Source organism: Macaca nemestrina, chromosome 12 (assembly GCF_043159975.1).
Source record: "Macaca nemestrina isolate mMacNem1 chromosome 12, mMacNem.hap1, whole genome shotgun sequence".
Taxonomy (NCBI): Eukaryota; Metazoa; Chordata; class Mammalia; order Primates; family Cercopithecidae; genus Macaca; species Macaca nemestrina.
In genome coordinates, this window is record NC_092136.1 from 106,587,186 (window position 1) to 107,128,694 (window position 541,509).

At 36.6% G+C, this 541,509-nt stretch overlaps 1 protein-coding gene and 1 long non-coding RNA gene across 3 annotated transcripts; both read right to left on the reverse strand.

The window, feature by feature from the left end:
* Nucleotides 1-94,847: 94,847 nt before the first annotated feature.
* Nucleotides 94,848-442,845, reverse strand: LOC105493756 (guanylate cyclase 1 soluble subunit alpha 2). 2 transcript variants are annotated; one of them, XM_024796548.2, is made up of 8 exons: nt 442,792-442,845; nt 389,016-389,077; nt 380,858-380,979; nt 341,158-341,876; nt 215,010-215,495; nt 186,357-186,500; nt 114,036-114,190; nt 94,848-95,493 (listed from the first exon to the last, which is right to left on the reverse strand). In XM_024796548.2, exons 1-8 carry the CDS (start codon nt 442,813-442,815, stop codon nt 95,286-95,288), a joined length of 1,920 nt encoding a protein of 639 aa, XP_024652316.2. In that variant the 5' UTR covers nt 442,816-442,845; the 3' UTR covers nt 94,848-95,285. The 2 variants fall into 2 exon arrangements, with proteins under 2 accessions (XP_024652316.2, XP_070931629.1); XM_071075528.1 differs by lacking the exon at nt 442,792-442,845 and adding an exon at nt 419,460-419,771.
* An 80,206-nt stretch (nt 442,846-523,051) lies between these two features.
* LOC105493673 (uncharacterized) lies at nt 523,052-523,925 on the reverse strand. Its single transcript, XR_011610357.1, has 2 exons — nt 523,615-523,925; nt 523,052-523,330 (listed from the first exon to the last, which is right to left on the reverse strand). It is a non-coding gene; the product is annotated as an uncharacterized lncRNA (long non-coding RNA).
* Nucleotides 523,926-541,509: the final 17,584 nt, after the last annotated feature.

The window sequence follows — 541,509 nt, forward strand, 5'->3', positions numbered from 1 at the left end:
GACATATTAATTGTGTCCTATTTGAGGGTATTATAATGGACATTTATATGCATTTCTATTCAAGATTCCTAGGACTGAAATATCTGGGTCAAAGAATATGTGTATGTTCAATTTCATCAGATACTACTGAAGAGTTTTCCAAAGTGGCTGTAAAAATTTATATTCCCATCAGTAATGTAAGATTTGAGATACTCCACATTTTCATAAACACTTGACATTGCTAGTCTTTTCAATTGTAGTCATTTTGAAGTATGTATACTGAATTCTCATTAGGTGTTAATTTGTTTTCCTCCAATGAGTAAGGAGGGTAAGTACTTTTTCAATACTTATTGGCTCTTAGGATGTGCTTCTTTTTTGGAATTCCTCTTCAAGTTTTTGTTTTGTTTTGCCAAGATTTTGCTATTTTTTTTCTATTGATTTCTAGAAATTCTTTATATATTTTGAAAATGAGCCTTCAGTTGGATGGAAGTATGAAAGCATGTTCCAGTTTGTGGATTTGTCTTTTCACTCTTTTAATGGAATATTTTTATTAACACAATTATTTCAATTTATCACAGTTAAATCAATGCTTTTGTATTACGAAATCTTTACCTAAACCAAGTTCATAAAAATTATATTTTATGTTATCTTCTAATAGCTTCTGGAAACTTTTTTATCTTTTATGTTTGGATCTAATTTCATCTGGAATTTATGTTTAAGTATGAACTAGGAGACAGGTCAGTTCTTCATCATCTGCCACACATGTGCGCACATGCACACGCGCACACACACACACACACACACACAGAGATAACTAGGTGAAGTTATGTACTTTTTTATACTTCAAAAGTCTGTATATGTATGGACCTGTTTCTAGTATATCTGTTCTAAATCGTTGGTCTATTTGTATATCCTAACGCTAATATCATGTGACTTAATTAATGTAGTTTATAGTAAGTCTTGATTGATTACATACTGTGTCTTCTCTATGTGCTCATTTTTAACATTGTCTTAGTTATTGCTGGATGCTTGCTTAGTTTACATGTATATATTAGAAATAGCTTGCCAATTTACACACATACACATGAGATTTTGAAAAGGATTATATCAAATCTATTATATTGACCCTTCTCATCAGTGAATACTGTATAATCTCAATTTGTTTAGGTCTTCTATAAATCTCTTAAAAATGTTTTAGAGTTTTAATATATCCTTAGATTTGGCTTGGTCATGTTTTGTTTAAGATTGTTAAAGCTGTTTGCATGGGAAATACTATCTGTAATTGTCCTTTTGTAATGTATTTGCTGGGTTTTGATATCAAGATTACACAGATCTCGCAAAACATCATGGTAAGTATTCCATTCCAATTTTTTCTCTAGAAGAATTTTTGTAAGATTAATGTCATGTCTTTAGCTGTTAGAAATCACCAAACTTCTAGTAGAAAACATGAGCATGGAGTTTCTTTTGGGGAAGGTTTTGAATAATGTATACAATTTCTTTCATAAATATAACTAATCTGAATTTCTTTTGTCTGTTGGGGAGGTAAGTTTGATGAGTTATATTTTTTATAGGATTTTTCTCCATGCCAACCAAATGTATAGCCATAACGTTTTCACCTTTTCCTTGTAGTATTGTTTTCAATTTCTATATTTCTTTTCTTTAGTATTTTCTTTCTCTTATTTTCTTTGGTTTAATATTCTGTTCTTTGTCAAACTCCTTGATTCAGATGCTTAGATTATTGATTGTCATTTATCATATATAAACCTAAGTGTATAATTTTCTCTTTAGGCATGTATTTAGCTATATTCCATAAATTTTCACATGTAGCATTTTCATTATTATTCGGTTCAAACTATTTTCTACTTTTCATTATGATTTCTTCATTGACTCATGGGTTATTTAAAAGTGCATTTTTAAATTTACAAATATAAGAGAATTTTTCAGTTATCTTTTTTATTATTTCTAACATTATTCCACTGTGGTCAGGAAACATATTTAGTGTGATTTGAGCCCTTCTAAATCTGCTGAGACTTTCTTTATCGCCTAAAATATTTTTAATTTCAGTAAATATTTTACATGCATTTAATGAGTGTTCTAGAGCTCTGTATGTAGTTACAGTATTGTATGTAGTCAATTAGGTCAAGTTTGTTAAATATTGTATTTAAGCATTCTATAGTTTTTGTGATTCTTTTGGTCTTGTTCTTGGTGTTACTGAGAGAAATGTGCTAAAGTTTTCCACTATAAATGTGGAGTTGTACATTTCTTATGGTATCAATAATTTATTTTATCATAAATCTCCTTGACAAAAAAATGGTACCTGAAGAAATTAGGTGTAAAAATCAATAGCTTATAATGCAGATCTTTTACTTGCAGTCTTATATCCATAAAATATAATGTTCTACTTATACCTTTATTGATGCAATATGATGGACAGAAATGACCAGGTTCCTGCTCCTACTCACTGGAGCATCACCTTTGCATTTAATAGAAACTAATCCAGAGATTTGCAAGCTGGAAGACCCTGGATTCAGGGCCACTGTTGGAGGCTAGCATTGATGAATAACAGGCGAGAGCTCAGATTTTGTTATTCCCTCCATGCATAAAATAGTCATGGTACCACCATTGACTCACAGGCCATACATCCTAACTGCAGGTAAAGTATCCAAGTGAAAATAAACTTAATTTGGCTACTGCTACAACACTGAAAATATAAATTGAGAAAAATATTTATAGTTCTTAGGCGTGAGGAAAACCTTGAGTATCAGATTGAATCAACTGATTTCCTCAAAGACAGGGCCTATGCCTTATGGATCATTTTAGCTTTGGCACTAATTTTTCATTTGGCTTTGATAACAGTTGATAAATGTTTGTTGAAGAAAACTCTTGGTCCTGCTTGAACAGAGAGAGAAGAACAAAAAGTCATGTTTCAGTGAGGCTAGAAATCCGTGACAGCACAGATAGGTCTCCAAGGCTTCAGCAGTATCAAATACAATCACATTTTCCCTAGCAGAATACAAAACCACAAGACAGAATAGGCTGTTTACAGCAGGATCACCTCTCCTGTGACTATTATCTTCCTATGTCATAGATCATTGGAGGAAAAGCCCTGGAAACTGGATCACCTTGCTTAAGATAAATCTAAGTTTCTTAATGATTCTTTTTTTCTTTCTCCTCCTCTTCTCATGGTGTCCAAACCTAAAGTGGCTTCCCTGCTGATTATCCTCTGAAGGCAGCGTCCATTCTCTAGAATCACTAAGTTCCAATGGAACAAGATTATATTTAATTTGGAGCCCCACAGATTAGTCTTCATTGCAGTATATTTGCAGAGATAATTATTTTAAGAGTAATATGCCCTTTAACACTGGTTATGTCTTCAGTTCTTAAGAACAAAATTAAGTTTGAACACAAATGAGTTCAGGAATCAAGTCTCAGTGCCCTTATATACTGGGCTAGTTACATGAAACTTGTAAGGCAGGAACTTCCATTAGCTATTAAATATTTGGGATCTTTCTGACACAATGCAGTATCCCAAGTACACATAAGAGAATTTTGTTGTAGGTTTGTCGAGGCCCAAAGGGTAAAGATCTGTAATGGACACCAGTATACCAATATGTGTAAGTTTAGCTATGACCTCTCAGCGGAAATGATGGGTTGGACATGTTAGCCTTGGCAGGACAATGAGTAAAGTCAATTAGGGTGCCAAATCATATTCATAGACCAAGGTAGATGGTATTCATCCTGCCCTTCCAAGAGGCTTCCTACAGTTCTTGGTGTTTGTTTGTTTGTTTTTGAGGCAGGGTCTCTCTCTGTTGCCCAGGCTGGCATGCAGTGGCACAATCTCAGCTCACGGCAGCCTCTGCTTCCTGATTTCAAGCTATTCTCCTGCCTCAGCCTCCTGAGTAGCTGGGAATACAGGTGCACGCGACCACACCCAGCTAATTTCCATATTTTTAGTAGAGATGAGGTTTCACCACGTTGGCCAGGCTGGTCTCTAACTCCTGGCCTCAAGTGATCCACCCACCTTGGCCTCCCAAAGTGCCGAGATTACAGGCATGAGTCACTGCACCTAGCCACTTCTATTTTTAAGTCATTAGTGGAAATAATTCAAAGAACAGGAATTGCCATAACGTTTCTTGAAGAGTTACCTCTATCAGAAACACCAACCACTTCCTTTGATGTATAATTGTCTCATCTGTGTTTGGCCGCTGGCTGCAGCAAAATCTATAAGATCTTCTTATAAAGGAGTTGCATTCCACCCAACAGGTGGTCTTGAATCTGAGCACTGTGTGTTCATAGCTTTGAACAAACCTCTAATTGGAAATACCGCCAATCAACAGGCGAGATCTGGCTTACCTGATTAGCGCAACAAGTTACACTCAAAAATCTTGCTAAGTTGAAAGTAACTGGTTACAATATTAATATTCAGGTCCTCTTGCCTCTCTGCTGTGAGTCAAATTCAGTAGATGGAATTTGACATTCCAGTGGATCCCTGGAACTCCACTGATTCCCAAGATTCTCCAGCGCGAATCAGCTTCCTTGCCATCTTTCACCTACATCTGTTGCATTAACGAGTCCTGTCAAATGTACTTTCCATGTACATCTTGAAGACACCCACTTCTCCATCTTCACTCTGTCTGTCCTAACTACCATCTTTTCTCCTCTGGTCTACTTTAATGTCTCCTAACTGACCACTCAGTTCCCTGAAGTCATCTCTATACGGTTGCAAGAATAATCTCTTAATACAAAAATGTGATATTACTGTCGAACCTAAAATCTGTGGTGGCAAATGCCTGTAATCCCAGCACCTTAGGAGGCCAAGACAGGCGGACCACTTGAGGTCAGAAGTTCGAGACCAGCCTTGCCAATGTGGTGAAACTCTGTCTTTACTAAAAATGAAAAAATTAGCCAGGCCTAGTGCCAGGTATCTGTAATCCCAGCTACTTGGGAGGCTAAGGCAGGAGAATAACTTGAACCCATGAGGCGGAGATTGCAGTGAGCTGAGATCCAGCCACTGCACTCCAGCCTGGGCAACAGAGCGAGACTCTGTCTCAAAAAAAAAAAAAAAATTAAAATGAATAGATAAATAAATAAATCCATTAATGACTTCTTTCATTTAACTCCAATCTCATTATTATGGTCTACCTATTTTCCTATTTTGAAGTTAATTTCATGAGGGCAGAGACTGTAACTTTCTTGTATGTCACTGAATTCTAAAACCTGGAATTAAATAATGGGCCAACCATACTGCAAGCCAGCTTTCTGTCACAGCAGACTCACCATAGGGTCAGTGGACTAGATTCAGAGCCCAATTCAGGGAATTCCTTTCCAGATAATACCCTGAAGACTGGCTCCTAGAGGTCTTTGAGAAGTCTGATGGTATTGTCCCTGCCCTACTTTTGCAACACAAGAGGCAATGGGAGTATTACTGAATGCAGTGTCCATAGGGAGTTCCAGCCAGAGCTAGGAACACAAACTGAAAATGAGTTAGCCAACCAAGCAGGAATAGAGAAAGAATAGAAAGATAAGGAGGCAATTAAAATAAAGAATTAAAGGACACTGGGAAAAGATCTTCAAATCAGATGCTAAAGAACTGGGACCTTAAAAATTTTTGATCCTAAGAGTAGATAGAGTAATAAACTTTAATATACTCATGACTTGACCCTTCTGGAAGTGAGTAGTGTCAGAAGCAGAGGGTCCACACATTTCAAACCCTCACCACCATGTTAAATGCACACAATTCACTTCAAAATGTACTTGTTCACTCACTCACTTATTCATCCATTCATTTATAACATTTTTTGAGAATTTGTGAATATTCTTTGGAAATGTTAAAATACATTAAAATGCAATTTACTTCAAAGCCTCTGGCTGTTCATCTGTAACAAGACAGATTGACTTTCTCACCTCTCATACTCTTCCTTCTTTTGCTCATCACTCAAGATTCAGTCCAAGTCCTTCTTTCATCTAGAGTTTTCCAAGTTCCCTGCTGGTTTTCCCTTTATCTGAGCTCCTTTAGCATATACGATTGCCTCACATCTTTTAAACCATGAAGAGTGGCTATCTGTATTATTTCTAGAATGAATAAACCTTAAAGACTGGCACATTTTATTATGTCTGGTGTGTTTCTCAAATTGAACTTAGCTCAGATATGGGTACTTAGTGTGTGATAAATGCTTGGTACATATTTCAAACATACTGGCTGGTTAGTGGGGTCATTGTTCCCAGATTAAAACTCTAGTTGAGTTATTCCTCTTATTCTCTAGTTAATGTGTATATAGGAAGAGATCTTTCTCAGCAGTTATAGATTTTTATTGCATCTGTCTGCCAGCCAGAACCCATTCTTGTGCTCTCCCAACTGGGTCCTATAATATCCCTTTGGCACACTAATCCATGCTAGTGGATTTCTATTTATACCATTTGGGTTATTGGTTGCCTTGTATCCTTTAATGCAACCAATATAGGAATTCTGAAACTTTAAAAGTAAATACGTCTTAAATATATATACACAAACACATATTCATTTAAAGAATACTAATAAAATAGCATTTTCAAGATTATTATACTCTTTTATTTTTTAAAATACATGGAAATTATAAATGTTTGACAGAGAAAAGAAAATCCTTATAATCCCAACTTCACAATAAACTTTGCATTTTGTAAGTATGTTGGCATTTTTGTACATTTCTGTCCAAATGCACACAATCTGGACAATTCACTTTGGAGCCTGCATTTTTCTTCTTCTGTGTCATATAGAAATCAGTTATCATATGCTTATCAGTTACTTCATATTCTTTATGTTATCCTCTTTGTTGAATCTGTCAACTTCCCCTGAGAAGATTAAATGAAATAAAAAGAAGGTATGGTGTATTAAATATTGTATTAGAAATACTAATTTTTCTGTATTGTATATCCTTGAAAGAAGTATTTTTTAATATTTCTTTGGTATTTTATACATTATTTGTGTAATTTAACTGTTACTAATATTGTAGCCATCAATTCATGGGTGGAGGCGGCAATGCAAACACTGCTTTCTTTTACTTCGGCTTTTGTAACTTGTCTCCCGCCCCTAGATGTCTGTTGTCAGGTCACACATACACAAACACCTGCAGGATGTGGCTCTGTGGGGGGTGGTCAGAAAAGGCATATCAATCTCAGGATGTGAAAGGGTGGGAGGACAGACAAGGCAGGATGAAAGGAATTCTCAAGGGGAGTCTTCTTCAGGTTCAAGTGCTTTTACGGCTTTACTCTTGCTCTTTGTGCAGAGTTGGAAATGTGATATTTTAAAGTTAGTTTTTATAGAAACAAATGTCAAGAGAGGTGAGTCATCTGATATCTCTAAAAATAAACTCAGGTTGTCAAAGAAATCAAAACTTTGCCTTCAAGCTTAGCCAGCAAGAGAACAAGAGTCTTCCCACCCATAGGCTGTGCAGCTGCTCAAAGTAATGCCAGATATTGAGGGCAGTATGGGGTTGGAATGAATGAAACTGTGAAGCAAAAAGAACTTTGGATTTTGGCTGTATTCCACTCAAAAGCGTCCTGTAGGAAAGAAGGAGAAAAATTGTTTGACTATTTCAACTGAGGCCCAAGATAGGAATTCTAAGGGAATACTATCTGTAGTGGCCGAGGGAAAGCTTGTCTTCCACTCTGAAGGTTCATGGAAAGTGAACTGACAACAGACAGGTTAATAGGAGAAAAAAGGAATACCAAATTTAAGGTACATAGCATGGAGGGAATTTCAGTAGAATGGTTACCCAATAACTCAATGAGTTCCAGATGTTTATATGCCCTTTTTTGTAGAGGAGTGGGGGATGGAGATGTCGGAACTTAATGAGCCCAAAGAATAATGGCCTGGGACAAAGTTCTTCTGTGCTCTGGGGGAGGTGAAAGAAAGGTGGGGGTGGGGGGCGGGCAGTGCATAACTTTACTGTGAACAAAAATTATCTTAAAAAATATCTCATTATGCAGATAAATCCTCCCTGGTAATCTTGCAGAGATTAGAATAATGTCTGAGAAGAATCTCTCAGAAGAATAGATAAAAAGCCTGTCTGGGCAAGGTGACAACTCCTCTCTTCAGATGGCTCACCTCTCTTGACAACTGGAGAACAGAAGTTCTCCAGTTCTCCAGTGTTTAATCTTTCCTGGTTATTAAATGAGATCTTAGGGAGGGGGTTTTAAGCCAATTGCATTTCTTTTGGAAAGGAACTTTCTTAGATAAAGAAATTCCAAGGAGGTTTCCTCCCAGTGCTTCAAGAGAGAGGATCAGAGAGACAGGGAGGCAGGGAAAGGTTGGAGAGAGAGCTTGAGGCAGCTTCTTCAGTTCAGCGTGTCAAAGCGTTATATTTGGGGCTGTCGTTTTCTGAGTCCCAACATTTCCATTGTGCAGATTTTAAATGTAGCTTTGTCAGCAGCCTAGAGAGTTAACATGTGATAATGAGCATCAATAGCGATCTGAGTTCTGAGGGAGAAAAAGTGCCAAAGCCCTCAGTAGGATATTTAGGATCTCAAGCTATGCTCAATATGTGCCCTAATGTAGACATAACATGAAGATCAAAAGAAAATAATAATTGAGTTCTAACTTTAGAGATAGTAAAACCATCTGATATAGTGTGGCTGTACCCCCACCCAAATCTCATCTTGAATTGTAGCTCCCATAATTCCCATGTGTTGTGGGAGGGACCCAGTGGAAGATAATGGAATCATGGGGGAAGTTTCCTCCATACTATTCTCCTGTTAGTGACTAAGTCTTAGGAGATCTGATGAGTTTTAGGGGGAAACCCCTTTTGCTTGGCTCTCATTTCTCTCTTTGCTGGCCGCTATGTAATATATGCTTTTTGCCTTCTGCCATGATTGTGAAGCCTCCCCAGGCATGTGGAACTGTGAGTCAATTAAACCTCTTTCCTTTATAAATGACCCAGTTGCGGGTATATCTTTATTAGCAGCATGAGAACAGACTAATACACCATCCTATGTTTGTTTTCCTCTCACGGTCCTCTTCCTTAGCCCTCTCTCACATTTCAACAGTCACCCTAATGGCCAGTACCTTTTGGCTGCCCTGCCTTGGCCTGCCCACTCAGTGACTGCGTACTTCCTCCTGCCTGCCTGAGAATCCCAAGTGGTCAAGTTTTGGTTTTGTTTTTTGTTTTAACTGAGCACCTCCCTACCCTGTACTCGAGACTGATGATACAATGGTGAACGAGACAAAGTCCCTGCCATTACAAAACTTACAATGAAAAATGACCATATCTCTCTCTATTTACATAAGTATATGTATATAAAATATATACTATATTATTTCATATATTATTTCTACTATATTATTTTTACATATTACAGAGTTTATATGTAGTATATAGAATTTCATATATTATGAAGAAAAAGTAATATATGAAATTCTAACATATATGTAAAATATAGTCGAATTTTACTATATATAGAATCCTACTATATATAGTAGAATTTCATATATGATGAAGAAAAATGCAGGGTAGAAGAAAGAGTGTGTAAGGGTACAGAGGTCTTAGAGATATTCTTTCTTCCATTTAGAAATGTCATACTTGCATGTGGTATATATTCAGAAGTACAAAGAGGTATACAGTTTAAAAGAAGCCTGTGTGTGCAACCCTGGCATTCCAGCCACACAGTACATCCCTGGGAAGCAACCACAGTTAGTGATTTTTCAGATATCCTTCCAAAGATATTCTATGCATATTCAAGCATAAATTAACTTATATGTTCATGCATATAAAACATTTTATTATGAAAACTTTCAAATATGTAGTAATGTTGAATGGATTTTATGGTAAACATCTATAAACTCACCACTTTGATTCTACCACTAACATTTAGTAGTACTTGTTTTAGCATTTATCTATTTATCCCCACCTGTCTTGGACCATTTTATGTTTCTATAACAGAATACTTGAGACTGGGTAATTTATAAAGGGAAGAGATTTATTTGGCTCCGGTTCTGCAGGTTGGAAAGTTTGGAGGCATGGCACTAGCTTCTGGAGAGGGCTTCCATGGTGCATCATAACATGGCAGAGAAGTCCAAAAGCAAAGTGACACATGTGAAGAGACAAAATCCCAGGGGTGTCTCGACTTTTTAACAACCAACTCTCCTGGGAAACATTCCCTCAAGAACTAATCCAGTCTCATGAGAGTGAGAACTCACTACCAAGCCATTCATTAGGGATCTGCCCCATGATCCAAACACCTCCCACTAGATGCCACCTTCTAATATGACCACATTGGGGATCGCATTTCAACATGAGTTTTGGTGTGGACAAACTATATCCAAACCATAGCACTATTTCTTTAATCATCTCTCTTTTTTAATGCATTTCAAAGGAAACTGCAGACATTAGTATACAGCCGTCTAAACACTTCAGTGTGTATACTATTAATTAGAGCTCAGTATTTGTTTACATTCTCTTTTGATACAAACTTGAAATACAAAAGTTTTAAATGTCTTTCAATCCGTGACCATGCTGTGGCTCTACATTTGTTTACATCTTTTAAAATTTCTCTCAAAAATGTTTTGCAACTTTTCATGCATTTTGTTAAATTTACTTGTGTGTTTTATGTTTTCTGATGCTACTTATACAGCCTTATACTCAATGGTGTAAGACTGAAAATGTTTCCACTAAGATTAAGATACAGATGCCTGCTTTTGTTTTGCCACCTTTATGTAACCTAATATTAAAAGTTCTAACCACAGCAATTAGGCAAGAAAAATAAGCAAAAGTCACCCAAATTGGAAAGAAAGAAGGGAAGTTATCTACATTCACAGAGAACAAAATCCTATATGTAGTCAACCTTAAATATTTGACATAGACACAAAAACGGTTAGCAAAATGGTTAGAAATAATATATGAATTTAGAAAAGTTGCAGGATACAAACTCAACACTCAAAAATTAGTTTTATTTCTATACACTGACAATGAACAATCCAGAAAGAAAATTAAGAAAACAATTACATTTACACTAGCATCAAAAAGAATAAAATAAGAATAAACTTAACTAAGGGGGCACCAGGGTTATACTCTGAAAACTACAAAATTCTGCTGAAAGAAATTAAAGACATAAATAAGTGGAAAGGTATCTCATGTTCATATATTGGAAGACTTAATATTGTTAAGCTGTCAATGCTGCCCAAGGAGATCTACAAATTCAAAGTAATCCCTATCAAAATTCCAATAATGTTTTTGGCATAAGTAGAAAAATTTATCCTAAAAGTCATATGCGAGCTCAAGGGATCCCAAATAGCTAAAACAATATTGAGAAAGAACAAAGTTGGAGGGCTCACACTTTCTGATACCAGTATCTATTATGCGGGCACCAAGGCCCTTGTCCCACTAAAGGTTCACTAAAAATCGCTGACTTGAAACAGATTGATTAGTAGGAGAAAAGGCATACAGATTTATTTAATCTGTATACACAGGAGTCTTTAGAATTAAGACATAAAGATACAGGGGAAATTGTCCATTTTTATGCTTACATTCAACAAAGTATGGACAGTCATGTAGAACTATGACTGGAAAAAAAGTCTATGATCTAATGTTAATAGACTGAGTGGGGAAATCCAGCAAAGCCTGTCCATCTAGATTCTTTTGGCCTCTGTGAGCATGCATGTCTTCCTTCTGGGTGTAGGGGCAGAGTCCTCTTTGGAATGGGGGTCTTAAGACCTACATTCAAACAAGGCAGGTCAAATAATTTCTTTATGGCCAATTTTTACATAGAATATTTTTAGGTTTTATAGCTGCCTTTCAGGAAAAGGGGTTCTGGTTTCTACAACCCAGCTTGAAAAAGAGGGATTCTAGTTTCCATGGCCAGCCTTGGGGGAGGATGGGACTGAGAGACAGGAGGGTAGGGGTAGGTCAGATAAAATCTTTTGTTTCTGAGGCTGCTGCTGAGGCCTTCATTTTGGTATATTGTTTTATGAACTCCAACAACTACAAAGCTATAGTAATTAAAGTAGTGATACTGGCATAAGTATTGACATATAAGCCAATGGAATAGAATAGGAAGTCCAAAAATAAATCCTTGCACATATAATCAAATAGTTTTCAATGACAATGCCAAGATCATTTAATGGGGGTAAAGCAGTCTTTTCAAAAAGTGGTTCTGGAAAAACTGGGTATTGAAAACCATGTGAAAGAATGAATTTGGACCCTCGTCTTTCATGATACAAAAAAGTTAACTCAAAATAAATTTAATACCTAAATGTAAGAGCTAAAACTGCAAAACTCTTAGATGAAAACCTAGGAGAAAGGCTTTGTGACATTAGATTTGGCAATAATTTGGTGAATATAACACTAAAAGTATAGGCAACAACAACAACAAGAAACAAATACATAGGACTACATGAAAATTTATAATTTCTGTGCATCAAATGACAAGACCAACAGAGTGAAAAGGCAACCTTGGAATGGGAGAAAATATTTGCAAATTACATATTTGACAAATAATTAATATGTAGAATATATTTTCTAAAAGTCTTACAATTCAGCAACAAAAACAACTCAATTCTTTAAATGGGCAAACAATTTCAGTAGACGTTTCTTCAAAAGAGATATACAAATGGCCAATAAATACATAAAAAGATATCCAGTATTGCTAGTCATTAGAAAAATGCAAATGACAACCACTACACAGCCATTAGAGTAGCTATTATCAAAAACAAACCAACCAACAAACCTAAAACCAGAAAATAGCATGTGTTAATAAGGATGTAGAGAAATTGGGGTTCAGAGAACCTCCACTCCTCAGCATGAACAGTACAGCATAGGTTGAACACTAGAAGTAAAGTACAGAAATAATTTGACTCATTGGTTACAGCTAGCTGTTTGCCTCATTTGGACATGTTTCTGAACAGTTGGCTGCCTGTAACTAGCTGAAACTGTTTGTGAATGTCTAAGACCCTAATATCCATTACAAAAAATAAACTCTGAAGTTAGGTTTCAGTTTGTTCACGTGCTGAGTTAGGTTGTAGTTCATGACCTCCTGCTTACTTAGTTTAACGTGGTTGAGAATCTCAGGTGCTCTGTCTTGTAGCTAGGTGCTGATTAATTCAGGGACTGTAAAATAAGCATTTTAAAAATGATTGAATGTATTTCTCTCCATGCTGTGAGGTAGCATAGAACACATGGAAGGTTGTTGGGACAAACATACTGAAAATAGAACTCTGTATCTTTAGCTTCAGACATTACATGGATCACAGAGTGGTCAGAAATAGGATACGCTATTTTGAATTTAAGAGATAAGTAACAGGTAAAAACAATTTTTTGACTTTTCTGAAAATCAGCCTGGTTGTTTTTCTTTTAATTCATTCTTTAAATAATTACTCAGAAATAAGACTTAAATGGTGAAAATGGATACTCATGTATCTTTCTGAAATATATTTAATTTACATTTTTTTCTACTAAGATGTCCAAAGTACTTTATAACGTTATCAAAATGTTTCATCAAATGCCATTTTGCAGAGAATAGGGACATCTTTCAGTGGGAAATAGATGACTGAGAAGTAAAATAATGTCTACCGGATTACAAAACAAATGAGAAGTGGAGACCTTAAAGGAAAAAAGAAATGTTATCACATTCTCAAATGGAACATGTTTTATGCCATTTAAGTAGTGCTGAATAGCTCTTTTTGCTGCAAATCATTCTTTATTCCAGTTTTTTATTCTACCTGAAATTCTGCCAATTAGAGATTCATTTTCAATAACAATTCAGTATGAAATAGGAATTAACTCTGGGACTCAGGCTGTACATCGTTCACACATTTGTATGATTTAGTTGAATCATATTTCTCTCTTTTGCTTTAACTAAGTGAGCTAAACTGTATTGAAGAAAGGGATAGAGGGTGATGAAAGGGGAGTCGAGAGGAGAGAGATAATTGGAAAAGACAAGGATATTTATAATGATATTATCGGGCTTCCCTACTCTAAGGCAGTGGTATGCGTCCTGGTTGCATATTAAAACTGCCTAGGGAACTATTTTAAAAGGAAACAAAACAAACTCAAACAAGCAAGCAAAGATCAATGCCTGAGCTCCTCATCCCCTAAGGACAATTATATCTGAATCTTTGTCAGGGTCAAGGTATTTAATTTTTTCTTTTGAAGGCTCACAAGGTGATTTTAATTGAACAACTGAGACTGAGAACTACTCTCTCAATCCTGATGCCCCGGTCATACCTCATACCAATTAAAGTAGAATATCTGGAATGAGAGAGCTAGACATCGGTATTTTTTAAAAGATCCCCAGATAATTCTAATGTGCAGACATGTTTAGGAACCACGGCTCTTGAACTTATATCAGGATAATCTAGAAGACTTATTTAAACACAGATTGCTAGGCTCCACCCCCAGAGTTTCTGATTCTGCTGGCAGGGTGATTTGCATTTCTAACAAGCTCCCAGGTGAAGCTGATAATACAAGTGTGGAAACCATTCCATAGGATCACTTTGCAAAACTCCTTAGCCTTAGGTGCTAAAACTAAAGTTATGCATACCCTACCTAGCAATTTATGTGCTCAGTAAATTTGTTACAGAATTCATGTTTTAATGCAACAGGAGACATGGATAAGAATGTTTCTTAGCAGTATTATTTTTAATGACCCCAACCAGGAAACAATCCAAGTATCTACCAGCAATAGAATAAAAACAATTTGTTGAGACAATAAAATGACATATAGCAATAACAATGAATAAATATATCTATACACAGTATGGATGATTCTATATTTTATTTTATTTATTTATTTTTGAGAAAGAGCCTGGCTCTATTGCCCAGTCTGGAGTGCAGTGGCACCATCTCGGCTCACTGCAACCTCTGCCTCCCAGGTGCCTCCCGAGTAGCTGGGATTATAGGTGTGCACCACCACATCCAGCTAATTGTTTTGTATTTTTAGTGGAGATAGGCTTTCACCTTGTTGGTCAGGCTGGTCTTGAATGCCTGACCTCATGGGATCCACTGCCTCGGCCTCCCAAAGTGCTGGGATTACAGGTGTGAGCCACCGCACCCAGCCTACACAGTATGGATGATTATTTAAAACATAATATGGAACAGAAAAAGCCAGACACATACACAAACTACAATATGATTTCACTTATATAAATTTTAAGTAAAATGAGCAAGACTAAACTATATGGGGTAATACTTCAGGGTAAATCTAGTTTAAAAATTAAGTAATTTCCCTTAGTATGAGTAGTGGTTTCCTTTCAGGGGTGAGAAAATATTGCTGTTGGGAAATGCCTCATAGGGTCTTTGAGGTAATAAGAGTATTCCACGTCTTTACCCACGAGGTCGTTATATAGATGTTTTCTTTACAATAATTAAAATAGACTTGTTTTACATATGTTTCTATATGTCTATAATATTTCACCATAAAATAAACATAAAACAATAAAATTAGGAAGGCCAAGTAACTAGAAGAGATTACATAGAATCAAACACTAACTTCAAAGCTGACATTGGATGAATCTCAAGTTGTCCATATTAAGGGAAATGTTATGTGTGAAGTTGGTTCTATGAAGTAAATGGGGAACATTTTAATTATTTTGTTTGGAAAACTAGAGGAAAACCATTTTCAATTATTTTGATCTTTTATGAGAAAATGGTGATAAGTGGGGCCTTGTTTGTAAGGTATACTGATTTGTACATATGGTTCCAGTATATTTATTAATAGTGCCCTCTCATTGTCAGAGGTTCTCATTTAGACAATAAGTTATAAGTTTTATTGGAAAAAAATATTTTTTCCAATGATGAATTTTAGTCTGTACAATAATTTCCAACTGAGTGAATGCAGAATGGCTTCTTCATATGTTTATGGTTTTGAAAAAATATGCATTTCCAAAGCCATAGCATTTCATTTGTATCACAAACTTTTTTTTCCTATCTCTTGATCTAAAAGATTTTGCCTAATGTAATGGTTCTGCTGAAATTAATCACTTTGTATGCTTATACTCACCCTGTCAAAAAAGAAGCTGATTTCTTAAGAACAATGAACAAAGGACATAAATTTATGCCCAGACCCCAAAATAATAATTAATAGTCTACAGCCAATGTCCCCTGCTTTTAAATCTAAATGTCATTTGCAGAAGTAATTTTCATCATCAGTGAAAATTGAAATCATGCAAGAGAACTGCAAGGCGACTAGAAAGGGGTTGAGAAGCGAGATGAGATGTCAACGCACAAAAAGAAATAAAAATCAGTGCTAAGTTTCTTCTAACTTAAACTTTCTAAGTAAAATCTCCAAGTACAACATTGGGAACATCAAAGTGTTCCCACATAGTCACATCCCCCTCTTTTCCAACCCACTCTTGAAAGGGAAAAAGCTAAAGCCTTCAGATCAGATTGAAATAACTCAGCAAAATGTATTAATACTCACCTAATTCTTAGGCCCTCAGGTTAAACTCCTATTGACGTCAGCAGGAGCTTTCTCTTGCAGACAGTTGTGAATTCATCCCGATAGGTTTCATCTGGGTTATTTAGAGCCCTGCAATTTTAGGATGGAGCTTCAAAGACCTGACCTACCACTGCTGGCATTGAGAACTTGAACCCTCAGATGCAATGACTCCCTCCTGGTGGTGAAAGATGCTGCTTGAATTTTGTATCTGTAATGGGAAAATAGTACAAAAGTTCGCTTGACTCTAGAGGCTGCTCATTTGTGGCCATTGTCCAGTTAAGAGTGTGAGCACTGACCAATAGAAATGATGTTTCTGATTAAAGCGCCAAGAGTCCATTTATGCACATACAAGCTGTGTTTGCATGTACAGACTGATTTGAGGAGGGAGAGTAAGTTAACTTCAGACAGACCTTTCTTTTTTTTTTTTTCCAAACAGAGTCTCACTCTGACTCCCAGGCTGGAGTGCAGTGGTGCAATCTCGGCTCACTGCAGCCTCCGCCTCCTCAGCCTCCCGAGTAGCTGGAATTATAGGCATGTGCCATCATGCCCAGCTAATTTTGTATTTTTAGTAGAGACAGGGTTGCACTGTGTTGGCCAGGATGGTCCTGAACTCCTGACCTCAGATGATCCACCCGCCTCGGCCTCCCAAAGTGCTGGGATTACAGGTGTGAGGCACTGTGCTTGGCCCAGACGGACCTTTTTATAAAATAATATGTCAGCCCAGAATCAAGTGGCAAAGAAGAAAAGCCTGTTTAAGCTAGCTTAAGTTAAGGGGAATTTATTTTAGGCTAAAGCAGCCTCACCAGCATTTAAGGATGAGAAATGAAATAAAGCCAAGCCACATGGGGACAGACACTAGGACAGAAAAATCAGTTATGAGTTTATTCTTTCTGTGCTTCTAAAGCATGAGGTATCCTCCTCACCTTGCCCTTTCTTTTTTCTCTTGTTTGGCTTCACGTGGTTCCACATTCCTCTACTTGCCGTGATATTTTCCTTTTCAATTCAATCTTCCACTATCGTCTAACAAATGGTCCCTGTGCCTTCAAGGGCAACTTCTTCAAGAGAAAGAATCGAACTAGTTCAACCCAGTCTATGCACTGTTGCTTCTTACGTTGGCATTCAGCGTAAGCTGACTCAGCTAGTGGTGAGGAATTGCTTCCTATAGAGGGGCTGTGAGTGGGGTACATTCTCAGAAAGGCAGAATAGATTGCGTGGGTTCTCCCAAAATGTGTACTATAATACATTAATACAAATTATTTAAACGTACTATACCCTGGATGGAACCGTGTATACATGCCCAAAGTGCTGGCCCTTCTTTCCTTGTCTTCCAGGTCAATATGAAATTTAAGAAAGTGATAACCCACAAATGACAATTGTTATTTCAAATGACAATGTGAAAGATTCAGTTACAGTCTTCAGTGTCCTGCAATGGAAATATATTCACACACACACACCTGCACACACACACACATAGAAATGAATGATGTTTTCAAAGTCCAAGACTTTCTTTCCTCAAAAGGCCTCTTGCCATTCCCTTAATGAAGACTCATGTATTTCTAACACGTTTCTGTTTAATATTCACCCTCTACATCTAAAGTGAAGAGTTGTTTTTAATATTACTTTAATAATAAAAATATAGTTTAATTTTCCCAGCAAATGCCAAGATTTTCAAAAGATGATACACTTAGGTGCTGCTGAGCCTCTCAGAATAAATTTTAAGAACCAATGGAGTAAAATCTTAATCAAGCTTTTGTTGTCCTAATTTTCTATTGTTTTGATCTCATCTTTTAGCTAATTTGTTCCCCCAAGTTAGACTATCTGGTGTATTTTCTCTTAAAAGGAAAACAAGTATAAGTTATTTGTTTCAATCCTTTCAAAGTGAGTTTTTGCAAAAATTACATATTGCAATCTACTATTCCTGCAAGAAGATTGCAAAGGGCGTATCTAACCCATTTCCAGGAATAATAAACTACTTTCTATGTGACATATATTTTGCTGATAATATGCAGAATGTGAAAGCTTGGGGTGCTTTTATCAATATCCTAATGTACACAATTCCCTTTTAAGTTTTGTGGATTTTTCAAGTTTTAATTTTCATCATTTAGGGGTGGTAATGAAACTTAATATAGATATTTATTTATTTACTTTTAATCAACTTGACTTATGCCTCAAAACTTATGATATGGGATGAGGGAGGAAGGTGGCAAGATCTTTCAGTTACTTAATCTCTAGCCAGGAGATGTTACCTGTGGCCAAGCTCTGCTAACTCAGTTCTGGCCATGAACGTAGTTGGCCCTTCTAGTAGTAACTGTGCCCACTGTTTCTCCTAGCTAAGTCATAGTATACCTGTGCTATGGTTTGAACGTCCCCACTAAAACTCATATTGAAATGTAATTTCAATTTTAACTGTATGAAGAGATGGAACCTTTAAGAAGTGATTAGGCCATGAGGGGGTCTGTCTTCATGAAAAGATTAATGCTATTATCGCGGGAGTAGGTTAGTTATGGCAGCAGTGGGTTCCTGATGAAAGGAGTGAGTTCAGCCTGATTTTTTCTCTCACATGCATGTGTGTGCTTTCTCACTGTGTGATGACTTCTGCTGTGTTTTGACACAGACGGCATCACACGCTGAGAAAGCACCAGGAGCAGCCCCTTGATCTTGGACTTCCCAGCCTCCATAACTGTAAGCCAGATAAACTTCTGTTGTTTGTAAGTTACTGTCCGTGGTATTCTGTTATAGCAGTAGGAAGTGGACTAAGACAACCAATCACTTGATGGATATCTCTGGGAGATAACACTGGAGGAGATGCCAACTGGTAAAGGTGGTTACCTTTTGGAGTAGGAAGCAGGCTGATTACTGTGGCTTTATTCACTATTTTATTGATTCAACCATTCAACCAATTAAGCAACTATTTTTTTAGCAAGTGTTTATTGAACTGCTACTATATACCAAGTACTCTGATAGGACGTGGAATAAATAAGTAAACAAAGGAGATATGATCCCTGCGTAAGCTCAGTGGGGAATACAGTCACATAGATAATTTTTCTGTGAAGGGTTATAAGGAGCTGTGAGAGAGTATAGGGAGATGGAATAATTGAGATTGTGGATCAAAGAATGCCTTTGTATGTAGAAACAGCATTTAGGCAAAGAAATGAATGTTACATAGGAGGTAATCAGGTAGTAAGGTTATGAGACAGGGAGGAAAATTTTATATTTGAGGAACAGAAAGTCAAAGCACCTAGCCCATAGAAAATACTAGCTAAAATGGCTCAAAATAAGACTGGAGCTGTGGACACAGCTCAAAATATCCTGGGCTCATAATCAATATTAACCTTTGGGGCTTGATCCTAAGTACAATGGAAAACCATCCATGTGTTCAGAGCCATGGGTGAAATTATCTCATTAATTTAAAAAATAATGTTGAAATGGAATGGAAAGGATCAGAGATTAAAATAAACAGACATTCAGTAAAGTGACTTTAAATTAGAGTGGAGGCAGTGGAAATAAGCAAAGTGGGTTGATTCAAGATATCTTGAGAAGAAATATCCAATCTAACAGCAAGTTCATTTATGGGCATTCAGGTAATAAGAGTGAGCCCCATGATTTGGAATTAAGCAGTTGAGTCCCCTTTGCTAAGATGGGGAAGACTGAAGAAAAAGGGTGCCATGAACTGGATTTTGTCCTCCTTTCCAAAATATTACATATTGAGACCTGAACATCCAGTGTGACTGTATTTGGAGAAAGGCCTGCCAAGGTGTGATACAAGTTAAATGAAGTCACAAGAGTGGGGGCCTAATCCCATAGGACCAGTGCCCTTACAAGAGGAAGACTTGAGAGGTCAATCTCTTTCTCTTCCATGTGAGGACACAGCAAGAAGGTAACTGATTGCCTGCAAGCCAGAAGAAGAACCCTCATTGAATCCAAATTAGCTGGACCTTGGTCTTGGACTTCAGGCCTCCAAAACTGTGAGAAATAAATTTCTGTGGTTGAAGTCACTCAGCCTGTAGTATTTTGTTATTGTAGCCCTAGCTGATTAAGACAGAGGGGCTTTGGAGGATGTTTAGAGTTTGAAACGTGTGTGGACTTATTGACATAATGGGTCCAGAACTCAGAGTGCAGTCAAGGTGGCAAATCAAAATCTAGAATTTATTAGCATTTAAAAGACATTTGAAGTTACAAGTGAATGAGATTATCTAAAGCAAATGTGTAGATAAAGAGCAAGAACCAAATCCTGAGGACTCCTTCCATATAGAATTTGTTACCAGAAAAGCAGCCAGACAAATAAATTGAGAAGGTGAGAGATGTATTTTTGGGAGTTTTTGGTGTTCGGGAAGTCAAGACAAGAAAGCAGAAGACTACTAGTCAAATATGCTGAATATTACTGAAAAGACAAATAAGAGGAAGATAAAGAAGCTTCCAGTAGATTTGGCAATATGAGAGAGGTGAACTATGGGAAAACAGCGTTTGTGTAGTGGTAAAGTAGAACCATATTTGAGTGGGTCGAAGACTGAATCAAAGGTAAAGAAGGGGAGGCATCTTTTAGAGACGTGTGTGCGCATTTGTGATATTTGACGGTTGCAGGAAGCAAAGTAATAGGAAGGTAATTGAATCTAATGGGTGCTAATGACTCCCCTGGTTCTGGCCTAGGATGAGTCACAGTTGCTCGTTAGGCGATGAACATGCCTCTGTACCTAGTACTCTATAAATGATACAACAAAGTTTCTCAGTACCACCTTTTACAGAAAAATCACTTCTGAAATACTCATTTTAGGGTTAGGTTTTCAAAAAAGCACTTCATAGCTATGGCCAGGGTTGTCTACATTTTCATTTCTTTGAAAATGGAATCCTTTGATAGATTACAGTCTTTCCAGGAATTTACCTGTGGCCCTGAATCCCACCTACTTTATTTGGGTTTGTTACTTACTTTCAGACTCTCAGAACAGCCCACCTGCCTCTCTACCTCTCTGTCTCTTATTAGCTTGCAGAATTTCTGTGGATTTTATAATCACCTTCAGGGACTTGTTTTCTACATACTCTAAACCTCTATGATGACAACTTGACTTCCTAAATTATGTCTCATTAGTTGGCATTTGCCCTCTTTTGGCCACCTGGCATCCATGCCATTTATAGGCTATATGTATGGTGGTTAAGAGCTCAATCCCTGTGGAATAAGAGATGTGGATGTGAAGACCATTCATACTACCTAACAGCTATGAGTCCTTGGTCATATTTAGTTCTCTAAACCCAGGATCCTTTTCCTGGAAGAAGGAGATAACATCCCTACCTTTTGGGTTGCTGAAAATACAAAATGAAATATTGTCCATGAATATTTTAAGCCTGTTGAAGTCTAATTAATAAAAATGATTTTTAAAACTGTTTTCCTTGCTTCTTCATTTTAGAAATTAATAACTTTAAGCAGTCTATAACACTAAACAACAGTCTGCCCTTTGATTGTTCTGTGGCTTAACTCTTTTTGTCTGTTTGTCTGTTTTTGCAAATAGGAGAAAAGAATCTTTACACATAGCTCATTGGGCATTTAGTTAGTTAATCCATGTGGCATTTCTGTACTGAAGAAAAATCACATTCCCTGAAATACAGTATAGGGCAGAGCACTGATGAAAGAATAAGTGGTATGATCAAGTCCTCCCAGAAACTCAGAAACAAGTGCCACATTGTATCCTTGCCTCCTTCCCACTACTTCCAGACTCACTACCTCACTCTAGTACTAAGTCAGTATGAGGAGAGCTCTGTCCAATAGCAACATAATGCAAGCGAAATCTGTGATTTTAAATTATCTAGTAGTCACATTTTTAAATAAATCATTTTATATTCCCTTTATTCACTATATTGTTTTATTTTTATCAGCTTTATTGAGACAATTGTCATATAATTTATTTAAAGTGTACAATTTAATGGTTTCTGTATGTTTGCAGAGTTGTACAACTATCACTACAGTCAATTTTAGAACATTTTTATTATTCCAAAAAGAAACTCTTTGCCATTTAGCAGCCATTCCCCACTTACCTCCCAACGTCTTGCCCGGCCCTAGGCAATCATGAATCTATTTTCTGTCTCTACAGATTTGCCTATTCTCCTATTTTGAGCATTCTCTTTTGTAGTTCCCAGGTAGTCAATGGCAGCATGTAGCCTTTTGAATATAGCTACTTTAACTAGCACAATGCATTTGTGATTCATGAGTGTAGTGGTGAGTAACAGGAGTGCTCCTTTATTAAGAAGTATTCCACTGTATAGATACATTACAGTTACTTACTCACTGTTGATGGATATTCGGTTATTTTCAGTTCAGGTGGTCATGAATAAAGTTGCTATAGACGTTCTTGTACAAGTTTTAATGTAAACACAACTTGTAATTCTTGTTAGGTAAATACCTAGAGTAGGATTGGTGGCTCATAAGGAAAGTATCGTGTTTAACTTCATGAGGAGTTGTCAAACTGTTTTCCAAAATGGCTCTACCATGTTAAAGTCTCACCCGTAGGGTACAAAAGTTCCAGTTGCTTCTCATTATTGCCAGCACTTGGTATGGTCAGTTTTCATTTGTTTGCCATTTTAATAGGTATGTAGGGGTATAGCCACATTTTTAAATGTTAAAAAAAGATGAAATTATTTTTTATAATATATTTTATTTAACCCAGTGTTTCCAAAATAGTATCATTCCCACATGTACTCTTGAGATAGCACATGGTCAAAGCAAATGGTTAGTTTCATATGGTATATATGGTACTTAGTGTGATAGTACTCAACTAAACTTAGGACGGTCATGTCTATACTGAATCGAGACCTGGTATCTAGTTGAATTTTTCTCTTTTCATTGAGTTTTATCAGTGTCAAGGAAACTCTATTTTGAGTAGCTGCTTTCAGCCCATAGGATCAGTTTATAGTCCAGATAAAGAAACACATTGAATAATAGCAGGGGTCTGCCTAGCAGGTGTCTAAATTCTATCATTGAGAGCAGAAATCATATTTCTGCCTTACAGTCAGTCTCAGATTCAGTGCTGAAAGTAGAGGAAAACCTCAAGGTAATTCATATAAAGCAAAGGTTAAGAAGAACACAGTGAGGAGAGAAGACCTAGGGGTCAGTCCAGTGTTCAGGCCAAAAAAGGAAGGACTGAGAGAGACATTTGGAGTGAGGGAAAGGGGGAAGCATTGCTCAAGTTTAGAAAGCAAATATGCCATCAGAGAGAGAGAGAGAGCAAGCCAGCCCCCTCAGAAGACCAGGAGACAGCATCAGCAGATGAGACCAAGCCAGAAGCAAAGTTTGAACAGAGATGTTAGTGATCAGGGGCTGGAAGAATCTGAAAAGAAGCCAGACTTCTTATCCTATTCTTGGTTCCATTCCTAGGACTCACAAAGACCCACTTGTACATGTTGTTACACCAAAGATCTCTTCTTGAGAGGGACTTGACAAAGACACTGAAAAGCCACACCAGTTCTCAAGACCAAAGGGCATAGGGGTAAAAATTAGTTGGAAGTTCATCTGAAATAAAGGGAGATAGTAGGCCATGCATAGACAACAGCATTAAAATGTGTACTACAAAAGCCATTTTTATAGATTGCAATGATAGACCTACTACCAGAAAGGCAGCTGAGCAGGCCCACTATAATGCTTCTGCTGCAGTTCAAGTTATGACTCGTCCAACTGGATCGTAAGAGAGCAAAGCCTGTTGGAGAGAGAAGATGCTTAGGGTAACCATATAATTTATTGAGACTGCAAGGAGTTGCTAACAATGAGACACCAGATAATAGACATAATTTGTAACGGTCCTGGGCAAATTAGAGCAAACAGTTACCCTAGGATGTTTTTCACTGTTATGTACTGAATTCATCCCCTGAAAACTCATGTATTGAAGCCCTACCACTCAGTGTGAATATATTTGGAGACAGAGCTTTTTAAAAATGGTAATTAAGATTAAATGAGTTCATAAAGGTAGAAATTCTTAAGGGTGGGATTGTAATCCAATAGAACTGGTGTCCTTATAAGGAAAGGAAGAGAGACCAGAGATCTTCCTCTCCATATGTGACAAAGAAGAGGCTTTATGGTGACACAGTGAAAAGGCAGCTGTCCACAAGTTGGGAAGAGAGGCCTTACCAGAAACCAACTCTGACAGCATCTTGATCTTTAACTTTCAGCTTCCAGAAATGTGAGAAAATACATTTGTTGTTTAGAGCTCCCATTACATTCTGTTATGGCAGACCAAGAAGACTAAGCTGACTAAGACAATCACAAAATCAAAATCTTCATTTCTTTGACTAGAGCTACAAACTGAGTAGAACAAATATAAATCAGGCTAATTTTGCTGGCTGCTGCCTGACATGTCCTAATTTCAGAGGAATACCACTGAAGTGGCTCTAGAATTGGAATGAAAACATCTTGAAGATCTGTTTCTAAATAAGGCATTCTGTTTGTGTTTAGGTGGGGCTTCTCTTAAAAATAAAAATCCAAGCAATATCAAACATTCTTAGCATAGAGTTATGGGTATTCAGTCCAAAGCTATGCACAGAAAGAGTCAGGATTTGAAAGGCAGCACAGAGGGAGAACAGTGGTAAACTGCTTTGACTTCGTTCAAATCAAAGCCCACCTCTTTTGAAAGTGGAAAGGCCGTGTGTTTCTGTTTGGATAACAACATTTATTCCTCTAGCATTTGTTATGTGTGTCCTCTATGCAAACATCATACTAGGTAGAAGGGATGTAGAATGAGAAAGATACATCCTCTCTGTTTAAATCCATTCAGGTACACTCATATGATAGAATATCATAATGTTATTTAAAACAACTTATTGACATGGTAAAATGTTTATGATGGTGTTAAATATATTAAAAGGCAAGCTTCAGACCAATTTGTATACTATTTTGAGTGTTATAAAACTCTAAATATTGTAAATTTAAATGTATACATTGAAAGTTTCTGCTAGCATACACACAAGTCTGTTACTGATTATATCTGGAGTGTAGAATTGGGACTGGAAGTAGGGAGGAGAGATTGACTTAATTTCACTAAATACCATTTATAGGTGGTCCCTGACGGGGTTAATTAATTCAGTCTAATTACAAAGGAGATGAGTAAAAATAAGTGAAATAAAGCATTCCAGGTGCTATAATAGAAATAAACACAGAGTTAGACCAGGATATAAAGAAGGGAGTGTTCATTTTCATATGGAATGATCAGGAATAACTTTTTAAGGGGAAGTAATTCGTGAGCTAAGTTTTGAAAAGTGGATGATAAAGGGAGCAAGGAAGCCAAACATCTCAAGGTAGAGAGAACTAGAGCTATAAAACATTTTAGAATGTTAGAGGATCTGCAAGTGGTCCTCTATACCCACTCTAGTCAGCCAAATATCTGGGGCATAGTGCAGGGATTATGCCCCAATCTCATCAACTTTATCCATGGCAGAGTTGATGAGAGAGGTAATCATAAGCAAATCTAAAATTTTGTGAACATGTTGAGATGGGCAGATCACTTGAGGTCAGGAGTTTGAGACCAGCCTGGCCAACATGGTAAAACCCTGTCTTTACTAAAAATACAAAAATTAGCTGGGCGTAGTGGTGCATGCCTGTAATCCCAGTCACTCGGGAGGCTGAGGCAGGAGAATCACTTGAACATGGGAGGTGGAGGTTGCAGTGAGCCAAGATCACACCACTGTACTCTAGCCTAGGTGACAGAGCGAGACTCTGCCAAAAAAAAAAAAAAAAAAAAAAGAGAGAGAGAGAGAGAGAAAGGAAGGAAGGAAGGAAGGGAGGGAGGGAGGGAGGGAGGGAGGGAAGTTTGAATAGGAAACAGTTTGAAATAGTACAGGAAAGATCAGCCATCAGAGACCTGGGAAGAGATTTGACTATTATGAGATCATGGTTACCTCTCACAGTGTTTAGTGAGTTGAAGAATGACAGACATCTTGGTAGTGTTGGTAAACGACAGTGCCACAAGGTGGTTGATCACATTGGGAGCTTAAGTCTGAGGTAGCCTGAGACACAAAATGAGATATTAGATTGCCTTTAAGTCATATGTAGACTGGTAGTTGGTTAGTCATCATTCTCAGGCTTGGAATGGAACTTTGCATAGGAAGTTGCTGGGGAGGAGGTTGACCTTCAGCTCAAACCTCTGCAGCCCAAGTGAGTGGGCCTGTTACAGCTTCATAGCGGGCAACAAAGAAGCTTCGAGCATCTGGGGGAAAGGGCCCCGATGGCCGCAAGGCTAGAAGCAGCCAGGGTAAAAGAGCCCTTGAATAAAATAATTATCTTTTGAGAGTTTCACAGATAATTAAAAACTTCTCCCCTGTAAGGACATTTCTAGGGATGAACATCTAAATATTTTCATGTCTGGTTCTATTCAGAGCTATTATTCCCTGTTAATGGCCCCTGGTGTGCTTATTCAAATGTCCTATTGAATTCACTTTTGCTTTAAAGGTTAAGAACTAGGCTTTGGCATCAGGTCGATCTGGGCTCAGATCCTGGGTTTGTCACTTGGTTAGGTTACGGGATTTATCCAAGCCTTCACTGTACTACCACAAATTGAAGAGAGTATGTGAATTACCTCCTGAGTGTTGTTTAGAATTTCCATTGAGAGATAGTATTTAAAGGCCTTAGCATAAAGTCATGCAGAAAGTAATGACCTTAAAGGTGAAATAAAGCTAGATTTATTTTATTATTATTTTAAGAATTTATCATTTCATAATTGTATCTGACAAGTTTTGCTCTTCCATATCTCATTGTAATTTTTTTCAGGTGCTCTAAAGATAATCCTGAATTTTAATAAATATTACTTATGGTAAGCTGTCTGAAATCCTTTTGGCTATAAATATTATTTTTTATCAAATAACAAAACACTAAATGGATATAGAAAATCTTCTATTTTCTATGACTCGATACTCAAAATATAGTGAATTTTTATATTATGCTCACATTAGATGTATTTGAAATATCACTGTGATGATTTGTCTCAATATAGTAGAAAAAGCTAGTTTCACTTTGAGGTTAGATAGGCTGGCTCTGATTCCTGAAACTGCTACTTATTAATTTTATGGCCTCATGCAAGAGACTCCAAACTAATAAGCGCTAAGTTATATTGGGCATTTAGCACATACTAGTGCATTCTTAACTTGATTCTTACAATACACACCTGAAATAAGTACTAATAATTCCATTTTATGAGAACTAAATGTAGAAGGGGATAGAAACAAACATGATTTCCCCAACATTGCCAGTAGGGAATGCATTTGAACCCAGGTCTGTGAGGATGTGAACCCAGGTTTGTGAGACTATAAAACTCCTACTCTTCACTCTAAGTTATGTGCTGTGGCAACCTTTCGTCAGTAAAATGAAACTAAAGAAACTTATTTTGAAGAGTTATTATGAAGACTGGTGATAACCTATGTCATTTTCACGTGGTAAATATTCCATAAATGTTAGTGATTTTTAAATTCTCACTCATGTGAACCATAGTAATTTAAAATGGAAAAAAACTGATATTTTGAATCTTTTAGTATATTCATAGATTTCCAAATTATCTGGCAATAAAATACATAACATGGACAGAATCAGTACTGAGAAACTGCAAGAATGTCATATGCAGTGAAGCTTCTGGTTTTCAATAGGGAAAAACTGCTAGAACCACCATTTAGATCTTTACAAATAATGGGCAGTATCTAATGTTCAGATTTCTACCAAATGGCCAATTTTACCCAATGTTTGTGGGTATGTGTGTGAAATATATAATACCTCCCAGTTCAGTTAGAATTTTAATCAACAAAGAATTTGTGTTCTTTTAAAGATGCCTTTTTATTCAATAAAAAATCAAAGTATGTTCTCAATGTTTTGTTAAATTCAATACTCCCTGCATGACCTGCCCTCTAACTGACCATTTTATTCTTCTTTTTGTCTTAATTTTTGCCAGTTCTCCTTTAGTGAACTCAAAGAGCACTTTACATGAAAGCAAAGAACATAACATTTTCAAACACATCAAACTATGCCAAATAAGATGCAATCTGTTATACATATTTCAAATGGCAAGTAGCTACTAGGATTGCTGTGTTTGACTTCAGAAATTGAAAAGAAATAACTAAACTCATATATTTTATCTTACACCAAATAGTTCAAAGAACTGTGATGATAAATGAGCCATTCCCCAAACTCTAAGTCTTCAGGTTGAATCACTGTTAAATTATCCAAACTAATAGAGAGGAGCAGAGGTGCAGGGCATTGGATGAGTTCAGTCCACTTCACAGCTGCTGCTACCACTCCCTCAGAGCTGGCCTCTCATGGCCAATACCTAGCCTTTCCATTGAGAATCCTGTCTCTTCAGCCCTACCTCTATTGGCCTGTTTCACCCACACACTTTTCTGTGAGACAAATAAAAAAACAAGCCTTATTTAAGTTTACATCTTGCTCAAGGAGTGAAATAAGTTAAGCCTCAATTCATGTATAATTTTGGACTTAATTTACCCCCATCAATCAAAGATATGTATTCTCCTTGATGACTACTCAACATACTACTAGTAGGAAACATAATATTTACTTGAAGTTAGAACTTCTATTTTAAGTTATACTAAAAGGCTCTTTTACCCTCCAGAAGTACCTTCCCTTCTTTATCCTTCCTTCCTTCTCCCTTTCCCCCTTTTTCTCTTTCTGAAATATGGGCATGAATCTACTTTGCAAAGAAGAAAAAAATCTTGAAATATTATTTTTTATTGTATAAAACCAATACACCAAATATTTGTTCATTGCTTTAAAAATGTTCTTTCTTCCTTTCCTCCCTCCTTTTTCCTTTCTTCTTTTTCCCTTTCCCCTCTTTCTTTTTCCTATTTCTTCTTTCTTACCCTTTCTGCCTGTCTTCCTGTCTGCACTTTATTATATGTGTAGTGTGAAATGCTACATAAACATAAATAAGTGATAAGGCAAGATCTCATCAGGAAATTCATAATCCTACTGGCCTATTGACCAGTGAATTTAGCTTATTCAGTAAAACCTGGTCAAGGATACCTTAAAATTATATTTTAAAGCAATGAATGAATGCTTGGTTTATTCATTTTATCCAGTAAGTAAAATAAAGAATATTTCAAGATTTTTTTTTCCATTGTAAAGTAGATTCATGCCCATATTTCAGAAAGTGGCATATTCTCAAAAAGTGACAATTTTCTTCAAATTATAGGGTTCCTGTTAAGTAAACAAGGAAACTAAATGGAGAAAATGACTTGCCTCACATAGCTTTTATTAGGCAGTAAAGAGGTACTTTAATCAGGGAGAAACTGTTATTTTTCTATTACTTTCATAATGGACATGCTGACATTGAAATGCTGTATTTCTCTCCACTCTAGCTATGCTTTAAGCAGTGTTAAGCTACTGCTTTTGCATCACTAGTACTTAAGGTTATGATTTCATCAGGACATCTTTTATTGCAAAGCAGTCTCAAATGAAATTCAGGAGAAATGAGCTAAACCTAAGATGCTGTTGGTTTGCCAAGGCCAATCTTCTGCTCACAAAATTCAAGTGCCACTTGTCTTTGTAATTGCAAGCATAGGGATATATCTTCCCTCATTTAGAAGCACTCACATAGTACTAGATTATTATCAGGCAAGAGAGCATTTGAATCTTAAATGATCACTGATCCATATTAACTGTGCAATTTATTATATAGTAATTTGGTGAGGGGGTCAAGTAGGAAATAGATTTTGGGTTTCTCTTTATTCAAGTTGACTGCATAAAAGAGAGTTCAAATCTTACTGTTCTTTCTACAAAGGCAAATATACTATGATTTTTTTAAAGGCATACTTCATTTGAATATAAATAAATTATTCAGTTTTGACCTTTTTTTTTGTTTTTGGTTTTTAGAAAATGCTAAGCAGCTTTTAGAGATCATTATGTTATGATTGGCAAGAGGACAGGCATCAAATGGAAAAAGAAAGCAAGTATTCTCAACAAAGAAGATTGATAGTGTATTAGTCCCTTTTCACAACGCTATAAATAACTACCCAAGATTGGGTAATTTATGAAGAAAATAAGTTTAGTTGATTCACAGCTCCATTGGCTTTACAAGAAGCATGACTGGGAGACCTCAGGAAACTTACAATCATGGTGGAAGACAAAGCATGGGCCTTCTTCACATGGGGTTGGGAAAGAGAGAGAGAGGGTGCACCAGGGGGAAGTGCCACACACTTTTAAACAACCAGATCTCATGAGAACTCTATCAGGAGACAGCACTAGGGGGATGGTGCTAAACCATTAGAAACCTCCCCAGTGATTTAATCATCTCCCACTAGGCCCCACTGTCAACAAGTGGGGATTCCAATTAGACAGGAGATTTGGGTGGGGACACAAAGCCAAACCATATCAGACAGTGAGGGTGGGAGACTGACTTTATATTTAATTTGAAATAAATAACCATGGGCATTGATGTAAGCCAGTGCTTTCACGATGCTAAATTATCTTCTTTATTTTTTGGTTTCTGCTTTCTCTGATGAAGCCAGAGTCGAAAATGGTTACTCTGAAAAAATAATCTAAGCCTTTCTTCAGATGAATTGTAGACAGGCCATTAGAAGTTTTCCTTGAAAAAAGATGTGAAACAAAACAAAAACAAGAAGCAATCTGCAAGAGTTTGACACAAGCCTAGCTAAGAACATCTTCGCCATTTTTTTTTTCTTTTTAATCTCAGGGAAAAAAACTGAGTTTTGTTTCATCAATTTAGGATTTTAGAAAAAACATCTAATTAAGATTGGATAAGAGCAGTTAATTAAGCAACTTTGGACCACATCTGTATTTGTGAACAACTTTTATTACATCAGTATGCATATATAGTAAGTGGCCTCTGAATATTGTATTTCAAATATAGAAATTAAGAAATTCATGTTACTTTAGCAATTACACAATATTTAGCAACACTCAGTAATACAGTTTTTAAGACTCACATAAAATGTAAGACAATATTGATTGCAAGACCCATTATTATTTTACAAACCACTAAGACAGAAACTCTGCCAAATAAAATATGACACAAGGCATTAAAAACAATGTTGTGTTATGTATGAATTTTTCACACAAGCCTCTTACTGCTTGGAAATTACATCCATCTATTTTAAGAATTTTGATAGTTTCTCCTGACTTTTGTTGAGTTGCCTAGCATGAGTCAAGCAATCCCTTTACACATTCCGCACAAACAGAATGTAACATAGCATTATATATTCACAAGCATCTTCCTTTCTTTGATCTCATAAAGTACTGAGGTGTTTTGCAAGAAAATATGGAATTTAGGTTGTCCTTACAACAATGAATATTTGCTTCCCTCTCTTCTTTCTCTATGTTTTTCCACATAAAGAAAAACTTTTGTTTCTACACTGAAATGCCATGTGATCTTTAATGTATTTTAAATAGCTCAACACTACTCGACAAGGGTAGTATTGACTATGATGATAAAGCCAGAAATATGAATACCTATGACCCAGCTTATTCATGTAGGAATGAAAAATATGACATGATTGTTGTCTGGTCAAAAACAACTATAAGCACCATAAATTTTAAGATGCATTCTTATTTTAGAGATTTATAAACATAAAAGAAATGTGTCTTAAGATAATGAAAAGATAACTTTTATATTTATAACCGTATATATTCACATAAAGAAAAAGGCATATATTTTATAAGTATACTAATGAGTACTCTGGGAGCTTGGATGTACAAAGGAGAGAGCCACAAAAATGCAGTCTGAGCCACCAGGGGATTTTAGTGTTTGAAGACAAAGTGCCCTAAAGCACTTTTTGCAAACTCAACTCTGTAAAGATATGCCCATATAAAGGGGCAATCGTGTATCAAACAGAGTGCTGATACTTTGCTAAAAATATCAGGGTGAAAAAATATTGAGGCAGAAATCTTGAAAGAAACTGGCAGTATGGGGAAATAATAATTACTTGTTATCAATCAGTAAGGAATAAACAATAGGAACGAGTCTAGTTATCACAGTTTCTTAAGAAATATAGCCTTGAGCAGGGATCAGAAAACTTTGTGAAGGGCCAGATGATAAATAGTTTAAGCTTTGTCGGCCACACACCTTCTCTGTTAGATATTTTTCTTGTTTTTATTTTGACCACTTTTTAAAGTTGTAAAAACCATTCTTAGCTGGGGGCAGCCATTTGGTTTGGCTCTGTATCCCCACCTGAACTCACCTTGAATTGTAATAAGCCCCACGTGTCATGGGAGAGACGCGGTGGGAGGTAATTGAATAATGGGGATAGGATTTTCCTGTGCAGTTCTTGCGTTTGTGAAGAAGTCTCACGAGATCTGATGGTTTTATAAAGGGCAGTTCCCCTGCACGTGTTTTCTCTCTTGCCTGCTACTATGTAAGAGGAGCCTTTCACCTTCCACCATGATTGTGAGGCCTCCCCAGCCACGTGGAACTGTGAGTCCATTAAACCTCTTTTTCTTTATAAATTACCCCATCTCGGGTATGTCTTTATCAGCGGTGTGAAAGCGGACTAATACAGGCAGTAAGAGGCTGTGGGCTGGATTTGTTTCTTGGCTTGCGGTTTACAAACCCCTGGTTTGCACTAGTGGTTGTCAAATTTTAGCATGCATAAGGGCTTCCTGGAGGGCTTTCTAACACAGATTGCCATTCCCAGAGCTTCTGATTCAGAAGGTCTAGGATAGGGCCTGAAAACTTGCATTTTTAACAGGTTCCTAGTTGATACTGATGCTTGTGTATGCAGAAACCACACTTGGAGAATCTCTGGTCTAGTAGTGAAAAGCAGCTTTGGAGTAGAGTAGATTTGGATCCTCACCCTGTCACTAACCATCTATGAGAACTTGGGTAGCTGAACTCTACTGAATCTTGGCTTCCTCAGCTGTAGAATGGACGGCAAAGGGACCTACACAAGTTTAACCTCACGATTAAGATTCACGAGTAAGATCTGTGGAGCACGTAGCACCGTGCTCAGAACACAGTGATTGCTACATACATGTTAACTATTAATCATCCCAGATGGAAGACCATTTTGAGGAACCCAAATTGGAATGAAGAAAAAAGTTTTATTATTTCACCCTCCATCGATGTATTTGGGGTGAGAAAAAATATCAGTGAGAAAGTTAAAAAGAAGGGAAAATGGAAGTAGCAATATAGGCATAATTGAAAAAGTTACCAGGTTCTCTTACTTGTGAAAAGGCATGGCATTTTCCTGAAGATGGATTCCTGGGATAAATGGCTAGATTTATAGCCCATGGGCATGGCTTGTGACGAGCCATGTACCATGCTGCTCAAGAAGTGAAACAGCTGGGAGGCTCTTCTACACTAGAAGCGTGGGACTCATTTCTAGTGACGGCACATGTGATAAACATCAACAGCTGTTGTTGTTTCCTTGTTTTAAAATCTCAGCCACTCAGAGGGTACTTGAGCAATGCCTCTTGCTACCTGGTGCAGCTGTTAGATAGTTGCGAATGCACTCTCTAGATCTGTTTGGGGTTGATTCCTGCTGGGTAATAATGCAACAAAACTGATTTCTCCTTGGACGTAAACAACTCAGCTATCAAAGGCACATTTGGGAGTTGGAATACTATTCACCTCTACCAAGACACAGATAAAAGTTAAGGAAGCTGTCCTCCTCTCGAATGTGCCTGGTACGTAATATATGCTTGTCACTAACAATTGTGGAATTAACAATGCTCCTAGCCCCTAATAAATGGTGCCTATTTGCAGATCACCTTTAAAAGACTCATGGTGAAGCCAGTGGTCCACTTGTCTTGCCTTAGGCTATTTCTATCACAAGAATGTCCATCTTCTAAGACAAGCTTTTCCTTATCTAATGATGGATAAAGGAGCTCAGACGTTGGTCAGATAGGCCTGGACATGCATTATGAATCTACAGAAAGATTTTAGCAAATCATAGAACTTCTCTAAACATCAGTTTCTTCTGCAATCTCTAATTGGTTTCATGCTTTACTCTTGTGTTTGTAAAATCCATCATTCAGAGTAAAATTTTGAAAAGCAAATCACATCACTGCCCACTTAAGACCCTTCTGTGACTTCAGTAACACTAGAATTTTATACAAACATATCAAAACCCAAAGCCTCAGTATTTGAACTGTGATCTGCAGGATCACCTGGGAGCAGAATTGTAGACTCTTGTACAGACCTTCTGAGGCAGTTAATGTTTTTTAACAAGATCGTTATGTAATTCATATGTGTATTAAAGTTTGAGAAACAGTGGCCTATAAGGCCCTTCTAACTTTCCCACGAGTCTCACTTTATCTTCAGCTACTCAACCTCTCATTCATTACACTGCATGTACTCTTCTTCTGTCCGAGAATGCAAGAGGCTCAGGGCCTTTGCTCTCTGCCTAAAATGTCCAGCTCCAAGATTGGCTCCTGGCCAGTCCCTCCTTATTTGAGTTTGAGATTAAAATGTTACTTCCTCAAAAATCACCATCCATCCCTTTGTTTGTTTTTATTTTTGCTTTTCTATTGTATGCCTCCACCTTACCAGAATATAAGAGCTGGAAAAGGTGAGATCTGATCTGTCTTGTTTATTGCTGTATCACTAGTACATAGAACAGTACCTGATATATAGTATATAGTCAATAAATAATTTTTAATAAATCAAGTAATTGTATTTACCTCTCAAGACTGTTTTGGAGATTCAGTGATAGATTATCTAAGAAACATTAGCACATCTTTGTTGATTACTCAGTGTTAGCTCCCACCCTTTCCCTTCTTCCTCCCTTCTTTGCCTGTATAGTATTAATACACAGTGATGCCTAGGTTGTGTAGGTCATCTCTGTGATAATTGGAAACCCTCTATTCCACAGTCTTAAGAGAAAGTCTAGCAGTTCCATTATTCATTGACTTCTCTGAACATCAATTTCATCTGCAATCAATCCCTAACAGTTTCTCCATGAGTCAGAAGCACAGTTAAGAAAAGGGATGGTCAAAGAGAGAATAGATTAGAATACTTAGTCTGCCAGATAGAGATGGAACTGCATCCTTTACCTGCTTCAAGCTGGCCCTGGTTCTTGTAAAGATTGTTCTAACAGGAATATGCAGTGTGCGTGATAATGTAAATACAAATTTGAGTGCTGAGAGTCGTAACCTATGCAGTTCATTTAATTTTCTGAACTTTTGGTTGTGAGAATATGAAACAATTTGTGACAAATATAGGCAATTACCTATCCATGCCAAATAAATCTTTAAAATACTTCACTTTTAGTACAATAGAAATAGGAAAATGCTAGAGGTTTAGAATTGAGGGAATGGGAAAAGCCAAAAGATCCATGAAACTTCTGGAAATGAGTGAAGTGGTGCACCTGTGAGAAACAGTTTGGAGGTAACTTTGTAGTAGCAAGAGCTTTGGCTTCAGAGTTAGATGGACACAGGTTGGAATTGTTTAGCAATAGTTAACTGTGAAATATTACTTAACTACTTAGTATCTCTGGCCCTTGGTATTCTAATCTGTAAAAGGTAGAAAATATAAATACTCAGCTCACAGAGCCAAAATAAATGAGATCTGTGTGTCAGCCTCTCAGTGCACATGACAGGCAAAGCACCTGACACAGTCTCTAATCAAGACACGTTTGTAATTGTTACAGTTATTGGAAGTCAGGGGGCAGATGGACCCAGCACTGTCATGTTCATTCTGTTTCCCCACAACAACCATAACAGATATGTGTACATATCTTTAGTTTTTTTTTGAGACTGAGTCTTGCTCTGTCACCCAGGCTGGAGTGCAGTGGTGCCATCTTGGGTCACTACAACCTCCGCCTCCTTGGTTCAAGAGACTCTCCTGTCTCAGCCTCCTGGGTAGCTGGGATTACAGGCATGTGCCACAATGTCCACCTAACTTTTGTATTTTTAGTAAAGTAGAGATGGGGTTTCACCATGTTGGTCAGGCTGGTCTCGAACTCCTGACCTCGTGATCCGCCCGTCTTGGCCTCCCAAAGTGCTGGGATTTTCAGGCGTGAGCCACCGTGCCCGGCCGTAAATGTCTTTCAAATGCCCCATCTTTCCTTTTTATACCCTCACACATCCTTCTGTCCTTTTGTACTTATTTCCTCCTTCTGGAAAGATTTCTCGGACTACTATTTGGATGGGTCAGAAACACAGAAATGGAAATAGTAAAAGAGGGAAGGGGCCAAGCTGACAAAAGAAAAAAAATCATACAAGTTTCTCCTCTTGTATCAGGTTTCATTGCTGTAACCTGATAAATTGGCTTCCTCTGTAAGTGGATCTCACTTAGAACAACTACACATCTATGAAAGCAATGAAGGAGAAGAATGAGACGAGATGGAGAAAAATTGTATCTACATTGCAATCAGATTTCTGTGCTTGCTATATTAACTGCAAGAGTAATTCTTCCCTTATCTAGCAAACTAAAATGAGGTTAATATTCCACATGATTGTACTTGAAAAATTAAACTATAGTGTAGCAGAGATGGAATAATTTAACCAGCATCAGAAGAAGTATATAATTTATATTATGTAGGACAATGCACATTGAGATTTATTCTAATGAAATATGTGATTTTTTTTTTCTTCTTTCATCTGAGATAATTTTAATTATGCTGGTGGCAGTGTCCAAATTAATTTAACTTTTCTCCTTGAGATTCTGTAACTCTATTTTTGTTTATTAAAATGATAATGAGTAACATAATGAATATCTTCTCTTATTACCACTCCTCATGGACTTTAAATCCTACACAGTTTATTTCTCATTTAGCTGTAGAGCTAGGAGCTATATAAAATATGGCGTTTATTATTCTTCCAAGCAGCTGACATAAATATTGGCAAATAATCTGTTTTATAAAGAAAGAAATGTGCAGGAATTACCATTAAAAGCAATTTACTTGTAATCTAACCCCCACATTTTCCAAGCAAGTCAAGAAACATAATTGCCCAAATACACAAGTTAGTGATAGAGCCAGGAGTATAGCTGAGCTCTCTCTCACCTGAAGCTTTTTCCAAGCTCTTACCATGACACTGTATTGATTCTTTTTACATACATATGTATTATAACTTGAATGAAAAATACTGAAGACTCCAGGATTTAAAGCTTGAATTCCTGGTAGCTTGCCCCAGGCCTGGGATTGATTCTAAAACCTGCTAAAGTATAAACCAATGATAGTCACTAAATCTCTTAAGAAGAAGAAAAGTGTGCCATGAACAGCTTTATCCAACAAGCAATATTAGTTCCCTGTTGCTACTGTAACAGGTTACCATAAATGTGTGTATTAAAAAAAAATTATTTTTTGACGTTGTTATGGTTAAAAAGCCCCAAATAAGTTTCAGTGGGCTAAAATCAGCCAGATTTTGAAGGTCTATGGGAGAAACCATTCCCTTGACTCACCCAGCTCCTAGAGGCCCCCTGCATTCCTTAGCTTATGGCCTGGCATGACTCCAGTCTCCTCTTCTGCTGTCACATTTTCTCCTCTGACTCTCATCCTCCTGCCTTCCTCTTATATGAACCTTATTACATTGTGCCCACTTATATGATCCGGGATTATCTCCCCATCACAAGACCTTAAATTTAATCACAAAAAGAAACCCTTCTGTAATGAAAGATAGCATATTTACAAATGCTAGGGAACATCTTTCAAGAGCCATTATGCTGCCTATCACATAAGAATACTATAAGTCTATCAATGTTGTGCCTTGACCTGAATCACCCCCTTACAAATATGTGCTGTAATTACTGATGTAGGGGAAGATGGAAGCAGTTCACATGTGTTTCCCCACCTCCATTCATTCTGTAATCTCACAATGAAAGAGCTATCTCTAAGAAATGTCACCTAAAGTTTAACCTTAAAGTTAAATCAGCAATTCCCATCTGTAAGTTTTATTTGTCTCTGTCACATTTTCTAGGGCATTTGAGATTGCTCCTGTTCTACTCTGCAAAACCTGGAAAGGGTTGGGTATGACTATTCAAACATGAATGTCTTCTGTAGACAACTGAGGTGATAGCAAAAAAAAAAAAAAAAAAGGAAAAATGGCTGTCAAAAGAGATTGCAGACTTTCTTAACTAGGCACAGCCTGAGTGCCTGCATTACATGCTCAACACTCAGAGCTGTCAAGAAAGAACTCATGTATCCCAAAGCTCACCACACATTCTATATGCAGTATCATTTTTAAAAAAATCTTTTAAGCACAAAGAGCTATTCAGGAACTCAACATGAATTTATTAAATGTTGACTTTCTCCCAGACATTGGCCTATATTCTAGGATAAAAAAGTGAATCAGGCATAGTACCTATCTTAAAAGAAGATATTGTTCAATGCAGTGGTTTTTAATGAATTAATCAGCATCACCTGAAAAGTTAAGAGAACTGCAAATTCTTGGGCCTCATTCAAGACCTACAGAGTCAGAAACTCTGGGGATGAAGCCCAGTCATTTTTATTTCAGTAAGACCTTCAGGTGATTCAAATGCATACTAGCTTGAGACTACTGGGCTCATAAGTGAACTAGAAACGGAAATATATTACACCACAGTGTAATCAATGTTTTAATAATGATGTTGCATATGTGATGTGGAAACACAATAAGGCAGTTACTGGGAAAATTACACAGGGTTTATATCCAAGGTGATGTGCCACCTGGAAGGGTGAGTAGGGGCCTTTCTTAGGTTGTCCTTAGAATCTTGATATGCTTTGAAATTGTTGAAGTTCAACATGGCTGATCTACATTGTGTGTGGGTAGAGTAAGGATAGACAGACCTAGGAGTTACAAAGGAGTTAGATTTTGATGGCTAAAATTAGTGGTATGATCATATTTTCTTTTTAGTTAGAAGACTCTAGCACCAATATGAACATGAATCAGAGTAGATAGATATCTGTGGTAAGAATATCAGATAAGAGCCTGGAATAAAATCAAAATGGCTAACAAAAAAGGCCTTAACTACGGGGGTGTCTAATAATTTTTCTAAAATTTTAGAAACAAGCATGAAATTAAAATAATTTTAAAGTGAACATACATATAAACAAGTTTCCTAAACTTGCTTTATCATGTATCCATCCATTCATCTATTACTGTAGCCAATCACCCATTAATTTTATTTTTTATCTATCACAAAGTAAGTTGAAAGCACCACTTGCCTTTTCACTGCATACATTAGCATTCATATTATTCACCAGAGCTTAATATTTGTATACAATTTTATTTTTTGTAGTATCATTTATATACAATAAAATGCAAAAATCTTAAATGTACATTAGCTACATTTTGACAAATGCCTATAACTATTTAACTTGTATGAAGATAGAAAACCTTTCCTCGCTCCAGAAAATTCTTTCATTCCACTTTCCAGTCATTCCCTATATTCTACCCCAGAGACAAACACTGCCTTGATATTTTTTTGACTATTAGTTTGGGCTACTCTAGAAATTTATATAAATGATATTATACAATATATACTCTTTGTGCAAAGTGTGTTCCACTCAGTATGTTTTTGAGATTCATCTGTGTTGTGCATATCATTAGCACATTCCTTCTTTTTGCACAATAATCCTTTGTATGAGTAATTATACCAGAGTTTGTTCAAACATTGTTGTATTGTTGGACACCTGAGCTGTTTCTAGTGTCTGGTTAGTACTAATTAAATTGTGAGCATTCTTATACAAATCTTTTATTTTTTAAGGGTGGACATTGTAAGAGTTAAAGAGGAAAGAAACATGAAAAATAGCTGAACAGTCAAAGACACATTTATGGAGGATAAACCTGAGAGGCACTTCAGGAGCATTCTGTCTTACAGACTAAGAGTATTTAAGTGTTCAGGGGCAAGAGGGCTTATCACAGACTTGGAATGTTTCTGTGTCATGGAGAAGTTTATTGTGGGGTTGGAATGTCTCTGATCGGAGGGGAGATTATCTCAGGGCTGGCATGTCTCTGGTTGGGGAGGGATTTATCTTAGGGTTGGAATGTTTCTAGTCGGAGATGTCGTTTGTGGTTTATGGTCATGCTGACATTAGCCATTAGGCTGATGCCCTTTGGGTTGGATTTAAGTAGTTTTTGATCAAGGAGAACTTTAAAATGGTGGTGCTTGTCCAAGATGGTGATATTCCTGCTCTGTCAGGTATACATTATGTTTTATAAGAAAGTATCAAATAATGTTTCAAAGTTATTGTACTCTATTTACACTCCCACCTAACAATGTATGAGGATCCCAGTTACTCCATATCCTTACCAGCATTTGTATTTGTCAGTCTTTTAGGTTTTAGCCATTCTGAAGGGTACTGTAGAGGTATCTGTTTGTGGTTGTGATTTGCATTTTCCTAATGAGAAATGAGATTGAGCATTTCTTCATATGCTTATTGATCATTTGCATATCTCTTTTTGTGACGTTTCTTCTCAAAACTTTGGCCCATTTTTATCAGGTTGTTTGTCTTTTAATATTAGTTGTAAGAGTTCTTTATATATATTATACTAGACATGAGTCCTTTGACAGATGTATATTTTGTGATGCTTAATAACTTGAGAGTCAGCATATTTAATAAATCTTAGTATTGGCTGCCTAAAGTTTAGTGAGGTAAAATTTGCCATTGTAGAGAGATTGAGCAGGAAAGCATTCATGATCATTTAACACTTGCCATGTGGACAAGAAAAAGAAAACTAAACTTTTCTTCTTGTTCTTGACCAACACAGTGTCACTGCAGATAGAATGGAAACAAATTTCTGAGGCAAAATACCAAGAACCTGATCACTGTATAGATGATGGAAACTACGGAAATAGAACATTTGAGTAAGATTCTAGATTACTAGCTCATAAGAATAGGTGGGTTCAATTATAACAATACAAATAAAGAAGTAAATATAATGAGTTTGGTTTGAGACTTGTTATATTTGAGATCAATTCGGATATAGATATCTGAGGAGGTGTATAGATGTCTCATGGGGAGTTGGATTTAAAGGTCTAGAATTCCTTATGAGAGAGCTATTCCCCTTCTCATTTGACAGATTAATAAACTTGATGTCCTAGAGAGGAAGAGAAACTATCAAAATCTCAATGGCAGATCTAGGTCTAGATCCATGTTTCTTGCTCCTTTGTCTTGTGTTTTCCCTACCAGGCAACCCACAGATGGCATTCCCACAGCTGAAGTCAGAATATTGGTGCAGAAACAAAACTTTATTTGGTAAACTTTTAAATCTTTTCCCCAAAGAGCAGAACACCATTGGGAAAATACTAGATGCATTCTGCAGTTTATTAGCTGGTTTAATGCCAGCTGCTGGATTTACTCGCCTGTGGTAACTAGAGGTACAAGCTGCATGATCTGTCAAATGATGCCTGGTGTAGTTCAAAGTCCTCTGGATCTTCACCTTTTGCTATTAAAAAAATACAATTTGATGCTCAATATGATGCAGCTTAATTGACTATCTGATATCAAAACAACTTGCCAAAAAAACAGGTGTTTCCTAAAGCAGATGCAAGGGAAGACAAAAACAGCTGTTGTGATCCTATATTGAAGCATTGTTGGCTTCTCACGTGGAGGCAGAAGAGACACATGAAGTGCCATTTCATCTTAGTTCAGATTTAAATGTCAACAATTTCACATCTTATTCTTGCAAAAGCCTTGAACTCCACCTCTTAATACCTAAAGCCAAGACCAATGACTTGTCAGTAGAATAGGCCCCATCTACTAACCCTACCAACCTCTGGATTCCAAGCATTTCTAAAATCAGTTTATAGCTAAGAGTTCTGTTAAGAATCCTGGGACTTAAAGAGAACGTTCATGAATATGACTTTATTGTAGAGAATGCTATCAATTTGAGCTAGAAGATAACTCACATTCACAAATAATAAAATAACAGATATACTGGGGAAGAGTTGATGTTATGCATGTGGCAACAAAAATTAAAATACTCTAGCTACTATTAATGTAATATCCCACCACTCAGTATTGGAGTAGAGAATTTCTTTACATTGAGATTCCAAATGAGAATTAAATAAGAATCCTTACTAAATACTCTGGAATCCCAGACCCTCATCTGAAATCACTCATTTTCCTCTTCAGCCTATGGCATACCAATTTGGAACTGCTACCTTAGATGTGATTCTTCCTTCTTTTTCCTTCATCTGTAACTCAAATAGAAACAAATTCTCAATGATTGTACTTTTAAAATCGTAATAATACTTTTGAGGAATTATTTTCTTTAAGCACCAGTGTTCTGGATTTCTTTATTATCTAGGTCCAAAAATTTACATAACAAATATTTTAAGTGCCAACTATGGACCATGCATGGTCCTGGGTGCAGGGTATAAAGTGATAAATATGAGAAAGAAAATCCCCAGTACCATGGGGTTTACATTCTACTGGATAACAACCCATATTTATATAGTGCCTATTCTGTGCTAGTCATGCCCCAAGTAGGTTACATATACTGTGTTAACATCATGTAATCTTTACTACACTCTAGTACTTCATTATACAGATAAGGAAACCAGAGGACAGAGAGGATAAGGTCAGCTGGAGCACAAACTCCTTCCTATTCTATCCATACTCATTCCCATGGGAATTTCATCTAGTCTTATGTTGTTAAACAACATTTATGCAGCTATGACCCCCGATTGATATCTCACTTATATTTCTTCTGAATTTCAGGTGCATAGATCCCATTGCCTATCCAATTTATCCACTTGGATTTCTAACAGATTTCAGTTGAAAATATAACTAATTGATCTCTTGATACACCCCCCGACCCCATGCCCTAAAATTACTCCACTTGCAATAGCCTTCATCTCAGTTGGCAACAACTGCATCTTTCTGGTTGCTCAGAATCCCCTGTTTCTATGACACTTTATGTACAATCCGTCTTGGCTCTACATTACAAAATTTCTGGCACTTTGCAGCAGCTCCACTGCTACCACCCTAGCATGAGCCACATCGTCTCTCCCCTGAATTGTGGTAGCCTCCTAACTTGTCTCTCTGCTTCCAATCTTCCTTCCGTATCACAGCCTGATAATCTTTCTAAATTTTTTCAAGTGCATCAACTTTGAAGTCATCTCTGATCACTCTGCTTTAGCAACGCCAGCCTTCTCGGTCTCCATTGAACAGACAGGCTCTCACCTTGGGGTCTTTGCGCAGTCTGAAGCACCTACTGGGATGTTCTTCCTTCGGGCATCCACCAAGCCTTCGTTCAAATGTTACATTCTCCAAGAAGTCTATCCTGTGCTTGGTATTTAAAATTATAACATCCCTTTCCCTCGATATTTCTATTCTTGCTCCAATTTTCTGACACTTATTCCTTTTGTCTGCTAAGATATTATATAATTTACTTATTTATTTAGTCTATCTTCCCCTACATGACTGTAGGCCCCAAGAGGGCAGCAATTTTTGTCTTTGTTCATTAATGTATCTTGATAACCCATAATGTCTAATACCTAATAGCTGCTCAGTAAGTAATTCTTGTTTTAATTTAAACAGAGCCATTTATAAAAGTCAAGTGGAACAGCATTCCAAAGTTAGAAACAATTAGAGAAAAGAACCTGGGTGGCTGTGAGCTTGGCAGCTTCTTGAACTGAAAGATCAGTGTAACAGCAGCCCAGTAACTAAATAGGAAAGTGGTATGAAGCTGTGCTGCTGGGGCAGGAGGGGCAAAACTGTGGAGGGCTTTGTAAGCCACAGTAAGAAGTATGGGCTTCATTTATAGTGTTGTATGACTCACCCAGGGGTCTTAAGCAGAGTAGAGACTTAATTGAGTTTATTTTTTAAAAATATATTGGCTGATGTGTGCAGGGTCAGTTGTAGGGAGGCAAAATTTAACATAGGCTGGTGGCATTTGTAAAAATTAAGACTATTTTGGAAAACTATATGGCATTATCTACTAAAGTTGAACTTAGATGTGTCATAGACTCTGCAATTCCATGCTTAGTTATAGCAAATATATGTATTAACCTGGGCACTGAAAAGACAGGCACAAGAAGGTTCATGACAGCATTGTTCGTAGCAGATGAAAATCAGAATCAGCCCAAATGACCTCAAGAATAAAATGGATAATTAAATTGTGACACATTCATACAATGGAATATGGCATGGCAGACAAAATACCCTCAACTCCAGCTGCAGGGAACTGTGAGAATTAATCTCACAATATCTTTCAGCAAAAGAAGCTCAACACTAAAGAATACATACTTAATGACAGCTGGTCTCCAAAGATGGCCCCTCAATGAACTAGGCCTCTAGGAATTCACTTTTTTTTTTTTTTTTTTTTTTTTTTTGAGACGGAGTCTGGCTCTCTCACCCAGGCTGGAGTGCAGTGGCGCGATCTCGGCTCACTGCAAGCTCCGCCTCCCGGGTTTTACGCCATTCTCCTGCCTCAGCCTCCCGAGTAGCTGGGACTACAGGCGCCCGCCACCTCGCCCGGCTAGTTTTTTGTATTTTTTAGTAGAGACGGGGTTTCACCATGTTAGCCAGGATGGTCTCGATCTCCTGACCTCGTGATCCGCCCGTCTCGGCCTCCCAAAGTGCTGGGATTACAGGCTTGAGCCACCGCGCCCGGCCGGAATTCACATTTTTATGTAATATTCCCTACAGCATTGAATTCAGCCTCAGTTGGGACTAACTTAACCCCACAGATTATGGTGGAAGTGACATGTGCCAGTTCTAAGTCTAAGCCTTAAGAAGGCTTATTAGTTGCCACTTTTGTGCATTTGGGAATTCTGACCTGCAGGTAATGCAAAATCAGCTATCCTGCTGAAAAGACCACTTGGAGAGGCCCGATGAGAAGGCCACATGGAAAAGAGAGGCCCTGGGACTACTTTGTTGGGGAAATACCCAGATGTCCCATGTGACATCAGCTGCCGTCTGACTGTTAGCACATGAGAGAGCCAAGGCAAGAACCACCCAGCTAAGTCCAGCCAACTTTCAGAACCATGGGAGATAATAAATAATTGTTTTTTAAGCCGTGAAGTTTTCGGATGGTTTGTTGGAAAGCAATAAATAATCAAAACATAAATTAGAACATATTTATTAGAGAAGAGTTCTGTTTACAATATAAGCTGCTGTAACAAAAACCTAAATATGTAGCATTGGCTTTGGTAATGGGCAACATTTGGAGGCCAGAAGGTCTAAACCTTACTGTTAAAGGAGGCTACAAGGACAAGGAGGCTGCAATAATGGTGACCCTTGAAATGCAAGGACGAATAGTTTGGCAGCACTGTCATCTGTAGTAACATAGAAAATAGAAAATATATCTAATAAATTGTGCATATTTGATTAAGGAGATTGCTAGGCATAATGTTAAAAGTGCCAACAGTTTTCCTTTAGCTGTGCTTAAATCAGATACGGATACAGAAAAAGATTAAAGTAGGAACTATTCAATTTTCAAGAAGATAAACATTTCCATGTCAAGACTTTCTGGGTCCCTGGGAAAATACACTAAAAGGAAGAAAGAGCCTTAGGAGGAATATCAGACCCAGTGTTTTTCATCTAAAATGTGATCTCAGGGTAAATATCTCAAGATCCTTTTTTAAGATCTCAGAAAAAAATGAAGATGGTGCCTCAAAGACTCCCTCAGCTAGATGTAGGGCTTTTAAAATCCTAAAGGTACTGTTTCATAATATCCTGCCATACTAGTTAGTTAATCCAACATAGAGAGAGACCTGTCTTACAGAGATACATGGGTAAGGCTTTTGTCTCATGCTATAAATTATAATTTGAATCACAAGAAAACCCATGAGGTTTTTTTTGAACTGAAAAGGAAAGAAGACAAGCCATTTGAAATGGGGGGGGAAAAAAAAAAGGCAAACCAAAAGGTCTTTGGGCCCCTAAATTCTGACAGAGGGAGCAAACCAAGAAAACAAACATGAATTTTTTATTAAAAAAGGGAGAATGACTCAGAAGCTGGATCCACAAGCTCTGAGGGTAGAACTAAGAGGGGAAAACCGCTTCCAGGGAACAGAAATGGGCATTTATCAGGAGCTGGCAACAGGTGCCTGGTGAAAATCTGGAGTTCAGATTTGTTAAGGAGTGACTGCCGTGTGCTTGCTGGTTTTCCATTCTCTTTTTAAATGGAAGTGTCTGTTGTGGTCCTTTCATTGCAGTCTCATCACTGTATGTTGGTGGTGGATGAAAAGTCAGGAGAGAACATCTCTTTAGTTCACGTGTCTTCAGCCTGAGAGAAGTCATACTCAGAGAGCCTTATCCACACCTGGACCTAATTTAAAAGGCAAGGTCCTAAAATCCAACCCTTAGCCTGATGCTATATCAGAATGAGATCTGAGAACGGGACATGGTGGGTGCATTTTACATGTGGGAATGACATGATTCCTTGGGGGCCATGCGGCCAACTGGTAGCCATCCAAAGATGGCTCCCCAGTGAATACTTCCTGATGTTTACGCTCTTGTACAGTAATTTTCAGGATCTCTTTCTCTGATTATCCTTTAGTTAGCATCCTGTTCTTGGTTTATGGATGCAATAATCTTCTTAATAGAGATACTAATTTGAGTTCCTCTTATATAAAGCAATGCTCCCTCTCATACCCTGAAATAGTTCTTATTCCATTTGGAATTATTTTCTTCTATATGTGTGTGTATTTTTTTTTCACGTTGCAGTGTTTCCTCAAATAGTAGCTGATGTTAGGTTGCGCAGTTATACTTAAGGATTAGATACTAAAAAAGCTGACTGAAACAATGGATGGAGCTTGTCCATCAGCAAGGCTTCATTTTAAGATCAACATTGGTTCCTGTCACAAAGCCTTGTACTGGTTGTTCCTCCTACCTTGAGAGGATATTTGCATAGCCAATTTCTTGCGGTCATTTTAGTATCATTTGAAATATCCCATATTCAGCAATGCCTTCTCTGACAAAAGTATTAATATTTAATGTTACCTACTAACACCTCCCCTCAACAGGTACATGCTCTCTCTACGTTATATTTTCCGAAGACTGATTACTGTTTTAAATGATCCTTTTGGTTGACTTGTTTGGCTGTCTTTTGTACTAGAAAGTAAAACCATGAGGGCCAGGGTCTCATAAGCCTTTTTCGCCACAGTGTCCTACACCTAGAACAAGGCACTGAATGGTGCATGTTCTTAATAAAAATTCACTGAATCAGTGATTGAGACCCAGGCAGCCACCTTGTTCTGGAAGTCTCGTACGCGTTTCTTAACTCCCATTGTCCGGTAAACTCTCTCAGTGCTCTAATGAAACTTTAAGAAACTGACTTTGAAAAGTTACAATAAAAAACAGTTAAAGTTCACTATGAAACTATCTCCTTATGGCATTACTACTGAATCACGCAAATCCAGCCTGGGGAGACTATTTTCAGCAGTGTTTTTACAAGAAAGATCATCTCATACACCAATTGTCCTTTTCCTATAGAGCAGAATGAGGCATGGAAAAAAGAACACTAGAATTAGGTCGGAACACCTGGGTTTGAGTCTGGGCTCTGTCACTTATTAGTTGTATGATCCTATTCAAGTAGCTTAAAATCTCTGAGCCAATATCTCTATATGTAATTTGAGGATAATACACAGTTGAGGTTCTATATGAAAATATCCACATAGTGCATGTCATGAGTAGTGATTTAGTGAATAATCCTTTTCTTCCTAATTGTATTTTACAATTAGGAATCATTTTTCCTGTCTAAATTCCTCTGTTCTTTGTTCCTAAATCTATTTGTTCTCTATTGTGAATGTAGGAACAGAAACTAACCAACAAATATGATGATTCTAAAGTTTTACTTTAATTCTCAAAGTAAATTAAAGGGAGTGGGAAAAGCTGCCTACTTTGTAAAGAAAATCTGAAATACAGCCATGCTCATTCTTTTACATACTATCCAGCTTACAGTTGCTTTCATGTTATAACATCAGAGTTGAGTAGCTACAATGGAGACTGGATCTGCAAAGATCAATATATTTAGTTCTTGCCCTTTAGAGAAAAAACGTGTTGAGCCTTGCTTTAATCCATTGGCAAGCAAACTTTCAAGCAAATAAATGTTTAAAACAGAATTTTTAGAAGTAATTTTTGTATGACAAAAAGTTAAGACAAAATGTGTAGAAGTCTTAGGTCACTGACATGTTTTAAAATCCCATTAAAAAACCAATTCAGAAAAAATCATAAAAGTTACTGTCCTCTAAGGGATGAAGCTTTTACTTGGTAGAACAGTGGCTTCCAACTGGGCGGAATTTTGTTCACCAGTGGATATTTGGAAATGTTAGCAGACATTTCACTGTTGTCACAACTAGGGGTCAGGCAGCTACTGGCACCTAACGGGTAGAGGGCATGGATTCTGCTAAATGGCCTGCAGTGCACAAAGCCCCCCACAACAATGAATTATTCAGCCTCAAATGTTAGTAGTGCTGAAGGCAAGATGGAGGGATTTGGTGTAAAACAAGCTACGTACACAATTAAACAGCTCCTTTGGGATTTGTCATGGTATCTAGTGTGGCTTCCAAAACCTTTGATGTGCTGACCTGGCTCTCCAAGGAGAGTCCAAAACACTCAAGTCTGCCTTCTACTTATGACACTGACAAGTGTAAAAAGCATACGACTGTTTTCCACAATAATACAGATGTTTTTGTTGTCCCTACATTCCCTCTTCCCGGGGTGCAAATAGTTACATCTTCCCAGGTTCCCCTATCTCTGCCTGCACTAGAGGCAGTGAAACAAACCGTGTCAGGTCATTAGCTGCTAAATGCTGCCCCGTGGCTGAAAATGTCCAGATAATGTCCACATGCTTCTGCTAGCCATTGATAGCCAGCATTTCCCTAATCATCATCATTACAGGCTTATTTTAAATATAGGCTAAAATTTTTATTTCTTCTTCTAATCAGGCAGTAGCGGTATTAAGAAATAGTGAGTACTCTATATGAAAATTGGCTCCAGTGTCTGGCCCTCAAAATAGCATTTAGACACCTGAAAAATGCTTTTGGGAGAACAGAATAGTTATCATGAACATTTATTATATATCATTTTCTCCCCACAGGAGAATAAATTGACAAATGGACAATTTAGTGTACCCTCAATGATTTTGTCATTAAAAATGTTTTTATGCAAAGACCATGCTAACAAAGATTCTCTGAACACATCATACACACAGCATGTCCCAGTTCCCTTTCTTATGGGGCCTGTGGGTGCATTTGTATATGTCCACTTCAATATTGAGCTTGACTCATTTTTCAGACACAACATTCTATGCTTGTGATGTAAAATAATATCTACTCTGTGCCTCTTGTCTTCTTTAGTGTCACAACTATTAATCAAATAGAATGTTTGATAGCCAAACTTATTTCAGTCCCCTGTGGTTGATTCTATGCTCCTCTGTGATGGTTAATACTGAGTGTCCACTCGACTGAATTGAAGGATGCAAAGTATTGATCCTGAGTGTGTCTGTGAGGGTGTTGCCAAAGGAGATTAACATTTAAGTCAGTGGTCTGGGAAAGGCAGATCCACCCTTAATCTGGGTGGGCACCATCTAATCAGCTGCCAGCATGGCCAGAATAATAAGCAGGCAGAAGAACGTGAAAAGACTAGACTGGCCTAGCCTCCCAGCCCACGTCTTTCTCCCATCTTGGATGCTTTCTGCCCTCGAACATCGGACTCCAGCTTCTTCAGCACTGGGACTCAGACTGGCTTTCTTGCTCCTCAGCTTGCAGATGGCCTGTTGTGGTATCTAGTGATTGTGTAAGTTAATACTCCTCATTAAACTTTGATATATATATATATATATAAAATATGTATAAATATATATTATATTATATTAATATAAATGTTAATATATATTATATTAATATAATATATTTATATATTTATATTATATAAATATATATTTATTTTATATATAAAATATATATATTTAATATATATTATATTTATATTATATAAATATATATTATATATATATTATATAAATATACACGCTCAGACTATGGTCACACTCAGACCACCAGGATGGAAAAGACCCAGTTATTGACATTCATATGAGGAAAATGGTAAATAGAGTACTTTTTCAGTGCTGCTATCTCTGAATCCCTCCATAATATATAAATATATATATAATTATATATAATATATAAAAATATATATAATTTTATATAATATATAAAAATATATATTATATATAACATAAAAATGTTATATATAACATATATAATATATATAGTATGTAGTATAATTATATGTAATATAATATATAATATACTATATAATACATAATATATAGTATAATATAGTATATATAATATGTATTACATATAGTATATATAATATGTATATTTTATATAATATATAAATATATATTATATGATATATAGATATATATTAGATATCTTATAATACATATTATGTCATATATCATATAATATATATTATTTATATATTATAATAATGTCATATATATTATATATAGTTTATATATTATAATTATATATTATATTTTATATTATATATATCTCTCTCTCCTATTAGTTCTGTCTCTAGAGAACCCTGACTAATACATTTCCCCATACCTTACTGCATGAACAAATAGGAAAAAATGGGCAACCAAGGACTTCTGGACTATATAATGTTCTGGAGCTAGTCTACTGTATTAGTCAGGGTTCTCCAGACTAACAGAACGAGGATATATATAGATTAGATAGATACAGATATAGGCTTTTAAAAATTTATGAGATTTTTATATTCTCTCTCCTTTGTTTCTTTTTCTTGCTCAATTAAATAGGGTAAAATTATTGGCTAGGTTGATCAAAGAGATCTGAGAACCAAAGCCAAGATTTAATGTAAAAATTGGATCCTTAATTACAAATAACCAAGTCGTCAAACTTCCGTCTATGCCTACCTTTCATGTGTAAGTATTATGCCCCAGAAGAAGAAAATCCTTACAACAATAGCCAGATTTTACTAAGGAGAATTTAAAATTACAGCAGAACGTTCCAAATCCACAATAGTGTACTTTTAGAAGTGCATGTGAAAAAGAGAGCTCCTGATTTAGGTTAAACCAGGGATGTATATTGATATGTGAAATCTTGTTAAAAGATTTCAATATTTTATTGCCTCTTTTAAAAACTCTTTCCAAGAGGAAATAAAAAGCTTAAGCGACTAATTAATAACAAAACTTGAATCTGCTCACCATTTGGCTTAGTTACTATTGTACAATAAAGGCCAAAGAAAGGTGGATAATGTGTTTATGAAAGGGAGGCCCTCAGATAATATAGGCTTGCTTCTTTTTAGAGCTAGTCATGCTGAGTCCCTGCATAGGGCATGCTTTCTTTGCCTTACTAGTTAATGGAGTCTTTTCTGAACTCCATAGTGTTAGCTAACAAATAGTGGCTAAATATCTGTATCCAAAATATACCTTTCTGGTATTTAGCTGGCTATTTTGAAACCCTTTTTAAAATAAATTTATATGTATAAAGAAAAATCTCCATTTCTAAATGTGTTTGCCTCTGCAACCTGGAGAGAGAGGAAGGACTGAGTCACTGGGAATGCTTAAAATTGGTTTACATTTACAAACAAATCTTACTTTTGTTTAAGGTGCTCTTTCTGATCATCTTGTCTCAACTGGCCTTTATCTAAACCTTCCCTTCTTGGTTTGGGCAAACGATGATACAACATTTATACCTGAAATCTCAGATTTATGCTTTTGAGGTAAAAAATTTCTCTCTTATTTCATCTAGCAGTCAACTGTTTAGATATAAAAATTTAGGATTGCTTAGCTAACAATTGCTTAGGGCAATGAAACAGGTAATTGGAAAATTGATAGTATGAAGGGGAAAAGGAAAAAAACTATTTGGAAAGTGGCAAATGAAAAATCTTTATGAAAGTAATAAGATCTACTTCTGTCTGCGTATCTGTGTCTTTATGTCTGTATGTTATGTGTATGTGATATCTCTATGCGATCTAAAATAATATTTGGCAATTAAAGCTAGCTTTAAAATTGGTGGTAAAATAGGAATGTCTTCAGAATTATTAGTATTAAATATAATTCAGACATTTTTGCCTAGGTCTACTCATCAGACAAATTTATACCATCTCTACTAGATATTTTAAGGTAATAACATTCCTACTTTCATAATTTTTTTGATACTTGCTTGATTTTTCGTTAAGCCAAAGCTATAAGAGCTGATTGCTGGGCTCCCCCAAAGCCTTTTACACACCTTACTCTGAGCTTATGTCTTTGGTTTGGAGCTTCTGGATTCTGAGGTCTGGACAGGTGGCCATGATGATGTTAGGAATATATGGGATTCATAGTGCTTGGGCCACTGTTTGCAAAGGAAACGCAAGCCTAATATGGCCCCATCCTTTCTGGCCTAGCTGCCTCCTGACTGTGTTGAGAGGCATCAGTTCCTCTGGGCATCGCCTGCACAACTGTCTTCTGTCCTGAGCTTTACATTTGGTGTTTAAATTTAGGGCCCAGACAGGCCGTTCTCTTCATAGCATTCCTTGGGTGCCTCATGGGTACTTGAGAACCAGGACAACTGGGGAAGATACAAGGAACAGTACTTGTGTAATAGTTTCAAAACTATTTTTAGTAATGTAAACTCTTAAAATCATGTTATGTTAAGTAATAGGCTACCATAACATGTATGAGGCATCTCTAAGTAAATTACCAAACCATTAATTATTAAATGTAAGTTTAAGTTTATATATGTCAGAATCTCATTTTTTTTTTATGGTCTAGAAAAGCTAGGAACAGTTAAAAGTCACATTAATATATGTAGTTAAAACTACTAAAATGAGAAATAATTCTATATGCAAAGTGTACAAGCAAAATATGTTTGTGGTGAGGAAAGTTATAAAGGTATGAAAATGTGCATTTGCCAAGAAAAAATAATTTTGCATACTTCAGAAATTAAAAGTTATTTCAAATTGATGGAATAAAAAGAAATGTAGATAAAACTAGATTAATATATAAAATGGGGAAAATAAAAAGAACAGATAAGAATTATAAAATGTTTATGGAAATCTCAATGTGGTCAAAAGCTAACTGACATTGGATGAATTCGTTTATAAAATTTTATTAAAATTAGCTAATACAGATTTGGTTTTCTTTTTTGAACAAGATTTTCATGTAGTATTAATTAGAAACTAGAAGATTTTTGTTCACCTTTGAGTAAACTGCAAAACAAGAACAACAACAACCAAAAAAAAAACAAAAGAAAAACAGAGTAGAGACTAATTCCATCTCATGCTGTTGTTATTGGGTCTTTTAATTGTTTGGAAAACTGTCTCCACTCTGTAAAAGAGGTAAAAGTATTTGCTTTTAAAAAACTTTTTAAGTTATCATTTGGCTAAATAAATTATATTACTTTACATTGACCTGTGATTTGATTTGGATTAAGTATTTTTAACCTTTGATGTATGTAACAGACTTTCCAAAATCAAATTTTAAATTCTAAAATTGTTTGTTGACCTCAAACTAACTTTGAGATGTTACCAAGGGCCCCTGAAGCATCCAAAAGACTGATAGCAAACAGGTTTATTTGATATGTTGTGTTACATGGGAGGCCTTGCAGTAAGAAGTAACATTTAATTTTTAAGTTATATTTGTATAAATGTAACTTAATGTGTGTTTCAGAATTGTATGAGGTTTCTAAAACTCTGATATGTTTTGGTATATGTTATCACACATAATTATGGCTATTATTTTAAATCATTGAAGGCCACAGAAATTACTGAATTTTTCATCAATTGTGTCTATAGTCGTGAAAATTTGTCTTGTCCAGTTAATTGCTTAATTCTGATGATTTCTCTACAAGCTCTTTGCAAGCAGTTGTAATTCTAAAGTATTGTTTCTTTAAGGAGGTTCATAAACAGAATGAAAATAATACTGACAAGCACTCCTGAATAAAAGTTTCTGATAACATTGGGATCATCTCATTTGGCCTGGGTAAGAATTTCCAGAAATCTAATGAAGAGATTAAATGGATTATAAACCAGCTAGTCCATGCAGAACAATAAATAATACCAACAAAATACTTTGCCATATTTTCATGCTAAATCAGCCGGTATTAAAATGCTAAGACGTGCAATTTGAATGAGCTCCAAGCTCAGAGGTTCAATTTACCTCTGGTCACACATTTAATAATCAGTGCTATGCACCTAAGCTAAAAAAAACCAAAATTGGTATTGAAGAGGATATAAGCTCAATGTGGACTCGTGGAGAGCCTGGATAGTCTCCTGGTTTTTCCTGAGTCCTTAAAGCTTCCATTATTAAAAGCTCTGCATTCCATGACTCATCATGGAAGAGATAAAATGATCTAAATAAAATACATATACACATGCCCATATATAGTGTGGTGACTGTTCTAACTTTCTGAAAGTTTATACCAATGTTTGTTTTGTCAAATCTTTAATCTTTAATCCTGGGAAAAAGAACTTCTGGTTCATTTCTGCTACCTAATGGACCTCATGAACATTAATAGAGAGATTTCATCCAACTGCCATTTTCAAAGTGTGTTTTCTGGTATTATAGAAACTCTCCCAATCAGGAAGGTCAATGATATAACAGTAGCTAAAATGTTATTAGGAACTGTATTTCTTTCATGAAACATTATTTGAGAAATATGCATTGATAGATGTATTTGTTTTACTAGACATGCTGTAAAACAATTAGATAAGGCATTACAGATACAATTGCATTAGGCAAAACTAAATGAATTGAGGATTGCCTTGCTGAAAGGTATTACAGATTTGTAATAATTAGATCCACTTTCAGTGTAAAGCAGAAGTTGACCCCTTATAAAATAGTCAGTGGAAGGCTGTTTATGTATCTTCTATGTATCTTCCCATGTATCTTCCACTGCTAAACTCTATATCTAAATGCTGTGAGGCTTTAATGCATTATGCCAAAGTATATTTTCAGTAGGTAAAGGAAGCTTTTCATGATCTACTGACTAAGAGCAATCAAACCCTTCATAATTTAGAACTTGGAGATCAAATCTTCTGAAAACCAAGAGAAAAACTGCCTTTTCCACACACACTTCCACAAACCTTGGGACTTCAAACCTTGGGTCTGTAATCTTACAACTCAGAAGGGTTTCTTCAAACTCTTGGAATATAGCACACCCGTTAGAAACCTTAAGAATCAAGAAAGCTTCTCCCCAGAAGCAGATGACATCCTAGATTTGGACAGTTTCCTCAAGATAAAAAATCAGTACTTCTTCTCCATCACAATACTTTTAGCTCTCTCAATTGTTTTCCTTGCTATGAACAATAGAACTGGAAAACATCTATATAGGTTCCAGAGCTGCCACTAAAGATAAAATATTCCATTTTAGCCCTCTTCACCACTCAAGTGTCTGTATTCCCTTTGCAAATAATTCTAGTTCTGGATGAAGAAAGTGCTAGATGAAGGAAGGTCATCCTTTCTGGCCAACTACAGGGGTTTGCTATATCCTGGTTGCCTTTTTGGGTTATCAGTACTTTGGAAATCAAGAAAGCCTAGAATATTCTGTGCTTCAGGGATGTTTACAGATTGTGCCTAGGACTCCTCAAAATATATTTTTCCCTGCATGCACTATACTGGTGAGTGGGAGTTGAGATTTAGATTCATAGGAAGCCATTTATGTGAGTATAGAACATTCACCTTGAGCTGAAAAATCTGATATCCCTTCATCTCAAAGTGTTTTCCAAATATTTATCTCACTTTGCAAAGTCAAGTCTTCTTCCTGTGTATATACTTTTGACATTTTCAGTCTCTTCCTTTTAACCTCTGTCTGGAAGCTCTTCAGAGACCTGCAGTTTATCCTGATTATAGAATATCAGGTTCTTTTCTTAAACTAACTCCTTAGGGAAAACATTGTTTTTCTAGATTTAAGAAGGAAAACTTATACTTCAGCCCTCTCAATGTTGTATATTTAATTAAGGATAGCTAACCCTTTGCCTTTTCTTCACATACCAGTAAGCACCAACAAGTTGTGAAAATTAAAATTTCAAAACTTATGAATTCAACCAAAGCTACTAACTTAAATTTTACTATTGTTTCTATTTGTGCTCTCATGAATACAAAGTAAAATATAGTTAATAAAAATTGAATACATCCAGCAATGGATTCATCTTAATTAACTGGAACTCTGTCAGCCTATATTTCTGCTTAAACACTATGTAGTGTTATTGGAAATTTATTAAATAGCCTTGAAGCACTTCAAGAAGTGAAAAAAAGTAGAATCAGTAACAAATTTTTAAAAGTAAAACCTGCATTAATTTGATAAACTGTTAGGTCTGAATACATTTGAACAATTGTAAACTGGTAATTTTGTTAGTGACGTGTATAGAAATTTTCTGTTAACTGAAATATTTGGTTAAATCTTGATATCTCAAAATAAGAATGACAATCTAAAATATTTATCAACTTGTATGGTACAGACAACTTCACTAGAATGGCCATCAGTCATAAACAACCAGTTTGACCCATACTACTCAGTCTCTATTATAAGCCTTTTTGGGAGTTTTGACCTTAATTTTTTTTTTTTTAGCTTTAATAGTAGGCCATCTTCCTCACTACCATGCTGTTTACATTAGGCTTTAAAAATATTACTTAATGGCAATATGCTGAAACCTGTCAATGCGAACATTTCAGATAGTTCAAGATGTTTTATATAACAGAATTTTATTTTGCTCTATATTCTCTTGTACCATGCAATCAACAAAAATATATGCGGTCTCTTAAATAACATCTAAGTTGTGATCTAGCTCTGATTTCTTGAGAAATCAGGTGGCACTATGTGTCATCCCATTATTTAGCTTTATCAAATATTATTTTTGTCATATTTGTTTCCACTCACCCTCTTTAAATAAAGAATATATTAAACTAATACCAACAAAGTGATACCTTCTGGATACCCATGTCTGAACATATTTATCACCAGGGGTTGTCAATATTGTGAATTTATCCATCTTTATACATCCATTTTTCATTCCAGCTAATTAGAATTACATTGTATGACTATATTATATTTTTAAACTATTTTTATACATGCCTCCTTCTGCACATATGCATACATTTCTCCTGCATATTAAACATAGGTTTGGAATTACTGGATTCATAATATGTGGTATCTGCAACTTCAATTTGGCCAAACCATGGGATGGGGGTTGTTTTGTTTATTTATGTTTTATTTCATTTTGAATGGACACTTAGCAATTGTATGTATTTATAACGTGCATTGTATTAGTCTGTTCTCACACTGCTGATAAAGACATACCCAGGAGTGTGTAATTGATAAAGAAAGAGGTTTAATGGACTCACAGTTCCACGTGACTGGGGAGGCCTCACAAGTGTAGCTGAAAGTGAAAGGCATGTCTTACTTGCTGGCGGACAAGAGAGAATGAGAACGAAGTGAAAGGGGAAACCCCTTGTAAACCCATCAGATCTCGTGAGACTTATTTATTACCACGAGAACAGTATGGGTGATACTGCCCCCAATGATTCACTTTTCTCTCACCAGGTCCCTCCGACAACATGTAGGAATTATAGGAGCTACAATTCAATATAAAATTGGGGCTACAATTCAATATAAAACCAAATCATATTCTCCCACTGACCCCTCCCAAATCTCATGTCCTCACATTTCAAAACCAATCATGCCCAGCTGTCTCCCAAAGTCTTAGTTTATTTCAGCATTAACTCAAAAGCCCACAGTCCAAAGTCTCATCTGAGACAAGGCAAGTCACTTCCACCTATGAGCCCGCAAAATCAAAAGCAAGTTAGTTACTTCCTAGATACAATGGGGGTACAGGCACTGGGTAAATATAGCCATTGCAAGTGGGAGAAATTGGCCAAAACAAAGGGGCTACAGGCCTCATGCAAGTATGAAATCCAGCAGGGCAGTCAAATATTAAAGCTCCAAAATGATCTCCTTTGACTCCATGTCTCACGTCCAGGTCATGCTGATGTAAGAGGTGGGTTTCCATGGTCTTCGGCAGCTCTGCCATTGTGACTTTGCAGGGTACAGCCCCACTCCTAGCTGCTTTCACAGGCTGTCATTGTCTGTGGCTTTTCCAGGCAAACGGTGCAAGCTGCCGGTGTATCTACCATTCTGGGGTTTGGAGGACAGTGGCCCTCTTCTCACAGCTCCACTAGGCAGTGCCCCAGTGGAGACCTCTCACTGGGGAAGGGAAAGCCCCACATTTCCCTTGCACACTGCCCTAGCAGAGGTTCTCCACGAGGGCCCTGCCCTGCAGCAAATGTCTGCCTGGATATCCAGGCATTTCCATACATCCTCTGAAATCTAGGCAGAGGTGCTAAAATCTCCTTCTATGCACCTGCAGGCTCAACACCACATGTAAGCTGCCAAGGCTTGGGGCTTGCAACTTCTGAAGCCATGGTCTGAGCTGTACGTTGGCCCCTTTTAGTCATGGCTAGAGCAGCTGGGATGCAGGGAACCAAGTCCTTAGGTTGCACACAGCAAAAGAGCCCTGGACTGGGCCCACAAAACCGTTTTTTCCTTCCTGGGCCTGGGCCTGTGATGGGAGGGGCTGCTGCAAAGGTCTCTGACATGCCCTGGAGACATTTCCCCCATCGTTTTCGGCTATTAACATTTGACTCTTTGTCACTTATGCAAATTTCTACAGATAGCTTGTATTTCTCCTGAGAAAATGGCTTTTTCTTTTCTATTGCAATGTCAGGCTGCAAATTTTCTGAAATTTTATGTCCCTTTTAAAGCTGAATGATTTTGACAGCACCCAAGTCACCTCCTGAATACCTTGCTGCTTAGAAATTTCTTCTGCCAGATTCCCTAAATCATCTCCCTCAAGTTCAAAGTTCCACAAATCTCTAGGGCAGGGTCAAAATGCTGCCACCCTCTTTGCTAAAACATAGCAAGAGTCACCTTTACTCTCGTTCCCAACAAGTTCTTCATTTCTACCTGAGACCACCTCAGCCTGGATTTTATTGTCCATATCATTATAAGCATTTTGGTCAAAGCCATTCAACAAGACACTAGGAAGTTCCAAACTTTCCCACATTTTCATGTCTTTTCTGAGCCCTCTGAGCTGTTCCTATCTCTGCCTGTTACCCAGTTCTAGTTGCTTTCACATTTTCAGGTATCTTTACAGCAGTGCTTCACTCTACTGGTACCAATTTACTGTATTACTCTGTTCTCATGATGCTGATAAAGACACACCTGAGACTGGGTAATTTATTAATAAAAAGGGGTTTAATGAACTCACAGTTCCATGTGGCTAGGCAGGCCTCATCATCATGGTGGAAGGCAAAAATCATGTCTTACATGGTGGCAAACAAGAGAGAATGAGAGCCAAGTGAAAGGGGAAATCCATTATAAAACCATCAGATCTCATGAGACTTATTCGTTTCCATGAGAGCAGTATGGAGGAAACCATCCTCATGATTCAATTATGTACCACCAGGTCCCTCCCATAACACATGGGAATTATGGGAGCTACAATTCAAGATGAGATTTGGGTGAGGACACAGCCAAACGATATCATGCAGTGTGGTGTTTTGGTACATACATATTGTGTAATGATCAAATCAGGGTATTCAGCTTATTCATCATCTCAAACTTTTTTTGTGTGTGTGTGTTGAGACCATTGAAAGTCTGTCTTCTAGTTATTTTGAAATATACAATATTGTTAACTATAATCATCTTACTTTGTTTCTCAGTGGAATACCAGGACTTACTTTTCCCATCTTTAACAATAATCTTTTCCTGTAATCTTTTCCTTTATAGTTTCTCCGGGGCTTACATTAAAAATCCTGTAGGAGATTATTTTCAGCTGATAACAACTTAGCATTCGTCATATACAGATATTCTAGACTTTTATCTTCCTTCCCATAATTTGTAATTTTGTTACATTAATTTGCATTTTTCTAGGGTATATTCCTTAACAACTTATTGTAGCTATAGATATCAATGTCTATTTTGATGTTTTCATAGGAGAGACTTAAAAGATTATATATGCCACTATTCCAGTAATGAAGTCTTCTGAATTTTATTATGCATTTACCTCTACCAGTCAGTTTTATACTTTCATATAATTTCATGTTAGTAATTGGCATCCTTTCACTTCTAGTTGAAGTATTGCCATAAACGTTGCTTTGTAAGGCTGCTGTAGTGGTGATGAATTCCCTCAGCTTTTGCTTGCTTCATTTCTGAAAGACAGCTTTGCTGGGGATATTATTCTTTGATAACAGTTGTCTCCCTTTCAGCATTTTGAATGTATCATCCTATTCTCTCCTTGCCTTCCAGGTTTTGCCGAGAAATCTGCTGATAATCTAATGAGGATTAAATATGACTTGACACTTTTCTCTTGCTGCTTTCAGAATGTTTTCTTTGTCTTTGATGTTTGGAAGTTTGATTATAATGTGCCTTGAAGAGGACCTCTTTGGGCTGATTCTAATTGCAACCTTTAAACTATATGTATCTCAAAGTCCATGTCTCTCTCATGACCTGGCAAGTTTTTAGCTTTTATTTTCCTAAATAGCTTTCTGTGCCTTTCTCTTTCTCTTCTCCCTTCGTAATGCTCATAATATAAATATTTGTTTATGAGTTCATAGGTCTTGAAGGATATTTTCACGCTTTTTCATATCTTTTCTTTATCTTCCCTCTGACTAGGCTACTTCAAAAGACTTGTTTCGAGTTCAGAAATGGTTTCTTCTGCTTGATCTAGTCTGTTCTCAAAGCTCTGAATTGAATTTTTTATTTTGTTCATTGAAGGCTTTAGCTCAAAGATTTTTTTTTTTTTTAATATGTCTCTGTTAAATTTTTCATTCAGATCATGAATTGTTTTTCTGATTTCACTGAATTGTCTGTGTTCTCTTTCATCTTGCTGAGTTTCCTTAAGATCATGATTTTGAACTCCTTTTCAGGCAATTTATAAATTTTCTTTGGGGTCAGTTATTAGAGAGTTGTTTTGTTTCTTTGGTGGTTTTTAGTTTCTTTGCTTTTTCATGTTTCTTTTTTCCCTGCATTGACATCTGTGCATCTGGTGTAAGAGTTACCACTTCCAATTTTATAGAGCATCTTTCACTGGGAAAGATTATCATCTATAGATATGTCTTCTGATGTTGGCTTTGGTTCCGGGTGAGCACAGAAGTGTAATCTTGTGCAATTTCTTTAGCTGTAGTCAACGTCAGTGATGCCTGCCAGTGACTCAGTGGCATAGGCTACAGAAGTTCGTGCAGCTTCTCAAGAGCAGCCTCCCCACTGGAGCCAAGGGCACCAGGTTGTTCGATGCACCACGGGTGTACCAGGGCAGCTCCACCACTGGGTCTGCCATGACCTCCCTGCTGGTGATGGGATCACTGTGCTGTGCCATGGTCAGAGGTGCCTAGGGGCTACTCTGCTTCAAGTACTTTGGTTAAAATATAGTTGTTTGTTGTTTGGGTCCTTTTTCTTGTAGGGGAAAAATGAACATTAGGCACCTCTTGTTACCCATCTTGCTAATATCACTCCTAAACCTTGATTTTGTGACTCTTTTTAATTTTTGGCAATAACTGGGTTTGAAATGGGATATCATTGTTGTCTTAATTTGCATTTCCATGATTACTAGTGAGTAGCACACCCTTCACATATGTATTGGCCATTTGTGCTTCTTCTTTTATGCTACTCATTCTCATGCTTTCCTTTGTAGTTTTTGTATCTATACATTTGTCTCTTCCCAAACAATATATTTTTAGATTTATCTGCTCTTGAATATTATATAAACCATATTTATATGATTTAAAAAATTTGTTTCTTTCGGTCCACATTATGTTTTAGAGACTTATTAATGTTTCAACATATTTTATTTCATCAATTTACATGCCTTTTCTTAGATCATTTTAAGAGCATACCATAACTGAACTAATCTTTCTATTGTTAATAGATGTTTCAATAGTTTTGGGGGTTTTTGCCTTAAAACAAGGATTTTGTAAATATCCTTGTACCTGACTTCTGGTGCATATGAAAAATTTCTCTCACATATAAATATAGTACTGGAATTAAGAAGCCATAGGTTGTATATATGTTGTGTATATTCAGTTTTAATAAGTAATGCAAAACTGGTTTTTAAAGTAGTCTTTCCTACTTTGTATTCATACCAAAAGTGAACAAGCATTTCAATTTCTCTACACACTCTGGCCATCACTTGATATTGTTTGATTATTTAATTTTGTCCATCTGGAGGATGAAAATGGTGTCACATGGTGGTTTTAATGTGTATATCCTAAATGATTAATGGCTTTAACATTCTTCATATGTTTGGGACAATTGTATCTCTTTTGTGAAATTTCTTTTTCTTTTGTTTATTAGGTAGTTTTTTTTTTTTTTTTTTTTTTTTTTTTACTTATTTTGGAAGTTCTTTAATGTAGTATTCCTTATCCAAAATGCTTGGAACAAAAAATGTTTCTGATTTTGAAATATTTTCACATGTATAATGAGCTATCTTGGGAATGAGATCATGTCTAAACACAAAATTTATTTGTTTTATGTAGACCTTATACACATAAACTGAAGGTAATTTTATATAGTATTTTTAATAACTTTGAGCACAAAACAGTTTGTGTATGTTAAACCATCAGAAAGCAAAGGTGTCACTACTTTAGCTACCCATGTGGACAGTCTGTGGTTGTGGCGTCACCATCATTCTCGCTATACATTTATCAACTACTGATAAGCAATCTTTTTTTTACATTTATTCACACGTAAGTACTTAACAATAAAAACAAATGCCATATTTAACACAATGAAAAAATAATGTGTTCAGGGTAACTAAACAGCATAGTAGCATCACCAGAATACCTGCATCAGTTAAAACAAACAATCTTGTTTTTTTGGTCTCCGTCTATGATTCTGTGTTTTGATTAAATGGTTACTATACACTGTATTTTAAATTTTTTTATGAGAAGAAACATCAGAAGAAATTGAGGGCCCAGAAAGGAGGTTCTCTGGGGATGAGCAGGCATCCTGCTGGATGCCTTTTAAAACTATTTCTTCCAGAGTCATTTTCCTCATTAACAATAGTTTTTGTCTTAGAAGCCTCTCTTTAGTTTTGTAAACTGATGTGATTTCTTGTTCTGTTATGAGGGCATACTGTTCTAGTATGACAAAACCACATCACACATTGTCACCATGTCATCTATAGGCACTTTTTCTCCAGTGTTAACATCATCTTCATTGTCACTATTATCACAGTCACCTTAACTTGGAACGATTTTAACTAATTTACCACTGGTTAATGAATGAACAACTGGAGCCTCATTACTGATGTTAAAATCTTCTTCAATATCCACTTCTTCCAGTTTACAGATGGACTCTGAAGGTATATATTTAGCATATAAAGGAGATGAAACTTTTTTTTTCTCATTTGAATACAGAATCATAGTCACCATCTTGTTCATCATGGCTCTACATAGCTCCGGCCAGAGGTTGTGCCAGGCATGCACACTGTGTCTTTAGTCACCGTGTTCCAAGCATTTGGAACAGCATATATAGCATCCTTCATGCTAAACTTGTTTTGAAGACCTTCCACACCCGTACCTCTGTTCACTGCTATTACCATGCTGTTCAAGAAAGTGTTTTTATGCTTACTCTTCATTGATCTAATGATACCTGGTCACAGAGTTGAATTAATAAAGTCATATTCGGAAGAAAGTACATGACATAAACACTATTTTCTTTTTTTTTTTTTGAGTCACATATTTTAGTAGGTACAATTTTCTCACACTATTTTATGAGTAATTATGTTTTTCTTATTCAAAGCAGTCCAGCATGGATACCCAGGGCAAAGCTCTATCCTCCCTTTCTTTTTTTTTTTTTTTTTTTTAATTTATTTATTATTATTGTACTTTAAGTTGTAGGGTACATGTGCATAACGTGCAGGTTTGTTACATATGTATACTTGTGCCATGTTGTTGGTGTGCTGCACCCATCAACTCATCATTTACATCAGGTATAACTCCCAATGCAATGGGATTTTCAGCTGGAGAATGAGCATAACAGTTGTTAAGACATAACAAAATCTTACAATTGTTATCCAGTCCTACTTCACTGCAATCAGCATGTACCGCTAGTACAAAATATGTGTGAAACCAATCAAAAAAGATGTCCCTAGGGATCTATGCCTTTTTGTTAGCATAATAATGAATGTAAGAAACTCACTACTTGAATACAGAGAGAATGCAAATTTTTGCCTATCACAGCAAGTTTACACTTATGCATACTTGCTATATGAGCACATCTCCACACAATTATTATTTACTTGGCATCTTTAGTTACAAGGCTGTCCCATCAACTGTAGTCAATGTCTTCTGAAACAAAAATGCCAAAATAGTGGTGCTTTGTCATCATTTTAGACTTGTTCTGGCATCAGATTTTCATCAGCAATGACCTTGGCAAACTCATCAATGCATTTCTCCACTGCTTCATAATCAGTGGATGCTTTCTTACCACAAATCTTTAGAAGTTTAATGCTGTGTCTTTTCTAAAATGTCTGCAACCAACCTGTTGAATATTCAGTTCTCTTTCACTTTTAAACTCTTTCACTTTAATCCACTGTGATAGTTTTTTCTTGTTTCATGATTATCATACAATTAAGTGACACATGTTTTCTGTGATGCTGAAGGATCCACTCATTCAATACACAATGGAAATCTTCATGCAGTGTTTCTGTATTTTTTGTTAATTTTTGTTCATCACTTTCAGCATAGAACTCCTATAGTTTATCCTTCTGTTTCTTCAGGTCATATCCGCTGGTCATTTTAACACCATATTTCTCTGTAAGATGTTTCACACTTACACTGCTGTCCAGTTTCTCCAATAGCTTGACTTGCTGTGCTATAGTTAAACATGAATACTTCTCTTTCTCTAATTACTATTACCCATATAGGTATCTGCAAGTCTTTTTGACATTTTTAACAACACCTTTACCAATACCTCTATGTCACAGAGCAGAGAATAAGCAAAAAAAAAAAAAAAAAAAAAAAAAAAAAAAAAATCACAATGAGTAATGCACATAGGTCTTGGCCTCATGTGGATTATTGTAGGGAACATGCCATTGGCATGTCTAACCTGCAGATGTGCCATTTTATTGTCCTTTTGGGGCATGCATGCATGAGGGAATCTAGGCATGCACAAAAAACATGTCTCACAGCTGAAGGGGGTGTTTTTCTCTTGGAGATGCCGAATGATTGTGTGTTGTGTGCCCACATTTTGACTGTGACCCATCACATGAGGTCGGGGCTAAAATTTCCAGTTATGGTGCCATTTCAGTGCTCAAAAATTTTGGATTTTGGAACGTTTTGAATTAGGAGTACTAAAGCTATATATTCTGAATAGAAATGCTTTATTGATTATATGTGATAAAAACATGATTTTCCAGTTTGTGCTTTTTTTCCCACTTCCTTTGTGTTTCTTAAAATTAAAAAAAAAGTAGATTAATAAACCAGTATCTTCTTTATGACTTATACTTTTACTGTCTCAATAAGATATCCTTCCCTGCCTTAAGGTCATACAGATTTTCTGCTTTATTTTCTTCTAAAGCTTTATAGTGTAGCCTTGCACATTTACATTTTTAAACCTCCTGAAATGTGTGTTATAGATGATATGAGATAGAGGTTTGATTTAATTTTTCCATGTGAATGTTATAAAGATCACCTTAAAGTTTTGATATAATATTTAAATGATTTGTGAGTCAAGGAATAAACCATGAGGAAACTTAAATAATATTTAGAACTGAAAAAAAGCAATCCTTTGGAATTTGTTCAGATGTGTCATATAGTACAAAATGGAAAAATTTCTAACTATTTTGTGTGCTTGAAAAGGAAAGGTATTCTGCAGCAGTTACGTAAAACGTTCCATACGTGTTAAATGTGTTCAAATATTTCACATGCCTATGAATCTTATACCTGCTTGATCTATCAATTACTGAGTAAAGCGTATAAAAAGTATTTTTCACTAGGATTATTGATTTGCCTATTTTACTTGTCCTTTCTGCTGATTTTTATTGGTACATATATGGTTTACATACATATGCTTTATCCATCTATCTATCTGCCTACCTACCTACATACCTACCAACCAAGCAACCTAGAGCCAGCCCTCCATATTCATGGATTTTGCATCCTTGAATTCAACCCACCACATGTCAAAACCGGAGGATATGGAGGACCAACTACATGTGTTTTCTGTCTGCAATTGGTTAAATCCTGAGATGTGGAGGCTGAAAATATAGAGGGCCAACTTTACTACACCATTTTGTATAAAAAGCTTAAGCATTTGAGGATCTTGGTATCTGGGAGGGGAGGGGTCCTAGAACTTTCACATATGGAGGGCCAACTGTACCTGTGCATACATACACACATCCATACACGTGAACACCTCTTCTTTACGAAGAGCAAGTTTATAATTTTACTATCTTAAAGTAAACTGAACATTTCAGAATTGTGAAACTGATATTCTTAACATCTAGTGGTGTTTTTTGCCTAAAGTCTATTTTCCATGATATAAATATAGCTAAATTTGGGGAGGGGGACTCTCAGTGTATTTTTCTATCTTTTTATTTCCACCTTTCTGTATGTTTCTGTTATAAATGTATTTCTTATAAATAACATATAGATGAACTTTCCCCTAGTCTGACAATTTTTCTTTTTTAACATGACCTCTAAATTTTTTATTATAATTTAATGACATATTTTGATTTATTGCTAACATGTTTTTGTGCTTTTATTTTTCCCCGTATTTTCTGTTTCTTTTTCTTTGTTTTATTGTCTTATTTTGGATTGAATGACTATTTCCTTTTTCATTATATTTTTCCTCTACTAATCTGGATATAATTTATACTATTTTAAAATGTGTCTATAAGTTTTAAAATACATATGCAACTTACCAAAATCTCACATTAATCAATACCTTTATTTAGCCTCTGGCAAATGACACAGGTTCTATTCTTAGAACATCTAAGGGTATATAAATATCCTTTATATTATCTGTGATCAGTCCATCCCAACCTATATGATATTGTCATCATATATTCTGGTTTAGTTTTATAGTTTATAATCCCAAAATATTATAATAATTGTTTTATGTGGCCAATGAATTTTTTAATTTATTCACTTTTTTTGCTTTCTATTTTTTAAATTAATTGTGGAATCTCAGATTCTTTTCCTCTGGATTCATTTTCCTTTCACCCAAAAGCACATTCTTTAGAAGGTTCTTTTAAAAGTTCTTTTAAAAAGTTCTGTCAGAGACAAATTTAGACCATTTCTTTTCTTTTGCCTTAAACATATTTTATTTTGCAATCCTTGGCTTGAGGTTATTGGCCAGCCCAGGCAATTTTCATTTGACTTGCTCACCTGCATTAGAATCAAGATACAATTATAATTTCTCAAGAGAGATGTTAATTTTGTCCTCTAATCAGTGCCAAGGAATGAAACAAATAGTTTACTTGCTATTTTCTGAGTAGTAGGGAGAAGTTACATTTTCATTTGCTCTTACATCAAAGGTTTAGTTCTTTGTGGTCTGAGTTTAAGAAACGAAGGCAAAATCCTGGGTTTATCTTCTATTTTCTGGTGATACTAAGCTCTCAACTCGTACATGTTCAATTCTACTGGATATGATAAAATGTTCAAGGGTAGATCGGCTTTATGGCTCTTAAATACTTGGCTCATGTTCTATTTCTTATACCTCAATTATACATATACACACACACACACACACACACACACACACACACACACACACACACACAAAGTATTTTTAGTATTCCACAGACAGGCTGCAATGGGCAGACTGAGTGCCTGCAAAATTCATGTTATAATCTTAGCCCCCATTGTGGTGGTGTTAGAAGGTAGGGCCTTTGGGAAGTGATTAAATCATGAGGTGGAACCCTTGTGAACCGAATTTGTAACCTTATAAAGGCCCAAAGGAGCTGGTTTATTCCCTTCATCAGGCGGGGACACAGCTAGATGGCACCATCTGTGAGGAAGCTGGCCTTCACCAGACAAGTATACGTGTGCTTTGATCTTGGACTGGAAACGTGAGAAATAAAATGTTGCTGTTTATAAGCTCCCTAGTTTATGGTATTTTGCTATAGCAGCCTTGAAAGACTAAGACCAAGGCCTAGGCACCGGGACTTTTCATCTTTCGAGAAATTGAGCAAAGCAGTTTTCTTTACCACTTAAGCCGAAAATTATCATTTTTGGATTGGCAATATTAATTGATTTACATTATTGTCATTACTCTTACATTTATACACATTCTATTTTGTATTTTTTCTTGACCATGCCTGTGTGTTCTCTTTTTCTGTTTCTTTGTATTAATTGAAGCTTTTTTAGTTTCTTTCCACACACTTATTTTTTCTTTGTTTTCTCTTTCTGTGTTTCAAAGTTTACAATTTATTTCTGTTTCTGTTGAGTTTACTTTTAAATTGTAACAGGCATAACTGATGTAGAAAGTCTAATGTTAATCAACATTTATATCCTCCTCTCAAGAATATAAGACTCAAAAAACTTAACTCTGATTACTACATGTTGCTATTTTCTGTATTATCCCACTTTGATTTTTTTAATCTCCTGAATCAGCATTATGGTTTTTCTTTATGTATATAGTCAGTGCTTATTTGGATTTACCAAAGCATGCATTAATATCTTCCTTCTTATTCTTCCTACGTCTCAGATAATCTTTCTGAGATTTTTTTCTAATTTCTTCCAGAAATATATTCTTAAGTAGCTTTTTGTGATGAGTTCATCTTTATGTAAAAATGTCTTTATTTTGCCCTAACTTGTGAATTCTAAATTTATAGTCTTTTTCTCTCAGCACACAAAAATATACCAGCTCCTTTCTGACTTGTGTTATGGTTACTGAGAAACATGCTGGTTGTCTAAATATTGTTCCACTGTGGAAATTCTATTTCTTTCCCAGGTTACTTTTAAGGTCTACTCTTTTATAAAATAATTCTTTTTGTGTTTATTGAGATCAACAACCCTTCTCCTTTCTGTCTTTTTCTGTTGGTACATTTTTGGTGGAAGTTTTTTTTCTGCTTCTATGTCTTGAAATTTTAGATTATGAACTAATGTTTGGTAGTGCTTTATCTTTAGGAATTCTATTTCTTCTAGGTTGGAATAATCTCATGCCAGAGATATTTAGCATTTTCTTTTTGCTAGGCATCCAAGGAGTTTTAGCATTTCAGGGGAAATTCTTTATGGTAGCATAATTTCAATAGCCTAACTGTGGTCTGTGGTCATCAATACTTAGGAAAAATTATTATTTGTGTCCCACCTGAGTCATACTGAGACAGAAAAACTTCCTCCATGCAACTAACTGTCCAGGAGAGGGTGGATTTTTTTTCTCTCCAGTCCACCTTTTTACTGACCCCATGTATGTTTTGAATTTATCCCAAGTGTTTCTAGTTCCATGTGGCCTATGACCTTGTGTCTGTTAGATGTTAAAATTTCTTATTTAATGAGACCAGCGGTCATCTTGTTTTCTCCCTCTCCTCATACCACTACAGGGCTTCTGAAGCATCAGCTCAAGTGTTTCTCTGTTTTTTTTGGCTTCCGGTTCATCCTCTTACTTTCTTGTATGCTAATTTATATATTTCATCCTTCATTTCTACCTCTTTTTTAGAGGGGCATTTTCAGGCTTTCTCCTCTTTTATAGTGCTGGAGATAGAGGCCTCTCTCATCTATTTTTTTTTAGAACTCCCACTCACCCATCAGAACTCAGCTCAAAATCTACACTCTCAGTGATTTTTTTCCCTTCATCTCTATTGTACTTATCACAGTACTTCTTTTTTTTTTTTTTTTTTTCTTGAGACAGAGTCTCGCTTTGTTGCCCCGGCTGGAGTGCAGTGGCGTGATCTCGGCTCACTGCAAGCTCCGCCTCCCAGGTTCATACTATTCTCCTGCCTTAGCCTCCCCGCTAGTAGCTGGGACTACAGGCGCCCACCACCATGCCCGGCTATTTTTTTTTTGTATTTTTAGTAGAGACAGGGTTTCACTGCATATCACAGTACTTAAGGTTCCCACATCACATCTTTCACAATTTGTATTTATACATTTGATTGTGCAATTCTGATTAATCTTTGTCTCCTTTATAATTTATTCAGTTCCCTCATGGGAAGAAGCATGTTCTCCCAAACACAGCTCCAGGCACAAGTTTATGTTTAGTAAATAAATGTTTGGTAAATTAATGAATGTTAGAAATGTTAGAACCTGGATAGGGATGATGAAAAATTAACACATATCATTCAAGGGTTGCAATTCAGGCTCTTTAATGTAAGATGAAAACTGGAGGTGATTTTAAGACAGGGAAAATTAACAAAAGGAAAGATTTAGTGTTCTTCTGTAAATATTGGAGAAATACAGGTAATAACTCTGAATCTGATGTTTAGCTCTGTAATGTACTAGCTGATTTTGGAAAAGTTGCTAATTCTCAATGTTCCTCTTTTTTGACAGATAATAACAAATACCCACATACTAATGTTAAGATGGGGACAAAATGAAAGAAATAATGTAAAATGGGACCTTACACGTAGTCCAAATTTACTAATAACCATAGCCCTTTTTTTTACCTGGAAAACTTTAAAAGAGAATTTACTATGAAACTCAGCCTTAAGAAACCCCTTCTGAATATAAAGATGTGCAAGGATTGGCCATGAAGCTTGGTGATAATTGGGCATCTTCTGTTGGAAACCTTCATGTGGGGTCGTTGTGATTATGTATGGTGGTTCCAGTCATCTTGTGCTGAGGTGGTGGGTGGAGTAGGTGGCCATTCTTATCTATGAGTCTTGATTAATTGCACATAACCAGAAAAAGCAGCAAAAGTTATTTGGAGAGTCCTTTTCATTTTAACTGGCTGAAAGTCTTGCTCTACATTTAAATGCGTTACTCAGTGTGTATCAGGTATTTAAATCAATTATCACTCTCTTATATTAGCACTAATAAACTCAAGAGTTGCATTAACATATTAAGACATCTTTATATTTGGTCCCAAAGCAGAAAAATCAGTCTTCTGGCTAGAGTTCCTACATGTTCAGTATTACCATTGATCATGAACCTCCTTCCATACTTTCTAGGTGAATGATGAAGAGCAGACAAGGCAGAGAGACAGACTTTAAAAAATCTATTAAGATTTTAATATCTATCCACATGGTAGATTCTATCCCAAAGTCCCTACCCTCAATACAGTTAATAATTTAAAAGACGCATGATTTAGCAGTGATACTGAAGTTCACATTACCTTTTATCTGGTCATAGAACTGCTTTTATGCATATACAAAGCAGGAGGCTACCTACATGATGTGACTTATAGGATGCTAGAAACTAGACTTCATCTGAAAATATTACCTTCTGTGCACTATTTAGTCACTGATGTTGATTTCTACTTTGAAAATGCAAATATCTCTACTACACTGAATTGGTTACACTGGGGTATTAGATATGTCTAAAATATGTTGCATATTTTGGGTGACCCACTGGCAGATTAAATAATCCTGAGATATTTGGCCTAACTATGGCTAACCTGCTAAATCACTCCACCCTTTTCCCATTGGATAACTGCCAATCAAAAGCTACATGGATGCTTATTTATTGCCGTAAACTAATAGTATAATTTTCTCCCTCTTTAATTCAGGCTGGGTTCAGGGATGTGTTATAATCCAGCTTCCACTAGTGAGCGTACAGCATTCCTCCAGTCAAAGCAATTATTTTAAATTTATTTTATGCTTCACATCAGAACATAATCCAGAGAAAGAGAGAGGGAAAATAAAGTTTCAGAAAAAGAAAGTTCTCTGTTACTTGCCAGTATACCCATCTTAAAAGACACTCTTTTCCATCATTGGCTATTAACGATTAATGGTCTGTTCTGTTTTAGATTCCTAAGGCGGGGACAACCTCCCTCCGATACTAATGTCCCACAGTGGCATTAAAGGGTGTTGGGAAGAAGATAAGAAAAAATTCATAAAGGCAGAGATAATAGTGGTCACACCGAAGAATGGATAAACATTCTCTAGGTAGGTCAGGACAATGAGCAAGTATTCCTGCAAACTAAAAAATATAAAAAATGAACATCTATTGTCAATCATGGCTCTCAATACAGCTAAATTGGGCTTTCTGTTACTCAACCTCTAAATTAAAAGCTGTTTTTCAAATTAAATTGATTTAGCACCAAATAATTTTTTTTTCTTTTTTTTTTTTTTTTTTGTGAACAAGGAAAGTTTTTACAGATAAGTGCTATTTGATGGACCAGTGCCAGTGAAGCATTGTCTAGATAAGAGACAATTGCATCTGCCATATCCATGACAGCAAGAACCACAATGCTTTGGTTGAGGGTGGAAAAGAAGTTATCTAAGGCAGAAACTTCAGGATTTCATGATAGCAGACAGGTATTACGTGTTACATTTAATTATGTGACAGATTGCTTATGTGTGACCTTTTCTCTAAAAACTCAGTAACATTTTGAATTTAAGTCCTCTCTCTAAAGTTTAAAAAGATCTTTTGGGGAGGACATCTCTTCCACAATCTGTTAAATTCATCACCTTGGCTTTGAAACAGCACTCCTTATTGTCTAGGTAGCATGTGAGTCTTTAGCAGAACAACTTTTTCAACTTTGACTTTTGGGGTTCCTATAAGAGTCCCTGGGGCCAGTTTGGGGAGCAAATACTATATTCTCATTTCTGAATTTTTCTGTTTTTCTCCTTAGAACCCACCTATAATTCCTCCTTCCCTTTAGCATATGAATAAATATCTTCAGGTTAATAAAATCATGCACATAAACAACTATGCTTATTCATCCAGTTACTTCTTAAACCTAGCTAGGACACTCTGTAGCCCATTTTTTTCCTTTAATTTTGTTTGTCACATAATAATCGTACATGTTTATGGGATACAGAAGGATATTTTGATACATGTATACAATGTATAATAATCTTATAGTGGCAATTAGCATATCTATTACCTCAAACATTTATCATTTCCTTGTATTGGAACATTCAAAATCTTCAAGTTTTTTAAAAATATACAATACATTATTAACTATATTCACCCTACAATGCTATAGAGCACTAGAACTTTTTTCTACTATAGAGCTATAACTTTTTATCCATTAACAATCCTCTCCCTGTCCTCCCCTGTCTCCTCCCATTCCCAGGCTCTAAAAACCACAATTCTACTCTTTACTTCCACGTGCTCAACATTGTAGAACCCACATGAGTGAGAACGTGCATTATTTATCTTTCTGTGCCTGACTTACTTCATTTAATATAATGTCATCCAGCTCATCCATGTTGCCTCTAGTGACAGGATTTTATTCTTTTTTTATGACTGAAGAGTGTTCCTTTGTGTATATATTCAACATTTTCTTTATTCATCTGTTGATGGACATTTGGGCTGATTTTATATTCAGGCTATTGGGAATAATGCTGCAATTAACATAGGGATACAGATATCTCTTTGAAACACTGATTTCCTTTCCTTTGCATAAATATCCAGTAGTGGGACTGCTGGAACGTATGGTTCTATCTTTAGTTTTGTTGAGGACTCTCCATACTGTTTGCCATAATGGCTGTATAATTTACATTTCCACCAATAATGTATAGGAGCTACCTTTACTCTGCACCCTTGCCAGCATTTGGGGTAAGGTGATACCTCATTGTGGTTTTAATTTGTATTTCTCTGATGATTAGTGATCTTGAGAATTTTTTCATATACTTGTTGGTCACTTGAATGTCTTTTTTTTTTTGAAAAGTGTCTATTCATATCCCATATTTTAATGGGATTTTTAAAGAACCCTTGTGTTGTTTGACTCCCTTGCATATTCTGGATGTTATATGGATACTTGTCATATGGATAGTTTGCAAATATTTTCTCCCATTCTACAAGTTGTCTTCTCACTCTGTTGATTATTTCCTTTGCTGTGCAGAAGCTTTTTACTTTGAGATAGTACCATTTGTCTGTTTTGTTTTTGTTGTCTGTGCTTTTTAAGTCTTATCCATAAAGTATTTTACTAACCAATGTCCTAAAACATTCATCTTATATTTTCTTCTAGTGTTTTGATAATTTCAGGTCTTTCATTTAGTTTTGTAACCTATTTTGAGTTGATTTTTGTATGTGATGAGAGATAGGGGTTTAACTTCATTCTGGTGAATATGAATATCCAATTTTCCCAGCACCATTTACTGAAGAGGGTATCCATTTCTGGCACTACATTTAATATAATTGAGTATCTAGACATTTAGCATTTATCTAGCAGAAATGCATTAATGATTAGGGCCAAGAACATAGTGAAATGATATGTAGAATAATACAAAACATTTAAATTAAATATGCATTTGATTAAGAGGTTGATCCCAAAAACCTGTAAGATTGAGAAAGTAGAAACATTGAGCTGCAACTATATTCTGAGGAATGTTCTCTTGGTAACATCCTACTAATCAATACTTATTCTGTTACATAGAGGACACCATAGAAATAAATCTTGAGATTATAATTTAAAGATAGCTAATATTGGAAATTTAGCTTTTGGAAGAAGATGTAATTGGTCTAATCTTGGATAGTTAGCTCTTTGTTACAGCAACAACAAACTAATGACAATTCCTGAGACTAAGGCCATCTGAATCACTAATGCTGTCAAAAAAGGTATGTGTGGAAGTCACATAAAATCAACATATTCCCTCCTATTTGTATGTAATTTAAAAGTAGAGGATGTAAGTTTTAGTCAGCCCCTCAAGCATTCTTCATTGAGAGACAAAAGCTTATTAGTCACAGATCCAGCATCAAAGAACATTTTAAAATGTGAGCAACTCGCTTCTTTAAAGTGAGAAGATCAGCTAGGTTGCATGCTTAAATAAGGAAATTAACAACATCTGGAAGAGCCTTATCTTGTCTTAAAAAAGAGACTCATGCCAGTCTTCCTATGGGGTTTATTAGAGCAATGAGAAAAGAGTTTTCCTTTATTGGAAATCTAGACTGACTGAAGTACAATTATCTAATTTAGTAGAAATATTTTCTTGTCATTTCCTAGCTAATAAATTCCATAGCTGGAACAGAATACAGAACCCAGAAATAAAGCAAAATACCTACAGCCAACTGATCTTTGACACAATTGACAAGAACGTACACTGGGGAAATGACATCGTTTTTGATAAGTGCTGGGATTATTGGATTGTTGTATGCAGAAGAATGAAACTGGACTCCTGTCTCTCACTGTACACAGAAATCAACTCAAGGTGGGTCAAAGACTTAAATGTGAGACCTAAAATTATTTTTTTTTAAAGTACTAGAAGAAAACTTAGGGAAAAACTCTTCTGGATGTTGGTCTAGGCAAAAATTTCATTATTAAGACCTCAAAAGCACAAGAAACAAAAATAAAAATAGACAAATGGGACTTAGATAAACTAAAAAGCTTCTGCACAGCAAAGGAAATAATCAACAGAGTAAACAGAAAACCTGCAGAATGAGAGAAAATTTTTGCAAACTGTGCATCATACAGGGGACTGATATCCATAATATATAAGGAACTCAACAAAAAGGTCCCCAAATAATCCCATTGATAAGTGGGCAAAGGGCATTAATAGACACTTCTCAAAAGATGACATACAAATAGCCAACAAGCATATGAAAAAATGCTCAACATCACCAATCATTGGATAACTGCAAGTTAAAACCACAATGGGATATCAGCTTATACCAGTCAGAATGCCTATTATCAAAAAGTCAAAAATAACAGATGGAGAGGATGTGGAGGAAAAGGAATGTTGGTGGGAATGTAATATGGTTTGACTGTGTCCCCACCCAAATTTCACCTTGAATTGTAATCCCCACGTGTCAAGGGCAGGGCCAGGTAGAGATAATTGAATCATGGGGGTGGTTCTCCCATACTGTTTTTGTGGTAGATCTGATGGTTTTGTAAATGGCAGTTCCCCTGCACAAGCTCTCTTGCCCTCCCGCCATGTAAGAAGTCCTGTTTATTCTTTCTTCATCTTTCGCCATGATTGTGAGGCTTCCCCAGCCATGTGGAACTGTGAGTCCACTAAATCTCTCTCCTTTATAAATTACCCAGTCTTGGGTATTAGCAACATGACAATGGACTAATACAGAATGCAAATTAATACAACCTCCATGAAAAACAGTATGGAGATTTCTCAAAGAACAAAAAATAGAACTACAATTTGATCCAGCAAAGTGAAAGAAATTATATCAAAAGGATACCTGCACTTACCTGTTTATCACAACACTATTCCCAATATGGAATCAACCTATGTGTCCATCAATGGGTGATTGGATAAAGAAAATGTGGTATGTATACATAATGGAATCCTATTCAGGCATAAAAAATAAAATTGTGTCTTTTGCAGCAACATAAATGGAACTGGAAACCATTATCCTAAGTGAAACAGCTCAAACAGAAACACAACTACTGCATGCCCTCACTTATAAGTGGGAGCTAAATAATACGTACACAGACATACAGTGTGGACTGATGGATGTTGGAGATTCAGAAATGGGGAGAGTTGGTGGGGGGTGGTGAACGAGGATAAATTACTTAATGAATACAATATACATGATTTTGGTAATGTATACCCTAAAAACCCAGACTTGGCCGGGCACGGTGGCTCATGTCTGTAATCCCAGCACTTTGGTAGGCCAAGGCAGGTGGATCACCTGAGGTCAGGAGTTAGAGACCAGCCTGGCCAACATGGTGAAAACCCATTTCTACTAAAAATACAAAAATTAGCTGGGCATGGTGGCACAGGCCTGTAATCCCAGCTACTCAGGAGGCTGAGGCAGGAGAATCCCTTGAACCCAGGAGGCGGATAAATAAATCTTGAGATTATAATTTAATTATAAATTAATTTAGCTAATATTGCACATTTAGCCTTTCGAAGAAGATGTACTTGGTCTAATCTTGGATAGAGCAGACATTGTGCCATTGCACTTCAGCCTGAGCAACAAGAATGAGACTCCATCTCAACAATTAAATAAATAAATAGAAAATACAAACTTAGACTTCACTTCTACACAATATATCCATGTAACAAAATTGCACTTTACCCCCTAAATTTACACAAATAAAAATAAATAAATGAATAAATAAACATAAAATAAATTGAATAGCTGGGATTGATTCCAGGTCTGTGTAATTGCTAATATCACACGCTTAAATTATAACACCACGTGCTTGCTTCTTTTGTTTCTGTAGTCATAACTTTCAACTAAAAGGCAGACATTCAGGTCAAAGTCTGGTAACATGCTTCTATATAACTTTTGTATTTTGAAAATTGAAATCGTACAGGTATTGCCTCCTCATAATGGAAAATGTCCTAGGTTTGAAGTGTAATGCTGAAAACCCAGAACTGTATGTAATCTATCTGGGATGGAAAAGAGTTAGTTACTTCCCTTGTTCTGCTCATTGTAATTCTAATGGCATATGCACTTTGTATATGCCAGCAATTCTATTCAACTGGATCATTAGGCCCTTTTTAACTTAGTGCTTGGCATATAGATGAGAGGAAATAGTGATGGGGAGGCTTTGTCCTAAGGAATTTGTTACCTTTATCCTATTTGATCATGGTGATGATGACTACACTTTCCATTGAAGTCCCTTCCTGATTACTGTAGCTCACTCGAGAGGAAACTGAGAACCTTGTGGGATCTGTGGTCTAGTCAGTGTTTTATTTGGGGGATTTGTTTGCAGATACTAATCATCATTTGGTTAGAACATCTCTATCCATGGGAATTAGAGAACCAAGACAATCTCATGGCTGATATTAAAATTATGATTTTGAATGATCCCAGCTCTGTTTTGAATAGAAAGACATAGCTTTAATTCTGAGATAGTTTCATTTTCCTGAGAATAAGATAAATAATCTCAAAATAAAAAATATAATCGTGGCAGAAATAGCTGTCCACCAAAATCCCTACTCTTCTTTCTGGTGACAGTGACCCCCTCCTTAACCAAACCTGAGTCAGGGTCCTCTCAGCCCCCTGTCTGATTAGGCCCCAACCTTGTCCTGCTTAGCCAGTTTTAGCATTCATCCTGCTGAGTCAGCTTAGAGAAATGGCTCAACCCTGGATATCTGATCACTGTCAATATTTGATCAAATTCCTCAACTTCCACTCTCAATATCTCCTCATGCTGACCTCTCATCAGCAAGAATCCTGTCAGATGTTTAGCCAGACTTTCCCTAGCTTTGATGTTTTCTTTTGGTAATTTTCCATTCCTCCATTGACCCCCACCCTGCTCCTTGGCTGTAAATCCCCACTGGTCCTTGTTGGAGTTAAAGTTGAGCCCAATCTCTCTCCCCTACTGCAAAACCCCATTGCGGTATCCCACAATACAATCTGCCTTATCTTTAACGAGTGTTTGAAAGCTATTTCTTTCACACAGGTATGCAACTGGAGTGCATGTTCCATCTTTTTGGCAGTTTGATCTGGTTGTGCGACTGATTCTAGAGGTAGGAATGTGAGTGAAAGTGATCTGTGCTATTACCACTACCACTGTCACCAGGCCTGGCCTATGAAATCTTTTTTTTTTTTTTTTTTGATATGGAGTCTCACTCTGTCACCCATTCTGGAGTACAGTGACGCGATCTTGGCTCACTGCAAGCTCTGCCTCCCAGGTTCATGCCATTCCCCTGCCTCAGCCTCCTGAGTAGCTGGGACTACAGGTGCCCGCCACCAGGCCTGGCTACTTTTTTGTAATTTTAGTGGAGTCGGGGTTTCGCCGTATTAACCAGGATGGTCTCGATCTCCTGACCTCGTGATCTGCCTGCCTCGGCCTCCCAAAGTGCTGGGATTACAGGTGTGAGCCACCGCGCCCAGCCCTGGCCTATGAAATCTTAACAGGTAGAGTCCCCATCAGCCTGGGCCTCTAAATAGCATGAAGCAGCTTTACTCCAATCTGGTACCCTTCTGGCCTGATATATTAGTGGGAAATGTACATTTATTGTAAGAGGTCTTTATCTGCTTGGATTGTTTAACCTAGCCTAAGTAATATGCAGAATATGAAGCCTTGAAGATGAGTGCTCCTGTAACAAAAGCCTAAATTCTGTGGCACTGGCTGAGAACCAAGGTCGCAGCTTCTGAGATCAAAAAGAGCTAGGTGGTAGCAAAATACTTAGTAAATATGCTGACCTTGGATAACTTGGAAGGCGGATTAAGTGCTCTCAGTGTCTACATTTATAGGAGAGTGGTAGAGGGGAACCAGAATATGAGTAAGTGTTGGCTTCTCCTTGTGTTACAAGGTTTAGGACAAACCTCGGTGGTTTGCAGGCAGAAACTAGAGAGTGCCAATGACTTCTGTCCTTCAAGAAAAGGAGACAAGGCTGATAAGGACTGAGCAACAGCAAGCAACTCATTAAGACTTCTCATTTTACCCAAGGGACTTGACTCTGTAGCAAAGATCAAAGAGTGCTACTTCCCCTCCCAAACCTTCCTTCCAGTTCTGTGTGACATCGAAGTAGCTGCCATTAAATTAAGGGACAAAGAAATAAGGCAGGAATAAAAACTTGATCTAGGAGATAACCGTGGTTTGGATGTCTCACATGGGACAGACTGGAAGCAAGCAAATCAGAAGCCTTTCAAGTTTTAAGGTGACTGTTTTGTCCAACAACAAAGACAAATGTGATCCTCTCCTGGATCATATTTCAAAATGATCCAGTGAGTCAAATGTATTGCTTCATGACAAAGATATACTAGCAGGGAGTGGGCTGTGAAAGCTATAAAGCTCCCAAGGAAGGCATATTTCCTAATATCCACTACAGATGCAGCCATGGTATGGAACGAGCAAGGAAGAACTTCCCAGCCAATGGAGACGAGCGCTACAGATGGAACTGGAGGCCATAGATAATGATTCCCCATAGAGACTCCAGCCAGGGCAGGGGCTTCTTAATACCTGTCTATCATGCCATGAAACCAGAGAATTACAATGTGTTTTCCCTTTCCTCCTTAACATTTATTGAATTTATGCCTTTGTCTTTGTCTTTCACTCATCTATCTATATGACTATGTATACACACATATATTTATGTGGGAGTGGGGGTAGAGAGGGAGAAAGCAGACATTTGTGCTTGGGTTCCTAAGTGACCAGGTGATGATGGAGATGACTGCATATCACCCAGCACATCTGGACTTGAGCCAGCTGTTGTAACTGAAAGATACTCTATGCAGAGGAACCTGAAGGCATTCTACTTACTCAGGAAAGTGTGCAAATCAGTACTTGGCATGCAGAAGGGCAATTGTGTCAAAACCTGCTAGTCCTTTGCCAAAACCATTTCTAGTTTTCCTGAGCACAATATCACTTAACTGCAGTCTGCCTTGTAGTTAAGTTCCTGAAAGTTCAAATTATTAACAAAAGGCCTCATCATGTGTTGTTATTCTGACTTGCCTATGCCACAGACAACTTCTTAGTCTCTCTCTCTGCTTAAATTTTCTTACCTCTAAAATGAAGAAAGCAGATCTTTATAGGATTATTAAGATGTAGTTGAGAAAATTGTTCATAAAAGCACTTCTACAGTGATTATCATTTAAGAACTATTCATTAGGTGTTTCTTCTTTTACCTACTCAGTATCAGTTCTCATATGGTCAGGGAAGTGGTTCTCAGGAGTAGCATGGCTTCTGAGCAGCAGATAACACGAAGACAAGGGCAGAAGATGAGAACAGCCCTGTTTTGTGAACACAGGAATGAAGACTCCCTTAGGAACTTCTAGAAATAGATGGAAATTTGTATGGTTGAGACAAAATGGTTATAAAAGAGAGGGCCATTGAATAACAAAGATAACTTGATTCTGCATACATAAGCTGCTGGAGTATAGGAACATTGGAATAAAATTGTCCTCTTATAGGTATGTGCTGCAGCTCATCTGGTTGATGGTTATGCTCTTGAAAGTTACGCAGCAGGCATTCAACTGACATTTAATTATGATAGTAATATGAACCCTTGTCTCTGTCCTTTCAAGAAGGCAACTGGCTAGTCAGAAGACAGCTGAGTTATGCCTTTTCTTTGTCATATATATATTTGAGGTACATAGCACTACAGTAATTATAATCTGTGCTCGTTGATTTTGCAAGAGGACTAAAGAGATTGCATGTTAAAAAAAAAAATCAAAATTAGCCTTGTCAAATATTGTGTCAGCAGCTGCATCTGTAACCATAAAGGTAATGTATTATGAACATCCCATTCACTCCTATATTCTTTCCCCCATTCTTTCATCTATTATTCATTCACATTCTTAGGCATTGTTATTCACCTTCTCTGTGTGGAAAAAAATGCTAAAAGAATGTTCAGACTCCATTTTGGTATTATTTATTGATTTAAATATTTTATAAGTGACAGTTTGGACACTTTTAAGGTAAATAAATGCATGACTTAACTAGACAATTTTGTAATGAATTATGTAAATATAACACACAACGATCATTTCCACTTTGTTTTATAAGAATCCCAAATTTCCATCACTCATTTTTCATATACAAATTCACCTTGTGCTGCAGTCTGTAAATACAAAGACATTTTACATCATGAAACATGCTATTTACATTGTGGATGATTTAGAATAATAACAAAAGAATAAGTAAAAAGTGGTGTTACATGAAAAGCAAGATATTGTGGATATTTATAATTCTATATGAGTTATACTTTTACATGTATTCTTAAAATTCTAGTGAAATGAGGCATATTTTATCATTTCAATCAGAAAAAGTTTCTTTAAACCTGTACTACTAGATACAGAAAAATATTTTAAAATATAATATGAAATACCAAATGAAACTTTTAAAATGAATGGTACAGGTTTAAGAGATGCATTCATTTTTTTAAAAAACAAAAAATAGTTTGACATTTCAAAATATATGCAATTTAATCATGCCCTACATATATATTAGTATATTTACCTGGTATTAGTTGATGACATCGTAATTTAAGTTTTTGATAACTCAAGTTTTAAAAGATATTATTCACAAAGTAAATCTAATAACAGAGGAGCAGATGTACAATATAATTTACATTGCAAGCCAAACCAAAAATTTAGACCCATGAAATTGCAGCAAACAAATTAGCTAAAATGTTAAAATAATTCAGGTTAAATGAAGACCACCCCATGCAGAGGATGCTAATGAAGGCCGAGCACATTATAACTGTGTTTTTATTAAGTGGTTTTGGAAACCTATTTTTTATTATGTAGTGCCTGAAGACTTGATGGAACTGCCTTGGCTGTTTGTTTTGTGCATTGATATGAGTATTAATAGGATTAAGTTAGATATTTAAAGTACTGTTTGGGAAATGAGACCCTTTGGTTTTGTAAAATGGCTACACGCATTTGAAGAGTCAGAACTCAGGTAGGTTGATTTTGAAATGAAGAATGATATGTATTATTTCTGGAATGCACTTAATCAGTATTTTAAAAGCATAATGAGACAGTTTTGTCACTTGATTACTGAAGTTATAATGTAGCTACAGGCAGCTGTTATAAAACTTCTGACTTTTTCAAAGGCAAAATTCTCAGGAGGACCTTTTTTTTTTTTTTTAAATGAAGAAAAAGCTTTTCATCCAACTTGAAGAAAAATCAGAAAGTATTGTTCTCCATGGACCATTATTCTATTTGACTCTAACCTGAATTCCCTCATAGTCAAAACCTGCCATGATGATGTGAATCGATTTCCGCATAGTTGGAGTAATTTTTGCTCCAAATTCTTAAAGGAGACAATGAATTAGTAGCTTGTAAATTTTGCAGATCTGGGCCTTCGATAACTCAGTAGAAGGCAATAAAATAGAGGGAAAAATGGGACTGTGGATTACAGCTGTTCAAATTTCATCTTAATTTCTTCTGTTTTTCTCAACCATATTTCTTCTATTTTTACAATCATCATTAAAATATTTCCCTAAAGAAATAAAAATGGTAAAGGTATTGAAAATCATATTTCTTTATCTGAACAAGTATTAAGATTGTCTATCATTTCAAGACAAAGGTTTTCTTAACATTGAAAATCACAGGAAGAAAGTAATCAGTATTTTCATAGGTACCGATTTATATGGTAGCTGCCTGTTTTTTTACAATTTCAAAATAAGTCAATATAGGATAAACAAAAGTTAACAGAGAAATTCATTGCTTTTGAAGTTTTAATTTTTTTTCAAATATTTTATACCCCTTTCTTTGACTACCTCGTCTGTTAGAATTTAAGACCCCTGAGGTACATAACAAAAAAGTCCAAATACGAAATGAGAACCAAAATTCAAGGGTATTTAACTCACTGAAGCATATCTTTCCACAGAGGAACTAATCATGTTTTTTTCCCTATATAATTTTCTATTAATTAACACAAACTTATGAAGATAATTTGTTAAGTGGTTTGAATATAATCTTAATACCTGAAAATAAAAAGCCAGAAAGAATACAATTTTAAGTTTGGGAGATCATAGATTCTTTAAATCTTGTTCAAGATTTGTTCAAATTATTATAAAGTCAATGAGAAGTACCTACAATGGAAGAATACCCTTACTCTTAAAGAAGATATTTGACTTACTTTCCCTTAGGAATCAAATACTCTGCGAGAAATGGTTTAATTTTCCCTGAAAAATAATGGCTTTGGATTGAGATTTGTAAATGTTTGATCTCTTGATCCAAGCTGTATTTTTCTTTTTTTGTATTTAATAAAATGGCAGTTTGTAAATTCTGGTGAATACTCAAAATTGTAGCTAAAAACAGCTATCTGAATATAGGTTTAAAACCTCAAAGACACAGAGCTAAGAAATATGGAATACACTGTGTATTGCTTTTTCAATAGAGTAGACATAAAATTGATGACAAATGTTTCCAAACCCTCAATAAGAACTCAAAACATCATACTATGCCAAGCTGAATTACAGAGGGGTATCTAAGAAAGAAGACAGTGCATCAGTTATCTCTAGATGAAGAGCCAGGAAAATCAAGTTGCTTTTGATGTATACACCTTATTGGGAGTAGTTTTCAGAAAGCAATTTCCCTACAAATAGAAAAAGCATTTTTTTTCTATTTCAGTCTTTTAGCAGTGTGGTAATCACATAAAAAAAAAATGGCTACTTGAAAATAAGAGGTTTTTCTAACTTAAGACATTTGTAGGGGGTAAAAATAGGAGACTGGCCATACAGATTGACCCTGATACTTCTTGAAAAAGTGTTTAAATTCAATGAAAATGGACACACATAGATTTGTATAGACCCACATTTCTTTTGACTGACAGTCTCTGGAAGTCAAGGTCCCAATTCTCTCTGTCACTTCTATCCTCAACTGATCTATATCTACATGCTCATCTTTCCCCTTCCCTCACAAATCCAGAAAGTGCTCAATCATGTGAAAGTGAAAAAGGGAGGCCTCAGCCCCATAGTAAAGTACTATTGTCATTTATCTTCTAAGAGCTAGAAAGAAAGAAAGCAAAGAGGGGAGGGAAGGAAAGGAAGAAAGGGAAGGAAGGAAGGAAATACAATGGAAAAAAGAGGTGCTAAGCATGCTAACAAGTTTTAAAGCCTAATTTATTTACTGCACATAAAACCTATATATACAACCCATTCATTTTACATTCATCAAGAATTTTATTCAGGAACACCAAACTCAATTGATTCAAGTTATAGCCACACTTGATATTTGGACTCTTGCATGGTTTCTCATTAGCACAAAGACTATACTAATGTTTAATTAGATAATGCAGCAAATATTGATTGAAGACATAATACCAAATTTTCCCAGCAGATAATAAATTCTGCAATGGGGAGACATCTATGATGTGACAAGTTTTTTGTCCCTTTAAATATTCACTCTAATTAGCATATTTATTGTTTTATCAAAGTTTTGACATGCTGAATTTCATGGCATTCTGTCATTTTTATGACATTCTATTAAATATAAATACTTTGTTTAAAAATCTATTATTTATCCTTATCTATTTTCAGCTTTCTTATAGGTTAACAGGATTAGACTACAGACCTAATTTTGATGTAAGCAAAGTTTGATTTTTCTGTCTCTTTCCATCTTCTCTACTGGTATCCATTCCTTTCTCTAAGTTGCATTCCAGCTGAATCCAGCTAAATATTTCATACATGCTCATAAAATGGGACTCCTCCTATAGCCAGGTAATCATTTGCATTTTAGTAGGATAATTTTTTTTAAACAGAATAAAGGTGTTTTTAATGATCAAAAGAAAAAGCAACGAGCACCTATTATTTCGGGTTATTGGGTCATATAACAAATAAATGAATTTTATGAGTGCCTGGTGACACACTTGAAACAAATTTTAAAAGAGGAATAGTAATTTGGGCTGCCATCCATTACTAATAATTTTTATACAAAAACAGAATTTTTCCTAAAAATCCCCCTGAATTACTTTAGATAATTATACACTCCTCTAGTTATCTAGACCTTCTTGGCTAGAGTTTGATCTACCATCGGAAATAATTTCTTCTTTTTGAGAATACTTTGTAGTCAAAGAATACAAAAGCAATTTATTTGAGAGTCCAAGCCAAGGTTAAGTTTTGGTTTCAGTGTGGTAATTTTTACCAATAAAATTCAGAAGGAGGGTTTCACGTTACTGATAAATCAACTAGGTGTTTTCATATTTTGCTTCATTTTATGGAAATTTTAACTTAAAAGGCTAGAACGGGAGACAGCCTTTCAAGTGGTTAGAAACATACATATTGATCCAGATCACCCAAACCTCAGAAGAAAGTCATATTCATTTGCTAGCCTTTAAAGAGTTACATTGACCATGAAGAAATACTTCTTGGGAGGCAATAAAAGTAGAATTGCTGTAGAAACTGAGGTTTCATTGGGTATGGAAATGCATAGTTTCTTATTAGTCAGAGGTGATGTAGCAATATTCATATTTATTGTTCAAATGATTTGAACATAAATTGGTTTAGAATTAGATTTTATTCCGAGTTTACAATGCATTGTTCTATATTCTAATGTGAACAAGCTGAAAATACAGTATTATTTGACTGTTATCCTTAATGCTTATATTATTTTAAAAAGTGTAATAGTTTAAGTAAAATAATATTGCCAAATTTGCAAACCCTGGCTCAATGCCATGATTTGTAAGTCTGTCATATTTAGGACATTTTTTTTTTCTGCAACAAGTGGAAAATATAAAGTAAAAATCACTTAAATGTAATTCACAATTAGATGTTATCATCAGAGGATAAAACTCTAAGGAACCTAGAAACAAAATTAATTGTATTTCTCATTGCTGAAGAACATGATACATTCAGAAAACATTCAAAAGTCTCTCACATTCTAAGTTTTGGATATGAGTAAGTTGACTCAGGACAATAAATCTTTGTCTTAAATTCTTTTTCTAACTGACAATTTTGATTGAAAATTGCTCAGGTTTGTTCCCTCATTTTAAAGTTTCTGTTCTAAACAAACTCTGCATGAATTAACCAGTTACATGTAAGTGAAAAATCTTTGATGATTAAGATACTACCCAACCACTTTTAAGTTTAGAAAACTAGAGTCTTCATGTCTCACAGAAAACCATTAAGTGCTACGGGGTGATTCTCTCTCCAGCTCAAATACTCTGGCACATTCTCTAAGGGATGGATGGACATCTTTCTGCTCTAAAGTTCCACACTTGTCTTGCTAGCAGCCAAACCCAATTTGAGAAAAGTGTGAAGAAGAATATGACATAGAGTACGGCTCCCAAAAGAAGTTTACAAATTTCAGAACACAAAATAAATATTTCCTATTTGTGATTAAATTTTCCAACTATAAAGGAATATATAATTTCTTTAATGTCAGAACAACAATTTTTTTTCAAATGATGCATGAGACAAAAGTGTATTCTTCTCACTGAATGCTAGCTCAGCCAGGCATGTTATAAAAGGAAAAAATATAGTTTGTTTTAATATCACTTGCATACTGTTAGTCTGTTTTTCTGTGCTAATTTTAGTAGGGTTTTCTGTGGCATATGGCAGAGCTGGTATTTGGCCTTCTTTGTTCCTTCAACCCAGATGTTCTGACACTTTCATTTACCTTCATCATTGTAACCAACACTAGTTCTATCTGCCACCTTCAGAAAGTATCTATTTGTAGCTCTGTAAGCTTCTATCCCAGCTTCACTGAGATGTGCAGCTGCCTAGAGGTTGGCACTACCTCCGAGGAAAGCTAAAAATGGCTTGTGAAGGGTTTCTCTTTTTTTGTCTTTCTCTCTTCTTTTTAAAAATGAGTGACCAGTAGTCAAATAAATAATTTGGCTTTTATTAAACCAGAGGTGTTTGTTACAGAAATTGCCTCTCCTTTAAGAGTCTCTACATCTTCCTGAAGAAAAAATTAACTCTCTTCGCTTCATCTCATCTAAAGCTCCTGCCCACCTCACTCACTCCATTTGTCCCTTTGTCCTAAGTCTGATGTGTAAATGTCAGGCAGCAAAATGCAAAGAATTGTCTTCAGAAAGTGAGGTGGTGTGAAGAAACAATTTTGCACATTTCTGATTTTATTCCAGTTATTACTTTCCTGTTAGATATAGGTTTAATGACATTTAATAGACCACAGTAAAAACATATTAAGTAGAATTCCTTCTTTATCTGCAAATGGCAGAAAGTCCACAAAGGAAGACTGAATATAAAGTGATTTCTTCATTTTAAAAATACGTATCAAAAGAATCAAAAAGAAACTAATACTCAGACCTGCCATTTGGTTTTTCTTTTCTGCTTTTAAATAATAAGCAAAGTACTTAAGTCTAATATAAAGAATAATCCGATCAGCAACTAGATGAATTAACTGGAAGGATAAATTCAGTGTAATTTAATAGATTCAAATTAAATATATTCCATTATTTATTTAACCCAAAACCATTCTTACTAAGGATTTAAGGATCCAGTGATATACAAGAGGATAATTGTCAAAGCCTAAGTGAATCAACAATCCTGCTTGATTTTGATAGGGAAATTTTCCAAACTGTGGGCAGGCGGATGCTAAATTAAGTTTTGCTATGAGTAATAGAAAGTTAAAGACAAAATACTACCAAACACACCCACCATTCAAATGTGTTCATATTCACGTTTAGAGGATTGTTTACCTCACTAGGCAATTATAGGAGCTGTCATCTTATTTAGGTGCTTAGGAATGAATCCTAAGCTTATATGCTAAATAATAATCTGATGTTTAGATATTGCTCAGTGTAAACATAAATTTACCAGTTGATTTTAGCTGTGATCCTTATATATTATTCTAAATGATGGAAAAGTAAATGTAACTACTAAAGAACTGATTATCATTGAGTATGCCACATCCTATTAAAATTGTATTTTAAGAAGACTAAAAACATGATTTTTTTCATTTCAAAATCTGAAAGCTTTACTGTTTTTTCAATATTATTGAATAATTTTCAGACATTTATTGTAGTACAGGTGACTTTCAGTCAATCATATTCTGAAGTCAAAATACTATCATACTTACCAAACACTTGTGTAGCTATCATTGAAAACAGTAATAATGAGCTCTTTTATCTTTATTCTTTCATCTTCCAAGACCGTATGAAACCAACATTTGAATTAATCCGCCCTGAGACCAATCTATATTTCTGCAAAGCCTACTTTCTCAATCACCTCTCTTCCAACCTTCCAACCTATGCTCTACTTCCACTCATTTATCCATCCTTAACTTCTTCTTTACTATTATATACTACAAAGATCCAAAAATTGGGCAACATTATAAATAATACACAAATCTCTTTGACAGGAATAGAAATCATATTTTGATAGCCATTTTAAAAATTATGCACCAGAAATAATCTGATGTATATTAATCACTTTACAGCATGTTTGCAAATGAATAACTTCTGAGATAGATTAAGCATATCATTTGCTCAGATATTTTTAATCTGAGTCATTACTTGCTGCTCATTTTGCTACAGAATAATGAATATCTTTAAGAAGTCCACACCAGCTGTATTATTGCTTGTATAAAACATGTTTCTGTTTTCACAAAGGCTCTATGAAATGCAAAGAAGTGCAAGCTTCATATGGCATCATCACCATGGCTTAAATTATTGCTTGAAAGGTTGTTAGAAGGTATTGCTTGGAAATCCCTTTTCAGATAATATACAATTCAATATGAAAAGTACATAGACTAAATATTAAGTTGGTGTCTTTTCATAACATAAAAATCAAAGCATTCAGGAGTAAGGCTGTCACTTTGATATTTGTTTCTGTGTCCCAAAGGTCATAGTTTTTACCTCGGTGGTGAGGATTAGCAAATGTTGCAATATACCGCACAGCTCTGGCAGTAACTAAGAAAATAGTACTGTATCTAGTATGCCTAATAGCCCTATAGTGAGCAATATTCATCCCTCATGCTTATCAGTGTTGACATCTGTCTCTAAGTTTGAAGATTTATGCTCAGAAAGAAGACCACAATTTGGAAATCAAATCCAAAACTAAAATTTGTGAAAGAAATAATGGTATGAGGCCTAGAGTATTTAACTTTTCAAAATAACTACAAATGAAATAACATTACTATCCCCGTCAGCTTGTATTTACTCCTAGTAATTGAGATTATTTGAATACTTTTCAATGATTCCCAAGTCTGGCTGTATATTAGCATTACTGATTTTCTAAACACAGATTCCTAGGCCCTCCCCGAGACCTACTGAATTCAAATCTCTGAAGGTAAAGACTAGTCTTCTGTATTCCTAAAACTCCCTACGGAATTCTTATGAAGCCAGCCAGATACTTCCAAGCAGATCAGTTAAACCACTGAACTAGGTCACTCGTTTTTTTGTTTTTGTTTTTTGTTTTTTTTTGTTTTGTTTTTTGAGACGGAGTCTCTCTCTGTTGCCCAGGCTGGAGTGCAGTGGCGCGATCTCAGCTCACTGTAACCTCTGCCTCCTGGGTTCATGCCATTCTCCTGCCTTAGCTTCCCGAGTAGCTGGGACTACAGGCGCCCGCCACCACGCCTGGCTAATTTTTTGTATTTTTTAACAGAGACAGGGTTTCACCATGTTAGCCAGGATGGTCTCGATCTCCTCACCTCGTGATCCGCCCGCCTCAGCCTCCCAAAGTGCTGGGATTACAGGCGTGAGCCACCGTGCCCGGCTGGTCATTTCTTAATAAGGATTGAATGGCAATGAAGTGCTTAACTGAAACCAGGATCTGGTTATAACATATTAGAAATAAAGACACAAACTTTACTTCTCTGCATTCCCAAGTCCTTCCAAAGAAACTTATTTCTTTCAATAATGAAACATCTACATTCAATAAACACACATATACATATACACAAACTAAAAATAGTAATCACTTTATAAAACTTTTAGAATATGAGATTAGCTGTGATACTTCCTGTGTTATAAATGTATCAATGACTTTTTTTAATTAAAGAAGGAATAAAGGAAGGAAGAAAACAAAGGATGGAAGAACAGTAATATGTAGGTTTCAATTGTTTGGATCAAGTGTGAGGAAGGAATTTTGCACACTATCTCAATATAGCCTGACAAGATTATGTTAATCTGTACATAATATCAGTGTCTGCTCTTCATTCACCACCACGAGGATCTTGAAATTGAGTCCATAGCTGGGGTCAACTTACCCATTTAACGATACATTTTGTTCAATCACGTGAACACAATTTATGTGTATGTTAAACCAGCTGGTTGTGGTTTAGGAATATTCATATCAAGAGCTGCCCATAAATTGTTTAGAAATATGTTAAATCTTAATCAGTCTTACGCATCATGATTTTTGGGCTAGATCTATTAGGCTATGCTTATAGAAGCCTCTGAAATGACATAATTTTTGTAGTTGAAGGTCTATAATCTAACAGTAGAAACAACTAAGCTACGATATAGGGCTTGGTTCTTGGACTTGAGTTTCTAGATATTGTCGGCTGAAAGGCATCTAGTACTACCCAAAGCCTATTCAGAGTCATTTATAATTAATTTCAAAGGAACATTCAGTGAAGTTGCATGAAGTGCTTGGAGTCAGACTGGGTTTTGAAGAAAGAGCAGAGGGAGAAGCTGCAGACATAATTAATGCCCCGGCACATCCAGTTCATTACTACACTTCAGAAGTACATTGTTACTCAGGCCTGACTGTGTGTGGTCCTTCCTATCTGCCTGAATGAGGCACCAGCAACCCTTTCTGTAGCCATTCTGGGTTCAGAAGTGAAGAGAGAATGCTGTTTGCTGTGGCCAGGCTTGAGGGGTGAGATAGTTTCTAGGGACAGAATGGAGTAAGAAAGGGTCTAGAATGGGCTGAGTCATTCTCAAAATGACAAGACAGAAACCTGTGTGTAAAAGTTTTACTTTTTGCCTTAACCATCCACAACACTTGCCCTCAGAAAGTCTGGAACCCAAGAAGACTTCCACAAATATATTTAATGATGGTCATAATTTTGAGCTCCTACTTGATGCCTTACGACTTTAGATACACACACCGTTTTGTTCAGCAGCAATATGATTCTGTACAAAACACAATGCCTGGTGGGGTTTTCAGAATTCTCCATGGCTTTGCCTTTTGTTATCTATCAATTTAATTTCGCTTTATATTGCTAGAACTCTTTAGAGGCATTTGCAAAGTTAAAAGTCTTGCTCCCTTTGTGAATGAGATTTTGTTTAAGTTGTTATTCTCTTTTGCTTTGCTTTTCCTGGAGAGACATGCACATTCACACTAAACTACTGTGTCCTGACACCATTGTCACTGGACAAGAGGAAGGAGTGCAAGACTGTGAGAAATAACATTTGAAGTGCTGAACCTACGGACCCACCCTCAAATCTCAGGCATCAATGTCTGTCTCAGAGTCCCAGATCAAAGCTCACTTGATTCCACTTAATCAGATATTAAAAGGAAAATCCAAGATTACTTAAAATATAGAGCAAGAGATGAATAAAGGCAGACTGTAGGCAGTTGGGTCCCATGTTACCTGGAAGCTATGTCTTCTTCCCCTTCTCTATATTATACAGACAAGAGATCCAGCTACTATGTTTCTGAGGCATATTATTATTTTTTATTATGGTCAATGATACCTAATTATTAAGGTCCACAAAGAAGGTACAGGGTAGTACATTCTGAGTACATATTGGGGGATTCTGATTTTGTTAGATAACTGATTTATTTGCAAATGATGACATTCTCTCCATCAACATAATCCTGATACCAATGTGATTGATGCTTTGGTGCTAATGGCCAGTTATAAGTTGCCTTCTTCCAAATAGCAGCTTAAAAGAACATTAAAATGCAAGAGCTATAGGTGCCAAATTATATTTTAAAGTATCCCTTGTAGAGTGGGTTAAAACCATTTCCCCAATTTGATATCATTTGGTTTCTAAGGAAATATCACATAAATTTCTTTTATCTGCCATACTAAAATGCATGCTGTTGGTAATAGTTTGTAAGTAAGTGAGAATATAGATAAGTCATATGAAATAACAAATGCCACCACATTGTTACAATCACAGTTCCTAAGAGAAGAGATGTAGATGGCATTGTGTAGGACAAATAAAAATATAATTCTTTCTCCATCTTCTAACTTCTGTGATTGAAGTTTGAATGAACAGACATTTTATATAGTACTTCACAAACATATAGAAACATTGTAACTACAATAATCAACTATAATAGATTAGCAAAATGATAACAGATTGGACCATTATCTCAGACTATAGCTTTGAATATACACTTAGATTATAACGTATGAAAAATGTAGTTGACATCCTGTCGGTGACAGATAAGAAATCTCTGGCACGTTCTTCATCGTGACATTTATGGCAATGTAAATGGATACGTCTTCTCTAAGTAAAATCATATAAACTAATACAGAATTTGTGATTCTTCTGACAAATTGAGATATATAAATACAATACTTCTCTCCAGGCCTATCACTAGTAATGAGGTGGATTTCCAATGATGCTTTTCAAATATGCTTCCCATAGATATTCTTAAGTATGGAGAGAATAAATATGTGTTTGTAGTTGCTTAGACAAATCTTTACAAAAAGTGAGAGAAATAGATTGGATATTCCTGGAAGTCCCTTTCAGCCTTATGGTTACAGAACTTATTGTTCATCACCAACATGTTTATTGATTTAATATACCATAATAAGTTCTAAGTTACTGAAGACATAATAAACGACATCAGTGAGCTTGTTCTCTCCCCATGCTCCAGTGCTACAAGGAGCCCATCAACATTGCTAAGGCATTTTCTAATATAAGCATGAGGATTGAGGGGCTCCCAGCCTGCTCTGCTCATACTGACTGTAAACCTCCTCATTGTCCAGAGACACAGGCCCACAGAAGAGGGGGTCAGGCAAAGGTTTAGAGTTCAAGGTCTACTTCCTGTCTTCTCCACATAAAGAGTGTTGTACTCGTGCCCTTATAAACCCCCAGGGCAAGAAAATAACTCAAATTATAAAAGGGATCATGATTATAACAAATATTTGCATATCTACAAATGCCTTCTAGCCACACAAATAGAAAATTTAAAAACATTAAATAAGCCTCATAGACTAAATTGGAAATTAGTAAATATGTTCTTTAACTGAGTTATGTCATAACCAAACCATAATGCAGCCAAAATCCCTGAACAGAAAAGAATATTGCATTCAGTTAGACATAAGTTATCAATGAGTAGGAAAATGACCTCTCCAAGGTTTCAAGGAAACAAATGTTTCCAGTTTATTAACCTCAATAGAAACTTAGATTTTATATTTGATCCCAAACAGGAAAACTCTGGACACATGATGCTCCTAATTTTAGTGTGAGCCAGTAATATTTTCATGCAGTATTGATTAATGAGAACAGGTCTTCATTTGAGCAGGACATGCGATGGAATCCTATCTGTAACTATAATAATTACTAGTTCTGAAGATTATAGCTACTTCAGTATTCATGAAAGTGATTCACTGAATTTAAAAGCCGTATCAATCAAACTGCAGAACATTTTTTTAAAACCTCAAAGCCATAAAATACAGAGGTTTCCTTGCTTTGTGTTGTACAAGAAGAAACAACATTCTTGGCAAAATGTCCTGACACTTCTTTGTCACTAATGCCAGTATCCAGGAATTTGCTCTCAAGAATAGCATTCGGCTCTTAGGAGGCATCAACTGGGGAAAAGGAAGGGGGTAACTAACATGTCATTTAGTTGAATGCTGTTTATTAGAATATAGTTTAGTGTTGCAAAAGCTACCTATATAAGTGCTAAGTTGAAAAGGGTCCAGTGTAGCAAAGCATCTCATTTTAACTGATATTTGTTAGAAGGTGGCAAAAAGACCTTTCTTCAATCTTGGTTACAGATATATCTGGTATTTGGAAATTCCATTTCCTCTGGATTCCATGCTACATTAATTAAATCTAAGATATATTTACTAAGCAGACATAGAATGCTTTCTTGGTATCTGAAATCCTTGGTTATATGTATTCTCAGTCCAAGCACTGATTTCTCTAAATAAGGGAAACTATGTTAGATTAATAGGTTAGTATTATATAATATACTAACAATACAGAAGCAGATTCTGAAAATGTAATAATGTTGTGTGAAATGTAGTTATCTAGAAGAGATATGTATAAAAATAGGTAATATCCCTAAAATATTTTGCCGAGTTACAATTCTTCCAGTTGGGAAGTTTACCACACTGCCATGATACATGTATGAAATGTCTGTTCAGAAAAAGAAACTTAGAAAATATTCCTCACCCACCAACTCACTAAATGTAGGAATATATAATCAAAACTGGCTCTCAAAAGTGGTACAAATATATAGGGAAAGATACTTGTATGTGTGATAAACAAGAAAACATGGAATCTATTTATTGGTTAGTTCTGAAAGGGGACCCACACTTATAATTAAAATATATGTATATATATATGACCAAAAACACTCATATGAATGGACACATCTTATTTCCCTCATCCTCCGGCTTTGTATTGACAGCGGTCACCTCCACCTTTTAGTAGGATTATTGCCTGACATAATACAGAAATTTTGCTGCTTGTTCTCAACAAAGCAATGAAAGAGACACAATCTCTTTCCACCCCCGCTGTGGTGACCCATGTTCTGGGCTTGTGCTTTTTGGAGGAGTCTTTGTTCTGTAGCAGGTCTCAGAGGCTTGTCTCCCGGAGGAACATGGTGCCGATGTTGTAGGAAACCTTTTTTATTCTCGACGAAGAAAGAGAAGGCTTTGGTGGCTTTGGACCAGTCCTTACCTCCAGGAAATAGCAGATCCCAGGAATTTCCTTTGGAAAGTTGTCTGGAAGCTCTTCACGAGACCGCGGAATGAATGTGAAACTTTCTTCCCGTTTTAATAATCTAAGAAAAAAAATACAGAGCACGTGAATCAAGTAGGCCAGGGAAATGTAAATACGTGGACAGAAATTTTAAAGGCTCAGGAAGCCTGTCTCTGACTGCTCATGGTGACACCTCTATTTCTTTGCATAGATGTGGCCTTCATCAGATTCCAAATGCTAGGAAATGTTATAATCCAGAAAAGATCCCTTCACGTAATTAAAAAAAAAAAAAAAACAAAACTCAAAGCTAAGTGTGGTACTACCTGAAAATATTTGTTCAAGATTGATTTCTTTCTAAACAGCATTCTTTGAAAATATTTGTTCAAATGTTATTGTTTTCCCTAAACAAAGGTCTGAGGAAACTGCATAATACAGGTTTTATTTCAAGCATGCAGGATTCACGTTCTCTGTTTTTAAAACCTGCCCAAATTCTAGTGCACTCCTTTTATGTTTGGTAAACCATGTGCTTTAAATGTGTGTCCTGTATGTAAAAAACATTAATCAAGTATTTAACTTTGTAGAACAACATTTCATGACTCCCAATGTCTTTGATACCTGCTTGCTGATTTCTAGCCAAGCATGCTATCCAAACTCGATACCATTATTGGTTAAACAGCTTGATTCTTCTCTTCCAGTCACATATAAAGACTCTTCTTCAAAACACTAACACTGGAATAAATTTATTCGTTAAACTTGTCCAGTTCCATGTAATGTTCAGTTTCATACTTGTATCTGAAAGTGCGGCCCAACAATTCAATTTAACTCAACAGCTCTTTATAGACTATTTCTTATTGCCCAAGAAAAACCTCCTAGACACTTCTGTGAATATAAGGAGTAGAACACATCTAAAAAGCTCACAGTTTTGTCAACAGATACAGAAACAGAATAAAAGAGTTTTTAAAAACCCTCAACAAATGAACAAAACACAGAGTAATATAAAAGTACAGAACAGAATAGGCTAGATGCCATCAGAAAAGTAGACACGAAAATTGCAGAAGTCTAGAGGAAAAAAGTATTTGCAGTGGGAGGACCATAGAGACTTCATGGACTAGATGTTATTTAAAGGCATGTACAGAATGATGTAACCAAAGGGTTAGAAACAAGAAAAATGTAAAGTTTCTAACCATATGATGACATTCCCCAGTGAGGTCAGAATGAGGGTTAAGACTGGGACAGTAGGTTAGGAAAAAGTTTTAAAGCCCTAAACTAAGAGTTTGGACTTTATTTGGAAAGCACCTTGGATCCAAACCCATTACTTTTTTAAAACTTAAAAACAACCCATCCTCCTAACACAGATTCATGTTAGCAGCAGCTCCAAGTTATGCTGTGTAGGAGACAGGTTGGGGCAAAAGAACCAGTAAGCACAAGCAGAATAAAGGATGTGTGAACATACAAGAACATTGCACAGTCAATTATGAGAATCTCTAAGGAGAAGAAAATATTCCTTCTCGAATGCTATTAATGGATAGGAAATATTACCTAAAACAACAGTTGGTAGTACTAATAAGGTATAATATGAACAGTCTATATTTAATTTGAAAAACCAGAGCTATAGTATTTTGATTGTTAAAGGATATAATGGCAGTTTAAAAAAAACACAAAATGATTATATTCATTTGGTATATAAAAAACGAGGTTCCTTCTAACATTTCAAAATTCTTTCAAAAGTCTTATCCCATTTTATTCACATAATATAGTTGTTTGTAAAAGCTAAAAGTACAAACTATGCATCCAACAAAGGTCTAATATGCAGCATCTATGAGAAACATAAATTTACAAGAAAAAAAAACCCCATTAAAAAGTGAGCAGAGGACATAAACAGGCATTTCTGAAAAGAAGACATACATGAAGCCAACAAGCATATGAAAGAAAGCTCAACATCACTGATCATTAGATAAATGCAAATCAAAATCACAATGAGATACCATTTAACACCAGTTAGAATGGCTATTATTAAAAAGTCAAGGGCCAGGCATGGTGGATCACGCCTGTAATCCCAGTATTTGTGGAGGCTTATGAGGTGGGTGGCTCACGAGGTCAGGAGTTCGAGACCAGCCTGGCCAACATGGTGAAACCCCAGCTCTACTAAAAATACAAATAAGCCAGGCATGTTGGAGTGCCCCTGTAAATCCCAGCTACTTAGGAGGCTGAGACAGGAGAATCACTTGAACTGGGAGGTGGAGCTTGCAGTGAGCCGACATCATGCCACTGCTCTACAGCCTGGGTGACAGAGTGAGACTCAGTCTCAAACAAGCAAACAAACAAAAAATTAAAAAATATAACAGATGCTGGTGAGGTTTTGGAGAAAAAAGGAACATGTATACGCAGTTGGTGGGACTGTAAATTAATTCAACCATTGTGGAAGACAGTGTGGAGATTCCTCAAAGACCTAAAGACAGAAATACCATTTGAGCCAGCAATCCCATTACTGGGAATATACCCAGAGGAATATAAATCATTCCTTTATAAAGACACATGCATGTGTATGTTCATTGCAGCATTATTCACAATAGCAAAGACATGGAATCAACCTAAATGTCCATCACTTGTAGACAGGATAAAGAAAATGTGGTAAATACACACTATGGAATACTATGCAGTCATTAAAAAAGAATGAGATGTCATTTCCAGCAACATGGATGGAGCTGGAGGCCACTATCATTAGCAAACTAATGCAGGAACAGAAAACCAAATACTGTATGTTCTCATTTATAAGTGGGAGCTAAATGATGAGACTACATGGACGTATAGACAAGAACAACACACACTGGGGCCTTTTGGAGGGTGAAGGGTGAAGGATGGGAGGAGGGAGAGATTCAGGAAAATAACTAATGGGTAGTAGTCTTAATACCTGGGTGATAAAATAATCTGTACAACAAACCCCCATACATGCACAGGTACGTAACAAACCTGTACTTGTACCCCTGAACTTAAAAGCTGAAAAATGCTAATCTCCACAAAATTTATAGAGGGTGAAAGTGAGTTCAGGGTAAGTTATACTGATTTGCTCAAGGAAACAACAAGACAGTAGTGACAATGGAACTGGAACCTAGACCTGTAAACACAAGTCAAGTTTAGCCCAACAATAAATAACAAGACTAGGTAAGATAGCTCTCCATCACAAAACAACCAAACTGAGATATCATTAATGACAATAAGAATGGAAGTCAGCAGTAGTGTTTACTTTCTTTTCATTTTCACAAATGTCAATTCTCTTTACTATTGATATATAATCAGTCACTTCAGAAATAAACTGTAAAATGCCCTATACAGTAGTTTAATTTAGCAGTGAATTCCACAACAATTTTGCTAAGCTCAAATAGAAGAGTCATCATTGTGTAATATGTGGGTGTCAATCATTGATGTCAATCAATCAACAAACTTTTTAGTGGTTATGACATTACAAATAGCCCTCTGAATGGAGGCGAGTAAGTGGGGATTCGCAGAATAAGTTAATATAACTAAAATGACAAGAAATACTCATTGAAACAAATTAGCAATAAAATGATACAACATCTGATACAATCTAAAGGAAGAAATTTTACAGGAGAAAGGGAGAGGTGATAACTATGGACTTAAGTACAAAAGTTAAGAACCACATATAGCCATAGTTCAGTCTTTCCACAAAGTTTCCTTGAAGCCCATAATCAACAGTTAGGACTCCAAATAAGCTACATTCCCTTCTCCCTATCTTTTAAGTCCTCAAATGTATCTTTTACAGTTTGTTTGTCTCACTAAGATCTTTGTTTTGCTATAATTGAGATTTTCAACCCCAAACAAAAATGGGGTTATGTCCATGAAAGTACTTGTAAATGACTGAAAGAAGATGGTACCAGCTGCTTCAGATGTCAGAACTTTTAAATAATTCACTGCACGTTGGCTGGGAGGAAACTTTTCACAATGAATTGATCTCTTGACATTTTAAATAGATCTCATATACTTTGCTAGAGATTACAGAGACAACAGCTTTTATGAAATTGTATTTTCTTTTCCCAGTGAACATTTTGGTATCCATAAACTAAATACAGTTTTAAATTTCAATAATAAAAATGAGAACACATAAGGATAAATTGACTCAAGGTCCTATGATATCCAGTATTTATTACAGCAGACTTTGTAGATAAGAACATTGAAGTGCAATGTTCAGTTGAATTCCAATAGGACAATCTTTATGACTTGCTGGGGGGTTTGTGGAGGAGGTCAGGGGAATCATTTCACACAGCGTGCCTGGTGATGATATGAGTCACGGTGCTGAGTGAGCAATCAAATGTATACAAAGATTAGGAATTAGTTAGAACCTGATCATCCCAAAGCCTCGGATCCCCTCTGAAATGCTTTATTAAGTCCAAGTCCCGGGTTATCCCTAAAGCTCTACCTAACAATCCATTTCTTTGGCACCTCAGGGCTGATATGGAAGCTTAGATTCTATATAAATCTAAATTAATCCCCAGCTGTAATCCCCAGCAGGTTGTTATACACTCTGGGAGTTTTGGCAACATGTTTAATAAGCATTTGGAAATCACACAAATCCTAGTTTACCTGCCTGTCCTAGTTTACCCTTTCTCTGCTCAACAGTTTTTTCTATAAATTGTTTTTCAAAATAAAAATTCACTGCTGCTTTGCATCAATGGATGGCTCCCAAGCATGTGCAGGAAACTTGATTCCATGGCGGTCCATGGAGCTTCTCCATCACAGCTGCAGAAACGAAGCTGGTCTCTGACTCTCTCACCTCTTGTTTGCATGCTCATTTCCCCCAGTTTTCACCATGCTCTGTGCTCTGTCCTACATCCTACCTTGGGAAAGGGTCTGACACTTATTCATACTGAAGTACAAATGATCTAAATCTAGTTCAAATTTTAACACAAGACTCAGAATTCTTAAAAAGGGTCTGTGAATTCAGCAGTCAACTGGTCAACAGGTAATCATTAAGTGCCTTCTGTGAGCTAGTCCTGAACCAGTACTTTCTTACCTCTCATCATAATATGTATGGGACAGGAGAAGACTGAGAGGGAAACGAGAGAATTTTGAGTTTTGCTGAAAATGTCTTTGCATAAAGTGATTATTTTTATTTGCTAGGTTGCCCCATGGAGAACCCCATGGACAGAATAAACCTTGCTGAAATGAATAGATCCAGTTCCAGTCTTTAATAGTGGCAGACTAGTGTATATATAGCTCTCTGACACCTGCACATTTGAAATAATTGTGAGAAATTGGAAAATCTTTTGTTTGTTTCAACAGTTGGAAAGATCTGTGTAACGTGCAGAGCTATAAGAGCGATATTCTCAGAATGCAGTCTACCAGAGGGTAACCACAAACTTGTCTACTCACTATCCAGCTACTGCTCACCAAGGGATACTTGAAGGGCAAAGGAAGGGGCAGTAGAATCTGATGCATCTTGTAGAGGGGTAGAAAAGATACGATGACAGTGACCTTTTAAAGACTTTAGATGTCGGAAATATCTTTAGTTCATTCTTCTCTCAACTTGATTGGTTTAATTAGGCATTAAATTCTTGTTTAGAATTCATTTACTCCTCAGTATTTGGCTGTTAAAAAGTAAGATGTCATTCTGTTTTTTAAACTTCTGCATGTTAATTTTCTTCTAGTCTTTCTTATTGTCATCGTCGTCATCGTCATCATCATCATCATCATCTTTCTATCTCTGGTATTGTGAAAATTAATAATATGACTAAGTGCATCTTTTTTATTTGGCACAATGACAATTAGTGAGTCCTTTTGAAGCTTTTGATGAAGCAAACTATGTCTTTCAGTTCTAGGAATTTTTAAAAAGTTATTTAATAATTTCGTATGCCTTGTTTTATATGTTTTCTTTTTATGCATTTTGGCTTAGTCAGACATTGGACCTGGTAAATTAATCCTCTAATTTGTTTTCCTTTTTCTCAAATTATTCCCTCATTTTAAAACATTCTGTTTTCTGGAAGATTGCATCCAACATTATTTTCCAACACGTAAATAATTTTAAAATTTCAGATATATCATTTTAATTTCCACTCTTGTGGTATGATTTTATTTTTTCTTGTGTTCTTAGTATTTTAAATTTATGAGAATATTCATCTTTTTATAGTTTTCTTTAATTCTCTATATTGTCTCTTTTTCCTCTAGATATTCATTGACTAGATTTTGTTGCTTGCTTTTTTGTTTTGGTCTCTTTTTTTAATGTCAAGGCATTCAACAAATTACTAATGTCTGTAAATATCTTTCTATTTAAGTGTAAGTCATTACGACATGGTTAGAAGGTTTGTGTGTAGCAAAATATTGTTGAATTGTAGGTTTCCCCTGGCCATTTCATTAGGGTTCCCAAATATCGATATATTTACTGTTTTTCCTTTGGTCCAGTTTGTCCAAGTAACAATATTCCGGTCATTCCTATGGTATTACACCTGGCTTTTAGCATTCTGGAAGTTGAATTTAGGAAATAACCTGGGAATCTCACTGTTATGAATGTAGACTTTTATTTAAACCTCCCATATTTACCTTCCTGAATTTAGAATTCCTCTGGTTCAGTGTCTCAGGAGAATAAACCTCTTATATTCTTCTAGAGTTAGCTGTGCCCCAAAATTTGTCCTCCCTTTATTTATTGGTAATAAAGTTCTACAAAAGTACATGACTACCTAGCTTGAAACTACATTTCCCAATTTCCCTAGCTACTACGGTTCTGAGTAATTATTAGTTTCCTAAAATAATATTGACCTGACAAAGTTTTGAATGGCAGAAGTGAAGTAGATCCCATTTCTCTTGGCAACTGACCATTAACAGTGACTACTGATGTTGGAGTTTTGCAGAAGCAGGCTCCAGTTTCTAGCTTCCTAAGTGTCAAGAAAATGCTCCAGTACTGGTGACATGTTAGTCTAACATCTAACTTCATGATCATAGAAATGCATATTTAGGCACCCATTTTTTAGTTTCCTGATGTACAGAGGCTAGTATGGCTGTGGCCATGGCTCCTGACCTAAACTATTCCAGTTCCCATGGTGAGCAAAGGGGTAGGAGCTTGTGTACTTGGCCAGTTCTATATTTTACGGGTATCATTTCAAGATATCCAGCTTAGAACCTGATTTTTATCTCTTCTCATGATTCTGTAAGCACATTATTCTCTGTATATCTTCCTACTTAAAATACCCTAGAGTGTTTTCTACCCTTGTACTTTTTCTGGAGTCTATTTTGGTCATATTTTGGATCTTTTAGACTATCCTTCTAATTAGGTTCTGTGTGTGTGTGTGCATATGCATGTGTGGATGTAAACAGGCTGATATTTAGATTCAGAGTGAATATACTTGCTTCTTAACCACTCCTTCTGTAGGAGCTGAGACTTCAGCTTTCTTTTAGACATTAAGCCAAATATCACTCAGGCATACGCTTTCCACCTTCCTCTTCCATTTCCAAATCCTCTTCCAGTCTTTGTGTGTTTGTATGTGTATATGTCATTTTGTTCCAATATAATGGAAGAGAGGAAGGTGGAAAGTGTATACCTGAGTGATATCTGGAAGTCATTTTGTTGTTGTTTCAAAAAAGATTAATGATTAACTTCAGAAAAGGATAATGATAAACTCAGGGGCTCGATTTGCTTAATTAGAAATTCTCTTGTTACAAATTATTCACCTGAATATCTTTTTTTGCTAAGGAATGCATTCGGATTTTTTTGGGTGTAGGAGAAGGATGACAGTTCTGAAAATGAAAATAAAAAACATCGAGACACATTATGTTTTCCTAAGCGTTGTAAAGTTCCTGCATTTTTCCTATTTATCTTCTTCTTTCTACTTGAATGGAAGAAAAGAAGGAACTCTGTCCTGTATGTCTGCTTTGTGCTTCCCTGCTCCAAGATCTGATGCAGTCTGAAGATAGGTCCAATGAAACTAGTTATTGAGTCAGCTAGACAGCCTGAAATCCCTTGAAATGCAATGATTCATTCTCTGGAAATACACCTTTCCAAATAAGGAAAGTAAGAATCTAGCTCACGATGAAATAAAACAGAAAAAGGATCTCACCAAATGTTTATGCATTTTAAGGTTGCAAACATTTTTACTTGCAGATGTTGAAGTAATTTTATAATTTGAGGCAATCTGTGGGATCTAAAATTCAGGCTAATAAGTTCTCCAAAAGGGATAGTCTTCCTGTATGTCCCCTGGAAATGATGAGGCAGAGAGTCTCAGAGGCACTTCAGTGACACCCCTGCACATTTTGTCTGCAATCCACTCTGGAGTAAGTACTGATGGCAAAGTGTGCTTAACTATAGGTTTCACACTCTGCATATCTGGTACCTGCTAGAGAGTGTACATCTTCTGGGATGTTCCTATTTGAGTGGCCAAACTAATGCCCTTTACATTCTTAAATTTTAGGATGCTAAAGATCATTCTACCACTGACTTCTTTGGACCCTGTCAGTTTTGACCTTTAACAGCCTAAAAACTCCATTTCTAGTAAATGTCAAGGAATTTAAAATTTAAAACATTCACGCAAAAGTTTAATATGTCTATAGACAGAACTTGAAAAAGAGATGATAAGTGAGAGGTTAGAAAAGATAACTGGAACCAGTTCTTGTAAGTTAAATAATCTCCTCACATTTTTTCACTTCTCTGACCAAAAGTCTTTCTTAAAAACGAGTTCATCATTGTGCTGGTCTCTCTGTATAAAAGATAAAGAAGTGGAAAGAAGAAAATACGCACAATTATTTTAAAAAGTGAATATTAGTTGATTTCATTACTTCAAAATTAGTACCAAATTAGATTCCTAGACTTAAGTATTCTACGTTCTCTATTTTCTGTATTAGTCAACGAATCAGAAATAGAGTTAGCCTAAATGTACTCTAAGGAGATCATGCAGAATTGTAATAACCTCAGCCCCCAAGAAGGCAAATCAACCTAGGAAAATATTTGGAGGCAAAAAAAAGGTCATACTTTTTTCCTTTAAGAGTTCAGCCGACTTCTTATATGAACAATGTTTTACAGAAAATATTCCTCCACTAAAATTATGCTTCTCAGAAATACTCATTTTTGTAGAGAGAAATGATGAGAGAGAAGAGGTATAGGTAGGCTCAGTAAATCTGATCTCTTATGTTTTAGAGCTTTTCCTTCCCCCATACAGGTTAGACAGAGACAAATTAGTTGATGGCATTAGTTAAGTCACTTAAATTCTCTGGTTTCTTAATTTCCTTGTGGAAAAAGAAAGATTTTACTCTAATTTATTTCAAAGATTAGTTACAGCTCTAACATTTAGTGAAGCTTGAGAATTTATATAGTATTCAGTTTATAGAGGATCATACAAAGCAGCATGATCAAACATGTTAGAGTTGCAAATCTGAAAAATTTTCAAGTAAGATCTCCAGAGGAAACGTTGTTGTGTTGGCCAATATCACAAAAACTGATTAGAAAGCAATTTTGATTTAGTAATAGGTGACTAATGCATGAGAATCTTTGCACTTTAATAAGAGCCACAGAAAGGATTCTTAACATAGTATTTAGAGCAATCAGATTTTTCCTGATGCACAGTGTTACACACAAAACAACAGTGGGAAGAACTGACTGCTAAAAAATAAGGCCCAATTAAGACTGGTTTCAATTCTCGAGTTTAAAAATGAATACTCCAAACATACTGTATTTTAATAAATATTAAAATGTATTTAAGTAATACAATTCATGATCAGTTTTTTAGAAAGTAGATTGCCTTGTTTTGAGGGGATTTGAAACAGACATGTCTATTTCCTTAATATAACATAGTACCATATACAAACGAACAATATAAAATTTTGCCATTTCCTTCAAAGAACAATGTACACACAATTGGAAAAAAGGAGAAATTTAAAACGATATAGAGGCTTGATTACATGCTAAACCTAAAAGTAAGAACTTTAAAGTTAAAAATATATTCATAAGGCATTAATTCTGAAAGTGAATAAATATGGCCTTCCAATTTCAAGGCACAGTATTAACCATACAATATATAGAATGGCTATGTGTTTTTACCCAGTCAGCCCCGTCAATTATTTCTTTAAAGTTTTTTCATGTCTTCTATACCTCTAGTCCCATGATGGCCTTAGTTCATGACTGTACCTTTGGCCTGGAACAATGCTGTTACCTCTTATCTTATGGTCATTTCACCTCTAGGTATTCCCTACTTCACTCCCTGTGGAAGCTCTTCTTTGATCATGTTGTTTCCAGGCTCAAAAACATTCAGTGGGTCTCTAATAGTATATAAGATCCTCTGTTATGTAAGTTGAAAAATGAATTCTCAGCTTTCAGCTTTCACTGAATGTTAGATCTTTTTTTTTATTTTTTATTTTTTATTTTTATTTTTTAGAGACAGGGTTTCACTCTTGTTGAAGCTGGAGTGTGGTGGTGTGATCACGGCTCATAGCAGCCTCCATCTCCTAGGCTTACATGATCCCCCTGCCTCAGCATCTTGAGCAACTGGGACTTTAGGCACATGCATCATATCTGGGTAATTTTTTTTTTTTTTTTTAATTTTAGTAGAGACAAGGTCTCACTGTGTTGCCCAGACTGGTCTCAAACTCCTGAACTCAAGTGATCCTCTCCCGTTGGCCTCCCAAAATGCTAGGATTGCAGGCATGAGCCACTGTGCCTGGTCTGGATGTCAGAACTATAATAATTTTTTAAATAAGCATTTTTTGGAATAATGTTAGATTTATAGAAGAATTGCAAAGATACATAGTATAGTTCTGCAAGAAGTGAGTTCTCTCATAGTCTTTACTCAATGTCATCTAATGTTAACATTCCACTTAACCTGGGTACATCTGTCAAAACTAAGAAATTAACAATGGTATATAACTATTAAGTAAATTGTGGACTTTATTCAGATTTCACTGATTTCCTATTAATGCTACTTTTTCTGTTCCAGGATTTAGTATAAAATATTTTTAGAATTATCTAGACCTAACCGAGTTTATAATTTATAAGTAAATGAAAGATGAGATCATTTATGTGGCTTATCCAGGGTCATAAACTAATTAGTGGCAGAACAGGAATATGAAATTCACATTCTTTTATTTGGTCATTTATTTAATCTGTCAGTAGTGGTTCTTAATATTTTCTGAATCATGGTCCACTTTGAAATCTGATGAGAATATTTAAAAAAAAACTCTCTCCAGAAACAAGCACATGTGAGTATGCGTAGAAAATGCTGCATAAATACAATAATCATAAGGCTTAAATGTAACAGCAAAAGCCCCCAAAACCTCAACAGTAGTACTTTTAACTATGTTCCACCTTGGATTTTAAGTCAGATATTACTTGAATTGTTTCCACCGCCAAACATGTTTAACACTTACTTTTCTAAAGAACTTGGCCTTTTTAGCTAAACTGTGGATATCTAAAAGAAACTTCAGAAAGGATTATTAAACCTGTGTTAATTACAAAATAAATATTGACCTCCAGGCCACTAGACATGGTGCCATTTTTAATGGAGAAAGGGAAAGGAGAATGTAAGGAGTGACTTTTTCTTTTGCTTTAAATCATGCTTAATTATCTTAGTAATTAATTTTCACTTTATAGTATTTTAGATAATGCGTAAAATTTACTTAAACTTGGCATTATTTGTAAATGTTATTTATGACCAATGAAACAGTATTTATACTTCAAGGAAATTCTTTTTGTGTGTGAAATTAACAGATGTCTCCCATATAAATAGGAATTATCAATATGAATACCAGATTAATGCCTTTAAATTCTGAATCCTAGAACTAGGTAATTAACTTTTTAGCACTGCCATCATGAGAAGAGAGAACCACCAAGCTTTCCCTTCATACTAGTTAGGAATGGGACCTAAAGAAAAACAGCAAAACTTTACTTCTAGATTTAATTTTATGCCTAATCATACAAGCCAAACCTATGCCAAATAATAAACTAAATCATAAAGAAAAATATGTCTAACTTGCCAGGCTACAGGAAAACTACTAGATAAGAATTTCTTGAAGTTTCTTTGGATCTTTCCCCACATTAAGCATCCATAGGAAGAAGAGTAAATATTTATAACACAGAATGTCACCCTTGTATAATAATTACATTGACAAAGGAACAGAAGCAGAGTTTCTAGCTAGTGTTTTTGACTAGTATTACCGATTATTAAACTATATCCAAGGTACAGTTTGATGAAATAAAACTATAACCAAGAAATGTCATCATTCTTCAATTATTCCATTCATCTTTCTCTGAATTTACCAGAAAGACGCATTCCTCCAAATTGTTTATAAAGTAAATTCCTAAAAGCAAGCCTATATTCCCAGTAAATTATCATATGCATTCGATAAATGCTTACACAAAATGTTTTTTAGCCTCACAGAGGCAACAGACAATGTTCTTTGTCACTTGGAAGTTTCCACTTGCCACAAGTTTGTCCCATCTACTCATGTTCATTTCAGATCTAGAGATACTGATACAGTTAGAAATACAGACACTCCAAATAACCATTTTAGAAGGAATATCCTTCCTTTTTATTATCCTGAGTATAAAAACTCCAGAATAGCAAAAGTTCAACCTGAGGGCATTATATCTACAAAGAGAAAATGAATCTCCCTTGCTCTAATTCCACTTTGCTCCCCACTGCACTCTTCACCATTTTCTTGCAGAAGAAATCCTCTCATTGAGGCCAGTAATATTCAGAAATTAATGGGTTTTTTAAAAAAATAAAATTTGTGCTCATAAAAATAGAGAGTGGAATTGTAGGTATTAAAGGCTAGGGAAGGGTAAGAGGAGAGGAGACGATGTAGAGAGGTTAACAGATACAAAATTTCAGCTAGATAGGAGGAATAATTTCTGGTGTTCTGCAGAACTTGGGGGGAATAGGGTTAATGATAATTCATTGTGTACTTTCAGAGAGCTAGAAGAGCAGAGTTTGAATGTTCCTCACACAAAGAAATGATACATGTTTGAGGTGATAGATATGCTAAGTATCCTGACTTGATCATTATGCATTGTAAACACTTATCAAAATGTTACTCTGTATCCTATAAACATGTATTATAATGTGTCAACTAAAATTTTAAAAAAGTAATTATTGTTTTTTTTACATGTTATTTCAAGTAGTTATCAACCCAGTGGGACAGCTTGGTCACGGATAAGATCTCAGGCTTTGGAGTAGGGCACCTATGGGTTTGAATTATGACTCCCGCACTTATTTAGCTCAATGTTCTTAGTGACTTACTTAACCTAAGTTTCAGATTTTCCCGTCTGAAAAACAAAGATAATCACAATTCAGAACTCACACTCTTGCTGTAATGATTAAATGATAATATAAATAAATTATAAGTAATCCAATAAATGTTTGCTGTGACTATAATGAAATGGTGGAGCTAAAAGATGCATGAGAGCTCATCTAGGTCATCAAATAGCTTAACCAATAGTAGATGCAGTTCTCTTAATTCCTAGGGTAGGAATTATGCACTATATTAAACTCTTACACAAAAATGTGGTCTGTGCAATTTTAAACTTGGTGCTAGAGGTCTAAAGATAAATATAAGTTCTTGAGTTTTGTAAGAGATGATATGTGGGTATCTATGTCTGAGGGCAGGTTATGCAGTGAGAGGACTGTAGTCATCTTTATAAAAATTACTTATGTCTCAGGATAGCTTCTTAGTCTTCTCAAGCCAAGGGCTCTACTGCTTCTTAAATATAGAAATATAATTCAGTCCTGTACTAGATTCCTGTCTTCAGGAATCTATATCTGAAGTCCCAGTAAAAATCCTTTACAAGCCAGAGGTCTCATTTGTGAAAGTTCTTTTTCCTCCCCAGATTTTGCTTACATAATTTATACGTCGTTGTTGTTTTTTTAAAGTCCTCAAAGAGAGGTATGTAGAAGTAAGATTGGGGCTATATTTCCAGGCAGGTTTTAGCATTTCAATTTTCCCTTGTTGTAGGAAGAATAACCCCCACCTCCCAAGATGTCCATATCCCAATCCCTGAAAAATGTGAATATGTTAGGTCTCATAGTGTGATGGTTAATATTGAGTGTCAACTTGATTGAACTGAAGGATGCAAAGTGTTGTTCTTGGATGTGTCTGTGAGAGTGTTGCCAAAGGAGATTAACATTTGAGTCAGTGGACTGGGAAAGGCAGACCCACCCTCAAGCTGGGTGGACACAATCTAGTCTATTCCAGCACAGCCAGAATAAAAACAGGCAGAAGAACATGGAGAGATTAGACTAGTTTAGTCTTCTGGCCTACATCTTTCTCTCATGCTAGATGCTTCCTGTCCTTGAACATTGGACTCCATGTTCTTTGGCTTTGGGACTCAGACTGTCTCCTTGCTGTTCAGCTTACAGACGCCCTATTGTGGGACTTCACCTTGTGATCCTGTGAGTCAATACTTCTTAATAAACTCCCCTTTATACATACATCTATCCTATTAGTTCTGTCCCTCTAGAGAACCCTGACTGATACACATGGCAATGATGAATTAAGGGCGCAGATGGAATTAAGATTGCTAATCAGATGACATTAAAATAGAGAAATTATCATGGATTATCCAGTGGGTCTGACATCATCACAAGAGTCCTTAAAAGTAGAAGAGGGAGGAAGAGTCAGGAAAAGATAGGTGATGATGGAAGCAGAATTAGAAAGATGAACTATTACTGGCTGTGATAATGGAAGAAGGAGGTTCTGAACAGAGGAATGAGAGTGGCCTCAAAGCTGGAAAACGCAAGAAAGCATGTTATCGCCTAGAACTTTCAGCAAAGAATGAAGGTCTCATGACGCCCACACTGATTTTAGCTAAGTGAGAACTATAAAATAATGTTTGTGTTGTTGAAGCCAACAGTAAGTAATTTAGTAAGCAATCACATATATATGATTACTTACTAATTAATTACATACTATACGATTACATACTTACATATATATGATTACTAATGATTACTTAGTAATCATATATATACATAGATATACATATATGATTCCCACATTTAAGCAAAGGTACATAATTCAGTTAATCATGTGATTATGTTACATGCACTGTTTAAAAATATGCACTATTTAAAGTGCATATATTAATAGTGCATATATTATATGCACTATTTAAAATCCATATCCCATAAAAAATCATTGGGATGATGGGAACAAAAATGTGTGTAAACATATCTATTGAAGAAAAATGAAAATGTCTAATTTGGAAAACTTAAAACTCAATAAAAATTTCTTTTTTGTAATGTCAGGTAAATAATGTTCATAGGAACAAACTTTGTGATAATTAAAAAATAGAAAATATACCTAAGTGTTCATCAACAGCGGAATATATGTATGAAATATTAAAATATGGTGGAGTCATACCATGTATGACTGGAATGTCATACAGCAATTAAAATGATGAGCTTGAGCTGTCTGTGATTTAGACAGTCATCAGTAAGGGACTTTTGTTAATAAAAACACATAGGAATAAACTGATTACGATCTCAGCTCCTAGTTACAGCTCAAAATGCACCTTTGACCAAATTATCAAACCCATTCTTTCTTTGGAATTTCCAAAGGAAGATGTTCCAACATGGATAGATCTTAAAAGTAAGTATTAAATTGTGTTTAAAAGAAACCAAAGTTAGTGAAAGAGTCATACAGTAAAATACCATTTATGAAAATTAAAACGTGTAAAATAAAATTATATTGTTCATGGATACATATGTAGAAAGTTAATATATAAAACATGGGACTGGGGCAGGGCACAGTGGCTCAGGCCTGTAATCCCAGCACTTAGGGAGGCCAAGGCAGGCGGATCATGAGGTCAGGAGATGGAGACCAACCTGGCTGAAAAGAAGAAACCCCATCTCTACTAAAAATACAAAAAATTAGCCAGGCGTGGTGGCACGTGCCTGTAGTCCTAGCTACTCGGGAGGTTAAGGCAGGAGGATCGCTTGAACCCGGGGGGTGGGGGTCGCAGTAAGCGGAGATTGTGCCACTGCACTCCATCCTGGGAGACAGTGCGAGACTCGTCTCAAAAAAAAAAAAAAAAAAAGAAAAAACAAAACAAAACATGGGACTTTGAAACACACTAAACTCATTAGGCTGTCACAATGAAAGATTCAGAAAATTTCAAAGAAAATGTTTTGTTCATTTTTATTAAAAAATATCTGAACAAAATATAAAGTGTTTAACTGTGGTGGGATCATGGATATTATATTCTCTTTTCAGTACTCCACAATAGTTATAAAAATATTTTTAAAATTATTTGAATATTTCAGACAAAATGCATTTGGAATGAATCATTCAAAAAATGATTTCAATTTATCATAATATCAAAACAGTCCACTTCCAAAGTTTATAATCATATAGTTTTACTAAAAATAAACAGGATAAAAACCTCTCTGAAGATTTCAAGAGAAACAGGTAATGTTGGACATTCTACAGAACGTAATTCAGGGATAAAATAGAAGATTTCAAACTCTCATGAGCTTAATACTGGGTTTTACTTCATAAATTATATTTATTCTAAGAATCTACCCACCTGTCAGCTCAATGTGTCTGTCTATGGCTCTGTTTGATTTTAGAGAGCCTGGGGGTGAAGGTGCAGAACAATAACACAACAGTAAGCTTCAGTGTATGCAGTAGTTGAAATGATTTCATGCCTCAGACCTTGTTAATCACTAAGGATCATCATGAACTGTGAAAAAGACTACAAAAACTCTGAGTCACCACCAAAATGCACAGACATGTGTGTGGCTGGCAGAGGTTTTTTTATCCATCACTATGTAAACAAGGCCAGCTACTGTTAATGATGTCTACGCTCAGGACATGAACTCCTCACACAGGTTGGGCCTATTCTTTTACACATCTTTTTTTTTTTTTTAAGTGAAGCTGTCACAGAAGACATAAATCTACACTAAGTTACACAAACATGGAAAATAAGTGTCAGTACCATGATGGGAATAAATGGAACCACGTAACAGGATATGAGTGAGGTAGCTGATCTTCAGTCGCTTTTTTTCATCGTATAGAGCAGAAAGTATCAGACTCACTGATCTCTACTAGAGAATTTGACAAAACTCAATTTGATATGGTAATTATTGTCAGATCATCTGTAATATGCCCAGAATTGTGCTGGGAAAATTGGGAGAAGTTTAAAAGATGCAAATCCTCTTATAAACATCCTGAAAATAGCAGATAGTTCTCAGATAAGTAATGATTAGATAGAATCCTGTAACTTTGTCCAGAAGTTGTTTGTGAGGCCCTCAAAATCTCTTGGGCTCCTTAAAATTAGTAAGAGATGTGTCTTTATTCAAAAACAATAAAATCAAGGTATTCACTACCTTAATGAGCTTAGCAAGAGCTTTAAATGTATTTTTAAATGTGAACTTTCTCTTGATTTTATATTTGAAATTTCAGTTTTCTTTCTCATCTATTTTGCAGAATCAGGAAGTATTTGCTTTTCATCTAAAAACTTTAAATTCCCTCTCTGAAATTTCTGATACCAAATTACCCTCTAATTTGGTGTCAAAAGTTTGAAAATATCACTATTTTATTATTTATTATATTCAACTTTTATTATCTTTATATTCAAATTTTCTGCTTGAGTTTTTGGTAACCATGTCTATAAAAAAATCAATGGCCACTATTCCTACTTTACATTTTTTTCAGTATGATTCAAAGTTACCTAAAACATGAAATTAATTAAGTAGCTATACAGTAATGCCCAGAATAAAGCCAAAGTGTGATAAAGTAAGATATTTTCATGCTTTTCTTTGCTGTTAATTTTGAAGATGTCCATCTTATCAATGTATTTATTCATTAATTTTATAAATATTTATGGAGTGCTTATTATGTGCTAGACATTTTTATAAGTTTGGGGATATAATGATGAGCCAAACCAGACACAAAATAAGAATGAATCCAGGAGGCAAAAATGTGTAGTGTTGTCAAAGATTACCTTTAAGATAAAAAGAATTTAATGTTTTACTCTGTACCTGGTACAGCAGAGCATTCAAAATCCAGAAGTCCAAAATGCTCCAAAATCTGAAACATTTTGAGAACCAACATGACACTCAAAGGAAATGCTCTTTGGAACATACTGGATTTCAGATTTTCAGATGTGGGATGCTCACCAGGTAATATAATGCACAAATATGCCAAAACTCAAAAAATTTCAAACTGTAAAACACTTGTGGTCCCAAGCATTTTGAGTAAGGGATAATTTATATATATAAAATATATGTACAAAGAGTCCTTATTTATTCAAAAAAATAAAAACAGTCCAACCAGCATTTCTATCATATTTCTTTCATTTTTATAAAGTTTGAAAATATTGAGATTTCTATTATAATGCAGATCCTTAAGAACATTTGCTTTCCTGTATTTTAAACAGATATACTTAAGAAGGACAGAGACTGTGGGAAATGACAAACTTATTTTACTTCTCAGTCATGTGAAATATTTCATGCATTCTCAAAGCGTGCAAATAAAAGTCTGTGTCACAATTACTATCTTTCGGGTTTAGGTGGTTCTACTCATAATATCTTGGAGAATGACAGGATCAAGAAAAAGAACAGGGTTTCACAAATGATAGACTAGCAGGCCAAAACAAAGCCAAAGACAGGAAGGAGGCGGCCAGGGAACACTTACTGGTAAGTGGTTGGGCTGACATTGATGCGCCGAGGGTGACTTCCTGACTCGAATTTGCTTGCCAGCGTGACATTATTTCCAAACAGGCAATAACGTGGCATTCGCACCCCAACAACTCCAGCCAGCACGGAGCCTGAGTGAATTCCTATCCTCATCTAAAAAGGAATGAAAGAGTAAAAGGAACACATTTGTTTCCATTTGGTATGCAATTATTTTAATGAAAGGCACTGCTAGTTAATAAATTAAACTATGAGTTCCTCAAAGACAGGAACTGAGTCCTGGTCATTTTTGTGAGCCTAATAGCTGGATCATTATAGTGCTCAAAGAACATAAATGCTATGGAATACACAAAAGAACATAAATGCTATAGAATACACAAATGAATAAGTATATGAAAAAATTTATGTTTAATTTGCTACATAAATCTGATTAAGTTACAGGTTAAATCAGATTTCATCTGTATATAATATGGTCTAACTTGAAGAGTGTATTTTTCTCCAGTTTCTCCCTCCAGTTATTCTTAAATAAAACCTTATTTGTTTCTTTCATAGCATTAAACATCATTGTAAATTAAATATTTATATTTCTGTTTATGTCATTTAAATGTTGGATTTTCCCATTAGAGATATATATATATATAAAATTATATGTATTATATACATGTATGTAATATATATATTTCTTTACTGCTGAATATTCAACATTTAGTATAGTACCTAGAGCAAAGCAGGTATTCAACATTAAGTGATAAATGTCAAAAAAATTGGCTGAATTCCCCAACGTATTATTAAAATGGAGTTAAAATAGAGAATTTAATCCTTGAGACAGTCAATAGGCATTGATTAAAAATTCTAAAGAGTAAATTAAATGCTGTAAATTTACTCTGATTAATCTGTCTGGTCCATGCCTTGAAAAGGCCCTCAATGTACAGTTGATATATAACTAAACATGATCACAGTAATGTAGTTATATTGACACAGTCTACACCAAAATAGCTGAAGCCAATGGATAACAAGTGGGAGATGATATCCTTAGTTCTAGGGGAATGTAGAATGTTCCTTGGAGGGAGGAAACCTGACCCCTAGATGCCTACCAAGTAGCCAAACTATCACCCCTTCACCACCAGGCTCTCTTTGCCACTCTGGTTGTAAGGATAAAAGTCAGTCTGAGAACAACCCTTGTCTTGGGGCTGGAGACTTCTGCATATATCCACTCATAAAAAGATAGGTTGAAACTAATGTGACCTAGCTGCATCCCCTGATAACCTTTTCACTTACTTTTAAAAAACTGACTCTAAAATTTATTTGGAAATTTAATATGGTAGAAAGACTCAAGATATATCTGAGAAAGATGACAAGTTAGAGTATTTGCCCTACCAGATATCGAATCTTAGTATAAACATATCTAATCAGTGCACAGATACCATCATATAAACAAATAGACTAATGGAACATTTAATCCAGAAAGGCTGCCATGCATATGTAGATGCTAGATTTATAGAAGAGTTGGCATTTCAGATAGGTGAGAAAAAGGTGTCCTTTTTATTAGAATACGCTGTATCAACTTTGTTTTATGTGGAAAAAAATTCCAAGTAAATTAAAGATCTTGATGTAACAGACATAACTTCACAGCTTTAAAAATAATTGTATTAAGAAACAATTGGTAGTATCAGTAAAAATGCAAAATATAGATACTTTAAAACATAGACTTTTATTTGTCTCTCAATAATAGTTCCTAGATGGGTCATCCAGATTGCCAGGCTGCTCTGTTCCCCTCAGTAATTCAAGGACCTGGTCCTTTTAATTGGTCCTTCTCCATGTCTTGGTGCGTATCCAGGGCACCCTCATGTTCCAACTCACGGGATGTGGAAAGATAACTAATTTATCATTTAAGGTGATCTTCATTACTTTGTGTAGATTCAGATTTGTATCTGGCATCATTTTTCTCCTTCCTACAGGATTTCATAAATATTTCTTATACTGTAGGCTCACTGGTAATAAATTCCCTCTGCTTTTTTATGTTTAAAAGTCTTAATTTTGTCTTCATATGTGAAAGATACATTCACTGCAAATAGAATTCTGGGTTTAAAAAGTTTTTTACCCCCAGTAGTTTAAAGAGGCTGTTCCACTGGCTCCCCTCTTGCATCTTTTTGGATATAAAATCTGCTATCATCTTTATCTTAATTCTTCTATATATAACATATATTTTACTTCTGGTTGCTTTTAAATTTTTATTTTATCATCCGTTTTAGGTAATTTAGTTACGATTTCCCTTGATGTTTTTTTCCTTGTGTTTTGGGTTTGTTGAGCTCTTGGATCTGTGGGTTTATGGCTTTTATCAAATTTGGAAATTTTCTATTTCTTTGAATATTTTATTCTGTCCACCTCTCCCTCTCAGAGATTCTAATTACACATATATTAGGAACTTGAATTATTTCCAAAGTCCACTGATGATCTACTCATTTAAAATAATTTTCTCCATTTATTTGGGATAATTTCTATTGCTGTCTTCAAATTTATAATATTTTCTTTTGCAATGTCTAATTTGTTGTTAATCACATTCAACATATTTTTCATCTCAGACATTGTCATTTTCCTCTACAGAAGTTCAATTTGGAATGTTTAAAAATCTTCCAGGTATCAATTTAGCCTTTGAAAATATGGAATACAGTTAAAAATCACTCTTTTAATGCCCTTGTCTGCTAATTTTAACATCTGTTTCAATTCTGTACTATCCATTTGGATTAATTTTTCTCTTCATTATGAGTCCCATGTCTCAGATTTTCTTTATGTCTAGTAATTTTGGATTGGGTGCCATATATCATAAATGTGACTTCTTGAGTGTTGGATATTTTTATAATCTCATAAATATTATTGAGCTTTGTTCTGGGATGCAGTTAAATGACTTGGAAACACTTTATTCCTTTCAAGCCTTGCTTTTAAGATTTGTTAGGCAAGACTGGAGCAGTGTTTCATGAAGGGCTAATTATCCTTCCTTACTAAGGCAAGAACCTTGAGTACTCTCCCCAGTGTCCTTGATTTATGAGGTTTTCCATTCTGCCTGAATGGAAACAGCCATTTTTTTTTTCCAAGTCCTGTGTAAGTGCTAGGTGCTTTTTCATCTAATCTTTTTGGGTATCTCCCTCACACCAGGGCTCAGATAGTTTCCTCACATATGTGCACGAATCACTACTCTGCAGAATACATAATGAGGATCCTTGGAAGATGTCAGGGGGTCTTTTTGCAACTCTCACTTCTCTGATACTCTGTGACCTTTAGCCTCCTTGGTCTCCCAAGACTCTCAGCTCCATCTCTTCAACTCAAGAAGTTTGTTGGGTATCTCCTGGTTTGTCCCTCCCTGAGCCACACCCTGGATGCCTCTCAAGGCATTTAGGGCAATCATAGGGCTCATTTAATTTTTTTCTTCTCTCTCAGGAATCACTATCTTCCATTGTCTAATGTCCACCGTCATGAAAACTGTTCTTTCGTATATTTTGTCCTGATGTAAAAAATTTTAAGATGGGAGTGTAAATCTAGTCACTGTACCCCATATGGGCTGGAAGCAGAAGTGAGACCTACTTTTTTTAAAAAAAAGTAAACTATTTGAAAAACTTAAGCCTGTTTCTCATGAGGGAGTCTCTATTTGGACTTAAAGCAAAACATGCTGAGTATCAGTATTCCTCTTAAACTAAGTATAAAGCACCTTTCTCTAAAATTAGCAAAGCACACTGCAATATTAGTATATTTCTTTGGGTCTGTTTACTTTCAGAAGGCCAATTTATATTGTTATCTTGTACAATGCATGTTTGCTTGAAGTACAACCAAACCTTAGATGTGAAGACTGTCAGTTTGAGATTCTAATAACTATAGAAATCTTTTCAAGCAGGAGGAGAGCAGAAGTGAGTATTACATTGATACATTTTATAGACTCTTTTTACTCTTCTTTCTGTTAAAAAAAAAAAAAAGACTCCATACACCATACCAACTATTTGAAAGGCTTATCTAGTTCTGTTTCTGCCTCCTTTCAAAAGACCTGAGGCTTTCTTTTTAGTCTAATTTTTAGAATTATAATTTATTATAACCTGAAAAATGCTGAAGACAAAAACTCTGATATTCTTGAGGGGGCAGAGGGTCATGGAGAGGAATAGTTCATTAAATTAAAAAAACAAAGTCTTGTCTCTTAGAAAATTATCTAAAAGAGGCACAAGAGTATCAACAACCACATAAACCACACTGACTCACTGTCACTACCTATCATGGAACAGGACTCAGAGAATTATTTAGTTTGGGAAGTAAGGCGATGCCACTGGAAACTTACAAGCTGAATCAGCAGACTGTTTTCTTTTGCATTTCTTTTGACAATTTATTGAGATTTCCCAGGAATTATTGCCTATATAAGGAAGTCACTGATTGCCTCATTCAGAATGTGCCAAGAGTATCTAGCAGTAAGACAAACAGTGAGATAATTTAACTATCAGTGAGGGCTTTACATTCATTTAGACAAGATTTAACTTTGTTTAAATGGGTTAACCAAGCAGTCACATTTGCATCCATCTGGCCAGTATGCTGTAGTTAAAGGGGATTACTTTGCACTAAACCAATGGTTCTCACCTGAGGTCATCTGAGCCCCTCAGTGGACATCTGGCAATGTCTGGAAGCATTTTTGGTTTTCACAACTGGGAGGGAGAGGTACTACTGGCATCTATGTGGCAGAGTTAGAAATTTCCTATAATAGCTTCCCAGCCCTGGAAAAGAATTTTCCAGCCCCAAATATCAATAGTGCCAAGACTGAGAAGCTGTACTCAGTAGACCTCTAGCAACCTATTAATCTTAGTAAATGAGGATAAACAAAAATATAAATGTTTTCATCTGATCAAAGCTTTGACAAAGCATACTAGACTTTAAGAGAATGTTCATGGAAAAAAAAATGTTTGTCCTAGGGATTTATTGAAAAACACAAAAGCTTCAGGATATATCCTGAGGTTAGGCTATCTATCACCCAATCTTTTATGTATTCAATGTACAAAATAATGCAAAACTCTGGGACACGTTAAAGTCCCCAGTTATCAAAAGATTCAGTTATTCTCACAATATTCTGCTTATTACCAGGCTCATAAACAACTGCATTAAAAAAAAAAAAAAACGGTCCTCTTACAACTTTTAAAAGTAGAATGCTTGTACAGTTCTATCTCAGCAAGCCAAAACTCTCTTTTAGCTTAGTAAAGCAGGAATGTTGGGTTAGGAGGGCAGCACAGATCCTTTAGTCCATCCAGCTCCCTCATTTTACAAATAGACTGAAGCTCAAAAGAGCACAATGAAAACATTACATTAGTGTTAGGGTCAGCTCTAGATCTTAATTCACTTGGCTCTGAGTTCCGCGCATTATAAAAAATGTCCAAATTGCAGTGATGCCTCAGGCTGTTTCTACTAGGCCCATCAGACTTGATCAGATAAAATAAACAAAATCAGATTTAATCTGGTTTTGCCTACTTCATCTACACAGAAGAGTTAGCATATTCCAATTGAAACCCAGAAAATACTAGTTACACATTTATTAAGTCCAATACCAGAAACCTTCCATCCCTTCTCCATCTTATTGTTCATACTTTTCTACACTAAATATTTCCTGACTGGTCTACTCAGCACACTCCCTAAAATGCTTGCTGCATTCAAGCCTGTGAGCTTTTACTCATATGGATTGCCTCATCTAAAATACATCCAACCTTAATCACAGACTCTGCTCTAAGTGCTCAGAGTATAAACAGAAATAAGTCTTCATTTGTTGTTTTAGAGTTTTCATTTGCTGTAAAAGATACAATAGCTAATTGAAATTAGGATCATTGATACAAAGTTAAAGTATAAGAGAGGGCAGGGCACTGGTGACAGGTGGGTGGGGTTGACCAGGTCCGGAGAATCGGTAGTCTCTCTCAGGAAAATACTCTTTGAACTCAATGCTTCCCCACCTTTGGCTAGGTTTGGAAAGAGTGATGCAGCTGTAGTCAGAGGGGTGGGGGGAGAACATCCAGGTAAAGTGAAAATAATGTTCGAAGATCCTAAAGCCTGAAGAGCTTTGGCACATTTTTGAAACTGAAAGGAGGCCCCTCAAGGTAGCTGCTTCTTAAAGAAAAGGGGAGGGAGGCAGTTTGTAAGGCTGAGGGAATACAACCCACAGCAGATCATATAGCACAGGGTTTGCCAGTGTTGGCACTATTGACATTTTGGGTTGGATAATGCCTTTTCGTGGGTGGCTTGCACTGTGCATTATAGGACGATTACTGTCCCTGGCCTCTAACCACTAGATGCCAGCTGTAAACAGAAGGAAGAAGTTATGTCCTGTTACTTCTGTTGCATAACTGACAGGGCGCAGGCTTTATATCCAATCCTGGCTCTACTATCTACTTAATGGTGGTAGAAATTCTCCAGCCAACAGCATTGTGATTTTCTTTGGGCAGTTCGCGCTCTGCAGGTTTGGTGGGACTGACTCCACCCCCAGGTCCAGGAACAGACCCAAACTGGCAAGGGTATGATAGTCTCCCGAGGTTAGCAAATAATTTAAGAAAAGACAAGAGTAAATCTCAGGAGTTGTAAGAGACCTATAAGGAGAGACCCTCTTTTCCCTCAGCTAGTGCAGGATACATTTGTGAACACGGTACAGCGTTCCAGTGAACAGCTACAGCCAATTTGACACCATAGTTGTCGGAGTGAAGGGGACTTGGGCTGTAGCAGACCCCCCTGTAGAGCCTGAGGATGAGGCTAGTGCTGGGAAGGCAAACCAAAGAGAACAACAGAGATGCCAAGTTCATGGCAATATCAATTTTGCAGCTATATCTAGCCTCTTAGAGAGGTAGTCCTACTTCTGGACTTCTGTTATTTGAGTCAATGGATTCCTTTAATTGTTTATGCCACCTTATTTTGTCACTTGCAAAAGAAAGACACGTAAAAGATACTCTAGCTGTGTGAATTTTAGGCATGTCAGCTACCTCTGTGAAGTTTTTATTCATAAGATGATAATGATAATACCTTCTTGGCATGATTAATACCTTCTTAGGTGGGCTGTTAGCAGAATGAACTGAGAGAAACAATAGGCCCACAGTAGATGTTCAAAAACATGTAAGTTCCTTTCCCACACTTCCTGATAGCCATTATATTTCTCATGGTGTCAAGGACAATGCCACACACCCATTTATAATTAAGTAAATAGATTTATTAATTCTGGAATGTGCAAGTCAAACTGAAACCATGATTAACATTACAAGCTAGCAAGTTAAATACAAATTTGTATTGAAACAGTCCTATTTGTGCAAGAAAAATATCCAAATTAAAATACCTCTATAAGAGAAAAAGAAGAAAGTCTTTTAGTAGAACAGCCAATAAACTCTTCACTCATGTTTGCATTGAAGTATTGCTTTTAGATTTATGTGATTAGGATTTTAGGCTTTGGAAAAGTAATTAACTGCTCCAACAGAAAGGAGCTTAAAATCATTGTGCACATTGTGAGGTAAGGGTGAAACAAATATGTAATCCTTTTGCCAGAATTAGTTAAAATGTGTCATAAACTTTTATCATTAAATACTCCTTTAACCAATAAAATGAGGTAAGTAAAATTTTTTACATTTTTGTCTCGTTCTTAGTAATATTTTTCTGACAAGAAAGTCAATGTTTTAAATTCAAATTTTGAAAGCTCAAGATTCTTAGGAAGAAAACAATCAGCTCACTCTAGTAGGTTTTACAATTTCTGCTTATTTCCCAGATGTGCAAGGAAACAGGGTGAAATAATCTCTGTGACTATGTGGCGTTTTTCTGTTTATCAGAGGACTCAGCCTCCAGTCTGATGGTGTCAGAATGTCACATTCTCAAGTAATACACTAGGACAAATAGCACTTTGGGCAAAATATCTTACTGTGTTTACTATAAACATTACAGAAGCACCATTCATAGATAAATTTAACTTTACAGACAGTATTTGACCAAATAATTATTCTCATCACTGGTAATTTCAGACCATACAATATGAAGTATTATGACTTTTATAAAATAAAACATGGTAAAATTTTAAATAATATTTTGCAGCTGGGGAAGAAAGTGGGTTTGTAATCTTGTTTACATTTTCTGATGAGGAAGGATAAAACCCTACAAACCACTGATTAGGAGGGCATGTCTAGAATCATACAACTGATGGCACTGAATAAAATGTCAGATATTGCTGTGGGGATATAGCAATATGGCTCAAATTCACCACTACTTTCTCACAGGGCACTCATTAATGTGTATGTTTTCATTTAAATATATTTGATACCTGATAAGATATTTAAATTTGACTCAGTTTGTAGGAGTGTTATTATTAAGGCCTATAAGCTGAATATGAAATTTACCTCTGTGCAAAAAAAGTCTTAAAAATCTTTTCAAATAAACAGATTTAAATCAACCGAAATACTTGCATTGAATATGCATGTACTTAGAAATAACCAGCATATAACTTAGTGGTTAAAATATTCCTACCTACTTATCAATTCACTCAGTTAATAAGGAAAATCATTTTCTGTCAAATGCAACTCTTAACAACAGATAATCTGGAACAAAATTTCTAGGAAGAAAAAAATTTCATAGCAGCATAAATTAAAAAATGATTTTAAAAACTTTAAATATGTAGAAATGAAATCCTTTGAAAATAGATAAAGGGATTTAGGAAAGGATTCTCATAGTATTACATGTGTGTTTATCATTAATTCATTCATTTAAATTACTCAGAGAAAAAACATGCATTTGACAGAGGTGTAAGAAGAAAAGGAATTTTAATAATGAATTTGATTGTTAAACATAATAATGCCTATCATCTTTCGTAAGCCATAATTTCTTTTAAAAATAAGAATAAATAGCATAGCTAAGTTTACATTCCAGAATAAAAGTACAGGAACAATATTAAACCCCTGAGTTACAACGTAGAACTCTTGGCTACACACTGGAATCAACTGGGGAGCTTTAAAATTGCTGCTTTGAATTTGATTACCGGAGAGTAAGATTTAACTGGTTTGGGATGAGGATTGGGTATTGGGATTTTTAACCCTTCCTAGGGTTTCTAATGTGCATCCAAGGTTGAAATCCATGAGTGTACAAAAATCACTTAATGTTTCACAGATATATTCACAAATAATCAATACTGCACGATCCAAATAATTTATATACCTCTACTCTTTGCCCAGGAAATCATTTTCGCCAGCATTCCGTAAATTCCTTCACATCCATATACACAGATATACTACTACTTCAATTAGGAAACACAATATTCCATTTTGCTCCCAGGACACTGAAGTTATCAACAAAATATTCCCTTATATCTCCTGATGGCTTTTAAAGGGCACAAAAATATGTGTTTAATTAAAATATTAGCAACTAGAACAGAACTGTGACGCCTCCTCAGACTTAATGCATTCTAGTTGGTGTAAGACAGAGAATTTCCTTGAGACCTCAGCACATCTGTTTTCATGGCAAACATGAAACAGTTTGGGTGGCAACCCAGGCTCATTTATAGAGCATTTTATATAAACTTTTTATAGAAAATAAAAAGTGCTTGTGGGGGGCAATGGGACTCCAAAGGGAAGCGACTTTGTCTTGGGCGTTGGTCATTCCAGAAGCCCTGGCAGCAGCGTGGTGCTGGGGGCGGGGGGGCATTTTACCGAAAGAGGTGTTACCCTTTTGGAAGGTGTCACAGGCTTTGGAATCTGACCCATCATTTGTTATATTATATTGGCAATCTTGGCAAGTTAAACATTTTGATAATCCTCTTTCTGAACCCTTTTTTTCATTATTAGAAATGAACAAAGCATAATGATAATGTATGTTTATACAAACCCCTATAAAACTGATTAAATAGTCATAGAGTGTTATCAAGGGAAAAGAACAAGGGAAAGTGTTTTCTGAAAAGTTAAATTGTTTTAAGAGTTTGAAAAATAACAGAAAGCTAAAATAAAATTCAAAGACATACAATATCAAATGTAAATCAAGCTGTCATAACTAAGCCTAAGGAGGTATGACTACCAAATGTCATGTGGTGTCCTAGATGGGACCGTGAAACATAAAAGAACATTAGGGAAAAATTAAAATATGAATAAATTATAGACTTTAGCTAATAATAATGTATCGATACTGGTTTGTTAATTGTAACAATTGTACCATATTAGTTTTGGGTGACTAGGTGTGGGACACTTGGGTGTTCTATATAATAATCTTTGCAAATTATTCTGAAAAACAGAAACAATTCTAACATCAAGTTTATTTAAAAATGTAAATCATACGCTTCTCCACCAACAAAAAGGACATATTTACAAAATGTTTCTTTTTTTTTCAGATGGAGTCTCTGTCACCCAGGCTGGAGTACAGTGGCGCCATCTCGGCTCACTGCAGCCTCCACCTCCCAGGTTCAAGCAATTCTCCTGCCTCAATCTCCCAAGTAGCTGGGACTACAGGTGTGCGCCACCATGCCCGGCTAATTTTTGTATCTTTAGTAGAGACAGGGTTTTGCCATGTTGCCCAGGCTGCTCTTGACCTCCTGGCCTCAGGTGATCTGCCCGCCTGGGCCTCCCAAAGTGCTGGGATTACAGGCGTGAGCCACTGCGCCTGGCCAACAAAATGTTTCTTATTGTTAAAAATGGTTCTTATCTTCAGATTCAGACAGTAAGGGACTGTAATGTGAAATAAAGTAATTGAAAATGATAATATCAAAAAATAATTAACAGGTGTTAGAAACGAGTCAACCAACCGATAACCAAGCTAATTCTTTGGTACATACAGCCCATACTCTGTGTATTGATGTTATTACTAACATTTATTCTATTTGGGCATTAGATGGCGCTCATGTTCATTTTACTGAGCAGGTTGGCTCTTTAATGTCAGCAGTAGGTCTCTCAACTGGAGAAATGTCTTTAAGATTTGACGCAATATTACTTTTAGGGGTTAATTATGAAAACGAAATCAATCTCATAAGGCTCAAAGCTTTGGATTGGGTGGCAGAATTCAAACAGTGAACAAAACTGGAAATTAAGAAATTGCTAACCAAAATTCCTAAGTCCCAAGGAATCCAATGGTGGGCTTCAAGACATCCTGCTCAGACCCACTGAAGTTGTGGGCACAGATGTGCCTATGTTGCATCCATAGTATCTGTCACCTTTTCAAAGAAGTTCATAGATTTCTCAAATTTTGAGAACCATTGCCCTAAGTTTCTTTTCAGTTCGAAATCATTGCTGCATCATCAACACCCACCAGTGGATTTTGTATTTAGTAGGCAATTTTTAAATGCTTGTTGATTGAATGAATAAGTGAATTAATAAGCAGAAGAATAAATGAAAAGGAAAGGAAATGCTATGCCAGGCACAAATGTTCCTCTCTCTCTCTTCTAAATACTTGCACCATGGTATTTTTGACACTGAAGGCATTGGATGCTCATTCATCTTTGTATTCCTCAAGATTTGGAAACAAAGAATGAGAAGCACCACTTAAACAAGAAATCTTGAATCAGTGCTTTATATCTAGTCCCACTTCTGCTTGTCAGATTATTCCAATAACTGATAAAGTAACCTCAGACTGGACTTTACAAAATTGTATGTTGAAATCCTCCCAAATTTAGCTGGTTTTTAAAAACTAGTTAATGGCTGCAAAAAGAAAACAAAATATTGGTAGTGGGGGCTAAAATCACTACTCAAAACTCAATATTTTTCTTTTAGTATAGCTGTGCTGTTTTTATTTATTTTGATAGTGCCCTTAGTACAAAATAAAAGAATAATAGAACCATGAACTGGTGAGTGTGTGGACTAGAACATGTCATTTGATTTAACTGGGGCTCTTCTTTTAACCTGAACTTTGAGAAAAAGCTCTGAAATTTGAAATAAAAGGCTTGGTAGTATTTATTTGTGATTAGCAAGTCACCAATCCCATTCAAGCAAACAAAAGAAAAAAAATACTAGGAAATTTTCCTTTTCAGAAAGGGGAGCTGCTAAATGAAGAACATATACAAAGTAGTCATCAAAGACCAATTGTGTGTGTGTGTCTGTTGCACACAATGTCAATTTTAAGGAATCCCTTTGCATACAGAACATGAATGGTTAGTACTGATTTGTTTTATTTTGACCCCATTCCCCCAGACACATGAAATTCAGAATAAGAAATACGTAGTTTCAACCAAAGCAATATCTTCATTAGCAAATGCACTTATCATTATTATTTATATGTTTACATATGTGTAATTTTATAGGACTATTAAAATACATAGTTATTTTGATATATTTTATTATGATACAAAGTCACCTGCAGATCTTAAAACACACCAAGCTCTTTGTCTCCCCTGATCCTTTATTATTGTTTCCTCTGACTGTGCCCCAACACTTCTCTTGAGAAATTCCCAGCACCACAGAGGCCCAGCTTAGCCATCATCCCTGCTCCAGACTGTGTGTAAGTTGTTTCTTCTGGTTTTCTCAATCCTTCATCCAGCTGGAGAGTTTCTCACTTTTCAGACCACGGCTTTAGAAGTCCCTTACTCTGGGAAGCCTTTCATCAGGAACTTAGGAATCCCTGATATGAACTGTATTCATGATTCTTCTCTCCTAACAACATTTCCTACACTGTATTTTGATTGTTTTGTTTTGTTTTCATTACCTGTCTCCTTTGCTTAGTATTGAGCTCTGGGAAAACAAAGATACAACAACATTTGTCTTACTCACTGTTATATTCCCAGCAACTACCAGAACCTTCCTGGCACATAGCAGTGATTCAATATTTAAGAAAAAAATGGCCAGCCTCAGTGGCTCACGCATGTAATCTCAGCACTTTGGGAGGCTGAGGCGGGCGGATCACCTGAGGTTGAGATCGAGACCAGCCCGGCCAACATGGCAAAGCCCCATCTCTACTAAAGATACAAAAATTAGCTGGGCATGGTGGCGCATGCCTATAGTCCCAGCTACTTGGGAGGGTGACGCAGGAGAATCACTTGAACCTGGGAGGCGGAGGTTGCAGTGAGTCAAGATCATGCCACTGCACTCCAGCCTGGACAAGAGTGAAACTGTCTCAAAAAAAAAAAAAAATATGAATTCAAACCATTTCTTTAAAAATCTCTGAACATAAATTAATATGTTTTTGAGTTAGATATTTGAAATGTATTTTGTTTTCTTCAACTGTTTCACCTCATAAAGGGAGTTTCCTAAAAAATGAATTTAAGTAAATAATAATTTGACAGAAACTTGCTTAAGGTATTCCTCCATTCCCTTTCAGTTTACATTTTTCTACCAAGTTAAAAACAACCACATGAATAAATGAAACAAGGTAACTTGGGTCAAATGAGTGTATCCAAGCCATGGCACCTGCCCTGTGGAATTATCTAAGGATGACCTGAGCCTCTTTCAGAGATGTACACCAGGAACCAGTAACACAGCAGAAGGCCAGGACAGCTACTGTGGGCCGCAGTCCTGCAAGCAGTCTAAGGGCAAATGGCAGGCAGAATTGGCCAACACAAGAGTTTATTCAACAGATTCAATTTGTCAGACCCTTCTACTTCCCAAGTTAAAAGGAAGAAGAGTACAAGAACCCAATAAGGAACTTTTGTTGACCTGGGTTCATTTTTCATATTGTCACATAGCTAGATCCACAAAATTGGCTCCAATCCCTGAATCTAATCACCCTATCCTTTCCTCCTGCCCCATCTCACTCTCTCTGGTCACTTGCCCTTAAGTGCCTTTATCCTGTTTACAGAGGAGGAAGCTGTGACTCTCTTGCTCTTGAGTGCTTATTCCAACCACACTGGGTAATCAAGGCTTTTTATTCTTCAAATTCTGAGAAGTCCTTGCTCAAATCATGGTTTAAGAGTCTTGGATTTAAGCCTATTTGAAAAATCAGTGTTTCACTCCTGGTTATGCAATATATTATCTACTTGCCCTTACGAGTGAGTCATTGTTACTCTCTCAGCTTTCATATCTCTATGTGTAAAATGAGGATAACATGGCTACCTGACAGTGCAGATGTGAGGATAACTAACTATCCTCATCATCCCTGGCATTTTATTGAGCGCTTAGAGTGCGCCACACTCTGTGTCAAGCCCCTCGCATCTATTATCTCATTTGATTTCATTTACTAGATTAGTTTTACCACCAAACCTTATTCTACTCAGATAAGCATATCTCCAAGTATACAGACAGCTTATGTAGATAATGTTTATTAAAAAGAAGCCTCCAACAATCGATGTTATTACTTTTTAAGAATATTAATTTTCATAATAGAAATTTAATTACACTGTGCAGAAATAATTAGGATTGCAGACTGACTTATTTAAGAAATCCTTTATTTTGGTAGAGAACAACTCAGACATTTATAATATTTCTATGTATCTTCTTATTGACATAAATTCTTATTGGCTAAAATACTATGATATTTATTTTCATGGTGTATATGTGAGAGTATACATATCCTAAAATTATCAGAATTATACCAAGTAGTTCAATTTAAAAATACATTTTTAAAAGTCAATTTAATCAGGTAAAGGCATTATCAAAACAAAAATCAAGCCATGGTAGAATATCGTGTATAGTATACAGTAACATTTAAATATGTAATTATTTTTATCACAATATTAATAAAGTATTCCCATTGATAGGTGTTAGTAATATTTCAAAGTACTTTGAGCCAAATGTTTGAAATGGTCAATTATCTTATGAGCTTAAAAGTAGTCAGTGACAGGCATTTTCATGTTTAATTAAATGCTTGACTCTCCAGTGACCACCACAATGACAGCAATGGACCCTAGTTTCTTACTCCAGATCTTTTTTTTCCCCTCCTTTTATATACCCATCCATGGACTGCGCAGTACTCTGGGGGCCAGGGGAGGGCAAGGAAAAGTAGATCTTACCCATTGCAATACCCCATTTTTCAACTGGTAGGCTGGAACAGACTAAGATTTTATGAACTGTAAGAGGTTTTAACGGATTCTGAAGGGCATCAAGAGTATAAGATTGACGAAGTATATTTTATTTATTGTGATAACACTGCATCCTTCTACAGTGCCTGACATATAAAAAGCAGATCAGTTCGGGCGCAGTGGCTCATGCCTGTAATCCCAGCACTTTGGGAGGCCGAAGCGGGTGGACTGCGTGAGTTAGGAGTTTGAGACCAGCCTGACTAGCATGGTGAAACCTTGTCTCTACTAAAAATACAAAAATTAGCTAGTCATGGTGGCGGGGGCCTGTAATCCCAGCTACTTGGGGAGCTGAGGCAGGAGAATCCCTTGAACCTGGGAGGCGGAGGTTGCAGCAAGCCGAGACCAGGACATTGCACTCCAGCCTGGGCGACAAGAGTGAAACTCTGTCTCAAAACTAAAAAAAAAACAAAAAACCCCACAGAAAAACAGATCAATAAATGTATATATATGGGGTAAGCAAGCAAAAATTAAGTAGTACATTGACAGATTGTATTTCTGTTTTAGAATATTAATATGGGCTACCGGATGGAGAATGGCCTTAGTGGGGCGGGCAGGAAACACTACAGGCTAAAAGTTTTTAGTGACGTTTAAGTGATAATGATAATGGAAAGAAGGAGACTGACTGGAAACACATGTAGGAGAAAAATTGATAAGACTTGGTGACTGACTGGATACAAAAGATAAGAGAGAGCATTATAAAGAATGGTGTCCCAAACCTGGCTTAGTGGGTTGGTGTTATCAATTGGAATAAGACCTAAAGGAAAACTAACAAGTTCCCTTTGGGTGGGATAAAGGTGGTGGCAGATTGTGAAATAATTTTGAATGAGAGAGTTAAATCTGAACCGAGAGATACCAGCTTTGAGGTGGTTCTAAATGTTCTGGCTATGGCGGACTTACCAAAGAGTATGTGGCATGGGAATCAAAAAGAGCTGGATGAATAATTTTGGAACATGAATATTTAAAAGATCCATAATCAGGGGTAAAACAAAGGACCTGAAGCCAAGTGGAGAGTGTGAAATTTTAGAGCCAACAGGTTGAGACAGTTGGTCAGAACAAAATGGCGTAACAAAACTAGGAAGTAAGAGATGCACGAGAAGTCAAGTGTTGAAGTATGAGGTAAAGTGTGAAAAAAAAAAAAAAGGAGTCCATGATATCAATGCAAATCTGTTAGGACAAGAGCCATTCCCATAGCAGGGCCTGAATAAGGTCTGGAGAAGGAAGGAAGCTGCAAAGAAGGACATCCACATTGTGGTGAGCCAAGTCAGGGGCCCATCCTGACAACATGAGACCAGATTCAAGAGCTGTCCAAATTCAAGAGCTATCCTGTGGGACACAGCCCACCTTGAGAGTTTCCTGGCTCAGAGTCTCTGAAGGAGGCTCACTGAATCTGTCAAACACAAGCCAGCCACTGGCATTTTTCCACGTCTGCAAGATGAGAACATGCGATGGATGACATGAACTTCTCCATTACATGACCTTAGTCTCTTGATCTTGGAAGAAAACCACATTCTTAATTTCTTATGCCCCTGAAGAATTTTCAATCTACTAAACACAGTACTCAGGACACATTTTTCAAGGGCTCCTTTGCTCCAGTCATTTAAAAAGAATTCACTGAAAAAGTATACATACATTTATGGAAAAAAAATCACAGTTTCTTAAAAATAAAAGGAAAAACAACTTACATTCAGAAACTAGACTTTGGACACTAAAATCGCTTAGGAAGTGTCTTGCCAATTCTACCTCCTAAATGTCTCTCATATTTCTTTTCTCCATTCCTACTGTTCCTACTTTAACAGGGATTTTCCTCCTCTTACCTGGGTCGATCACACTAATCTAATTTCTCCACCTAACTCCAGCTAATGTCCCCTTCAAACTTCCAATACACAGCTACCAAATGGTTCTCTGTAAAACATTCTAAGACATTCATCTGAACAGGTTTCTCCCAAATTAGAATCTCCCAATGGCTCCCAACTTCCCACTAATAATATTGAGAGATCCTTGTGTAAGGAAGTCATAATGCCTAATGGCCTGGCTCCTCATAAATGTCCCATTTCATCTGATGCTCCTCCCGCCTTTATAATTGTTTCTCTTAAAACACCACATGCCTTGTTGTTTACTAAATTCCCCAAATAATTTCATATTTCTGGGATTTTATACATGCTATTTCTTCTTCTGGCACCATCCTACCTACCTTAATTACCTGACAATTTCCTATTCGATCTGTTAATCTTCAATAATCATGTCATATAACTTCTTAGCAAAGGCTCTCCTGACTTCTTGCCCTTCTTTCTCTCACCCTTTACTAGCCACAGTTTATCATCCCATCCTCTCTGCTATCCCGGTTTCTTGTACCATTCCTGTATTTTTGTACATAGATATCATAGTAGACTCTGAGAGTTCTACTGAAGAGAAAGAGAAGACATCTCTTTGGAAATCCAAACAAATATTTGGAAATCCCTGAATTCATGATGCCACAGCATCAAATCATTTTTCCCAAAAAATGTTTATCTAAGAATGAGACAGAACACAAGCCATGTGGATGTGCAGATGGTGAACAGTAATCTAAAATCACTGACTAGCTCTCTACTCAAGCCTTGCAGCATGGGTGATTTAAATGCATGCATGCTTAGGCAAAAATATATTTACTATATATAACTACTCTGAGATCACTTCTGAATAGTTAAAACTGAAGATGTAAATTTTATAATTACTAAAGATCAATATTATGACACTTATTTGTTTGCATATTTGCAACCCCATCTAAATCTATACTCTGAGAGTAGGGACTATGTCTGTTTATCTTTATGTAAGAAGTAGTAGATGTTCAATAAGTGTTGATTGCAATGTTTAAACAATCACAAAATGCTCATTTCCCTCTCCCTTACTTTTGAGAAGAATGACAATGTGACAGTGTCTTCATATTTATGAAAAATATGATTGCCAAGGAGATTTACTTCATTCAATATTGATTTATTTCACTTATTCATTCATTCACCAAATATTTGTTGAGTTTGTAATACATGCTTTACATTGTTCCATGCACTAGATATAGAGGAATAAATAAGAGAGATGAGAGGTCTGCTTTTATGGTATTTAAAGTAATGTGGAGACATGCTATAAGCAAACAAATAAAAATCCCATACTGCCACAAATTCATTTTTTAAAGTCTTTTATTATTTTTAAAACCTGGGAAGGAATTAGATGGGAGGAAGATACGGGGATTGAAGCTAGAAGGAAGAATTGGTGGGGACTGCTGTCTTACTGTCATTATCCAATACAAACTGAGCGTTATCACTTCAGATTCTGAGGATCTTTTAAGTCTTTTCAGTGTTCCTAATTACCTGTTTGTGTAAAAAGCCTTGCCAAATGAATGACTAAAATATGTTTTTTTTTTTTTTTTTAAATTTCTGTGGGCTGGGTGTGTGACTTTGCAAATGAGCAACTTTGCCAGGAAACTGAGAAATATATTCAAAAAATCTTACTTTTGTCATAGGGACTATGTCTTGCTGAGAAAACGGAAAGGAAATGAGAAGATACAGCCATTTTGTGGAAACTGCTCTTTAGAAGTTCAGGAAGATTTAATTAGAGACCATTTTCTGCAATGACACAAGCCAGCTTATTATTGTAATATCAGCACAGCAAAAAAATGACTCCCTCAATGACAAAATAGCTGTTTTTGTAAATTTGGAAGATGTCATACTTGCCAGAGTCATCACAATTAATTATGCCAGGCTATCAAGAGTGAAAATATCTTGATATTATTTCTCACAACTGCTATCTCATTTGGAATAATTTCCCCTCTACATGTCTTTCAAGGTCTAGCTAAGGGATCACATTGTATTTTAATTATTTTTTATAAACCTGTTTCCTCTCTTGATTGTAATCTTCTTGTGTCTATGTACATTTCTAACCCCCAGGAATTATCTTTCTGGAATGCATAGATTAAGTGAAAAATTATAGTCTATTTTGCATATTGGCATAAACAGGCATATTATTCTCAAGTGATAAGCAAAAATGTCATTCTTTAATGACAAAACTGCTTTCTTTAATCAGTATGGAATATATATAATATATACATATATAATATACATAATATATATAACAGAATACATATATTACATATATATATACTGTTTTTAAAACTTTTATTTTAGATTTGGGGTAGATGTGCAGGTTTGTTATATAGGTAAACTGCATATCATGGGTGTTTGTTGTACAGATAATTTCATCACCCAGGTAACAAGCATAGTACCTGATAGGTAGTTTTTTGATCCTCACTCTCCTCCCGCCCCCTGCCCTAAAGTAGGCCCTGGTGTCTGTTGTCCCCTTCTTTGTGTCCATATGTACATGATGTTTACCCCACACTTAAAAGTGAGAGTGAATGTGTGATATTTGGTTTTCTATTCCTGTGTTAGTTCACTTACAATAATGGCTTCAGCTCCATCCACGTTGCTGCAAAGAACAAGCTCCCATTCTTTTTTATGGCTGTGTAGTATTCCATGGTATATATGAACATTTTCTTTATCCAGTCTACCATTGATGGACTGGATCAAGATATGGGTGATTCCATATCTTGCTATTCTGAATAGTGCTTCAATGAACATACATATGCATGTGTCTTTATAATGGAATGATTTATATTCCTTTGGGCATATACCCAGTAATGGATTGCTGGGCTGAAGGATATTTCTGTCTTTAGGTCTCTGAGGAATCACCACGCTGTCTTCCACAATGGCTGAACTAATTTACACTCCCACCAACAGTGTATAAGCATTCCTTTTTCTCCACAACCTTGCCAGCATCTGTTATTTTTTTTTTTTTTTGACTTTTTAGTAATAGCCATTCTGACTGGTGTTAAGTGGTATCTCACTGTGCTTTTGCTTTGAATTTCTCTGATTAGTGGTGTTGAGCATTTTTTCATATGCTTATTGGCCATGTGTATGTTTTCTTTTGAAAAGTGTCTGTTTGTGTCCTTTGCCCGCTTTTTAATGAGGTTGTGTGTTTTGGGCTTGAAAATATGTTTAAGTTCCTTATGGATTACAGATATTAGACCTTATATTTTCTCCCATTCTGGAGCTTATCGGTTTAGTCTGCTGATAGTTTCTTTTGGTGTGCAGATCTTTAGTTTAATTAGATCTCCTTTGTCAATTCTTGGTTTTCATTGCAATTGTTTTTGGCATCTTCCTCATAAAATCTTTGCCCATTCTTATGTCTAGAATGGTATTTCCTAGGTTATCCTCCAGGGTATTTTATAGTTTTAGGTTGTACATTTAAGCCTTTAATGTGATTCATCACCCAAACAGAACTAAAAACAAAAACTACATGGTTAACTCAAAAGATGCAGAAAGGGCTTTTGATAAAGTCCAACATCCTTTCATGTTAAAAACCTCAATAAGGTAGGCATTGAATGAACATATTTCAAAATAATAAGAGCTGTCTATGAAAAATCCACAACCAACATCATACTGCATGGGCAAAAGCTGGAAGCATTTCCCTAGAAAACTGGAACAAGACAAGGATGCCCTCTCTCAACACTCCTATTCAAGATAGTAGTAGAAGTCCTGGCCAGGATAATCAGGCAAGAAAAAGAAATAAGAGGCATTCAAATAGGAAACAGGATGTCAGTTCAAACTATACTACAAGGCTACAGTAACCAAAACAGCATGGTACTGGTACCAAAACAGAGATATAGACCAATGGAACAGAACAGAGTCCTCAGAAATAATACCACACATCTACAGCCATGTGATCTTTGACAAACCTGAGAGAAACAAGAAATGGGGAAAGGATTCCCTATTTAATAAATGGTGCCTGGAAAATTGGCTAGCCATAAGTAGAAAGCTGAAACTGGATCCTTTCCTTACTCCTTATACGAAAATTAATTCAGGATGGATTAGAGACTTAAATGTTAGACCTAATACCATAAAAATCCTAGAGGAAAACCTAGGTAGTACCATTCAGGACATAGGCATGGGCAAAGATTTCATGTCTAAAACACCAAAAGCAACGGCAGCAAAAGCCAAAATTGACAAATGGGATCTCATTAAACTAAAGAGCTTCTGCACAGCAAAAGACACTACCATCAGAGTGAACAGGCAACCTACAGAATGGGAGAAAATTTTTGCAATCTACTCATCTGACAAAGGGCTAATATCCAGAACCTACAAAGAACTCAAACCAATTTACAAGAAAAAAACAACCCCATCAAAAAGTGGGCAAAGGATATGAACAGACATTTCTCAAAAGAAGACATTCATACAGCCAACAGACACATGAAAAAATGCTCATCATCACTGGCCATCAGAGAAATGCAAATCAAAACCACAATGAGATACCATCTCACACCAGTTAGAATGGCAATCATTAAAAAGTCAGGAAAGAACAGGTGCTGGAGAGGATGTGGAGAAATAGGAACACTTTTACACTGTTGGTGGGATTGTAAACTAGTTCAACCATTATGGAAAACAGTATGGCGATTCCTCAAGGATCTAGAACTAGATGTACCATATGACCCAGCCATCCCATTACTGGGTATATACCCAAAGGATTATAAATTATGCTGCTATAAAGACACATGCACACGTATGTTTATTGCAGCACTATTCACAATAGCAAAGACTTGGAATCAACCCAAATGTCCATCAGTGACAGATTGGATTAAGAAAATGTGGCACATATACACCATGGAATACTATGCAGCCATAAAAAAGGATGAGTTTGAGTCCTTTGTAGGGACTTGGATGCAGCTGGAATCCATCATTCTTAGCAAACTATCACAAGAACAGAAAACCAAACACCGCATGTTCTCACTCATAGGTGGGAACTGAACAATGAGATCACTTGGACTCAGGAAGGGGAACATCACACACAGGGGCCTGTCATGGGGAGGGGGGAGGGGGGAGGGATTGCATTGGGAGTTATACCTGATGTAAATGACGAGTTGATGGGTGCAGCACAGCAACATGGCACAAGTATACATATGTAACAAACCTGCACGTTATGCACATGTACCCTACAACTTAAAGTATAATAATAATAAATAAATTAAAAAAATAAAAAAGGAAACAGGATGTCAGACTAACCCTGTTTTCAGACAATATGATTCTATACCAAGAAAACCCCATAGTCTCTACCCTAAAACTCCTTGATCTGATAAACAACTTCAGCAAAGTTTCAGGGTACAAAATTAATATTTAAAAATCAATAGTATTCCTATACACCTACAACATCCAATCTGAGACCCAAATCAAGAATGTAGTCCCATTCATAGTAGCCACCAAATAAATAAACAAACAAATTACCTAGGAATACAATTAACCAGGGAGGTAAAAGATCCTTGCAATGAGATTTATAAAACACTGCTCAAAGAAATCAGAGATGACACAAACAAATGGAAAAACATTCTATGTTCATGGATAGGAAAAATCAATATTGTTAAAATAGCCATACTGCTCAAAGCAATTTATAGATTAAGTGCTATTCCTATCAAACTAACAATGACACTCTTCACTGAATTATAAAAAACTATTTTAAAATTCATATGGAACCAAAAAGAGCCCAAATAGCCAAGGAAGTCCTAAGCAAACAGAGCCAAGCTGGAGGAATCACACCACCTGTCTTTATACTATAAGGCTATAGTAACCAAAACAGCATGGTACTGGTACAAAAACAGACACATAGACCAGTGGAACAGATAGGAGAGCCCAGAAATCAGGCCACAAACCTACAACCATCTGATCTTTGACAAAGTCGACACAAACAAGCAATGGAGAAAGGACCCCCTATTTAATAAATGGTGTTGGGATAACTGGCTAGCCATATGCAGAAGACTTAAACTAGACCTCTTCCTTACAAAAATTAACTCAAGATGGATTAAATATAGCATATTTTTATATTCATATTCTTCAATTTTAAGTACATAAAGTTAGCTTCATAAGACATTTAGCCACATTTATTGAATTTGTTCACTATGACAAAATGGAATATTTAATGAATCTTTAACATACTAGAAAATATTTAAATGTTAAAGATTGTTGTTGCCTTTCCATACTGCCAAGAATGCATTTAGATGGTGGTAATGATGATGATGAAGCATTTCCTTGAAATAAAACAAAACAAAATGTTATTTCTAACAACGAAATGTTTAGTAGAATTGGATTTAGTGAAAAACCACTAGGAGAGCAAGAAATTCTTCAAGTTCTGTCTTTAGGATGGATAGTTTTTCTCACTACAGAAATTAAGGAATGAAATATGACTGACTCATTTGTGAACATATACACACAAGGCAAATGGATGCAGAAGTCATTTCTTAATGAAAGCTGAATGATAACATCATTTTAAGAGAAAAGTACCAGAAACAAGATTGGAATAAAATGTAGCCTACATTTCATAAAAATAATATCCTTACTTTTCCTGTCTCAGTCATCTGCTACAAAATCACATTTAGAAATTTAGTCCCTGAGAAAAATAACACAGGAATGGAAAATTCAGATTTGGAATAATCACAGACAACTGTAATCTAAGATTATTTGTTATACTTTCTTTCAACACTATAATGGTTTCAAAATGCATGTTTTCCAGCAAAGTAACACAAACCACCAAACATATTCCTGTTCAAGCTTGCCAAAAGGACATGTTACATGTCACGGTCTTTTAAACTGCTGGTTGCAATCTTTTAGTGAGTCGTAAGGCTAGGAGTTTTATTTTTTAAATGAATCTTTTGTTTTAATTAGATGTACTTTGCATATACATGTACACAAACATATATGTGTGCTCTGGGTCAGGATGTAAAATATATTTATTATGAGTTGTAGTCAAAGTATTTGGAAGCCTTTGTTTTGAGACCACGAATATGCTAACAATGTTTAATGAATATTACTGCCAATAATATGTTGATACCGGACTGTAAGCAGTATTTTCTCAAGAAGTTAACTCCTCAAACGCTGGCCAAGGCATCATTCTCTCTTCTTCCCTTACCAGAAAGTCTCACCATTTAGTACCTCTTTAAGGTTAAGAGAATAGCTGCTTAAAGATCATATATAAGGTAATACTTTTTATTAAAACGAGATGAAATTTTAAGTCTAGTTTATGAAAGCAGCATTTACTAGACTGAAGACACAGGAAGACTGGCTCTGAAGAACAGAGATACGGAGCATACAAACGAGGTTTAGAAATACTGAGTGAGCCAACCAAGTGGTGGGGACAGGCCAGGGGCACCGATTGGAACTAATTTGGAAAGGAGGAGGAGGTTGGACAGGGAAACCAGTCCTCAACAGCTGGGAGGAAAGACTGAGGAAGCAGGCCAGGAGAAGGAACCTTGGCAATGAGATGCCCAAACTTGGAAATCGAAGGCAATCAGGGACTCTCTCTTAGAAATATTATGAGTCCTCTCTTGAAAATGCATTCATTAACTCCTCCTAGGGGAGCATTCCTCTGTCTCCTGGAGACTCTGAAACATTTGGCCACATGTAGACTGTAGGTTATAACTGGTCAGTCACAGTGTATGACTGTGGATGTGAATAGGTAACAATATAGTAATCTCCCTTGAGACAAATTATACTGAGTTTCTTTTCTGTCTGTAAAACAGGCAAAAGAGGAAGAACGATTTAATAGTATTTTATGGCACCTTTCAAATACACTTTTAATGAACCTTATCAGTATCCCCAGAGAAAATACAGAGTTGACCTGACCCCCACACATCCACATACCAGCAACCATTGGAGCAAGAACTAAAACCTGAGTCTGCACTCCAAATTCTTTGCCCTTTACTTACACTGACCTTCTTTACTTGAGAGAGAACAGAGTCTAAATCAAAGATATTTTGCTTACCTCATGGCTCTGCCCTTAGCCTGCCTTGGTCTAAGGATATATAAGAATATCGTATAAACTTGAGGGTGTTGCTCTGTCCTATCTTTTATGTACTCTTTTACAACAGATTTGAAAAAAATAAATGTATTTCATATAATCTAAGGCTCCATCAATAGCAAAAGGTATGAATATTTTGTGTACCACCAAGAAAAAATACAACCAATGAAACCATGACATGTTTTCATATCTTTGTATTTCCTTTAACAACTACTAAAATATTTCTTTTAGATTGATTTAGATACAGTTATCATATTCTATTCACACATAAAAAGAAAATATAAGCGCAATAATTCTGTGAAGTTATTGCCAAAGTTCTTCATTTTCAGGGTCTAACTCTTCTGAATCACTTTTCAAGTTGGAGGTATTGTTGTCCATGTTTTCCCACCTGTTTCATTCTCTGGGACCTCAAGAATATTTCTTAAGAAGTTTCGCTCTTCAGGCTTTGAGGTTGGAACATCTCGATTTTGCCAGAAGATGAACAAAAGAATGTTTGCAATCACTAGGACCCATGGTCTTTCTTCAAATATGGTAAGACATATCCTGGGTTCAGTGATTTTAAATAGGAAGGAAAAAAGTGTGTTTTAGAATTGATGAAATCAAATACTTTCCTAGTATTTTAATTTTTTAATTTTTGATTTTTATGGGTATATAGTAGGCATATATATTTATGGGGTACATAAGGTATTTTGATACAGGCATACAATGTATAATAATCACATCAGGGTAAATGAGATATCCATCACTGCAAACATTAATCATTTATTTGAGTTATAAAGATTCCAGTTGTATTCCCTCAGTTATTCTAAAATGTACAAAAAATTATTCCTGACTAGTCACCCTGTTGTGCTATCATATACTATATCTTATTCATTGTATCTAAGTATATTTTTGAACCGATTAGCCAACCCCATTTTCCTCTCTCCTTGCCAGTACCCTTTCCAGTCTCTGGTAACCATCATTCTACTCTCTATCCCCATGAGTTCAACTGTTCTAGTTTTTAGCTCCCACAAATGAGTGAGAACATGTAATTGTCATCCTTCTGGGCTGGGCTTATTTCACTTAGCATAATGTCCTCCAGTTCCATTCATGTTGTTGCAAATAACAGGATCTCATTCTCATGGCTGAATAGTATTCCATGTGCATATGTACCACATTTTCTTTATTATCTGTCTGTGGACAGGTTGAATGCAAATCTTGGCTATTGTGACTAGTGCTACAATAAACATGGGAGTGCAGTTACCTCTTCAATATACTGATTTCCTTTCTGTGGAGTATATAACTAGCAGTGGGATTGCTGGATCATAGGGTAGTTTTATTTTTAGATTTTTGGGGAACCTCCATACTCCTCTCCATCAGAACTGTACTAATTTATTTTCCCACCAACAGCATATGAAGGTTCTCCTTTCTCCAGATCCTCAACAGGATTCATCATCATCTGGCCTTTGGATAAAAGCCATTTTTATCTAGGTTGAGATGCTATCTCATTGTAGTTTTGTTTTGCAATTCTCTGATGATTAAGGATGTTTAGCACCTTTTCATATACCTGTTTTCCATTTCTGTGTCTTCTTTTGAAGTGTCTATTCAGATTTTTTACTCATTTTTTTAATCAAGTTATTAGTTTTTTCCTATTGAGTTGCTTGAGCTCCCTACATATTCTGGTTTTTAATCCCTTGTCAGATAGATAGTTTGCAAATATTTTCTCCCATTCTGTGGGTTGTGTCTTCACTCTTTTGATTGTTTCCTTTGATGTACAGAAGCTTTTTAAGTGGATGTGATCCTATTGGTCCGTTTTTGCTTTGGTCACCTGTGCTTCTGAGCTACTGCTAATTGAATCCTTTCCTGCTCCAATGTCCTGCAGAGTTTCTATAATGTTTCCTTTTAGTAGTTTCATAGTTGGAGGTCTAACACTTAAATCTTTAATCTATTTTGATTTGATTTGCATATGGTGAGAGACAGTAGTCTAGTTCATTTTTCTACATATGGATATCCAGTCTTCCCAGAACCATTTGAAGAGATGATCCTTTCCTCAATGCATGTTCTTGGCACCCTTGGCAAAAATGAGTTAACTATAGATGTATAAATTTATTTCTGAGTTCTCTGTATGTTTTATTCTTTTTGCTTGTGATGGATTTGGCTATTTTGGGTCTTTTGTGGTTCCATATATATTTCAGGATTATTTTTTCTATTTCTCCGAAGAATGTCATTAGTATTTTGATGGGGATTGCATTGAATCTGTACATTGCTTTGGGTAGTATGAACATTTTAACAATATTGATTCTTCCAATCCATTAATATTAAACATCTTGCCATTTTTGTGTGTCTTCAATTTTTTTAAAGTTTATAGTTTTTAAAGGTGCTACCCTTCCCCTAGCTCCCCGCCCCCAACAGGCCCCAGTGTGTGATGTTCCCCTCCCTGTGTCCCTGTGTTCTCATTGTTCAACTCCCACTTATGAGTAAGAACATGCGGTGTTAGGTTTTCTGTTCTTGTGTTAGTTTGCTGAGAATGATGGTTTCCAGCTTCATCCATGTCCCTGCAAAGGACATGAACTCATCCTTTTTATGGCTGCATAGTATTCCATGGTGTATATGTCCCACATTTTCTTTATCCAGTCTATGATTGATGGGCATTTGGGTTAGTTCCAAGACTTTGCTATTGTGAACAGTGCCATAATAAACATATGTGTGCATCTGTCTTTATAGAATGATTTATAATCCTTTGGGTATATACCCAGTAATGGGACTGCTGGGTCAAATGGTAATTCTGATTCTAGATCCTTGAGGAATCGCTACTCTGTCTTCCACAATGCGTGAACTAATTTACACTCCCACCAACAGTGTAAAAGCGTTCCTATTTCTCCACATCCTCTCCAGTAACTGTTGTTTCCTGACTTTTTAATGATCGCCATTCTAACTGGTGTGAGATGGTATCTCATTGTGGTTTTGATTTGCATTTCTCTAATGACAAATGATGATGAGCATTTTTTCATATGTTTGTTGGCTGCATACATGTCTTCATTTGAAAAGTGTCTGTTCATATCCTTCACCCACTTTTGATGGGGTTGTTTGTATTTTTCTTGTAAATTTGTTGAAGTTCTTTGTAGATTCTGGATACTAGCCCTTTGTCAGATGGATAGATTGCAAAATTTTTCTCCCATTCTGTAGGTTTCTCCCACTCTGCTGATAGTTTAGTTGTGCAGAAGCTCTTTAGTTTAATGAGATCCCATTTGTCAATTTTGGCTTTTGTTGCAATTGCTTTTAGTGTTTTAGTCATGAAGTCCTTGCCCATGCCTATGTCCTGAATGGTACTGCCTAGGTTTTCTTTTAGGGATTTTATGGTTTTAGGTCTTACATTTAAGTCTTTAATCCATCTTGAGTTTTTCGTATAATGTATAAGGAAGTGGTCCAGTTTCAGTTTTTTTACATCTGGCTAGTCAGTTTTCCCCACACCATTCATTAAATAGGGAATCTTTTCCCCATTGCTTGTTTTTGTCAGGTTTGTCAAAGATCAGATGGTGGTAGATGTGTGGCGTTATTTCTGAGGCCTCTGTTATGTTCCTTTGGTCTATATATCTGTTTTGCTACCAGTACTATGCTGTTTTGGTTACTGTAGCCTTGTAGTATAGCTTGAAGTCAGGTAGTGTGATGCCTCCAGCTTTGTTCTTTTGGCTTAGGATTGTCTTGGCTATAAGGGGACGTTTTTGGTTCCATGTGAAATTTAAAGTAGTTTTTTCTAATTCTGTGAAGAAAGTCAATGGGAGCTTGATGGGGATAGCACTGAATCTGTAAAACTTTGGGCAGTTTGGCCATTTTCATGATACTGATTCTTCCTATCCACGAGCATGGAATGTTTTTCCATTTGTTTGTGCTCTCTCTTATTTCCTTGAGTAGTGGTTTGTAGTTCTCCTTGCAAAGGTCCTTCACATCCCTTGTAAGTTGGATTCCTAGGTATTTTATTCTCTTTGTAGCAGTTGTGAATGGGAGTTCACTCATGATTTGGCTCTCTGTTTGTCTACTATTAGTGTATAGGAATGCTTGTGATTTTTGCATATTGATTTTGTATCCTGAGACTTTGCTTAAGTTGCTTATCAGCTTAAGGAGATTTGGGGCTAAGAGTATTGTAAACATACAATCATGTAATCTGCAAACAGAGACAATTTGATTCCTCTCTTCCTAATTGAATTCCCAGGGAATCAACCTAAAAAGGATACATTACAAAATTATTTAGCCAAGAGTGGTCAAACATAAAACTAACATTTATTTAACACTTACAGAGTGCCAGACAAATTCTTAGACCTTACTTTTCACAGATCAGGGGATTGAAACTCAGAGAGGGTAAGCAACTTGCCTACAACCTAAAGGCAGCACAGGCCAGTGTCTAAATTTAAACCTTTGGAGGATACTGCACTGCCTGGGCTATAACTTCAATTCTCTCTTATGCTCCTACTTTCTTATTATCTATAGAACATGTCTTTTAGAATTGATTTTCCCTACTTTGTTCATTTCTTTCTGCCTCTTTTTCCTTTGTTCATTTTTCCTTACTCAACAGATACTTTATGGTGAACCATAAGATATCCCAATTCTCAGGAGACATACTACTGGAAGTGTTACTCTTGTGTTTCCCCTCCCTCCTGGAGTTATGCATGGGTACAGGTGAGCTACTGCTTTCCCATTTCAGTAGCTAAAACCAGAGTTTAGCTCCTGAGAGGTCCCAGCAGCATGACTGACATAACATCCTTCTAGTCTGCCATAAGTAGCACTTCCTTTACACCCTCATTGAGAGGAACTTTTGTTTTTGAGATGGAGTCTTGCTCTGTCACCCCAGCTGGAGTGCAATGGCACATCTCCGCTCACTGCAACCTCTGTCTCCCAGGTTCAAGTGATTCTCTTGCCACAGCCTCCCAAGTAGCTGGGATTACAAGCACCGACCACCATGTCTGGCTAATTTTTGTATTTTTTAGTAGAGACGGAGTTTTACCATGTTGGTCTGGCTGGTCTCAAACTCCTGACCTCAGGTGATCCACATGCCTCGGCCTCCCAACGTGCTGGGATTTCAGGCGTGAGCCACCACGCCCGGCCTGAGAGGAACCCTTTTTTCTCAGTGAGAGTAGAAACAGATGCTTTTAAGAGAAACTAGTAAGAAGCTTAAAATATTTTCTGGATAGATTTTTATTTTTCTATGGTTGGCCATAGAGCAGTGATATGATAAAATGATATTTGAGGTGACTGTTTCAGCAGCCTGTTTCTTGTCACCAAGCCTTAACTTACATTGTTTTCTGTACTTGAAATGCTAACACCATTGCCCTCCTTCTATGATGATTCAATATCACTTCTTCCATGGATCTTTCCTCAAATGCCCTGTTAGAAATGTTTACTTACTCTTCTCTTTACACCCTCCTATGAACCTTATCACTGTATGTATGTATGTATGTATGTATGTATGTACGTATGTACATATGTATGTATTTAGAGACGGAGTTTAGCTCGTTGCCCAGGCTGGAATGCAATGGTGTGATCTCGGCTTACTGCAACCTGTCTCCTGGGTTCAAGCAATTCTCCCACCTCAGCCTTCTGAGTAGCGGGGATTACAGGCCTGGGCCACCACGCCCGGCTAATTTTGTATTTTTAGTAGAGACGGGGTTTCTCCATTTTGGTCAGGCTGGTCTCGTACTCCTAACCTCAGGTGATCCGCCTGTCTTGGCCTCCCAAAGTGCTGGGATTACAAACATGAATCACCGTGCCCGGCTCCACTTTATGGTATTATAGTTAGTCTAGCTGCCCAATCTTGGAGCAGATGGCATGCCCTCTTTAACTCTAGTGTCCTTTCCTGCAATGTTGTCCAATAGAAATACAATGTAGGCCACAGATGTAGGAGATGTACACAATTTTAAAATTTCTAATAGCCATATTAAAAACAAAAAAGTCAAACTAATTAAATGGCATTTTATTTAATACATTCAAAATATTATCAGTTCAAACTGTAATCAAATTAAAAATCATTAATGACTTTTTAAATATTCTTTTTTGTAGAATGTCTTCAAGTCTGGTATGTAGTTTTTATTTACAGCACATCTCAATTTTGACTAGTCACATCTACTCTAAAGTATTCAATAGCCACATGTGGCTAGGGGCTACCATAATGGACAGCAGCTCTGGAGGTGCACACTGAAGCGTACATGTGGGCTGGGGACCTTACATTTGTATTGAACAAAAAAGGCAGTGCAGTGGAAAGATCAGCAATGTGTGATGGCATTGTGTATCAAAGGAGAAGGACGAAGGAAAAGGAGAAAATAACCACAGAAATGGCGCTTGGGAGAATAGGTTATGGTATTGCATTAGTAGACACCAATCAATTACTGAAAATAGAGGATGTAAGGGACCAAAATAAAAGGTTATAAGTTTTGTACTACTGTTGTCAAAATTATCCTGGAGAAAGCAAACGTAATGCTTTTAACAAAAGTGTGGTGCTTCTACTAGCACCATCCACATATGGATATTTAGAAAAAACTTTACAATGATGATAGTGATGAGAAGACAAATACATGTAACCTTTCCTCATTTTGCAGGCACAAGCAATTACCATGAAGATGATAGATTTCACCATTAAATAAAATGTCAACAAGTGCACTGAATCCTTTTAGTTCCTAATCTAGATAATTGCTTCATGAATTTGACTCACATTCACTTCTACATAGTGTATATAGCTAAATAGATAAAACCGAATGAAGTTATGACATGTGCATGTATAACAAGGCTGTTCATTTTTGTTCTCTCCAACTATTTATCACTTGATTAAAAAAATGACCCCACTATGCCTTAGTATTACTTACCCAGCAATTACTGCCTTTCAGTTGCATGCCATTTTATTCACAGTTCATGTTGTTATCAAAATACATTCAACAAAATCAAATAATAAGTGGGGAGAAAAAAGTAGCACATGAATTTCAAATGGATTAATTTTCTTTTTTTCTTTCCAACTTTCATGTGCAGGAAGTGCAGGTTTGTTACATAGATAAACGTGTGCTATGGTGTTTTGCTGCACAGATCATCCCATCACCTTGATATTAAGCCCAGTATCCATTAGCTATTCTTCCTGATGCTCTCCCTCATTCCACTCACTACCTGCTGAAGGGCCCCAGTGTGGGTTGTTCCCCTCATGTGTCCATGTGTTCTCATCATTCAGCTCCCACTTATGAGTAAGAACATGTAGTATTTGGTTTTCTGTTCCTGCGTTAGTTTACTGAGGATAATGGCTTCCAGGCACCATCTGTGTCCCTGCAAAGGACATGATCTTGTTCCTTTTTATGGCTGCATAGTATTCCATGGAGTATATGTACCACATTTTCTTTATCAGCCTATCACTGTTGGCCATTTAGGTTGGTTACATGTCTTTGCTATTGTGAACAGTACTGCAATGAACATATGTGTGCATGTATCTTTATAACAGATTTATATTCCTTTGGGTACATATCCAGTAATGGGATTTCTGGGTCAAATGGTATTTCTGCCTCTAGGTCTTTAAAGAATTGCCACACTGTCTTCCACAATGGTTGAACTAATTTACCGTCCCACCAACAGTGTAAAAGCTTTCAAATGGATGAATTTTCAATAAGTAAACAGATATTTAAGAAGTTTGAATTTCTGATATACCCTTTTCATTTTTTGTTTGGTATTTGCCTATTAATCTGAGTCTTCTTTAGGTTTTGCTAATATGGAAAAGTATAAATATATTCTTTTGATGTTCAGTAGATTCCCATTAATGTCATAGTACCACACCACTAAATTGCTACTATCCAAGCTATAATCAAGAGTAGTCTTTTATTCCTTCATGTACTTCATCTAATCAAGTAAGTTTATGTTCATATATATTTTTGAATCCTGCTCCATCTCTTCTTCTCTATCTGTAACACTACTGCCTGAGTTCAGGCTTTTGTCAGCTTTCACATGAGTCTTAAAGTTACCTCCTAACTGATCTTTCTGTTCCCAAGCTTGTCCCTTCAAATTCATAATACATAAAGCTACCAGAGAGGTACCTTCCCTGCTTGAAAAAGGTCACGCTTCTCAGCTGACCACAATGGTTCTAACAAAAATGTGGGGCTTCTATTAGCTCCACCCACATATGGGTATTTAGAAAAAAGTTTACAGTGGTGATGATGAGAAGACAAATACATGTAACCTTTCCTCATTTTGCAGTCACAGGCAATTACCATGAATATGATAGAATTTACCATTAACTAAAATGTCACAAGTGCACTGATGTGGTTTCTGTCCAGCACCTTTCTTCCTGTCACTCAGTTACCCTCCATAGACTTTGTATTAATAATGAACTCGTGGTTTTCATGACTATAAGGTGGGATTGGGACCTCCTTTACCTTTCATATGCTATCTGTATACTAATTTTGTATTTATTTTAATTATGTGTTTCTGTATCTGTCTCTTCTACTAGTTTGCAAATTCATTGAGGTCAGGGAAAGCCATAAGTTTGTAAAAAGTCTAGTTCTTTGCATAATATAGAATGTGCTAGGATCTTGGACAACCAAAGTCCTAGGGCAGTGTTTTACATGTAAAGTGGCACTGAGTAAATGTTTGTTGACATGAATTAAATCTATGGACATGCCCAGAACTGGACACAAGATTCCAGAGTTGAATACAATATTCAAAAAACTAAAAGGTTGCCTTTTTCTATAAGTCTCTAGTTTAAGAATCCACCCCATTTTTAGATTAATCATGTTCTAATTTAGAAACTAGCTCAGAAATGAACTACCAAGCATGGACGTATAATATACATCATTATTAAATGAGTATTCCTATCACCATTCATTACTCCATCAAGGAAAAGACATAGTTTCCTATCATTCATAATTGAAAAGAGTACTGAAAACAAGAAAGCTGAGGATATGAGAAACTCTGTAAACTTCCATTATAGCAAATATCTTTCTATGTCCTTTCTATGTCCCATCAACATAAATGCTTTTTTTTTTTTTTTTTTTTTGAGGTGGAGTCTCGCTCTTTTGCTCAGGCTGGAGTGCAGTGGCATAATCTTGACTCACTGCATGCTCTGCCTCCTGGGTTCACAGCATTCTCCTGCATCAGCCTCCCGAGTAGCTGGGACTAAAGGCACCCACCACCACGCCCGGCTAATTTTATTGTATTTTTTAGTAGAAACGGGGTTTCACTGTGTTACATAAATGTTTTTTAAATCATTGGAATGGTTGCCTTCCCAAAGAATTTAACTTTTATCTTATACAAGCTTTCCCCACCCTTATCCTTTTGACTTTACATTTTTGCAGATGTGCTTATGAAAAAATAAGCAGGAAGGTTTCCTTGTCATGTCTCATAATAAGTTTGTTTTCAGAGTTATTTGAAGAGCAATATAAAACTTTTTTTACTGAGTGAACAAAAAAAGAGCTTGCTAGGACTTCCCTAACTTTCAAAAACAGTAATTTGTCATCATAGAATGATGGAGTAGGGAATAGGGGCAGAACTTATTTTATGGTCCATATAAAAGCAGCTAAGTATGTGCCTCATTAAAAATTATATTTTGATGGGTACTTATGTTGTCAACATGCATAATGATTAACTTCTCTTTGTCCTTAAACTGCTGTATACTTTAGTTAAGCATTACTACTTTGACATTTCTGAAAAGGCTGCCTAACCAAATATTTTGATTAAAAAAAAAATTTTGTGAGTAAACTGCTTTGTATAAAATTATTTAAAATACTATATAAAACATTCTTGATTAATTTTCAAGGAAAATAATAAAAATTATTAGATTTAAGAGAGAAAAACAGGTTAAATTTACCATGAGTTAACAAAATATAGAAAAAAGGAAAGGATTGAACTGTTTGTCATGGTTTATCCTCTGAAATATTCACAGTAAATGCAATGAGCAGTTACTATATTAAGACTGAAAATTAATTAGTTTCTGTATCTTTATTTGATGACATCTATATTTAAAAGGGTCTTACTAAACCCCACAGTGTTCTAGGGTAACTTGTAGTGACATGTGTGAACAGACACACAGACATACACACACATTCTCTGTCTCTTAAAAAATAAATGAGAAATACTTTGCCTAATTGGTTCTCCACTTCTTAAAAAACAGTGAAATTTATTAGCCATTTTATTATACCACTGTGTATTATAACTCTCATTAAATTGCCTCCCATTTTTAAACGATAAAAACCTATCAAATATTTATTTTAATTACCATTTGCTGCCACATACCAGCATTTAGTGAACTGAGATTTTAATATTCAAATGCTTTTTGGGCATGGTGTAAACACTGATCAATGTTTATTCTGTAGCAACAGGAGCTAAAGAATATTTCCTTCTTAACTACCAACCCATCTGTACACAATAGATATTCCATAAATAATGACTAACCATACGTAGTGAATGTCCTAATATGCACACACAAGTGTTCTCAGAATGAACTATACTTGCAAATGTGATCCCTCATGGTCTCTATGATGTCTTGCATCTGGATAACACATTTCATCTTTTGCCGTGAATTCTTCAAACATTTCTTAAATCCTACTATAGTTTTGTGCTAATGACAGTCAGAGGGATATATTTTGAGCCCATCAAATCTGTGCTATCTAATGTAACTTCTTCAGTTTATACTTCCTTTTAGTAGGCTTTTGCTGTCAAACTTGCACATTTTCAATCATTTTGGTGGTCCTTATCAGTATCTGTTACAGAAACAAATGGCAAATTTCCATCTTTAGCCCCACTACTAGGACAAAAAAACTGGGGCAGAACCAAAAGTATTTTCTCTTTGGCTAAAGGTCAGGCACTGCCTGGTGAAGCAGAAGCAGTGAATGAAACCACTGGAATCTGGGGAGCATGTCAGTGCCTCGCACCTAAGAGATGATCAAGCCTGGAGAGCAGTAGCTCATAGTGGAGGTGGGGGGAGGAAAAAAAAAAAAAAAGCTTTGAACTAAAATGACCTAAGTTTGATTTTTGGTTCTGCCATATATTACCGTGTGACTGGGGCAAAGTCTCTTCATTTTTCTTGGCCTGTTTTATTTATAGAGTGGAGAATGTGAGACATACTTGTTTCTGTGAGGACTAAAAATAATTAACATTTACATATGCTCTAAATAATATTTGGGACAAAGTAGAGTCTCAACAAACTACCAGTACTACTACAAATAAAAGGATGATGATGATATTTGAATAAATGAATAAAGATTATACTCAGCGAAGTAAGTAATAACCAATATGTGTAGCCATATCCTCTGTTTTCCTTCTCCCTGTAAGTGAAGCTCATTACCTTTTCAGTACCCAACTCCATTCTACTTTAACACTGATCCGGAACCAGCTGGATGGAAAGAGGAAAGGAGAAAAGGAGTTCACTCCTCTGGGGCTTGAAAAGTCACACTGAGACACCAAGTGAATCAAGGGACAAAAATAAAAAATCAATACTGTGACATTTTAAATTTTCATATACATATACATATAGCCATGATTTTGTAGTTTATGGGCATTGTCACTGAGGTTGACATTGGTGGTATAATAAAAAAATTAACTGGCATAGGAAGCTATGTCGTTTGAAGGGATGAGAGAATATTCCAAGGGAACTTGGATAAAGCATCGTAGAAAAAGGAGTGTAAAGGCATCCATGTGATACAGTGGCACTCTGGGAAAAACCTTATTTTCCATACTGAGTTGTGCAAATAGTCACTATCCTTTAAGAATCAAAAGATGTTTGTTTGTTTGTTTGTTTTTGAGATGGAGTCTTGCTCTGTTGCCCAGGCTGGAGTGCAGTGGCACAATCTCGGCTCACTGCAAGCTCCGCCTCCTGGGTTCACGCCATTCTCCTGCCTCAGCCTCCTGAGTAGCTAGGACTACAGGCGCCTGCCACTAAGCCCGGCTAATTTTTTTGTATTTTTAGTAAAGACGGGGTTTCACCATGTTAGCCAGGATGGTCTCCATCTCCTGACCTCCATCTCCTGACCGCCTTGGCTTCCCAAAATGCTGGGATTACAGGCGTGATCCACCGCGCCCAGCCCATGAAATAATAAATGTGAGAAATTCTAGGTTTGAAAAGTTAAATACATTTTTAAACTTTGATTCTTTTCAGAATCATTAAAGTGCTAATGTACTTTGCAAATCTTCATGTAGTAGGCAACACTTTCCAAAAGTTACTTCACCACCAAATTGTCATTTCACAAGACACCAATTGACCTCACAATCAGGTGTTTTTCATATGGCTCTACTGGAGGATCTACTGCAATGAGGAGAAGGCAATAACTGCTTAAGGATTAACACTCATAGTACTTATTAGAAACAGTTGTGTACTCAGTTGTAGAACACATCCAGCAGCAGCTGGCAAAAGGCACATGACATTCTGGGTTTTTACATTTTTTCCCTTTATCCATCCCTTTTGGGTTTTATTCTCCAGTAACTGGAAGATAATCAATTACAGCTGAGATTTGGTGAAATATTGATATTGATTGGTAACCTGTGAGCACACACTCCTGTGTTATCTTTCCCATGAGACAGATTTACAGGAGTGCTGGGGTGGGGTGGGGAGTTCGGGCTTCCAGGAGGAGCTGTTACACAACAGCAAAGGTGGAGCTTGTAAGCATGAGGGATCTGATGGAACGTTATGGCTGGTGCGAGGGTTACTATTCCCTTACTTGTTCACTTACTCTTTAAACTGTACTCTTTTGAGACAAGTCTTACAACAGCAGTGTTTGTAGATCCCTGTGGCTGTGATATCCTTAAACACAACAGCAGACAGTAGAGTCAGCAAAGCTCATAGAAACTTAATGGGATTTCCCAAATTCTTAAGCTCTCATTTCCTCCAAAGAAAATGAAGAAATAAGAAAGAATAAAGAAGTTTCTTTAAAAAACTCCATTTGATTTTGAGGGTAATGTGGGTGGCTGAATTATGATTACACACCTTCAGAGCATAAAAATTACAGATAATTTTCTCTTTTCTAAAAGGTGATTATGATAATAGAGCTCTCCTCTTAGGAGACTGAAAGCTCTTTCTCTATGAAAAGAGAAAAGAAGCTTAAAAGTGACAACTGTCAAAACAATAAACGTGAAACAAACATAAGATGCAAAAGCATCCTGAGATAGGGCACTAGGCAGCTCTACCTATAGGGTAACATCTAGCTGGCTGTATATATGTGTACATACTTACACAGGGTGTATATACAAATTCTCCTTACTATATGTATATGAATTGGGATAGCAGGAATCACAGCAGCTGAGGTAAAACAAGGAGACACAGCGCCTCATTTTTCAGCCCTTCTGTGTTCCCTCCCTGTTAGTTCTCTTGGGGAGCTAGATGTTCTTTATCCATTTGTAGATTCTGAAACACTGACAGATGAAATCCAGAGTCATGGTACATTAAACCATGCTACTCTATTTTCTAATTTCTTAAGAATTTAGTCTTTCTTAATTGACTTTAATACTAAGACATTTATTTCTAAAAATTTCACTGCATATGGTTCCAGGTTACATGATTTTCATTATTTTTCATATGCTAACATTTACCTTCTTAGGTAAATTAATTTAATTAGCTTTTGGCCAGTGTTTTCCAAACCATGGATTTAAAAATTACTTTAGGGAGTTATGAAGAGCAGTGTTTAATTAAATAGAATAGAACAGAATAACACAGCATAGAACAGAATAGAAAACATCAGACTTCATTTTGCATAGTAAGGGTATTATTTCATAAATTTTCGTCTCTGTATGCCCAGTAGAATCATATACAGTCATGTGTCACATAATGACATTTTGGATAATGATGGGCTCACATATACAATGGCAATCCCTTAAGATTATGATACTGTATTTTCGCAATACCTTTTCTTGTTTGGATACACAAATACTTACCATCATGTTACAGTTGTCTACAGTATTCAGTACAGTCACATGCTGTACAGGTTAAGTAGCCTAGGAGCACTAGGATATACCAGATAGCTTAACTTTGTAGCAGGCTGTTCCATCTAGGTTTGTGTAAGTGTACTCTGTGACATTTGCATAATGATGAAATCATTTAATGATGCATTTCTCAGATCATATCCCTGTCATTAAGCAACAGAAAAATAAATGTATATGTTGTCCATAAGACAAAATATTTGAAATCTATTGTTTTAGGTGCTATTTAGGTGTCAAGTTTTCCTTTGGGCTGTGGAATCAATCATATTACATATCCCCTGCCTAACGGAATCCTTCTGCTGCTTCACTTAACAGCCTTTGGACCCACCTCTGAGTTCAGTCATAGCTGCGGGACTATTCTTAGGAGGTTTTAGGTTTGTTCTACACTGATCACCTTTTGCCTTGAGGTAAGTTAATGCAGGCTGTAAATGAGAAGGAGTTAATGTCTTTGGGGTGTTAACCAATATAGGAGAACCAGTGGATATATGTTCTGGCCTGCTCTTCCCTAGACAGATAAGAAGTATTCTCTATGCTTCTTAGAAGCAATCCCCAGCAGAATCTAGTCCACATTGCTCACAGGGGCATGACCTTGAAAACGTACCTGTACACTGCTCTTTCCTCCTTCTCCGTCTTACTCTTTGCTCTCATTCCTGACCCTAGGATCTCCTTCCAAATAAGCTACCTACACCCAAGACCTTATCTCAGATTCTTGAGAACTCACACCATGATACCATGTAAACACCTAACACTAAATATACCAGTAATATGATTGTATTAGGGTTCTCCAGAAGGGCAGAACCAATTGGATCTATGTATATAGAAGAGAGAGTTTATTAGGGAGAACTGGATCACATGATTACAAGGTGAAGTCCTATGATAGGCTGTCTGCAAGTTGGGGAGAGAAGCCTGTAATTTCTCAGTCCAAGTCAGAAAGACTCAAAACCAGAAAAGCTGACAGTGCAGCCTTCAGTCTGCTGCAGAAGGCCTGAGAGCCCTGGGGAAGCCACTGGTGCAAGTTGCAGATTCCAAAAACCAATGAACGTGGAGTCTGGTATCTATGGGCAGAGGAGTGGAAGCAGGTGTCCAAAACAGGCAAAAGAAAAAGAGCCAGAAGATTTAGCAAGCTAGTTTATCGCATCTTCTTACCCCTGCTTTATTCTAGCCATGCTGGCAGCTGATTGGATGGTGCTCACCCACATTGAGGGTGGGTCTTCCTCTCCTAGCTCACTGAGGCAAATGTCAATCTCCTTCAGCAATACCCTCCCAAACATACCCAGAAACAATACTTCACGAACCATCTAGGCGTCCCTCGGTCCAATCCAGTTGACACCTAATATTAACCATCACAACAACATAACAAAATATTGAATATTTTCATGAACTATTACAAATCTAAAATTTTAAATTATTATGCAGTAAAGATAAGTCCTTGCTGCAATTAGAAAAAGTACCAATTCAAACTGCATAAAAATACAAAGTGACACTACTATAAATTAAATGAATTTAGCACTATAAATGGTTACGAAATAAGAAAGATATTTGATTTATACCAATTACCCCATAACTAAGGCATTTTTCCAGTGTAGTGGTTTTAGCACCACAGTGGATTTAAAAATATTCTGTATTTTCATCACAAATTAAGCTCTTAATCAGAAATGCAGTTTCCTTTTTTTTCTATAATATTTCTTTCTTTTCTCTTGGGAAATCTTTTCAAGGTGTCCCTGGATTACAAGAATAGAAACACCCTTGATGGATCCTACTTGTCAATCAAACTGACAGCTATAAAATAAAATCAGTCATTCTGCTAAAGTATAACTTTTAAGGATGAATTTTTACCTCAGAAATTTAATCATGAGTGCTTCTGAAATTCTGAAATAAAATGATGATGCCTGGTTAATTCTATGTACCACTGCATATTAATTCACACATCTCCTCTTTAAGAATACCATTTTAATGGGATATTGTCACTGTGTAAAATGTATGACTAGCCCAACACTTGGTGCAGTTTGTATTTTTTCTACTTTTCACTGCAAATGTTGATAATGATAAATCTAATAACTAGTAAAGGGCAGAAATAGCTAATTATTTAACCTTTGGTAACTTCACTGAATTCTATAAGTAGTCATCTATATTCACGACATCAAAATGTACACATATCAAAAGGAAGAATCTGTTCTATTTCTATTTCTGGAGTCTTGCCAGCTAAGGCAGTAAATGATATACAGTAGAATTGGAAATGATCAGTTTCATTAAACCCAGCTTATAAAGACTCTCTTTCGAAGTTTTATTCTTCTGTGGTTACTATCATGCATTAAATCATTAACTAGCATCCTCTTCTCTATTCCCTTAGTGATTCCCTTCATGGGACTTGACACAGGACCAGGTTTTCAATGTGTCTGAGTAGTACTGATATGAATAGTACTGTATCATATCCCACGGTTCTGAGCTATGGTTCTTAAGAGACCACATGCAAAAACATTTGCCAGTATTTTCTAATTTACATTTTAAAATAAACTTTCATATTTTTCTTTTAAAATATAAAGTCAATATTATATTCCCCAAATGCTACCAGAGTGATTTGTAGAATTGAATTATGAAATAAATTTCAGTTTATTTAGTACCTTGTATCATGTACATGGTAGTGTCTTGATAAATATTTTATATGTAAAACCAATGTATGAAAAATGAATAAAGAATTAACAAATATATATAGGATACAATTTTCCATATTATGCTGCAGAATTTTGTATCATTCTACATTGGTAAATCTGTTTAATTTAATTCACAAAAAACAAATTCCTTGCACTATGATATACAAAGATGAACAGGACATAGTCCCAAACAGGAAAGCTCTCACAGCTTAGTACATACAACACAGGAATTTACACACAAAATTTATTTGCAAGTTACGATATGTTAAATACCAACAGTAAATTGTGACAAAGTTATCAGTTTCCTAAGGAAGAAGCAAGTAATTGCTACTAAAGAGATAGTGAGTGTTGGAGATGACTTCTTAGGATTTGAGCTGGCCAAGAAAGATGGATAGAATACGAAAACAAACAAAATATAAATATAACAAACCCAGATATAAATATAACAAACCAATTAACAACATGGCTAAGATAAACTTGGTGAATATGGTAAAGAGATAGCAATGTACAGAATGGCAATGACCTGGAATGTTTAATGCCATAGTATTATGGTTCAAAAATATTTATTCAATAGAATATAGTTTTATACTTTAAGTTCTGGGGAACATGTGCACAACATGCAGGTTTGTTACATAGGTATACATGTGCCATGTTGGTTTGCTGCACCCATCAACTCATCATTTACATTAGGTATTTCTCCTAATGCTATTCCTCCCCCAGGCCCCCACCCCCTGATAGGCCCTGGTGTGTGATGTTCCCCTCCGTGTCCATGTGTTCTCATTGTTCAACTCCCACTTATGAGTGAGAATATGTGGTGTTGGTTTTCTGTCCTCGTGATAGTTTGCTGGGAATGATGGTTTCCAGCTTCATCCATGTCCCTGCAAAGGACATGAACTCATCCTCTTTTATGGCTGCATAGTATTCCATGGTGTATATGTACTACATTTCCTTTATGCAGTCTATTACTGATGGACATTTGGGTTGGTTCCAAGACTTTGCTATTGTGAACAATGCCGCAATAAACGTATGTGTGCATGTGTCTTTACAGTAGCATGATTTATAATCCTTTGGGTATATAGCCAGTAATGGGATTGCTGGATCACATGGTATTTCTACTTCTAGATCCTTGAGGAATCACCACACTGTCTTCCACAGTGGTTGAACTAATTTACACTCCTATCAACAGTGTAAAAGTGTTCCTGTTTCTCTACATCTTCTCCAGCATCTGTTGTTTCCTGACTTTTAATGATCACCATTCTAACGGGTGTGGGTTTTGATTTACATTTCTCTAGTGACAAGTGATGATGAGCATTTTTTCGTATGTCTGTTGGCTGCATAAATGCCTTCTTTTGAGAAGTGTCTGTTCATATCCTTTGCCTACTTTTTGATGGGGTTGTATTTTTCTTGTAAATTTGTTGAAGCTCTTTGTAGATTCTGGATATTAGCCCTTTGTCAGATGGATAGATTGCAAAAATTTTCTCCCATTCTGTCGGTTGCCTGTCCACTCTGATGGTAGTTTCTTTTGCTGTGCAGAAGCTTTTTAGTTTAATTAGATTCCATTAGTCAATTTTGGCTTGTGTTGCCATTGCTTTTGGTGTTTTAGTCATGAAGTCTTTGCCCATGCCTATGTCTGAATGGTGTTGCCTAGGTTTTCTTCCAGGGTTTTTATGGTTTTAGGTCTTACATTTAAGTGTTTAATCCATCTTGAATTAATTTTTGTATGAGGTGTAAAGAAGGGATCCAGTTTCAGCTTTCTACATATAGCTAGTCAGTTTTCCCAACACTGTTTATTAAATAGGGAATCCTTTTCCCATTGCTTGTTTTTGTCAGGTTTGTCAAAGATCAGATGGTTGTAGATGTGTGGTGTTATTTCTGAGGGCTCTGTTCTCTTCCACTGGTCTATACATCTGTTTTGCTACCGGTACCATGCTGTTTTGGTTACTGTAGCCTTGTAGTGTAGTTTGAAGTCAGGTAGTGTGATGCCTCCAGCTTTGTTCTTTTTGCTTAGGATTGTCTTGGCTATGTGGGCTCTTTTTTGGTTCCATATGAAATTTAAAGTAGTTTTTTCCAATTCTGTGAAGAAAGTCAGTGGTAGCTTGATGGGGATAACATTGAATCTATAAATTACTTTGGGCAGTTTGGCCATTTTCACGATATTGAGTCTTCCTATCCATGAGCATGGAATATTCTTCCATTTGTTTGTGTCCTCTTTTATTTCGTTAAACAGTGATTTGTAGTTCTCCTTGCAAAGGTCCTTCACATCCTTTGTAAGTTGGATTCCTAGGCATTTTATTCTCTTTGTAGCAATTGTGAATGGAAGTTCATTCCTGATTTGGCTCTCTGTTCTTGGTATAAAGGAATGCTTGTGATTTTTGCACTTTGATCCTGAGACTATGCTGAAGTAGCTTATCAGCTTAAGGAGATTTTGAGCTGAGATGATGGGGTTTTCTAAATATACAATCATGTCATCTGCAAACAGAGACAATTTGACTTCCTCTCTTCCTAACTGAATACCCTTTATTTCTTTCTCTTGCCTGATTGCCCTGGCCAGAACTTCCAATACTATGTTGAATACGAGTGGTGAGAGAGGGCATCCTTGTCTTGTGCCGGTTTTCAAAGGGAATGCTTCCAGTTTTTGCCTATTCAGTATGATATTGGCTGTGGGTTTGTCATAAATAGCTCTTATTATTCTGAGATATGATCCATCAATACCTAGTTTATTGAGAGTTTTTAGCATGAAGCACTGCCAAATTTCATCGAAGTTCTTTTCTGCATCTATTGAGATGATCATGTGGTTTTTGTCTTTGGTTCTGTTTATGTGATGGATTACATTTATTGATTTGCATATGTTGAACCAGCCTTGGATCCCAGGGATGAAGATGACTTAATCATGGTGGATAAGCTTTTTGATGTGCTGCTGAATTCAGTTTGCCAGTATTTACTGCTGATTTTCACATCGATGTTCATCAGGGATATTGGCCTAAAAATCTCTCTTTTTTTTTTTTTGGTTGTGTTTTTGCCAGACTTTGGTATCAGGATGATGCTGGCCTCATAAAATGAGTTAGGAAGGATTCCCTCTTTTTCTATTGATTGGAATATTTTCAGAAGGAATGGTACCAGCTCCTCTTCATACTCTGGTGAATTTGACTGTGAATCCATCTGGTCCTGGACTTTTTTTGGTTGGTAGGCTATTAATTATTGCCTCAATTTCAGAACCTGTTATTGGTCTATTAAGAAATTTGACTTCTGCCTGGTTTAGTCGTGGGAGGGTATATGTGTCCAGGAATTTATCAATTTCTTCCAGATTTTTAATTTATTTGCTTAGGGGTGTTTATGGTATTCTCTGATAGTAGTTTGTATTTCTGTGGGATCAGTGGTGATACCCCCTTTATCATTTTTTAATTATTTATTATTTGATTCTTCTCTCTTTTCTTCTTTATTAGTCTTGCTAGCAGTCTATCTACTTTGTTGATCTTTTCAGAAAACCAGCTCCTGGATTCATTAATTTTTTGAAGGGTTTTTTGTGTCTCTGTCTCCTTCAGTTCTGCTCTCATCTTAGTTATTTCTTGTCTTCTGCCAGCTTTTTAATTTGTTTGCTCTTGCTTCTCTAGCTCTTTTAATTGTGATGTTAGGGTGTCGATTTTGGATCTTTCCTCTTTCTTTTGTGGGTATTTAGTGCTATAAATTTCCCTCTACATACTGCTTTAAATGTATCCCAGAGATTCTGGTACATTGTGTCTTTGTTCTCATTGGTTTCAAAGAACATCTTTATTTCTGCCGTCATTTTGTTATTTACCCAGTAGTCATTCAGGAGCAGGTTGTTCAGTTTCCATGTAGTTGTGTGGTTTTGAGTGAGTTTCTTAATCCTGAGTTCTAATTTGATTGCACTGTAGTCTGAGAGACAGTTTGTTGTGATTTCTGTTCTTTCACATTTGCTGAGGAGTGTTTTACTTCCAATTATGTGATCAATTTTAGAATAAGTACAATGTGGTATTGAGAAGAATGTATATTCTGTTAATTTGGGGTGGAGAATTCTGTAGATGTCTATTAAGTCTGCTCGGTCCAGAGCAGAGTTCAAGTCCTAGATATCCTTGTTAATTTTCTGTCTGGTTAATCTAATGTTGACAGTAGGGTGTTAAATTCTCTGATTATCAATGTGTGGGAGTCTAAGTTTCTTTGTAGGTTTCTAAGAACTTGCTTTATGAATCTGGGTGCTCCTGTATTGGGTGTATATATATTTAGGATAGTTAGCTCTTCTAGTTGCATTGATCCCTTTACCATTATGTAATGGCCTTTTTGACTCTTTTGATCTTTGTTGGTTTAAAGTCTGTTTTATCACAGACTAGGATTGCAACCCCTGCCTTTCTTTGCTTTCCACTTCCTTGGTAGCTTTTCTTCCATCCCTTTACTTTGAGCCTATGTGTGTCTTTGCACGTGAGATTGATCTCTTGAATACAGCACACCGATGGGTCTTGACTCTTCATCCAATTTGCTAGTCTCTGTCTTTTATTTGGGTCATTTACCCCGTTTACATTTAAGGTTAATACTGTTATGTGTGAATTTGATCTTGTCCTTATGATGCTAACTGGTTGTTTTGCCTGTTCATTGCTGCAGTTTCTTCCTAGCATCAATGGTCTTTACAATTTGGCATTTTTTTTTGGCAGTGGCTGGTACTGATTGTTCCTTTCCATGTTTAGTGCTTCCTTCAGGGGCTCTTGTAAGGCAGGCCTGGTGGTGACAAAATCTCTCAGCATTTGCTTGTCTGTAAAGGATTTTATTTCTCCTTCACTTATAAAGCTTAGTTTGGCTGGGTATGAAATTCTTAAAGAAAAGAATTTTCAACCTGGAATGTTGAATATTAAGCCCCCACTCTCTTCTGGCTTGTAGGGTTTTTGTCAAGAGATCTGCTGTTAGTCTGATGGGCTTCCCTTTGTGAGTAACCCAACTTTTCTCTCTGGCTGCCCTTAACATTTTTTTTGTTCATTTCAATCATGCTGAATCTGATGATTATGTTTCTTGGGGTTGCTCTTCTTGAGGAGTATCTTTATGGAGTTCTCTGTATTTCCTGAATTTGAACGTTGGCCTGCCTTGCTATGTTGGAGAAGTTCTCCTAAATAATATCTGAGGAATGTTTTCTAACTTAGTTCCATTCTCCCTGTCACTTTCAGGTACACCAATAAAACATAGATTTGTTCATGTCACATATTCCTATATTTCTTGGAGGCTTTGTTTCTTTCTTTTCACTGTTTTTTCTCTAATCTTGTATTCTCACTTTATTTCATCAATCACTGATATCCTTTCTTCTGTTTGATCTTCAATCACTGATATCCTTTCTTCTGTTTGATAGATTTGGCTATTGAAGCTTGTGTATGCTTCATGAAGTTCTCGTGCTGTGTTTTTATCACCATCAGGTCATTTATGTTCTTCTGTAAATTGGTTATTCTAGGTAGCCATTCCTCTAACCGTTTTTCAAGGCTTTTAGCTTCCTTGCATTGAGTGCGAACATGCTCCTTTGGCTCAGAGAAGTTTGTTATTACCCACCTTCTGAAACCTACGTCTGTCAAGTCGTCAAACTCATTCTGCATCCAGTTTTGATCCCTTGCTGGCAAGGAGTTGTGATCCTCTGGAGGAGAAGAGGCATTCTGATTTTTGGAATTTTCAGCCTTTTTGTGCTGGTTTCTCCCCATGTTTGTGGATTTATCTACCTTTGGTCTTTGATGGTGACTATGGATGGGGTTTTGGTGTGGGTGTCCTTTTTTTTGATGTTGATCCTATTCCTTTCTGTTCGTTATTTTTCCTTATAACAGTCAGGCCCCTCAACTGCAGGTCTGTTGGAGTTTGCTGAAGGTCCACTCCAGATCCTGTTTGCCTGGGTATCACCAGCAGAGGCTGCATAACAGCAAACATTGCTGCCTGATCCTTCCTCTAGAAGCTTTGTCCCAGAGGGGCACCCACCAGATGCCAGCCAGAGCTCTCCTGTATGAGGTGTCTATCAGCCCCTACTGGGTGGTGTCTCCCAGTGAGGCTACATGGAGGCCATGGACCCACTTGAGGAGGCAGTCTGTCTGTTATCAGAGCTTGAATGCGGTGTTGGGAAAACCACTGCTCTCTTTAGAGGCATCAGGCAGGGATGTTTAAGTCTGCAGAAGCTGTGCCCACAGCTGCCCCTTTCCCCAGGTGCTCTGTCCCAGGGAGATGAGGATTTTACCTATAAGTCTCTGACTGGGGCTGCTGCCTTTTGTTCAGATATACTCTGCCACAGAGGTGGACTCTAGAGAGACAGTCGCCTTGCTGAGCTGCAGTGGGCTCCACCCAGTCTGAGCTTACTGGCAGCTTTGTTTACACTGTGGGCATAATACCACCTACTCAAGCCTCAGCAATGATGGACACCCCTCCCCACACCAAGCTCCAGCATTCCAGGTCAATCATGGACTGCTGCACTAGCAGCAAGAATTTCAAGCCCATGGATCTTAGCTTGCTGGGCTCCGTGGGTGTGGGACCCACTGAACCAGGCACCAGAGGGAATCTCTTGGTCTGCTGGTTGCAAAGACAGTGGGAAAAGTGCAGTATTTGGGTAGGAGTGTATCATTCCTCCGGGTACAGACTCTCATGGCTTCCCTTGGCTAGGAAAGGGAAATCCCCTGACCCATTGCACTTCACAGGTGAGGCAACACCCTGCCCTGCTTTGGCTCACCCTCCATGGGCTGCAACCACTGTCTAACCAGTCTCAATTAGATGAACCAGGTATCTCAATTGGAAATGCAGAAATTACCCGTCTTCTACGTTGATCTCGCTGGGAGTTGCAGACCAGAGCTGTTGCTATTTGGCCATCTTGAAAGCTCACTAGAATATAGGTTTCAACAACTAGCTTGAGAACACATTAAAGGTACTTACTGATTAGGATTTAGTTCTTATTTCCTAGTCAATGAAGAGTCAACAGAGTGACTTTCCATTATTGTTTGATCATAAACAAAGCAGCAGCATGTAGCACAGAGAGGGAAGCTTTCAAAGAAAATGATACTTTTTGCATTAATTAAAGGGGAGATTTTGTTGACACACTAGGGCCAGTAGAAGGAGAGAGATGAAAGGCAGAGAAGATATTTGAAGAAAGAATAGTGTTGGGGAGGAGTGTGGAAAGAATGTCGAGTTTATTCATATTGATATCTTCTAGCATTTCATTTAGTTAGGAAAGGAGGGGTCTGTTTGGAGTAAGAGTAGCAAAGTTAAAACTCAAACAAATGCAGTGACTATGCTCACTACCTAGACGATGGGATCATTTGTATCCCAAACCTCAGCATCACACAACATGCCCATGTAACAAACATGCACATGTACCCTTTAATCTAAAAGTTGAAATTATGTTTTTAAAAAAAGCAAATATTTGCAACAGTCACAGCTATGAGATAGTGAAACAAGATCCCTACAGATTTAAGGCCCAGTTGAATTCAAAACATATGCATTCTTAATGTTATTTAATTACCATGATTATGTAATTTTCACAAGTAATGTCCATAAATTCCAGAGCAAGAATTTTCTACTTAGGTACAGACTGTATGATGGAAGACAAAGAAGAATAAAATTAGAGGGGTGATAGGAACCATGTTGAGATAGGAGATAATGGGATTCTTCTTTTCTAGATAAGAAGGTATTATGGATGGAATTGTGCCCTCCCTCCTTAAATTCATATAGTAAGTCCCTAATCCTCAGTATTTCAGAATTTAACCTTAATTAGAAATAGGGTAATTGCTGATATGAGTTCCTACCAGAGTAGGGGAGACCCCCTAATCCAATATGACTAGTATCCTTATAAAAAGGAGACATGGCTAGGCGTGATGGCTCACACCTGTAATCCCAGCACTTTGGGAGGCCGAGGCGGGCAGATCACCTGAAGTCAGGAGTTCGAGACTGGCCTGCCCAACATGGCGAAACCCTGTCTCTACTACAAATACAAAAAATTAGCCAGTCATGGGGGCAGGCGTCTGTAATCCCATCTACTCGGGAGGCTGAGATAGGAGAATCGCTTGAACCTGGGAGGTGAAGCTTGCAGTGAGCAGACATCACGCCACTGCATTCCACCCTAGGTGACAAGAGCGAAACTCTGTCTCAAAAAAAAAAAAAAAAAAAAAAAAGGAGACATTTGGACACAGATACATACATGCCCGCAGGGAGAGTGCCATGTAAAAACTGGAGCTATGCTGCCAAGGAACTACCAGAATCTAGTAATAGCAGAGAGATCTGGAACAGCTCCTTCCCTAGTGTCTTCAAATAAAACATGGTGCGGCCAACATGTTGATCTTGGGGTTCTAGCCTCCAGAACGGTAAGACAACAAATTTCTGTTGTTCTAAGCCACTTAGTTTGTTGGTTCTTTGTTATGTCAGACTTAGAAAACTAATATACTCAAAATAGACTGGAAACCTAAGAACGGATAAAGGCTTATACATCACTGTGATGAGTGAGAATGGTAGAATAGACAGTGGCAGAAGAACAAGTAATGTGACTACGAAAAGACATTTGGAGTTGAGATTCTATAGTTGGAATAATTCTAAGCTATGATGAGTTTGAAGGCATGGCTATATGTGAATTTCTAAAGTGGGCCGAACTTCAAGGAATGATACATAAAACGATCATTTATGTGAGCGTATATTTTTATAAGTCATAGTTTTTCACTTTTTAATACATGAATAGTATTTATAACTTGATATTTGGACAAAGTAGGTAAAATAATTTTATTCTAATTTCTTTGACATACTTGAGGATGGTAACAAATAGAAGAAATGATGAAAAAATAAATATTCCTGAAGATGCACCACTATTTTTAAAGATCTGGTATTTTCAAAAAATTAATATGTTCTGAGAGATAATACAGAAGAGGTGTGGGGACATAAAGGTACACATTTATTATTTTTTCCTCTTTTTACAAGCTAGCAAATAACTGGCCCATCATTTCCATAGAAAATGCTAAAGGTTAAAAGGAGAAAAAATATCCATGTCAACTTTGGCGAAATTCTATGTGAATAATTGCCCCATATTCATAACGAGAGGCTCTCACAGAAGGAAGACAGGAACTGGGGAAAGAATTAATAGTTTTAAAAGATTAAAAATGAAACAGTAAATATAGTAATACTCTGATAATAGAGAAATGACACTCAAGAGGTCAAGATATTTGGACCCTCTGCCACAGATTTGTGCAATTTTCCACCTCTTTCATGAAATAATCTCAAAAACACACTTTCCAAATTATATTTCTTCTATCATGATGAACAGTTGCCAGAAAAAGAAAAACTACAAAATTATTTCTCCTTCTTCTGGCCTTATCTTCTTCATTAGCTTCCCTGGTGAATTTCACATGTTCTGATCCTATTGCTAACTAGTTAGATAACTTAAGTATAATCAAATACTTTTTTGCTCTCTTTTTATCAAGTATGAAATGAGAGTTGATCTTCAAATTTCTAACTAACTTTTAAAAGCTTACAAAATGTTAGCTATTCACCGCTAAATTTCCTAAGCTACTATATCATCGTTTTGTAAATTATCTCTGGTGCATTTCTGGCTAAACTAAACCACAAGAAAAGAAGGATGGGTGTCTTAGCCCCAGTTCAGTAAAGCGAAAAGGCTGAATTTACAGCCATAGTTGCAGTGTTTCTTCAGACACCAGCAGCAAATCAGAAAACATCTGGAGACCTCAGGCAAATACATTTGGCTCTAGAATCTGGCATAAATTGGCCATCAAAACAATGCCATAGAGCTGGATAGAAATATGTTTGCCTGAGATAATTTTTAAATATAAATATCAACCTACTTGAACACACTAATAACTAATAAAATAGGAATTATTAATTTTGGAGCAAATGTTTGAAGGCATAAACAACCCTTGAAGCACCAAGTTTAAAAGGGAAGCTTTGCCATGATTGTCTGTGGCTGACACATTATGCTTAGATTTCTGATAAACTGTATAGTTTTAAAATATGGTAGGACTCTCGCTTCCCTGGACAAGCCTTCCTAACCACAAAGTAAGAGTTTTCACAAACTAGAGTTAAAATGAGGAGAAAAATAACACAGAACAACGTTTGGATATAGTGTGCTGCAGTACCATAACTAACTAGTAAAGAGATTTTTGTTTTTTGTTTGTTTGTTTGTTTGTTTTTTGAGATGGAGTCTCGCTCTGTGGCCAGGCTGGAGTGCAGTGGCGCGATCTCAGCTCACTGCAAGCTCCGCCTCCCGGGTTCACGTGATTCTCCTGCCTCAGCCTCCTGAGTAGCTGGGACTACAGGCGCCTGCCACCACGCCCGGCTAATTTTTTGTATTTTTTAATAGCGACGGGGTTTCACCGTGGTCTCGATCTCCTGACCTTGTGATCCGCCCGCCTCGGCCTCCCAAAGTGCTGGGATTACAGGCGTGAGCCACCGCGCCCGGCGTAAAGAGATTTTTATATAGTACAGGATGCTGCACTGCGTAGAACACAGTGTGATCACTATATCATAACCTCATGATAGGTATTCTCACTGGTATAACAAGGCAGGTCTACTTTACTTCATTATACTTTGGGTAGCAAAATTACTAATTTATATTTTGAGTGCTAGGATAAAATATGAGCATGAGAAAAGTTTAGTACTTTTCAAAAGGACATGATTATGAATATGCAATTTAGAGTAAGAGAAAGATGAGAAAACAATAAAAGAAATGGAGAATACTGTAAGTTTATTAAAAACCTGGAAGTCAATGTATTTACTTATTTATATATGAGGTAAAGACATGGCAAAAAGTTGCAAATATAAAAGAATATTTACTTGTGCAGCAAAGGATCAAAGAGATAAAACTATAATCATACAAAGATATAATAGCTATCACTGCCACAACTAAATAAAATACTTTCTCCTATCAGTTGGTAACATTTAATTCAGTTTATTGAGCATGAATGTCTAGAACCATGACACAGCTTCTGTTAATTCATCAAATAATTCCATAGGCTAATAAAACAGTTATAGTTCAAGACATTTGTACCCCAACAAAGTAGTACAAAGATTGAATGAATAAATTTAATACTGAAGAATTCTTATGAAGAAAATTATTTTCTGGACTAAACGCTATAAGTCAGTTTAATTCCTTGATCTGTTTTCTATATACTACATATAAATTGATTCTAATATTTTCCATTTCCAGTTGTATCTGAAAGTATTTTAATTGACATGAATTCTTTCCCACTGAAACTTTACAGTGATGATTTGTGACTCATTAAGCAGTACGTTGCTCATATTAATTTCTGCCAGTATAGTTTTCTTTTATGGTCATTATTTCTATAAACCCTCATTAGGCTGGCCAAATGTTTCACAGTGTAATTTTGTCAAAGACATTTGATGCTCCCACCAATTTTTAGCCAATAAGATTTTTTATTCTGTGCAGTTTTAGGCATTGCCTGCTGATTATTCCTATGAACCAAATATATAAGTGAGAATTTGTGCTTACTTCATTTAGAAATTATATTTATGAGTTATTTTGAGTATAGGAAACTTTAAAGAAGGAAAGAAAAATGGTCTATGATGTCATCTCCCATATAATTTCTATAGATACTAAAAGTGAATAATTCATACATATATTTGGAAAATGTGAACAGATATAAAACTGTAAGATTAAAAATGGAAAAAGCTCTTTCCCCTAAATTAACCAGTATCAACAGTTTTACACACATTATTCATAACAATGTAATTTTTGTTAGTAAGTCATTATTAGGTAATTCATGGAAAATTGATGTCACTTTTGGGAAACTGAGAGAGAAATGGAGACCGAGGGGTCCTGAGAGTGGGGGGCAGTGAGAGATGGGTGAGACCAACTCAAAGAGGAAGGCAAACAGTATAGGAGGCAGAAAACAACACCAAATCTGTTAAAAGCTTGATGGAGGTGGGAGGAATAGAACCTGTGTTTTTCTTCCCTCCATAACTGTACCTTGTCATAGGTAAGATGCCAAGTACTATTGAAATAACTAAACATAGGCTATTGCCTATTTGACATAGCTTTCAGATAAACTAATTAATTAAGGGAAACAAGTTGAATGGAATCCTGGAGTCAGAAAATCTGGGCGGTCAATTGAAGTTGTGACTGAATGGATTTAAGTGACCAGATGTTTGGGTATTGTGTAGACAGAATTTTGACTTGAGAGCCAAGAAAAGAAGCAGATTAGTATTTGGCGCTCATGCAGTTCAGTCTGCAACTCAATTATGTGGTTTTGCACATGAGAGACATTCAGTAAAGGCTTGCAGGCTGACTGATCAAATTATTCGACTACATTTTTCATTTTCAATCAGTGCTTTTCATTATTGTAAATAAAAAATAATCTTAGATAACTTAATATCCAAAAGGATCAACTGATACCATCTGGAAAATAATATGTCCAAAAGAGTAAATATGCCTTTTGGATTCTCTGATACAGTTTTAAACCTCTGCTTTCCTAGTTTTTGGATTATTATGTTTCCACAAAAAGATCATTTCTTCTATTTTTTTATAAAAAGCTAATATTACAGAAGTGTATATTTCAATATTATTCCCAACTTAATTTTTCTTCAGATATTTTGAAATGCTATAGAACTATCAATTTTCAACTCATTCTGTTAAATGTCGACATAATTGTCCTCATTATTTCAACATCTTGATGTAGAGTTATAGTCAATAGTTTACCTCGAGTTAGAGTGCCTTCGAGACATTGCACTGCTATTACATCTTCACACTTCTTTCTTAAGGAACAGGGAAAAGCAATAATTTTTTAAGGAAGATTAAAGTTATTAGCTTAGTCATAAGATTAGAAATCATATTAAATACATTCTAATTATATTTTGAGTGGCAGTATAGGGTAATGGTTAAGAGGATGGACTTTGAAGTCAAACAGATTTGAATTCCAATTCTGAATCAGTTCTCATTTAGTATTATTATTTACTTTTATTTGACAAAAAGTCCTTTAACCTTTGAGTCTTGGTTTTCCCATTTATAAATAGAGATAACATCTAATTTGTGGTTCATGATTGTTGTAATGATTATGTATATACAGTATAGGCATATTTCACAAATATGAAAATATGCCTAAAACATACACATACATGTTAATATATTAATTATACAGGTGTATGTGTATATGTATATATATTAGAGAGAGGACATGTAAGAGAGAGAGCGCTCACGCACCCTAGCTTGGCATAATGCTGAGGATGTAGTAAGCACTAGGTGAGAAGTACCTCTTGTTATTAAGTACTCAGGTAGTAAAATTCTACTCTGGGCATTCTCCAGTTTGCTGTAATGAAAAACAGCAAAGCTTTTTTCTTTTTTCTAAACAGATATATCTGGATTCAAATTTAGTTCGGCAATTGGCTAGCTACAAAACCTTGATCAAATTATATAAACTTTCTAAATCTCAAATTCTTTACATGTAAAATAAGATTAATGAAACTTTGCAGAGTTTTTTGGGGGCAGGAATAAAAAAGTGCATAAAGACATGGTACAAGTCTGGTCCAATATGCATTTTTCCTCCATAATCTTATACATATTTTTAACCCCAATGTCTTTTATCTTTTAAGTATATAAAAGAATTGCATATATGCCCTTCATAGTCGTTGTGTAGATTGAGATAATATGTAAACTGTCAAGGTAACCACTACCATACAGTTGGTTTTTAATGCCTTTCAACCCCATTTCCCTAAGAACATATGAAATCTACAAAAACACCAAAATAATGTAGGTCCGAATGTAAATGACATCTTGAATATCTGCTCTACAAAGAATTTAAAGACTTTGACAGATACTTCTAAAAGGCTAACCCAAACCTCTCGATATTACAGTGGAAAGGGTATTGAGACAAAACTGTGTCTATTTCTCCTTCCTCACCAAGTTAGTAATGTGTAGTTGTTGGTTCCACAGACTGTAATTCTTGGGAGGATCAGGGACGTATCTGGTTTGCTTATCTCACATTCCTAATACCTCACCAATTATTTAGAAAACAGTAAGCATTCAAAAAACATTTGTTGAATAAATAAGTAAAAGTCGCTGCCAGCAAGAATCCAGCCAGATTCATGTGGAATCAGGCTTCATGTGAGTTGAAACAGCAAGCCTCCAAAGTAAGCCTTTTCTCCCTTGGGACACCCCATGCATACTCTGGACCTGTGTTTCTAACAACCTCCTGATTACATGGTCATTTGACCATCAAAATTACTCTGTGTCTTCAACTTCACAGGGTCCCCCACTAAGAACTATTTGCATGCATTTTGGAATTGTTGTCAAAATTACCATATTTCCCTGAAGAGTCTGAATTAATGAGATTTTCTAAATTCATTTTTTATGATTGGTTTAACCTCTGAACAAACACATTAAAGGCAAGTGATAAAGCAAAATAATTTCTTAAAATTGAATCTACGTGTACATTTGGTCTTGTAACATTTATACACAAGGTTACAATTTCTGATGCAGTAGGAAGCATTACAAATGTGCAGAAATCAATTCAGCTATTAGGAAAAAGCAAGAGTTGCTAGGAAACCACATTCCAAATAAGGAATATTATAGTGGTGACCCAGACAATTGCCATATGCCTGACATGACATCAACAAAAAGCTTAACATACTTTGAAAAGCACCTGTGACACTGAATTGTTAGTACCACATTTGCAACTCAGGTGACTAAAGAGTTACCTTCCAGTGTCTCAAAAATTCAATTGTAGGATCAGAAAAATACAAAACCAAAGTGAGTTAGTAATAATGAAAGATTCTTCCTAGGGCTAACCAAGGTTTTTCTGCATATTTTTCTGCATCTTTGGTACACTGTGTGTCATGACATTACCAAGTTGAATGAAGCTTATTCCATTTTTAAAAGAATCTACTTTTTAAGTCCGTACCTTCTATGTGTTTGTATTGAATATATGTATATAAAAAGACTTTGAAGATGATATATAACAATGTAAACTATGGCTATAATTAGTTGGTAAATTATAGGTGATTTTAACTATCTTCTGTAATACTAATTTTCAGAGATCATTTTATGTTTTGTAATTTTAGAAAACTAAAGAGATTAAATAATTTTTAAACTTATTTGAAACAAGATATGAGATCTCAAAAGGTCAAAAATGTAAAAGCTAACTAAATCAACAGTGTGATTAGCATGCAGATAGCACATTGCTGTCTTATGTATTGTATCTTGCTATTTTCATGTCATTTTTCATGTTGTAAGAGTCAGGCTACTAATGTTGGCCTATATGCATATAGCCTTAAAAGAAACTAAGTAAAAGATTAAAAACCCATTCAAAAACACCTAAGAAAGGGACCATATGCTAAAGATAAAGGGCTAACCTACTAAATGGGTTGATGAAATCACATTTACTGTCTCTACAGGAGAAAAACAATTGGCAGATGGAGATTCCTATTCTTTACATAAAAATCAAATAAATAAAAACATGAGCTTCCTAAATGCTTGGAAGTTTCACACTTCTAAAGCACACCACACAAAAATCAAATTAAAAATGAGTGACTTTGCTAATATAACTTTTAGCCTCTTCTATGGACATTGTATCAGTAGTCTTAGTGGGACACTGGAGACAAGAGGCAGGATAAAATACATGAAATAGATGATAACTTATTTAGAAGTAGTTATCCTCATAGTGGTAATATTTAACTAACAAAAAATACTTAAACCATGTCTCCACTAAAGAATATATTTTTCTTCCAAAAATGTGAAAGTCAAAAGACTGCTGCACAAAATTAAACTAAGCAATTTTGTGCTTTGCATGCACAGTATCATGTGAATCAGTTTAGCTTTTATTTCCATCACTCGGTTTTATTTTTCCTTTCACTAACTTATTATTACTATTTTTTCTTGTACCATCAATATGCAAATATCTTCACAGAAGGACTGCTTGGGAAATCTGTTTGACAAATATCATAATAAAACTTTTCAGTAAGACTAGCATTTTTAGAAATGTATGCCTGATCAACTATTTCATGGTCTGAAAATATGATTAAAATTCTGTGATTATATAAAATTGGAATCTTTCATGATTACAGATAAAAGCTAAAATAAACTAGCAGTGGAATTCTGTCTCATTGACATACATATTGCAGATGCAATATTGTGTTTTAAATCATTATGCCGATATCTTATGGAGGAATCGTAAGGCATTAAGGATGCTCTGTCTATTAAATTTCAGCACTACAGCATCATGTCAGAAGAGTAATTCCATAATTAAAACAAATAATGTGCTCAATAAATAGATTTGTCTATAAATACGTTTGTCTATTAAAGTTCAGCATTATAGCATCGTGCCAGAAGAGTAATTCTATGATTAAAACAAACGTGCTCAATAAATAAAAATAAATAGAATATGACCTAATATTTAAATTCAATGACTACCCTATGAAATAATGTTAATATAAAACATTTAAATATATAACCTCTGCATTACAATCCACAACAAACAATAAACAAGGGGAAAATACAGAAAAAAAACAGGGCATCATGAATAATACATCCCCTACCCAATCTGGCCAGTGACTGCAGTTTTCAAAACGATAGAATAACACTCTTTTTTTTTCACATAACTGAATTTAATCAATCCCTCTCTTTCTAGACGAGGTATTGTTATGCTGTCCAGCACAGGCTGGTATCAAACTCCTGGATTAAAGCCATCCTCCCTCCTCAGCTTCTCGAGTATCTGGGACTACAGGTATGCCTCCCCACCACCGTCACATGCAGCTAGAATCTCTCTTACTTTCTAATTTAAAAATTAATTATTTTATTTTTGAATGGAGTACCTTTAAAATAGGGAACTGACTTCTTCTTTTTCAAAGAGGACATCTAACACACATTTAAATTTCTTGTAGACTGAAGCCATGAAAAGTCTAACTTTAATGGAATATTCAAGGCAATAGGAAGATTTGACAATATAAATGTTATTTAACATGCTTTTATTTAATGTATACACAGTATATACATTAGAAGCTCTGGTTAACTATTTTTTATTCTTATTTTCTTCATTTACAAACTGGAAATAATAGCAATACTTCCTTCACAGAATTATTGTGAAACTTACCATATATACATATAAAATAGCAGGTTATATCATTTGAATTACCCTATCCTGGTCAGCTAACAAGGTAATGAAAAATTATTGTGCCAAGATATGGCAGAAGATAAACCTGAGAAGTGAACAGTAAACTTGGGAATGCTTTTATCCTATGGGCATCTTCTGGCTCCAGAAAAGGTAATGGAAAGGTTGAGAAGCTGAGCAGCATTTTTGACAGCCAGGGCTAAGGGAACATAAACTGGAATCTAAGAATTGCTAGGGCAAAGACGTTAGAAAGCCCTCCCCACTTTGAGATGGGACCATGATCACAGGTATAAGGGTAATACCAAAACACAGAGGTGAACCAGAAGTAGACAGGTCCTCACAGAGATCAAAACCCAGCTTTAAATCCCCTGACCCTGACTGCTAGGACCCCTAGTCTCTTTCAAGAAGCACACTAAAATTTCCCTGCAAAATCATCCTAAGTCTTAAATTATTTCTGTAATATTTTATATACAATCTCCAGCATTCAAAAAAAGTAGTAATTAGCCACACAGGAAACAAGTAACATGACTGAAAATTAAGTGAAAGAACAGACGATGTAATAGAATGCAGGAGTTCTAGAGACTGACTTACCAGGAGAAGCGTTTACAACCATTACAGATGATTTATTTAAGAAAATAAATAAAAACAGTATGAAAAATTTTGTCAGATAAATGGAACTGCAAAACACTATAAACTTCTATAATCAACATTTAAGCATCAAGTGGATGAGTTTAATAAGTAATTTTTACAACCAACTGAGGGAAGTATTGGCAAGTTAGAAAATAGATCTAAAGAGTATATAGAATGAGGCATTGATTATTAAAAGGAAGCAAACTACAGAAGAGACTCACAACTTTTCTGGTAAATTCACAAATATTAATACTTTAAATAAATACTTTTTAAAAACAAACAAATTTATAGTTCCAAATAAATTTACTATGCAGAATGATGAATCTATGGGAAAATATATCTATATAGTCATAAGTTTCGCCAGTAATATTATATAGTATTTTTACATATTATTGTTACAACAGAACAGTGACTTATGAAAACTGCCACTGTCTGCATTATCTAGGCGATTAAAAGCAAATTTAAATACTCCTAATTGATAAACATGAGAAATGAGGATAACTGGGATCAGTATCTTAACAGTAATTTTATATAATGCCTACGTAGTTTTTTCTGCTCCCTTAGGTTTTTCTCCTTATATGTATATAGTTTCTAGAAGTAGAACATTTCAAATAAGTATACACACATTGAGATTAAAAAGTACTAATTTGTTTTTTATAAATAAATAATTATCAAAGAATCTTAGAAAATTAATTAGGTTATCAAATACAGTCAACCCTCTGTATGCACAGGTTCCACATCTGCATGTTCAACCAACCGTAGACTGAAAATATGGCATTAAAAAAATTAAAATATAAACAACAATTCAACAATTAAAAAAATACAAACAAAATGATATAGTATTACAATGACTTAATAGCATTTACTTTTTATTAGGTATTATAAGTAATATAAGAGACTTGCAGCCCTTATATTAAGTAGTGATGTATATGCATATAACCTATGCACATCCTCCCACATACTTTACTCTGTAGATTACTCATAATATGTACTGTGTTGTAATGAGTAAATACTTGTTATGCTGTATTATATAGAGAATGACAAGAAAAAAAGTCTATATATGTTCAGTACAGATGCAACTATCATTGGCCTAACTACATTTTTGACCCACAGTTGGCTGAATCGGAGGATGCAGAACTCATGGATATGGAGTGCCAACTGTAATTAGTTTTTCTTTTTTCTAAATACAGTCTCAGGCTGAAATCTGATAGGGTTAACTAAATATTGCAATATTTCTAAAAACCAAATCCCTCCAAATATTAAAATAACATCAGGTTTCCTTTGCAAATAGCAATGACTATTTAAAAATTAAAAATTAATTACAGAATAATTATTGCATAATCTCAAAAAATCCTGTAAGCTCATTAAAAGTTGAAGCTTAAGGAGCTGTAATCTAATGTGTTACAATTACATGTAAATTGTACATTAATATTTCTGCTTTCGCACCAGTCTGTAATACTAATGTGTTTAGCGATCTCAATTGCAAATCAGGGAAATGCTATGAGAAAAAGACTCATAGCATTTCCCTGATTTGCAATTGAGATCGCTAAACACATTAGTATTACAACATGATTACACATTGTTTAACTCTAGTTCACAATGTCTCCTCCATACTTGCCTCATTATATAAAATGTACTGTTCTTTGAACTAATGAAGAAAATTTGAATTTGTATGCCTATGAGATAAAATTTAATGAAAACAGTTTTTAAACTAGTTTTTAAACCAAGTACAGAATTAAAAGACATTTGGACATACTCAATATTCTTCAAAAGCCTTAAATTGTGAAAATGCTCTTTGTTTTTCTAATATGCTCTAGACACATTCTCTAGTTAATCCTTGACCCAACTTCCCTTTCCCTATCAACAGTGTTTTTTAAAGAAAGAATAAATCATAGGCAGTAATAAATATTTCATTATTTTAATCAAAGTGTGGTTAAACTATTACTATCAGTTAGCCAGTCGGCACTAAAAACTATTCAAAATACCTTTAGGTTCACAAGATCAGAGAACAGTGTAAAGTAATACATTTTTCTAGTGAATTCACAATATAGCTAGTGTAAACAAGAAAGAGTGAATAGAAATATAATTTTACTTTTCAATTGTCTACTGTTGAAAATTTAAAAATTCAGGCCTGGCATGGTAACTTGACTCATGCCTGTAATCCCAACATTTTGGGAAGCCGAGGCAGGAGGATTGCTTGAGATCAGGAGTTCACTACCAGCCTGGGCAACATAGGGAGACCCCCCATCTCTACTAATTTTTTTTTTTTTTTAGTCAGGTGTGGTTCCACATGTTTGTGGTCCCAGCTACTCCAGAGACTGAGTTGGGAGGATCCCTTGAGCACAGGAGGTTGAGGCTGTAGTAAGCTGTGATGGTGCCACTGCACTCCAGCCTGGACAACAGAGCAAGACCCTGTGTCTCGGCCGGTGGGGGGAAAATCAGATTCTCCCTTGGGAAGAATAAAAAGAAAATAGTCATAATGCTGTTCTTCCATATTTTCAGTCAGCAGAAGAAATATCATAGATTTCTAATCACTCTTTCTAAAAGCAGTCCTAATTAAAGTCAAAATGAACTGATTTTTCAGAATTTATTGTATATATAGATAGACCATATTTATAGATGCTTTATATAATCTAGCAGTAGCCTCTGAGTTTCATTAGAGTACTTACTGAGCAATAATTTGCTTGAGTATTTATAGACTGAAAAAACAAAACGCTACATTCTCCGGTTATTTTCAAAATTAAAAAAAATCAGGCAGTTTTACAATTAGTCAAGAGCATTACTCAATCATTTTCTTTTCTTTTTTTTTTACTGTCAATAATTATTTATTATTATTATACTTTAAGTTGTAGGGTACATGTGCATAACGTGCAGGTTTGTTACATATGTATACTTGTGCCATGTTGGTGTGCTGCACCCATCAACTCATCATTTACATCAGGTATAACTCCCAATGCAATCCCTCCCCCCTCCCCCCTCCCCATGATAGGCCCCTGTGTGTGATGTTCCCCTTCCTGAGTCCAAGTGATCTTATTGTTCAGTTCCCACCTATGAGTGAGAACATGCGGTGTTTGGTTTTCTGTTCTTGTGATAGTTTCCTAAGGATGGTTTCCAGCTGCATCCATGTCCCTACAAAGGACGCAAACTCATCCTTTTTGATGGCTGCATAGTATTCCATGGTGTATATGTGCCACATTTTCTTAATCCAGTCTGTCACTGATGGACATTTGGGTTGATTCCAAGTCTTTGCTATTGTGAATAGTGCCGCAATAAACATACGTGTGCATGTGTCTTTATAGCAGCATGATTTATAATCCTTTGGGTATATACCCAGTAATGGGATGGCTGGGTCATATGGTACATCTAGTTCTAGATCCTTGAGGAATCGCCATACTGTTTTCCATAATGGTTGAACTAGTTTACAATCCCACCAACAGTGTAAAAGTGTTCCTATTTCTCCACATCCTCTCCAGCACCTGTTGTTTCCTGACTTTTTAATGATCGCCATTTTAACTGGTGTGAGATGGTATCTCATTGTGGTTTTGATTTGCATTTCTCTGATGGCCAGTGATGATGAGCATTTTTTCATGTGTCTGTTGGCTGTATGAATGTCTTCTTTTGAGAAATGTCTGTTCATATCCTTTGCCCACTTTTTGATGGGGTTGTTTGTTTTTTTCTTGTAAATTGGTTTGAGTTCTTTGTAGGTTCTGGATATTAGCCCTTTGTCAGATGAGTAGATTGCAAAAATTTTCTCCCATTCTCTAGGTTGCCTGTTCACTCTGATGGTAGTTTCTTTTGCTGTGCAGAAGCTCTTTAGTTTAATGAGATCCCATTTGTCAATTTTGGCTTTTGCTGCCGTTGCTTTTGGTGTTTTAGACATGAAGTCTTTGCCCATGCCTATGCCCTGAATGGTACTACCTAGGTTTTCCTCTAGGGTTTTTATGGTATTAGGTCTAACATTTAAGTCTCTAATCCATCTTGAATTAATTTTCGTATAAGGAGTAAGGAAAGGATCCAGTTTCAGCTTTCTACTTATGGCTAGCCAATTTTCCCAGCACCATTTATTAAATAGGGAATCCTTTCCCCATTTCTTGTTTCTCTCAGGTTTGTCAAAGATCAGATGGCTGTAGATGTGTGGTATTATTTCTGAGGACTCTGTTCTGTTCCATTGGTCTATATCTCTGTTTTGGTACCAGTACCATGCTGTTTTGGTTACTGTAGCCTTGTAGTAGAGTTTGAAGTCAGGTAGCGTGATGCCTCCAGCTTTGTTCTTTTGACTTAGGATTGTCTTGGAGATGCGGGCTCTTTTTTGGTTCCATATGAACTTTAAAGCAGTTTTTTCCAATTCTGTGAAGAAACTCATTGGTAGCTTGATGGGGATGGCATTGAATCTATAAATTACCTTGGGCAGTATGGCCATTTTCACGATATTGATTCTTCCTATCCATGAGCATGGTATGTTCTTCCATTTGTTTGTGTCCTCTTTTATTTCACTGAGCAGTGGTTTGTAGTTCTCGTTGAAGAGGTCCTTTACATCCCTTGTAAGTTGGATTCCTAGGTATTTTATTCTCTTTGAAGCAACTGTGAATGGAATTCATTCCTGATTTGACTCTCTGTTTGTCTGTTACTGGTGTATAAGAATGCTTGTGATTTTTGCACATTAATTTTGTATCCTGAGACTTTGCTGAAGTTGCTTATCAGCTTAAGGAGATTTTGGGCTGAGACAATGGGGTTTTCTAAATATACAATCATGTCATCTGCAAACAGGGACAGTTTGACTTCTTCTTTTCCTAACTGAATACCCTTGATTTCTTTCTCTTGCCTAATTGCCCTAGCCAGAACTTCCAACACTATGTTGAATAGGAGTGGTGAGAGAGGGCATCCCTGTCTTGTGCCAGTTTTCAAAGGGAATTTTTCCAGTTTTTGCCCATTCAGCATGATATTGGCTGTGGGTTTGTCATAAATAGCTCTTATTATTTTGAGGTACGTTCCATCAATACCGAATTTATTGAGCGTTTTTAGCATGAAGGGCTGTTGAATTTTGTCAAAAGCCTTTTCTGCATCTATTGAGATAATCATGTGGTTCTTGTCTTTGGTTCTGTTTATATGCTGGATTATGTTTATTGATTTGCGAATGTTGAACCAGCCTTGCATCCCAGGGATGAAGCCCACTTGATCATGGTGGATAAGCTTTTTGATGTGTTACTGAATCCGGTTTGCCAGTATTTTATTGAGGATTTTTGCATCGATGTTCATCAGGGATATTGGTCTAAAATTCTCTTTTTTTGTTGTGTCTCTGCCAGGCTTTGGTATCAGGATGATGTTGGCCTCATAAAATGAGTTAGGGAGGATTCCCTCTTTTTCTATTGATTGGAATAGTTTCAGAAGGAATGGTACCAACTCCTCCTTGTACCTCTGGTAGAATTCAGCTGTGAATCCATCTGGTCCTGGACTTTTTTTGGTTGGTAGGCTATTAATTATTGCCTCAATTTCAGAGCCTGCTATTGGTCTATTCAGCGATTCAACTTCTTCCTGGTTTAGTCTTGGAAGAGTGTAAGTGTCCAGGAAATTATCCATTTCTTCTAGATTTTCCAGTTTATTTGTGTAGAGGTGTTTATAGTATTCTCTGATGGTAGTTTGTATTTCTGTGGGGTCGGTGGTGATATCCCCTTTATCATTTTTAATTGCGTTGATTTGATTCTTCTCTCTTTTCTTCTTTATTAGTCTTGCTAGTGGTCTGTCAATTTTGTTGATCTTTTCAAAAAACCAACTGCTGGATTCACTGATTTTTTGGAGGGTTTTTTGTGGCTCTATCTCCTTCAGTTCTGCTCTGATCTTAGTTATTTCTTGCCTTCTGCTAGCTTTCGAATGTGTTTGCTCTTGCTTCTCTAGTTCTTTTAATTGTGATGTTAGAGTGTCAATTTTAGATCTTTCCTGCTTTCTCTTGTGGCATTTAGTGCTATAAATTTCCCTCTACACACTGCTTTAAATGTGTCCCAGAGATTCTGGTATGTTGTATCTTTGTTCTCATTGGTTTCAAAGAACATCTTTATTTCTGCCTTCATTTCGTTATGTACCCAGTAGTCATTCAGGAGCAGGTTGTTCAGTTTCCATGTAGTTGAGCGGTTTTGATTGAGTTTCTTAGTCCTGAGTTCTAGTTTGATTGCACTGTGGTCTGAGAGACAGTTTGTTATAATTTCTGTTCTTGTACATTTGCTGAGGAGTGCTTTACTTCCAATTACGTGGTCGATTTTGGAGTAAGTACGATGTGGTGCTGAGAAGAATGTATATTCTGTTGATTTGGGGTGGAGAGTTCTATAGATGTCTATTAGGTCTGCTTGCTGCAGAGATGAGTTCAATTCCTGGATATCCTTGTTAACTTTCTGTCTCGTTGATCTGTCTAATGTTGACAGTGGAGTGTTGAAGTCTCCCATTATTATTGTATGGGAGTCTAAGTCTCTTTGTAAGTCTCTAAGGACTTGCTTTATGAATCTGGGTGCTCCTGTATTGGGTGCATATATATTTAGGATAGTTAGCTCTTCCTGTTGAATTGATCCCTTTACCATTATGTAATGGCCTTCTTTGTCTCTTTTGATCTTTGATGGTTTAAAGTCTGTTTTATCAGAGACTAGGATTGCAACCCCCGCTTTTTTTTGTTCTCCATTTGCTTGGTAAATCTTCCTCCATCCCTTTATTTTGAGCCTATGTATGTCTCTGCGTGTGAGATGGGTCTCCTGAATACAGCTGACTGATGGGTCTTGACTCTTTATCCAGTTTGCCAGTCTCTGTCTTTTAATTGGAGCATTTACTCCATTTACATTTAAGGTTAAGATTGTTATGTGTGAACTTGATCCTGCCATTACAATATTAACTGGTTATTTTGCTCGTTAGTTGATGCAGTTTCTTCCTAGCCTCGATGGTCTTTACATTTTGGCATGTTTTGGCAATGGGTGGTACCGGTTGTTCCTTTCCATGTTTAGTGCTTCCTTCAGGGTCTCTTGTAAGGCAGGCCTAGTGGTGACAAAATCTCTAAGCATTTGCTTATCTGTAAAGGATTTTATTTCTCCTTCACTTATGAAACTTAGTTTGGCTGGATATGAAATTCTGGGTTTAAAATTCTTTTCTTTAAGAATGTTGAATATTGGCCCCCACTCTCTTCTGGCTTGGAGAGTTTCTGCCGAGAGATCTGCTGTTAGTCTGATGGGCTTCCCTTTGTAGGTAACCCGACCTTTCTCTCTGGCTGCCCTTAAGATTTTTTCCTTCATTTCAACTTTGGTGAATCTGGCAATTATGTGTCTTGGAGTTGCTCTTCTCGAGGAGTATCTTTGTGGCGTTCTCTGTATTTCCTGGATTTGAATGTTGGCCTGCCCTACTAGGTTGGGGAAGTTCTCCTGGATGATATCCTGAAGAGTGTTTTCCAACTTGCTTCCATTTTCCCCCTCACTTTCAGGCACCCCAATCAGACGTAGATTTGGTCTTTTTACATAATCCCATACTTCTTGCAGGCTTTGTTCATTTCTTTTTCTTCTTTTTTCTTTTGGTTTCTCTTCTCGCTTCATTTCATTCATTTGATCCTCAATCGCAGATACTCTTTCTTCCAGTTGATCGAGTCGGTTACTGAAGCTTGTGCATTTGTCACGTATTTCTCGTGTCATGGTTTTCATCTCTTTCATTTCGTTTAGGACCTTCTCTGCATTAATTACTCTAGCCATCAATTCTTCCACTTTTTTTTCAAGATTTTTAGTTTCTTTGCGCTGGGTACGTAATTCCTCCTTTACCTCTGAGAAGTTTGATGGACTGAAGCCTTCTTCTCTCATCTCGTCAAAGTCATTCTCCGTCCAGCTTTGATCCGTTGCTGGCGATGAGCTGCGCTCCTTTGCCGGGGGAGATGCGCTCTTATTTTTGGAATTTCCAGCTTTTCTGCCCTGCTTTTTCCCCATCTTTGTGGTTTTATCTGCCTCTGGTCTTTGATGATGGTGATGTACTGATGGGGTTTTGGTGTAGGTGTCCTTCCTGTTTGATAGTTTTCCTTCTAACAGTCAGGACCCTCAGCTGTAGGTCTGTTGGAGATTGCTTGAGGTCCACTCCAGACCCTGTTTGCCTGGGTATCAGCAGCAGAGGCTGCAGAAGATAGAATATTTCTGAACAGCGAGTGTACCTGTCTGATTCTTGCTTTGAAAGCTTCCTCTCAGGGGTGTACTCCACCCTGTGAGGTGTGGGGTGTCAGACTGCCCCTAGTGGGGGATGTCTCCCAGTTAGGCTACTCAGGGGTCAGGGACCCACTTGAGCAGGGAGTCTGTCCCTTCTCAGATCTCAACCTCCGTGTTGGGAGATCCACTGCTCTCTTCAAAGCTGTCAGACAGAGTCGTTTGCGTCTGCAGAGGTTTCGGCTGTGTTTGTTATTGCCCTGTCCCCAGAGGTGGAGTCTACAGAGACAGGCAGGTTTCCTTGAGCTGCTGTGAGCTCCACCCAGTTCGAGCTTCCCAGCAGCTTTGTTTACCTACTTAAGCCTCAGCAATGGCGGGCGCCCCTCCCCCAGCCTCGCTGCTGCCTTGCCTGTAGATCACAGACTGCTGTGCTAGCAATGAGGGAGGCTCCGTGGGTGTGGGACCCTCCCGGCCAGGTGTGGGATATGATCTCCTGGTGTGCCTGTTTGCTTAAAGCGCAGTATTGGGGTGGGAGTTACCTGATTTTCCAGGTGTTGTGTGTCTCAGTTCCCCTGGCTAGGAAAAGGGATTCCCTTCCCCCTTGCACTTCCCAGGTGAGGCAATGCCTCGCCCTGCTTCAGCTCTCACTGGTCGGGCTGCAGCAGCTGACCAGCACCGATCGTCCGGCACTCCCCAGTGAGATGAACCCAGTACCTCAGTTGAAAATGCAGAAATCACCGGTCTTCTGTGTCGCTCGCGCTGGGAGTTGGAGACTGGAGCTGTTCCTATTCGGCCATCTTGCTCCGCCAAAAAGTACTCAATCATTTTCAAGCAACTGTATATGACAATTTTGGCTCCTATTTCCCATCATTACAGGATGCCTCAAAGGTTCATAAAACCATATACAAATTATCAATTTACTTTTCAAAACTTGGTTTGCATTTTGGTCAATTATTGCAATTTTAATAACTTGTAATTTAAATCACCTAAAAACTTACATAATTTGAGGTAAACATTAAGCTGTCACATATCAACTCTACTACAACATGCCAGCAGTTTTATAATAAAAGATTATCTCAATAAGCTTGGAAATGTTCCCATAGCACCAAGCTAGAAGGCAATTTAAAATCAAATTAATATTCTGAAAAATAATCTCAAATCATGCAAATACTATAAATTAGTAATGAAGCTAAAATTATTAAGGTGGTTTATTATTTTGGATTCTCTTTCTGCATTCTTATTAAATCTTTATGGATACTTCCTCTTCTGATTTAATAAGACTATCTGAAAGAGCTAATATTAAATCCCACAAATGAAAATATTGATGAACACACTGTAAAACACAGTTCCCTGGTTTTGTTCTCGGGTAATTTAACTGTGTAATGACATTGCTAAATTCAATACAAACATATTCTCCATAAAAGAAAATGCAACATCAAAAACAATCCCAAATGAGGAGCCTGCCCAGCTGGTAGGCTTGAAAATTTAAGAACTGATTAGTTCAATCTGGAATGTCTATATTTGCAGTGTGCAGCAAATCTGAGACAGGATTCCTTTTGTTTGTTTTCCTGGCAGTGGTAGAAGTACCATTCATATGTTTGAATAACTCAATAATTATGCCCTGAGGGAACTTAACCTAGATTTTTATTTTTCATGCTCCATATTTTCCCATTTTAGGAGTGGTTAGAAAACTCTCTTTCCACTTTTAAATGGTTGAATATAAACATATATATGCATATTAAAGAAGAATAATACAATAAAACATTTTATCCTATGTTTATTTTCCCTATTGTACCCTCTTACTTCCCATCATCTTTCCCTCAGACATAAGCACCAGCTTGAATTTTGTGTTAATCATTCCCTTTTTTTTTTACACTTTTTGCCATCAGTGCAGGTATTTTTAAATAGAATTTTTTCCGTTTTTCCAGTTTTAAACTTTAGTTAAGTGGAATAATACCACAGCATTTTTTAATGACTTAATTCTTCTGCTCGAGATTATGTTTTTGACATTGATCCATGTTGATGTCAGTAGCTGAGGTCATTCATATTCCCAACTATATGGTATACCAAGGTATAAATATATCCCAGTTTATCCTGTGATGTATATTTGAATTAGCTAGAATTTGAGACTATTAAAAAAACTATTTTTGCATGTGACTTTTGCTACACGTGCACAAGTACTTCCCTTGTACATGTGTAAACATCTAGGAGAGGAAATGCTGGGTTGTAGGATATGCAGAAGTTAAACTTTATCAGGTAATGCCAAGTAAATTGCACCATTTACACTTGCATTAGTTATGGGTGAGATTTCCTGCTGCTCCAGATCCTCACAAACAGTGGCACTGTCAGACTTTCAAAGTTGTGTCAAACTAGTAGGGAGAAATACTATATGATAGTGTTATAAATTTATATTAATTTCATTACTGACAAAGTTAACTAGATACTTATTGATTACATGTGTCGCAAAAAATACTCTCCTAGTTTGTGGTTGTATTTTTATTTTTTAGTTCTTCTTAACAACAGGAAGGTTTTAATTTTAATGTTCCAAACTTTTATTTTATGATTTGCAAATTTTTTGACCTGATGAGTTCACAAAAAAATCCTTCCCTACTTGTCAAAATTTTCTAATGATAAATTTATAGTTTTATAATATGAATTTTTACATTTACCTCCCCACACCAAGAATTGATTTGTATAAAGATGCATAAAGTACAAAAGCAATTTCAATTAGTTTTCTTCATGAATAGCCAATAGTCCCCCAAGCATTTATTGAATACCTTGTCCTTTTCACACTGATCAATGTCACTTTTATAATTTTTTTTTTTTTTTTTTTTTTTTTTTTTGAGATGGAGTCTCGCTCTGTTACCCAGGCTGGAGTACAGTGGCGCATCTCAGTTCACCGCAACCTCTGCCTCCTGGGTTCAAGCAATTCTCTGCCTCAGCCTCCAGAGTAGCTGGGATTACAGACGCCCACCATCACACCCGGCTAATTTTGTGTATTTTTAGTACAGACAGGGTTTCACCATATTGGCCAGGCTGGTCTTGAACCCCTGACCTTGTGATCCACCCCCATCAGCCTCCCTAAGTGCTGGGATTACAGGCGTGAGCCACCGCACCCAGCCTGTCACTTTTATAATTTATCAATTACTCTTTTTCTCTGATGCCCTGCAGTCTCATTAAGATGGGTTTAGTTTTGGATTCCCATGACTTAACTGTTGCAGAATTCTTTGGAATTACTGTGTCTGGGTACTGATGGACATCTTTTAATAGTTCCTGAAAATAATTCTCTTTTTGTATTTAGTCTGTTACCTCCATTTGGAACCTCAATTGAATACATATTACATCTTCCCACTCTCTCCTCCCTGTCTCCCACATATTTTATATTTTACATTCTCTTATTCATATTTCCCATTTTTAAATATCTCAACTTAGTTATTGATAATTTCTTCAGTTCTTTTAGTGAACAAATTCTTGCTTCATCTATGTCTAATCTGCTTTTAAACTTACCCACTTTGTTCTCTCTTCTTTTCTTAAGCATTATGTTGATTGCTTAGAAGTTCTCTGGTTCCTTCCCAAGTCTTGTCCCTTTCTCACAGTTTTCAGCTTATCTTTTTATTTCTTATATTTACGTTAAAAGTTGTCATTTTAATTCTGTCTGATAAGTGTGATATCTGAAAACATCCCAGATCTGTGTTTTTACATCTATAATTTCCCCCTGGATCTTCCCCATAGTACTTTGTTTTCATGTGTGTGTATGTGTGTGTGGCTTTTTTCTTTTGTTTTTGGTATTAGGTTATTACACATTTTAATAACCTTCATCTTCCAGGTGGGTTAAATGTAAAAACCCATACTATAAAACTGCAAATTTATCATTAGGAAATTAAGTTGGGAAGGATTTTTGTGAACTAGTCAGGTCAAAAATTTACAAATTATAAAATAAAATATGTTTCATTTAAAACATTAAAATTAAACCTTCCAGCTTATCAAGAACAACTAAAAGATAAAAATACAACCACAAACTAGAACCTTATTTTTTATAACACACAGAATCTGTGAAAATTATTTGAGGATAGGATTGAAGTTGGCATCTTCTGGGGGGAATAATATTTCCTAGATTCCTTCTATCATTGCTAACAACAGGGCTCTCAAGTTAAATTCGCCAATTACATTTTTTTTTTCAGTATACACACATAGTGTAATTGTCATGTTTTTCCCTTTCCTATGAGCTCAGAGAAGTGCCTAATAGTTTTTTTAAAAACATTTTTAAATATATTTAACCCAATATTTTCATAATTTTAATCAGATGGATTGTTCAGGGTCCCCAATCTGCTATAATGCCAGAACTAGGATGGTACTCACATTTTTAGCCATTTCCATCCCCCGCCCCGTGTTTTCTTAACTCTTAGCTGGTGAGCTGTTATGAAAGGGTGGACTTGAATACAAGTTTACTTCTCCAAATATAAGATTTCTGATTTCGAAGTAATGACACTTCTGGGATCCATCATTAGGCTCTAGCAGAAATACGGTAGATGACCTAATTCATTCCCAGAGGTAGACCTCAGATTGCAGAAGACCATCAGAACCAAGAGTACAACACAGCAGGATCTGGACTTTCCACTGTTTTTAAAGTTTTTACAGTTACTAGGCTGCAATCTTCAAACTCTGCCACAAGAAAAACTCCAGAAGTAACTCTGAGCTCTGAAGTTTCAGCTGTATATTACCTACAGGAAGTTGTGCAGGTCCTCCATTTTCTTGCTTTTTTTGTATTTTACTTCTTGGGTTACCTCTAAAACTCTGAATCTCACCATCATTCTTGCTTGGATTTGATGACCTGGTCACTGACAGTAAGTTCTTCCCTTGGGTCTTTTAGCTCTTTCTTTCCTCTACAGTAATTTGCCTTCCACAAACCTTTTCCTATCTTGGACCTATTCCATTTGTTCTTTTCCTGGATTTATGAGTTATCTCTAGTCACTCCTTGTCCTCCTTAAGCACCCAACTTGTCTAGATCTATAAATTACAAAAAGTAGAACTCAGAAGGGAGTTACTTGCCTCCTCCAGTTAATGGTGCACTTACTACTCAAACCAGATTGTTAGGAGGGTTACCTGAATTGGTCTTCCATCAGGTGTCAGCACCTCTTCTGAAAGTTCCATCATCTTCAAGGCCATCAGAGCAATGGGTTTAGCATGGCAGAGGCTTTTTCTGTGGAGCCCTGCTGCAACACAGTAGGCATCACCTATTGTTTCCACCTGCAGCAATCAGACAAATCAAATGCAAACGTATGATAATGAGCCCGAAGAGAAATGATTAGTTATCTGCAATCACAAATGTTGCTGAAAAACATGTCGGCAAAACATCAATAAATTAAGCAATTAGACAACTGTGTATAATCACAGCAGAGTTTGCAAACAGCCACAGTCAAATACTGACATCTCACTCCAGGGTTGTTCATTAACACTATCGCTAGAGATGATCATTGAAATTAGGAACAACTATAATATAAAATAATTATCCCCCACGAAAATAGAACTGTCAGTATTTTGCCTAGATAATTTCCAAATGATCGCCTTTTCCAGAGCCATCTCTTCATCTCCTTCCAACTTTCAAGTATTCCTTTGGAAAGTATTTTTTTTCCCCAATTTTTCCACCTGAAGAAAATTGTTCCACACTTTTAGATATATCTGTAATTTCTCATCAGGTCTGTTCTTTCTTACTCTTAAAAATTGTAATGCCTAATGTTTCTTAAATATTCATACTGCATACCGTTAATTGTGTCAACCACTTTATGTATATGGTCCCATTTTATCTTCACAAATATCCTACATCAAAGAAACAAGTATTAGGCCAGGTGTGGTGGCTCATGCCTGTGAGTACTTTGGGAGGCCGAGGCAGCGGGTCACGAGGTCAGGAGATCGAGACCATCCTGGCCAACATGGTAAAACCCCATCTCTACTAAATATACAAAAATTAACTGGGCATAATGGTGCATGCCTGCCCAGCTACTAGGGAGGCTGAGGCAGGAGAACTGCTTGAACCCGCGAGGCGGAGGTTGCAGTGAGCCAAGATCACGCCACTGTACTCTAGCCTGGTGACAGAGTAAGACTTGGTCTCAAAAAAAAAAAAAAAAAAAAAGTGGCATATATACACCATGGAATACTATTCAGCCATTAAAAAGATGAGTTCATGTCCTTTGCAGGGACATGGATGAAGCTGGAAACCATTGTTTTCAGCCAACTAACACAGGAACAGAAAACCAAACACTGCATGTTCTCACTCATAAGCAGGAGTTGAACAATGAGAACACATCGACACAGGGAGAGGAACATCACATGCCGGGGCCTGTCAGGGGGTGGGGGACTAGGGGAGGGGTAGCATTAGGAGAAATACCTAATGTAGATGATGGTTGATGGGTGCAGCAAACCACCATGGCACGTGTATACCTATGTAACAAACCTGCATGTTCTGCACATGTATCCCAGAACTTAAAGTATAATTTTAAAAAAAGAAATAAGCATTAGTGATATTTGAAAGATGAAAAATTGACGTGCAGAGGCCCATCCATAACCACATAATTGAGAGTCAACAGCTACTGTATGGGTCTACTCTCTTCTAATTCTGTCGTCAGCATCCATTCTGAATGGCCATTGCTGTTGATAAATATTTTAAATATTTACCCCATTTCCACAGCATAGAACATGGAAAAAAAGTTCTAGTACTTTAGATAAAAGCTCTCTAATTATCCACAATAGAGATGGTGGTTTAATGGCAAAAACTGCAATTACTTTTGCACCAACCTAATAAAATCCTCAATAGTTTTAATATTATTAATTAGGCTGAAGTGATGAAAAATTGTACTAAATGCACAATTCCAGTGTCACTTTTTCTGTGATGTGCTCCATGTTCCTTCCTTTAGTTTTTATCAAATTATTTCTCAAAGAACTAATCCTTTCTTTATTCTGTTTTGACAGCACTTCCACATATCTCTGCTTTAACATTCAGCACAAGCTATAATCAATATGTATCTATATAAAGTCAATACGTATCCCTGGCTACGATGTGAGCTTTTAAGAAATGGGACTATGTTTTTTTCATCTCTGTATTCACAGAACTTAGCATAATGTCTATGATATAGCTATTTATTAAATAATATTTATTGAATATTTGCTAAATGAATAAATAAGTCAATCAACCATGCTAACCATAATTACAGTAAGTAATTTTCACTCTTGGCTTATTTTCATCATTCATTTTATGAGCGCCACCTAGATCTGTGTGCTATGTAGATCTGTATAGGAAAATGCATCAGTGATGGAGATGCTTCCAGCATAAATATACCAAGAATTATAAAATATTCTATTATTTTTAATATCAAAAATTAAATTTCCATGTAAAAGCATTCCAACACTACAATATTAAAAAGATATACTGCATGAAATTATATGAGCACTAATTTAGGGAATATTATGAGAATACTTAAGAAGCTCATGGGACCAACACTGCAAAACTTATCACTTGATCATCAGGAAATATGCATCAAAACTGATTCAAATACCCCCAGAACTATCATTATATTCAAAAATTTCACTTTAAGACCTGTTTTCTGATGCCAGAAAAATGAAAATAAAATTATACTGTAAGAATAGAAAGACAATGCAGTATGAGTTGGCAAAAGTTTTATTCCAAAGACTAAAATATACTTCCTGGAAATAATTCTCACTAAGGAAGACACCCATCAAAGAATAAACATCTAAAATGTGGCTATTTACTATTTTTCCCCTAATAAGACAATGTTCTTTGCTAATCCTCATATTATCCCACCCTTTCATATTTATTTCTGGTTTTCAGATACCGGAACATATAGTCAGTAAATTGCCTGCAGAAATCAAAATGCTTTGCAGTCGCTCTGAACATGCAAGTTCCTAGAGCACAATCACTTCCTGAAATGTCTATCATCATCGTCGTCATCCTCATCAACATCTCAATTATCTTTTCAGAAAAAGATGCACTGAATTCCATTAAATGTGTATTCTAGAATTTGCACAAGAATACACAGAGATTAGTTATATGTTGCATTTTCTCCTTAAAAAGTTGGACCAATATGTTACCAACTGATATAACATATAAATGAATGAAGTACAAAATAAATATGGGCACAATGTAAATATAGCAAATTCATATTACAATTCATACATGATTGTATAAAGCTTTAAGACTAGGCGTGGTGGCTGACACCTGGAATCCCAACATTTTGGGAGACCAAGGCAGGAGGGCTGCTTGAGTCCCGGAGTTCAAGACCAGCCTGGGCAACATAGTGAGACCTCAATCTCCTCTACAAAAAAATAAAAAATAAAATTATCCAGGTAAAGTGGCCCTTACCTATAGTCCCAGCTACTTGGGATCGCTAGAGCCCAGGAGATCAAGGCTGCAGAGGAAAAAAGGTTCTGACTAATTGTACAGGAACTCTTAAAGCTTCCTCCCAGATGTGACATATATATCTTCTTTTCATGATTTATTGACCAGAGCAAGTTACATGGTTATGCTTAACATATAGAGAATGGGAAATGGTAAACTACCTTGTGCAGAGAAGAGAAGAGTCAGAAATATTTAGTAGACAGCATTAATGAAGACATGAATGAATAAATAATCACACATTCTCTAATATCAAAATGTCTGGAAAGGTTAAGTAATTGGCATATACATTAAGTAAAGTCTAATATATCTTTGTGATTTTTTTTTTTCTTTCTAGATATATTCAGCCCCTGAAGAATACTGGCAGAAACACAACTGTCTTAATGCAGCTTTCCAGGAATGCTCCATTTTTTTCTCTCTTCTTCCTTTCTCTAAGGCAGCTCTATACGAGTTTAGCAAAATTAAATATATGTGGAAGTGTTAGCAGATTCCTTCGAAGTAATTAGTGGGTTTTGCTTCATGAGGAGCAGGAAAAGTGAAAGTGACATGTATCAATTCCATTGCTCCTGAGTTTATTTCCTTGAGCTAAACCAAAATGAAACAAGGGGGCATTGTAAATAGACTACAAAAACAAAAAACAAAAAACCTGTCCAAAAAGTTGACTTTGTTCTGAATTCCTTTATAATTGCCTCAGTGTTTTTATACAGTTTTAAATACAACAGACACAGTTTAAAATAGTGCATTTCATTTATTTTCACCATCTCCCACCTGTTCGTGAATGGCACTGGATAAGAATAAAGATGGCTAAACTGAGCATGGAGATGGGGAAAAGATAATGCTTATGCAAATGTCTGAAAAACTTACATTATTTTCTAAACATAGAAGAGGAGGCTTAAGTACTAAAAATATATACAACTGCTCCCTTACATATTACTATAGCTGCTTTTATAAAACTTTAAAGAATTTGCCTATCTCAGTTTATATTTTCTCAAAACTTTAGAATCAAAGTCCTTACATTATTCCAGAAATAAAGGTGGTATAAATAAATATATTAGAGTTATGCATTCACCTTGTTTTTTGTTTGATTTTTAAGACAGGGTCTCACTCTGCCACCCAGACTGGAGTACAGTGGCATGATCTGGGCTCTCTGCAACCTCTCCATCCCAGGCTCAAGCAATCCTCCCACCTCAGCCTCCCATGTAGCTGGGACTACAGGCACATGTCACCATGCCTGGCTATTTTTTTTTTTTTTAATTTTTTTAGAGACAGGGTTTCGCCATGTTGCCCAGGCTAGTCTCGAACTCCTGGACTCAAGATATTTGCCCACCTTAGCCTCTCAAAGTGCTGGGATTACAGGCATGAGCCCCTGCGTCCATCCCATTTACCTAGTTTGTTTATTTTAGTTTTAGATCATTTAAAAGAATTTCTTTTAGTTACTAATAGAATTTCATTCCCATAACAGTTTTCTCCTTGCCCTCTAGGTTAATACTCAAGAAATATCTGGGAATTTCTTGGATATTTGGGCACAGATGGAAGAAAGGAGTGGGGGTGAGGGGGTCGGTATTGAGGATAAGATTAGCCAAAAGAACAATGCACACAATTAGGCAATTAACCATCCCTGTTCCATGGGACTCGTGACCACCTCAGTCCTTCAATCGCACAGTCTTAGATCTGTCCCTCTTTGAATTTTCTATGGGGCATAAGAGCAGAGGGTCAGAGAGCTCTGGTAATCTACTTTACTGAACAATCTTCCCTGGATACAATCAAGAGAAGCAGCAAATTAGAAAGTCTGCTTTCCAGCCATTTTGTGTTCCAGGGGACTCTAGTTCCTTAAAAAGAGACAGGGAGAGAAGAGATATTGGAATGAGATGTAGGCAGACAGATATAGATAAACTTTAAAGATGAGAAACGCCTTCTTTTCCCTCCTAGTATCTCACAGAGCACCTGGACATCTCATCATGCTCAGGTGGGTGAAAGGGGACTGGTAAATGTCCCATATTCTTCATGGTCTTATTGGCTGTCACCAAGAATGCTTGGTTCTTAGAAAGGACGCCATATTTCCCTTACTGGGCCATACCTGCTAGCCCAATCAGCTGACATTTGGTCTGGGTCCTGGGTGACAGGGAGGATGGGGCATAGTAGATGGCTTCTCCAATGGTTGGCCAAGAGCCTGAGTCCACAAGCAGTTGTGGAGGTCCTTGGTGACTAGAAACTGAACAATGAGGTCAATGGCGGTCTGCATAAGAATATCCAAAAGGCTGGCCAGGAAACACACACACACACAAACAAAAACTATGGCCCAGGCCTTCATGGATACTTACTAGTAACAGAAGAGTAGGAAAAACTATGGTCTTGGGGTAGATTAAGAGGCTCTCTACTTTTTGTCCTTCACTTCAGACATAGACAGCAACTTGCCACTGTTTATGTCCCTGTTTTGCCAGATACTCAATAGGGTGGCTGGAATGAACTCCTAACCAAAGATGAAAATCTGTATGATTGTGGTCAAGCAAAGGTATCAGGTCCATGGAATACTCACTGGACATACTCGAAGATAAGCAGCTTGCCACCAGCCTTGAACCCAGTCTTTCATTGTTCCTGAGGTTGCAGTTCTTTAAGATACACTGACCGTCTTTGAAGATAACTCATAAAGATCCACATCAAAAAGAGACAGGAAGGCCCTGACACAGATAAGGGTTCAAGCCATGTAGATGAAAGAATGCAGTTTTCATCATTTTCCTGGCTTAGACAAAGTGATAGGCATGTTCATAGAAGCCACATTCTTGAAGTTGGGAGCACTAAAAGTCCAGATCCAAGATGCAAGGAGGTCAGCACACAGATATCACTGTTGGCCAAGCACAGGTCCAACAATAGATGGCAGATGATCTGGAGCAGGGGCAACTTCCAAAAGTAGGAGTTAGCTACACTGATACCAGAACAGCCTGAGTATCTCCATGGGCTGCCCTGCTGAAGGTAACCTGGCTTTTCCTCCACATAACAGTTGGTATTTCAGGAGTTGGGCTAGAGATCCCTTTAAAAATAACAGCAATCTTAGGTCCTGGAAGGCTGTAGTCTGAGGACCAGGTGAAGAACCTACAGTTGATATCCTGCTCCTACAGGACTGGGGCATGGGATCCTTGCCATGTGACTGGAGTGAAAGGAAATGCCACTTGTCCAGAGGATCTGACCCCATATTGTTTAATGATTACCTTGCTTCTGAAGTAGAGGTTTGTTCAAAAAAGAATTTGAATGTGTAGCATGTCCTTAGATGTCTGAACTCTTTTTACCTCTTAATTGAGATGGCCCTCAGCAAATCTGCATCTTAGCCCCTATGCATGACCTTTGGGTGGGGGTGGTTTCAAAAGGCGGCATCTCAGAAGGTGAGTGTATTTTCTTTGATGAATCTGTGGTCTCATCTCAGTGTCACCGTATCCACCCAAACTTGGGCTCCTGGAGCCCTGTTAGCCTGTGCATGTACTGTCTCCAGCTGCAGCCTTCAGAAAGTCCTTGGCATTCAGAGGCCAGGGCTTTGCCGCCTCCTTTATCTCTGTCACTTTATTTTCCTTCATCATTTCCTCTCTTCTCTACATGGATATCACTTCATCAACTCTTCTTCAACCTACATTTCTTCCTTCACCAGCCCCTCTCCACCTTCTTTTTACCCACCACCTCCTCTGCTTTCCTCACCTCTCCTGCTGCTATTGAGAAAATGGCACACTCCTCACTTACCACTTTTTTAGCAAACTCACCCTACCAGCTATTGCCTGAGTCCCAGTCCCAGTCACAACCCTGTAGGTTATTCTCCCAATATTTATGGGGGTTGAGAGGGCACTCCTTCCTGAAAGCAGGATGCTCACCAAGACCAGTGGTGCCAGTAGAAAACTAAGTCATCACAGGCAATGACTGGCAGGGTGGGGTGACCTGAAAATTGCCATACCTCTGGCTTCTAGCTCTAGAGGATGGAGTGCCCTCCTCTAAACAAAAGAGATAAACAAAACTGAGGAAGAAGAGGCTCCACCTCCCAGAGGGAACGAAGAAACAGCCTCTACCTCTTTGGCAGCTGGGCATAAGCATACGCATTTTAATCAGACATTATATTGTGAATCTACCTCCACATTTTAATTTTATCCTTCCCTATAAATGTGATTACCAAAAAGGAAAGTTATTAAGATGGTCTTTTGAGTTTCTGTAAGTAATCTTGTAGTCATTCAATATGAAGATCTGTATTATAGGATCTTATTTTATGATGCTAAAGGTTAATATTCTAGCAATAATTTTTGCATATTAATGAAATTAATGTTGTAGAGGCTGGAGCTCCGTACTTGTTCTCCATGTGAAGTCGTGGGTAATATCTACAGAACTGAGGTGTAATAAAGAGTCATTAACCTCATAATACCTCAAACTTTCTATGGACATTACTATCTGTCATATGAAGAACTGAAAGTCCTCAGCGGGTACTGTCATTAACCTACAGTGGCACTTCAGAGAGAAAAATCTGTGTACACAGGTACCCACTCCTTGCATAGGCTCAGGGAAATAAGAGGTCATCTGCTCCTAAAGCCCACCATCATTTTTAGATGTGGATAGCTTTTTTCTCCAGTACACCTTTAAATTCAAAGCCTGATTCTCAGAGACCCTAACAGAGAGGATGGATTGAAACTAGGCTTATTTACTCTTTCTAAAGGCCCCTGAAAGGCTCCTGGATGCACATATTACTTTTAAAGGAGAAGATGCAAAAAGAGAAGAAAAACCATTTCCACTTCACTGAGTACATGACTTTTTTAGGGCACATCCCAAACAAAACTGCAAACTAGGCAAAGTCTATCTCAGGACTCTGCCCTCAGTATTTTCAAGTTTTCTTTCCTGATTTCTGGATCCGTAATTTTCTTCCTTTTTGTTTGGCAAGGAGGGATCTGTAACTTTCTTACAACCATACCTGATGATGGACAAATTTCTATCACTCTCGCAGTATGTATCATGTTAATCTGTGTGTGTGTGTTTATACTCCTCTCTGCCTACTATATATTTACTTAACTTTATATCCCTGGACCTGAGTATAGTATCAGGATGCCCATAAGAGTTCTATTAAATGCTTTAAATTGCATCCAATTTCTACATTTTAGGGGCAGAACTGGCCCTTAAGCAAGTTTTTAGTTGCAAAATTCAGGACAACCTGCATAAGAATCACCTAGAAGGTATTTGTTAAAAATTAGATTCCCATGCTCCACTTGGATTTACTGGATCAAAATATGGATATAAGGGCCAGCTATCTGCAGTCATAAGCTTCAGTTGTTTTATATGATTCCCAAAGTGAAGACTTCTGTACATGAAGTGAGTTAAAAATAGTATAATATTCACCTGGATATTCACCTTTTTTTTTTTTTTTTTTTTAAAGAGCAGTGGCTTTCAGAAAGGAGAAAAGCACTTCTAACCTGATCCCAGCTATTCCCATGTACTCCTTCTCTGTATTCCACTCTATCCATAGGGGTACAAACTTTTCCAGATATTTCCTTGTTTGTTGAAAGTGCAGACTACAACGACCAGTCCAAATGTGCACATGCACACGCATACACACCACACATGCTGAGAATCTAGCACAGTAGGCATTCAGTGATCCAAAGAAAGTTTGTTGGGCTCAATTAAACACACCCAAGCTCATTGTACATAATTATTTAGCAATTCAAATGGAAACAAGTTTAAGGTTTTACTGACAAGGCTACTTTAAAAAAGACCCTCTTCATTCTTTCTTTACAAAAAAAAAAACTGTCTCCTTACACTCATTTTAGTTGAGATTTTTGACCCAAATACGGCTGCTTTTAAGGATGTCTCTACAGTGCTCAGCTGGTACAGTGTTGAAAAGGAGGTCATGGATATAAATAGAACAGTGATTTGGCCTGGGAACTACTCCCAAATGAAGGAAAATGGGTTCCAAATGACTGCCTATCACAGAAAGCTCTCCGCCTGATAAAACTCTCAGTAGGTCTTTCAATGTGCCTTCTGGTTCCTGCACAGGAATCTCCATCGTGTGGAAAATACTGTTTCTACCTCCCAGGTTGTTTATCATAAAGGATACTGAATACTGAAGCATGTTAGGAAAGAGAAACACATTAAAATACCCAGTCAAAATTTCATTCTAAATCATTGTTAGATGTGGGCAATTCTAAATTTCTGATAGTCCTGTGAGATCTTCAACAACAGGGCTCCAGTTTCCCAGGTTCATCCACCTCAGCCACTGTAATTTACTCCATGTCCCAATCAAAATGGATAACTCAATCTTCTTTGCAAACTTTCTGTACCTCCCACCACCATATTAATATTCAAAGTTATTGCTCTACCTAGAGTTCATCCACTCACTCTTTATAAAATAATATCGAGTCTATTATTTTTCAAGGATTTCTGATACAAGAACTTTAAATATATCCCCAGAGAATGGTGAACGTCTGCTATATTTTGAATAAACACATATGTTAATTGATGTCACAAAAGTAAATCCTGTTAACCAATTTAGCATATCAAGTGAAAATAAGAATTCATTTTTTAGTATTTTTTGTGTGGTGGTTTCTTTCTTATTTTTTATTTTTAATTGTGGGTATACAGTATATATTACATATATAATATATATAATTATCCTCAGTTATTTTTAAATGTACAATTAAAATATTTTTTACTATAGACATCCTGTTGTGCCAGCAAATACTAGGTCTTATTCGTTCTTTCTCTTTTTTTGTGCCCATTAACCATCCCAACTTCCCTAAGTCGACCCTACTACCCTTCCCAGTGTCTAGTAACCACCCTTCTGCTGTCTATCTCCATGAATTCAATTTTTTCTATTTTAGCTTCCACAAGTGAGAATGTAGGAAGTTCTTTTTTTTTTTTTTGCTTTAAAACTTTATTAAAATAAAGATTAAACCTGAAAAAAGAACAATCAGAATGCCAGCCCTTTGCATAAAATCAGCAAGAAAGAAGAAAGAGAAAGGGAGATAGAAAGGGAGAGAGAAGGAGAGAGAGAGAGAGAGAGAAAGAAAAAGGGAGGGAGGGAGAGAAGGAAGGAAGGAAGGAAACGGAAGGAAACAGAGAGAAAGAAGGAAGTTTGTCTTTGTGCCTGGCTTGTTTCAATTAATAATGACTTCCAGGTCCATCCATCTTATTGCAGATGACAGGATCTCATTCTTTTTATGGCTGAATAGTACCCCATTGTGTATATATATCACATTTTCTTTATTCATTTGTCTGTTAATGGACACTTAGGTTTCTTCCAAATCTTGGCTATTGTGAATGGTACTACAATAAACACGGGAGTGCAGGTATCTCTTCCATATATTTATTTCCCTTCTTTTGGACATATACCTAGGAGTAGGATTGCTGTGTTGTAGGGTAGCTCTATTTTTAGTTTTCTGAGGAACCTACAAACTGTTCTCCATATTGGTTGTACTAATTTACATTCCCATCAACAATGTACAAGGGTTCCCTTTGCTCCAGATTTTCTCCAGTATTTATTATTGCCTGTCTCTTGGGATAAAAGCCACTTTAACTGAGGTGAGATGCTATCGTATTGTACGTTTGATTTGCATTTCTCTGTTGATCAAAGATATTAAGCACTTTTTCATATACCTGTTTGCCATTTCTCTTCTTGTGAGAAATATCTACTCGGACCTTTTGTCCATTTTAAAATCAGATTATTAGATTTTTTTTTCCTATTGAGTTGTTTGAGCTCCTCAAATATATTATATTCTGGTTATTAATCTCTTGTTAGATGGGTAGTTTGCAAATATTTTCTCCCATTCTGTGGGTTGTCTCTTCACTTTGTTAATTTTTTCCTTTGCTGTGCAGAAGATTTTTAACTTGATGTGATCCCATTTGTCCGTTTTCACTTTCATTCCCTGTGCTTGTGGGATGTTACTCAAGAAATCTTTGCCCACTCCAATGTCCTGAAGAGTTTCCCTGATGTTTTCTTTTAGTGGTTTCATCGTTTGAGGTCTTAGATTTAAGTCTTTAATCCATTTTAATTTGATTTTTCTATATGGTAAGACATAGTGGTTTAGTTTCTTTCTTCTGCATATACATATCCAGTTTTCCCAGCATCATTTATTGAAGAGACTGTCCTTTCCCAAATGTATGTTCTTGGCACCTTTGTCAAAAATGAGTTAACTGTAGATATATGGCTATATTATGGGTTCTTTGTTCTGTTCCACTGGTCAATGTGTCTGTCTTTATGCCGGTACCACGTTATTTTGGTTACTATAGCTCTGTATTATAATTTGAAGTCAGGTAATGTGATTCCTCAAGTTTTGTTCTTTTTGCTGCATAGTTTTAGCTATTCTGGGTCTTTTGTGATTCCGTATATATTTTAAGGTTATGTTTTATATTTCTGTGAAGAATGTCATTGGTATTTTGACAGGAATTGCACTGAATCTGTAGTTTGCTTTGGGTAGTATAGACATTTTAACAATATTGATTCTTCCAATCCATGAACATGAAATATATTTCCATTTTTTATGTCTTCTTCAATTTCTTGAATCAATGTTGTATACCTTTCATTGTAGAGATCTTCCACTTATTTGGTCAAGTTCATTCCTAGGTATTTAATTTTATTCCTCTGACTGTGTATTTTTAAATAGCTTGTCTTCAAGCTCACTAATTCTTTCTTCTGCTTAATCAATTCTACTATTAAAGAGACTGATGCATTCTTCAGTATGTCAACTGCATTTTTCAACTTTAGAATTTCTGCTTGAGGTTTTTTAATTATTTCAATTTCTTTGTTAAATGTACCTGATAGAATTCTGAATTCCTTCTCTGTGTTATCTTAGTTTTCTCAAAACAGGAATTTTCAGTTCTCTGAAAGGTCACATATCTCTGTTTCTCCAGGATTAGTCTCTGGTGTTTTATTTAGTTCATTTGGTGAAGTCACGTTTTCCTGAATGATCTTGATGCTAGTTGATATTCACCTGTGTCTGTGCATGAAGAATTCAGAATTTATTGTGGTCTTCACAGTTTGGGCTTGTTTGTACTTGTCCTTCTTGGGAAGGCTTTCCAGGTATTTGAAAGGACCTGGGTGTTGTTATCTAAGCCCTAGATCTAATGCCACGTGCATTAGCTCTGCATTAGGGGGCACCCAAGCCCAGTAATGCTGTGGTTTTTACACACTCATAGAGGCACCACCTTGGTGGTCTTGGATAAGACCCAGAATAATTATCTGGATTACAGGCAGAGACTCTTTTTTTCTCTTTCATCACTTTCTCCCAAACAATGGGAGTCTCTCTGTCTGTGCTGAGCCACCCGGGGCTTGGGATAGAGGGACACAAACAACCCTGTGGCCACCAACACTGGGACAGTGCTGGGTCAGACCTAAAGCCAATATAACACTGGGTCTTGCTCAAGACCTGCTGTAACCACTACCTGGCTACTACCTTTGTTTTCTAAGGCCCTTGGGCTCTAACGGCAGCAGGTGGCAAAGTTAGCCAGGCTCGTGTCCTTTGCTTCATTGCAGTGAGTCACCCCAAGGCCCAGGGAGGTCCAGAGATGCCATCTGAGAGCTAAGGATTGGAATAAAAACATTTGGAAGTCTACCTGGTTTTCTATTCTAGTGTGGTTGAGCTGGCCCTGAAACCATGAGACACCTTCCTACTCCTCCCTCCCCTTTCCACAGGCAGAGGAGCCTCACCCTGTGACCACCACAGGCCACAGGGACACTGGACAGGCTACTGCTGATGTCCACTTAAGGCCCAAGCGCTCTTCAGTCAGCTTGTGTGAATGCTGCCAGGCCTGGGACTTATCCTTCAGGGCAATGGGCTTCCCTCTGGCCCACAGCAGGTCCAGAAATGCTATTCAAGAACAAGGCCTAGAATCAATGGCCTACTTGTTGTTCTGCCTCCCTGGCGCTGAGCTGGTACCTAAGGTGTAAGACAAAGGCCCCTTTGCTTTCCCCTCTGCTTTTCTCAACCAGATGAAGTCGCTCACTATAGCCTCCACAACGGGGATTGCTGAGTCTCACTTGAAGCCAGTGCCATCTTAGAGTCTTGCTCAAGGCCCACAGAATAGTAGCTGAGTATCGCTGGTGGTTATTCAGGGCCCAAGGGCTCTTTAGGTGATGGGTCCAGCTAGGACTGGATCCTTCCCTTCAATACAGTAGGTTCCCTTGTGGCCCATGGTGCATCTAGAAATGTCTGGGAACTAGTGCCTGGAATGGGGCCTCATGACTCTGACCAGTGCCCTATTCCTGCTGTGGCTGAGCTGGTATCCAAAATGCAAGACAAAGCCCTCTTTACTTTTCCCTCTCTTCTCCTTAAGCGAAAGGAAGAAGTCTCTTTGGGAGATGTAAGTTGCACTGCCTGGGGCTGAGGGAGGGGTGCTGCAAGCATTCCCTTAGCTGCCCAAGTTGGTATCTCAATAAGTTGTGTCTCCCACAAGTCCACTGGCTCCAGGCCCAGCTCAGCACTAAAACTTGCAGTACTTGTGGCCTGGACTGACTTTCAAGTCTATTTAAGATCCCACAGCACTTTAGTCCATGGTGGCAAGGTTTGGCAGAACTCAAGTTCTGACCGCTGGCATGCGTGATTCCTCTCTGCCTAATGCTGGTCTAAATGCTCCCTCTGTGTGAGGGTGTCAGCTGAGTTCAGCCTGGTTTTGCTTTCTGCTGTGACAGGACAGCACTGAGTTCAATGCAAAGTCTCACAATCAATGCAGTCTCAAGTACACAAATTTCTCCATGCTTTGCAGCTACTACAGGGGGAATTGGGAAGGTGTAGTGTTAACAATTGAGGACTGTCTTTCCCACACTCTTCAGTGTCTCTTTCAGTGATATGAAGTTTAAATCAGATACTGTGAGTAATCACCTGATTTTGGTTCTTACGAAGTTATTTGCGTGTGTGTGTGTGCACGCACACATGCAGATGGTTGCTGAATTTGGTGTCCCTGTGAAGGAGACAATCAGTGGAAACTTCTGTTGTGCCATCTTGATCCGCCCCTCAATAATTCATGCTTTAAAGGAGACCATCTTAACCCATAAATCCTACAATTTTTATATATCTACGGAATTACTATCTTTTATTTTCTCAGAATATAGATTTACAAAAAAGCCTCCCCTAGTCCCTCTTCCAGAAGTCAAATTTGTCACATGCTTCCAAGTCCACCTTTCATGCCATATCTTTGCTGAAAGTATCTCCAGTCCTCAGTAGAATAATATATTTGATTCCTTCAGAACACCAATAAAATTTGTTTTTTATATATCTTATACTGAACTCATTTATATTTCATACCAGAAGAGCTGGTACCATTCCTACTAAAACTATTCCAAAAAATTGAGGAGGGACTCCTCCCTAACTCATTCCGTAAGGGCAGTATCATCCTGATACCAAAACCTGGCATAGATACAACAAAAAAAGAAAAAAAACTTAGGACCAGCATCCTTGATGAACACTGAGGCAAAAATCCTCAACAAAACACTGGCAAACTGAATCCAGCAACAAATCAAAAAGCTTACCCACTATCAGTCGGGCACAGTGGCTTATGTCTGTAATCCCAGCACTTTGAGAGGCCAAGGCAGGCAGATCACGAGGTCAGGAGTTCGAGACCAGCTTGGCCAACACAGTGAAACCCCATCTCTACTAAAAATACAAAAATTAGCCAGGCGCGGTGGCAGGCGCATGTAATCCCAGCTCCTCACAAGGCTGAATCAGAACAATCACTTGAACCCAGGAGGCAGAGGTTGGAGTGAGCTGAGATCGCGCCATTGCACTCCAGCCTGGGCAACAGAGTGAGACTCCATCTCAGGGGAAAAAAAAAAAAAAAATATATATATATATATATATATCCCACTATCATCAAGTAGGCATTATCCCTGGGTTTCAAGATTGATTCAACATACGCAAATCAATAAATGTGATTCATCACAGAAACAGAACTGAAGACGAAAACCACATGATTATCTCAATAGATGCAGAAAAAGACTTTCAATAAAATTCAACATCCATTCATGTTAAAAACTCCCAATAAAATAGATATTGAAGGAACATACCTCAAAATAATAAGCGCCACAAATGACAAGCCCAAAGCCAACATCATACCCAATGGGCAAACGCTGGAAGCATTCTTGAAAACCAGCACAAGACAAGGATGCCCTCTCTTGCCTATCCTATTCAACACAGTATTGAAAAAGAAATTAAGAAAACAATCCCACTTAAAGTAGCAACAAAAAGAATAAACTATTTAAAATTAATCACGGATGTGAATGATCTGTACATTGAAAACTGTAATATATTGATTAAAGAAATTAAAGAAGACACATCAGTAGAAGAATATCTATCTGTTCATGGAATGGAAAAAATACTGTAAAAATGTCCATAAAACCCAAAGTGACCACAGATTCAATGCAATCCCTATCAAAATTCCAATGGCATTTTTCACAGAAATAGAAAAAATAATCCTAAAATTCATATATAACTGCAATATCCAAAATAATCTTGAGAATGAAGAACAAAGCTGGAGCCATCAGATTTACTGATTTCAAGCTAATCACTACGGAATTGTAATGAAAATGGTATGGTGTTGGCATAAAAACAGACACATAAACCAATGACACAGAATGAGATCCCAGAACTAAATCTACACAATCTTTTACAAGGACACCAAGAAAACACAATGAAAGAAGAATTTTCTCTTCAATAAATTGGTTGGGAAGCTAGATTGGGTTGGGAAAATGAAATTAGATCTTTCTCTTATGACATACAGAAAAATCAACTCAAAATGTAATAAAGACGCAAATGTAAGTCCCAAAACTGTAAAACTCTTAGCTAAAAACATAAGGACAAAGCTCTGTGACACTGGCCTTAGCAATGAGTTTTTTGGATACACCAACACAGTCACCAAAAGCAAAAATAAGCAAGTGGGATTACATCAAACTAAAAATATTCTGCATTGCAAAAAAAAGAATCAACATAATGAAAAAGGTAACCTACAGAAGGGGAGAAAATATTTGCAAACCACATGTCTGATGAGGGGTTAATATCCAAAATATTCAAAGAACTGATACAACGTGGTAGCAAAAACACCAAACAGCCCAATTAAAAAATGAACAAAGGACCTGAATAAACAGTTTCAAGAGAATACACAAAAATGGCCAACAGGTATATGAAAGGGCTCAAAATTAGTAATCATAAGGGAAGTGCAAATTAAAGCCACAATGAGATATCACCTCACACCTGTTAGAATGATGATTATCAAAAATCTGAGATAACAAATGCTGATGAGGGTATGGAGAAAAGGGAACATTTGTACACAGTTTTTGAGGCTGTAAATTGGTACAGCTATTATGGAAAACACAATAGAGGTTCCTAAAATATAAAAGCAAAACTATAATTTTCATCAACCCCACTTCTGGATACATATCCGAAGGAAATGAAATCAGGATATTGAAGAGATATCTGCACTTCCATGTTCACTGCAGCATTATTCAAAATAGCCAAGATGTGAAATCAACCTATCAACAGATAAATGAATAAAGAAAATGTGACACACACACACACACACACACACACACACACATACGCATACACAGATATATGTAATGAAATATTATTCAGCCATAATAAAGAACAAAATCCTGCCATTTGTGGGTGAATCCAGAGGACATTATGCTAAGTGAAATAAGCCAGACACAGAAAGACAAATACTGTATGATCTCATAAGTAGAATCTAAATAACTCTCTGTGTTTCTCTCATGAATAGACAGTAGAATGGTGGTTGCCAAGGGGTGAGGGTGGAAGAAATGGGAAGATGTTAGTCAAATGGCAGAATTTTTCAGTTATAGAGTGACTGCGTTCTGGGGATCTACCATATAGCATGCCGACTATAGTTAATAATGCTGTATTTCTGCTAAGAGACTAGATCTTAAAGTGTCCTCACTATACACACACACAAACAAACACAAAGGGTAATTATGTCTGATAATAGATCAACTATATATTAATTAATTTGTGATAATCATTGCACAATCTATACATATATCAGACCGTCACATTGTAAACCTTAAATTTGTACAGTTTTATTTAATTATTAATATAACTCAAAATAGCTGGATAAATACATAAAATCCAATAAATAAAATCCAAATCGAATAAAATAAATACCTCAATAGTGTTATTACCCAATGCCTAGGTTAGTCCTTAAACACAGTATGTGATCAATTAATTATTGAAAATGAAATTAATGAATAAACGTACATTAAAAATTTAGCATGGTACCTGGCACATATTAGGCATTCAGCCAGTATCAGTCCCTGTCCCTTCTTTCATAGCAAATTCTTCAAGACATTCTCTCTGATCTTGGTCTTCTTTCATATGAATAACTCCAGATGGAGTCAATTGCTGCTACTGTTGATTAATTTACAACAATTTTCCACATACATGTCATGATTTTGAATTATGAATAGACAAATTCCAAACAATAATCATTTGCTGAACAAGTTTTTTGTGTCAACTGCAACAAATACGTGAGACCTCTAATACTGCTCCCATTTTACAGATGCAGAAGCTGAACACAGATAAGTTATGTGACTTACCCAATTAGGCGACAAAGATATAATTAAAATCAGGTTTTCAGACTTTATCTTCAATACCCTTTCCCCTACATTTAGCTGTCATTGCACTGTCATAGGCAACTACAACAGTCCTCATCTGGGCTCTCTCTGATGGTCAAACGACCTTATATTAAGCAGAGGGCTGAAACATGCCCCATCGGATATAAGGCAGTGACACTACTTATGGAATTTGGTAAGGGAAAAACAGAGGGGCACAAAGTTGCCCTTTGATGACAGCATAAAAAGCTATCCAATATTAAACTTTGACTATCATAGGAAAATATAACATTAAAAAATGCTTTGGACAATCTTAAGAACAGCATTATCTTAATAGACAGCTTTCACAGACTCCAACACATGTGCACATATGCATGTACATGGGCACGCCCTCCACCCCAACACATACAGCTAGATCAGCAGTCTCACAGGGATTTTGCTTCAACTGATTTCTTCTATTTTTCCAACTTGAAAGCCATGTTACCCATTTCAAAGCTTGAAAAATGCATCAAAACTTATTTATATCCATTTTAACCCAAATTTAAGATGACAGAGTTAAATTCTCATCTTTCTACTCTAAAAGATGTTTGCAAAAATAAACACAAATCATTTAAAACTTGCCATGGGTGAATAACTTATTGATAGGGAGGCAGCAGCATTGATTTGCAGTTTGAAAACATTTTCCTAGCAAACTACATACAGCTCCAACACTAAGAATTTAGAATCTGAGAATCTCATAGAATCAGGGGACCAACTGAGAGCTGTTCCCACCTGCCCCACCAAAAGGTTGTGGTATATCACTCCTGTGGTCAGAGCATATGCTTCAGCCAGTCTATGTCATTGTTAGGAACATGGATTTTCATAGGGATCTTCTGTGCTGAAATTATTCTTTTAACTTTTGTACAAAGATCCTCTTTAACCTCCGGGAGCCAAAGAGAACAAGTGTTTATGATATTCAACACATATTCAAAAATAGTGCACATTTGTTGAATACCTTAAAAAAGGAAACCTAGTTATATTTTTACCTCTAGGCTAGAATTCAAATTGCAATTTACAAAGTCATGCTCATCCTCTAATTACTACATTGAGGGCCTCATGTTTGTAATAAGGACTTTTGGCTGATGGTTCTTTTCAGCCTCAGAACAGTCCTGTGCCATACTATTGTTTTCATTTTACAAAGATGAACTCTGGTAATTTTTCAAAGTTTCTGGAGAGATCATACCAATTTATAAATAAATAAATATTTCATTTTATGTATTAAAAGTAATAGCAAAACCCACAATTACTTTTGCACTAACCTATAGTATATAAGTGCCAGAACAATTTTTTTTCCTGGTTCTGCATCTAGGTAATTGGAAACACTAGCTATCTGACACATGAATGGTTTAAACCGTTGCTTTCTAAAATATGAGCTTTTAACTAAATCAGAGCTAAATTCAAGTAACATCTGCAACTTAGTAAACTCATCTTCAAAAGGGACACTTAGTATTTGATAGCACAACAGAGCAATCATAATAATAATTTAATTCTACATTTTAAAAGGGTCTAACTGGATTGTTTGTAATACAAAAAGTAAATACTTGAGGGAATGGGTACCCCATTTTCCATGATGTGATTATCACACATTGCATGCCTGTATCAAAACATCTCACATACTCCATAAATACGTACACCTACTATGTACCCACAAACATTGAAATAAAAAATTTAAAAAGACAAAAGGGACATCATAACACCTATTCCACAGGATTGTTCTGGAAAATAAGTGAAATATCACAACTTAAGCACTTAACACTGAGACTGGAACACAGTTTGTATTCAGTAAATGTGAATTCTATTAGTTTCATTTCGCTTTCAGAAATTTTCACTTTTGAAATCACTGTTATTAAATGATAAATAGTGGGAGAAGTACTTACAGCATTTCTGCTACATAAAAGCATTAATTAAATGTTTGTTTAAAAACGGTAATAGAAACACCTCAATTCAGTGAGATTTGCACATCACATTAAGGCTATCCAATGAGATAAGTGAGATAGCGGTCCTGCCTAGAAAATCAATTTCCATTTTAGTAAACTCACCCTATGTACAAACTAAAAGCAAGCTGTTCACGCTGTTCTGCTGAAATGGTTAGTGGCAAAAATAAATGAGCAGTTTGAGCTTAGAGCTTAACTTCTTTACAGTTTATTGATATACAAAAGAGAGATACTGTGTAATAACACAATTAACTCTATAAGGCTAATGAAAATCTTTTATTTACATCATGGGGTAGCATTTATTCTTATTAGAAATAGGAAATCCTGGCAACATGGACTAATCTACTAAGAGAACTTACTAGAGACTTATATCATGAAGAAATATCCACACTGCCTGTAGAAATGATATACCTTCCCTTGGGATTTCAGTCTGCTCAGGCTGCTATACAAAAATACCATAGACTGGGTGGCTTAAACAACAGGAATTTATTCCTCATAGTTCTGGAGGCCGGAAAGTCCAAGATCAGGATGCCAGCCAATTCACTTCCCAGGTGAGGGCTCTCTTCCTAGCTTACAGGTGGCTGCCTTCTTACTGCGTCCTCACAAAGAGGAGAGAAAGCAAGCTCAAGTCTCTTCTTCTTATAATGATTCTAATTCCATCATTGATGACCCCACATTCAAGACCTCATCTAAACTTAATTAACTCCAAAATACTCCACCTCTAAATAATATCACATTAAGTAGGGCTTCAACATATGAATTTTGGGGGGTCACAAATATTCAGTTCATACTGCTTGTAAAAATCAAAAACATCAATCTCTTTGCAGTTGCCACCACTCTTTAGAAATTAAATATCAATAGGGACAAAAATAACCCCAAAACACTTTGAAAAATTCAGCGAGACACTTCATTAATATTAACTTCTGCTTAGCAATTGAAAGTATTTTAGCCTTCTAACTGTCTTCAGAATATGCCACAACACTAAAAGAAATGTTCTCTGAATATAGAAGAAAAATAATTCAGGCTGTCATATTAGAATATAAAAAATAGACATTTGGGGTTCAGTTTCACAGTATTGGTCAGACATCCCACGAGTCATTATGGCTTTAAGAAAACTGTCATCTTTATAAATTCCACATTGTAATTCAGAGTATGCAGATGGAACCATCTTTAAGAATCTTTGAGGCCCCGTGAAGATGACACAAATAATGCATTTCGAAAAGCTCTTTATCTCCCTCCCTCCTTATCTTTTATTTCTCTCTACCCTTCCTTCACGGTCTTTGGCATACAATGCAATTCTAATAACCTAAAACAATAAATCCAATAAATAAGCATTTTATCTATTTCTAGTAAGCGTTAGATACACAATGTTTATGTACATAAAAATGCTTGCACAAATACAACACACACACTCACACAGACACACACGCTTCCCTTATAGGACCAGATATACCTGTTTGAATAATATGTACATTTACTACCATGAAGCAGACACTGTTCTAAGCACTTTACATAAATCTCATTTAAAAGCTCACTAAATAAAACTATAAAGTGGTAAAATTAGTCTCTTATTTACAGATGATAAAACTGAGGCAGAGAGATTAAATAAGCTATGAAAGGTGGAAAGATGAGAACTCCAACTAGTGCACTCAAGATAGCACTGGGATTCCACAGCCTTGGTTGAATGAATTGAAAGAAACGTATCTTTCCCTTGCCTCTTCCTTATCTCCAACTAAAGTGCTCGCCAAAGGCAAACATATAAATGAGGTTAAACCCTCTTCAGGTAATTTTTGCAGCATTATGGTTTTTGAAACTGGCAATATAACTCCCCCCATAGAAAGCTATCAGAACAGAATGCTTATCTGTGACTTTCACCTTACTTCCTAAAGCATATAAACGAGTTCTTTTCTATTCACTAAAATTGTTCTAAAAATACATTCTAATTTCCATAACATTTTAAAGGTTCTATGGAAGTCATGGCTCCTTATCAAGTGAGTTACAAATGTTTATTGAGTGAATGAATGAGTTGAATAAATTTTTGACTTAAGAAATTCTTATTTTCCAACTTACTAAAAAACATTATTGCCTTGTTTCCAACAAAATATCAGCAAAAGCAAATGATGTTGATGTTGATGGAGACTACTGAAGAGAACTAACATAAATCTTAAACAATGCTCAATTTTAAAAGTGTGTGCACTGATCATTAAAAGAGAAAATATGTAAATTTGGGGGGAAATGAAGCAGTTACTCTTTACTAAATGGAACTGGCATTTCACGCTGCAAATGAAGTAAAATGGCATATACATATTTATAAAATTCCAACAATAACCTAAGTACCTAAGTACTTTAAAAGGCTTTCTGTTTTACAACAAAACAAGGTGGAAGTGAAGCATTTCATTTTTCTGTGAAATCTAATTCATGCTGAAGTGATATCCTTGAGAATCTGTTGCATTTTCTAAAGGCTGGCTTAAGGTCCGGTGAAGTAGCTTCGCATCAAGTGGCAAGACAACTCAAAATTCTTGAGGCATAAAGTTGTGTGGCCCTAAAACTCTCTGTCAGAAACATCTGTTTTCAGCTTTTACAAGGGAGGTTAAAGATGGGGATTTATGTCTGCTACAGCTCCTTAGCCAATGTACAAACTCAGGTGCTGTGAGTATTATCAGTGCAAAGCCCCGACAGTCTTCACCGAGATACCCAGACTAAAAGGGCTTGTCTGACTCTCAGTTTCCCTGGGATATTAACATGCACACTCAAAAGCGAACATTGATCACTTATATATAAGCTTATGTACAAGCATCTCTATCATGGATGTTTATCACTATTAACTTTTGCATTTTGTATTTATTTTTAGAACGTGCCATGGTTTGAATGTGTTCCTCAAAATTCTTAATCCCCAATACAAAAGTATTGAGGGTGGGACCTAATGAGAGGTCATGAAGATGGAGCCACTATTTGAAGAGCTTGTAGGAATAGGTTCACTGTGCTCTCTCTTGCCCTTTGGCATTCATCCATGTTGGGATATAGCAAGGAGACCCACACCAGATGCCAGCACCTTCATCTTGACCTTCCCAGACTTAAGAACTGTGAGAGATTAAATTTCTGTTCTTTATAAATAACCCAGTCTCAGGTATTCTATTATGACAGCACAAAATGTATTAATTAAGACAGAATGTCTAGATTTTTTTTTCCCACAAAGTGGTTAAGGAATTATAGTTAACAGGAGTCTATAGTTAATAGAAGACTAAAGCATAATAATATGTTGGCATAAATTAAATGAAATGTACATGATCTTAATGGCTTTTCTGACCCCTTTAATTGGTATTCATGGAGTTTGCAATTTATAAAGTTAACACAGTGTTTTCATTGGCCTTAAAAGACTTTTAGAAGAACTCAATGTATCTAGTAATTTTCACACTGTATTAATTCCAAGAGAGTCCCCAAGCACATTTTCTGCATTTTCAAGAAGGGATATAACCAACCTCCTAACTCTAGTATCTCAGTGATTCTAATCCTGTTTTAGTATTTAAAAGCTCAGTGGATATCTCTATATCCTTTGATGAGGTTGCCATATTCAGTTCCCCTTTGACATTGTAGACTTGTCCTATGTACCCCCTGATTCTAAGCTTACTTCTGTCCAGGGAAAAGACTCTGCTTCTTTATCAAAGTTTGTACTTATACCCGTATTTATACTTTCTACCTAGACATGCTGCCTGGTTTTCAGCTTCTGTCATCTAGTTCATTTGGGCCCAGTCCCAAGGTCTTGTATTCCCCAAGAGTTTGCCTGGATTTCCTCCTACTTTGCTAATTGGCCTGAACTCTGCTTTTCCAGCTAGACTTATAATACTTGCATTCCTTTGCCAATATGAACTTTGTGTTGTTGTTTTTCAGATTTTCAACTCAGGTTCCCTAATGTAATAGAATTTTGGTCCTGGTATTTCCTGGTTGCACTATCTTGTCTTACTATGGACTTCTTCCCAATCTAAACCTGACAATGTTTAATGCCATGGACATTTGCAAACCACACTTGAAAGCTGTGATGGGAATACTCCCTCTACCTTTACTCTGACAGAGAAAAGTATCACTAATTTTTTTTTTTTTCAGATGGAGTCTCACTCTGTTGCCCAGGCTGGAGTGTAGTGGCGAGATCTCAGCTCACTGCAACCTCCACCTCCTGGGTTCAATCAATTCTCCTGCCTCAGCCTCCCGACTAGCTGGGATGACAGGCGCCCACTACCATGCCTGGCTAATTTTTGTATTTTTAGTAGAAATGGTTTCAGCAGGTTGGCCAGGTTGGTCTTGAACTCCTGACCTCAGGTGATACACCCACCTTGGCCTCCCAAAGTGCTGGGATTACAGGTGTGAGCCACCGCATCCGGCCATCACTAACATTTTTAGAGTTACCTGGGCAAGGTGATTTTTAAAACCACATCAACTTTTATTCCATTTCACTGTTTTAAAAATATACCTCTTATTGCCTGCACCTGGGACCACTGCTCCCACAATACCTCTTTTGGTATGATACTTTCCATAGGAGGAATGAAGACGGAGGTGCTGGCTGGTTTCTAACAAAGAGAAAAGATGGCAGATGGGAGAATCTCCAACTTGACAGTATAACTACAGTTACTGATTCTGTAACATTGTTTTTAAACAGTTTCCACTTGGTTTCTGTCATTTGATCTTTGTCTAGATCACAGCCTAAATTGTATAAAAACTATAGGCTTTAGAATCAGACAAGTCTCAGTTCAAATTCTGACTTATGAGCCATGTTATCTGTATTTAACCTTTCCAAAACTCAGTTTTCTTATCTGAAAATATACATAATGCCACATGTTATTCAAGGAGGGATTAAATGAGATCATATTTTATTCTTTTCTAAAAAGCTCTGTGTGTGTATATATATATACACACACACACACACAAACATAATCACATAACACACATCCCTGTATGTCTAGATAGATACACCTGTCTGAGAAGTTCCGATGGCAGCTAATATTTACATTTACTACTATGCACCAGATGCTATTCTAAGTTCTTTGAGTATAGGAAAGCTCACTGAAATGCTTATGATGTAACTATGAGATTGATTCACTGAGTATCTTTATTTTATGGGGCACAGAACTGGAGAAAAGTCAAGTTAAAGTGCTTAAAGGTGAAAAGATGGGAATGCTAAAGATTATATTTAAAATAGCACTGGAACACTGTAACCATGGCAGAACAGAATCAGAGAAAGTGGAGAAGTCTTTCTCCCTGTTTATCTGAAATCAAAGGTTTTCCCAAAGACAAATTTAAAATAAAGCAAAATGTACATTAATTTGCTTCAATAGTCAATGCATTATTTATTATTATTATTATTTATATGCCATTGACTTACAAAATTAGATACTGGTTCCTTATGTTCATGAGAGAACAATCTGAGAAGCAAAATATTACATATGTTGTTTATGTCGACTTTTACTGAAAATTTGCCTTTCTAATTACAAGAGAAACAAAATTATAATCTAGACTTTCTTCAATTTGCCTAGCTCTTACTTAGTATTCATACACCTGTAACATCTGGGCAGTTAAGTATTGTAAAGGCTTTCATTTTCTCAGTGCTTGATATGAGCACAGCAAAATCCACAGCTTCTTCCTCAACCCTCTACTTTATAGAAAGCTTGATTATTTTAGCAGAATGGTCTTATTATGTCTTAATTTATCTAGATTCTACCACTGAAATTATAATTATTCACTCTATCATCTCCCTAATGATAGGAAAACATGGAGTAATGACATGAAGAAGAGAGGGGCAACCACAAATTTAGAGACTATCATGTCATAGCACACTATGAAAGCCCCATGTGGGTCACCCCATCTAGTTCTTTTCTCTTGGCATTTAGTTTTACCTGGCTTCCTTTCACATTTCTAAAAACATAAAAGGTGGGCTGTACCTTATTTTTCTCTGTGGTATCGTTATTCTACATAATTACCGAAATCCTATACACACTTTCAATTTAGCAAAACTCTTTTCATTTCATAAAATAAGAAGATTTGTGATCCTTACAAAAAATTCTACCACCTCTGGGATTTTTTGATTCAATAGTAATTAAAAATTTAGCAAATAGTTCATGGCTTAAAATAGCACTGTGTATATTTTCTAGAAAATACACTAGAATGTTTATGAAGATTACAAATCAGGCTGGTCAAATAGAAGTTTTCTAATTTATATCCCTCCTAACGCATTTCTTCCAATGTACTTTTTAAATCCTATACAGGACCAATATCTCTTTATTTGTCTTTCCTTCTCTGGCCAAACCATTATTGCTATAGATTTAGCATATATTGTATTTCCAGTCTGGATTTCCCAAACTCAACCTCCCTAATCCTGAATAAGCAGCCAAAGCAGCCCTATACACCTATCCTACATACATATACTTACTAGCTGAGATGGTTGAGTGTCAACTTCATTGGATTGAAGGGTAAAAAATATTGTTCTTGGGTGTGTCTATGAGGGTGTTGCCAAAGGAGATTAACACTTGAGTCAGTGGACTGGGAGAGGCAGACCTACCCTCAATCCAGGTGGGTACCATCTAATCAGTTGCCACCGTGACTAGGATAAAAGCAGGCAGAGGAATGTGGAAGGACTAAACTGGCCTGAGTCTACTGGCCTCCATTTTTCTCCTATGCTAGGTGCTTTCTGCCCTCAAACATTGGACTCCAAGTTCTTTAGCTTTTGGACTCTTGGACCTACACTAGTGGTTTGCTCGGGGTTTTCAGGCCTTCGACCACAGACTGAAGGCTGCACTGTTTTTGAGGTTTGGGGACTCGAACTGGCTTCGTTGCTTCTCAACTTGCAGACAGCCTATGGTGGGATTTCACCTTATGATCATGTGAGTCAATACCCCTTAATAAACTCCCTTTCATATATACATCTATCCTATTAGTCCCACCCCTCTAGAGAACCCTGGCTAATACACTAGCACTGAAGATATGTTAAGAACACCAAGCCCTGGAATCTTATTTAGTTATAATTCGTTGCAAAATTTCCTAAGCAAGTTTAGTTTAAGAAAAGTTGTGAACTAGAATTATTATGTGTGTGTGTGTGTGTGTGTGTGTGTGTAAACATTTTGTAAGTTAAAACTTGTTGATTATTATTATGACTAGATGAAACTGTCCATGGTTTAAAAATATATAGGAAAATTTGAAGATCATACAGAATATTTCTACTGTTTTTCTGTGAGATGTCCTAGCTTATATCAAGGGAAGGAATGCTTGATGTCTATGAAATCAAGTTGTATTTTAAAACCTTGAGCCTGCTTTGGTATACTCAGAAGCATCACATTTCTTCTTTTCTCAAAATCTAACTGATACTTATGTTTGTCAGGGATTCCCATGTTTTTTCCAAAGAATAATTTATTTATCTATTATCATTCTCATTTAGTTGTATGAACTTAGGGCTAAAAAAACAAAACAAAACAAACCAACAAAAAAAATGACTGCTCTAACTGGAGGAAGCGAACACCGCAAATCAGTAGTTTAGAGGGAAAAGACTGGTTGTTGCAGAGATTGGTGTAATAGTGCCCCAAGTATGGAGGAAGGAAAGTGTTGCCAAATTCAGCTGATCTCCTCTGTCCTGAAAGTGACAGTATAACATTACAGTATCTCTCTGGTTTAGAATCAGACATTTGGCTACCACTGCTGTAAATTATATACCAATAAATTATAAGGGAGTTAAAGATAATTTATAAGAACTTAATTTTCTATAACAAGGAAAATCCCTCATACATACTTCATACTGAATGTTTACCACTCAGAAGAAATTCAAGTAAAATATTTAACATTGGCTATATAGTCTACATAATGAAACTAAAGAGCTCCTTTCCCCAAGATACACCTTCATAAAAATGCCCTCTGGATGATAATATAAAATGTACAAAGTGAATCAGACAGGTTCTTTCTAAATCTGCTTATGTGAAGATCATACTATAAAAGTAAGTAGCTGGTCAATATGTAGTTGTAAAGAAGAAAATAAAACCTGCAGTTCACAACTATTTATACTAAAAGCTCTTGATTCCCTTTATATAAAAAAAGCCCTGCACCCTGACAAATTGTGCAATCCACGTAAGATTCTAGGTAAAGTTGTAGAGTTATCAATTAGGTAGATATGGAGCTAAATGGCTCAAAATATTGCTATGATCTTAATAAGAAATTAATAAGGAATTCACCAAATCAAACCAACAAATGGTGGTTGGCACCAATTTTGGGAGTTTTTCCATTATGTAGCTTGGAAAATTAAGGTACTTCCTCAAAAACCCATTAGTCATTTGAGCAATAGCTGGAGTATTTATATATAGGTCTTTTTTTTTTTTTTTTAGAATTATAGAGATCTCAGTTAATAATGCAGTGCAAAATCCTGATTAGCCATATTTGATAATACAATGCATATTTTAACTTGCTATTTCTTTTTAACTGTAAAAATAAAATTATTAGTTTATATTGGAATCCCATTTTCTAGGCAAGAATAATTCTGTGGTAAAAAGTCGCCTAAAATTCCACAAGTTTAATTTTCTAATAAAAATAAACATAGAGGAGTAGCTATACAGAATTTTTCCTTACTGAGCAATATCACGATTCTTCACGGTTATCTATGTTATTACAAATCAACTCATATTGAAAGTTTACTCATAAAGAAGAAACCCCTGTATTCTCTATAAAGATTTCTAAATTAAAGAGTTGTCAATTATTTAGTATTAAGTTTAAGTTAAAAAATCAATTTAAGATGACAAGTTACTATTAAAAAAATTTATATATAAGTAACTAAACTCCCTTACCTTATAAATATCCAAAAATCCACACTGGTGGTCAAATCTGGTGTACAGTTCATTCAGCATGCTGATTACTTGCATGGGAGTACACTGGGCACATATGGCTGTGAAGCCAACAATGTCTGAAAAGAGCATGGTGACATCATCAAACTTTCTGGCCTGTACTTGCTGCCCTTGCCACAATTGCTGGGCTACATCGCCAGGGAAAATAGAATATAGAAGATCCACTGTCTTCTTTTTCTCTTCTTCCAGGGCCTGGTGAGTTCTTTCTAAAGTTGCCTTTAATTTATCCATCCTTTTCTTCAAGCCATCTTGGGCCTTTGCCTGCTCACCAACCAAAATGACATCTCGGGTGGCATCATGGATAGGGATGTCTGAGAGATGTAGCCCTCGGCCCATGAGTTCATCCAACTTGTCCACACATGGAGAGCCCAAAAATAAAATGGAATTTGATTCCGGAACATGGATCATTTGTCCTTTGACTTCCATCACCTGTGAAATTAACATGGAATTTTGATCAGTACTCTTCACATAGTAGGTTCACAAAATTTAATATATTATCTGATGAATAGAAAGAAAAAAATGTTTTATTAGCAATACTCGGTTACTGCATCCACATAAGCAAATTTAAATCTGATTTTCAGCCAGTTTAAAATTCATGGTTCTGAAGAGAAACAATTGTTTTATATCTCACTCAGCTACTTTCTAAAGACAATAATGAAATGGAAAGTGAGATCAGTGAAAAGTGAACCAGGAAAACATTTTTTATTTAAGATGATACTCTCAGGTACATCATGAAACTGGTTTATGAGCCAATTCAAAAGCTTTCAGCCTGCTAAATAATAATAAAATTATGGTAAATCCATCAGTCAAAATAACTATATTTAACTGTCGTTAAAATAATACCCCTTTCAGAAAATAAATCCAGGAGGTTAAAATGAATCAAAGTAATTGTTTGGCCTTAAGTAAATCATTTCTCAACCATTATAGTACTTTGAAAATGTCCTAGTTATTGAGCTGGTTAGATTAGTGGACAGTTCTCTTATTCTTAAAGATAAAAATATAAACCAGATATCATTAAGCTAACATTATCAGAAAATATCACTCAACTAGCATGTTCATATAAGCTAAAAATAAATGAAAAAATGATAATTATAATATTAAAGGAATTTGGGTCATATGATAAAGAATCTGAGGGTACAATAATTTAAATCTATTCCTCTTTTCTATGCCCTTTCACTGGAGAATTTAGGGAACTGAGATTTAATGGGAAACTTAGCGAACACAAGCTTACACCCAGTAGCCTAACGAACACCTTCAGAGGGCACGAACAATGAGCACCAGTAGAAAAGGAAGGTGAAGGTGGGGTATGGCTACAACTATAGCTATTTGGATTGGACTAAGGTGAAACTAAGAACACCTGGAGAAGAAGCTAGTTGCAATTACTTAGAAAGAATAGGCTAAAAGTCGACCAATTGGGACTGTGCATCAGTTTCATCTGTGTTCCACTATCACACAGAATGTGCTCAATACGTGTATTTTCCTGTCTTCTTTATAGCTAAATAGTTAAGCTAGTTGATAAAAACTGGTGGCACTGAACAAACATGGAATAAACTGTAGGGATTTGGATTTTTAAGTCCGTTAATATTTTTACTTTGCTCCCTTGTACCATTCACCAAGATCTTATTTATATAAGAAAATAAAATGGAATCTTGCTTGATGTTATAATTTTTATGGAATTAAATGCTCATTTTACCTTATGTAAAATTTTTGCTAAAGTTCAGTATTTCATCCTTTTATTTATATGACTCTCATTTATTCACTAAAATATTGAGTATTTTCTGTTTACTAATAATGCTCTGCTCCAGATGATAAGGATAGAAAGATAAAATATGGTTCCCCTTTTCAAACATATCACAGTATGGTGGAGAACCAAATCTATATTGGGCCAGAGAATAGGAGGAGGAAGACATTCTAAATTCACCACCTAAAATAGGCTCTCAAAATACTGCAGGCTATGGTTTGAGTAAAAAGAAAATAATTGTCCTATAAAATATTTACAGATTGTTTTGTATATGTTTTGTATGTTTTTTGGGGGAGGAGTGTTGTTAATAATACATACTTTCTTGTTAATAGGATCTTAAGGGCATGGTAAGGAAGATACACATAATGTACAATCCCATATTTTAAAAATTATTATTATTATTTTTTTTTTGAGACGGAGTCTCGCTCTGTCACCCAGGCTGGAGTACAGTGGTGCGATCTCGGCTCACTGCAAGCTCCGCCTCTCGGATTCACGCCATTCTCATTCTCCTGCCTCAGCCTCCTGAGTAGCTGGGACTACAGGCGCCCGCCACCACGCCCAGCTGATATTTTGTATTTTTAGTAGAGACGGGGTTTCACCGTGTTAGCCAGGATGGTCTCGATCTCCTGACCTCGTGATCCGCCTGCCTAGGCCTCCCAAAGTGCTGGGATTACAGGCGTGAGCCACCGCGCCCGGCCTAAAAATTATTATATCCATTTTTTTAAGATTGACATAAGCGCAAAAACCTTGATAAGCTTAACAGAGTTAATCATACTTTTAAATGGCAATGATAACATCTGACACTCATATATTTAAACTTCTATGTAGTCTCTCTCTCCCTGTCTTCACATTTCTTTCCAATTACTTCTTTTTTCTTCTCCCTCTTGCTTCCTTCTTTCTTCGCTCTTGCTTCCTGGAGTTGCACTTTTTTCACCCTCCTCTCTTCATTTGGTGTTTGTCTCTCCTTCTGCTGGTCTTTCTTCCTCATCGCTTGGACCCCACTCTCTCATTTTTTTCCATTGGTTCCTGTTTTCTTTTTCTTTCTCTTTTCTTCTTAGGTATCAGCTTTAACATTTACCATCACAACTAAACCTTATTCTCTTTTGCCTTTATCATCTCCATCTTAATTTTAAATACGGAATCAGTGTATGTATGTATGCATAAATTAATATATATTGTTGCCTATATATAATACATTTTAAAGATTTCTTTAATTTATAAAAGTTTGAATTGAATACTTCACATTCCTGTCTCAAAAATATAAAACAGTAAATATGTCCTTGATTTATATGTGGCCATTAGTTTGTTTTCTGAAATCTCTACATAAACAGACCCTGAAAGAAGAAAAAGTTGCTGATTGCCTACACTACAGAAAAACAATACATAGAAGAGAAGCCCAAACAAATAAAGTAAATAACTTCCTTTTCAATATTTTCTATCAGTGAATTTTTTATTTAATAAATGGGCAGATTCAATGGCACCATTTGTATCTCTGTCACCAATGCATTTTTACTTTAATTGGAAAATAATATAAATTATCCTTCTTGAATTATTTTTCTCATTATAATTATAAATTCAGAAATTCATCATTATCTGAATTTATTAACTTAGCAATAAGCAAAACTATTATAAGAACTACATATTTGTATGTGAAAGAATTGTGGAAAATTGCTTAAAATAGAAACATCTATCTAAGGTTTTATTACATTTTATATCATATTGAAGTTTCAATGAGATAGCACAGAAGACATCAGAAAAATAAACTGTCATAACATTTGACAGATTTCAGAAATTGGTAAACATAACAAAGCAGAGTATTTTGCTTTGAGCTATAGTAAAGGGTTAAATGTCATACTATCACAAACCTTGGTTGTCAGGTTCTGTTAAAGTGTCTGCTTTATTTCTTTTTTCATTTTACTTTTATACTTGGTTGGGGGATACATGTGCAGGTTTGTTATGTAGGTTATTTCATGTCATGGGGGTTTGTTGTATGTTAATACACAGATATTTCTATGAAAATATTTACTACTGTTATCAATAAGTAATCAGAATTGAGTAAGTCCAGGTCATATAACTGCACATTACATGTTTTATATTTTTGCATATCTTGAGCATGGCCTAATCCATGCTCTCATGGAGCTTCAAGTTTTATAAGAAAATCATTTGAAGCAGTGTTACATAATAGTTTGAAAAGAAGAATTTGGAAGAAGTCAGGCCTGAATTTGAACTTCAACTCTCCTGACAATTAAGTGGGAAAACTGACCTAGGTTCAGTTCCTCATCCTTGCAAAGCCTCGATTTCCTTATCTATAAACTGGAAAAGATTATAGTGATGTTGAGGATGATGATGCCTGTAGCTAACTCAACACATCTCTGAGTACTTCTATTGCCCATGTACTATGCTGAGTAACTTAATTAATACTTAATTTACATTTTATTACTGAATTTTACTCTTTTGCTAGCTATTACTATCCTCAGTTTTAAGACTTAGAGAGGTTAAGAGATTTGTTAAGAATACACAGCTAATAAGCAGTAAGACCAACACTCAAACCCAAACTGGACTGACTCCAAGGGAAACACTCTTAACCACTGTGGAAGCCTGATGGTGAAGGAGAGAGAAGTGAAGAAATTACAATTTTAAATATAAATCAATGTGATGGCAAAACAACCTTCAAGAGATGTTCACAATGGGCAGTTGAAAAGAGAGAAATTGTTGCTACACATACAGATGTAGTTGCTATTTGCATGCCTATTCTTTAAAATTCAGTTCAGTAACAAAAACTGGGCACTTCTAGATTTAGTTTCTGGTCTTTCAGATCCCTGCAATGTAATCTATGAAAGCACAAACACAATGATATGTCCCCGGTGCTTCAACAATTAAAGGGGCGGCCGGGCGCGGTGGCTCAAGCCTGTAATCCCAGCACTTTGGGAGGCCGAGACGGGCGGATCACGAGGTCAGGAGATCGAGACCATCCTGGCTAACACGGTGAAACCCCGTCTCTATTAAGAAATACAAAAAACTAGCCGGGCGAGGTGGCGGGCGCCTGTAGTCCCAGCTACTCGGGAGGCTGAGGCCGGAGAATGGCGAACCCGGGAGGCGGAGCTTGCAGTGAGCTGAGATCCGGCCACTGCACTCCAGCCTGGGTGACAGAGGGAGACTCCGTCTCAAAAAAACAAACAAACAAACAAACAAACAAAAAAACAATTAAAGGGGCTTCCAGAAGGGCTATTGCTCTCACAGAGCAACATTTGCTTTCAAAGTACTAGCTTTAGCTAAAAACAGGAGACAGTGCCCAGCCTGAGAAGCTTCCATGTCCTTAATGTCCTGATATTCTCCCTCTCAAACCCACCATCACTCACTACCCAAGAAAGTATATGGCTAGAGTCACCAGCAAGAGAAATTTTGCACAACAAATGCCCAGCTAGGAATTACTCTTCATCCACATGGGCTGAAAATCCCCTCCATATAGAGACATAAGGATATCTGACCTGGAGAAGCTTGCTCTGCACCCTCAAGCAGCATTACCAAGGACAGTAGGAGCCATGAGGCATGAAATAAACCACGATGAAAATAGCACCACATAACCTCTGAAAATTACACAGTCATTGCAACTAAAAACCACAAAAATAGGCCAGGACCTACATGCCAAACCTAAACAGAGGAATTGACTGTTAAAATAAAAAATTGAAATAGAATCTAGAGTCTCCTAACACAATACCCAATTGTCAAAAATATAATAGAAGTCAACCATCATAATAAGAATCATAATAAGAACCAAGAAAATCACAACTTGAGTGAGAAAAGACAATCGATTGACGCCAACACTAAAATGAATCAGATGTTGGAATTATCTGTCAAGAATTTTAAAGAGGGCATAAGAAAATATTTCAACAAGCAATTATAAATTCTTTTTTAAATGAATTTTAAAAACACAAAATCTCAGTAAAGCAATAGGAATATAAAAATAACCAATGGAAATTATGGAACTGAAAAATACAGCAACAAAAATAGAAAACATGCTGGGTGGGCTCAAAATTAGAATGGAGATGACAGAGGATAGAATCAGTGAACTGAGGACAGCTTAATAGAATTTACTGAATCTGAACAACAGAGAGAAAACAGGCTCAAAAAAAAAAAAAAACTTTTAGGGATCTTTAGGACAATAAAAAAGAAATCCACATTCATATCCTGAGTTCCAAAAGTATAAGGGAAAGTAAGGTTGAAATAGTATTTGAATAAACCATAGATGAAAATGTCTTAAATTTGGTGAAAGACATAAACCCACAGATTCAACTATATGGATTCTAAATAAGGATAAACTGAAAGGAATTCACTCCAAGATACATCACAGTTAAACTTCTGAAAATTAAATACAAAGAAAAAATTCTGAAAGCAGCCAGAGAAACATGACACATTACTTATAGGCAACACCAATTTGAATGGCAGCTGATTTGTCATCTAAAATTATAGAGGCCAGAAGAAAGTAGCACATTATTTTTTCAAATTGAAAAAGAACTGTCAACTGTGAATTCTACATCTGGGGAAACTATCCTCCAAGAATTAAGTGGGGTGAAAGGACATCTGCAGGCAGACAAAAACTAAAAATCTTTGTCCTAGCAGATCTACTCTTAAAGAATGGCTAAAGAAAGGTCTTTAAACGAAAGAAAAAGATAAGAGAAAAAAAATATTTGAGCATCAGGAAGGAAGAAAAGGAACAGAAGGACTAGAAATATGGGTAAATACATAAAATATCTTCTCATGAGTTGTCTAAATCATATGCGATGACTGAGACCAATATGATATTATAATACATTCTGATACTTTGATCATCATGAGTGGCCTTACAAGAGGAAGGCAGAGGGAGGCCACACATGCACACACACATCACACACAAAGGAGAAGGTGACGTGAACAAAGAGACATAGATTAGAGTGATGTGACCTCAAGACTTGCCAGCAGCCACAAAAAGCTAGAAGAAGCATGAAGCAGATTCTACCTCAGAGCCTCTGGAGATAGCATGGTCCTTTTGACACTTTGGCTTCTGGCATGCAGCACTATGAAAGAATAAACTTATGTTGTTTTAAGCTATCAAGTTTGTGGTAGTTTGTTCCAGTAGCCACAGAAAACTAATACCTTAACTACAAAAATAACAAAATCTACAAATACTATCTAATTAATATCTAAAATAATTTGACAATCCAACAACAGCAGAATACTCTTTCTTAAAAAAAAAAGAAAAGGACATCATGGAGCATATACTGACCAAATCCTAAGCCATAAAAAAAAAACACCAGAATAAATCTCAAAAGTTGAAATTGTACAGAATATGTTAACTAGATGAAATAATACTAGAAATCAATAACTGAAAGACAACAGAAAAATTCCTAACAATGTGAAAAGGAAACAACACTTTTCTACACAAAAATGGAAATACAGCATATTAAAATAAGTAGCATGCAGCCAAAGCAGTGAAGAGAGTGCTTATAATCAAGGTGAGAACAAATCACAAATCAATAATCCAAGTGTCTACCTCAGAGAATGAAAAATATAAGAGCAAAATAAACCCAAAGCAAGCAGAAGGGAGGAAACGAAAACCATGAGAGGTAATCAATGAAATTACAAACAGAAAAACAATAAAGAAAATGAGCAAAAAAATGGTTTCTTCAAAAAAAATCAATAAAATCAGTAAAGTCTAGCAACACTGATGAAAATGACAGGTAAGTAAACAAAAATCGACATAAGGAACAAGATAGGGGTTATCACTATAGATAATATAGCCATTAAAATAATAAGGGAATATCACAAACAGCTTTACATTCAAAAATTTGACAGTTTAAAAGAACCAACCCCTTGAAAAAACACAAGCTACCAAAACTCAACTAAGATGAAACTGATAATCTGAATCTTTTTATAACCATTAAAAACATTAAATGTATAATTTAAAATTTTTTGAAAAGAAAATATTCAGGACAAATAGTTTTGCTGGAAAATTCTAACAAGTATTTGAAAACAAATTAACACCATTTTTTCAGTCTCTTCCAGAAAATAAAAGAGGAGGGAACATTTAAATGTGGTGTAGTTCCACCCCTTCCTAAAGATTACATCAGCTAAGTTAATGAAGAAATAATTCATTTGTCCTCTAACATTCATCTTCTAGCTAGGATACGATGAGGCATATGAAATGACATTTATATCTGGCCCAAATTAAACAATTACAATATGAATTTTCCTTAAAGCATATTGATAGGTGTCATCTTGCCCCAAAGATTTATCATTATGCAAAGTTTATCATTTAAGCTTGGAGTATTTGCACTAGGACCTCCAGCAAAAATAGCTCCTATAACTTTAGTTCCAATAGCTCCTATTTAAGACTAGAAACTAACTACTAAAAGAAAACATAGAGGAAAAGCTCCTTGACATTGCTCTGAACAGCGACTTTTTGGACATGACTCCAAAAGCACAGACGATAGAAATGAGAATAGATCAATGAGATTCTATCAAATTAAAAAGCTTCAGCACAGCAAAGGAAACATCAACAGAGTAAAGAAACAACATACAGAATAGGGGAAAATGTTTGCAAATCATATGTCTTACAAGGGTTTAGTATCCAAAATATACAAAGAACTCAAATAACTGACTAAGAAGAAAACAACAGATTAAATGGGCAAAAGGTCTGAATACAGACATTTCTCAAAAGAAGACACACAAATAGCCAAGAGAAATATGAAAAAAATGCTCAACATCACTAATCAATGATAAATGCAAGTTAAAAGATAAATGCAAATTAAAACCACAATGAGATCACCTGACACCTGTTAGAATGGCTATTATGAAAATGATGAAAAATAATGAGTACCAGCAAAATGCGAAGAAAAGAGAACCCTTGTAGACTGTTGGTGGGAGTGAAAAATTAGTAGAGCCATGATGAAAAACAGTATCGACATTCTTCAAAAAAGTAAAAATATAATTACTATATGATCCAGCAATCTCAATACTGAGTGTATATTTAAAAATGAAATCAAATGACAGCTATCTGTACCCCCATGTTCACTGCAGCATTATACACTATAGCCAAAATATGGAATAAACCTAAGTGTCCATCAACAGATGAATGGATACTTGTGGTATGGAATGTGGTATATACAAGCATACTTCATTTTATTGTGCTTCACTTTATTGCCCTTTGCATATATTGCACAGTTTTACAATCAAAAATCTGTGACAACCTACTGCCACCAAATCTACTGGTGACATTTTTCCAACAGCATATGCTCATCTCATGTCTCTGTGTCATATTTTGGCAATTCTCATAATATTTCAAGCTCTTTCATTATTACATGTGTTATGGTAATCTGTGATCAGTGATCCTTGATGTTACTATGGTAATTGTTTTGGGGCACCACAAACCACCCATATAAGACAGTGAATTTAATCAACATCGTGTGTGTTCTGACTGCCCCACCAACCAGCTGTTCCCCAGTTCTTCTCCCTCTCCTCAGAGCTCCCTATTCCATGAGAACAACAATATTGAAATTAGACCAATGAATAACCCTACAATGACCTCTAAGTGTTCAAGTGAAAAGAAAACTTGCAGGGCTCTCACTTTAAATCAAATGCTAGAAATGATTAAGCTTAGTGAGAAAGGCAGGTCAAAAGCTGAGACTGGTGGAAAACTACACCTCTTAAGCCAGTTAGCCAAGTTGCGAATGAAAATGAAAGGTTCTTGAAGGAAATTTCAAAAAATGCTACTCCGGTGAACACACAAGTGATAAGAAAGTAAAACAGCATTATTGCTGATCTGGAGAAAGTTTTAATGGTAAGCATGGAAGATCAAATCAGCCATAACATTCTGTTTAGCCAAAGCCTCATCCAGAAAAAGGCCTTAGATCTCTGTAATTCTATGAAGGCTGAGGGAGGTGAGGAAGCTGCAGAAAAAAGCTTGAAGCTAGCAGAGGACGGTTCATGAGGTTTAAAGAAAGAAGCCATCTTAAGCATTAACAGTTTGGAAGAAGTTTATTTCAACCCTCAGTGATGACTTTGAGAGCTTCAAGACTTCAGTTGAGGATATCACTGCAGATATGGTAGAAATGGCAAAAAGCACTAGAATTAGATATAGAGCCTGAAGATGTGGCTGAATTGCTTCAATCTCATGATAAAACTTAAATGAATAAGTTACTTCTCACGGATGGGCAAAGAAAGCGATTTCTTGAGAAGCAATCTACTCCTGGTGAAGACACAGTGAACACTGTTGAAATGACAACAAAATATTTAGAATATTACCGAAAATTAGTTGATAAAGCAGCACAGAGTTTGAGAAAACATATTCAAATTTTGAAAGCAGTACTACCATGAATACAATGCTATCAAACAGCATTGCAAGCTATAAGGAAATGTTTTGTGATAGGACGAGTCAATCGATACAGCGAACTTCATTGTTGTCTTATTTTAAGGAATTGTTAGAGCCACCCCAACCTTCAGCAACCACCACCCTGATGAGTCAGTTGCCATCTACATCAAGGTAAGACCTTCCACCAGCAGAAAGATTATGACTTGATGAAGGCACAGATAATCATTAGCATTTTTAGCAATAAAGTTTGTTTTTTATTAAGGAATATACATTTTTCAGACATAATGCTATTGCAAACTTAACAGACTACAGTCTAGTGTGAAAAGAACTGAAAATGCACTGGAAAGCAAAAAATATTGTGTGATTTGCCTTTTTGTAATATTTGTTTTATTGGAGTGGTTGTAACCAAACCCACAGTATCTCTGAGGTGTGCCTGGATATACAAGAGAATACCATTCAGTCTTACAAAAGAAAAAAAGACTATCTTTTGAGACACCATGTTTGAACATGAAGAACATTATGTAAAGTGAAATAAGTACAGAAAGACAAGTACCTAAATACTGCATGGCCTCACCTATATTTGAAGTATAAAATTCAAACTCATAGACAGAGATTAAAATGGTGGTTACCAGAGGCTGGGATATGGAAGGATTGAGGAGATGTTGATCAAAGAACACAAACTTTCAGTTAAAACATAAATAAATAAAAATAATGTAGAAGAGGTTTGTTTTTATTATTTGTTTTCATCATTTGATGTGTATTTGTGTGTTGATTCTTAACAAACAATTATTCCAAAAAAATAAGGTGCTTTGACACAAAACCAACTTTCCTCCATAGGGCTATTTATTTTTTTCAAAACATATCATCCTAAAGTCTGCATTTATAATAATGATTCATTTATTTGTTTTAAAAATATTTACTTAATATCTAAAACCTACCAATATTATGGTCTTCCTTAAGAAATTGTCACAGTCACCACAGCCTTCAGCACACACCACCTTGATTAGTGAGCAGCCAATACTAGGCTAAGCACTTTTTTAAAAAAATATTATTCATTTAGAGACAGTCTCACTCTATCGTCCAGGCTGGAGTGCAGTGGCATGATATTGGCTCACTGAAACCTCTGCCTCCCAGATTCAAGTGATTTTCCTGCCTCAGCCTCCCAAGTAGCTGGAACTACAGGTACACGCCACCATGCCTGGCTAATTTTTGTATTTTTAGTACAGACAGGGTTTAAACATGTTGGCCAGACTGGTCTCAAAGTCCTGCTTCAAATGTTCCACCTGCCTCAACCTCCCAAAGTGCCAGGATTATAGGCATGACCCATGCACTCGGCCTAGCCTAAGCACTCTAAATATGCAGGAACTAAAGCAGAAAATATTTGGCTTTTTACTGAAGTGAACCATAGAAAAGTATATGTGTGAGGAGAGGATATTAACTCAAGGCGAATTCTGCTACTGTTTATTCAATAGATTGAAATGTTGCCTTTGTTGACATGAGATACTATATAATTCATATTGTTTATTCATTAAATAAACAAAAATACCAAAAATATAGCCCTTCAGACAATTTATCTTTCTGTGTTTATTTTCTTGTGTGTTTGCATTTAGTTTCATTTCTGTTCTTTAAATCTCAGAAATTCATTCTAAAAATGGATTTGAATTCTTTTTGATAAATAAGCCGTAAACTACATAACCAAGTCGATTTAATGTTCCACGATTAGATGTCACTTTTCTTTTTAAATCACAGCAGGATTCATATAATATTTCAAGGAAATAGGTCTGTGCTTTATAGTTGAAAGAACATCATCAACAAATATTTTGGCATTCTGTTGTGCAAATTTTCCAAATACGAAATGTTTATGTTTTGCTTTTAGATTTATTCAATTTTACTTAAGCATTAAATTTTATGCTATGTGGATAATATTAAATTTATATGCAGTCTTTAATACCTTACACAAGCTGCCTTTTTTCCCAAAGGATGAAAACGATTTTATTTTTCAGCACATTCACACAATCAGTAAATCATACACATGAAAGGCACAGAACTAAAAGTTTTCCTTGCTTTAAAACCAGCAGTTAGCCTGAACCCCTGGGGTGCTTTTGTCACCACACTGTCATTCACACATCCCATGGGAGATGTGGGTTCTATTTCTATATCTCTGGTTTATATACCTACACTTCAAGAAGCTATAAGAAATATATAGCACCACCATTCAATGTTCTGCAAAGACAGAAAATTCTCTACTTTTTTCAAGGAAATAGTACAAAAATGATTCTGCACAAAACACTAACACAGTGTTACACAGGAATGAATGACACCTCCACAGCATAATAGCGAGCCATTTGGATGTGTAAAGTCTTACTGGCCATTCTGGCCCAGCCAATTTAACACAAAATATTCTGATAAAGCCTTAAAAAAGACTAACATCCAATTACTATTATTTATGTGTTTGTGTATTATTTTATATCATTAAATTATTATTATTTTATGTTAAAATTTATTTGTTCTTCCATTCCTCATTTCAATTCTGTGGATTAAGCGTGAGGAACAAGTCAGGGGTGTTTAATATATTACTTAGTAATAAGGATAGTGTTTTGGCATTCTGGCTGAATTGCATTCAATATTTAAAAGAAATAACTAGAATTTATGCTGGGACCCAAGTTGGCAAAACCCACTGTTACATACTGAGAATCCTGGCTGTTGCATAAGCAGAATTAAGAAAATTTGAGTACAAAAGGAACTTTCTAAAGGAATACTAGAACAGTTGCTTAGTCTATGGCTAAAGAAATACAGAGGACTGCTAAATTTAGTATTTATTTATTTTTCAAATTTTAGGATTTACGTAGAAATTCAAGACTTATCTTTTTACATTACCATATGAAGAATTTGTTTTTTTCCTTGCTTTGCTAAATATTAACATTTTAATTGACCATGACACAAAAGTAAAATTATGAAATTTTCCACTATCATTGTTTCTTTTTATTTTCTTTTCTCAACTTTTATTTTAGGTCCAATGAACTCATGTGCAGGTTTGTTACATGGGTAAATTGTGTGTTGCTGGGGTTTGGTGTACAAATGATTTTATTAACTCAGGTAGACAGCATAGTACCCAACAGGTAGTTTTTTGACCCTCACCCTCCTCTCAGCCTCCTCCCCCAAGCAGGGCCCAGTTTCTGTTGTTCCCACTTTTGCATCCATATGTACTCAACGTTTAGCTCCTACTTATAAGTGAGAACGTGCAGTATTTGGTTTTCCGTTCCTGTGTTAATTCACTTAGGATAATAGCCTCCAGCTGAACAATTTGAACAAGTAATACAAATTCCAAGAGTTTTGGTCTCAAAAAGGTCTAGAGTTTAAGAATATTTTTTAACTCCTGTACTCATCATTGTCCCTTATCAAAGTAAAGCATTTCTTTCACAGGTTATACAGTATAATGTATATTAATGAAAAAAAGATACATTGGAACATCACAATTTGTCATCAACAATTTTGTGATTAAAATAATAGTTGAAGGCATTGGAATGTATTCTAGGAAGAGGGAGAATAGGAAATAAGACACAGAAGATATTAATATTTGTAATTGTTATTTTAAAAAATGTAGATTTGGGGGAACATGTACATGTTTGTCACATGGGTATTTTGAATAATGGTGGGGATTGGGCTTCTGGTGTACCCATCACTCAAATATTGAACATTGTACCCAAGAAGTAATTTTTCATTCCTCAGAGCCCTCCTGAGTTCCCTGCTTTTGGAGTCCCCACTGTCTACTATTTCCATCTTTATGTCCGTGTGTACCCATTGTTACTGTAGACTTATAAGTGAGAACAGGGGATATTTGATTTTCTGTTTCTGAGTTAGTTCACTTAAGATAATGGTTTCCAGCTCCATCTATGTGGCTGCAAAGGATATGATTTCATTCTTTTTCATGGCCACATAGTATTCTTTGGCATGTATATACTACATTTTTAAAATAAAATCAACAGGTGGTAAACACTTAGGTTGGTTCCATGACTTTCTTATTGTGAAGTACTGTGATGAACATTCAAGTGCAGGTGTCATTTTTAATATAATGATACCCAGCAGTGGGACTGCTGGGTCAAACATTTGTTCTATTTTTAGCCCTTTGAGATATTTCCATACTGTTTTCCATAGAGGTTGAACTAATTTACATTCCCACCAACAGTGTGTTCCTTTTCTCTGCATCCACACCAACATCTATTGTTTTTTGACTTTTTAGTAACAGCCATTCTGATTGGTGTATGATAATATTTTAGTGTGGTTTTAATTTGCATTTCTCCAAAGATTAGTGATGCTGATCATTATTTCATGTTTGTTGGTTGCTTGTATTTCTTCTTTTGAGAAATGTCTGTTCACGTCCTTTGCCTACTTTTAATGTAGCTGTTTTGTTTTGTTTTTTGTTTTTTCTTGTTGAGTTGTTTGAGTTTCTTATGAATTCTGGCTATTAGTTCTTTGTTGGAGGCATAATTCGCAAATATTTTCTCCCATTCTGTATGTTGTCTGTTTACTCTGTTGATTTTTTTCTTTTGCTGTGCAGAAGCTTTTCAGTTTAATAAAGTCACATTTGTCTATCTTTGGTTTTGTTGCATTTGCTTTTCGGGTCTTCATCATAAATTATTTGACTAGACCCATGTTCAGAAAAGGTTTTCCTAGATTTTATTTTTAGGATTTTTGTAGTTGCAAGTATTATGTTTAGGTATGTGATCCATCTTGAGTTGATTTTTGTATATGATGAGAGATAGGAGTTCAATTTTATTCTTATGTGTATGACTAGCCAATTTTCCCAGCACCCCTTATTAACTAGGTTGTCGTTTCCCTACTGTTTATTTTTGTCAACTTTGTCAAAGATCAGTTGATTGCAGCTATGCGGCCTTATTTCAAATTTTTTTTTAATTTTAACAACTACACATGATTCAAAATATCCACTAGACTGGGGAACTATTGTCTCAAATATCATTTTGTCCATCCAATCCATCCACTCAATGGTATAAATGAAAACAAGACATGGAGAGGAGGACAACTTGCATGACATCACAAGGCAAACTGGCAAGAAGGCAAGGATTGAACCCTGACCTCTTGACCTACACAGCCCACCACAGACGACTCTGTGCCAGAATATGTTTTCACAAGAATGAAGACTAGAATGTGGAGTTCAGTGGAATCCCAGAGCTAGGACATGAACAAGCCCATCAAGTAGCCTGTAAATATATTAATCAAAGATGAATCATAGAACTATTTCAACAAATACTCCAGAGAGTATTTGTTTTAACAACTTTATTAATGATTTTCCTCCACATTCGTGAAAACATTAAAGATGTAAAGGGGCCCTTACATTTTCAGTCGCACTGCTATATTTTATAAGAGGAATTATATGTTTGCTTTGTTTCCAATTTGGAGATTTGAGTGCTCTGGGCATATCCTTAATATTTGCCAAGAGTCTGCCTGATGAACAAAGTCAATCTGTGACTTAATAATAATCTTCTAATTAACCCTTGGATTTGTATAGCATGTTGGAATTTTCAAAGTTTCCACATACCTTGTTGCATTTTGTCTTCCTGCAGTTGTGTGGAACACACAATCACAATTACTGTAATCAGAGAAGCTAAGATGAGGGAGGTTTGGGTGAGTTGCCAGAGTAAGTTAGGGAGCCCTGATTGGGGCCTGGACCGCCTGTCTCACTCAGTATTCTTTCCATACATGGTGTGGAAAGATGAAAAGAGTGAGACTTTTGAAACTAAAAATGGCCTGACTTTAAAGCCTAGTTCCACCACTTGCTGGCTGAGTGACGACAGACAGATCACATGGCCTCTCAGGGTCTTAGCATCCTCATCTGTAAGACTGGGATAATGATAATTTTAACAGAACAGGGTTAGGATGAATATGATGGTTAATACTGAATGTCATCTTGATTGAAGAATGCAAAGTATTGAAGAATGCAACAATTCTATTAAGCTGCAAGTTAAGATTGCCACCTGGATACTTTGAGCTCCTCCTACCTTTAAGTCAACAGGCTAAGAAGGGAGTTACAGTGTTGGTTGGGGTGACTGACCTGGACTATCAAGATGAAATCAGTCTACTATGTCAAAATGGAGGTAAGGAAGAATATGTGTGGAATACAGGAGATCCCTTAGGGTGTCTTTTAGTATTACCATGCCCTGTGATGTGATTAATGTCAATGGAAAACTAGAACAGCACAATCCAGGCAGGTCTACAAATAGCCCAGATCCTTCAGGACTGAAGGTTTGGGTCACTCCACCAAGTAAAAAACCACGACCTGCTGAGGTGCTTGATGAAGGCAAAGGGAATACAGAATGGGTAGTAGAAGGTGTCATCAATACCAGCTACGATCACATGACGAGTTGCAGAAATGAGGAGCATAATTGTCATGAGTATTTCCTCTGTGTTTTGTTAAGAACATGTTTCAGCATGTATACACTTGTTCTAAGAAAATATATTTCATTTCTCCTTTATCATATGACATAAGATTTATTGACTTCATGTCAGCATTTAAGTGTTATTAACTTTATGTGAAAGCATTTGGATTGGGGATTGGTGCATTTCTGGTTGTACAAAGGATAGTTGTATTATCTTAGGAGTAATTATGAACTTATTATTGTCTTTATTTGAAGATTATGTGTGATTTCAGGAGATGTGAATGGGTTCAAGTTGACAAGGGGTAGACTTGTGATGGTTATTACTGAGTGTCAACTTGATTGGATTGAAGGATGCAAAGTATTGTTCCTGGGTGTGTCTGTGAGGGTGTTGCCAAAGGAGATTAACATTTGAGTCAGTGGACTGGGAAAGGCAGACCTGCCCTCAATCCAGGTGGGCACAATCTAATCAGCTGCCAGGACTGCCAGAATAAAAGCAGGCAGAAGAAAGTTGAAATATTAAACTGGCTTAGCCTCTGAGCCTACATCTTTCTCCTGTGCTGGATGCCTCCTACCCTCGAACAACAGACTCCAAGTTCTTCAGCTTTGGGACTCAGACTGGCTTCCTTGCTCCTCAGCTTGCAGACGTCCTAATGTGGGACCTCACCTTATGATCATGTGAGTTAATACTTCTTAATAAACTCTCCCTTATATATACATTTATCCTATTAGTTCTGTCCCTCTCCATTTAAACAATGGAGTTTAAATGAAATAATACATATCAAAAGCATAGGCCAGTACCCACATACACATGCACGCAACAACTACTATCAATTATTACTGTTGTTATTAAGCATTATGACAATGATAATGATAATTTAGCTGGCATATGAAAGATACTACCAACAGGAACTATTAATAATGAAATTATGTTGAAGAATTTATAATACATTTTATGAAGCTATATTGAATAAGCATGGAATACAGATTAAAAATACATCCTTATTCAGTACAGCATTTTCAATAACAGTGAAACTCTGGAAACAACTAAAATGTCCACAAATAGATTTCTGCTTAGTTTTATCAATTAAAAACAGTTTCACAAAGCATAAAATTACCACATAAATTATAATATCATGATGAAGGTTGACTTTGCACTAGCAAAATGTCTCAGACACAGATCAGAATTTGTCTTTCTAGACATTCCCGTGAACATGAACAACATGTAAAAAACTTCTTGACAAGATAATAGAGTTCAACTGAAGAAGTGTTCCTTGGAGGCTTGCTGTGATGGTGAAAAGCACGTGGGTTATTGGGATATGGCAAGGAAGTGCCCCAAGATGGGTAAAGGAAATTTCAAAGTCCCAGAGGGAAAAGAAAAATTGCATATTTAGAGCACTGAAGAAAGGCCCATATAATGACAGCAGAAAGCAAAAGGTTATTGGTCAGTGTCTTGTCAGGTTACAGAGATAATGACTGAGTTATGGCCATTGGAATGTGAGTTTAGCCCATGTGATTCTCCACTTCTTTCTCTACTCTTTCCCCAGTAACCATGGAGGCCACTTGTCTAAGATGGTAAAATCACAAGATAGGAGATTGGATCCCACAGTCTGTCTTGCAGCAGGGCTGCTCAGTAGAGACACCTGACCTGCCTCAGAACTATGATGTGAGCAAGAAATAAATGTTTCCTGTTTTAAGGGACTGGGATTTCAAGATTGTTTGTTATAGCAGCTAGCAATATTTACCTTGACTAATACACCAGGTCTTGGTAAGAAATCATTTTCCCCCAACTCCATCATACACTTGAGATGTGATCTAGACTCGCACCGCCTCCATACTAAGACTGTGGTGAAAAGAATCCATAAAGATTCTTTCCCAACCCAGTCTGACTATATTCACTCTCATTTTAATTAATATATTTCCCATTTTTAGGTTCTATGCCATAAATTAATTAAAGGCAGGTCCTGAGATTAACACATATTTTAATCTGTAATTCTGAGTCCAAAGCTTTGCTCAAAGGACTAACATGCAGTTGGTTTTATGCTCATTCAACATTAATCATCATGAATTATAATTTCAAATCAATTTTTATCTCTTTGAAAGTAATTGTATGTGTAGTCTGCATTCCAGTCAGATGGTTTTAAAGCCTTTCAAGTATTCTCTAAATAATTTAAATGGTTTCTTAAATCTCAGTGTTCACAAGTAGTTTATAAATTAATACATTATTTGGGAAAATATTGAGGATAACAATCCCTCTAAAAATGAAAATCTCTAGGGCAAACTATGTATTAGAGACTTTATTCCTTTTTGATGTTTATCTTAACATTTAAAATTATCATCTGATTTAATTTTATAGTAACCTAGTTAGTGTTATTAGAAGGTATAACACAGAGACTGAATGAAGTGACATGTCCATGGCTCAGGAAACAGAGGTGCAGGACTAGGATACAGGTATTCTTGTCTGGAGCATGTCCTTTGCCTATGTCTTTCACTGTCACTAGAGAATGGGCTTTTAAAAAACTTGCATATGTGTACCCTCAGGAAAATCCCCTATATAAGGTCTAAGAATGTCTGCCCTGCCATGTAATGTTTGCTTGAAAAATATTATTTCTTTAAAATGGAAATAATAAATGAACTTATATAACACAATTGTTATTTGGATGCACATTGGTTAACATTTACAAATTTTCTAGAATAGTCCCTAGTATATCATAAACATCATATATTTGTTAAATTAATGAAAGCAGCTATATAGTAGACTAGAAGTAATTTTGGAGCCCTTAGCTCAGCATCTACTATTGTCCTACATACTATTAAGCTGGCTACATAAGTTTGCTAGGCTGTTAAGTGGCTTACACCACAGAAATTCACTGCCATATGTATTGGAGGCTATGAGTCTGAGATCATGGTGTTGACAGAGCTCCATTCTCTCTCCTAGGTTCTGGTAGTTCCTTGGCTTGCAGTAGCATAACTCTAATTTTCACATGACATTCTCCCTGTGTTTGTGTCTGTGTCCACATGTTCCCCCTTTTGTAAGGACAGAGGTCATACCGGATTAGGGTCCACCCTACTGGCCTCATTGGAACTTGATTATTTCTGTAAAGAAGTAATAGAGAAGCTTATCTGTAAAGAAACGTATCTCCAAATAAGATTACATTCAGAGATACTGGGGGTTAGGATTTCAAAGTATCTTCGGAAGAGATACACAGTTAACCCATAACACTCACTGTCCTAAACAATCTGTTCACTAGATTATGGGAGTGATCCGCCTCTGATCTAACAGTCCACAGAATGCATTAAGAAAATGCTCAGAAGCATTGAATTCATCTACCCATCTAGTATTACAACACCTTTCACCATTCTTGATTCCTTTTCCAAGCTTTATTTTTCTCCTTAGCACTTACTATCTACCGTACTATTTATTTTACTACCTTTTCTCATTTATGTCTATCATGATGATTGGATGCTAGATCCATAAGAGTGGAGATTTCTGTCTATATGTTCCTTGCTATGTTTTCTACCATGTGGAAGAGTACACACCATGTAGGCACTCTATAGATATTAATGGAATGGCTAATTTACATGAAATAAATAAACCATAAGTAAAGATTATTAACTACTGGAAAAATAGACAAAATATCTTTTAATGTCTTAGACTTCTTATTGAGTCAATTCTCCATTTTCCCTTTAATTTTCTATTGCAAATCATATTAAAATAAAAAATAAGTTTTAAGAAAAGCTAGGCAGTAGTAGTCACTGAGTGGCCCAGTCACCACTCTGTAAAAGAGAAAGTTTTTTCAGCCTTATTAAGGTACAATTGATAAATTAAAATTTTTATATATTCAATGTATACAAAAACATGTTTTGATGCATGTATACATTGTGAATTGATTACCATAATCAAGCTAATTAACATATCCATCATTTCACATATTTATTTTTTGTGGTGAGAATATTTAAGATCTACTTTTTTAGCCTATTTCAGATATATAGTACATTAACTATAGTCATCATGCTGTACCATTAGGTCCCTAGAACTTGGTCATCTTATACCTGAAAATGTGCACCCTTTGACCAACACCTGCCCATTTCTCCCATACCCCAACCCCTTGTAACCATTATTCTAATATTTGCTTCTATGTATTAGCCTTTTTGCAGTTTCCACATATAAATCAGATCATGCAGTAATTGTCTTTCTATGCCTGATTTATTTCACTTAGCATATTATCCTCTGGGTTCATTTTAAGTATTTTACTAATACAATATTTTAGATTGCAATCAAATAGCACAAAGTAGAAAGAATCAGTAGAGACTACTAAACTGGACAAATCAGATGCCAAGTTCATTTTTGTTTGTTTATTCTAAAGTATTCCAGTTTGGCTTACCTATATTGATCAAAACAACTTGATAATTTCCAGACTGATTCTGTGCTATAGGCAAAAAATAGCTATCATTCAGCTTCTGGCAATAGGCTGGAAGGAGCCTCATGAAAAACAAACAAAAAAAGTAGATTTTGCATAAAATATAATTTGTATAACACTGCTGGGCTTAAAATAGGTGAGAAAAATCTCCAAGGGGCCTAAGCAAAAATAAAAGCAAAAATGTTAAGCTAAAAGCTTAACTATGTGCTGTAAGTACAAACTTAAGATGGGATAGCTTGAGGGTAAATGCCAATCTCTGCACTGCATTTCAGAGATTTAGCTTACTTTAGCAGCAAGGAAGAGAAGCTGAAAATGAGATTCTTGGATTATACCTGAAACCTTGGAAGGGACTAAATTGGTTCTAGGGTTGTAATACCTCCAAGATCCCTGTGGAAACACGTGAACCTTCTCTTACATGGAATATATCTTTAAATTAGGCATCATAGTTTTCCTCAGAATAAAATAAAGTCAAATATAAGGTAACAATCAACAATCACCAAATTTACAATAAAACTCACCACCAGAAATGAGAGTAGGTAGGAAAAAACACAATAGATTTAGCTCACCAAGGGCATCAAATACTAGATTCTAAGACTTGGAATACAAAATATACATAGGACATTTAAAGAAGTAAAGAATGACATCACAAAAATACAATGAGAGACAATTAAAAACTGATGAGGGAGATTTGAAAAGAAAATAGAACTTTTATAAATTTTTTGAAAAATGGTTGAAAGTAAAACAAAACAACAGATGGGTTAAATAAAATATTAGATGCCACTAAAGAAAATAAATGAACTATAACTGGAAGATAGATCTAAAAATACTATAACATGTAGCACAAATACCTAAAGAGTAGAAAATATAAGGAGATCAAGTGATATAGGATATAGAATGTGAAAATCTAAATTAATCAGAGTACCTGAGGGAGAGAATAAACAGAGTAGGGGAAAGGTAAAATTTGAAGTACCAGGCTGGAAGCTCCCTGAAGTAATGAAAAATATGAACACACAATATCAAGCACAGCATCCACCAAGAAATATAAACAAAATGAAATCCAGAATTAGACACTTAGTCATGAATCCACAGATACTCAGTATAGAGATCATAAAAGCAGAGAGAGAAGACTGACACTAGATAGCAGTAATAGAAATCAGAACATAATGGAATAATATTTTCGATGGAGAAATAGTGACTGTCATCCTAGTGTGGTACACTCAGAAAAGCTATATTTTTATAATGTTAATGAGATCAACACAAACCAAGAGACCTTTCCATGAATAATCTAACACAAAAGAAAATTCTAAAAATCCATTATTGAGATAAAGAAAAATGAACCCAGAATAGTCTAGGATTTAAAAAAAACAGGAAACAAATAATTGGACAAATGTAGGTAAATCTAAGCAAAAGTTTTCTATGGAATATAACCAAATAATTATATTAATAACAATCATAGTATGCTATCTTTTACAAGCATCCCAAATGGTTCTTTGTATTGAGTGAGTTTAAGAAACAATTATGTAATTGAAAAGTTTTATAAACCATATAGAGATTAAAAAGCGTAAATATTAAGAATGAAAAAATGCAGCTGACCCTTGAACAACACGAGGATTAGTAGCACTGGTGCCCCATGCAGTTAAAATTCCATGTATAACTTTTGACTCCCCCAAAACCTAACAACTAATAGCCTACTGCTGACCAGAAGCCTTACCAATATGATAAATAGTTAACACATATTTTGTATTTTATATTATGCATTATATTCTTAAAATAAAGTAAGCTAGAGAAAAATCAAATGTTAAGAAAATCATAAGAGAAAATACATATACAGTACTCTACTGTATTCATCAATAGCATAAGTTTACATTGTCTGTTTACAAGATGAATCATCTGTCTGAAATGACAGGCAACTGCAGCTGCAGGCCTCAACATATAGTACATATAAAGTAATTCAACTTTTTCTTGTAATGTCATGACTTTTCTCTGCCTCAAGGAGGCACATTCAGCATCACTAGTGGGACTTCATGTGGGCCCCATGGTGTTATTCAAGAATTACATTATTGCACTAAACACAATAAAAAAATACACAAAAACCGAGAGGTAACTTTTTACTGTAATATGCAATTTACTGGAGAAATGAACTGCTCCTGCAGATCTGATTAGCATCACATGCCATTTTAAGGGGATGTAATAGGACTTCAATAGCAACAAGAGGTGTTTATGAAATTATTGCAATAGTACAGTATGTACTATGGATAATTTTATGCAGTTATGATGTAATACTACATCTTTACATTTGTTTACATTTCTCTCAACTGCAAGTGGTAGTGCCCGGCAGAGTCAGTGTTTGTGTGCATAAGTTTTTATAAATTTCAACTTTTTGGAATATATTTGTATATATTTTATAGTAGTAAATGATGAATTAGACTAGTATCTACATTTTTTAAACTTTTATTTTAGGTTCAGGGCTACATGTGCAGGTTTGTTATATAGGTAAACTTTTGTAACAGGGGTTTGTTGTACAGATTATTTCATCACTCAGGTACTAATCCTAGTACCCAGTAGTTATTTTTTTCTGATCCTCTCCCACCTCCCAACCTACACACTCAAGGAGGCCCCAGTGTCTATTTTTTCCCTCTTTGTGTCCATGAATCCTCATTATTTAGCTCGCACTTACAAGTAACAACATGCAATATTTGCTTTTCTTTTCTTGTACTAGTCTGCTAAGGATAATGACCTCCAGCACCATCCATGTCCCTTGCAAAGGATGTGATGTTGTTCTTTTTTATGGCTGCATAGTATTCCATGGTGTATATGTGCCACATTTCTTTATCCAATCTGTCATTGCTGAGCATTTAAGTTGTTTCCATGTCTTTGCTGTTGTGAAGAGTGCTGCAGTGAACATTTGCGTGCCGGTATCTTTATAGTAGAATGATTTATATTCCTTTGGGTATATACCCAGTAATAGGATTGCTGGGTCAAGTGGTAGTTCTGTTCCTAGCTCTTTGAAGAACATTGCTTTCCACATAACTTTTAAATTATTTCAATATATCTAGGCCACACAGTTCATCTGCAAGTTTTTTCAAATTGTCGCAAATCTCCAAAACATCTTCCAATGTATTTACTGAAAAAAGAATCTGTACATAAGTGAACCCACACAGTTCAAATCTGTGTTGCTTAAGGGTCTACTGTATACTGAAAAATTAGTACATATAAATTTATAGTCACCACTGTATTGCAACTGTTCCTGCAAACAAATGAATCCCCACTGTATTATTAGTTTCTTCCTGAGAAGAATCACCTTGCTATTTATGTTTAATAATAGTTTTTGGTTATTTTTCCATTTGTAGAACATGCAGTCTGATCACCATTCCAAGCCTTTCCAAGATCCAGTCTTACTCCATGCTTTGCATCTTTTCTATTCTGAGCGCACTCTCTATGCTAATACTTTCCTCACAGGCTGGAAAAATGCTTTTCTCCAATCCTGCTATATCTCTGTCCTATTCATTCTGGGAGGTGCTTTCCCAATTTCACCTCCAGTATAAAATTGTCCCTCGTGTATGACCCTACCCTCTCAAGTAGAAATAACCTCACTTACCTCAGATGTAGAATGGCTTTGCACAAGTCTTTCTTTTGGTGCTTAGCACATTCTCTCTTGTATGTCTTCGTGTCTTACCCTCTTTCTAAACTGAAAGCTTTTTCAAAGCAGAATCTGTTTAGAAGTCAACTTTAAAAATAGAGTCTAGCATGGGACCTAACACACAGTAGTGTTTCAGTTGATATTTGTAGAGTCAATCAATGTATGAATGAATAAATGAAAATATATAAAGTTGAAGTTGAAAACATCTTGGAAACAAGTAGAATTCATTTAATTTCAGAAGGATCAAATATTTGCAAATTTATGTACATATATTCATAATTGTATTCATATCTGTTAACTAATAACTAATAGACAGACAAAATTTCATCTTTATAAGCAACCGCAGACCATGAGCAATTGGTGTAATTTATCATAAACTATGTCTCAGAATAATCCCACATTTGGCAAGATCAGAGCCTACTGTATACAAATTTTCCGAGTTTCTTCATGATTCGAAAAATGTCTACTGTAAAATAATTTAACATGAGCCACTGAATTCATAAAGTTTGAAAATATGACACTGTAAGCTGGTTAAGAAATCATTCCTTCAATTGTGTCCATCATCTATACATTCACCTAAGAAATAAGGTACTTCTCATCTGTGCCAAAAATGATGGTATTGTTACTGGAAGAAAAGAAGCACTATTGATTGCACTATTCTTTTTTTCTGTGTTAATATCCATCAGGGCTACGGTAGTGGTGAAAGAAGATACTTGGAAAAATAATAACACGGAGAAACATATGATTGACAGGATCTCAGTAATTCTGACAATGATCTTATGATAGGTTTTGACAATACATGTTTGTATGAAATGATATTGTCTGCATAAATGCTTCTAGCTCAAGAGGGACTCTGCATGTCCTTTTTGCTTGGCTAGAAAACAAAGAAATACATATTGATTGTGATTTACCTTCTACAGAAAGGCAAAATAACTATATTGATATAGAAGTATCAGTAAGCTAAGGAGGTAGATGAAGAAGTTAGAAAGTAAGTGCTATTGCTGACAAAGAAATTAAGAAATTCCAGCAGTAAGAATACACACATACATACACACAAAGAGGCATAAAATTTATTTCCTAATTACTGACATAATTCTGTGATTTTTTTTTTGTATCCTACTTTTGGCAATAATTAATTTAAAATGGTTCTATCTTTACAAAATTGCTAATAAAGAACACTTAACCAAATTCCTTTTAAAAGATGTTATTACTTTAATATACAGCAAAACATAACAGAAAATTCAGAACAGTTCAGCTATTTTCTTAAATCATAAGTAAAAAATAAACTTTGGAAAAATTTTTTAGAAAAATTCATTCTTGTGCTTATTTCTCAGAAAAACTTCAGAAATAAACAATGTCAACATAAAGTTTTAATTCAAAATGGTAATAATAGAAGTCCAAATTTTATATTCATAATTTTTCCATTTGATAGAGTGATTCATTTACTTACAGTATTTTTTAATACCTTGCTAGTGCTGTAGGATAAAGGACAAACACCACACTCCCTTTACTTTCTGCTCCAGTTATAATAGATTACTTTCACTTTGTTAAATATGCCATGATCTCTTTTCTCCCTGGGCCTTTTGAACACATGATCTTCTCTGCCATTCTGCTATTACGCCCCTGCAAACACGCTCATCCACTGACCCCCAGCTGCCCTTCACCTTACTATCCTCTATAAACTTCCTATTTATACTTCTTAAATGCTTCAGGGAGGCGTTTTTGGCTCCCCAATATAAGTTAGGTGTATTTGATATAAATTACTAAAAAAACTCCGTATTTCTCTTTTCAAAACACTTATCATGCTTGAATTGTGTAATTAAAGTTCGTCTTTCAAACAAGATTACACATTCCCTGCGGACAGGGACCAAATCATTTTTGATTCATTATTTGTTTTGAATTTCCGACTGGACTCAAAGGCATGGCCTGGTAGATAGCAGGTACTTAATAAATATTGGCTGAATGAATGAAATAAACCATTCCATTCCATGTGCATATTAGAAACGTATTTTATATTTTTGCCCTTCAACCAAGATCATAGCTCTCTGAGGAAGGGACCATGTTTGATACTTTAGTGTCCTTAGCAGAGACTACAAAAGGGTATGTGCTAGATAAATACAGATTAACAACATTCTCTTATCTAAAACTTTCCACAGCAGAAGTATAAAGTCTCTTCAAAGCACACACTTTCTGCTACATCTCACTATTTCTTAGAAACTCCTCCTTGTGCTTAATACACATACATACATACGTGTATGAACACATATGTAAACAAGCAAATGAAACCTTTCCATTAGAATTTTACTGTTTTACCTTTTTTTTTTCCTATTTACAAATCCAACTATTTATCACGTTAGATATTCTGAATTTCCTCTTTAGCATCACCTTCCACCTTCTGTACCCTGCTCTGTACCCCAGGAAGATAACTTTCCGGGACTGCGTCAAATCATTCCCCTGCATTCTAGTTTCCAGTTGGGTTTGGCCAGTGGTAGACAATGGCAGGTGACTAGAGTGGGAGAGGAGAGAAAGTCTGGTTTATTCATCCTCTTGGTTTGCTCTCTGCTGATCTGTGATTTGGCAGTGGCTATATTCTTCCACCTAAAGCAAGAGCTCCCACAGTTCCCTTCCCACCGTTAAAGCTTTCCCTAGATTCCATCCCTTCCCTTGCTCCATCAAGATTCACAGTGTTAGTGGTTCCCACCATTGCTAGTCCCTAGGGGCTTCACCATCCCTTAGTGGTTTCCTTAAGATTGCCCACAACTTTGTTAAAAAGTTCCCCATTGAGTGTGCCATTAAGTTCCTGCTGGGTCCCTGACTGATATGCTAATATACACAAAGGCCACTATGTAGTCCCTTTCTTTGAGTCAATGCAGTAGAATAAACAGAGCACTGGACTGTCTACTAAATAAAATAAAACCCTGCATTCTATATTCCTATATTTCTAGAAGACTCTAAAAATGGCATTAGTGCCACTATTTCTTGTTCTTCTTGCGCACTGGGCTTCCAGCTGAGAATCAGTCAGTGTGGTATGTGAAAGGACAAAATGAACATCATTCATCTCTATGAGTTAACTAGTCCAGTAGTTACTTTTCAAATGGAGTTGTATCTATATCTAAAGTGGAACTTCTCAAACGTTACTGTGAAACAGATCATGGTGGTGAGTAAAACGGGAGTGGGGAGGAACAAAGGTGGGTGGTGGGTGGAAGGGGCCTGTTAGAATGTGGATTTTTATTTAGTAGGTTCCACTGGAGCTTGAGATTGTCTAATAAGCTTCTGAGATTCTGCATCCCTAACCAGCTGATGCAGCTGATTCCTGGACCACACTTTGAGTAGCAAGGCCCTTGGGTGTCTGTGGCAGTGCCATGTCAATCTCATAAGGATGGGAAAGGCTGAAAGGGTAGGACTCAAGGACTTCTCCTGCATCTTTGCCTTCATCTGTTTTACATATTATGATTCCAAGTAAAAGTTCATTCAAGGGAGAAAAAGGTTCTATTTATTTTTAAAAGTGAAACCATCAGCAAATTCGAAATTTATTATGTTCTTCCACACATGTATAAATTCCAGTAAGGCTCTGCTTGTGAAAACAATTGCAATGATTTTGAAAAGTTTATAAGGAAAACATGGAGAGCTATGGATGAGTAGCTTAAAGGAGTAATAAGATGCAATATCTGAATATTATTAAGAAAGTAATGAAACAAAATGATATATTGGACTTTGGGGACTCAGGGGAAAGGGTGGGGGGTGGTGAGGAATAGAAGACTACACATTGGGTACAGTGTACATTGCTTGGATGATGGGTGCACCAAAATCTACTCATGTAACCAAACACCACCTGTTTCCCAAAAACCTATTGAAATAAAAAAATAAAAATTAAAAAGTGGATGAACATAGAGGGCTACTGAAAGGCAGGGAAATACACCTACAGAGATGTATTAGATACATTGGGGTGTAACAGCAAGTGGGAGAAGCTGAAATTAAAAGCATGTGAAAGTAAAGAATAGGAAAAGGGTAGGAACTTCAGGAACAGTTTAACTGTAAAAGTAGAGGAACGAAAGTTTTCTATACTTCACTGATAAAGGTTCTATTTCTTCAAACATTTGGAAATTACTGAAATACTAGCATAATGTCCATTTTGCAAGTGAAGTCAATAGGTAAGATGGTTTACCCAAAGTCTCTAGCTAGTTGCTGACAGAGACATAACTAGAATTTAGTTCTCCTGACACGATACTAATTATTCTTATTACTTTACTGATTCTTTGAATTTACTTTTCTCCTTCCTATCCTTATTTTTTAACGTCACATTACTTTGAAAATTGTGAGAAAAATCTCCTATTTATTATTACAAAGCTTGTTGACTCTCAGCACGATATGATCCATCATAGAGCACCTAGAAACTTTCAGGAAATGAGGTGTAACATTGGTCAGCATCTTATACCATTGGAGGGCACTCTTAAAGTAGTCATTATATGAAAAAGACACTTGCACATGCATGTTTATGAAGTAAGCATCTTCTTATACAGAGCTCCAAAGCAATATTTTCAAATACAAAGAAAACTTGTAGTTGTTTATATTTCAGATTTGGCTGGCATTACTTTTCCTTTGTACTCTGGAATCTGTGGACATAAGTATTTTTAACCTCAGGTACTAATTTAGATTTTTAATTTACTTTTGACATGGAAATATGGCCCATGTTGTCTGCCATTCTGCTTACATGATTTCTCTAAAACTTGTGCCTTTCTGAAAATATAGTATAGGAAAACGTTTCCGAAGGGTTTTTTTCCCCATGTTTTTACATAGTATATGTATTTATGAATTCGGAATATGTGCAATACCTAAGAAACATTTATCCCCAGACAAATTGAGTAGTTTGGATCATCAATATTTACTCATATTCATCTTCAATTTGGCTCTTCACAGTGGATATCAAAATTGAAACCTTACTCTGATCCGAAGCCCTGACAAAGTTGGGTTTATTCTTTTCATCTGGTAGCTATCTGTGACTCACTGCTCTTAATGACTGTTCCTTCAAAATATTTATATTATGTTTCTTGTGTCTCACAATCAATATTTACAGGCTTGAAATACATGTTTTAAGCCTGCGGTCAAAGCAGAAACATAAAAATCAGGATTGTACTGTTTTGCTCTTTTTCAATATCATTGCTATTATCACACATGTTTTCAATAAACCCTGTTTTGTTTAATATCTTGCCATGGATGGGCCTGTCTAACAGAATCAGAGTGAAAGGGCTTATTGTGCCACAAATGATAAGTTGCAGGCTGTTATCAAGAACAGTATCTTACTCTTCTCTAATATCACAGAAATGCTTCTGTCTGTGATTCTCACAAATGAGTGAACTTTAAGGCACCGTTTTTCCAGTTACCTTTCAGGTAAACGTAACAGGAAAAAAAGGCTTCATTTGTGGAAAAGAATGGCAAATCCTTGCCATCAGTATGTTAATCTTTGCTTGTGTTATTCTCTTTACCTAAAGTTACCTCCCACAATCTCTACATGTCCTAATTCTATCCACCTTTCAAGCTGGAGTTCCCTGTACTTCTAAAATTTCTCAATTCTGGCTGCACATTAGAATCACCTGGAAATGCTGTGAAATATTATCAATGTCCAGAGTCCACCCCAGGCCAAGTATGTGAGAAGGCAAATGGCTTATGTTTCATAGAAGTAATGCTTTCTTCTTATTTAAAATAAAACAAAAAACTAACAAAAATCCGTGAGGCCAATTAAAAAAAAATACTCCATTTTCCAATAATAGAGTAGGAAATTTGAAGTCCTTACAGTATTTCTCCCCCTCTTCTTTCAGAATGAGTTTCATATTTGCAATTGGGTGTTTCTTAACTGTTTACTTGAAGGAAAGGAGACATAACCAAGGATGAGTGCTAGAGACAAATATGTTACATGGATTTTCTTTGCTTTCCTGAAAGATCACTTGGGTGCTCATTGACTTTCTCTTCCATATTGGAAGAAGTTAAACAGCAGGTCAACGTAGGTTCACATTTTTTGTGTTCCTGATGCTCATTAGACATTTAATTCTGTACTTATTTCTTTTTTGTAAAAGAGATCTCACTGTATCTACCAGATAGTTAAAAAAATAAATAAATAAAAATTAAAATTAAAATTAAAAAAAAAAAAAGAGGCCCAGAAAATTTAGGATAGCTACCTTAATGAGGTCATAGTTGTGCTTAAGAAGATTAGGGGGTAGAATTAGAAAATCACCATTTTGCCACCACTAATATAATTGATTCTGGCAAGGATCATTAATGATTGCTAAATCCATTCAATGAAAAGTTGTTGGAAAACAGGGTATGTTCACATGGTCTAAAGTGTCACCCTAGAGATAACTTGTTAATTACCAAATAAAAGTTGTCCTTTCAATGAAAAGATTTACAGTCAACACCTTAACTAGGTAATTTAAGATAACACTAAAAAGAATAGGATAAACTACTATTTTGTACCACTTAATGTGATATCGTTCTTGTCAAAAACATTTAACCTAATCTAATCATGAGCTAACAATCAGAAAAATTCAGATTGTAGAACTCTAAAAAATGTTAACATCACAAAAACAAGAAGGGGACACTATTTAGAATAAAGGATGTTAAAGAAACATGAAAACTAAATGCAATGTGTAATACTCAGTTGGATCCTAGGAGAGACAATTTACAAATAAAATTGTTGAGAAAATTGGGAAAATGTGAATATAAATTACATTTTTGGTAATATACTTTCAAAGTTAATTTTTCAGCGTATTGTGACTGTGTAGATGAATCATCTGCTTTGGAGATACATGCTGAAATTTTAGAAGTAAGATGGTGGAATTTAATTTTAAAGAGTAATTAGTGAATGGAGATTTGTTTTAACATTTTGCTAGTTTCCAAATTCTCTGGAAGCTTAAAACTTTGTAAAATCAAAAGTCAGCTGAAAAAAAATATATTATTCTAAACTAAAGCATTAATATCTTTTGTCTTTACAGGACTTAGCACACTGTAAACACACACTAAACGAGGGTTAAATACTAACTTAAAAAACAATTAAGAAGGAGCAGTGCTCTATTTGTACTATTGTAGGGAGTCTATGATGGCTGATACAATACGGAGATCTTTGGGGGAAACATTTTGATTGAGTTTCCCAGACATTCTGACCTCTTCAACTTGTGTTGAACTGTACATCTGATACCTTTCCTTAATCTTTGCTTCTTATAATGTTTAATACCTACTTAGCCTCTAACCATTTCATATTTTCCTCTTATTTTCCTAAAGTAGAGAACTGAACAAATGAAATAGAAAATTATTCAAAGATATAATACAGGAACTTTTCTGTGAAATAGAGTATTCAATATTAAGATAGAAATGGCACAGCATGTATCAGGGAAAAGGTTATTAAACTTCAATATTAAATTAAAAATTCTATAGGCACCAAGCAGAAATAAAGTAAGTCTCAAGGGACCAAAAAGAGGCCAATTTCAAATGTCCCTAACAAGAGGATTAGATATAAGAAAATAAAAGGTTCTGAGGGGGAAAATGTAACCCAGGTTTATTTTGCACAGAATAATTTGCTCAAATTCTCATTATGAGCAGAAACAATCCTTATAAAAACCATATATATATAACTGAAAAATTATATAAATCCATTCACTCATTCCACCAATATTTAATTGGATACTCAACATGTGCCTGGCAGTAAACCAAGACACACATTTGTTATAGTGATATTGCAAAGCTCTCTCTATATATTATATATATATACATATATATATCAAATTGTGGTTTTTATAAGGATTGTTTCTGCTTATATATATACTCACATATGTATTTGTATGATTCTACATGTGATAAAATGATATATGATAAAATGAAGACTATAATAATACCTTTGCTGTAAGATAGTTGTAAGAAATAAATAGGATCTTATACATCAAGTGTCTGACCCAAAGGAAATGCTTAATCAATAGTAATCATGGCTATTATTATTATTGTTTAAGACAACTAAGAACTATACACAAATTACTGCAAGACGAGGCAAAATAAACAAAGCCACAAAACCCTGGGAACCCAAAGGAAGGAGAGGGCATTTCAGCGGAGCCCCACTAGTGGAAGCTTCCTGAAAAGGTGATATTTCATTACATATGCCCATAGTAAATTTCAGCAACACAAAAAAAGTAAACTATTAATTAAAATTTGAGTCTGTAGAGGCTGAGCCCTAGAAATTTTTGAAAGGTGTATAAATTCATTGTATTTCCTTCTTTTTCAACATATGTACTTATTTATTCATGGGATAAGAGGCTTAAGGACAGACCAAAAAATTAATAAAAAGCAAGTTTTGAAAAACACTAAAAGAAATAAGAAATGCTTTTTTTAAATTAGAAATGTAACCCAATGTATTAAATGGGGAGAGCAAGAATATTATAAATGACTCCAGAAAAATCTCTGTTTCTACAAAGGACCAGAAAAGCAGATACTGCAATAAGAGTGCAAAATACCATGACCAGATAAGGAAGGATCTGGACACTGATTACTTCAAGTAAATTAACGGATTGAAATCTGTGGGCCCAATGATGTTTATTATGCAGAAATTTCAAAATAGGCTGAAGACATCACAGAGCTCTACCAATCAAAACAGAGAAGGCATGGAAAGCTGGTGAAAATGCTGGAGCAAGTTTCCTTTTACATGTTGTTCAATTTTTATTTTTGCAATTAGGCAGAGGTATATAAAAATCAACAGAATGTATGTCAATATAAATAGGTCAAAAGTCATGCACAAAAAAAAAAGAGTTCAAACAGCAAGCATAAGCACATGATCAGTATGTGCAAACTGTGAATATAAAATAATTGATTTTTCAGAAACATATACAGGATATTGCTAAAGATGTACTCTCTTTAAAGTAACAGAAAAATTATATTAATTCATTCATTAAACCAACATTTGATTGGATACTCAACATGTGCCTGGCGGTGAACCAAGATACACATTTGTTATAGTGTATTGCAAAGCTCAAAATCCATTTTAAAAACTGTAAATGGTAGCATATCTTCTTGTGTTAACAGTAGATATAATTTTGGAAGCACCCCAAAGTGAGCTAACCCTAGAATGAAGTGGTTGACTAACTGGAGTATTATAATTTTTTTTATAACCAATTATGATGGAAAAGTACCAAAATTGTTTATTCATATAATTTGTACACTGGCTTTGAGAGAACGACAGACGTTCCAAACAAACAGTTCCAAAAATGATTTTATAACAGCAGCATTAGTGGGAAAAGTGTGCTGCCTGCCAAGGACCTCCTATGAAAGATGCTTATTTGAATGTTTAGTCATTTATTGAAAATTCCATCTTACTGCTATATTGCATCTTGCATATGTGGAATACTTGTACCAAGTGAAGTATTTTCATCAGCATTTGTTTTTAACTTTGTAAAAATATGTGAGAGGAAAAGTTATGTTTTGGATTTTATTTAGAATTCCAGTAAGTCAAAGTCTTCTAAGCCAATTCTATTTCACAGAGCTACCATTTTCTGTACAAAAATGAGTTACGAACTGATGAGCCCTGTAAGATCGTATAAAGTGTCTTTAATCTTTGCAAACTATTTATCCAACAAGGGACTAATATGCAGACTATACAAGGGGCCATTCTATAATTTTCTGGATTACTGGTAAAAGCCACTTACATTAATGTTCAACCCCTTCTCTCTGGTGTAGAGACAGGCATTATTTCCTACCCAACTAGAAACATTTATTAATTAGCTCATATATGTAGTGAACTGTGTTAGGTCTTTAGGAAACTTTAAAAAGCTTTCTTCTATTGACTTACAATTTATAAATTAAGCTAAATATATATAATATGCAAATTATTTTACATATATGTTAAATAAAAATATATATATTTAACTTTATACAAGCCTGCATATGGTAATTATAAGCAAATTATAGAAAAAGAAGTATTACAAAGGTTCAAAGGAGGTAGCAATTAGTGTTTTGTGGTTTAAGCTGTTGGATTTGTAAGCTAGTACATAGTTATTATGGTAAATATATTCGACTGAGTGTATTTTGAGGAATAATGTAGAAAAATAGGAGCTACAAAATGTAATTTGAGCCATCTCCCAGCTCCATAACTGAATTTTAAATCTTTTATCATATATCTATAGTTCTGTTTATATAAACATTTTATAATGTTCCAAAGGAAAAGGTAACCCCCATTTAAGACACTCTTTTGAAAAGTATCTAATGGAAAACCACCAAACCTACCTGAAAATTTCAGCAAAAGGAGAACTAATAATCCTCCAAACTGAGCATTATCTTGGAAAGAATTTAGGGAAAACAGTCACAGGAAGGAGAACATAACTGAGGTGAAGAGGACCCTTTGTCTTTATTTTTAATAGTTTTATTTAGATATAATTCACATACCATAGAATTAACCTATTCAAAGTATACAATTCAGTGGATTTTACAGATGATTCAGAGAATTACAGAATCACCATCACAAACCCTTTTAGAATAGTTTCATTACCCCACGAAGAAACTTTGTATCCATTAGCAGTCAGTCTTCATCTCTCTCTCCCTGCCTGCCTCAGTCATAGGCAAACTACTAACCTAATCTTCACAGATTGGCCCATTCTGATGTTTCATATAAATGGAACCATATTCCCATATTTCCTTCTAAGAGATTTATTAATATCATTTGAGCTTTTCCATTTAGGTCTACAATCCACTTTTTCCCTTTTTCTAGTTGACATTTAATAATTGTATATATTTATGGGATGTAGAATGGTATTTCAATATGTGTGTACAATGGGTAATGATCAAATCAGGGTAACAAGCATATCAGTTACCTCAAACATTTATTATTACTTTGTGTTGTGAACATTCAAAATCCTCTCGTCTAGCCTTTTAAAAAACATAATAAATTATAGTTATTCATATTCACCGTGAGGTGCTGCAGAACACCAGAACCCATTCCACCTATCTGGCTGTAATTTTTGTATCTGTTAACTAACCTCGTCTCGTCTTTCTGTATCCCCTACTCTTCCCAACCTCACCCACAATTCTACTCTCCATTTCCATGAGCTCAAAGTGTTTTTTAGCACTCACATATGTGTGACAACATGTGGTTATTAATCTTTCTATGCCTGATTAGTTGTGTTTAATATAATGTCCTCCAGGCTCATTCATATTGCTGCAAATGACACGGTTGCATTCTTTTATGGTGGAAAACTATTTCATTGTGTATATGTACTGCATTTTCTTTAACCATTCATCCATTGATTTTTATGGTGGAAAACTATTTCACTGTGTATATGTACTGCATTTTCTTTAACCATTCATCCATTGACTGACATTTAGGTTGATTCTATATATTAGCTATTGTAAATCATGCTGTAATAAACATGAGGGTGTCAGTATCTTTTTAATATCCTGACTTCCCTAGCTTTGGATAAATACTCAGCAGTGGGATCACTAAACTGTATGGTATTTCTATTTATAGTTTTCTGAGAAACCTCCATGATGTTTTCCATAATGGCTGTACTAATTTACATCCTACCAACAGTGTATAGGAGTTTCCTTTTCTCTGCATCCTTGCCAGCATTTGTTATTTTTTGTCTTTTTGATAATAGCCATTCTAACTGAGGTGACATATCTCGTTGTGGTTTTGATTTGCATTTCCCTAATAATTAGTGATGCTGAATGTTTTATTCATATATTTGTTGGCCATTTTTATGTCTTCCTTTGAGAAATGTCTTTTTAGTTTGTTTGCACGCTTTTTAATTGGGTTATTTGGTTTTTTATTTTGTTTTGTTTTGTTTTGTTTTTGCTGTTGAGTTGTCTGATCCTTGATAATCTGTGTATTAGTCCCATGATGGACGAATAGTTTGCAAATATTTTCTCCCATTCTACAGGTTGTCTCGTCACTGTTGATTGCTTCCTTTGCTGTGCAGAAGCTTCTTAGTTTAATATAATCCCATTTATCTATATTTCTTTTTTGTCACCTATGCTTTTAAAGTCTTACCCATAAAATATTTGCAAACACTAACGTCCTGAAGTATTTCCCCTATACTTTCTTCTGGTGGTTTTATCATTTTCATTTTACATTTAAGCCTTTACTCCATCCTGAGTTGGTTTCTATCTGTGGTGAGAGAGGGGTCTACTTTCATTCATCTGCATATGAATATCCAGTTTTCCCTTAAATATTTATTGAACAGTGTATTCTTTACCCAATGTATGTTATTCGATCATTTATTGAAAGTCAGTTGGCTGTAAATATGTGGATTTACTTCTCTCTTCTGTTCCATTCATCTATGTGTCTGTTTTTATACAAATAGCATGTTATTTTGATTACTATTGCTTTGTAGTATACTTTGAATCACACCATGCCAGGTGGTGTGATGCCTACAGCTTTCATCTTTTGCTCAGTATTTCTTTTGCAATTAGGGTCTTTGAGGGTCCCATACAAACTTTAGAATATTTTTTCAAATTCTGTAAAGAATATCATTAATATTTTTGATAGAGATTGCATTCAATCTGAAAATTTTGGGGGGTAGTATGGCCATTTTAACAATATTAATTATTTCAGTCATGAGCAAGGGATGTCATCCATTTGTTTGAGTCCTCTTCAATTTCTTTAATCAGTGTTTTATAGTCTACATCATAGCAATCTTTTACCCCTTTGGTTTAATTTATTCCTGGGTACTTTTTGTAGCTATTGTAAATGGCATAGTTTTCTTGATTTCTTTTTCAGCTAGTTCATTATTGGTGCATAGAAATGCAATTTTACTGAACTTGTGTATCACTTCTAAGAGATTTTTTATGGAGTCTTTAGGTTTTCCTATATGCAAGATCATGTTGTTTGCAAAGAGGGACAATTTGACTTGCTCTTCTCCAATTTTGATACCTTTTATTTTTCTCTTTCCTGATTTATCTGACTAGGACTTCCAGTACTATGTTGAATAAGAGTGGTGAAAGCAGGCATCCTTGTCTTGTCTCAGTTCTTACAGGAAAGGCTTTCAGCTTTTTCCGATTCAGTATGTATGTTAGCCTTGGGTTTGTCATACGTGACCCTTATTATATGGTCATATGTCTATGATGTATGCTCTTTCTGTGCCTAATTTGTTGAGTCTTTAACACGAAGCGATGCTGAATTTTATCAAGTGCTTTTTCTGCATCTAGTAAAATGAACATTTGGCTTTTGTCCTTCATTCTATTGATGTAACATATCATATTTATTGACTTGTGTTATGTTGAACAATCATTGAATCTCTGGGATTCCTATTTGATCATGGTAAATGATCATTTTGATATGAAATTGGGTTTGGTTTGCTAGATTTTGTTGAGGAGTTTTCCATCTTTGTCCGTCGGGAATATCGGCCTGTACTTTTCTTTGCTCTTGTGTCCTTGCCTGCTTTTGGCATAAGGGTAGTGTTGGTCTCATATAATGAGTTAGGAAGAATTTCCTTCTATTTGATTCTTTGTAATTGTTTGACAGATTTATTTCTGTCTCATGTTTAAAATATAGCTTTGCTGGATATAGGAGTTTTGGCTGACAGTATTTTTCTTTCAGCACTTTGAATAGATCATTCTGTTTTCTCCTGGACTGTCAGACTTCTGTTGGAAAATCTGCTGTTAAGTCTGATGTGGCTTCCCCTACATGTAACTGGACATTTTTTCTCTTGCTGCTTGTAGAATTCTCTTTTACTGTTGACTGACTATAACATGCATCAGAAAAGATCTTTTTAGATGAAATATGTTTAGGAATTTTTCACCTTTCTGTATCTGGATGTCTGTATCTTTCAAAAGACTTGGGAAATTTTCAGTTATTATTTCATTAAATAGGTTTTCTATAGCTTTGTCCATCTCTTCTCTTTTTGAAAATCCAAATATAAGAATTTTTTTTTTTTTTTTTTTTTTTTTACTCTACAGCGTCCCATGTGTCACATGGATGTTCTTCATTCCTTTTACTTCCTTTTGGCTTTTAAAATTTTTTTTTTGGTTTTTTGTTTTTATCGGGGCTGGGTTATTTTGGAAGATCTATCTTCAAGTTTAATTATTTCTTCTGCTTGATCTAGTCTATTATTGAATATATCAATTGTATTTTTAAAAATTCACTGAATTCTTAAGTTCTACAATTTCTCTTTGGCTCTTTTTTATATCTATCTCTGTCAAATTTCTCATTCAGCTCCCAAATTATTTTTCTTATTTCTTTATATTGCTTATCTGTATTGTCTTGTATCTCACTAAGTTTCCTTAAGATCATTATTTTACTTTTTTTTTTCATTTAATAGACCTTTCTTTCTGTAGGATCTGTCACTGAAAAAGTATGTTCCTTTGTAAGTGTCACGTTTCCTTGCTTTTTCATGATTCTTGTGTCCTTATGTTGATATCTCTGCATCTCTCTTAATAGTCACTTGTTCCAATTTTATGGACTGGCTTTAGTAGGGAAAGATTTTTCCCCTGTAAGTAGATCTTTATTAGTTTGTTCAGTAGGGTGTTTTGGCTTTGACTCTCAGAAGGTGCAGTAATGTAGTCTCCATATGATTTATTTGGCTGTAATATATGTGAGCAGTATCAGTGAGTTCCTCAGTGACATTGGCTGCAGTTGTTACTGGCAGCTGTGACAAGGACTTGCTGGGGACAAGGTCACCAGGTGGGCTGGTCCTTGGGCATGAGTGATGTTGCCGGTAAACTAGGCATGCCAGTCCTTGGGACCTTGGATAGTATACACTGGCACCAGTAATGGCTGTGGAGTGACCCAGGTAGGCTGATCCTCAAGCCCCAGGAAGCATGCTTGGACATTAGTGGTAGCTGAGGAGGGCCAGGTTGGCATGACTTTGGGTCCCTGGACAGTGTGCATAGCACTGGCAGTGACAATAGCAGTGGCAGGACAGCCTTGGGCCCGTGGAAGTGAAGACACCAGAAGTAGTGTTTCTAGGCTGGGCAGACTAGTCCCTAGGATCTTGGATGGAATGCCTAGATGAGGAGTACAGCAGCAGGCTAAGTGGTGTGTCTCTGGGGGGCTGGGAAGTACACATGTGCAGTGGCAGTGACCATGACAGCAGATGGCAGTAGGTAGGCATATGCTAGTGGCAATGAACATGGTAGGCCTGTCCTCAGTCTTCTGGCTAGTGGACAAGGGTGCATGTGGTGGTGAGAAGGATGGGCTGATCCTCAGGCTTCAAAATAGTGACTGCAGGCAAAGAGAGGTAGTACTATGTAAGGCAGACGTACCCTCAGGCTCCTGGACAACATGCACAAGCATCAACAGTGGTGATCAGGTGGTAGTGGTGGCAGCTATGAGTGGGGCAGGCCAATATGCAGGTATCCAGAGGGTATATGTGGGCACTGGAGACAGTACTGCCTAGGGAAGTCCTGTCCTAAGGCCCTGTGTAGGTGTATGCAGGTGTGAAGTTGGAGTGGGGGGGAGGAGGTTGCTCTCAGTTGCAGCAGCCCAGGACAGGCAGCTCTAGGGCTCTGGGGATTATCACTTCCCTTTGTATTGGGGGCAGCCAACCTGGTGTGGTATACCACCTGTTCCCCAGGATGTAGTGCACCACATTGGCCAGAATCCTGGGGACCAAGCCACAGTGCCAGATTTAGCTATCATTGTGATGTTGCAGCTTTTTGGATGAATACAGGGGATATAAGTGGGACTTTGGGGATTTGAAAATGCAAGGGCTGTTGGGCCTCAGGGAATAATGTAGTCTGGTGGGAGGTGGGTTCTCAAAGTGGCTCCATGCTGCAGCTGCTTTGGTCTCGGGGAGTGAGTGGGAGCCAGTGCGAGTTCCCTCTCTGGAACAATTCACTTGCACAGACCCTAGGCAGCTCCCTATACTAGGCTAAGGGCCTGTAAGTGCTGAGTGGCTCGTATTACCAGCATCTGTGGTGGGAAAAGTGGACAGCTGGGGATCTCTCACCTACCTTTTCCCCATAATGAAGACATCTTCCTCGTTCCAAACTGATCCTGGCCAGGTCAGCTGCTTGGCTGCCCTCTACCTCTATGCCTCAGAAGGTCCCTGTCACTTCCTTGCTGAATTTCAGTGTTCTCTCTTGGATACTCTATTCAATGTGTGGTTATCCCCTTGCTGTTTTGGTCCTTTTTTTGTGGAGGAAGTGAGTGCTGAACACTTCTAGTCAGTCACCTTGATCTTTCTCCCAGGTCTACAACCCATTTTGAGTTAATTTTTGCATATGTTTTAAGGTAGCAGCCCAAATTTATTTTTTCACATGGAAATAGACACTTGTACTAAAAACATTTGTTGAAAAAAGACTATTCTTTCCTTGCTGAATTATCTTGGCATCCTTGTCAACAATTAATTGACCATAAAGGTAAGGGTTTATTTTTGAATACTCAATGTTATTACACTGACCTATATGTCTATCTTTATAGCAGTACCACTGTCCAATTAAGACCACTGTCTTAATTACTGTAGTTTTAAAATAAATTTTGGAATCAGAAACTATTAGTCCTTCATACTTCAAGGGTGTTTTATCTGTTTGAGTCTCTTGTATTTTATTATTATTATTTATTTATTTATTTATTTATTTTTGGTGACAGGGTCTCATTCTGTCACCCAGGCTGGAGTGCAGTGGTGTGACCTCAGCTTACTGTAGCCTCAACTTCCGGGGTTCAGGTGATCCTTCCACTTCAGCCTCCCAAGTAGCTGGGACTACAGTCATGTGCCACCACACCTGTTTAATTTTTTTTTTTTTTGTATTTTTTTTAGAGACAGCGTTAAAACTACAAAAATTAGCCAGGCATTGTGGTGGGTGCCTATAATCCCAGCCACCTGGGAGCCTGAGGCAGGAAAATTGCTTGAGCCCGGGAAGCAGAGGTTGCAGTGAGCTGAGATCATGCCTCTACCCTCCAGCCTGGGCAACAGATCAAGGCTCCATCTCAACAAAGGAAAAAACATGTTAGCTAGAAGAAAATTATTCCTTCTTTACGTGTCCAAAAGCCTGGGCGTTTTGTTTCATCGTCATTTTATATAAGTAATATGACAGAAAGAACCACAGAGAATAGAAAAGATCTGCCTTTTTTCTGAATCCGAAGCTATATGCGTTTTGGCAATCTTATTTTCCTCATGTAACTCAGAGATAAGACCATAAGTTCTATCTGTTTTCAAGGATTAATTCTGAAGATAAAGTGAAATTATGTATGTAAAGTCTTTCTATAACTAGAAAGTTTCATTCCTATATATCCTATTACATTTATTATTTCTTGAATGTAATACAAAAAATTATATCTGCAGACAGTCAAAATTTCCATTAAGTGTCTGAGAAGCAAGCCTGGCACCTTAATCTATGTCCCTGGGGTAAGTATTACAGCACCACACAGTGTGCATTGTACTGAAATGAGTACCCATAGTGATGTGTACCCAGTTCCTTTTTCTTTCCATTACTCTTTCTTCTAAACTCTATAGCGCCAAAAGTAGAAGTCAGAGCTCTGCCAACTTCCCTACTTGGTGTCTTTATAAGAAATGCAGCCGGGCGCGGTGGCTCAAGCCTGTAATCCCAGCACTTTGGGAGGCCGAGACGGGCGGATCACGAGGTCAGGAGATCAAGACCATCCTGGCTAACACGGTGAAACCCCGTCTCTACTAAAAAAATACAAAAAACTAGCCGGGCGAGGTGGCGGGCGCCTGTAGTCCCAGCTACACGGGAGGCTGAGGCAGGAGAATGGCGTAAACCCGGGAGGCAGAGCTTGCAGTGAGCCGAGATCCGGCCACTGCACTCCAGCCCGGGCGACAGAGTGAGACTCCGTCTCACAAAAAAAAAAAAAAAAAAAAAAAAAGAAATGCAGACATCATCTGGACATTCTTTTCACCTAAACTGAACAGTTTATACTAGTCCCCATAGTGCTTTTCACTGCTAAGAAAACAAAGCTAACCTCCAAATAACTGGTATGTTCCCTTAAAATGGACTATATATCCTACCTACAGAATTACCTAAATGAGTTATTACATATCTGCTTCTATGTCCAAACCTAGCATTAAGTGAATTAACTTCCTCATTTCTATAACCTTGAGAAAAAATTTAGTCATTTTCTTAGATAGGGCTGCTATAACAAAATACCACAAACTGTATGGCTTAAACAGCATTTATTTCTCACAGTTTTGGAGGTTGGAGGTCTGAAATCAGGGTGCCAGAAGGGTCAAGTTCTTGGTGAGGACCCTCTTCCAGGTTTTAGACTGCTGACTTTTCACTGTATCCTCACATAACAGAAAGCTAGCTAGCTAGCTCTGTTTTTCTTACATGGGCACTAATCTCATTCCTGAGGGCTCCACCCTCATGACCTAATTACCTTCCAAAGGCTCCACCTCCAAATACCATCACATTTGGATTAGAATTTCAATATATGGATTTTAGGGGAACATAAACATCCCATCAGTTGCAGTCCCCTACTTACACATAGCTTTATATAAAACCAGTCATTGCTGCTTCTTACATCTTACTTTCTCAACCTTCAGCTGACCTGACCTTTATCCTAACTCCTCCCTCTATTGTAGGTCACCTTGCCTTTGCCAAACGATTCACAGTTTTTCAAGAATGTATGGTCAGCCCTCTGTATCTGTGAGTTCCACATCTGTGGATTCAACCAATTGTGAATTTAAACTACTTGAAAATAAATTGCATCTGTACTGAACATGCAGACTTTTTCTTGTCATTATTTCCTTAAAAATACAGTATAACAACTATTTACAAAGCATTTACATTCTATTACGTATTTCAAGTAATCTATAGATAATTTAAAATATACAGGAGGATATGCAAATGTTATATGCAAAGGTTATATGCAAATACTATACCATTTTATATCAGGAACTTGAGCATCTTTAGATTTTGGTATCTGCCAGGGATCCTGGAACCAATCCAGGACTTTACGAAGGAAAAGTGCAAAAGAAAAAAAAATGTATGACAGAAAGATTAAACTTCTGCAAGCTAAACCCAAGACAGGCCTCTCAGCAATGACAACCAACCTGAAAGGCAATGTGCCCCAAATGTACCTTTCACCTATACTGTCTAAAGCTTTCACTTCAATTCATTGTCATGCCTACATTTTCAATACTTAACAGATTTCAAAAAATAGGTATCTCTTAAAACATAAATAAGTCTTGGACAGTTATGATTACCAGTGACTCACATCTTAGTAAAAATTAATGTAACTAGATTGTTTGCCTTTTAACATCTATTTAAATTCTATCAGTTATATAAAGAAATGAATTATTTGTCAGGGAAAAAGTAGATTAGATCATCTTGAATGAGAAGCAATTTGTAAAGCTGCAAAGCTTTGGCTGTATACCACATTAAAGGACTTAGGGTACTATAATGGTAATACTTATCATATATTTAGTGAGTTATGTCATATAATCTTCTTGACAAGCCTATGAAATAGGTACTACTGTTATCTCTGTTTTATAGATTAGAAAATTGAGACTATGGGGAATTAAGAAACTTGGCTAGGATTACATCATCAAGAGGTAGAGGCAGAAGGATTTAAACACAGGTCCATCTAAACTCAGAACCAGAGTTCTAGGCCTCTATGATGACTGGCACATATAGACCCAAGACCAGAAGTATTATGACTTATAAGGCAGATAAAGATGGATTACAAATATGGGAAACAAATTCCTTTGACAACCTTTGTTGGTATCAAATATTGTTCTAGGCCTAAATCTAGAAGACAAGGAGAAAAATCACTATGTTGCCAGCCCACTCCCAGCTTTCTTCAGGCCAAAATCTTAGATGAGTACAATTCCAGGCCACTCTATTTAGACAACAGGTTTTCAGAAAGTATACTGAGAACATAATAAGAAATAATGTCATATAAGCAGATAATTGTTGTTTTGATTACAAATAGCTGATTCAAAATTGAAACTTTGGAGCAGGGACCATTAATAGTTCAGGATTCCTTGATCACATATAAGATACATAGCTTATAAAATCTAAAACCTCTAAATTAAAATTAACCCTGGCCTCCTTTTGTCATAATTTTTAGGGACTGTATTTCATTGTTACAACAATTTGACCTACTACTGACATTATGTAAAATTAATGAAGTCAGATTAAAATGAAGGGTAAGAGTGCGGTAATTATAAATAATCTTACATCTACAATTCAATTATCAGGCACCAAATGGTGAACCAAGATTGTCAGTGAACTGATAACTTTAAATCTGAATCCAATCCTGTATTAAGACTTGGTATTTCTGTATGAACATTTGAACTTCCCTGAAAAATCAGTACTTTATTACCAACAGGAGATAACAGATATTGTCTCATACTTAAATTGAGCTGGCCATCCACGTTTAATTCATGTATTTATTCTGCTGAACCTCATCTATATCTATTTTCCCTACCCTGTTAAAAAATAAATTACAAGAAAGGTATAGTGCTAATGGAATTGTACAATAGATTTAATTAATTGACTTCATAAAAGTTTACTAAGCATCTATTATTCAAAAGGCATGATCGAAAATTTAAGTACTAGTCAGACAGATACCTGTTCTCAAGAAAAGTGCATTTTTAAAAGTGAAATAAGAGTCTAAGAAAAATAATGACAATACAAATACCATGTAAAGGTATAGTCATACATCACCTAACAATGTTCCAGTCAATGACTGACCACTTATACAACGGTGGTCCCATAAGATAATACCATATTTTTACTGTACCTTTTCTATGTTTAGATATGATTAGATACACAAATACCATCATGTTACAATTGCCTCCATTACTCAGCACAGTATCATTCTGTACAGATTTGCACCTTCAGAGCAATAGGTTATATATAGCCTAGGTGTACAGTAGGCTCTACCATCTAGATTTGTGTAAGTATACTCTATGATATTTGCATAATGATGAAATCACCTAAAAATGCATTTCTCAGCAATTATCCCCATTGTTAAGTAATGGACGACTGTACTGTAATCTACCATTAATGGCAGGAGTTTCATCTAATTCAGCATAAATGAAATTACATGAACTAATGTGTGTAAAGTGTTTTTAATTGCTATTTTACTCTTACTACTCAACATATTTAAATTTTATACATTACTTAAGTTTATGTTTTAAAATACCAAAATATGTTTCAGTTTTAACATATTGGGTTAAAAAGAGCAAATAATGTACACAAACAGTGCTCCGCTGTTTTACAGAGTACCCAGACATAAACATTTCTCAAAACTAAGAGTAATAGTATCAACATTGATTTTTTTTTTTTTTCTTTGCTGTGATGTAATACAGTAATACTTGCAGAGGAAAAAAGGAAAACACGTGACATGAACTAAGTGTCCACTATTTATCAAACACTTTACATATTAAATATGTACTAAAATATATATTTTAATATTCATTAGAGTTTCTGTCTTTCAAATTATAGGTCATTTTCCTTTATAGCTCCATTGACATCAGGTTTTCCACTGTCGCATTTGCTGCCATTACAGGCAACTCTACCCAACCATAGTGTATTTTACCATATTGTATCTAATCTGTTGTGGACTGGGAAACCAGACAACCATGCATATTCAACTATGTATAGAGAGAGTAAGTGAGAGCATAATGAACTCTTATTACATGCCTGGTGACCCAGATTTTGTGGTCTATATTTTAGCTTTTCAGAGCTTTCTATACATACTTAGCTGAGTTCACAAAACTTGAAGCTATCAGATAATGCAACTCCATATAAACAAAGTGCCAATGACTATCCTTTCACTTATTGTTCTACTGGCTGAATTAACTCACAAAAATTAAGACAGTGTATCGTCTGTTGCTGCCACTGAATATGCAATGCCATCACAAATAGCTAAAGCATACCCTCCCCAACCCTCATTTCAGCTTGACTCCAGTCCAAGTGATGAATCACAGATAAGAAAGGGAAAAGCTCCACTCTTCCTGTTATAAAGATAAATTTTAAGAAGGAGGAGGAGGAGGAAGACGAGAAGAAGGAAATTATTTGCTTATAAAGAGAAAGGAGGCAACTTCCTTCTCTTCTCCTCTTGAAAGAATCTCCTTGAAAACACAATGTGCTTGAGTCCTCATTGTAACCTATTAGATATAAATGGTCTCCATAGGGTCTAGATAAACCCAGTTTCAGTTTCACATTGCAAAGATGTCTCCGAGGTTGCAGGCCTCATAACCCCTTGAAATATAAACATATACTCTTAGAGCTAATCCAGGAGCCTATCTTGAGATGTAACTGAGGAAACAAGAGAAATGTTATTTCATTTTCTTATTCTTTGCTGTATAAATTGTGTGAAATGTCATTTGGACTTCATAGGATTTGTGGGCTGTCTACATGCATGTAGTCTGTTGTGTTTACTCAATAACAAATCAGTATTATATTTTTCCCATAGTGGTGTGGATAGGTCTCTCTTTGTTGCTGGGACTTTTTACTTATAAACTTCCCATTTATCAGTCATGTTCCCATCAACTTTCAGTCCTGAAATAATCATCTTTCCTAAAGCACCAAGCGTCAGCAACAAGTTTGGGCTCTATCACCCAAGAGTCATTATAGCTATGGTTAGCAAGTTAAAGGGTTGTTCTTAGGATAATAAATACATCCCTAATTCTGGAGGCAGAGATGTGTATAAAAGCATTTAAAATTAGGATTTCCTTTTATATATTATATACTCAAGCTTACAATATGGTAATGCAATTTTTTCTTGAACAAACAAGCTATTAAAAATGAAATGCTCAAAATCAAATATGGGGAAATTACTCATTTAAAGAAACAATTTTACCACATTTTTCTATATTTTATTCCCTTAACACTTGTCATTATCTAACATTAGTTTTTATTCAGCAAACCATTTCTTTATATCAAATTTTCTGTAAAGTAACAAAATTCTGATAAACTAATGGTGAAAAGAGGAAAACTTCTAAAAGCAAGTGTTAAGTGCAGTTTTGGTTTCCTCTTCATTAAACACTGTAGAAAAATCTGTACCTAAAGACATAATAAATGAAAAATGCAAAATTATGTAGTTGGTCCCCTTCTTCAACACAGATGACCTTAAGTGCCCTAAGAATGCAATGCATAGCATCTATTGTCCTGCCCATCCCACTAATAGGTTTAGAATGCTGTTTTCTTCACCAGAAGCTGTGTTAATAGTGGAAAGACTGTACAGGCTTTGAGGTCACAGAAGATCTGTGTTTAAATAAAATATCTATTACTCACTGACCTCAAACAAGTTCCTTAGCTTCTCATTGGTAAAATGAAGATAATACTACTACTTTCATATAATTGTTATGAGGATTGAATGAGATATAAAAAATCACATCAATAGATTCGTTTCTAGTACAAACAAGGAGGTTAAATGGTAGCTGATATTATTATCATCATCATCATTTAACCATCCTCAGCATCCCAGCCAGAAGCATCTTGCTCCTGAACAGCTCCTGGATTTTATGTAACTCTGTGGGAAAAAAAAAAAAGTCTTTTCTACTGTGAAAACTGAAAGAAGCAGCACCTCACTGAAGGAGCAAAGACATGTTTAAGACCTTTGTGGGCACTCTAGGTAAATACCCAGAGAAGAGTGATAATTGCTGTCTTCCTTAGGCAATTAATGCTATACTGAACCGTTTTTGCTAGATTAATGGGAGATTCTATTCCAATTCTTGCCCTGACCAGAAACTGGAATGAGAGAAAATTCTCCGCGAATTGAATTTAAGAAAAGGGAGGCATGGAAGGGGCTCTGTAAACGACTCTGTTCTAACAGATCCCGGGCTAGATTTTCAGGTACATTAGGACAAAAATCCTGGGAAGTGCAAACAGCTCTTTGTTTCTATGCTTTTACACTTCTCTCTTTCATTGAGATGCCTAGAGATTTCTTTTGAAAAATGCTATGCTTTGTAAACTAAGAGGAAGAAAGATCTGCCAACTCTAGGGCATTTGTGAATAATCTGTGACCTGGGACAGAGGTGCCTGGGGCTGTCCCTGACTATGCTGCCCCCTCTCACTGCTTAGGCCTCAAAGATAAACTTGTAAGAGATTTGTATTGAGGCTAAACACAGAGGGAGAGTAAAAGATAATCCCTTTTGCTGTGCAGAAGCTCTTTAGTTTAATTAGAACCCATTTGTCAATTTTGGGTTTTGTTGCCATTGCTTTTGGTGTTTTACTCATGAAGTCTTTGCCCATGCCTATTTCCTGAATGGTATTGCCTAGGTTTTCTTCTATGGTTTTTTGGTTTTCAGTCTTACGTTTAAGTCTTTAATCCACCTTGAATTAATTTTTGTATAAGGTGTAAGGAAGGGGTCCAGTTTCAGTTTTCTGCATATAGCCAGCCAATTTTCCCAACATTTATTAAACAAAGAATCCTTTCCCCATTGTTTGTTTTTGTCAGGTTTATCGAAGATCAGATGGTTGTAGATGTGTGTGGTGTTATTTCTGAGGCCTCTGTTCTGTTCCATTGGTCTATATATCTTGTTTAGGTACCAATACCATGCTGTTTTGGTTGCCGTAGCTTTGTAGTATAGTTTGATGTCAGGTAGCACACTTCCAGCTTTGTTCTTTTTGCTTAGGATTGTCTTGGCTATATGGGCTCTTTTTTGGTTCCATATGAAATTTAGAGTAGCTTTTTCTAATTCTGTGAAGAAAGTCAATGGTAACTTAATGGGGATAGCATTGAATCTATTCACGATATTGATTCTTCCTATCCACGAGCATGAAATATTTTTCCAGTTATTTGTGTTCTCTCTTCTTTCCTTGAGCAGTGGTTTGTAGTTCTCCTTGAAAAGGTCCTTCACATCCCTTGTAAGTTGTATTCCTAGGTATTTTATTCTCTTTGTAGCAATTGTGAATGGGAGTTCACTCATGCTTTGGCTCTCTGTTTGTCTATTATTGGTGTATAGGAATGCTTGTGATTTTTGCACATTGATTTTGTATCCTGAGACTGCTGAAATTGTTTATCAGCTTAAGGAGATTTGGGGCATCTTTGAGGCAGGGCATCACACACATGGCCTGTCAGGGGGTGGGAGCAATAAGGGAGGGATACCATTAGGAGAAACACCTAATGTAGATGACAGGTTGTTGGGTGCAGCAAACCACCATGGTACATGTATACCTATGTAACAAACCTGCACATTGTGCATATGTATGGCAGAACTTAAAGTATCATCATCATCATCATCATCATCATCATCATCATCATCAAGGTAATCCCAGACTTGAATTCTTTCTACCCAGGATTTTTTTAAAAAACTCATATGGCAATTATTATATAATTATATAAAAATGGGGTTTTCTAAATATACAATCATGTCATCTGCCAACAGAGACAATTTGACTTCCTCGCTTCCTATTTGAATACCCTTTATTTCTTTCTCTTGCCTGATTGCCCTGGCCAGAACTTTAAACACTGTGTTGAATAGGAGTGGTGAGAGAGGGCATCCCTGTCTTGTGCCAGTTTTCAAAGGGAATGCTTCCAGCTTTTGCCCATTCTGTAAGATATGGGTGGTGGGTTTGTCATAAATAGCTCTTACTATTTTGAGATACATTCCATCAGTACCTAGTTGAGAGTTTTTAGTATGAAGGGCTGTTGAATTTTATCAAAAGCCTTTTCTGCATCTATTGAGATAATCATGTGGTTTTTGTCATTGGTTCTGTTTATGTGATAGATTATATTTATTGAGCTGCATATGGTGAACTAGCCTTGCATCCCAAGGATGAAGCTGACTTGATCGTGGTGGATAAGCTTTTTGATGCGCTGCTGGATTCGGTTTGCCAGTATTTTATCGAGAATTTTTGCAGCAATGTTCATCAGGGATACTGGACTGAGGTTTTCTTTTTTTGTTGTGTCTCTGCCAGGTTTTGGTATCAGGATGATGCTGGCCTCATAAAACGAATTAGGGAGGAGTCCCTCTTTTTCTACTGTTTGGAATAGTTTCAGAAGGAATGGTACCAGCTCCTCTTTGTACCTCTGGTAGAATCTACCTGTGAATCTGTCTGGTCGGCTATTGATTACTGCCTCAATTTCAGAACTTGTTATTGGTCTATTTAGGGATCTGACTTCTTCCTGGTTTAGTCTTGGGAGGGTGTATGTGTCCAGGATTTTATCCACTTCTTCTGGATTTTCTAGTTTATTTGCGTAGAGGTGTTTATAGTATTTTCTGATGGTAGTTTGCATTTCTCTGGGATCAATGGTGATATCCCCTTTATCATTTTTTTTTTTTTTTACTGTGTCTGATTCTTCTCTCTTTTCTTCTGTATTAATCTGACTAGTGGTATGTTTGTTAATCCTTTCAAAAAACCAGATTCTGGATTCACTGATTTTTTGAAGGTTTTTTTTTGTGTCTCTATCTCCTTCAGTTCTACTCTGATCTTATTTTTTGCCTTCTGCTAGCTTTTGAAATGTGGCGCATATACACCATGGAATACTATGCAGCCATAAAATAGGATGAGTTCATGTCCTTTGCAGGGACATGGATGAAGCTGGAAACCATCATTCTCAGTAAACTAACACAGGAACAGAAGACCAAACACTGCATGTTCTCACTCATTAGTGGGAGTTGAACAATGAGAACACATGGACACAGAGAGGGGAACATCACACACCCTGCCTGTCAGGGGGTGGGGGTGATAGGGGAGGATACCATTAGGAGAAACACCTAATGTAGATGACGGGTTGTTGGGTGCAGCAAAACACCATGACATGTGTATACCTATGTAACAAACCTGCACATTGTGCATATGTATGGCAGAACTTAAATAATAATAATAATAATAATAATAATAATAAAGGTAATCCCAGACTTGAATTCTTTCTACCCAGGATTTAAAAAAACACCTCGTATGGCAATTATTATATAATTTATATATAATTATATAAAAATGCATATGGAAATTATTTCCTTTGGTAGAACGTAAACTTCTTGAGAAAATAACCATTGTCTTTCGCTTTGGTCTTCTCCACAACATCTATCATAGCACCTTGCACACAGTAAATGCTCAATACATATGTGTTAAGGCTTATAATATTCACTTATGCTTTCATTTTACTATGCATATTATAAAGAAGTAGTGTATGTGGTGCAAAAAGAACTAGATCAGGAACATCTAGGAGCTCGTTCTGGCTCTGGCAGTAATGAACCTGCTTGGGCCTTAGTTTCCTCAAATGAAAAAGTTAAACTGGATTATCTCTAATTTAACTTCAAGCTCTTAAATTAAAAAAATAAAATAAAGGAAAGAAGGAAAGGAGGATAGGAGGCAGAAATGGGGGAGGTTAGGAGACAGAGAGGGAAGTAGAGAAATAGTGCTTCTCCTATTAGCCTAACGAACCACAAAACATTTCCTAAGGAAGCATACTTGTCATTGAATGACTTCAATGCATGACTTGAGACAGTGTGGAAGTCGCTGCTGCTATTCAACTCAAAACAAATTTTAGTCAATTGAAAGAGATCTGGAGAGAGAATGAACTATTCTGTGCTCAGCTAGATGCAAGAACGAGAATGTGGATGAGCCACTGAAAATGGCCAGTTCCCAAGGTCATTCCGCAAGTTGGTCCTTCTGCATTGAGTTAGCATGTTTGTACCTTTTATTTGGTCTGTGGTAATAACGACATTTCTCCCTTAGTTTGCTAAAGCCTGAGCATTCAGTCAGCTCCTCATCTTTGTAATTCAAAAGGTGAAGAGGCAAATCAATCAGTTAAAATGCACAGTAACTGTGGTGTGTACCTCAGTGGCTCAGAATTGCTATCTGCTGCTCCATGGAATAACACAGAGAGAGTCTTTTCTGAAATGCAGACAATGAGAATCTTATCTTGTAGTAACAACCTCCAGTAATGAATTATGTTGCCATTAGTTGATACTAGTAAAACCTTTTCTAATACAAAAAAATATATATTTTAAAAGCACAGGTCATAGCTGCCCACCAAATTTCCACAAGCCCTAGGTACTGCCTTCCCTTAAGTATAAATAGTAACCAAACTTTCTTTAAAATACTATCTATGCACTTAACAAATCATACCAAGTTTCCCCAAAATTAATTAATTAATAAGTCAGTTAATTAAAAATAAAGTGCTACTGGACTCACTCCTTTAGGAAGCTAAAATATCTGATGGTTCTCAAAGAGAGGCAATCATCTATGTTTATTATAAACATAGTTTGGTTTTCTATAAAAATGTACAATTTATTTTTAAAACACTGTCCAAAGTCTATTGTGATAAACACTACACAGGGAAATAAAAGAGACATAAAGACATTTATCAGCTTGCTGTTACAATCGCAATCTTATTTTCCACCATTCTGAAGACACCACAGTGTCTAGGAGACAGACACACGTATCAGACAACAACACAAACTATAAGCAATAGAGACTCCCCAGTTAGGAAGAGAAGACAGAGCACTAAAACAGAATTATTTTCTAGTTGAGACTAGTTGAAAAGCCATCTTAAGTTTTCAGTCTGTAGAGAATCCTCTAGAATTAAAATTTACTTAGACTGGCTAAGTTTTAGTACTTTCTCATCCAAGATCCAAAATATCTAATCAGCATCTTATAACATATTTAATATAAGATGGAATAAATTAAATCCATGTTCAAGGTCACAACATGAATGCTAAGGACCATTATAACACTTTAAGAACAAAATTCAAGCTTAATGGACTCCTCTCAATAAGTTAAAAATTTCAAAATAAAACAGGCCAAATGAATTTTTGGTGCAAATCACTGAATAGTTGATTTTATATCAAAGACTAGAATATCAATATTTAGGACACAAAATAAAAAAGAGGAATGGAATAGAATTAAAAGATTTTTAGTGGCCAAGGTGTGGTAGCTCAGTGCTAGTAAGCACAGGATTATTTATAAACTAATCTGCATATGAAATAACATTTGTCCCAAATTTATTCTTGAATCTATGTGAGAATTTCTTCTCCTACCTTAAATACACACTCCCACCCCCAAAAAACCCTCTGGTCTGGTTACAGATAGGCAGTACAAACTAAAAGTAAATCCTGAATGTTCTATTCCTAAAGTGAGTCAATAGTATGTAGACTTTGGTTTCATGAAGTTCAAGATAAAATACTGAATAAAACTACGTAAAACCCAGATTAGGGAACATAATCTAAAATTTGGTAGCTATAAAGTTATGCCTGTACCTAGAAAAGGCAAGATTGAGTAGGCGAAGAGATAAGTAGTCATAACATGGAATGATAATTTACAATTAAGGAAAAGTGTGTCTCATATATTCAACCTAATAATCTATCATAAATATTGCTTGTTTGAGAGTAAGTAGAGGTTCCACAGGAATACATTGATGCTGAAACATAAATGAGATGACCATAAACACAGTCCTTAAAATTCTGTGTGAACATAGCATAATGTTGACAGATGGCTCTTAGAACATCTTTATAGTAATTGTAAATATTAAGAGATAGACACATAAACACAAGCTTATTAAGTACCCAGCTCTGTGCAAATTAAGGGGGTTAAAGCAAAAGTTCTACTGCTTTTAAGTTACTTTTAAAAAAATATTAATTCAGCATTTCCAATATTGCCTTAATTCCATCCTGTTACTTAAAAAGCTACAACACTAATTCACTGTGGAAGAATTTGAAAGTACTATCAACTAAGTAGCCAATTTCTGAACAACAGTTTTCTGAAACAGCTTGTACATTGTAATGATATTTTATATTAATATTGTGTTTTAAGAAAGATTTTCATTAAAATAGATGTGTTTACCTTTGAATCTCTTCATCTAATAAATGCCCACTGATATTTACAAATAATATATTTTTGAAATGAATCTCTTTAAAAAATCTGAAATCTAATTTATAATATCAAAACTGTAATTGTTCAGTGTCTTGAAAAACAAAAATAAACAAGAGTCATCATTAACCAAAGCATGGAATATAAATAGCATAATTTAGAAACATATTAATACATAGTATACTTTAATTTCAAATAGAACTCATTTTTTGTATCAATGAAAATAAACAAATTATAAGAATTAAATTGTTCAACAGTAAGTATTTTATCCAGCTACAACCTTGCAATGTTTTATCAAGTCTAAGATATCACTGCCATCCCATATGGTAGGGGCTACTGAACACTTGAAATGTGGCTTGTGTGAATGAGGAACTGAATTTTCAATTCTATTTAATTTTAAATGATTTATATCTAAATAACCCCCTTTGGCCAATGGCTACTATATAGGACAGTACAGATCCGTATAGTAAAAAGTTATTATGCAATTCAGTGTCTGTAAACTCTGCTCTCCAAATATAATAGCTAAGCTCAGTCCTGGAAATGATTGTCTTACTACCTATAAAAGACTTAAAACTCCATGAGGAAAATAATCTGGTATTTTTAATCCAACTCTACATCATCAGTACTTGCCACAATACCTCACTAACTACTGCATAAATAAATACAAATATATATATACATACATACATACTTTTGAATGAGAAAATAAAACAGAATATCCTTCTTTCAATGAAGTTGTACTAAGTCTTTATTACCCATGTGAATAAGGTACAAACTGAAAAAAACAAAACAAACCTGATAGGAGAAAGGCAAGACCAGTCCAATCTCTTGCCTTAAAATGTTTTAATGTAACACTTTTTCAAAGTGGAATCAATCCACGACATTTCTAATAAAATTTTAACTTGTGCTGACGAGTTGATGGGTGCAGCACACCAACATGGCACAAGTATACATATGTAACAAACGTGCACGTTATGCACATGTACCCTAGAACTTAAAGTATAATAATAATAATAATCATAAATAAAAATAAAAATAAATAAAAGAAAAAAGAAAAAAAATTTTAACTTGTTATAGAATACATTTAGTATAACAAAATATTTTGAGTTATCGCTATGTATTATTACACAATTTAAGTGATTTTTTGTTTGAATTTAGGTTATCTTTCGGTTTAAATAGTACAATTTTTATTGTCATAGATTAATGAGAAAAAAATAGGTTGTGTTTGCACTAAGTGAAAATGTAAGAATATCAGGATGCAACAGAGAATATTTTACAGTGCTTCAAAGGAAAAGGTTAGCACCAGAACTGAGTTATTACCTAGTACATGGGAGTAAAACCTATTTTATAAAACAGCTGCTGATAATGCTAATCTATGAGTTTGGCTACAGTCTCTAAAGCAGTCAACTGGAAAAAAGAATATACGATTTTTGTTAAATTATCAAACTTTGCTAAATTGTTCTGTTAAACAGTCAAGCTTTGCCTTTGACAGTATTACTTTTTATTCCTTCTTGTCTGGTTGCAAATGTTTTAATGCCAAATATGTATATTTCTGTCATTAAATTTCACAATATTTTATTAAATTGCTAAATATTTGCTCACAGCTTTTGGTAAGTTGGAAAATCTTAGAGAAGAAATTGCATATTTTCATCCAAAGTTTCAAAGTACCATGCTGTTTTAATTAATGGTACATGGACAGGATAAAAACATGTTACTAAAATAAGGAACCAAATCTGGAAATTTTTTTCAAAACTACACTATAGCAGGTGCAACTTATTTTCAGCAAACGTTTACATTCATATAATTTAACATTGTTAAATTGAACTTGATTAGTTTTGTGGGAGATTTTTGGTATTTAGTTTATAAATATATTTTATTTTATAGTTGTATGTAAATTATACGTACAAGAATTCCAAATTACTTTTAGGTTTGAACATAACTAATTAACATTAACATAAAAATAATTTAAGTAAATACTGGGGATCAATAAGAAATTATTTTGCTTGTTTTTGTTGTTATTCTTACTTATTTGTTTCCTTTCCTTTGAAAGAGCTTGCTATACAACTAAAGTTTGTAGCAGTGGGAGTTATTATAATGGCTGCCTATGACCTTCAGAAAGAAATCTAAGATCTCTCATGAAATAGCTCTGGCCAACTTTTCCAGCCTTCTCTCTTCCCTGCCACTGACTGTATTCCAAACAAATCTACTTACCTAGATTTCCAGAAAGCTTCTTGTTCTCTCACATCTCCATGCTATGCAATGTTCTTTCATTCTTTTATTTTTAATTAATTGATTTCTTTGGCTTAGCCTAAAGCCATACATCATATTGCATTCAACCTTAAATTCAATGCTCTGGAAAACTTCCCAGGTTTCTTCCCCCTATTCTTGCTTTCTCCTGGGACTACAGGTATCCTCTTTCATTACACTCATTGCTCCAGATTACAGTGATATTTTCATTGGCTTATTACGACAAGCTTCTCAATTCCAAGGACCATGTCCATATTTCCAGTGTCTAGCTTAGCCCCAAGTGCATAATTAGCAACTAATAAACACATTTAAACGAGTACATAGTGGAGTAAGTGAGCATCTGACTAACTGAAATTTGTATAAATTTAGAGGAACATTAAAATATCCTGATAATGTGATGATGAATCAACCCTCAGTAATCTTCAGAGAAACACAGAAAACCAAAATATTGCCAGAAGAATTAAGATGAGTATATATTGATCTACTTTCAAAAAGGGGGTAAAAATGAAATGTTGACACTAGCATTATGTCGAGATTTATTAATTTTCTACAAACTGGCAGTCTTAAAATAATAAACATTTATTATCTCACAGTTTTGGAGGCTAGACGTCCAAAATCAAGGTATTGACAGGGTGGTGCTCTTTCTATGGGCTTTAGGAAGAATCTGTTCCATACAGCTCTCTTAACTTCCAGTACTGTCAGCAATCCTTGCTGTCCCTATGCTTTCAGACATGTGACTCCCATCTCTGCCTCCATGGTCACAAGGAATTCTGCCCGTGTATCTGTCTTTGTGTTTCTTCTCTTCTTACAAGGACACCAGTTATATTGTATTAGAGACCCATCGTAATGACATCATCTTAAGGTCATTTCATTATATCCGCCAAAACCTTTTTTCCAAATAAAGTCACATTCACATGGAAAATGAAATGGACATATTTCTGGGACTCAACAAATGTATATTAAAAGAAAAAGTATGTCATATTAATGCAATTTCTATTTGCTTTAAGGTTATTACACTATTTGATCTGGGTAATGTCAAAGATGTAGCGTACTTTGATTTAGAAGACGTTTAACAGACTCAGTATGAATTAGGAGTACAGACAGGGAAATATTAGCTGGTTTAGGTGAATTAAGCTAATTAGTCAAATCCTCGAAGTATCTGATATTGCTTATTCTGCATATTACCAGCCTTGACGTGTGTTCTGTAGTGTTCTGCTGTAGATGTTGTCATGTATCCTTTGAAATTCGACATTTTTATCAAAAGTTAGAATGAAAGTGTATTTATCTAAGTTACACAGGATTAAAAAACATAAACTGTTGATAACACAGAGAAACAGAATAAAGACTTAAGTATCTCTACAGGCAATTATGCTAGATCAAAATTAATTATAGTTAAATTGAACAAGAATAAATGTAAAACCTTGTACATAGGGATCATCTGCACGATTACAGGACTGGGCAGAAATAACCCAGGAATGAGTCTTGGAAAACTAATCTATGGGTTTTAAAGTCAATATATACAAATATTAGAATGTAGCTGACAATTATAGCAATAAAAATACGAATACTATCATAAATGACACTCATATTCCTACTCGCAGAATCCAGAGAAAGGTCACAACATTGCTACATACCACTCGAGCTGCTTATTTATTAGACTATCTACATTCTGAGGCTGGAATGTTCTAAGAAGAGCATGATAGTTTGAATGACTGGAACTTTAATTTTGAAGACTAGAAGATAAGGAAGAGACACTTTTAAATATCTGAGGGATAGTCATATAAAAGAGCATGATACTCATTTTAATTTATGGAGTTGAGAACAGGACCAGTGAATACAAATCAGAAACAGAAGATCTCAGCAAAATATACAGGCAAACATGTCTGGCAATTAGTACTATTCAAAAGTGTAATTGCTACTTTGCGAACTCTGGATATGCGCATGCTGTCTGGATGACCAATTTAAGTCCCAATTCTTCAGAATGGTGCATGTGCGCATACACACATACACACACACAAGCTGTTCTTTTCTTTTTTAAAATTTTACTTTAAGTTCCGGTATACACGTGCAGAACATGCAGGTTTGTTACATAGGCATACGTGTGCCATGGTGGTTTGCTGCACCCATTGACCCATCCTCTGAAGCTTCCTCCCCTCGCCTCCCACTCCCAAACAGGCCCTGGTGTGTGTTGTTCCCCTTCCTGTGTCAATGTGTTCTTACTGTTCAACTCCCACTTATGTTTGAGAAACGTAGTGTTTGGTTTTCTGTTCCCATGTTAGTTTGCTGAGAATGATGGCTTATAGCTTCATCCATGACCTTACAAAGGACATGATCTCATCCCTTTTTATGGCTGCACAGTATTCCATGGTGTGTATGTACCACATTTTCTTTATCTAGTCTATCATTGATGGGCATTTGGGTTGGTTCCATGACTTTGCTATTGTAAACAGTGCTGCAATAAACATACATGTGCATGTGTCTTTATAGTAGAATGATTTCTTTTCCTTTGGGTATACACCCAGTAATGGGATTGCTGGGTCAAATGGTACTTCTGGTTCTAGATCCTGGAGGAATCACCATACTGTCTTCCACAATGGTTGAACTAATTTACATTCCCACCAACAGCGTAAAAGCATTCCTATTTCTCCACAGCCTCACCAGCACCTAATGTTTCTTCACTTTTTAATAATCACCCTTCTGACTGGCATGAGATGGTATCTCAGTGTGGTTTTGATTTGCATTTCTCTGATGATCAGTGACACTGAGCTTTTTTTTCCATATGTTTGTTGGCCATGTACATGTCTTCTTTTGAGAAATGTCTGTTCATATCCTTTGCCCACTTTTTCAAGGGGTTGTTCATTTTTTTTTTCTTGTAAATTTGTTTAATTCCTTGTAAATTCTGGATATTAGACCTTTGTCAGATGGGTAGATTGCAAAACTTTTCTCCCATTCTGTAGGTTGCCTGTTCACTCTGATGATAATTCCTTCTGCTGTGCAGAAGCTCTTTAATTAGATCCCATTTGCCAATTTTGGCTTTTGTTGCAATTGTTACAAAAGGTTTTCTTAATACAGTCTTTACCAATAGGTCAGTTTCATTTCATCTCATGTCTATCTGTTAATAATTCTACAAATTGTCTGTGATCTCTCCATGTCTCCACGTTTTTACATATTGTCTCCTCTGCCTGGCATGCTCTTTGTTTTCTAAGCTTCATATTCAAAGTCTAATTCAAATGTCAGAGTTTTCTGGAACCTCTGATATATACCTCAATGTTATCCTTTATTATAGAATATTTTAGTAGCCTATTCACTTCATTCGTCTATCTCATTACATTGAGAGTTTCAGCAGGAGGGTATTTTGATCTTATTCATCTTTTATGTCTAGAACAATGTCTTCTAATTCAAATGTAATCAAAAAATATTTGCTGAATACATATTATATAGGACACTCTCCCACTGAGCAGGATGTTATGTTAGATAACCTTACTTAAGGGCTCTTTAAAATCCAATAGACTGTGGCCTTTGTAGAATAGGATTGAATACAGAAACTGAGTAGTCCAGGAATTGATTAATAAAGAAATAGCACATATGAGTATTGAGGAACAAAATCAGCAATCATACAGTAGTCTGATAATAATTAAAAGGTGATCTAATTATTTATCCAAGAAGAAAATTTTTGAATCTTCCCTCCCTCTGCCTATCTTATGTCACAGTCTCAAAGCAGAGTTGTTCTGAGTTGCATACACTGCATAGTGACTTTGCTCTGTTCATTTGTTGTTTCCAAGTTTAGTATGCCATCGTTATTTTCCAAATATTTCTGTAGTGCCACTTATACGTAGAATTTAGACAAGTTTCGTTTCCAGAGAAGAATGCCGACCTTATTATTGGCATAAAAATCTCAGCAAACCAGAAAAGAGAAATGGGCACAACTTCTGCAAGAGTTAGCAACAGAACTACTCCCTCTGCCTCTTTAGTTACACGGGGTGATAAGAAAGGAAAGCCACTAAAAGAAAAAAACTGGAAAAAATATTGTAATATTTAATCTTTTAAAAAAAAAAAACTTGGTTAAAGTTTCTCCCTAAGAAGAGACTACGGATGAAAATCAAGACTGATTCTTATCATTTACTGGATACCTCATATTCAATAAAATCATTTAAGATTCTTTTAGTAAAACTATCTCTTACTCCTTATAAATACCCCAGGAATCCCCCAAAATTTATTGCTACTGAAATAAAGAAATAATCCATTATACTAACAGATAAACTGAAGACAGTCTTGTGTTCATTCCTCTAATTCCATAAACAGGAAAAATACGAAAAGATTTATCAACGAGGTTTTGGTCCCATTACGGCAATTAAATATTTTTCCTTTAGAATCCCTGTATTAATGCTACTATAATAGTATCATATTTGAAGAGAGTTGTATGACTCAGCAAATTACCAGGAGGTAGCAAGGAAATCGAGCTTACTCCTTCTGCCAAGATACAAAGTGAGGCAGCTGAAGGGGAAAACTCAACACCTTGACAAATACGCCAGAGGGGGATCTTGAAGAGACCTTGGAGCCCACGTGAGAGTTCTGGTTGTATGTGTACTGTGCAAGAGTGGAGCCTTGACAGAAACTGACAGATGAACAACTAACATCATCTTAAATAATGAAGAAAATATGCTGGCTTATAAACCGAAAGAAGCAGAGAAATATTTCAGTTTAAATCATGGTTGGATCCAGGGCTCAAATCACCTCACCAACACAGACTCTTTTTTCATGGGCTTTGCTTTCCTCTGCACTGACTTCATTGTTAAGAAAACTCTCTCTAATGGTGACTCTCAGCAGCCCCAGACCTAAGACTTACCAGCTTATCCACCTCAGTAGAGTGAGTGTCTCATTGCCCATAGACCTAGCAAAAGTTCCAGCCACAGGTTACAGGCCAACTATAGAATTCATTACTCTGATACTAAATGACCATCAATTAGAGTTGGAGAAGGGCAAAATTCATGGATTGCAATAGAGAAAGGATGGAGAAGGTGCCTATCACCAGCAGAAAAATAGTATATTTTATATATTTTTTAATATCTATGCTTTTTTATATCTATGATGCATGCAGTCCTTTCCACTCTTGTGCCAGAAGAAATGTGGTTCTTTACTCTGACCTTAAATATTATGAGGACACCATGGTCTTTGGACCTTCAAAAACCACATTGCAGTTGATATTCCATTACAAGTAAAAAGGTGAATCCTTTTTGTCCAACTAAGAGTTGACCCTTTCCAGGTGAAAGCAATAAAAGCCCCAGTTACGATGTATTTAAAGTAAATATTCAGTCTGATATCAGTATCTTCCACCTTGGAAGAATTCACTAATATCACAAATTTAATAATTAAAGAAGAAAAATTATGACAATATCCAAAAAAGTAATTTACCATTCCTAACATAAAGTTACTTTCACAAGAACACATAAGATATCTCTGAATGAGAAAAAGAAGAATCCCTTCAGAATATCCATTAGCAAGCAGGTGTTAAGAAAGAGGGAAAGATGATGAGGAAGAAAAAACCCACTGACCGACAACATATGAATTGACAAGCATCACTACGGTTCAAATACAGATACGATATAAAATAACTGAATTGTAAAAAGTTTAATAATGCTACTTTAATTCAAAAATACAATTTTTGAGTCAAACAATTTATAGAAATGTATTTGTATCCAACATATGTAAATAACTATGCAAGGTACCACATCTAACTGTTGCCATTCTCCCTGCCATCAAACTTTCTCTCCACCAGGCTCTCCTACAAATCATACATGACCAACCTCCCATAAATAACATTTTCATAACAGTAGCCACTTCTCAAAAAACTTGGAATGGTTCCCTGGTATAAACTGCATTAAATCTAAATCTTCCGTCCTGAGTTTTAAAGGCCTTTGTAACTTATACCAGCCTGCTTAGCAATCCTGTTTGCCACACTTCTTAAAGTGTAATACATTTCATTTTGATCTTTTTATTATTCTGCTATACACTCCACGCTTATGTCAACTCTTGTAACTTTGCTCATGCTGGTTTTCTACTATAGGAGAAAGAATAATGGTCCCCAAAAGATATCCCAGTCTTAATTCCCAGAATCTTTGAATCTGTTATCTGACATGACAAAAGAGACTCTGCAGATGTAATTAAGTCAAAGATCTTGAGATGGAGCAATCATTCTACATTATTCAACTGGGCCCAATAAAAATCACAGGGTCCTTATAAGAACGAAGCAGAGGTTATGGTGATGCACTTTGAAGATGCAGTAAAGGGCCATAAGCCAAGGACACAAGCAGCCTTTAGAAGTTGAAAAAAGGTTCCTGATTTGGCTTTCAGCTTGACTATTGTTGTACAGAAATGCTAGTGATTTCTGAATGTTGATTTTGTATCCCGAGACTTTGTGAACCTGTTTATCATCGTAAGGAGCTTTGGGGCTGCGACTACAGGGTTTTCTAGGTATAGGATCATGTCATCTGCAAACAGGGACAGTTTGACTTCCCCTCTTCCTATGTGGATGCGCTTTATTTCTCTCTTGCCTGATTGCTCTGACCAGGACTAAGCAAAAATACCAAGGTGGAGGCATAACGCTACCTGACTTCAAACTGTACTACAAGGCTACAGTAACCAAAACAGCATGGTGCTGGTACAAAAACAGACATGTAGGCCAATGAAACAAAATAAGAGAGCCCAGAAATAAGGCCATATACCTATGACTATCTGACCTTCAACCAAGGTGACAAAGGCAAATAATTCAATAACTGGTCCTGGGATAACTGGCTACCCATACACAGAAGACCAAAACTGGACCCTTCCTTACACCACATATAAAAATTAACTCAAGATAGATTAAAGTCTGAAATGTAAAACTCAAAACAATAAAAACCCTGGAAGATAACTGAGGTAATACCATTCTGGACACAGGAATGGACAAAGGTTTCATGATGAAGATGTCAAAAGCAACTTCAACAAAAGCCAAAATTGACAAATGGGATATAATTAAACTAAAGAGCTTCTGCATAGCAAAAGAAACTATCAATAAACAGACAACCTACAGAATGAGAGAAAAGTTTTGCAAAGTATGAATCTGACAAAGGTCTAACATTCAGCATCTATAACAAACTTAAACAAACTTACAAGAAAGAAAAACCCAAACAAACCCATTAAAAACTGGGCAAACAACATAAACAGACACTTTTCAAAGTAGGCATATAAGCAGCTTACAATAATATGAAAAAAACTCAAAATTACTGATCATTAGAGAAATGCTAGTTCAACCATTATGGAAAACAGTATGGCGATTCCTCAAGGATCTAGAACTAGATGTACCATATGACCCAGCCATCCCATTACTGGGGATATACCCAAAGGATTATAAATCATGCTGCTATAAAGACACATGCACACGTATGTTTATTGTGGCACTATTCACAATAGCAAAGACTTGGAATCAACCCAAATGTCCATCAGTGACAGACTGGATTAAGAAAATGTGGCACATATACACCATGGAATACTATGCAGCCATAAAAAAGGATGAGTTTGTGTCCTTTGTAGGGATATGGATGCAGCTGGAAACCATCATTCTTAGCAAACTATCACAAGAACAGAAAACCAAACACCGCATGTTCTCACTCATAGGTGGGAACTGAACAATGAGATCACTTGGACTCGGGAAGGGGAACATCACACACCAGGGCCTATCATGGGGAGGGGGCGGGGGGGGGGGATTGCATTGGGAGTTATACCTGATGTAAATGATGAGTTGATGGGTGCTGACGAGTTGATGGGTGCAGCACAGCAACATGGCACAAGTATACATATGTAACAAACCTGCACGTTATGCACATGTACCCTATCACTTAAAGTATAATAATAAAAAATAAAAAAATAAAAAATAAAATAAAAATTAAAAAAAAAGAGAAATGCAAATCAAAACCACAATGAGATATCATCTCACACAAGTAAGAATGGCTATTATTAAAAAGTCAAAAAATAACAGGTGCTGGCAAGGTTGTGAAGAAAAAAAGCATTTATACACTGTGAGTGGGAGTGTAAATCAGTTCAGCCATTGTGGAAAACAATGTGGCGATTCCTCAAAGACCTAAAAACATAAATACCATGCAACCTAGCAATCTCATCATTGGATGTATACCCAAAGGAATACAAATTATTCTGTCATAAAGACACAAGGAATATCTATATTCATTTCATCACTATTCATAATAGCACAGACATAGAACCAACCTAAATGCCCATCAAATGCTAGACTGGATAAAGAAAATGTGGTACATATATACCATAAAATACTATGCAACCATAAAAAAGAATGAGATCTTGTCCTTTGCAGGAACACGGATGGACCTGGAGGTCATTATACCTAGCAAACTAACGCAGCAACAGAAAACCAAATACTGCACGTTCTCACTTTTAAGTGGGCGCCAAAATATCAAAACACATGGAAACATAGATGGGAACACCAAACATAGGGCCTACTGGAGGGTGGAGGGTGGGGAAAGGGAGAGGATCCGGAAAAATAACTAATTGGTACTAGGCTTAATACATGGGTGAGAAAATAATCTGCACAACAAACCCCCATGATACGAGTTTACCTATATAACAAACCTGCACATGTACCTTTGAACTTAAAAGTTTAAAAAAAAAAAAAAAAAAAGAAGTTGGAAAGGGGAAGCAAATGGGTTTTTCCCTGGAGCTTCCAGAAGTGATGCAGCTCTGCCAATACCTTAACTCTGGCTTTGTAAAACTCATTTTAGACTTCTGACCTACAGAAGTCTAAAGAAGTCTATATTATAGACTGACCTACAGAAGTCTATATTATAAAATAATCTGTGTTAAGACATCAAGTTTGTGATAATTTTGCTACAACAGGACTCAGAAACTAATATAACTACCAACACTGCTTTCAATAAACACTGTTAATGTTCAACACTATTTTCTCTACAAAGGCTTCTATGACCTATTCCTTGTAATGAATATGTCCTATATCAAGGGTTTCACACAAGAACAGTCTCTTTTAGTGTGTTAATTGTCTGAAGTACAATCTAAACCTTTTGAGAGAAAGGATCATCAGAGCTAATGCTTCATATACTCTACTGTAGTTACGTGCTGATGCATGCTTTCATCGCATGTGTGTTTATTCAGCAAACATTCATCAATGGTGTGATTCATACAAAGTAATTGCCTAGTACCTGTGGAACTTAGTAAAACAAGCCACTGTCTTTGTCCCCTAGAATAATATATTGGGAGTGATAAAATAGGTACTCAACAAACTAAAGGAAAATCCAGAACAGGGTAAGTAAAATTAGAGTCAAGAAAGAAAAACTTTAGGAGTTTAGATGTGGAAGAGTTAAGTTTGTTTGGTGATTCAAAAATAACCTCCAGGAGATGGCATATTGCCCCATTTATCTTTAATATGTCCATGTCTGATGTCTTTCCTTTCTTTCTACTTCCCTCACACTAATCATCTTTCTTGCATCACTTTCTGGTATTTTTACTTGGTTTGAGGTTTGCTCCAGTGAAAAAGACATGGGCCTAAAACCACCTATCCCTCTGAAATGGCTCTGACTCTCTTCTCTCTTTCCTCTCTGTTTCCATTGCCATTGCCTGATACCTGTATTTCCATTACTAAGTACAATTTTCATCAGTATGCCCTCCAATCAGTTTTCATTAGCTAGAAACTTGTTCTCTGTTCCGAGTCCCTTCACTGAGCCATGAAATGAAAAGATTTGAAAGCACTTATGGGATACTGACCTCTCTATTGAGCAACTGTCTACGTCCATTAAGGTAGAGCTATATGCTGTCATCAGTTAATCTAATTTTAAAAATTGATCTGTTATATTGTATGGCAGATGCACCTGACAGCAATGATGACTTAAGCATACCCTTAGAATGATCCTGTATGGTCAATGCACCTGACAGCATTAACTTCAGCATACCCTGAGAATGCCCCTGTATGGCCAGTGCGCTTGACAGTAATAACTTAAGCATGCCCTGAGAATGACCCTGTATGGCAGATGCACCTGACAACAATAACTTAAGCATGCCCTGAGAATGACCCCATGGCCTAAGAAGAATGTATGTTCAGAGTTCTGAGCTAAGAAATCCAGGAACAGCCAACTTGAAGATTCATTCCTTACCTATAAGGAACCTCTGAACCCCTGACCCATCCTGTGGAATGCAAGCCCAAACAGGGGGATTAAGGCCTTTTGTTTGGGGTTAAACGATGGTTGCCAGGTGAAGGTTGCTAAGGGAGGGTGCTAAGTGAAGACTGCATGCTTTTTACAAACTGTAGTGGTTCTCCTGTCCAGCCCACTGCCACTGGACCACCCTGTATGTAAGTTCCCTCAATAAACCCTATGTCTCATTCACTGAATCCAAGTTTCTTCCTTATCCTGTTGAACACAGTGCTATCCCTACTGAAATCAACAGGGGTTTGGCATAGCATATATAATCAAGTTGCATGCTAACAATAAACAATCTAATTTTATAGCATTATCCAAACTTTCTTCCTTAAAATGTACTGGTTGTTTAGCATAGAAGAGGTTCAGTTGTCAAAAAATTGGGGGAAGAGTAGATGAAATGGTTACATAGATTCCTTTACTGTAGGGTTTTTCTCAGAGCCTTTACTATATTAAAGTGCATTGTGAATCCACAAGGGATATATAGGATGCAACATTTCAAAAAGTTACTGTGCCACAAAATCCTGGTTTTATTATTGTTGTTTGTTGTGATTGTTTGTTTTGGTTTCACTCACATGAACAATTTTGGAAATGACAATTTGGGAAATACCAACACAGTAGAAAGGAAGCAGAGAGGAAGCTCTGAAATTTGAGTTTTAGTGCTAATTCTTCCATTAACTAGCTGCATGACTAAAGCTTCTGTGGACTGTAATAATTTCCCTATTTATAATTGAAAGGGGTAAATTAAATTATCTCTGAGGTTCCTTCCAGCTCTAGCATTCTATGATTCTATTTTCCCTGAATTAACCTAATTGTCCAGGGGTTTGGATTGTGTTCAGACAGTGAACAGCTAATACTTTCACTTCCAATTGGCACATCCCTTTTAAATGTTGGAAGTCCTATAATAACTTTACGTAAATATGAAGCAATGTTACATATAGGGTTAATTGCATATAAACATTAGCCACACCCCAAATGTTCACAGGATGAATTACAAATAATCTAATTATTAGTCATAGAACTAAAGTAGTCTCAAAAGATGACCATAACTCAGTCAACCTCTGACTTCATGAAGTATTATATTTACTATTTTTGTTTTTGATTTTTTACCAAAAGTTCTTCAAGATCTAGAATGAGTATACAACTTGCTTGCAAATTCAAAAAACTAGTCACTATTAAGTCTGCCTTATGGTGTAGTATTCTTATTAAAAATGTATTACCAATTATTGCAGCACTATTCACAATAGCAAAGACTTGGAATCAACCCAAATGTCCATCAGTGACAGATTGGATTAAGAAAATGTGGCACATATACACCATGGAATACTATGCAGCCATAAAAAAGGATGAGTTTGTGTCCTTTGTAGGGACATGGATGCAGCTGGAAACCATCATTCTTAGCAAACTATCACAAGAACAGAAAACCAAACACCGCATGTTCTCACTCATAGGTGGGAACTGAACAATGAGATCACTTGGACTCAGGAAGGGGAACATCACACACCGGGGCCTATCATGGGGAGGGGGGAGGGGGGAGGGATTGCATTGGGAGTTATACCTGATGTAAATGACAAGTTGATGGGTGCAGCACAGCAACATGGCACAAGTATACATATGTAACAAACCTGCACATTATGCACATGTACCCTACAACTTAAAGTATAATAATAATAAATAAATTTAAAAAAAAAAAAAAAAAGAAGACATAGAGAAGAGCCATAGCCAACCTAATAAGACATGTAATATGAGTGAGAAATAAACATTTGGTGTCACCTACTGGGATCTAGCAGCTGTACATCCTAACCTAACCCATGCTGATTAAGAATCGCTAGCAATGGGTGAGGGCAAAATTCAAATCTGGATCTGTTTGGCTCCAATATTCATGATCTGTCCACCATATTATACTATCTTCTTTTATGTTTTTAATTGTCTTGATAAAATTTACTTTTATGTTGAGAAAGAATATACAATAAAAAAATAGCTTTTGTAAAAAAAAAAATGTATTACATGTGAAAGTCTGCCTTATGGTGTATTCTCATTTTAAATTTATTACATGTGAAAAAGAATAAGAAAATGAATACCAATTTACCGACTGTCCACCTAAGGCAGTAAAATGTTACCAAAATGTCACCTATGCTACATTCTTCCTCTTCTCCCCAGAGGTAATCCACAGTACTTTCAACAGCAAATAAAACAAGAATATAAAGAAAGCCCTACAGTAAATGCCAATTGCACCAATTCGAAAGACTTGTCCAGATTAATCTGATGTATTGATTTTATTGATTTAAATGTTCTCTGCATGAACACACATTTAGTTTTATAGGATTTCTGAAACGTTGTGTACTAATAAAGGGATATTATTATAGAATTCATACATAAATGACTAGGCAATTATACAAATATTATCACAATATTTTTAAAAAGTATCAATCAAAAATACTTCAGAATATTCCCAGACTATGCCCTGGGCTATCAATGACAAGGCTTCTAGCATGATGAGTAATTTTTTCTCCACTGGAGATTTTCAAAAAGCTCTCTCATTCTCTTTCTCCTTCCTTCCCTCCCCCCTCCCTCCCTCCCTCCCTCCCTCCCTCCCTCCCTCCCTCCTTCCTTCCTTCCTTCCTTCCTTCCTTCCTTCCTTCCTTCTCTTTTCTCATGTCTTCACATTGTATATATTTTGGCAAAGAAAAATGAATATTGACTCAGTTTGTTACACAACATTTCAGTACATAACATCTGGAGGTGGGAGGTTTATAGATGCATCACCATTATCTAAGTGGTCAAAGCATTTACTAAAGGTTGTTACATAATTTGTAGAGATGTGGAGATTCTAAAGGAAAGACACAGTACGAGTGGGCTAGGATTTACATTGTGCGAAATGAAATTTTACATGAATCTAATTATTCATGTGATTGCTAACTGTGCACCTTACTTTTCCCCAGTATCAGCAGCTTCCAAAACGTTCTTGTAAGAATTTAATGCAGTCAAGATTTGTAACAAGTAGCTCAAAACTAGGATGGAGGGTGAAAGAGAGAAGAAAGAGGGAAAAAAAGTTTGAACAATCATGAACCATTTTCTAATGGCTACAGTAAGATAAAACATGTATTAGAAGACTTAAAATGTCTAGTGAACACAGACACAAAGCACTCTCCCAGGACTTTATAAATCTAATCCATAAGAGAAGCTATCTGGATGTAGAGCTTGGCATGACTGTTGGTTCTCATTTAACAGTATCTGTAGTTTCCCCACTATTATTTCACAAAAAGTTACACATGTCAAAAATATGCACTTATTGCCATCAAAATGTGTCCCCAAAAGAAGAAAATTTGTCCCTGGAGGAAAAGGAGTAGTATATTTGGTAATGAAATATAAGGATATAATCAACTTACAGAATAATTACAGATGTGATATTAAGATTTTATCAGTTCTCATTCTGAAACTATAAAACCAACCCATGTTAGAAGTTCCCTAATTCCTCATTCAATCATTCAGATTCTCATCAGAAAAATGCATGAAAATTGAATTTTTAGGGTCATTTTGTTATGTAGCAGATGTTCCAATATCTCTGTGTCATCTTCTCTGCACATACAAGCCTGCATTTAGAAAAATAAAAATATTTGCCTTTGATATTACACATTGAAGGTATCTGGAGAAAGTGAAGGGAATTAAAATAACACTACTGAACCACTTAAATTCATTCTGTCCTCTGCCTGCAATTGCATCTTTTAAGTCCCACAACGCTGAGAACAAAGCCTACATCCCAACCTCAAAACCTGATGATTTGACATTGATCTCTCATTTTTTAACTATGCTTTGATGCTCAGTTCAGCCAAAAAATAAGGAAACTCCGGATGCCTTTATCTATGTGTGTATACCTTACACAAAAGGTATTTTCATAATGTGTTATTTATATCTATGATAATATATTCATTGATTCACTCAAAAATACTTATTGTGCACTTAGTATGTGAAGAACATTGTACTGGACACTGGGGATTAAGTTATTAGAAAAGCTACATGGTTTCCATCCCCATGGAGCTTACTATGTAATAGGAATTCCTTACTACATATAGGAAGAAGAGTTAAATGACACTATGACAGATACACCAGGCAATTTTATAACTCAGAATTCAGATAAGGCTTCTCTGAACAAATAATTACATTTAGATCTAATTTAAATTTAATAATTAAATTTAGGCTTATATATGCTATTCTTAAGATAAATACACCTTCAGAAAATTTACTCTCAAAGATAAGAGGTTAAAAGTACTTTGCATTAATTTGAATACCCACTGGGGTAGAAAATATAAATTATGTCCTCTTAAGCAATGTACGTCACCAGCTCAAAACATTATAATTTGAGTCAGGTGTTGAAAGTGTGGCACATATACACCATGGAATACTATACAGCCATAAAAAAGGATGAGTTCATATCCTTTGTAGGACATGGATGAAGCTGGAAACCATCATTCTGAGCAACTATGGCAAGGACAGAAAACCAAACACTGCATTTCATTTTCTCACTCATAGGTGGGAATTGAACAATGAGAACACTTGGACACAGGGTGGGGAACATCACACACTGGAGTCTGTCGTGGGGAGTGGGGAGGGACAGCATTAGGAGATATACCTAATGTAAATGACGAATTAACAGGTGCAGCACACCAACATGGCATGTGTATACATATGTAACAAATCTGCATGTTGTGCACATGTGCCCTAGAACTTAAAGCATGAAAGAAAGAAAGAAAGAAAGAAAGAAAGAAAGAAAGAAAGAAAGAAAAGAAAAGAAAAGAAAAGAAAAGAAAAGAAAAGAAAAGAAAAGAAAAGAAAAGAAAGAAAAGAAAAGAAAAGAAAAGAAAAGAAAAGAAAAGAAAAGAAAAGAAAAGAAAAAAGAAAAGAAAAGAAAAGAGAGAGAGAGAGAGAGAAAGAGCGAGAAAGAGCAAGAGAAAGAGCGAGCTTCATTTTGCGTTTATGGTGATAACATTTACCAGGGCTCTGTTTTTACAAAGTAACATTGCAGAACAAAGACAGTGGAATTCTCTGATTATTTTGTACAGTGAATATGTAAAAAACCAATTAACTTGTAGACAATGTTTGTATGCTACATTAGACATTAGAAGAATAGAAGTTAGCCCAGTAAAGATTCAAGGGAAGGATACTTCAGATGGTGAAAACAGCATGTACAATGTCTCTGAGGGGGAGAGACAGCATGGGAAGAATGCTAGGAAGTTTCAGAGGGGTACAGAGGAAAGGAAAGGCTAGGAACAAGCCATGCAGAAGGCTGGGCGGATGAGCACAAGCCTGCAAAGTAAACTAAAAACAGGTAAAGGGGTTAGAAAGAGAAAAAAAAAAAAAAAAGAGTAAAGTTACAGACACCAAAGAAAGAAGGTGTTTCAAGAAGTAGAGAGTATTCAATAACAGTATTACTGAACAGAGAAATGTGATGGACTGAAAAATGTCCCTGGAGGTAATGAATGTTAGCAAGAAGCTGCACTTCTAGTTTTTACAATTTATAACCCATTTAAAAACGGAAAAAAAGACACTTCACGTCAGAGTACCTTGTTTTAACCTTTCACTAGTGGTCAAAGTTTCATTCTGGCCCAAATGAGAGTTTAAAATTTGAACAACATCGCTTGGGTTTCTAAGTAAAAATTCAGTCTTTTCAAAAGAGGTAGCTCAATTCCTGGCCTAGTCAGCCACTCAATGGCTTTCTTTTTTCTTTGCTATTCTTAAGATAAATGTACCTTCAGAAAATTTACTCCCAAAGATAAGAGGTTAAAAGTACTTTGTATTAATCTGAATGTCCACTGGAGTAGAAATTATAAACTATGTCCTCTTGAGCAATGCTCATCACCAGCTCAAAACACCATGATTTGAGTCAGGTGTTGAAAGTGCTTCATTCTGTCTTCATGGTGATAACATTTACCAGGGCTCTGTTTTTACAAAGTAATATTGCAGAAAAAGATAGTGGGATTCTTTGATTATTTTGTACAATGAATGTGTCAAAAACCAATTAACTTACAGACAACTTTTACATGTTATAACTGCAGGGAAATAAATGATTGATGAGTAAATTTATCTATCAATCTTACATTAACTGAGCAACACCACACAATTGATCTGTCCTATTCGGAGGAGAAAACAGTTACAGCTAGGGGAAAATGGGATCCTCTGACCATGGCCAAGATACCACTGCTCAGGTAGGTGGGAAAAAATTCTTGAATGCTAATTTATCAAACAAATGACAAAAATTCATGTCCACTAGCATACATTCATTCAAATTAAAATACAAATTATTTTCTATTTATCCTCTGTTCTCAAAAATCCATACTATTATTCCCCTCCATTACTAACCTTAAAGTAGGGGTCAGTGAATACCAGTCCTAGTTTTAATATCGAACCACATAATTCCATTTCCCCACATATAAAATAGGGATAGTACACCATCCTATTTACCTTAAAAATGTTATATAGATTATATGAGATAACAAGTGTGAATGTACTTTTCTAAATGTTTTTAAAGCTCTATACAAATGCAACTTATTACAATCATCACATGTAGTATACACTAAGCCAATTACATAAACACAAGCATTTCAAAAAATGCTTGTGCTTACAAAATGTTATTATTGCCCACAAAATGTGCGTTGATGGTATGTTCCTCCTATTGGAAGAACTTCTAAAAACATGCCCACACACAATATCCCTCTACACACATGGAGAAAGAGAAAGAGAGAGATTCTCTGCATAGAATTATTGGGGGGAAAGGAGGATAACTACATGTATCTGGCATACACAGTTCATTCTCATGCTGTATTCCTTCTTCCCTTCTGGATCACAAGAGAGCCACCACTATTAACTGGGCATACTGCCATCCAGAATGGATAATATTTTACAGCCCCTCTCATAGCCAAGTGAGGCTCTAGGGCTAAATTCTGACCAATGGAATATAATTTAAAATGTCATGTTGAATGTGTCTTTATGGTAAAAGGGTCCTTAAAGTCTTCCATCCTTTCCTCCTTCCTGTTAGTTGGAATGCATACATGATGCTGAAACTCAAGCAGGCATCCTGGGCCATGGGGAAAACCTACAGGTTTTAAGAAGCAGAACAAAATGATAAAAGGTTTCTAGATATCTGAAACACAAATAACAACTCTAGACTGCCTGCATATTTCTTTCTCATGAAAGAAATACAAACTTCTGTTATTTTGGGTCTTCAGTGACTCATGGACAAACTTCATCCTATCTGGATACCATATATGTTGTATATGATATTTGTGTACACATATACAAAGTGTGTGCTTATGTTATCTATAATGATCTGTACAACTGTTTATAAACATAAATATATATACAAATATTTATACATATATGAACATATAAATTTGTTCATGTTTAATTTGAAATAAAACAGAAACAAAATAAAAGACCATGACTATTTAACTGTCTAGTAGGACAGACACTTTAAACATGGAATACCCCAAAAGGCCCACAGTATTACCCTCTTCAATAAAATCTCTAAACTGTCAAAAAGATAGTCACCAGAAATTCTAATTCTAAATTTGATCTTATCACAGCCCATCTGAGAGTCCTCCAGTGGCTCTCTATTTCCTTCAGGACAAAGTCCAGATAATAATTCTGGGTTGCTAAGGGCATTCCTTTATTCGTCCTCTGCATGCATGCTGTACTTCAGCCTCATCCTGCATCTCTGCCTTTATACAGACAGGCATATCTCTTCTGCTTCAAATTCCTCACTCCAACCCCTATAGTCTACCTTGCTGATGGCTAACTATCCTTTAAAATTCAACTCAAATCTTATCTCCTGGGGGTGTCTCTCCATGACGCTCTTCCACATGCATCTGCTTGTTGCCCCTTCTGGGTTAGTTCCTTCATGCTGTCTTACGATTTCATGCATAAATTTATTCTTTTCATAAAAATCGAAGTACCTACCAAGCAGCAGGCACTATTTCTATTATAATCATCGGGAATATTAGTCATCAATTTTTCAAAACCTGCTACCACCCAATCCTGCAGCACATAAAAAGTATGTTTTTCAATTTCTTTAATCCTTTACACCATGTATATGATGTTTAGTAACTGACTGATGAGTTAATTAACTTAGGGGAATCTGCCTTACTCACCCTGTTGTCAGTTTCTTGACTTCATTTATCTTCCTTTCTCCAGTTACATGGCCTCTAAATTTAGATAATATTATCCAGGGACAAAGATATATTAAATCTCAAAATCTGAAAGTCATCTTTTTTTTATCCATAAAGTAACTTCTTGCACTGTTCATTCTCCACCAAAACTGCACTTAAGCATCCAGTCTACCTCCATGCTTTTTGCCAGCCACCAAAGCCCTGCTTGTTTCACTTCATTTCAGATCCAGCTGAGACCTCATACCAATCACTTCAATGACTCTGAGTAACACTACTGAGTCCCTCATTCTTGCCACCCTTATGTTGTATTATTGCTACCTAACAATCATTACACCTAGTTCAACTTAATTATTTGTTTACAAGGGCAGATGCTACTGGGAGAAGAAATGGGAGCCTTAGGCCGGGCGCGGTGGCTCACGCCTGTAATCCCAGCACTTTGGGAGGCCGAGGCGGGCGGATCACGAGGTCAGGAGATCGAGACCATCCTGGCTAACACGGTGAAACCCCGTCTCTACTAAAAATACAAAAAACTAGCCGGGCGTGGTGGCAGCGCCTGTAGTCCCAGCTACTCGGGAGGCTGAGGCAGGAGAATGGCGTGAACCCGGGAGGCGGAGCTTGCAGTGAGCTGAGATCGCGCCACTGCACTCCAGCCTGGGCGACAGAGCGAGACTCCGTCTCAAAAAAAAAAAAAAAAAAAAAAGAAATGGGAGCCTTTGACAGAGATTAAGATGCTTAGGTTAAGTGACAGGCATAAAAACTAAGGTAGGTAGAGATACTCAGTGATATACGCTGATTAAAAGCCAGGCAATTAGGTCTCTCTAATCAGAATTAATTCCAGCCTTGTATTTCCATTATTACATTAGAGATTGTCAACTGTTGCAATTTATAATGTCAACTTCATCTTTGGTCAGTAGGGCTAGAGTCCTACCTAGTACTTTATCAGTCTTTGAAGGTTATTACCACAGTGATCCTGGATAAATCACTTCAAAACTTGCCTGAGAAAGTCTCTCTCTGAAGGGTGGGGGTTGGGGGAATGAACAATCACCCATGCCTGCACAGGGCATAGGTGATTCTCTGGGTAAGGTGTCTAGAAAAGTATTTTAAGGATGCTGAGAACCAAAAATGATTTTGAATGAGCAAGCTATTTATTTCACAGGGTTTGAATGAGAAATTCATCATCACATGCTGCTGGGAAAGTGACACAGTTGTTTTTGTTTCCCTTGCTCTCTGGTTTCTTTTAAGAGCTGTCCTTTATAGCCAACAGGTGTGTGTACCACAATAAGTGCAATGATTTAGTAAACATTTAATTCATCATTTCTGGTTGCTGAATAACAAGATTACAATAATGGTTTCCTTGTCCCATAAGCATCATTTTTAAAAGTTCATTGTTCTAGTGCTATACTTCCTTTGATCATTGGAGAAGCAATCTAATTTCCCTTCCAGTTAGACATCTTGATGTATCCTCCTACTTTGGCCCATTCTCTACCTTAGAAAAACCAATTATTTTAAGACTTCTTGAGGACATGAAGACCAGGGAGAGCTATAGATAATACAAAATGGCTATTCAAGACATAGCAAGAAAAGCCTCTTCAAAGGCACAACTTAGAAGGTTATAGGTTAATCCAGTATTCTCTATTTAGAAAAAAAAGAAACTTAAAAATCGTCCATTAGATTAAACAAATTACAATGTACTTTATCTCTTCTTAACATAATAAGCATTTCATAAATAAAATCTGGTTCCTCTAAATGACTTTTCATTGCCATGCCTCTAGGTTTCCACTTTCTATTAGTCATTTAACAATATTCCCAAGGATAAAAATGTACTTTAACTCCTACCTTTCAGAAGACAATCACATTATACATCCTCAGAAGTTTAGATACAGTATTTTTGGCATTTAAAAAAAAATGTTCTCCAAGGTAAGTTCCTGTGTGTTTAAAAATGCTCAGAAAAAATGGGGAGCTAGAAGCTTCAAGACAAATCAGACAAAAGTCAAATGACAGAAAATAAATGACCACGTAACAGATTCTCATAAACTTCTGAAAAGACCACAGAGAATCCTGACTTCCTATCTCAGATCTGCTTAAATCCAACCCCTCAAGTCTCAAGCATTTCAAAATCTATCTCAATTCTCTCACAGCTCACTTCCACAGCAAGGAAAAATCCAGGACTAACACATTTATTACAGGACCTTTGAAACCTGAAGAAATTTCAAAGATAAAAAATGATTTTATTTTACACAAGTGCTAAAACTGTTGGGTTTTTTCTTCATTTTGAAATCTCTTGAGATGTCTGCAAAACTATTATATGTCTTGGCTGCTTCACCTACCACTGTCCAATAAAATTCCAGTCATTTCATAGTATCAATCAACTACATACTGTGCATATGGCTTTACATCCCTGCCAAAAAGGTGTCTAAAGAAACTGAAGCCTATATTATAACCAAAGCTCCTTCAGTGTAATAAAGCATATTAACTTTTGGCATTATGCAAGTTAATGTATTTCAGAGGGTTCTTTAATGTTGATTTTTATTTATAATAGAAAAGCAATTACCAAAAATGCAAGCTTGCAAAAACTTTCATACTGAGTCCACCTTATACAATTAATAAATATCTTAACCTCTCAGACCTTCACATTACTAAAATGATGCATCTCTGTATAGTGTATTTTAAGATAATCACCTACTTTGTCACATCACCTGGCCCATGCTGCCCTTTATTCTGATTTTAATTATTCCAGTTAAGCAGTAATAAATTGTTATCTGATCTTCATTGCCTGTTAAATCTGCTACTGTATATTTTTCCTTGCTTTAAGCTCAAAATCTGTGAATTTATTATCTGTATGCTATAAAGGTAATTCGTCAAAACCTAGCTCTTCAATAAACATTTCTCTAGTCTTAAGTGTGCTTGTGATTGCATAACCAGCAACCTGTTCTAGCTAATTTAAGTAACTTCGCCTTTATTATGCTTCGCAATCTCACTACCTATAATAATATCAAGAGGAAAACCATAGCCAAACCCTTCCTTGATGTTCTGCTCATATTCTTCAGGATGCTTGTTCTAGCTCTTTGGCTGACTTCACTTCTTCCACCTGAAACTTAAGTTCTAGTTGAGAAGGCTCAGTAAATGGCCACTGCTACATGCCTTCTCTACTCACTATTTGGGAAGTTCACAATTTTGATTTCTTCCTGTATGTGATGGTTCATGACCTTAACCTGCCCCACTTACCACAATATTTCCTGCTGGCCACAGATTAGAACTACTGGGAGATTATGCTATCCAATCAATTTTTACACAAAATTTCATCTAGTTGATTACACACAACCACCTCAGATATAACTGCAATCTTCACAGCTCACTGTACTGCATAAACATTGCAGAAAATATCATTTAAAAAACATTAGACTTCTGTTCAAGATTCTTTAAGTTTAAGCCTATAGAAACTATGGAAGTTCCACCACATTGCAATGATGACAAAATATAGAGAGAGAACATTATAATGTCATACCCTACTAAAGAACAATTGGGTGGTTTCCCAGTTTGGGAAGTTATTCATAAAGCTATTAGAAACAATTGTGTGCAAATCTTTTTATAAGCATTTTACCTTTTTCCCTTCAGTATATTCCTGTTAGTGAAATTGTTAGGTCATAGGGTAGAAGTATGATTAACATTACTAGTGCTTGCCAAATAGTTGTGCAAAATGGTTATACCAGTTACATTTCCACCAGCAAAGTAAGAGAGTTCAATTTGCTCCTTATCCGTGCTGATATTTAGTATTGTCGGTCTTTCCAATGTAAGCCATTGGTAGTGGTATGTCACTGTGGTTTTAATCTACATTTTTTGATAACGATAATGTAAGCATCTTTTTCTATACTTTTTTTGTCCATTTATAAAAAAATAGTCAATCAAGCCTTAGCTCGTATTCAAACTCAATTGTCTTTTTATTGATCTACAGTAATCATTTATGTACTCTAGATACAAGTCTATTGTCAGGTATATTTACCGCAAACATCTGCTCCCTGTCTGTGGATTGCTTTTCACTTTCTGCCTTTTGATGAAGAAAATATTTAATTTTGATGAAATTTAATTTCTAATTGTTTTCTGTTATTGTTTGTGCCTATTATTCTGTTAAAAATGTCTTGCCTTTTTCAAGATCATGAAGCTATTTTGTGATTTGCTCAAGGAGTTATATTTATGTCTATGATCCATCTTGAATTAATTTTTGTTTATTTATATGAGACAGGTTCAAGTTTGTTTTTCCATATAAATATTCAGTTACTGCAACACTATTTAATGTAAAGGTCTTCTACTCTTTATTGAATTGCTTTGGTGCCTTTGTCAAAAATCAATATATGTTTGAACCTATTTCTGAACTTTCTATTCTGCTCCATTAATCTATCAGTTATCATGCCAATACTATGCTGTGTTATTTACTGCCAGTTTATAGTAAATCTTGGGTCTTGCTTGCTCTCTAATATTGTTCTTCTTCTTGAAGAAATGTCTTGGCTAACCTAAGCATTCTGCATTCTCATGTAAATTCCGAAGACAGCAGCCACTACAAAAATGCAGCTGAATTTTTATTGGGATGCACTGGAGTTATATATCAGTGGGTAGAGAAATAGCATCTCAACGATAGTTTTTAAATCCATGAACATGGTATATTTCAACATTTACTTAAGTCTCCTTTAATTTCTCTGCCAAATTTTGCAATTTGGCATATAGAGGACTTGAACATCTATTATTTTAGGTATTGATATCCTAGGTATTTCCCAGATAGTAGTTGATGCTATTGTAAATGGCATTTTAAAATTATTTATTTATTGTTATTCCATTTTCCAAATGGTTCGTTCATAGCATATACAGTTGTCCATGGTGACACAGTAAAAAATAACTACAAATTTAGGGCCATTTCCCTTTGACCAATGCTCTCTCTCATTTTCAGATCTTTCTGGGCCTGTAATACATTTGCAGTCATCATCCTAGCCAGATTATAATTGAACTTTTTAAATCATTTCTTGCTTTCTGGACTTTCTACTAAAAACAGAAATTATAGCAGAATTGTTACTTTTCTTTTTTAACTGATATGTTTACTTTTCCAAAAACTTTCCAGTGCCCCAGTCCTGAAATCTCTGAATCTTCCTACCTTTGTTCTTACAACTTAAATCAAGTTAGCTAGCCCCTAGCATCACACCCATGGGAGTTTCCAAATTTATTTAATGCCCTTCTTCCTTCAACAAAGAATGTTCCAAAAAATAGTTGTGTATTGTTTTTCCTGATTTTAGTAAATGATATTCCAAAATTTCTTTATTTCCCCCTTCTAGTAAAGAATGCTTAAAAAGTCATTGTAAAAATATATTGAAGTGTGATGGGGTCTTGGCATGAAAATTATCAAATGTGTAGAAAACATTTGGGGTTGGCGAGAAACTTGTATTCAGTAAACTTGGTTAAAGCCATTATTTACATACAAGAGAATTCTTAAAGTCCTTTACAACACTGAAAAGTAATTATTCCTAGAAATGATTATTAAATAATTATAGTTAGTTCACCAGTCCATTATATGTGTTTAGAGACTAGAAAATGGGGCAGATGTATTTCTTTATAAAGAAACATTAATGATAACAAAAAAAAAAGTTTCCTGCAAGGAAAGATGTTCGCATAGGAAAATCTTCTTCCCAAAAAATGTCAGGAACAATATTTAAGGGGAGCTTTAAAGGTATATGTTCTTTCTGATATTTCAAGTGTGCAAATCAAAACCAGAAAAATATCTTACAAGATCATTCTAAACACCTCCGCAGTCCCAGGGAACTAGCATCATATATATGACATAATTTTTGGCTAAGCCAGAAAGGACTTTAACCTGACTTTAAAGGCAAGTAGCACGTATTTATTTGTAACCACTGAATCAAAAGCATGTTGGCTAAAGGCATTTTGTTGAAATCAAAATGTACAAAATTTCATGGAAGGAAAGAGAAAAGAATTTAGTCTTTAAAAAAAAAACTTTCTCAATGTTTGGGGAAATACATAATCCAATAAATTCTGTTTGTTTTCGTATTTATGTCACATATATGCCAAATATATAAATATACCACCTATACTGAAATATAAAATTATAGAGTACAACATAACTATATAATTTTAAAAGATATGGTGGTGGCCTCCAGTTTCTGGTACCACATGTAAGGAACTTGGAAGTCACCACTTCATCCTAACAATAAATAAAAAGCTGAATAAACTGAAAAATCAACAACTCTTCTTAAATCCATAAGAGAAATGATGTTACTGGGCAAACCACGGCCCCTAAAATTGGAGAGAAAGACAGGCACATACAGAGAATAATGACTTACTGGAGCAGCAGCCCACAAGCAAAAACCTCCTTGGGAACCAGTGCCACAGTAGAGAAACCTGAACAGTAGATTACAAATTACTGGAGGCTCCCTGTGGACAAGTCTGAGAGATTAAAAACTCCAGGGGGACCCAGTTATCCCAGAGACTGCACACTTTTGGGATTATTTCCTCATGGAGCTCTACTAGCTTCTCACAGTGGATACTAGAGGAAAATTCCCTTATGATTCCCACAAGGGAAGGAGGAAAAGACCCATTTAGAAATACACCAGATCATTCTGTACTTCTCAAAAACGTCTGCCCTCAGGAGAATATATGTAATCACTGTCTATCCTACTAGGGTTTTATCAGAGCCTAACTGACCTAGGTAAAAGGAAATACCCAACTCCAATCAGCTCTAGCCTTCCACATGGAGGAAGAGAAATACCCAACAGGTCAAGAAACAGAGCGAGTAAAGTTATCAGAGATAAAGAGGGTCACTATATAATGATAAAGGGGTTAATTTTCCAAAAAGACATAACAACCCTTAATGTGTATATGCCTAACAACAGAGTGTCAAAATACATGAAACAAAAACTGATGAAAGTTTAAGGAGAAATAGAGGAATTCACTAATACAGTTGGAGACTTCAACACCACTCTACCAGAATTGGGCAGATCCAACACGCAGAACATCAGTAAGAACACAGTTGAATTCAACAACATCAATCAACTGGATATAATACACATCTAAAGGCTGCTTAATCCAACAAAAGCCAGAATACACATTAGTCTCAAGTTTACATGGAATATTCACCAAGCTAAACCATAATCTGGGCCATAAAACACACCTTAACAAATTCAAAAGACTAGAAGTCTTACAATGTCTTGAAATGGTGTTAAATTATGAATCAGTAACAGAAAGGTAGCTAAAAAGTCGCCAAACACTTGGAGATTCTAAATAACATATGTCAAAAAAAAATCTGAATAAAAATATTTTTGACTAAATAAAAATAAGAACACAACTTAGGAAAATTTGTGATTCAGTGAAAGCAGCGCAAAGAGGGTAACACCACTGAATGAATATATAAGGAAAAAAGATATAAGACCAATTACCTAAGCTTTCACTTTAGAAAGCTACAAAAAGAAGAAAAAGTTAAATCCAAAGTAGGCATGAGAAAAGAAATAAACTCAGAACAGAAATCTATGAAATTGAAAACAGGAAATAAACAGATAAAAGTCAATGAAAACAAAACGCGGTTCTTTGAAAAGGTTAATAAAACTAATAAGCCTCTAGCCAGGCTAACTAAGAAAAAAAGAGAAAGGACACAAATTAATAAGATCAAAATAAACAAGGAGACATCACTATACATCCTCTGGACATTACAAGGATAACAAAGAAATACTATGAATAACTCTATGCCCACAAATTTGATAGCCTAGATAAAATGGATCAATTCCTTAAAGAAGCAATCTGCTGAAACACGAAAGATAATCTGTAAAGCTCTATATCTATTAAATAAATTTAATCAATAATTAATAACTTTCCAAAACGGAAATCACCAGGCCCAGATGAGTTCACTGGTGAATTCTACCAAACATTTAAGAAATATATTATACCATGCCATTTTTCTAAATCTTTCCCATAATATAGAAGCGATGAGAATACTTGTGATATGGTTTGGCTGTGTCCCCACCAAATCTTATCTTGAATGATAGCTCCTATAATCCCCATGTGTCATGGAAGGGACCTCATGGGAGGTAAATGAATAATGGGGGCAGGTTTCTCTCATGCTGTTCTCATGATAGTGAATAAGTCTTATGAGATCTGATGGCTTTATAAAGGGCAGTTTCCCTGCACACGCTCTCTTGCCTGCTGCCATGTAAGACATACCTTTGTTCCTGCTTCACCTTCTGCCATGATTGTGAGGCCTCCCCAGCCATGTGGAACTGTGAGTCCATTAAACTTCTTTTTCTTTATAAATTACCCAGTGGCAGGTATGTCTTTCTTAGCAGCATGAGAACAGACTAATACAACTTCCTAACTCATTCTGAGGCCAGTATCACCCTAATAACAAAACCAGACAAAGACATTACAAGAAAAGAAAACTATAGACTTATATATCTTATAACATAAATGCAAAAATTATTAACAAAATAGATTCACAAATCAAGCTAGGCATGGTGGCTTATGCCTATAATCCCAGCTACTCAGAAGGCAGAAGAATCGCTTGAACTTGGGAGGCGAAGTTTTCAGTGAGCCGAGATCACGCCACTCCAGCCTGGGCGACAGAGCAAGACTCTGTCTCACAAAAAAAAAAGAAATATATATATGTGTGTGTGTGTGTGTGTGTGTGTGTGTATATATAGTATGCATATATATACACACACATATATATGTATATATTCACAAATCAAATCCAACAATGTATAAATATAAGTATATACCACAACCAAGTATTTATCTCAAGAATGCAAGTCTAGTTTAATATTTAAAAATAAATTAATGTAATCCATCGCATCAATAAGCTAAAGAAAAAAAATCACATGATCATATCAACAGATGCATAAAAAGCATCTGACAAAATCCAACATCAATTATTCTCTCAGTAAACTAGTAATAAACGGGAACTTCCCAATAAAGAATATCTACAAAATGTCTACAGCTAACATTATTCTTAATGGTGAAAAATCAGCTTCCCACTAAGATGAGGAGCAAGGCAAGAATGTACCATCTCACTACTCCTTTAAAATATTGCACCGAAGTCCTAGCTAATAAAATAATAAAGGGAAATAAAATTACTATGGTTTGAATAATGTGGTCCTTTCCAAAATTCATGTTGAAACATAATCTCCAGTGCAACAGTATTAAGAAGTGTGGCCTTTAGAAGGTGATTACATCACAATCCACTCTCACAAATGTGATTAGCATCCTTATAAAAGGGCTCAAGGGTGAAAAAAGAGTTCTCTTGCTATTCTATCCCTTCTGCCACGTGAGGATGCAGCATTCTTTTCCTCTCAAAGAGGAATATTGGAAAGCACCATATTGAAAGCAAAGAGCAGCCCTCACCAGACACCAGTCCTGCTACTGCCTTGATCTTCAATTTCCCAGCTTCCAAGTTGTGAGAAATAAATTTCTGTTCTTTATAAATTACCAAGACTGTGTTACCACAGAACAAATGAACGAAGACCAAAAGGTGTAGTGATTGGAAAGGATGAAATAAAACTGTCTCTGTTCAGAGATCACATGAACATGTAGAAAATTCAAAAGAACCAACAAAAAAATTCCTGAAATAAAATGATTATAGCAAAGTTTCAATATATAGGGTTAATATACAAAATTCCATTACTTTTCTGTATAACAGCAATGAACAAGTAAAATTTAAAATTAAAAGTACAATACTATTTACATTAGGACACCAAAAAATAAAATACTTAGGTATATATCTTAAAAAAAGTACAACATCTTTATGAGGAAAATAACAAAATTCTGATGAAAGAAACTGAGGAAAAACTGCATAAGTGGAGAGAGATTCTATATTCATAAATAGAAAGATACAATATTGTCACAATATTAGTTCTTCCCCACTTGCTCTACAGATTCAATGAAATCTCTGTTAAAATCTCAGCAAATTATTTTGGGAATATCAACAAACTAATTCCTATGTTTACATGAAGTAGGCAAAAGACTTGAAATATACAACACAACATTGAAGGAGAAAAATAAAGTCGGAGGACTGACATTACCCAACCTCAAGACTTATTTTAGAACCACAGAAATCAAAACAGAGTGGTATTTGCAAAAGAATAGACAAATTGATCGACAGAGCAGAATAAAGACCCCAGAAATAGACCTACAAATAGACCTACATATACAAAAAATACCTATATATACACAAATATATATATTTGTACATATACTTGTACACATATATGTGTGTATATATATATATGTACTATATATATAGTAAAACTGATCTCTGACAAAGGAGCAAAGGCAATGCAATGAAGAAAAGACCTTTTTTCAACAAACGGTGCTAGAACAACTGGACATCGAATTACAAAAACAAAATTGAATCTAGATACAGACCTCATATCTTTCACAAAAATTAATGCAAAATGGATCACAAACCTAATGTAAAATGCAAAGCTATAAAACTCCTGGAAGATAACATACAAGATAGTATAGAACAACCTAAGTTTTAGATAAAATGACAAAGCCATGATCTATTTTAAAAAACTGATGAACTTGACTTCATTAAAATTAAAAATCTATGCTTCACAGGAAACAATATAAAGAGAATGAAAAGACAAGCCACAGACTGGGAGAAAATATTTGCAAAATACATAACTGGTTATTATCCAAAATAGACAAAGAAACCTTAAAACTCAATATTAGGGAAACAAACAACCCAGTTAAAAAGCAGGACAAATACCTATACAAATACTTCACCAAAGAAGATACACAAATGTCAAGTAACTATAGGAATACATCGGGGAAAATGCAAATTAAAACAATGAGATACCAGTACACACCTATGAGAATGGCCAAAATCCAGAACACTGTCAGCATCAAATACTGACATGGGTAGGCAGCAGCGGGAACTTTCATTCATTGCTATTGGAAACAAAAAGTAATACAGCCATTTTGGAAGACAATTTGGCAGTTTCTTACAAAGCTAAACATACTCTTACCATACGATACAGCAATTTTGCTTCTAAGTATTTACCCAAATAGGTGGAAAACAAGTATGCACACAAAAACCTGCACATGGAAGTTTATAGCAGCTTTATTCATAATTGCCAAAACTCAGAGCAACCAAGATATCCTTCTATAGGTGAGTAAATAAATTATGAAACATGCAGACAATGCAATATTACTCAGTGCTAAAAAGAAATGGGCTATCAAGCTATCAAGCCATGAAAAGATAAGCAGAAAAATTAAATGTGCATAATTAAATGAAAGAACCCAATTTGAAAAGGTTACATACTGTGTGAGTCCAACTATACAACATTCTGGAAAAAAAAAATACGGAGACAGTAAAAAGATCACTAGCTGCTACCTGGGGTTAAAGGGTAGGGAAAGAGGAATAGAAGGAGCACAGAGCATTATTAGGGCAGTGAAAATATTCCATATGATACTATAATGGTGGACATGTCATTATACATTTATGCAAACCCATAGATTATACAACACCAAAAGTGAACTCTAACTTAAACTATGAATTTTGGATTGTAATGATGTATAAGTGTAGGTTAATGAATTGTAACAAATGCATCACTCTGGTAGAGAATGTTGATAATAGAAGGCTATGCCTGTTGAAGGGACAGAAGGTATATGGGAAATCTCTGTACCTTTCACTCAATTTTGCTGTGAACCTAAAACTACTCGAAAACATAAAAACTATTAAAATGTTATTAAGCCATATATTTAAGATTTGGGTTCTGGACTGTATGTAAGTTACACCTTTAAAAATTAAAATTTTTTAAATCTGGTGGAACATGTACATAGAAAATACTTTGTAATAAGGCCCCCAAAGTAAGAAATTTTTGCAAGTGGAAGATATTAAGAAATAACATTAGGAAACAACCAAACAAACAAAAAAACCTATAATGAATGATGGCAAAGAAATCAATCCATACAATGAAAAGCTGACTTGTTTAAAATGCATTTTTAAAAGAATATTAAACTTTACTGCATTTTCAGAAACAGTTTAAATGAAACAATAGAATCTAAAGAATATATCGTTAAATATAAAAGTATAAATAGCCTGCATATGAAATATTTAGTAGCAGCTCAAAGCATGTTGTTTCCATGGAGAGATAAATAAAACAAGTGTGGGTGAATTTCATGTATTGTAAATTAATTCAGACATAATTAAAGGACTTAGACTTTGTCTACATAATGCCAGAACAACAATTACAGAGAGAAAATTCAAGCAACCTGTTTAGTCTAACTTACATTAAAAATCATATTTTCCTCCCCACAGAATTAAAATATTTATAGTTGTTCTTTAATTACAAAATAATTGAGACTAAGTGTTTCTAAGAAATTCTCTTGATAATCTGATGAACCTTCACCCCAGAAAAAGAATCCTGTGCCAAATTCTGCATATTAATAATGCAGAGGTTTAACGGAGCCTCTGAAACCCACACATATGCCCTACATCAAGAATCTATGGCCGGGCGCAGTGGCTCACGCCTGTAATCCCAGCACTTTGGGAGGCCGAGATGGGCCGATCACGAAGTCAGGAGATCAAGACCATCCTGGCTAACACAGGGAAACCCCGTCTGTACTAAAAAATACAAAAAAATTAGCCATGCGTGGTGGCGGGTGCCTGCAGTCCCAGCTAATCGGGAGGCTGAGGCAGGAGAATGGTGTGAAGTCGGGAGGCAGAGCTTGCAGTGAGCCAAGATCGCGCCACTGCACTCCAGCCTGGGCGGCAGAGGGAGACTCCGTCTCAAAAACAAAAAGAATCTATAATAAATGTAGTCAGTCAATGTAAGATACCTGATAACTGCAAAGACGTTTTCACAAAACAAAGATAATTTTATTAATAATAATATTATTATTATTTTGGGACAGGGTCTTGCTCTATCACCCAGGCTGGAGTATAGTGGCGCTACATCTGCTCCCTGCAAGCTCCACCTCCTGGGCTCCAGAGAGCCTCCCACCTCAGCCTCCTGGGTAGCTGGGACTACAGTTGCACACCTCCGCACCCAGCTAATTTTTGTATTTTTTGTAGAGACAGGGTTTTGCCACGTTGCCCACGCTGGTCTCAAACTCCTGAGCTCAAGTAATCCACCTCGGCCTCCCAAAGTACTGGGATTACAGGCATGAGTCACCTCTCCCGGCGACAAAACAAACATAATTATTAATCTAAAAGACATAATTGCGTGGGCCAATTTAACGAAGAAAGTAAACATACATATTTATACCTGAATAGGCATGTAATATCTGCAGTAAATCTGAATAAGACTCGTGTATTTCTAAGGATAAGCTTCCTTTTTCTGAATAATTTCTGAAAGTATCTTCTATATATCCAGTTTTTCTGTACAGGCATAGCTCAGAGATAGTGTAAGTTAGGTTCCTGAATACTAAAATAAAAGGAGTCACATAAGTTTTTTTGGTTTCCCAGTGCATATACAAATTATGTTTACACTATACTGTAGTCTATTAAGTGTGCAATACCATTATGTCTAAAAAAGCAATGAACATACTTTCACTTTAAAATGCTTTATTGCTAAAAACGCTATGATTATCTGAGCCTTCAGCAACTTGTAATCTTTTTTGCTGGTGTAGGTTTTGCCTTTGTTGTTGGCTGCTAACTGATCAGAGGGTTGTTGCTGAAGGTTGAGGTAGCTCTGACAATTTCTTAATACAATAAAGTTTGCCATATTGATTGACTCTTCCTTTCATGAAAGATTTCTCTGTAACATGCCATGACATTTAATAGCCTTTTACCCACAGGGGAACTTCTTTCACAATTGGAGTCAATCCTCTCAAACCCTGCTGCTGCCCTATGATGTAATATCCTAAATCCTTTGTTGTCATTTCAATAGCGTTCACCCATCTTCACCAGGGGTAGATTCCATCTCAAGAAACCACTTTCTTTGTTCACCCATAAGAATCAACTCCTCATATGTTCAAGTTTTATTGTAGAGTGCATCTATTTAGTCACCGCTTCAGGTCCCACTTCTAACGCTAGTCTTCCTGCTATTTTCACCAACATCTGCAGTAACTTCCTCCACTAAAGTCCTGAAGCCCTCAAAGTCATCTCTAAGAACTGAAATCAATGCCTTCCAAATTTCTGTTAATATTGACATTTTGACCACCTTCTATGAATCATCAATGTTCTTAATGGCATCTACAATGATGAATCTTTTCCAGAAGGTTTTCAATTTACTTTGCCTATATCCCCCAAAGGAATCACTATCTATGGCATCTGTAGCCTTCCAAAGTGTATTTCTTCAATAATAAGACTTGAAATTTGAAATAATTCCTTGATCCATGGGCTACAGAAATGACGTTGTGTTAGCAGGCATGCAAACAACATTCATTTCCTTGTATACCTCCATCAGAGCTCTTGGGTGACCATTTTCTTTGTCAAAGAGCGCTACTATTTTGAAAGGAATCTCTTTTACTGAGCAGTAAGTCTTAAATGTTGGCTTAAAATATTCAGTAAACCATGCTGTAAGCAGATATGCTGTCATCAAGGCTTTGTTGTTCTATTTATAGTACAGATAGAATAGATTTAGCATCCTTTTTAAGAACCCAAGGATTTTCAAAATGGTAAACGAAAACTGGTTTCAACTTAAAGCCACCAGTTGCATTAGCTCCTAACAAGAGAGATTATCTTTTGAAGTTTTGGGGTCAGGCATTGACTTCTCCTCTCTAGCTATGAAAGTCCTAGTTGGCATCTTCTTCCAATAAAACGATGTTTCATCCACAATGAAAATATTTTGTTGAGTGTAGCTGTCTTCATTAATTATCTTAGCTAGATTTTCTGAATCTCCTGCAGGTTCTATATCAACACATGCTGCTGGTTTTCTATCATAATAGTGAAAGTATTTATAGTCGGCCATCAGTTTCCATGGGTTCCACATCCAGAGTTTCAACCAACCACGGTTTGAAAATATTTTTAAAAATCTGTTTCTGTACTGAACATGTACAGACTATTTCCTTGTCATTATTCCCTAACAATATAACTATTTCCACAGCATTCACATTGTATTAGATATTATAAATAATCTAGAAATGATTTAAAGTATACAGGAGTGCATAGGTTGTATGCAAATACTACACTATTTTATACCAAGAACTTGAGCATCTATGGATTTTGGCATCCATTGGAGGTCCTGGAACCAATCCTCCCATGGATACCAAGGGATGACAGTACATGTCTCTTGATTATGAATCTATGCCTTGCAAAACTTTTCAAATATAAGAACTCTAACTGAACTTCACATATGTCCAATGACTTACTGTGCTCAAACTCTGATTTTATTCTTTAGAATGCAAACTTCTAAGGATAAAATACATCTGTAAAATCTTTTTAAAGGATGCCACCAAAGTCCCAACAACAGAATGCTGAATAAATATTACCTAATAATTATTACATCTTCTGAAATGATTAAAAAAAATTCATTACCAATTTCTGAAGCTTTTCACAGCCAGTCAATTTCATTCTACTCTTCTTTAACGCTGCCCAGCCACATCCAATTTTCTCAGTTCAATTGCATTGCCTCACTATCTCGATTCAATTTACTTTGACCTTTACTGAACTATCTCTAGAGACACAATGATATGGAATTTCTTTATATTACACTTCAGCTTTACATGTCTTGTGGATTATATTCCAACAAAACATAAAACCAAGACAACTAATAAACCCATAGAAATTACCTTGGAGTCTTTGGTCAGGGTCCATTTTAAGGCATCATAGTCCTCTGGCCCTAGTTGAATCTGTAGCTAACCATTCAAACGAAAGCTGGGTTTTTTTTCATGACTTTGCTATCGGTTTGAAATTGCTAGACACTATCAGAACAGAGAGTCATGCTTTTTAAAATACAAACTCTGAGTGTATATTGTCGTCTAAATAACAAAGGAGACTGTCAAGGGCAGGGAAGATGATAGAAAGTGATAAAGAAATTTCTGTCAAGTGTTATTACCTCTCGTAATTTGCCATCAAGCCACAGAATGGTCACAATTGGGTAAAACTGTCTACAACTGCTTGCAAGCCTTCTTGTAAGAATACTAGCAACATAGCAGCTCATAATTACCAGCTAATAATATAAAGATAACATAGCTGATGTGGAACATTTTCTTAGAAGATAAGAAGTATTTTTCCAATCCAGCTCCTAAACCTTTCATTAAATCACAAACTGTGGCTAAATAAAGGACACTGGAATAACCAGAATTACACTCTACCTCACTAAACAGAAAGCCATCAAATTTCTCATAGCTATCATAGTCTAACCTAAAATTATTTATAAGTAACCAAATTTATTTGATAGCAGCCACAAAACCAGAGCTACTGATAATAATATGTTTTACAAAAAATTTAAAAAAAATATATAGATGTCTGATACCTATTCCTCACTTACCTACACCTTCTTCTGAACAAAGCTGTGGTTAATTATCTGCAGAGCAGCAAAATACATACAGGACTTGGCCTGTATCTCATCCAAAATGGAGATAAGCAACATACTGAAAGTATTTATCATAGGAAGTTTTCACTGTTTTCCTTATGTACAATGATAATGGAATTGTGTAATTCCTGTCATGTTGTCTCAATATTCCATTACATTGATTAAATGTTTAGAATGTGTAACCACTGATTACTGTGTTAGTAAACATCTATGTCTCAGTAACTCAGAAGTTTTCATGAACTTCTTTAGAGATGTTTGCCAAAATTACTCTTTGAGGAGCACTTAATCAATTTCAGAGTGTTTCAAAAGTTTACATGAATTAATTTTGATATGATGGGCTTTTTAAAGTTGTTTTATAATGTACAACAAATATCTATCCATCTAGTCTCCTAATATATTTCAGGCACTGAGGTAGATGTTAAATGAAGCTAAATAGAAGACAAAAACTTTTCCCACACTTAGCAGAAAATACATATTTTACTTAGGTCCAAAATCTACTACAACTTTAATATATTCAATCTGTGAGTGAGAGCTCAAAAAAAACAGATAGAAGAAACATCAGATTGCTATGACATATCCTCTTGAGGAAAAAAAGTATGATGCCAATTGGTAAAAAATAATTAAGTACAACTATCTTATTTTCTAGGTAGTTCTGATTCTTGAAGTGACTCCTGCTCTGAAACAAAATAAAGATATGTAAGCAACACTATTTTGCATTACTGAAGTCTAGCTCACAAAGTGTTTCAGTGACCTAATTGAGTTACATAGCAAAATAATTTCATATCCTTAGTATCAGAAAAGACAGGAAATGATGCATAATGCCTAACCATGAATATAAGGCACTGAGGTGGCTAGAACAAGTAGTCACCATTTCATGTAGTTCATTAAGAGTCAGCAAACATGGAAAGATACAACCAATGGCTCATTCAGTTTATTTAATGCCTAAACACCCTAGAACAAAAATAGATTGTTATAAAATCATGTCTAATAGAAAGTTGACTCATAATTCTATCTTCCAGAGCATTAATTAATATGACAATCACTCTAATGTCAGACTTAGTGTCTTCGTCAGATAAAGCTGCAATAATATAATAGATTGGGTGGCTTAAACAACAGAAAACTTATTTTCTTACAGATCTGGAAGTTGAAAGTTACAAGGTCAGGTGGTAGCATGGTCAGGTTCTAATGAGGGCACCGTTCTATCAGACCAGGGCTCCATCATTATGACCTCATTTAACCTTACTCACTTCTTTAAACTCCTTATCTCTGATACGGTTACATGAAGGGTTAGGGCTTCAATATGTGAACTTTTGGGGGCAACACAATTCAATCCATATCACTTAGAGAATTGGGATCAAGCATTTATCAATGACAAAAAAGAAGCCCAAACAAACCAAGACCCTGTGAAAGTTGCAGACACCAGTATAGAATCACTCATGTCCAGTCAAACAAATTAGAGCCAGGAAAGCACAAAGGAGTACAGCTCATGCTTATATGTCTGAGATAAGAACTGTCTCAAAAACTTCCTAAAATAACCCCATGAGAAATTCCATCATGTCCTTAATGCAGCTCATGCTTTTCATGACGTATGTTTTGCATGTATGTACAGATTTCTATGACTAGGTTTATCACCAGTTATTCTTTAGAACTGCAGCAACACAGATAAGATGCTTTTAAAAGAACACTTGCTTACACCTTATACAAAAATTAAGTCAAGATGGATTAAAGACTTAAACGTAAGACCTAAAATCATAAAAACCCTAGAAGAAAATCTAGGCAATACCATTCAGGACATAGGCATGAGCAAAGACTTCATGACTGAAACACCAAAAGCAATGCAACAAAAGCCAAAATAGACAAATGGGATCTAATTAAACCCAAGAGCTTCTGCACAACAAAAGAAACTATCATCAGAATGAACAGGCAACCTACAGAATGGGAGAAAATTTTTGCAATCTATCCATCTGACAAAGGGCTAATTTCCAGAATCTACAAAGAACTTAAACAAATTTGCAAGAAAAAAACAACCCCACCAAAAAGTGGGCAAAGGATATGAACACTTCTCAAAAGAAAACATTTATGCAGCCAACAAACATATGAAAAAAAAACTCATCATTATTGGTCATCAGAGAAATGCAAATCAAAACCACAATGAGATACCATCTCACACCAGTTAGAATGGCGATCATTAAAAAGTCAGGAAACAACGGATGCTGGTAAGGCTGTGGAGAAATAGGAATGCTTTTACACTGCTGTTGGGAGTGTAAATTAGTTCAATCATTGTGGAAGACAATGTGGCGATTCCTCAAGGATCTAGAACCAGAAATACCATTTGACCCAGAAATCCGGTTACTGGGTATATACCCAAAGGATTATAAATCATTCTACTATAAAGACACATGCACATGTATGTTTATTGAGGCACTATTCACAATAGCAAAGACTTGGAACCAAATCAAACGCCCATCAATGATAGACTAGATAAAGAAAATGTGGCACATATACACCATGGAATACTATGCAGCCATAAAAAGGATGAGTTCATGTCCTTTGCAGGGACATGGATGAAGCTGGAAACCAGCATTCTCAGCAAACTGACACAAGAACAGAAAACCAAACACTGCATGTTCTCACTTATAAGTGGGAGTTGAACAATGAGAACACATGGACACAGGGAGAGGAACATCACACACTGGGGCCTGTCGGGGGTTTGAGGGCTATGGGAGGGATAGCATTGGGAGAAATACCTCATGTAGATGACAGGTTGATGGGTGCAGCAAACCACCATGGCATGTGTATACCTATGTAACAAAAGTGCACGTTCTGCACATGTACCACAGAACCTAAAGTGTAATTTAAAAAAAAAAAAGAACACTTTCCTAGTAACAGCAACTCCACCAATGAACTGACACCAGCTCCATTTCTGAGCCTCCTGAACCAAAGAACTGTTGTTTCCAAGCAGCTTATATTAACTTCTTTTTGCCAAATAAAAGCTTCCCCTTCCACTCCCTTCTTCAGGTGCACCTATGGCTTGCCATAGGTGTACCTGAATCCTTTTTTGCTTACTCCCAAATAAATTCATTGTATTAGGAGATATGTTTCTCCGATGTCTTTTTTTAGGGTGACAATTCATTTGCCTGGGATTCTCCTAGCTATGGCTGAGACACAGCAATTCTTATCTTTATGCATGTAAGTTTATCCACACAATCTCAAGAAGATATAAATAGATTTTCAAATCTTTTGGCAGATTTCTGCAAATGAAAATTACGCAATCCAAATACAATAAGGAGAGAACTTTATTAGGATTATAACAGAAACTTAAGTGTTAGTAGTATAACACACACCTAAATATTAGTTCATGTATAGCAAATGTAGTAAAAATAATTAACATCTGGATACTAAAAGCATCATCAAGGAGATATTAGGCAAATGACATTAGGAGTCTCTCATCAAAATCTTAAGAGAGAAAGGAAACATAGATACTATCAATTGTATTGCTTATCATTAGACCTTTCTTTACTAGGCATGCACTAAACGGTGAAAAGCTCAATTTTTCTCAAATTAATCTATAAATGTAATGTAATCTTAATCAAAATTCTAGTTGAATATTTTGAAGAACTCAACAAACATATGCAAATTTATGTAGAATAATAGAGATCTTTATATAACTAAATTACTTAAAAAGATATATATGGCACAATAATATTTATGTAAATGTGAAATGGATGCAAAATGTTACAAATTTTACAAGGATATACCTATACATAAAGCAGAAAATTGAGTGGGAGTATTGGAGTGGGAGCCGGTGATAAAAAAAGAAGTGATAAATAACATATGAATAAAGAACAAAAAGAAGGACTTTGCACAGAGAGAGGATGATAAAGGGTTTTAAACTGAGGATGTGAGGAATATCATTACTCAATTCTCCTATTTAGAGCAACTCTTAAAGTGAATAAAATCAACTCTTTTTGTAATAAAATGAAAGAACACTTTTAACAGCATAACTTATTGACCAAAAGAATATAAATAGGTATGACCAGTTCTTTAGGCACTAAATCAACCAGGGCTGGTCCAGAAATACTTTGGCGATTACTTTTAAAGAAAACAAAATTAAAAATGTAAAAAATAGGCTAAGGTCTGAACTACCCTACAAATAGGTCAATGAAATATTTGGGATCTTATGTTCTAACAAAAAGGCTAGAAGAAGGTGAAGAAATATTTTTGGAATTGCTGCCATATGCAATAATTATCAAAAAGTAAAAGAAGAAAATTTGAGCAGGGAAACAAGAAAAAGTCTCAGAACATTTAACTACCAGCCAGGAATAGTGGGGAATGAATAAAAGGGATAATTTCCTAATTACAATTACAGAAAAGTCTAAATCATCAAACAACAGAAACTTATTAAATAAAAAGTAATAAGCTATATAATAAATTTTGTGCACTACATTTTAATCAAACTTTTTATTTTGAGATAATTATAAATTCACATGCAGTTAGTTGCAAGAAATAACAGAGATCTTGGATGCCCTTTACTCATTTCTCCAATGGTTACATCTTTAAAAACTGTAGTACAACATTAGAAACAATAATGACATTGATAAAATCTATCACCTATCTGATTTTCCTGGTGGTACTCATCTGTCTCTGTGTGTCTGTGTGTGTGTGTGTGTGTGTGTGTGTGCGCGCGCGCGCACGCATGTGTATGTTTTTAGTTCTGTGCAACTTTTTCACACATGTAGGTTTGCATATCCACCATCATAATCAAGAGACAGAAATGTTCCCTTACCAAAGAGTCCTGGTGTTGCCCCTTTATAATCACACACTTCCCTGCTTGCTCCTCCCCCAGCCTAACCCATGGCAACCTGTTCTTTTTTTAATTTAAAAAATGTTATATAAATTGAGTCATACAGTATCTAATCTTTCAGGGCTGTTGTTATTCACTCAGCACAATTCTCTACAGATGCATCCAAGTTTTGCATGCGTCAATAGCTCCATCCTCTTTATGGACGAGTAGTATTCCATATGGATGTAGCACAGGCTGTTTAACCATTCTCCAGTTAAGGAAATCTGGGTTGTTTTTGGTTTTTAGCCAGTATGAATAAAGCCATCATGCAAATCCCAGTATAGGTTTTTGTATGATCATAAGTTCTTATTTCTCTGCGGTAATACCTAAGAATGAAATTTCTGGGTCATCTGGTAATTGCCCACAACTTTGCGGGCACATTCATTCCTGCTCTTTGGAAGATAAATTGGCATACATTCTTTGAAAATCAAATTAACAGTGTGTATTAAGAAATTTAGATATATTCATACCCCTTAAGTCACCAAGTCAACTAAGCTAATAATCAGAAATGTAGGTATACATTGATTTATAAAAGTTATTCGCTAAAAACATACTTATACTAAACAATGAAAATATTATCAATTCCATCAATAAATTCATAATTAAGTTATAGTATATCCTTATGATAAAAATCTGTAGGGACATAGTAAATAATGTTTTCACGTACATCTGTGGCATGAAAAAAGCTCAAAATATTAGTTTTAAATAAAAAATCCAAAACTATATGTAGTATGATCCCTATTATATTTCAAAATGCATGTAAAGGGCCAGAAATAAAACAATATTGTAACATCCCCTTGGCTATGTGATTAAGGGCAGATTTAGCATTCTTCTAAATTGTTTATATATATAATAAGTCTCCCACACAGCTCTAGGAACATTTTTTTTGTAAACAGGAAAAAAGGCATAGAACTTATTTTTAAGGTTTTTAAATTAAAACCAGAATATCTTTGTGAAAACTACTAGTTAGTTCTGGCTCATCCATGACTATGGCTCCATGACAATATACATCTATCAGCATTCATTCCCCACTTCTTTCTAGGCACAGGCCTATATTCCTTTTCTCAGTTTCCCTTGCTGTTAACCTGGATATGTGACTACAAAATGTGAATGGAAATTATGCATACTGTTCTCAGGTCTGGTCCATAAACTCCCTTGCACAATACTCCACTCTTTGTATCTTCTTACATTGGCTGAAATGGCTTAGACCCACAAAGCCATACATCAGCCTTGGTCACAGACCCCCATCATCCCAATTTGAAACATTGGCTGGGAACTGTTTCCTGAGAAAGACTTCAACTTTGCTTGTGCTAGTACATGTTGATGATATTTGTTACAGCAATGTAACCTACCCTAGCTAATATAATGACTGCAAGAGAAGGGGACGTAACACTTGCACCAAAACCAGTCTGCTCAATGTATGGGCAGTTATCTGATTGTGCCCTTAGTTGTCCATGAAAACTAACATTTCCTCCAGGACTCCACTGTTAAGATGCAGACATACATCCTAGCACATAGTTGAAGTTCAATAAGTCTGTATTAAAGAAAGGAAGAAAGAGAGGGAGGAAAGAAGGGAAGGAATAAAGGGGAGAAGAGGAACCTGAAGAAGAAAAACAAACTCTTAGGAAAAATGGGTAACATACTGAATACAAGCTGTACAATTTAATGTTTTTACCCAAAGCTAACCTCACTATATATAAAAATGCATTAAAAATGTTTAAAGTTTCCACAATAGCCACTTCTACTGAAGACTACTAGAAAACTAAGCCCAAGTAAGAGAAAATTCTTGATGATCCAGGAACAGGGAAAACAAAAACCATTGTGAAAGCCACACATCATGTTAAACCCACTTTAATCACTTTGTTTACACTCTTTAGTCAAACACATCAGTAATAAAATTAACTAATTTGTACTGAAGGCTCTCCTTCTTTCCTGCTTCCTCCTCTGAGAAGATATCAATTAGCAAAGAAATAAACAATAAACAAAGCAGCAGAAGTTAAAGCACAGGATTTAGGTAATCCTTAAATTCAACAATCATCCTTTAAATCCCCAAACATTGGTTTTGTATGTAAATTACAATTTTAAAATCCCAAGAGATATAAGGCCTGAGAGTTTCACAAAATGACACCAAGTTGTATTCACAGCACCTAATATTTTTGTTCTACTATCAAGAAGAAAGAATCTTATTTTTGTGTGTGCATAAACATGAACGATGCTTTGGAAATACATGTTTTGTAAAGTCCTTTTTAAAGCAAACTATTGAAAACTATACATAAATACATCAAATTTGTATTTAGCTTGAGAATTTAGAAGTTTCTAAAATAAAATTCGAAGTTAGAGCACATATTTAGATTATATTTTGGATGGCAAAATAAACAAACACTCTAATATTTCTGGTATTCCAATTAATCACTTGTATGCAATTGATTGTTCTAATTTTTGAATCCATATCGAATATTTGGAAGAACTAATTTATCACTAAGAATTAGTCTGAGTAGAAATCCAAAGCTGCAGGAAATGTGTACTCCATTGTCACATCCCTCCAACAAACTAGCTGCTAAAAGAAAATAAAAATCAATACAAGTTTTATATTGAAAATCACCTGAACTCCTTCTCTATACTCTATAGCTCATATTAACTCACTGGTTCTTACTAATTCATACCTAAATTTCATATCAACTCCCATCTTTTTTTTAACCAGTTCTCAATGCAAATCCATCCTCAAAAATATAAGATTAAATTCTCTCAAAAACAATTCACATTTCAACTTAGAATTCTGCCTGCCACTTTAAAAATATTCAAAAATACATTGAGCCATTTACTATTTCGTGGATCTTTCCAGCATTTTTCAAACAAATCTACGGAGAAAAGGTCAAAATTCCATTTGAATCCAAACGTTCTCCTCTGACCCATATAAGCATTATCTTGTTTAAAAAAATGTATTCTCCCCAGAACCAAATAAACTGTTATGAGGTTCAGGGGATAGTATAAATCTCTATTCTGTACTATCTTCTATCTACAGACACTCATGAACTAAATTTCCCTTTTAAATTTGAGAAAACTGCAGTGGGGTGAGGTTTAACCCTGCAGTTCTCTATATTCAATCATTATGAAGGCTTGAGAAGAAGCTCGGCACAATCCTGTCAATGGCATAGATTAAATGATTTATCCATGAGCTAACAGCACTTGGATGCTATAATAATGAAAATAAAATATCAACCTAGAAAGAGAAAAGAACAGTACTGTACAAAAAGAAAATTGTTAACTATGCCCTTTAATGAAACCTTCTGTTTCTCTATTTGACTAAAGTTATGTCTACACAGCATCAGAACAATCAGCTCATCAGTGAAAAATATTGTTAACCAAGTAGGAGTTTGATCTGCCTGCTTCCAAAAAACCTATACTGATTTCTACCACTGATTTACTCATAAAAATTAAATATTTTGTATCAAACAAACACAAACTATTTGCCTTCAGCAAACACGCTGTGGTGACATTTTCCAAACCTAGGGAAACATGTTGGTTTTAGACACAGTACCAGCATTCTGTACACAGTTACAAATAGAAGTTGATGTTTCGCTTATGTTGAATTTAAAAAAATATATATATAAAAGCACTTGATTGTTTTAATACAATTTATACTAATCTATGAAACACACAAACACATTGTCTTAGTTCATTTGCACCGCTATAAAGGAACGCCTGAAGCTAGACAATTTATAAAGAAAAGAGATTTATTTGGTTCATGATTGTGCAAGCTGTACACAAAGCATGGCACCAGCATCAGCATCTGGTGAGAGCCTCAGGCTACTTCCACTGATGGCAGAAGGTAAAGAGGAACTGCCATGTGCAGAGATCACATGATGAGAACAGAAGTGAGAGGGGGAAAGATGCCTGCCTCTCTTTAACAACCAGTTATTATGGGAGCTAATAGAGTGAGAACTCACTCAGCACCATGAGGAAAGCACCAAGCTGGTCAGTCATGAAGGATTCAACCCCAGGACCCAAACACCTCCCACTAAGCCCCATCTCCCAACACTGCCACACTGGGAATTAAATATCAACATAGGATTCGGAGGGGTCAAACAAACCATATTCAAACTATAGCACACATAGACATCAAAGTACAGCTCTTCAAAACACAAATCCAGTACCTAAGTGAGGCTAGACAGGTGTAGACCTAATGTGCTATGTAAATTTATAAGCATGACTTGCTTCATCTCAACATTATTTAAGTTAAAATACTCAAGACTATCCCACTAAATTATTCTTAATTAAATTCCAAACAGATTTCCTATAGGGGAAAACACTTCACGCTTGAAGGCCAAAGTGTTCCTTAGCCACAACATATAAAAGTACTAAATGTAATTCGGCAACCACCAAGTATAATCTGGCTAAAGACTGAAATAGTGCTAATGTTTGTTGAGTCATTGATTTGAATCAGGTAATGGAAAAAGTGAGAAAAAAAAAAAAAGGAAAGAAAGACAGTGAAGGAGGGAAGAAGAAAAGAGAGAGAACCAGTGAGAGAGAAAGCAAAATCTATTTGTAGGGGAGACAGGCAAGTAAAACAAGCAACTGTGTAGTAAGTATATTACATTGAATACTATGGGAGCATATACTAGGGGATCTTAACATACATGAAGATATTGGTATCTATACAGATTTTCATCGAGTGACATGCCCTTGAACCTAATAGGTCACACTATCCTTCACGTACTCCCACCAAATATCCACTTATAGTGCCACTCGTAATGTACATAATTAATGTGAAAATGACTCTACTTTAAACATTTTTTATGCAGACAAAATTCAGCTACTGAATTACTCTGATGTCATCAGTAAATGGTGGTAACAGTCAAGTGGGCAGATATTTAGTTACCTTGTCATGTTATAAACAGTCTTCAGTTGGTTTGGTGTTCCTGCGTTTGATTTTGAGGTATTTTAAGAATGTTACTACCCATGCTACATCCAGTAAGTACAAATACAACAAATACAACGTTAAAAAGAGAAATGGTTACAAAGAAAATTAAATAAAAATGAAAAGATAAATAATTACAAGGAAAATTAAATATATTAAAAACTGAAAATCTGAGAAGAGAAATAATTACAAAAGAAAATAAAGATAATATTTTAAAAATTGAAAATATGAGAAGACTAAAAATGTTTCATGGGTGTTTGGAATTTTGCAACAGTATAAAGTATTTTGAAAGGCAAAGAGTAAGTCACAAAGGGACTTCTAGTTTCAGTTCTAACACGTAAAGACCTTGCAAGTTGTCACTCCACCTTCCAACAAGAAAAAAAGATGAACAAACAGAAAATCAACAACTTTTCTTGAATCAGACAGTGCAAGCAAGAAGACAGTAGGTTGAAACATTTTCTGTTTCTGAAAAGAAAAGAAAAAGAAAAAAAAATCCACGAAGGGGAACAAGGGAAAGTAAGGGGAAATTTTTTAAAACGCCGACCTAGAATTGTATGTGCAGCAATCCTGCAAAAGTAAAGAAGAAATAAAGACTTTTTCAGACAAACAAAAGCAGGAAACTCATTGCTAGCAGACATATCCTCCAGGAAATGTTTTAAAAAGTTCTTCAGGAAGAAGAAAAATTAAATCAGAAACTTGGATCGTTTTGAAGAAAGAAGGAGAGTTGGAGAAAGAATGAAGGTAAAATAAAATGTTGTATTGTCCTTATTCTTAATTGACTTATTAGACAACTTTATTCAAAGTAATAATAGTAACAATGTAAACGATGTATTGCTTGAATATAGCTTATGGATCAAAGCATATGGATAAGCGACATGAATGGCAACAACGTTATAGGGGACAGGGAGGGAGGGATTGGGCATACTCTGTTACAAGGAATCTGTACTACCCAAGAAACAATATAGTGTCATTTGAAAGTGATTTTAGTTGTAAATAGAGGTTGAAAAATCTAGGGCAACCACTAAAAAACCACAATACATGTAAAAGTGCCACATTGTGCAACTGACAATCTCACAGGTAAAAGTGCCACATTGTGCAACTGACAATCGACCAGCAAGAGATAAAAAAATACTTTGTAAAATGTAGTTAGAACATTGCCTAATTTTAATCCTGGGCAAGGTAAAAAGTCTATCCAAGAACATGGAGGAAACATGGTGATTCTCTCGCTGTAAATTCAGTAGTCACTGAAGCATTTCTAAGTTACTTCCAGAGAACACAGGAAAAGGGGGCTTCTTGTTTCAACCCAATTTCAATAAAAATGAGCCATGTAAAGCAAGTGAAAAAGAACTCTGCCTGATTTTAAGATTTCACACTATTTGTGCATTTTAAATCTCATAACTGCTTGTTGGAAAGGCAGTTGAGCATTACAAGCTGAAACCCCTTAAGCCACTTTGGATTTAAGAACAACTGAAAAATAGCCTTCTGGGACCTAACCTGAAATAGAGGATCTTCTATACACATAGCATTTTTATCTGTTGTGGTTACTGCCACTCTCACTGTAAAAAAGGAAAAGAAGGCCGGGCGCGGTGGCTCAAGCCTGTAATCCCAGCACTTTGGGAGGCCGAGACGGGCAGATCACGAGGTAAGGAGATCGAGACCATCTTGGCTAACATGGTGAAACCCCGTCTCTACTAAAAAATACAAAAAACTAGCTAGGCGAGGTTGCAGGTGCCTGTAGTCCCAGTTACCTGGGAGGCTGAGGCAGGAGAATGGCGTAAACCCAGGAGACAGAGCTTGCAGTGAGCTGAGATCGCGCCACCACTGCACTCCAGCCTGGGTGACAGAGCGAGACTCCATCTCAAAAAAAAAAAAAAGAAAGAAAAAAAAGAAAAAGAAAAAAAAAATCCACGAAGGGGAACAAGCGAAAGTAAGGAGATAAGATACATAAAGGACATGATCAAAATGCACTAACATCAACACACTAATTTGTGACTCTGATTATAAAGACAGCTTTCTAAACACTAGTCACAAAAAGTATTCCTTTGATTAAACGTAAAAAGACAAAAGATTTAGTTGACAATTTAGTCATAAGCATAAAGTACTTTTTGGTTAAATATTAAGACTATTTTGAGAATCATAAATGACAACAGCTGTTATATCAATCCTGTTTATTAGTTGTTCAGGAAAAATCAAAGATTTATTTAGCAAAATCCAAAACTTTCATGGTTGCAAATTATCAGTCTATCAGTCTATACATGTAAAACAAATGTTATAATTTACTGACTCTCTCTAATCTACATTGATAAAATCATACCTATCTCATTTGTTTGTTGAGAATATTAAATATAAGTAAGAAATCAAAGCAGGTAGCCCTGGGCCTGGATCATAGTATAGACTCTCAAATATCAGCGGTTATAAATACAGAAGGGATTTCAAGATATCCTTTATGTTCCTGCTTAAAGATTGTGCTTAAATCAGATGAGCCATATTTTAACAAGAGTGAAATGCAGTTTTCAAGTACACATGTACATAGATGTATATGTATTTTTTATATAAAGGTAACATACCAAAATTTGCATCAAAGAAGAATAAGTAGCAAATTAGTGTAGCAGGGTTCTGTCATGTTTTTATCTACTGCTAAGTAAACTGACTCGTTGGTTTGGTCCAGATATATCTTGATTACAGACATCATCACAGGAAAACCTAGGCTGAGTCTGCTCTTTCATATGAAAGACAACTTACATAAAATTTATAAATGCTTGCAGAAATAAAACATTATGATGATATGAAAAAATTAGAATGTACAAACTAGAAATTGCAGAACTGAGTATCGATCATTCCTAAATTAATTTTTAAAACATTTAATGAGAATCTATTATGTAATCAAAATGTTGTTCTAGAAACTAACTGGGAATACAAGATGAAAAACAAAACAAGACAATTAGGCCCATGCCTTCATGTCACTAACATCTTAGTGAGGACACAAGACAATAAAGAAAAAAATCATTATAGATAGTAGTGTTATAAAGAAAACAAAGAGAACACTGAGATTGGGCTACTTCTATTTCACACAGATCAACAGAAATGCCCCTCTGAGTGGTTGATATTTAAGCTAAAATCTGAGCACTATGAAGCCACTTAAAGAGTTAGGGAAAGAGCATTTCAGACCAAACAAGCAGCATATTCAAAGGCCCTGTGACAACCAGAAGGAGCTTAGCATATTAGGAAAAGATGAAAGATTGGGGCAGCTGGATGAGACTGCTTGTGGTACAGAGTGGTAAGACAAGGGGTTGGAGGTAAACAGCAGCCAGATAGATCAGGCAATGCTTTTAGAAATTAGCAAATCCCATCAAGGAGAAGTGGGTACCATGGGCAGACAATAATGTGATTCCTCTTCAAATTTAAATTCTTATAAAATAATTTAAACATTCTTTAAGCATTTAGTAGGAACTACTGCTCTGGGTAAGAACAAACAAGTAGAACGAAGGGTACAATGCCCCTGTTTGCATGCCTGCCTCTGCAAAACATGCCTGCAGTTCACTAGTTCTCCTTGGAGGACACTGTAGGGACCATCTATTGTGATGGAGCACACCATAGATTTACTTGCAACCACTTGTGTTCTCTCCTTGAAAAAAATTGTGTTAAATGCAATTTTCTCTATTTATTACATTTGCAGTGACATTGCAGAGCCCCACATGGAATGCAACACTTGGCAACTGTCCTATTTGCCTTCCCTTTAATTCTGCTCTTTGAAAGAAAATATTTTATGCAACACACCATTTTTTTTAAAAAATCCTACTCTTAATGCATAATTCTACATATTTACTTGTAAGGAGACAACAGAACTCAAATTTGTTGGCATATTCTTCCTCACCATGGACATCAGACACACATAAACACACACAAATTCTCTCTTCCACATATATGCACACACATGCACACATAGACATTACACACACATAGACATTACAGATAATGTCACATTAATTTCAAATTCACAAAAAAAAGAAAGGAAATTTTCAGTATTTATTGGTGACAAGACCTGTGAATCTATTAGATCACTTACTCAGGCAAACAACTAAAGACAGAAAAGATTTATTGTGCACAATTCACCTCATGACAAGTAAAAAAGGTTAACAGCTTTTTATCTTTCTTTCCAGTCAATGAATTACAAGGTAGTTACCAACTCAAGTGTACAATGTACCTAGCATTTCAGATAATCAATATCAGAAAGCCAATAAAATCTTGATTTACTATCTTCTGGGATATACAACTTCAAAGTGGGCAATATCTTTAGAAATCTGATATTTAACCTAAATTTGATGCTGCCCAGGTATACAGCAAAATAATTATTGTCTGTGTATTTCATCTTTAATACAAGGCTATAATTACATTCATTTATTATCTATTTATTGAATTCCTATATGCAAAACAGTTTAGAAGACACTGGGTACATATTGGTGGATAAAAGAGGCATTGTCTCTGCCTGCATGGATCTTTCAGTCAAATCACTAGACCAAAGAACAAACGTGATTATATATTCTTATGTTTGCTCATGTTTTTTGTCCAATGTTCATCTTCAAAAACATGAAGAAGCATAAGAATATATACTCACAAATTGGCATATGTTGGTCAAAGGCTACAAACTCAGTTATAACATGAATATGTTCTAAGAATCTAATATACAGCATAATGACTATAGTTAACAATACTGTATTGTATACTTAAATATGCTAAAAGAGTAGATTTTAGATGTTCTCTCCACCACCACAGTAACAAAAAAAAGGTCTCTTGGTGAGGTGATAGATGTTTTAACTAATTTAATTGTGATAATCATTTCATAATTCCATATATCAAATCATCATGTCATACACCTTAAATTTATATAATTTTATTCATCAATTATACCTGAATCAAGCTGGAAAAAAACTGGCATAGTGCAATGTGGAAAATAAAAAATAGACAATAAAGGCATGTGGACTCCCCCGGTAAAGTGGTCAAGGAAGGAAATCAAATCAGTTGAGATCTGAAGTATAAAAATTAAGTTAATGATGCTAAAAAGAGGTAGAAGAGTATTTTAGGAATCAAGAGCAGTATATGCAAAATCCCTGAAGTAGAAAAAAGGTTTACATATCTGAGGAAATAAAAGGAAAATGGAGTGGCTAGAACACAGTTTGAAAGAAAAGAATAACATGAGTTCACACTACAGAGAAGCCACATTTTATTTTTTTAAACCTGAGCTTAGTCTTGATGGCGTTTATCTACCAAAAGTAAATGAGTTAAATGTTACCTCCACTGCTTTACTCACAAGGACAACTGTGAAGATGTCCAAGAAAATATATTAAAGCACTTTAAAAACTGAGATGTGCTAAACCACAGTTCAAAAAATTATAGGTGGACTCATTGGGCAATAGATAAACTAGCTAATACCTAACCTCAAAAATCTCTGACATACAATTACATTTTTATAAAGCTCAGAAACAAGTAAAAGTAAACAAATGTATTTACAGATATATACATTAGGGGAAGGCCATTAAAAAAACCACACACACACACACACACACACACACACACACACGCACACACACCAGGGCAATAACACCAAACCGAGAATGGTTATTTCAGTGGGTGGAACAGTGCAGAACTGGGAAGAAAGTGAAGAAAGTGGATTCAGGGAGTTTCCCAGTATAAAATTGGGAATATTTTAACTGTTACATTAGGCAGTGGATTCACAGGTTATTATCTTATTTATGCTTCATAACTTGCATTTATATTACATATAGATTATATTCTTTTGTCTGTATAAAATATTACTTAGAAAAGATAAAAAGAAAAACTTCTAATGGCTTTTGTCATTAAGTATTAAATCACATTCCACCAACTCAAAATTTGTAATACATTAACATGGGTGGAGTGTAAATGTATTAACCATTGAAAGTGTAAACATGATTATGATTTGAGGGAAATTTTAATCTATTAAAAGAAACTGAACCATGTTTAATGGCTTAAACATTTCCATTTGTTTAAACATTTCCATTTGTTTATCATTTAGATCTTATAATTACAAATGACACTTAGACACTAAAGCAGTCCCTGTAAGTTGCTTCCTGATACCATTTTTTTAGCAGCTCAAGTAAACAGCAGAACATTAAGTTGTTGGTTTCTTTCACAGTACTGAGTAAAGTCGATCATAATAACAAAATCGTATTTCTTTTTTAAAAATCTGTACTTCATGGGTTTCTTTTATTCTAATTGTCCTTATAATAATTACTCTCAAATAATGGTAATTCAGTGCTTCATTAACTACTGGAAAGCAATGACATTCTAGTAATGAAAAGCGATGGAGTCTCTGCTTTCTCTGAAATTGTCTCATATTCAGAATCCTATGATGAACCTCATTTTGATTTTTCTTTTTATATTTTATAATCAACTCAATACTTGCAACATGAACTAAAGCCAGTGAAAATATTAGGGCGTATAAGGTCAACTGTTACATACTCTGCCTTGCTCAATCCATGTGCAATGTAGTATAATTATGTGATACCATGGGAAAAGCCAAAAACAGGGCATGGAAGTCACCTATTTTTAAAACTTGTTTATGGATTTCTCATTATTATTTCCATATTCACTGCATTCAATTCCCATATCCTGATATGCTCCAAGACCAGAACTTGCAGCATCACTTCTCTTACTGGACCTGACCAGAAAAATCCTTCAGATGTTTCCAAACTTCTAGCCAACTAGAGCATTCTAAGATGTCCTTTCTGCATATTCCCAGGGATCCATGCCAGACATGTGATCTTAAGACAAAATGTGATCCAAAAAAGGCTTCAAAGATGATTAAAGGACTAAAACAATTCTGTTTTTTTAAAAAAAAAAAAAAAAAAAAACTGCTACTCTTTTACTAAAAATGTGCTTTAAATAAATCTTTTAGATCTCTTCCTTGACCCATTATGACCATGCCATTCTCCTAGTCCCAGTTTCCTTCTCCAGTTCCTCCACAAAGAACCAATTGTCCACTCATTGGTAGCCCCACAACACAACAGTCATACTTCAATTTTCTTATCTGTAAAATGGTGATAGTAATTTTACCCCGTAGGGCTGTTGGAAAGAGTAAATAAAACTGTGTCTATAAAATGCTTATTCCGAGGCCTTGTTCATTGTAAACATTTGATAAAGTAAGCAAACAAGCAAAAAAACAAATAAACCCCTTCCATTTTAGGAGTTACCACAATGTATTTGCTTTTGCCTTCCACTTGAGTGAAAGCGTATTAACAACACATGTTGTATTCATCATCATTAACATCTAGCACAACACAGGGACTAGTACAAAGTAGGCTCTTGGGAATTAATAAAATTACTGAATTTACTAAGAGAGTCACTCATTTCTTTGTCTAAGTAATATGTTAATATAGAGTGCACATCAGCTCAACCCCCAAAAAACATTTATTCTATACAATTTGAAAAAGTGATGAACTCTTAACACTTGTATAATTAGCTTTTTGCCTAGGTTGTTTTCCTCATGAAATTGATTCTAAGAGAGAGATCAGCAGACCAGGGTGCTAGCATCACAACATACGGGAAATCAGATAACATTTGCCTCTCTGTTTCTTCAACTATAAAGTGTGGATGATAAATACTTGCCCTTTTACTTTAAAATGTTAAGGTGAAAGAAGAATTTGAAGTTTATAAATGAAATATTTTTATATGTGCCCTCCAAACATAGGACAGTCTTTGAGTTTCTTCATTCAACAATTGAATGTCTACCTTATTCCAGGCACTCTACTGGGTGCTAAAGAAACACAGATGGATATGCTATAATTCATGTCCTTAAGAAACTCACAATTTAATAAGAGACAGACACAGAAACAAATACATATCTATATATATTCAACTATATATTTGTATATAAATACATATATTTGTTTATATGCCTCTCTTATTAAATTGTGAGTACACACACACACACACACACATATATACATATGTTTTTTAAAAATCTATACTTCATGGGTTTCTTTTATTCAAATTGTCCTTATTCTAATTACTCTCAAATAATGGTAATTCAGTGCTTCATTAACTATGTATAAATTGTGTACTCACAATTTAATAAATGTATGAGTAGTTAATTTAAATATACATGAGTAGTTAATGATAAGAGATTCCTTTAGGACTGGAAATCTCTCATTTCACATGTATACTCTCAATGTGCTTGGAATCAAATAAACGTTCAAAAATGGTCTTGAACTGAACCCTGACTGAATATACACAGGCGACAGCGGCAAAGAAAGAAGATAAAGGAAGGTGACTAGGGACTCAAGGTCAAAATTTGGACTACCTGTTGTAGAAACATACTAGAAAATGAAAAAGAAACATAATAACATTGAATTGCTACGTTATGGGCAATGACTGAAATTGGACTAATAGCCAAAACTGGGGACCCACTAGGAAATGACTTCACTAGGGTTATCTTTGCAATTTATGCCAGGCAGATTATAATGACAAGTATATTGGAGAAATATTGTTTAAGTAATCAGATTATTTTATGTTAACAGTGAATGTTTAAATATAATCACTAATTAATGGATGAATAATTGTATTGAATATAATACCTTACATAAATAGTGCCCTTTAAAATGCTGTCACATGTATTCTCATAGTTTGGCCTTAACAACAAAACAGAATAAATTATAAAATCCTTAAATCGCTCGCTCAGCAAACATTTCCTGAACACCTGCTGTATGCAAAAACAATGGCTAAATGTCAGGGATAAAATAATGAACAAAGCTCAACATCTCTGACTGAAAAACATGAAAGATGAAGACAATGAATAAATGTGTCCTACATGGGACTGGCCTAGGTGAACTCCAAGGACTCCTTTGCAAGGTCCACAGTCACACATCCCTGTAAACATACCATGGCCAATACGACATTATGCACAAGTTTAATGCAATATTGCAGAAAAAAAATTTTTTAAACATACAACAAAAGGTACATTAGGAGAAAGACTTTTTTAATTTTTACTTTAGCAAATATTGACATATAAAATGGGGATGGTAACAATATATGAAAACCATATTGAAGAAAATAGGGAGTAGAATAATAGACTACACTATGAATTTACTCTGGATGAGGAGACACAACAGGCTATAAAATAAAATGAAAGCCTTATGAGACAAAGGTTGAGAAGTTTTGAAGTATTAAACTAATCTGGAACCTGAAAGAACTACCATACATCAGAGGAAATTTTCATGGGGTAAAAACTGACAGGTTTTCCCAAGACCATTTGTAAAACAGAGCTCAAATGACAAAGATAAGACTTGCCATCCATCTATTGAGATAAACCAAAATTACAAGAATAAAATATATATTATTAAATCTTTGAAGAATGTTACATAAAGCAATCAAGATGATATTAGGAATTTTCTTATTTGATTTTAGAATAGGTGATAGGAAGGAAACTTATTTCAATTTTCCAGAAGCAGTACACATATTTTTTGTCATAACATTTTTAAAAATTACAACTACCAATAGTATAGTTGACTATAATCTATACTTGTCCATAGGACAATCAAAATAATTACTTAAATGTAACATTTTTTTAAAATTCAGCTTATCTCAAAGGAAGAACATTATAAGCTGACACTGATTATAGTTCAATGGACAACTTCCTCATACCTTCTGCATTAATCATGATCTCTACATACATTTATATCTCATTACCAAAATTGATCCTAGACTCCATAAAAATAAGAACTTTATACAGAGCCTATCATACTTTTTTGCAATAAATGTTGTGTAATATTCTTTCAAAAGAATACGCTAGTGAAGTTTATTTCAGGCCATGCATTGTGGCACAGGCTCTATCTAGAGCCTGATCATTTGGGTCCAATATTTTCTTTGGCATGTACTAGTTATATGACCTTAGAAAAGTTTTCTTAACCTCTTTGTATTTCAGTTTCCTCATCTAAGAAGTAGGCCTTAGTATGTTACTATCTCACATATTTGCAATGGGAGTTAAATAAGATAATACATATAAAATGTTTAGCAGGGGGCCTGGTACTAAGCACCCAACAAATACACGTCATCGCCCAGCTCGGTGGCTCACGTTGGTAATCCCAGCACTTTGGGAGGTCTAGGGGGGCGGATTGCTTGAGCCCAGGAGTTCCAGACCAGCCTGGCCAACATGGTGAAACCCCATCTCTACAAAAAATACAAAAATTAGCCGGGCGTAGTGGTGCGCACCTGTAGTAGCAGCTACTGAGGAGCCTGAGGCGGGAGAAATCACCTGAGGCTAGGGAGGTCGAGGCTGCAGAGAGCCAAGATCACTCCACTGCACTCCAGTCTGGGTGACAGAGCAAGATCCTGTGTCAAAAAACAAAACAAAACAAAACCATGCATCATCATCATGATCATCACCTTCATAATCATAATCTTTGAAAGGGTAGCAAGAAACTATTATGCTTGTCAGGCTAATTTGCATTCTGTATTTATCGAAGTCCATTAAAATCCTGAAAAAGTTTTCAAAAGAGAGAGAGACAAAGAGAAAGACAGAGAGGAGAAAGAGAGAGAGAGAGATTTCAACCAGAAACTGAAAGTCACTAATTTTAAAGAAAAATCATATTATTTTTAAACTTTGATAAACTGTATCAATTATTCAGAATAACTGCTATAATAAAACATTGTTTTATATCTGCACTGGTAGAATTTTAGAGCACATTCTTCTGTCTCTTATTGCCAGTGAGTTTTATACCAAGAGGTACAAAACCTGTTTTAAATTATCCTCAGTTATGAAAGGGTAAATGATGTCATAGATTCTGGGCCTCCAATTCAAGATAAATAAAAATAGATTTTTAAATGTTTTGATTAATTCTAGTAGAAACATAAATGGAATAAATACTTAGATGATCATTTTTACCCTAATTTTTGGCAAGATGAATAAAATGATTCTTGACATTTTATACGAAAGAAAAATATTGTCTACATTATAATATATAATAGTTTATAAATAAGTTAATGGTTGGTCTGATAAGCAATTTTAAGACTCCACGCTATCAACACTCAAAAGCTTCTTCCCAGTCATACAGTGTGCTTTTGAAAAATACACTGAAACTTACTATATGCTAAAAATAGTCTTAGTCAATTCACCTATGCATTCCAAGAAAAATCAACCCAAACATTAAATGCAAACAATGACAAAGGAGATAGATAGATAGATAAAATCGGGGAATGAAGTGACTTAAATAAAATAAATGGAAAATTTTGATATAAGCCATTCTTTTTGGTGATAGCAATCTCTGGTTACGGTAAGGAGTAAAGGAAATATAATTGAAAATTAACCCAGGAAGTCCTCTCACCTATGATAGTATAATCTGTAAAAGTAAATAGAATATAAGTATAATGAGTCAAGAATTATTGAATGTAAAGATAGGAAATAATACTTCAGTCAATTTTTATACACATAATAACAAAAACATCTACAAATTTATGAGACTAGGCTGGGCGCAGTGGCTCACGTCTATAATCATAGCACTTTGGGAGGCCAAAAGGCGGGCAAATCACTTGAGGCCAGGAGTTCTAGACCAGCCTGGCCAGCATGGCAAAACTCTGTATTTACTACTGCTACTAATAATAATAATACAAAAATTAGCCAGGCCTGGTGGTGCACGCCTGTAGTCCCAGCTACCCAGGAGGCTGAGGCACGAGAATTACTTGAACTGGAGAGGCATAGGTTGCAGTAAGCCAAGATCAAACCACTGCATTCTAGCTTGGATGACAGAGTGAAGCTCTGTCTCTGTCTCAAAAAAAAATAAAAATAAAAATAAAGAAAGTAAAGGAAAGGAAAGAGAAGAAAAGAGAAGAGAAGAGACAAGAAGAAAAGAGAAGAGAAGAGAAGAAAAGGAAAGGAAAGGAAAGGAAAGGAAAGGAAAGGAAAGGAAAGGAAAGGAAAGGAAAGGAAAGGAAAGGAAAGGAAAGGAAAGGAAAGGAAAGGAAAGGAAAGGAAAGGAAGAAAGAAATTTATGAGACTATTTTTACGCCTTCAGGAAAGATGAAGTCAGAGCCTTGCTCAGATTATAGAGAACAGTTCATACCAGACCCACTGAATCATCTCTTCCCCTTAGAATTATCAAATTAGTAGTTAAGGGAAACATAGCAGATAGACATATACTCTATATTTAGACTTAAAGAAGTCTCTGAACACATTTTTTTAATTAATAAATTTAAATTGTTATATGATAGTGGTGAGAAGCAGCCCTATAAACCAAGTATCAGCAGTGTCCTGGAGGTCACACTGTAAAACAGTGGTTTGCCGGAAAGAAATGTCTGGGGAAAACTAAAGGGATCAAACCATATATAAAGTTTCCAAAATCATGTTCTTTAAGGAAAATCAAACATAGTTTTATAGTGTCCAATGATCCCCATCACGGACAGCAAAATAATCTTTTTTCTCTATTCTCTCTATTTTTAAACTTGAATCTTCACCAATAAATAACAGAAGGGAATGGACAGTTGAGTATTCTCTTCTGTAATTTTGTGGTGAAGATTCAAGCTTAAAAATCCTATCTACTTAAAAACAAATTAACAGGGTGAAATGTAAAATCTGTGAAATACATAATCCCATAAAATCAAGATTATAGAGAAACAAGCAACAGAACTATGAAGAATTTATTAGGTGCTATTTATTTCTATAAATTGGGGGGATACGAACACAAACTTCATAAAATTTTGTTTCTTTTTGAGTTGACATAGAATGTAAATATTGTATATAAAATAATATATATTATTTCACAGAATAATAAACTCTTGTATGGAATATGTCTTTATAACCACAGAACAGGGTAGAATGGTAATTAAACTACTGAAAAATAGCTGTCATAATTAGTCATATTAAGATAGTAAGATAAGAATTTATAACCTACCTAAAAAAAGGTATCAGAGTAGCACAAAATTCTTTTAATGTAAGATGTTAAGAATTTCTAACTCTTGTTTATGGCATTTTTGTTGTTAGATCTACACCTACTTTATTCATAATAACATCTAAGTTAGAAAAATATGAAAATGCAAGCTTCATAAATCATAGTATGAGTTCTCCATATATGTTCACAGAGAGAAAGAGATTCCCTCCCACCTCTTCTACAGTGGATAGAAGGATTTCTGAAGCTGGTGTTCAATGGCCAAAAACGAGTCATTCATTCACTCAAAATTTTGAGACATGTAAGCTTGAAATCTCAATCCTTTGAAGGACCTGCTCATGTTATTACAAGCATTTTTAATATCAGCCAACAACAACTTCACAGATAAGTCTGTGCTGACAACAAATATAATTATTCACCTCTCCTTCAACGAGTAAGAGTTTTGGAATCAACTTCCACTGCTTGTCACCTACAATAAGCTCAGATTTTTGACCCCCTGAATCTCCACAAAACAAACAAACAAAAAAAACATGTCTTCATTAGGAAAAACAGAAAACAAACCAAGATTATTGTGTGATTCAAACATAAATACAGTCATGAATCACTCAACGACAATAGAAATACATTCTGAGAAGCACACTGTTAGGCAATTTCACCATTATATGAACAATAGAGTATACTTACAGAAACCTAGAGGCATAGCCTACCACGCACATAGGCTAAATGGTATAGCTTATTGCTCCTAGGCTGCAAATCTATACAGCATGTGACTATCCTGAATACTGTAGGAACTGGAACACAATGGTATTTTTGTGTCTAAACATTGAAAATGCATGATAAGGCCGGGCACGGTGGCTCAAGCCTGTAATCCCAGCACTTTGGGAGGCCGAGATGGGCGGATCACGAGGTCAGGAGATCAAGACCATGCTGGCTAACACAGTGAAACCCCGTCTCTACTAAAAAATACAAAAAGTTAGCCGGGCGAGGTGGCGGGCGCCTGTAGTCCCAGCTACTCGGGAGGCTGAGGCAGGAGAATGGCGTGAACCCAGGAGGCGGAGCTTGCAGTGAGCTGAGATCCGGCCACTGCACTCCAGCCTGGGCGACAGAGCGAAACTCCATCTCAAAAAAAAAAAAAAAAAAAAAAAAAAAAAGAAAATGCATGATAAAATATGGCTTTATAATCCTATGGGACCACTGTCATATATGCAGTCAATCTGACTAAATCATCATTATGCAGTGTATGACTGTACTTTGATATTGATTATTTTCAGAAAAACAAAATGTGGTAAACTGTACTCATTTCTTCACAGAATAAGGAAATGCTGTTAGACAGAACTAAGTGTTCTGAATCATGTTGTAAGTACACTAGAAGCTGATCTCTCTAGTAAGTGATCATAATCTTTAGCCACTAGTATAACAGAAATGTGTAAACTGGCTTTAATTGTCTAACAACTAAATAAAGTGAAATAAAACTTGTAATAACTCATATCCTAATTACTTGTTTAATATTTTAGCATTTCTTAAAGGTTCAATTTCACGGAGGCAGAAAAACATAAATAACTGGCTTTCTTATAAAGCACTCTTACAAGTTCAAAATGTCTTAAAGGCAGCTTTTACTATATATAAACTATTCATCACAGATCATAGAAATCAAGTTTTCATTGCATTCTGAGAAGCAGAAATTGTCTACTAAACTTGGAATCCAAATATAGGCGGCATTTTAAAGATACTTTATTGAGTTGAATTTTTAAAGCCACTATGTACTAAGCTTTGAAAGAAGAAGAATTGCTAAATAGAGGCAAAGCTTTTCTAAATCTCTCTATTCTACCAATTCATTACTTTTTAAGTTAAACTATATCTGCTATGAAAATAAAATAGAATCAGTCTTTTTTTTTCACGACAGTACAAAATGTTTATAATATGGACACTATCCCTATTCCTGAAACTAGCATTACAAAAATAGTGTGATCATATTATTTACCTTTAAAGTTTGGGTTCCCTTTATGATTTTTCAATAAAATATCCCTGAGTGGCTGTCATTCATTTTCTTTATGAACTCTCAAGTATTATATAACCTATTATTTCACTAGGCAACTCCCTCCATTTTCAATGTCTCCAGTTGTTGGAAAGTTCCTCTTAATTCTTAACCAAATCTACTTTCTTGTAACATCTATTCTTTGACTCTGGTTTTGCCTTCTGAAACTAAATAAACTTTATCTCATTTTTATATAACTATTAAAATATTTGAAAGCAGTTTTCACTTCTTTCTTATGAACATTTTCATGCAAGACACTTAAAACAGTGCCAGAAATGTTAAGATACATAGATACAGATAAATATTGAGAGACAGATATGCCTTTCAAATTTTAAACAATATTTTGGCATTTTTCTCTAAGAATAAATGATATTAAAATTTAAAAAAAGAGGTAGGACTTAGTCAAAACTAAGGATTAAAAATGAGAAAAACAACTAAGGGAATGTTAAATATGTCTTCAGTGATAAAACTGAAACAAGTAGTAAACATATTTGTGGAAGTCAGAAGAATGTGGTAATTTGTACAAGGAAATGGGAGCAAACAAGAGAGGCCCACTGACTATGAGGTTGGCAATGAAAAAAAGCTTCAAAAAGTTAACTTGCTCAAGGTTACCTAGCTAGTAAATAACAGTCTGAGGTTGGGAAGTCCTGCTACAGAGACTGTATTCTTTTTTTTTGAGATGGAGTCTCGCTCTGTCGCCCACGCTGGAGTGCAATGGCACGATCTCGGCTCACTGCAAACTCTGCCTCCCGGGTTCAAGCCATTCTACAAAGACTGTATTCTTAATCATACACAATACTGTCTATTAACACTGCTTTTTTCTGTGCTTGCTCAAAGATGATGCCCTATCAAAGCAAATGTAAAACTAGTTGTTTCTATCAGAATTATAATTAGAAATTACCATAAAACCCACTTGCAAAAAGAAAGATGCTGTAGCTTAAGTCATGATTCAAAAGTTGCCATGGAAAAAAATAGTAAGTTGTTTTCTGAGTTCTGGAACTCAATTATACCAAATCTCGAAATCCTTGAAAAGTAAAACTATAACAAAATAATAAGAAAAGAAACCTAGTGTGTTATGTGGCCATGCCTTTGATATCTTTTTTCTGTTTTGAATGTACTTCAGGGCCGGGCACAGTGATCCACACCTGTAATCCCAGCACTTTGGGAGGCCAAGGCAGGCAGATCACGAGGTCAGGAGTTCGAGACCAGCATATAGCCACACAGAATATATCCAGAGGAAAAACTGTTATTTCAACCTAAGATATCAATAGAAAGGATAAAGTCAAGGGCAATTGAAGGAGATACTGGAATATGTAAACGGTGTTGACTGATAAAGCCCAGACTTACATTTCTATGAATGAAACTTTCTAAACAGAAGTTTCTCTATGAATATGTTTAAAGGACAGTAAATTGAAGATTATATGAGACAACTGCATAGGAAGTATCGTTTAAAGACAGTATCAATCTAGAATGTATATTTTTAATACAATTTATTAATAGGAAAGCAAGCAACAATTAAAGTATGGACAAAATATTTGCCTACATATTTAACTAAAGAAATTACACCAATGACTAAAAAGTATAAGAAAAGATGTTTACCATCTTTAGTCACCAAGAAAGTATAAATTAAAACCCGAGACGCCACTTTGCAGTCATTAGGAAGGCTATGATGAAGAAGACTGACAATACTAGGTGTGCATTAGGACGTAAAAAAAGCTGAACCTTCTTACACTGCCGGTCAAATGGGAAATGGCATAAGCTCTTTGAAAAACAGTTCAGCAACTTCTTTAAAAAATAAACATATACTTACTATTTGATGCAACAACTCTTCTCTTGCAAATCAGTTCAAGAGAAATGGGAACATATATATACACAAACTCTTGTATGTGAATGTTCATTACAACATTATTCATGATAGCCAAAATCTGGAAGTAATCCAATGTCCATCAACTGGTGAATGGATAAACAAACTGTAGTGTATCTATGCAACAGAATACTGTTCATCAGGAAAAATTAACAAACTGCTGATGCATACTACAATACAGAGAACCTCAAAAACATGATGTCAAACCAGAAGAAAAAGAAAGGTAACATTTGTAAGAAATAAATAGAAGCAGCAAATCTATAGAGATGAAAGTAGGCCAGTGGTTGACTGCGGTTGGAGGTAGGAGCAGGAATTAACTGCAAATGGGTACAGGAAACTTTGAAGGGTGATAAAGTTTTCTAAAACCACATTGTTGTCACAGATGCACTATTATATACACTTACTAAAAATTATTGCAACGTATACTTACCAAAAATGTACATAAGAACAAAGAGGAAACTATCAAAAATGAAGAGGTAGACAAGACATTGTAAACATGTATTTTTTTCCACTGAGATTTAAAGCTACTGGCTAAAACAAAATGATTCTAACTGAAAAACAAAAGGAACAGTTAAAGGAAGATTCTGTATGATTTTTAACTAAAGGCACTGATTTTTCTCCCTCAGAACCTACAAACCTTTAATAGAACTAAATAAAATCTGATCTCCAATAGGACGTACCTCCTGTAATGCTCTGGGCTACAATCTTTCTTGTTAACAAAAATTAAATATGGCAAAATAAGCACTTTAAGCCTATAGATGACTATTGGGATTACATAATTCATCATGTAATCATGTACAGGGTCCTCTGACTATACACAATAAAGTAACTACACAGGAACCCAAATGCCATTAAGCCTCCTTGTGTGGTTCATGAAAAAAAAATATACCATACAGCAATTTTAACATTACGCTAATTTTAAAAAACCCAGAACCAGCATGAACATCACTAATATCTGCACCAAAGCATCATATATGAGCCTTGTCGCTCATAGTTTTGAAGAGTCGATATCATTAAAATGGCCATACTGCCTAAAGTAATCTACAGATTCAATGCAATTCCTACCAACATACCATCACTATTTTTCACAGGACTGGAAAAAACTATTCTAAAGTTCATATGGAACCAAAAAAAGAGTCCGAATAACCAAAGGAATCCTAAGCAAAAAGAACAAAGCCAGAGGCATCACATTACCTGACTTCAAACTATACTACAAGGCTACAATAACCAAAATAGCATGGTATTATTACAGAAACAGACACATAAACCAGTGGAACAGAATAGAAAACCCAGAAATAAAGCTACACACTTGCAGCCATCTGATCTTCGACAAAGTTGACAAAAATAAGCAATAGGGAAAGGACCCCCATTCAATAAATGGTGCTGGGATAGCTGGCTAGCTGTATGCAGGATAATGATATGGGACTCCTACCTTTTACCATATACAAAAATGAACTCAAGATGGATTAAAGATTTAAACGTAAGACCTCAAACAGTAAGAATCCTAGAAGAAAACCTAGGAAACACCATTCTGGACACTGGCCTTGGGAAAGAATTTGTTACTAAGTCCCCAAAGCAACTGCAACAAAACAAAAATTGACAAGTGACACCTAATTAAACTAAAGAGCTTCTGCACAGCAAAAGAAATGAACAGAGTAAACAGTCTAAAAAATGGGAGAAAATATTCATAAACTATGCATCTAACAAAAGTCTAATAACCAAAATCTATAAGGAACTTAAGCAAGCAAAAAAAAACCACCATTAAAAAATAGGCAAAATACATGAACAGACATTTCTGAAAATAAAACATAAAAGCAGCCACCAAATACATTAAAAAAATACTCAACATCACTAAATGTCAGAAAAATGCAAATCAAAACCACAATGAGATACCACCTCACACCAGGCAGAATGGCTATTATTAAAAAGTCAAATACAACAGATGCTGGCAAAGCTGTGGATAAAAGGGAACACTTATACATTGTTGGTGGGAATATAAATTAGTTCAGCCTTTGTGAGAAACAGTTTGGAGATTTCTCAAAGAACTTAAAAAGAGTTACCATTCGAACTAGCAATTACGTAACTGGTTATATATCCAAAAGAAAATAAATCATTCTCCTAAAAAGACACTGCACTCATATGATTATTGCAGCACTATTCACAATAGCGAAGACATGGAATCAACCCAGGTGCCCATCAGTGGTGGATTGGATAAAGACAATGTAGTACATATATATCATGGAATACTATGCAACCATTAAAAAGGACGCATAGCTGGATGCAGTTATGCAGCCATAAAAAAAGATGCAGCTTGAGGCCACTATTCTAAGCAAACAAACACAGGAATGAAAATCCAAATACCACATGTTAAAAGTGGGAGCTAAACACTGGTACTCAAGGACATAAAAATGGCAACAATAGACACTGAAGACTACTGGATGGGAAAGTGGGGACAAGCGTTGAAAAACTATTGAGCACTATGCTCAGGACCTGGGTGAGGGGATCAGTCAAAGCCCAAACTTCAGCATCATGCAATATACCCAGGTAACAACCCCATACATGTACCCACTGAATCTAGATGAAATTCAAATTATTAAAAAATAATAAATTACATTAAAAGAAAAAAAGGGCAATGATCAGAGAGCAGTTCTAGAGAAAGGTAAGCAACCCACAAATTAAAAATAAAGATGTCATTCATACTTACAAGAACAGAGTGAACTCCAGATAATTCTGAACGAAGTCATGTCTCTGCTCTGCTAATGTATAGAGAAAGCTCTAATGCCAAGTTGTTCATCACTAAAACTACAGTTCAATATTTGAAATTCTCTAATAAAATATTATTATCTGAACAAAGAAGAAATGCTCACACTTTCTCAAATTAAATTAAGGTTGAAGTCAAATAATGTATTCTTGACTGCAAGATGAAACTTGTCTTTCAACAGTTTCATTATGGTATAGTAAGATTAATAAATATATTTTAAAATTTTTCAGTCATCACCTCAGAAAAAGATGGGCAACTGTCCAGAAAAGATAAGAGAGTATTCTGAAAACTGATTTGGCCACAGAAAACCAGACATTTCCTACTTTATTCTTTGAAAATTGTTTCCCAGCGTTTGATTGTAGCTTCTAATTAATAAGACAAATGAGAGCATATTTCTGGGAATTAAAAAAGAAATGTGTTGTTGTTATGCTTTTCCTCAGTTCCAACCCTGAGAACAAAAGTGAAGATGAATAACAATGCTATTGCTCTGTTGCAGGGATGATGTATTTCAAATGCTGGGCTCCTTCCAAGGTGTTATTAAAGTTCTCTGAAGCGTTGCTACTAAAAAAAAATGTCAAAAGAACTCATGTTATTTATTGTTTCTCAAAATCCATTGCTCTTCAGGTTGTGCCTAAGTTAACACATCCATTTTATTTTGGAAGTCACTGCACAATCCTCTGATAAATGAACATAAAAGACATTAGTAGATACAAGTAATGAAAACTTGATTCCAAACCTTCGTGAATCTGACAAAGAGACCAGAGATTTTAAAACAATGATAGTATGTAAATAAAATGCAGATCCAAACAGAGCTCCTATAGAATGTGTGACAAGTGGTCTTCTAGTCTTTATTAAGGAGACAAGCAGCAGGGTCCAAGGCATATTTTAGGAAGATGTTAGGTGAGCTCAATATTTCTCTAAAATTATCAAACCTACTGATACCTAGTGCTTTCATCTATAATGCAGTAAGTGAATACGGGAATAAATAGGGAGAATGTTATAGGTGGAAAAGAACACAAACAATAATAGCAGTAGAAGTAATAATGAACATCAATGCAGTGCTTAACCCTGGGGTCAAAGATGCTAAGAATTTTACATGGATTATGTTATTTAATCCTCCCAAATAACTTTCTGAGGTAGGCAGCCTAAACTGTCAGAGAATTATTTTAACTAATTCTTAATGACAAGATGAGCCCTTCATGGTAGATAAGTCAGATTCTCCGCACCTCTCTTTTAAAATGCATCTGAATTCATTGAAACATAGAGATGAAAGAAAGCTTCATGGCCAGGTGTGGTGGCTTACACCTGTGATCCCAGCACTTTGATAGGAAAAGGTGGGTGGATCACCAGAGGTCAGGAGTTTGAAACCAGTCTGGCCAACATGGTGAAACCCAATCTCTACTAAAAGTACAAAACTAGCTGGGTGTGGTAGTGCAACCCTGTAGTCTCAGCTACTCGGGAGACTGAGACAGGAGAATCGCTTGAACTGGGGAGGTGGAGGTTGCAGCAAGCTGAGATCGCACCACTGCACTCCAGCCTGGGTGAGACACAGCAAGACTCCATCTCCAAAATAAAAATTAAAAAAAAAAAAAAAATTAGAAAAAAAGAAAAAAACCTTCATGATCAATTGATCTCATATATATGTATATATGTTAAGTATGATTTGTAAAGGAGTAAAAATATTAATTTGTCTAGGTTCATTAATTTCCAATGTATAAAACCGAGGTTCAAACATTAAAAAGATTTACTAAGATCATAGTTGTCAGAGACACCTCTCTCCCAGTCTGTTGATACTTTCACCACACATCATGACCTTACCTGGCAGAGAAGGAAGCTATGTGCTATTACTCTCATTTCTAACAACACTATTCACTCAAACAAGATTCACTCTATACAAAGAATCTTTGTAATCTATATGAGTGGGTTATGTTTACATGGACTAACTATTAACCTGCAAACTGCTCATTAAGCTACAAACAAAAATTCATCTCAAATTTACCACAATGTCTTATAATTCAAAAGATCTATGCAATACATTTCCAAATTATCAGAACAATATTTGATATAAATGGGGTAAAAGAGATACATAACACAAATTAACATGGATTAATTCAGTCTTTATACTGAATCTGTTGGGTTTTTTAAAAACAACCAATTCATTCATACTTAATGTTTGACATCTGATAAGGAAAGATGATGATAAAAGGAAGTTGAGTTCAGGGGAAGATGAAAACACAGGAATACTATAAGGGGAGCTGGGAAGAAAATAGACAAGCAGAGAGAAGAACATGTGAGGCATGGATGATGACTTAGAGAAAATGCAGAGGAAACCAAGTGATGGAATCAAAACTTGGTCAAGCCATTGGAAGTCTAACCTCAAGACTGTTGAAGCCTGCCACTGATAACTGCGTCAGATGCCCCTCAGTGACATGCTTGCTTCTGATGACCAACCCTTGCATCTTTACAGCTCATTACAGCAAGATAAAGATGTAAATACTTTGGAGGCTAGGACAATGGCTTTCCATTCATTTCCATCTCACTAAATCATTCATGAGCGTTTTCTACCTCTAGTCATACAATTAACCTGTGACTGATAACAGAAAATGAGAAAGATTATGGTTTATCAAAAGCATTGCAGTTCAACCTGCAAATGATTAACTGTCATACAGCTACATGATTAGCTCTTGATATTTTTTATGGCAGACATAGTGGTTCATTGGTATTAAATGCACAGACAAAACAGTTAAATTATAAGAGCCCTCAATGTTAATTAAGGAATAAATATAAATTATTTTAAAATAGCATTTTCTTATAAAAGCCAACTAAAAAATTAGAGACTTTAGACATCACAGAGGTACACATTAACAAGAACAGCTATTATGGGGAAAATAATAAAGACAAAGTAAAATTTATCAACAAAAACAATTTTTACATATTATTTTTCTTCTTTCCATGTTTTAATAAGCTGTAAATGTGAAATTTGATGACATACTAATTTTAAAATATTATTCATCTAGGTAAGATTGTATGTGACAACTTTACTGACTATAGTATCAATACGGGGCAGCTGTAACCTCCCAAATGTCCCATTCTGGCAAACTCAGGTGAGTAAGCAGAAATAAATATGAGGATGAGTAGATTTCTATCCTTATTTTAACTAAAAATCCTGCCTATTACTTTATTTTTAAGCTGCCACTAACATGTTTAAATGATAATTGCATCTCCTCAATGAGCACAGTTCCTTATTATTGGAATTGGCAGGGGGCCTTGACATTTGAGTCATCATTTCATTATGTCTATTTCTTACCCTGGTATACAAATTAAATAGAAATAGAAGCCAAATGAAATATAAGGGGAAAAAGCCTGAAGCAGTAATTTTAAAATGAATTAATTTTTCCCAAATCGATAAAATATATAAAGCAACAACATTGATAATAATATATTCTAGTTCGGACATATTTACAAAAATACCAACATCAATTCTAAAGGCCAAAAATGCTTCAAATTCTCCTAGCCAAATATTGTACTCCTGTAAAACAGAAATGAGAGTTTTGATAGTCCCTAAATTAAAGAGAGAGAATAACTCCTTTTAAAACAACTACAAATGTGAACAAAAATATACATTTAACAAGTTTCTTCCATTCTAAAGGACTTCAAAATGGGTAGCAATTATTAAGCATACATATAATATACATATGTGACAATTTGTATTTAAAACATCATATGATCAAATAATACTAATTCATTCAGACTAAAATATCCAAATATGCCAAATAGGAATCCAGGTCTATCCTTATTTTCAAATCACTGAACTTATATGATAAAAACGTTAATTTCCTAAACCACCTGATTCAGTCATATTGAATAAATGTGCATCTTTCTATCATTCTCAATTTTTTTTTTCTTTTTTTTTTTTTGAGAGAGAGTCTCACTCTTGCCGCCCAGGCTAGAGTGCAGTGGCACAATCTTGGTTCACTGCAGCCTCTGCCTCCGGCGTTCAAGCGATTCTCCTGCCTCAGCCTCCTGGGTAGCTAGGATTACAGGCACCCACCACCACACCCAGTTCATTTTTTTGTTTTTAATACAGATGGGGTTTCATCATGTTAGCCAGGCTGGTCTCAAACTCCTGACCTCAGGTGATCCACCCACTTCGGCCTCCCAAAGTGCTGGGATTACAGGTGTGAGCCACCGCACCCAGTCATCCTTCCCTAATTTTTTTTAAAAAACTTCATTGAACTTCAAAATTACAAAAATCATCAATCATGAAACGAATCCTATATAGAATCCTATATAAAATCCTCAAGAACACGTTAAGCGCTGCTTTCAAAGGGCTATTTCCTCATTTATTTATATTACTCCAGAATATGTATAAATTATTTTCACTGAGTCTTTAATTACTTCCACAACTCTTCTTTCCTTTAGCCCAGAGCAACCTGTCATTTCTAATAGCCAATAGCTTCCCCCAAATGCTTGGAAACAGGCTGAATAGCCTAAAAGAACTTTATTTACCCTGGTACAAAATGTTGAAAAGACACTTTACTGGAAACTGAATGACTGTACAAATTTCTGCCTGGAAATTAATGTTATTTTTTCCCTTTAATCACTGAAAGTATATTACTAAATGTAAAAAGTCATGGTTTATTTTTCTTTATATTTTATTATCTATTTTAATGTTGACTTTTAAAAATATTTTACCTGAGGGACAAAATGTTCATTTAAACCTAAATATTTTAAGATTTATTTCTGTTGTCTTTTCATCAATTATTCATAATTTATAATCCAGATTTCCCAAAAGAATTCAAAGAAATCCACAAAAAATTTCCTAGGCTTCACTTTATTCTCTCAACTAGTGATCATGTTCTAAAGCAATGAATCTCTATTTTAATACTAAAATTTAAATAGAAAAGAAGTCTTGAGATAGTCAATCCTCCACTTCTGGGGAATACATTATTCTGCATATTAAGACAAAAATAGGATGTAAACCAGATGTTCCTAGATTATGAAATTTAGAAAAGAACATATTCAAAGTGAAGGTAACTTTTAGCATCTATATTTAAAGATATTGCAGTCATGCCCCACAATGTTGAAATGCTATATTTCTTATAATTTGACTAGAGTCAGTGGAAATATTCATGAGTTTATATTATCAGGTTTTTAGTGAGTTCTATCATTTTTGTAATTGCTATAGCTAGTATTAATAAATGTCTTCTTTTTATATGCTGAAATAAATTAATGGAGGAGGTAGACACTATGCAAAATGGCTGGGAATGGGGCCAAATCTTTTTACATACATCCAGGGACCAGTAATCTTCTAAATGGCACTTTGAGCTCTCTTGCCTAAATAATTACAAGTACAGCCACCATATAATTTACTGAAATAATTATCCACTCTTCTGGTTCCTATCTCCCATCTCAAGTCCATAGCCACTTACCTTGTCTTTATTTTCAGAGCCAGAAGCCTCAGGCTTGGTTCTAATCACAAACGGGGTAGACAGTCGCAGTAGGACCCTTTCAAAGGTGGCATTAACCTTTGGAGACACAATCTCGAAGCAGTCCTCAAACTTGAGCACTTTGTGAGTGTCACATCGAAGCTGCTTCCTTAGACCTTCCCCCAGCTGAAGGACTGACATGCTGGGGTCAAACATCAAGTGGAAAGGGAAGGCTCTGCAGAAGGTGTTGATGCTAATTCTGAGGTCCGCAGGAACTTGGGAGGTTCCCTGTGGAAGGTTCTTCGTGATATTAGTATTTTCACATTCTTTGATAAGGAAAGTAAGACAGCTACAATTGCCTGGGTTTGAAACATCAGAGCATAGCTTCTCATTTGCAACCTGTTCCACTTCCACGTCCAGCCGATAGATCTTCTTTCCTGCAGCCTTAATCATCCCCAGCATTGCAAACCCCACAATATGGTGAGGGTGGAAGTAGTGGAGCATGAGAGTGCCTTCAGGAAGCTCTTTGCATAGGAAAGAGGGTGACTCCAGAGTGGCCTGTTTTCCAAAAGAAGTTCTAATGTGTTCCAACAAAGCATCAAAGCCGTTAAAAAAGTCCTGCAAAGTGCCACCTACAGCTCGAAGGACTCTCTCATTCTCATGAAAGCATATATTAAAGAACTCTTCACCAAATCTTTCTTGAATTTCCTCAAACTTCAAACCTAGAGGTAAATGGGAAGCAAATGTTAGTGAAGTCTAATATAAATAATTGAATTTACAGCTTTTTAAGTGCTCATCAAAAGAGTAACTACTGAGTGAAGTAACAAAGGTTATTTCTCTTGGATCCACAAATTTTCACATAGGTTAATTCACTCATCTTGAATCAGAAAAAGTAAATTTCAGTTCATCTTCGGGATGCTTCTAAAATGTTAATGAACATGAACCTTTGTTTGTTTTTAAATAGACTACATATTTTTAGACCAGTTTTAGATTCACAGCAAAATTGAGCAGAAGGCACAGTTATTTCCCATATCTCTCTGCCCCCACACACGCACAGCCTGCCCCATTATCACATCCCCCACCAGTGTGGTACATTTATTACAATCTGCGAACCTACATGACGCATGATTATCATCCAAAGTCCATGGTTTACATTAGGGTTCACTCTTAATATTGCATATTCTGTGGGCTTAAACAAATGTATAATGATATGTATACACTTATCATATCACCTAGAGCATTTCACTGCCCTAAAAGTCCTGTTTATCCCTTCCTTCCCCCTAACTCTCAGAGCATCAGCTTTTTAAATGTTGCTAATCTAGCTGTTCACCTTTCAATAGCCTTGCAGTAGTTATCACAAATAATATATTTTTCTTTTTCTTAATGATTTCCCCATTCTTCATAGAATAACCAAGTTGCCTACATATTATGTCCATATACCATCCATGTTATCATCTTACTTCTTATCGAAATGCATGTATTAAGTGGAAAATATAAACCAGAGAGGAAATCTATGGTACATGAGCGGGGAGAGGCATCAAGCTATCTGGTGGAAACAAAAGGCTCACATTAGCATTCTCAGGGAAAGACACGCAGGTCAGCTAGACCCCAGGGAAAAGGAGACAAAATAAGAAAATAATAATGGCAGAACTGTGGAATGATTTGCATTCTTTCACCCACAAAAGTGAGGGCAGCCAAGAATGGAGTAGGAATCTGATGAGATAAAATTAAAGGTTATTGTTAAGTTTCCTCCATATATAATCACTCCCTGAAGCCCTGGCAAAAGGAGTTCCACCTTATAGTGCTGGATATTATAATGAACAATAAATAAGTGTGCACAATGTATTCCATAGTAATAAGAAGCAGAATCACATGTGATCACAAGATCCCCGCTTGAGGATGATCTGAGGAAAAATGAGGGAATTTATGTGCCAAGGAGGACTATAACACATATAAAAGATTTTGGCCTTCATATTAAAGACAGCTTCTACCTAAAGTCACTCTATTGCTTCTACTTTGACATTGGTTGAAATCAATACATGTAGTTTACATATTCATATTTTCTTACCCCATTTACTTCATCTCATTTGGAAGTCCTGCAAATCAGGCAGGACTGGGAAAAGAAGGTCACTTTGCTAGCGCCCCATTAGAGTGCAGAGCAATCTAGGCTGTCTACAGCTTAGTTGCTTTCCTACCTTTATCATGCCCTGAGTGTTCCTCCCAGCCAGAAGTGAGGCAAATGAACAGAGTGAATAATATTATTTTTTAAAATAGTCAAAGCACATCTAATATTCTTTAAGAGCTTACTGTAGAGTCTAAAATTTGTGGTAGCCAAGAAATCAGTTTGACAAAGAACTTCTTAAAATCAATGTGTGGCTCAAGTCTGTAATCCCAGCACTTTGGGAGGCCGAGATGGGCGGATCACGAGGTCAGGAGATCGAGAGACGATCCCGGCTAACACGGTGAAACCCCGTCTCTACTAAAAAATACAAAAAAATAGCCGGGCGAGGTGGCGGGCGCCTGTAGTCCCAGCTACTCGGGAGGCTGAGGCAGGAGAACGGCGTAAACCCGGGAGGCAGAGCTTGCAGTGAGCTGAGATCCGGCCACTGCACTCCAGCCTGGGTGACAGAGCAAGACTCCGTCTCAAAAAAAAAAAAAAAAAAAAAAAAAAAAAAAAAAAAAAATCAATGTGATAGGAAAATAAGTAGAAAACCTAAGTGAGAAAGAGTCCCTTTATTAATAAGCATTTCATATTGATTTTGGTTTCATGAATTGGATGCTCAAGACTTGTTGGGAAAGTCACCTATTAAGATAAAAATATCACCACTCATCTCACATTGCCAGGTTACAAGACTGCTCTTCAACATATGTTGCATTCACTAACAATAATGGCAGCCAGAATTGATAATACCAGTACTTATCTGTCCAGTTCTCTAGTGTAAAAGAGAAAACAAGATAGATAATATTCACTGCCATTAGGCTCCTGTTCTGACTGCTCTGTTGAAACTGCTTTCATAAATACTTAAACCAATATATACTGTTTTGTCCTTATCTTACTTAACCTTGTTTGCTGTTTTTCCTTTAATTTGACACTATTAATCAACCCTTCCTCCTAAAACTCTCATCCCTTTTGGCTTATCAAACCATACTCTCCTGGTCTGATTACTCTGTTTTAACACTAATTCTCACTGCCTTCACTAAAACTTCTTTCTATGCCAAATCCTTACATCACCATCACTATGTTTTAACTAGAAAACTCTAACATACAAGTTAAATTTATATACACATTCAATGACAGTCCTTTGTTGCTATGAAATCTTCCAGTTATGACATTCTTATTAAAAACTAAATACAGAATAAATAAAAATTCCTGTAAACTGACCATATATGCTGAAATACAATATTCCATATGCCACTGAAAATATTCCATGGATTGCTTCTAAACTTTGAAGAATTGTATTTTCAAAAGACTTCGGGTCCACGTGCATTGAAGAGAAAAAGAGAAGGTTTTCTAACTTGCATTTCTCATAACATTGAAAAGGCCCTCACAGTTATGGTGCACACAAATGTAAAGACAATACAGTGTAAGCTTATGTTCTGTGTCTAATGCCAGGATCCCGAAGAATCATCCAGAAAATAACAACTAGGTAAGTTCATCATAGGCAACAAACTACTCTTTGCGCAGTTCTATATAAACCCGTAATATTCAATTAACGAATAAAGATTTTTAGTCCCAGAACTGTTAAACTGCACAAGATCAGAAAGGAAGAAAAAACTATTAGATTTGAAAATATTAAAACTAAGAAAAGACTACTTCAACTCTTACAAATATGCTACAAGTCAACAGCCAAGATTTTAATTTTAAACCTTAATCTCAAAATTCAGAAAGCACAGACAAAGTAATTCAATTCAGACAACTGATGCAATTCTGACTCCCAAGGTTCCGCCTACGATTGACGCAAACTCCCTACTTACAGTAAATCACTTGAAACCTATAGACAATGCTCATCTCCTCACATCACAAGATTCTATGACAGCTTGACATCTGGGTCTATAAGAATACATTTCCTCAAGGGGGAAAATTCATAACAAAACTGTTCTTATTAATGGGTAAGTTAAGTTAGAATTTTTAACTACTGTTAATTCACCTGTTTTAAAAAAGGTGAATAGCATAAATGCTGGCATCCGTTAGCTGTAAATGATATAGAATCTGTTCCTTCACAATCTAATCCTGTTGTCTCTCATCTGCTTTCCCACCCCACCTCAGATGGCATTTCTTGAGGACGAGGATCTTGCCCTATTTATGTCTGCATATCTATCACTGGCATAATGCCTGATCCCTGGAGAATAAGCATTGTTTCATAGAAATTAAGCATTCAGCTAAGTATTTGTTTGGTGAATATTACTAACCTTTTAAGGTTGCACTTGTGCCACATCTAAGGATATGAAAACAAAAAGACACGTGATTTTCTCTCGTGGGCCCCTACAGAACATTAAATTACATTATGGTTGGGCTACAACAAGGGTACACAGGAGTACCCATGGAGGTAGAGGAAAGAGAGTATCTGCCTCTCCTCAGGGAGACAATGTTTGAAGGGAGACTTGAATAAAAGAGCAGGTTAGGCAGGGCACAGTGGCTCATGCCTGTATACCTAGCACTTTGGGAGGCTGAAGCAGGCTGATCGCTTGAGCTCAGAAGTTGAAGACCCAACCTGACCAACATGGTGAAACCCCATATCTACAAAAAATACAATTAGCAGGGTATGGTGGTACAAGCCTGTAGACCATAGTCCCAGCTACCTGGAAGGCTAAGGTGGGAGGATCACTGGAGCCCAGGATGTTGAGGTCACAGTGAGCCGTGATCATGCCACTGCGTTGAGCCTGGGCAGCGGAGGGAGACCCTGTCTCAAAAAAAAAAAAAAAAGGCAGTTGGTGGTCCCAGCCTGGGCAACATGGCATAACCCTGTCTCTACTAAAAATACAAAAAAACAGCCAGGCATAGTGGTGCAGGCCTGCAGTCCCAGCTACTCTGGAGGCTGAGATGGGAGAATCACCTGGGCCCATGGAAGTCTAGGCTGCAGTGAGCTGTGACTGCACCACTGTACTCCAGCCTGAGTGACAGAGTGACACCCTGTACTGAAAATTACTGTACAAGAGTGTAAATGTCAGGAAGCATTCACTGGGGAGCCATCTTTGGGAGGAGAAAGAGGATCATGAAAAATAACTAACTGGTACCAGGTTTAATATCTGAGTGGTGAAATAATCTGAACACCAAACCCCCCATGACACAAGGTTACCTATACAACAAATCTGCACATGTACTGCTGAATTTAAAATAATTTTTTTAATCTGTGAATTTTAAAAAAATTAAAATTTAAAAATTGAAAACATATATCAGATATAAATTGTAATAATGCGAAATATGTATAATAAAGATGAAGCCAACCCCAATATGACTACTCTGAAACAAATTTTTTCACCTAATAACCACATCTAACAAGTGCAATATCACAAAAGTACACTGCAAAACTATCAATGTTACTCCTTCCTTTCAAATCACAAAGCACATGTCCGTGTCTTTCTTATAAAATAGCAGATAGTCCCTTGTAGTATTTGTTCCGTGATCCTTCTATTTTCCATAAACATATTTAGAGGAACAACCTCTAAAAACACTATAATGTAGAATGAGAAAAAAGAAACCAATGGAGGAAGGACTATAACTGAATGAATTACAGAGAGACTTTCCTCTGAATCATGGAAAACCCTAAATCTACAGATGGAAAAAGCATAAATTGCAACCAGAATTGATAAGAAACACACACACACACACACACACACACACACACACACACACACACACACACCCTAAGAATATCTGGCTGGATTCCTGGAAAAAAAAAAAAAAAAAAAGATAAGATTTTTTAAGTTGCAAGAAAAAACAAGTAATTAAAAAAATATTTACTTTTCATCTGCAACAATGAAAGCTAAATGATGAGAGAAAAATACAGGTGAGATACTGAGAGAACTGAAACCTAAAGGTTTATGACCCAGAAGAGTATCTGAGAAAGATTCATAGATTCCATCACTCAGTGAAACACCTTAGAAAATGAAAAAAAAAAAAAAATTAATCGAACAACAAATCACTCAGAATGAAGGAGTAGAGGAATCTGGTTAAGAGAAGAAGGAAAAGTAGACATATTAGTGAGCAATTAACCTTACAACACACACATAGACACACGCTTTCTGATGTATGTGTACACATACATCATGTCCAGATGTGTTTACACATACAAATATCCACAGATTATATACATATTACATATTATGGATAATGACCTATTACCTGGACAGTTGTAATACGAACACGAATTTTAAATTACTGATACAGGCCAGGCACGGTGGTTCTCACCTGTAATCCCAGCACTTTGGGAAGTCGAGGTGGGCAGATCACCTGAGGTCGGGAGTTCGAGACCAGCCCGACCAACATGGAAAAACCCCATCTCCACTAAAAATACAAAATTATCCGGGCGTGGTGGCGCATGCCTGTAATCTCAGCTACTCAGGAAGGCTGACGCAGGAGAATCGCTTGAACCCGGGAAGCAGAGGTTGCAGTGAGCCGAGATCACACCACTGCACTCCAGCCGGGGCGACAAGAGCGAAACTCCATCTCAAAACAAACAAATAAACAAACAAACAAACTACTGATACATAGAAAAACTACCAAACTACCACAAGGTAAATTTTATTCATATTCTGAAACTAAATAATCGTGGCAAAACACAGGAGTTGGATGGTGAGGAAACGGGAGAAGGTAGAGAAAAGAAAAGTAAATCTATTCTAAAAGTTTCTTCTTAATGGGATTTGAGGGGGTAGGAATAATAATCTTTAAGATATAAAAATAATCTTAGAAAGAAAATAATTGATATTGTTTTAAAATAATACAAAACCCATGGGTCTAATTTTACTAAGAGAAAAAGGAAGATAATCAATAGTGAAATGGGAAATTAGAGTAGAACTCTCCAAATACAAGATCAAATATTATATATATATATATATATGTCAAAATGATGAAGACAGCAAAAGACCAGAAACAAAAACAATATAAAATAAATATGATAAATCAAGAAAATCATATACATTATGGATTAAGGTAAATGTAAATGAATAAATCATCCCATTAATTGAGAAAACTCTCACTCCCTCTACAAGAATTGTACTTATAAAAGGTGATTAAAAAATAAAAGATTGAAAATTAATCAACAGGCAAAGAATTCAAAGAAACTGCAAGAAAAAAAGCAGAAATGAGGGGCAGTATTAGTATCAACAAGGTAGAATTAAGGGGAGAAGTGATAAACAGAATAAAAAGAGACAAAGTAAAACAAAATCACAATTTACAAAGAAGACCTAAGAGACATAAACCAAGCAACATTGTAGCTAAATATATAAAGCAAAAACAATTAGGAATTAATTGCTAATGAGTATAGGGTTTCTTTCTGGAATGATGAAAATGTCCTAAAATTGATTGTAGTGATGGTTGCAAAACTTTGTCAATATATTAACAACCATCGAATTGTACACTTTTGTTGGGTAAATTGTATGGTACATAAATCATATTTCAATAAAGCATTATATATTTTCAGAATTATTTATTTTCAAAATTAAAAATGAAAGAAGAGGCTGGGCACAGTGGCTCACGCCTGTAATCCCAGCACTTTGGGAGGCCAAGGCGGGTGGATAACGCAGTCAGGAATTCGAGATCAGCCTGGCCAAGATGGTGAAACCCCATCTCTAACAAAAAGTAGCCGGGCACGGTGGCGGCACCTGTAATCCCAGCTACTCAGGAGGCTGAGGCAGAAGAATTGCTTGAAACCCGGAGCAGAGGTTGCAGTGAGCTGAGATCGCCCCATTGCACTCCAGCCTGAGCAACAGAGCGCGACTCCGTCTCACAAAAACAAAAAAACAAAACAAAACAAAACAAAAAGAAAGAAGAATTCTATACGACTACAATTATAGTAGGAAACATTAATACATGTCTCTCAGTACCAAGGTATCTAATGAATAAATCAGCAAAATCATAGAGAAATTAAATAAAATTATATACAACAGAACAATGAAGACAGAAGAAAACCTTGATAAAAATAAAATTTTAGTGAAAAACTTCAATGTGTCCTTTTGAGAAACCAAAAGATCAAAAATAAAAAGCAAACTCAGAGAAATTAAATAAATGTTAATAAACAAAAACTAATAAAAAGGCAAAGTCAGAAAAATAAAATTTAATAGCAAAAGCAACAAACTCAAAACATCTGTACATGTACGTATGTATTATATGTATGTAAAATACAAAAATTGCTCAAATACTTGACCACAAAAACCCCATAATATTTTAAGATTTTGCAGATCACATTTTAATAACAATAAAAAATTAATAATAAATGGAAATAACAAAAAGGTGGCATATATATTTGAAAGTTAAGCAATACATTCTCTTAGATTACAGGGAAAGTCAAAATTGGAATTATAACTTTTAGAAATCAATAAAAAGGAATCTACATCATACGCAATTCTGAGGTACAACAAAACCATACTCAAGGAAAACATATGCCAGAAATGTTTTCACAACAAAAAAAAAAAATAAGTAAATGAAGAGCTTCCAGAGTAAGAAAACTCTAATGAGCTTAAGAGAAAAACCTACAGAGTAGGAATAGATAAAAGCTGAAATTCAGAAAGAAAATAACTAAATTGGAATAAGAATACATAGGCACATATTAAGATGAAATAGATAAATGAGAAAAGAAACATGCAACTTTCTGTGAACAAATGTGTAAATGGAATGGAAATGGGTATCTGGCAAAGTATAAATGACCAAAGTTGACCCAAGAAGAAATAGGCAACCTGAGTTCTGGCTAGCAACTGGGAAAAAAACTAGATAATAGCAAAGTTTTTAAAATATTTTCAGGCTATAGAAAAAAATTAAAATCACTCAATTCTTTTCATTAATCCCATATAACTTTATGTCAAAACCTGATATAGTATACTAAGACCAATTTCTCTTATGAATATTTGCAAAAATAGTAGCAGATAGAATCTAGCAATTTATAAAAGAATAAATCGTCATGACCAAGTAGGATTTATATCAGAAATGAAACGGTAGTTCAGCAGTAGAAAATATATCAGCATAAATTATTACATTCATAAAAGTAAACAAAATAATATGATCATATCAGTAGATTCGGAAAAGTCTGAGATTCAAGTCTTAATAAGCATTTTGAATAAAATAGGATATAAAGAAACTGTTCAAATATAATAAAAGTTCTTTTCCAAAACCAGAAGCAGCTTATTCTAAATAGTGAAATACTAAAAGCATTTCAACTAAAATCAAAATTTTGACAAGTATGCTTGCAATCATCATTTTCAATATTATTTGGAGGTTCCAGAAAATATTGTGAGATAAGAAAATAATCAGTAAACACATTGCAAAAAAGCATAAAATTATGCCTTTTTGCTGAAGTAAATCTGTGTATATGAGAAGTTTTAATATGCCACAGAACAGTATTTCAATTCAAAGGGAAAAGAATGGTTTACTTAATAAATGGCACTAGCCATCTGGAAAACAATAAAATTAAATCCCATCTCATGCCTCAAACAAAATCAAATTCCAGTTCAATTAAAATCTTAAAATGCAAAAGATGAAGCAATAAATATTTTAGAAGATCTAGGGGACTGTATATATGCCTTAACCAAAACAAACATATAAAAAAGATGTAAAAAGATATTTGATTTTGTATGATATAAAGCTAAGCTAAAACTGTCAAAATAATTTAGAATATGATTTTATTTTAATAAAATTATGAGAGTGTGTGTGCTGTGTGTATGTTCATAATGCATCTCCCCTGACAGTCTGCTAGTCTCTCTATCCTAAATACCACTACTTTGTTTTAGACTACCATGATCAGTAGTCAACAATTACACATTTTATCATATTGTTTCTCTGGATAGCCCCTCCAATGACTGCTGCCTTCTGCATAAAGTCTAAAATCAGCAAGGCTTGGTCCAGCTTTTACTTACTGGCCCATCCTTCTCTCTCTCAATCCCCCATTTCACACCTTTACACCAGCCATTATGAACCACTTTGAGTTTCCTGAGCATGCTCAGCAATCTCTCTCTCATTTACAGGCTTCTGTACATGGCTGGTTTTGTGTTTTGTTTTGTTTTGTTTTTTAACTAGGATTCTGTTCTCCTGCCTACCCCACTTAGCTAGTTCTCTGCTTCACTCATCTTGCATATCTTCACACAAAAATTCCCTCAGAATGCTTTCCTTGACACTCCAAGACTGAGATAGATGTCTCTACTTTTTAGGCTTCCAAAGCCCCTTGTGATTACTTCCAGCCTACTATTTCCCACACAATAGCTGCTAATGTGTCCAATCCCTCAACCAGACTTAACCTCTTGAAGAAGAAAAAGGAAATGTCAACTAGGCAACCAAAAAAGAGTAGATAGCTAGGGGAGGAAGGAAACCATTCCAGACTGAAAAAAACATATATGCTAAGGTCCAGAAAGAGAAACCATGGAGTTTTAGAGAAACTAAATGAAGATCACTACAGTAACCCTAATCTTTGGTACCGTGCCTTGTCTGTGGTGAATCTATAAAAGAATAAAGCAATGAATTAATGAAAACACAAATACATCTGGATGTGACTGATCATATGTCCATGCATAATATATGTAGTAGATATAAATTCACATGTGTGCATATGCCATTTCTCCATTGCTATATTTAGTACCCTTCAGTATTCACTGGCAGGCCTTTTAACACAAGCGTGGGCAAGTTATGCCAAATGACTAATTTAATAGGTGTGAATGTTTATTGTTTGACAAATTCTTGTTCCTTTACCAACAAGGAGCCACAGGTGTTGAGTGCTAAGAAGTGGACAGGTTCAGGGAAGCACATGTCTAATCATGCAACCTTCTCAGGCCTCTGTGCTATGCCTGCTATCAGATGCTGGCCACATGGCAGGTGACAAAGAGCTCATCACATTCCCCAGCCTTCCTTCTCCAGCACCCTGGCATATGGCCAGAGAAGACACAAAGCCAGCAGCAGCCCAGCAGCAGTGAGGTGCAGAGTCAAAGAACGAGCAAACATGAGCTAATTACAAAGAGGAGCTGCTGGAGCACCTGATTCAGCTCTGTGCCCACACCTGGCCCCTTCTGGAATGCAATCTGCCACACTGAAAATAGGACAGTGGCTCCCAGACTTTGGAATCTCCCTGCAGATAAGTATTCTCATCATTTCTCACGCCTGTACTTTTTACCAGTCTCTTACCTGCTGGTGAGGAAGGTGGGGGAGGGGATTACTGTGATATACATAGATTCTGGCTTTTGCTGATGATGACTGGCCCTGTTCAAACTGGAGGCCACAGGAGAGGCAGCGAGAGAGCATGATTTCCACATGGATCGATCCTCAAAGGGCTTACTCAGAGCTGTTAATCAATGCTAATACCTCCTTCATGGTCACATTTTTATTTATTTCTTCTAAAAAAAAAAAAGGGATACATGTGCAGAATGTGCAGGTTTGTTACATAGGGATACGTGTGCCATGGTGGTTTGCTACACCTATTGACCCGTCCTCTAAGTTCCCTGCCCTCACCCTCCAACACGCCATGGTGTGTGTTGTTCCCCTCTCTGTGACCATGTGTTCTCAATGTTCAACTCCCACTTATGAATGAGAACATGCAGAGTTTGGTTTTCTGTTCCTGTGTTAGTTTGCTGAGAATGATGGCTTCCAGTTTCATCCACGTCCCTGCAAAGGACATGATCTCACTCACTTTTATGGCTGCATTTTATTCCATGGTGTGTATGTACCACATTTTCTTTATCTTACAGTCTATCGTTGATGGACATTTGGGTTGGTTCCATATCTTTCCTATTGTAAATAGTGCTGCAATAAACATACATGTACATGTGTCTCTATAGTAGAATGATTTATACTCCTTTAAGTATATACCCAATACTGGGATTGCTGGGTCAAATGGTATTTCTGGTTCTAGATCCTTGAGGAATCACCACACTGTCTTCCACAATGGTTGAACTAATTTACATTCCTACTAACAGTATAAAAGTATTCCTATTTCTCCACAGCCTCACCAGCATCTACTGTTTCCTGACTTTTTAATAATCACCATTCTGACTGGCATGAGATGGTATCTCATTGTGGTTTTCATTTGCATTTCTTTGATCAGTGATGTTGAACTTTCTTTCATAATTGTTGGCTACGTAAATATCTTCTTTTGAGAAGTGTGTGTTCATATCCTTTGCCCACTTTATGATGGGGTTGTTTGGTTTTGTTTTTATAAATATAGTTAAGTTCCTTGAAAATTCTGGATATTAGACCTTTGTCAGAAAATTGCAAAAATTTTCTCCCATTCTGTAGGTTGCTGTTCACTCTGATGATAGTTCATTTTGCTGTGCAGAAGCTCAGCAAATTAGATCCCATTTGTCAATTTTGGATTTTGTCGCAATTGCTTTTGGTGTTTTTGTCATGAAGTCTTCGCCCGTGCCTATGTCCTGAATGGTATGGCTTAGATTTTCTTCCAGGGTTTTTATGGTTTGGGGTTTTACATTTAAGCCTTTAATCCATCTTGAGTTAATTTTTGAATAAGGTGTAAAAAAGGGGTCTAGTTTTACTTTTCTGCATACAGCTAGACAGTTTTCCCAGCACCATTTATTAAACAGGAGATTCTTTCCCCATTGCTTTTTTGTCAGGTTTGTCAAAGATCAGATGGTTGTCGATGAGTGCTGTTATTTCTGAGGTCTCTGTACTGCTCCATTGGTCTATGTCTCCATTGGTACCAGTACCATGCTATTTTGGTTACTGTAGCCTTGTAGTATACTTTGAAGTCAGGTAGCATGAGGCCTCCAGCTTTGTTCCTTTTGCTTAGGATTGTCTTGGCTATACAGCGTTTTCTTTGATTCCATAAGAAATTTAAAATAATTTTTTCTAATTCTGTGAAGAATGTCAATGGTAGTTTGATGTGAAAAGCACTGAATCTATAAATTACTTTGGGCAGTATGGCCATTTTCACGATATTGATTTTTCCTATCCATGAGGATGGAATGTTTTTCCATTTGTTTGTGTCCTCTCTTATTTCCTTGAGCAGTGGTTTGTAGTTATCCTTGAAGAGGTCCTTCACACCCCTCATAAGTTGTATTCCTAGGTATTTTATTCTCTTTGTAGCAATTGTGAATAAGAGTTCATTCATGATTTGGCTCTCTGCTTGCCTATTGTTGGTGTAAAGGAATGATTGTGATTTTTGCACACTAATTTTGCATCCTGAGACTTTGTTGCTTATCAGTTCAAGAAGTGTTTGGGCTGAGATGATGAGGTTTTTGGTTTTTTTTTTTTTTTTTTTTTTTTTCTTTGAAATGGAGTCTTGCTCCATTGCCCGGGCTGGTGCACTCTCAGCTCACTGCAACCTCCACTTCCTGGGTTCAAGCGATTCTCCTGCCTCAGCCTCCCAAGATTCTGGGACTACAGGTGTGCACCACTACATCTGGCTAATTTTTTGTATTTTTAATAGAGATGGGGTTTCACCATGTTGGCCAGGCTGGTCTCAAACTCCTGGCCTCAGGTGATCTGCCCAGCTCAGCCTCCCAAAGTGCTGGGATTACAGGTATGAGCCACTGCACCCTGCCAGGGTTTTCTAAATATAAAATCATGTCATCTGCAAACAGACACAACTTGACTTTCTCTCTTCCTATTTGAATACCCTTTATTTCTTTCTCTTGCCTGACTGCCCTGGCCAGAACTTCTAATACTATGTTGAATAGGAGTGGTAAGAGAGGGCATCCTTGTCTTGTACCAATTTTCAAAAGGAATGCTTCTAGTTTTTGCCCATTCTATATGATATTGGCTGTGGGTTTGTCATAATCAGCTCTTATTTTGAGATATGTTCCATCAATACCTAGTTTATTGAGAGTTTAACATGAAGCAATGCTGAATTTTATCAAAGGCCTTTTCTGAATCTATTGAGATAATCATGTAGTTTTTGTCTTTGGTTCTGTTTATGTGATGGATTACGTTTATGCATTTGCGTACGCTGAACCAGCCTCGCATCCCAGGGATGAAGCCCACTTGCTCGTGGTGGTAAGTTTTTTGATGTGCTGCTGGATTCAGTTTGCTAGTATTTTATTGAGGATTTTCGCATAGGTGTTCATCAGGGATATTGGCCTGAAGTTTTCTTTTTTTGTTGTGTCTCTTCCAGTTTTGTTATCAGGATGATGTTGGCCTCATAAAATGAGTTAGGGAGGAGTCCCTCCTTTTCAATTGTTTGCAATAGTTTCAGAAAGAATGGTACTAGCTCCTCTTTGTATTTCTGGTAGAATTCAACTGTGAATCCATCTGGTCCTTGCTTTTTTTGGTTGGTAGGCTATTAATTACTGTCTCAGTTTCAGAGCTTGTTACTGGTCTTTTCAAGGATTCACATTCTTCCTGGTTTAGTACTGGTAGGGTGTCTGTGTCCAGGAACATATCCATTTCTTCTAGATTTTCCAGTTGATTTGCATAGAAGTGTTTATACTATTCTCTGACAGTAATTTGCATTTCTGTGGGGTCAGTGGTGAGTATCCCCTTTATCATTGTTTATTGTGTCTATTTGATTCTTCTCTCCTTATTAGTCTAGCTATTGGTCTATTTTGTTAATTTTTTCAAAATATTGATTCCTGCATTGATTTTTGGAGGTTTTTCATGTTTCTACCTCCTTCAATTCTTCTCTGATCTTAGTTATCTCTTGTCTACTGCTAGCTTTTGGATTAGTTTGTTCTTGCCTCTCTAGCTCTTTTAATTGTGATGTTAGGGTGTCAGGTTGAGATCTTTTTAGCTTTCTGATGTGGGCATTTAGTACTATAAATTTCCATCTTAACACTGTTTTAGTTATGTCCCAGAAATTTTGGTATGTTGTCTCTTTGTTGTCATCGGTTTCAAAAAACTTTTTGATTTCTGCCTTAATTTTACTATTTACCTAGGAGTCATTCAGGAGCAAGTTGTTCAATTTCCATGAAACTGTGTCGTTTTGAGTGAGTTTCTTAATCCTGAGTTCTAATTTGATTGCACTGTGGTCCAAGAAACTGTTATGATTTCACTTATTTTGCATTTGCTGAGGAGTATTTTATTTCCAAATACGTGGTCAATTTTAGGGTAATTGCCATGTGGCACTGGAGAAGAATGTATATTCTGTTGATCTGGGGTGGAGAGTTCTGTAGATGTCTACTAGCTCTACTTAAATATTTTATTTTTTTATTTTTTTATTTTATTTTTTAGTAGAGACAGGGTTTCACCATGTTAGCCAGGATGGTCTCGATTGCCTGACCTCATGATCCACCTGCCTCAGCCTCCCAAAGTGCTGGGATTACAGGCATGAGACACCGCGCCTGGCCCTGAATATTCTTTTCAATTTTCTCTCTTGTTGATCTAATACTGACAGTAGGTGTTAAAGTCTCCTACTATTATTGTGTGGGAGTCTAAGTCTCTTTGCAGGTCTCTAAGAACTAGTTCTATGAATCTGGGTGTTTCTTGTATTAGGTGCATATATATTTAGAATAGTTAGCTCTTCTTGTTGAATTCTTCTCCTTACCATTATATAATGCCTTTCTTTGTCTTTTTGTAATTTTTGTTGGTTTAAAGTCTGTTTTGTCAGAGACTAGGATTGCAGTCCCTGCTTTTTTGTTTTTTTCTTTCCATGTGCTTGGTAAATTTTCCTCCATCCCTTTACTTTGAGGCTGTGTGTGTCCTTGCACATAAGATGGGGTTTCCCGAATACAGCACACAGATGCACAGCTGGGTCTTGACTCCTTATCCAATTCGCCAGTCTTTGTCTTTTTTTTTTTTTTTTTTTTTTTTTTTTTTTTTTTTTGAGACAGAGTTTTGCTCTTGCTGCCTAGGCTGGAGTGCAATGGCGTGATCTCGGCTCACCGCAACCTCCGCTTCCCAGGTTCAAGCAATTCTCCTGCCTCAGCCTCTCGAGTAGCTGGGATTACAGGCATGCACCAGCACACTCAGCTAATTTTGTATTTTTAGTAGAGATGGGGTTTCTCCATGCTGGTCAGGCTGGTCTTAAACTCCCAACCTCAGGTGATCCGCCCATCTCGGCCTCCCAAAGTGCTGCGATTACAGGTGTGAGGCACCACGCCTGGCCCAGTCTGTGTCTTTTAATTGGGGCATTTAGCCCATTTACATTAGTATTGTTATATGTGAATTTGATCCTGTCAACATGATGCTATTTGGTTATTTTGCACAATAGTTGATGCAGTTTCTTCGTGGTTTAATTGGTCTTTATATTTTGCTGTGTTTTTGCAGTGGCTGACACTGGTTTTTCCTTTCCATATTTAGTGCTTCTTTCAGGAGCTCTTGCAGGGCAGGCCTGATGGTAACGAAATCCCTCAGCATTTGCTTGTCTGGAAATGATTTTATTTCTCCTTTGCTTATGACGCTCTGTTTGACTGGATATGAAATTCTGGGTTGAAAGTTCTTTAAGAATGTTGAATATTGGCCCCCAATCTTTTCTGGCTTGTAGAGCTTCTGCTGAGAGGTCCACTGTTAGTCTGATGGACTTCCCTTTGTAGGTGACCTGACCTTTCTCTCTGGCTACCCTTAACAGGTTTTTCCTCTTTTTTTTTTTTTGACCTTGAAGAAACTGATAATTATGTGTCTTGGGGTTATTCTTCTCACAGAGTATCTTAATGATGTTCTCTATATTTCCTGAATTTGCAGGTTGGCCTGTCTTGCTAAGTTGAGGAAGTTCTCCTGGATAATATCCTGAAGTGTGTTTTCCAGCTTGTTTCCATTCTCTCCATCTCCTTCTGGTACTCCAATCAACTGCACATTCTGTCTTTTTATGAAGTCCCATATTTCTTGGAGGCTTTGTTCATTCCTTTTCATTCATTTTCTCTATTCCTGTCTGCATGTCTTATTTCAGTAAGGTAGTTTTCAAATTCTGATATCCTTTCTTCCGCTTGGTCGATTCAGCTGTTGATACTTGTGTATGCTTCATGAAGTTCTCATGCTGTGTTTTTCAGCTCTCTCTAAACTGGGTATTCTAGTTAGCAGTTCCTTTTATCAAGGTTCTTAGCTTCTTTGCATTGGGTTAGAACAAGCTCCTTTAGCTCATCATAGTTTTTTATTATCTTCTGATGCCTACTTCTGTCAATTTGTCCATCTGATCCTCCGCCCAGTTCTGTGCCCTTGATATTGTGATCATTTGGAGACGAAGCACTCTGGACTTTTGGGTTTACAGCATTTTTTCATGGATTCTTTCTCACTTTCCTGAATTTGTCTAGTGTTGGTCTTTGAGCCTGCTAATCTTTGGATGGAGTTTTTTTGCGGGGGCCTTTTTGTTGTTGTAGTTGTTGTTGTTGATGCTATTGTTATCATTTTCTGCTCATTTTTCTTTCAATAATTGGTCTCCCTTCTGTAGGGCTGCTGCAGTTTGCTAGGGGTTCACTTCAGGTCCTATTCATCTGATTGGCTCCAGTGCCTGGAGATGTCATTCAAGGAGTCTGGACAGCAGCAAAGATGGGTGCCTGCTCCTTCTTCTGGGACCTCTGACCTTGACAGGCACCAACCTGATGCCAGTAGGATCACTCCTGTATGGGGTGTCTGACAACCCCTGTTGGAGGGTCTCACCCAATTGGGTGGCACAAGGAGCAGGACCCATTTAATGAAGCACTTTGTCCTTTGGTGAGAGGGTGTGTTTCACTAGGGGGAAACCCACTCGTCTGGGCTGTCTGGATTTCTCAGAACTACCAGGAGGAGAGACTTAAGTGTGCTGGTCCCCAGCGACTGTGGCCACCCCTCTTCCTAGGGGATCAGGCCCAGGGAGATCCGAATTCTGTCCCTGAGCCTCTAGTTGGAGTTACTGGAGATCCTGCAAGGAAGCCCCGCCCACTGAGGAAGGATGGGTCGGGATTAGGCCTGAAGAGGCACTCTGGCCACAGACTGCCACAGAGGGTGTGCTGGGCTGTGGGGACAAGTCTTGGGACCAAGTCGTCCAGCCTCCCTGGCTCTAGCTCTAGCAGGGGAAAAGCGCAGCCTGGACCTATAGAAATGGGTGCCGCCCACCCTGCCCAGGGAGCTTAGCATGTTAGACAGTTGCAATTCCCAGTGCTGGCTATTGCCCCTCCCCCCAGGAGCTCAAATGGCTTAGACAGCAGGCAGCCACAGCTGGTGCTGGTTGCCTCTTTTTCCCCCCTCCCCTGCAGCTCCCGCACCCCACCCTTTTCCAGTTCCGCAGGCTTAAGCAGATTCCAGCTGAGAGGCTATAAGAATCTGCATGTTCCGAGGCTGGGACACTAGGTTCTGGTGGCCTGGGTTCACGAATGGGATCCTCCCATTCATGGTTGCAGGGTTCTGTGGAAAAAGCTGTTTCCCCGGCTGGGTAGCGCACACACTCACCACCGCCTCTCTTGGCTGCGGGGAGGGGGTTCCCCTTCCCCGTGTGGCTCTCAGGTGGGCCAGGTCAGCCTTCATGTCAATTTTGATGAGAGAACCTGAATACCTTGCTTGCCGATGAAGGATTCACACACTTACGTTTTTTCCAGTGGTAGCCTCTGAACACCACAGCTTCTAATCGGCCATCTTGGCCCCACCTCCAAAAAAAAAATGGTCACATTTCTTTCTTGTAATCACTAAATTGTGATTCACCCTCCTCAGCTGCTCCAACTAAGTGTTGGGAGCTATGCTGCAGTCCAGTTTGTACAAAGGCGGGGAAAAAAATGTGTTGTGGTAAAGAAACGAAACTGATGGAAATCTGAAATTTTTAAAAATTTTGCTATTGAATTAGGTAATAAGTGCTTAGCCAAAGGTCTAAAATGTATTTCATTAGACAAATAGAATTAGATGTTAAGAGTGACAGAAATTAGTATGTTACTGTTTCCGTACTGTAGCTATTACAGTAGCATCACAGCATTTTTACAGCATTCACAAGCAATGCTAATGCTTCTATACTTCTGGAAGATGAAATCTTATGATTACGTATGTATTTGTTTAAAGCAGAATTTGTGAATACACCATTTGGTATAACATTGATTCACGAAGCCATCAAGTACGTGAGAACTTGACTGATAACCAGTCCAATCTCTCGAAACACAGCAGATCTCATACATAGTCATCTTGCCTCTACTTAAACAGCACCCTGATGAGCAGCTCAGGAAGCTTGCTCTTCCAAAACTGAGTATCTCCAGTAACTATACAATTCCTTCCTTCTTCCATGTGGGGTAAAAACTATTCTATAATTTTAGTCCACTAGTTCTAATATACCTTCATATATTAGAATGAATCACTAGGTAGTGATTTGAACAAATCTGTCTCCTCTTCTCACAGAAGTCCTTTAAAGTACCTGAAAATACTTCTCATGTTCTCCTTTGTCTTCTCATCTTATATTTTTCAAAGAAGTAATTCAAAATACATTAAAGGCAGCTTTAAAGAACTGTTTTATATATATATATATATAAAGGGTACACTAGGAAACACACACACAGTATGTGTGATTTGGAAGGATCTTACGAGTTATGCTTTGGAAGGAAATAAGAAAGCAGTTGAGAAATAGGAAGTCTATTTTAGATAAGGGGAGCTAACACGAGAAGCTTTTATGCCAGGATTACAGTCTTTTGTGTATATGTGCTCTAACCTGGAGAAATAGATGTTCAGGTTTATTCTTCTTCACTAGCATATACACTTCAAACTGTTTTTCCAGTATTGTATTTATTTGCCTTGTGCTGTTCACATTCTTCATGCCCAATTCCATTTTGATCATGCATATATATAAAATGTTAAGCTGAGAAAGGAAGAAATTTAGAGCCGTGGAAATGAGTACCGATGGTACATGTACTTATTGAACTCATAAGCACTGCTTCTTTAGCATCATGGGTAAGGCAACCCTGGGAAAGATTAAAAGCACGCCAAGTAGAGCAACTATTCATATTTGTTAGTCTGAAAGTAGATCTCACAGAACACTGAGCCATGTCTGTCATTATGTCATTATCCCATCCTAACATATTCCACAAATAAAACACATGGGAAAGGCTGAGACCTGAAAAAAATTTTTTAGTGGTCATCTTTTAAAATTGAGTGAGGAAGGGAAAATATATACATTAATTCTTTCATTATTTTAGAGGAAACTATCATCTGTTTGGTTTCATTGTTTATTTGGTGAAAGGATTATGCTCTCACGGATTCTCTTTTCTTTTGTAACACAGCCATGTTCATTTTTTCAGTGTCCCCTCCAGTTTTTGGGCATATTCACACATATTTTATGTACTTGGATTCATAATGTGCCCAAACACTTTATGTTTAAATTCTTCTTTTTTGTATAATCTGTCATCTCTAACAGATACTGGGAGTGTTTGTAGCTGTCAGCTCTCAACTGAGTCTGACTCTAGGCAGTGCCTTCAGCTGAAGAGAGCTGCGGGCCCAAGATCCCCCTGCCTCCGCAAGGGAACCTGCTTTCAAAGACAGTTTGGAAAGTGGGGAGTCATAACACAAACATACCTCCTTCTTGCCCCAGTCAGGGGCAATTCTGAGGACAGCAGCTGAGACCTCTGTTGTGATGGCTTTTGCAATAGCAATTCAATTTTTCCCTCTGCCCTATCTACTTTCTTTACATTCTCACAGGGAAACAGTCTGGTAAAACTCCTCAGTTGCAAACATGTACTTACTACCTTTCATGAGAATGACCCAGAAGGCAGAGCTCAGAACCACAAAGGATCATTCTCAGGCCTTGAAACCTAATGAAGTTTGCCTGGTGGGATCACTGATCCTGAGCACACTGCCCAGGAGCCCTCCTGAGTGCAGATCTCCATGTCGGAGTCTGTTTCTCGGGGAACTAGAGGTGTTCCAACATCACAAACATTTTCCCATGCTGTAGCATAATATTTCCCCATAGTTCTCATTTAAGTGGCTGCTTAAAATTCTTCTAAGGAGAGCTATCATATTTTAATTGACTCTTTCCTTATAGTTGGACTGTTGGTTGTTGCCAATATTTTGTCTCTTTATATGAGCATTCAGTAAACAGCACTAAGCTGTTATTTCATGTTTTTTCTTGTTTTTAATTTTTTTTTAATCTTAGGTGTGGGTAATTACTAAGATAAAGATATGAAGGATTTCAGTCTATTGTTAAGAATTTATAGATTACAGTACTATAAGCCATAAGTCCAAGTGTAAGATATATCCCCAGGACACTAAGGAATTAGAATAGATTATTTTCTGTATTATTGTGTCTTTGATCCAAGACTCAGCATAGAATGCCTGAGAAGCCCAGAAGAAAAGGAAAACAGAGTAGTCTGTTATTAATTTGTGTAGCACTCTACTGTACTTGGCTGAGTAAATCAGTACCTATACAATGCCAGCATCTAGTGAGCAATAAATATTTGTTGAATAGATATTTGAATGAATAAATGCATATTCAGGTTGCTTTACATTTTAATTTAAATTCAAGAGGGCTTGTTAATGGGGAAATGTAGATAATGTAGAAAATATGGACTGGATACTGATAAGCCTTTGGTTTTAAGTTATTAAATCATCACCATTCCAAAGCAAAAATGACAGTGGTGGTAGCAGCGGTAGTGCATGTGAGTATGTTAAATTCTCTTTTCTACAGAAGCTAGCATAGAAGGGACTAAAAGGAAGAGTTAAGGAAGAACAAAGTAATAGCCAACACAAGCACTGAGTCAACTAGATAACAACAAACCAAGTTTCTAATTATCTCACCAGGACACATACCACAATTTCATGGAAAGGAGTGCCAGAGACTAGAAGATATTAGTGAAAATCCAAACCTTTAAATTTGGGGAACAGTGAGGAAGAAAGGAGGATGTTAAGTTGAACAAAGTATATCTCGTGAGATACACTGGCATATCCTGTAGACACAGCATAAGAACCATTCCCTGTTCTCATTTCTTATAATGCACCAACAAGAATCGCATCTCAGATCAGACTAGTCTCTTCAATGCATTGTGAGCACACCTTGCTCATTCCAACTAGTGTCCTGCCACTCACCCTCCTGAAATGCCCAAAGGAGAGCAGCCCCCACTGCAGAGTCATAAACAAAGAAGGGCACTCCACTTCTTAGGAAGCAGAGGGAAGAAAAATATGTCACATAGGAATGTTAAACACACAAGCAGAAGGAGGAAGAAAACTTAGTTTATTCTTATAAATAGCTTAATAGGTAGACTTAGGTCTGCCTGAGCCAAAAGAGATATAAAACAAAAATGTCTGAATGTGGATCTTTTATTTTTCCAATACACTTTTACCATTCCCTCAACACTATTTAACTCCTAAAGAAAACAGAAGGTTATATGAGAGATCTTTCTTAATATTTGAAAGCAAACAAAAACGCATTATCCAAAAGGTCAACTGAATCTAGTATTTGGCAGGAAAAAGATATTACAAAGCTATAAGATCTTGAATTCACACATGATGAAAGATGCCACATTCCTTTCAAAGAGCTTCTTAAGTGTGCTTCAAAAAAGAGTCACAATTAAAGAAGCAAGCTGGCTTTTCTCTTCTCAGCCCATTCCTAACCTTGCCAGTATATTATTGCTATTTCCTTTCTAGCTTGCAGAAGAATGTCAAAGGTCTACATAGTTTGTTTGTTTTTTCTGTCCCACTAACAGTGAATCAGTTGGCCTGGTGCCCTAGAAGTCAAACAGATATTTGAGAAATTTTTCAGCCTTGTGACTATGTAACCTTGTTCTAAGTTGAAATCTCCCCATGTAGGCAAACTTCATTTTAAACAACTGGACTATAGACTTCAATTCTGCTGTCTGTAAAGCTGACTACTAACATCCCTGTTTCACTACTCAGAACTATCCAAAAAAGACTTAGATAAATAAGAATAAAGTTAAGTACAATCAAGTTCCTATGTGGAAATACCAAGATTTACTCCATCTCACAAATCCCTCCTGTTTTCCCAATATTTATACTAAGGTAAGAGCAGGAACAATGGTCAGTGAATACCACTGTTACTTGAACTTTTGCCTCCTATTAACAGAACTAGATTCATTCCATTATTTAGTTTAAAATTTTGTTCCCAAAGGATCAGGACTATGAGGTCCATGACAGCATGAAAATGTGTATATGGGGCAGGGCGTGGTGGCTCACGCCTATAATCCCAGCGCTTTGGAAGGCCAGCCATGGGCAGATCACGAGGTCAGGAGATCGAGACCATCCTAGCTAACATGGTGAAACCCCGTCTCTACTAAAAAAAAAAAAAAATACAAATACAAATAATTAGCTGGGCGTGGTGGCATGCACCTCTAGTTCCAGCTACTCAGGAGGCTGAGGCAGGAGAATCACTTGAACCCGGGAGGTGGAGGTTGCAGTGAGCTGAGATCACGCCACTGCTGAGATCACGCCACTGCACACTGCACAAAGCGAGACTCCATCTCAAAAACAAAAGAAGGAAAGAAAGTGTGTATATCAGTGTGTGCAGGGATTGTGGGAGTAGGTGAGGGGAGTTAAATCACATAGACAGAAGACCTGATTATGTCCTGCATATGTTTGCTTCAAATTTTTAATTTCAAATAAATTTGAAATGTGAGAATAATTTATATAAGCCTCTGTTTCTATGCAACAATTAAAGTTTTAAGGAATTATATATATGCACATATATATAATCTGAAGTGAACACCATTTTTGAAACTGATCTTTTGTCTATTCCAACAAAAGGGGAAATGAACATCCAGCATGTGCTTATGCCCTGACCTGTTATTAATTTTAAAAATAGGCAGTGGTAATAATTTTAACCATATATAGCTAAATTGTCTTCTAAACAGTTCACTTTACACGCCTATTAGTTCAGTAAACACTTAACACCAACTTAGTGTGATGTCCTGCTTTAAGAAGATCCTATGTAACTAATTGTACACAATGCTATATGGAGATACAGAATGTACTGCTACTAAATATAGAAATACTTTAATAGCGGCTGGGCATGGTGGCTCAAGCCTGTAATCCCAGCACTTTGGGAGGCCGAGACGGGCGGATCACAAGGTCAGGAGATCGAGACCATCCTGGCTAACACGGTGAAACCTCGTCTCTACTAAAAAAAAAAAATACAAAAAACTAGCCGAGCGAGGTAGCGGGCGCCTGTAGTCCCAGCTACTCGGGAGGCTGAGGCAGGAGAATGGTGTGAACCTGGAAGGTGGAGCTTGCAGTGACCTGAGATCACGCCACTGCACTCCAGCCTGGGCGACAGAGCGAGACTCCGTCTCAAAAATAAATAAATAAATAAATAAAATAAAATAAAATAAAAAAGAAATACTTTAATAGCACATTGCAATATTATCTAATGACTGATGACAGGCCATGAAAAATAATGTATACTGGCTATTTAAAATGTCAGGGAAGCAATCAAAAACTCAGAGTCTACAGAGAAGAATATGTCAATGATTGATGAGGCTTCTGAATTCAAGGAAAGTATTTTGGAAGTCCAAAATTATCACAAGATAATAATAAAGGGATGCCAAGAAGAAAGCTACATGTCCATGTATAGATGTCACTCAATATAGTACCATGAAAATCAGTACCTTAAGCAATAGAAGTAGTCAGCAGTTTTATTTTTACTTTTATTCTCTGAAAATGTGATTTTATTCTTGAGCAATATTCCTCTGTGTAGAAGAAATGAAATGAAAAGTTCTGGAACATACAGGAACCAATCACCTATTCTGGTATCAATTGCCCTGCGATATTAGATAAACAGAGTGCGTTCAGACACTATTCCAATTTCATCTTTAATCTCCATATCACCAAATCACGTTATAGGGGAGACAGAAAACAAAACTTAAGGAAAATAAACTCCACAGATAGGCTCCAATCTGGACACTAGTTACATAGAATTTGATGCATTCATAGGTGATACTAGGAATTTTATACTAGCATAAAAACAGGCCACAAACTCTTAAACTCACTTATGTTTGTTATTTTAGTTAGTTTTGTGGTGTTGTCTGTTTGTTTGTTTTTAATTGGGGATACAACCCAATGAAAACAAAGTTCCTTTGGACTTATAATGTATTTTAACTTTATTCAATCCTTTTTGGAAATATTTATTTTGATATAAGTTTAAACTTAGAGAAAAGTTGCAAGAATAGTACAAAAATTATCATACTCATCTCAAGTTTCACCATTTGTGAACAATTTGCCCCATTTGCTTTCTTATTCACTCTCATTTCCCCTTCTCTCTCGCTACGCGCACACACACACACACACACACACTCCATTTCAGAGTAGATAGCAGACATGATGCCCCTTCATCCCTAATACTTCCTTGTATAAAATGTACACTTTGACACTATGCTATCTTCTAACCCACAATCTATGTTCAAATTTTGCTCATTGTCCCACTGATACAGCTTACAGTTCTATTATTTTCTAGTCCAAGATTCAGTACAGGATCATACTTTGCATTTGTTTTTCTTGTGTCTTTAGTTTCCTTTCCTCAAGAACACTCCTCATTCTTTGTCTTTCAAACAATAATCCTTGGACAGCAACCCCTCCAGGGCCTCTGGCCTTCCTGCTGTGGTTACAAAGAGTTAAATAGAGCACCTGACCACTAGGTACCTACATTCAAGTCAAAGAGGAGGACATGTAAACAATTAGGAAGCACATCATGAAGTGTGCATTAACAGAAGTATAAGTGGGTTCCTTCTATTTTTATCAGCTCAAAACCCTTGCTCTCTAGATCTTTTTTTCTATCTCTCATTTGGAGTCAGAAAAATACCTTCATAGCCAGAATAAATATTGTCAGTGCTCACTCTGGCAGCACAGACACAGAATAATCATTGGCAAAAGGTATTTATGAAATATTTTTTAATTCAGGGAGTTGGCCAAAATAACATACAGTACCATGTAGCAGTATATACTAATACATACACACAGGGTTTTTTTTTTTTTTTTCTTAGGAAACAGAGGTGGTTCTTTTAATGGAAGATGTGTCACAATTACCACTTATTTTTGGAAACACAGAAAAATACAACATGGTAAAAAGAGCTGTACTCCTTTCCTGTAGTTCAAAAAGCTATATTGAAATCTAGCTGCAAGCATTTGTTGGCTAAGCGATTTGGAGTAAAGCACTTACACTCTGGGTCTAATTACTTCATCTGTAAAATGGAAATAATAATACCTAATTATAGAATTTAGCAAGGTACAAAATAATATACATGAAAGGTCCTTATAACAGTAAAGCATATATAATTTATACATAATAGTAAAGCATATATAAATAGTAAAGCATATATGTATATATGTATGTGTATGTACTTATGTATACAGGCATATATGTGTATGTGTGTGTATATGTATATGGAGAAAAAGAAAACAACAGCAAGAGAAAGCTTAAGTATGCATTTGATTTGTGGATTTTACTTCCACTTCTCTTGGGATGGCTCTCTTCTAGTGGTCACACTCAAGCAGCCTTGCATTCTGTCCACTGAGTAGAGAAGTTTTAGACCTCCTGCCATGTGGCCTCCTTCCCATTAGCTTCTATGCTAATAGAGCCAGGAGAGCAGAGATGACATCTGCCTTACTCACTCTCAGATCTTCATGGCCAGCACAGGCCTGGCACATGGAGGTATTCAAAACACACTGGTGGAATGACGAACACCAGCTGGGACTTTGTCTAGCCCAAAATACAATGCTACAGCCTCACTGCCTCCTTTCGTTCTTCTTAAATAGATCCAGAGTAGCAAATGCTACTCAGACATCAGTGGAGAAACCAGAACTTTCATCAATCTCAGCCTCTCCATATTAAAGTGAATGTTTAAAAACAAAAAAGACAGTTCATTTCTGGAGCTCTAAATCCAGAAATATCAGTGAAACAGCACAAATACTACAGTCATATAGAAATCCTATAAGTTGCTTAAATGGATTTAAGAATATTATCATTAACATATTACTTAAGCCCTTCTCACTCTTTTACATTCCATTGTCTTATTTTTCTTTTCTTTTCTTTTTTTCTGTGAGATGGAGTCTCACTTTGTCACCGAGGCTAGAGTGCAGTGACACACCATGTCAGCTCACTGCAACCTCTGTCTCCTGGATTCAAGCAATTCTCCTCTCTCAGCCTCTTGAGTAGCTGGGATTACAAGCGCCCACCACCCCTGGCAAGTTTTTATATTTTTAGTAGAGATGGGGTTATCACCATGTTGGCCAGGCTGGTCTCGAACTCCTGACCTCAGGTGATCTACCTGCCTTGGCCTCCCAAAGTGCTGGGATTACAGGCATGAGCCACCATGCCCGGCCCCATTGACTTATTTTTCTTCACAGCATGCATCACTCTGTTTTTGTACTTGTTACTTGTCTGTAGTTTTTTACTGCCTGCCTCCCCACTTGCTGTTTTCTCCCTGATAATCACCAGTACCTAGAACAGTACCCAGAAATATGAAATATTCAATAAATATTTATATTGATAGAACAAAGTACTTAAAAACTATTCCTTTAATAGGGCAAACATTTCCTCTACAATATTATATACAGACTTCTCTGGATTAATCAATCTTTTCCTGCAGTTAATATAACAATATACTAGTCCAGCTGAAACCCGTGATCATTTAGAGCCCTGAATTAAAGAAGTTGTGCAGATTTGCAGTAAGTTAGAGTTGTTTGACTACCAAATTTGTCAACTAGAATATTAAGCTTAAATATAGCACTAAAGCAAAAATGTAATGACAAATTAAGAGAAGTAAACTTACGTTTGGCAGATTTTAATTGTTGCTTTTTATTAAAATGTAAGATTGAGATTAAGAATAATGAAAATAGAAAGGTTGTAGAAACAAACAAAAAAAGAGGTTAATGAAAAACAGTCTGAAGTGCTAGAATTGAATGAAGAGGTGAATGAAGTCTCATAAAATGTTGTGGGGAAGTGCACAGAACCAGAAGAAAGAGAATGAAAAGTAGAAAAATTATGGCAATTGGGTATTTTTAGTCAAAGTTTTCCTGGGCACTAATCACTCAGTGGAGTAACTCCCAAGAGTCAGGATCATTTGTCACTGTTCTGTTTGTTCTCTGGCTGAAATCCCTCTTGATATCTTCTTCATAAAGATCCTAAAATGACTCTGTGCTTTATGAAAGCTCACAGACAAATATAAACTTTCCTTTCCTATTGCAGCAACAAATTATATTGCCCACTTTATTTTCCCCCTAGGGTAAGACTGTCCTCTGGGAATTAATAGGATTTCTGGTCCTAATGATAGTAATAGTGGACAGGAAAGTGTCATCTAAAGCTCTTAAGTAAAAAAAAAATCTAGCAGTAACCAGGCATTTTATGAAAACTATGCATGATCCACTATTTCTGACATTAGTTTGAACAAAAGCCTATTGCATGTCATTGTGGAATTAATGACATGGGATGAATAAAGGGAGGGATTTATCCAGAACGAGGTATGCCCACTTATACATAAACAGGAGAAAATCAGAAAAAAATATGATATTCTAATTGTGTGACGCAAATGATGGCAGTCTAAGCCGGTAATCTAAGCCAGCAGTTATCAGCATGAAGGAGATTTGGCAAAGAGATACAGAAACGGCAAAAGGGAGGAAGGGAGGAAGGGAGGAAGGGAGGAAGGGAGGAAGGGAGGAAGGGAGGAAGGGAGGAAGGGAGGAAGGGAGGAAGGGAGGAAGGAAGGAAGAAAGGAAGGAAGGAAGGAAGGAAGGAAGGAAGGAAGGAAGGAAGGAAGGAAGGAAGGAAGAAAGGAAGGAAGGAAGGAAGGAAGGAAGGAAGGAAGGAAGGAAGGAAAGGAAGGAAAGGAATGAGGGAGGGAGGGAAGGAGGGAGGGATAAATACAGAGCATCTAGCAAAAGATAAATACAGAGCATCTAGCAAGAGGCATTAAGCCTGTATCTGGAAGACAAAAAGCAATGAATGAAAGCAGAGCCCCAGTTCCTGTGTGGGATTCAGAAATAGAACTGAAGTCCTGAAGAGAAGTAGGAATAAGTCAAAAGAATTGGGTGGAATACAAGGCAACAACCCACTTTCAGAAATAAGACAGAAAGTGAAACACAGGATTTTAGAGTACCAACTAACAGCAGGGGAGACTTGGTATCAAATGTCCTAAGAATTGACTACAGTTTCTTAAGCATCCTTGCCCAAGAGCAGGATTAGACTTGGAGTTAAATTGTTAAAAGTCATGGGTGCATACTAAAATTATGTAGAGAATATATTTTTAAAATACAAAGTTCAGGTCTCTGCCCTAGATATGATAAATCAGAATATCTGAGTATAATGCCTATAGACCTCTTGTATTTATTAATGTCTCTTGATGATCCTACTGTACAATCACTTGTGGAACATAAGGTCCACTGATCTAGAGTGTAACATATACATAAGTACTTTTGGGATTAGGATTCAAATCAATAATGCAATCATATTTCCCTAGGAAGAACAAAAGCATAAATGTATAAATCTCAAAATTAAAATTGATATTTTCAGAGCTGGTTTTTCCTCTTTTACTTATCTGGCTCTGGACAATGTTCAATCCTGACCATTATGTAGGAGTCAGGAATTACTTCAGTATCCTTGTTTATGAAAATCACATGTGTTTCTTGTTTAGTTGACTCCTATATATATGCTGTACCGTTTCTTTTCATGCCTGTCACCAACTGGAGGTTCTCCCTCCATTCCATCAATGAGTCATGTCTTCTGTGGGGACCTACACTGGTTCTTCTAACTGTCCTTTTCTACCGGGGAAGTGAAGTCCAGTCCTCACATCCCATACCATTCCCTACTGCCCAACAATCTCTCTACCCCACCTGATCCTAGACTATGACACTGGTACATAACAGTGTATAAGCTGCCCACAAAGGCTAAAATAAAATTCATTTATAACACAGTGGAAAATTCTGACAAGTACTTCCAAAATCTACAACTTCTTTCTTCATATTGGAAAATTACCATTTCTCAAGGTTAAGGTCAGACTTTGTGGAAATATAGAAAAAAACCACAACAGACCAGGAATTGGAAGTTTGGTCTCAAACTTACTAGATTTGAAGGAGGTGTCACTTTTACTAGGTACTACTATGAGTATCAGAAATGGGAAAAGAGCACTCCGAAACACCTATAAAAATCACCCACAATACATAACAGTCCATAGCCCCCCTCATGGAAAATTTAACATATGGAAATCTTTAACTGAGCAGACTCAAAGAAAATAAGAGACTAATATTTTTGCTTTTGAAAAATGGGACTAACAGTGGGATAATAAGGGGAATTTACCATATATAAAAATCTTGATTTGTATAACATCTTTATTGTGACACATAAAACTCTACTCACCGGATTAATTTAAATAAATTACAATAGAAATGCTGTCAAAAGCACTTAAAATTGACTGAAGAACTAAACTCAAGACTAAGAAGAATGACAACTTATCTAGCATAGAACCCAGGATGTTTGAATTTAACTCTAATTTTACTTAAATTTTCATTAACTGTCACAAGAATTAAAACAAAGTTATTAACATTTGTAGTTGAGTCAAAGGTAGAGTTATGCATCAGAGAACAATGAAAACAGAACAAAAACACTATGGACAAAAACATCAGCTTCATGCATAGGAAATAATTCATTTAATTAACAAAAGTCATATAACACAAAAGAAAAGGGTTGGGGGAGAAAGGAAGGTGGTATGCTCACTTGAGCTAAAAGACTAAAAGAAATAAAGACAAAAAACAGTATTTCAAAAAGCAAAAGTGACAAGTCACTATAAATCTGCTCCATGAGATGGCAACAAAATAAGCTATGAGTTTGACATATGAAATGATTACAGGTCCACAATCATGTTTCTCACATGGTAAGGGAAGAATAATCTTCCTTCTAACTCAGAGAAAAAGCAATAATAACAATCACTGTTTGGTAACAGAAGCAGTGGAGGGGTCAATAAGTAATGTAGCAGGCTCTACCATCACAGCCTCATAGTTCAAACACTGCCCTCCCCACAGGCTAATGGTGTGACCCCATGCAAGCAGCCTGACCTGGCTGTGCTTCCATTTCTTCTGCTCCCAGTCAGAGATAAGTGTTTTTGTTCTGTTTTGTTTTATCCAACTAAGGAGTTTTGCAGGTTTTAAATGGCAGTAATACCATCTTTAAGAAAACAAAAATAGAAGAGTTTCTAAGAAATTTGAGAATTTTGTTATGAGAATGTATTGAGTAAAGGAGCTTTAGTTAAGTGAGTCTGACTCACTGGCTGTTGATAGTGTTGAAAGGAATCTTAACTCAGGCAAGCTGGGGGTTAGGAGAGCATGTCGATATTAACAAAGACCATTTGTGAACATCTTATATTTCAACATCTTCAACAAATGGGACCCTGTTGGTTATAGCACCTCAAAGTTACACTGAAATTCCTAAAATATTTCATTTCCCAGTGAATAAATGCTGAATAACTCCATTCCAGGAACTTACTGTTACTAAGCCAAAGGGAAAGAGTCTACCTATTACAGTAGTATCATGGGCAATCACTGCTATCACTAATAAATTTTTAAGCAGTTTCTAAATTCAGTCATAATATCAGGAAAAGTATTTAGAATGACAAAACCAGAAAACGAAATTCTTAATTACAGTTGGTATATGCAGAAATTGTAAAGAGATAACAGGTGCTGCTTTTGTTTATTAAAATTTCAAGGAGGAAGGCACATGTACTAGAATGGCTAAAATCTAAAACACGGAAAATACCAATTTCTGGAAAAGATGAAGAGCAATAGGAAGTATCATTTATTGCTTTGGGGAAGGCAAATGGCGCAGCCACTTTGTAAGACACTTTGGCAGTTTCTTACAAGGTTAAACACAGTTCAACAATTGCACTCCTAAGTATTTACCTAACTGATTTGAAAATGTAGTCTACACAAAAACTTGCAATTGAATGTTTTATAGCAGTTAATTCATAATAACCAAGCATGGAAGGAACCAAGGTATCCTTCAATCAATGAATGGATAAGCAAACTGTGGTACATGTTAAATGGAATATTTTTGCGGGGGGTGGTGGGTGGGGGGAAAGGAATGAGCTCTCTGCCAAAGACATGGATTAATCTTAAATTCACACTTCTAAACAAAAGGAACCAGTGAAAAGGCTACATACTATATGATTACATTTACATGACATTCTGGTAAAGGCAAAACTATAGCATGACAAACAGATCAGTACTTGCCAGGGATTTGGAGGTGACATGCGGTTGAACAAGTGAAACAGGGGATTTTTTTTTAGAAGAGTGAAAGTATTTGGTATGACGTTATAAAGGTAGATATATGATATTATGCATTTTTCAATACCCATAGAACTTTACAGCAGAAGAGCTAAACTTACTGTATACAAATTTAAATGTGTCTGTGTGTGTGTGTGTCTGCATGTGTGTTTAGGAGGTCAAAGTATCACAGGATGGAAGACTATAATGAAAGAATCTAGCTGTATTATAAATATATGAAAAAAAAATCTCACTGGAAGTGGTAGGGTAGAATGGTGCTTATCTAAGTAACCCTGGAAACCACTGGACACTATAAAACTTTATACATAACTACATACTCTCAAACTGCCCATAGGCACTGTATTCTAGTTGATAAAATTGTTTCCCCTGGGAGCTTGTGTTAACAATTCTGAAACAACTATAAACATACACTGGAATTGAAGAATTCAGTAAATGGATGGCTAAAGGGAGTCAGGTTTCTCCTTGTTAGAAAGGAGGATATAGACAAGCAAAGGGGAAAGGTTAGAAGGATCCATATGGTAATGGAGTAAAGTTTGAGACATCAGTACGAACTCAATTTAGCATATGATGAATACATATAAAATGTTTATAGATAGGCATATATATATATATATATATGTTAGTATACACATATATATTCTTTTGCTCTGTCGGCTGAGAGGGCATAGAAGCAAAACGCCCCAATAGCAATGAGTACAACCAGTGCCCAGGTCATGGTTTCTAATACCATTCTCCAATAAAAGGTATCGGGGCTCCTGAGAGAAATGGCTGATTCTAGACTGGGGCAGGAAGTATGAAAGATGAGTCTGGAACATCTTATAGTGCTGGAAAGTAAGGAAGTACTCAAAACACACTATGCACACACAGACACACACAATATGGGCATATGCCAAGCCGATGATGGGCATATGGGCACATACCAAAGTAAACACGAAACAAACAAAAGATTTGACTGTATGCTTCAAAACTGTCAAGGTCATCAAAAACAAGGAAAGTCTGAGAAACTGTCACAGATAAGAGAAGCTACGGAGATAAGTCAACTAAATGTAATGTGGTATCTGGAATGAAATCGTGGAAGAGAAAAGGTTAAAAACTAAGGATATTGAAACAAAGCATGGAATTTTGTTAACAATAACATATCAATATTGTTTTATAAATTGGGACCAAAGTACCATATTAATGTATGATGTCAAATGGGGAAAATGGGTGTGGGATATATTAGAACTTTCTGTGCTATCTTCACAGTTTTTTTTATAAATCTAAAACTATATTAAAACTTTATTTTAAAAAACTTAAAGAGAAAGGAAAAATAAACACCACCCTACTGAAGAGTTCATAAAAGAGAACAAAAGACAACCTGAAGAATTTAGGAATGTGAGGGGTTGTCCTCTCCTCACACAAAGAAGAAATGCTAGACCGAAAGCTGCTAGTGACAGCGAAACAATGCTTTAGAGACACAGAAACAAAAATTTAAAATTAAGAAAAAGGACTGCCATGATTTTCCAGCAAAAAAGAAAAGCTATGTCTGGAGAAATTTAACAGGACAAACGGAGAATAGTCTGTCAAAAGATTCAGAAGAAAATGTTCCTAAAAGACAAAAAATATCTAGGAGAAGAGGGAAACCATGGCACATTCCTACTCAATACCCAATAACCAAAAATGGAAGGAACCAAGGCATCCTTCAATCAATGAATGGCTAAGCAGACTGTGGTACATGTTAAATGGAGTATTTTTTCAGGGGAGTTGGGGGAAAGGAATTAGCTCTCTGCCAAAGATATGGATTAATCTTAAATTCACACTTCTAAACAAAAGAAGCCAGTGAAAAGGCTACATACTCAATATCCTTATAACTTCTAAAACTGACTTGTATAACTTAAGGATATGTTTTTATTTTAGTGTTTATCCTACACATATAGGAAGCAGTGTCCATACACAATGGTCTCATTCTTTCTCAGGACTACCTACTATATCTAATTATTTCAGAGAAAGTATATAAGCAGAGAGCAGAGAGCAGAAAACAGAAGTTTTCTCTAATTTACACAGATCCACTACCTAAAGTCTCCTTTAGAAATTGTTTAATAAGATTCTATGATAAAATTCTTAAACTTTTCCATTAAAAGAAATCAGCAACATCAGAAACACAGTCTTTTTGCAGGTTTTGTGCTGGACTCATGATGTCTAACATATGAGGCCAGCTACGTAGCAAGATCAGCTTGAAATCTGAGCAAAAAAACTGGCACAGTGTTTACTATAGCATAGCTAAGAAAGCATGTTTGTGTTGTGATGGGAAACACCAACACCCTTGGTGCATTTTCAACACCTAAAATTTAAAGAATAATCCTAGTTTCTAAACTGAAATGATCCAAATTGCAATGAAACTGCACTTTCCTCAATGCTGACAAGAAGTTTGTCTCATACAAGCAACTATCCCAAGTACACTGGAAAGAGCAATGCACTAAGCAAAATGTGACATCATGACGAGTCTAAGAATTCAGAGAACCGGAAAGATGGTGTGTAATTAGCATCAGAGGAGTGATGACACAGTCAACAACTCTGGAAGGCAGCACAAAGTAGTGAGAAGAACATGAGGTTTGGAATCAGACTGAAATGAATTTAAATTCTGCCTCTGTGGCTTGTTAACTCTGACCAAAGACATCAACAAGTTAGTTAACCTTGCAAAGTATGTTTTTCCTCACCTAAACAAGTAAGCAAACCTCATGCGTCTGATGCAAACATTATTTGGGGAATACTCAATAATAATAAAAGCAAACATTTACATTCCATTTGTTTGTTATATACCATGCTGTTCTAAGTATGTACTTAATATAAATTAACTCATTTAATCGTCTTAGCAACTCTAGGAAGTGTGCAATTATATTATCTCCATTTTCCAAATGAGAAATATGAGGTAAGGAAAGATGAAGTCAATCATTCCAATTCGTACAGGTAGTAAGTAGCTGAGATGAATTTTCTACCCAAGTAGTCTGGCTCCAGTCTTGCTCTAAGTCACTACATTATAGTAACATTATTAAGTTACTTCCCCTCCAACCACCTTAATTCCAATTCATTTTAGTAAAATACTGAAAATATTTACTTTAATGAAAGAGGAAATTGATCAATTACCAAGTTATAGTAACAAGAACTATATTGGCAGAAGTTATTTATTGCTATTAATATTAATTCACCAATAAATATGGTAAGTTGTTACTACACTAACTAGTTCTCCAAGATAATAAATATGTTAAACATATTCTAATCTGCTAAACAATTATATTATTAAGAGTTATTCCCAGAAAATCCCCAAGTTAGTCTTAACCCTAACCTAATTCTTCACAATTTTATGACCAATTAAAAGGCTCCTAAATACACATTCCAAATCACAGTGAAACAAAATAGTATGCACAAGTTGGCATATAAGCAAAAAATTATTACTTACAAAAAACAGAGAGTTCCATACCAGCTAAAGATTGTGGAATCAGTGGCATCTTATAAATGATTTCATAGTATTTCAGGATCCCTGACACTAAGAAAATATTGTGTGGAATAAGCCCCAAAGGTCTTTCCCTCTATCCTCCTTACTAGCCCTCTCCCAACAAAATAATCCCATGATAACATTGCTACCATTCTGAATTAAATGTGTTACGTTTCTAGAGAAGATAAAGCAACGCTCTGACAGAGAGAGACCTTTAAAACAAAGAAAACATTAATGAATACTTTTCAGAACTATGCACTTCCTATTTTGAGAGGAAATGCACTTCGCAAGGGCAGTATAAAATTATACTTTGAGCAATACTTAGCAAATAACTGATGCTTCCTAAACCTGCAAACCTTTATATGCTATAACTCTTCAGTAAATGAATTAACCCAGAGCTCTCATTTCTATTTGTTCTCTAAACTACTGTGGGAAGTCTTTTTCCTCCCTCATCTTGTAGCTCTTAAAGCTCTACAAAAACTGAAACACCCACAACACCCTTAATAGTATTAGAACTTGTTAAAACTGCAATAGTCATAACCTCATTTATATTTAACTTATTATGACAAAGGAGACTATGCAATTTATCATTCTTCTCCCTTAACTCTCCTACTCACTTTGTCTCCCTGCCTATAACACTATGTAACACATAGGAACAAGTAGCAACATTTCAGCACAAAACATGGTACACATGCTTTAATACATGCTTCATTCAACCATTACAACTTCCAAGAAGATACTAATGTTGCCTCACAGAACATAAACACATTTCTACTATTTAATTTGAGCTAAAAATAGGCTTTGCAGATGAGGGCTAGAAAAGATTTTCTATTTTTTGGACAACTAAAATTAGATCATTTTGGTATGCAAAAGATATTACGTACCAAATAAAGCAATAAACTTAAATCTGAAGTCCTCCAGCAGGGAGGGCATTGTCTACTATGTTTCTTTGCATGGCCAGAGTTTCAAGGGCCCAGCCTCCATTATCACAGCAATTGCCAAAGCACCAAAATGTGGTGAAGAGATGGCAAGAAACAGACCATAATCAATATCCGTAATTTGTAAATGAGACAGAAAATAGAAACAACCAGTTTCTAAGCCAACAAAAGGGAAACAGAGAGCAAACATTTTGATATCTGAAAGCAGTTCTTTCCCGTTACTCCAGAGACATGAACCACCCTGTAGGGCACAACAGGCACTCCCAGGGAGTCCCATGGAAGAGGTGAGAACAAATGCGTGACAGAGGCGTAACAGGTGTTCTCCAACTCACTTTCTCCTTCTCTTCAGGTCCTCGTTTTTATTCCATGTCACCCTCTAAATGCAAACTTCAACCTGAAGAGCCAGTAAATGACCAAACTTTCTAGAGGAGTTGTTTATACTAAGTAGGTAGAAATGATCATTTTGGAAGGAGAAAAATTGCTACTATGATCATATTTTGTGATCTATGACTTCAAGTCTTTTTTGATGATGAAGTATAAATAACATACAAATAAGTGAATAAACCACCAATATTCTAATCACACTCCCCAAAGATGATCAATATAAACCATGGAGTTGGAACATTGCCTTCTGCCATCCAAAAGAAAGGTTCCCAGGTATCAAAATTGTTCTTAACTTGGTTGAAATGCTATTTTCCTGTGCCACCACCCAACACCCTCCCAAAAAATAATTTTTTTATGTGATGCTTTTCTGTCCAGTAAGCTAACCAATTCTTTCATTCTCATATATGATTACACAAGAGAATTTAAACACAACTTTAAAAAAAGATAAAATCTAAGCAAGCCAAGATTAATCATAGCTCCGTGACTTGTTAAAAACAAAGCTTTTACTGAATATGACCACTAAAGCTGTCCTCAGAGCATCAATATATCAAGATTCTTAAAATACATTATTCAAAGAGAACAGCTACCTCTTAGGCACATAATCATCTGTGCCAGCATCTGGTTGGCAGGTGGCAGGCATTAAATGTTAACCTCCAGAAATTTAAACTTTACAAGATTTTGCTTTAAATCTTGAGAACAACCTATCATTACTTAGAGGAAGAAAATAATCAGACCTAGTATCTCTTTGGTAAAAAAAAAAAAAAAAAAAAAAAAAAAAAAAAAAAAAAAAAAGTTAGTATTCATGGAAATCTAAACCGTGTTACACAATCACCTTCTAAGTTATAAACACTTCACTTACCCTAATGTCATCAGGCAGCACATTGCCTGCTGACTTCTCACTCACGACTTATTCAGCATCTCAGGGCAACTTTTGAAGGGCAACTAAACTGCGCTGGGCCAACGGTGTCCCCTGGTGGTCACCATTTCAAATTGTTTGACCCAGGGTTTCTTTCTGTGAAAATTCTGCACACTCATTTACAAGCCACAGTCCAACTACCTTTAGCACCCCAGTGTAATCATTATCTTTGAACACCTCCTATTCCCTCTAACTCAGTGATTCTAAAACTAGGGAGCATAAAGAAGAAAGATGTAAGGATCAGGAAAATGCTTAGGAACTGGTTAAGAAGCAACGTCTCAAAATATTAAACATCCCTTCACTGAGATTCTGATACATCCCTTTTAGTGTGGCATCATCACCCCACCCCTTGAAATCACAATGCATTAAGAGAAATAGATGTTACTGAAAGGAAAGTCCTCGAAAATATAAAATCAGAAAACTTTAAACTCTCAGGTAATGTCTCTTTTAATCTCACCTCTGATTTTCTCCAATCATAAGATTTACTTGGGTATTGTGACATCCCTGCAGTTGTTCTAAGATTAAGGTGATGAATCTTTGGCCTCCTTTTCACTACCCATCACCGTCCTGCATAGTGTTATAGATGTTAGACAAACCACTAACATCTATATGCCTCCCCTCACAAAAAAGGATACATTTTCTTATTATTCGATTTTGTGTTTACAAAAGTTACCTAGCATGAAAATGTAGCCAACTGGCGGCTGGATTCCCAGCTTGAATGTAAAAGAAGTCTACCTCTAGAAGTCAGGCATGTTTAGAAAAATCTGATAGACTCTTGGGTTGGGGTGACCTGGAAATTGTTTGTAGGAGAAACTCAGATGTCTCCAGGGAAAAGTACTTCAAAGGAAAAGAAAGAACATGGAAACTAGTTTGCCCTATTCTCCATCACCTGACCCCAAAAGAGATTCTGCATTCTGTGTGGAGTCGCTCACTAAGATTTGTTATTCCCCACTAGCACCCTCCAGCACCCCATGGATTCCTATCTGGGTCATAAAGAAGAAAGGATTCTAAAAAGAACTTAAAGAGAAATTTCTCACTAGAAACATCTGTAAGACATCAGGAAAAAATATATATTTCTTTTAGAACACTTTGCATGGAATACAAGGTAGCTCTCACATACCAAGAACTTCAGGTAGCATGGTAGAACAGCTCAGTTATGGTAGCTTAAGGCTGTATGATTGGATGCAATCTACCACACTACCTTTTAGCCATATTGGAGCATCCAAAAACAGCCCCTCTGCCATAAGTCCAAATACCTTTAAGACAGACACTCCCCCAGCCCCAAGTAGGGCAAAGACACCTCAGTAGATGACCTGCTTCACTGACAAGGCCACAGAAAGGAACGCTGGATTGTAGAGTGTTAAGAGTACCTGTGGGCCACCCTTCTGCCCCAACCAGGACCTCCCAGAAATAACAGAGTATGACTGAGAGTAAAAAAAAAGATCCTACAACTTCAGCTGAGAATAAGGGCCAAAGAAATATGAATTATACAAGGCTAATACTATTCACATGTGAATATTTGAAATTGTTTCCCTGGAATTTAAGTATTTTTGTTTTGATGTTTTTCCATCTCTAAGTAAGTGGCATGCAAGCAATTTCCACTCAAACATCTTCAGGAGAGTTAACACCCATCACTTCACAAGGTCTGGGTCTCAACTTGCCATATTCTCCAAATCTCTCTTTGGTAGAACATGAAACGTTTCCACCTTGACATTCCCTCTCTTTCATTCTCTCTCAATCATATAAATATATAGTTAATATACCGAGTATATTAGCAGTACACTGAAGAATTCCTGAGACATCTTCGATTTCTTCTTTGTTGGAGTGTTCTGCATAGGAGCATCTGTTAGAGATATTGTGGAAATTCTTTTCTGCATCCCTGTAACTAAGAAGAAAACAAAATTAGCATAAGGAGAAATTTTTGAAAGCATCTGCGAATGCAACTCATATACATACGCACAGGCACACGCAGTCTATGCTTTCATCATAATCACATTTTAAAATAAGTGAAGCTTTGAGACATAATTCTGGCGTAACCCACCATTCACATCAGCATTTGCAGTGTAGACCTGGAACTGAAGGCAACTGTTAACGAGAAAGCTATGTGTGAAAAAAATTGAGGAGAACGAAAAATATATCAGCTTTGTATAGCTAATGTATCACTCTGTAAGCACGTCATCAAGGCTAGTGATCTGCTTCTATGAGGAAGCTGCCTAGAAAAGGAAAAGTTAACAATGTTAATTTGGTGTCCTGGCATTCAACAGTGTTGAAAGTCAACACACCATAACCTTTATCACAGTCAAGAAGATAGCAGTATATGCCAGGTGCAGTGGCTCATGCCTGTAAACCCAGCATTTTGGGAGGCTGAGGAGGTTTGATCACGAGGTCAGGAGATTGAGACCACAGACTATCCTGGCTAACACGTGGAAATCCTGTCTCTACTAAAAATACAAAAAATTAGCCGAGTGTGGTGGCAGGCACCTGTAGTCCCAGCTACTCAGGAGGCTGAGGCAGGAGAATGGCGTGAACCTGGGAGGTGGAGCTTGCAGTGAGCCGAGATCACGCCATTGCACTCCAGCCTGGGTGACAGAGCGAGACTCTGCCTCAAAAAAAAAAAAAAAAAAAAAAAAGATAGCAGCATACACCTGGCAGAATTTGAGTCATGGTCTTACCATTTTCTATCTGTGAGATCTTGGGCAAGTAACCTAATCTCTGTTAGTCTAACTTTCCTCTCCCATAAAATGGAAGTACCTCCTAGAGTTCTTGTGAGGACTAAATAACACAATGTCCGTGTAACTGGATATTGACTGGGACTTTTTGAGTTGCCTCTGAATGAGAGCTAAGACAAATTAAGCTGAGGACATTAAAGGCCAAATCCTCCCACATTCTAAAGGGGTAGCCAAGAAGACCAGTGCTCTTCTTCAGGACTTCAGAGGAGACTAAATAGCCACTGCCTCTGTCACCCTACCACCAGCTTACAGAAGCAAAGGAATAGAAAGACTTCAAAATAAAATCTTCAGAAGAGTCAGGAGTTGGCCTAGGAAGAGAGTGCTATTGTGCTCCCCCCCCTCCCCTCCTAGAACAGGAGAGAAGGGGAGTGTTCCCTGCAGACATCCAGTTGGTGAGGGGGGTCCATAGCTGGTAGAGATTGGGGATCTCCCATCTCATTCCCCAGTGAACGTCTGCAGAGACAGTGGATTTCCTGATCATACTCCCATGTCTGACTGACAAAAGGAAGAAGACTCAGGAGAGAGTCATTAACAAGGAAAAGAAATCGAGAAAAATTGGGAGCAACCTAAAGGCCCACCATTTGGCAGGGCAAATATGTGAGTTTCTCATGGGTTAGGGAAGAGAGAGGCAAGCTTGAGTTGTCTGGTTGTCATGGTGCTCTTCCAATCTAGAGGCTACCAGCCAGGGACAGGGCTCCCACTAGCAAGACCAAGAGAGTGAAGTCCTCAGGTGCGGGAGCTGTGGCATCCGAAGCAGTCAGGGCAGAACTCATATATGCACCCTAGTGAGGGCATCACAGCCAAGAAAGGACTGCTACAACCCCAGCGAATTTAAAAAGGCTTCTGCCATTTTCCATTTCATTCATGCTTCAACCAATACATCAGAAGAGAAAGGGACCCAGAAAGGAATGGCCTGGAGAAGAGGAGTGAAAACCCACATCATACACTCTGTCCTGCATTGCAAGTCTCTAAGGCCAAGGCCTGACCCAGACAGGGAAAGGAACATTAGAGTCAAATTGGATATGAGAGTAAAGATTTAAATTGGCCTGGAGTGAACTTCATAATTCTTGGAAGTACTTAGAAAACAGAGCAATCTGTCTAAGCTAATATCGAAGGGGATGTATCCTAGCATGTTTGATGTGAGTGGAGGGAAAAATAAAATGGTTTCATGTCTGTATACCACATTGAGATCAGACTCCAATAAACCAGTTAGGCAAAATGCCTACCACAGTTTCCAGAATGCAGGAGTCACTCAAGAGGTGGAACAGGGAGCACAGATGTTAAACACAGGCAACCACAGGGTTATTTTTAATTCAACCTCCACCATTTTTATCAGAATGACCTTAAAAAAGTATTTCTTTCTCTCAGCCTCAATTTCCTCAACTGTAAAATGTGCTTAATACAGTACTCTTATGCAATATGTTTAGGATTAAATAAAAGATGGAACGTGCCCAGCATATCTCCTCCAACACAGTAAGCAACCAATAGATATTAGCTTTTGTCTAATTTGTTTATGTTCAAAAAGATACAGTTTTTCTATGTAAATATATGAAAAAGAAGCTAGATCATTTTTAGATAAAATAATTTAAGCCACAAAATCTGATCATGATAGCTTAAGTAATATCCTTGAAGTTTGTTTCCCAGAATAATCAGAATTCACCCACTCTTAATTTCACTTCTAGTGTTCTACTGAAATTATTCTGGCTTAATTTCTCCTCAATTGTCAAAAGAAAAAGAGAACAGGTTGGCTGTATAAAACAAACATAGGGCTCACATTAATAATTGGAGCAATACAATTTAATTTTAGATGACTATAAGAATTGCTATCCCAGACTAATATGAGTTTGGCAATAGTCCTACCCATGATATTAACACAACAATGCTTATTCTGGCCAAAAAAAAAAAAAAAAGAATAAAATTAGTGGCATGGTTCTGAATACACATTTCTTTATTCTTCATTGTTTAAAATATATAGTGAGTGAACACTGTATCTCAGAAAGATTATCACATCTCCCACAGCAGTTTACTGAAGAAATCTGTGCTTCATCTACACTGCCATGGCAATCAATTTTTGTGAGCCATAGACCAGTAGGAGTCATGTAGTACAAATATGAGTGACAACAATTGAGTCAAGCCCTCTAGAGACAGAAATTTCAGTCAAAAAAAGAAAAAAAATCAACAAAAAAGTGTTCTCTTTAAGAAGAAAACTGTTGCTAGAACACAAACTGCGCATCTTCAGCTCCGGATGCTAAACAACAGATTCTAAACTTTAAAAGTCCCAACAAAGACAGGAAAAGATTGCAGCAGGAGGATAAACTGAAGATAATCAACAAAAGTTGAATTGCAAAAGAGTGATTTACTAATAGTAGTAATAATAATTCAATTCATTTATTGATTATCTTTATGTACCAGGTACTATGCTAACTACTTTATGTAATTATGTGACTTCATACATTATTATCATTAAGATTTCATTTAAACTTCACCACAACACTGTTATTATTCCCATTTTTAAAATGAGAAAACTGAGGCTCAGGGATTTTAAGTAATCTTCCCAAGATTATTCAATAGCAAAACTTGACTTTATGTCTAGTAATTCTCATATGTCTACTTACAAAACACAATCTTTCCACAACATACAAAGAGAAGAAACGGCACAAGATAATGGCAAGAATTATATAAGAAAAGAAGTACTATTATAAAGAGACATTCCTCCATCCTCAGTTTCTTTTAATTTCTAAAGTGAATCCTGCCTGTCTCCTACTGACCCCTTCTGCTTCTCACTAATCTTTCCACCCCACAACACCCAGAAAGTCCATTCTGAATCCTAGAAGTTTGAGTTAAAGAGCAACTAACGATCAGATGGCTGTAGATGTGTGGTATTATTTCTGAGGACTCTGTTCTGTTCCATTGGTCTATATCTCTGTTTTGGTACCAGTACCATGCTGTTTTGGTTACTGTAGCCTTGTAGTATAGTTTGAAGTCAGGTAGCGTGATGCCTCCAGCTTTGTTCTTTTGACTTAGGATTGTCTTGGAGATGCGGGCTCTTTTGTGGTTCCATATGAACTTTAAAGCAGTTTTTTCCAATTCTGTGAAGAAACTCATTGGTAGCTTGATGGGGATGGCATTGAATCTATAAATTACCATACTATCCAGCCATAAAAAAGGATGAGTTTGTGTCCTTTGTAGGGACATGGATGCAGCTGGAAACCATCATTCTTAGCAAACTATCACAAGAACAGAAAACCAAACACCGCATGTTCTCACTCATAGGTGGGAACTGAACAATGAGATCACTTGGACTCAGGAAGGGGAACATCACACACCGGGGCCTATCATGGGGAGGGGGGAGGGGGGAGGGATTCCATTGGGAGTTATACCTGATGTAAATGACGAGTTGATGGGTGCAACACACCAACATGGCACAAGTATACATATGTAACAAACCTGCACGTTATGCACATGTACCCTACAACTTAAAGTATAATAATAATAAATAAATTTAAAAAAAAAATAAAAAATAAAAAAAAATAAAGAGCAACTAACATAAAGATGCACACTCAATACCCCCTTACTCATTCTAGGTGAAGGAAAGACAGTGCTATGGGAGCAAGAAGCTCTCCAAGTGAGCATGAATATGTAGAGTTTATATAGCAATCAAAATTTTCCACAAAGTCAACCTGACACAATTGGAGTTTGAGGTAGGTGATGGAGAGATGCTTTAGATGGAGTGATCAGGGCAGGCTTTCCTGAAGAGAAGACATTTTAACAGAGATCTATATGTATATAAAGAATAAGTCATGCAAACATCTGGGGAAAGAGCATTACATGAAAATGAAACGATACATACAAAGGCCCTGAAGCTAAGGTTGGCAAGTTGAGAAACCAACAGAAGGTTGAAATGGAGTGAAAAAAAGGGAAGTGGAAAGGGATGAAATTAGAGAGGGAGGCAGAGGCCAGATCACAGAAAGAATTTAGACTTTATTCTACCATAATACGCCATTATATAGTTTAAAGCAGGGGGTTCAAAGTGTGATGCATGGACAAGCAGCATCAGCATTACCTGGGAACTTGTCAAAAATGCCAGTTTCTTGAGCCCCATCTGAACCTACGGAATCAGAATCTCTGGGAGCAGGGCCCAGTAATATGTGTTTTAACAAGGCTGGCAGGTGATTCTGATGCACATTAACATTTGAGAACCATTGGTTTCATGTAAGAAGGTGGCATGATCTAATTTTTTATCATTTTGCTGTGGTGAAAATACATATTGGAGGACAAAAGTAGAAACCAGAAAATCAGACCAGAATGTCTTGGTGAGAGATGATGACGATAGTGGAAATGAAGAGAAGAAGATTTATCACATTGCATGAATAAATTATTTTAGCACTCATTTCCCCAACTTGAATGATCTCTATGAATAAATAAATGAACGAGTGAATGGATAAATTAAGGAGTAGAATAATGTTTAAAGATAAAGTGGATGAGGTACAGAGAGGCTATCTTACTCCCTAACAGGAAGCCCCATCGGGTACTCCCTCCCAGTCCTTCTGTCTGTGACCCTTCGGAACAGCTGCTCCCTGCGTTCAAGTCTCAGTCTTGGCAGACAAAAAAAGCCTCAGAGAGTTTCTATGGGCAACCAGTATAAGAATCCAAGGAGCAGAACTGTACAATCCTAGAGCTCTGATAAATAAAACAGATTAAGGGCAGAGTTTTCAAGGAAAGGAAAGGAAGGTTAGTGATTGAAGGATAATTAAGAAATTAAAAAGAGAAGGGCTAGCTCAAACTCTGTTACCTGTTTTGCTTCAACACCTCAACACAAAGTATTTAAATGCTGAGTTATTTCAAGACACCTTTAAGCAAGCCCCATTTCAGAGATTAGGAAAAGCATCTCCTTCCCACCTCGCCTGCTGAAAAATAACTAAAATTATGCTTGTCGGCACTTACTCTCAATTCTCAATTCAGGGATTCTGAAATCCCTTTAACTGTAAGAAACACATTCTTTTTCATAATTAGAGATAAGAAGTCTTAAATTGTATTTTCTTAAGAGGAACAACACACAGTTGCAAATACTTTTTAGTTCAAGGGTGAGTGATATTAGCTGCTCTGCTTTTTTGATTATGAAAAGAGAAATAAAAAGTAGAAAGATGGAGAATAAAAGGCAAAAGAGGAAGTTGGACAGGAAAGTCATCAATGAGAAAAAAGGCAAGAAAGGGGAATACAGTCAAGAAAGGCAAACGTGGCAAAATTGCTGTCAACAGGACCCCTTTGTCTTCATCAGCGTGAATGCAAATAAAGTCAGTGAGCAAAGGTGCTTCAAGTCCGAGAAATCAGCCAAAACCCAAGCAAAAATATGCTAATAGGCCTATTTGAATCATGCCAGACATCAAAACCCCTCTTTATACTGGTGTCAAACTCTCCATTTTCTTTATACTGTGTATGCAATAAACAGAACTAGGAAAAGACCATTCATGCAATGGACAAAGAATCACCACAGGCCAAATGTCTACATAGGCAGAAGGGGAGGGCTGAGGCAGCTAGCTGGATAAAAGAGAACTCCCTCCATTCTATCAAAGGTGAAAAAAAAAATTTCTGATTATAGCAATATAGGTTGGTTATCTATTTGGATCACATTATAAGAGTCCCACTCCAAATTGCCTTGAAGGCATACTTTACATACTTTAGTGCACAAATGAAAGTATTTCATCAGTTATTTTATTTCAAAGAGAAAGAACATTCATAATCCCAGAAAATGATTAGACTTTGATGGATATTGTCATAAAAATATTAATAATAATAATAACATAAGAGCAAACAAGTATGTAGTGCTCACCACATACAAGGAACTACTTTATTAATTTAATCCAAACACCATACTTTGAAAGCAGCCAATTCAATGAGAGTGATTAAGTTTTATTCTAGGATGTGTGGAGAAAGATTAATTTGACATTCTTTATCTCCATTAGGATAAACGATTTAAAATCACTAATGGCCTCAAACTAAAAGCCATCTCATGAGTTTAAATAATATGTTTTTCCTTGAACTACACTCTTGAGGATTAGTATGACAAAGTTTCAAAGCAATTCCTTTTGAAACGACAATTAACATAATCATCAAGCACTTAAAGTATATGGCATTGTACTAGGTACCAAGATTATTTTTCCATTAAGAATTCTTCCCTTCTGTTCTGTGAAAAAAAATCACACTATACCCTAATAGCCAAAATTATGTTCTTGATCCCTATGGCAATGACTATTAGCCATAAATGTTGAATGATCCTGAGAACTGTTCAAGAAGTACCAGTTTGAATACTGACTTCTCAAAAGTTCTTAAAATCTTACAAAGATAAATCACTGTGCCATGTAAAGAATACTAACAAGGTAAATTAAAAATATACATTGTCTCTAATGTCAATAAATTGAATCTAAAAGCTAGATTGCATGAGTAAGTAAATTTAGGCTTTCATATTTGCCAATTGCTTTCTGCCATAGCCAATGAGAGGTGTACCTCGTACTCATCTGGAGCTCTCTGTTTACAAAATGGTTTCATTGAAATTACCTCATTTAATCATTACATCTAATCCTTGATTTAGTTATTATTATCATCACATTTTACAAAAGAGATAAAGTTACTTAGTAAAAGATCTATGTGCTAGTGAGGCCTTGAAGTCCTGTCTTTTGACCTCAAGTCTTCTTACTTTCACCACACCACAACCACTTCAAGAAATAGGCGATAATAAAGAAAAATACGTAGCACATGACTGTAAGTAAACTAATTCCTCTCACTGAACTGTGTTAAGGCTGTAGTGATTTTTATCAAACTCTACTTAAGGATTCTAAAATCCCATTCAAAGCATCTGGGTGGGTACCAATAAACCTTACCACATTAGTGAGGCAAAATTATACGAGTCAACATCGGAATAAGACAGTAAGAACATGAGAAGACCAAGGAAAAAAAAAAAAAAAAAAAAGCAATACCAGAAAGTAATTTCATTTAAAAGAATTAAGCACAAATAAGCCAAAAGAAATCACTCCAAGGGACCCCCCCAATAAGCCTTCACCCCCAACACCGTGAGAACACAGCCACTGTAAAATAAGGTTGACCTGGGTAGCAGAAAATCACATACTCAACAGCTACGTTTGAGTAATCACCTTTAATTTTCCCCCAATAATAACCAAAATCAATTTTTACTTACCCAATAACTTGATGTTCATAATACTGCAGTGTCCTCTTGAGAGTTTGCTGTATCGTCTGAGGCTACAGAATAATAATAATAATAAAAACATATTATCAGCAAATCAGTACCATTCCCATTGTGAGCATCGTAGGCAGATAGGTGAAGCTTCTGATTTACCTCTTGAGAGTTTTCCTTCTACAATATTAACCCATTTTGCATCATGCCTTGTATTTTCCTCACAGAAACTAATGAGGCCCTCAGCAATTACACAGAACTTCCCAATTTCAATTATGATAGTATTTCCTAGGAATGTTTTCTTCAAATCTTTTGTGCCAGCTATTAAGTTCAATAAAATACTCATTGGCTGCCTACAATAAACCCAGGCCTTGGGGGTAGTGGGGAGGGTGCCCTGCAGAAACATGAGTCACAGTTTTTCCTTTCCAGCATATGTAATCCGCATGAGGTAATGACCAACTTAAATGAAATGGCACGTCTACATATTTTCTTCTACATTTTAACAAGGTTTTCAAAGATGGCCTAGCAAGCAGTGATAAATTGAGTTAAAATAGTCAACTTTATAATAAGGGATATTTTTAAACTTAAATGATCTTTTTTTTCCCTGTTCTTTAAGGAGACTAATAAAAAGGCAGAGTAGGATGGGAAGCCAATGATCCAGGGCCCACAGCCATGACTGTCACAGCAGTCAGCCTGACTTCCTCCATGACCCAAAAGAATTCAAGCAAAGGTTCTTTCTGGAGCATACTGGATGGGCCACAAGTGTTTCAGGCAAAAAATGGGGTCTGCAACAAATATCTAAGCAGCTCATGACCACACTTCATAATCTCTTCTCCACAATGCCTCAAGACAGAGGTTTTTAATCCCAGATCAAGAAATTAAGCAACAGAGACTGAACTTGGAGTTTCAGACTTAGAGAGTCATGAATGGGGCACCAAGATCCTAGAACCAAGATTTTATTAGGAAGTTATGATAAGAACCAAGTTCTCAGTAGCAAGAGAGAGAATGTTTTAAACAACAAAAACCTGTAGTCAATTAAGCAGAAAGAAAGCACTCAAGGCCTCATCAAAACATTGATCAATTACAGCCAAGGATGAATTCTAGGGGAACACGAATGTAACACAAACCCTTCAAGACGCGAGGCAGCACGGTAGCTTGGGAATCTCATGGGCTGCTGCTAATTAACTACACAAGCCTTCTACCTCTAAAAAGGTAATATGCAGAAAAGGTCTAGCATAGTGCTGGTACCTAAGAAGCAGTTAATAAACATCAATTTCCAATCGCTAATCCTTCAAAGTGGCTGTCTTAAACATATATTGTCTAAAGGAGACCCCAGGAGCCGGGCACTCTGGCTCACACCTGTAATCCCAGCACTTTGGGAGGCCGAGCACATGGATCACTTGAGGTCAGGAGTTCAAGACCATCCTGGCCAAATCAGTGAAACCCTGTCTCTATTAAAAATACTAAAAGTTAGTCCAGCGTGGTGGCACGTGCCTGTAGTCCCAGCTGCCTGGGAGGCTGAGGCATGAGAATTGCTTGAACCCAGCAGGCAGAGGTTGCAGGGAGCCAAGATCACCCCACTGCAGTCCGTTCTGGGTGACTGAGTGAGACTCTGCCTCAAAAAAAAAGAGACCCAGAGGTCTATGTCAAATCTCACTTGCACCCACTCCATGTCCACCTCTTTATAAAAACATCCAAGACAGATGTAACACTCTCCCTACCTAACACTCTTCGAATCTTTAACATCCTCCTTGGTAGGCAGTGGTTAAAGTTAGAGGAAAGTGAGCTTAAATTGAATCAAGGGCATCCACTGAGATCTACTCTACATTACCATGTAGGAGAACCCTTTCACCACACAAATCTGAGGCCTCAGATACCTACTGCACGTTAGCCAAGCCAATTCACAAATTAACTTCAGGAGGAATCAGCTTGCAAGCGTTCAAAGGAGAGGTACAGAGCAACTTCTTTCAGCAGCTGCTTTTCGTTTACACCAGGCCTCAGACTGGCACAGATGTTTCTATTCATCCAAGCAGACTCAAAGCAGAGTAAATGATATGCACCTAGGAAAGAAAAATCATTCCTGAACCAAGAAACAGTGGAATGGTTGAGAAATCTGAGGAGAATGAATCAGACACAGGGATCCTAGCACACACAGAAAGCATGCTTTAACAACCCAATCCATGACCAATCTAAACGCAATCACTATCAGTCACTAGCTCAGTACCCCTTGGATCTGGGCCTCTGGCACTGGCTTGGCAGTTCCTAAGCTCACTTTCCCCTTGGCAACAAGTTCAAAAAGCAGTGAATATCCACAGAGGGATGATCCTTCCAATAACCTCTGGTCACCAAACATGGAACAGAAAGCAGGAACTAGAGTGCACAGGGCCACTTAAGACCAGAATGACCTCATTTGTACAAAAGGACATTTTTTTCTGTACCAGGAATTTCCCAGTCATTAAAAAGCACATATTTGTGAAAGGAGTTCAGCCTTTTAAAGAGCTAGCTTTTTTCTTGTGTGAAGCAATTACTTCCACTCCCAGCAGGAGTTAAATTTATAGTTTCCAAATACATTAAAAGGAAATGTTCTCTGAGCACATCCAACAAAGCTTCAGGTTGAGAAAGCATTTATGCACTTCCTATTTCTTGCCAAAGTGGGCAGGCACATTCTAATGCCCTAAACCACAAGCATAGAGGCTGACTGCACAGCATCTCCTAACTGTAGCAAGCCAACACTGACTTCAACACACTCCTGGCCCCTCCGAGTATCTTATCACCATGGATTCATTCCAGTTCTCAGAGTTTGTCTGATGGCCTCAACCCATGGCCTTATCAGTGAGAGACAAATTCACATAATCTCAGCCTCTCTGTTCTAAGTAAAAAGCATGAAGTGAAGACCCACAAATGGGCCAAAGCCTTCCATCAGATGACTTCTGCCTCTGGGGTGGTAGGGTCCAGCTCTCAACAAACTTATATTATGTAAGTGCCCATGTATGCCAGTGATGCAAGTCAATGTAGTTCAGTGGGAACAACAAGGGCTTTGAAGACATGCATACTTTCTATCTTCTTCTTTAAGAATGCAGCTCCATAACTGTTTCCTACTTAAGAGAACCATCCAACATTTTACAGGCCAAGATCCCAGTCCTCTTATGTGCATCTGTCCTTTTCTGCAAGAAGGAGGTTGGAAAGGTGATTTAGCAAAGAGGCTCTAAAGTCAAACTGAATTCAAAAGCAAGTTGTGTGACTCACTAGCTAGATGACCTTGGGCAATTTACTTAAGCTCTTCTGAAATAAGATTCCTTATGTGTACCTTTTTTTTTTTTTTAGTTTAATGACCTTTTTAAATTTTTTTTTTATTATTAGACTTTAAGTTCTGGGATACAAGTGCAGAATGTGCAGGTTTGTTATATATGTGTACCTTATTTTTGTGGGAATACACTGAAATAATAGAGCAACATCTCTGACACACAGTAGGTGTGTAATAAATGAGAGATATGGCTATGCTAAGCTGAAAAACATGGTTCCTACCCTCAAGAGTCTCATAATCTAGCGGAGGAGCACAGACTTCAATTAGAAAACTCATCCCACAGGTGTAATGTTTCAAGATCATCACCTAAAAAAAATCAATTAAGCTACTGATACTTCTCATTATGAGAAGCTGACACCAATTCCAGTGAACAGAGGAAAATTCAGAAAAATGGCGGCCGGATTAATAAATATTTCCAATGAAACATTAAGATCAGTTGAGAGAGATAGTGATGCAAGCGGAATTCTCAAAATTAAGGCTGAGGATAGTACTAAAGCCAGGCCTGCCAGTGAGTAGGAAGGATGCCGAAACACCATAGCTAAGGTCAAGACCTCAGGCATTTACTTTACAGCTGCTAAGAAACAACCCATGAACTTTCTTCCTTGTACACAAAGAATGTGCAACAGGATTGCTGAGTGGCCTAATAATTTTATAGCCCTATGCTGGAGGATCAAAGAGACAAGGGTGGGAAAGGAGAAAATCCACTGTTCCTACTATCATAAAAAGAAACTCAAGAGGTCTAATTTTTCTCTCCTTCCCCCAAACTAAGATATAGATAGTGGCCTCCTAGTGTCCCAACTCAACACAAAGTAGCAATGAAGAGGAAGCCAGCTGGAAAGAGGAAGCAGCCATCAGTGTCCTGTACACATATTTTCTGGGGTTCAAACAGAGGGTACCAACAGAGGGTACCCAAAAGCCTCCATCATACGGCAGCAAAAAGCCATCTTCATCTCTAGTCTCATTAACAGCTTCACTATACTTGACCAACAGCAACTGACCCCCACAGACTAAATGTTATGCTCATGAAAGGTCATGAGATCCGAACAGCCAACCACGAAATAGTCCCAACAGAGCCAGAGAAATGATCCCTGAAGAGTGGGAGGAAGCAGTCCCCAGCAGCTGGCCCTGCAGGCTCAGACAGTCCCGCTGAGGCTCCCACACAGTCCCTGCTCTGGATATCCGCGCCAGATGGTGCGGGGATCAGGCAGGAGGCAGAGAGTAAAGATGTGTGTGTATGTGTGTGTGTGTGTGTGTGTATCGTGAAAGAATCAGGCAGGAGGCAGAGAGTAAAGATGTGTGTGTGTGTGTGTGTGTGTGTGTGTGTGTAGCGTGAAACACAGTTGTCATCGCAGAAAATACATGTACGTCTCAATTTTACAGAGATGAAGAAACTGCAGCTCAGGGAGGTGAAGTAAGTGTCACAAGATTACACACCCAGTAAGTAAATAAGTCACTCCAAATCAGAACTGACTTCAATGTGTGTCCTCTTGAACTAGATGCCTTTGAGGCTCCCTCTTACCTTTCACATTCTGCAAGTCTATATTCTTATTTGATACACACAGCACTTCATCATGCCAAAAAAAACCACACACATAATTTAAAAACAATCAAACTTCTCATTTCTGCTTAGTGACATACACTCACAAGATACAAACTTAATAGAAACAATAGGTCTGCCTTTAAAGAAACCTCCATAAAGAGCCATATTATTTTGTTTTATTTTTTTGAGATGGACTCTTGCTCTGTCGCCCAAGCTGGAGTGCAATGGTGCAATCTCAGCTCACTGCAACCTCCGCCTCCCAGGATCAAGCAGTTCTAATGCCTCAGCCTACTGACGAGCTGGGATTACAGGTGCATGCCACCAAGTCCGGAATTTCTTTTTTTTTTTTTTTTTTGTATTTTTAGTAGAGATGGGGGTTTCACCATGTTGCCCAGGTCTCAAACTCCTGACCTTAAGTGATCCACCCACCTCAGCCTCCCAAAGCACTGGGATTACAGGCGTGAACCACTTTGCCTGGCCATTATTTTGTTTATTTAAATATGACAAAATTATCTATCAAGGTCAGAAACTAAATGATATAGGTATATATTTAATCACTACTGCTCTAAGCCAATGCTTTTAAATTCTGCCTCACATTAAAATCACTTGGGGATCTTTATAAAAAATACCAAGGTCTGAGTACCACCCCCAGATTTTTCAGTTGAACTGGCCCAGGGGGCCCAGTTGCTTCCAATGTGTAGTTAGGGTTGAAACCTTTCATTTAATGTATAAACATGATGAACAAGACAAAAACACTGTGAACTTTATCTGAATAAGTCGGTGTTAAATGAGAATAGTCTCTTAATTCAAATAGCAAGAGAAGTAAGCTTCTGAGATGGATACTCATAACTGCTTAATTCAAACATAATCCCTTTCATTAACTGTCACTAATGGCTTATAATCAAATATGAATTTGTTAGATAAGCAAAGAGCTATGCTGCTTGAAGCATAAATATGAGATTTTTTCTTTAATTTCACAGTAACCCACTCCCATGCAAATAATTCAGCATTTAGTTTTGTGCTAACATGCACATAAAAACACAACAGCTAGAATGATTACAGTGTTTTATGCCAGGCACTGCTTTAAGCCCACTATGTATATGAACTTCTTTGATTTTCACATCACCACATGAGGTAGGCGTCATTATTTTTAACATTTTATGAATGAGAATACTGAGACACAAACTTTAAGTTGCCCTGTGTCACACAGATAAAAAGAGACAAAGCCAGGATTGAAACCCAGGTAATATGGCTCCCAAATCTAAGCATGTAACCTTCAACCTTTACTGCATACAATATTTAATGTTTTTTATCTGGTTGAGCACTTTACAGTTCATTTTTTTAATACATATTATCCTAATTGATCCTTGCACCAATCAAGTGAAATAATCAGACTGGTGTTATTATCACTAAAAAAGAACTGAATTTAGAGAGATTAGATAATCTGTTCACCATCACATGACTAAAAAGTAAAGACACCCTCTTGTACAAAAAGAATATATATACACATATATGTATACATATATATATACACCTATATGTGTGTGTGTATATATATATTTTAGACCAAGTCTTTTTTTTTAGACCAGCCTGTCGCTCAGGCTGGTGTGCAGTAGCGAGATGTAGGCTCACTACAATCTCCACCTCCTGGGTTCAAGCAATTCTCCTGCCTCAGTCTCCCAAGTAGCTGGGACTACAGGCGCCTGCCTCCACGCCCGGCTAATTTTTTTGTATTTTTAGTACAGACGGGGTTTCACCGTGTTGGCCAGGATGGTCTCGACCTCTTGACCTCGTGATCAGCCCACCTCGGCCTCTCAAAGTGCTGGGATTACAGGTGTGAGCCACCGTGCCCGGCCAGAACATGTCTTCTCTTAGGAAACGGTCTTCAATAAGAAAGTAGTTTTTTAATGTTTTATAAAATTACAAAATCACATGTATTCAAAGTAATCGATTTTTTTCTTGAGAACACACAATATTCTTTAAACCAAAGCTGTATCAACAAGAAAAGCCATAAGCAAAATCAGGAATTAATTTTTTTTTAAGTAATTCCACTTCCCCTTTCTCAGCTTTCTGTCATCCTCTAGCTCACCTTTCCCCACCCTCTGGGCACCCAGCGTCTTTGTGTTCCTTTCTTCTAGGCCAGATCCTCACCACCATAATCTAAACTCTCAAAGTAAGTATCCAAAAGCTGTTCTTCGCATATTCTCTTTCTTTCCCTCATCAAAATTTCAAATCCCCTTACTACCTTGTTCTAAGATGATGCTCAAGAGGAATCCTCACTCCATTCCCTCAAAACCTCAAGTCTGAATCCTTGCTAAGGTAGGTGATAGTGTGAATGAGCTTCTCTACAATATAGAGGATGGTCTGAATCTTTAAGAGTTTAATTTTAGTAAACAGGCTTATCAGGGAAAGATAAATTGTAGGGATAAGGAACCCTTCTCGTCATCCTCCAGGTCACAAAGTGGAGAACACCACCTTGTCCACAACATGAGAACACACTGTTTCTTAGGATAACCTATGTCAAATTCCACAACTTAATCAGAATTATAATCTTACATACCCTTTCTTTGTAGGTAGCCCTGTAGACACCAATGGATCAAATTATATGACTGACTTTATTACTAAAACTAATCCAAATAATGTCATTTCAAACAACCAGTTTAATTCTGAAGGAGAGGTAATTGCATAGTCATCAATCTTGCTAAACATCCAGACATAATGTTTCTTTCCCAGCCTCTGACTAAACTTACTACATATAAACCAAAAAATAAAAAATAAAAAAAGACTGCAAATTAAATATAGAACTTTGAGTCAGGACCTCTATATTACAAATCCAGCTGTGCTACTGACCTTTTATAAAATAAAATAAAATTACCCAAAATCTCTTCACCTGAAAGTCCTGGGGGAAAAAAAATGCCTCAATTTTCCTATCTGAAAAACACATGTAAGAAGTATGTAGTTCTCAGGGTCATCTTCAAGTACAGCACTGTAAGTTTAAGCACTCATAGATACAGAGTTGGAACATACTGGTGATTAAACAACCTTCTCTGGGTAATCATAACTATACTTTTTAGAAGGACAGCAGCTTTTTAGGAAGGTAGGAATACCATTTCAAGTGACCTACACCACTAATTTGCTAAGCAAAACTAGAAGTTCAGACGATTAGTTACAAGATGCGAAAATGCTAGGTGTGCTAAAGGAAAAAATAAAAAGCTACAGATGCACTAAAATTAGGGTTTTTCTATCCATACTGGCTTAACATCTGTGCAATGTTTTCCAGTCTTCATTTTATTCTCCTTGTGAACACAGGTATATATTTGCATGACCTCATTAGAGCTTGGGGTGAAGGCTGATATTATGCTAATTGGCCCATTTAGGGATTCAAACTAACAACCTTTGCCTTATTAGAAGTATGCTCTAATAGCAAACCACAGTGGTTATCATTACTATTACTGGTTATAATTGATTATACTTAACATATAATCAATATGGTAATTAAGTCTTCCCATACAAAACGGATGTTTGCTTTCCCAGTATTTTCCCCTTTGTTACTTCACTTTAATGCCTTTCCAAAAATAGCCATTGAATTTCAATTTGATACAAAACCTAATACCATCAATACTAATTTAAGCTGAAAACATACACTCCCTGACGTATGAGTTATTTAGTCTTTCTTCTGCCTTCAGGCAAGAACACACTTAAGTCATGCAAGGATGTCTGATGTTTTCAAAGAACTCCAGAGAGTAACACCACCACCTTCGGTTTGCATAACACATTATGGTTTTTACAAATCACTTTTTTTCCACCCTATTAGATACTCACAACAATCTCACGAGTCTCAGATTTAATTATCCACATTTCACAGATGAAAAAACTGAGGATCAGAGAGGTTCAAGTGCTTTGCCTCAGCTACAGAACTGGAAAGCAGCACCATCAAGACCAGGTCGTGGGTCTCCTGCGCTCTTTCTAGCACAAGCGGCTTCCTCCACGGGTAATTTACTTCACTTTGGTGACCATTAGGAAATACTTCCCATGTATCTAACTGAAATTCCTTATTTCCTTTTGTCTTTAATGGAATGAAAATGAGATTGTTGTTTTCCCAAAATTGTAAACAGTGTCACTATTAAATAGTTCCAGTATGCTCATTAACTTCTTAATAGTGAGATTTTAGGAGATATTAATACATGCTTAACTGGTCACCATCATGGCCAATTTGGCTCAGTCTGAATGAAAATACTGATGATAAGACAAGATGACACTGCTTCTAGACATTTTCTCAGGAAAATGGATCATGGTATAGCAAAAACCTTTTGGTACACATGGCTTCCATCTTAAAGCCCTAAACCAAATTAAACTACACAACTGGCATAGGGCTGATTCAGTCTTCAAAGAGTAGAACGGGGAAGCTTTCCGGATTAAACACTGTAACAGCAACTGGCAATGTGCTGAGTGCAACACCGGACCCTACGTGTCACATGCATCAAGTCATTTGACCTTCAAAATAATCCTACAAGAGAGTTAGAAGTATTACCCCCGTTTTATGAATGTGAAAAACTGAAATCCAGAGAAGTTTTAAAAACTTGCCCAAAGTCACTTAGGCAGTAAGTGTCTGAGTCAGAATCCAATCTAGGTCTGACTCCCTCCAAAACCTCCAACCCTTTAACCTGCCCTTCTAAGCCGATATGTATTGTTCTATCTTCACCAACGGCAGAAAAGATTATAGTTGAAAGGGATAAACTCCTGGCTAGCCTGTGTGATTTGGGATACAGGATTTATTTTTCTGAACCTCAATTTAATTTTTATAAAATGGGAAAATTTCTGAATAACCATTTCTCAGGGCTGTTGAAAGATCAAAATGAAATAAAACTATAAAGTATTACACAAATATGTGTTATGTGATGATTAAACTCGATGTATAAATCTCGATTATGAAGTAGTCAAAAAAATTGCTAAATTGAACTAAACTGACCATGTCTAACATCTAGGACTGTTGCCAGCCATGTCTCACAGCCCAAAGATGCCAATTAGTAAATGCTACAAAGCTAATTAGTGACGTTTCAGCTCATAGGTACCCTACTGGTTAGCAATGGATCTCATTGAGGAAATCATTTCTAGTCTTTTAGACATCTTTGTGGCTTCAATTTGAGTATATCCAAAGAATTCTCTATTGTGTCCAGTACTTGGGAGTTTCAGTGAGGTATTTCCCAAGAAGAGTCTGAGAATTAAGGGAAGTAATATTTCTGCCTGACAGTTAAATTATAAAATTAACACATAAAGAGATATGTTGTCAACCTTAAATGCACTAACTCGAACAGTAATTTGTAAACCAGTGGCAGAGAATTTGCTCCAGTCACATGCCTGGGTTTCGCTCCAGGCAAAGCAGGCCATTGAGCAATAGAAGCAACATATCTGAAGGTGACCAACAAAGGCAGGATATGGAGGAAGTGGTAAAATTAGAGATGGCAACCCATAGGAAAAAGAAGGGGAGGGAAAGTGTTTATGAAACATTTTATCTAATACTATTTAGGAGCATATGCACCCCCTGTCACATTGAGAAAGATTATTCCTAAAGTAAGAAAAATTCTTCAACCATCTTAACTAAAAATGAGTTTTATCAATGGCCTTGAACACCAGCTCTCACTGGCAAGGCCTTCCCTACAGCTGGAAAGCTCCATAAACTGGATTAAAGAACTTGGCATGAAATTAATTTTGCTTTGATTCTAAATGGATTAAAGCAAACTTCTAATTATGACTTGGTTCCTCACATAGTCTGATCAGGTAAGAAATGTGCTGAGCATTAAGATTTTGAGTAATAAGACACATTTCACAGTTACTGCTCCTTGTAAATAAGTAAATCATCATTCATATGCCAACCGAAGTGCCAGGGGCATTTTGTTTAGCCAGTCAGTGGCTAAGAGTCTGATTATTTCAGGACACTGACAAGAACACGCCCTTGGACTTTAAAAGTCTCAGATGTTGAAACATGTAGAAATCATCAAAATACTACGCAGGGTGGGTCCTGCCTAGCTCCATTGCTTCCACCTCTCTTGAAAGAAAAAAACTCAGTAAGGGTCTGAATATAATTGGATCTAGTGTTGACTATAATCTGATGATCCAAACGGATATAAAACGTGCTTACTAGGCAGATGTTTGGCAGATAATGACTGCCACATCATCAGTGTCTATGATGCACTAGATTCCTAAGTTAGAGATACAGAATAATCACACTTTTTCTGGAAAAAAAAACCATGCAGGCAGAAAATTAATACTGCATAACATAAAAAGTCTTTTTTTAGTTTAACTCTAAACTATCTGAGCACATTTTTTAAACTAGGTATCACTCTATTATATAACTATTATATTGCTTCCTCATTCCTCTAATAAATTATTTAATTATGCCAAGATACATGGATGTATGGGTATGCATAGTTTATAGACAATATATGTAGAGAAATATATACCCTCATGCATGTAATTATTTATCTGATAATCAAGACTTCCTTCATATTCGGAAATCAAACATCAAGTAATGTCATTCTTCTTCCCGCGCTCTGCAGCATAAATTAAGCTGTTGTCAGTATCAGTGGCTTTTGTCACTTTGCTCACAGTGGCCTCACCCACAGAGACCCGGAGCATACAAACATGACAGTGGACAGGCAAACTAGGTCACCCTAGAGGCAGAGTCCTGAGGAAGAAAGAGCCCTTTATCATTTCTAACACACGCCTATGTTGTGTAAACTCATCGCATAGTCTGGAACTAAACAACTGGTAAGAGGTGTAAGGCCCATGAAAATCACTACCACCACTCCTTAACAAGTCAACAAAGTAGGAGCCATAGGGGAGGCAAGACAGGGAACCCACCCTGAACAAGACTGTATATTAAGGGTAGAACTCTTTGTGGCTATGCTGAGAAATAATAGCATGGTAGAAACAGCTTAGGGTTTGAAATAGGAGAACCGGGCAGTAAAATGTCAGTGGTTACCAACTTTGGGCCCTGGTTTCCTCACCCTTACATTGGGCCTATCAAGAATCCATGTCCTGCCTACCTCATATACTTCCTGGGTGAATCAAAGTGGGATAATGTATGTGAAAAACATGTTTTGGAAATGCTGAAGAGATGTCACTTATAGCTACTGTCTTTTCTGTATGTAAAGTATGGATCAGCACATCAATCTCTCATAGTCCTGAGGTGGGGAAAACTGAAAAGAAAAAAAAAAGTGATGTCACTAATGCCTTGTATTTTTAGGTGTTTAAAAAAAAAAAAAAAACAGTATAGTTAGGGAAAGCCCTGGCTTTTCAAAATTCTCTTCAAATCTGCTTACTCTAAAAACTAATCAAAATAAGCTGTTGATCACAAAATGGGCATCATGATGTGAACTGCTGTGGGGGCCATTTTCGAAGACCTCCAGCAAAAGACATCAAAACTTGCTCACTTGAGAACCAAACTGTAAACTATGTAGTATTTCTGGCCATCTGTTTGTCTCATTACCTAATGGAAAATCAGTAACTCGGAAAAGGAGAGGGAGAGGGTGAAAGGATGTGAATAAGAAAGGGATATTGGGAACAGCTGCTTACAGAGGCGAGGAAATGTTTCTGACATGGCATCATGTTTTTTCAAACTCTTCCTAGATACTACATCAGTTTAAATATCTTGTTCTACCATTCAGCTTTACAAATATTTGTCAAATGGTGTCCTGCACAAGTTATATAAGTAAGCACGTGCACATATTCACACCAGAATTTTAAGGTTATGATGCTTGAAAACAAGGTACTGATTAGATATCACTTACTATTTTCCAGCTTCTAAAAACATTTTAACTTCCCTGCATGCATAAAAACTCTTAACTGGAATTTCCAAGGCAAATCCAGTACGGGGCATGCATTATTACCACAATACATATTAATCCATAAATTATCCATATACATAGCAAAATCTCTGCAATCTCAAGCATTATAAAACATAAGGACAGCATCAGCCCCATTTGGTCCTGAACCTTACTTAAAATGAGCCCTAAAGTAGCAGTAATAGTTCTTTAAAAAAAAAATAACAGTTTATGATCCAAAATTTAAAAGTATAATGCCACATCACAAAAAATGCTATATATTATTGTTTTTACTTCCCAATGTATCCATGTTATCACTATAGACCAAGAACATTAAATAATCTACTGTCACAAAGGAGATCTCCAGATGGCTGACTGAGAGATCCCAGAAGCATCACTGCTATATAGTCATCACTGCATGGCAAAGTCTTGTGGGGCCAGACACTGGATTTGATTTTAGGAGCACCAGGAGAGCTATCTCCATCCCAAGCACAACCCCAGTGTTCCTCCGAAAAGGTTTCTTTCCACTCCCACGCAGGTCCTTAAAATCAAGGGAGGTTCTTTTGAATTAATAATTTTACATAAAGGTATTTAAAATGTACATAGTACAATTTATCTGGTGGGAGAGTCTTACAGCAGATTTTTGTGGCATGAGGTTCTGATATAGGAATAGAGAAAGAGAGAAAATACGAACTACTAAATGTCCCCACTTAACATTTTCTTAACCTTAATCCATGATATATCAGAGGTTGAACTAGTATAAAATACCAAGGCAGAAACTGATATACTTTAATATGCCCATGATTCATTTCTATTAGTCACTCTGGAAGAGCAAAACCATAATAAACTTTGTTATTTTCGCTTTTTAAGATGTTTTCTTGATGTTATGCAACATCTTTACATGGCTTATAAGATTTGTGGATTTATAATCACATAAAGTAGCTGAATACCTTATCTAACGGCCAAAATGTGTTGGTCTGATCTTATTTGTAGATCCTTATTAGCAGATTCATATTTTACAGTTATACAATTGGTAATATTTTGTTGACTCGTATTTGAAAGTGACTTACTAGTATATATTGTTTGAAAAAGTAGGTTTCCTGGGGTAACTTGTAGCACAATAGTTTTTCCAATTACATGTCCAACGGAATTGTTAATTTCTATCACTATAGTTGCCATTAGTGCCATTAAGGTGATATACTCCATCTGTATAATCAATGCAATTGGATATTTGTGTTGACTAGGTGTTTGAGACCTAGATTATCTGGATTTTTGTAAATAGTCAAGAAAGCTAGACTGATGGTAGAAAATTACATTTAGAACTTAATTTAATTTTATTCCTTCCATTTTTCCCTCACCCACAACCCAAGAATGCAGCTGAATAAGGAGATAAAGTGCCTAAGTGCTTAGAGAATCAGCAGGCAGCAGCCCTCCTCCACCACAATTCATATAGTTAGCCACCTGCAATAAGCTGCAGGAGAATCCCATCCATTCTCCTTCAGCAAGAAAGTTAGGTTTATACGTTGCAAGTATACTTCTGGAGAAAAAATTTAATTCAGAACAAAGGGGAAGATTGTTTTTTTCTTGAAATGTGTTTTTAATGGCGGTAAGTTAACACAGAGAAAAAGAGAGAAAGACTTTATAGCTTGCAAACACTGTCAGGTCCACAAAGCATTTACTGATCTTTATATCAGGTGGAAACAATACATCTCTCTTCTCCAGCTTCCACACTAGAAACTCCCTCATAGCTGTCTGAAGCTTCAAATGGAATTACAATAGTCTGTAGCTAAGATTTACTCTTTCCCTCCGTCTCTGTTCCATAACAACACAATCATCTCATCATTATCACTCCCTACAATAATGCCTTTGGAGGCACATTCTTTTGTTAAGGAAGTAAAAGATATTTTCATTAGATGTGGAAAATGTTAAAAAGATACAATAAGGGTAATCATGCCTACTCCAGATTTCTATTACACGGTACTTTTAAATTCAGAATCCAATGACAGGGTCATCTCTCTTCCTCTCTTCTGCCCTAGGAAATCAATAGTAGATTGGTAGATAAATACATAGATACAAATAGATAAAGATCTTTCAAATATCCTATTAAAATAAATTTAGGTTTATATGTGTAAATACTATGATAAAAACACAATTTGTAAGAATCTCTGCATCCCTTCCTTTTCAGAAAATAACAAACTCCTTAAGCCAAAAAGCAAATAATTGGTAAGACATTTAAAATCAAGACATGATTCATACACAAATTAAACCAATCACACAAGGGAAAAAATGAAATTGGAAGAAAGCAAACAGATTCAGAATGACCATGCACTGACTGAATTTGGTCAATAGTCATTATAAGATACGTATTTCCTTTTGTTAAGGTCTACATAAACGTACTGATTTAAGGTAATAAGCTTCTTACTAGTACAATGACAGGTTTTTCTTAAATTTGCTGAAGGGGTTATATGAATTTTTCTTCCACAAGTTCTTGATTTCTTTTGGGAAGACTTTATACAAGAAAGAAGTTGGAAGAAATATAAAATCTTTCTGAAATTTCATTCCTGAAATGTTTGAAACAGAATCACAAGAAAATAGGTGGCAGAGCAGTGGGTGGGGATATAGAATTGTAAGTATTTTCCCGAAATAACTGAAATATCTCAAGTCCCTGGCACAGAAACAACAAATATCTGCTTAATAAAATACTATTGAATTTCTTTAAAATATAGTTAGATCATGTAGACAGAACTTATTTTTTCCTCCTAGTATATAGTGTAAGTTGACTGGTGTAGAAGATCAAGCATTCAAGGAAAATACTTTCTTTTTAATTGGGCTAATGACTGGAACCATATTTTGCTCCACAGATTTGGGGTTCTGGCTCATGACACAGTAAAATTAAGCATGCATAGGGGGCGCATACAGTAAATATATGAAATAATAAAAATTAAAATAACAGGCCATAATTATTTACATTTGCATATTCTGTTTTTCTACTTTGTTTTTGCTGTTGTTGATTTTATTTTTCTAAAGTGCATTTGTATTCCTTATCTTTTTTGCTTCTTACAACATTTGTGTGGTATACTTAAATATCTTTACATTCACTCTAAATTTACTCATATTTATTGACCAGGCATGGTGACTCTCGCTTGTAATCCCCAGAACTTTGGGAGGCCAAGGCGGGCAGATCACCTGAGGTCAGGAGTTCAAGACCAGCCTGGCCAACATGGCAAAACCCCATCTCTGCTAAAAATACAAAAATTAGCTGGGCATGGTGGTGGGCACCTGTAATCCCAGCTACTTGGGAGGCTGAGGCAGGAGAATCACTTGAACCCAGGAGGCGGAGGTTGCAATGAGTTGAGATCGCAACACTCCACACCAGCCTGGGTGACAGAGTGAGACTATGTCTCAAAAAAAAAAAAAAAAAAATTGTTGCCTAACCACAATGTGCCAGGCATATTGTAGTCATAAAATTTGGCAGTATATAAAATAGATAAAAATCCCTGCTTGATGAAATTGATCAAAATTCACCCAGAAAAGGAAAGAGAGCCAAGAAGCTACAGTTGATGATATATGTCCTATTTGACCTTATTTCACCTTCCACACTACCTTTCAACAGTATAAAATATATTTAATATACCGACAAAATAGAGTCCTATTCACTTGGCTCCTAATATCTCGAGAGTTCCTTCCATTAGTGACCTTTCCACCAGTATCAAAAAAAGTGTCAAAAACAGCTCTAACATTGAACAAAGTCATATCAGACATGGAGAAGAATGGGTGTGCGAGTATACACACACAACTCGCATAAATATATAAACTTTTATAACTACATATATATGTATATAAAACACTTCTATAAGTAAAACAAAACAAGCTAATACAAACACAAATAAAAAAACAGTTTCTCCTATATGGTGTTCAATTTATAAATGCTTATTTTTAGGAGGATAGGAGAAAACCCGAAGTCTAAAGCTATTGATAAGACAATCCAAAAGTTATTTAAGCAGTGGATTATACAAATGAAACAATGTACTCTCCATGACTTGAGTATAAAATTACTGAAAGATGAATTACTGACATTTTCATACCTGATTTGACATCCCACAGTCAGCACAGCTGTCATCATTAATGTATATCTAGAGAACTGCAAATTGCATGGCAATTTAAATGTGATAATTGCTAGATATACAAAATTACTGGCCAATGACTAAGTTATAATGACAAAATCTAGACAAGAATGTAATAATAAATTAGGTATGAATAAAACCAAAATATGACAGTAGCCTTTGCACTGTACTCCTACTATGCCATATTCCTATATTCCCCTTGAGTATAAAGAAAGAAGTGTCCTCATTCTTAGAAAATAGGTTAGAGAATGCCTCTAGAGAGACCCTATCCTTGATCAAGTCTTATCTATCTCATCCGTCTCCAGTTTGTTTTTACTAATCTTTTACCTTCAAACATGAATTTCCAACTCTAATAAACTTAGATTCAGCTTCACAGCTGCTGCTGTCTTTCTCTATTTTTATCAAATACCTTGAATCAGAGATGTATGCCCACAATATCCTTTGTTTACTCACCATATATTCCCTCTTTAAACTTTGTTAAATAGGTCTTTATCTCAGTTGCAGGATTGGCATCGCTTTTCTAAGGCCACTAGCAACCTCACTTATACTGGATTTGAAAAGACCATCCTTAAATTTCATTATTTTGCAAATATCAACCACTGGGTCCTTGCTCCCAGCTGCTCCCAGTCACCTCCCATCCTACAAACACACAAAAAAAATCCTGTCACCTCTATTCTTTTTATTATTTCTGTTTATTTCTCCCTAATTCTCTGTTGTTCTTATTTTTTTCTCTCTCACTCAGAGTGTTTGTCAATTTTCAAGATACTAGCTATCACCTCTAAAGTAACAATCTTCAACCACAAGCTCTTAGCCAGATTCCAATCCCATATCTTCAATCTTCCATTTATTAAATCAACTGGCAGGCACTGAACTGAGCTTGGTGATTCCGTAATACAAACCCCTAAAGATCTCACAGTCCATAGGCAATCATTTTTACTAAATTCAAAATATCCAAATCCAAAGCTATCATTATATTTCTCCCAAATGCCACCTTCCCATTGCTGAATCTTGCACTTCTGTTAATGCCATGACAATTCTCAAACTCACCAGCACGAGTTGGATTCTCCAGGAAGCAGACTCTAAGAGGGAGATTAGCGTGCAGGAAACTTATTAGGGAGTGCTCTTGGGATCAACAACCGTGAAAGGGTAGAGAAGAAAGCAGAATTGGGCACAAGGAGAAGTTGGACTATGATGAAGACTCAATGGAAGTCTCAGCTGACCCTACATAGAGCTCTGATCTCAGAGTTGCCCAAATTAAAGCGAGAAGGCCTAGCTTTCTTATCCCATGCTGATTAGTCATGGGAATGGGGCACGACTTTGAGCAAGGCAGCTCTAGCTCTCCTCAGGCCAGGCAATACATAGAGAGGACTAATGATTGACGGCTGACTGTCAACAGAACTCCTAGCATCTAGAGGAATGAGTCCTTTATTACTAAAGGGACATCTAGGCAGTGAATCACGATGTCCACCACATTCACCAAAGCATGAAATATATGAAATATTCAAAGGCATATGAGGTTTGGAGTTAAACAGAAAAAGATTCCAACCTTACTTCCGTCAGTAATTAAGTATCATCATAGGCAAGTTACTCAACTTCTCTGAACTTAAATTTTCCTGTGAGATTATTTTGAAAATTTAGTGATACGTATTATAAAAACATTTGATAAATTCTGGCTCCATAGTGGTTGCTTAATACATGTTAATTCTCCTTCTCCCTTCCCCCATGAGTTATTTTTAACTATTCTCTTCCTTTTCCAAGCCCTAAGACTTCCTCCAAAATGACACTAATTGAAAGTATCAGGATACCTGGTAAGAAGGTGTTAGAGAAAAGCACCAAAATCCATTGATCATATGCTATAGTCCAAATACTGTGCTAGGCATTACTATACTTTTAATCTTCATAATGCTATGAATTGTTAACCTCATTTTATACACAAGAAACTGATCCTCAGAGAGGCTAATTTATCCAATGACGCCCAAGATAACAAAAAGAGTTTGCCAGACTGCAAATCTCCTCTTTTCCCAGAATGTAGAGTTAAAGAACCTGAAGGAATATTTTGTTTTACAAGAAAGAAGTGAAGCAGCGCAAGGAAGCCATGAGTAATAGTAAACACAATGTCTTCCATTCACTGTTCACATTTTATTACATATTTACTCTTCAGTGAGAGATTAGTGAGATAGATGTGATTTCAGAGATGGGAAGTGGAGACAAAAGTTATTTCTCCAAAGTCAAATTAGAACAAATATCAGAATGCAGCATTTATCGAGTTGTAGGATCAACCTCCAACCATTCTGTGCATGCACATACACAGACGGTCTGATAGACATTTTTCAAGGAAAACAAGACAAGCGCATTCACCAAATTATACAGAAGTCTAAAAGACAGGAAAATAGTTTGTTAAAATCTACTCACAATATCTTTCCCTTGCCTAAGAGACTCCCTGGTGGAATGTGAGAAATGGTATGCACATTAACTTGGTCAGACCACAAGGACCATTTACTTCCTCAGTGCTTCTACGTAGAGCAAGTTTGCTGTTATCAAGCACTTGACTATCTAAAACACTGCCCACACCAGGATGTTCACACATCTATAGCAGAGTGATAGTTAATACTCATAAGGACAACACTGAGGCACTGAAACACACAGGTGAACTTTGGGACTAGGAAGGACTGACTAACAAATTTAAAATCCTTTCACTCTTAAGTGTATTTCACTGAATTTCATCTGCTCTCTTAACAAATTGGTCCTGCAAATGCGATAGCTCACTTAGAATGTTTGATTCACCAGAATGAATTTCTACCTTTTTAAGTAAGAAAATATCCACTGCATTCTCCAACACAACCTCAAATGTTCTGGTGGTCATTGCTACTGTAAAACCCATAGACTGTCTTATACTCAAGAAGTGATGTATCAAGTCTGAGCCAAGAAAACCTTACAATATACTAACTATTCACTGGAACCATAAAAAAATGCATGAATGATGTAGCTAAATATCCTTGGGCTTTTCAAGGATTCGTCCTAACTTTGAAAGCATGGTATAAATACTAATCAAGCAGTTAATTAGAACTGAGTTTCTCAAAGACTGACTAGTTACCGGTTGCCTGATTCTGGTTTAGAAGTGGGGTACACAAATCAGCTACTCCAACAGAGTGAAATGAATAGTGAAAGAATGCTCTAGATATATTCTAAATAGTCTTAATTTTAGATTGGTGTTCAAACAGAAAGGCTAGAAATGCCTTTGGATTATTGCCGTTTTCCCCATTTGGACAATCAGTCATTATTCCTTAAGACATAACCCTCCACTCCAATGGATTGCCCCCAAACACCTCAAGTTCAATCTGACATATAGGCCTTCTAAAGTATAAACAATACTATCGTTGCTTTATACCTCTGCATGTCATACTCATCTTCCCAATTTGATCTACATATTCATTATCTCCAACCTCAACAGGGCCCTCAAAAAACACTCAATATTTCTTCCTATTCCTAGGCAGTTCTCTTCCCCAATCTTTAAATAAGCAATTTCTAACTTTACACTTTTTTCAAGGATACTGTCCCTCCCTGTGCTACTATTGTGTCCACTAATGATTATTGTAAGATAGATGTATGGATATGCTGGTTTGTAGAATTTTATTCAATAGAATGTTTGGTAATACAGGATTTCTTACATGCTAATATAATAATGAACAACATAGCATGATAGATTTACTGTCCCTCTATCTTACAGATACACATCTCTTTAGGAAATAATATAGATACCCTTGTAAATGGCAGCACATCAGTGCCCCCAAATAACTGTTGTGTCTACAGCCATTTTAAGATAATCATACTATCCAGCCTGGTGCAGTGGCTCATGCCTGTAATCTCAGTACTTTGGGAGGCCAAGGCAGGCAGATCACCTGAGGTCAGTTCAAGACCAGCCTGGCCAACATGGCGAAACTCCTACTAAACATACAAAAATTAGCCAGGCATGGTGGCATGCACCTGTAATCCCAGCTACTCAGGAGGCTGAGGCAGGAGAATCGCTGGAACCTGGTGGGCAGAGGCTGCAGTGAGCTAAGATTGTGCCACTGTACTCCAGCTTGAGTGACAGAGCAAGACTCCATCTCAAAAATAATAATAATCATACTACCCAAAGTGAGGCAATTTGCATAAAAAATACAGATTATTATGAAGTCCAAATAAAATGTCAGGTAGGAGAATGTTTAGAAAATCTTAGCGCATTCTAAAAAATAATGTTATAACTATACTCCCATTTATGTCTGAGAAAAAGCTACAAAGAGAACAGTCAGATAAAATAATCAATTAAAAATCACAAAATCATTATAGCCAAAAGGGCAGTACCAAATACACCACGAACTACACAAGGACTTATTCATTCTTTAACAAACATTTATTGAGTGCCTTTATAATTCAGACACTCTGCTAGGCATGGGCATACATAGATAAATAAGATACGATTTCCATCTCAAAGAGGCAGAATAAACCAAAATCAAGATACAATACAGTAAGTCCAATAACGGAGATGTGAGTGATAACTTAGGATTCTATAGGGGGAAAAATGCAGCAACAGATATCAGGATATTTGTGTATGTGTGTGTGTGTACATAAAAACAGTCAGAAAAACCATCCTCTCCCTGTATTAAGTTGGAGGGTTCATGTATGAAGAAGCATAGACATAAAGCAACATGAAATGGAAGCATGTTTTAGAACATTCTGATTTTTGCCATTGGCCACAGCAGACTCACGCATAACAAATAGTATACAGTGAAAGGAAAATGAGTCAAGTGGACTTTATGGACTTACAATTAAGGTAACATCAGGACCTCCACACAGATAACTTCCTTTCATGATATATTATTAGAGTTGTCTGCAAATACATATTCTTCAAATGTTAGATCACCATTTATTTACTTGGAGAATTCAATTAGAGACCCCCCCACCCAACTTTGCCATTGAATGAATGGCTAAGGATGCAGAGATTAGCAAGCATTAATGTTAGTGTCATATTTTGGTAAGGTTTGAGAAGTGGCCCTATATATCTGATATCTGAACCTCCTATTGTTTTCTTTCTAGCAAAAAAAAAAATTCTAGCATTCAGATGTTTTTTCTCCTTTTACCTTTTTACTTTTTAATTTTTCATTGGCATGTAAACAAATCACTCCTCCAAAATGAACCAGTAGATGGAGCATTTGAGAAATGTTGTGTCAGTCTCACTCTGAAAAACACAAGTGCTGATGATGTCAAATTCACCCTCACAACCACCCTTCCTTTTTTCTGTAATCCCCAACCTTTTCAAATATGTTTCTCTGTTTTGGAAAAAGGGGTCACAAGACACTTATAGTAATGACATGTGAACTACTGAACATAAACATAAGCAGTTAACAAAACATCCTCGGGAAAAATAGGCAGAGTCCACAGAGAATTAAAGCTACAAATGGTGGAACGTCAAATACCTTCTACCATACAACCAAAAAGATTATTTTGACCACAAAACATACATACAGCCATAGGATGTGGGGATAACAGCATCAGTTCACCACCTTTATCCCCGTCCCAGTTAAGGTAATAGTTGTCTAAGGATACATTAATCCCAAAGGAAGCAGCTTTCAGGATCATTCTTTCCAAAATTCAGCCCATAGAGCTCACTGCTCAGTAGTCCTCCAGGTGTGGAATTCAGTCACCTCTAGACATACCTTCATGCTGAGCAATTACCTGGAGTTTTGTTCAAACTGTAGTCTGGGCCCCTCCCTGGAACTATCCAACCAGATCCTCTGAGGATGAGGCCCAGGAATCTGCATTATAACAATTTTCCTCAGATATGTCTTGAGTTCAATGAAGCTCGAGAGCTACTAGATTAAATGAAGAACTGTTTAATAAGCCTCAAATAAAGCCTGCTCTGGAAGTGGTTTCTCACTATTTATAAGAATGTTTACTCTTTCTCAATTCCCTACAACAGCCCCAGCAAATTTCCCATCTTCTGAGTTATTTCCTACTGCCCTACTTCCTAAATGACTCTAGCCCTCAATGTTATAAGGTACTCTGAGCTAACAGCATGTAATTCTAGATCTTCAGATCCTGTCCTGAAGTGATGTTTAAGGGCCATAATTATGTCATTTCCATCTCCTAGTAGTGCATTTTTGGCAACAGTAGCCTACTTGTTGACAAACATTTCTTCTCATTTCACAGAGAATTGTACAGAAAACATAAGCAATCCAGACTGTAGAAGGATCGTTACATTTACCTAACTTCTTAAAATATTATATAAATGGACGACTCAAAGAGTCCAAGGAGGAGGATACTGTTCTATCTGCTCTTTTTGTAAAATGACTTCCTTCTGAAGTTTTGCTTTAAATAGCAGGTGTAAGCAAAATTCAAACAGGTTCGCACACTTGAATATGTCTATCACAGGCTGGATGAAAAATCTAAATATTTTGGTTGATGGAACTAAATATACCACGAAAAAAATCAAACACAAAAGAAACATTAACATAATTGAACAATTAAACAAAAACACGTATCCACTTCTCCTGAGCATTTTTTTATTTTTTTTTTGAGATGCAGTCTTGCTCCATTGCCCAAGCTGGAGTACAGTGGCGTGATCTCGGCTCACTGCAACCTCCCCCTCCCGGGTTCAAGATATTCTCCTGCCTCAGCCTCCTAAGTAGCGGGATTACAGGCACCCACCACCACACCTGGCTAATTTTTGTATTTTCGGTAGAGACAGGTTTCACCATATTGGCCAGGCTCGTCTTAAACTCCTGACCTCAGGCAATCCATCTGCCTCAGCCTCCCAAAGTGCTGGGATTGCAGGCATGAACCACTGCGCTCGGCCCTCCTGAGCATTTTACTGAACAACCATACTATGCTAAACACAAGTTAAACATAATATCAAGGACAGAGGCTTTAAATGTTAAACTAACTCACTGGCTCACGCATCGAACAAAGGGCCTGTGAAGAAAACCTGCTCAATAGATAGCCCTTGCAAATATTCTCCTGGCCTATGTGCCTACATGTGTGTAAAATATCAAAAAAGAATATTATACCTTCCTAATAACTCATGATCAACAATATATATGCCAAATGATAGTACATTTATTCTCCTATCAGATTCAATAAAATATTTATATTATGTTTTATTTTACTTACAGCTCTGTATAATTAGCAGCAACAAGACAAAAAGGTGAACAAAAAGACTGATGACATACATGGGAAAAATATGTAATAGCACCCAAGTACTTCACCCACGCATCTCAGAGTCCTTATAGGTAAATAAACTATACACTAAAAAGGAATATATACTCACTTCTGACCTCTACTTACAAACTAATAATCACTGATGTCATTTCTCATTGTCAAAATTTATCTCTAAAGTGAAAGTTTTACTCTTCAGAAGGCTGAGGCAGGATCAAGACCCTATCTCAAAAAAAAAAAAAAAAAAAAAAAAAAGGACAAAGACAAAAGAAAGCCTAGCAATTGAACCAATAGCCAAAAAAGGGAGCACCATAAAACATAAACAGCATTAGCTATGTGATTATCGCATCTCACTATCAAGGCCTTTGAACACACATACAGATTAGTTTGAATGCAGTAGATGAAGAATGCTTGGAATTCTCAGGCAGATGAAATAAATTATTTCTCTTTCACCTACAGTTTTTCTAATTTAAAATTAACTTGTCATGAAATATCTACATTCTACCAAATATATATGTTCTTGTATTTTTATAGAATTTATAAAGTAGTTTTCATATTGCCACACAGCATTCAGTAATCTGATGGAAATGTTTGAATCTGCAATTTTTACATGTCTGTGTACACGCATGAGTCATACCCAGTGGCCAAAAAGGGACTCCAGTTTTAATTTTTTTAATGGATTGTCAGGCTATGCCAACAAAATAAAATGCTTCTTATAACTTTTCTTTTTTTTTTTTTTTTTTTTTGGTACTTGACATCGATTAACTTATTCTATAAGCTTTTCCAATTAGGTGACGAGCAAGTGGATTATTGAGAAAAAAAGAAAAGAAAAAATGTAGATCACTTTGAGGCATTCAAATTCAGTTAAAATTAATAGATCTCACCCTGAAACTATCATCTACTGAGTTTGGGAAGCTTTACAAAGAATATTCCTCCTTGTTCACAACAAATCTACAAAGTAGTTATTATTCCTAATTCACAAAAGAGGAAACTAAGGCTCAGAGAAGATATGAGTTAGTTTTCCCTGGGACTCATACTTAATAAGGGGTTCAGCAGAGGATTACGCAAACCTAAATTTGTCAGACTCCAAAACTTTGTGCGTTCAACTCTGCCATATTGTTTCTAAATGATTAGGGATAAGGTAAAGAAAGGCAATAGACTGCCCTTAAATTCTAATTTTGGATTATAGTATCTGTTTTCATCAAATGTGAAAACACTAAACAATTGAAATAGACTTTGTATAATTTTATAATGGTAATGAATCTGTTTCTATAACTTTGTTAGCCAAATTATGCCCCAAATTTTAAAAGCTTTAATTAAACTACCTAAATTTGTCAAATATCCTACCTTACAAATATATTTTATATGTTTTTTATTGTCTACATGTTAGTTACACTCATACTTCCTTTTTTTTTTTTTTTTTTTTTTTTGAGACGGAGTCTCGCTCTGTCACCCAGGCTGGAGTGCAGTGGCCGGATCTCAGCTCACTGCAAGCTCCACCTCCCGGGTTTAGGCCATTCTCCTGCCTCAGCCTCCCGAGTAGCTGGGACTACAGGCGCCCGCCACCTCGCCCGGCTAGTTTTTTTGTATTTTTTAGTAGAGACGGGGTTTCACCGGGTTAGCCAGGATGGTCTCGATCTCCTGACCTCGTGATCCGCCCGTCTCGGCCTCCCAAAGTGCTGGGATTACAGGCCTGAGCCACCGCGCCCGGCCACTCATACTTTCTAAGGTTTTTCTTTTCGGGGTTTATACATGTCAGAGAGCTCATTTTATTTAATATCAACAGAAGTTAAATATGTATTTTATATCTTTTCATTCTTTCCTCGACATGTATTAAGATAATTTCCTTCCTCAAAATAATAATTTATGCTGTCTTGTCACTTGAATCTAAGCTTCCCCCTCCATTTTTTCCTCTTCACTGGTCTCTGTTTCTTAAACAACTCCACAGGTCAGTAGCTCTCCTCTCCTTATTTGCCACTCCTCCAATTCTGTTACTTTTTTTTCCTGACATTCTGTTCTCTAAAGCTTCTGAGGTCTTCAAAGCCACTTGCAATGTTCTCTGTCAAGAAACCTAGAGAAGCTTTGCCCTTATATGACTCTAGTGGCGTATCTTCACTGACAGGCTGACACCAGCAAACCCAAAATTGATGTCACAGTGATAGGGTAACTAAGCAACTCTCATTTAAGAATAAAATCCAAATAAATGAGTTGCCAAGTTCACCCTTGATGTGAAATCCCCAGCTGTTGCTTAATATGTATTCCCAAGTATTAAATTATTTTAAAATAAAGAATGTAATAAATGATTTATACATCTTTAATCAGGTCTTAAGGTCTTAAGGGTTTTTTGTTTTTTGTTTGTTTTGTTTTGGAGACAGAGTCTCGCTGTCACCCAAGGTCTGGAGTGCAGTGGTGTGAGCTCAGCTCACTGCAACTTCCACCTCCTGGGTTCAAGCGATTCTCGAGCCTCAGCCTCCCAAGCAGCTGAGATTACAGGCGTGCATCATCATGCCCTGCTAAATGGAGGGTTATTTTTATTATTATGGCTGCACCCTAGAGATTCACAATGAACAAAACTACCCAAAGTGGATGAGAAATAAAACTTCCCCTAGATTTTGCCAATTGGAGTTCTTATGTTTCCCTTTATATAGTTTCATTAAAATAAAGATAATGATTAAAGAAGTTCCATGAAGTCAAAGACTAGTTATGTCTTGTTCAGCATTTGTCTTTCCAAATGCTCTGCACAATATCTGCCACATAGATCCTAAAATATTTTTAAATAATTGGGTGGATTAAATAGTATTTTGGTGCCCCATCTTAAAAAGTAAACTACTTTCCTCAAAAGTTTTAAAACTTATATGCCATGTTTTCTTTTTTTTTTTTTTTTTTTTCTTCTTTTGAGACGGAGTCTCACTCTGTCGCCAGGCTGGAATGCAGTGGTGCGATCTTGGCTCACTGCAACCTCTGCCTCACGGGTTCAAGCAATTCTCCTGCCTCAGCCTCCTGAATAGCTGGCACTATAGGTGCGCGCCACCATGCCCAGCTAATTTGTATATTTTTAGTAGAGACGGGGTTTCACCATGTTGGCCAGGACGGTCTCGATCTCTTGACCTAGTGGATCTGCCCGCCTCGACCTCCCAAAGTGCTGGGATTACACGCATAAGCCACTGCACCTGGCCCATGTTTTCCTTTCATATGCCAACATGACAGTTTGTCCAAAGCCTGGGAAATCCCAGACATTTAAAGTAATGTGTCCAGAGATATGTAAGTTTCTCATTGTCAAGGCAAAATCAGAATCAGGTCTCCTGAATTCTGGAATTTTTTTCAATTTCACCAATGCAACTTACTTTTATTAAATAGTATTAGAAATTATTATAGCCTTTATACTCAACATTAATGCATCTTAAAGTGACTATTAAGTGTCAAAAACCTGAGTTTGGATATCCCATGGGTCAAATAACTAGTTTAATAAATAAATTTTCATTTTTCTATTTGCAAATCATTCTCAATAAAGAAGAAATCCCAAGTGACTAAGACATTCCATGGTGAGACAACTGACAAAATAGGCACTTCCATGGCAAGTACAGTTTCTCCTGAAGTATATCGTAATGGCATGCAAGAAAGCTTACAACATTCAAAACAACTAGAAATTCCCATCTAAAAAAATGCTCTGGTAATGGCTACTCTCAGCGGTTCACAAAAAAAAAAAAAAAAGATGCCCAGCTTTCATGAGAGAATAGAGAGGACACAATCCATCTCCTGAAGAGTATTCAAAGAAGTTTCAAATCCTGACAATGTCAAAAAATGAATCTACTGGAACTTTTTGAGCTAGTATTCTAACTTGCCAAATAAAAGAAAAAAAGGTAAGGACCACACAGAAATAAGTCACTGTTTTGAAATATAATCTCTCTCTTTTATTTGTGTCACCAAGTCTATTGGTGATATGGTTAACCAAGGAGAATTTTTCTCTACGTGTGTTATGATGTTGAAAATGTTTACACTATATTCACCTGTATGTTCTCAGCATCCACCTGACAGACCCTTTTCACAATAGAAAAGAACTGTGGCATGGAAAGTATATGTAGCTGTTGCATTTATTTGATCCTCACAATTATTTTCAAATTGCTTATGCTGAAAACCATTCTCTGGATACATTCTTTTCATCCAGCAAAAAGCCAGTCATTCAAATTTAACTTATAAAAGTAACCATCAGAGATTATTTCCTTCCTCTTATTCTGGCAGAAAATACTGCAGTTCTCAGTTTCTTTTATCTACTCCTCATGTAAGTCGTTGAAAATGGTCTTATTTTAAATTAGCATTATCAGAGGCATTGACATTACTTTTTAGAAATTTGTAAATTCTCACTCTTAGGCCAAAAAATAAAAAAAAAAAAAAAACCCTCCAAGGTTATATCAACAATTCTCCCCAAACTAATCATTATCTTTAGCAAACTCATTTAATTAAATAAGAATCTGTTGTACTAAATAACTATTTTATTGCACAAATGTTGCTTTAAGTACTAACATAAGCCTACAGATGCTCGGCGTCACTGGACTCCCGTTGTAAAGAAATATTTTCAACAATTTGCAACATCAAATAGTTCATAAAATTATGCTGCCTGGGAAATATTGGCAGGGAAGAACAGCAAACAACAGCCAATCTATTCTGAGGATTGTTTTCTAGGTTATCGATGAAAGAAAGTGACAGAAAGATATATCAAATAGGAAAATACACAAGAATAGGAAGATGACTGTTTCTCAATACGTGTTCTTAAGAATTAAATTAGTTCAAAATAAATAATAAGTGACTTATACATCTTCAATCAGGTCTTGTAAAAGAAAAAAATCATTCTCCATTAATGGAAGTGCCACAACAATATTTGTAGAACTGCCTAGTACCAGTACTCAGTCCCCTCAGAGTCCCACTCCTTCTTAGGTCCCTCCTACCATCATGTGCAGTAGTAATCTCAAAAGAGAGAGACTCAACAGTAATCAAACAAGATCAATGTTCAGATTCATTTTGGAAACTTTAAAAAAAGTAAAAATCCTAGGGGTGGGTAGGTAAAAGTGCTGTCAGGAGTAGTTAAAGCTCTTGTATGCAAGGTCAGGGTGAGGATAAAAGATGGATGAAGGTTTGACGCTGAATCTTTTTCAAATTCTGTCGCAATAGAGTGGATTCCTTCAAAACAGAGCTCTCCCAGACAGGGTAAGACTGTACCAGAGGTGTGGCATTCCTGCAAGAGGTAAAAGCCAAGGGTAGTTGAAATGCCTGGGCAAGAATGAGACAGGAGTACTCTGGAAGGATGCCTACAACCAGGGGGAGTTTGGTGAACACCTGAAACTGCTGATACAGACATCCCAAGATGAGCACAAGTTTGGAGAGGCATTTGTTCATTTCACAAATATTTAGGAAGGGCCTAATATAAAGAAGCCATCAAAAAATGAGAGAGAAAGCACGAGAGAATCCATTGACGAGAGTAAAGGATGAGGTACAGGTGCAAGAAGTACAGAGCGGTTTAAATAGCTAATGTAAGAGAGAAAGCACTAGACAATCCATTGAAAAGAGAGTAAAGGATGAGGTACAGGTGCAAGAAGTACAGAGCGGTTTAAATAGCTAATGCATGCGGAGCTTAAATACCTAGGTGATGAGTTGGTAGGTGCGGCAAACCACCATGGCACACGTTTGGCACCTATGTAACAAATCTGCACATCCTGCAAATGTATCCCGGGACTTAAAATTAAATTAAATTAAATTTTTTAAAAAAGAAAACCAGACACCAGGTTTACCCGGAGAAGAATAAATGCCTAGTGGATAAGGGGGAAAAAAAAAAAAAAAAGCTACGGGGTGAGGAAAACTCGAGATTAGAGATTTCTTCAACAGAAGGCAACTCAGAAAAGTATCTGGCAAAAAGTATCTGAAGATCTGAGAAAAAGGATGCAACATAGACTGCAGATAGCCTGTGGAATTCAACGATGTCAGAGAAGGTCACGCAAAGACCAAGAGAGTGTGGGAAATAAGGAGAGGAAGGGTTTCCTGGAAGGGGTTGGGGCTCCTTTGGGATGCTAGAGAACAGGATGAAAGATAGGGAAGCCGAACTGCAGAACACAGTGCCTGGGAAAGTTTAGGGGAAAGAAAACAGGTGGGTGTGAAGCAGCACTGGGGCTGTCCAGGGGGAACAGTGGTGAAGTAGGGTTCAAGGCTAGAGGTGGGCAGACTGGCCCCCGCATCAGGAGACCCCAAAGGAGTGGAATCTTACTCCTTCCCGGTGCTCTAGTCCCCTCTTCCGCCCTAGCCTAGGGCATCCTCTGTCGCCCGGAGCCACTGGAACCCTAGGCCGGGCAGGGTGAGGCCGGGCCGCCCCCCAGCGGTCGGGCTCTGAGCTCGCGCCCCGGCTCGCCCAGCGCCAACTTTACCGATCCGCGTCCTCTCCCCTGAAGGCGGTCCCCCCTTCCGCCCCCCGCTCACCGAGGGCGCCGTCAGGCGGCTGATGCTCTCGCCCAGCGAGTCCAGGTTGACCCGCCTCCGGCGCTGCACCCTCCTGGCCCCGGCCGTTGCGGCGGCGGCGGCGGCAGAAGCAGCCGGGGCTGGGGCGGCGGCGGCGGCGGCAGCGGCAGCGGCGGCCGCGCTGGGCTCCGGCGGCCCGGGCGGGCTCCGGCTGCCATTCCAGCAGAGCCTAGACAGGGGGCACTCCCCCTCCTCCTCCGGGCTGGTCTCCAGGTAGTCGGAGCCCAGGGAGCTGAAGGACTCGGACGAAATCTTCCTTCGAGACATGCTGCCGGCGGCGCTGCAGCGGCCGAGGCGGTGGCGGCGAGGACGCGAGCGGCGGCGGAGGCGGCGGTGGTGGGACCGGCGAGCCGCAGCGTTAAGCGCGTCGGGGCCGCGGGGCGCTGCGGTCGCGCTCGGCGGGGCGGGAGTCCCCGGGGCCGCGGAGCCCCCCGAGCCGGCTGCTCATGGCGGGAACTTGGGGCGCCGCCACACCTTGGGGCCCGGGCTCGGCGGCGGCGCCGGGCTGGGCTGGGGGCCGCCGCCGCCTCTGCTGCTGCTCGCGCGGCGCCGCCTCAGCGCCAGCCTCGGCGCATCGCCGTGCGCCGCGCTCCCGCTCACGGGGAGGCTCCGAGTGTGTGACCGCGGTCGGCGGGGCGGGGAGGGCTACGGCCCAAGCAGAAGGGGAAGCAGAGGCTTCTGCCGCCTGCGCGCCTATCTCGCCCCCTTTCCCTCTCTGCTCCCGCCCCTCTCCTCCCGCCTCTCTCCACTTGCTGCCCGCCTCCCTCCTTCTCCCTTTATCCCCCCGCCCATGCTCTCCCTCCGCGGGTATCACGTGTCGCCCTCATACTCATTGGGAGTCTCTGCCTCGCCTGTCGCCACGTTTCAGGAGCAACGAGGACACTTCGTTGCTGTCCTCTGCGCGCCCTCCCTGCCCCGAGAAGGTGCGCACAAGAGCTCGGATCGGACTGAGGGGCCCCAACCCCAAACGCCTTATTCTCGGCCCTCGGGAGCAGATGGGCCCCGGAGGCGCTGGTGGGGAGAAGGACTCGGGACTGGGGGGCGAGAGGCCTCCCCCTGGAGCCACCTTGGGGAAGCCTGACAGTGTGAAGTGGGGGTTAGGGTCCATGTCCTTTCTCCGAGTTTATTTAGGAAGTTCCGAAGCAAAACGAAAATGCTAAGCGTCCAGCCAGCCTATTCCAGAAGAGACGCTTACAGGGGAAGGGAAGGACAGGGGCAACATGTTGGCGCCCATCCTGCTGGAGCAGCTCCTGGGGACTTGCGTTCCCCGCCTCGTGCGAGGCCGTGTGGGCGCGGAGCGAGCCCAGAACGGGGCGGCAGTGAGAACAGCGTCTGCTCTGGCAAGAGAGCCCTGTTGCTGAGTCTCAGCCCAGCGGGGTGCGCGGGGCTCCCGGCTCCGCCGACACCTCACTAGTGCTGGACAGCTCCGCATGCCACCTACAGCCGCGTTTGCAGGCCTTGAGAACTGGAAAACAGTTTCTCCTCAAACTACCTAGTATCTGGCCGGGGGGAAACCGGGGAATGATCCCACGTCCCTCATCCTTAGGGCTCTTTGCGCCAAATAGGCGATCTGTTTGCACCTGACTGCAAATGCCGCTCAGAAAGCTAAGAGGAGTAGGGATGAAGGCTTCTCAAACTGACTCGCCACAGCACGATCATCTCTTGCCGCGAGTTTTCAGCTGTGCGGTTTCATTCCAAAGCTTATCTCTTTGCAAACCAGTCCTTCCAGCGCCTGAGCCCACTGCCCCTTGCCTTAGCCCCAGAAAACTCTCATACTGGTTCTGAGAATAGAGTAAGGGATGGTAGAAGGGGCAAATGACAGTATCCCAAAAGAGGGGTCCCAGGCTGTACTTCTCCCTGCAATAAAGTGGATGAGCACCCTCCCTAGCTCCCCCGAATCCGCGGAGAGAAAAGTTCAGGAGCTCAGGCTTTGGTTTCCCAGGGAAACCGAAGTCAAAGCGTTTTTTTGTTAAAGAACTGGTCCTTCCAGGTGAAGGCAGACGGGTTTGTGTGGACTGTGTTTATTTAAAAAGCAAAACAAAACAAAACCACAAAACCTGTGCTGAACCCCCACCACAATTTGCTTTTAACTCCAAATCTTCCCAAGTGTTTGTGAGGGCTTAAATGTAAATGCTATTTGAGGTTTCATTTGGAAAAATCCACTCAAACTGGTTCAGAGGCATACCTTTTTCCCAGATCTTAAATAGGCTTTAAAGATAGAAAAGTGTGTACTATCACTCAGACACTCCCCCTTCAAATTATATATATATGTGTGTGTGTATATATGTATATACATATACATATAAGAAAGAATATATATACTCACATATATATTCACATATATATTCTTTCTCATCCTGCTGAGGAAGTTTCTTTTAAAATAATTGTTACAATTATTATTTAAACTGTATGGTGCATCTACTATTGATTTCCCCATTACTTCAATTAATTCTATATGCATTTGTGTCCATTGAAAATTAGACTCAAATTACACTTTTAATCATAAAAAATCATCAATTTTGCTAAAAAGTTTCACTAGCCCCTTTTTCTAAATTACAATGAAAATTACATTATTCTAACTTTGGGGTAGTTGTTTAATATTTCTGCTGCGCAGTATCAATCAGCATAAAGGATTGGAGTTCCTAGTTCTCTTCTTTGGTACTGATTATATAACAGTCAAGTTCTTGAGAATTACAGAATTTTAGTTAGTATTAAATAGACTAAATAGCATGTGTCCTTCACATTCTTTCAATAAACTGCTGCGCACACAAATAAATATTATGGTAATGGCAAATAAACTTCATATTGAACTTAGAATTGGAACTTTTTACTAACCATTCCAACTCTTGTCTCAAAGTCAAAATTATTGAGTGCAAGGCAATGAGTATCATTTGTTTCTAAAATTTGTAAGAGGCCCAAGAGCCTTCCTGTTTACACTGGAAGTTTATTGCCAGAAAGAACTCTGAACCTATGGGACATTTTTTCTTTGTGTGAACCATTTGAATCAAAGACTCTTTACAGAATCTAGTCAGATGAAGTGGTCTTACAATTTTCTGTATGAATTACACCCTGCCTTTGATCATTATTTTCCCATGGATTTTTAAACTATAAACAAATCAAGGCCTAGATATAGCCAGTACAACATCTGCTTTGCTTTCAAAGGTTTCCTTTGTATTTCTGTTCAGGAGCAGGGTTCAAAAGCTCTCAATATGAAGAGTGCTGTGTTTATACTAGAACTGACATTTTTAAAATGAAGCATAGCTACTCTCCATTAAAAAAAAGAAGAAGCCTTACAGCTAGCAAAAGCAATCTGAATACTGTAGGTAGAGTAGTCTGCTGAGAATGAATAGTTTGTGCTCTGATTTTAGGAAAAGAAGGTTGCGCAAACTCATACCCACAAATCCAGCCCTGCTGGATATATTGTGTTTTAATAAACTATTTAAAGCCCACTCTCCAACTGGAAAAATGCAGAAATATACTTGGTTTATTTGTGAAGTTGGCATAGGCACCTGACAACTCAGATTGATCAAGCATTGGGAAAGACTTCCTAAAAAACCAGATTCTTCACTTTAGTCAAGATGGTGACTATTTTACATTTAAACATAAAGTAATTATTGTTTGTGTATGCCTTCCCTTCACATAAATCAATCCTATTTATAAACTCTTTCACTTATATAGCCTCGTTTAACCTGATTTTCATCCTTCTCAGAGAAGTTGTTGAAGAAAAGTCATCTGTGTCAAATTCAAATAAAAACTGCAATCAGTCCTCCTTCCCAAAATTCTTTGCATTTCCCAGGTCCAAACTCTTTACTAGTTTCTTTTCATCCATCTAATATTCCAGTAAGAAAATCCGCAAGATTTGCATAAGCATTCCCTGGAGCAGAGCTCTATCCTGATAGAAGACTGAAGAATTTCTCCCTATCAATCTTTACATAAATCTGGCAATTCACAGGAATTGTACATGTAATATTAAAGCAAGTTTTCTAAAGAAACATAGTAGCTGGTGAATCCTTAACTAGGACAAGTTTTTCCGGATCCCTAACCTAGAAAATCACACACACATACACACACACGCACACTGCACACTGCTCACCTGCTAGTTTCACCCTATGTTTGTGTCTGTGAATCTGTCTACTCTCGCACTTAACATATCCCCTCTTTTACAAGAGGGCAAATGTGCTTTCTCCGAGAAAGACTGGCAGCAAATAAGAGATACTGTATTTCATATTGTTGCACAATTTTGTAAGTAAAACAATTAAGGATAATATCAAAGTAAGAAGAACCATCTGCTGTGTTCATATATAAAGGGACACACAGAAGACAACGTAATCCATTGTCCTATAGTTATATTTTATCATAAAACCATCCCGAAGGGGTAGCATACTTGCTGCTCAAAAAAGGATAGAGGAGGAGAGGGCTGTGGGAAAGGGGGAAAAAAAAGAAAGAAAAGCAACAAAGTCAATGCTACACTTAGTAGAATTTGACCCAGAAAGATACTTAAGGGTGTAATAACTGACTTTTTGATGCATCAAATCCATGACAGCGAGAAAGAGGCAAGTGATCAGCGTATGTCAGTGCCTCTTTCAGACACCACTCTCTCCTTAAGTGGCTTTACATTCAACCATGCACCACAGAAATCCATCCTCCTCTGAGACCCTATTAGTCAACAGTTTGAATACTAATATCAGCACCACAGTCTCCTACAACTCTCAGCCTTTTTGTCTGCATACTCAACAATCCCAGGTCTCTATACGCTTTATTTAAATTGGGATTCTTAATCCCAACATAATAGGACATATTTTTCCAATTATCAAGTTATGGAAATTCTGGCACAGAGATTTAAAATATCTTCCAATGTCATGGAGCTGATAAATATTAAAGTCAGAATTCCAATCCTGACTACTAAACCCATGCTATTTCCACTGAAACACCCTTCCTGCCTGTCTCTTGTCCTCGAATGTCCTAAAAACAGATTTTAAAAATGCTGAATTAAAATCACAACGTGAGTGGGTTATTGCATTAAAATTAATATTAAATACACAATTAACTTGTATGAATTATGTCCTGGAACATAATGTGGAAAAGCACTGACATGTGCAGAAGTTCTACATTCTCGTAGTTTCTCTGTTGATAACTAGCTCTGTGACCAAAATCAAGTTGTTAACTGCTCTGGGACTCAAACCCTTCACCTCTAAAATCAAAAGTGTTGGATAAAATCCTTAGGTGATCATCAATCCTCAAAATTCTATGATTTTTCTATTTGTTGAACTGTTCATTTCCTTTCCAGATATATCTTGTGCCTAAAAAATGTACCCACATACATCATCATAAGGTTAGATTCTCTTTTTCTTCCCTGTCATATCCTTTCTGAGAATTCAATTCTTCTACAGATCCCTCCTTAAGCCACTCAAGATCCTCTCCTGATACAAAACTGCCATGAACATGGTCCATGGAATTAAATGGATAAAAAAAGAAAAATTTCAACTGAATCCTATTTGGTTAGATGCTCACTATCTCTCTGTCTTTCCATAACCTAATTCTTCTGTCTGCTTTATTGTATTATATAAAGGAATTATATCTTCCTGTCTGCAGCTTATTAAGCTTGACAGCTACAATAATAAGTATGAATTATCAATAAGAATGCCTCAATATAACTTTGTTAATGTTAATAGACACTTACTTAAATATGTCCAATTTATAGTAAATATGCAGTCTGTTATTTAATCATTATTTTAAATAATAAATCTTTTAAAATCCAATTTTAATATGATGACTAGAATTCTTAGAAGTATTAACATTAAGTATGAAGCATTCTTTTGTCACTAGATAAGAAAACATTCGAAAAATGTTATTAGTAATGATTAAGTGGAAATGTAATGGATCCCTTAAGATAATCCATAGGTACAATTTTCTGTTTAAAAATGTAAGAAACAAGTGACAGTTGATACCCAATGTTATGATAATTTCTGGAAAACTTTTCAAGGTGGACATTGAAATGAGGGCCTCAGTTATGAATAGATTAGTTCATGCCTAAAAACCCATGTTAATGTTAAAATAATTCTAAAACATTTCTCCACCAAAAGTAGTGAAACTTTTAGAATAAAACTTATGTTTACTCACTTCTGGCAGTTCTCCTTATAGTAAGTAAAATGAGCATTAATTCTTCTTTCTGTATACAAAAATGAACAGGCATCTGTACCACGACTGTGAACTAAATTCAAATATTCCATTTCTCTATTTCACATGGGGCCTCATTAGCGCCACAGAAGCAGAGTAATCATTGTTTCCAGATAAGCAATATGTATACACAATCATCCCAAAGTGAGCCTGTTTCAGTCCTCTCCTCCAGGATCCCCCAAGTGACTCTGTGTTTCCCTCCACAGCATGCAGACATCAGCTGGAATCATCTCTGCTCAATCTCCAAAAACTTCTTTGGACTTCCATCTCAGGGAAGAAAATTCCCAGATTTTCTTGGTTTTCAGGTTTTCTCAGTAATTTTTAATAGCACCGTAGGTCAAAAGAAATACCTAACAATTCAATTTAAAATGTAGGTCAGGCACAGTGTCTCACGCCTATAAGCCCAGCACTTTGGGATGCCGAGACGGGCGGATCACCTGAGGTCAGGAGTTTGAGACCAGCCTGGTCAACATAGTGAAAATACTAAAAAATACAAAAATTAGTGGGGCGTAGTGGTGGGCACCTGTTATCTCAGCTACTTAGGGAGCTGAGGCAGGAGAATCGATTGAACCAGGAGGCAGAGGTTGCAGTGGGTCGAGACCACTGCACTCCAGCCAGGGTGACAGAGAGAGACTATGTCTCAAAAACAGAGAATAAAAATAAAATGTAGCTTCGTCTGAACTATTCAATAATTATTTATATCGTAACAACTTAGCAGCGTTTGAAAACATAATACATGTAAAGTGAAAGAAAAATATCTTTATTTCATTATTAACTATGATTATTTAATTATTTTAGCTAATAAAGTTGAACACTGCACAACTTTTCAAATCTTGGAATCATATTGGACATTGTCATCCTCATATTTTATTCCACACTGATTTTCCCATGGTTGTTGCTTGTAATGATAGCAGCCTCCAAATCCCACCTTCAAAAATGCATAAAGTGATTAAAATATGATAGCACAATCCAATGCTAAAACTATAAACTACCTCAAGCTAATAGTCTGTTCGGTAGTCAACTGACGTTAAGCATCACTATGTTCCTCTCAAAATGTTAAAATATACCTCATCAGCCACGTGCATCCACTGCACTGCCCTAGGACCTATTGGTACATCGTTTGGAAACCAGGACTCTGGTTTCTCAGCTTCCAAAGTTCTCAGAAAAGCTTGTCTTTTATCTTGATTACAGACTCTGAGTAAATAGGCAGTAAGATCTTACAAATGTAAAACGAAAATGGTGTATTTTACGTCATTTTTTGCTGCAATAATTTTGTATACATAGTGTTGCCTATGCATTTGTGGTTTATAAATAGTGCATTATACTATATTTAAACATTTCATAAAGTTTTAACTGATTGTCTATAAATTGAGCTTTAAATACATAATAAGAAAATTTGCAAAGACAAATTATTTGCTTTTGATATTTATTAAATGTACTTTTTTTTTTTTACCAAGGGCTATACATGTGATAGATGAGAACAATATTACCTCATGAAATATTATTTTTAAAAAGACTTCATACATGCAATTATACACATATATTTCTAAAATTATATATTTTTAAAATACAGACCCTGAAATCTTGGCAACCATTCTTTGTTTGGAAAGAACAGGAAAGTCAAAGATGGGGCTCATTATTTCCTATAACTTCTATTGTCAAGCAAGGGAAATAAGGCATTTTATTGTATGTTGCCGATACAGAAACAAAGGCATGCAAAGATTGAGGAAACTGTCCATGGTCCTATGGGACATAGTTAATCACAGGTAAGCTCTTAGCTCTGCAAAATCTTATTTTATAGTTCTAGTGTAGAATGCTATCTCTAAGAAAGACTATTACTTGAGGAAAAAAAAAGTTTGGCTCATTATTTGTCGAGAATTTTATCTGAGTCCTTTTCTCAGGTTGTAATAATAGGTTTGCATTAGTCCAGTTACACATAGCCATCATGGCTAAGTTAACTCATCCATTCATCTCAACACATATTGGAGTAACTGAACGTTTAATATTAAACCAAACACAATAAGCATTATAAAAATAATATATGGTTCCTACTTTTGAAAAACTTACACTGTAATAAGCATAAGGAAAAGTCAAATAACATGAAAAGGTAAATGGCCATAGAAAATAGTACTAGATTAGATGTCATGTGGAAAATAAGTAATATAATATTCTAGCAGAAAAAGAAATATAAACTCTAAATATTTGCTTATGAAGGAAATGGGGCTTGAACTAGTCTTTGAAGAATTGGTAAAATTTTAATAGATGGAAACAAATTAATTGGGCATGGAGAAGAGAAAGAGTATGTTGTGTTTGAAAATGCTATGTATCACATCCAAACTGGATAACAGAGTGCATACTGAGAAATAGCAAGAAATAGAATAAGAAGATAAAGACCAGATTGGGAAAGGTTGACTGAACTTTCTCTGACAGGCATTGAAAAAAAAATTTTAATTTTTTGACCTGGGAAATGACACAAATAGAGTCTCGTACAAGCCAGTAAATGCTGCTCAGTCATCTATAAAGTTCATAATTCCCATGAACATAAACCAGCAGGGCAGATTGCCTCAATGTCTGGGAAACCAGTTGCAAACCATTACTGAGGTATGTGCAGCCTGAGTGACAGAGTGAGACACTGTCTCTAAAAAGACAGAAACAAAAAACAAAGCTAAGATTCTTTATGCTTTTCCCCCTTCACATATACACACACATTCTTTATATTAGTCAAACTTGAAGCACACTTGCTATAAATTATTTGCTTATAGTATTTTCCAAGAATATAATTCCAGTCAATAAAGTATATCATCTCCTTATCTCAATTTACTATTTGTCTAAATTGGCTTATTTTCCAAGCATATCAGTAGGATGAAAAGTTAACCTTTACAGAAACAATTTTTAAAAACTAAAAAAGGTTTTCTCCCATTCTGTAGGTTGCCTGTTCACTCTGATGGTAGTTTCTTTTGCTGTGCAGAAGCTCTTTAGTTTAATGAGATCCCATTTGTCAGTTTTGGATTCTGTTGCCATTGCTTTTGGTGTTTTAGACATGAAGTCCTTGCCCATGCCTATGTCCTGAATGGTATTGCCTAGGTTTTCTTCTAGGGATTTTATGGTTTTAGGTCTGAAATTTAAGTCTCTAATCCAACTTGGATTAATTTTTGTATAAGGAGTAAGGAAGCGATCCAGTTTCAGCTTTCTACTTATGGCTAGCTAGTTTTCCCAGCACCATTTATTAAATAGGGAATCCTTTCCCCATTTCTTGTTTTTGTCAGGTTTGTCAAAGATCAGATGGCTGTAGATGTGTGGTATTATTTCTGAGGGCTCTGTTCTGTTCCATTGGTCTATATCTCTGTTTTGGTAACAGTACCATGCTCTTTTGGTTACTGTAGCCTTGTAATATACTTTGAAGTCAGGTAGTGTGATGCTTCCTGCTTTGTTCTTTTGACTTAGGATTGTCTTGGAGATGCGGGCGTTTTTTTGGTTCCATATGAACTTTAAAGTAGTTTTTTCCAATTCTGTGAAGAAAGTTATTGGTAGCTTAATGGGGACAGTACTGAATCTATAAATTACCTTGGGCAGTATGGCCATTTTCACGATATTGATTCTTACTATCCATGAGCATGGAATGTTCTTCCATTTGTTTGTGTCCTCTTTTATTTCATTAAGCAGTGGTTTGTAGTTCTCCTTGAAGAGGTCCTTCACATCCCTTGTAAGTTGGATTCTAGGTATTTTATTCTCTTTGAAGCAATTGTGAATGGGAGTTCCTCATGATTTGGCTCTGTGTTTGTCTGTTATTGGTGTATAAGAATGCTTGTGATTTCTGCACATTGATTTTGTATCCTGAGATTTTGCTGAAGTTGCTTATCAGCAATCTACTCATCTGACAAAGGGCTGATTTCCAGAACCTACAAAGAACTCAAACCAATTTACAAGAAAAAAAACAAACAACCCCATCAAAAAGTGGGCAAAGGATATGAACAGACATTTCTCAAAATAAGATATTTATGCAGCCAACAGACACATGAAGAAATGCTCATCATCACTCATCATCAGAGAAATGCAAATCAAAACCACAATGAGATACCATCTCACACCAGTTAGAATGGCAATCATTAAAAAGTCAGGAAGCAACAGGTGCTGGAGAGGATGTAGAGAAATAGGAACACTTTTACACTGTTGGTGGGACTGTAAACTCGTTCAACCATTGTAGAAAACAGTGTGGCGATTCCTCAAGGATCTAGAACTAGAAATACCATTTGACCCAGCCATCCCATTACTGGGCGTATATCCAAAGGATTATAATTCATGCTGCTATAAAGACACATGCACACGTATGTTTACTGCGGCACTGTTCACAATAGCAAAGACTTGGAATCAACCTAAATGTCCATCAATGACAGACTGGATTAAGAAAATCTGGCACTTATACACCATGGAATACTATGCAGCCATAAAAAAGATGAGTTCCTGTCCTTTGTAGGGACATGGATGCAGCTGGAAACCATCATTCTCAGCAAACTACTGCAAGAACAGAAAACCAAATACCGCGTGTTCTCACTCATAGGTGGGAATTGAACAATGAGATCACTTGGACACAGGAAGGGGAACATCACACACCGGGGCCTATTGTGGGGGTAGGGAGGAGGGATAGCATTAGGAGATATGCCTAATGTCCTAACGTAAGTGACGAGTTAATAGGTGCAGCACACCAATATGGCACATGTATACATATGTAACAAACCTGCACATTGTGCACATGTACCTAGAACATAAAGTATAAAAAAAAGACATTTTCGGAAATAAAGTAAAAAATAAAAAATAAAAATAAAATAAAATAAAATAAATAAATAAAAAGTAAAATAAAAAAGGTTTAAAATTCTCCCAAAAACCTAGTAAGTGCCACTTCTGTGTTAGGGTCAGTGGTGTGTCTTTCACTTAATGAACAGACCCAAAATTTCTTCATTTGGTGTCCCAAGATAATAACTTAGTGGATTCAGTGGAGAGGATTTTAAACCAGATTGGTCAATAATAATGATTCCACCTTGACTCATACCAAATATACTATGCTCTTATGTTCAATCTAATACATTTATTTTTTCTATCAGAGAAAAAGGTTTTGAGCTTGCTACCTTTTTTCAACTACTGGAAAGAGAATGTTCATCCATACAAACTGAAAAGACTAGCTCTCAGGAATTTATTGTCAATTAGTGAATCAGGGTAAATATACACAATGAATGCTTGCAGCTAGGTTCAGAATGTATTAGAGGCAGGGAAGAGAACGGAGAAAGACAAATGAATGTGTGAATACTGATTTGTCAAGGCAACTGCAGAATATCTGAAGAAGGGAGGTGGATATCATGTGCTCAGCTGTAAATACAATTCTAGAACAAAGTTTGGCCAACAGGAGTTTGAAATCACTAGACTGGAATGAAACCAAAACAATGACTAGATGGATTTGCTAGAGGCACACAATATAAAGAAGAGTGCTTAGGGGACAACATTTGATTAATAAATGAATGAGCATTTTAACAAGTGGATTATTTGCGAAGAGATAGCACAAGTGGAAGTGCTCACTACTGTATTTGAGAAAACAAATGAAAAATGAACAAGAGTCATTCCCAGCCATCCCATATACACCATTCATTTTTATAAGACAGTAGCCACCATTTGCAACTTTGTTTAAAAGTGCCTCAAAAAGAAGTCCAAATGATGATTGGAGTGTAAATCCAAATGTTCCATCCAAATATCATAATTAATTACTTCAAAACTGTCTTTTAATTAGATAACTAAATATTAAAACCACTGAAGGGAAATGCTTGTCGTGTTCTCTATCAGTAATTCTTCTCATTGCTTCTTCCTTTTTCTTAGTTTACATGGTACTTGTAATATCAGGAGGTTATGTAATGAACCATAATAAAATTAATTGTCTCCAGGCTGATGAGGTCATAGATTTTCAGTGCCCTTGAGTCCCAATTATTTTAGCAGAATTTCTTCCTCAGTTGTTCCCTATTTGGTGTCCTATTTCAAAAATGAGCACTTTTCCTTTTTGCTGTTTGCTGTTTGCTTTTTGTTGGTAGTTTTCCATTAGCAAAACAAACAAAAAAAAAACCTGTGCCTTATTACATAAAATGACATAATTTCTGTGCAATCTATCCAGATTTAAAAAGAAGTCACCGTAAATCACTAATAGTGTCAATTTATAAAATAGATTATGATATTCTTCATACATCTTAGAATTAAGTAAACATGAGCACTGGCAAAACTAGATTGTCACTCAAATTCATTGGAGTATAGCACTAATAACAGGAGCAGCTGACACAAGACTGGAGCAAGGTCCAGCATTCTCAAACAAAGCTATACATTTTTTAACAAAGAAGAACAATCTTTTTCCAAGCTGTTGGTCCTCTGTTACTGCGACACAAAATAGATATATTCCTGTTGGGTAAATTGACAATTTGGAACTTGTCATTGGTGCTTTCCTGCTTCAATGAATATGTATACAAACAGAAATAGATTTCCCTTCTATTACTAGTTATTTATAAGAAATGAAAATTGTATAAATAAGGCATTTTACATTTTCTCTTCATTATACCTTCTGCTTACTTATATTGAACAAGGCAAAAATAGAAAAATGCTTTCATAGGGACAATAAAAGTATTCTTCTATTAAACATTAATATCATGATTTCATATTTATTATTTTATGTGAGGAAATTTCTTATCAAGACAGGAATCCACATCACAGGTGAAATTCATCTTCTTTCTTCAGCATGGTTATTGCCTCCACTATGATTATTATCTAAAGACTTAGAGATAATATCTTCATGCAGAAAACACAAAGACTGTTTCTAATCTTGTTGAGAAAATGATAAAAATGAATATGCACACATTTCTTCATTCAAGAGCATTTATTGAGTAATATTTTATGTCAGGAACTGTGCTAGACATTGTGAAGAGAGAATAGTATAAAACACAATCTTTCTCTTCAAGTATCCAGCAATAGAGTAAAACACACATACATATAAGAACAGGAGAAACAGACACACAAACTGATATTTTTTAGAATGGTAGGTCTAATAGTGGAGATACACACAGGATATAGAGGAGCACTTAATTAATACAAACTTAGGGAAAAGGGAGTTTAAATACCTTCTTAGCGATTATGCCTGAGCTGAGTTTTAAAGAACAGGTAGAATTTTAAAGATGGGGAAGTTAAGGGAGGGAAAGTCTAGGCAAAAGTTAGCCAGAGTAAGCACAAGATTGAGAACAACAGGTATGCACCAAGAAATATAAGGATATCAGGGCTGCTAACAGTATTGAATTAAAGCAGGATATGGCTCAGTAGAATATAGTAATAAGAAGTACATAGACTCCAGATCACAGAGAACCGTGTTGAGGAATTATTATTGTATCTTAGAAAGATCATGTGACAATGAGAACTATAGACTTCAAGGGCCAAACTTATTATCAGGGAACATAGTTAGGAGGCTATTTGAATAATCCAGAAAAGATAAAAGGAACTTGGCTAAAGTAGAAAAAGCTGAACCCTACATTGAAATTCCAACTCTCTTTTTATGTAACCTTGCAAAAGGTTCTGACTTCTCTATGCTTTAATTTCTTTATCTGTACAGTTGATATCATAGTGCTTAAGAATTATGCACTATTATTCCATTTTGCAAATGGGAAAACTGATCATTGAAATAAGGAAGCCTTAGAGGGGACATATTAGACAAAAATAGAAGTTAAATTGACAGGATGCAGCAACTACCTTAATATGGGAACTGAGAGAGTGGTGAGATTTAGGAATGACCACATATTTCAGTTTTGGTGACTATTGACTGACATAAAGAGCACAGGAAGTGAAAATTGCCTGGGGGAGATGATATGGTCTATTTATCATAATTGAATTTCAGATAAATCCAGGTAAAAATGTCTAGCAGGCAGTTGGATATATGGATCTTGAGTGCAGAAGAGAAAGCTGGGTAGAATATACTGATATGAAAATCATCAACATTTAGTTTAATCAAAACCTTAAGAATGAATGTGATCAACAAGAGGGTGGCAGGCTAAATAATAACCTCCCTGAATATCTCAAAACCTTAATTCCTAGAATTTGTGAATATGTTAGTTTATATGGCAAGATGGAATTTATAGATGTAATTAAGAAATTTGAGATGGAGCAATTATTCTGGATTATCTAGGTGGGCCCAGTGTAATCACGGGGTTCTTATAAGAGGAATGCAGGAAGCATCAGAGTTAGAGGAGAAAGTTATGTGATGACAGAATTAGGGATTTGAGTGATATGACATTGAAGATGGAGAAAGGGGCCACAAGCCAAGGAACATAGGAGACTTCTAGCAGCTGCTAGAAACATATCCTCCCCTCACCGCCTAAAGAAGGAACAGCCCTCCCACCACCTGGACTTTTGTCCAGTGAAACTGATTTTGGACTTCTGACCTCCAGAACTGTAAGAACATAAGCTTGTGTTGCTTTAAACCACTAAGTTTGTGGTAAGTTGTTACAGAAGCAATAGGAAACTGATACACAGAGATGATGTAGTGAAAATACAAATAAAAATACTTGAGCAACACCAACATCTAAGATGGCTATCAGAGGAAAGAGAGAAAGACAGGCCAGGCAAGGGCAATGAGGTATCAGAAGAATGACATGTCAATAAATTTAGGAATTGAAGACTCCATAGTTAAACACAGTAAAGTAGTCCAATAACAGCTTTTTGAAATGGAAAACATTCATTGGATTTGTCAAGAAGTCTCTGGAAAACTTAAAGTAGTTTTAGTGAAGGCTGGAAGCCAGTTTGCAGTGAGTTGAGCGAGGTGAAAATTAGAAAGTAGGGATATCAAGTGTAGACTATTTTATGCTCTACCCTGATTTCTATATAGAGATAATGTATGTTTATAAAATTATCTGTATCTATGTATATAAATCACCCAACTGTACTGACAACTGATAATCAACAGGTATATTTTGTTGTTGTTCTCCAGAGAAACAGGACCAATAGGACATACACACATGCAAATACACACACACATATATAAATACATATATATATAGTGTCTTATATCTTATTATTATATATCCCATTATTTATATATCATATATGTCATAAATATATATAATAAAATTTATTATAAAGAATTGGCTGATGCAATTATGAGGGCTGATAAATCCCATGGTCTGCTGTCTGCACGCTGGAGACCCAGGAAAGCTGACAGTGTAGTGTGAAGGCCTGAGACCTGGAGGGCAATGGTATAGATTCCAGTCTAAGTCTGAAGGCCTGAGAACCAGGAGTACCAAGAGCAGGTGAAGATTTATGTCCCAGCTAGAGCAGTCAGGCAGACAGCAAATTCAGACTTGCTCTACCTTTTTGTTTTATTCAGGCCGTCAGTGGACTAGATGATATCCACCCACACTGGGGAAAGCCATCTACTTTACTCAGTTCCCCAACTCAAATGCTAATCTTCTGGGAACACCCTCACAGACATACCCAGAAATAATGTTTAACCAGATATCTGGGCATCCCATGGCCCAGTCAAATTGACACATAAAATTAACCATCACAACAAGTAAAGGTCCTAGGTATCCAGTCAGATACTATAGGATAGCAGAGGGGTTTGACGATGTGCAGCATAATATGTAGAAGAAGATGTTAATGAGGCCTCAGAGTAAAGGGAACACTAACACACTGTTGGTGGGAATATCAATTAGTTCAGCCACTGTGAAAAATAGTTTGGAGATTTCACAAAAAACATAAAACAAAAATACCATTCAACCCAGCAATCCCATTACTGGATATATACCCAAAGGGAAATAAATCATTCTACCAAAAAGATACATGTACTTGTATATTAATCACAGCACTATTCACAATAGCAAAGACATCATATCAACCTAGATGCCTATCAGTGATGGAATGGATTAAAAAAATGGTAAACATATACCATGGAATACTATGCAGACATAAAAAGAATGAAATCATGTCCTTTGCAGCAACATGGGATGCAGCAGGAAGCCATTATCATAAGCAAATTAATGCAGGAACAAAAAACCAAATACCACTTGTTCTAACTAATAAGTGGGAACTAACCATTGAGGACACACAGACATAAAGATGGGAACAATAAACATTGGGGACTACTAGAGGGGGAAGAAGGGACAAGATCAAGGCTGAAAAACTGCCTATTAGGTACTATGCTCACTTCCTGGGTGACGAGATCATTCATACCCCAAACTTCAGCATCACACAATATACCCAGGTAACAAACTTGCACATGTATCCCCTGAATCTAACATAACAGTTTAAATTGTTTTTTTTAAAAAAGAACCTGTGAAAGAAAGAAAAAACTGGATCAAAGGACACTGAAGCAGCAACAACAAAAAATTGGAAAATAAAAAAGGAAAGCCCCCCGCAACCCTGCTTCCAGGCCCTCAAAATTAACTATGAAAGGAGAAGAAAGACATGGGCATCTTGAAGACATTAATGTGGTTGTCCCTTGCTATCCATGGAGGATTGGTCCTAGGACCCCCACAGATACCAAAATCCATGGAGGCTCAAATCCCTTATGCAAATGGTGTAGGGTTTGCATATAACCTAAGCACATCCTCCTGAGTACTTTAAATCACCTTTAGATTACTTATGATACCTAATACCATGTAAGTACTGTGGAAATAGTGTTCTGCTGTATTGCTTAGGAAGTAATGACAAGGAAAAATGTCTATACATGTTCAATACAGACATAACCATCCTTTTTGGTTTGCTTTTAGTATTTCCAGTTCACAGTTGATTGAATCCATGAATGAGAAACCCACAGATATGGAGGGCCAATTGTATTAGTAAACATCACTGGAGTAAAGTGAGCAGTACTAAAGCAAGATCAGGGTGTTATATCTGGCTTAACCAGCTAGATTGCTAGTGAAAGAAAAGTAGATAATAGCTTTAGTTACATAAGTTTTATATATAGCTTTATTCTATGGGTTTTTTAAGCAGTGAAAATATCAGGACTTTATTAGGTAAAGAAAAAAAGTCAAATATGGAAGCCAAAAAAAGAGAAAAGATGACAAATAATCATCATAGGAATATCCAAAAGAGTTAGTAAAAGAAGTACTTATCGCAGACAAAGTTTTCAGATTAAAAATTTGCAGGAGGAGAGATTAAGATTAATAAATTCTGTTTTGAAAAAATAAACCTCAAAATATAATTCAGCCATTTAATAAATTGGTTCAATGTTTTTTCGGTGATATGCCAAGTCCCTAGCACCTCTATCCACCAAAAGTAGCACTACATGAGTAATATCTGGCACAGGGTGAGACATTTTCCACCGAATCCTTTGACTTTTAAAATATTGGTATTTCCTTCTACATTTCATGCAAAGGCACTTCCCAAGCCCTTGTAAAACACTCTGTAGTTATTATGTGTACACACAAATATGATGTATGTATACATAGTATTCATACACTTGTTTTCTAGCTGTGTCCACAGAAAGGGTCTAAAGGCAATGAAACCCAGTTTTAACAAACACATCCAGTATCAAAATCTTGGTTTCTAAATGCAATTTCCAGTAAATGAAACTAGGCGCCCTTGAAAAAAATAGCTGATTCTAGAGCCAGCACAGGAAAAATATAAGATGAATCTAGAGCAGCCAGGCACAGTGGCTCACGCCTGCAATCCCAGCACTTTGGGAGGCCGAGGTGGGCGGATCACGAGGTCAGGAGATCGAGACCATCCTGGCTAACACGGTGAAACCCCATCTCTACTAAAAACACACAAAATTAGCTGGGCCTGGTGGCAGGTGCCTGTAGTCCCAGCTACTCGGGAGGCTGAGGCAGGAGAATGGTGTGAACCCGGGAGGCAGAGCTTGCAGTGAACCAAGATCATGCCACTGCACTCCAGCCTGGGTGACAGAGCAAGATTCCGTTTAAAAAAATAAAATAAAATAAAATAAAAAATAAATAAAAATCTAGAGCATCTTGTAATGTTAAAAAGTAAGCACCAAAAAGGAAAATAAAGAAAGAAATAGGGGTTATTTATGTGAAAAAGTCACTGGAGCCAACCTAAAAGTGCTCGCAAAGTCCAAACAAAGCTAGACCTTTGAACAAAATAATGGATTATTAGACTCTAAGACAAAGTATGAAATAAATACCCATGAGTCCATATTGATAAAAATAAATTATTGAAAAAATAAATAAGTGCATAGAAGATATAAATCTTCTGTACAGAAAATTTCCCTTTAATATATGTAAATACTTTCCACTCCAAGAGAGGGAGCTTAATTCCCATCATGCCCCTTGCCCCCACCACAGACACTTACATGGTGAGTGCGAACTAGACTTAGTGACTCACTTCTAAAGAATAGAATGTGAAAAGGGAAAAATAGTAATCTCACAGTGGAAAAACCTAACAGACATCATCTCATCCAAGTGATTAAGGTTAACGTCACCAGTGATAAGTTATATTGATACTATGTCCCTCTAATATGTTGTGATGGAAAGGACACTCCACTTCTATAGTATTTCTCTCCAAAAAAACTATAACCCAAGTTAATAATGTGAAAAGCAACAGACAATCCAAATTGAGGGACATTCTACAGAATTTTTGACCAGGACTCTTCAAAACTATCAAGATCATGAAAAACAAGAAAAGACTAAGAAATTATCTCAGGTCAGAGAAGACTAAGGATACATGACAACTAAATGCAATAGTCTATCTTTTGGGTTGAATCCTGAAACAAACAAAAAGGCCATTAGCAGGAAAACTGGTGAAATCCAAATGAAGTCTGAAGTTTAGTTCATAGTAATGTACCAGTGTTCATTTCTTAGTTTTAACAAATGCACCATGGTTGTGAGAGTTGTTTAACAGTAGGGAAATCTGGGTCAAGGGTATATGGAATCTTTGTATTATCTTCACAACTTTTCTGTAAATGTAAAATTATTCCAAAGTAAATGTATTTTTTAAAAAAGTTGGTTGGCAAGTTTTAAAATGCAGAATTTAACATTTGAGATAGTGAAATGTAACCACAGTGGTGAATGATTTTTTTAATGCCAAGATCTAAATATATTAGCTCCATCATATTTATGACCAATAAAAGTCCTACAAAATGTTTTGATGACCTATGGTAGTGATAAATTCTATATTCTCCTTTCAGAAGACATTGTGTTCATCCTACTACAAGATGATTTGGACAAACTCCCCTTTTTCACTTTGAGAAAGATGGTTTTAAGCCAGAATAGTCTATCTGTAGGTGAGTCTGGGTCAAGGGCAAAGTGTTGATAGGGATATTTAATTTTAGGACACTCTTCAGGGTGAAATTTTCTGTAATTAGTTTTAATTCCTCGAACAGAGTATGACCAGCATTTTAAGACATCATGAGAATGAGAGCAAGAAGAGGTCTGGGGCAATGATAGCTGAAACATTCTACTATCATATAGTCAATACTTGTTTAAAGTTTAAGCTGAATATCAACTAGGCTACAGCTAAATGCACCACATAACTGAGGTCTCTCCCTGCTTTGGTCAGCACTTTTTTTTTTTTTTGAGACGGAGTTGAGTATCGCGCTGTTGCCCAGGCTGGAGTGCAGGGGCGCGATCTCGGCTCACTGCAAGCTCCACCTCCCAGGTTCACGCTATTCTCCTGCCTCAGCCTCCTGAGTAGCTGGGACTACAGGTGCCCGCCACCACGCCCAGCTAATTTTTTTTTGTATTTTTAGTAGAGACGGGGTTTCACCGTGTTAGCCAGGATGGTCTCGCTCTCCTGGTCAGCACTTTTAATGACTCTTACACCTATTATCACAGACAACTGCTTAACATAGAAAACTGAATATTCATTCATTCCTTCTTATTACATAGTTTAATCCCCATACTACTTTGTCTTTCCTCTCCAGGATTCCTCTTTTCACTCTTGACTGCCATTCTCGATTTTTTTCATCATATCCTCCAGAGTTCTGGTAGTATTGTTAATAAATACCCTTATCAGGTTAGGTATACTTCCAAACAGTGAAATACTACTTTATACCCACTGGAATGGCTAAAATGAAAGCTGATTATAGGAAATGCTGCTGAGTATGTGGACGAACTGGAAACCTCTTATATTATTATTTAGAGTAAAAATTGTATAACTACTTTGAAAAACTATTTGGCAATTTCTTATAAAGTTAAAAATACACCTATGCAAGAACTCGGCAATTCCATTTTTGGTTTTATACATAAAATAAGTGAAAGTGTATGTCTTCAACAAGACGTGTATGAGAATGTTCATAGCACTTTTATTCAGAATAGTCAAAAATCACAAGTGACTTGAGCATCCATCAATAGAATGAGTAAACAAACTGTGGTATATTATACAAGAAAACAATACACTATAAATAGCCACACTATTGATATATTCAACAAGATGAATAAATTTCAAAAACACCCTGCTGAGTGATAGAAGTCATACACAAAACAGCAAATTCCATTTATATCAAGTTTAAGAAGAGGACAAATGAACATATTGTGACAGAAATTTAAAAAGTAGTTGCTAGGAATAGGAGTATGGGCAGGAAGAATTGACTGGAAATGGGATTAAGCGGAATAGGGAACTTTCTGGGGTGATGAAATTGTTTTATATCTCAACTTGGGTATTGGGTACACATGTAAATATATTTGTCAAAACGTATCAACTGAAAACGTATTATCTGTGCATTTACAAAAATCTAATTACTAAACGAGTCATTTCTGTCCTAAGTAATCTATACTTAATATCTAGTATAGTACTGAGCCCAGAGTCTGTGCTCAGTGAATAGTCAATTAATAAATAAATATTATCAATACAATTTTATATTTATGAATATTTAGCACATAAGACCAGATCTCAAATTCTTTGGATGCACATTCCTCCTAACCCAGTGAATTTCTTCAGTTCTATCTGAGCATGCTAGCTTAGCGTTCCCCAGTCATAGAGGTAGGAGAAGTTATAGAAAATGGAAAAACACCCTTAGCATTTAAGTTACATGATAAAAATGAGAGACAGATGAAAAGGAGGAAGACAGAAAAAGAAGGAGAAGAAAGAGATAATGTCTATGACATGGGGAAAGAAACAAAGGCTAGGAAGAGGTATTTCATCACATGGAATGCTAGACAAATCTTTTTTAAACTAGTATTTTATGTTATATATGCAGATACATAATCAGTACAACAATTTAAAATGCAAAAAGGCAAACTTGCTATTTGGACAAGAAAAAAATGATATATACATCCACTAAAGTAGATCATTCAGGAAGAAGAAATACTTCTTCCTGAGTTGTTTTAAAAAATATTTCACTTACTAAAATTTGTAAGTTTTAGATGGTTACATACTCATTTTCCCATCACAACAGCAACAGCAACAATCACAAAATTAAAATCAGGTGAATGCCTGCTCTGATAGACCACATATATCGTTGTCTACTTATAATTTAGCCCCATCTTGTGGTAGTCTAGGAAACTGGACTAAAGGCTCTCACTGTCCGATTGTGTTTTTGAAACTATAGGCATAAATGATACTATTCCAGTTAGGTTTAAGCCAAAAGAAACTAGACTAAGAGGACTACATTGCCTACATTAGTCAAGGGTTTCCCACTCCTTAGCTACACAATAAAGACATTGAAAGAAGTCTGTGAAATACTTTTGTTTCCTTGGACAAGCCACTTCTCTCAGAATAGTTATTTTCACAGAAGACCAGTGCTAAGTAACACAAATCTTCATGTAACGTTTCTCCTCTGCCTCAGCAAACCAAAAGCCAGAAAGCTCAAAATCTGTCTTTGGGAACTAGTTAAGGAAAGTCAAATCACTTGAAAAGAGCAGAATAATGTTGTTCTATCATCTCTATAACCATTAAAATTTTGAAGCAAATGACAGTTTATAACACTATTAACGAAGACATTTTAACAAAGATTCATGGTGATCAGTGACATTCAGGTAAAAGATTAAATTGGAATTTATTTCTTTGATTTTTCTTTTTTTTTTAACATTCAGAATTATGTGGGGAAATGCATTTTCTCCTGCCCTTTGGCAGTAAAAGTGCTACAGTTTTTGTAAGTGCCATTTAGAAATGTCTTAAGCCTGACCTTTCAGCACTAAATGAAAGTCGATCTATGTAACCCAAAATAGATATTTCTTTTAATCTAATTTAGAGAGTTGACCATTATATGACTCTGAATATCATGATTACTCATATAAAATTATCAAAATGAGAATTATTCAGACATGGCCATATAACTCAATTTCACTGGATTAGATAACATCAGTAATTTACAAAAATACTTTTATTTGGATCTGTGTCAAGGTAGCCTGCAAATTTAAGTATGAAGATCAGTGTGAATTATAAGCATACTTCAAGTACTATTGTGCAGTATTGATTTATCACACCAATGACATGACATAACACCACAAAGTTCAAGAAACCCTTTCATATACCATCACTTAACTTTAAAAGGAAGAATATGTAGCTAAAGTAAACAACAAAACTTGGGATAAACAGACATACTCTTGCTAAATGCAATAACATAGATTCCTGAAATTTAATATACAAGTCTCATAAATTTGTTAATATTTTCATATTGAACTGTTTTATTTTTACTTTCAATTCATCATAAGGTAACATATAAATGTACTGAGGTTTTCATACTTTAAAAGATGCCCACCTAATGAGCCTATGCTAGAACAAATAATTTTGGAATAAAAAGATTCTTCTTGATGCAAAATTAGATGCGTCAAGCTAACAAAATGCATCTAATTTTGTAGAATTCCATAAAGAAAGGCAAATCTTTGCTATAAACACGAAGTTGCATTGCCTCTAACACTCCCTTTCCACTGCATGACATAATTCCCATACATTTCTCACTGGATTTTATCCCCATTAACACTGTTGGAAAACCATTTTCATAGATAAATGAATGAATTAACTAAAGGTTTTCTTTAAAAAAGAAATAAAATTTTAATCTCTATATTTTAGGCACTCTTGAAATGTGTGTGTGCATGTTTGCATGTGGATGTGTTTATTCCCTCTGACTTCCATTTCACAGGCAGGTGTAATTATTAAACCTCTCTTCTTCCCCAAATAGGTAACACAACCTCATTTTCTACCCACTTACCCTAGGTTCTGCTCTCCTCTCCATTTTTCCTCCAATTCTCTTGCTTTCTCTTTCCTCATCTCTCTTCTCTGTTGTTTTTTTTCTCCTTTTTTTACTGCCATATCATAAAAATTCAATTAATAATGTAATTCTTTTATCTTCCTTATTTTATCTCTATCTTATACTCCTTGATTTTATCTTTCTTGATTGCCTGCATGATAAAGCTAATTCAATAAATCATGTGTGTGCATAATTAATTATATATTAATAAAAACTTTATACTCAAAGAATATAAATCATTCTATTATAAAGATACATCCATGTGTATATTCACTGCAGCACTATTCACAATAACAAAGATGTAGACTCTACCTAAATGTCCATCAGTGATAGACAGGATAAAGAAAATAAGGTATATATACACCATGGAATACTATGCAGCCATAAAAAGAATGAGATGGAGCTGGAGGCTATTATCCTTAGCAAACTAATGCAGGAACAGAAAACCAAGTACTGCATGTAATGTACATTTGTTCAGTACAGAAGAAATGTATTAATACTTAGAGCTTATGATTATAAAGTACTTTTAAATACTTTAAAATTACATATATATAGTCAATTCTCATTATTTGTGGAAGCTATGTTCTATAAAGTTGCTGTGAACATTGAATTAGCAAACACTGAAACATTGCTCCTAGAGGAAATACAAAGTTAGGTTCCTGCAAGCTTCTGGTCACAATAGTTTTATCAACCAATCAATATATAGCCTTGTTTAATGATGTTTCTACTTTAAAACCTCTTGTTTAATGCATGTCATTGATTCAATAACATTTAATTAGCAGCCAATAAAAATATAACCCCTGCCTGAAGAAAGTTCACATAACCCATATAAGTTCTCCCTAAGGCACATCATAGTGTTATTAAGAAGCAGGAAAAAAACAAGCCTTGTACCTAGGCTGACACACTCTGAGACCCAGCGATAGGCAGAGCTGTGGCATGGCTTTGATAACACTATCTGCAGAGCCAGGGCCCTCAAGGGATGAGCCCCAGAGCCTCTCCCTCCCATCCCAGCACAGGGATGAGAAAAACAAGTTCTTCTCCCCTTTCAGCTTCCCTTTTCCCCCTTATCATTCTCATTATTATTTTTGCAAGTTTGTAAGAGTTTTGCAAGTTCCTGTTTTCCCATCTGTGCAGTATGGCAAAGGTCACAGGACACGCTAGAGTTGCAGTATCTGTCACTGATAAATTGCCTTTGTTCTGCTTCTGTAAGCTTGCTTGCTCACCCTGCAAGTTTCACACCACTAAACTGGCCAATCCCCTTCAGTTGCATGTATAAAAGTCAGGCCTTGTCTTTGTTCAGGGCTCAGCCTTTGGATATTAATCCACTGGACCAGTGGCCAACGAAATAAAATCCTCCCGTTCTACCCATTGGTCTCTCCCATCCCTTAATTCCTGCAACATTTCCACTTAGGAACACTAGATAGCATGTTAGCACTATACTTACCATAAGCAAGGAAAATTACCAACAAAAAACACAGAAGACGTGCTAAATAAACCTCGAAAAAGATACTTGTTTATAGTATGATAGCTGAAGCAGGAAAACAGAACATAGCCTTGTTTGACCGCAGCTGGGAACACATGCATTGGGTGACTCATTTTTCTCACTGCTCTTTGCATGTCTGTGAATGACCACAAAAGTGACACAAGTACTGATTGTGGGGTTGCAAATAAATTTTAATGAGTAGGCAAATTTGCAAGTACAAAATTGGCAAATAATGAGGATCAACTGCACTTTGGTTGCAAAGATATATAATATTATGATTTATAAAACATATTTGAGTATAAAAATTTTAAGACAGCACTCTGTAGGGAAAATGGAACAAAAACACAAGACATGGAGAAAAACTGATGTATAATTTCTGACTATTAAAGAAAAAATTGTTCCATGTATTTTATAACTGAGTGACAATCACTGTATACTACAGGATACATTCAAAAGACTAATATAACTGGTACATTGGACACATCAGAGATGTTACGTTTGAAATTATTTAAATTTGTAATGAAAAACGTTACATGTCAACTTAAAAATGCATGAGTGGGTGTGGATTTGTTGAAAACTTTCATAAAGTTCATGACCAAAGAGGAAAAGAGACCTTTGTGCCTGATTTTGAAACTGAAGTCTCAGAAGAGCTATGTGATATTGGACAAGCCTGTTGTATTCTCTGACTCTTAGGGTCTTCATATAATAGGAACTAAATATCTATCTGAAGGGATTATTCTTAGGATGCAAATGAAATAATACAGGAAAAATTTGTATAAAATTTATAATTGCAATAATTAATAATCATAAAAATATAACAGCTACACGTTGTTAGGACATTGGTAATTCAAAGGTGCCTGAGCTCCTATTGGTCTGCGAAAGCATTAATAAAACTGTAGAGCTATTTTTTATCACTTTTAAAGAATGACTAATGGAAATAACACTTACATCTCAAAAAAGTGAAGAAAGGTCTAAAACCATTTTTTTTCTTTCCTAGCTATAATGTTTCAATTGATCAGAACTTCTGAATCATGGCTGCTATTATTAAATTGGGAGTACATTTTATTTAATACAGGTGGTTTGATAGAGGACAGTTTTTCAAACCATGGTATGCTTGATGGAGACAGAAAATAAAAGATGTTCTTAATGATTAAAAGAATGGAAATATTTTACAATTAAGAGTCACTCTTTAAAATATCAGAGTTCTGCTGGGGTTTTGCCACATCTCCCATAGAAAGACAGCACCTGCATTTCCCTCCAGCGTACATTCCTATGAAAAATGCTGTTTTGTTGGGAAGAGAGTAAGCCTTCTAAAACGTAAATGAAGATAAATCTGTGCCTATTTATAGCAAACAATAGGCTGATGGCGTGTAACTAATTGTACACAGTAATGAGGAGATGCTTTTTGCAGCTCAAGAACATTCTAAGCCAGACGCTCCCACAGTCAGGGGAGACCATATCACACAATCCCATCTGGCACATGCAAAATCATCCCCAGCTCCTTGTCCACATTATGCATCTGTACATCCTAGCAAACGTGACAGATCAATGTGACTGACAACAGACAGATCTAGCTACTTGCCTGCAGCAATGAAACTCCCTTGGCCGAGAACACGGGAGCAGTGCAGTGCATTACAATGAAGTTTCCTAGTCACAGGCCTGATGTTGGTAATGCTTCTCCTTTGTCTTTGTGCTTCCCTTTTTTTCTGGAAGCTCCTTAAACCAGCACCTGTTCCCATCACAGGAATGCAACAACTAAATACCAACTTACTAGTTAAATAAAGTCAGTAATGCGATCAAGGGAGATATACAACAGCTATTAAGAAACGAAGTACTCTTCTGTCAGTTCACACAGACCATTTTATTAATGTCACATTTGGGTCAGCTTTACTAAAGGCACAGACTAAATAAGAGCTCTGCCACAGAGCATCTTTAAGCATTACCAGGCCCATGTTTGCATATGAAGAATAAGATTCAGTGATCGTAGTTAATCACTAGTGATAACACTACTTTGAAGGCTATGTTACATACACCGGCAATCTTGGTATCACAATACTCATCCTATGAACTTTAGGCCTTTTCTTTTACTGCCACAAACTCAAGCATGGAGTCAAACTGATATGACCTAGCTGAAAACAACTCTTTTATATGAGGTTCCAACACTGTACTTATTCATTTCTTTGTAATAGAAATATTAAAGGAGAACAAAAACTAAGATCATCTCAGCCACTATTCAGTTTTTTCTTCCCACGAGATAGCCAGCTTCTTCCCACATCATCACTATATAAAAGGCCCAAATTAGAGGCTTTTTTAAAGCCACTAAAACAACCAAGGAGCCAAATCATACTCATCTTGTGACTATTCTAATTTCTAAGGCACTGACCTCACAGTCTTATTATTGCTGTCTCCAGATCAAAGCTTAAAACCAGCAAGAACAATGAGAACCGGCATGTGTGGTCAGAAGAAGCAACAGTTACTGAGTCTGAGTCAACAGAGTGTGGTCTGAGGAAGAATGTGGAAAGTTTAGCATGTTAAAATGGCCTGATTGCTAATGCACAAGAATGACTATCTTTTGAATATCAAAATTTCCACACACAAAAAAATCTATTCCCTAATTTACATAAATGACAGCCTTTCACATTCACAGCTAATAACTCTGTCTTTTCCCTTTTCCACCCCCACTTCCTGCTTTGTGCACAGCAAATTATTCCCACTTTTTTAAAGCAATTATTTATACGATTTGGTTGATAATCTTTCACTAGTCTGGATACCCTTTTCCAGATTGCCAATGTTCCTTTTAAACAGTGATTTGATATTTAGTAAAACTTTACATTTCTACTGCACAAAAAATAAAATAACAATAACTACCATTTTTGAGCCCTTATAGTTTGCCAGTCAGTATGCTAAGTGCTTTACAAGAATGATTTTTATGATGATTATTTAATCATTATTGTCTCAGTTTACTAAAGAGGAAACTGAGATGCAGGAAGTGTACATAAATTAAGTAGCTTATAGCTATTGAAGAGCCAGAACACAAACTCCATTCTCTTTGACTCCAAAGTTATTGCTGGAAAGTGATGCAATTGAGTTGGTATCAGTAAAATATGCCACAAAACCGATATTATATACCATGTTTTCTTGGTTCTAAGAAGCACATTTTCCTCCATTTTTTAAACTTTCTGTAATCAGAAGCTATCTTAAAATGGGTGTAGACATCATGTGTATTGTTTTGCTCCTCCCTATCCTCCACAAAAGAGCTGTTATTAAATAAGTGACTCATCTTAAAGCTGACAGGAAAGTAGAATCAAGGAAACAATTGACTCATTCCTGATTGTTCTCAGGCCTCATCCACCTGTCTGCCTCTAGATGAAAGCACATCAATAATAATAATAATGCAAATTCTAGTGGCTGTTGCCCCAACCAACTCTGGCAATACCTCAGCCCTCAGGAAAGTGCCCAAAATGTGTTTGTTCATTCTTCTATTCACCAGTTCTCTAGAGCTAGGCACCAGTGCTGCCCATCTGGGCTGAACTATGACTTAAATCCCAATGTTTCACAAATACCTTTGTTATGAGAGCTCCTGTAGCACCAGCCTGAAGCTTTCTCCCCAGAGAGTCTGATCATGAGGCCAGCATGGCAGGCAAAAGAATAGATTCCACTGTGACCTCCCTACCATGACATCCCCAAGTGCTCCTGTAGAAAATTCTGCCTGATAGGTCCCTTATGCCCATATAAATAAACCCAATCAAAGAGTTAACTCTGAGTTATGTGCTCCACTAATTCATATGATACTCCAAATACATCTGAATCTCACCAGGCTCAATTGATCTACCCTCAAGACCCCATATCTACCCACTCTACATATAGTTGTCCCAGATGAGGAACCCCATATATTATTCTATCATGGGAACAATGTTATTCTCAAATATACGATTACGATTATTTCCAGAAGTAGAAGGAACTGGGCCAGGTGCAGTGGCTCACACCTGTAATTTCAGCACTTTGGGAGGCCAATGTGGGAGGATCACTTGAGGCCAGTTAGAGACCAGCCTGGCCATGATGATGAAACTCTGTCTCTACTAGAAATACAAAAATTAACCGAGTGTGGTGGCACAAGCCAGTAATCCCAGCTATTTAGGTGGCTGAGGCAGGAGAATCGCTTGAACCCAGGAGGCAAAGATCACTGAGCTGAGATAGCAACACTGCACTTCAACCTGGGCGACAGAGTGAGACTCTGTCTCAAAAAAAAAAAAAAAAAAAAAGTAAAGAGAAGCATGATCCTTCTGGTCAGAAATGTTTATGAAGTTGGGGAAACACAAGGCAGGGTCTGAGAGCTAAACTTTTTCAATTAGGAAAACATGAGATTACCAAATTGTGTAGGAGGATTGCTTGGGATGAAGCCACTTTGTTTCAAATTGTTTTGTGCAGAAATACCTTAAAGTTAACATTTAATACATGCATGCTTTTTCAATGTTCATGATGACTACTGACAATGAAAACCAGGCTCCTCCATTAGGAGTACAAAACGATCATCGAGCAGAAATGCCTAGAAGTGATGACGGTGGAAGTGAGGTGAGCCTAGAGAGGCTGTGAGTAGTACCAAGCAGCAGATTTACATCAGGGACAAGTTGCAGCGTCTGTACTTTTTTATAAGAAATCTTTAAGAAAAAATGGGACTAAGATGATGTATGAAGTTCATTGTGCTAGTGCTAGCAATCACAAATAAATATAGACCATTGTTTAACAGCTTTAAACCTATCCAAAATAATAACCAAAACAGCTACCATTTATTGCATGCCTACTGTGTGTCAAATCCTGTCCTAAGCCTTTTACGTCAGACCATTGTTTATTACATAAGCTAAATGAGCTTTATAAACCAAGCTTTACTAACGCTAAACCAATAATTTTTAAATGTCAAAAGTTAAAAGGTAGACTGAAGGTTGCCAGGGGCTGGTGGGGAGGAGAGAATGGGGGAATTACTGTTTAATGGATAGAGCATTTCAGTTTTACAAGACAAAAAGAGTTCTATAGATGGATGGTGGTGATGATTACACAACACTATGAATGTATTTAATATCACTGAGCTGTACATTTAAAAATGGTTAAGCTGCTACATTTTATGTGTAGGTTATATTTAAAAACTGGAGGAAAAGATCTAATGAGAACCAAAGGGAATTGTGCTTTTCAAATGTAATCCTTTTAAATAAAATACAGAATCAAATATTGAATGCTATTAGCACGTATATTCTTCCAGATAGCACGTGCACTTTAGATTTTGGTTTACACATGAAAATAGAAGCAACATCACTAAGCAGCTCCCAAAAGGATTGCAAATATACCTATCACCACCAGAGAAGTCAGAAAGTATGCTGTTAACTCTGGTAATAAATGTGATTTTGAGGATCAAATTGTTATTAGCATTCAGAAGACAAAATCATTTTAAACCAGCCCAGAGAGATGAAAACATTCCAAGACTTCCAACAAGAGACTTTTAGTCCTTTCTGGAGCACTCAATTCCTATGTGAGTAGAGTCTCCTGTCAGAACTCATTCCAGTATTTGAAACTGTAAGAAAATTATTTCTAATGTGAAAATGTGTACTTTGTCTTGGAAAAAAAAAAAACTTGCCTTCCAATAGGCTTAAGATAAATTTCAGAACTTAGCATGATGATCAAGACCCTTTTAGACCTGGATCCTGCTAACTTCACCAACCTCATGATGCAGGTCTCTCTTGCTGTGACTCTCAGCCTTCTGTAATGAGAAGGCCTTGGAGCTACACGGAGGCTTTGCTCACCACACAGCTCTCTGTCCACCATTTCCTCCGTCTGGGCTGCTCTTCCCTTGCCTCTTCCCTTGTTAGGTGAGCCAATGCCTGTTTATCCTTCAGAGCTCAGTTTAATGTCACTTCTTCTGGGAAGTCTTCCTTGACTCCCTCAGTATTGAAATAAGCTCCCCTGCTTTGGGGAATCTCCTACAGAACCCCTACTTCTCTGCCCCATCACACTATGAGGTTCTTAAGATAAGGGATTATTTTACTAGTATCATCAATACACAGCATGGAACTATATACAAAGTTGGTATGAATAGCTCTTTGTGAATGAATTAAATATGGAGACAGGATGCTGACTCTGGGCATGGCATGACCAAAGACCTAGGTGTAGGACATAATCCTTACTATCAAGGCATGTTTAATCTGTGCAGTATTGATCTAGGTGGAAATAAAAACAAACTGCCCACTGTCTTCTGTACAGTAGCCTTTTAAGTATTGAGAGAGTATTATATAATTCTTATATAGGAAATAAAAGTCTAATGTCTTTAAAAGTTCTTTTCAAGCCTTATTGTTCAATCTTTTAGACTTATTTCCTCCTTCTGAACCCTCAAAAATCTTTCAAGATTTAACATCTACAAATTATTTCAGGAAGTAGTTTGTGAAAAGGTTCAGTATGTTCACAATTATTTAGCAAGGTCAGGGCTGTTCAGGGTTTCCTGCTGAATAATTCCTTTCCTAGAGGATCCCTTTGTAAAACACAAATAAGCTGACAAAATTCCTCTGCTTAAAACCCCATTTTGGTTTCCCATTGCACTTAGATTAAAACTAAAGGTCCTAATAAACAGGTCATACAAGTTCTGTCTTGCCCTTCTTGTTGATTTATCCCCTCCCCTCCAGCCTTCTCCCCAGCCTCATGTACTCCATTGTGGCTGGTACTTAAACGTGACCTTATAGCTGGTCCTTAAACATGGAAAGTTCATTCATGCCTCAGAGTCTCATCCCCTTACCTCGTGTACTTTTCCCTCGGGTATTTTCGTAACCTGATCACGTACTTCATCCAGGTCTCTGTCCAAATATATCCTTGTTAGAGAGTCTTCTGTCCCCACCCTGTGTAGAAGCATGCCCCTCCCCATGGCAGTGAATATTACTCTACCTTGATCAATGTTACAGCCTTCAGCACTACCTGAAATTATATCACATAGTATATCATGTGTCATACCAAAACACGTCTATATTTGTTTATCATTTGCAGTTTGCATCTCCCCCACTATGCACATGCAATATGGTCTTGTCTGTCATGACTACTACTGTGTCTCTGGCTCCAGAACAGTGCCTGAATCATAACAGAAGCATATTAAATACTGGTTGAATGGATGTATAAGCCTGTTGATATTTGTTTACTGTATGGGCTGCTTTTAGAGGAGCCATCTATACAAATATTCACCACTTCAATCACTGGAAACTCTTGAGCAGGCCAGATGCAGGAAGGGGAGAGTTCTAACCCCTGATATGAATAGACTGGGGGTTACATCCTGGCTCTTCCAGTTATACAGCCTTGTTACTCAATCTCTCATAGCCATGGCTTCACCTTGATAAAATGTAGATAGCAATGACCACTTCCTAGGTCTATTAGGAGGATTCAATAAAAGTACCCACAAATCCATGAAAACACATATGCTTCACAAAGGGGAATTTTTATCTCATCCCCCTCAGGTCTAGATTAGTACCTGGCAAGTAGTAGGCAGATATCTGCTGAATGCTCTGGATGATTAATTCAGTAAATGTGTCAAGGGCTCAATATGGTGCTTCAGATGTCTGGGAGGCATAATCAGAGGGAGTTCAATTCTCTATTCCTTCAATGTCAGAAAGAAAAAAACTCTGGACTATCTGAAAGAGTACATGCTTGAGGAGGAAATTTTGCCCAAGAAATAATTAGGTTGAAAACTTATGAAAATGACAAAAGTTATATGAATTATAACATCCTCAGTGGTGAAGCCAAAAATTCTGATACTTTTCTTTCAGGGACTTTTCAGCCTTCTTTTTAGGCATACAGAATACTTCTTGTTACATAAACTGTATGTTAAAGACTATAAAATTAATGTATCTTGGCACATTCACTATCTGGACTCACATGATCTTTCTAATCAGGTCCTTTATAACTCTCCAACTCAAGCTCCATAGCTAGTCAGACAAGCACATATTCCTAAATTTTATATCAAAGATTCCTGTGGTAGTAATGGCCTGAAACCAATGCCAAACACCAAGTGACCTCTCAATTGGGAGAATCATAAGGAAGGGTGGTTTTTAATACACTCTTATAAGGACACATGGGGCAGGGTTGAAATAGCCATAAAAGACATTTGATGCCCTTTTAAATATTCTAGTCTATCTAATACATATTGAACCATTTAGAAGCCCTTAAAACAATCTGTGCATGCCAGTACTAATAAGTAATAATCTAACATGAGAGCTGACTGTTGAAATCATCCTTATAAACTGTATAAAATTAGTCAGGGAAGAAGGGAAGAGAAGAACTGAAAATAAACCAAGCTTGCAGCACAGTGTTAACCATTAGCTCAGCTTGCCCTCTGACCTGCTTCCTCATAGTCATTTGGTGCCTATTGCCTCAGAATCACATAGATCTTGTTGCAAGAATATAGTCTTCCTTAACCACTCTATAGATAACAACTTTAACATTATAAACATTAAGTTTTCCATTTGAGATATCCTTTCAAGGCCTGCATTTTTGTGAAACTACTGATGTCAGATGGTTTGAAGGACCCCACACAAGCTGACTTACCAAGGAATGTGCTTTCCACATCCTGATGATTTTCAACCCCCTGGATCTCGACCAATCAACGACCCCAGTTATCCAGCCCTTCCCTTTCCATGATCTTGTTAAAAACCCCAGCTCAGAACTCCTTGGTGTTGGATTTGAGAGCCTCCTTCCATCACCTTACTTGGCATTCTGCAATGATTAAACTCTTTCTCTGATGCAATGCCTGCTATCTCAGTGAATTGGTCCGTTACTATGCAGCAGGCATATGAACCTGTTAGTCCTTGATATGGTTTGGCTGTGTCCCCACCCAAATCTCATCTTGAATTCCCCATGTTGTAGGGAGGGACCTGGTGGGAGGTAATTGAATCACGGGGGCAGGTCTTTCCCATGCTGTACTCATGATAGTGAATAAGTCTCACAGACATGATGGTTATAAAAATGGGAGTTTCCCTGCACAAACTCTCTCTCTTTGTCTGCTGCCATCCATGTAAGATGTGACTTGCTCCTCCTTGCCTTCTGCCATGATTGTGAGGCCTCCCCAGTCATGTGGAACTGTAAGTCCGTTAACCCTTTTTTTCTTCCCAGTCTTGGGTATGTCTTTATAAGCAGTGTGAAAACGAACTAATACAGTATATTGGTACCAGTAGAGTGGGGTGTTGTTGAAGAGATACCCGAAAATGTGGAAGCAACTTTGGAATCAGGTAACAGGAAGAGATTGTAACAATTTGGAAGGCTCAGAAGAAGACAGAAAAATGCAGGAAAGTTTGGAACTTCTTAGAAACTTGTTGAACAGCTTTGACAAAAATGCTGATAGTGATATAAACAGTAAGGTCCAGGCTGAGGCAGTCACAGATGGAATTGAGGAACTTAGTAGGAACTGGAGCAAAAGTGACTATTGTAACGTTTTAGTAAAGAGACTGGTGGCATTATGTCCCTGCCCTAGAGATTTCTGGAATTTTGAACTTGAGAGAGATGATTTAGGGTATCCAGCAGAAGAAATTTCTAAGGAGCAAAGCATTCAAGAGGTGACTTGGGTGTTGCTAAAGGCATTCAGTTTTAAAAGGGAAACAGAGCATAAAGGTTTGGAAAATCTGCAGCCTCACAATGTGATAGAAAAGAAAATCCCATTTTCTGAGGAGAAATTCAAGCTGGCTGCAGAAATTTGTATAAGTAACAATGAGCTGAATGTTAATCACCAAGACAATGAGGAAAATGTCTCCAGGGCATGTCAGAGACCTTTGTGGCAGTCCTTCCCATAACAGACCTGGAGGATTAGGAGGAAAAAAGGGTTTTGTGGGCTGGGCCCTGGGTCCCTCTGCTGTTTGCAGTCTACGGACTTAGTGCCCTGCATCCAAGCCACTCCAGCCATGACTAAAAGGGGCCAGCTACAGCTTGGGCAGTTGCTTCAGAGTGTAGAAGCTCTAAGCCTTGGCAGATTCCACACGGTGTTGAGCCTGCAAGGGCATAGAAGTCAAGAATTGAGGTTTGGAAACTTCCACCTAGATTTCAGAGGATGTATGGAAACACCTGGATACGCAGGCAGAAGTTTGCTGCAGGGGCAGGGCCCTTATGGAAAACCTCTATTAGGGCAGGGAGGAAGGGAAATGTGGGGTTGGAGTCCCCACACAGAGTCCCTACTGGGGCACCACCTAGTGGAGCTGTGAGAAGAGGGCCACTGTCCTCCAGACCCCAGAATGGTAGATCCACTGACAGCTTGCACTGTGCACCTGGAAAAAGGAGATCATTTTGGAGTTTTAAGATTTGACTGCCCTACTGGATTTTGGACTTGCATGGGGCCTGTAGTCCCTTTGTTTTGGCTAATTTTTCTCTCTTGGAATGACTGTTTACTGAATGCCTGTACCTCCATTGTATCTAAGAAGTAACTAACTTGCTTTTGATTTTACAGCCTCATAGGCAGAAGGGACTTGGCCTTGTCTTGTATGAGACTTTGGACTGTGGACTTCTGAGTTAATGCTGAAATGAGTAAAGACTTTGCGGGGGCTGTTGCAATGGAAGGCATGATTGGTTTTGAGATATAAAGACATGAGATTTGGGAGGGGCCACGGGAAGAATGATATGGTTTAGCTATGTCCCCATCCAAATCTCATCTTGAATTCTCATGTCTGTAGGAGGGACCTGGTGGGATGTAACTGAATCATGGGGGCAGATCTTTCCTGTGCTGTTCTCTTGATAGTGAATAAGTCTCACAAGATCTGATGGTTTTTAAAATGGGAGTTTCCCTGCACAAGCTCTCTTTGCTTGCCACCATCAATGTAAGACATGACTTGCTCCTCCGTGCCTTCTGCCATGATTGTGAGGCTTCCCCGGTCATGTGGAACTGTAAGTCCGTTAAACCCCTTTTTCTTCCCAGTCTTGGGTATGTCTTTATCAGCGGCATGAAAATGGACTAATACAGTCCTATAACACTATTGTCCCTTTAACAATAAAGTTTACAATTCCAAATATAGTTTTCATTTTTCAAAATATTCTCTTTTCTGGATGCTTTAACCATTTTAATCCTCATTTCTTTTCCTTCTTTATAACATGCACTTATGCAGAGGAAGAAAGAAAAGCTGTGTTCTTTAGAAAGTATTTAATGACAATAATTTACAGGAAATAGACAAATATTTAACCAAACATACATTTAGTGTGATTCAAGTGGATGCCAAACCCAGTTATCGCTGCTGTGTGCATGCCATCTGCTCATCAAGGCACAGGAATCTATAACCCTTCTTAGAATAATAGAAGACAGGCTGCACAGCATGAAAGATACTGGCAATTTTGAGGCAATTTTGTAATTAAATAAACATCAATTCTTTTAAAAGTTATTGTAAAGCAATGCTAATATAAAATTACTGTAAAGCAATGGGTACAATGTACACCCATTAGGTGATGTTGACTCTAAAAGCTCAGACTTCACTACTACACAATATATCCATGTAACAAAATGACACTTGTTCCCTTCTAAATCTATTTTTTTAATTACTCTAAGGCAAGTAAAGGAGAGGTTGTCTTGTTCATATGCATGCATGATTTCATCTAAGATCACAGGAGAACACATTTTACAATTTTCATATAAAATAAATGACATTTTTCCAAGTGTCATTCATAACTATCATATTTGGTTATCACATAAGATTCTATGAAGTGGACAAACCATAATTTATGTAACACCCCTCTCCTGTTGGTCAATTAAGGTTTTCATTGTACCTTTATTTTGAGTAATGTAAAAAACATAAATGTGTGTCTGCAAATACGACATGTAAAACTTCTGTGTGAATTATTTTCTTTATAAGTGTTCATATTCATTTTAAATCATTTATTTCTTTATTCAAGAAATGTTTATAACTTGCTACTTTGTTCAATGCTTTGTGCAAATAGAAACATTTGCTTAAAAGGACCTTCCTATTTCTCATTGCCATTCTTTAATGACCATTATCATTTAATAATGTGTCACAAAACCTGCAGTGAATGTGCTCTTAATTAAAATAAATTAATATAAAGAGGACTGAAAATTAGATTTACTTTCTGTCCAATGTCTTCCTTTGTCTTAGTCTGTTCAGGCTGCCATTTAAAAACAAACAAACTACAACAACAACAACAAAAACAGAAACAAAACCATATTCTGGGTGGCTTAAATAAGAGAAATTTATTTCTCACAGTTCTGGAGGTTGGGAAGACAGATCCAGTTTCTGATCAAGACTCTCTTCCTGGCTTATAGATGGTCACCTTCTCACTACGTCCTCACATGTTCTTTCCTCTGTCCTTGGGGAATGAGAATGAGAGGGGTACTGGAGCATTCTCCAGTGTGTCTTATTAGGGAGGCCAATCTGCTTTATTTAGTCTGTCAATTTAAATGTTAAATTATCCAAAATCACTCTCTCAGAAACACCCAAAACAATGTTTGACCAAATATCCAGTCATCTTTTTTTTTCAAAATGGAGGATTAAAGGCAGTGTTAGCGTGCCTCTCCTACTTGGAAGGACAGAATAGTGGGTAGAGGTTCACACCGATTTTTTTTTTCCAAGAACCAATGCAGGAACTTAACAGAAAAATTGAAAGAATTCACAGACCCTTTGAAAGAAGTGGCAGGCTGTAGCCTACTCCTTGAGACAAGTGAAAAAATTATAAGTTCTCAGAGTGTGAGAGGAGGACAGCCTGCCCTTGAACACACATACCCCCCACCCCCCACCCCCACCCTAGGGAATATGAAGATCCAGGCAATGGGAGAAGGCCTTAACTCTATCCAGAGCCAGAACAAACTTAGGGAGCAGCATGAAATACATAAGTAGAAGAAGCAGCAGCAAGTGCCTTGCAGGTATTCCCAGTCTCCAGTATGAACCAAGGTAAGCTATTCCTGACTATATCTCACAGGAGCCCTTGAGGAAGTCAGCCGAAGAGCTCAGGGAGGGGCCACAGGGTGAAAGAAGCTCCCAACTAAACTTTGTGATATAATCTCATCTGGGAATGAATTCCTGCTGCTGCTTCCACTTGTTAGACGAAAGCATCTGGTAACCTAAAAGGAAAACCTATCAGACGAACAGCAGATTTCTCAGCAGAAATCTTACAAGCCAGAAAGGACTGGGATCCTATCTTTAGCCTCCTTAAGCAAAATAATTGTCAGCCAAAATCTTGTATCCACAATAACAACAAAAAAGAAAACTTCAAGACATCCTTGATGAACATCAACGCAAAAATCCTCAACAAACACTGGCAAACTGAATCCAGCAGCACATCAAAAAGCTTATCTACCAGGATCAAATAGGATTTATTCCTGAGATGCAAGGTTGATTCAACATATGCAAATTTAAAAATGTGATTTATCACATAAACAGAACTAAAGACAAAAACTACATGATTATCTCCATAGATGCAGAGAGGACTTTCAATAAAATTGAACATCTGGCAGGGCACGGTGGCTCACGCTTGTACTTCCAGCACTTTGGGAGGCCAAGGCGAGCAGATCACAAGGTCAAGAGATCGAAACCATCCTGGCCAAAATGGTGAAACCCCACCTCTACTAAGAATACAAAAATTAGCTGGGCGTGGTGGCGCTTACCTGTAGTCCCAGCTACTTGGGAGGCTGAGGCAGAAGAATCGCTTGAACCTGGGAGGTGGAGGTTGCAGTGAGCCAAGATTGTGCCATTGCACTCCAACCTGGGTGACAGAGCCAGACTTTGTCTCAAAAAAAAAAAAAAAAAAAAAAAAGAAAAAGAAAAGAAAAGAAAAAAGAAAAAAATGGAACATCTATTCATGTTACAATGCTCAATAAACTAGGTATTTAAGGAATATACCCCAAGATAATAAGAAGCATATGAATGGGCAAAAGCTGGAAGCATTCCCCTTGAAAACTGACACAAGATGAAGAAGACCTCTCTCACCACTCCTATTCAACATAATATTAGAAGTCCTGGCCAGCGCAATCAGGCAAGAGAAGGAAATAAAAGGCATCCAAATAGGAAGAGGGGGAAGTCAAACTATCCCTGTTTGCAGATGACATGATATTATATCTAAAAATCCCCAAAAACCTTTTCTTTTTTTTGAGACTGAGTCTTGCTCTGTTGCCCAGGCTGGAGTGCAGTGGCATTATCTTGGTTCACTGCAACCTCCACATCCAGGGTTCAAGTGATTCTCATGCCTTAGCCTCCCAAGTAGCTGGGATTACAGGTGTGTGCCACCATACCCAGCTAATTTTTGTATTATTATTATTTTTTTTTCCAAGATGTCTGGTGTCTCACTCTATCACTGGGCTGGAGTGCAGTGGCTCGATCTTGGCTCACTGCAACCTCCACCTCCCAGGTTCAAGCGATTCTCCTGCCTCAGCCTAATTTTTGTATTTTTTGTAGAGACGGAGTTTCACCATGTTGGCCAGGCTGGTCTCTAACTCCTGATCTCAAGTGATCCACCCACCTTGGCCTCCCAAAGTGCTGGGATTACCAGCTTGAGCCACCATGTCTAGGTGGGGGGGGAAAAAAAAAACCCTCACCTGAGAAAGCTTCTTAAAGTGATAAACAACTTCAGCAAAGTCCCAAGATACAAAATCAATGTGCAAAATCACTAGCATTCCTATACACCAACAACAGTTAAGCTGAGGGCCAAATCAGGAACATACTCTCATGCACAATTGCTACAAAAAGAATAAAATGCCTAGGAATACAGCTAACTAAGGAGGTGAAAGCCCTCTACAAGGACACTAAAAACCACTGCTCGGAGAAATCTTAGATGACATAAACAAATGGAAAAAACATTCATGTTCATGAACAGGAAGCTCAATAACATTAAAATGTCCATACTGCCCAAAGCAAGTTATAGATTGAATGCTATTCTTATTAAACTACCATGGAGACTCTTCACAGAACTAGAAAAAACTATTTTAAAATTCATATGGAACCAAAACAGAGCCTGAATATCCAAGGCAATCTTAAGTCATAAAAAACCAAGCTTGAGGCATCACACTACCCAATGTCAAACTATACTACAGGGCTACAGTAACCAAAACAGCATGGTACTGGTACAAAAACAGACACATACATAGACCAATGGAACAGAATAGAGACAACCCAGAAATAAGACCACAGACCTACAACTATCTGATCTTTGACAAAACTGACAAAAACAAGCAACAGGGAAAGGATTTCCCGTTCAATAAATGGTGCTGGGATAACTGGCTAGCCATATGCAGAAGATTAAAACTGGACCCCTTCCTTACACCATATACAACAGTTAAGATGAATTAAAGACTTAAATATAAAACACAAAACTATGAAAATCCTGGAAGACAACCTACGCAATACCATTCAGGACATAGGTATGGGCAAATATTTCATGAAGAAGATACCAAAAGCAACTGCAACAAAGCAAAAATTGACAAATGGACTCTAATTAAACTAAAGAGCTTCTGAACAGCAAAAGAAACTGTCAACAGAGTAAACAGATAAACTACAAAATGGGGGGAAAAAGACACATGCACATGCATCTTTATAGCAGCACAATTCACAATTGCAAAGATATAGAACAAGCCTAAGTGGCAATCAACCAACAAATGGGTAAAGAAAATGTGGGATATGTACACCATGGAATACTACCCAGCTATAAAAAGAAAAGAAATAATGTGTTTTGCAGCAACTTGGCTGGATCCGGAGGCCATTACTCTAAGTGAATTAACTTGAGAATGAAAAACCAAATATTTTATGCTCTTACTTATAAGTGGAAGCTAAGCTATGAGGACACAAAGGCATAAGCAGAATATAATGGACTTTGGGAACTCTGCGGGGATGGGGACAAAGATTGGGAGGGGAGTGAGGGATCAAAGACTACATAGTGGGTACAGTATACACTGCCTAGGGGACGGATGCACTAAAATCTCAGAAATCACCACTACTTATGCATGTAACCAAAACCCACCTGTACCCCAAAAAACTATTGAAACAAAATAAAATTTTTTAAAAACTTGTAAAGGCCATCAAACATGAGAAACTGTCATAGCCAACAAGGCCTCAAGAGACATGACAACTAAATAAATCTGGTGTCCTGGATGAGATCCTGGAAGAGAAAAGGGACATTAGTAAAAACTATTGTATCAATATTGATATATTATCATTAACTAAAGTTCATATTTTATTCTGATTTTTAAACTAAAGTTCATACTTTACTCTTCAGTTAATGACAATATATCAATATTGGCTCACTGATTGTAACAAATGTGCAGTACTAATGTGGGATATTAGTAATAGGGGAGGCTCCATGTTGAGTATATGAGAATTCTGTACTATTGTAAATCAAAGGCATTTCTAAAGAATAAAGTCAATTAAAAAATAAAAGTAAATAAAAATTAAAAATACATATCCAGGCATCCATTCTACAGGATCAGTGTCCTACCCTTATGACCTCATTTGACCTTAATCACTTCCTTAAGGTCCCCTCTCCATATCCAGTCACATTGGGGGTTGGGGCTTCATCATATGAATTGAGGGGGTGGGGAGTACACAAATATTTCATCCATAACATTCCACCCACATGCAGGATAGTTGTATCATGTTAGATGGAATTATGACCTTGCTGTTGTTTTCGTTTGGCGATTAAGTATGGCTTAAGGAGATGTATATGGGTTTCCAAGTTGACAAGGATGGACTTGTGATAGATAATTTTAGTTGTCAACTTAATTAGGCCATTGAATGCCTTGATATTTGGTCAAACATTATTATGGGTGTTTATGGGAGGGTGGTTTTGGACGAGTTTAACATTTAAATTGACAGACTAAATAAAGCAGATTGCCCTCCCTAATGTGAGTGGGCTTAATTTACTCAGTTGAAGACCTGAGTAGGTCAACTTTTTGTTGACCCTTCTCCATACAAAAGGGAATTCCTCCTGCCTAACTGTCTTCAAGCTGGGACATTATTTTCTTTCTGCCTTCAGACTCAAACTGAAACATCATCTCTGTCTGAGTCGTGAGCCTAAAGCCTTTGAATTAGAATTACATCATCAGCTCTCCTGAGTCTCCAGCTTGCTAACTGCAAATCTTGGATCTTGGGTCTTGTCAATCTCTATAATTACATGAACCCGTTCCTTATAATAAGTTAGTGTTTGTCTGTCTGCCTCTCTCTCTCGCTCTGTCTCTCCATATGCTTACACATCCTATTGGTTTGATTTCTGACTAATAACCCTGACTAATGCACTTTTTCTTCAAGATGCTTTTTAAAACAACTTAAACAACCTCAAACTTACACTAAAATGTGCCTTATTTAAGAAGCAGTTGTATTAGTAACTCAGATCAAAATAAAATGCCACAGTTCTGGGATCAATAAAATTCTGGAGGCATAAATGTTCAGTTCTGAAGTAAAACCATAGCAGATTTTTCAGAATTTTTGAGAGCTCCATTCAATTTCAATTGATCCACTTTATTTTACCCATAGCAGGAGGCTCAAATTATTTTAAATAAAGTATCATAACCAGAAGCAACTTCCTTAATATTCTGATAAACCTCAGCTTTGGGAATGTGCAGAGCAACAAATAGACTAAATCCTGGCACTTGCTTACTTCTGGTACAAATTCTAAGAATTTAACCTCTCTACTATACCAGTGTAATACCAATGGTTAAAAAAAATTATGTACCTATGTCTATCTATATAAATAGTTGTGTGTTTGTGTGTGTAGACAGATACATATAGAGAAACAACAATAACAACAGAAACATTAATTAGAAGCATCTCAGTTTTCAAGGATGCAGGAAAGAGAGAACACTTATACACTGCCTGTGGCAATGTCAATTAGTACAACCATAAGAAGGCAGTACGGAGATTTCTCAAAGAACTAAAATAGAAGTGCCACTGAATTCAGCAATCCCACTATCAGGTATGTACCCACAGGAAAATAAAGCATTATATCAAAAAGATACTTACAATCATTATGTTTTTCACAATAGTAATGATATGGAATCAACCTAATTGTCCATCAATGGAGGGTTGGATAAAGAAAATGTGGTATATATACACCATGGAATACTATTCAGCCATAAAAAATAAAATTATGTCTTTTGCAGCAACATGGATGGAACTGGAGGCCATTATCCTAAGTGAAATGATTCAGACACACAAAGTCAAATACCACATGTTCTCACTTATAAGTGGGAGCTAAATAATGTGTACATATGGAATTATAGGGTGGAATAACAGGCACTGGAGACTCTGAAAGGTGGAAGGGTAGAAGGAAATTGAGAGTTGAAAATGTACCTATTGGGTGCAATATTCATTATTTGGATAATGGGTGCACTAAAAGCCTAGACTTTGCCACTACCCAATATAGACATGTAAGAAGTCTGCACTTGTACTCCCTAAAATATATATATATATATATTTTTAATTTTAGTTAAAAAAGCATTTCTTTTTTAAATTTCCATATCAAAGAGGAGATGAATGTTACGTTTGTTCCATATCCAGCATGAAAGAACCAAAGCACCTTTGATAAAGACAAAGATTAATTTTTTAAAGCCAGTGGAGAAAGGGTGTTTTAAAGATCATCTTCCTTTCTGACTACTGCCTGCAAGGAAGGTCCCCTTCAAGTTACCAGGTCTAGGACATCTGATCTTTTTAACTCACAAGTCAAGAAGAATGAAAAAGTTTTAAAATGTTAGCAAAAAAAAAATTATTTTAAAAGAATAGCTATCAGGACAGGTCAAATGATTACTGTGGATGTGAGGGTAAAAAATGGAGGCAAAGCTGCTTATTTTGAAAATGTTCTGCTTACTCCCAAATGGAGACGCTTAGATCATGAATGGTCTCTGAAACCTGCACCCAAAGGCACCCTGTAGAATGTGTCAGATCATTGTTAAGATCTTCTTCTGCTATGGTTTGGGTATGGCTTGTTGTACCCACCAAATCTCATGTTGAAATTTTATATACAATGTGGCAGTGTTGGGAGATGGGCCTACTGGCAACTGTTTGGATCAAGGGGGCAGATCCCCCATCAATGGTTTGCTGCTGTTCCCTTGATATTTCCAGAGTTGTCTCTCTGGAAAGATGGCATTTGTTCTCTTAGGAATAGGTTTTGCTTCCATGAGAGTGGGTTGTTAAAAAGACAGGATGCTTCTTGGGTCTGGTCCCTCTTTGCACACACCCACTTTCCCTTTGACCTCTGCCATGTTTTGATGCAGGACCAAAGTCCTAAATATTCACCTCTTTTTAGATATGGAAATTTTAAAGGGATGCGTCTAGTTAATGTTTCTGTTATTATTATTGTTGTTGTTTTTCTCTCTCTCTGGGATAGAGAGACAGAGTACAGTTATAGGGTTTGCACACACACACACACACACACGCACACACACACACAGCGCCTTCCATCCCTTCAGCTAAGTGAATATCTCATTAAAGGCAAGAAAGCTGTGAATGATGACTAAAACTTTACCCACAGGAGTGCATGTAAATTCTTAAATACTAATTAGTGGATGATAGGGTATTTTGGAAAAGAGATGGTAGTAAGAATATTCTTTTCTCAACAAATACCACCCACTTATATGCCCACATCCCCTCTCATACACAAATATACACACCCACATTGTTAGAAGGATAGAAATTAGACCCTTAGGAATTCACTTGGAAAAGTTTTCTACTTCTAAAATGTAGCCAAACTTATTTCTAAAAATAACAAAGCAGTGTCTTATTTCAAAGGACAGTGTAGAGGAAAACACAGCCTCTCTTGGCAATATGAGGGAGATTTGAGTGTTTCACTTTATCTATACATCTAATTAAGATGCAGAACTGAGTTATTTCATCAATACTTTTAATGCAGTCATCATCATCATCACCCCTTTAAAGGGGAGCAGTAGCGAGTATTGTCTAGCCTACACAACTTTCTAGAAATGTTTGGATTAATTCAATCAATCACAGACTTACAATTTTGGAAACCATTCATTTTTCTCCCTTTCCTGTTAACAAAATATTTCAGGTAGAATTCACATTCACTGGTTGTACTTAACCAATCATAAAGATTAAAAAGGGACTGTGAGTCTTCTTTTGGCTTTGCTTGCGTTATGTCTTTGGCTCTGTATCAAAAGCACTCAATTTTGCCATCATAATTCTTTAATAATGTGGCTTGTGGTATTGATTTCAGTAAACAGACCCTAGAGAGCCTAATAGATTTTAAAGATTTACAAATGATAAGTAGGCCCATTTGGTCATGTCTTACAGAGTAATAAATGTCTGAGCCAATTTCCTTTGCCTTTGTACCCGCAGCATCTACTCTTTGCCTAATGCAGGCTTTGAATGGAAGTGGAATTGGCTGATGAAGAGCCCAGGCTTCAGTACCTGATCACCAGGGTGGAAACCTGACTTTGCCAGTGACTGGTGACTTGGAACTATTCATTTATTCATTCAAAAATATTAATAAATAATTCAAAATATTTATTGAGTACTGACAATCTGCTAGACACTCTTTTAAATGCTCATGATACAACAAAGAACCAACCAACCTAAGCTCCCTGCCCTTCTGGAGTTTATTCTAACAGGAAAAGAGAAAGACAGAAGAAGCAATAGTTCTTAGAAAAGAAGGTAACTATACATGGCACGTTAGACTGTGCTAAGTATAACATGGGGGGAAATACAGAGTGAGGGACAGGGACAGTAAGGCGAGAAGTTGTCATTTTAACTAAGGTAGTTTGGGAGACCTTACTGACATTTAACAAACATTTAAACAAAAAGTTGAAGTGGGTAAGGGATTTGTCCGTGTCTGTAGAGTTCAAGGAACATTATGGAAGCCACTTTGGCAAGAACACTCCAGATTCATATACTCAGTTACTTACCTAACAGTGAACAGCTACAATTGAATGTCACTCAGTCATCTCAAACTTTACATGTCTAAACTGTAACTCCAGATTTTCTCTCACAACACATCTCTCCCACCACCTCCAGTCTTCTTCATTTCAGTGAGTAACCCTGATGTCTACCCAGTTGCAGAAGTCAAAAACCAAGGAAACGAGCTTGATTCCATCTTACCCAGCCATACCCACATTGAGTGCATAATTAACTTCCATCATAACAATCTCCAAATGATCTTGCAACTGTCCACTTCCCTGGGAGATTCTCTGCTGCCACACTATGCTAGGCCCCATCATCTTTTTGCCACCTAACTGCCCCCTAACCAGTCTCCCCATGTCCATTCCCATGTCCACCCTTGCTTTCCTCAAATCCATCTATCATGCAACACCCAAAAGGAACTCTTTAAATATAAATCAAACCATATCACTCCCTTGCTTGAAACTATTCAAAATAACAATTCCAGATGAAAAGACAGTTGCATTTATTTATAATTCATTTATGCTGTGGGAGTGGAACTGGTCTTTTAATCACAGCATAAAACCTAGGTGCCATAAAGAACAACTTGGTACATTTGACTACTTGAAATCAAAACCCTGGAAAACAAAATATCAATCTGTGAAAATATGTACTATACCAGGCATACTTTCCTTGATTACAAATTAATCATTTCACAAGGAACTCAGATGAATCAATGATGAAAAGAATGACCCAGTAGAAATGTGGTTAAAATGTAGGAATAGGATCACAAAAATACAAGCATAAAAAACTTATAAACGTAAGAACAGAAACTCGATTGCAAGAAATTCACTTCAAATGACATTGAGATACCATTTTTTATTTCTCAAATATAAATTAAAACATTTTCTGAAACCCAGTATTGTGAGTTGTGTAGGAAAATAGACACTCTTGTATAATTGAATGGAGCAGTTTTATGTTGGTGAAGTTATTCTGGAAAGACACTTCAACATTCTCTCTCCATGATATTACTCAATAATAACACTTGCAGAAGTGTGTCATGATTTACATATGAAGATGTTTCTTGTAGTATTATTTGTCATAACAAAAAAAGAAAGCCATAAAAACATCAATAGGTGACTACTTAAAAAATCATACATTCATAATATAGAATATTAATGCAGAATATTAAGCCCTTTTAAATAAAGAATGAGATATTCTGTGAGTGCTGATATATTTTTAAGTGAAAGGGTAAGTACAGAATATGATACAAATATAACCCCTATATATGTGAGTATATAACATAAATATATTACATATATATTTGCATAAATTTTAAAGAAAGAAAGAAACTTTAATAGTGACTACTCTTAGGAAAAGGGCATGGGCATCAAAGTTAGAAACAGAAATATGTGGTGTTCATATGTATAAAAATAAACCTTTTATTTTTAATCAAAATATGCTATTTGGGGAGGAAGATTATGGATCATTTAATTTTTTGCATTGCTCTGTATTAAAATACAAAAAAGTAAATGCCATACAATTTAAAAAAGAGAAGATCTGATCTTAGAAATAATGATTAAAACTCTTTTAAAATACCTTCAATGGTTCCCCATTGCACCTAGAATATGATCCAGGCTTCTTACCATGGCCTAGAACCCATAGCCTGCATGCACTAGGCTTTGTCTACCATCTTTACCACTCTTTCCTGCAACTCAACAATATCCTCACTCCTTTCTTTCGATTTCTCAAATGTGCCATAGTATGAAAGCCTCAGGAGCTTTGCACCTGCCACTCTTTGTGCCAAGGATATTCTTCCCCTGGCTCTGTATGACTAACTCCTCATTTCTTAGGTCTTGGTCTAAATGCTACTTCCTCAGATCTTTTCCCATGTGCTCTAACTAAAGATGTTCCACTACTCCTGACTATCATCTCAGGTCTTAGTTTATTCCTTCATATTGTCCTCTAATTCTTCTGTTTACTTTTTCTTTTACATTTTTGGAGAGTAAAGGCAGCTGGATCTTCCACTAAAACACACTTCCCTGATGAAAAGGAATCACATTTCTTTTGTTCACCTTCGTGTTTATGTCCAATGCCTAGCACGTAGTAGGTTTGCAATAACCGAGGTGACCCTATAACTGATCATCCAGACAGTGACACTTTTCCGAAAAGAAAAGGAGGAGCTGAATAATTCCTCCAGGGCAAACAGAAGAGTTTCAGATTTCATGCTCAATGATTTCATTAGGAAAAAGAGACAGCTCAAAATAGACAAATAATAAAAATCTGTCTTTAAAAGTCATTTTCTGAACTCCCCCCACCTCCCTTTCTGCTGTTTCTTGTTCCTGCTGTCCACAAACAGAAATGGCAAGGTTTCCATTTATCTTTTGGGTTGACCTTCTAATTTAATTCAGCCAGCTAATCTATAAGACTTGCCTCAAACTATAATTCTTCTCCCTAATTCCAATTGCTGTTTCTTTGCTGCACTTGGCTGAAAAATGACACCATGCAAACAGTCCTCAGGAAAACATTTCTAACTCAGAATTGGGCTTTGTCCAGGCAGAATTCAGAACTGCAGTTAAATATGTTGTCAATTTCCCTCTAAACTGTGATAACTAAATTAACGAGAATCAATTTTGTTTTCTACTGCTTGGCCAGAATAGATTAAAAATAAATAAAGATATAGCCACATATCTGCCATGATCACTCTTATTAAATAATTCAGTCCTCCACAATGCCCTGAGGGGTTACCCATTTATCAATGTTATTACACAAATATGCATGTTCATACACACATACACTGAATAAAAGGTAGCCTACAATAATGTAATTCTTGACATTCCAGGGTGTCCACACATCTCAAAGGGATAGGTATATTTCTTTGCAAATTTCTGGGACAACAGTATGAGTTGGATGAACCTAAGTTTGAATTAAGCTCAAACAATAACTATAGAATTACTTAGACTTTTTTCCTTAGTTTTTTATCTTTCTACATGAGGTCAGTGGTACCTGATTTGTGGGGTTTTGTAGGATTAAGTGGAAATCTAATAGCAAATCTTATTATCCAAATAGCAATTAGCCCAGTACTTGGCATATATATCAAATGTTCAATAAATGTTAACTTCTTTGATACTTTTTCTCTCCCCCCACACCCACCACAGGAGAGCACATGCATTTCCACAGGATACATCAACCTAACATGCATGCTTTGCAGTGAGGAGGATGGTTATAAGGAAAGAGGAAAGGGGCAAGTGAATGAGTGAATAATGAGAGCAAAAATCGTAATGATTTGTCATTCTCCCTGTGAAACTATTTTGTGTTCTTGGTATGGCTGCTTGAGTTCCCTCCATTCTGACTCACAAGAGTCTTTTCTTAACAGCTTCCAGATACATGATGTTCTGACAAGCCAACTGAATACAGCACAGTTTTATATTTTTGACTTGACCCTTAGAAATAAGCCATTATACTTTTAGCTTTTTTATTACCAAGTATTACACTGCATATAAAAGAAATCCCTGCTTCAGCTTCAGTAGGTATGAGTGACGTAGGTATGAAAATCTGTGACAGGGCACAGGTCAAGGAATGCTATCGACAATGGCAGAAGGGTCAAAGGTGGGTTGTGATCTAAATGGAGCACAGAGTTCAAGTGTCTGCAACTGCTACTCGAAAACACCATAAGCCAGGCTGGGCTCAGTGGCTCACACCTGTAATCCCAGCACTTTGGGAGGCTGAGGCGAGCAGATCACTTGAGGTCAGAAATTCAAGACCAGCCTGGCCAACATGGTGAAACCCCATCTCCACTAAAAACACAAAAATTAGCTGGGCGTGGTGGCAGGTGCCTGTAATCCCAGCTACTCCAGAGGCTGAGGCAGGAGAATTGCTTGAACCCGGGAGATGGAGGTTCCAGTGAGCTGAGATCACACCACTACACTCCAGTTGGGGTGACAGATTCAGACTCTGTCTCAAAAAAAAAAAAAAAAAAAAAAAAAAAAGGCACCATAAGCCAGAATCAGAAGGTTGTTTTTAAGACCCTGAAGCATCCATGGTATCAAACCAGACATCTCAACTGGTCCTGGTTTACAGGACTCTCTGGGGTTCACAGGTTGGTGGCAGCATTGACTCTTCCCTTCCCCACACCACTTCATTTAAAAACCTCAGCCCCAGTGTTTTAAAGTTTCTCCATCAATCAAATGTATATATCCTCAGGCAAATAGGACAGCCAGTAAATCCTTCTATTTTTCCAGAACTCCTGAGGCAGGCACTCAGATTAGAACTCACCTGCTGGGATTCTTACTACCCAAAAAAAACAATTAGAAAACTTTAAAACTCACAAGGGAGATAATGCCAAAATTTGAATCTTGTTGAATGTCTTTGCAACTCTTCCTCATTTTTTGGTGCAAAATATGAAGGTAATTAGTAATTAGTGTTTGAAGTTTCTGTTTGAGTATGTAAAGCTTCAGCTCAAAATATTTTAGTATCTGCCATTTCCTTCAGCAATGCTAAATGAAGCATTGCAAATTCAGCTTTATACACAATTATTTTTTGAAAAACAAATCCTAAAAGTATATAATTATTTAAATTTAATTTCATAAAGAAACCAAATTTACATTTCCATTTTGTAATTATTTCCCTTTGTTTTCAAGCATTTATGGTCATGATTGGTCGTTTTTTTCATAGTAATATTTCTTTTCTGGCATTTGAAGAAAAGATACTTAGATTTCAAATTAATAGTGTTCTTTTACACTATTCTTACCTATTTGGAAACCCTATGATGCACAGGCACTTACAAAATTTGGAAAAAGACCACATTTCCATTGGAAAAAAACTGGAAAATAATTACAAAAACTGTCACTGAGTTTTTGGCTAACAAAATACAGCGAAATAGAATAGGCTAATGTCAATAAGTGAGTGCACTTAATGTAAATGAATTATTTGCTATAACAATTATTCAAATCTATTCTCATGGCCACTTCTTGCTCCAGAGCGACTCCTCAGTGATAAGAAGTTAGGACTAGTAATAGGCCAAATGAGGTGTGGGTAGTACTATACTTTATCTTAAAAGTGGCAGAGCTGACACTGACCTGAGCGAATAACATTAGATTTCTTTTAATCCTTGGGTGCATTGATGTATTTTCCAGCCCTTCTTTATGTCTCTCTCAAAGAGTACCTCTCCCTTCTCACAAGCCCCTTTTGGCCTCTTGAAAACATATAAATTCAAATATGTACATCCCTCCTATAATTAACCACACCTCTCTGAAGTCCTCTGCACTGGAATAATTACCTCATGTTCATCTCTGTCACATGAAATTTCAACCCAAAACCTGAAGGAGCCAGACAGCAGCTCGTTCTACCTATAATTCCTTGATCAAAGTATTAATGTCTCTGAACTTGTTTTCATATCTTTAAATTAATGATGATAATACTTATTTCATACTGCTTCTGTGAAGACTAAGTAGGCTGATACATGGGTAAACCCCAGTATGGTGCTACTAACCTCTAAACTTTAAACTAGAGAAAGCTGCATTTCTACACATCCTTCAGAACCCTGGTCTTGAGTAAGATTCCAGTCCAGCTAAAGATGCTGTAAAATTAATGGTGACAATGGCTATATTGAAATGCGGGTTGCCAATCCTATTGACCATGGGCACTGCCTCTTTGTTGGAGGAATTATTCTCAAAGATCAAGGTTCCTGGAGTTTTACTAATAGGGCACCACCTAGCACTGATATTTCTATGTCTTTATTCTGTTCAGAACATTATAGAAAAGACTTATATTGTGTATAGAAAAGACATATTTTTAAAGAGTCTCTTTTGTGCATATATTGCTGTGTAAAAAAAAAAAACTAATTTCCAAATATAGCAATTCAAAACAACAAAATTTCAAAAACAGAGCTTTTGTTTTTGAGTCAGAAAACCAAAAACAGCTTAGCTGGGGATCTGTGTCCCAAGGTCTCTCATAAACTTATGAGGTTGTATTAGAGCCATAAGCTGGGGCTGTTGTTTCATCTGAAGGCTTGATGGGGGAAGTGTTGAAGGGGATTTATTTCTAATCTGCATAATAGTTGTTGAGAAGCCTTGGTCTCTCACCATGACAGCCTCTTCACAAAACATGGCAGCTAAATTTTTCCAGGGCAAGTGATTTAAGAGAGGGTGAGTGCTATTGTTTGAATATTTGTCCCCTCCATAACTCATGTTTAAGTTTAACCTCCAGTGTGGCAGTATTGAGAGGTTGGGCCTTGAAGAGGTTTATTGGGTCATAGGACTTCTGCCCTCATGAATGAATTAATTTACTTATGGATTAGTGGATTAATAGGCTAATGGATTCATGAGTTATTATGGGAGTGGAACTAGTGGCTTTATAAGAAAAGAGGCTTGAGTTAGCACGCTCAGCTCCCTCAGCATGTGATGTCCTGTGCTGCCTCAGGACTCTTCAGAGAGTCCCTACCAGCAAGAAGACCCTTTGCTAGATGTGGCCCCTCAGCCTTGGACTTCTCAGCCTCCATAACTGTGGGAAAAAAATTTATTTTCTTTATAAATTACTTAATTTTAGCTATTGTGCTTTAAGCAGCAGAAAATAGACTAAGACCATGAAAGAGTGCACAAGATAGAAGCACGGTCTTTTTTTATAACCTAATTTCAGAAGGAACATTCCATTACTACTGCCATATTCTTAATTCATTAGAAGTAAGACCCTCAATTCATCCCATACTCAAGGAGAGGTAATTACACAAGAGAATAAATACCAGGCTATGGGGATGCACTTAGTCACAGACATAATCATTTATGTCTCAAAGAAAGGCTGGATGACTGCTATCTGGCAGTGACCAATTTGTTGAGTTTCTGGACCGTCAGGGTGCTGCTGCGTTCTCTCTCACTTCTTTACCAAGTTTAGAGGAACTGGAAACCCATCACCCTTTAGGAAAGTTTATATCTGACAAGTATATCACAATGCTTCAGACCATGTTTATAGCCCATGCCTACTTAGTACAATTTCATGATGTGACTTTGTGAAAAAAGCAAATAAATAACATGCTCTAAAACGTTCATTATCACTGATATTTCTGTTCAAATTCTACACTTGGCCAAGCTAATGCAATATCGTTAGAATGTTGTGCATTCTCTGATTGTCCTGGTATTTATAAGTCTTCCAACCTGAGCATGAATATTTCCATAAGCATTAGTTCAGTCCTCTGGAAAGCCATTTGGGCCACAAAGGAATACACCAGTGTATTAAATTTGGAGGTGTTACCCTTGAAGTTTGCTAAATGTTTCTCTTGTGACCTGAAGGAGTTAATATGACACACATGGCTTAATTTGTAATGAGGATGGTAATTAAGCACTGAACATAATAAAGCACTTTATATTGGTGTCCTATTGAGGTCTGGTTTATGTCTTTGGAAACAATGCATAAACATATAATGACTTTTCTCTTTTGTGCCTAGAAAACTAGAAATTATATTTAAACACCACTAGAACACAAAGATTATCAGCCAAAAGAACACACTATCAATTTGAAAGCTAAGTATCTTTTCTTCAAATGCCAGAAAAGACATATAACTATGAAAAAACAAACAATCATGTCCATAAAGATAGTTGAAGAAACAATGATATTCAAACTGCATTAAATGGAGCCTTGGGATTCCCTATAAATGCTTCCAGGGACCTGCAGACAAGGGAAAGGGGAAGCCAACTGGACAAGGCTCTGAGCTCTCCTGAGTTGGGCTCCCACTCCACTCAAGGTAGCTGTGCCTTGATCTGTTTCACAAACAGGATTAATTTACAATGTTATGCAAAAATAGATATATCCGTCATTGGCAAACCTATGAGAAGTGAGATCTTATGCATGAATTGTAGGTAAACATGCTAAATATTGTAACAGCTTTGGAGGGTACTCTATCTACAGAGTCTATTACAATTTAACTCTGAATACTTTTTGCCCCAGAGAGTCTGCATCTAAAGTACTACAATGGGATAAAAGCCAGATCCTGTGCAGCATAAACTCAAGCAGAATAATACATTTACTAGGGTAATTAACACCTTTTGGCTTTTGGATAATAATATAGCTCCAGGCTGATTTAATGAATTAAACTATCTCTTACCCTGTTTTGAAACCCTATGATATACAGGCATTTACAAAATTTGAAAAAAAAAAAAAAAGACCATATGCAGGACAATGTTTATCTCTCATTGGACAATAATCTTTTTGTTTTTGTAAAAGGGTTTGTAGTTTGCATTTTCATATCCAGCCAGCATGACCACAAACTGATACAGAGAAAGTGTCCAAAAGATGTTTGCTGAATAGTTTAATGACTACGTGTTGAATGATACGTAAATACAAAAAGAAAAAGTAATAATAACTATCACTGCTTGACAGTGTCACTGGAAATGACTCCTTTCAGGAAAATCAAACAGCCACTTACTATATACTCTGTCACGTATTTTCTACTCAGATCCACAAAAAAAAAGAAAGAAGAAATATGTCAAGGAGAACGGTAAATTAAACAGATTGCTCCACGGCCATGGAAAAGATTGTAAGCTATATACCTATGACAGTAGCAACTTCAAAAGTACTTTTATTATCATGAGGTCAAGTACTATTTATTTGACATCTCCAGGTAATGGGAAAAAAATGTACAGTTAGTTTTATATTGTCAGTTAGATATCAAGTCACTAAAATAATAATTCTACTAAACATTTTCAGTGATAGCCTAGAGGAAAAGTATGCCTGATCTGAAACATAATTTCCCTTGACACAGTCTGTGTCACTCCATAGTCTCATACCTTAGTGGACAAGATACAGAAATATAGCTTTTTTTACATGCTCAGAAAAGCAAAATCTACACTGCACTTCTACCAAGAAGTAAAAAAATAGTTTTAATACCCAAAGTATTATCTCAACAAGGGCAGGGAATATGTCTATTTATATTTTATACTCAATAGTTGGTATGTTATTTGACACATAGTAGATATCAACAAATATTTGTTGTTGGGTGATAATACCAACAGTCACTATACATACCCTACTCAGCATGAGTTTTCTTTTCTGCTCCACTCTCATCATTGGAAATGAGGGCCAAAATATCTTTAACAGCTTTATCCAGGTATAATTCACATACAATAAAATTCATTTGGGTGGTATAATTTATATTCTCTACTGGATGGACTGAATATCTGAAACACACCTAACACTTGCAAAGTTCCTTCTAAGGGGCTTCGTCGAGTCCCTTTTTTTTTTTTTTTTTTTTTTTGAGACAGAGTCTTGCTCTGTCACCCAGGCTGGAATGGAGTGGCACGATCTCAGCTCACTGTAATCTCCACCTCCCAGATTCCAGTGATTCTCCCGCCTCAACCTCCTGAGTAGCTGGGATTACAGGTGTGCACCACCACGCCCAGCTAATTTTTGTATTTTTAGTAGAGACAGGGTTTCACCTTGTTGGCCAGGCTGGTCTCGAACTCCTGACCTCGTAATCCACTGCCTTGGTCTCCCAAAGTGCTGGGATTACAGGCATGAGCCATCACACCCAGCCTGTCAAGTCCCCTTCTTAACCACTTTCACACAAGTCCCAATGCCACTGCCACATCACCTGTCAATCTAGCAATTAGCGGATTTAAGAAGGAATGGGTGCCTGACCCAAAGGCGGTCAGTCCACAGATATCCCTTGGGCCATGAGGTGAGTTATAAAAAAAAGGTCTCTCCAGTAGGCAAGATGGTAAACACCTGTACTGATTACATTCATCTCTGAGAGAGTTTGACCTTGAGATATATAGAATTCAGGATCTAGAAGTTAAACTATAACCCCCACAATGTAGCAGAGAGAAAGTGAGAAACTAGCACACCAGAGGAGGGCACACAGAACCCCAGCTGTGAGGGATCAACAAGAGAGTCTGCTCCCTAGAGCTGAGAGGCTAATCTAGCCCAACTCCATGGAGAAGTAAGTGAGCCCTACCTAGCAACGGAGGCACAAGGTTTATCAGTGTTCACTGTCTAGCCGAAGCTGCCACTGATCTCCCAAGACATCTTAACAGTACTTGGTTTTGACCTTGGTTACGCCCATTTCTCCAGCCTTGTATACTGTCCTTGTCCACAGAGCTTCTTTGATCAAGTCATGCAAGCCCCAGAAGCTTGTCTTATTGCCTTGAGCTTCCAGTCAGAGTGCAGCTCCAGTGATTTATTTTCTTCTAAGTCATTACCAAAACTATTTTGCTTCTAATAAAAATGGTGGTAGCAATACCTGACATTTGCTGAGCATTCATTCTTTACCCAGCCCATCTTTATCAGACTAAATTTTTCCAAGAGCCACAAGTGTGATTGGTCGTTATCCTTATCGTGCAAGTAGACTAAGTCTTAGAAAACCGTAAGTAACTGGACCAAAAGGCAGGCCCAGTAAGTGAAGTCAAGATTTAAGCCAGGACTGCCCAATGCCTCATCCTGAATATTTATCCACTAAGTACATGGTCTTTAGTTTATTAGGTTCAAAGGAGAAGAATACGACCCCTGGATGTCCCAGGGAGAGTTAGGTACAAGGAAGAACTTAGAAAAATATGTAGAAGAGCCAGTAGTGCTCTGCAGTAGTGTAAGAAAGGATTGTGACTTAACTGAAACCAAGGACCCTGCCACATTAAGAATTAACTTATTGCTACTCAAGGAGAATCTAAAGGCCCAACCATCCTAAAAGGAATGAAAGGGACATAAAGCAAAGGCAATAAAGAGCAGCAGGATCCTGCAGCTCATGGGTCTCTTAAGATGACTTCCAGTTCCCCTGAGACCTACCTGTGTTGTATTGTCAACTTTCTGTAAAGGCTGTGGTAGAAGTTACTATCCTCTTTATTCCTACTGATGTCCTCACAACAAATTCCTATTACTTAATGTAACATGAGTGTGGCTTAGCTTCTTGAAATGTAAAAACAAAACAAAAAACCCTAACTAAAACATATGTTATTGCAAAGAAAGACATTCATCCTTTGTTTCCTTCTACTAAAGAATGGATAATGGAGCTAAGAAGACAGAAAGATGGTGCACATAACAATTATATCAGTCAGGGTCCCAGCATGAAACAGCTGGCACACTCAACTTGGGGAATTTGAAGAGAGTTTAATAAAGGAACTCTTTGCAAAGGTTTGAGCAGGCATGGAGGAAATTATGGGAAATGATGGTTCCATTCACCCTCCAGCCTGAAACAGTGAGGCAAGGAGGTAACTGGAACATATGAACAATAAGAACTGTGTGGGGAGGGTCACATGAGAGTCACTGGTGCATTTTTGACCATTGAACAGGGAAGCAGCAAGCCCAAAGTGACTGCAGAGAAACAATCTGGGGAATGAACACACTGATCTCACTGTCTTCCCCCCTCCAACTTTGATTCTTTCTGTTATCCAGGGCAAACATGAAAGCAAAGAGCCAGGGAGCCTGTTGCTGTGGTTGGGCCTTCTGGGGCAAAGGCAGAGTCGAAAATAGCTATGGAAGAGAACATCAGAAGACAACTACACAGAGTGGCAAAAAGAAAAAGTTGATGGGGATCAGGTTTAAGGAAAGAGATGAAGGGTGGACATGGTGGCTCACGCCTGTAATCCCAACACTTTGGGAGGCCGAGGCAGGTGGATCACCTGAGGTCAGGAGTTCAAGACCAGCCTGGCCAATGTAGTGAAACCCTGTCTCTACTAAAAGTACCAAAAAAAAAAAAAAAAAACAAAATTATCTGGGTGTGATAGCACATGCCTGTAGTCCCAGCTACTCAGGAGGCTGAGGCAGGAAAATCGCTTGAACCTGGGAGGTGGAGGTTGCAGTGAGCCGAGATCATGCCACTACACTCCAGCCTGGGCAATAGAGTGATTTCACCTCCAAAAAAATAAAAGTTTAAAAAAAAAAAAAAGAGAGAAGAGAAATTGTGACAATAGGGAGGAGGCAGTTACACAAATGTGTCAGATTGGTGAATAGCCAAAAAGTACCAAAATTGAATCAAAAAGAAACAGAAACTATGAATACACCTATAATGAATAAAGAGATTGAATTAGTAATCTAAAAATTTCCCACAATAAAATGCTCAGGCCCAGATGGTTTCACTGCTGAATTCTACTAAACATTTTTCAAAAATTAATACTAATCCTCCACAAAAATCTTCCAAAAAGTAGAAGTGGAAGCAGCACTTCCAAACTTATTCTATTATATGAAGTCAGCATTACTTTAATAGCAAAGCCAGACAAAGTTATCCCAAGAAAACTATGAATCAACATATCTTATCAATATAGATGCAAAATTCTTCAAAATACTAGCAATGCCAATCCAACTATGTATAAAAAGAATTATAAAACATGACCATGTAAAATTTATCCTAGAAAAGAACAGTTGGTTTAGCATCTGAAAGTCAATCAATATAATAGACTACTAATAGAATAAAGAACAGAAACCACATGATCACCACAATAGATGCAGCAATAGCATTTGACAAAATCCAACACCCTTTCATGATAAAACACTCAACAAACTTGGAATACAAGAGAACTTTCCCAATCTCATAAAGTGCATCCATAAATCCAGCCAATATCATCATACTTCATGGTGAAAATCAATGTTATCCTCTTAAGATCAGGAACAAAACAAGGGTGTCTGTTCTCCCCACTTCTCTTCAACATTGTCCTGAAAGTTCTAGCCAGGGTAATTAGATAAGAGAAAGAAATGAAAAGCATTCAGGCTGGAAATGAAGAAGTAAAACCATCTCTATTTGCAAAGCCATTATTGCACACATGAAAACTTCTAAGGAATTTACTAAAAACAAATTATTAGAACTAATAAATTAGTTCAGAAATATTGCAGTGTACAGGAGCAATATACAAAAATCAATTATATTTATTTCTATATATCAGCAATGAATACTTAGAAATGAAATTAAGAATACAATTACATTTATAATAGCATTGAAAAGGATAAAATACCTAGGAATAAATTTAGGTAAAGAAGTGCAAGACTTAATGTGCTGAAAACCACAAAACATTGCTAAAATAAATTAAGGAAGATCTAAATAAATACAAAGAAATCCCATATTTATGAATGAGAAGACTTTATATTGTTAAAATTATAATTGACAGATTCAAATCTTGCCCCAATTCCTACCTAAGGGGTCTAGGAAGTCATGCCCTACAAACCACAAATTCTCATCAGATGGGTTTTATTTGACCTTATATATTGTGACTTACTTTTCAAACTGGCTCTGGCATAACATTACGACACAAGGAAAAAAAATACTTAACCCCAAAATGTATTTCCTTGCCATACCTTGAACCTGCCCTGCAAAGTCTCATGGGAGAAATCCACATTCTATGGAGAATTCCCTTCTCCCTTTGTTTTCTTTCCTTTCTTTTCAAGATCCAGGAGATAATCAACTAAGAGCCAGACACCCTTTTAGGTCCCATAAGAAACATTTTACAACCTGCTCTCTCTCTCAAGCTTGCTATCTGAGAGGTTCCCCTGAACAATAAAACTTGGTCTCCACAACCATTTATTTTAACCTGAACATTCCTTTCCATTGATCCCAGGTCTTCAGATACACTTAACCAATTACCAACCAGAAAAGGTTTAAATTTACCTGTAGCCTGGAAGCCCCACCGCCGCCTGCTTTGAGTTGTCCTGCCTTTCTGAACCAAATCAATGTATTTCTTAAATGTATTTGATTGATGTCTCATGCCTCCCTAAAATATATAAAACCAAGCTGTACCCCGACCACATTGGACACATGTTCTCAGAACCTCCTAAGGACCGTGTCACAGGCCATTGTCACTCATATTTTACTCAGAATATCTTCAAAATATTTCACAGAGTTTGACTATTTTTATCGACATAAGCGACCAATAAATGTGAGCTCCATCCTCCTCTTCCCAGAGATGTGTCTTAAATTTATACTAATCTATGACATTTTTTCTATGTCGTTGAAAAACATTTTTTCTGTCTTTTTCTTTGGTGATTTCACTCTCTTTATATAAAATAAGCGCCCCTTGTAAAATCTCCCCATGCTATCTATGTTGTTCCTGCGCATTGATCCATCTATCTCTGTTCTTCCTCTTGTCTAGAACCAGTGTTTCCCTAAGTGCTTTTTACCGATGAAAAGGCCAAGAGGTGACCATGTGAATATGGGCTAAGAAATGTTAACTTCTGGTTCCGTGAGAAGACAGCATTTGACTCCTTTCCAAAACAACCCCATCTGTGGAGAGCATCAAATGTTAGTGGGCTGCGTTGTTGTGCTTAAAGTATTTCTGGCAATCCTGTTGGGAAAAAGAAAACATTTCTTCTCTGAAACTCAAATCACCATGAAATAGAGCCTTTATTTATTATTTACATTGCAATGGTTATCTCCATTTACACTCAGATTGTTAGGTTATCTCCAATCTGAGTTGACAAAGGGAAAAGACAGAAGTATGTAGTTTTTAATAATTACTTTTAGCTTCCATGTCCTAATCAAAGATCAGTTTTGATAACTGTACCTTGTCCTATCTAAAACTTTCATATTCATGGGACATAATATATCCACTTATTGTGATAAATGGCAGTATTTTATCATCTCATGATTTTGTGTGGGGGGGGGGTATGTGTGTGTTAGTGTGTGTGTTTATACTCATAGTACCTTTATTCACAATAGTCACAAACTGGAAATAACTGAAATGTCCACCAACATGTAAATGACCAAAAAAATGTGACATATTCATGCAATATACTACTACTCAGAAACAAATTGTGTGATGTTTTAATGTTCTTATACACTAGAAAAATTTCTTTATGAAATCTTCACTTTTTTCAGAGTAGTTTATGATTTTTGTTATTGTAAGCTACTCTTCTTCTAGGGGTATTTTTGCCTGAATAGTCACAACGACTCTGGATTAGAGAAGTGACTCTTCTAGAAAGTTCTATTTATCTTGCACAAGGGCTCCAAAGGTTTCACCAGGTAATTTTAAAATATCTTTACTAAGGTACAATTGATAAAAATAAAATTTATATGATTAAAGTACATAATTTGATCAATGTTGACATTTGGAGGTAAAATATGCCCAGAAGAAAAAGGAAAAAAAAATTGACATATACATGCACCCATGAAAATATCATTGCAATACAAAATTAACACATTTATTACCCAAAAGAGTATTTGCGCCACTTTGTCATTCCTCTCTCCTGACCCACACACCACCCCCACATTCCGAGGCAACCAACGATCTGCTTTCTGCCACTATAAATTAGTTTGCATTTTATAGATTCTTGTACAGATAAAATCATGATTAAGTACTCTTGGTTGATTTGCTTCTTTCATTGAACTACAATTGTTTTAAAATTCATCCATGCTGTTAATTTTTATGGACAGTTTATTTCTTTTTGGTGCTAAGTAGTATAACACTGCATGAATATACTACCATTTATCAATTTGCCTTGGGGACGCTTGGAGTTGTTTCCAGTTTAGGGATATTACAATTAAAGCGCCTATGATCATTCTTGTATAAGTCTTTATATGGACATAAGCTTTCATTTTTCTTGGGAACATGCCTAAGCATGGAATGCTGGGATAATGTGGAAAACATAAACTGATTTCTAGAGTAGTTTTACAATTTTACATTCTTACTAACAGTGTGTAAGAGTTCCAACTCATCCACTTACTCATCAGTAGTTGATAAAGATAGTCTTCTTAATTTTAGCCATTCTAATAAGTATATACTGGTTTCTCACTGTGGTTTTAATTTGCATTTCACAACGACTAAATACAGGGTGTATCCTAAGACTATGGCCTCAGAAACATTCTAGTGCAAGTCAACAATCAGCCTCCAGCAATTCATTGAAATTACCATGGAATCGTTGCTACCAGAGTTTACGGCTCTAGTGGTTTCTGCTCCAGTTAAGCAGATTCTGGGTTCTCTATCTTTGTGCCTTAGTCCATTTGCATTGCTGTAAATGAATACCTGAGACTGGATCATTTTTTAAGGAAAAGCAGTTTCTGTGGCTCGTGGTTCTGCAGGCTGGACAAGAAGCATGGGGTCTCACATTTGCTTCTGGTGAGGGCCTAAGGAAACTTCTATTCATGGTAGAAGGTGAAGGGATGCAGGCATCACATGGTGAGAGAGGGTGAAAGCTGGGAAGGGGGCAGTACCAGGCTTATTTTAACAACCAGCATCCACAGTCAGCGAACGAATAAAACAAGAACTAACTCATTACCACGAGGATGTCACCAAGCCATTCATGAGGAATTTGCCCCCATAACCCAAACACTTCGCAATAGGCCCCACGTCCAACACTGGGGATCAAATTTCAATATTAGATTTAGATATTAGATATATATCTAAACTATATTACTTTGGATGTGCCTATGTCTCTATATTTAGGGTGGCAGTTTATCCTAAGACTTCAGTTCTCTGATAGGTTCAAGAAAAGGCATTGATTTTCTGGTTTACCCAGCTTTTCCTTATTGTGAAGATTTCAAGTTTATTACATGTCAAAGCTGGAATTGTACATCTATGGAAAGGTTTTTAACTAAAGTTTTTAACCAAAATTTAACTTATTCAATAGATATAGGGTCATTTTGGTTATCTGATTATTCTTTTGTGAGCTTTCAAGGTTTGTGTTTTCAAGGAATTTTTCCATTTAAGTTGTCATACTTATTGGCATAAAGCTCTTTATAATAATTACTTATTATTTTTAATATCTGCAAAATCTATAATGATGTCCCTATCTCAGTTCTAATATTAATAATATGTGACTTCTTTTTTTCCCAATTACTCTTGCTAGAGGTTTATCAATTTTATCTTCTCAAACAATCAGCATTCACTTTTATTGATTTTCTCTATTGGGTTTGTTTTTTATATTATTGATTTCCATTTTAATCTTCATTATTTTCTTTATTTTTCATAATTTAGGTTTCATTTGCTTCTCTTTTTCTATCTTCTTAATGAGGTGAAAACCAAGATCACTAATTTAAACATTTTTTCTTTTCCAATGAAGTTTAGTGGTATAAATTTCCCTGTATACACTATTTTAGCTGTATCCTACATATCTTAATATGTTGTTTTAATTTTCATTTAAAAACATTTGTTTCTTTGAATCTTAAATTATTTAGAAATTTTTACTTTAGTTAGCATTTTTAGTTTAGTTTAGTTAGCATATTTTTTCTGATATCTTTTTTTTATTGGCTATTTATCTAATTCAGTTTTGCTCAGAGAACCTGCTTACTATGACTTGACTCACTTAAAATTTATTCAGACTTGTTTTATGGACAAGGATATTATCTATTTTAATAAATGTATACTTAAAAAGTATCTGTCATTTGATGGTGGATTCTATACATGACACAGGTCAAGGTGGTCTACAGTATTGTTCAAGTATTTATATTCTTATTGATATTCCGTCTTCTCATTTTAGGTACTATTGAAAGAAGAGTTAAAATGATTGAACTACAATTGTGGATTTGTCCATTTCTTTCTTTATTTTGGAGTTTTTGCTTTATTTATTTTGGAGCTCTGTTAATAAGTGCACAAACATTTAGAAAATTTTTTAACATTAAGTTCAGTGACTCAAGTCCTGGTTTGTTACACAGGTAAACTTGTGTCATGGAGGTTGTTGTGCAGATTATTTATCACCCATGTATTAAGCCTAGTACCTACTAGTTATTTTTCCTAATCTTCTCCCTCCTCCCACCCTTCACCCTCTTATAGGCCCCAGTGTGTTGTGTTCCCCTCTATGTGTCCGTGTGTTCTCATTATTTAGCTCATTCTATTACATTTAGGAATCTTATACCCTCTTGATAAATAGGTCCTTTGTAACATCACAAAATGACTGTCGTTATCTCTGCTTACGTTCTTTGCTCTAAAACCTAATTTGTCTAAAATTAAAATAGCCATTCCAGCTTTCTTTGGATTAGGGTTATTGTGTATATTGTGACTATCCACACTACATTTAACCTAGCTGTATCTTCGTATTTCAAGTTCCTTGTAGGTTTCTTATAGGCACTATATAATTAGGACCTGCTTATCTGATCTGACAATCTCTACCTTTTGATTAGGGTGTTTAGAATATTTATATTTAATGTAATATTTATATTTTTGGTTTTAAACAGACCATCCTCATACTTGTGTTCTATATATTCCATATGTTCTTTTATCACTTTTTTCTCTCTTTCTCCCTTCTTTGGGATTAGTTGAGCATTTTTTATTATTTCATTTTCACTTCTTTTTGGCTTAACAGCTATAACTTTTAAGTTATTTTAGTTGTTGCATTAGGATGTATATTTTATATCTTTATTTTGTCACAGTTTATTTTTATATGATATTTTTATCATTTCATTCATAAGGATTTTACCAAAATTCTTCACAAAAGTTATTTAAAGAAGAAGTTTCAATTCTCCTCTCCCAGCCTTTTTGCTGTTGCTTTCATACATTTTACTTAATACATATGTTATAAATCCCAATTTATTATTACTTTTTATTTAAAGAGTTAATTATCTTTCAGAAAAAAATGTAATAAGAGAGAAATGTTTCAATATTTACCCACTGTATTAGTCCATTCTCACACTGCTATGAAGAAATACCTGAGACTGGGTAATTTATAAGGGAAAAAAAGGTTTAATTGACTCACAGTTTCACATTGATGCAGAGGCTTCAGGAAACTTACAATCATGGTAGTAGGCAAAGGAAAAGCAAGTGCCTTCTTCACAGGGTGGAAGGACAGAATGAATGCAAGGAGGGGAAATGCCAGGTGCTTATAAAATGATCAGCTGTCATGAGAACTCACTCACTATCACTAGAACAGCATGGCAGAAACCACCCCCATGATCTAATTACCTCCACCTGGTCCCACTCTTAACATGTGGGGATTATGGAGATTGCAACTTGAGATGAGATTTGGGTGGGGAGATAGAGCCAAACCATATCATTCCACCTCGGCCCCTCCCAAATCTCATGTCTTTTCACATTCCAAACCATCATCACTTCCCAACAGTCCCCCAAAGTCTTAACTAATTTCAGCATTAACTCAGAAGTCCACAGTCCAAAGTCTAACCTGAGACAAGGCAAGTCCCTTCCATCTATGAGCCTGTAAAATCAAAAGCAAGTTAGTTACTTCTTAGAAATAACGGAGTACAGGCATTGGATAAATGCTCTCATTCCAAAATGGAGAAACTGGCCAAAACAAAGGAGCTACAGGCCCCATGCAAGTCTGAAATCCAATAGGTCAGTGGCTTTTTCAGGTGTATGGTACAAGCTGTTAATGGATCTACCATTCTGGAGTCTGGAGGACAATAGCCCTCTTCTCACAGCTCCACTAGGCAGTGCCCCAGTGGGGAGTCTGTGTGGGGGCTACAGCCCCACATTTCCCTTCCACACTGCCCTAGCAGAGGGTCTCCATGAGGGCTCCACCCCTGCAGAAAACTTCTGCTTGGACATCCAGGCATTTCCATACATCCTCTGAAACATAAGCAGAGGTTCCCAAACCTCAATTCTTGACTTCTACACACCTGCAGGCCCAACACCACATGTAGGCTGCCAAGGCTTGGGGATTGCACTCTATGAAGCAATGGCCTGAGCTCTATGTTGGACCCTTTTAATCATGCCTGGGATGCAGGGCACCAAGTCCTGAAACTGCCCAGAGTAGCAAGGCCCTGGGCCCAGCCTACAAAACCATTTTTTCCTCCTAGATCTCCAGGCCTGTGATGGGAGGGCTGCTGTGAAGGGCTCTGACATGTCTCAGAGACATTTTCCCCATTGTTTTGGTGATTAGCACTTGGCTCCTCATTACTTTTTGCAAATTCCTGCAGCCAGCTTAAATTCCTCCCCAGAAAAGATGGTTTTCTTTTCTACTGCATCCTCAAGCTACAAATTTTCCAAACTTTTATGCTTTGTCACCTCTTGAATGCTTTGCTGCTTAGAAATTTCTTCCACCATATACCCTAAATCATCTGTCTCAAGTTCAGTTTCACAGATCTCTAGGGCAGGGACAAAATGCTGCCAGTGTCTTTGCTAAAGCATAGCAACAGGCACCTTTATTCCAGTTCCAAACAAGTTCCTCATCTCCATCTGAGACCACCTCAGCCTGGACTTTATTGTGCATATCACTATCAGCATTGTGGTAAAAACCATTCAACAAGTCTCTAGGAAGTTCCAAACTTTCCCACTTCTTCCTGTCTTCTTCTGAGCCTTCCAAACTGTTCCAACCTCTGCCTGTTTCCCAGTTCCAATGTTGCTTCTACATTTTTGGGTACATTTATAGCAGCACCCACTCTCAGTACCAATTTACTAGTCCATTCTCACACTACTGTGAAGAAGTACCCAAGACTGGGTAATTCATAAAGGAAACAGGTTTAATTGACTCACAGTTCCACATAGCTTGGAAAGCCTCAGGAAATTTACAATCATGGCAGAAGGCAAAGGAGAAGCAGGCATCTTCACGGGGCAGCAGAACAGAGTGAGTACAAGCAGAAAAAATGCCAGATGCTTATAAAACCATCAGATCTTTTGAGAGCTCACTATCACTAATACAGCATAAGGGAAAACCACTCCCATGATTCAATTACGTCCACCTGGTCCTACCCTTGACACTTGGGGATTACAATTCGAGATAAAATTTGGGTGAGGACACAGAGCCAACCCATATCACCCATGTAATCCTTTCTGTTTTTCTTCATTTCTTTGTGTAAATCTAGGTTCCCAACTGATACAATTTACCTCTGCTTGCAGGACTTCTCTTAGCAAGTCTTGCATTGCAGATCTCTGTGTAAAGAATTATTACAACTTTTATATGTTTGAAAAAAAAAAGTCTTTTTTGAAGAGTATTTTCTTTGAAGTGTATTTTTGATGGACATATAATTCTAGGTTAGATTTTTTTTCAGTACTTTTAAAGATGCTGTGCCTTTTTTGTGGTTTCGATTGTTTTCAACAAGAAATCTGCTGTAATCCATATCATTGTTCTTCATTACATAATGCATATATTTTCTATGAGGATTTTGAGTTGCTTTATTTTCTTTTTAATCACGGGTTTGTTTTTTTTTTTAATCAATGGTTTTAAGCATTTGATCATAATGTGCCTTGGTATAGTTTTCTTGTTTCTTGTACTTTGGGTTCATTGAACTTTTGAATCTGCATTTTTATAATTTTCACCAAATTTGGAATGTTTTCAGCTATTTTTTTCTTTAAATAGTTTTTTAATCTTCATCCCCCCCCCTTCCCGCCACATCCTCTGCTTAGGGGACTGTAATTATTTGTATATTTAGTTTCTTGAATTTTTTGCATAGCTCACTGATGCTATTTTAAGTATTTTTTTCTCTCTTTGTTTCATTATAGATAGTTTCTATTGCTATGTCTTCAAGCTCACTAATCTTTTGAGCTCTATTGTCTACTCTGTTAATTCTACCCAGCATACACTTGATCTCAGAAATTGCCATTTTTATCTTTTAAAGTTTTATTTGCTCAATCTTTCTTCTGGCATTTGAACATATGGAACATAGCCATAATTACTTTTTAAATGTTTTCTTTTTTCTAAGTTTATCATCTATACCATGTTCAGTCCATTTTCATTTACTGATTTGCCTCAATGTAGGTTGCATTTTCCTGTTTCTTTGAGTACTTGGCAATATTACTCAGAGTCCAAGCATTATATTTAGACCTTGTTTGGTACTAGATACTTTTGTATTCCTATAAATATTTTTGAGCTTTCTTCTAGGACATAGTTGAGTTATTTGGAAACTGTTTGATCTAACTTTTAAGCTTGATTAAGTAGGAACAGAACAACATTGGATCTAGGGTTCATTTTTTTCCTACAACTGATGCTCCATACATTACTAGGTTTTGCGTTCTAGTTGTTGACAATAAACACCCTTCCCAGTGATGTGTGAGCTCTATGTACTCTTCCTTCTACTAGTTTGGGATATTCTTTCTCCCGCCTTAGGGTATTTCCCTCACCTGCACATTCTACTCAGTACTACTAAATATTTGAGGGAGAGTCTCTACTAATTTCCAGCATTTTATCTCTGCAAAGCTCTCTTCTTTCTGTTACTCTACCATGCAAACCTCAGCTGCCTTAGCCTCTCCAAACTTCCAGATCAGTCTTCTCAACAGAGAGGATGCTTCCCATCCCTGAGCCTTGTCCTTGTCCTGGAAACTTTCCAGGCCATTCATAATATATGAATCAAAAATTTGATTTTACTGGAGGGGCATTGTGCTTTGTTTGAAAATGACAGGAAAACCCCTAAGAGTTCATGCCATATTTTTCAAATTTTTAAAAGACAAATCTAGGGGTAAATATTTTCAGATAATTCACTATTGCACTCATTTTTTTATTGTTATGAAATTTATTGTATTTTATAATCTCTCATCTAAGCTCATATACTTTCATATTCTATATTGGTAATGAAGGCTTTTTCACTAAGTTCATTAAGAATATTATTTGGAGTTGTAGTGTTTACATTATTGTCATTTTGATATACAGATCCATCTTTTGTAGATTGTTTATATAATTTAATTCATATACAGGTGAGCCACTTTAAACCTCACCTTAATTACTGAATATTAAAGATGACTGAAGAATGCAGTCCTAAATCATTCACCATTTTTAAGAACACAGTGATTAAAATACAGAATTATATATTTCTCTGACAAGATAATAAATCTTGTATTTAAAACATGGAATGTACTTGTAGAAAGTTATGTTATCACTTTTTCTAAAATTGTCAAAGCCTGCTGGTACTCTGTAGGCTTACAGGGATTCTGAGTAGTACACTTGTCACATTTTAAGAAGCGCAACCTTAGAAAATCCAATAAAACCACAGACCCTTTCAAAGAAATACACAGAAACATTTCTGAAATGCATTTGAGACTTCAGGCTTGGAATCACTCTTATAGTGGTTTACTTTGATTAGGGAATAGATACAATATATTATGAGCATGAAAACAGGGTCCCTTGTCTGAAAGCCTAACAATTTCTGAATAAGGAACATCTGGGGTTATTTTCTCAATACAGGATTATGATACGGCAGACAGTTATAATTACATGAGTAATCCAGTATGAAAACTAAAATGAAAAAATCTGGTGTAGTCTTATAATTTCAGGCATCTTGATATTCAAATACCATCCATAGGCAGAGTTTATTACCATTTACATATAATGAGTTTTGGAGAAATGGCTAAAGCCTTTTTAGATGTTACTAAGCTAGAAATTACCAGAAATGCTGCAGGATAAATCTAGAATACTAGGAAAGCCAGAGGAATATCTCCTTAAGTGAGGCAATGATGCTTTCACAAAACAAAAATAACAGTTAAAAACCTAATGTGAGTCTTGGTGTTGTGGCTTTGGCACCAGTCAAGTTCCTCATGGAAACTAGTCTTAGTTTCTACTCCACATGAATAGAAAAAGCGGCTGAGCGTGGTGGCTCATGCCAGTTATCCCAGCACTTTGGAAGGCTGAGGCAGGCAGATCACCTGAGGTCAGGAGTTCAAGACCAGACTGCCCAACATGGAGAAACCCTATCTCTACTGACAATATAAAATTAGCCGGGCATGGTGGCGCATGCCTGTAATCCCAGCTACTCCCGAGGCTGAAGCAGGAGAATCACTTGAACCCGGGAGGCGGAGGTTGCAGTGAGCCGAGATCGCGCCATTGTACTCCAGCTTGGACAACAAGAACGAAACTCTCTCTCAAAAAAAAAAAAAAAAAAGCATTTACCCAAATTGCATCTACCACTGAGGTGTTACAAGTTTTAAACTCACTAGTTACTATCCACACGCATGTTCCTTTTTAAAATAAAAAGAAAGATATTCTTTTCAAATGACATTGTAATCAGATATCAATAAATTTTAAAATGCTTCCTAATTCAATTTGCTTTAATGTTAAAATTCATTTGAGTGTAAAATAACAAGCAAACAAAGATGCTTTGGTTAGGAATAATTCAAGTTTTATTTAACAAAATATACTGGAGTTTGGTTTAAGATGTTTGCTAACACTTCTCAGCCCCACATCCCTCAGTAGCTCGCTAGCATGAGGCCTGCCCCAGGTTCTTATCTGAGATCAGCTGACTCTCATGTAGTGTTATGATCTCTTATTAATATCTCCAAATGTAGAGGGATACCTTTCAAAATATCGTTGAAGAAGTTCATGCAAATAATTTTTCTACCTATCAGACACCGTGTAATATTTCAGATAGTTCATGGAAACTCTGTCATCCCAAGTAGAAAAGTAGCCCAATCCGTTTCAAGGTAAGGGTGATAATTGAAACAAGATCAAAAAATTAAACTCAGTACTGCAACCTTTACAACACAGTACTATTATCTTCTAGAGCCTCTAACTCAGTGTCTCACACTGAGTCATTAACATATCCTGGTTATAGTGAGAACTTTCCAAATCTCTATTCCTTTGGTGACTTTTTAAAGCAGTATCAATAAAGGGCTTATAAATAAGCATGGATTTTCCCCACTGGCTTCCTTCAAAGCCTGAAACTGCCTTGGAATGGAGCAAAAAGGATTAAAAAGTTTTAATATATTCAAAAGCAGTAGGCACAATGTTCCTGAGCCTAGAGACATAATAGAGAAAAACTGAACTGTTCCACTTTGAGTAATTCAAGCAATTATCAGAGGAATGCATATAGCATATATAGGGCTTAAAAATATAGGAACACAGTCAAGGAAACATAATTGGAGCTGTAGGATTCAGAGAAGAAAAAAGCATCGGTTAGTCAGTTACGGAAGATGTAACTCTTTTCATTGGAAAGTGTCCTGGATTTAGGTGAGAAGGTCTGATTCCTATATCAGCTATACTATTATCATCTGTATGACAGGAGGCAAGTGACATATTCTCTAATTCAGTTCCCACAGAAATAACAATCTTCTTAGGACAGTTATAGGAATAATATTTGAAAAAATAAAAGCACCTGACATCTCAGCACCTGGAGATGGATTCAAGACTTGGCTCTAAATGTCTGAATTAGTGTCTTTGAACATGTCACTTAACATCTCTGAACATCAGCTTCTATGCGCTATACGTTTAAAGATTGCTGGTATGACTTTGATGCTTGGGTTGACTCCCAGAGAGCAAACATAAACCAGGCCCATACCAAGAGATTAGGACTTGAAGAATGAGAACTAGAAATGGCTTCAGCTACGTGGACAATGGACACTGGTATATACCAGTAATAAGTAGGGTTCTAGGAAACTGGTAAATCAATCGTAACTTTGTGAATTTATGTATTCCCGAAATGTGCAGTCTTGTTTAGTCTGATTAGCTTAGAGACAGCTATTTGATCAATCTGTTGAATAAGGCAGAATTTGAAGACCTTTCCAGGGCATAAATGAGATCCATGTTGAGAAAGTCCCTAATGGGTAGACTTGGAGCACATTCTGTAAAATAGCCATTCCTATCAAGTTGTTTACAGCAAAGTCCTTTCTCCGTCTCTTTGAATTCCTGCCTCCCCTCCGTCAAACACTGGCCCATCTCTTTGAACTCCTGTCTCCCCTCAGCCAAACACTGGCCTGGGCACAAAAAGAGAAAGACTGGCACATGGTCTTAACATTTGAAAGCTAACCAAGGTCAGCCAGGCACCATGGCTCATGCCTGTAATCCCAGCACTTTGGGAGGCCGAGGTGTGTGGATCGCTTGAGGTCAGGAGTTCAAGACCATCCTGGCCAACATGGTAAAACCCCATATCTACTAAAAATACAAAAAAAAAAATTAGCTGGTGTAGTGGTGAACACCTGTAATCCCAGCTACTTGGGAGGGTGAGGCAGGAGAATTGCTTGAACCTGGAAGGCAGAGGTTGCAGTGAGCTGAGATGTCAGCCTGCGTGACAGAGTAAGACTGTCTCAAAAAACATAAAAATATAGAAATAAAGCTAACTAAGGTAGAATAATAAGGGTTGCATTTAGTGTTTTTGTCTTTTTACAATAGTCTTTCTAAAAATAAAACTAGCAAAGAGAATAAAAAGCAAAAACAAACAAGCAAAGAAAACTACTCCATCTCTGATAAAATAAGACACAATTAAAACTCCAAATCAAAATCTGGAGTGTTCAAAAGAACAGCGTTCACATATAGTACATCCTGGACCAAATTCAGGAAAGGGGTTGAGAACAGAAACTTGTCTCTGTAGAACTATGGCAATACCCCAAATCCACAAAAAGTGAGTGGCAAAATTGATGTAACAAACCAGTAATCCATTGCTTCAAATAGCAGTATCTAGGAGGTTGGGCTAAGGGAAAGTCACAAGCCATGAGATGGAAGGAACAGGGCTTAAGAAGGATTTTTTCAGACTTAACATCTTTCAAAGTAGGCTATTGGTGAGGCAAGGTAGAATATAAAGAGTGAATGGCCTGACACAGAAGAAAGAAGAAAGAGTGAGGAGAAACCAGTTCTGCAATGTATGCAGAAGCCAGTGCTACACTGTCCTAGTAAAGGCCAGTGAGATGCGCAGTTTCACTACTAGCCAGGCACATATCCAGGTCTGCAGGAGTGGTGAGGTAACTGTGAAAACCTATGACCAGTAGAGTCAATAATTAAAGTGTGTTAGTGCTTCAACTTGTTCCCCTAACCTTTCCTTTACATTGTACTTTCATAAGCACCAGGCCTAGGAATGAAGCACTTTTTAAAAGATCGGAAATATCTTTAAAAAAGATAAGAAACAGTGCATTTATACTATTAAAAAATAAGTAAATAAATAAAAATAAGCAAAAATTAAAAGTATTATACAAAAAAACCCCAGAAAAACTGGAATAATCAGCTCTCTACAAATTAAACAAAATATTGCCCTCTGAAACAGAGATTTCAAACATGAGATGATGACAACCAAAGTAGATTCATTATGAAACAGTGCAAATGCAAATCAGAAACTGAAGAGAAAAATAAATAATTACCAAGATAACATTACTTTGAAAGCTACAAAAAGGAGAATAAACACAGCTGGGTCCAGCACATGGTGAACAGCATTGCAGTCAGGCATGGTGGCTCACGCCTGTAATCCCAGCACTTTGGGAGGCAGAGGTGGGTAGATCACTTGAGGTCAGGAGTTCGAGACCAGCCTGGCCAACATGGTGAAACCCCATCTCTACTAAAAATACAAAAATTAGCCAGGTACAGTGGCAGATGCCTGTAGTCCCAGCTACTTGGGAGGCTGAGGCAAAAGGATCACTTGAACCCGGGAGGAAGAGGTTGTACTGAGCTGAGATTGTGCCACTGCACTCCAGCCTGGGCAACAGAGCAAGACTCCATCTCAAAAACAAACAAACAAACAAACAAAGCACTGTAGAGTATAATGAAATGTAAAATACCAGAGTAAAATAGAATTAAGGAGAAAATAATAAATGCAGAATATATACAAAGACTAGTAAATCTTTAATGGGTGTCACTGAAGACAAGAATGAAACAAATGGAGCAGAAGAAATATTCACTATACTATAAAACGAGAAATAAATAGCACAAAGATAACAAAAATATACAAGTATGTGAAAACTGAGCAACACACTCTTGAACAATCATTGGGTCAAAGAAGAAGTCAAAAGGCAAATTTTAAAATATCTTGAGACAAACAAAAATGAAAACACAACATACAAAAACTTATGGGATGCAGCATTCTTGGTGGTAAATGCCCAAATTATAATAGAAGAAAAACCTCCAATAAATGAGTCAACATTACATCTAGGAACTAGGGAGAAAAAGATCCAAGCCTAAAGCTAGTAGAAGAAAGGAAATAATAAAGATTAGAGCAGAAATAAGTAAAACAGAGAATCCAAAAGCAATGGGAAAACATCAACAAAACTAAGGGTTGGTTTTCTGAAAAGGTGAACAAAAATTGGCAAATGCTTAACTAGACTAACAGAAAAGAGAAAAGATTCAAATACATAAAATCAGAAGTGGAAGAGATGACATTTCAATTGATGCCACAGAAATTAAAAACATCACTAAGGGATTATTAGGAACAATTATAAACCAACAAATTCGACAATCTAAAAGAAATGATAAATGTATAGAAGCATGCAACCTACAAAGAATGAATCAAGAAGAAATAGGAAACCTGAACAGACCCATGCCAGATAAGGAGATTGAATCAGTATTAAAAAAACTCACATCAAAACAAACAAAAAAAATCCCAAGACCAAATGGCTTTACAAGTAAATTCTAACCAAACATTTGAAGAGGAATTAATACCAATTCTTAAACTCTTCCAAAAAATAGAAGAAAAACACTTCCAACGTCTTTTTAAAGAGGCAATATTACCCTGATACCAAGGCCAGATAAATATACCACAGGAAAAGGTAAATACCCCTGATGAACATGAATACAAAATCCTCAATATCAGCAAACTGAATTCAAAAGCACAATAAAAGAATCATATACCATGACTAAGTGGATTTATCCATGAAATTCAAGAATGGTTCAACATACACAAATAAACCAATGTGATACACAACATAAATAAGGGATAAAAATTACAGAATTTTCTCAATAAGTGCAGAAAAACCATTTGAAAAAATTCAAAATTCTTTCATCATGGCTTGGTGGAAGGCAGATCACGGTGGATAGGAGGCAAAACTAGACTGCAGCTTCAACTTGGACAGACAGAGCAGCGTGTGGAGGCTCTCACTGTGAATTTGTGCTTCAGAATGACTACAGGAATACATCAGGAAATCTGAGAGGACCCACAGACCCTCTGAAGGAAGCAGATTGCTCCTGCAGGACCCAGAAGACACCCCAAAAACTGTGAATGCCAAACTGTTGATGTGGGAAAGGGAGATCATCCACCCCCAAACACACACCCTCACTGGGGAAACTGAAGGTCTAGATTATAGGAGAAGATTCTGACCTTACGTGGAGATGAGTAAATTTAGACAGCCAGGTGAAATACAGGAGTAGAGGAAGCAGCAGGAAAAGCCCTGCTGGGTCACCAAGGAAACCATTTCTGCCTGGCCTCACATGGATTCTTCAGGAGGGTGGCCAGAGTCACTGGGAAAAGGATAGGGGGAGAAGGGAATATCCAGCTGAACTTTGTAACAATTTGAAATGATCAAGAAGTATCCTGGCCAGAACTCAGGGGAAGGCGTGAATCCAGTGTGCAGACTCCAAAAGCAGGGGAAGAATGAAAGCCATTCTTTCAAGGTTTTGCAGCTGGGAGGCAGGAAGCCTGGAACAAGCTCTCAGCCCTACTTGCCCGCTGCCTGGAACCAGACTTGGTGCTATTGGGGGGTACAGTGGGAGTGAGACCAGCCCTTTGGATTGCATGGGAGCTGGGTGAGATCTGTGACTGCCGGCTTTCCTACTTCCCTGACAAACTGCATGACGCACCAGAAACAGCCACAATCCTCCTAGAAACATAACTACATTGACCTGGGAACCTTACCCCATCCCCCACAGCAGCTGTAGCAAGATCTGCCCAAGGAGTCTGAGCTCAGACATACTAGCCCTGCCGCCACCCAATGGTCCTTCCCTACTCACCCGGTAAGTGAAGACAAAGGGCACATACTCTTGGCAGTCCTAGGGCCCCACACAGGCCTATGCCTCCCCATACTGCCACAGCTGATGCTCTCAGGAAGCTCTCCGCCTCCCAGCAGGAGGCCAACCAGCACAAAAATAGTGCATTAATCACCAAAGCTAAGAAGCCTCAAAGAGTCCATTTCACCCCATCTGTACCACCTCCACCAGAACAGGTGCTGGTATCCATTACGGAGAGACCCACAAATGGTTCACATCACAGGACTCTGTGCAGACAACCACTAGTATCAGTCCAGAGTCTGGTAGATCTGCTGAGTGGCTAGATCCAGAAGAGAGATAACAATCACTACAGCTCAGCTTTATGGAAGCCACATCCATAGGAAAATGGGGAGAGTACTACATCAACGGAACAGTCCACGGGACAAAAGAATCTGAACAACAGCCTTCAGCCCTAGACCTTCCCTAGACAGCCTGCCCAAATGAAAAGGAACCAGAAAACCAACTCTGGTAATATGACAAAACAAGGTTATTTAACACCACCAAAAATCATACTAGCTCACCAGTAATGAATCCAAACTAAGAAGAAATCCCTGATTTACCTGAAAAGGAATTCAGGAGTTTAGTTGTTAAGCTAATCAGAGAAGCACCAAAGGGGAAGCCCGATGTAAGGAAATTTTAAAAATGATACAAGAAGTAGACAGAAATATTCAATGGAATAGATAGCATAAATAAAAAACAATCAAAACTTCAGGAAACAATGGACACACTTATATGCTGTGCAAAATGCAATGCAATGCAAAATGCTCTGGAAAGTCTCAGCAATAGAATTCAACAAGTAGAAGAAACAAATTCAGAGCTCAAAGACAAAGTCTTTGAATTAACCCAATCCAACAAAGAGAAAAAGAGTAAGAAAGTATGAACAAAGCCTCCAAGAAGTCTAGGATTATGTTAAATGACCAAACCTAAGAACAATCAGTGCTCTTGAGCAAGAAGAGCAACCTAAACATGTTTGGGGAAATAATTGAGGAAAATTTCCCTGGCCTTGCTAGAGACCTAGACATCCAAACACAAGAAATAAAGAACACCTGGGAAATTCATTGCAAAAAGATCATCGCCTAGGCACACTGTCATCAGGTTATATAAATTTAAGATGAAGGAAAGAATCTTAAGCACTGTGAGACAAAAGCACTAGGTAACCTGTTAAAAAACAAAAACAAACAAACAAACAAACAAAAACCTATCAGATTAACAACAGATTTCTAAGCAGAAACCCTACAAGCTAGAATAAATCGGGGCCCTATATTCAGCCTCAAACAAACAATTACCGTCCAAGAATTTTGTATCCAGAAAAATTAAGCTTCATATATGAAGAAAAGATACACTCTTTTTCAGACAAACAAATGCTGAGAGAATTCACCACTACCAAGCCACCACTACAAGAACTGCTAAAAGGACCTCTAAATCTTAAAAAAAAAAAATCCTGGAAACACATTAAAACACAACTTCTTTAAAGCATAAATTTCACAGGACCTATAAAACAAAAATACGATTTAGAAAACAAACACAAAAACAAACAAACAAAAATCAAGCTATAGAGACAACAAACAGCATGATGAATGGAATGGTACCTCACATCTCAATACTAACATTGAATGTAAATAGCCTATATGCTCCACTTAAAATATACAGAATTGCAGAATGGATAAGAATTCACCAACCAACTATCTGCTACCTTCAAGACACTCACTTATCACACAAGGACTCATATAAACTTAAGGTAAAGGGGTAGAAAAAGACATTTCATGCAAATGGACACCAAAAGCAAGCAGGAAGCAAGAGTAGCTATTATTTATTTATTCATTTAGATGGAGTCTCACTCTGTCACCAGGCTGGAATGCAGTGATGCGATCTCAGCTCACTGCAACTTCCACCTCCCAGGTTAAAGTGATTCTCCTGCTTCAGTCTCCCAAGTAGCTGGGAATGAAGGAGCACACCACCATGCCCAGCTAATTTTTGTACTTTTAGTGGAGACATGGTTTCACCATGTTGGCCAGTCTGGTCTTGAACTCCTGACCTCGGGTGATCCATCCACCTCGGCCTCCCAAAGTGTTGGGATTACAGGCATGAGCCATCACGCTCAGCCAGTAGCTATTCTTATATGAGACAAAACAAACTTCAAAGCAACAGCAGCTTAAAAAGACACAGAGGGACATTATATAATGATAAAAGGCCTTGTCCAACAGGAAAATATCACAATTCTAAACATATATGCACCTAACACTGAAGCTCCCAAATTTGTAAAACAATTACTAATAGACCTAAGAAATGAGACAGACAGCAACACAACAGTCGTGGAGGACTTAAATCTCCACTGACAGCACTAGACAGCTCATCAAGACAGAAAGTCAACAAAGAAACAATGGATTTAAACTATACCCTGGAACAAATGGACTTAACAGATATACACAGAACATTCCATCCAACAACCACAGAATATACATTCTATTCAACAGCACATGGAACTTCCTCCAAGATAGACCATATGATAGGCCATAAAATGAGCCTCAATAAATTTAAGAAAATTGAAATTATATCAAGCACTCTCTTAGACCACAGTGAAATAAAACTGGAAATCAACTCCAAAAGGAACCTTCAAAACCATGCAAATACATGGAAATTAAATAATCTGCTTCTGAATGATCATTGTGTCACAAAAATGAAATCAAGATGAAAATTTAAAAATTCTTCAAACTGAAAAATAATAGTGATACAGCCTATCAAAACCTCTGGGATTCAGCAAAGGTGGTGCTCATAGGAAAGTTTATAGCCCTAAACGCCTACATCAAAAAGTGTGAAACAGCACAAAAACACAATCTAAGGTCACGCCTCAAGGAACCAGAAAAACAAGAACAAACCAAACCCAAATGAAGAAGAAGGAAGAAAATAACCAAGACCAGAGCAGAACTAAATGAAATTGAAACAAATAAATACATAAGATAAATGAAATGAAAAGCTGGTTATTTGATAAGATAAATAAAATTGATAGACCATTAGCAAGATTAACCAAGAAAAGAGGAGAGAAAATCCAAATAATCTCAATAAGAAATGAAATGGGAGATATCACAACTGACACCACAGAAATATAAAAGATCATTCAAGGCTACTATGAACACCTTTACATGCATAAACTAGAAAACCTAGAGGAGATGGATAAATTCCTGGAAAGATACAACCCTCTTATCTTAAATTAGGAAGAATTAGATACCCTGAATAGATCAATTACAAGCAGCAAGATTGAAATGGTAATTTAAAAATTACCAACAAAAAAACGTCCAGGACCAGATGGATTCACAGCACAGTTCTACCACATATTCAAAAAATTGATACGAATCCTATTGACACTATTCCACAAGATAGAGAAAGAGGGAATCCTCCCTAATTCGTTCTATGATGCCAGTATCATCCTAATACCAAAACCAGGAAAGAATATAACCAAAAAAGAAACTACAGACCCATATCCCTGATGAACATAGATGCTAAAATCCTTAACAAAATACTAGCTAACCAAATCCAATGACATATCCAAAAGATAATCCACCATGATCAAGTGGGTTTCATACTAAGGATATAGAGATTGTTTAACATACACAAGTCAATAAATGTGAGACCATATAAACAGAATTAAAAACAAAATCTCACGATCATCTCATTAGATGCAGAAAAAGCATGCAACAAAATCCAGTATACCTTTACGATTAAAACTCTCAGCAAAATCAGCAAACAAGGGACATATCTCAATGTAATAAAAGCCATCTATGACAAACCCACAGCCAGCATAATATTGAACAGGGAAAATTTGAAAGCATTCCATCTGAGAACTAGAACAAAACAAGGATGCTCACTCTCGCCACTCCTCTTCAACACAGTACTGGAAGTCCTAGCCAGAGCAATCAGACGAGAGAAAGAAATAAAGGGCATCCAAAATGATAAAGAGGAAGTCAAACTGTTGGTGTTTGCTGATAATATGGTTGTTTACCTAGGAAACCTTATAGACTCCTCCAGAAAGCTCCTAGAACTGATAAAAGAATTCAGCAGTTTCTGGACACAAAATTAACATACATAAATCAGTAGCTCTTCTATATAACAACAGCGACCAAGCTGAGAATCAAATCAATAACTCAACCTCTTTTACAATAGCTGCAAAAAAATAAAATAAAATAAAATGCTTAGGAATATACCTAACCAAGGAGGTGAAAGACTTCTACAAGGAAAACTACAAAACGCTGCTGAAAAAAATCGTAGATGAAATAAATGGAAACACATCCCACGCTCATGGATTGGTAGAATCAATATTGTGAAAACAACCATACTGCCAACAGCAATCTACAAATTCAACACAATTCCCATCAAAATACCACGATCATTCTTCACAGAATTAGAAGAAACAATTCTAAAATTCATATGGAACCAAAAAAGAGCCCTCATAGCCAAAGCAAGACTGAACAAACAGAACAATTTTGAAGGCATCACATGACCAGATTTCAAACTATACTATAAGGCCATAGTCACCAAAACAGCATGGTATTGGTATTAAAAAATAGGTATAGGCATGGGCAAAGACTTCAAGACTAAAACACCAAAAGCAATGGTAACAAAAGCCAAAATTGACAAACGGGATCTAATTAAACTAAAGAACTTCGGCATAGCAAAAGAAACTATCATCAGAGTGAACAGGCAATCTACAAAATGGGAGAAAATTTTTGCAATCTATCCATATGACAAAGGGCTAACATCCAGAATCTACAAAGAACTTAAACAAATTTACAAGCAAAAAACAACCCCATCAAAAAGCAGCCAAATGATATGAACAGTCACTTCTCAAAAGACGACATTTATGCAGCCAACAAACATATGAAAAAAAGCTTATCATTAGAGAAATGCAAATCAAAACCACAATGAGATACCATCTCATGCTAATTAGAATGGCGATCATTAAAAAGTCAGGAAATGACAGACGCTGGATAGAATGTGGAGAAATAGGAACGCTTTTACACTATTGGGGGTAGTGTAAATTAGTTCAACCATTGTGGAAGACAGTGCTGTGATTCCTCAAGAATCTAGAACCAGAAATACCATCTGACCCAGCAATCCCATTACTGGGTATATACCCAAGGATTATGAATCATGCTACTATAAAGACACATGCACATGTATGTTTATTGAGGCACTATAGCAAAGACTTGGAACCAACCCAAATGCCCATCGATGATAGACTGGATAAAGAAAATGTGGCACATATACACCATGGAATACTATGCAGCCATAAAAAGGATGAGTTCATGTCCTTTGCAGGGACATGTATGAAGCTGGAAACAAGCATTCTCAGCAAACTAACACAAGAACAGAAAACCAAACACTGCATGTTCTCACTCATAAGTGGGAGTTGAATGAGAACACATGGACACAGGGAGGGGAACATCACACACCAGGGCCTGTCAGGGGGTGGAGGGCAATGGGACGGATAGCATTAGGAGAAATACCTAATGTAGATAACGGGTTGATGGGTGCTGCAAACCACAATGGCATGTGTATACCAATGTAACAAACCTGCATGTTCTGCACATGTACCCCAGGACTTGAAGTATAATATAATATAATATAATATAATATAATATAATTACAACCCAAGCTTATAGGGGAAAATAGGCATATAGATCAATGGAACAGAATAGAGAACCGAGAAATGAACCCAAATACTTACAGCCAACTGATCTTCGACAAAGCAAACAAAAACATAAAGTGGGGAAAAGGACAACCTTTTCAACAAATGGTGCCGGGATTTGGCTAGTCACATGAAGGAGAATGAAATTGGATCATCTCTCACCTCGTACAAAAATCAACTCAAGATGGATTAAGGACTTAAATGTAAGGCCTGAAACTATAAAAATTCTAGAAGATAACATTGGAGAACCCTTTCTAGACATTGGCTTAGGCAAGGATTTTATGACAAAGAACCCAAAAGCAAATGCAACAAAAATAAAGATAAATAGCTGCGTCTTAATATAACTAAAGCACTTTTGCATGGCAAAAGTCAGTCAGTCACCATAATGAACAGACAACCCACAGAGTGGGAGAAAATCTTCATAATCTATACATAAGACAAAGGACTAATGTCCAGAATCTACAATGAAATCAAACAAATCAGCAAAGATAAAAACAAAAATCATATCAAAAAGTGGGCTAAGGACATGAACAGACAATTCTCAAAAGAAGATATACAAATGACAACAAACATATGAGAAAATGCTCAACATCACTAATGATCAGGGGAATGCAAATCAAAATAATGCAATACCACCTTACTTCTGCAAGAATGGCCATAATCAAAAAATAGTAGATGTTGGCATGGATGTGGTGAAGAGGGAACAATTCTACACTGCTGGTGGGAATGTAAAGCAGTACAACCACTAAGGAAAACATTGTGGAAATTCCTTAAAGAACTAAAAGTAGAATTACCATTTGATCCAGCAATCCCACTACTGAGTATCTACCCAGAGGAAAAGAAGTCATCATATGAAAAACATATTTGCACGTGCATGTTTATAGCAGCACAATTCACAATTGCAAAAATGTGGAACCAGCCCAAATGCCCATCAGTCAACAACTGGATAAAGAAACTCTGGGGTGTGTGTGTGTGTGTGTATGATGGAATACCACTCAGCCATAAAAAGGAATTAATTAATGGTACTTGAAATGACCTGGATGAGATTGGAAACTATTATTCTAAGTAAAGTAACTCAGGAATGGAAAACCAATCATCATATGTTCTCACTCATAAGTGGGAGCTAAGCTATGAGAATGCAAAGGTATAAGAATGACACAATGGACTTTGGGGACTCAGGGAGAAAGGGTGGGAAGGGGGTGAGGAATAAAAGACTACAAATAGGGTGCAGTGTATACTGTAAGGGTGATGGGTGCACCAAAATCTCACAAATCACCACTAAAGAACTTAACCATGTAACCAAACACCACCTGTTCCCCAATAATCTATAGAAATAAAAAATTTAAAAACAAACAAAATTAAAAATCCTTTCATGATGAAAAATCTCAACAAATTATATACGGAAAGAAGTTGATTCAACACAATAAAAGCTATAAATTAAAAACTCACAGTTAACATCTTGCTCAATGATGAAAGCTTTTTCCCCAAGATCTGAAACAAGTCAAGGATGCCAACTCTCACTACCTGTACTCAACATGATACTGAAAGCCTTAACTAGAGTAATTAAGGAAGACAAAGAAATAAAATGCATCCAAATAAGAAAGAAAAAAGTAAAATGATCTGTTTGCAGATATAATGTTACATGCAGAAAACCCTAACAATTTCACAAATATAACTGTTACAACTAATAAATGAAGTCAGCAAAGTTACAGGATACAAAATCAATGTACAAAAATCAGTTCCATTTATATATACTAACATCAAATTGTCCAAAAAATTAAGAAAGTTCATTTTTCACCCAATTCTTTCATCGCCTTGGTTAAGTTTATTTACAAGTATTTTTATTTGATACAACAGCATCAAAAAATACTTAATGAGAAAATTTAATGAAGGAGGTGAAAGAATTGTACACTGAAAACTATGAGCACTGATGAAATAAAATAAGTAGCCACAAACAAATGAAATGACATCTATTTTAAAAAGTAATCCAACAAAATATAAACATCATAATTCCTCATGACCAAGTGAGGTGTACCCAGAAATGCAGAGTTGATTTAACATTTGAAAATCAACCAATGTTCCAAGCACGGCTGCGTTTTAAATTTTTAAAAAATATATATAAAGAAAAGAAAATCAACCAATGTAATCCACCATATAAACTAACATAAATAAAAACTGTTTAATCATCTTTATAGATGCAGAAAAAAAGCATTAGAGAAAATACAACATTCATACCTCATAAAATCTCGTAGAAAACTAGGAATATAAAGGAATGTCCTCAATTTGAGGAAGGCCATCTATGAATCACTAACAGTTTATATCATAATTAATGGTGGGAGATTGAATGCTTTCCCCCGATGACCATGAACAAGACAACTCAAGGACTCTTACTATTTCTATCCAGCGTTCTACTGGAGTTTCTGGCTGTGCAGTCAGACGAGAAAAAGAGAAGACCAGGTTAGAAAGGAGTAAACTGTCTTTATTTGACACATGTTAAGTTTATGTATAAAATTAAATATAATTTAAAAAGAAGCTACTAGATTTAATAAGTGAATTTATTAAGGTTTCAGGATCCAAGAGCAATATATAAACATTGAATATATTTCTTTTTTCTTTCTTTTTATTCATGCCAGAAGACCCTAAATTCAATGTATTTCTGTATGCTAGCAACAAACAGTTCAGAATTTAAGCTAAATAAACGAGCCCACTTACAAAAACATCAAAAATACAAGCTACTTATGGGTGAATTTTGCAAAAGATGCATTAAGACTTATACACTGAAAATTAAAAAACATTGCTAAGAAATTTTAAACTGGCCGGACGTGGTGGCTCACGCCTGTAATCCCAGCACTTTGGGAGGCCGAGGCGGGTGGATCACGAGGTCAGGAGATCAAGACCATCCTGGCTAACACGGTGAAACCCCGTCTCTACTAAAAACACAAAAAATTAACCGGGCATGGTGGCGGGCGTCTGTAGTCCCAGCTACTCGGGAGGCTGAGGCAGGAGAATGGCGTGAACCCGGGAGGTGGAGCTTGCAGTGAGCCGAGATCGCGCCACTGCACTCCAGTCTGGGAGACACAGCGAGACTCTGTCTCAAAAAAAAAAAAAAAAAAAGAAATTTTAAACTATTTAAACAAAGTGACACATGTTCCTGAATTGGAAGATAAAATATTGTTAAGACACTGATTCTTCTCAAAATGATCTTTAGATTCAACACAATGTTGAATGTAAAAATTTACAAGCCGATTCAAAATTTTATATGCAAATACAAAGAAACTAAAATAAACAAAATGATTTTGAAAACAAACTTGAAGAACTTACACTACTTGATTTCAAAATTATCATAAAGTTACACTAATCAAAACAGTGTGGTATTGATGTAAAGATGACCAAATCAATCAATGCAACAGATTACAGAGCCCAGATGTGGACCCACACATATGTGGTCAATTAATTTTCAACAAAGTTGGCGAGGTATTTTAATGGAAAGAAATAAAATTTCTACCCATTTTGTAAGAACTGTAGTTGGTATGGATTCTAATCTCACACTTCACACACAAAATTTACCTAAAAACATTATCACAGAATTAAATATAAGAGCTAAAACTATAAAATTTCTAGAATAAGACATGAGAGAAAATATTACTTACCTCAGGCTTTGCAAAGATTTCTTAAATATTACACAAAAGCACAAATTATAAAAGGAAAATATCAATAAACTGGATTTCATTAAAATTAAAAATGTACTTTAACAGACACTGTCAAGAAAATGAAAAGACACAGACCGGGAGAAAATATCTGTACAACATGTATTCAACAGAAGGCGTGCATCTAAAATATATAAATAACTTTTACAGCTTAGAAAAAACAAAATACCTGATTTTAAAATATGGGCAAAAGATTTTAAACAGATACTGGCAGATGGGAGGCATTGTCAGCATGCCTGTCCCACTTGGAAAGACAAAATAGTGAGTAGAAATTCACCTGTGACCTTTTTTCCAAGAAGCAACATAGGAACTTAACAGAAAAGTGAAAGAAACCACAGAACCTTTGAAACAAATGGCTGGCAGCAGCCTACATGGTAAACCAAACTGAAAAGTGTGAGTCTCCATAGCATGAGACAGGGAGAAACTACCAAGGCAACACACACTTGAACAGGAAAGCCAAGCCATCCAGGCCAGGGGAAGGCCTTGACCCTCCCCATCGCAGGAGCTGATGTAGGGAGTGGTGGGGAGTATACGAGAAGGAGCGGCATTGGGACGTGCTTTACAGGAACTCACGGACTCCATCAGGGATAGAAGAAAGCCATTCCTGTGATCACAGGTTGTGAGAAGCCCCTAATTGGGATTTGAAATATAACCTTGAGTGGGGATGAACCCCACTGGCCAGAACTGAGGGATGGGAGGGACACTTGCTACAGCCATGGGCGCAGAAGCTGGATACTCCTGCTTCACGGGCAGACAAGGAGGGGCATGGCCTGAGAGCCATGGTTTCTGTCTCCCTCAGGAAGGCTTATGGTCTGGGGGCAGTTTTGAGTTCCGAGCACAGGCTGCCTGGAACCTAGCTAGCTGCTATTAGCAGAACACTGTGGATGTGAGACCAGCCTTGCCAAGTGGGTGGGAGCTGAGTGGGGCTTATTGCTGCCTGCCACTCCCTACTCCCCATGTAGATTCTTTTGTGTGCTGCAAAGGCAGCTGCACTCCTCCCTGGAATGTCACCCCAGTGGAAAGGGAACTACTCTCTGATCCCCAATGGGGCCACTACTTATGCCCACATGCGGGTAGCCAGAGCACAAAGAGCACAAACTTGGCTGACCTAGCTCCCACCGGCTTTCACCCTCAACCTACCCTGGTAGCATAACACAATGAACAGGGACATTTGGTACCTCCACGGTCCCTCCCACTGCCTGAAACACCAGACCACCTCCCCTGGGTAACATAAGGTAGGCACAGATTCCACCACTCTCACCACAGCTGGTGCTCTTTTGCAAGTGCCACCTACTGGCTGGAGTCCAACTGGCACAGCCCATTACATCATCTGCAAGCACAATAATACAGCACTCAGAAAGGAGAAAGCTTTTGCACGACCTCATCTATCAGCATTGCTTGCATCACCCTGGCTAACCAGGAGGTCATGAGACTGTCCACATGCCCAATACATTACTACTACAGCTGGCATTTAAGAAAGCCAACACACTAAGGGTATTTACAACAAAGGAAATCTCAGTGTCTACATCATTCCCATCCCACCCTCATCAGAGCTGGTGCTGATACCCACTGCTGGGAGCCTAGAGGACTGGTCACATCACTGGTTCCCTTACAGACATTCCCCAGCACCAGCCCAGAGTGTTACAGCCCCACCAGATGGCTAGACCAAGAGGGGCAGCAGGACTAATAATAGGCTGGCCCTCAGGGATAGCTACTCCTAAGGGAAGGGTGAGGACAACACATTAAGGGAACACCCTTTGGGACAAAAGAAACCAGACTGCAGGCTTTGAGTCCACGAACTTTCAACTTATGAGAAGTTTCTTTCAGAAGAGGCACAGGCCCAATGTTATGCTCAGTAAGGAAAGTCTGCAACTCTTCCTCAAGTGTCAGACATCCCTGGTGCTGATGAAGAATCTTGGAGAAGGAGACTTTTTCCCCTCCTTGCCCACCACTGCAGATACAGCTGGGGCTTCTCCCAGCAAGCTTGGCATGGGTGCATCTATAGACAAGTGTTCCTTTTTGGAACACTTCAGGGTAACTACATAACCACAGGAGGGGTGTCCCCCAGGTCCAGGCTAGCATGAGAGTTAGAGTTACAATCCCTCTCACATGGAACATTAGCATTTCTGCAGATAAAAGGAGGTGCCTGTCTGATCAGAATAGCCAGAACACCAGGTGTGGAGTGTTACTGGGAGGTGGATCACTTTCCTGCTGGCCTGGAAGGAGATCCATGGTAGCCCCTGAAAACACCTCAGTGCATTTTACTGAGAGCTTCCCTAGCCACCTCTGTCAAAGCTGGAACCTCTACTCACCATTGGGGTATTGCATTTACCCACCTGCTTTAGCCACAGCTACTCTTTAGCTAAGCTACATGACATAAACTTCATGAGACCTCTGCCATTCCAGTCCCAAAGGAGACAGTGAACATGCTCCCACACCTACTACTACAGCATCTGAGAAAGTCATCACACAAAGATTCACTATAACTAAGTGTATCAGTGTCTTCTCACACTGCTATAAAGAAATATCTGAGACTGGGTAATTTATAAAGAAAAGAGGTTTATTGGCTTATGGTTCTGCAGGCTCTACAGGAAGCATGGCTAAGGAGGCCTCAGGAAATTTACAATCATGGCAGAAGACAAAGGGGAAGCAGGTACATCTTACATGGCTGGAGCAGGAGAAAGGGGGAGGGGAGATACCACACTTTTAAACAGCCAGATCTCCTGAGAACTCTACCACAAGACAGCACAAGGGGGGTAGTGCTAAACCATTACAAACTGCCCCCATGATCCAATCACCTCTCATCAGGCCCCATTTCCAACATCGGGGATTATAATTCTTTGACATGAGACTTGGATGGGAACACAGAGCCAAACCATATAGCAAAGGAATTCATACAGATTCTTCACCATCGAAGGTACTCAGAGCCAAAGATAGGTGACAATAAACAATAAACATTATAGTCACATCCTTGAGGGGAAAAAAAGAAATTTCAAAAAATATAGTTGAATAAAAAATAAACACAAAAATAATTAGAATAAATAGTTTACCCAAATGAGAAGAAACTAGAAAAGTAATTCTGGCAATATGAAAAAATAGGGTTTTATAACACCCCAAAAATCACACTAACTCTCCAGCAAGTGGATACAAGCAACGACAGAATCTTTGAAATACCAGATAGAGAATTTAAAAGATTATCAGGTTATTCAAGAAGATACAAGAGAAAGATGAAAACCAACATAAGGAAATTTTTTGGAAAATTATCTGAAGAGGTAAATATTTTAAAGAAAACCAATAATAACTTCTGGAAATGAAAGGCATACTTTGAGAACTACAAAATACAGTGGAAAGTTTTCACAATAGACTACAACAAGTAGAAGAAAGAATTTCAGAGCTCAAAGACGAGGCTTTTGAATTAACCCAGTCAGATAAAAATAAAGAAAAAAGAATTAGCCGGGCGCGGTGGCTCAAGCCTGTAATCCCAGCACTTTGGGAGGCCGAGACGGGCGGATAACGAGGTCAGGAGATCGAGACCATCCTGGCTAATACGGTGAAACCCCGTCTCTACTAAAAATACAAAAAACTAGCCGGGCGAGGCAGCGGGCGCCTGTGGTCCCAGCTACTCGGGAGGCTGAGGCAGGAGAATGGCGGGAACCCGGGAGGCGGAGCTTGCAGTGAGCTGAGGTCCGGCCACTGCACTCCAGCCCGGGCGACAGAGCGAGACTCCGTCTCAAAAAAAAAAAAAAGCAATGAACAAAGTCTCCAAGAAATAAGAGATTATATAAAATACCAAAACTAAGAATTATAGGTGTTCCTGAGGGAGAAGAAAAAGCAAAAAGTCTGCAAAACCTATTTGGGGGAATAACTGAAGAAAACTTCTCTTTGCTTGCTAGAGATTTAGGCAGACAAATAAAAGAAGGTCAAAGAATTCCTGAAAAATTCATTACGAAAACGACATCACCAAGACATACAGTCATCAGACTACCTAGAGCCAACATGAAGGAAAGAATTATAACAGCAGTGAGACAAAAGCAACGGGTAACCTATAAAAGAAAACCTATCAGACTGACAGCAGATTTCTCAGGAGAAACCTGACAAATCATAAGGAATTGGGGTCCTATCTTTATACACCTTAAACAGAATAACTGCAGCCAAGAATCTTGAATTCAGCAAAACTAAGTTTCACAAATAACGGAGAAATAAAGTCATTCTCAGACAAATGCTGAGGAAATTTGCCCATTTTAGACCAGCCCTACGAGAAATGCTAAAAGGAGTTCCAAATCTTGAAATAAAAGGTTGATATGCACCAGAATAAAAACTCCTCAAAGCATCCAATTCACATGGCTTATCAAACAGTAACACAATAAAGAAAACAAAGTCAGTAGACAACTATCAATGAGATCACTGGAATGGTACTCTCACATCTCATTGTTAACATTGAATGTAAATGGTCTAAATGCTCCATCTATAAATATACACATTGACATAATGGATAAGATATCACAAATGAAGTATCTGCTGTCCTCAGGAGACATGCCTAACATGTAAGGATTTTTATAGATTCATGGTATAAAGAGGTGGGAAAAGAAATTTCACACAAACGAAAACCAAAAGTCGGCAGGAGTAGTTTTTGTCATATCAGATAAAACAGATTTTGAAACAATAATAGGAAAAAAAGACAAAGCAGGTCATTATATAATGATAAAAGGAACAACTCAACTAGAAGACACAACAATCCTGAATATGTATGCACCTAACCCCAGAGTTCCCAGATTCATAAAGCAATTACTACCAGACCTATAAAAAGAGACAGCAGCACAATAATAATGAGGGACTTTAATACTCCTCAGATGGCACTAGACAGATCATTGCGGCAGAATGTCAACAAAGAAACACTGGATTTAAACTGCACTCTAAAATAAATGAAACCAACAGATATTTACAGAACATTCTACTCAAGAACTGCAGAATATACATTACTCTCATCAGCACATGAAACATTTGCCAAGATAAATCATATTCTAGGCCACAAAACAAGTCTCAATAAATCTGTAAAAGTTGAAATCATATCAAGTATCTTCTCAGACCACAACAGAGTAAAATTAGAAATCAATACCAAAAGGAACCCTCAAACCTATACAAATAAATGGAAATTAAATAATCCACTCCTGAGTGGTTTTGGGGTTAATAATGAAATCAAGATAGAAATTTTAAAAGTTTTCAAAAAACCCAAAGCTAACAAAAGAAAAGAAATAATAAAGATCAGGGAAGAACTAAATAAAATTGAGACCACAAAAGATACAAAAGATCAATGAAGCAAAAACCTGGTTCTGTGAAAATATAAACAAAATTGATAGACGACTAGTTATATTAAACAAGAAGAGAGAAGTTTCAAATGAGCTCAGTTAGAAATGGAAATGAAGACACTACAATGTACGTCACAAAAATACAAAAGATCATTTGAGACTGCTATGAACAACACTATACACACAAACTAGAAAAGCTAGAGGACATGGATAAATTCCTGGACACACACAATTCACCTAGTTTGAATAAAGAATAAATAGAAATTCTGAACTGACCAATAACATGCAGTGAGGTTGAATCAGTAATTTTAAAACTGCCAACAACAACAACAACAAATCACAGGGCCAGATGGATTCACAGCTGAATTCTATCAGACATTCAAAGAGTAATTGGTATCAATTCTACCAAAACTATTTCAAGATATTGAGAAGGAGAGAATACTCCCTAACTCATCCTACAAAGCAAATATTAACCTGATACCAAAGCCAGGAATGAATATTACCCAAAAAACAAACAAACAAACAAAAAAAAAACTACAGACAAAGACCCCTAGTGAATATAGATGTAAAACTCCTCAACAAATTGCAAGCAAACTGAATCCAAGAGCACATCAAAAAAAAAAAAAAAAAAAAAAAAAAAAAAAAATTCACCATGATCAAGTGGGTTTCATTGCAGGGACACAGGCATGGTTCAACATAAGCAAGTCAATAAATGTAATTCATCACATAAGCAGAATTGAAAAAAAAAATATGATCATCTCAATAGGTGCAGAGAAAGCATTTGATAAAATTTGCCACTGTTTTATGATAAAAATCCTCAATAAACTAGCCATAGAAGGGACTTACCTCAAAATAATAAAAACCACATATGACAAAACTACAGCCAACATCATAATAAATTAGGAAAAGTTAAAAGCATTCCCCTTAAGAATTGGAACAAGAAAAGGATGACCCCTTTCACCAATTCTATACAACATAGTACTAGAAGTTCTAGCCAGAGCAATCAGGCAAGAGAAAGAAACAAAGGACATCCAATTTGAAAAGAGGAAGTCAAACTATCTCTGCCAATGATATGAACTTATACCTAAAAAACCCTAAAGACTCCTCCAAAAGACTCCTAGATCTGATAAATGAATTTGGTAAAGTCTCAGGTTACAAAATCAATGAACACAAATCAATAGCACCACTATACACTAACAACAACCAAGCTGAGAATCAAATTAAGAATTCCATCCCTTTTAAAATAGCTGACAAAAATACCTAGGAATATACTTAACCAAGAAGTTGAAAGATCTCTACAAGAATTCCAAACACTGCTGAAAGAAATCATAGATGACACAAATAAATGGAAATACATCCCATAATCATGGATTGGAACATGAAAATGACCATACTGCCCAAAGCAATCTACAGATTCAATGTAGTTCCTATCAAAATACCAACATCATTTCTCACAGAATCAGAAAAAAATCCTAAAATTCATATGGAACCAAAAAGAGCCTGAATACCCCAAGTAATCTTAAGGAAAAAGAATAAATCTGGAGGGATAACATTACCTGACTTCTAACTATACTACAAGACTGAAGTAACCAAAACAGCATGGTAGTGGTATTAAAGTAGATACATAAACCAATGGAATATATTAGAAAAGCCAGAAAGAAAGTTAAATACTTACAACCAACTGATCTTTGACAAAGTGTACAAAAGCATAAATTGGGGAAAGGACACCCTATTTAATAAATGGGGCTGGAAAAATTAGATAGCCACACACAGAAGAATGAAACTGATTCCCTATCTCTCACCATATTAAAAAAAATTAACTCAAGGTGGATTAAAGACTTAAAGCTAAGACCAGAAATCATAAAAGTTCTAGAGGAAAAAAAAAAAAAAAAAACCTAAGAAAAACTCTTCGGGACATTGGTCTTATGACTAAGACCCCAAAAGCAAACGCAACAAAAACAAAAATAACTGGGATCTATTTAAGCTAAAAGGTTTCCATGCAGCAAAAGAAATTATCAGAGTAAACAGACAACCTACAGAATGGAAGAAAATATTTGCAAATTATGCATACAACAAAAGACTAATATCTAGAATTTACAAAGAGCTCAAACAAATCAGCAAGAAAAAACAAACAATCCCATTAAAAAGTGGGCAAAGGACATGAACAGACGTTTCTCAAAAGAAGATATACAAATGGGCAACAAACATATGAAAAAAATGTTCAATATCACTAATCATCAGGGAAATGCAAATTAAAACACAACGAGATACCTCTTTACCCCAGCCATAATGGTCATTATTATAGTAAAAAAACAATAGATGTTGGCATGGATATGGTGAAAAAGGAACGCTTATACACTAGTGGTAGGAATGTAAATTAATAAAACCTCTATGGCAAACAGGAGATTTCTTAGAGAACTAAAAGTATATCTACCATGCATCCAGCAATCTCACTACTGGGTATCTACACAAAGGAAAAATAGTCACTATATCAAAAAGACACCTGCATGCACATGTTTATAGCAGCACAATTCACAACTGCAAATATATGGAATTAACCTAAGTGCCCATCAACTGATGAGTGGAAAAAGACAACGTTGTGTGTATATATACATATACACACTATATATATACACACACATTATATATATACACTATATATACACACACTATACACACACACACACACATATATACACATACCATGGAATACTACCCCGCCATTAAAAAAGAACAAAATAATGTCTTTTGCAGCAACTTGTATGGAACTGGAGGCTATTATTCTGTGAAGTAACTCAGGAATCAAAAAACAAACCCCCCATATTCTAACCTATAAGTGGGAGCTAAGCTATGGGTACACAATGGCATACAGCATGATATAATGGACACTGGAGTTTCAAAATCGGGGAAAGCTGGAGCAGGGTGAGGGCTAAATAATGACCTATTGGGTATAATGTACACTACTCAGGTGATGAGTGCAGTAAAATCCTAGGCTTGACTACCATACAATTCATCCATGTAACCAAAAACCACTTGTACCTTTAAAGTTATTAAAATAGAAAAAAATTAAAGATTAAAACAGACACTTCATCAAAGATAATATATGAATTAATAAATAAACACCTGAGAAAAGTATCAACATCCTTAGTTATTGGGGATATTTAAATTAAATTCACAGTGAAATACCACTCAGTAGAATGGCTAAAATTTAAAAACTTGATCATATCAAATATTAGTAAATATGTAGAACAACTAGAACTCTCATACATTGTTTGCAGGAATATAAAATGGTACATCCTCTTTGGAAAACAGTTTTGCAGTTTCTTAAAATAAACATACACCTACCATACGACTAATCCATTCCACCCCTAGATGTTTATCTAAGACTAGTAGTTGAGCAAATGTTCACAACAAAGACTTGTACACGAATGTTCATAGCAATTCTATTTGCAATAGCCAAAGATCAGAAACAACCTATCAACAGGTGAATGGGTAAACAAATTGTAGTACATCCATAGAAAGGAATGCTACTCACCAAAAGGAATGAACAATCAATATATCCAACAACATAAATGAATCTCAAAATAATTAGGCGCTAAGTGACAGAAGACAGACATAAGAGTAGCTTCTTCTGTATGATGTCATTTATTTAAAATTCTAGAAAATGCAAAGTAATTCATAATTCCAGGAAGTACAGCAGTGTTTGATTGAAGATGTCAAGGATGTGGACGGAGAGGGAAGATTTACAAAGGGACTTGAAGAGAATCTTGAGGGCAATGGATGTATTCATTAATTTGATAGTGGTTATGGTTTCAAGTGTATATTCATATACCAAAATTTATCAAACTATATACTTTAAATAGAATCAGTTTATTATATATTATATAACTCTGTAAAGTTAAAAAATGAAAGTGGTACTCTAAGTATATGGATCTCAAGGTTTGTGAAAGATGTTTTAGATAATTTTATAAACTTAGCTAATATTTTTATAATTTATAATTGTGTCTATACATTTCAAATGCAAGAGAATTCACTGCAAATTTTCTTTCATCTCCTCTCTTTTCTCACCTTGGATTAAGTCCTATTAGACACACACTATAAAAGCTCAGTGTAACTTCTGGTGATTTAGATTGGTTTTATAATTACTGATCCCTGCTGCAGCTTTTTATGACAAGCTTGAAGTAAACAGAAGTACTTCTGACACTTTCTAATCTAAAACCAACACAAAGTCTCATTTTTCCAATATACGATGACAGGCCAAGACCACACATATCTATCATAATGAAATTGAGAAAAACTGAACTATTAAAGGAAAACATTCTCAGACTGGGTAAAAAAAAAAAAAAAAAAAAAAAAAAAAAAAATCTGTCCATAAGAAATGCATGCACATCAAAGTCATTTAGAAAGACCGGAAATAAAATGGAAGAATTTTACTAGGAAAATACACACGCAAACACACAGGGAAACTAGAAGTTGGATATTCATATCAACCAGGGTTTCAAAAGAAAATTTGAGATAACAAAGGGCAACTGATAACAATAAAAGGTGAACTTTTTATAAATTTTGATGTATTAAATAGTATAACATTTTTCAAAATGCAATCCTCCCAAAAATAGAACAGAAAGTACAATAATATATTAAGGTGCTTCTAATTCACCTTTTTCATCTCGTAGAAAATTAAGTACATAATCAAAATAAGTAACAATATGGAGAAGAGTTTTTCAAAGTGTGGTCCAAGGACCTCTTGCAACAAACTTCCCTAGGATTCTTGTAAAACAAAATATATTTCAAGTCTCTACTCTGACTTATGAAACCAGGTTTTCTGGGAATGGTTCCCAGAAATCATCATTTTTGCAAGCACCTTAAATGATTTTTATGCATTGAGCATATAAATTATATACTTAATAATACTAACACATTTACATATGAGTACTGCAGTCAACCGAATATATAATTTCTACTCCAGGGACAAATAAATGTTTATAAAAATGGACCAGAAAGTGTATTAAATTTTTAAAAAGTAGAAATAGTAAAGGCTACACTCATTTCAATTGTTAAAAAAAGAAAGAAAAAAAGCTATAAATAAATGTTTTTAGAAAAGAAGGAAGCAACACCTTGACCAACTGAAAAATTAAAGTTTTCTCTTAATATGGGCCAAAGAGATAAACCAAAGTGTAGAAAGATTTAGAAAATAAAATGGGGGTGATGTACACATTAGAACCTACAGAATGTGATTCAGTAGAGCTCAAGAGATATTCATAACACTAAACAATTACTATGCAAGAAAGAATAATAGCAAATAAATTCAGAGCTCATTTTAATAGATTAGGAATATAACAGCAAAATAAAGCCAAGTAAAAGAGAAGAAAGCAATTATAAAGATAAAAAATTAATGGACTTAAGCTAATTTATACTATATATAACAACATAATAAACACTAGAGCTGCTTCTTTAAAAACAGTAAAGTTAACAGCTGACATGTAATCAAGAACAAAATATTACATACTCTCTACTTGCATTTATAAAATATCAGTGGTTCCTGGGGCTGGAGGTAGGAACAGGAACTGATTGCAAATGAACATGAGGACACTTTCTTGGGTAATCTTCAAATATGAATTGAAATATATCAATTTACTAAAATTCATGGAACTGTATACTAAGATGAATAACAAATGTTATGATTTGTATTTTATTTTTTACCTCAATAAAACTGCTAAAAATATATATTTGTATAGATCTCACTCTAGCAATAGAAAAGATGTAATACCTAAAAATAATGAAGGTGCTATTTAGTGAAAGACAGTGACTAAGACTTGGATGGATAAAAAGATATGACTTGTTCTTAGATACGAGAAAGAATATAAAATACCCCGAATTTGTCTGCAGATTTAATGCAATATCAACAAATAAAACAGTAAAATGTTAATTAAACAAATCACATTTAATTGGACAAATTCTGATTATTCAGTGGATATTTGGGATGGCCATTAAAAGAGGGATAAAAAATAAGGGCCTATTTCACTCTCAACACCTTAATATACACTCAGTGGAAAAAAGAAGGAAAATATTTTGCATAATTTAAAGTACAGAGGGTAACTTTCCTAGAAAGCACACATAACTCAGAAACCATGAAGAAGGAAATGGATCAAATTGACTACATAACAATTAAAAATGCATTAATGGTAAACACACATATACACACACACACACACACAAAACAGTTTAAAACTTCAACATTTTTGACAAAGATGTAATTCTATTGTTGTAGAAATAACGCTTTAAAATTCCACATCCAATGTATCAATAAAACTTGCTGGCTCTATTGCCAACACATACTTAGCCCCTGAGCATTTCTTATCACCTTACACAGCTGCCCTGAGCCTGTAATCATGACATCTTACCTAGATTATTTCAATGGCCTTCTAATAGATCTATCTATGCCCTTGCTTACGTCCAAGTGATTCTCAAACAGCAGCTAATGTAATCCAGTTAAAACTATGTTAACACTTCTGTTCAAAAACCTCCAATAGCTTCCCATTTTAATTGGCTGTCAAGCTAACAACTAGCTGCATGAGCTTAGAAGTGCCTTCTCTAGTTCCAGTCAATCCTTCAGATGACTGCATTTTCAACTAACACCTGCACTACAACCTCATAGTAAATCCTGAGCCAAAACCACCAAGCTAAAATCCTGACCTGCAGAGACCATGAGACATAAGTGTCTTCTAAGACTTAAGTTTTAAAGTAACTTGTTACATGGTAATATATAACTAATACAGAGCCTCTCAATCTACCTTTCATGTCTTATCTCTTCTTTTGTACAGTTTGCATCCCTGTGTCTGGAAACTACATTATGGGCAAATTCATTCTATACTCTGGTTAGAATCTATTTGGCTGACTGCATTTTTGTTTCAATAATGATATTTCTCATAGACATTGCTCTTTCTTCTTGTCTTCCTTGTTTCAAGCTTTCTGATTCCTTTTTAGTGAAGTGATATTTTCATTTGGGCCTTTGAACATCTTCAAAATAGTTATTCTAAACTTTTTTCGGGAACGTAGTTATAATATGAATTTCATCGGATTAATTTCAACTTCTAATTACTTATTGTATTGACTGCCTTTTTGACTTTGGGGATCTTCATTTTTAGCCTCATTTTGAGTGAGAAGTGTTTTTGTTATTACTGTTTGTTTGCTTAACATATGTTCACTCTTTCTTTTCTTGTCCTTCCCTCCCTTCCACAAAACTAGTTTTATGGTTATCTCTACCCAGGCTTTGAGCTACTGATTCAGAACCAGGCTTAGGGTGTGATTTTCATGGTAACAGCCCCATGATAATACCGACAATACTATAGATCAAGCCATAAAGCCAGTAATGGCCTTTATTCAAGATTATTTCTGAGGCATTGTGGCCATATCTTCCTGTCTCTTTGGATTTTCAGCTTGTAGCTGCTAAAGACCTGGACATCACAAAAAGAATAAAATACTTAGGAACACAGCTAACTAGAGAGGTGAAAGATCTCTACAAGAAATCAAACCACTGCTCAAAGAAATCACAGATGACACAAACAAATGGAAAGACATTCCATGCTCATGGATAGGAAAAATCAGTGTCATTAAAATGGCCATACTACCCAAAGCAATTTATAGATTCAATGCTCTTCCTATCAAGCTAGCATTGACATTCTTCACAGAACTAGAGAAAACTATTTTAAAAGTCATAAAAGAGCCTGTATAGCCTAAGTAAAAAGAACAAAGCTGGAGATATCACTTTGCCTGACTTCACACTATACTACAGTGCTACAGTAACTAAAACAGCATGGTGCTGGTACAAAAACAGACATATAGACCAATGGAACAGAATAGAGAACCCAGAAACAAGGCCACACACCTACAACTATCTGATTTTTGAAACCACTGACAAAAACAAGCAATGGGGAAATGATTCCCTATTTGATAAATGATGCTGGGATAACTGGTTAGCCATATGCAGAAGATTAAAACTGGACCCTTCTCTTACACCATTTACAAAAATTAACTCAAGATGGATTAAAGACTTAAATGTAAAACCCAAAACTATAAAAACCATGGAAGCCAACCTAGGCAGTACCATTCAGGACACAGGCATGGGCAAAGATTTCATGAAGAAGATGCCAAAAGCGATTGCAACAAAAGCAAAAATTGAAAAAAGGAATCTAATTAAACTAAAGAGCTTCTGCACGGCAAAAGAAACCGTCAACACAGTAAACAGACAATCTACAGAATGGAAGAAAATTTTAGCAAGCTATGCATCTGACAAAGGTCTAATATCCAGCATCTATAAGAAACTTAAACAAATTTACAATTAAAAAAACCATTAAAAAGTGGGCAAAGGACATGAACAGACACTTTTCAGAGGAAACCATGCATGTGGCCAACAATCATTTTAAAAAAAAAAGCTCAACATCACTGATCATTAAAGAAAAGCAAATCAAAACCACAATGAGATACCATCTAACATCAGCCAGAATGGTTATTACTAAAAAGTCAAAATAAAAGATGCTGGTGAGGTTGTAGGGAAAAAGAAACACTTCTACACCGTTGGTGGGAGTATAAATTAGATCGACCATTGTGGAAGACAGTGTGTGTAATGATTCCTCAAAGATCTAAAGACAGAAATACCATTAGATCCAGCAATCCCATTTCATTATACATCCAAAGGAATATAAATAATTCTGTTACAAACACACATGCACATGTATGTTCATTGCAGCACTATACACAATACCAATGACAAGGAATCAACCTAAATGCCTTCAATAGTAGACTGCGTAAAGAGAACGTGGTACATATACACCATGGAATACTATGCAGCCATAAAAAGGATCGAGATTATGTCCTTTGCAGGAACATGGATGGAGCTGGAGGCAATTATCCTTAGCAAACTAACACAGGAACAGAAAACCAAACACCACATCTTGTCACTTACAAGTGAGAGCTAAATGATGAGAACACATAATCTCATAGAGGGGAACACCACACAGGGTGGAAAGAAGCAGAACATCAGGAAAAATAACTAATGGTACTAAGCTGAATAACTGGGTCATTAAATAGTCTTTATAACAAACCTCCATGATACATGTTTACCTGTATAACAAGCCTGCACATGTACCCCTGAACTTAAAAGTTAAAAAATAAAAAGACTTGAGCATTAGTTCAAAGCAGTTTTTTTTCCAACTTCTTACGTATTGTGGGTTGCACATAGTCCCAATCCAGCACCTGACTTTAAGCAATGGGCATAAGCCAGCCATCTCAAGTGGAGTCCTTTAGGTTCCTCTTATTCCTCAGAAGCTCAAGTCTCAACCAATATAAAGAGACTAGTCAGAAAAAATAATACATAAAACTGTCATAATCAATGTTTATGGTTCTTCTTGAAGATAAGATGTTTAGAAATAGGTCTGTGCTTACTGAGAGCATAATTTCATGCCTTCCAAGTAATACTCTCAAATTATGCTAGAGAGAGCCTTTTTCATAATCCACACCTGCTGTGGGGGGCTCTTAAAAATGTCAAAATTCAAATCAGACAATTTTCTTTTTCTATGAACAACGCAGTGCCACATGCAATTCCCTCACAATTTATATTAGCATATCCTCTGTAGATAAGGATTTTTTCAAGCATAAGAGAAAGTATATTTTTTCTTGCCTAGATTTCACAAGTCTTACTTATGGTCTTGTATTAAAGTGTGTTTACAAGAACCATCACAGTTCTCCATAGTTATCATACTTTAACACTTCAATGCCGAGAGTTCTGCATTCCATCACTTTGTCCATTCATGTGTCCATCCATTTTCATCTTTGAATTAATCTTCCTTTACAAGATGAATAATGAGATTTTAGATGACATCGCAAAATATTAGAATGAGTGCCTACATGTGAGGAAATTGTGTGTGTGTGTGTGTTTGGTATTAATGAGAAAATATGTTATTCTCAACAGTGGTTCCAATTAAATACTTGCAGTCTTGAAAGGTGAGCCTAAGAACATCCCCAAGAAATGTTATGAGACCGAGGATAAGCTGAAGACCCAGCCAAGGGAAGAAGTAATGGACTGGGAAATAAGCTCCTAGGTGGGGGTCAGTTCTTTATGTCCTACCTCACTGCTGACTTGTCTTTCATCGATAAATGGCTACACTACCCTGTTCAGTATTTCCATTTGCTCATTATTCTGAGCCTAGCTTCAATGGCATTTTAAGGCTATACATTTCTATGATTCTCACAACAGCAAAATAAGTTTTCCTTTCATATGCACTGCCGCAATGCCTTATGTATACCTATATTTTAAGTACATTAAATTGCCTACTTAAATATATGCTTACTCCTCAGGCCAAACTGACATCTCAGGGTCTAACTCCTGCAAAACTAACTGCAACAAGGCTGCCTGCTATGGGAAGCCTTCCCTGACTCTCCCAGAACACTTAGATTCTCCTCTCCAGTGCTTCTGAAGAAAGGCAGGCAAGCCCCCAAACTGGGGCTTATCCCAGGAGAGTTCTTGGTTTCATCCAGGAAAGAATTCAAGGGTAAGCTGGTAGTGTTAAACAGCAACTTTTACTGAAGCGGCAGTGTACACCAGCAGAGATACTGTTCCTTGTGGAGCAGGGCTTTCCCATAAGCAGTGTGCCCAAAGTAACAGCTCAAAGGTGGTTCTGCAGTCATATTTACACCCACTTTTAATTACATGCAAAGTAGGGGGTACATTATGCTTTCTTTCCTGCATTAGCAATATTCCCAGAAAAATAGGCCCGTACCTGTTATTGTACATTGGCCGATTTTTTGCTCCATCTGAAGTTTTAAGTTAAAGAAAATGAATCCTTCAAGAGATTTTTGCTAGTGCTGTTATTTTCTCAATATGTTGTTCCTGTCCAAGATAAGTGTAACAACCTCTTTACTTTTCAGCCATGCCATACAGTAAGAGCCAAGCCATCTACATATTGAGAATGGCCTGGGAAGGGGCTGAGAACAAATGACAATTGGATACCTAAGATGCAACTGACCATGGATATTTCAAGGAAAACTTGATGACAATTTGAACTTGATTTTTCATTTTACATAATGCAGCATGGATGCCTTAGACACTACTAACCATGGACATTTCAAGGACAACTTAATTTGAACTTGATTCTTCATTTTACATAATACAATATATGTGAAGATCTCTCTAAAATAAGGTTGGCTTATCTAGATCCAGGAAGAAACAGCTGCTTTTACTGAGCAAACGTGCTGTATCCAGACGCAGAAAGGCAAATGCTATGGTTTGAATGTGTTCCCCACGGTTCATCTGTTGGAAACTTAATCCCCAAAGCAACCGTGTTGAGAGGTGGGACTTTTAGAAGGTGATTAGGTCATAAGGGTTCTACTCTAATAAATGGATTGATGTTATTATCAAGAAAGTGGGGGACATGGATGCAGCTGGAAACCATCATTCTCAGCAAACTATCGCAAGAACAGAAAGCCAAACACCTTATGTTCTCACTTATAGGTGGGAATTGAACAATGAGATCACTTGGACTCGGGAAGGGGAACATCACACACCGGGGCCTATTATGGCATTGGGAGTTATACCTGATGTAAATGATGAGTTGATGGGTGCTGACGAGTTGATGGGTGCAACACACCAACATGGCACAAGTATACATATGTAACAAACCTGCACGTTGTGCACATGTACCCTAGAACTTAAAGTATAATAATAAAAAAAAAAGAAAAAGAAAGTAGGTTAGTCATTACAGGAGTAGATTCCTGATAAAAGAATGAGTTCAACCCCCTCTCTTGCTCTCTTTCCTGCCCATGTAATGCTTTTCATTATGTTATGACACAGCAAGAAGGGCCTCACCAAATGCATGCCCCTGGACCTTGGACTTCCCAGCCTCTAGATCTATAAAAAATAAATCTCTAATTTTTATCAATTACCCAATATCAAGTATTCTGTTATAACAGTACAAAATAAACTAAGACAGCAAGCATCAAGAATCTTTCTTATAATGGCTGTAACTGCAGATCAATATGCACAACATGTGGTCATAAGCATGCAAAAAGGACTAGCTGTCATGAATTGCTAGGCTTTTAGTCATCCATACACGGTGACACATTTATTTCAAAGGCCACACTAGCTATTTTCTCGGTTACCAGAAAACATATTATGCTTTCTATAAAATTACTGTCATCATCGTTATTATTGTTATTGTTAGTCAGAGGTTTGCAATGGACCAGAAATGGAAACTGGCAAAAGGGTTCTCATCTTCAAAGTCACACACACACTGTTAATAGTCTCTGTTAATGCTACTTGCTGATCTGTCATTACAGGAATTTTCCCAATATGATGGGCAAAAGTAAAATAATTCAAGTGACAGAAACAAGCTTCAGTTGTTTAATCATGGATTATAAAGAATCAAATTTATATATGAATATATAATTACTGCTACTTCAATATAAAGTCCAAATTGGACCTCACTCAAGGAAATTTAATAATGTAAGTTCAAAGTAATTTTTGTCATATGCTGTCTATGTCAAGATCTTAGATTGAAAGCAACAGAAATTAAGTGTAGCTTGAGAAAAAAAAAAAAAGGTTGAGTAGAAAGTTAACAAACATTAACAGTAAGAATGGATAAATATGCTTAGAAGTGGGTAAGAACAAAACCAGAAACTACGGAGTCTTACAGCAGAAACAATTTGGTCAAGTCACTGCCAGAATGAATGTATTCCTACCAAGATGCAGATTTCAGGAAGGAAGCAACTAATTGGCTTTGTCAAACGCCTGCCCCTTAGCTAAGAAGGTCAGTGCACATGCTTAACATTCCCATCAAATTCTCCCCAATAAGGATGACATGACGCTATTTCCTGAAAGTAAATTAGAATGCTTTGGGGTAAAGGAAATAGATACTTAACCAAAAAAATCAATTGAATCCAAAAAGAATAAAAGAATAAAACTGCTGTTCATATGTACTATTGTTTTTTCATTGGCAATTCCATTACTGAATCAAAACGGGGACATGAAAGTTTATTTAACATTCACTTAACAAATTTAGGACATTCTGAGTTTTTCTAGTGATGCATCTACTGTCTAATTAACAGCTAGGGATAATTAATGATGTTGACATTTATAACCCTCATTTGTGTCACCAATTCCTGCATCATACTAATTGACATTTAGAGCCACAGGAAACATGTTTCTGAACTGAACACTGACACCACCATGCTGATGCAGTTTTTTTTTTAACTCAAAGACCTATTGTCCTGTTGACATATTAGTATCATTTTTAACTGCATTTGTTTAGAGGGATTACTCTGAATACATGAGAACTTTGAATAGGTACATGTTATGTCTACTTTTACAGTTAGAAGTTATAAGCATGAGTTCACTCCCTAAGGTACTTTTCAATATTTTTGTAGAGTAAATATGTAACAAGCATGACCATGTGTACATTTGGGTTTAGTAGCAGAAGACTGTTTAGTACTCTAAATTTAAGAGAAAAAAAATAACAAACATCCACAAACATCAAGAACATCTAGGAAAACAGTCTCTCCAAAAGAACTAAACGAGGCACCTGTGACCAATCCCAGAGTGGCAATGATACATGACATTTCAGACAGGGAATTCAAAGCATCTGTTTTGAGGAAGCTCAAAGACATTCAAAATAACACAGAGAAGCACTTGCTGAAAAAGTGCATAACTAAGAACTCTACATTCCTGAGCCAAAAAGTGTATATTGTGCCCCTTTTTTACATAATTACAAAATAAACTGACACTTGTACTCTCTAACGTGTTGAGTTTATTAGACATTATTTGGGTTTATGGGAAGAGAGAGGAAAGAGATTGAGGAAAGGAGGGACAGAGGAGAGGTGACAAAAAATAAAGGAAAAAGGAGAGACAGTAAGGGCTCTCTCCCCTTCCTGTCACTTCTGTACTCCTCTCTTTTACACAAGGACCAAATAAATAACGGTTCTTCAACAATCTAAGAGACTCATCTTCAGTAACAGGTGCCTCACTCCAACCATCATTAGATTCAGCAAATGTAGATGATTTGTTGAAATGCCTAATAGATATAAACACAGTATTTCCTGGAGCTTCCAAAGGTCAACAATATGTTCATACTTTTATTATCAGTTACAGAATATCGTTTCTTACAAGTTCTAACAAACCTCAAGGTTGTTTTTTGTTTGTTTGTTGTTTTTTGTTTTTTTCTAAAGGAAGTGAAGCAAGATAGCCAAATAGAACTCTCTGGCAATCATTCCCCACAGGAAGGACACCAAATCGAACAACTATCTGCATAAAAAAGCACCTTCAGAGAACCAAACATCAGGTGAGTGATTACAGTACCTGGTTTTAATATTATAGCAAGGGAAGAGGCACTGGAGAGGGTAGAAAAAACAGTCCTGAATTGCCAATGCAACCCTCCCTGATTCCCCAGCGGCACCATGCAGTGTGAGGGAATCTGTGTGCTTGGGGGATGAAGAGAGCACTGATTGTGGAACTTGGCATTGGAACTCAGAGCTGAAATGTCACAGTGAAAAGGAACACAGAGCAGAATTCAGCCAGCACCAATGGAAGGAGCATTTAGACCCGACCTAGCTAGATGGAAATTGCCCTTCCAGTGGTCAGAACCTGAGTTCCAGCTTTGCCCATCATTGTGGGCTAAAGTGCTCTGGGGTTCTAAATAAATTTCAAAGGTAGTCTAAGCCACAAAAACTGCAATCCCTGGGCAAGTCCTGGTGCTATGGTGGGTTCAGAGCCAGTGGACTTGGGTTGCATGCAACTTAGTGAAATACCAGCCAGGGAAGCACAGGGAGTGCCCCAGGCAGGGCAGCTCAAAGTACCAGGAGAGACTCCTTCCTTCTGCTTGAAGAGAGGAGGAGAATAAAGAGGACTTTGTACTGAAACTTGGATACCAGCTCAGCCACAGCAGGATAAGGCACCAGGCAGAGTACTAAGGCACCCATTCTAGACCCTAGCTCCTGATGACATTTCTAGACACAACCTGGGGCAGAAGGGGACCCACTGCCTTAAGATGAAGTCCTGGCATGATCCATGACCTGCTGACTAAAGAACCCTTAAGACTTGAATAATCATAAGCAGTACCCAGGCAGTACTTGCTGTTGGCCTTGGGTGAGACCCAGTACTGTCCTGGCTTCGGGTATAACCCAGCACATTCCCAGCTGTGGTTGCCAGGAGAAACTCCTCCTTGAGAAAAGGAGAGGGAAGAGTAAAAGGTACTTTGTCTTGCAGCTTGGGTACCAGCTCAGTCACAGTGGATCGGAACACCAAACAGGCTCCTAGGGCCTCCAGTTTCAGGTCTTGGCTCCTGGGCAGCATCTCTGGACCCCCCATATGCCAGAGCAGAACCCACTGCCCTGAAGGGAGAGACCTAGGCCTGGAAGGACTTATCACATGCTGTCTGAAGAGCCCGTGGGCGTTGAGTGAATCTCAGAGGTAGCCAGGCAGTATTTGCTGCAGGCCTGAGACAGTGGGGGCCATAGAAGAGGCTCCTGCTTGAGAAAAGAAGGAAGAACGGGGAGGACTTTGTCATGTAGCTTGGGTACCAGTTCAGCCATGGTAGAATAGAGCACTACTTAGATTCCTAAGGTCTCTGACTCCAGGCCCTGGCTCCTGGATGGCATTTCTAGACCTTCCCTGGGCCAGGGGGAGCTTGCAACCCTGAAGGGAAGGGCGCAAGCCTGGCTGGATTTCCCATCTGCCAACTGAAGAGTCTTCGGGCCTTAAGTGAACATCACTGCTAATCAGGCAGGGGTAGCCACAAGCCTATGGTAGGACCAGTGCTGTTCTGGCTTCAGGTCTGACCCAGCAGAGCCCCAGTGGCAGTGGCCTCTGGGATTCTTGTGTCACTCTTCCCCCAGTTCCAGGCAGCTAAGCATAGAGATATGGACTCCACTTGTTTGGGTGAAAGTTATGGAAAAGAACAAGAGTTTCTGCCTGATAATCCAGGAATTCATCCTGATCTTACCCAAGATCACTAAGGCAGGGCCTTTATGAATCTGCAAGAGTCACAGTGTTCCTGGGCTCAGGGTGCCCACTAATGCATATACAGCTCCAGTGACCAAAGAGTTAGATCACAGTACTCAATACCCTTTGAATACTGGTAAAGCCTTCCCAAAAAGAATGGCTACAAACAAGCCCAGACTGCAAATATTACAACAAATGCCTAACTTGTCAATGCCCAGACAATAACAAACATCCACAAACATCAAGAACATCTAGGAAAACAGTCTGCCCAAATGAACTAAATAAGGCACCTGTGACCAATCCCAGAGTGACAATGATACATGACATTTCAGACACCGAATTCAAAATATCTGTTTTGAGGAAGCTCAAAGACATTCAAAATAACACAGAGAAGGAATTCAGAATCATATCATAAATTTAACAAAGAGATAGAAATAATTTTTAAAAATCAAACAGAAATTCTTGAGCTGAAAACTTCAACTGACATACTGAAGAATGCATCTGAGTCAATAGCCTAATTGATCAAGCAGAAGAATTAGTGAGCCTATTTAAAAATACACAGAGGAGAAAAAATAATAAAAAAAGAATGAAGCATGCCCACAAGGTTTAGAAAATAGCCTCAAAAGGGCAAATCTAAGAGTTATTGGCCTTAAAGAGGAAGTAGAAAAAAATTGGGATAAAAAAATTGATTCAAAGTGATAATAAGTCTTTTAAACTTCCAAATCTGGAGAAAGATATCAAGATTCAAGTACAAGAAAGTTATAGGACACCAAGGAGATTTAACCCAAATAAGGCTACCTGAAGACATTTAATAATCAAACTTTCAAAGGTAAAGGATAAAGAAAGGATACTAAAAACAAGAGAAAAGAAACAAATAACATACAATGAATCTCCTGTACATCTGGCAGCAAATGTGGCCTCCTACAGGCCAGGAGGGAGTGGCATGACATAGTTAAAGCAGTAAAGGAAAAACCTTTTATTCTAGAATAGCATATCCAATCCAGTGAAAATATCCTTCAAACATGAAAGAGAAATAAAAACTTTTCCCAAACAAAAGCTGAGGGATTTAATCAACACCAGACCTGTGCTACATAAAATGCTAAAAGGGGATCTTCAGTCTGAAAGAAAAGGATGTTAATGAGCACTAAGCAATCATCTGAAGGTGCAATCACTGGTAATAGTAAGTACACATAAAAACACCCAACATTATAACAGTGTAATTGTGGTATGTGAACTACTCATGTCTTGAGTAGAAAGACTAACAATTAACCAATAAAAAATAACTATAACAACTTTTCAAGACATAAACAGTATTATAAGATATAAATAGAAATGACAGAAAGTTAAAAAGTGGGGATGAAGTTAAAGTGTAGAGTTTTTATTAGTTCTCCTTTTGCTTGTGTATTAAATTGTTTGATTTTTCAGTGCCATTATCAGTTTAAAATAATGGGTTATAAGATGTTATTTGCCATCTCATGATAACCTCACATCAAAAAACCTGCAACAGATACACAAAAAATAAAAAGCTAGAAATTAAAATGTACCACCAGAGAAAATCACTTTCACAAAGAGGAAAACGGGAAGGGAGGGGAGGGGAAGGGAGAGGAGGGGAAGGAAGGGGAGGGAAGGGAGGAGGAAGAGGAGGGAAGGTGTGAGGGAGGAAGAAAAAAAGGTCACCAAATAATTAGAAAAAATAATAAAATGGCAGAAGTAAGTCCTTACTTATCAATAAAAACATTGAATATAAATAAACTCTGCAATCAAAAAATATAGAGTGGTTGAATGGATTAAACACACACACACACACACACACACACACACACAAGACCTAGTGATCTGTTGCCTATAAGAAACACATTACCTATAATGGCACACATTAGACTGAAAATAAAGGGATTGAAAAAGATAATCCATGCAAATGGAAACGAAATAAAAAAGAACAGGAGTAGGTAAGCTTATATCAGACAAAACAGATTTCAAGACAAAAACTAAAAAGAAACAAAGAAAGTCATTATATAATGATGAAAGGGTCAATTCAGCAAGAGGACGTAATAATTGTAAACATATATGCACTCAACACTAGAGCACCCATATGTGTAAAGCAAATATTATTAGAGCTAAGAGAGATAGGCCCCAATACAATAATAGCTGGAGACTTCAGTACTCCACTTTCGGCATTGAACAGATTATACAGACAGAAAATCAACAAAGAAACATCAGACTTATTCTGCACTACAGACCAAATGAACCTAATAGATATTTACAGAACATTTTATCCAATGGCTGTAGAATACACATATTTCTCCTCAGCACATAGATTATTCTTAAAGGTAGATCATGTGGTAGACCACTAAACAAGTCTTTAAAAAGTTCAAAAAAATTGAAATTATGTCAAATATCTTTTCTGATCACAATGGAATAAAACTAGAAATTAATAAGAAGAGGAACTTTGGAAATTATATCAAAACATGGAAATTAAACAATATACTCTCAAATGACTAGTGTGCCACTGAATAAATTAAAAAGAAAATTGAAAAAAAAGTTGAAACAAATAAAGATAGAAAAGCAACATACCAAAACCTATGGGAAACAACAAAAGCAGCCTTAAGAGAGAAATTTATAGCAATAAGTGCCTATATCAAAAAAGTAGAAAAACTTCAAATAAACAACCTAATGATGCATCTTAAACAAATAGAAAAGCAAAGCAAACCAAGCACAAGATTAGTAGAAAAAAAAGAAATAATAAAGGTAAAAGCAGAAATAAATGAAATTGAACCTAAAAAAAAAAAAAAAATACAATAGCTCAATGAAACTAAAAGTTGTTCTTTCAAGAAGATAAGCATAATTGGAAAATGTTTGGCCAAACTAAAAAAAAAAGAAAAGAGAGAGAGAAAGATCTAAATAAATAAAATCAAAGACGAAAGAGATGTTACAACTGGCACTGCCGAAATTCAAAAGATCATTAGAAACCACTATGAGCAACTATATGCCAATAAATTGGAAAATCTAGAAAAAAATGGAAAAATTCTTAATCACATACAACCTAACAAGATTGAACCATGAGAAAATCCAAAACCTGAGTAGACCAATAACAAGTAATGAGATTAAAGCCGTAGTTTAAAAAGTCTCCAGCAAAGAAAACCCAGGAAACAATGGCTTCACTGCTGCATTTTACCAAACATTTATAGAAGAACTAATACCAATTCTACTCAAACTATTCCAGAAAATAGAGAAAAGAAAACTTTGCATGTTCTCACTCATTTGTAAGAGCTAAAAATTAAAAAAAAAAAAAAAAAAAAAAAAAAAGGGAACTAGGAGACACAGAGTAGAAGGATGGTTACCAGTAGCTGAGAAGGGTAGCTGGGGATGGGGGAGAGAAAAGCGGCAATGGTTAATGGGTGTAGAAATATGGTTAGATAGAATGAATATGATCTAGTATTTGATAGCACAACAGGGTGATTACAGTCAATAACAATTTACTGCACACTTAAAAATAACTAAAAGAGTATAATTACAAATCGGGAGCAAGATGGCCGAATAGGAACAGCTCCAGTCTCCAACTCCCAGGGCGAGCGACACAGAAGACGGGTGATTTCTGCATTTTCAACTGAGGTACTGGGTTCATCTCACAAGGGAGTGCTGGACAATCGGTGCTGGTCAGCTGCTGCAGCCCGACCAGTGAGAGCTGAAGCAGGGCGAGGTATCGCCTCACCTGGGAAGTGCAAGGGGAAAGGGAATCCCTTTTCCTAGCCAGGGGAACTGAGACACACAACACCTGGAAAATCGGGTAACTCCCACCCCAATACTGCGCTTTATGCAAACAGGCACAACAGGAGATTATATCCCACACCTGGCCGGGAGGGTCCCAAGCCCGCGGAGCCTCCCTTATTGCTAGCACAGCAGTCTGCGATCTCGTGGCAAGTCAGCAGCGAGGCTGGGGGAGGGGCGCCCGCCATTGCTGAGGCTTAAGTAGGTAAACAAAGCTGCTGGGAAGCTCGAACTGGGTGGAGCTCACAGCAGCTCAAGGAAACCTGCCTGTCTCTGTAGACTCCACCTCTGGGGACAGGGCACAGTAAACAACCACAAAAGCAGCAGAAACCTCTGCAGACGCAAACAACTCTGTCTGACAGCTTTGAAGAGAGCAGTGGATCTCCCAACATGGAGGTTGAGATCTGAGAAGGGACAGACTGCCTGCTCAAGTGGGTCCCTGACCCCTGAGTAGCCTAACTGGGAGACATCCCCCACTAGGGGCAGTCTGACACCCCACACCTCACAGGGAGGAGTACACCCCTGAGAGGAAGCCTCCAAAGCAAGAATCAGAGAGCTACACTTGCTGTTCAGCAATATTCTATCTTCTGCAGCCTCTGCTGCTGACACCCAGGCAAACAGGGTCTGGAGTGGACCTCAAGCAATCTCCAACAGACCTGCAGCTGAGGGTCCTGACTGTTACAAGGAAAACTATCAAACAGGAAGCACACCTACACCAAAACCCCATCAGTATGTCAACATCATCATCAAAGACCAGAGGCAGATAAAACCACAAAGATGGGGAAAAAGCAGGGCAGAAAAGCTGGAAATTCAAAAAATAAGAGCACATCTCCCCCGGCAAAGGAGCACAGCTCATCACCAGCAACGGATCAAAGCTGGACGGAGAATGACTTTGACGAGATGAGAGAAGAAGGCTTCAGTCCATCAAACTTCTCAGAGGTAAAGGAGGAATTACGTACCCAGCGCAAAGAAACTAAAAATCTTGAAAAAAAAGTGGAAGAATTGATGGCTAGAGTAATTAATGCAGAGAAGGTCATAAACGAAATGAAAGAGATGAAAACCATGACACGAGAAATACGTGACAAATACACAAGCTTCAGTAACCGACTCGATCAACTGGAGAAAGAGTATCAGCGATTGAGGATCAAATGAACGAAATGAAGCGAGAAGAGAAACCAAAAGAAAAAAGAAGAAAAAGAAATGAACAAAGCCTGCAAGAAGTATGGGATTATGTAAAAAGACCAAATCTACGTCTGATTGGGGTGCCTGAAAGTGAGGGGGAAAATGGAACCAAGTTGGAAAACACTCTTCAGGATATCATCCAGGAGAACTTCCCCAACCTAGTAGGGCAGGCCAACATTCAAATCCAGGAAATACAGAGAATGCCACAAAGATACTCCTTGAGAAGAGCAACTCCAAGACACATAATTGCCAGATTCACCAAAGTTGAAATGAAGGAAAAAATCTTAAGGGCAGCCAGAGAGAAAGGTCGGGTTACCCACAAAGGGAAGCCCATCAGACTAACAGCAGATCTCTCAGCAGAAACTCTACAAGCCAGAAGAGAGTGGGGGCCAATATTCAACATTCTTAAAGAAAAGAATTTTAAACCCAGAATTTCATATCCAGCCAAACTAAGTTTCATAAGTGAAGGAGAAATAAAATCCTTTACAGATAAGCAAATGCTTAGAGATTTTGTCACCACTAGGCCTGCCTTACAAGAGACCCTGAAGGAAGCACTAAACATGGAAAGGAACAACTGGTACCACCCATTGCCAAAACATGTCAAAATGTAAAGACCATCGAGGCTAGGAAGAAACTGCATCAACTAACGAGCAAAATAACCAGTTAATATCATAATGGCAGGATCAAGTTCACACATAACAATATTAACCTTAAATGTAAATGGACTAAATGCTCCAATTAAAAGACACAGACTGGCAAACTGGATAAAGACTCAAGACCCATCAGTCTGCTGTATTCAGGAGACCCATCTCACATGCAGAGACATACATAGGCTCAAAATAAAGGGGTGGAGGAAGATTTACCAAGCAAATGGAGAACAAAAAAAAGCAGGGGTTGCAATACTAGTCTCTGATAAAACAGACTTTAAACCATCAAAGATCAAAAGAGACAAAGAAGGCCATTACATAATGGTAAAAGGATCAATTCAACAGGAAGAGCTAACTATCCTAAATATATATGCACCCAATACAGGAGCACCCAGATTCATAAAGCAAGTCCTTAGAGACTTACAAAGAGACTTAGACTCCCATACTATAATAATGGGAGACTTCAACACTCCACTGTCAACATTAGACAGATCAACGAGACAGAAAGTTAACAAGGATATCCAGGAATTGAACTCATCTCTGCAGCAAGCAGACCTAATAGACATCTATAGAACTCTCCACCCCAAATCAACAGAATATACATTCTTCTCAGCACCACATTGCACTTACTCCAATATTGACCACATAATTGGAAGTAAAGCACTCCTCAGCAAATGTACAAGAACAGAAATTATAACAAACTGTCTCTCAGACCACAGTGCAATCAAACTAGAACTCAGGACTAAGAAACTCAATCAAAACTGCTCAACTACATGGAAACTGAACAACCTGCTCCTGAATGACTACTAGGTACATAACGAAATGAAGGCAGAAATAAAGATGTTTCTTTGAAACCAATGAGAACAAAGATACAACATACCAGAATCTCTGGGACACATTTAAAGCAGTGTGTAGAGGGAAATTTATAGCACTAAATGCCCACAAGAGAAAGCAGGAAAGATCTAAAATTGACACTCTAACATCACAATTAAAAGAACTAGAGAAGCAAGAGCAAACACATTCAAAAGCTAGCAGAAGGCAAGAAATAACTAAGATCAGAGCAGAACTGAAGGAGATAGAGACACAAAAAACTCTCCAAAAAATCAATGAATCCAGGAGTTGGTTTTTTGAAAAGATCAACAAAATTGACAGACCGCTAGCAAGACTAATAAAGAAGAAAAGACGGAAGAATCAAATCGACGCAATAAAAAATGATAAAGGGGATATCACCACTGACCCCACAGAAACACAAACTACCATCAGAGAATACTATAAACACCTCTACGCAAATAAACTGGAAAATCTAGAAGAAATGGATAATTTCCTGGACACTTACACTCTTCCAAGACTAAACCAGGAAGAAGTTGAATCTCTGAATAGACCAATAGCAGGCTCTGAAATTGAGGCAATAATTAATAGCCTACCAACCAAAAAAAGTCCAGGACCAGATGGATTCACAGCTGAATTCTACCAGAGGTACAAGGAGGAGTTGGTACCATTCCTTCTGAAACTATTCCAATCAATAGAAAAAGAGGGAATCCTCCCTAACTCATTTTATGAGGCCAACATCATCCTGATACCAAAGCCTGGCAGAGACACAACAAAAAAAGAGAATTTTAGACCAATATCCCTGATGAACATCGATGCAAAAATCCTCAATAAAATACTGGCAAACCGGATTCAGCAGCACATCAAAAAGCTTATCCACCATGATCAAGTGGGCTTCATCCCTGGGATGCAAGGCTGGTTCAACATTCGCAAATCAATAAACATAATCCAGCATATAAACAGAACCAAAGACAAGAACCATATGATTATCTCAATAGATGCAGAAAAGGCTTTTGACAAAATTCAACAGCCCTTCATGCTAAAAATGCTCAATAAATTCGGTATAGATGGAACGTACCTCAAAATAATAAGAGTTGTTTATGACAAACCCACAGCCAATATCATACTGAATGGGCAAAAAATGGAAAAATTTCCTTTGAAAACTGGCACAAGACAGGGATGCCCTCTCTCACCACTCCTATTCAACATAGTGTTGGAAGTTCTGGCTAGGGCAATCAGGCAAGAGAAAGAAATCAAGGGTATTCAGTTAGGAAAAGAAGAAGTCAAATTGTCCCTCTTTGCAGATGACATGATTGTATATTTAGAAAACCCCATTGTCTCAGCCCAAAATCTCCTTAAGCTGATAAGCAACTTCAGCAAAGTCTCAGGATACAAAATTAATGTGCAAAAATCACAAGCATTCTTATACACCAGTAACAGACAAACAGAAAGCCAAATCATGAATGAACTTCCATTCACAATTGCTTCAAAGAGAATCAAATACCTAGGAATCCAACTTACAAGGGATGTAAAGGACCTCTTCAAGGAGAACTACAAACCACTGCTCAGTGAAATAAAAGAGGACACAAACAAATGGAAGAACATACCATGCTCATAGATAGGAAGAATCAATATCGTGAAAATGGCCATACTGCCCAAGGTTATTTATAGATTCAATGCCATCCCCATCAAGCTACCAATGAGTTTCTTCACAGAATTGGAAAAAACTACTTTAAAGTTCATATGGAACCAAAAAAGAGCCCGCATCTCCAAGACAATCCTAAGTCAAAAGAACAAAGCTGGAGGCATCACGCTACCTGACTTCAAACTATACTACAAGGCTACAGTAACCAAAACAGCATGGTACTGGTACCAAAACAGAGATATAGACCAATGGAACAGAACAGAGTCCTCAGAAATAATACCACACATCTACAGCCATGTGATCTTTGACAAACCTGAGAGAAACAAGAAATGGGGAAAGGATTCCCTATTTAATAAATGGTGCTGGGAAAATTGGCTAGCCATAAGTAGAAAGCTGAAACTGGATCCTTTCCTTACTCCTTATACGAAAATTAATTCAAGATGGATTAGAGACTTAAATGTTAGACCTAATACCATAAAAACCCTAGAGGAAAACCTAGGTAGTACCATTCAGGACATAGGCATGGGCAAAGACTTCATGTCTAAAACACCAAAAGCAACGGCAGCAAAAGCCAAAATTGACAAATGGGATCTCATTAAACTAAAGAGCTTCTGCACAGCAAAAGAAACTACCATCAGAGTGAACAGGCAACCTACAGAATGGGAGAAAATTTTTGCAATCTACTCATCTGACAAAGGGCTAATATCCAGAACCTACAAAGAACTCAAACAAATTTACAAGAAGACATTCATACAGCCAACAGACACATGAAAAAATGCTCATCATCACTGGCCATCAGAGAAATGCAAATCAAAACCACAATGAGATGCCATCTCACACCGGTTAGAATGGCGATCATTAAAAAGTCAGGAAACAACAGGTGCTGGAGAGGATGTGGAGAAATAGGAACACTTTTACACTGTTGGTGGGATTGTAAACTAGTTCAACCATTATGGAAAACAGTATGGCGATTCCTCAAGGATCTAGAACTAGATGTACCATATGACCCAGCCATCCCATTACTGGGTATATACCCAAAGGATTATAAATCATGCTGCTATAAAGACACATGCACACGTATGTTTATTGCGGCACTATTCACAATAGCAAAGACTTGGAATCAACCCAAATGTCCATCAGTGACAGATTGGATTAAGAAAATGTGGCACATATACACCATGGAATACTATGCAGCCAAAAAAAAGGATGAGTTTGTGTCCTTTGTAGGGACATGGATGCAGCTGGAAACCATCATTCTTAGCAAACTATCACAAGAACAGAAAACCAAACACCGCATGTTCTCACTCATAGGTGGGAACTGAACAATGAGATCACCTGGACTCGGGAAGGGGAACATCACACACCGGGGCCTATCATGGGGTGGGGGAGGGGGGAGGGATTGCATTGGAAGTTATACCTGATGTAAATGACGAGTTGATGGGTGCAGCACAGCAACATGACACAAGTATACATATGTAACAAACCTGCACGTTATGCACATGTACCCTAGAACTTAAAGTATAATAATAATAAAAAAAAAGAGTATAATTACAATATTTGTAATACAAAGAAAGGATACATGTTTAAGGCAGTAGACACTCCATTTACTCAGATGTGATTATTATGCATTGTATGACTGTGTCAAAATATCTCATGTACCCCATAAATAAATATACCTACTATGTACATATAAAAAGTTAAAAATATTAATAAAAAATTTTAAAAACCTCAGTGTGGATGAATATAAGGACTAATCCGGTCAGATTCCTTCGTCCTTGGAAACCTGACTCCCAGACATTCATTGAGAGGTAATCACACTATTCCATGGCAGCTATCACCATTCCCAGCCCTTCTCTGTGATGTCCCATTTCCTCCCAACTCCTTCAGAGTTGATGCAGATAATCTTTCACTCACTTCCTTCAGTGCTCATTTCTACTGGCCCTCCTCCCTCCTGGACCATGTGATAGTCCCTGAAGGGGACTGTATCAAGCCCAAGAATTGAGGCCTGTTCCATCAGGATCCTATTGGGAAACAGATGAAATGCTCAAATTAGAGTAATTCAAGAATGAGTTGCCAGGCACAGTGGCTCAAGCCTGTAATCCCAGCACTTTGGGAGGCTGAGGCGGGCAGATCATGAGATCAGGAGTTCAAGACCAGACTGGCCAACACAGTGAAACCCCGTCTCTACCAAAAATACAAAAATTAGCCAGGTGTGGTGGCACTGAGGAGTGCCAGCTACTTAGGAGGCTGAGGCAGGAGAATCACTTGAACCTGGGAGGCAGAGGTTGCAGTGAACCAAGACCATGCCACTACACTCTAGCCTGGGTGACAGAGTGAGACTTCATCTCAAAATAAAAAAGAATGAGTTAATGAAGACATAAGTGCAATTCCCAGATCAGCATCAGCGTCACTTGTTAGGAGTACAAATTCTCAGGCTTCATCCCCGACCCACTGAATCAAGTGGTTTTAACACTCAAGAACCACTGTTGTAGGAAACCACAAGAGAAAGTACAGGGTCCAGGGGCTAAAGAGCTAGTTACTGCCCTTAGGCCTGGATATTGTACAGAGAAGGTCACCTTCAAGGAGCTGTAAGCTTTGCATCAGGAATGCAGCTAATCTAAGAAGACTTACCTTGACAAAATTGGGGTAATAAATGCCCCAGCCACCCTCGCTCCTTCTGATCCATACTTCCCACTGGAGAAACCTAACTGGAAGCCGAGGATAAAGGAGTCCTCTTATGCAGTCTATACAGGTCAGCTTCTTGAAGGACAGAGCACATCTGGAGAGGTAAATAGACTATATCTGATACCTAGGCAATTCCAGGCTCATCTCATCTCCAGTTGGCTTCACTCACAAAACCTCATCCATTATGCTATGTACAGGGTTTATTAACCACATACTCCTATGTATTCTTCCATCAACACTAATATTCAGCTGAAAAGAGCCATAGTGGTGTCACTGATACTATAGTCAGGCAGCTTAAACAAAGACAGGTAGATATCAGGAATGTGAGTCTACTGCGATGTAAAGCACCACTAAGGAGAAAAGGACTGTCTCCCTTCAAAGGGGCCCCCAAAATGGGTACATATTTCCTAATCTTTTCTTATGTATCCATAATCAACCCCCAACATCCCTCCACCCCTGAGAGAACACATAGAAGAAAAGGCGAGCCCTGGGCCTAGTAGCTTCCACCAAGGAACCATTAGGGAAACATAATTCACACAAGGACAACATTGTGTTTTACAGCTCAGATGCCAAAACGTCCTTAGCAGCTACTGAATGAATCACTGGGTGTCTTTCACCTTTCCCTGGATACAAAATTAATTTTTCTAAATCCTTAATCATCTGTTCTGGCAATATTCCAAAGGAGAGCCTTCCCCAGCAGCACTTAGGCTAATTAACTACCTTGGGTTTTACCTATTTAGGCATTCAAATTACTCCTTTCGTAACAGATATTTTGCTTGCCAACATTTAATTCTTCATATCCAATGGTAAAACTGATACAGGCCATTAATCCCTAATGCTTTTCTACCAAGGAGATTGTAATTCAGTTCTAAAAAAATGTTTTAAAATGTGTCTCTTTTCATAAAAGCCTAGGGATTCTTTTCCTTCTTTTTATTTTCTCTCAACTCTGTAAAAAAATCAAATTAAAATAATTTTCTCATATTCTATTAATAGAAAATTGCTTTCAACCACCAATCTGTCTTAATGCTGAGCCAAATGGACTGATGCCTGTGACTTGGACCATGGAAGAACTGTTCATGGTAACATGAACCCAAGGAAGCATGTGACTTTCATCATGCAGAGCTCAGGTTGCCTGATTTCCTGGTCTTTTCTTTGATTCCACTATATCTTTGTGCTTCCACACACACAAGTCTAATTAATCCCCAAATCCTGTTAATTTTATCTCCTAAATTTTGGAGAAAAATCTAGGTGATAAAATTGTACCCTCTTGCCCACTAACCACCTGTGTCTTGATTTAAGCTTTACTATCCCTCCCCTGAGCTGTAACATCCACTTCCTGGCCAGCCCCATACTCCAGTTTGTTCCCACTCAATTCCATTTCCAGCAAAATGACCTTTTCAAGCTCAAATATGGTATGTAGCTTTCCTACTTAAAGCTCCTTAATGGTGCCTCACTGCCTACAGGATACAGTCCAGACTCACTAATAAGGCACACGAAGTCCTCCAAGGCCTGTTATGCCCAACTCCACATTCTTATTTCCCTATCAAAGCCTTCATCACATCATATGCTAATTCTCCGGGCACAGCATGTACTTTTACACCTCCATGTCTTTGTTCATCTTCCCACCCCCTTTGTTTTTGCCTGTCTCCTTTCATGCTTTAAACTCATCCCCAGACCTCACCCTCACTCCCAGTGCCAGGATCCTAGAAGTCCCTCTTCATATTGTTCCAACCTGTGTGCATGCCTCTGTCCTTGCACTTCATATAAGTTATATTAATCTGGAACTATCTGGAAAATTTCATTTTCTCTACTTATGGGCAGAAATTATGACTTCATCTTCTTTGTGTGCCCATGGCCTGAAAATACCTGAATAAGTGTTTGTTGAATAAATGTAGGAACTATTGCTAAATAGCATATTTCCCTTAAATTTCAAGATTCCTTGCTGCTGCTACTCCAACATGTCCATTATGTGGTTCGCATTTTGGTAAAAATATAAAATGGTCATGATCCTACAATTGAGAGTTTCTCACTTTGGGTAGGGCAGATACAGAAAAACTACTTTTCCCTAAATATAGTGTTAAGGTTAGAATATAGTAGTTTATATTGAGTGTGATCTTTGCTTCAAGTAAGGGAGAAAAGAGAATAATTACCATGAAATTTCATAAACTCTGCACAGGAAAGTCATCTCATCCAAGCCCCAGTCACCAGAAAAAGAATGAAACCATCTTAGCTAGTCTAGGCCTCTGTTTATCTTTTAGTCACCTTGCCATGAAGGCAAATCGAGGTCTAGATTGAGGCAGCTCAGCTCCTTACACCATGTGGTTGTTCCAACATGAGCCACTTCTTCCTACTTACTTCCATGAAAGGGCAGGTGGCAAAGGTATGAAAGCCAGTAGGCTCATTTTGGTAGCAAAAGCAGCAGGAGCCAATGGCCCAACCCCAGGAAGTCCATGAATTATTCTCTATATTTAACTCCATAACAGCATCCACCATCATTATTGACACATCTCAGGAATCATTTGGCACCATCCAGTTTGCTGGATGCAGTGAGACAGTCAGTCCCTGAGTAAAGGGGCGGAGGTAGAAGAGGAAAAGTACAGACAGCCTTTAGGAAGTGTAAATGAAGTGAGTCATTTAGTCAGGGGGGTGGGGGGGTGAAAAAAAAGAATACAAGGAAAATTTGTTTTATGATTTGTGGCCAGCACAGTCCACAGAAGGAAGGTAGCACTTTTACTAAACAGAGGGGATGTCTTCCTGGCCATAAAGACTGAACTCACCTTCAGGACTTCTCTGTTCTTCCAGCATGGCCTAGTGCTGGGTTTTGCTTCTTTCTGGCCTCCATATTGAATATGTGGTGGCTCTACCCTCAAGGGAGTAGGAACAGCCATGCAAGACAGGTTTTGTTTCTGTTTTTGTTTTTTAACTACTTGGTTTTTTTTTTTACCTGAGACGGAGTCCTGCTCTGTCACCCAGGCTGGAGTGCAGTGGCGTGATCTCAGCTCACTGCAACCTCCACCTCCCGAGTTCAAGTGATTCTCCTGCCTCAGCCTCCTGAGCAGCTGGGATTACAGGTGCCCACCACCAGGCCCGGCTAATTTTTGTATTTTTTAGTAGAGACAGGGTTTCACCATGTTGGCCAGGCTGGTCTCAAACTCCTGACCTCAGGTGATCCACCCCCCTCAGCCTCCCAAAGTGCTGGGATTACGGATGTGAACCACGGTGCCCAGCAACCACCGTTTTAAATTACTACAAAGTATTCTATATTCATTGCAGGAAATGTTTACTACAAATAAGTGGAAAAAATAAAACCTTCCATAATCACACAACTCAAAAATCAAAACATATTATAGGATAAAAATAGAATTATAGTACTTAGGAAACTTGCTTTTGATAGTTAACAATTTGTTACGCGTATGTTGCCCATGTTGTGAAGTGTCCTTTTATAATGTCATTTTTAGTGGCTGAATATTATTTTGTTGGGCAGACGTACCATACTTTATCTAACCAATTACAAATTGATAGACATTTAGATTTATATCCTATTCTTATTTTTAGCACTTGCATGATGAACATCTTTGTAGGTAAAATGTTTACAATCTATAATTGCCCTAAAAGAAACTGCTGCACATAGAATTACTGCATCAAATATATAAATGTACTGATGCTATTTACAGGTAAAGCTAAATTTCCCTGCAAAAAGTTGCACCAATTTATACTCTCACCCGCAGGAGATAAAGGTATGCATTTCCCAATTTCTCGCAAAGAGTTTTTAAAAGAAAAGCAACTGACTATATTCTCAAAGCTCCTATGTAGAAACCAGTCTATTGATCACAGTTTATTTATCTGCTTGATTTCAATTCAACATTTATTGAGTACTCTGTGTTGAGCAATATGGATAGAACCAGCAGGCTTAATGAGCCTAATAATGAATGTTCTACTCAACTTGGCCAAAATAGTCACATTGGCTGATATAGAAACACCTACACAAGTATTTTAAAAGTATTTTAGGGTTAAGATTTCCATTTTGAAATCCTTCTTCTATAGATTATGATATTTGTTTAGCCTCTAACTAAGAATTAATGACAAAGAGTTCACTACTGAACCAACACATGTCCAAGCTGAGAGTCTTTAATCAGGGAAAGACCTTTATTGTATTAAATTTAAAATTTCTCTCTATAAATTCCACATATTGGTTCTGCTGTTACCTAGGGAAGAATCTATTTCCTCTTCAAATATGTTATCTGTTCTTCAAGACAAACAGTCCCAATTCCTTCCACATTCCTTATAAAACATTATTTCCAAAATCTTTCCATGATCTGGAAGGCCTATAATTGTGTTCCTTTTCCTACATCCTGGTGAATCTCTACTCATCCTTCATGGTTCAACACAAATGTCACCTTTCCTGACACTTCACAGACTTTATAATCTGTTCAGAATTAATTGCTTCCCTTTCTGTATTCCCATAGCATCATTTTGTACATATCTTTATTATAAGCCTTCACTACTCAATGTGGTTATTATTTGTTTGCACTACTGTCTTTATGACACCCGTGACCACTTTGAGGACAAAGTCTATGTCCAAAGCACCTGAAACCATACCTATTAGACATGGTAGATCCTAAAAAGCGTGGATTAAAATGAAACATTAGGAGTTTATAATCTAGTACTAATCTGGTATCTAGTAACAAAGGTGACACACGGATACAAATGACTACCAGTCATAAAATATAGAAGATGGTAAATATCATGAGATGATTACAATTAGGTTCTGTGTAAATGCAAAGATAAGGCATTTCAAAGATAAGAACGGTGGATATCCTTGAAAGCCAAACTGAGGACATTGTCTTCTCACCATAGACAACGGGAACACATTCTGAGCAGTGTGGGCAGAAAAGCTCAGAGGAAGGAGCAAGGGAAAAGTCCATTGACAATCTACAAAGAATATAAACCACGATCAGTAATAGCATAGAAAGGCTAAACAAGGAAACCATTGGGAGAAAAGAAGCAATAGGCTTTGGTCACAGATAACTTACGGGTCAGGGAAGAAAGAAGAGGGAGGGAAATCCATCCGAGATATCCAGCTTGGGTTATTAGGATACTATTGCTACCCAAATGTAAATTCATAATGCCAGAAGATGAAACTTGCAGATGTGGATTTATAGCCCATACACTGAGTTACCTTTTTTTTTTTTTTTTAATTTGAAGGCTTTTAGAAGTAGTATGTTATCTTCAACACACTGCAATCCCCACTACTTTCTTTTGTCATGGACTCAGGCCATTTTCCTTATTTCCACATCATACCTGGCCCCTGTAGGAATTTGATTTTATGATTCCTAGCAAAAATTAAAAACTCTATAGTAGAATGAACTAGTTTAGGACAAACTGTGGTAGCTCAGTGGTTTCCAAACGTTTCTTTAGTATTGCAATTCTTGATTAAAAATTAAATCTCACTTAGAAGTCCCACATATTAAAAAAAAAAAAAAAAAAAAAAAAAGTGCC

Excerpts from the sequence above, each read along its gene's own strand:
- LOC105493756 (XM_071075528.1), bottom strand. The coding sequence starts at position 419,765 with ATGTCTCGAAGGAAGATTTCGTCCGAGTCCTTCAGCTCCCTGGGCTCC. Across the intron at positions 215,496-341,157 it reads GCTCTGAAAATAAAGACAAG|GTGATGGAAGTCAAAGGACA; the intron begins GTAAGTGGCTAT and ends TTAATTTCACAG. Across the intron at positions 186,501-215,009 it reads GATTTTTGGATATTTATAAG|GTGGAAACAATAGGTGATGC; the intron begins GTAAGGGAGTTT and ends TGATTGCTGCAG.